The 576716-nt window shown below is 37.1% G+C and overlaps 20 protein-coding genes and 4 long non-coding RNA genes across 38 annotated transcripts; 9 read left to right on the plus strand and 15 right to left on the minus strand.

Moving 5' to 3' along the window:
- Positions 1-22220: 22220 nt before the first annotated feature.
- Positions 22221-26111, minus strand: exo5 (exonuclease 5). Its single transcript, XM_048160432.1, has 6 exons — positions 25750-26111; positions 25482-25569; positions 25100-25353; positions 24892-24996; positions 24631-24803; positions 22221-22908 (listed from the first exon to the last, which is right to left on the minus strand). Exons 1-6 carry the CDS (start codon positions 25844-25846, stop codon positions 22438-22440), a joined length of 1188 nt encoding a protein of 395 aa, XP_048016389.1. The 5' UTR covers positions 25847-26111; the 3' UTR covers positions 22221-22437.
- A 1711-nt stretch (positions 26112-27822) lies between these two features.
- LOC125248514 lies at positions 27823-28600 on the plus strand. Its single transcript, XR_007180319.1, has 2 exons — positions 27823-28014; positions 28173-28600. It is a non-coding gene; the product is annotated as an uncharacterized LOC125248514 (long non-coding RNA).
- Positions 28601-29118: 518 nt separating this feature from the next.
- Positions 29119-31691, minus strand: rflnb (refilin B). Its single transcript, XM_048160433.1, has 3 exons — positions 31046-31691; positions 30700-30779; positions 29119-30584 (listed from the first exon to the last, which is right to left on the minus strand). The coding sequence occupies exons 1-3, from the start codon at positions 31232-31234 to the stop codon at positions 30269-30271; spliced, it is 585 nt and encodes a 194-aa protein (XP_048016390.1). The 5' UTR covers positions 31235-31691; the 3' UTR covers positions 29119-30268.
- Positions 31692-32826: 1135 nt separating this feature from the next.
- vps53 (VPS53 subunit of GARP complex) lies at positions 32827-60160 on the minus strand. Of its 2 annotated transcripts, none has more exons than XM_048160430.1 (22): positions 59991-60160; positions 59016-59096; positions 58603-58652; positions 58443-58509; positions 53366-53452; positions 51573-51688; positions 51362-51481; positions 47295-47373; positions 47044-47187; positions 46812-46954; positions 45358-45499; positions 45121-45216; positions 44278-44372; positions 43223-43465; positions 42688-42832; positions 42508-42590; positions 42316-42394; positions 41612-41760; positions 40011-40080; positions 39785-39922; positions 35736-35840; positions 32827-34309 (listed from the first exon to the last, which is right to left on the minus strand). In XM_048160430.1, the coding sequence occupies exons 1-22, from the start codon at positions 60075-60077 to the stop codon at positions 34136-34138; spliced, it is 2493 nt and encodes an 830-aa protein (XP_048016387.1). In that variant the 5' UTR covers positions 60078-60160; the 3' UTR covers positions 32827-34135. The 2 variants fall into 2 exon arrangements, with proteins under 2 accessions (XP_048016387.1, XP_048016386.1); XM_048160429.1 differs by having other exon boundaries at positions 45121-45219; positions 59991-60159.
- A 5021-nt stretch (positions 60161-65181) lies between these two features.
- Positions 65182-70693, plus strand: slc35f2l (info solute carrier family 35 member F2, like). The gene is made up of 9 exons (XM_048159988.1): positions 65182-65203; positions 65485-65581; positions 65882-66057; positions 66183-66310; positions 68876-69035; positions 69126-69282; positions 69376-69428; positions 69515-69669; positions 70180-70693. Exons 1-9 carry the CDS (start codon positions 65182-65184, stop codon positions 70438-70440), a joined length of 1209 nt encoding a protein of 402 aa, XP_048015945.1. The 3' UTR covers positions 70441-70693.
- A 5910-nt stretch (positions 70694-76603) lies between these two features.
- On the minus strand, positions 76604-99706 carry mnta (MAX network transcriptional repressor a). Its single transcript, XM_048160431.1, has 6 exons — positions 99172-99706; positions 93232-93778; positions 93041-93082; positions 91995-92106; positions 80951-81143; positions 76604-79810 (listed from the first exon to the last, which is right to left on the minus strand). The coding sequence occupies exons 1-6, from the start codon at positions 99242-99244 to the stop codon at positions 79050-79052; spliced, it is 1728 nt and encodes a 575-aa protein (XP_048016388.1). The 5' UTR covers positions 99245-99706; the 3' UTR covers positions 76604-79049.
- Positions 99707-103484: 3778 nt separating this feature from the next.
- Positions 103485-152457, minus strand: mettl16 (methyltransferase 16, N6-methyladenosin). 2 transcript variants are annotated; one of them, XM_048160859.1, is made up of 10 exons: positions 152317-152457; positions 151673-151814; positions 125446-125633; positions 124207-124347; positions 124003-124115; positions 123734-123876; positions 118574-118643; positions 115791-115880; positions 109482-109655; positions 103485-104167 (listed from the first exon to the last, which is right to left on the minus strand). In XM_048160859.1, the coding sequence occupies exons 2-10, from the start codon at positions 151798-151800 to the stop codon at positions 103673-103675; spliced, it is 1542 nt and encodes a 513-aa protein (XP_048016816.1). In that variant the 5' UTR covers positions 151801-151814; positions 152317-152457; the 3' UTR covers positions 103485-103672. The 2 variants fall into 2 exon arrangements, with proteins under 2 accessions (XP_048016816.1, XP_048016815.1); XM_048160858.1 differs by having other exon boundaries at positions 152293-152451.
- Positions 118593-125479, plus strand: LOC125248752. The gene is made up of 3 exons (XR_007180362.1): positions 118593-118765; positions 119206-119285; positions 124880-125479. It is a non-coding gene; the product is annotated as an uncharacterized LOC125248752 (long non-coding RNA).
- Positions 152458-153142: 685 nt separating the features above from the next.
- pafah1b1a (platelet-activating factor acetylhydrolase 1b, regulatory subunit 1a) lies at positions 153143-189771 on the minus strand. 2 transcript variants are annotated; one of them, XM_048160487.1, is made up of 11 exons: positions 189598-189771; positions 182105-182345; positions 168488-168572; positions 166799-166873; positions 166383-166589; positions 163103-163271; positions 161236-161338; positions 160651-160879; positions 157774-157875; positions 157510-157666; positions 153143-155954 (listed from the first exon to the last, which is right to left on the minus strand). In XM_048160487.1, exons 2-11 carry the CDS (start codon positions 182134-182136, stop codon positions 155881-155883), a joined length of 1233 nt encoding a protein of 410 aa, XP_048016444.1. In that variant the 5' UTR covers positions 182137-182345; positions 189598-189771; the 3' UTR covers positions 153143-155880. The 2 variants fall into 2 exon arrangements, with proteins under 2 accessions (XP_048016444.1, XP_048016445.1); XM_048160488.1 differs by lacking the exon at positions 189598-189771 and adding an exon at positions 189407-189501.
- Positions 189772-190184: 413 nt separating this feature from the next.
- Positions 190185-222980, minus strand: cluha (clustered mitochondria (cluA/CLU1) homolog a). Of its 3 annotated transcripts, none has more exons than XM_048160484.1 (26): positions 222628-222980; positions 214785-214978; positions 214531-214702; positions 214305-214448; positions 214088-214215; positions 213839-213993; positions 211869-211994; positions 209506-209653; positions 209338-209430; positions 208557-209251; positions 207388-207743; positions 204895-204996; positions 204710-204810; positions 204147-204299; positions 203823-203885; positions 203056-203300; positions 200920-201004; positions 200678-200831; positions 200460-200599; positions 198736-198816; positions 198172-198297; positions 197874-197995; positions 196221-196314; positions 195615-195749; positions 195439-195512; positions 190185-193372 (listed from the first exon to the last, which is right to left on the minus strand). In XM_048160484.1, exons 1-26 carry the CDS (start codon positions 222758-222760, stop codon positions 193246-193248), a joined length of 4146 nt encoding a protein of 1381 aa, XP_048016441.1. In that variant the 5' UTR covers positions 222761-222980; the 3' UTR covers positions 190185-193245. The 3 variants fall into 3 exon arrangements, with proteins under 3 accessions (XP_048016441.1, XP_048016440.1, XP_048016443.1); XM_048160483.1 differs by having other exon boundaries at positions 207301-207743; XM_048160486.1 differs by lacking the exon at positions 222628-222980 and adding an exon at positions 221362-221486 and having other exon boundaries at positions 207301-207743.
- Positions 222981-226369: 3389 nt separating this feature from the next.
- ccdc92ba (coiled-coil domain containing 92Ba) lies at positions 226370-247530 on the minus strand. 2 transcript variants are annotated; one of them, XM_048160107.1, is made up of 6 exons: positions 247497-247530; positions 247203-247302; positions 244518-244628; positions 241443-241575; positions 240198-240245; positions 226370-229982 (listed from the first exon to the last, which is right to left on the minus strand). In XM_048160107.1, exons 3-6 carry the CDS (start codon positions 244527-244529, stop codon positions 229282-229284), a joined length of 894 nt encoding a protein of 297 aa, XP_048016064.1. In that variant the 5' UTR covers positions 244530-244628; positions 247203-247302; positions 247497-247530; the 3' UTR covers positions 226370-229281. The 2 variants fall into 2 exon arrangements, with proteins under 2 accessions (XP_048016064.1, XP_048016065.1); XM_048160108.1 differs by lacking the exons at positions 241443-241575; positions 244518-244628; positions 247203-247302; positions 247497-247530 and adding an exon at positions 240930-241394.
- tlcd2 (TLC domain containing 2) lies at positions 247505-272309 on the minus strand. The gene is given in 5 exon segments (XM_048160109.1): positions 247505-250268; positions 269069-269151; positions 271330-271412; positions 271718-271871; positions 271874-272309. Coding segments are annotated over 5 exon segments (732 nt in total). The 5' UTR covers positions 271896-272309; the 3' UTR covers positions 247505-249878.
- Positions 272310-275047: 2738 nt separating this feature from the next.
- On the plus strand, positions 275048-285169 carry aifm4 (apoptosis inducing factor mitochondria associated 4). 2 transcript variants are annotated; one of them, XM_048161763.1, is made up of 20 exons: positions 275048-275205; positions 275483-275588; positions 275660-275741; positions 278026-278135; positions 278375-278484; positions 279591-279635; positions 279722-279797; positions 280114-280226; positions 280364-280450; positions 280532-280623; positions 280750-280880; positions 281486-281601; positions 281686-281757; positions 281849-281912; positions 282004-282080; positions 282809-282926; positions 284184-284282; positions 284382-284457; positions 284557-284661; positions 284811-285169. In XM_048161763.1, the coding sequence occupies exons 3-20, from the start codon at positions 275674-275676 to the stop codon at positions 284842-284844; spliced, it is 1593 nt and encodes a 530-aa protein (XP_048017720.1). In that variant the 5' UTR covers positions 275048-275205; positions 275483-275588; positions 275660-275673; the 3' UTR covers positions 284845-285169. The 2 variants fall into 2 exon arrangements, with proteins under 2 accessions (XP_048017720.1, XP_048017721.1); XM_048161764.1 differs by having other exon boundaries at positions 275483-275539.
- A 520-nt stretch (positions 285170-285689) lies between these two features.
- Positions 285690-309306, plus strand: pak4 (p21 protein (Cdc42/Rac)-activated kinase 4). 2 transcript variants are annotated; one of them, XM_048160904.1, is made up of 11 exons: positions 288052-288385; positions 288756-288824; positions 298973-299194; positions 299440-299654; positions 299750-300182; positions 300494-300943; positions 301090-301223; positions 304196-304322; positions 305667-305792; positions 305880-306014; positions 306138-309306. In XM_048160904.1, exons 3-11 carry the CDS (start codon positions 298994-298996, stop codon positions 306291-306293), a joined length of 1977 nt encoding a protein of 658 aa, XP_048016861.1. In that variant the 5' UTR covers positions 288052-288385; positions 288756-288824; positions 298973-298993; the 3' UTR covers positions 306294-309306. The 2 variants fall into 2 exon arrangements, with proteins under 2 accessions (XP_048016860.1, XP_048016861.1); XM_048160903.1 differs by lacking the exons at positions 288052-288385; positions 288756-288824 and adding an exon at positions 285690-286337.
- A 621-nt stretch (positions 309307-309927) lies between these two features.
- Positions 309928-316318, plus strand: zgc:152863 (uncharacterized protein LOC562658 homolog). Of its 2 annotated transcripts, none has more exons than XM_048160907.1 (5): positions 309928-310125; positions 311759-311868; positions 312604-312801; positions 313404-313545; positions 315192-316318. In XM_048160907.1, the coding sequence occupies exons 2-5, from the start codon at positions 311775-311777 to the stop codon at positions 315517-315519; spliced, it is 762 nt and encodes a 253-aa protein (XP_048016864.1). In that variant the 5' UTR covers positions 309928-310125; positions 311759-311774; the 3' UTR covers positions 315520-316318. The 2 variants fall into 2 exon arrangements, with proteins under 2 accessions (XP_048016864.1, XP_048016863.1); XM_048160906.1 differs by having other exon boundaries at positions 309929-310125; positions 311762-311868.
- Positions 316319-317968: 1650 nt separating this feature from the next.
- On the minus strand, positions 317969-333418 carry hif1al (hypoxia inducible factor 1 subunit alpha, like). Its single transcript, XM_048160905.1, has 15 exons — positions 333263-333418; positions 327428-327618; positions 326353-326504; positions 325544-325628; positions 325353-325465; positions 323748-323935; positions 322763-322869; positions 322370-322517; positions 321011-321261; positions 320751-320887; positions 320576-320671; positions 320350-320480; positions 319675-319786; positions 319436-319553; positions 317969-319347 (listed from the first exon to the last, which is right to left on the minus strand). Exons 1-15 carry the CDS (start codon positions 333283-333285, stop codon positions 319268-319270), a joined length of 1932 nt encoding a protein of 643 aa, XP_048016862.1. The 5' UTR covers positions 333286-333418; the 3' UTR covers positions 317969-319267.
- Positions 333419-335764: 2346 nt separating this feature from the next.
- npat (nuclear protein, ataxia-telangiectasia locus) lies at positions 335765-347734 on the plus strand. The gene is given in 18 exon segments (XM_048160857.1): positions 335765-335980; positions 336277-336395; positions 336519-336579; positions 336668-336746; positions 337707-337747; positions 338359-338571; positions 338653-338728; positions 338847-338970; positions 339058-339149; positions 339243-339324; positions 340143-340239; positions 340350-340460; positions 340709-342043; positions 342190-342299; positions 342390-342477; positions 343179-343693; positions 343696-344460; positions 347113-347734. Coding segments are annotated over 18 exon segments (4026 nt in total). The 5' UTR covers positions 335765-335943; the 3' UTR covers positions 347194-347734.
- Positions 347735-348648: 914 nt separating this feature from the next.
- LOC125248841 (matrix metalloproteinase-20-like) lies at positions 348649-365125 on the minus strand. Of its 3 annotated transcripts, XR_007180396.1 has the most exons (12): positions 361159-365125; positions 360813-360970; positions 360160-360398; positions 359917-360065; positions 359048-359173; positions 358782-358940; positions 358474-358645; positions 356485-356618; positions 356242-356398; positions 356056-356159; positions 355064-355973; positions 352576-352709 (listed from the first exon to the last, which is right to left on the minus strand). XR_007180396.1 is itself a non-coding variant. In XM_048160970.1 (10 exons), exons 1-10 carry the CDS (start codon positions 355184-355186, stop codon positions 349544-349546), a joined length of 1419 nt encoding a protein of 472 aa, XP_048016927.1. In that variant the 5' UTR covers positions 355187-355857; the 3' UTR covers positions 348649-349543. The 3 variants fall into 3 exon arrangements, 1 of the variants encoding a protein (XP_048016927.1); XM_048160970.1 differs by lacking the exons at positions 356056-356159; positions 356242-356398; positions 356485-356618; ... (5 more) ...; positions 360813-360970; positions 361159-365125 and adding exons at positions 348649-349644; positions 349725-349828; positions 349945-350101; ... (3 more) ...; positions 351845-351976; positions 352056-352204 and having other exon boundaries at positions 352474-352709; positions 355064-355857; XR_007180397.1 differs by lacking the exons at positions 360813-360970; positions 361159-365125 and having other exon boundaries at positions 359917-360078; positions 360160-360352.
- Positions 365117-372180, minus strand: tp53i13 (tumor protein p53 inducible protein 13). 2 transcript variants are annotated; one of them, XM_048160971.1, is made up of 9 exons: positions 371447-372180; positions 371212-371283; positions 371086-371121; positions 370846-370904; positions 368708-368786; positions 368493-368621; positions 366552-366758; positions 365778-366453; positions 365117-365698 (listed from the first exon to the last, which is right to left on the minus strand). In XM_048160971.1, exons 1-9 carry the CDS (start codon positions 371537-371539, stop codon positions 365586-365588), a joined length of 1464 nt encoding a protein of 487 aa, XP_048016928.1. In that variant the 5' UTR covers positions 371540-372180; the 3' UTR covers positions 365117-365585. The 2 variants fall into 2 exon arrangements, with proteins under 2 accessions (XP_048016928.1, XP_048016929.1); XM_048160972.1 differs by having other exon boundaries at positions 371212-371267; positions 371447-371587.
- A 4438-nt stretch (positions 372181-376618) lies between these two features.
- On the minus strand, positions 376619-405985 carry taok1a (TAO kinase 1a). The gene is made up of 20 exons (XM_048159746.1): positions 405561-405985; positions 390149-390393; positions 389986-390057; positions 389636-389737; positions 389468-389513; positions 387687-387783; positions 387334-387447; positions 386996-387087; positions 386826-386919; positions 386656-386737; positions 385670-385837; positions 385266-385481; positions 383533-383664; positions 383159-383395; positions 382887-383015; positions 382598-382801; positions 382236-382475; positions 381020-381232; positions 380748-380930; positions 376619-379012 (listed from the first exon to the last, which is right to left on the minus strand). Exons 2-20 carry the CDS (start codon positions 390278-390280, stop codon positions 378494-378496), a joined length of 3072 nt encoding a protein of 1023 aa, XP_048015703.1. The 5' UTR covers positions 390281-390393; positions 405561-405985; the 3' UTR covers positions 376619-378493.
- Positions 405986-410735: 4750 nt separating this feature from the next.
- tsr1 (TSR1 ribosome maturation factor) lies at positions 410736-422942 on the plus strand. The gene is made up of 15 exons (XM_048161255.1): positions 410736-410918; positions 411440-411543; positions 411632-411860; positions 413021-413155; positions 413265-413713; positions 415659-415809; positions 416621-416790; positions 418085-418305; positions 420159-420318; positions 420428-420538; positions 420697-420829; positions 421033-421149; positions 421245-421385; positions 421508-421582; positions 422669-422942. The coding sequence occupies exons 1-15, from the start codon at positions 410801-410803 to the stop codon at positions 422845-422847; spliced, it is 2493 nt and encodes an 830-aa protein (XP_048017212.1). The 5' UTR covers positions 410736-410800; the 3' UTR covers positions 422848-422942.
- A 16728-nt stretch (positions 422943-439670) lies between these two features.
- On the plus strand, positions 439671-451641 carry hic1 (hypermethylated in cancer 1). Of its 2 annotated transcripts, none has more exons than XM_048160337.1 (2): positions 439671-439912; positions 447105-451641. In XM_048160337.1, the coding sequence occupies exon 2, from the start codon at positions 447122-447124 to the stop codon at positions 449333-449335; it is 2214 nt and encodes a 737-aa protein (XP_048016294.1). In that variant the 5' UTR covers positions 439671-439912; positions 447105-447121; the 3' UTR covers positions 449336-451641. The 2 variants fall into 2 exon arrangements, with proteins under 2 accessions (XP_048016294.1, XP_048016293.1); XM_048160336.1 differs by lacking the exon at positions 439671-439912 and adding an exon at positions 440956-441823.
- A 24341-nt stretch (positions 451642-475982) lies between these two features.
- Positions 475983-502076, minus strand: LOC125249665. 2 transcript variants are annotated; one of them, XR_007180601.1, is made up of 3 exons: positions 501883-502076; positions 492022-492224; positions 475983-477294 (listed from the first exon to the last, which is right to left on the minus strand). It is a non-coding gene; the product is annotated as an uncharacterized LOC125249665 (long non-coding RNA). The 2 variants fall into 2 exon arrangements; XR_007180600.1 differs by having other exon boundaries at positions 475984-477294; positions 501895-502076.
- A 40947-nt stretch (positions 502077-543023) lies between these two features.
- On the minus strand, positions 543024-544668 carry LOC125248156. The gene is made up of 3 exons (XR_007180259.1): positions 544617-544668; positions 544304-544387; positions 543024-543513 (listed from the first exon to the last, which is right to left on the minus strand). It is a non-coding gene; the product is annotated as an uncharacterized LOC125248156 (long non-coding RNA).
- Positions 544669-576716: the final 32048 nt, after the last annotated feature.

Here is a 576716-nt window from a genome sequence, read left to right on the forward strand (position 1 = left end):
ATTTTATTTTAGACAATCTAGAAAATAAAGATGTCGAAATGAATGAAGAAATGAAAAAAATAAATGAATAAAAATAAAAAAGTAAAAATAAAAAATAGAAATAATAACATTATTAAAAAGTAAAATAATAATAAATAAAAGATATATATATAGATAAATTATTTAATTCAATTCAATTCAATTCAGTTTTATTTATAAAGCACATTTAAAATCAGCCTGAGCTGGCCAAAGTGCTGTACATAAAGATTAAACGAAAAGGAGAAGAACATAAATATAAAAAAAATAAATAAAAAAAAGCTAAGTAATAAATATCACAGGTGGTGCAAACTTTATATATATAAATATAATTATAAATATATATATATATATATATATATATATATATATATATATATATATATAATTATATATATATACACACATACACACATATACTCAGGGCTTGACATTAACACCCGCCAAATGTGGGTGGATATCGGCAGTGGCGTGTACTGGCCACTTTGGTGGGTTGAATTTGATATACATTTTTCAATTGTAGTCTTTTAAAAAGGCATCTGAAATAATAAACTAAGTGAAATGTATTGTTGTCAAAAATATCGATGTTTTTGATACATATACGCTTATTGCGCAATCCCACATAATTTTACTCAAAGTGCGCAAGCAAAAAGCCGCTCCTCAGTACTAAACCGAGTTGTTTTTCGCTGTTTATTGCGCTTAATCAGTCAAATACACACAAAATAATGTCAAAAAGCCAGTTTTGGCGATTCACGGAAACACAGTCAGTTATGTTTTAAGTGAATGTAAACAGCTGAGAAAGAAAACGCATGTGTAACAGTATCGTTAGTCTTAAAGTGCGTTAAGCCCCGGGTATACTTCAGCCGTCCGCGTTCGTGCACCATCCGTGGTCCCGGAGGGCTTGTGGCCAGCCGCACACCCCATCCGCGCGCAGCCCAAATTTTGAGACGGTGCGCGTGCAACAGCGCATGCGCAAGCAGGAAAGAAGAGTCCACTAGGTGGCAATACGCACAGTACTGAGCACAATGTGCAGTTGTCGAAGAAGCATGTGTAAAGAACAATTCAAAAATAAGACGAATAAACTCAAAAGCATGCCTTCTCCATCGTTTTTGATTCCTGTTCTCTTGGCGTATCTTCTGAACTATGTTGCAATGGTGGCTGCACTATTTTTCTTCTCCGATCCTGCCTAGCGAATGTCCGGTTGTCTGGAAATAGTATAGAAAAAATTGCACTGCACATGTGTCGAACTCTGTCATCCGCACGCATCCTTGGTTTAGTATACTTTAAAAGACGCGCGGACGTGACTGCGCGCGTGACGCGTCCAGGCGTGGAAAGTGAAGTATACCCGGGGCTTTAGTCTTAAAGTAACAGCAGCCTAATATACCTGCTGCCAAATTTTAATATTATATTAATAATATTGCTGATTGGCTAGTAACTGTGGAAAACCACTAGCTACAGTGGCTGGTGAGCATACAGTAATGTATATATACACCTTTCTCCCTCTTAATCACTGTGGTAACTCAAACCTATGACACTAGTATACAGTACATGCACATGCCATAAATTATTTAAGTGTCTGAGCACCATCATTATAGTAAACAATGAGTTATCTCCATTCCTCCACTCATATCACACGGCTGGCATGTTTATACATGTTATGAAGAGCTGAAGAAGCTCATAAATTAGAAGAAGAGATAGGATATACATCTGTCGTCTTCATCTGGTTGTTCATACTCTGAACCCTTCTGATCATAGACACTGTGACGTCAACCATCAGACGCACACGGCTGCTTTAGAGGAATGTAAATAAACATCTCCAGATGATAAGCTGAAACATCCATTCTGACCCACTGCTCTGTAGGCCTTGTACTAACTGAAGGTTGCAGAAATGTTTAGAATGCAGCAGTGCTGCCAGCTCTCATCAAACTGTCTGTAAAGGTCTTGTTATGGCAGAGCTGTAGAGCAGGGACAGGCCCTCTTTATTGCGGTGGGTTTGCAGACACGTTGCAGTGTTAACTGGCTTTGGGTGAAGGTAAATTTCAAAGCATCTCACTGTGGCGTGTGAGGTATTTAAACACTTGACCACATCCTCCTTTGTGCTCTTCCTCATACACTTCCTGTTTTAAAGGACCAGACAGGTGCACTATAAAGTTTCTAAGGGTCTGCTCTTCTGCAATCTCACTGGGTGGTTACGATGTAAAGAATGTGAACTTGTTAAAAGTAAAGTTGCAGCGTGTTTGTTTTTACAGTATTTGATTACTCATTAATGGAGTTTCATAATCCTACTTGCAGATACATGTCAAAGTAGTTATTTTGGCAGGCCTCAGTTTCATTCACTCCTCCAAATGCATGGAAATTCTGACTTGTGATAGACGTGCACAGAATCTAATGACCATGAGCTTCTGTACATGTCGCCTGAGCAGCAATAAACAGACATCAAAGAAATGCAGGAAATACTTGAAATGGGAGATTAAATGGAGATTCGTGTATTTTCTTGTGTAAATAGCATGAGGTTTACAGGTACTAAATAAGTTCCTATTGAAGGTGACATGCTATAGTATGGATCTTACCGCAACTGTCTTTCCTCTAGCAATGCTAGCTGAGGTACTGCAGACAGCTGTTTTGTAAAGGTACTGTGGTTCAGATCTCCATGGCGACCAAAGACATTGAGCATCAGCAAAAAACAGAGCGGATGTTTTCAGATGCTGGCATTTATGGGGGATTTAAACATTCACAAAATGTCAGCAGTCAAGGAGACCGATTGCAGACCATAAAGTGAGTTATTAGCAGTGTCGGTCGAAGTACTTAAATACTGTACTTGAGTTAAAGTACTGATATTTTTACTTCAGTGTTGAATTTGAAAAGAGTACTTAAGTAAAATTACAGAAGTACTTACATTGAGTGTACTTAAGTATGAAAAGTCAAAGTACTTATGTACTAGGAGCCACTTGTGTTTTGTTTTGTTTTGTTTTGTTTTGTTTTGTTTTGTTTTGTTTTGTTTTGTTTTGTTTCATTTCGTTCTGTTAGTTCATTTGTGTTTTAGTTTGGTGTTGGTCTGTTCCTGTTTTCCTGTGTTCCCTGTCATTGTTGGTTGACTTAGTTTCCTAGTTTCACCTGCATTTTATTTAGCTCCCTTTGTTTATTCTGTGTGCATAAGTTGTGTTATAAGTAAGGGGTTGTTTACACAACACCGTTTTCAACTAAAATGGAAAACTTTTTATGCGTTTTGGCCATTCATTTACACGACAACAGCGTTTTGGGGGCCTGAAAATGGGTTTCAAAGTACAAGTTTTTGAAAACGATACCGTTATCATTGTTGATTGATTTATCTTATGTTACTGTACTTATTCACGTCAAGATAATTCAAATTAGAATATTGTATTAGTAATATACACTCTAAAAACTAACTATAAAAAAACCCCAAAACAAATATACACAGTAAAATACAGTTTTCCAATTAAACAGAAATATACCGTAAAAACAATGCATTCTGTGTAATATTATTTTTCATTTAAAAAAAAGGGGCCTATAGGCTACTTTCTCAAAAATGACAAATATTACCCAGAATACATTGTTTTTACAGTATATTACTACTGTATATTAAAACGCATTCTGTATATTATAATGCATTTTTGGTAATATTATTTGCCATTTTTTTGCCAAGTAGCCTATAGGACTCTTTTCTTAAAATGACAAATATTACCCAGAATGCATTGTTTTATGGTATATTACTGTTTCAATTGAAACCGGTATTTTACTGTGTAAATTTTGTACAGTTATCTTTTATATGTAAGATTAAATCATATACCTAAATTAAAATACTCAGATTAAAATAGTCAAAATACTTTGTTAGTGTCCACCATTGGTGATTAAAAGTGCTATTTCTTAGCACTGTCATACATCAAAATAATAGTTTTTGGGGGGAATGTGTGAAAATGTGTTATGACAATATAGCAGCATTCAAGCCTCATGACACACTCTTTCTGGTTCTCTCTCTCTCTTTCTGAGTCTCTGTTTATGAAGAGAAGATTAATACACACCAGAGTGATGAATTCGTCTGATGAGCCATGGAGCAGCAAGCCACAGATCAGGTCTCATTAGAGCTGCTCCCCTCCAGAGACCCAACACCCCTCACTGGGAAATGACTTCAACCCCATGGCTGTAGCTGCTTATAGGTTAGAGAAGAAAAAGATGAGAAAGAGATCGATGGATCAAACCTAACAGTCATCCATCACAAAACCTAGTTTGTTTCTGTTACTATGGTTTATATTTCAAAAATGTGGCTGTACTTCCTGTCAGTGGTCTTTGTGTGCTGTGAATGTACACTGAATGAATAGGCTGAAAAGGTTACTGTTTGTTCTATGATTCTGGTCAAGAGAACCAAAAGATACAAAAGGAGGGACAGAGACACAAAAAACACATGTAACTGGAAGTGAGAGACAAAAGGTTGCCTCTATTAATATGCAATGAAAACAAAAACTTTTTAATTAGAACTCTCAAATATAAAGGCAAAAAGTGCACTTTGTATACACAGAACCACAGCATGATCTAAAGAATCTTTAAACTGACAATTTGTCAACAGTTACTCAACCTAGACAACTCTCTGCCAAATCACTGGACCTGGTGTCATCCTGAAGTAAACGTTCCAGCAAACTATCCATTCCCTGCAGTGATGTAGTGGATTGCATTTCACCAAAGCACAACCCTGAAATGTTGCTCTGATGGTTGTTTGTCTCACTTGTAGCACATGAGCAACCCAAAACCCACTGTGCAACCAAAAGCAAACTTCCATTCTATCTCTTTGATCCTCCTTTGAAAGTCTTTTTGTGAACACATTGTGGGTTTGTTCAGATCAACCCCAGACTCTTTCATAAAAGAAGAAAAGATGAAAACAAAGTATAATGAGAGCCAGTTAAATCTGATCTAATACAAGAAAATTTAAACTCACTGATCACTGTTTCTCTTTTCACTGCCTCAGAGTGTGTTTTGGAAACTTTTGTAGGGGTACAGTAAAAAGTCTCACAAATTCTGTTGTGTCAAGAGATCTATTTCTCTGTGTGGAAACTGGAACAAATCAGTCTGCACTTCAACATCAGCTATAAAATGTGTGCAGACTGATAAAGGGGGCTGAAATGAGCTGTGACTGATTGTGTGTGTGTGTCTGTGCGATCAACTCCATAACCTCAAATACATACTGCCGTCTAGCTGGCTTGTGGAAACTCTCCTCTTTAAACAAGGCTTCACTCTTTTTTTAGAGTGGTGTTGGGTACATTAGGTCTATAGTGGAAGGTCAAATTGGAACCCACGTAGAAGGCGTTCCTGTGGAGTTCCTGTGACCTTGCGCAACGTTCCCTAAAAGTTCTCTAAAGGTGACGAAAATTCCAAACCTTTACAGAACATTAGGGACATAAAACGTCCTCTTTGGTAATTAAAAAGTGCTGCAGTTCAAGGTTCCTTATATGACTTTAGGGGGAAATTCCATTTTGTTTTTTGTTTTTTGATATTTGGGACAGTAACAGAACGTTCCCACACGGTCTTCTGTTGGTCATTTAATGTTTCCAATATGAGTTAAGGGGGACGTTCTATTTTGGTTATTTTATGGTCGCACGAGAAAGTTACAAAGAGTTACAAAGACCTGAAGGTCCACCAAATAACGTCCTCCAACTCTTAAAAGAACTACACATTGTGAACGTCTCCGAACGTTCTGAGAACATTACTTGGCCCAGCGAACGACTGATCCTGGAATGTGCCTATAGATAGGTGAAACGCCCCCCTTCGCAGAAGAAATCAATGCCTACTTCATCATTGTAACTTTAGCCCCGCCCACTGGTGTGTTAGTGAGATGAGGAGGAGAGAAGAGAGATACAGGACTAAAATAACATTACCTTTCAAAGGATCCTAATGCTAGGAATGTAGTTATGGTTGAGTTTTATTTATTTGTGAATTCTTTGGTAAATCAATCGCATTTCATCGCAGGCTTTGCAAACAGACTTTTACGATATGGACTCGACAGTAATGCAACAACATGTAAGTACCTGTGTTAATTCTAATGCCTGATCTGATATGTAATGATTCAGGTACAGTCAGATGTTCTTTGTCTATGTGTCAAGAAATCAAATCAGTGACTAAACAGTCAATTTCACGTTGTTTCTCTTAGTAGGATGAAAAAAATCTGTTATTTAAACAGTAATTAAAATAATATTTATAAAGCGATCAAAGAACGCTCCGTTTACAATCGCTAGAGCTGTCAATCAAACAGCGAGAGTTTATCAGTGACTGAGTTCAGGACTCGCGCCAAAACTCCCATTTTATTCAACGAATGTCTTAGTTACATGGAGTTCGCACTGTTAGTTGTGATAAAAGCATTAGTTATTGTACAGAAATTGAGTTGCAATGACGAGATCGCTGCTTCCATGTGCTAAACGACATGTCTGATCGGCTACCATGTTCATGCAACCTTTCATGCCACAGTCTGAATATAATGCCAGAGATTTAAGTGTAATGTTATAAAAAACACTTTTCACAATTAGTTAACCTTGAGAGCCAAAATAGTAAAAACGTGCTAAAAGTTTTCGAGACAGTAATACTTAGATATTTCATATTGCAAAGATGTTAGCTAATCACAGCAGTGGGTGTTTACATTGAAGTCTCACAGCAAACATGCCCCTTAAAACAGAGCTTTCAAATAAGAGGGCTAAAATAAGGGTAGGAAAAATTATGACAATTTTTGATGTAAAAAGCATACTGACATTATAAGTGCACCCCAGGAAACATTATAAAACAATAAACCAATGCAGTTCATGACCCCTTTAAAGGAATATTTCGCTCAATATTTCATTTATTTCTTCTTTGAAACATGCAGAATTTAATAATTTAACTTTTTTTTAAATAAAAAACATTCATTTTGACCCACATGGCCCATGCACTATATTCCAAGTCTTAATTAATATGACATTTTTGCAAAATAGGCTGAAATTAAAGTCTTCTCCTTCACTGTAGTTCTCAAGTCAAATATGGTGTCAATGGTGCAGGTCAAGTCAAGTCACCTTTATTTATATAGCGCTTTTTTACAATGCAGATTGTGTCAAAGCAGCTTTACAGTGATAACTGTAATAATTTTTGGCTGCACAGCAGCTCTTAAAGAAAATGGTGTCATTGTCCAGCTTAAGTAAATTCATTATTGATCCATTCCGTTGTAAGGATCAATAGTTATTAATTTAGTTAATTTATCTATATATCAGCAATGGAGTAAACAGTGATGTCATCATCCAGCTCAGTTCAGTTCGCATACAATGGTTTCAATGCAGGCAGATCAAAACATTGTCGAATATCAAATGTCAAGTGTCCCACACGTGCAGGTGCATGTGTTTAATCACAAGACACATACTAATCAATAGTGTTTGCAGTCACTGGTGTTGGTGTGTCATTTTTGTAGTCCATACAACTGTTGTAGTCTATTCAGAAGATTTTCAGTGAATTTAATCTTTAAATTTAGGTCTGTTTCTCACACAAAGCTATCATATATGACTTCAAAAGACTTGTGCATATAGACCACTTTTATGTTACCTTTTTGGAGCTTGGCATTATTAATAACTATGCATTTATGGTTCTATGGAAAGGAGAAGCTTGGGCAGTCGTTTGTTACAGTTTGCAAATGCATATTATGCAGGATCAAAAACCTCGATGTGAGCTGAATTGTATAATCATGTCCTTTTGGGTCAGCCATTGGGAGCAAAAAAAAAGAAAAGAAAGAAAGCAAGAAAAAAAAAAAGAAAGCATAAAAGCTTTGGCTTAAAGGGATGAATCAGTATCCCGTGCTGCAGTCAGGGTGACAGAATGAATAACACATTCACTCCCCATTCTTTTCACAACACAATGAGCGAGATCAAATCACAACCACAAACAACAGAAAAAAACTGCATTAGTTTATCTCACTAATCTGAACGTGCCAGTGAACATGTCAGCTGTCTGCTCTCCAACTGAGTGCTTTTCCTCAATGATTTCTTGGTGCAGTCATGCATTCACGTTTATGTCCACAGCACACTCTCAACTCAAAGCCTCCTGGCTCAGTGACGCACAAATGAATGGAATGAAAAACATACCATGGTGATTTTGAACTGACGTAGAGCCACATTTTCCTCCCACATAATTTCTTCTTCAATTAATTTATACTATGCTGTCATGAAGTGATTAGTTTGTTTTCGAAATATTTTCTGTGGGATTTGACTTTTGTGCTTTTCGTGCTGTATGACTTTCCCGTGTAACTGAGACAGTCTGATCTGGGATATCTGTCCCTAAAGAGTCACATGCTGCCCTATCTGGTGACAAGCCAAGAGAAACACAGTCCCACAGGACACACGGTAAGGCTTTCCCTTGCTGTTATACCCCAGTAACACTCACACACGAGGCAAACATGATGTGACAAGTGAATGTTGTTTTACCGCACAGGCATTTTTTTCACTTCATTTTTAATATTATTTTAAGTATAAACAATTGAAAAAATACACTTATATTCAACATACAATAAACAAAACAAATTTTAATATCTTATGCAGTAGTGGCAGAGATTTTTCATTGATTGCTTGACATTCTTATTCAAACAATTCATTCAAAGTACTGATTCATTCAGGAACAGAATAAGGCTTTAAAAGTGAATCATTTAATCATTGACTCTGGTCTTTTAAAAACACTGATTCATTCAGGAGAAAATAAATCGCTTTCTGTGTAATTTTTGTTGGTGGAGCAAAAATAATCTAACTGGCAACATTGTGTCTAAGACGAGATATTGCTTACACAACTGTTCAAAAGTTTGGGCTCAGTAAGATTTTTTTTTTTTTTAAATAAAATAATACTTTTATTCAGCAAAGATGCATTAAATTGATCAAAAGTGACAGTAAAGACTTATACATAGTTACAAAATATTTATTTTTGCAAATAAATACTGTTCTTTTGAGCTTTCTACTCAACAAAGACGGCGGCAAAAAAATAATCATGGTTTAAAATAATTAATAATTCAACTGTGATATTAATAAGAAGAAGAGTTTCTTGAGAACCATACTACCATATAAGAATGATTTCTGAAGGCTGCTGAAAATTCAGCTTTACCATCACAGAAATAAATTAAATTTATTTCTGTATATATATATATATATATATATATATATATATATATATATATATATATATAGCATAAGCATAAGAGACTTCTTTAAAAAAAATCCTACCAACTCCAAAATTTTTAATGGAATAATGTATGTTACAGTTATTAATAATTTCAACATAGGTTATTCAAACACACAATGAAGCATGTCAACCCTTACTCTAAAAAAATCAAAAGCTTTTCTACCTCAATTTATCATTCTGCTTTCCCAAAGTTCAGGATTTTCCCAGTGTTTTAAGAAGGAAACTACTGAACTCGTGCTAAAGGGCATAGGGCCTTCTAGAAAACGAATCTCTACATCCATCTCCCTGGCCTTTTACACAGAGATATCAACATCACTTGATTCTCTCCCCTCATCTGACAGTGAGGAGGACCTCTAAAAATATCCCCCATGAACACGTCCCCTGTGTACACGCCACTTTTTAACACCACTGCCTAAGTGTAGTAGGTCGTTCTTAAGATTATCAGTACAGTACACCGTGTACTCTCACTGTACAAATAGCACTCTCACTGTAACTCTAACCTCCCTGACACAATTCCCTTTGTCCGTGTAATCTGCTCATCTATCTGAGACTGAGATGTTAAGTCTCTCCCTTTCAAAAAAAAAAAAAAAGCCTCTCCCTTTCATTTTGTATGGCTTTTACACATAAACCCAGAAATCCTTCTGGTAAGTGATGTTATAGGAAACTTTGCATGGCGCACTCTAAATTTAAAATAGGATTTGTGTATGACATCATAGGTGTTAAAGAACTCTCACCAGGCGACTAATATCTTCTCCCACCGTCCCTCCAATCAGCACTCAGATACTAACAGGTGAATTGCGTTAGGGCTCATTAGTACAGAACACCATCTGCTTTTCTAGCTTCCTGTATATTCCTGTTCTGGGAATAAATAGCAAGCTCTAAACCCCCCACTGCTTGGACAGAGTGATGGACAAATGCAGAGTCGAACACAGAAAAATGCTACTTTACATGTGATATGAAAAACAAGCCTGCTGATGTTTTTTAGTTTTAATCATACCTGAAAAGAACATCATTATGTGTAATTAGTGTTACAGGACCCTTCTGCTAGACAGATGATAACTCGATAGCTTGTTTTGTTCCACTCAGTGGGGCACTATGTGGCAAGAGGACAGTACATTCGATCATGGAAGTAATTGCATGAGCGCTGCTGGCAGTAACTCATGCTGTCATAATGGAAAGGAAGCGGCACCTAATGCACTATAAAACCACGTATAGAACCATGTTTTGAAGACATTTCCCAAAATCTCTGCTGAGGTCTTCATGTTGACATGCAGATGGCACGAAAGTTGAATGAACAACAAGGCACAGATACACCAAATGACATGAAAATGCTTTTGTTCAAGGCATTTCATTGAAATAATTACTTTTCTGAGGAACGCTGTCTTCTAAAGCACTAATACTGTCTCACTGTGAAAAAATAGCCATCTATGTTGTTTGAAAGGCCTGTGTTTTTTCATTTCTTCACTGTAAAACAACTGTGAAATTCACAGTAAAAAAATGCAGCTGTGGTTGCAAGAACTTTACTGGGGAAAAAATTAGGCAGCGGCTATTTGCACTAAGTGATGCTAAGCAATAGATACTATTTACACTAAGTGAAAATAGCATATTTTCTTAGCATTAGATGCTATTTACACTAAGTGACAAGTGACTTAGTGATTTGATATTTACACTAGGTAAAAATAGAGATTCTATTTACACCATGTAAAAGTAGGCTATTAATTCTTTGCAATAAGAGTAAATATTAATTAGATGTTATCTATAATTTATATTGGATGATACTATTTGCATCTCAGTATTTTTGTACATTAACAGGATGCAATAATATCATAGAGTATAAATGATTATATTTACTAAAATTATTAAATGGATGCTGCCTTATTGGGAGAATAAAAACCCTCCCTACTCCTTCCCCTAACCCTACCCAATAAACACTTTTAAAATTATTAAACACTCATTCGCAATTTTATGGAAGAGAATTAGGGCCGAGCAATAATAAAAAAAATAAAAACCATCTCGAGATTACAGTTGTTAAATTTCAAGAAAAAAGTCGAGATAAAATGTTGAGAATAAACTCGTTAAATTATGAGAAAAAAGTCGTTAAATTTCGAGAAAAATGTTGAGATAAAATGTTGAGAATAAAGTCATTAAATTACGAGAAAAAAGTCGTTAGATTATGAGAACAAATTCGTTAAATTTCGAGAAAAAATTCGAGATGAAATGTTGAGAAAAAAGTCATTAAATTACGAGAAAAAAGTCGTTAGATTATGAGAACAAATTCGTTAAATTATGAGAAAAAAAGTCGTTAAATTTCGAGAAAAAATTCGATATAAAATGTTGAGAATAAACTCATTAAATTATGAGAAAAAAGTTGTTAAATTACGAGAAAAAAGTCGTTAGATTATTAGAACAAATTCGTTAAATTATGAGAAAAAAAGTCGTTAAATTTCAAGAAAAAAGTCGAGATAAAATGTTGAGAATAAACTCGTTAAATTATGAGAAAAAAGTCGTTAAATTTCGAGAAAAATGTCGAGATAAAATGTTGAGAATAAAGTCATTAAATTACGAGAAAAAAGTCGTTAGATTATGAGAACAAATTCGTTAAATTATGAGAAAAAAAGTCGTTAAATTTCGAGAAAAAATTCGAGATAAAATGTTGAGAATAAACTCATTAAATTATGAGGAAAAAAGTTGTTAAATTACGAGAAAAAAGTCGTTAGATTATGAGAACAAATTCGTTAAATTATGAGAAAAAAAGTTGTTAAATTATGAGAACAAATTCGTTATGAGAAAAAAAGTTGTTAAATTATGAGAACAAATTCGTTAAATTACGAATTTGTTCTCATAATTTAACGACTTTTTTCTCGTAATTTAACAATTTTTTTCTCATAATTTAATGAGTTTATTCTCAACATTTTATCTCGACCTTTTTCTCGAAATTTAACAAGTTTTTTTCTCGAAATTTAACAACTTTAATCTCAAGATGGTTTTATTTTTTTTATTATTGCTTGGCCCTAATCCTCTTCCATACAATTTATTTCCACTTTTAGAACATTATTTGAATTTTTATTGAAAATAAATGCGAGATCGGCAAAACGCAGATTCGAACCCGCTTCGATCGTGTTAAAAACCAGGTCTGCGTGCCTTACTCACTACTGCTGCACCACTGAAGATGTTGAATCCTGCACCTCTTTTTTAAAACTTGACTGGCCCAACCAAACTTTGGTGGCTGAAGTTAGTATAAACAGACACTCTAAAAAAGGCATAGCTTTGTGTGAGGAAAAAAAAAAATCAGAAAAAAAAAAAACAAAGTTGTTACTGACTAAATTCTTCCCCTCATGCTCACATTCAAATTTCATTCATGCAGTGTGAATATATGCATATTCAAATTCGCCATGTTTGCAGTTACGGTTATAAGATGCTTGAGAAACATATGGCTATATATGACTTGGAATATAGCATGCAAGTCATTCAGGTTATTATTAAAGTGTTTTTTGTGATTAAGGAGCTTTACTGAAGAATGAAACCTATGAATTTGGAATAAACAGAATTTTAATTTTCATCTTAACCATCCCTTTAAGTGCTTCAGCAAAGCAACAGCTCAGTCAAAATGAATAAATCCTGTGAGGACACATCTTTAATTTGCACTATTTGTTCATCTACATTAATTTCATCTGCTTTTTCTACATGATTTGCTAAATTTATTCTCTGCTTGAATCGTCAAATGTCCTCTTGCCTGGCCAAAGTGTGCAGACTTACTATATGAGCATGCTAAAAATAGCAAATGAATTCATATCTTCTCATCTTGCATGAATAAGCAAAATGTGTGTGTTGTGTGTGAGTGTGTTCGACCTAAGGGCAAATTGCCCTTGCCACTGTACTGAAAAAAGTCACCGTTCTAAAATATAAAACTGCAATAATAAGAAACATAATGTACTTTTTAGATGAGTGTGGCTGCCATTTCATGCCCTGTCTTGATTTGGTTTTTGGGGTCTACTAGAGTAGGTTTTCATGCTTGAATATTCAAAAAACACATTATTCATCACATATGTTACATTTTAATGCACCTCTCTAACCAGTCTATCAGTAACGCTCTGTTTAGTTCCTGTCTCTATGAAGCCCCTCCTTCCAAAAAGTGCAATGTGCTCTGATTGGTCACCTGGACCATTGTGTTGTGATTGGTCAACTGCTTTGAGCATGTTTTGGAAATGTCACACCCTTTACCATAACTGAGTTTCAACACACTTATCGCAACTCAACCAGGCCTCGCCCCTTTTCTGTGTATGCATTGGATGGGAATTATTTAAATGAGGAATATTGTGACATGTATGTTCCCAGAAGAAAACTCAAGACTACAATCGAGGCGTTTCAGGGAGTTCAGAAACAGTTCTTACTGATTTACAGAACAACTCTCTTAAGTGTGGACTTTGTGCTTTGCAGACCTTTTTCATGTTCAAACAGCAACGTTACACAGTAAAGAAAGTTGAATATGTAAAAAAGCACAATATTCCAGTCCTGTCCTGACCCTTCTAGCATTTTATTCCCTCAGAAATGTAAGTTATCAAATTGACTTGTGACCTACATAATGAGCTGTGTTTCTTTCTGTGCCGTGTGACAGAGATAAAGTCCTGTTACAGGGCTTTCTGTGCAGCACGGTCCCTGTCAACTGCCATTTCATTAACCCAGCACGTTTCCGAACAGCTCAATTAATCTCTCATGTACACAAGCTTGCATCCACACGCACACAAGAGCACTTGTGCCACTAATATGCGAACACTCACTCTCACTTCCCCTGCTGAAACACACACACACAACTGCACTCCCATTGTCTTACACACAGCCTCCTCTTATCTCAGCCCCTGGATCCTGTGTACTTTAATAAGTCCATTTGTTTCACTCTGAGTTATTTGTGTCTTCACTAAAGGATACTTCAGTGTCTTACCTGGAGGCCACTGACTTGCGCGGTTCTCTCTAGCTCCCTCACACAGCACAAAATGAAAAATGATACTCCGCTCTGCTTTTTTACTTTCCAGGACAAGAGGACAATTACTCTAATAGGACAAAATGTGCACGCAATCAGATCTGCAGTGTTAACAGGGTTTGCATGAAGGCACTAATGCACTAATGGGCCTTGTGTTCTGCCAAAAATGTAAAAGACTGAATTAAGATGTCCTTTACAGCAAAACAAAGGGCCCAGTATCAAATGACCTGAATGCATTCAAAACCACTAGAGCCCTCTGTGCATGAGCAGAAATGGGTGAAAAAGTTTTTCTTGTGTTTATTGAGTTATTTTGGCATGTAAAAAAAAGTTTCCATTTGGTCACAGTTTAAATTTTTTTTCAATTCATTGCTTTAGATAGCAAAATATAATATGCTAGACTTTTTTTCTTAAAATATAACACTTTTTTAGGATACTGTTGAAGTTAGCCTACTTTTAGTGAAGTTCACGACGTAATTTCGGGAGGAGTGAACACATCTAATCTTTCAATTAGTGAAATTCAAACATAATTTCAAGAGGAGTGAACTTTAATCTTTCAGAGCATATAAGCAGCTACTCACCCTGCTCTGGCATCAGTTGTTTCAATATCCCTCCACCTCCCCAACTCCACCACATAATTTAGGCATCTCATTTATCATACTCCTCTTCCAGGCACTAGTAGTCCCTGGGGGGTGTATCCAAGCTTGAGTTTAAGCTGCTTCCTCGAGCCCCTCCACAGCGGACAGCAAGCCAAATACGCTTAAAGGGTTAGTTCACCCAAAAATGAAAATTCTGTCATTTATTACTCACCCTCATGTCGTTCCACACCCGTAAGACCTTTGTTAATCTTCAGAATGCAAATTATGATATTTTTGTTGAAATCTGATGGCTCAGTGTGACCTCCATAGCCAGCAATGACATTCCTCTCTCAAGATCCATTAATGTACTAAAACATATTTAAATCTGTTCATGTGAGTACAGTGGTTCAATATTAATATTATAAAGCGACGAGAATATTTTTGGTGCGCCAAAAAAACAAAATAACGACTTATTTAGTGATGGCCGATTTCAAAACACTGCTTCAGGAAGCTTCAGAGCACAAATGAATCAGTGTGTCGAATCAGCTGTTCGGAGCGCCAAAGTCACGTGATTTCAGCAATTTGGTGGTTTGACGTGCAATCCGAATCATGATTCAACATGCTGATTCATAATGCTCCAAAGCTTCCTGAAGCAGTGTTTTGAAATCGGCCATCACTATAGAAGTCGTTATTTTTGTTTCTTTGGCAAAAATATTCTTGTCGCTTTATAATATTAATATTGAACCACTGTACTCACATGAACTGATTTAAATAAGTTTTTAGTACCTTTATGGATCTTGAGAGAGGAAATGTCATTGCTGGCTTTGGAGGCCTCACTGAGCCATCGGATTTCAACAAAAATATCTTAATTTGCATTCTGAAGATTAACAAAGGTCTTAAGGGTGTGGAACGGCATGAGGGTGAGTAATAAATGACATTATTTTCATTTTTGGGTGAACTAACCCTTTAACCTTATTAGCTTAAAGATTTTATGAGGAAACAAACTCGTGAAACAAGTAGTATCAGTTTATCATATTAGCCCCCCGGTTTCACAGACAAGGGTTAAGCTAGTCCTAGACTAAAATGCATGTTTGAGCTGTTTTAGCTGAAAGCACCTTGTACTGACATATCTTAAAATATGTCAGTGCCATTGTTTTGTCTCAAGATGCACACCAGTGATATTTTTTTTCTAGTGAGCGTTTATAAAAGATACTTAAATGCCCTAATTGAACTAAGGCCTAATCGTGGCTTAGGCTAAACCCTGTCTGTGAAACCGGGCCTAGGACTTTTAACACTGCATTTAACCCCGGGTTATCGTCGTTTTTAACCAATTTTAATTATTTCTTTATTTTTTTTAATTTAGAAGCGCCGCTTTTTACTTGGAGTTATGAAACCCGGCTGTCACGGAAACACTGCTCATTGTATATAAACAATAAATTCAGCGTTTGAGAGGAAAAAATTTCAAATTCTGACAGAAAACGCGACAATTTGAGTGAAGAAGAGACCGTTTCATTCTTACCTTTATAGTCGGAAATGTCCGTTCAGGATAAACTCTATAGTACAGTCCTCAATACAAGTCGCGTGCTGCGTTTATCCAATCAATGACACTGACACCAAAAATATGCAAATAAGAACGTTAACCCAGGGTTTAGGAATGTACAATGTGAAACGTCAGTTTAAGAATGAATACCCAGGATTAATTGTTAACCCCAGGTAAATTATAAGCAATGTGAACCGTGAAGCAAGATAACCCAGGATTCCGTTTCCCAAGGGTTTAGAATGACCCAGGGTTAACTATTTCAACTGTGAAAAGCCCTAAAGTGTCCTTATTTAAATGTTGAGCAGTAGACTGAAAATAATTTGGTGTAAGATTTACATTGAAACAATTCTCAGAAATTGCTACATTTCACAAATAATTACAAAGAAACGGCAAGAATTAGGCTAATTGGAATTTTGAAGTAGAAGGACTGTAATAATATTTTCTCCATTTGTTTTATTTACAACTTAATTCTAAAAATGATTTTAAAAAATGTATATCTGTTGTTTCATCATTTAAAACCAGATGACGTTTCCAAGACTGTTTGGAAACAGTCTTGTATTTTCAGTGCAAGAACTGCATGAAATAACACTAGTTTTCTCACAACCCTCTTCTCCCTTCCTCCATCTCCCTCAGTATTAGTCCAAACACAGACTCATATTTCATTATATTATCAAAATGATGACGTCAGTGTTATTAGGCCTTGCGCTCTCTGAGTTTCTGAGATCACATGCAGCAGATTCCAGTCTAACCACAGTGCAGTACTGATCCCTGGGATTAAAGAGTCAGAACTGGAGACAGAGGTGTTTTGCAGTTGACTAATGATGACAGTGAGATTGGGGTTGTGGACAGCTGCTGGTTGGGTCCAAAGACTTCCTCATGTTTTGCTTTAGCTGAGTAGAGAGGCCTGTGGGTTTCAGTTTCTCCAGACCGGGATCATTTGACCGTGTGGGGATCACCACACTGGGCAGGGTGGAGCTGAATTCTGGCTCAGTTACATTATTGCGGCAGCAGACCGCTGTCACTCTGTAACGAGATCTGCGTCACAGGCTTACACTTTTAATGGATTTACTGCATAGTTTTCAGTCTATGCATCATGCAATATTTCTTTGCAATAATATATTTTTTTTAATTTTCCAGTTCCTTCTAAAGAAATGTATCACAATTACACAAGTAAACATCATTAAGCATTTGTCTAGGTGAATAAGTTCATAACAAATCTGGGTCATACTTTACATATTGCATTGTTTATATGATAATTAATAAAGCAACAAAGCAAACGAACACCTTTTGAGGTGCAAGTTAAAGGAGGAAATTAAATATAACTGCACACACTCTTAAGCATATTTTATTATTACCAATGTTTTGGCAAAACAAGTAGCCTTTGTCAACTTTTGTCAACAGCTTTGCCATCACAGGAATGGCAATACATTTTAAAATTAAAATAGAAAACAATTATTTTTAATTGTAAAAATTCTTTCACAATATTACACATTTTACTACCTTTTTGATGAAATATATGCAGCCTTGGTGAGCATAATAGACTTCTTTCATAAACATTAAAAAAAAATCTTACCGGCCCCATTATATTAGACGATATATTAACTACAGTATGTGAAAGGTAAGATTCCCCCTGTGTAATAAACTAGAAGAATTATTTGCCTACAGGAAACCAATGTAATGACATTCATCAACGCAAGATATCACAATGCAAAATGAATGACTCCAAAGTCCTGATAAATTTATATCTACATTAGTTCCCCTGCACTGAACACCCACATGAATATCAATTCAATCACCCCATATGTTTGAACTTGGTTTTACACATCATTTAACCCTTTTCTAACATGATAGGTAAAGGAAGAATGGAGCCTTTTAACTTCTTTTTGTCTGTGCCTTAATGCAATCACCATTCAGAGACCCTTTTGTTGGGCGTCCTATTGATCAGGGAAGGCAGGAATTGAGTTTGGTGCAAATCAGTGAGCAAGACAAACAGAGCATGAACCGATGGGCCACATTAGTGTAGGATGGCTCCTCTGTCTGCCAGGTGACAGAGTTTACAAAGACTGAAGTGAAGTGCTGAAGCACTTTACTAGAGACTGAGTGAATGGGAGTGCTTTTAACAGCCTTGAATGAGGGGTCATTAGCGCCTGAGTGACTTCATCAGAGCAGACGGTACTGCAGGTTCCTATAAGGAAGATGGCATGCTTTAGTGCAGACATGAGCAAACACAGCAAAGGGTATGGCTCTTTTAGCCTGTCGACTAGCAGATTAGAGCAGACCTCAACCGACACAATCTAATAATGGCTGCTCTCAGCCTCACGGGTGTTCGATGGATGCGCATGGGAAAAGCGGGGTAAAATCATTACCGGTATCAAATTAGAGCACAGACTCTTCTCTATTAAAGAGATAGTTCACCCAAAAATGAAAATTTTGTCATCATCTACTATGGAAGTCAATGGCTACCATCAACTGTCAGGTGACTAACATTTAAAATGACAACATCTATTCAAAATATCTTCTTTTGTGCTCGACAGAAGAAACTTGGAACAACTTGAAGGTGAGTAAACGATAACAAAATTTTCATTTTGGGGTGAACTATCCCTTTAAAGATTTGCAGTCAGTTATGTGCCAATCATCAATCATCAATGTCAATTCATTATCTAGACCAGAGGCAATTAAAACAACTTATAATACATGGCTACACACCTTGTGCATTGAATATAAAGACTGACTAAAGTGTTTATGTGTTGGTTTGTGATTTAGGTTCACATGGAAAGCACCCTGAGGGAGTGTATGGCCTCTTTAAAATGCCAGATGTGTCATTTCTAGTCTGACAGTGTCATATTGATAACAAGGACGTGCTCCAAGGCCTGCACTCGATGACAAAATATGAAGAACAGCAGTGCTGAGGTCAGTGCCAGTGCAGATGAAATTTCAGGCCCAAATAAACAAGCCTCTCTGTATCAACCCTAGTGTATCACTATGAGATCTGCTAATCAAAATATGGGATTTCCAGTCTTTGGCACACCGCATCACTGATTTAACATTAGCAATAACTGTCAAATACAGACTGATGATGTCATAGTTATCATATTGCTTATCATATTATCATCTTACAGAAATGGCTCAGTAAATATAAATGGTAAAACTGCACCATCTAATGGCACATATTCTATCATAAAACAGAAATATTATAAGATGTTTTGATAGTGATAAACATAATAAAACCATAAAATTATGTCATGATTTTTTTAGTTAGGGATTAACATTATTGTTTAGCTATTAATAATTTCTTAATACATAATGATGTACATCTTTGTTTAAAAAGAGAAGTAAAAGAGGATAAACAAAAGCGACATGAACATGCACATATATATCCCATATGGGATTCTATTTTATTATTATCATCATCATGTGTTATAAAAAGTAATAGAAATGTGTTTTTATTTTAGAAGTTCTGTATATATGTAATTTGTTCACTTTAAATGCATTATATATTTACACCGATCAGGCATAACATTATGACCACTGACAGGTGTGACAGTGAATAACACTGATTATCTCTTCATCACAGCACCTGTTAGTGGGTGGGATATATTAGGCAGCAAGTGAACATTTTGTCCTCAAAGTTGATGTGTTAGAAGCAGGAAAAATGGTCAAGTGTAAGGATTTGAGCGAGTTTGACAAGGGCCAAATTGTGACGGCTAGACGACTGGGTCAGAGCATCTCCAAAACTGCAGCTCTTATGGGGTCTGCAGTGGTCAGTATCTATCAAAAGTGGTCCAAAGAAGGAACAGTGGTGAACCGGCGACAGGGTCATGGGCGGCCAAGGCTCATTGATGCACGTGAGGAGCGAAGGCTGTCGTTCCAAACCCGTAAGACCTTTTGATAAAAATCCGATGGCTTAGTAAGGCCTGCATCGTCAGCATTAACACTCCTTATTTCAATACCCAGTAAGCTACTAAAAACATGTTTAAAACAGTTCATGTGACTACAGTGGTTCAACCTTAATATTATAAAGTGACTAAAATACTTTTTGTGCACCAAAAATAACAAAATAGTGGCTTTATTTCACAATATCTAGCGATGGGCGTTTTCAAAACACTGCTTCATGAAGCTTCGAAGCTTTACGAATCATTTGTTTCGAATCAGTGGTTCAGAGTGCCAAAATTCCATGATTTCAGTAAACGAGGCTTCGTTACATCATAAGTGTTTTGAAACTTCAATAGTTCATGCGACTCTGGCAGTTTGATACACGCTCCGAACCACTGATTAAAAAAAAATGATTCGTAAAGCTTCGAAGCTTCATGAAGCAGTGTTTTGAAATCGCCCATCTCTAGATATTCTGAAATAAAGCCACTATTTTGTTATTTTTGGTGCACAAAAAGTATTTTAGTCGCTTTATAATATTAAGGTTGAACCACTGTAGTCACATGAACTGTTTTAAAGGTCCCGTTCTTCGTGATCCCATGTTTCAAACTTTAGTTAGTGTGTAATGTTGTTGTTAGAGTATAAATAAAATCTGTAAAATTTTAAAGCTCAATGTTCAATGCCAAGCGAGATATTTTATTTAACAGAAGTCGCCTACATCGAACGGCCAGTTTGGACTACATCCCTCTACTTCCTTCTTTAATGACGTCACTAAAACAGTTTTTTGACTAACCTCCGCCCACAGGAATACACAAGAGTTGCATTTGTAGAGTGTGTTTGTCGCCATGTCGTCGAAACGCTGTTATTTTCATCCCGCAGTCCAATCACCGGGTCTGATTCTGGCTCAAATTGATAGGGTAAAATTAAAGACATGTTTACAATAACACTGAGCGCGTGCATCTCCACGTTATGGTAAGAGGCGTGACCTTTCCGGGCAAGGTTCGCTAAGCTGCTGTCGAATCACAACACAGGAACCGCTGGCACAATCAGAACTCGTTACGTATTTCTGAAGGAGGGACTTCATAGAACAAGGAAGTCATCAGCCCGTTTTTATGACAGTGGAAACAGCGGTATACAGATAAGTAAATTATGTGAAAAATACTGTGTTTTTTTACACGCGAAACATGAACACATGTTATATTGCACACTATAAACACAATCAAAGCTTAAAAAAACCACGAAAAACGGGACCTTTAAAAATGTTTTTAGTAGCTTTCTGGGCATCCAAAAGTGTAAATTATCTTGTTGTCAATGGAGGCCTCACTGAGACATCAGATTTTAACAAAAATCTCTCAATTTGTGTTCCGAAGATGAACGAAGGTCTAACGGGTGTAGAACGACATGAGGGTGAGTAATTAATGGCATAATTTTCATTTTTGGGTGAACTAACCCTTTAATGCTGTTTCTGATAGAAAGGTGTCAGAATACACAGTGCATCGTAGTTTGTTGCGTATGGGTTGCATAGCCGCAGACCAGTCATTCTGACCCCTGTTCACCGCCAAAAGTGCCAACAGTGGGCACCTCTTTCAGCAGGATAATGTGCCCTGCTACAAAGCAAAAATGGTTCAGGAATGGTTTAAGGAACACAACAATGAGTTTGAGGTGTTAATTTAGTCTCCAAATTTCCCAGATCTCAATCCAATCGAGCATCTGTGGGATGTGCTGAACAAACAAGTCCAATCCATGGAGGCTCCACTTCGCAACTTACAGGACGTAAAGGATCTGTTGCTAACATCTTGGTGCCAGATACCACAGCACACCTTCAGGGGTCTAGTGGAGTCCATGCCTCAATGGGTCAGGGCTGTTTTGACCAACACATAATTAGGAAGGGGGTCATAATGTTATGCTTGAACAGTCTATACAGGGTCCCTCGACAGAAGGCATTGTTCATTGAAAAGCACATATCCGTTCCACTAGCTAAGTGGGCTAAAAATTCTTAATGTACACAAAGTAAGAAAGCTTTTATCTTGCTTCCAATAAAGCCATTCTAATCAAAAAATTGCATTATAAATTAAATCATGTTTTATGAATTCACAACGCATCACTCACAGTCATTATAGAGTTGCACAATAACATTCACATCACATCAACATTATTTAAAACTGAAAGACTTCAATAGAAAATATTAGACAATAATAAGAGTATAAAACTTAAAAGCTAAAAATATGACAAAAGTAATCAACAGTCACCACATACAAATGTTTGTATAAACTAAATCATGAGCAAGAGCTAGCATGAGCTGCTTGTTGGTCAGATACTTGTGATCTATTCTTTCTCCAATCACAAGTCTGTTCATACAGGCATGATCTACATTTCCAGGCCTCCTCTATGTCCACCCCTTTGGGTTCCCTCTGGCCTGTCCAGTAGGCCAGATAACTCTGAAGCTCTGCTCGTAGTTGGGCTTCATCGAAAGGAGCGACTCTGTTCCCAATGGGTCCACTAGAGCCTTGGTGATAGTATTCAAGCTGAAGCATGTCAACGCATGGAAGATCAGAACATGACACAGTTATTAGTAGGGCATCAAGCAGTTCCTCAAAGGTAGTCACCTGAACCCCAATGCTTTTAGCATGGGCCTGGACTCTTGCTCCAAGTACTTGAGATGAACGCAGTTTAAGGTGACTTAAAACATGGTCTTTCTTCACTTCCCCTCTCACCAGTCCATCAAATAGTAATTTATACAGGCCCACCTAAATAACAGAAGGACAGTTTAAAAAACAGATATAAAGATCCAATATATACGGTCAATGGTGATTAGAGTGTGCATATTAAAGAAAAGGAAAAGGGAAGAAAAATCTGTTCTTAGAAATGTGCTTTTTGTATTCAGGTTCGATTCATATGATTTAATATGGAAAAAAAACTTTTTATGCCATTTCCCATTTTCATGGTAAAAAATTTTGAAACTGAAATAAATACATTTAAGCTCAAGTACTAAAATTACTAATACTAAAACTGAAATAAAAATAAATTAAAGCTGAACAGAAATATATATATATATATATATATATATATATATATATATATAATAAAAAAATATATATATATATATAAATAAAAAAAAAAAATCACATAACCAAAATAATTAAACTTAAAACTAAAATTAAATGAAAACTGACAATATAAAAATAAAAGCTAATTGAAAATAATAAGAAATACTCTAATAGTATATAAATAATACTAAAATAAAAGAGTTTCGTTCTACTAAGAATCAATAATATAATATTACACCAAACTACTTAAAGCTTCAGTCTGTAACTTTTTTTGGTTAAAAATTATCCAAAATCAATTTTTGAGCAAGTACATAACCAGCCAGTGTTCAAAAACTATCTCATTATCTTGTCTTGATTCACAACAGTAAGCTTGTAATAATGTTTTATAATAAGAGCGACATGGTGGATTTCGCGGGAAATTTGAGCATGCAGCAGTTTGTCTGTGCGTCATTACGTCACGTCTGTAAACAGAAAGAAGGAGTCCAGGCTAGTCGGTTTTATCATGTGAGGATGCTGCTGGTAGCTGATCATTTATAGCCTTTTCTTACAGCAGCTGAAATAATTAAACTTATTTTGATGGCGGACTATAATCCAGAAAGATCCAAATGACAATCATCAGTGACAACTGGAGATTCACCTGTAGTCAAAAAGCAAAAGACTTTGGACTGTTGAGTGGCTACAGAAATTGAAATCTACAGGTAATGCTAATATACACATAGTCATAGTAATGCTGATGTTGTTAACATTAACAATTTGAGAACAAAGTATAACAGTAATAATAATTTGCATGATTTGGCTTAGATTTAATCATCATTGGCAGCACGATTTATTGTAGCCTAATGCTTTTCCCCTCAGTTGGTCAGAACAAAAGTGGCAGAAATGTTACTTACTTGTTCAGATGATATTTTCCAGTGAAAATTCTTATATTGGTCATACTTTCAAGACGTAGAATCTGTGATTCTGAAGTTCAGTATCCACACCGGTGCGGTGACTGACAGCAAACATTAGATTCGTCCGCGCTGACGAGCTGTGCCGACGCACAACGCACGTACAGATAACTGTTTCGCATATAATTGCAACTGCAGGACTGCAGCTTTAAGGTTTTTATCTCTAGAATTTCATTCTTTCATGAGTATTATTTTTAAATTATTATTATTATTATATAAGGACAGTTGTATAACCCTGACATTTTTTACTTTATGCCACCCAAAATAAATATAATTAATTTAAAACAAAAATTTATATATATATTCTTTTTTTTTTTTTGTAAATAGATTATTAGATAGGACAAAAATGAGCATCACATCATTGACCCACATTATATGGCCAAATGTATGTGGAAACACAATGAGGTCCAGCTGTTCACAAAAGCTGTGTCATTGAGGACAAAGGCCATATCTGCAATAAATAACTACAACTCACCTGAAAGCAGTTGACTTTGTCTTGTGCAGAACTAGGCATGGAGTTGTATTTGCGTGTCTTGAGCTCATTTACGACCAGCTCCCCCTTCTGGTTATACATCAGCTCGTCAATGACCCCCATGACAAAAACACCTTCCTGCACACCAAACACAGGGAACTCTCGCACACGTTCTCCTGAAATAAGATGTTTGAAAATTAAATTTATATACCTCATCTAAGTACCAAAACAACATCAAAAACTATTTCTACAGTGTCAACACACCTGCTTCTAACAGTGGAATCATGTGTAACATGTTGAGAAGTTTGATGGCTTCTGCATCCTCTCTAGTCCGAATATCTATAGGAACAGTGTCCTGTATCTCCAGTTCTGGAGATGAAAGGCATGGATTGAATTACTGAATATGCATGATACATTATGTCACACTATACACAAAGTATTGAAAGCCAGTGTGGTTTATTATTAGCATCACCTCTTGATAAATGTATTTCTTTTCCTCTTTGCACCTCAGTGCGTTGCAGGTCTTTTCTTTTGAGATGTGGCTTCAAAAGACTGTAAACAGTCTTCATCTCACACCAAGACTGGTCACACAGGAGGGTCACACTCAGATGCCGCTTGAAGAAGCGTTGCATTGGGCTGAAGCGGTTTTCATGGAGGCTCTTTCTCTTTAAACCCCTTGCATAATCAGTTTTTACTGTTTCCTGCCCCAAAGCCTCTTCATTATGGCTGAACAGTAGAGCATTGTGTTATGTGACAACAGCAAAGAAACAACAAAATGTTGCAGTGTAGTAGAACGACGTGGGTTGTATGTCTGCACACAATGTCTAGAAACATTTTTTCTCTAAATGACTCACTTGTACACTGATAAAGTGGACACACTGGGGCTGTCAAAGTCCACTGAGTGTTCACCGTCAGTTTCACTACTAAGAGGACGCTGGGGATCTCAAAACACATAGAAAAAAATAATGTTTACATGTATAAAACCTAAAAACGATATACAAGTTGTATTTAATTTTTCTTTTTAGTGGAAAGAAAAAGATAGATAATACAAACAAATGAAAGGAAAGAAAAAACGCATGGCTACAATAACATACAACTGACCAAAATTACACAATATTTTACCTATGTCTTGTTGCTCGCAAGGGATGTTGAGAAATTCTGAGTCGCTAATGTCATCCCAGTCATCATCGAGCAGTTGTTGTGATCCAGAAGCATCCATCTGAAAACGAAACTCAAGCAACTCTCAGCTCATTCTAATCTTTACACCAATCTGCAACCGCTATAAAATAAACACGCCATTAGTTTGTATATCTGTTACGGTTTTTGTTTACATTATATTGCGTTGTAAGTTACATAGGACATGCTAGGACGTAAGCCAAGTTAAAACCCCGCCCCCTCAACATCTATAAATGCATTCGATTGGCTACTAGTGATATGTTACACTATGACACTACGCCTTCATTTCTCATGAAGCTCAGTGCGCGTATTGTTTTGTTTTCAGAGAAACACGTGATCAATGAAAAACGAAGGCTTTACTTCTACATTCCTATTGGCTACTGATCCATGTCCCACCCTTTGCTAGAAATGTGTCCGATTGGATCATTCAGTGCCAAATGCTTCTTCTAATAAAAACAACGTTTGAGTGGATAAGCAAAGAACATATTTTAAATTACACATTAGCAGATTTTAAATGAAAAATAAACTATATGCATTTACACTTTCACTTAGAAATATGGGATGGTTGCCATGGAGAATTGTTTAGTATATTGAACGTAAACAATGAGCCACGGAAAGTAATGGCCTTTTTGACATCCCGTAGTCAGTTTTAGCAAAGTCCTTTAAAGGAACACTCCACTTTTTTTGAAAATAGGCTCATTTTCCAACTCCCCTAGAGTTAAACAGTTGAGTTTTACCGTTTTCGAATCCATTCAGCTGATCTCCGGGTCTGGCGGTACCACTTTTAGCATAGCTTAGCATAGTTCATTGAATCTGATTAGACCGTTAGCATCTCGCTCAAAAAAAATGATCAAAGAGTTTCGATATTTTTCCTATTTAAAACTTGACTCTTCTGTAGTTACATCGTGTACTAAGACTGACGGAAAATGAAAAGTTGTGATTTTCTAGGCCGATATGGCTAGGAACTATACTCTCATTCCAGCGTAATAATCAAGGAAATTTGCTGCCGTACCATGGGTACCTCGGGGATGACGTGTTTTTGTAGGCAAAACCCGGAAGCGAGTTAGCATTTAAGGACTTCCGGTTCCATCGCCCTAAAGTCTATGGGTTTTTTGAATGGGTTTTTGCTAAATCTCCTGAAATAAGGTCTGTGGTTAAGCCTAAATATTTTCACGTTTTGATCTATGACATAAAACACAACAGTTATAACCCGCTTGTGATTTTTTTTAAACCTTTATTGTGTCTTAAAAATGGCGGTTGCTAACTAATTGCTAAAAGGGACTGCTTTGGCAGGAACTTTAGATATTATCATGACAAACAGGACATTTGGACAGAATTTCTCATGAAAACATGGATAAGTATTCATACACAGCGCAGATCATATTCAGCAAGCATGTTTTTAAATAAAGTTGTTTTTTAAATAAATTTTAAGGAAGCTTGGTGGTGGCGACGTTGATCTGGGACCATGGTGTTCTGTAGTCCGTTTATAGCCTACTGTTAGCTTTTTATATCTGACGACTTAGGCTTCAAAATGTATAAATGTTGTGTTAACTTGTAAAGAATATCTTGATAGACAAAACGTGTAAGTGTCATAACCCTTTGTTAAACACAGAGCTCATTTTTTGCGATTTTCCAAAAGTCTAAGTCATTTCACTCGGCGGCCATCTTTGAAACGCCTCTCGGGTATTCAAGTGCAGCACCTATCTCTTTGAATGGGGAAACATCAACTTCTCCATAGCTGTTTGCCAAGCTTTCGATTAAATATCATAGTTGAAATCACCAATGAAATCTGACAATAACTGTCTCATACATTTTGTTTCTCAACAATGCGCGTCTCTCGTGCCTCATTTCGGAAGCAGCGTCTGACTGTTTCTATAGAAACCGGAGCTTCTAACGGCCGCTGCAGTGACGCGATGACTTTACCAATCGGCGATTGGCTCTTATGTAGAAGGCGGGACTTATTCCGCCATATTGCGCGTTTCACTTTCTCCCATTCAAAACAATACGAGTGACGTGTCTTGTTATTCTATAGTCTTTGTTTTTAGTTGTTCATAGTACTTAAATAATAATAAAAATGCAAACTGACACTCCAATGAGTACGACCAAAGTTATACATATATATTTATATAAAAAATGATCAAGAAACGTAACCGTGGATCATTTTCTATTACATGTCAGGTCAGACCATCTCACTACATTCTAATGATACAGGTGGGTGGGAAAGATGCTGTTTGTTATAACCACTAGTTTTAGCATCTTTACACTGATTTAACATCTAAATCACAGGTCACTTGATATTGTAAGAGTTAAAAACTATAATAAAATATACATTTATTCGAAAATAACACTGGACATTGTTACCTTCACAGGCATAACGAGGATTTAACCCTTAAGACGCTTCAATGGAAAACAGCTCTAGATAAACCACCTACAGACCAGAGCCAAAAGTCTAAAGCAAATCCTGAGACCATGAGAAAGCTGAAGAACACGCCTGTAGGTCATACATGCTCCCAGAAGACCAGAAAAATGGCCAAAAGAGGGAGTAGACAACACAAAACATTGTCTGTATCCGCAGCCAGATCCAACCAATCTAAAACGATGCCACCAAAGACATCCATGAACCAGCCCCAGGAGAGTCTGAGATGGGTGGGAGTGCTGGCCAACCCTGTAGAGGAACAAGAGAGGATTGAGATTTATAAAGCCAACCGAAGGAAGCGCTATTTGGCCTCTCAAGAGCTTGGCCTACATTGACAGCCAGTAAAGTATTAAAGTTCTTGTATTATTTAAACTTCAAAAAGTAATACATGTTTTATATATACATTTTGAAATGACTGCCTTCATATAGTTTCAGAGTACTTTTACTCACCCAAGTTGTTCCAAGCCTGTATGAATTTATTTCTTCTGCTGAACACAAAATATGATATTTTGAAGAATAAGGGTAACCAAACAGTTAATTGACTTCCATAGTATGAAACAAAATACCATGGAAGTTATGAGGCCCATCAACTGTTTGGTTACAGATGTTCTTCAAAATATATTTTGTGTTCAGCAGAAGAAATAAATTCACAGGTTTGGAACAACTTGAGGGTGAATAAATGAATTTTCATTTTTTGGCTGAACTATCCCTTTAACATCTGACCTCTAATACGTACTCTCACCTCTAGGGGGCTCTGGAGAACAACAAATGAAAATCACTAGTTGCACTTAATGCACTACTAACTTTGTATTTAAAGGTCTTGTTTTCTGGCATGATGCAAAAATGCAAACATTAAGGAAAATGCACATTATATTGCATTACAATTAAAAACCAACATGTCACTTTAAAAAATGGATTTATTTCATTGTAACAGTTAATATCCATCTCAACAAACATTAATAGAATCAGAGTTTTACACAGCACAACTACAGATTTCAAAACCAACACATTTGTGTCACTCACTGCATCAATGACCGTGCACAGAATAAAAGAGAATTAAAACAAGAACAAGAAATAAATAGAGAATAAAATCATTTTAAATTGAAGTGCTGTTATTTACATTATAATTTATTTCAAACACTAGTCTTCAGATACCTCAGTCTGCAGTATCAAGCACGATTGAGTTCATTTCTAATGTGACCCCACTTCTAATTTTCCTTCACGATTAACAATACAAAGAACACCTTACTAAAACCAAGCCAAGCTGTGGAAGTTAGCCAGCCTTTACATAAAGAAAAATATGGATAACGACATAAGTGTGGCTACAGTAGTTAAAATATGCAGGTTAGTTTAGTTTCTGATCGATTTAATGTTTCAGCCCAGATATACCAGATATCACCCTTGTGCAAAGACACCCTAAAATACCCTGTTTTTTTATTTCAGAAAACCCTTTAGGCCCCAATATATGAATTTCCCCTTCTAGATATCGGTAAAGTGTGAAACACGTGAAATATATGGTATGGCAGCTCCAACTTTGCAACCCAACCCTAAAATACCCTATTTTGTTATTCTAATACACAGTTAATGGTGGAGAAAAATCAGTTTGCACTCTAGTACATCCCATATTTCTCAATGGCCAACTATGTGTCCCTAGCGGAACATCAAATCTAACCTTTCAAACCAGCGAAGGTCCAAGATCAGAGCAGGATATCTGAAACTATCTCACTATTAAATAAATCAACCACATTTCTACATACAGTTAAACCCACTGTTGTACACTTCCACTGAGCACTGATGGAGACAACCATCCAAAGCTCCATATGCTGCTTCTAACCAAACCTTAAAAACAACGCAACACAGTTGCTTACTCTCCTCCAGCCTTAAACTCACTAAAACTGCATGTCTGTCTCGGGAACCCCTTTCCAACTGGCAACAATTTCAGTCCGAGTTTCCTTTTTTTTTGCCTCTCTTGGGACTCAATGAATGCAGGCGGTGGTTTATAATTGATACACATGGGCGTAATGTCAGGCACAGATGCCCCTGTGTCTTTCAAAGACCAGCCTTGCAATCAGAAGCCTGCAGCTCTACAGCAGAGAAGAAGCGCTTGGTCAACTTGTGCCCGTCATAATTGAGCTGGGTGGTGTAGAAGGTCCGGGTGTGTTTGGGGTACACTATGGTGGTGCTCTGGTAGCGCTGCACACGCTGGCGGGGCTGGAACTCCAGCTGGGTCTTGTAATGTCTCCAGGTGCTTTGAGGCAGGGCCAACACCGTCTGGCTGCACATCTCCAGACCCAAACCCTTGGGCTGCAGGGTCACGTCCTGGATGAAGTGCCGATCTGAATCATAACGCACCGATGATGTGTATCTGTAAAAACACATGTAACAAGTTAGTACTACAGATGAATTACACCTGCCCAGAACAAATGGCCCAAATCCCAAATCATGTGATGGGGTTACAGTAAAGAAAGAAAGAAAATCACCTTATTTCTTTTAGTGGGAGAGGATCAAGTTCAATTCCTTCACCATAGGACAATGCATGCAATTGGCGATTATTAGGAACCTATAATAATAAATCATTTTTTTCATTATTACTTTGAGCAAAGTAAATATATGCATACCTTCATTAAAAAAAAAAAAAAAATAACTTTAGTAAATATAATTTTATATATAATTATACAAATATTTATATAAAAACCACACACATAAAATCATGTTTGTTAATTGAAATGAAGCTGAAATAAGATATACATTTGTATAGATGAAAAACTTCACTATATATACTTTTTGTGCCATTAAAGGTCATGTCTTAGCATGAAGGAATCATACCACAGCTGTCCCTCTGCTCTCGTCTTCTGTAATTGGGGTTCCAGCCCCGGTACCCTGCAGTAACCAGACGCTCGGGCTCGGACTCGGAGGCAGACCGGAGTCCGGACTGTCCAGCGGCCGGTCAGCTTTGAAATTCATATCCAGCGGATCGTCTTCAGACACATTCCGCAAGTTCAGTCTTCCCACCATCGCTTTTAAAAGTTGCTCAACACTTGCGGGCAAGTTCCACAAGCTCTCCTAACAATGCAATTAAATCGAATTATGTGCAAAATTGTCCTTCTCGGTTGATCTTGCAGGCAACCCCGGTTTAAAAGAGATCCGAGCGGTTCGTATAAAGTAAACCAGCTGTGCGATGCCGTGAACGATCGTCGATAATCCGTTTCGTGGCTCTGGCTCACCGCTCCCGTTTCCTCCGAGACTTTGAAACGCAGATCTGAAGAAGCTGCAAATGTGTTTGTTGTCGCCAAGTTCAAATGGCTTTATAAAAACTTAGAGCAAAATGGAAACTTTCTCTCACTTCGCTCTTGAGCGTATTCAGTCTGGGGGTCATCGCCGGGGAAGGTAACGCAAGTTTACCCACTTGTCAGCCTGCCTGCATTCAAAATTGTCCACACTCAAAGACGTTCATTGTTTTACAAGCGCCTGCAAGAGGGGAGACGCCTTTAAAACTGCCTCCTACTGCTGATTGGAGTGCCAATTAGAGAGAGTCAGGAGGCCCTCCCTTTAAACAGATGCCAACTTCACATCAAGCTTAGAAACAAGTCAAGTTTAAAATCAGACAAATCAGTAAAGAAAAAACAGGCTATCTATCTATCTTACATACATAAAATGACAAAGACATTTATCGGTTCATCTATCATCCGTCCATCTGTCTGTCTAGCATATTATAGTTTTGGGCATGCCCAAAATGGCTAAACACTAAGCCTTTAATTGTCTTGACCACAAATAATTGGTCAGGAAATTAGTAACATTTACGCAAATGCACTACTTAAAAAGCCATTGCTGTCTCAGAAAAACAAAGTCTTTGGCACAATATGGGAAGTTGCGTGTGGAGTGATGAATCCTGATGAAACACAAGTTGCATGGTGATGCTCCAGAGCGGTTTCTTCGAAAATCTGCTGAGAAATATAGTAATAAATTCATCTCCACCACAGTGAAGCATGGAGGAAGAGCTGTCATTGTGTGGCGAGCCTTTTTAGCTGTTGGTATTGGTGAACTACTTCACTGTGAAAAGTCATTTAATGCTTTTGAGTCCAGGAGAATATTGCGGAATGGCTTGCTTCCCACAAATGAAAAGTTATCTAAAGAGGAATTATCTGATGTTATTTTTTAACAAGACAATGTTCCTGCTCAAATTGCAAAGACAACCAAGGAGTGGCTTGAGAACAAGTCCATCAGGCTCATGTTTTGGCCTGGTCAGAGTCCAGATTTGAACCCTTTAGTGAATATTTGGTCTCACATTAAACTCAAACTAACTAGGAGACATTTTTCAACAACTCATGAACAGTTTGAAGCCATAAACATTGAGTGGAACAACGCTGACTCTTCTTCAAGTTGGGGAAGGCCATTCTGTGCCAAGTTACTCTATGTACAGTACTTGTGCAATTTTTGCTAATTTCCTGACCAGTGATTTGTGATTAAATTGGTTAAGACCATTAAAAGACTTTTTTTTTTTTTGCCCAGGAGTGTCCATCCATCCATCATAAATACAGAAAATAACTATTGGTTCATTCATGTATTTGTTCATCCATCCATCATACATAAAACGACAAAGTCGACAGTTTTGTTAAAGCCAATACAATCAACAGATTTTTATTGACAAGAATTTATATTTGCAGTTGACATTAAAAAGATGTTGTCATATTCACAGAAGGCAGGAATGTTTTCATTAGAAGCAATCAACAGTATGAATCATAGCACAGATCATTGCAAATTATATTGCAATAAACTCCTACATCACAATAGCCCATCCTACACATAAATCATACATTCATTGCACACATTTTAGCTTTGATATGCACTGCTGCTGAGGTCTTTTAACAAGTACAAAGCCATACGCAGAGAAGAAACAATTATGAAAGAGAGGGTCATGATGAAATAATGATCAAAAATACAGTAAACTGATTCCGGAGCTCATATAATCATTTATTAAAAGGACTATAAAATAAGTTATGTCAAACAATGGACAAAAACAAATACTTTCTTAACAAAAGTGAACAGCAGATGACGTAAAGTAAAAGAATGTATCCTCAGTGTGTGCGTACTAATATTTCTGCATTCCAATAATCTCCCATGAAGTACAGTTATTGTTTGCAGAGAAAATATATCTAGCATGGGAAAACACAAGTGGTAAATATTTCTTCCTTACAGCTCCTGCAGGGTTAAAACATCTACAATGTGAATGTTTCTTTCTGTTCACCCCAACCTGGGAAAGTATTTTAAAAGCCAAAACAACTGGTTTGTCATTTCAGCGGAGACAGGAAATCCCAAGCTCCTCTGTTGTGGAGTACCCGAGACCTGAAATCTCACTCCTCTTCTCCACAAGCACCTTTACCCAGAGCAACAGCCAAGTTCCAAACAGCCGTTTACTCTTATAGTGAGGGGACAATTATAAAAACGTTGGCTTTAAATCATTTTGATGTTGGAAATCCCAGGGCAGAAGACTTTGTGCCAGAATAGCAGCAGGTTTCTTTTTTGGGCCACACTGCCCTCTGTTTTGCTTTAAGTACAAGCATATTTCAGAGAAATGTGCAAAGTAAATGACACTGTGGGTATTAGTGTTGTAAAGTGGAGCAAAAAAAGCGGGGGGAAAATGGCAAAATGACTCATTCATGCCAGTAATGTGTTGAGGTTCAGGAAAGGACTTGAATCATAAGGCTTATAGTAATGCAAGTCATGAAAGCCTCAAAGTTAAACCGTGATCTGTAACAAACATAAATACATACAAAAGACATAGCAGTACTATTTACACCCCATTTTAAGCATGATAAAACTCGAGCGGACACATGTTGTCAGGCCGTGCCGAATATCAATGGTGTGCAGAGAGAGTGCTCGCATTAGTATACTGATGGGAATAAAGTTCCTGCTAATTTACTGAATTCTCTTTTTAATGAGCTTTTCCAGTTTGCGGATACGGGAAGATTCTTGTTCAGGGGTGGGGGCACTGAAGGACAATGATGGGCCACCGTCTGGTCCTGATGGTGGAGTAGGCAACCTCTGTCTGAAAAGCTCCAGCATGGTGCTCTGCTCACTCCGTTTCAGACCCTATAGATAATATAGATTAGTAATAATAAATACATTTCAAAAATCTGTTCCAAGAACTTTTCAATAATTTGTGATAACTAGATACTAGATTTCTATTTTTTTATTTTGACTTATTTTCTAAAGAATCAACTAGATTTGGCTGAGAAATTAATTTAAAGTCATTATTGTGTTAAATGAGAAAAGCATCAAAAAGACATTACAAAAATAGCTATAGAAATAAATATTTTATTTAATTCAACACAGAATTACGCAAACTTTTAGGCTACAACAGCCATGTTTTTTTTTTCAGAAGCCACATCTGAATTATATATATTTACAGACTGTTTATTGCAGCTCATGTGGCATGAATGCATTTATGCTGCAATTGCAATTGCATAAACAATGCCATGAAATTAAAGGGATAGTTCACCCAAAAATGAAAATTATCTGCTTACCCCCAGGGCATCCAAAATGTAGGTGTCTTTGTTTCTTCAGTAGAACACAAATGATGATTTTTAACTGCAACCGCTGCCGTCTGTCAGTGGTATAATGCAAGTCAGCGGGAACTTGGACTATAAGAGTAAATAAAACACGACAGACAAATCCAAATGAAACCCTGCGGCTCGTGACGACACATTGATGTCCTAAGACACGAAACGATAGGTTTGTGCGAGAAACCGAACAGTATTTATATCATTTTTTACCTCTAAAACACCACTATGTCCAACTGTGTTCATCACTCGACTCGTGAGGTCTGATCGCGCTCTGACAACGGCAGACATCACTGCCGCTGTCAGAGCGCGATCAGACCAAACAAATCGAGTGATGAATGCCGTTGGACATAGTGGTGTTTTAGAGGTAAAAAATGATATAAATACTGTTCGGTTTCTCGCACAAACCTATCGTTTCGTGTCTTAGGACATCAATGTGTCGTCACGAGCCGCAGGGTTTCATTTGGACTTGTCTGTCGTGTTTTATTTACTCTTATAGTCCAAGTTCCCGCTGACTTGCATTATACCACTGACAGACGGCAGCGGTTGCAGTTAAAAATCATCATTTGTGTTCTACTGAAGAAACAAAGACACCTACATCTTGGATGCGCTGGGGGTAAGCAGATAAACATCAAATTTTCAATTTTGGGTGAACTATTCCTTTAATGGGTTTTAAATGTGTATTTCACATTTGCACTTGTTACTCCTATGATATTGCTTAACTATATCATATGATATAAATATGAGAAAAACTCGAATTATATATCTAGAATTTTAGGGGCATTCTAACTGAATTCTATAGGCTCCATCACATAGTGAGTTTTTGCCCTGCTTCATGTTTGTCACCAATCAATGGTATGAAATGTAAGATTTTTATGTGGGACTCCTGTTCTACTAGTGGTCAGATCTTATGAAATATGAGGAAGACTTCCCTGAAGCAAATAAAACCGACTCACCTTCATATCTAGTATCTTCTGGAAAGTCTCAGGGTTGCTGTCAGCAAGGAGCTTGATGTAGTTGTCCACAAAGACCACGGACGGCTCATGAGGGGCCATGACCACCTGAGAGGGGAAGAGAAACAAGGAAGAGCTAATCTACAACTGGGTTCTCTGAACACGTGAAACCCACTCTAGGAGCGGGAGACAACATAATATAGTGATAAAGCGCTAAACAAAGACAAAAACTTGAAGTGTCTATTTAAGGCTCACTTTTAACAGCATAATTACTCTATCCTTGAATGAAGCTGAATTAGCCTCACCGGTAATTTTTTGTGGGGTATAATGAGAGAGTCTCAATTGAGCAGTAAAAATAGGTTAAATGGGGTACAGGCCTGCATTGTGAATCTATTTCTTTTCCCTCCAAGAGTGGGAGAAAAAAAAAATGTTTAAATGGATATCTTGTGACTATTTAGTTTGTAGCAGGGCAGAAAAACACATGGCTGACAGATAGAACTGGGATACTTAATCAGTATCCTGTGCAACGTTTCCCTTTATAGAATACCCATTATTCTTTTTACTTTTTACTCTCAGTACCTGAAGGGATACACCAGGATAAGGGTCAGAACAAAGCGGGACATGGAACACTTCAGATCATCTTGAATTCTAAACGTTCCTTCCTTACCACAGAGTGATTTACTTAGCGACCATCCTGGAGACAGGCCAAGGAAAAGCCTCGAGAAGGCTTGTTGTAGTTACCTCGTAAATGAGAAAAAAAAAAAAAAAAAAGAATAGAGAGAGCGCGAAAGAAAACGCGAGGAGGGGGATAAAGTCTGCCTTTCCGTTCATTTCCAAAAAGAGCCACAATGGGGGGGGGGGTTAAGGGGTGAGACAGGCAAGAAAAAAACGAAAAAAGAAAAAAAAAAAAACGAGAAGACTGTGGAAAACAGCCACGTCTCACAGGCAGCAGCAGCATGCTTGGCTTGTGATACCTCCTTCAGCTTCACATCTCTCTGAGGTTTGGGCCCTTGGATGGGCAGGAATTTGTTCCCAGCCAAGGAAAGAAAGAAAAAGTGAAGACATCTTTAACAGATTACTCTCCACGTTTACACTGTAATGAGCGTCATGTGGACAGCCAAGCCGCCACCAGCAACGAAGGTCCTATTTCACCCATAAACCGCTTAACCGGTGTCACACTTCACTGATGTAATTCATCAACGATTAAGAAAGAACAATGACAAAGCGAGACTGAGGTGGCCAATGATTGTGCTATTGTTTCACCAAGCACAATGCAAAAAATACCCACCACTGATTCGCCTGGGCAAATGGCAGGAGAGCCCTTGATGTTAAGGAGCATACTCAAGTATGAATGACTCTTCCAAGAACCGCAGAGCAAAATGCTGATGAAGATGGAAGTAATTACCTGAGAGGCACCTGGGGCCCAACTAAGCCAATCATTAAACGCCAACCAGACTTTAAGGACCCACAGTATGCAAGACAAGATCAAGGCCAGGTTTCTTACACAGACCTTCAAATGTCAATGAATGAAGGGCACTCACTGGTCATGTGTTCGTCAATATTTATCCAGTGTATTGTCTATAGCCGCTTTTCCACCGAAATTACGGGAACAATTTGTCCCAGGAACTTTTTTCCAATAGTGGTCTAAAGTACCATAAGATTAGACAAATTAGTCTGGTGACGTAGAACTGCGAGCGACTGCTCCTCCCAGTCCAGGAGGGGGCGGTAATATAGAACAATGATATCATACAAAGCAAAGAACAATAACCATTTTTGGAAATAAAATGCAGCGTAGAGTCAACCAATCAAAATGCTGCGGCAGCGTGAACTCAACCAATCAGCATGTTCAGCGCCCAAGTCCCACCCCCGAAAGTTCCTGAACTTTGAAAAAGTACTACCTCACAAGCAGGAACTTCTGAGGCAAAATTATCATCCCGAAACTTCATTTAGACCCTGGTCCCTGTGGTCGAAACATACAGAGTACCACCCCAAAGTCCCTATTTCCTGGGGAAAGTTCCTGTGGTGGAAACACGACTTAATCTGGATGCTGATGTTGTGGTAAGATCAATCAAGGCTTATTTAGAGAAACTCAGCTGTTGCAGGGATAGTTCATCCAAAATTACTCACTATTGTAATTTCAAACCCACAAGACTTTCATTAATGTTTGAAACACAATTGATTGTATTTTTAATGAAATCTGACAGATTTGGGTTCCTCCATTGAAAGTTACTTCCAATAAAAATGTCATGATTCAAAAATAAAATAAATAAATAAATCAAGTGGTCTATTCCAAGTCTTCTGAAGAGATTTAACTTAGGCTTTTATTCAAATATAAATATTGATCAATGCACATACATAGAACTCATCAAATATGATGAACAGAAGCTCAAACATACTTGCATGACACACAAGAATCAATGTGGTTTGTTCTCGCGTTTCACTCAAGCATGATTAAGCTTCCGTGACAACCAATGAAGTTTGTTCTTGTGGGTCAAGCAAGTATGGGTGAGCCTCTTTTATTTTATTGAAAATATCTTCATTTGTGTTTTGAAAATGAAGATGAACAAAAGTCTTATGGGTTTGGAATAACATAAGAGTGAATAAATGATGACAATTTTCATTTTTGGGTGAACTATAAGCTTATATATTGGGTGAATGTTTTTCCTCTTTTGTAAAAGCTCTTTGCATGATCTTGCACAATTAGAGCTGAACCCAGTATGAACATTAGGTGGATTAAGGCTGAATTCCAGGCAGTTAAAAGACCAGGAGCAGGAAAGCCCCGGAGAGCCTAATAAAAGCCTGTGGAGCATGTGTGAGGCTGAAGATAAGGGTCAGGCAAAAGGTGGTGGGTCTGGAGAACAGGGCAAGGAAGATTCACTGAGGAACACGCCATCCTTTCCTCCTGTTGTATTTCATAGTACAACACAGAGCTTATACGCCCAACCAGAACATCAGTTTATACATAATATAACATGAAAACATGATTTTCCTTGCACTTCTTAGTTTATGTTGACAACCTAATGTTCGCACCTAAACCCTCTCGGACCATTTATAAAAACTAAGGTGCATGAAGGGTCAGAAGTCACCATGCCTCCCAACCTTTAGAAATGACTAAATTCGTCCACCACTTTTTGGGACATAATCACTAGATATTTAAGAGATTTAAGGTCTGTTCACACCAAGACAAATGTTCAGTGTGAAAATTTGTTCCAATAAAACAATTAATTTGAATGAATGGCTGTTAATACACTTGTTCATCTGTCAATGCAACAGATTTTTGCAGCGGGGTGTTTTGATATCTTTTCCATTGCATTGCGAAAAAAAAAACTGGCCAGCCAATAGGATTTGTGCTTTTGGTCATGTGCCCTGAGATGCTGATGTTACATAAAACTACGACTTGGTGGCGCTCACGAACAGAATATTTTGCTAATCGTTAGTGAATAGCAAAAGAAAAACTGTCAGATACCTACCTACTGTCAGAGTGAAATTTTTATGTAGCCCATTTTTTATACATTGGTCCATTGGTTATACAAATAAATCGCATCCAGAAATCAGAAATTTTCACGCTGAACATTTTGGTGTGAACAGGCCTTTAGTTGTAGATTTTATGCAGCTGGAATGTGGCTGTCATTAAAGCAAAATGGGGACAACCAATGAGTTCATTCTGATCACGTCAAATTCATTTTCAAATCAACAGTGTAACATAATTTGTAAAAGGGGAAAAAAGTTTGAATCCCACTGTATGTTACAAGTCTATATGTAAGTAGAGATCAATGAGTGAGGAATATTAAACTCTGAACTGCTAAGGCTGCAGGCAGGAAAGCCAAGGCATGTGAGCGCTTCCTGTCTCTCAGAGAGAGCTCATTAAATCAGAAGTGCACAGCTTAGTAAATAACTCCAACCGAGCGCCGCACCACACAGAGATTTATGAGCAGCTGATCATTAAAGACTTTCCTGTATTGAGCTTTTCACCAGGGAGGCCCATTTAAAAAAGAATCGGGTGAAAGCTAAGTGAAATGTTTAAGGGTCGTGAATGCACATAAGGTTCCCACCTTGAGGATCATCTCCGCTCGAGTCATTCCTTTAACCACTATTTTGGTGTAGCTGGCCGGGGCTTTACGGACCACCTGAGAGCCAATGGAAGGAAGGTCTAGAAGAATAGTTTTGAGGGAGTGTGTGTCCAGGAGTAGCTATTCAGGAGGGGAAAAAAAGAACATGTGTTTGAACTTAGTCAGGTCCATGAAAGCCAAACATCCCAGTGTCTGAATCTCCACCTACTTGCTCTGCTCCAACCATGCTGATTGGCTTACACCTGAACAGGTGGTTGATGAACTTTGGAATGAAGGAGCTGAAACGTATGGATAAAAAGTAAAACAGTTAGCAGAGGTTTAGCAAACCCTGTGTTATGAAAGAGCCTTTGTTGAACTGATTAGTGAGCAGTGATGGGAATAACGGCATTAAATAAATAAACGGCATTACTAACGGCGTTACTTTTTTCAGTAATGAGTAATCAAATAAATTACTGTTTCCCCTGTTAAAACGCCATTACCGTTACGGACAATAAAACACGGCGTTACTATAATTGAGCTCGCTGAAGCGGTTTTCATCAGAGTAGGCTCTCTCTCAGCCATAGGACCAGCAAAGTTTTTTCTCTGGTGTGTGTGTTGGGGTGGGACACATAGGCTAACTGATGATGATTGGTATGTGACTACACATATAATTTTAAACTGAAAATAATGTACGATGCTCTGCGTGTGTGTCTGTGTCAGCACATGTGAACGGAGCGTGAGCTCAAACCATACCCTTTGTGACATGCTGGATCGAAAATATGTGAAATAAGTTTTTTTCTAATCAACTAGTAGTTGTTCATTTAAGCCATTAGTTGACTAATCACATTTATATTAATTTAATTTCTTAAATACTGGAGAGAATAAACCATAATAATGAGTGTTTATGTAATATATACTCAAACACACGCGTAAACTTGCTATAAAGAACAGGCAAAAATAATTTGCACAATTAATTCGGATTACATAATCAGAGAGCAGCCTATTTCTTTTCATTTTGAATTATTTCATTTAAAAGTAGACATTTCAAGCTTTCTATAGATCTATTTCTCATGTCTGTGAAGCAAGCAGCCTATACGCTGATTTTCGGTTCATTTAGCCTATAAGATGCGCTTCAGTTCACGTGCAAGTGATTGCGCCGGCGCCTCCATGTCATGATTATACCGTCTGCTACATTTGCTTCTTATTTATTAAATCCAGGCAACTGGTTGATGAAACATTGATTAAAATTAAGATACAATTGTTACAAAACGAAATTCACTTTAAAGAAAGGCTTTCTACAAAACAAAACTTTATGAACTTTATGGTCAAAATCATGTCTGACCCACTCCATGTCTCCCGATATATTGATCATCTTATGATGTATTCTATCTTACTCATGCGGTTCACTTTTCATAATCAAATAGATGAATTTAAAAAAAATTTTTTACATAACATTTTTTAACATATTTAACATATTTTAACATAAATATGAAACTACATTTTCTTTAATGGCTACCAACACGTATAGTACAGTAGAGAGAAAATTCATGTCATGAGCAAGAGCGGATCATGAGTCACGAGTCGGATCAAGCATAATTTATTTTTAGACTTATATTTAATATTGGGGGCATCCAAGTTATTTGACATATTTGAAAAAAAAAAAAAAAAAAAGTAACGCAATAGTTATTTTCCCTGGTAATAAGTTACTATTATAATGATGTAACTCAGTTACTAACTCAGTTACTATTTGTGAGAAATAACTAGTAACTATAACATTACTTTTTTAAAGTAATGTGCCCAACACTGTTAGTGAGTGGCTGAGGTACTGACTTGGTGAACTTAATGCAGAACTGGGTGAAGTATTTCCGGGTGGAGGCCAGATTGTCTCTAATGATGGGCACATTCTGTTTGATGTGCATGATTACAGAGGTCACATACGGGCTTTGGTCTCCCACATGTTCCACACTCTGCCACGGCATCTGTACAAACACAGACAAAATCAACTTCAAGGCTAGTATAAATATCCTAAAGACACTCTCAAACAATGTTGTTACTGTTAACTTAAACTTGATGGAAATAAAGCTGAAATAAAATAAAATAAATATTAGATGAGAAACCTAAAAAAAAAAGAAAGAAAAAAAAAAAAAGAAATAATTTAAGTTGAAGTACTAAAATTACTGAAATTAATTAAGTAAAGTTGAGTAGAAATATATATATATATATATAAAAAACAGATAGAAAGGACAAAAGCACAAACAAAAATTATAAACTATTTTGTCTAAATTTCAACCAGTAATTTCTGCATCACATTATACATTATAATGTAAAATATGAAAAATGGATAATTTTGAGATTTGATAAAGATTCATTCAGCGGTGTTAATAAATGAAAGATTCATTTTAAATGAGCGTTAGATAACATTCAAGGTAAAAACAGGGGAAATTAGCGTCACAATTAAATACCCAATACTGCCTGGTTCGATAAATGGAAATAAAAAAAGAAAAAATAAATAATATATAATATATGTACATTACCTTGCTCATAGCTGTAAGGGCTGGATCACATGCAGCGTCCAGGTCCTGAACCAAGAGCTGGATACTGTTTGAAATAACGCTGCCAAACACAGAGAATAATGGGAACGTTACTTGACAACTAGTAATTTATTTCCTTGGGCAAATATGTTTTTACTTAGTGTTGCAGGTCAAGTCAATGTGACTGGTATTTACGTGCTAAAGGTGTCCATCTCCCCACTTAAGTTTATTCTCTCCATTAGGGACTTGTCCACCTTTTCCTTAAGCTTCTCCTCCAGCTGTGGACATGATATAGGATATTTGCATAGTTAAAAAAAAAGAAAAGAAAAAACATCCATTTATGATATGTTGTTTGATGCATGTGTGTTGGGTCACCTGCTGTGTGGTAGCCAGGCAGTATTCAGCAGTGCTTAGGATGCTGCAAATGAGACACAGCTCTTCCATTGTGAACTTGGCCACTTCTCCCTCTTTCTCCTTCAGTAGACTGCTGATGGTCAGACCACCACTATTGGTGCTGGTCCTGCATGCAAACCAGCACAAACATGGTTACCAAAGAACCCTAACTTAACCCTCCGGCCCTCCCCGCTGAAAGAAACACAAGAAAGACTGCATGGAAACCACAAGACAGCTTCTCCAAAACAAAGATCCCTTTTGAAACTCCCAAAGACAATACGGGGTAAACCACACAAGGCGACGGGTGGGGATTTTTCTTCTTTTGAAGAGCGGCATCGAGAAACCCTACAAATGCGACCACACAGAGACGACCACTCGCTCTCCTCTCAAGCATCACCACAGCATTAACACCCCAAATAAAAGCCCCAGCAACTGGGAGGATCAAAATTCTACCATAACAAGGGAGAAAGACAAAAAAAAAAAGTAATGTGAGGAAAAGTCAGGTGGCTCAACTCACTTTGGAAGGTTTCCAGAGAGGATCTTCCAGGCATACTCGCGCAGATATTTCTGGAAGATGGTGGACAGAGCAATCATGGGTTCTCCGGTGCTCAGTTGCGAGCATTGCACCATACACTTCTTGTAGTATACGAAGAGATCTGCACAGCTGGGGAGCACAGCGCCTCCCTCATCTGTACCTGATTTAGGGGGACCCTGTGCCCGGAAATCAGCAACAAACCGGTCGATCAGCTCTCCAAGATTTCTAAGACAGAAAACAAAGACATAAATTGCAGAAGACGAAGACAAAATCTGCAGACATTATTCAAAGATGTGCAGAAATCTGTGGGATGGATTTAAACATTGCAAAATTAGAACTCTAAATCCGCAATGGGTGAAGTTTTTGAATGTTTTCAATACTGCTTAGTTTCAATATCAATACAAAGCAAATAAAACTAAATATTTTCAAGGTGAACTTTTTTGGGGGGTTGGGGGTGACCAATCAGATGTTTGTTGGAAAAAGTACCAAATATTAAAAAATAAAAAAAAACTTGCTTTGAACAGCAATGTATTGTAAGGTCAGTAAATAGGCCATCTCTCTCAGTACTGAGTAATCGGATAGATGCTGACCCCAAGAGAAGAATGTGGACACTCTCATGCCAGACAGGTCAGTGTGAACTGGTATAATGCAAGCCATTGTTAACAGAAAGGTCATTCTGCTTTAGGCAGTGCCAGCAGAGTGTTACATGGGCCAGAAAAGGGCTTGTACAAGAAGCCCTTTTCTTGGGAGCCCTGTGGGCGAGAGAGAGGGTAAGTGGGAAAAACAGAGGTAAAGACTGAAAACAGACTACTAAAGAAACAAAATCAGCTGCAGTTTTCAGGTTGTCTGCAGCATCTGTGGTTACCAGCTAATGGGGACTATTTTTGCCTCGTGTTGAGGCGGAGAGAGTCACACAAGAGAACTACTGAAAAGGGGTGTACAAGAAAGAAACGATTACAAACCAAATGAATGGGCTACTTCCTTTTGACTTGTCTGAAATGATTGTGCACAACAATGTTCCAGCACATTTCACTCACTTATCCTGCGACTCGATGTAAACGTAGAGATGAGGCTCGAAGCACTTGGACACAATGCCGTGGAAGGGGTTGTCTGGAGCCTTGGGCTTCTTTGGCTGTGAACAGCAAAACATTACTTGATCAGAAATGTCTTAAGAGATTCCTTTACATGTGCCAGTGTTAATTTATTATCAATGATATAGTATTATAGTTTTTGTTAATATCTTGATTTAGATTTTATTTTTGTATTTTCTGTTTTCACTTTAATCTAAAGATAGTTTTAGTCATTTTCCCCCCCTTTTTTATTAGTTTTATTTATTTAAATATATTTATATTAGTTTTTAATTTGTATTTAAATTTTTTATTTTAGTTCTACAATAACCCTGGCTTGTGCTACAGTGTGACTGGAAGGTGGAAGGAAACTGTTGCAAAAACGCCACAGTGATAACGGTGAACTAACGAGGAACCCAAATCATCAGAAATGTTCTTACAACACCTAAAACTGAGAACATCATTGCCAATTTGAAGATAAAAGGAAATAACTGTGCAATAAATATAGGCTCTGAGCCAAAGTCAAGCTGTTATATTAAAGTTTGATAAATACAGAGCAAATAAAGACTTCTAAACACACAGCGCCTTGAATGTTTTCATAACGAGTCAATTACAGAAAATATGTGCCTGATCCAGGATAGAGTTCAGATGTAAGTCAAATCAAACTACATTAGAAAGAAATGTAAATTGCATGTTGGAATGGTACCAAATGTGGTATCAATTTCTATCAGAAGATGGGTGGAGTCTGGATAATATGGTGCAAATGGGGTCATTGCTGCATGATGGAGAGCAAATAAAGATAAGCAGCCTCACTCTATCCAAATCTTCATCCTTTTCTGATATGTTGTCCTCTCCTGACTCGTCTTCCAGAAAGGGGTTTGTTGGTTCTAGAGGCGTCTCAGTTTTTTTCTGCTGAGAGAGCAAAGGAGAAAAAACATCACACAACAGCAAGATTACCAGCATGTTCATGTCTCAGTAAAACTTTTTTTTTTTTGCTCGCCCACAAACAGGCATGGTCCAAAACAAAGTGCAAGCGTGGGATGGCCTCACCCCGGGCCCGTCGTTCAAAGTGCAGCCTGAGAAGCGCTTAGCCAGCAGTCCCTCGAAATTGGTGGTCCTCTGAATAGCGAAGAGCAAAAGCTTGACCTCGATCTCCCTGGCACGGGTTCGCATCAGCTTGGCTAGCTCGGTTCTGATGAGCAAATGAAACACAGACATAGACACAGGGTTGTGAGCAAAACCTAACATGCCAAAAAGGACTAAGGCTTCAGGTCAGTGCTTTTATAGGCCAGCTTGTGCAGATGCCTGGTTTGGCTGTTAAAAGAAACCACAGTGGATCAGTGTTGTATTCAGTAGAAAGGATCCAGTTGCAGTCAGCTTGAAAAAGAACCTTTCTGAGACCCTACATATGGAGAAAATGGTGGTGTGGTGTATCCATTCTTACATAAAGTTTTGTCAAAAAAAAGAGAAATATATTAGATCAGATTTCAGTGGACCTCAAACGTTCTTTCCAGGCATTGAGGGTTTTGGAATGACTCTCTTGAGAGGAATTTGACTTTAGACAGCACACATACGCACACATAGCCTACTTTAGACTTTGTCAGTACCACTACTGAAATCCCAGACATGTATTTCCTCTCCATCTAATCATTCATGTCATTCTGTGCACAATTATGTCTTTTGCTAATTCATGCCATAGTTGTGTGCTGTCTAATGTCTAGTCTTCTAAGCGAACCACTAAATGCACATGTAATTCCCCAGGTATATTTTCTCTATGGGGTAATGGAGATAATGAGGATTTATGCTGTGCTGATATCATGTCGGAATTACCTTAATTACAATTCTACTCAGACTCTTCAGACTAAAAATTATTAGTTTCTATGGCAACACTCATTATGACGAAAGGTATCCATGTCTGGCTTTGTTACTGAAGACAGCAAAATACATAATCACTATAAATGCGTACTGCCCCCAAACTTTTGAATGGTTGTGTAACTATCTTCTATACAGATGTTTTGGATATCTTTAGTAGTTTGAGAAACTAAAGCTTTCATAGAATTTTTACTTATAATTAGACACTCAACTACAGTTATTCTTCCATCCAAGTTATGAATTTATCTTGCGTGAAAAATAAAGCAGCGTTTTCATCCCATGAGAGCGAAAGGCAGAAAACTTCACTTCTGAGAGCGAAAATCTCACTTCTGGAACTAGAAATGGTAAATTTCTGCATATGCACATGACTTTTTTGATGTGCATTTAGGATTTTTTTTCAGTAAAAGTGTTTCCATCGTAGTTTATGTGAATGTCTTGGCGAAAAATAAAATCATCCACCTCAAGTGAGTAAAACGTTTTTAATGGTATTATGGAAATTTAATTTAAATCCAACATTCTACATCCCAATATCTCCATAAAAACGTGGATGGAAGTTTGACATGACATGAATGAACTTATGAAGAACCAACATTATGTGAATGCAGAGTTAGTGTGAGGTGTTCAGTTGGTACCTGGTGATATGACAGAACTCTACAGCGATGCGCTCGGTCATGCACCACTCCTCAGGGAACATTCGTCCATACTTCTCTTCATAGTCCACGAGCTGACGCTTGATCCATGCATAGCGCCGGTCTATTTTGTCAAGCCACGCCACCTGTAATCAGGACAAACAGCAGAACGAACCATAATAGAGATGGTATAGCACAATTTCAGCATGTACAGCATGCACAAGGACACACTCACATCCTGGTTCTCTTGGAAGAGAACTAAGTATTCTGACAGGTGCTGCCTGATGAACTTTTTAATGATCTCCTGCTTAATCCGAGGATCTAGGACATTGGCCACCAGGCAGGCATCTCTGAGAACAATGCTAGGACCTCCAGATTTCTGTAAATAACAAACTAAATGTTTTTATATGTCAGAGGAATATAGCTATGCATTACTACTAAGAGTTGATTATTTGTAATCTTTTCATCAGAACGCTATATCTGTACCTTTGAACCCTGAGCAGGAAAGGTCTCCTCGAAGTCAGCCAGTATCTGTGTACCAAGCTCACTCTGTGCGGCTTTAACTCTGAGGGGCAAAACAAATGGGTTAGTGTTTACAAGACACCTGGAAGTCTCAGGGTTCCCTGGTGTCTAGTGAGATTATCAAAGCAATAAAGTTAAGACACCAAATGTTAGAATCTAGTCTCATCAAATTTTTACCACTGAACACACTAATTAATTAAAAATTAGCAAATTACATGAAAACAATGGAATTTAAAGGGGATATGACATGGAGTTTTTTTTATTTGTTCCTTGAAGTACACTTACATAATGCACAAACAAATATATAAACAAAAAAACTATTATTTTCAACCTTCATTCTGATCCTCTGTTTGAAATAATCAATTTTTAAGGGGCAGCTCTTTTAACAGTAAAGGGCCAATGTTATGATTTGCTAATGTCGTCATGCATGGGAAACAGTATCAACACCCACTAGTTATTGCGCACGAGTAAGTGTTTTGAAAACATTATCCATACAAAACCGTAATTTACAGACAAAGCATTATGAAATCACATACTTGCGGTTTGTGATGCAGCTGCTGTCAGATCCAATAAAGTTGGCTGCTTCATCTTTCAACAAATGTTTCTTTGCGAACTCTCCATTACGCTGTCCCTCGTTTACAAAACAAAATGCTCCAAACATACATATTTATTTTTATTTGATTCTGTTTAAACTGGACGCGTTAAAGCGGACACTCTTTCACTCTTCCATTTGTCATGTGGTCGACAGACTCAAGCGCGTGGAGTGTGTCAGAAACTGAACGTGCATCTGTATACATCTGTTTAGAAAGCATCAGTGATTATAATGGGTTCTATCTGGGTTCTAGGTAGGACATCCTATATTTGCATTCGAACCGAATGCAGTGATTGGACGAACACAGTTTGGTCCTGAGACTTCCACAGAAGATATGTAAATATTTTTTTTTTAGATTTAGGCCACCTTTATTATTGATCAGTATTTATTATAAAAAGGGGTTTCTGAAAAACATTGCCTACCCTACCTTTAAATAAAATCTTTGTTTATAATGTGGAGGATGTTTTAAGCTAAGAAACTTGCAGTTCCAGTAGTACAAAGACCTCATATGTCAAAAGGCAAATCCAGGCAAATTTGATTTCATGTCATGACCCTTTTAAGTATGTTTTTTCTAAGTAAACAATCATTAAAAACAAAATTGAGAAATGAAAATTAAGAGTAATGTGTGGAATAAATTAAGAGCAGCTGTCTCCCTTTGTTGTAAATATATTTTGATAAATATTAAATCACAAAGGCACGTCTACTACATTTACACTGTAAAGCCTAATGCACAGATCCCCTATTTTCAGAAAAAAAAAAAAAAAAAAAAAAATTAGTTGTGCCTGTTTACATTCACAAACCCACTGTTTACCTGTTTACCAAGACAGGCATTTTAACCAAGAAGTTCATTTGACCTTGTGTAGCTGCATCGCTACAAAGCTTTCCCTTACACAAATTCTACCAATACTGTAGGCCTACATCATTACATTTTTTTAATTGAATTTTGTAACCCTTGACATCCCTAGTCATTGTGCTATTCATATGTGCTAATCTCTATTGTGAATAGCTAGTACCTAAATCCCTCCCTAAATAATGGCATCACTTAGAACTACTGGCAATGGGAAAACAAATGAAACCGAGACAAAAATATCAGCTACTTGTATGAAAACAGTTACAGATGTAAATTTAAATTCTATTAACCAATAAGGCCAAACTGTACTTTGGACCAAAAATCTCAGAGACAGTGTAACGTAAGCCTAATTACATCAAAAGGGTCTGGATGAACCACAATTTGATGATTCGAAGATGCTCTTTTCATTTCTGGATCAGTTGCTGGCACAAGCAGACTCTGCACAAGTGTCTTCCAAAATAAACAACAAGATACTCAGAGGGAGAGAGGGAAAGAGAGAGAGAGGGAAAGAGAGAGAGAGTGAAAGAGAGAGATGGAGACACATGCACTTGCCAGTCAGACAGTCTACAACGTGGCACATGGCTGCCAATTTGCTCTCTCACCAGCTCCATTAAGACCTCCACACTGTCTGAACCACAGCACATCCCTCAGCTGCCGCCCCTGATCTCTGAAACATCCCTGCCACACCTTCCAGCCAGACATCTCCATTTAGGGACAGTCGGACTCAGAATGAAAGCATCTCAGTTTCTCCATATTTGGCTTGAACTAATATTAAGCATCGCAAATATCCAATTAGACATCACAAGAATTTTCTCAAGACTTTTCTGTCCTCATAATATGTGTTAAAGGTGCCCAAGAATGCTTTTTCACAAGATGTAATATAAGTCTAAGGTGTCTCCTGAATGTGTCTGTGAAGTTTAAGCTCAAAATACCCCATAGATTTTTTAAATAAATTTTTTTAACTGCCTATTTTGGGGCATCATTAACTATACACTGATTTTTTCAGTCGCCGCCCCTTTAAATCGTGTGCCCCCTGCCTCACGAGCTCTCGACTATATTACAGCGCATTTACAAAGTTCACACAGCTAATATAACCCTCAAATGGCCTCGTCATGCATGCTGTATGCATGCTTCGAATTATGTGAGTAAAGTATTTATTTTGATGTTTATATTTGATTCTCTATGAGTTTGAGGCTATGCTCTGTGGCTAAAGCTAACATTACACACTGTTGGAGAGATTTATAAAGAATGAAGTTGTGTTTATGAATTATACAGACTGCAAGTGTTTAAAAATGAAAATAGCGACGGCTCTCTTGTCTCCGTGAATACAGTAATAAACGATGGTAACTTTAACCTCATTTAACAGTACATTAGCAACATGCTAACGAAACATTTAGAAAGACAGTTTACAAATATCACTAAAAATATCATGTTATCATGGATCATGTCAGTTATTATTGCTCCATCTGCCATTTTTCGCTGTTGTTCTTGCTTGCTTACCTTGTCTGTGCACAGATCCAGACGTTAATACTGCCTTTCCTTGTCTAATGCTTGAACATGGGCTGGCATATATGCAAATATTGGGGCGTACACCCCGACTGTTACGTAAGATATGTTGAGATTCGCCTGTTCTTCTGAGGTCTTTTAAACAAATTAGATTTATATAAGAAGGAGGAAACAATGGGGTTTGAAACTCAATGTATGTCTTTTCCATGTACTGAACTCTTGTTATTCAACTATGCCAAGACAAATTCAATTTTTCATTCGAGGGCACCTTTAAGCTTGTGTAGTTCAAAACAACATCACTAAAATCAGCCAATCTGATCACCAAAGGGGGGCTAATATTATTTACACTGTAAATTCTTAGGCACAATCCCCACCCTCATCAAATATAATCTCTTTCTACACCACAAAAGAAACGGACGAGAAAAAAATGAGTCATGCAGCGGTCAGAAAGCGCTGATGTACTTTGGCACACTTAAATGCTGTTTTAACAAAACACTGGATTCGCTTGATGTACAAATGCACTCTCAACCAAACAAACTCTCGCCATCACTCAAGGACGGCATTTAACATATGAGGTCCACGTGAAAGGTCTCAGGATCCGAATGGCACTGAAAAGGAACCGCGGATACATGCTTTTCCAAAGAAACATTCAGAACCCGGAACAATCAGGGGAATCGATTTCAACATCAAACACACCCTTCCTTGCCATCTGCTTATGAAACAACAGCTTCATCAGAGCATCCAACATAAACAAGCAATGGGAAGCGCAGAATCATAGAGACCGGAGCCCTGTTTCTTTCCTAACAAAAGGCCCAGTCTCCGAGCCAGCAGGGGACGTGGACTGCACCACCCATACCAGAGAAATCTCTTCCACTGGGAAAGGCCTGAAACAAAGAGCTGCTTTCCGCTTGGGGAAAAGGCCAGAGTGAGGGGGGGAAAAAAGTAAATAATGAGACACTGTGAGTGAAGCAGATTTCCTTCCTGTGCTGCATCTTCAGTAAACATAAACAGGATCTTCAGACTCTCAGCCCCATGATTTAGTCAAATAAACAGTGCGAGTGAGTCTTGTGCTTGTGTCCTTACCTTTCTGAGAGCTGGCGTATCTGGGGGATGCCCATGTACTTCTGGAAGTGCTCAAGTACGTTGACTACACCCTGAAGGAGATTGGCCACCTCCCCATACTGCCTCTTTCGAGTCATAGCTCTGCAAAGGTACGATGAGACAAGCTTTTAGCACACTACTATGACTGGCCAAACATACCGATCTTGGGAAAATGTATATTGAATAAACATACTCAAGAGAGTCCACACCACCAGCCAGCATGTGCAGGTGATTGAGGGTCGTTATAGAAGTCGTCAGGTGACGCTTTGCATGGTCCAACTGCTTGATGTCCCATGTGATTTCTTTCACCTGAAGCAAGTTTTTTTTTTTTTTTTTAGATACATTAGGCATGCACTGATATTTCAATTCTGGCAGATAAAGATTATGTTATACTGTATTTATAATATTTTAATTGTATTTATTATATTACATTCAGGGCTTGACAATAAGGACTGCCTGATCGCCCTTGGGCCAGTTGATGGAACTGTCACTTGCCCGATCAGGCCACTGCTGCATCTTCACGGAAGTTGATAATTTGCACATTTATAAGCCTTGCCATTTAAATATTTAAGAACACGTAAACACCAAAGTACCCGCGTCTTTCAATTTGGTACAACGCTGCATCTCACAGCGAGCGAATACTTTTGAGCATGCACGGATATATTCATAAAAATTATGTCAAATTGCCTGTCTTGTCAAGTATCATAACATAGTCGGTTATGTCTTAAGTGAACATAAACGTGAGATAAGATGGCATGTGTAATAGTATTTTGGATTCGTGACAGCAGCCTAATATTCCAGTGATATTTTACATTTGATTACTAATCTAGTTTAGACCTACATGAAAAACCTGAAAAGAACTGTGCATTTCATTTGTATATATGTAATTTGTTCTTATTTTATTACGGACTGTCTGTAACAATATTTAAAAATGTATACGAGTTAAGCTAGTAGTTTTTGGATTCATAACCTTATTTATTATGCTTACATGGATCAAAAACAACTAAAACAATAACTAGGCCTATTTTATTTTATTTTATTTTATTCTATGACGCTGATTTGGTGCTCAAAAAACATTTATCATCATCATCACATGATGAATAGAAAGGTCAAAAGAACAGAGTTTATTTGAAACAGAAATATTTTTTAACATTATAAAATATTTTTACTCTCAGTTTTGATCAATTTAACACATCCTTGCTTAAAAACATTTATTAATTTTTTTTTTAAATTAAATTAAAAAAAAAAAAAAAAAATCATACTGACCTCAAACTTTTGAGTGGTATTATATCATTATATTACACTATATTATAAATTTACCAAAAATTGTATTGCTAATATTACAATTTTTTATACAACTTTGTCAAAACTGATTAAATAAATATTAATCACAAAAAACTAAAAATCAATAATTTTAAATGTTTCAGGTGAATTTAGGCATCACAGCAATATAATGTACAGTGTGAAAACAGATATTCATTTTGAGATTTGCTGATGATTATATTTAAAAGTGTTATTACATAATTAGTGTTGAGTGTGTGAGCATTAAATTATGGCAAAGGTAATGCAATTGCAAAAATAGACAAAGTGAACATGCACAATTCAATTACTATTGATTCAATACTAATGACTACTTATTCAATACTAAAAACATTGGCTAATAACCTATACGGTACCAATATTTCATGCATCCTTCTTTATATTGCTTTAACATATCGAGGACACGGGGACTGAGCTTTTCTATTGTTCTCCTGCCTTCCTCCCCTTGCCCTTCCTCTGTTCTACACTGCATGACATTCACAGATGGCCAGTGCATTACCCTGGGCTCAAAAAGAGATGTGGACAAAACCACAGGATGTCACAGTTTCTTGTGCCTCGGTTACCCAGCCTTTTGGGGTGGGTGGGTGGTGAATGGCTATTTACTCTGGGTTGACTTTCAGGCCTTAAATGACTAGGTTCCTGTCTAGAGGGCTTATTTTTACTCACCATTTGCTCCGATTTCTCCGCTTTGTCTTTGATGTCTTTGATTTTGCCAAAGAGTTGCTGGATGGCTTTCTGGGCCTCCTCCAACGCCTGGAAGAGGAGACAAAAGATCTAAGATGACCCAAACAGCACCGCGGTAGCATTTTCTTACAGCTCGCTGTCAGTTCGATGTTTTCTGTGAAACAGCAACCCGAAGTTCACTGGCTTGAGTTCAGTTTGTGTTGGGCTGGTTTCATCGCTTTCAAACTAGGCGATTTGAAAAACAGACACTCAATCTAAATCTTACCACCACATCAAAAGCAATTAATAATGAACTCATATTTAATGTGAAAATACAGGCTGAATGACATTTTAATGAACTTGCTTCCTGCCTGCCCTTCTGACCCTCCAGCCACTATATTATTTTTAGCGGGAAGATTTCTGTGCTTCAACAGGGTGGGGAACAAACCACACGGCCTGATGAAACCAGTTTTAACTTGACATTCTTGAAGGCGAAGACTGCAGCAGCTGCAGTTTTGGCCCTTCCACACGTTGCCCCACCTGATGCCACCACATCACAAGGCTCCCGGCTTGGCCCTAAAAGGGATCGGACCTTCCTGGCCACTTGAATGCGGAGTCACGGCAAGTGGCGCACTTCCCACTGCAGCCACACTGGCAGTGTTTGGATTCTGACAATGCATAATTACTACTTCCTTTGAGAGCAGCTGCAGCACTGGATGAGTGGGAATACTGGCTGCTGCCAATGTACTTAGAGAGACGTGCCTGGGCTGAGAGCGGAGAGAGTTTGGCCGTCTCTTTTGCCTTGCTTCTTCACAGGCAAATGGAATGCTAACAGCCGGCACCAGCTGCCCCCTGGAATTTACCACTTTTACAAGCCTCCTCAAAAACACAGAGATGCTTTGAGCCACACTGTGTTAACAGCAATGCATCCTCCTTTCTAAGAAAGAATTCTTCAAATTGCAGTATTGCGAGTTCATGCCAAGACTTTTTACGGCTCTGAACAAAAAGCACAACTAGAGGCCAGGTGTTAACTGGGATGCATCTAGTTTAAAGGGGCCACATAGCAGTGGTGCATGAGAAGAAGCCATCCAGAGTCGATTTACTGAGGTTAGAAAGATGGACTGCTTGCTGTCTCTGTATCTCCTTCTCATACTGCTGATCAGAAGAAAGAGAAAAAGAGAGGTTTATTTGGATCTGGCAGGAAGGAGAGCAGCTGCTACGCATGTGGACTCTATTTGCAGTTTCAGGATGTCCCCCCCCCCACCCAGATGGTTTAGGCAGGCCACAGACTATAGGACGACATGGATGCTGGGATGCCTGCTACATTTCCCTGTAGTGTTGTGACTCGACTAAAGAATATGTAGAAGCACTGAGAAGGAAAATGTTGATCATTAAGACAGCTTAACAGCTGCTGACAGGCAGGAATGAAACAGTGTGGTTATTTCCTCTGTGATTATGTCGTCAATCATATACAGCATTCCACACATGCACTAATGATGATTATCCTACTGATTATCCTGCATGTAATTATTTTCTAAAAGGCTGAACGCATTATGAATTAAACTGCCTGGTTGTCCCCTTTTATGGCTGTATCATTATATTAGGGCTACAATTTTCTTTGTTCTGCAGGATATTAAGCATGTTGGGTGGCAATAAAATGGCTATTTCGAATGACTATGGTCATTTTAATATCTTTTTCTTGCCTTGGTGGACTATGTGGACGATGCACATTTTTGTTTTGCAGATTTGCCCTCAAATTTCACCCATCAAACTATGATTCACATTTGTTAGTGAGTAACTTTCATATAAACATTTGGAGATATAGAAAAAAAAATTTATGTTATGAGGAATTGCTTAAATATTGCCTAAAAGCAACATTATGCAACAGTGGAATGGGTTTACACTACAGTTCAAAAGTCTGGGGTCAGTAAGATTTTTTTTAATTTATACTTTTATTTAGCAAGGTGCATTAATCGGTAAATGTCTTACTGTCACTTGATCATTTCTACTAAATAAATATACATACATACATATATATATATTATATATATATATACATATATATATATAATTTATTAAAGAATCTTGAAAAAAATGCATCTCTGTTTCCACAAAAATATGAAGCAGAGCAAATGTTTTCAGCATTGATAAATGTTTCTTGAGCACCAAATCAGCATATCATAATGATTTCTGAAGGATCATGTGACACTGAAGACTGGAGAAATGATGCTTTGCCATCACAGGAATAAATGACATTTTAAATTATATTAAAACAGAAAACTACTTTAAATTTAAATTGTAATTAAAAAAATACTATATTTGCAATCAAACACTGCAGCCTTTGTGAACCTAAGAGACATTTTTATTATTAATTTCTAACATTTTTTTGTCAAAAAATCTTACCAAACCCCAACTATTGAACGGTTGTATAGCTCTCCTGTTACAGTTATCATGCTCCTTATTTATATTATTTTGGATTATCCATTTTCATTGTCTTATTGTAATAGAGTTTTTAACAAAAGTAAAAATGTATTTAAGTGTCAGTAAAAATCTGATTATATTAGACAATCATATAAAAGTCCATGTGTCCTGTATTCCATGTATTCAATTCTGTAAAGCTATTTAGCAGAATTAAATTGTTGACATGACAGTATTATGACGTCAGGAAAATGTATAGTGGCTCAATTTCAACAAATACTTAAACTAATAAATGTTCTTTGGGTAATTTCAACATACTTAAATACCCTACATGAAAAGAAAGCAAAAAAGGGTTAAAACCTAGGCATTAATTCGATAAAACCTGTCAACAATGCCCCAGATGACTAAAACAACTCCAAAGGGACAGACAGGGATCGGTCTCTAACGACTGATAGAAAACCACACATGCAGCAAACTTTCCATCCTGTGTTTAGATTAAATATTTATACTACATTCTTGGGGAGGCTCCTTCTTGGCATTCCTAATAAGCAGCTCCAGATGCCAAAAACTACATGAGACATCCTGATCCCAACTGGCTCCCTGACAGCTATAAACCTCTCATCTGAATGCTCCATCTGGGAACAACAACATGGCAAACTTTTTATATGGAACTTTCTGCAGCACTGAGGAAAATAATGTATATTAGCACAAACCCTGCGTGAGACAAAGGAGAAGGCAAAGTGAGGGACTCCTAAAATAATTCACACCAAATGCTTTGGCCCACTCTTGACTTTCCTTTATGAATGATATCACAAATCTAACAAGTTTCCCCACATTGTCAACTGCTTTTCCATTTCAGAAAATATTTCCGAATAGGTTGTTGTCAGTTAACAATAGTCTAGAATAGTACTTTCCTCACTCCGTTGTTCTGATAACAAAACAAAAAAAATTGAAAAAGTTATTATAGTTCACTAAAACAATAAAAAAAAAAAAGTCATTTATTTCAGCTAATTCCCAAGAAAACATTTCACATTTTCATTTAGTTTGACTTGATGTACTTAAATTACTAAAACTGAAATAAAATTAATAAAAAAATATATGTTCATATTTAAAAAATAAAATAAATGACAAAAACACACACACAAAAAAAATAAATACTAAAAAGAAATGAAAAATTATATAAAAATGAAAGCTACTTCAGAATAGTAACAAAAACCATAAACAGGATCTCAATTATACTAAAACAACACTGACAGGCAGACGATAACAAAACCAGAGAGTAGTCTGGGTCTTTAAACAGGGTGAACCATCCGTGACTGCCTCAAATACTATTTATTAAGCCCTCAGCTTCATCCAAACTTCAAAGAGCCCTGACTCAGTCACAAATAAGTTGCCCAATGCTCAATTCTAACTTTAGCATTTTCTGTACCACAGGGGAGAACGTGAAAATACTCAGTTAAGACAAACACATCCGTCCACCTCCTCCACACAGCTAGAAATGTCATCAAGCAGACCCCTGGGATCCTGTTCCAGACACGGATGTCTCCATCTCGCTGATAAATACTGCACAGACTAAACAGAAAAAAGCTTCGGTGGGTCTTTCCAGTCCTCTCCCTCTGTCTCCACCATCACTCCCAGCCTCGAGCTGGGATGTGTAATCCACACTTCCCCGCCGTTCCATCTGCTGAAAGGATTTTTCCTCTGCCATGTGGAAACAACTCAGAAGGTTACGGGCCGTGAGACTCGTGGCCCCGCATTCAGACACAACCGTTTTCCAAAAGCAGTGCATGCTGGGTAATTCAGGCCCAGCTGACCCCACTCACAGGTCTCATCTCTGCTGCCCTTCTACACCCCAATCGCATTTCACCTCAGCCTGCTGTTCTGATTAAGAACGGATCTGTGTTGAATCAACATTTTCAGCCTGGTCCAAGAAATAGTAGGACACTAAACCACAATGTGGAATGGAATTGCTGCTGAGAACAGGGAAATTCAGGGTAAAGTTTGCCTGCCTTTCCTGGAAGACACAGCATCTGGGACTCTGAAGAGCCTCAGTCACTTGCAGAGATGTGAGATGGAAGAGATGCAAAAGACAGGTTTATCTCAGAATAACATACAAAAACCTGCTTTAACCACTACAATGATTTGATTAGAGTACAAAAACACTTATATAGTTCACCCAAACATCAAGACTCTACTTTCTCATTCTCATGTTGTTCTAAACCTCTAAGACTTTCTTCTGTGGAATACACAGATATTTTTTAAAAATGTTAAAAATGCCTTTTTATCCACACAATGAAAGTCAATGGGGTCCAATGTTGTTTTTTGGCACCACTGACCTTCATTTTGTGGACAAAAACAGTTGAAACATTCTTCAAAATATTTGTGTTCAACAGAAGAATGTAAAAAAAAAAATTACTCTTACAGCCTGGAACACCATGTGGCATAATGTTGATGAACCCAGATCATTGCTTTAATGCTATTTATCTGCCATTTATCTCCTATATCCTTAAAACTCAGAAAATTATGGAGGAATGAAGGGGAGAAAGCTTTGTATTTACTATTTTCATTGTAAATTATTCAAGGTTATAACCACTCGTTTAGTTCACAAACTTTACAACAGAACATTGATCTGACATTATGCATGTGGAACCAAAACACTCACCTGTCTGCCATCTTGCCCCACATTAGTCTGTCCCCTCACCACTGTCCTGATGTTGTCATCCAACCGTCTGATTAAAAGAATTACATACAATATTAATTTAATACGATTCAATAACCTCCATATATAAATGCAGACCAGGGTCTAAATATTGAAAACCCACCTGATTTTAAGCCGTATGTTATTCACCACTTCGTCTATGTTCGCCAATGACTACAAAATGATTTGGAAAAGAAAACAAAATAAGTACACAAACATTTCATTTATCTTTTAATAATCAACATCTTATTAGTCACTTCTTCAAGTTCAGAGAGAGTAGCGCTCTCTAGTGGCCAAGAATATGAACATTCAATAGGCTGCAGTGTAAAAAAAAAAAAAAAACAACATATATATTAGTAGTATTATTGGTCACTGGCCTCAATATGGGTAACCTTAACAGAAATACAGGCATTAAATTTGATTCATTAATTACCTGTATTATCAATGCCAATAGTGTATAATGCTCAGAACTACAGCTTACAGCTTCAGAATGAAGGTACATTAATCATGTTGACCATTATTCTAATTCAGACTCACCTGCTCTGTTGGAAACAAGGTATTAATGTATTCAACAGCATTGAAGTCAGCTCGATCCAAAGGGTCTTGGCTGGGGAAAACCTAAAAATTGAACAGATAACATATGAGTCCCACAAGGTTGCTAAAGATGTTCTGTGATTCTGAAGTGAACAACAAGCTTTTCTACACTGCAGTCTGTTCATTCCTCTCCAATGATGCTTCTTTAGTCCAGGTCTTTTTGGTAAACGTTACTCAGTCAGGACCTTTTTTGCCCACTGCCATCAGACAGACCTGTTAATTAACTAATGCATTTTTTAGTACTTCTAATGTTTTAGGATGAATCTGTGGATCAATGGAGTCAATTTATCTATATAAATATATTTACGGCAAAATGTCCAACTCTTTTACTTGACTGAAGAATAATGGAATAAAATAATGTAAAAGAGATTAAAAACCTTTGAAATAGACAACAAAAACATATAACTATGTTAGTTTTTATTGTCTATTTTCAAAGGTTTTCAATCTTTCCAGATTATCAGCAAGCCCATGGACCATCAGTATAAACATTTTCTCAGCAGCATTTTATAATATGTTTCAGAACATAGACTGACACTACTACTAGTACAATTTACGATCCCTGAGAGATCATTAAAATATAATTAGATAGAAACTGCAGTACAATTTAAGTTATTTATTTAACGGACTCCCTTGGATATGTCAGTCTCTTTTTTCCTGTCTTGACACCTGCCATCAAATAGCAAGCTAGCAATGACACATTTGCATTTGCTGGTCCGTCGTTTTAAAAATAAATTCGGGTTTGACAATTCGGGTTTATCCACGTAAACAAAAAGTAAAATGGTAAATAAAACAAACATGACCAAAACGGTGAGCTTTAATGGAGATGTATCAAACTGGCTAACATTATTAGCATCTCATGAGAAGATGCACTCTCTGACACAACAATAAAAACAGACTCAGCCCCATTTAATCTGTTACCTGCTCAATGGCCAGCTGCACTTCTGGAGTAAGGTGTAAAATCGCCTCCAAATCTTCCACAAACTCTAATTCTTCATCCTCCATCATTGTGGACAGTAAACAGACGTTTTATTTCCTGTGCTGACGTGATGCTTCTTTACCGTTGTCTATGTTCAAGGGAAATATGGTTCATTAGCGCCATCTTTCGTGCTGGAGACTCAACACGAGTCGTGTATTTTCCATTTTTATCATGTCTATAGTTATTGACTATTTTCATAGTATTGGTTTATAGCAAATAAACCGAAACACATGTAATGTTGCAGTCTTACTTGTTATCATGCCTGACATAGGTCTCATTGTCCTATTATTACTCTACTTCATTTTAATTGTCTTTATTTTCAGTTTTATTAATGCTCAACAGATGTCCCAACACTCTCAGAAAAAAAGTACATAATTGTACCTTTAGGGGTACAATGGTACAAATTTGTACCTTAAGAGACCAGTTTTGTACCTTTGGTGACAATTTTGTACCTTTATTTAACAGTACAAAAATTGACACTTCAAAAAGGGTACAAAATTGGCTTTGACAGCGTACAATCGTTGACTATAATGAGATGTATATATTTTACACACACACATGCTGAATTAAAATCAGAATTTATTAAATCCTTTTCATTTTCACATTTTACAACATTTCATTTTAAACACATTTTTAAACATTCCACATGAGTCCATCTTGCCGGGTGTTCAAAATTAACACTGAAGCAGTGTAAAAGTTAATTAGATAATTGATTGATGATTGAGTGATGATTGACAATTAGTGGTGACACCTGATGTAAATAAGCAGAATCATTGAAGGAACGAGAGAAAAAAGGTGTTAATTAATGTTTTATGGAATGTTTCATTTCAAGCCACCATGAAAGAGGTCAGCGTTTGCTTTAGTTGGGCTCTTGATTCTTTACCTTTTATTATTAATTGTTCTCTGGCTGCTCCATCTTTGTGTTTGTAAAGCACATTTGTAATGGTCAGAGAAAATGTACTCCTGTCACAATGTAATTTGCTGATGATATAATTGTCATGTGATGGCCTGATGTCCTTTAGAATCTAAATCTCTGACCGTGTGCTTGATGTGTAGCTTTAGTATTAATGATTGTAGTCCTGTGATTTTTACAGCTTGAGATCCAACATAATTTTTAAGAATAATACATTACGCACTGAAGCTTCCGTGTTTAAACACACAGAGACATCAAGAATCAGCATATGATTCTCAAGAACGGTGACGATAAATAAATACAAAATACTGACAAACAACTCTGAACATCACAAAACAAGCTACTGTCACAACAAAACAACAGAAAAATAAAAGCAAACATCAACAATCTACGAAAATTACAGGACAATTCAGCTGCATAATTTATTCATGCAGCAATGCATGATGGGAGCCATGGATGAGTTTTGATTGGTGGTCCCATCATGCACTGCAACATGAAGCACTTTGTTTGATTGTCACCATTGTTGAGGGTCATATGCTGATTCTTGATGTCTGTGTGTGTTTCATAAAAAATCTTCAGATTATAAAAGCTCTGCTGGATCTCAAGTGGTATCAGGGATTTACTATAAAGAAATAATATAACATCTATATCACCAGTTAATACTGGATGTCACCAATGAATCTGGCTATTTCACAATGAGAAAACACAACCATTATGACTGCGCTTCACAAAGCATTGTAAACCTTAATTGATCAACTTTAGCTCAGAGCATGTTTGGGAAACACAGCTCAAATTATAGTTTCTCTGGCCATAACAAATGTGCTCTACAAACACAAAGTTGGAACAGCCAGAGATAAACTAATGTGAATAAATAGAGTCAAGAGCCCATCTAAAGGAAATGCTTTTCACCATCATGGTGACCACAAACTAAACTTTCATTAAAACATTAACATCTAAACATTTGTTAATTCTCAATAAGAACTTTTGTTGATGTATGACAGAAATCAAATCAAACTGGTTAATAATAAGTGTAATAATGTTTAATGGCTGGAAGTCAGTTGTAGTTGTTGTGTCTCTCTCTTTTTCTCTTGTTGTTTCTTCAGCGAGTCTGCGTTTTAAAATCAGGTGTCTCCACTAATTGTCAATCACCACTCAATCATCAATCAATTATCTAATTAACTTTAACACTGCTTCAGTGTTAATTTTTAACACCCGGCAAGATGGACTCATATGGAATGTTTAAAAATGTGTTTGAAATGTTGTAAAATGTGAAAATGAAAAGGATTTAATAAACTCTGATTTTAATTCAGCGTGTGTGTGTGTAAAATATATATATATATATATATATCTCATTATAGTCAACGATTGTACGCTGTCAAAGTCAATTTTGTACCAAAGCATTATCATATTATGTTTTTTTGTTTGTTTTCAGTTCTATTTGACTCCCTTTATAAAGTGGGAGAGAAACTGGGAGAAGGAACCTGTGGTACTGCGTTTAAGGGGACTCGCAAATCTGATGGCAAGAAGGTAGAACCACTCATGCAGTTTTTAACTATCCTTTTATCTGCACTGTAAAAAAACAAAAACAAAAAAGAGAGAGAGAGGAAGTTTCTTTAACTTTTTGAGTTATCTTTTTACATTGACAGTTAAGTTGTATTTACTTAGAATTTTAAGTACTTTCAGCATGACAAATTTAGTTATTCGAACTTATAAAGTTTAGTTGGAATAACTTTACGAAAGTAAAGTGAACTTTTTTAAGATTTCAATGCCATGTTCATATTCATTTAACTTGATTTGACTTAGTTAAACCAAAAAAAAACCAAATTATTTCAATTGTTCTTATGTCAGTTGTAAATAATTCTTTTATTACAAATGTTTCAGCCATGTTTCGGTTAAGAACTTTTTCATTCAAATTCATTTCTATTCCAAATAATAGTTGATCTGATGTCAGCCTGAAACATCAACTGTAAACAATTAAATCTCTCAAGATCTCAGCAGAGGATGAGTAAACAACTAAAAAAAAACAGATTTATCAGCTTCACTTATTTATTTATTTTTATTTTTTGGAAAACACTGTTTAAAACATGCTTGTGTTAAAAAAGCCATCAGATGCTTACTACTTATTAATGATATATAAAGTGGTTTGCTTCATTGATCTTATCTGAAACCTCATCACTGATAGGGTTTAGTGTTATTTTTTTTTTTAAAAACATGCTGGACAGTAAGTTTTGAACTACGGCATTATTCAGACTCACACTTACACCAAGAATCAGTGTATGAATGGTGACAATCAACAAAAAGCTTCATGTTGCAGTCCATTCAGGGTGCACCAATCAAAACTCAGCAATGGCTCCCAGTATGCATTGTGGCATGAATTTTAGTAGTTATTTTGCCACCATTGTTGAGGTTTGTATGATGAGCGTTGAGTGTGTCTAAGTGTGTCTAAATGCTTAATTTGAAATTATTATATAAAAGATGATTTGGATATTACTTGCTAGAAGTTCTCAGAACATTCCCTGGTGTTAAGGGTGTTGCCTAATAACATTCCCAGAATGTGCAGAGATGGTCATGATGTGGAGTTCTTTTAAGGTTTGGGCGATGTTATTTGGTGGACCTTCAGGGAACATTCAAGACGTTCTCTGAACGTTTAGGGAACCATATTTTATTTGGGAATGTTCTCAGAACATCCCTGCTGCCCTTATCAGAAAATTTAATTGAAAATTAGAGCTAAATTGACAAACAAAAGTGGCTGTTCAAACAAAAACTAATTTTTCTTAAATGTCTTACAAAAAAAGCTCTTTACAGGTATTTCCCAAATTATTATTATGAAACATTTTTTTTGTGCAAATCTATTGCAGTAAATCATTAGCTGACAACAGCACATGCATGAGCTAATGTAACTACTGTATCACTGCATCAGCAACAGCACAGTTACTGCAGCCTTTAAATAAAGCAACATGCAGCAGAACATCAGTGTTTCTGGATCATCACTGACTGAAGCACAGGCTCTACTCTCCAGCACAATGGTGACCTCACAAAACTCAGATAACAGAAACAGAACATTAAACACAGATCTCTCTAGATCTCAGCATCTTCACTTATTACAAACCACTTTGACTTTGTTTATTTCATACAAATCTTCTTAATGATGTGTTGATGTTTTATCAAAATTGATAAATGTCACCGTTACAGAGGTAAGCGCTTGCTTTAGTTGGGCTCCTGACCCTTGACATTTAGACTTTATTTTTATCTGAATTTGTTGTAATTGTGTGTTTTTAAAGCACACTTGCTACAAAAAAAATGTTTGCAAAACCTCAAAAACTCAGGTAAAATTAAATGTATAGTAGGTAGCCCACTTTTGTTTCCCATGCTCTGTTTGGCTGTATTTTTATACAGCTTTTTCTGTTTTCTTAAATGACATGCGAATTTATGTGAAATCACAAAAAAAATCTGTAATTAATACAATAACAAAACAGTCGGATGATAAAACGGTCAAATAACTTGGCAGTGAAGTAAAATCTCCTTATTTAAATAAGCTGAAAAAAAGCTGTCACATGACCAGCAGCAGAACATTAAATGCTAACAGATCTGTCTAGATCTCAGCATCTTTACTTATTACAATCCAGTTTGACTATTTATTTCATACAAAACTTTTAGATGTTTTATTTGAAAATTGTACATTTTGAAGTCACCGTTATGTAGGTGAGCGTTTGCTTTAGTTGGGATCTTGACCCTTGTCTATTTGTTTTTAATGTTTCTCTGGCTACTGTAATTGTGTGTTTCTGAAGCTCATATCTTATAGCAAAACTTGCAAGAGATATTTAGATTAGATCAAGTTGTTTATTAATTGATGGTTCAATCTTCATTCAGTGGTTAGAATCAAAGAGATTTACATTATTCAGAGTATGATTGAGAAAATATTTGAGTGGCAGATGCCCTTGCCAGTCATTGACCATTTCTTTTCTAATGATTATTAGCTGTTATTTTCATTAATGGATTCATTGTTGTAGATTAATAGTGCGGGCCCAGTGAGGGATGCCCGTACAGGGCCAGCGTTAAGGGCCTGTGTGGGCCCAGGGCTTCCTGGGGGCTAAGTGAAGGCTGCCCATGCAGGGCCAGTACTAAGGGGCCAATGTTTTGCCATTGAGCAAATTCTCAGGGGCCCTGCGCTGGGGGCCCATAAAGGGCCAGTGCAGGCTTGTTTGCAGGGCAGACAGTTGATGGCACCCATTGATATCCAAAGTAGGAAAAAAAAATTAATGGCTAACGTCAACGACAGCTATTAAATCTCTGCAGGTCACATGTCCTTCTCACTCCAGGCAATTACCCTCATTGGCGTCTCAGGAAGATAATGAGAGTCTAAAAAGGTTAACTGTTTGTAATCTGAACTATTGTCCGCTAATTCCTCCCAGCACCTAAGCTTAAAGTTCAACATCAGCCCACAGTGATCCCTACAGCTGTGTACTTTGTTTCCTAAACTGTAAATGATTGATCATATTATTCACTGAGATTCTGTCTCAAAGCTCCACAGAGGAGACACAAGATGCCTCGGGAGCAGCTGGACACTCTCTGCTATAAAATAAGAGAGGGACTGCCTAAATGGAGGGATATTTTCACATGGTGAGTGGATGCAAGCTTACATGCAGAGGTGTAAGAACTGTAAGTCTGAGGCTAATTGAAAATCTTTTTTTTTCTTTCCCTTTTTGGATAATTCTCATGTCATGCTGTATAACATCATCAGGTTTCAGTGTTATTTTAGTATCATTTATACACTATTATATTATTTATTAATATTTTGAATGAGTATATGTATGTGACCACTATAATGGCAGATGTTTTAGAGGATTGATTAATAGTGCATGAATGACCGGTCTCAAAACCTTCATCAAATGGTGTTATTCAAGCAAATGTTCATTGCAGGCAACTGTTCAAAACTCTGCTGATGGGTCAAGGGCTCTCAGTACTGATCTGTGGGACTGCTGTAACATCTCAGTATCTGGCATCCATTTATTACCTTGACACACCCATGCTGCAAAGCTTTATTAATTACACCCTCCTTGGCATTACTTACACCATGGTACTGATCTTCAGAAGAGGTATTTGATCACGAATCCATCAGTAATTATTTTAGTTGTTGAGTTTCATTCAGTCAACGATTTATATATTTTTTTGAATACCTACTACTGCATATAATATTCAAGATGCCTTTCTTTTAATATAGGTGATGGCAATATTTTGCAGATATTAAAGAAAAAATGGTGGAAGTATCTATTGTTGGGTCTGGCAGATGTGGAGGCGAATTACGCAGTGGTGAAAGCGTACCAGTACACCACATTAACTAGCATACAGGTGACAGATTTTTCAAAATGTGATGATATACAGTGTGTTTACATTAACTACCATTCAAAAGTTTGGGGTCGGTCAAGATTTTTACAATTTTTTTAAAAGAAGTCTCTTATTGCATTCATTCATTTGGTCAAAAATACAGTAAAAACAGTAATGTTGTAATGTGAAATATTATTATTTTATTAATATTATTTTGGAAAAATAATAATAATAGTTTTTATCAATTTTATGCATCTTTGCTTAACAAAGTATTTTTTTTTCTCAATAAAAACACTTTTAAATACACTAAAAAATGCTGAACAAACCCAGTAATTGGTTTGTTTTGACCCAGCGGATGGGTTAAAAGTTTGACCCAACCTGCTGGGTAGTTTTATTTAACTCATCTATTGTTTAAAAATGACTAAATTGTTCACTTAAAATGAACCCAAAATAGGTTGGAAATGAACATGTATTAATATTTAATAAATAATAATTAAATAAACATTCATTCAATTGCTTATTAATAAATGTTCATCTTTTGATTATTACTGCTGCTTCTAGTAATTATGTCTGATTTTTAATTTCCAACCTATTTTGAGTTCATTTTAAACCAGCCATATAGTATTTTTTTAAACAATAGTTGAGTTAAATAAAACTGCCCAGCAGCCCAGCCAGCACAGATATGTGGGGCATATATGGGTGTCACATGGGCTGTCTAACTGGGGCCCAGCCGGTTTTATCCACAGTTTCCATGGAGGCCCCACATGGGTTAGCCCAGATGAAATGAACACTGCTCAGTGTGCACACTACAGGCTGTTAAATGTAACACAGAAACGTGCTGGAGTTAATGAGATAATAAGGTGATAGTGAGCAGACTCAGTGAAGGACAGAGGAACAACAAGAACTACAACTTCAGCCATATCTATAGCTTTAGATGAAATCAACTGAAGATAAAAGACATTAAATCTCTCAAGATCTGATTAAACAACTCAACAAACAGCATTACCAGCTTCACTTATTACTAACCAGATTGACTTTATTTCTGACATATATATACAGAAGTTGTTATTGAGAATTACCAGAGGTTTAGATGTTGATGATTTGTTGAAAATAAGTTTGGTTTGATGTCACCATGATCGAGATCAGTGCTTACTTCAGTTAGGCAGTTTGACTTGACTATTTTAGTGTTAGTGTTTCTCTGGCTGTTTGTTATGCCAAGAAAAAAAGAAGACAATGTAGTCAGCTGTTAGATGAGAATGTAAACATAACTTAGTGCCTTAATTCACTGATCTAATGATCAGTCTCTTCTAGAAATACAACAATAAAACTGTTTTAATCGGAAAATTTGAAAATCACATTGTTCACTAAACACTTCAAACCTCCTGCAAGATTTACTTACACACAGACATCAAGAATCAGCGTATGAATCTCAACAATGGTGACATGCTTCATGCCGCAGTGCATTCTGGGAGCCATGGATGAGTTTTGTATAAGGCACCCAGAATGCATTGCAGCACAAAGCATGTCACCATTGTTGAGATTCATACGCTGATTCTTGATGTCTCTGTGTGTGAATAAGGCTTTCAGGTGTTTTAAAGTGTTTAGTGTATGTTGTGTTTTTCAGAGTAATTATTTTGATCTGATTTATTCAACTATTTTGTTATTCTAGAAAAGGTCCAGCACAAAGTTAATAACATTTTTTTTTTTTTTCATATAAAGCTTAGTCATTAGATCAGTGAATAAAGCTGCTATGTGATGACAATTATACTCTTATCAAACAGCTAAACACATTGTCTCTTGCCACAATAAACAGCTAGAGCAGCCAGAGAAAAACCAACACTAAAAGTCAAGTCAAACTGCCTAACTAAAGTAAGCACTGACCTCAATCATGGTGACATCAAATCAAATTTATTTTCAACAAATCATCAACATCTAAACCTCTGGTAATTCTCAATAACAACTTCTGTAGATATATGTCAGAAATAAATTAAATCTGGTTAGTAATAAGTGAAGCTGGTAATGCTGTTTGTGGAGTTGTTTAATCAGATCTTGAGAGATTTAATGTCTTTTATCTTCAGTTGATTTCATCGAAGGCTGTGGCTGAATTTGTAGTTCTTGTTGTTCCTCTGTCCTTCACTGAGTCTGCTCATTATCACCTTATTATCTCATTAACTCCAGTATGTTTCTGTGTTACATTTAACAGCCTGAAGTGTGCACACTGAGCAGTGTTCATTTCATCTGGGCTAACCCATGTGGGGCCTCCATGGAAACTGTGGACAAAACCGGCTGGGCCCCAGTTAGACAGCCCAGGTGACACCCATCTGGGCCCCACATATCTGTGCTGGCTGGGAGGTTGGTCAAACATTTAACCCAATCACTGAGTCAAAACAACACAAACGCTGGGTTTGTCCATATTTAACCCAACCTGGGTTGTTTTTAACCCAGTAGTTTTTAGTGTAGGTTCTGAATTTACAGAATTCTGAATTCCAAGATGTGTCACTTGTAACACATCAACAAAAGCAGAATCTGATTAAAATTCCTAAAAGCAAGTTGTTGTTTGACTAACTGACCTTACTGACTGCATTTCAGCTGCTGGACTGCTTTATTATCCCGGTTTTGATGATATTGTCCTGGTTCTTCTTGAAGACTCGCTATAGGATCATTCACTATGTAGCTGTGTGTATATGTCTGGCTGGGGTGGGAGCCATGGTGGGAGCAGACATCCTCGCCGGCCAGGAACAGGGATCTAGTGAGGAGCAAGCTGCTTCTCCAGAATATAATTTAGCATAAATTCTAACATAAATGAAACCGTGCCCATTATTTATTCCTGTGTCAACAGCCAGTGACATTCTCCTTGGTGATGGTCTGGTTCTAGTCAGTGCCACTCTGTATGCCATCTCTAATGTGTGCCAGGAATACACGGTAAAGAATCTGAGCAGGGTGGAATTTCTGGGAATGATCGGCCTCTTCGGATCAATCATCAGTGCAATACAACTGTAAGATGTCTTGACGAACTGCAAGAAAACAATAGACCGGTTGCTAAATGTCAGCGCTACATCATCTGCACTGTTGTATTTTGTCACTTGCAGAGGGGTTCTCGAGCACAACGAAGTGTCAAAAATTCAGTGGACATGGGAAATTGGTAAAGTACTGCAATGTGAAATGAAAAATCTTTCAATTTATGTCAAAGACCTCATCTGAGGTTTGATTTTTGGGTTCTCTCCTCAGCTCTTCTCTTGGCTGGATATGCGCTCTGTATGTATGGCTTCTATAGCTTCATGCCTGTGGTGATAAAGATGAGCAGCGCCACAGCGGTTAATCTTTCCTTACTCACTGGAGACCTCTTCAGCCTGTTTTGTGGGCTCTTTTTGTTCCAATACACTGTGAGTAAATCACTTCATTTATTTACACACACAGTCCTGAGAGGATTGGCTTGTGGATTTGTTTTTAATGACCCTACAAGTTTGATTAAACCATCAAAGTATGAGAATAATATTGTATATATATTTTTTTAAAATATTTTCAGTATGACGGAAGAACAAAACACTAAACTTGGATAAGGTATCAAAATTATTTGACAAAGGAAATAGGAGGTCTTATTTTGCTGATAGTCTCTTTAATCCTAACAGCATAAGTGGCAGAAGTATCTGGATGTGTCCTTGTATTCTTATCTCAAACATTCCAGGTCATTGTGACCTGGAGCTTTATATGTCTTTAATGAGTGAAGGTTTTGTAAGTGCCCTACGTCCTCTGCTTATCCTTTGACCTTCCTCATAAAAAAAGATCTTAGTAATTCAGAGTACTTTTTTCACAGTCCATCAATGTTGAATAAAAATAAGTAGATTTTATGACTGACGTTTCAGTCCATTCTTACCTTATCTGCTCTTCCTCAGTTCTCAGGACTGTATATCGTGTCACTGGTGGTGATCCTCATTGGATTCATAATGTTTAACACTGTCCCTACACTGACCCGAGCTCTTGACCCAGCGTCTGACGAGGAAGGTTGCGACAATCATGCTGCGGACTTTGATAACAACTGCATTGAAGGCTGTGTGGATGAGATGAGCTGTGCACAAGTAGAGCAAGATCAAATCAAAAACCAGATGAATGAAAGACAGTCAGCATGTGTTGTCATAAACAGTGTTAAGATGTAGTTTTGATAATTCCATGGTAAAAACACACTAGAACTTTTTACAGTTGTTTGTCATTATATTTTAATAGTAGTTAATGATGATAGATCAAATGTGACAATGAATAAACTGTAATTGTTGTGAAGAATATGACGTGAATGTTCTTATCTCATGACATTTTGTTTGTTTAAACAGATATATTATCTCATTGTTGTTCCATGTGGATTGGTTGTTGATATTTATTGTACAGAAAAGCACTTTGTGAAATGTAAACCTTAATAAAAAAATAAAAAAAACATTGTCGGCCAGTTTATTAAGTGGATGGGTTTATGTTAATTACTAAAATGAAGTGAAATCTTACAGCTTAGATGTGAGAATATAAAACAGACATTTCTATTGCTGCAGTGATACTGAATATAATGGTATCCAGGGGGAGGATGCTGGGGGAGGATGGCATCCCCCCTGTTGAAAAAAAAAATGACAAAAAGCATCCCCTCTGTAAAGCCACCATTCCCTTTTAGATTAACAGTGTTAGGTATATTTTATAAATCTTATCATGTAAACACATTTTTTAAATTCTCTGTATGATAATTAACAAACTATAAAAAACAACGATTGACCAATCAGAACTCAGTATTGTAACGCACTGCGCACAGTCACGCCAGAGCTCTGATTCAAGTAAGCTTTTGTCATTTTTGGCACTTGTCAAAAGGAGAAGAATGGTTCAAGTGCATCTTTTGGCGTTCTTCAAAATGAAAAAAACTGAAGGTATGATATTACCAGAGGTGGGAAGTCCAGGGGTCAGCGAGTAAAAGTCCTGTCATATTTTTATTCCACCCACTGAAGCATTAATGAGATAAATAAGTGTTTAATTGAGTGATGATTGACCATTATTGAAGACACCTGATGATAACAAGCAAAATCACTATTTTTAAGTTACCATCATCGAGGTCAGGGTTTGTTTTAGTTGAGCTCTTGACCCTTGACTTTTAATATTAGACTTAATTTGGCCAGTTTTAACTGCATTAAAACCAACCTGACAAACAAAGTTAAAAGATGATCAGGTGGTGTTGGTTACGTTCTCACATAATCATTATTTGATCTGAATTACTGAAGCCCAATCTTATAGAGTTGTGACGTTCGCGAACGAACCGATTCTTTTGAACGGCTCATAAACATGAACGATGGGAGCCGAGTCGCGGCTGGAGGGGAGCCGTTCTTTCTGTCGTTCTTTTTTCCTATGCGTGTTTTACACAGATGCACACAAATAAGCTCCTCCGCGAGACAGAACAGTTATAGGGGGAGGGGCGCACCCAGCGCAGGCCAACCCTTTATAGCGTGATGATATTAGTTATTAGTTGTGCACGCATCCTTCACGTGAGTACTCCAGTGGAAAAAAATTATTTATTCTAATTTTATCTACTTTAAATATTTTTTGTTTTCTATCAAAATGTTCTTGTGTGATAACAATGTTCTTGTGTGGAAGTATTTGTAGTAAAAGCTGTTTTGCACAGAAATTCATTGCAGCCGGCTTTGTTTTTGATGTTTATTTGTGAGTAGGTATTGTATGAATAACATAAGTCAACGTAGCTTTACACACACACACACTTTGTACTAAAGGTAAATCCAAAATAGTGATGTCACTGTCTAAGCAGAGGGATTTGTGCAACCCTATGGAATATAGTCCACACATGACAAATAATCAATAAGGTAATAATCAATATTTCAGAATAATTCAAACTCAGATATTGGTGTGTGATATCCGAGTTTTAATTATTTGACTACAAATCTCACCTCATCATTCCTCCCAGTGATTATTTCCAGGATAAACTGAGATGCCCCCAAGCTGGCTTCTTAAAACTGACTAAATATTTAAAAAGAGCCAAAAGAGCCGTTCTTTTGAACGGCTCTTTGAAAGGAACGGATCGCGAAGATCCGGATCCCCTCAAAGAGCCATAAATCCCATCACTACAATCTTAGTTAAATTTACATTATTGATTACAGCAGCACTGTGATTCTACAGCAGAAGATCAACTTTATCAATACAAAAATACATATATTTTTAAAAGTTCTGATTTAAAAAAGAAAACTTTCATTTAAACACACAGACATCAAGAATCAGTCTGTGAATCTCAACAGTGGTGAGAATAATAAAGCATGTTGCAATGCATTCTGGGTGCCACCAATCAAAATTCATCGATGCCTCCCATCATGCATTGCTGCATGAATAAATTATGAGCTGAATTGTTTTAGTAATTTTCTTTATTCTCACTATTTAAATTTTGCTGTTTTTCTGTGACTTTTTAGTAGCTTGTTTTCTAATGTTCAGAGTTGATCTGTTTATCAGAATATGTTGCTTGTCACCGTTGTTGAGATTCATACGCTGATTCTTGATGTCTGTGTGTGCCTAAAATAATTTTTTTGTGATAAGGACATCTTTCAAAAAAAATGTTGTATTGATAAAGTTGATCTTCTGCTGTAGAATCACAGTGCTGCTGTAATCAATAATGTAAATCTAACTAAGATTGGGCTAAATGAGTTCAGTGATTCAGATCAAATAATGATTATATGAACACATAACCAACACCACCTGATTATCTCTTTTCTTTGCTTGTCAGGTTGGTTTTAATGCAGCTAAACTGCCCAATCAATATCTAATATTCAAAAGTCAAGAGCTCAGCTAAAACAAACCCTGACCTCGATGATGGTAACTTAAAAATAGTGATTTTCTCCTTTGGTGATTCTGCTTGTTATCATCAGGTGTCTTCAATAATGGTCAATCATCACTCAATTAAACACTTATTTATCTCATTAATGCTTCAGTGGGTGGAATAAAAATATGGCAGGACTTTTACTCTCTGACCCCTGGACTTCCCACCTCTGCCCATGTGGTGCCTACATGGAAACCGTGGACAAAAATGTCTGGGCCCCAGTTAGGCAGCCCAGGTGACACCCATCTGGGCCCCACCATGCTGTGTTGGCTGGGAAGCAGGACTCGAACCCGAGTCGCTGACATGGAAGGCGGACCCACATACAAGAACACCAAAGACCACAGTTTCTAGCAAAAGTTTACCTGCACAGTTCTCACTAGCTGGTCTCAGGGTGAAGTCCACCAACTTAAATTGTCGGACAAAACTTCACATTGAGCATTATTTATTTCTCAGTTTGCCTGCAAATCCAACTCCCAGCAAAGGGTGAATTGTTGATAGCACTTCCACATGTTGGAAAAAAGTTTTTTTTTAATACTGAAAGGGTGGATTCTGGAAACCACACCCACTTCAGTATATATCTTTTAAGTTATTAATCAACATTTATCTTTCTGTTAAATTATTTGAATGACTTCTTCAACGTATGTTAAAGCATTTATTTTCCTTTTCAAACACTAGAAAATAATTTTGGATATTGTCTGTACTTCTCACTGAGAGAAAAGAACATGTTATCAGTATGTTTTGGGAAAGTTTCCTGCTCAGAGCAGAGCTCAGATCAACCTCAACCTTGAAGAAGCTGTGAATCATGTGTTTAGATTTCATCTAAAGCTGTGGCTGAAGTCGTAGTTCTTGTTGTTCCTCTGTCCTTCGGTGATTCTGCTCGTTATCACCTAATTATCTCATTAACACCAGCATGTTTCTGTGTTACATTTAACAGCCTGTAGTGTGCACACTGAGCAGTGTTCATTTCATCTGGGCCAGAGGTGGGAAGTCCAGGGGTCAGAGAGTAAAAGTCCTGTCATATTTTTATTCCACCCACTGAAGCATTAATGAGATAAATAAGTGTTTAATTGAGTGATGATTGACCATTATTGAAGACACCTTATGACAACAAGCAGAATCACCAAAGGAGAAAATCACTATTTTTAAGTTACCATCATCGAGGTCAGGGTTTGTTTTAGCTGAGCTCTTGACCCTTGACTTTTAACATTAGATTTCATTTGGGCAGTTTTAACTGCATTAAAACCAACCTGACAAGCAAAGTTAAAAGATGATCAGGTGGTGTTGGTATGTTTTCACATAATCACTATTTGACTCATTTAGAGCCCAATCTTAGTTAAATTTACATTATTGATTACAGCAGCACTGTGATTCTACAGCAGAAGATCAACTTTATCAATACAAAAATATATATTTTTTTAAAAGTTCTGATTAAAAAAAAAACTTTCATCTAAACACACAGACATCAAGAATCAGTCTGTGAATTTCAACAGTGGTGAGAATAATAAAGCATGTTGCAATGACCAAATGACATTCCAAAATGAGTTTGGAACCAAATGAGTTCCAAATGACACTAGTGTCATTTGGAACTCATTTATAGAGAAATAATGATTAAACACTTCAGTGCCCTCCAAAGGCACCATTTTAGGTCATTTCTGTCATTTATTATTCACCCTCATGTCGTTCTACACCCGTTAGACCTTCGTTCATCTTTGGAACACAAACTAAAATATTTTTGATAAAATCCAATGGCTCAGTGAGGCCTCTATTGACAGCAAGATAATTAACATGTTCAAATTCCCAGAAAGCAACTAAAGACATATTTAAAACAGTTCATATGACTACAGTGGTTCAACCTTAATGTTATGAAGAGACGAGAATACTTTTTGTGTGCAAAAAAACCCCAAAATAATGACTTAATTCAACAATATCTACTGATGGGTGATTTCAAAACACTGCTTCATGAAGCTTCGCAGCTTTACAAATCTTTTGTTTCGAATCAGTGGTTCGGAGAACGTATCAAACTGCCAAAGTCACACGAACCAGTGAAATTTCAAAACACTTACGACGTAACAAAGCCTCGTTTACTCAAATCATGTGACTTTGGCAGTTTGATCCATTTCATCAGTTTTGGCCGAAGATGAACGAAGGTCTTACGGGTGTGGAATGACACGAGGGTGAGTAATTCATGACAGAAATTACATTTTTAGATGAACTAACGCTTTAATTTAAAAAGTATGTATTTGTTAGCTGCTGGGCTTCTTTAACTATCCATATTCTTGTGATTTACCCTGGACTACTATCCACATGGTTTGGTTGAGATGGGCAGGATTAATCTTCACCCTAATATGGACCTGCCAAGGTTTTGAATGCATGAATCAACTCTCCTTTTTCAAGTGCATTGCATCACATGTTGACTGATTCAGACAGATAGGATTTTGTGAACCTTTTATTCATCTTGATTTCAGCCAAACTTTCTCTGTTGGATAAACAGGGGGTGAAAATCTTAATGAATTATGTGGTTTTGCTTTGTCATCTCATGGCATTTAGCCTTTGCCAGAACGCATTCTATTCCCAGATGCTAACGCTAATCATCTTGCTCACCACAAAACTCTTCTGTTTGTTTTCCCTTCCATTTTTTTTTTACATGTGTAAATGGAGTATTTTTTAGATAAAAAGTTAATAGTATTTATCAAAACTATTTCATGTATGGTACGCAAAAACCATTTGGAAGACCATTTCCAAAAAATAAAAAGGTAATTCTGAGATAAAGTTGTAAGTCACACATATTTGGGAGATATAAAATTACACTTACCTTTTTATTTTTTCTACTCTGAGCCACACCATATTAGAGGGCTATTTTAATTGTTTTATTGCACATACAACTCAACAGTCTGATTAGTACTGACGAACGTGAACGGAACAAAATTTAAAGGGATAGTTCACCCCAAAATGAAACTCTCATTATTTACTCACCCTCGCACCACTCCAAACTTGTATGACTTTCTTTCTTCTATATGAGATGTTAGCAGAATGTCAGAGTTGCTCCCCTCCATACAAGTGGATGGTGATACAAGCTAATAGTTTAACATTTTCTTTTACATGTAAACAATATGGTTTTCCTCAAACAGCTGTAGTTAGTTAAAAGGAGGTTTACAAATTATTGTACAAATTTAAAGGGATAGCTCACACAAAAATGAAAATTTTGTCATTTACTCACTGTCATGTCGTTACAAACCTGGTATGACTTTCTTTCATCTGTGGAACATAAAAGTTATCTTGAGAAATGTTTCAAAGTTGGAAGTCAAAGGGCTCCAGAGTTGTTTTGGCTTTTAATGTACTTCAAAATATCTTCTTATATTTTCCACTGAAGAAAGAACATTGTGCAGGTTTGGAAATAAACGATTTTCATTTTTGGGTAAACTATCCCTTTAAGTTCACTATTTGACTGTCAAATTATTTTGTGTCCACAAAACCAGTAAATGCATCAAGATTTATTTATTTTTATTTAACATTTGTTCCTTTGTTTATTTTTGCTTCTCATATAACATAATGGACAGTTACTGTAGGTCTATGCGCAGCCCCAAATTTACAGGCTATATACAACTTAAACTTTCTCCATAGGGAAAACACACTATATATATGCGCATATATAATATCAGTGTGGAAGGAGGTCTGAAAAGTTGCCCCAACATATACATAACTGTACATGGTCCCAGAAATTTATAAGAACATATTTTAAAAAAGTTACCACTGAAACAGGACTCATCCATCTATGCGAAAAACAGCCACATCAATTCATCTAAGAATGTGTACAGAGTGTAAATACACACAACTGACAACCAAAATAAAAAAAGTTCAGTGTGTTTTCTCTCACACGCTTACAGAAGCAAAACAAATGCAGGGACTCTTGCGCAACATAATGCTAGTGTGATTTGTAAACCTGGTTTGCTCTTATTGGGACAACTGACAGGGATCACAGTGTTAGTTTTAAATCAAATCTCTGTGTAGGGGTCAGTGCGGCTCAATACAGACATCTTCCCGTCCACGCGTCCTTCACCATCTCTCAGACTCTTACAACTGTCCTGAAGCCTAAAAATGTTCATTTGAGGAACACGAGGTGACATCCATCCACCTTCCAATTGCACGGGAACATTATTAGTCACAAAAACACACACATAAATCCTCTGTGAGATGCATTTGTTACACACACACATCTGCATTGTGCATGAAGGCATGTAATTTTAACACTCATGACATCTGCTACATGCAAAAATAATCTTGTACTGACTGCACATATAATGGACATTTATCACCAGTGGCAAGATGAAGGCATTGAATGTGTTGGAATACATTCGGAAGCTGATGGCTATCTAGTATGATACCCCTCAGCACAAACTGAATTCATACACCATTGAGCTGGATATAAGCTGGTGGCTTTGTTGGTGAATAACTTAGAGTGCAGTTGCAACATAAGGACAATAGGGGGCGTCTGTGCAGCATTGAACAGGACTCCAGATTGACAATGTTAAAGGCACTGCTGTCAGATTCCCAATGATTCACGTGACAGTCATCGAACAAGAGTGTCTATGCCAGCTAGAGCACTACAGATACATCATGTAAACTCCGTAAAAAGATATTTTCTTCTAGAAACATCTCACATACGCTCCAGATGTCAAAATCTAGAAGTCAACTACATGATACTGTACACTGCAAAACATTTTCTTACAAAGACATTTTCTTGTACAAACATCGAGATACTTTACTTGAGAAGCAACGCGACTTGTTTTCTGAAAAATGTATCAAAATTAAATGAGTTTAGGCTTAAAACAAGAAGAAGAAAAAAAAAGATTTTTCTTACCCCATTGACATTTCTTCTTGTTTTAAGCATAAACTCACTTCATTTTGATAGTTTTCAAAAAAACAAGACTTATTATCTTAAGTAATTTTTCTTCTCAAGTAAATGTATCTTGATTTAAGAATTTATAGATAATTTATAGATAGGAAAACAAGACAAAAATACAAAGTAAGAAAATCATGTTTTGCAGTGCAATGATGCTACATCATGCATCAACTATAGTGGTAAAATATGACACCAAACTGACCAGGTAAGTTGATTTTAAAATGACAGTACACCAAAAAAAATGACAATTCTGTCATTTCTTAGTTACCTCCATGCTGTTCCAAACTTGTATGACTTTCTTTATTCTGCAGAATACAAAAAGAAAATATTTCGAAAAACGTCTAGGTGTTTTTTTTAGAAAGTCAGCTGGGTTGAATAATGTTTTGGACCACACTGACTTCCATTGTATGTACAAAACAGTTCTTCATGTGTGTGTTTTGAAGAAAAGAAAGAAAGCCATACAGGTTGGAACAACATGAGGGTGAATAAATGGTCTTATATCTCTGTAGGGACTGCAAGAACTGGTTTGGGAATTACGTCAGACACAACACAGTACATTAAACCTGGTCTAATGGGAGCTGAGAAGAGTATTCACATGAGGTGTGCTGTTAGTTGAGGAGTTAGTATGAGGTATTATGGGGGAGTCCTTTTAAATAAGTCATTTAAACCAGTAGTCACACATAATAGGCTGGCTGAGAGTCAGTTTAGGCTGGGATCGGACCACAGTTTCATCATAATATACTCCACTAGAGCCTAAAACACACTGAGCAGCACACAAGTACTCTAGACTTTGCCTTTGCCCACACATAAAGATAGAACATCTCTTTTTGTCTTTTATTATATATCATTATATAGTATTAGACATTCAATAAATTTCTTTGTGTCACTTTTTGAGTCTTTATATATTTTCTTTTCATTTGGAATGTACTGAGTCCTGTAGTTTTATAGTTCGTTTTGATGCAGTGCCGCAGTCTCAAACGGGGCGGATGTGGTGTAAGTCTAGGGGTCCGACTGTCAGCGCTTCAGGCCAGCTTTAGCGTGCTGACTGGGAAGGAGGGCATGGTCACCATGGTGACCGGGTTGAGGACGGTCTGGCCCACCAGCTGAGGGTGATGGGTAACCACTTGAGCACCCACAGCCGTCTGCTTGGTAACCATGGCGGATTGTGCGGCAGACGCTGAAGTGCCGTTCATCTGGCCGTGAGAGAGCGTGTGCCCGATGTGGCTCATAACCGCCGGCTGCGTGACCGTGACGGGCTGAGGGTAAATTGCAGGAAGGTGGGCGACAGTGATATGGCTAATGGATTGAGGTCCGGGAGCCAGCTGCACGGAGCTCGAGGAGGAAGGGGCGATGTGGGCCACGTGCTTGGAGGAGCTTGGCTGGATGACGTGGTTGATGGTCTGGATGACAGAGGCGTGCGACGCCGATCCCGCGTGAGCAATGACGGAAGGTTGCAGGCTGGCCGTGGTCACTATATGGGTCTGGGCCGGAGGTAGGGTTTGTGGGGCCGGAGCGAATGATGGGCCATTTGGAGCCTGTGCTGGCGTTGAGGACAAAGCGGGAGCTGTGATCGGGGCAGCTGCAGCGACGGGGGATAGTTGAGCTGAGGGAATCGGGGACAAAGTTTTAGACTGTTTGTGTGGGATGGAGATGTGCTGTGGTATGAGGGGCAACGCAGAATGGGTCTTCTTTAACTCTGGCAGAAGCGCAGCAGGCACTTTGAGTAAGGCGTTGGCAGATAAGCTCTCGTCTTCAATATCTTCATCGATGTTATCTTCGCCTTCTGTAGAGACAACAAAATAAAAAGGGTCACAAACATTTCAAATAACGAGTTATGTAATCAGATTACATTGCTGGTTACTTGAAAAACGTAACACATTACTTTTGTATTTATAACAACATTTCTGAGTTACTTTTTTCAAATAATGGTGCTTTTCCATTGCATGGGATGGCATGGTATGGAACGGTACGGTACGGCTCGCTTAAATAGTACAACCTGCTGAACTGCAGTGGAAAAGCGAGACGAGCCGTACCGACCCGAGCCGAGACATTCCATGCAGTGGAAAAGCGCCATAAGTAACGCAAGTTACTTTGTTTTCCCATGTATTTGACTGACAGCTCTCCTGTCCCCATGTTGAGAGAAATTGTAAGAGCAGAGGCGTTGTGTGAACATGATTTTTATTGTAGTTCTAGACTAAATGTGAACTTGCATTTATCATCTCTCTTGCACAAAAACAGTGAAATGCAATCTCAGAATATTACGCAAACCTGCAATAATTAAATGTTAAATTAAATAAATACACATCATGTATTTAATCTCATTTTATTAACCAACGTCTTTGCTGCTGACCTTCGATGATCCAAATCAACCATACTAATAAGCAAAAGTTACTTTAGATAAATCATCAAATTTGTGTTTCTTTTTTTATTGCTGAAGGGTTTGTTTGAGCTGTGCCCTATACTGTACAGGAGTGAATTTACATTCCCTTAAGCCTGAGGCTTATTCATTTCACTTTTGGTGTGAAAGAGCCTTTACATTTGACAAAAATTGAACTTTGTTTTTTAAAACCAAAAAAAAAAAAAAAAACCTGAACAAGGTTAGGTTACTTTTTTAGGAAAGCAACACAGTATTGTAACGCAGTACTTTATAAAACTTTCCCCAACACTGCTTTTGAATGGTAGCATATGCATTCGAAAATGTACAGACTCTCTCTTCTGGACTGAAAAACACTGACTATTTTTTGTTTTTATTTTGAAAGGGGGAGGAGTCCTTGTGCCACCCAAACTTTAATTTAAAAAATACAACATGACTGGACAAAAATGCATTTCTCAGGCAATTTTATGAAGATTTTTTAAGTTCTGTTGGCAGGCATCCTGTCAAATACCACAGAAACTTGCAGACAAAGCCTTTTGCAAGACTAACCTGAGGCAGTGGAGGTAGAGGCCTGGTCATCATCTGGTTGCACAGTCTGTCGAAGAATGCGGTCGATCTCAATCACATCCATTTGCTGGCTCAGCTCGTTCTTCAGCTCAGCCAGTCTCTGCTGCAAGGCAATCTTCTCCCGTGCCAAACGTTCCATCTCATGCTCGTAGTCTTTCTCTTTTCTCTTCAGAGTCTACAAGGGTAAATGGAGAAATAAGCAAGTGAGCATTTATCCCATGCATTAAGAGCCGGCAGGGTGCACTTAAAATCTATAGTCCTCTAAAGGCACAGCTGCAAGAATTAAATGTCACCTTGCTGTACAACAAAAAGCATGTCAATAGAATACAAAACAAGACTAGCAATCCAATGCACTTAAGAGTTGGTGGCTATTTCCTAACCCCCCCTCTATTATTAAAGAAGTCCAGCTAAAGCAAAAGTAAAACATCACACAGAAAAACAAGGAACCAGTAAGAGACGTGAACAGCAGGATGAGTACGAACTTAAAATAGAGAAAGGCAGGTTACGTCTTATGTAAACGATGCTAACTAGTCAATAAAAGTAACTTCAAATGCTGAATAATACAATCATACTTCTAGTAAAGGCTGATGAAATTATTGTAATTTCTTATAAAGGAAGCAACTGGGAATTTCTTAGACTTGTAGATAAAACAGATGTCACATGCTTCTCTGTAAGTGTGCCAGTAATCATCTATAGGCGTTGACTTAAGTTCCTGCTCCTTCCTGGATGTTTCGGTCCAGCTCACCCCTCCCCCACAGTCTGTTTTTGCTTTCATCAGAGCCCTGCCACGGCTCTCTCGTACTCACTCAAACACGTGGATTACCCAAAGCATGACAGCACCTCCCACTTCTGGGAAGGCATTCACTTGGTGTGCACGAGTGCACACGCTGAGTAACATCAGGGGGAGGAGCTCATGACGCAGGAGCTCGGCCAATCACAAGTGGACATCTGGGTAGTGCGAGCGTGCCAAACAAGAGTACATTTCTACCTACTCACATAAACACATAGATACCGATTCAGCTTCACAAACACGAGGTAAACTGTAGATCGGAGAAACACGAAGCTCCAAACACACAGAGATAGAGTGGGAGGGCAGGGACAGAGGGCGAGACACTGCACACAATGGGCAGGGCCTAAGCGACCCAGTTTCCCTGCACTGTCAGCTGACGCATGAGAAACAAACAGGCAATGAGGACACGGCAGTAGCTAAGGCCCTTAAGAGGATGGATAGAGAGAGATTAAGGGGTCTGTGCACAAACTCCACTAAACTAAAAATCACGCTGCTTAAGGTGCTCATCTGATCGGGGAACAGAATGAAATGTGAAGTTAAAACATAATAATATATTTTATATTGTTTTAAAAAAAAATATTTTTACTAGACATATGATTTCAATATATTTACAAAATATTGAACAATATTTAAATATATTTTATATGTAATAATAATAATCTGATAGGGAACAGAATAAAATGTGAAGTTAAAACATTATTAATAATAATATATTTTTAAAAAATATTTTAAAATGAATTGTGTTGTCAATACATTTACAAAATATTTTAAATGTTTTCCCAATATATAAATATATTTTATATATAATAATAATAATAATAATAATAATAAAATTCAGCAATATGTCTGATGAGTGAACAGAATGGACTTTAAAATGTTGTGTATTTTTTTTATTTTAAAAGTAGAGTGTCAATACTATATTCACAAAACTTTACAATATATAAATATATTTTAAATAATAATAATAATAACATTCACATGCTCAGCTTTATGTCTGAAGGATGAACAAAATGGACTTTTGGAAAATATTATGTATTTTTTATTAAAAAAAGATGTAGTGTCAATATATTCACAAAATATATATGTACAATGTTTTTTTTTAATTTATATGTTAAATAATAAATAATAATAACAGTCATTCCCAATATAATAATATATTAAAAAATATGTTATATATTATATTTTTAAATATTTTATTACACAACACAACACAATATTATTATTATTATTATTATTCTTTTATTGAAAAACCTGAACTCTGAAAGCTGGGGTTTATAATGAATCTCTATATTTATGTTTATAATGAATGATGCAAATGAATCACTGAATCAATTAACTGAAAGAGACAGCTTGAATTGATTAATAGAGACGAATTTAACTTACCACCTCTTTAAAAAAAAGAGATGCTATTAAAATATATTTGCACGTTACTGATCGTTAAATGATTAGTAATGTGTTAAATGATCATGAAGTTTGTCTAATGACATGCTCTTTAGGAAACGCAAAGAGAGCACATTCAAATTACTGTGATATGTGCCAAAAAATCGTTGTATATAAAGTATAATACACTTAATGAAACCCACTAATGACACACTAACCCTCAAACAATGAGGAATGACAATGGCCGAGGACACACATATCACACAGCTCATCCTTTCCCAACACCACGTGCGCTGGACAAGCATGGCCCTGCAAAAACAACAACAGCGTGGAAACTAGATCCAGGCCAGACATTTGATATGGGTACAATTATGCGTAGATCGCACGACAGAAGATAAAGAAGGCCTTCCAGCTCGACTAGGGGTCGATAAGGTCTGTTCTTGTGCATGCTGGTGAATAATGACAGGTCACTGGGCCAATCGATACATGCCACTTCCTTTCCAAAGCTCAGTGCGCCCTTTTGCCTCTCAGAGGTGTCAGTGTCTTTGTCTCAGTAAAATAAATGGAGTACTCCACCGTTGTCAAGGCAACAGCTGAAAACCGTCACAGTTGCCGTGGTAACAGGTATGGTGAGCGGGCAGCAGAGTGTGACAGCATGAGCATGTGCTGTCTGTACTGGGCAGAGGTATAAAAAGCCTGTTTGATTGAGCACTTCTCATTGGCTCCATATATAGGTCTAGTGTGCAGGACAGAAGCTTAACGTAACAACACTAACAGAAGGAATCAGAGCAGCAGAACTTAAAATAGTAGGAAAATCTTCACTTAGCCCTGCTTTAAAAACATTACTGACCCATACTATCTCAGCAACTGTTGCCGTCTGGCATTTTCTCAGACAAGCTTTTGCTCTTTTTTTAATATACACTATCGTTTAATGTTTATGAAAGAAGTCTCTTATGCTAAACAAGGCCAAAATTTGATCAAATTATGAAATATCATTATAATTTAAAATAACTGTTCTATTTTAAATATATATTTTTTAACATGTATTCCTGTGTTAGCAAAGCTGAATTTTCAGCATCATTACTCCAGTCTTCAGTGTCACATGATCCTTCAGAAATCATTCTAATATGCTGATTTGCTGCTCAGGAAACATTTATTATTATCATCAATGTTGAAAACAGCTGTACTTCTCATTTTTATGGAAGCTGTGATACATTTTAGTAAGGATTATTTGATGAATAGGAAGTATTTATTTGAAATAGACTTTTTTAACATTATAAATGTCCTTACTGTCACTTTTGATCAATTTATTGCATCCTTGCTGAATAAAAGTATTAATTTCTTGAACACCTTACTGACCCCAAACTTTTGAACAGTAGTGTAAATCAATAGAGGATCTGTGCATTCAGATAGTTTAAAGTTGAATTTTAAGGAAAATTATGGGAAAACACTGTTGCCAGGTCACTTATAACAGGGACACAAGGTATTCATACAGGATTACTGGTTGCGTCCGAAATCACGTACTGTTTCGTAGGAACTACATTTGAATTTAAATTTACTTCACGACCATTGAAAAAGTACATTCTATACAGTACGAATGCATGTAGTGTGAATGAATTCGGACATACTACATCCGCTATGTTGTTACTGTCACATGACCAACTAGCGTCAGTTACATCCCTTCGACTCCATTCACAAATCCTCTCCCGTGGCCTCATGGGATAGGAAAGAGTCCATCGTATGTGCACTTCAGAATCTCACCGGAAGTAGTAAGTCATCCGGGTACTTTTCGCCAACTGTTTTTCGAAAACTATGAATTCGAACATACTACTCTGTTCGCATACTGTTCTTCGCGTACTATATAGTAGAGTATTATTCGATTTCGGACGCAGTCTTTTCCCCAAATCACTTTGCTGCATAATCTTACAATGTCTTCAAAGAAAAACGGCAGATAAAAATGCTTATGAAACACTTCTCATTACACCAAGTTCACGGCTAACTACATGGGTAAAGCTAATAGCACTTTTATGGCCAGGTTAGCTCAACCGGACTACATTTCTACCAGAACACAAATCTAATACTGAATCTCATTGCAAGCATTTCATAACATTAGAGCTGTCTCTGGTCTTTTTTTTACAATTGTGCCCATTCCTTGCTGGCTGTCTCCAGCAGGCCCTCATGGACCCCACCTCGCACCGCTGATGAGGCATGCTGACAGCTCTGTGGTCTGCGTACTGCATCAGGCACAGCTCCAGCTCACAGCTGTGCATGCCTGCCTCTATTAGTCACACACACACACACACACACACAGAGGCTGGCCTGCTCTACAAACACCCAAACCCACTGAACTCCTGATCCGCGAACTGGGGCCCCATTCCCTTCCTCCTACTCCAGCCCAGGACAGCTAAACATCTCCTGACTGAATATGAGTGAGATTTTATCATCTCCTACATGGAAATAACAACATCTGGATGGTGTTTGAGGTGGAGATGAAGGTGAATCACTGTCGTATTTATATTCTGCAGGACATGGAGGTAAAATCAGGTCAGACTAGTGGTTGGCCGATATATTGGCATTCTTTAATTTTCTGCATTGGCCGATAAAGGGGGAAGTGGACTTTAATTTTGACTGTGCTGAGAACGCCATGCATCACAAGCTGCTATTGTGAACTTGCAACTCCACTTCAACAACAGAACAAACATCTACACCGGTTGTAACCGTTGTCGCATTATGGCCCTGTTTCCACCTGGCATTAAAATGTGTTTTGGTCGACTGGATCACAAGTAGATGAGGGAGACACATACTGAGGGAGACACATCTCTTTTGTCCACTTGAGGGTCTATGGGCGGGTAAATGTATGGGCTTTTCAGACTTTTTAAAAGGTTTAAAGGGGAGTGTGACCAAAAAAAATTTGAGAACTTTTAAGATTTATTTTAGGCTTTATCGGCCACCCTGCTATCTAAGATATCAGCATCAGGCATCAGGCATAAAAAAAAAAAAAAAAAAAAGTCAGTATTGTTCCACCACGATCAGAGACAAAACAAGATGTTTTCAACATCTGTCAGAACAGCAGCTCTCAAACTAAGGGTTGAGGAACGAGTTGACTGCGGCTCTTATTAGCTTTAGTAGTTGGTTTCAACTACAAGCCGAGCACATGACCTCCCCCTCCCTCCTCGGCTAATGTGTGCATTTGTGTCGTCACGTTTATTTATATACAAGTGTACATGCATACGATGGATTTGTGTGAGGTAAAAATTAACCTGATGTTGTCACATGCAGTGTTAGATGGGGGAGGGGGGTGTCCTGCGTTTGCAGACTCCGTTCTGCAGAACAAAAGAAGGGAGAGAAAGAGAGCATATGAGCCACGTTGCAGCTCTTCCTCATAAACAAGCCTGCAGTGAAAGATACCCTGTGACTCCAGTCTGAGGCATTTGGTAACTCGGCCTGTTCAAGAACAGCTGTAAATCTCACTGGGTCTCTGGTTTGACGTGGTGCTGAAAAAGAGGAAGTCTTGTACTGCAGCGTGTATTTGTGTGGAGACAGAAAAAGCTCAACCGGCGTCAACAACAATATTTGCCAATCTTTAAATTTATGCAGAATATAATTAGGTCGGAAATCGGAATAAGCATTTTATAACTCCAACAGAGGCAGTTAGAGCAGCTTTGTCATATCGCTAATAACTCCTTTTGTGTTTCACAAGGGAAAAATCCTAATAGTTTTGAGCGACATGAGGGTGAATAGATGACAGAATTTTTTCCATTTAAAGCAAATTATCTGCAGATGGTGCTGACATTTACCAAAAAATACTTGTTGACTCAGTTACATTGAAATTGCAGTAGTTTGTTCAAGACAAATGGGTCTTTTAGCATGCGTAGTAGGAATCATGTGATCCTGCCCACAAGGACAAGCAACTAGTTTCTGCAAAACATGATATAGATGACCAATTGACCCGCACTGGCATGACTCTACTGCTGACACACACTGCTACACAAAGACAGGAAATGAATCAGGTGGATTTCACAGGATTCCTTCTGGTTTTGCACATCCTGATGATATGATCCTTCTGATCGTGAGACATCAGGGTTGACGGCAACATAAAAATCCTGTGCATGTGACCTTGTAGATTTCACAATCCACCACAAACCATCCAAAAACAAAATCTCAGTACTATTATTTGGTTTAAACAATACATCAGTCACACTGAAACACAATGCACTGCTTCGCAAAACAGGTCCTGCAAGGTTCCTTAAATAAAAGGCAGCAAATAATGCGGGGGTGTCAGGGATGTGGCTAAACTAAGACGGAGCGCTACGAGTGTGCCGTGCTGCGGCAGGAACAGCAGCTGGAGGGGGGCTGTCAAGGGGGGGTGACGTCACACTGCTCTGTCTAGCCATGTGCTCGCTACTCATGTGGCCGCGGCAGGGAACATGATGAACGAGAGACTGGGGGAAGGAGAAAAAAGACACAGAAGGAGGGAGAAATGGAGGAGGAGCTCTGAGCTTAAATGACATGGAGAGAACGGCAGGGAAACTCCTGAGACTTATCAGGACTGTAGGATAACATTTAAAGCAACAGTCACCATAATCTGCTCACTGTCTGGACTATGCTACTATTATAGGACATAAAATGAGACTAGTATAGCATTAAAAATGAATATAAATCTGCAGAGTGCACATTTGTGCATTGCAAAACAACAATATGAAGAATGAGTCAAAACCACAAGGACTGCTGTGACTAGTTCCTAAAGATTTTCCACGACGAGCAAATTTCTCTGAATATTCAGAGAAATGAAACAAACTTTTTTCAAGCTTTTTTTCACCCCAGTATGTTACAGTGTTTTAGTATTATTTAATATTTGCTTATTTACTTAAAAGTATTTAACCATTTATAGTATAGCTTTTATTTTAATATTTTGTTTTCATGCAAATTTTAGTAATTTTTGTAGCTTTTATTAGTTTTTAATATTTCTATATAGCTTTAAAGTAATTTTTATTTAAGTTTTAGTAAATTTAGTAGTAAATTATTTAAGTTCGTTCGTTAGGCGATATTCCTAATTTTCATTTAAAGGATTAGTTCACTTTAAAATGAAAATGAACCTAAGCTTTACTCACCCTCGAACCATCATAGGTGTATGTGACTTTCTTCTTTCTGATGAACACAATCTGAGTTATATAAATAATTATCCTGACGCATTCAAGCTTTATAATGGCAGTAAATGGGACCAACGAGTTTGAAGCTCAAGAAAGTGCATCCATCCATCCAACATAAACATACCCCACACGGCTCCGGGGGGTTAATACAGGCCTTCTGAAGTGAAGCGATGCTTTTGTGTAAGAAATGAAGTAAAATATCTAGCTTCCGCCAGACGCCTTCAGTATTCAACCTACAAAAAAAGTGCATCTGACATTGCGTCAATTGTGCTTTTTTCGTAAGTTGAATATGGAAGGTGTAGGACGTAGCGTAAGTGTTGTGAACCGCGAGAGGCATTACACTTTCTTCCTGAGTTGAATATGGAAAGCGGTCTAGCGGAATGTATTTTTAACATTAACTAGCATCACAAAATACTTCTAAAGCATTTAATAAACTTAGTTCTTTTCAACATTTACTAATACATTACTAAAATCTAAAGTTGTATCTGTTAATATTATTTAAAGCTGCAGTCCGTAACTTTTTTGATAAAAAATGATCCAAAATCAATTTTTGAGCAAGTACATAACCAGCCAGTGTTCAAAACTATCTCATTATCTTAGCTCGATTCACAATGGTAAGCTTGTAATAATGTTTTATAATAAGAGCGACATGGTGGATTTCCGCGGGAAATTCGAGCATGCAGCATTTTCGTCTTTGCGTCATTACGTCACGTCTGTAAACAGAAAGAAGGAGTCCAGGCTAGTCGGCTTTATCATGTGAGGATGCTTGTTGTACCGGTTCATTTATAGCCTTCTCACAGCAGCTGAAATAACTAAACGTATAATTTTGATGGCGGATTGTAATCCAGAAAGGTTCAAATGACAGCATGATTTATCGTAGGTCTAATGCTTTTTTCCTCTGTTGGTCAAAACAAAGGCGGCAGAAATGTTACTTGTTCAGATGATATTTTCCAGTGAAAATTCTTATATTGGTCATACTTTCAAGACGTAGAATATGTGATTCTGAAATACAGCATCCACACCGGTGCGGTGACTGACAGCAAGCATTAGATTCATCCGCTGAGGAGTCGTGCCGATGCACAACGCACGTAATGATAACTATTCCGCATATGACTGCAATCGCAGGTTTCAAACAGAGATGGCGACAAAGAGATGAATGAAAAATTCCGGACTGCAGCTTTAAAGGATCTGAGATAACATGAACTAACAATTAACAGTTGTATTTTTATTAACAACAATTAAGAAATACTGTAACAATCGTATTGCTCATTGTTAGTTAATGCATAGTCTAAGTAAGCAATAGGTACGAGAGGCTGTGCTGTATCGTGAATAAGTCACGGCTGAAGGGCGTAGTTAGGCACGATGTGAAGCGGAGTGCCTGCAACCCCTTCAGCCGTGACTTATTCACGATACAGCACTAGCCTCGAGTATCTTATTGCTTTTATAAAATGGTTACCACACAATACAATTATTAAAGCCAGAAATATGTATCAATGCAACTTTCATGAAGTAAACTTTTTCTAAAAGCCTTCCTTCCACCAGAAAAAAATAGTCGCTGACCGTGAACAGCAACAGAAGTTACATTTTCATGCCATTAGATGGCGGCAAAGAGTGTCTTTATGAGTGTGTCAGTCATTGTTTTGAACACAGAACAATACGCAACTGAAAAATGCTTTGACTAGCGCTGTCAGTCACGGGAAAACCCCTTAACTGTTAAAAGGACAGGATAATACATCAGACATTTAAACAGATTTATTATTATGAACATAGGACTGACCTGAAGGAAAATGCTAAATCTGAATGCAGGTAATAAACTCAATCATCACACAATCTCTTTTTCACAATACTCTGCTACATAATACAGTAAGCTTCAATGAACAATATCAATTGAGAACACAGAATCGTTGGGTGAAGCGGTCATAGCCGTGTTTTATCATGAATAAAACACAGCTATTGACCAATCAGAATCAAGGACAGGAACTAACCGTTTTATAAAGTTAACTAATGGGACCTTATTGTAAAGTCAACACTGGTATCAACACTGGTATGTTACCGTCTGGCAGAAACACATAAGCATTGTCGCAATTTATCCTGTGATAAATAAATCAATCTATTACTTCACTTTGGATGTCAAAAAACAGATTTGGCTCATTGTCACAGGAATATGTGAATCAGGTCCCATGAAGAAAAATAAAATGAAGAGTAATCTCATCAAGCAATCCTCTTATCCAGTTCCAAGAGAAGCTGATTGGTCACTGAGGGGAGAGTGGGAGGGGCCACGGACCGGAGCGCATGCAGAGGCAGAAGCGTGTAGGTGAGGCACGCGTGCCTGCCTCTGCCCATGGCCCGTGGCTGGCCTGGACACACACTGTGCCACCGCCAACAGAAACCATCACAAAACACACGTACACACAAACACAACACTAATCATTAAGAGAGAAGCCCCGTGACCTGCACGCACACGCTAATCTTTTAGCAGGAACACAGAACAAAACAGAAAGAGAGACGGAGAGATAATGGCTGGGAAACAGCTCAAATCACTGACTGACTAGCTAAAAAATACACAACTTCTCACAAACCTGTTGTCCAGGAAAAACATTCGAAGACAGTAATTATTCAGAGTCAACAATAATAATACATCCAGAGTGACTAACTAAACAAAATGTTGCGTTGCTGTTTTTGTCACACTCCTGAAAGGTCCTCTCAAATATAAAGTTGGGAATTCTAGTTGAATTTAAGTTAATTGGTTTGTTCGGACAGTAAATGGATTGTGAATCTAAACAAACTGGTTCAAAAGCTTATAATGTAGTTAACTATTTTATAAGTAACGTATAGTGTAGCTAAGTACTTCTTTATCCAGTAGATTATAAAGCTACATTTTCATACTAGATCTCAAGATTAATTGCATTTAATCAAAAATATGATTTTCCAAATACAACAGAGTCACATTTTCAAAAAAAACGTTCAACCTCCCAGCATACTGATCAAATCCTAGCAAATGGCAGGTTGTTTTCAACAGGCCATGTGCTTTAAATAAATACACCTTAAGCCTGGTTGAGCAACCGGCAGCAGAAAGCGGGAAAAGCGATAATGGGTCGGTCTGTCAAATCTACCAATGTCTAGAAGCAAGCGGCTTAAGGGAGGGAGGGGGTGGGTGATGGCGTCGGGGATCCAGTGACACGAGTTCTGTTTCCACACTGCCCTAGTTTCCTGCACGTCTTGTGGCTCGGCTAAATCAAATCCTTTGATTTGATTGGATTTGTTCTTCTTCTAAAGGGTCTGCCTGTAGGCGCACGCATGTGTGAATGAGGCGCTGGTTTAATCAGATAGAGCAAAGCTTATGATCTCGGTTTACATGAACCAAATGAAGCGATGGCTAAGGAAAGGTGCTCTGCTCACGCTGCAGGAGAGCAGCAATCCATTTTCAAACAAACTCAATTAGTGATCTGTAATCTCTTGTGCTTAAGATCATCCAAACAAGCCCTTGAAATAACTCATGTTCAGCTTATTAATATTCAGACAAAACCACTGCAAATATCAAACTTAAGACTGCCTCATCGTGTGGCATTCCCTCCTGCTTCTGTATTGTTAACGTGTAAATATACACCTCAAGTCAAGGTCAGATGACATGGGAAGAGATGTAGACATACAGCAGACAGTGAGCATCTAAACCAAGATCTATCACCGCAGACAGTGTTGAGCTTACCTGAATGTATCTCAAAGCACTTCTCAGAACGCTCAGATTGGAGGTCTTCTTTTCATCAACATTAGGGATGTTCTTCTTCAGAGTCTCAAAACACTCCTTTAAATGTGCACGTCTGAGAAAAAGGAAATCATTTTTAATTAGAGAGAAGTTAGAAACGACAAGGGTTTTTCTGGTGTCAGCATTCACTTATTTTATAAAAATGTGTATATTATAAAACACTTATTACAGGTAATAATTACTCAGGTATTACATATAACGTTTTAATTATAACAATATAAAAAGCCAATAGCAAAATCTGTTTATGATAAGTTTGTATATCGAACGATGGCGATAGTTTGAAACTCATTCAAAGGTTGGGGTCAGTAAGTTGTTGTTTTTTTAAACATTTAAAACATTTAAAAGAGCATTACATATAAATACTGTTCTTTTGAACTTTCTATTGATTAAATAAATAAGAACAAAATCAGCACCAAATCGGCATATTAGAATGATTTCTGAAGGATCATGTGACACTGAAGACTGGAGTAATGATACTGAAAATTCAGCTTTGCATCACATGAATAAATGACATTTTAAAATATATTCAAATAAAAAACAGTTTTAATTTCACAATATTATTGTTTTTCCTGTATTTTTGATGAAATAAATGCAGCCTGGGTGAGCAGAAGAGACTTCTGAAAAAAAAAATCTTACCCTCCCCAAACTTTTGAATGGTAGTGTACACCTTCCATCACCTTCTATGTAGAAAAGCATTAGGTAAACGGCATTTAAAGGGATAGTTTACCCAAAAATAAAAATTTTACTCACCCTAGTTGTTCCAAACCTGTGTGAATTTCTTTCTTATGCTGAACACAAAAGAATATATTTTGAAGAATGTCGGTAACCAAACAGTTGATGGGGCTTATTGACTTCCATAGTATTTTTTCCCAATGTTTTTTCCAGGTTTGGAACAACTTAAGGGTGAGTAAATGATGACAGAATTTTCATTTTTGGGTGAACTATCCCTTTAATAGTGGTAATCCAACAGCAAACAAAGATGACCTTACCTATTTTTTTCAAGCTTATTGTGCACTTCTCTCGTTCCTGCCCTGTAAACACATCATAGAGTCTTTAATAGTTAGCTCCCAAACATAACACAAACTCACAGCCATAAAAGCAGCTATAAAAGTTTTCTTGTGATTCAGTCTTAAACATTGGTTAACATGGTCATAAATGACAGCTTCACGCCCTGACTCACCCTCCAGGTCTTTTCTTGCCGTCCAAATTACGGTGGTCATCAGGCGGGCTGGGTTGGGCTGAAGGAGGTCCAGGCTGGGGGAGAAGTGCATGCTGGGAGGCCGCGATGATGGAGCCCGGGAAGGTTTGGAGCTGCTGGGCCAGTTTGGTGCTATTGGACTGAGACAGTGATGTAGTTTCTGCCTTCACCTGAGACGAGATGAGGGGGCGCTGGTGGAGCGCCTGCTGGTTTGGCAGCGAGTGGGCGTCTTTTCTGGGTGGCGTGAGGCGGGGTGCTGCCGACGGGCTGAGAGCTGTGGTTGGGGGTGGAGGGAGGGCGGGAGGAGTGGAGGATACCACAGGGATAGGGATGACCGTGATGGGCATCGTGGGGGGAGGGGGAGGGGGTAGAGGCTGGGCCGGGGCAGGTATGTGGCAATGCTCAGGTCTGGACTCTTCCACCCAGGTCACATGGTTCATTCGAATGGGCTGAGTATAAGAGTTGACTTCTGCTCTCCGCTTCTCCGCCTCCTGTTCACGGCGCCTCCTTTCCTGAAGCTCATTCTCTTCTGTTGAAAGAAATATAGGAAAAATATCATGAATTATGCAAATTCAATTACACATAATAAAAAATGTATAAAGAATGTACCAATATTCAAATTTTGGCTGATACTTATAAACCGATTATTTTCATGCTATGGCAGATAACCAATGAATGGCCTATTTAAAATAATATATTATGTTGTTTAATTAAATTAAAAACCAAACACTAAAAAAATAATTAATTAATATTCACAGTACGAGAAATGGATATTAAATTTGAGATTTGTTAAAGATTACATTTAACTGTTATGAAATTAAGTGAGCGTTAGATGACGGCAGTGGTAATTTAAATTAACTCCATTCAAAATGAATTAATTTTCAGTGTTATTTTAGTATTATTTATATATTACATTATATTTACTAATATTTTAAATTAGCTTTTTATACTTATAATTTTCATTTTAATTTTTAAATTAAATTTTAATAATTTAATTTAGTTATGTAGATTGTCATTTTTATTAATTTTTGTTTTTTTTTAATATTTATATTTAATTTATTTTTATATCAATTTTAGTCATTTTAATACTTCACCACAAACTAGTATTTCAGTTAGTTGCCAAGGCAACATTTCTAATTTTTTCTTACGTTATTTAAGTTTTTAATCTAATATTTACATTTTATTTGATTTCAGCCCTATTTAAATTAACGGAAATGATTTCTAAAATTTTTAATTAACGATAACACTGCCCAATAGCAATAAATTAAAAAGACAATTAGCCAATAACCAATACATGATGGTCAATTATTTTTCTAAAATTAAATAAACGCTTATTTTATTTAGCGTTTACTCAAAAATCATTACAAATCTGTAAACAGCCAATATATCAGTCAATAAACATTCAGGTAACATTTATAACAAACATAAACGATAAAAAATAATCAAAATGGACGTCCTCTGTGTCTGCAGTCTCTCTCAGTATGATCCAGTAAACAGTGTTCAAGGAAATGTAAGAGACTGAACTATATGTTGAACACTGCAGGTAACCTTTGACCTCACACATATGATGTGATGACATCTCATCTAAACTAGGCCATATAATGGAGACAAGGCAGCCACAAATCAATATAGGTCAATAAAGCAGCCTGAGATTATATCTGTCTCAGAGTGAATTCCTTTAAAGGAGCTTTTGTGTGCGTACAGACAAATAAGTGTTACTGGTTAACAATAGAGGATAGAGAATACACTGTTAGAGCACACTGTGTACAGGCTTCAGGCTAAAGTTTCTCTGGCCTAAATGGAAACACGATGCTTGCCCCCCTCCTACCACACTCCTTCTTCAGCAGTGCGACTCCAAAACACCACAGGACGGCCTTCTGAAACTTGCCAAACCTTCAGCATCAATTATACATGCCGTTGCACCCTGCTTGACACCGTTTAAGAAAAGCAGACACAAACAATTTTTCACTCAGAGAGGAGAACTAGAACTACAGCATGTGATGCACTAAAGGACTTCTGCTGCTGTTCAATAGTAAAGCAATTAGAGAAGTTACGTCAATTTTAGATGAAAAGATTGCTCCCAGACTGAACTCAGGCTGAAAAACTTTTTTACCCCCAGCTGAATGTTTATCCCTGTTTAACGTGCAAACCCAGGTAACTAAAAAGTAACCCATTCGTAGTAGGTTGATTTTCAAGTATGTACATACACACACACACACACACACACACACACACACACACACACACACACACACACGCGCGCCATAAGATTTTAAGGTTTGTCAAAGACATCACTTATGGTCACCAAGTCTACATTAAGATAAATTTGTTGGAAAATACCTTTAAAAAATATTATTACAAACAGTTTACTATTTTAATATATTTCAAAATATATTTTATTCCTGTGATGGCAAAGCCGAATTTTCAGCAGCCATTACTCCGCATTAACACTGAACTCACCTGATAAATGTATAGGCTTTGCTCAGCTAAAGTGCATTTAGATATTAGCTCACTGTTGTAGCGTTGAAGAAGAATTATCAGCAGTTTTATGGTTAATCCATGTCAAGTCATTCCAAAAGCTGTCTATGCCAGGGGCGTTTCCTCCGAGGAGGCAAGGGAGGCATTGCCTCCTCAAAAAATTGGATGAGAAAATAATCCATATTACAAAAAATGAAAATATTACAAAATGTGACATTAAAAAGTCTATAAATCACTTGTTTCTAATGTAACACTGTCCAACTGCGACACAGTGGGACTAAAGTTACAGCGGGAGTCCGCGTCTCTCTTGCCTCCCCTGAGCCCATTGAGTTTTAACAGACCCCCTAAAGCATGCGGTGGGTTTTGTGGGGGGGTGACTGAGAATGAATGGAGGAAAGTGGAGCTATGATTGGTTATGGTTGGATATGATTGGTTTGTGCGGTAAATCCCGCCTCTTGTTGTGATCCTGCCTCTTGTTTTGTGTCAACAAATTGATGGCGGTAATGGGAAGACTAATTAAAAGTTTTGAAGTAATATCACTTTAATATCAGATGTAGGGCTGGGCGATATATCGCATGCGATTGTCACGCGCATTTCGTCAGTAAAGCCGGTTCCCTGATTACCGCGAAATCGCCATCACCTGCTTTCAAATGGAGCGCCATTTAATAGACAGAGCCGTAGTTCACTGACAAGCTACGCAATATCGCGTTCATTATCGAAGGCGATTCATCTGCGATAACGAACGCGATATTGCGTAGCTTGTCAGTGACCTACGGTTCTGTGTATTAAATGCCGCTCCAGGTGATGGCGATTTCGTGATAATAAGGGAACCGGCTTTACTGACGAAATGCGCGTGACAATCGCATGCGATATATCGCCCAGCCCTAATTAGATGGATATCAGTTCACAAATAAAATATATTGTTTAAATTATTATTTTGGAATAAATTTAAAAATGCTTAAAAACAGATTTATGCTTGGCTTTAATAAATAGATTATATACATTAATAACATTATGTAAAAAAAGAAAAAAAAAGAAAAGAAAAAAAAAAGAACTGTATTTGTTTTTTTGATGTAATGTATATTTAACCAGAAAAATGTGACAACATTAAGTGTCACTGGGACATGAATTTACATTTGATTTATAAAAAACAAAACACAAAATAAAACAGGAAACAAAACTGCTTACTATCAGCAAATTAATGCCAACGTAAAAAACACATAAAAAATGTAGAATTGCACAATCGAATGCTACTTGTTTTAATAAACCTCTTAACGCTCAGGGTAGTAAAGAGGTCACAGGCATATGAGGTGCCCTAGATAAAATGAAAAAGACACAGGTGTGTGTGCAGCTGGAACGTCATGAATCTCATTAGGGTGAAAAGCCGGACAGCATCAAATCATGTGCACTCAGAAGATAATGAGACTTTTAAGACAGACATTCTTATCGAGTGTGTCAGCGAAGGGGGTGGTGAAAGCGCTCCAACCTAATCTCAGCCAATCACAGCACAGCAATCCACCCCCAACCAGTCACAACTATGCTATTTGAACAGCACAAGCTTCCTCCTGCTGAAAAGAGGTGTGTGGGGGGGGGGGGGGATGTCTAGTTCCTATGGAACCAAACAACCAGTTACCAGAATACACAAGGGAGGAAGCAAATACACATGAAAGGCAAGTCTTTCAGGTCAACATGAATGAAACGTGACTGTTAATACGCTCCCTTTCCTGACAATGGGACTGTTAACAGCTGATTAATGAGACATTATTAACCCTGAATGCAGAATGAATTTTTATGTTTCACTTTTCATTGAATACTTCTAATTTTATCAGACAAGGAAGAGAATCCCTCAGGTCTTTCTTTACATAATTCCCTTGGACAAAAACACCTGACTGTCCAAAGTATTTTGGTATACTAATACACCTACAGAGGGCAAAGGGTAACTACACAGGAAATAACTGTCCACCGGTGTACAACGCAATTTACAGCCCAGATTAACAAACTGCTGTCTGAATGCTTTTACAGAGTCACATGCTGAGTAGAATTACAGTCAGCTATGGTGAAATATACAGAAGTGAAACTGATCGAAGGGATTTCTACTACAAGCTTAGACTGGAGTAAAATACATGTAGCGTGTGTTAGTAAAACAAAAGAACATTTCAATCCTGTAGACTATGCCTATGAGAGGTTATTTGGGGCAGACATATCAAATGAGAAATAGAAAATCAGCTGAAAATCAATTAAGCGATGAGTTATAATTTGGATAAGTGTCTACTTCATGCAGCATGAAAAATAGTGTTATTTTTAAATACAATAATGCACAGAACCACCTCCTGACTGGGAGTGGCCAATATCGCTATTATCTTCGTAATAACATACTAAATAAATGTTTTTCATTTTTAAAAATCAAACTAAACATTATTATAAATCATTATTTTTAATATTATCAACTACTGTATTTTTATTTATACATTTTTTTTAAATAATTTTGATATTGATAAATATCTTGAGTTCTCAATTCATTGTGTGACCTCAAAGTCAAGGAAATTCTTCATGAGAATGTCATTCTTTCAGTGCTAAGAGCAAAACGATGATCCAAAACTGCAGAAGTGCGTTATATAACTGCAGTACATTTTGGAAAAGCAAGCAGGGGCGTTACTGTCCTACTTTCCCCTCTGGTTGTAACCCCCCTCCCTACACAGAGTAGCGCCTGGCGCGCACATGGAGGAAAGTGGGAGGGCCCTGTCCACGCGGTTTTCACAAAAAGGGCGTGGCTATGGCAAACATGTCACCCGGGCGCTTAAGGGGCGTTGCTATGGCTGACACGTCACCGAGGCGCTTCGGAAAGCGCCAGTGGATTCATGCAGCGCGGGACAGAAAACAATAGTGAGATAAATAAACCATACACTACGGCGCTGCAGAACACCCTACAAAAATTAAATAACACATTATATGCATTCCTTCCTACAGAAATGATGCAGACGAGAGCTGCGTAATGTGATACTTGGGTCATTATGTAAAGCGCAACTGGCTCTCGCGCACGTACTTGTAAGCCACCGCCCTTAAAAACAAGCAGGTATGTTTTCCTACATCGACACTGCAATAAAGTGTTCACGCACTAACTACCCCAACAGTCAAAGCAGATAAACACACATTCTCTGCATTATACTGTCACTATGCGGAAAAACATCAGTTTGCTACACTAGAAAGTACGCTTAAGGATGCTATACTAGTTTTGTAGTCTTGTTATTATCGGATTATTCTGAGAAAATCTTTCATGTTGTCACGCACTACACCGAATCCTGTAATCACACAGCCTTGTGACAGACATCACATGCAACAATGTTTCATATCAACCTGCTACTCCATTAGAGAACAACACTGATTCATTAAAGTGACCCTCTGCCTGTTATAGAGCATTGCGTCCCCATATTTTTCCTTTCTTACCACGTGCTTTCTGTTGTTGCAGGGCTTGCAATTCCAAAAACTTCGCCGCCTCTAAAAGCGTCTCGATACTCATCTCTGTTTCGTGTTATGGTCCGGAAAACGATTGGAGAAATTAATTAAAATGCTAACTAGCTAGATTCAAATGCGTCTGCTCGGGATCCAATCTTGTCGTCTATAAAAAAAAATAATAAAATAAAAGGAAAGACGTGACTGGATCCCCCTTGAAGTCACTCTTCCACGCACGTAGAGGAGTCACAACAAGATGGCGGGTGATTCAGTCAACACATCGGGCCATTGTACAGACAGTTTGGCTCCGCCTCCTGCTTCAGTGACTCCGCCCCGCGCACGCTGGTATTTCAAAACACGGAGATGGCAGTTCTTAATCCTAATCGCATGTTTTCGTCGAATTACGATATAAAAAGCGAAATGAAATATTGTCGGTAATACGTATACTACCCCGGTTCTTGTCTATTGGTAAAAAGGCCGACACAGAACGCTTAAAATGGAAATGTCAAATCCAGGTTTTACGCAATACACCTACACATACCACGGCTCAGCTTGATTAATAAAACATGAGATTAGAGCAGCCAATAGGAAAGCAGACACACAAGGCATGGTATCTGCTCACATGGGTGTCATTCTACGCACGCCAAAATAAAAAACGAAAATGCAACCTGCAGACAGACCCATGGTGCTGAGATTAGGCACTATTCAAATAGACAGCGAGTATCGATAAACAGTCCGCAGTAACATGATTTGCTTGTTTAAAACACTTTCTGTGACAAAGAAACAGTTCTGAACATAATATAAGGACCCTTGGGGTCCTCAAAATGTAGGACACACATATTTAACAGCATGCACACACTGTTTACAGCAACTTTATATATTAATATAGTTAAAAACTAAATGTTTTTGGCCTCCCACACTACTTGACATTAGATAAATTTCATTTTCTGTGACCAGAGATATGCATCTTTTCTACAATAAAACATTTCACCACATTAACATTTACGACATTATACCCTCATTTTGAGGAATAAACACCACTTCATGCTGCTGTCCACTGGAGATCCTATCAAAGTACCACAGAATCTTTTTCCTTGCTGCCATGATACATGCACTGACTGAATAAAGGGCAAGTCATGTGACTGTATCCATGGTAACCGGTGAGGCAGTGTACTGCAGGACAGTGGGGAGTCTTGAAGAGAAGGAGAGAGGACAGAACATTATGAATGCTGCAATGCACTGACCAAATATCACAAAAAGGGGAAAGGGTCTATAAATACACTCTATTATTGACAACTCCAACAAGTTACAGCTCCTCGCCACTGAATCTGAATTCTCTCTCATACTTTCACTGCAATTTCCCACATTACTTTTTAAATAGCTATTGCATTTGTAGTCAAACCAATTCATTCAAAAGGAGAAACATTACAAAAACAGTGGAAATCATTTTGTTTATATCTTTCTGAAAAACAGCCTTCCACTTGAGATCCGAAATCCTCTGCTTAGCACGTCAAGTCATTCTTCATTTCCTTTTAATCACTTGAAAAGGTTAAAACAAAGGGTATGCAAACATACTCATAAACCAGCTCCAACTTTATACTTTCATATGACTCTCACATGCATGGCAAACTGTGAACAAATTCCTTAACTTAAGAAGCTGCCCCTGGAGCAATTAGAGTAGAGCTTGTTTATCCTAGGAAACCTTCACGTGACTCTCCGTGCACGTTATCTGCTCGTGGTCCTGTTGCTGACTGCTGCTGCTTCCTGTTATGAAGCGCTGCTCCTTTTGGGACATTTGTACTGACTCAAACTTCCTGTGATACAACCAAAAAGGCATTCCAGGGAGCAGAAATGCTGAGGAGCAACACAACCTATTATTGGATTATTTGGCTTTCCAAATGTTTTTATTTGGTCAAAGGAATCAGTGGGGGGCAATCTTTGTCCTGCATTTGTGGGTAAACTGAGTTTGGGTTAGTCAAACACAGGTTCAAAAGTTACTATTAATTAATAAAAAATGAATTAATAAATGTATTTAAAATAATTATTAAATTATATATATATAAAAAATGACAAAGCATCCAAGAAAGTCAAAACATTTTATTTTTTAATCATATTTTAGTATTTTATATTTGATTTAAATGATTAAACTTCAGAGGAATGCTAAATGTTTAAAGGATAATTTTTGTTCAGTAGAAAATTATGCAAAATAATAAAATAAAAAAAAAATAAAAAAATTGTAGATACATTCACATTTCTTTAAAGTAAGCATGAAATGAAAACTCGCTCTGTTTTATTTAATGCATATTATAGATCACAGTGTGAACAATACGGAAGAGGATTAGGGCCAAGCAATAATAAAAAATAAAACCATCTTGAGATTAAAGTTGTTAAATTTTGAGAAAAAACTCGTTAAATTTCGAGAAAAAAGTCGAGATAAAATGTTGAGAATAAACTCATTAAATTACGAGAAAAAAGTCGAGATAAAATGTTGAGAAAAAATCTTTAAATTTCGAGAAAAAAGTCGAGATAAAATGTTGAGAATAAACTCATTAAATTACGAGAAAAAAGTCGAGATAAAATGTTGAGAAAAAAATCTTTAAATTTCGAGAAAAAAGTCGAGATAAAATGTTGAGAATAAACTCGTTAAATTTCAAGAAAAAAGTCGAGATAAAATGTTGAGAATAAAGTCGTTAAATTACGAGAAAAAAGTCGTTAAATTATAAGAACAAATTCGTAATTTAATGACTTTATTCTCAATATTTTATCTCGACTTTTTTCTCGAAATTTAAAGATTTTTTCTCGTAATTTAACAAGTTTATTCTCAACATTTTATCTCGACTTTTTTCTCAAAATTTAACGAGTTTATTCTCAACATTTTATCTCGACTTTTTTCTCGTAATTTAATGACTTTATTCTCAACATTTATCTCGACTTTTTTCTCAAAATTTAACGAGTTTATTCTCAACATTTTATCTCGACTTTTTTCTCGTAATTTAATGAGTTTATTCTCAACATTTTATCTCGACTTTTTTCTCAAAATTTAACGAGTTTATTCTCAACATTTTATCTCGACTTTTTTCTCAAAATTTAACGAGTTTATTCTCAACATTTTATCTCGACTTTTTTCTCAAAATTTAAAGATTTTTTCTCGTGATTTAACGAGTTTATTCTCAACATTTTATCTCGACTTTTTTTCTCGTAATTTAATGAGTTTATTCTCAACATTTATCTCGACTTTTTTCTCAAAATTTAACGAGTTTATTCTCAACATTTTATCTAGACTTTTTTCTCGAAATTTAACGAGTTTTTTCTCGTAATTTAACGAGTTTATTCTCAACATTTTATCTCGACTTTTTTCTCGAAATTTAACGAGTTTTTTCTCGTAATTTAACAAGTTTATTCTCAACATTTTATCTCGACTTTTTTCTCGAAATTTAACGAGTTTTTTCTCGTAATTTAACAAGTTTATTCTCAACATTTTATCTCGACTTTTTTCTCGAAATTTAACGAGTTTTTTCTCGTAATTTAACAAGTTTATTCTCAACATTTTATCTCAACTTTTTTCTCGAAATTTAACAACTTTAATCTCGAGATGGATTAATGTTTTTATTATTGCTTGGCCCTAATCCTCTTCCGTAGAACAATTCATCAGTGAATACGTTTTATTTTTTAATTAATTTTTGTTTTACTTTTAAATGTTTCATCAAAATGTCATAACTTAATCTTCCGTTAAAAACAACAGACTTAAGACATCTTAAAGTTCAATCAACAACTGATAGGTAGAACCAAGTCCCTGCCCTACTTTTTTTTTTTTCAATAACACTTGGATGTTCTATCATAATATGAAAGAAAAAAATCTGTTGCTACTTTAAAAAAAATTGTGACAATATTATTATACGTTACAATATGTAATTGCCAAGCATTACAAGGACTGAATTTCTTACTTCTGCTGAACACAAAAGAAGATATTTTGAAGAATGTGGTTAACTAAACAGTTGTGGACCCCATTGACTTCCATAGTTTTTTTTTTTCTTTTTTCTCCATACTATGGAAGTCAATGGGGTCCACAACTGTTTAGTTAACCACATTCTTCAAAATATCTTCTTGTGTTCAGCAGAAGAAAGAAATTCATACAGTGTTGGAACAACTTGAGGGAGAATAAATGACAGAATTTTAATTTTTGCCTGAACTATCCATTTAAGATCTGCAATAAGTGATTTGGACTGGCAATTTTCCCTGAATTCGTGAATAAAATAAATGACTGAGTGCACCTTAAACCAAAGTCACAAAGACACTGACAACAAAAATATTTAAAATATTTTTATTACAAACGTGATAAAATTTAGTTCAAACAACGTTGATCAGTGGCTAATAAAACATCTGATAGTGGAGTTTTGTTTCATTTAGAGTCCATTTGGTTTGGAGTTTAGTTTCATTTACTGCTGTGAATCTGTGTCAGAAAAGGGAAGGAAACGTTAACAAAGCCCATGTAGTGTTAGGTGGGTTTGGCTACCTGTCGGAAGAGAGAGTTCTTCAAACAAGTGCAGAGCTGGTTCATCAGATCTTTATTTTGCCCTTCCACCCAATGCATCTCCACCACCACATCATTCTCTTCTTCCTTCACGTTCACCAGGCACTTGAAGAGAAAGTGCTGTACCGTCTCTGGGTTTTGAGGACCGCTAACATCCGCTTCTTTTGGTTCGGTGGGGGATTCCATTGGGACGTCAGCACCTTTCTTTGGGTTGTGCTGCTCGTCTGTCTCCTTCCCGTTGCTGCCCTCTGCTGTGGTTTCCTCTGGTGCTGGAGTGTCTGTGTCAGGGACAGATGGAGCAGAGGTATCCATGGCGGAGGCCGGTTGTGCTCTAGGGAGCTCGCGCAGATGTCGTCCCTGTTCTCGTCTCTTCTGCCGTGCGTGAATCCAGGTGTTCTCCACTGCTGTCAGGAAGAGGCTAAGCTCCGCCTCTCCACAAGGAACCCGCTTGTGAAGTATCTGAAGATGGGAAGTTCAGTGTTAAACAATTGTGTCAACCACTGTCCATATAGAATGGAAGCTTGTTTCCGCCACTAAATAAAAAAATAAAAAAGGTAATTGTGACTTTCCATCTCACAATTGTGACTTTTTTTCCTCGTAATTGCGAGATTTAAACTAATGTCCAGTTGTGAGGGGAAAAAAGACTGTTTTTTTCTCAGAGTTGTAAATTTATATTTCGTAATTCTGATTTCATAACATGCAATTGTGAGTTATAAAGTCAGAATTGTGAGATATAAACTCGTAATTCGGAGAAAAAAAAACAAGTAACAAATAACAAGCAATTACAAGTTTATAACTCACAATTCTGATTTTATATCTCGCAATTCTGAATTTATATCTCGCAGTTCTGACTATATAACTCGTAGGGGTGTGACGAGACAGGTATTTCACGAGACGAGACTCGAGATTGAGTTCACGAGACGAGACAAGATGGCGAAATACATGACTAGAAAAAATATTCTGCAGGTGTATTTGAAATGTTTAACTAATCATCTTGTAATGAATGTAATTTCAGTTCTACTTTCTGAGTATGAAAATATGCAGTAAAAGACAACAATACTCAACTACTGTAAAAGGTTTTGCCACTAACTCAACTGACTTGCTTCTCTTCTGTATGATTTCAGTCTCTTCAGATCTTACTGTACATGATTTATGAGCTTCTACAACTTTTGACCTCCTAACTGAACTCCTTTCCACAAACTGATCATAGAAATAAAAACAGTATAAATAAAAATGGTAACACTTTACAATAAGGTCTCATTTTTTAACATGAATTAACCAACATCAACTAACAATGAGCAATATATTTGCTACAGTATTTATTCATCTTTGTTTATGTTAGTTAATAAAAATAGTCATTCATTGTTAGTTCATGATAGTTCACAGTGCATTAACTAATGTTAACAAATGAAACCTTATTGTTTGTGCTTAATAAGATTAAGAGAAAACTGTTATTCATTTTGGTAACACTTTAAGTGCAACCATGATCGCACTCTCTCAATATTCAAAGTGCAAATAAGACCACATTTTTCTTTGATACAGAGCTAAGAGATGGTTACAACTACACTGCCCAGCCTAAAATAGCTTTCATATTGAGAGATATTTGCATTCATCAGGAAGCCGCTTTCAAATGCGGGGTATTGAAATTGCGTTTGAATGCGCCCTCGCGTTTACTTTCACTTTCGCGATCGTGTGTACAGTGGCATGAAAAAGTATGTGAACCCCTTGCAGAATCTGTGAAAATGAGAATTATTTTAATAAAATGAGAGGGATAATAAAAAATGCATGTTATTTTTTATTTAGTACTGTCCTGAGTAAGATATTTTACATAAAAGAAGTTTGCATTTAGTACACAAGACAAAACATTAGCTGAATTTATTAAAATAACCCCATTCATAAGTATGTGAACCATTGATTCTCAATACTGTGTGTGGTTACCTGATGATCCACGACTGTTTTTTTGTTTTGTGATGGTTGTTCATGAGTCTCTTGTTTGTCCTGAGCAGTTAAACTGAGCTCTGTTCTTCAGAAAAATCCTCCAGCTCCTGCAGATTCATCAGTTTTCAAGCATTTTTGCATATTTGAACCTTTTCCAGCAGTGGCTGAATGATTTTGAGATCTGTGTTTTCATACTGAGGACAACTGAGGGACTCAAACACAACTATTAAAAAAAGGTTCAAAGATTCACTGATGCTCCAGAAGGAAACACGATGCATTAAGAGTCGGGGTGTGAAAACTTTTGAACAGGATGAAGATGTCACAATTTTTCTTATTTTGTTTAAATATAATTGTTTTTCATTTAGTACTGCCCTTCGGAACCAACAGAAGATACTTGCATGTTTCCTGGCAGAAAAATTAAGTACAATTTACCTTGATATTTGAATTCAAAAGTTTTCACCCCTCGGCTCTTAATGCATCGTGTTTCCTTCTGGAGCATGAGTGAATGTTTGAACCTTTTTTAATAGTTGAGTTTGAGTCCCTCAATTGTCTTCAGTGTGAAAAGATGAATCTCAAAATCCTACAGCCACTGCTGGAAAGGGTTCAAATATGCAAAAATGCTTGAAAACTGATGAATCTGCAGGAGCTGGAGGATTTTTCTGAAGAACAGAGCTCAGTTTAACTGCTCAGGACAAACAAGAGACTCATAAACAACCATCACAAAACAAAAAAACAGTCGTGGATCATCAGGTAACCACACACAGTATTGAGAATCAATGGTTCACATACTTATGAATGGGGATATTTTAATAAATTCAGCTATTGTTTTGTCTTGTGAACTAAATGCAAACATATTTTATATAAAATATCTTACTCAGGACAGTACTAAACAAAAAATAACATCCATTTTTTATTATCCCTCTTATTTTATTAAAAGAATTCTCATTTTCACAGATTCTGTAAGTGGTTCACATACTTTTTCATGCCACTGTACTCTGTATATGGAGCGGCGCCGACCGTTATCTAACTGAATTAAATGTTTTTTATTTAAATACAAAGCAAAACGACAGTGGAGGCGTAATGTAAACGTAGCGGTGACATGATATTCTTTCCTAATCATCCTAACACTCTGTCATGGCAACATCACGAGACTACGGCTGCGTTCGAAAACTGGAAAATGCTGCCTTCTGAGGACACATTTCAAGGTAGTAAGGCATCAAGGCACGTCCGAATCCAATGTTAGCTTCACTTCCTGTCTCATGAGATACCTTCCTCAGATCGATTTTTGAAGGAAGCATGGATGTATCCTTAGCTGCCTTTGATATCCCACAATCCTGTGCTTTCCATTCTGTGACAGTTGAGCTAGAAAAATAAAGATGGCGTCCGAAAGTTGCGTTTGCTGCTCAGTTTGTGTATAAATGCACGATTTTGACCAACATATTTCAATTTTGATATCATTTCTATCGAGAAATTACTACTGTAATAATTAAATATTTGTTTAGTTCTCACCAAAGCTCGCGCTATATTGCTGTAGATCATTAAACTGTTACACTGCCTCAGAAGTCTGTCCGAAATCAGTTTCGTGAGGTACCTTCATGCACAAATGCTGCCGTACAAGTCATTCTCTTATAAGATAGCGAGGCAGTGAGGCAGCAAGACAGTTACCTAGGTTTTCGGACGCAGTCTACTTTTCGCCTCGACAAGAAATCTCATCACATTAGAGATCTCATCACACCCCTAATAACTCACAATTCTGACTTTATAACTCGCAATTCTGACTTTACAACTCGCAATTCTGACTTTATATCTCGCAATTCTGACTTTATATCACGCAATTCTGACTTTATAACTTGCAATTCTGACTTTATATCATGCAATTCTGACTTTATAATTCACAATTCTGACTTTATAACTCACAATTCTGACTTTTTAACTCGCAATTCTGACTTTATAACTCGCAATTCTGACTTTACAACTCGCAATTCTGACTTTATAACTCGCAATTCTGACTTTATATCACGCAATTCTGACTTTATAACTCGCAATTCTGACTTTATAACTCGGAATTCTGACTTTATATCACGCAATTCTGACTTTATAACTCGCAATTCTGACTTTATAATTCGCAATTCTGACTTTATAACTCACAATTCTGACTTTTTAACTCGCAATTCTGACTTTACAACTCGCAATTCTGACTTTATAACTCGCAATTCTGACTTTATATCACGCAATTCTGACTTTATAACTCGCAATTCTGACTTTATAACTCGGAATTCTGACTTTATATCACGCAATTCTGACTTTATAACTCGCAATTCTGACTTTACAACTCGCAATTCTGACTTTACAACTCGCAATTCTGACTTTACAACTCGCAATTCTGACTTTATAACTCGCAATTCTGACTTTATATCACGCAATTCTGACTTTATATCACGCAATTCTGACTTTATAACTCGCAATTCTGACTTTATAACTCGCAATTCTGACTTTATAACTCGCAATTCTGACTTTACAACTCGCAATTCTGACTTTACAACTCGCAATTCTGACTTTACAACTCGCAATTCTGACTTTATAACTCGCAATTCTGACTTTACAACTCGCAATTCTGACTTTATAACTCGCAATTCTGACTTTACAACTCGCAATTCTGACTTTACAACTCGCAATTCTGACTTTACAACTCGCAATTCTGACTTTACAACTCGCAATTCTGACTTTACAACTCGCAATTCTGACTTTACAACTCGCAATTCTGACTTTATAACTCGCAATTCTGACTTTATAACTCGCAATTCTGACTTTACAACTCGCAATTCTGACTTTACAACTCGCAATTCTGACTTTATAACTCGCAATTCTGATTTTATATCACGCAATTCTGACTTTATAACTCGCAATTCTGACTTTATAACTCGCAATTCTGACTTTACAACTCGCAATTCTGACTTTATAACTCGCAATTCTGATTTTATATCCAAAATTCTGACTTTATAACTCGCAATTCTGACTTTATATCTCGCAATTCTGACTTTATATCACGCAATTCTGACTTTATAACTTGCAATTCTGACTTTATATCATGCAATTCTGACTTTATAATTCACAATTCTGACTTTATAACTCACAATTCTGACTTTTTAACTCGCAATTCTGACTTTATAACTCACAATTCTGATTTTATATCACGCAATTCTGACTTTATAACTCGCAATTCTGACTTTATAACTCGGAATTCTGACTTTATAACTCGGAATTCTGACTTTATATCACGCAATTCTGACTTTACAACTCGGAATTCTGACTTTACATCTCGCAATTCTAACTTTATAACTCGCAATTCTGACTTTATAACTCGCAATTCTGACTTTATATCACGCAATTCTGACTTTATAACTCGGAATTCTGACTTTACATCTCGCAATTCTGACTTTATAACTCGCAATTCTGAGTTTACATCTCAATTCTGAGAAAACAAATTGTGAAATATAAACTCATAATTGCAGGAAAAAAGTCAGAATTTTGAGAAGTCGCAATTACCTTTTTTGTTTTTTATTTCATGGCGGAAACAAGCTTCCATAATATGGTAAACCTACAGTGAGTCAGTTTGGGAAAAAAGTGTCTGCTAAATAACTCACAAAGTAATAATGATAATAATAATAACAACATTAATAATTATTATTTTTTGTTAATTTAATAATAATTATTTTAAATTAGTTATTTAATATTAATAATAATATTACCATCCTTACCATTTATCCCTGATAAAATAAATGGAAACACACCAATGTTTGAAATTAAATCCATTTTCCATTCTCTTTTTATTTACCTTGAGGTCTGTGAGGATCTTCTCCAGCCAGGCAGTCACACTCTCTGTGGGGCTGATGTCAGTGCAGCCGATGCTGGGTGCCTGCGCCTGTAGCTCCGCCACAGTGGGCTTCAGTACAGTGAAGGTGAGGGGCTTACGGGCCTTCTCCAGCTTACGCTTCTTACAGGGGGGTGACTGAGAGAGAGATTTAGAAAGAAAATGAGATTTTGTTAGATAACCTAAGAGTAAGACCTCATGTAAGAGGTCTGCAGCCAGCAGCATTCAACACACACACATACAAAAGATGCAAGAATAGCTGGTTGCCAATAGAGGGCAGCAAAACACAAAGTTCACCTTGGCCTCGAGTTCAATGAATAATGCTGTAGCTATCTGGAGTCCTTGTGGCACTCATGTTTGTCTGCTGCTGTCAGATGAATAGCACACAGTTTCACAAGAACCAAGAACACTGGGTAACGACAAACCCATCAACCCCACAATGACAACAAATCAACCCATCTGATTAACAAACCACACTTGTTTGATTTTTATATCAGTGTTATTGCTAATTAAAATTAAAACTATTAAAAAACATTTCTATTAATTGAAATAAATCTGAAATAAAATATGAATATTAGATGAAAAACAAATGACAAAAAAAAAAAAAAAAAAAAAAATCACACCTTGGCAACTAAATGAAATAGTTTAATTTAAAGTATTACAATGACTAAAGTTAGAACAAATAAAAATAAATAACTTTAAAACTTATAATTTTAAAAATGACAAAAAGTACCTAAAAATGACTAAAAACAAGCCAAAATTAAAAATAAAGCTAAATCTAATTCAAAATATTAATAAATAATATAACACTGTATATAAATAATACTAAAATAACACTATTTTAAATAAGCTTGAGACAGACTAGTATAAAACATTAATGTATTTGTAATTAAAGAAAAAAAAAGGACGAAACTGATGATTTCTCTGTAAAAAAAAACAACCAAATTGCACCCTTACATTGTCTTTTATTGTTATATTTTAACGCTGAAGCACTAATTCTAGTCTATTTTATGGTATGTTTTTACAATTCTCTGTGTATGTGTATTATTGCTTAAAGGTGCCCTCGAATGAAAAATTGAATTTATCTTGGCATAGTCAAATAACAAGAGTTCAGTACATGGAAATGACATACAGTGAGTCTCAAACTCCATCGTTTCCTCGTTCTTTTATAAATCTCATCTGTTTAAAAGACCTCCGAAGAACAGGCGAATCTCAACATAACACCGACTGTTACGCAACAGTCGTGGTGTACGCCCCCAATATTTGCATATGCCAGCCCATGTTCCCAACATTATGAAAGGCATTACACAAGGGCAGCCAGTTAACATCTGGATCTGTGCACAGTTGAATCATCAGACTAGGTAAGCAAGCAAGAACAATAGCGAAAAATGTCAGATGGAGCAATAATAACTGACATGATCCATGATATCATGATATTTTTAGTGATATTTGTAAATTGTCTTTCTAAATGTTTCGTTAGCATGTTGCTAATGTACTGTTAAATGTGGTTAAAGTTACCATCGGTTATTACTGTATTCACGGAGACAAGAGAGCCATCATTATTTTCATTTTTAAACACTTGCAGTCTGTATAATGCATAAACACAACTTCATTCTTTATAAATCTCTCCAACAGTGTAGCATTAGCCGTTAGCCACGGAGCACAGCCTCAAATTCATTCAGAATCAAATGTAAACAATATAACAGTATACAATACTCACATAATCCGACGCATGCATACCGCATGCATGACGAACACTTTGTAAAGATCCATTTGAGGGTTATATTAGCTGTGTAAACTTTGTTTATGCACTGTTAAAGGCAAGCGCGAGCTCCGTGGGCGTGGAGCAGGAGAATTAAAGGGCCAGTAGCCCTGAATCGGCTCATTTATAATGATGCCCCAGAATAGGCAGTTAAAAAAATTAATTATAAAATATCTATGGGGTATTTTGAGCTGAAACTTCACAGACACATTCAGGGGACACCTTAGACTTATATTACATCTTTTTTTAAAAAGTTCTAGGGCACCTTTAATAATTTTTTGTCTTTATACTTATTGTATTTTTCTGTGTTTTTAGCTATTGTAAAGCACATTGGACAATGTAGATTGTATTTAATTGTGCTATATAAATAAATTGCCATTGCCAAACTGGGCTTCTACATTAAATGTAGTTAGGCTGCAGTCTCCATATATATTTCTGATTCATATGCCCTTGTAATATGAGTGTTACCTGATGTGTGTTTTTGTTTTCGCATATTATGCAAAGGAATATATGAATGAATGCAGTAAATAAGTGTCAACAACAAAGCTACCCATGGATTCATTTTGGCATTATAAGTGCTGCCCTAGAAAAGAGACATTTGTGTCTGAACAGCTCAGTGCAGTATTAGTTATCTTGTGCTTAAAGTAATTTATGATGTATAGTAACCACTGAATCATGCTGTACTGAGACACTACATGCACAGCGCAATAAACGTGGCGACAGTCATATTTGACTTTTCAAGCTTTCATCACAGCTGATTTACAAGCAGAGGAAACAGAAGCATTGCTCCAGTCACATGTCTCTTTCCTCCTCGAATAGAGCATCTGTTGTTAGAGCAGATAAACGGACAACATGACTCATCACAAGCCAATGGACCGACCCCCTCACTGCCGACTAACACACCACACCCATCATCCACTACTGCAGTCATCCATGAGTGTTAACAACTCACCAGACAAACACCTTTCATATTTAATCTTCCTGTGGTCGTCTTTTTTTAGATAAGAGCCATTGTGTTGTGGTCTTTGTAACCGTCAATCCTAATACAAGACAAATCACACAGGCAATCTGGCATCCATCACAGCATCTTACTCCACTTAACACCCCATTGCTTCTGTCCTGTCTGGATAAACAATACGTTTAGTACACACTAGACCATACATCTTAACTATCTTCCTCATATACCATAACTACATTAAGCAGATTTGATTTAGGCACAGTCAGCTAGTTATAGTGTCTGAATAACTCCCTGTGCTGAAGTTGCTGGTTCTGCCGTTTGTCAAATTTGTCATGTCTCAACAGACAACGGTTAAATGATGGTTTCCAAAAGGGTCATTGTCAGGGGGACACAACCAGGAAGGATGTTCCTTGGGGTCCCCCGAACCCTTGTTTGAAAACACATTTTAAGGTAGAAAATGTGCAAAATGTATTTAAGACATACTGTCATCATTTACTCACCCTTTCGTTGGAACACAAATTAAGACATTTTAAATGAAATCTGAGAGATTTCTGTCCCTCCATAGACAGCTACGCAATTACCACTTTGATGCTTTAAAAAGTTCATAAAGAGATTGTAAAACGAATCCATATGAACTGAGCGGTTTAGTCCAAATTTTCTGAAGAGACACGATCACTTTATATGATGAACAGATTTAATTTAGAGAAAATTTCCGGAAACTTTCCACGGGAACTTAACCTGGGGAATTTTGGAAATATTCCAATTTGGAAACTTAACAGGAATTTATGGGAATTTACGGGAATTTATGGGAATTAATTGGAAATTTTGGGAAATTTATACAGATTTATAATATTTATATAAAATGTATCATATAAAAACAAATATAAACATTTTGTTTGGTCATAACATGAAATAACAGTTATTTATTTTTCATATTTAATTAATTTTAATTTAGTAAATATGTAAATATATTTTTATTGCAGCAATTGTTATGTGTTATTTATTTCAGTGTCACATGATCCTTCAGAAATCAGTCTAATTTTGCTGATTTGAAACTTATTTGTTATTAATCATTGTTGGAAACAGTTGTGTTGGCATGTTAGAATGATATCTGAAGGATCATGTGACACTGAAGGATGGAGAAATGATGCTGAAAATTCAGCTTTGATCACAGAAATAAATTATATTTTTATGTATATCAATTATTATAACATTATTTTAAATTGTAGTTATGTTTCACAATATTACATTTTTTTCTGTATTTTTGATCAAATGTGCATGTCATGGACTGGGGGAAGCACAGTGCATGCAGGGGGTGTGGCCTCAATAGCCCTGCAGTTACTTAGTGCCGTGTGAGGAATGTGAATGGTAAAAAATTAAACTAAAATTGCATTAAATATGGTTGTTTTAACCAAAATTATGTTGCAAGATGTTTTTTTCAACTACATTTAAGTACCCTGTTATATTCCCTGTTTATTCCCATTAATTCCCATATATTCCCGTTAATTCCCATTTATTCCCGTTAATTCCCATGGAAAGTTTCCAGCTTTGAAAATTCCCGGAATTTTGCAACCCTAAAAATTAACCAACGCACACATCCGTTGTGGTAAGCAGCAGCTCAAGCATGTTCTCCTGAAGTGTGATAACCAACGAGGTTCATTCTCGTGTCAACGTTTGTTAACAAAAGTGAAGCTTTAAGGTCTTCCAGCAGTGTTCTTCCAAAATAAAAGCTATTAAGCTATTAAAAGTTAATTATTATTAAATTTTTGCTTCTCATTTTACAGTACAGTAGTATTATTGCAGCAGTAATATTTCGCTATTGATTTGTTTAATTTTTAGACTTTAAATAATTCAAATACAAATATTTTGAATAATAATTATTATTATTACTCTCTATTTTACAGTTATTGCAGTAGTAATAGTTTTATTTTTTCAATAAATGTAATATAATCTACATTCTCTAAATAATTCATATTATTGTATATTACGATATGTATAGTCATATTGAATGGAGGGAAAAAACAGGTTCACATGCCTGATTTTAAAAGATTTAACATTAAGGCGGTTCCCCTTTCAGTCCAGCATCCTTCTCCAACACAAGAGGGCGCCATTTTCTGACTTTAAGTTGTCAAACTCGGCTAAGCATGACAAAATCATCCCACAGACAAAGTAAAACCTATTTAAACAAAGCATACCTAAATTCACAAGAAGTAATTCTGTAAGGACTATATACTGCGAAAAATTAAATATGATCAGACTACCTGCATCTTCAGTGTTTTGCCTCAGATGCACTGAGCAGGATGTTTTATAGATTGTCAAAAAGTGCAATCTCTACCCATTTGTGATCAGCACATAATGGATGGAAACAGATGAACACACACATCGATCCACACGCTCCCTCTTAATTAATTTCTATCAGTCTTAATCAGAGCGATGCACTGCTTTTATCCCCTCTTCACCGTGAATTATAACCCCCTCCATTCTGTCCATTATTTATCCAGCGACACATTTGCTCTAAGTAGGTTGAGTAGATCCCGCATTAAATAGCTTCCGCTCTCAACACCGAGCCTCTTGATGTGTCTGAAGGGGCCTCTCTCGTAAATGTACAAAAAAAAAAATCACGAGCCTTGGGATTTTCACTGCGGTGAGACGAATAAAAGGTCATTATTCAATTATTGAACACAAGCAGATGAGTGCCGCAATGATCAGCGGTTATCCACGGATGCTGACAACTGGGCTCATTCTGCCCCGCTTTACACTTCCCCCAGTACTGCCTCCCGCCTGCCGACCTTTGACCCCTCAGCCTTCACCCCCACTGTAAATCCACTGCTTCGACAGCCTCATATCCCAGGCACGATTTCAGCACCGCAGGGTCCTTTTCAAACCCTACCTTTTTTGTCTGAGTCTTCACTGTACCCCCTACCTCTCATGCAATACATTTCACTGTCAAAGAGATTGATCTAGCTTCTGTGCTCGCTGCTAATGGGGCTCAGCTGGCTTCAGAGAGGAAGAATGGACACAGGAAGCAAAAAACAACACGAATGGGAGAGGGATAAAGCACAGAAGGATGCGGGTGCCATCCAGTTCTAGACATGTCCGTACAGCCCTAGAAATCTGCTGTATGAGGGCAGAGCGGCTCGCAGACAGATATGTAGGCCAATCTTTCTGCTCAAGTGCTTGTGAGGAAAAGGGCATCTGGGACTTGGGGAATTCTCTTGAAAGACTATAACAAATCATCCCACCGCCCCCTTCTCCATCCCCTCAACCCTTTTTTCCCTTTTATAGCTCTTTTTCCCCTCTGAAGTGCGTGACTATATAGCACCGTCACCCTGTCTGGGCAACTGTTGCTAAGAAGGAGGTGCGCCGTGCCTTAGGAAGCAGGTCAAGTGTATCTGATGGAATGGGCTAAAGATGCATTATTAAAGAGTGCCGAGCACAGTGAATATTCAGCAGGTGTTGCTTTCCCACACACAAAAATCAAACAGTCTAGGGTGCATGGGTTATGTGAGGACTAGCTGAATCTCAACTAGTGCAGGAAGTGCGGAAAGCTTACAGGCACAGGTACGTCATCATAGAAACTCCAAGCCAGGGCCCAGCGCATGGTCCGACCTTGACAGAACTCCGTGTGTGTTACTTTGGAAACCTGTGAAAGAACAAAAGATGATGATCTCATCAATGATGATTCAAACACAAAACAGGCAATGAATCTTACAAAAACTGTCTGTATGGGTTGTCCAAGAAATAAAACATTAGGAAAAAAAGGTAATCTCTTGCCACGAGTTACAACCCATGTAAACATCTTTGTATTCTTTCATGCTAGAGTTGCAACCCCTTCAGCCGTGACTTATTCATGATACAGCACTAGCCTCAAGTACCTTACTGCTTTTATAAAATGGTTACCACACAATACAATTATTAAAGCCAAAAATATGTATCAAAGCAACTTTCATGAAGTAAACTTTCACTAAAAGCCTTCCTTCCGCCGGAAAAAATAGTCCCTGATAGTGAACAGCAACAGAAGTTACATAATTACGCCATTAGATGGCAGCAAAGACTGTCTTTATGAGTGTGTCAGTCAGTAGTGAAGACTTTTACGTTGAAAAGTCTGAAATGTTGTGAACACGGAACAAGACGCAACTGACAAATGCTTTGACTAGCGCTGTCAGTCACGGGAAAACCCCTTAACTGTTAAAAGGACAGGATAATACGTCAGACATTTAAACAGATTTTTTATTATGAACATAGGACTGACCTGAAGGAAAATGCTAAATCTGAATGCAGGTAATAAACTCGCTCACTCAATCTCTTTCTCACAATACTCTGCTACATAATACTGTAAGCTTCAATGAACAATACAAATTGAGAACAAACAGTTTACATTGCTAAGAGTGGTTGAACAGAACCGTTGGGTGAAGCGGTCATAGCCGTGTTTTATTGTGAATAAAACACAGCTATTGACCAATCAGAATCAAGGACAGGAACTAACCGTTTTATAATTAAAGTTTTAAAATTTAATTTTTTAAGCAAATTTAAAAATGAAAATCAATTTTTATGCAGTATATTATAATTTTGTGATGCCTATATTTACTGATGGCAATTAAAATGATTGATTTTGCTTGTTATTTTTAATTTACACATAATAGTATAGTATTGTAATATTGGCCTTTTATGTAATTTTCATTTAGTCCATTCAGTCCATCCCTAAATCATTCATTATATTATATTATATTATATTATATATATATATATATATATATATATATATATATATATATATATATATGCATTGCAGTAATTGGCCATTTTGGCCATTTAATATAATTTACCATAATTGGCCATTTTGGCCATTATATTGCATTGCCGTTATGAGTAATGCAGTATTTGTTTTTACATTACAGTAGGTTGCAGATGTTTGGAGGAAGGGGATTAAATATGCTTGATTGTCACAATGCAAAAAAAAAAAGAAAAAAAGAAGAAGAAAAAAAAGATAATACTGATGAGAAAATGACTTGGGGAAAGACTATATGAAAGCATGTATGTGCAGAGTCTATGACCACCACCAGACCCTCCCAGTAGGCTTCAACACAACATTATAGACACAGACCTGTCATTCACACAGTGGGGAGTGTGTTTTAACAGATATGTGGGTGTTAGGGGTGAACTATCGGGTGAAATCAAGTCGAACCGCTCTTCAGTAAAAAACACCATCCGAGTCTGACCTTTGCAGGCAGAGGGCATTTAAACAACAGATAATAGCAGAGAAAAAGGAGAGGGGAAAGTGAGAGGGTGAACGAGAATGAGAGAAAGAACCTCATTAGCATATTAATTACAGCCACAGTGGCGAGAGGAGGAAGCGGCCCCGTCTGCTGGACGTTGGCCAGGAGCACAATGACTCTAATGAGGGGTGACAGGACTCTGACACCTTAGAGATGAATCAAACGACACATCAGGCCTGAGTCGAGCAGACTGACTGACACCAGACTAATAACCTGTGAGCAGGACGAAAGCCTTTCATTCACAGATATCACAGCGTTCTGACTGTACAGACACAGGCGGAGGTAATGGAGAGGGGCTGGAGGGGTGAGGCGAGAGCTAATGATGCCTAATGAACTAATGAAATCTACTCCATTAGCGCTCCCTGTCGTGGTACGTTTATATGCCACGCTAGTGAAACTCATTAAGATCAATTAACCTGAAGTCTTGGGGAAACGCCCACTCATTTATCTATAAAGGTCCTACAGGAATATTAAAATAAAATTGGGATGCACAATATATTAGTATAATAGGAGTTATCAGCCGATATGACAGATTGTTTTAATTTATCAGTATCTGTCTATTTTGAATGTTTGTGTAGGCGCATTTCCCATATTTTTACATTTAGATTTACATTTGCCATCATCTACCGCTCACTTAAAGATAATCAATAATTTATATATATGAATATAATTTATTAATACATTGAAATGTTTTTACATTAACATTTTTTAGCAAATATAAAAATATAATAAAACATATAAAAATATCACTGTATATACACCAATGTTACATTTACTAGTGGTATATAAAATTATTGATTTTTTTTTTTTTTTTTTACACAAAATAGTAGAATTTTAATATTGGCCATTTATCAGTTATCAGACATAACAATCAAATCATAAATAATATACTTGGTAGCATTTATGATTCTTCATTAATTTATGCAAAACAGTATAGAACTTCATATATTTGCCATTTATCGGTTATCAGATATTAAATTTTAAAATCAGTCCATTCCTAAATATATATTTGTATTGCATTGCAGTAATTAGAGCACAAAGTGGTCTAAGAAAAACTCACCCCTTGTTTCCGCAGCTCATCTTTCAAAGGTGCAAGGCTACACTTCTTTCCCAGCATGCAACTGTACCACCTGAAAACAGAAAAAAAGGGGTTGTGAAACCACCAGCCTGGACACCTGATCCATGGGAGCACATCAAATAAACCACAGGAATCAGAGCCATGGGTTGAATATGGGCTCACTCTGTGGGAACGGTCAGTTGGGCTACTCTTTATATTTTTAAGATATGAGGCTCAATGTTTAATTAAAAACCCCACTTTGACAGGGAGCTTTGATGTTGCACATGAGACAAAAATCAATGCATATCCTTCATTATAAAAAAAGATGAGGCTTCATCAGACAGTGCCCACAGAGAGTAGGAGGATAACACGGCCTATGCATAATTGATTGGTACTCAACCCTTAATTTTCTAATTCTTTTAGTTTCCTAAATTGACAGAAACTTGCTTTTAATCACTGAAGAATATCTTAAAGGTCAACATGAAGCATTCACCCATTTTATGTCTGTAATATGACACTGAGTTTAACAGGATATTTAATGAATAAGTGTAGGGCAAGGAACGGATTGGACTGTAGAAAGGGGGTGTTATATGTCAGAATATAGCCAGACGTAAACACAAATTTGTTCATTATAGATGACAGACGGCACCATTGAGTATGCATGAGCAGAACGTGGTGGCTGAAGGTCAAGTTCACTTTCAAGAGCATCTTGATGGTAACATTTCTTCTTCAAATTCATCATTATTTGCTAGTAGTACCATAACTTTTTTTTTTTACAATATCATTAACCTGCATTATATTACTGCTTTTTAGAAAGATTTTAACTATTTTAAAGACAAATATTACTATTTTGCTATTTATGGCTTCATTACCTATAATAGTAGCCAACAATAATGTCTAAATTGCTATTTAAACATCAAATTAAATATTAATTTGATTTAATACATTTTGTGAATACACCGATCAGGCATAACATTATGACCACCTTCCTAATATTGTGTTAGTCCCCCTTTTGCTGCCAAAACAGTCCTGACCCGTCGAGGTAGATCTCATGAAGGTGTGCTGTGGTATCTGATACCAAGATGTTAGCAGCAGATCCTTTAAGTCCTGTAAGTTGTGAGGTGGGGCTTCCATGAATCAGACATGTTTGTTCAGCACATCCCACAGATGCTCGATTGGATTGAGATCTGGGGAATTTGGACTCGTTGTGTTCCTCAAACCATTCCTGAACCATTTTTGCTTTGTGGCAGCGCTGAAAGAGGCCACAGCCACCAGGGAATACCGTTTCCATGAAAGGGTGTACATGATCTGCAACAATGCTTAGGTAGGTGGTACGTGTCAAAGTAACATCCACATGGATGGCAGGACCCAAGGTTTCCCAGCAGAACATCACCCAAAGCATCACACTGCCTCCACCAGATTGCCTTCTTCCTATAGTGCATCCTGGTGCTATGTGTTCCCCAGGTAAGCGACGCACACGCACCCGGCCATCCACGTGAGGTAAAAGAAGGACAAAGAAGAAACATGATTCATCAAACCAGGCCACCTTCTTCCATTGCTCCGTGGTCCAGTTCTGATGCTCATGTGCCCACTGTTGGCGCTTTCGGCGGTGGACAGCGGTCAGCATGGGCACCCTGACTGGTCTGCAGCTATGCAGCCCCATACGCAACAAACTGTGATGCACTGTGTATTCTGACACCTTTCTATCAGAACCAGCATTAACTTCTTGAGCAATTTGAGTTACAGAAGCTTGTCTGTTGGACCGGACCAACACGGGCCAACCTTCACTCCTCACATGCATCAATGAGCCTTGGCCACCCATGACCCTGTCGCCGGTTCACCACTGTTCCTTCCTTGGACCACTTTTGATAGATACTGACCACTGCAGACCGGAAACACCTCACAAGAGCTGCAGTTTTTTGAAAAAAAAAAAAAAAAAAGTACACAGGGTCAATTCTGACTCCAAGCTGACTTTAACAACTAACAGACAGTCGTGTAAAGACTCTCTGCTGTAGACTGACTTTTGTTGGGCGGCGGTTTTATCAAGGGGCAATCTACCATAAGAATGAAGGAGTATAGATGAACACACATATGGAGCCTTAGGGGCCTGACAATCATTTCATTTTGTGTTATGAAATATTAAAGAGCCCTAATATCCACACGTTCTCCAAACTGGAGTGGAGGGAGGCTGTGTGGCACCCCGGCACATGGCACGCTCTGCTAATAATGGGGTACTCCAGCATCTATCAGGGCTTGAAAAGAGGGTGTTTATGCATTCTCTTTACTTATCAGGCCCTGAGGAGGAAGTAGTAACAATTACAATTTCAATAGCACAGATTGTTTGGCATGAGGAAAAATCAGAGTTGTATTTAGGATGTAAGCGAGACAGGAGGGGCTGGAGGAAGACTGGCAGTAATTACAGATCTGAGGGGCTGGAGAGGAAGAAGCATCTCAGAGGGCCAATCAGAATGCCTGGCTGGCTCTACGGGCACCTGCTGACGCACACACACACACCGCATTTACGACAGTCTGCCTGCATAGTCTGAACCCATGAGAGAAGGAGCTGGTAACAGCGAGATGGAATAGCGCCCAGCTTCCCCTGCGGTCACTAATCAATTCTCATTGCAAGCAGAAGACACATAAAACACTCAAAGGTTTAAAACTACATGCAGACAGTGAACGTTAAAAGATACCATTCAACTTTTCTATGCACACACACAGCCACGTTCCTCTTGGGGTTCAGCTCATGACATGGTTAATAAGGCCTAATGCTGGTTGCTCTGCCACCCCTCCCCGCCCGCCTCACTCCAGTGCTCCACTGACAGTCCTGGCACAGGGGGGCTCGTCGTCTGCCCCACTCACACACACAGCTGCTCCCTTCGGGTGGCCCGGATACCGCCTCGGGTAATTATTTACTTTCCCTGTCAATTAATTACGCAAACTCTGTATGACAGATCCATCCCAGGATCCATCTGCCCAGCCCCTTTCATCAGCGTGGCCTCTTCCCCTCTTTGGCTCTCCCAGTATAAAACACCTTCTCTGCAGACCTGGACACACGTGGCTGTTTATTCCCTTCTCATTACACTCCTCACAGCCCCTCATGTGTTGACATTGGTGCCAGACTGATATATCAGTTGCTATTTGGCCATTTTGGATGATTAACAGAAATAACAGAGTTTCATAGTGCACATTTACGGTTTTAAAAATGTCAGAACGAATGAATTTTAAGTGAATATTGTGTAAAATAAATAAATATTTTCAATTTTAAACAGCATTTTGCTAATTACATTAATACATAATTATATACAGTATATATTTAGGTCAAAACAGGGGTGAGCGATATGACCAAAATCATATTATTTTATCTTTGTTATTAAAAATGAGAACAAAGATGCAAATAACAAATAATTGGGCAAATATAATATAAGATACAAATGAAATAAACAGTGCATTAATATTTTCAGCAACAGTAGGTGTATTTACTGTAACAGTAGCATTCACGCAAAAATTGAATAAATGTAAAAATAAAACACTACATAGACTTCACTGGATGAATTCAATACACATTGATTCCTAAAGCTACTAAAGTTATTCATTGAAGAGCAGTAAATGATTTTCTCTTTGTATTTTGTTGTTTGATTAATATTAATGACACAGATGGCAACAGGTTTATTAGGCTGCTGTCACTTTCAGACCTCATGCACGGATCCAATATGCTGAAACGTGCGTCATAATATACTAACACGAACCATTTTCATTCATTTAAAGGTGCCCTAGATTCAAAAATTGAATTTACCTCCGCATAGTTAAATAACAAGAGTTCAGTACATGGAAATGACATACAGTGAGTCTCAAACTCCATTGTTTCTTCCTTCTTATATAAATCTCATTTATTTAAAAGACCTTCGAAGAACAGGCGAATCTCAACATAACACCGACTGTTACGTAATAGTCGGGGTGTACGCCCCCAATATTTGCATATGCCAGCCCATGTTCCCAACATTATGAAAGGCATTAGACAAGGGCAGGCATTACCGTCTGGATCTGTGCAGAGCTGAATCAACAGACTAGGTAAGCAAGCAAGAACAATAGCAAAAAATGGCAGATGGAGCAATAATAACTGACATGATCCATGATAACATGATATTTTTAGTGATATTTGTAAACTGTCTTTCTAAATGTTTTGTTAGCATTTTGCTAATGTACTGTTAAATGTGGTTAAAGTTACCATCGTTTCTTACTGTATTCACGGAGACAAGAGAGCCGTCGCTATTTTCATTTTTAAACACTTGCAGTCTGTATAATTCATAAACACAACTTCATTCTTTATAAATCTCTCCAACAGTGTAGCATTAGCCGTTAGCCACGGAGCACAGCCTCAAACTCATTCAGAATCAATGTAAACATCAAAATAAACACTGTACTTACGCGATTAGACATGCTGCATGACGAACACTTTGTAAAGATCCATTTTGAGGGTTATATTAGCTGTTTGAACTTTTTTTATGTTGTTTAAGGCAAGCGCGAGCTCTTGGGGCATGGAGCACCAGATTTAAAGGGTCACACACCCTGAATCGGCTCATTTATAATGATGCCCCAAAATAGGCAGTTAAAAAAATGAATTAAAAAAAATCTATGGGGTATTTTGAGCTGAAACTTCACAGACACATTCAGGGGACACCATAGACTTATATTACATCTTTTTTAAAAAAGTTCTAGGGCACCTTTAAGATATAAATGACTGTTTACATAAACTGTCAAATACACACAAGGTTTAAGTTCAACAAGATGCAAAAGAGAACTTAGTTCAGTTCTCACATGCTGTTTGACAGGCTTTTCGTGTGTGTGCTTCAGGTGTACGCATGTGAACAGCGCGTGAATAAAGTTTAACGGGCAAGGCTTTAAAACACGTGCAACCCCACCAATGCATTGCTATCAAAGGCTGATAGTGGAGACATTTTTCCCCCAGTTTCACAGACAAGGCTTAAGCAAGTCCTAGACTAAAATGCATGTTTGTGCTGTTTTAACAGAAAGCAACTTTCACTGACATACCATGGTTTTGTCTCGTGAAAGCAGTTTTAAATAGACTATACTTAAATTAAATTGTGTTTGTCCTTATTGTAATTGTGTGTGTGTGTTTGTTTGTTTGTGTGCGTGTGTGACCTAAGCCTCTTCTTCAGCTGCAGACTGTCATGGATGATCCTTTTCACAAACTCCAGCTCTCCACCCTCTGCCATGATCTCAGTGACACCCCCTGTGTTGATGGAGCTGGGCGGAGGTCTGCGGGAGTTTCTCGAATTCACCCCCTAACAGAGGAAACAGAAAAGAGGGGAAGAAATGGAAGAACAAACGGATAACAGCTATTGTCATATGCACAAAGGGAAGGGGAGAGGGGGAGGCAGTGTCTGTTCAAACACTGGAGCTGAATGTACCTTTGCTTCTAACTGGTTGGCAAAAAAAGGAGGATTGCACATGCAGAAATCATAGACAATGGACTCTTCCTTTAGCGCATCCATCAGCAGAGTCTTCTGCGGCACTTTTACCACTGCAACACACACATTTATGTGGTTCAGTGGGTTAAATTACATATAAAACAGTCAAGCTCTCTCTCTACATCACATACAAACCACACCTACCTTTAATGAGCTCTGCCAGGTGGTTTTGCTCAACGTTCTTCTTCGCATAATTAAAGCAGATGTCATCCACTTCTGTGGCGAGGAAGAACCAGCCATTCATTGTGGCTCCCAGCAGGGGGTAAATACAGGAAGCACCAGTACCTGCACACAGCCAAACCCATCATATCACAAGCTTAAATACAAATGAAATACGATCTGCCTGAGTCTTTACGTAAACATATTCTTCATGTAGTGACAACACATCAGATCAACAGTGCGATTCAAAGAATTGTGAATGTTTTATGATGTTATTTTATCAATTTCAGATATTTTGTATCTAAACTGAGCACAGAATGAATGAGTCATGTGCAACAAGATATTAGTTAACTAAATTTATCCTTATCTATAGAAATTAGAAATGTGTAAATAAAATTCAATTAAAAAAAAAGCATTCTCAAGTAAGTATTAGTATAATAATTTGAAGTGCAAGCGACTGCCTGACAGAGTGACGTATGAATATAATGCAGTTAGACTGAGGCAGGGCAGCTATGGCTATCCATTATCCAGTCAGCAGGCCTTAAATGGACTGAAATTTAACAGAACTGAACAAAGATGATACCCATAAGGTCTGAATAAAAGAGATTTAGAGTTATTCATCATGTGTGTGACACTAACACCGCTAATCTCATCCCAGAGCTGGCAAAGGTCTTCCATCTGCAATCTAACCCAATCAGCGGAGCCACAACTATATCACTGACACAATCTGACACAACGGCCAAAGACGTCCATTTGAATGTGTATGGATGAAACACCAATGCTTTCATCAAAAGAGATGAAATAAAGACAACTTTTCAGAGACTTTTCAATATATAGCTGACAACAGTAAACTAAAAGACAGCATGCTGATCAAAGCTCTGCTGCAAAAAATATCCAAACCAAAAACCGAGTGTTTGTGTGTATATATAAAATATAAATAAGAATATAACTATGATTATATATATATATAATAAATATATATATCGTTTTGTATTATTATATTATATTATTACTCTCGACAGTTGTGTCCCATCTATGCTGAAAACATGGAATATTTTAATCCAGAGGATCTGGTGGTTATGCGACTGCCAGCACCGTCTTACTCTCCACCAGCCTGTGTGTGTGTATAAACCAACAAGCAGCCCTGCCAAAACCCTGTACCACCAGCCTGAGGGACCGCAAAGAGTTTAACAGGATAACACCAGTGAGTCTGAGCTGGCATACCGATGTCGATGCCCCTCCGTGGGTTCCCCTGTCCCCCAATCAGGTCCTCCACCCAGTGAATGTAGTTAAGGCGGAGCGGCACAGTGGGGATGAGCCGTTCCAGAGGGATCTCGATGGTTAGGCCAAAATCCTCTTTTAGCAGGGTGCATGTGAGAGCTCGAACAGCCTCCGGGTCCTTAAAGTTGAGCCTGTGGGGGGGATGAGGTTTAGTGGGGGGTAATAGACAGAAAATTACAGGGAGGGGTCAGCTAATTGCCAATCTTAAAAACACACCACATAGCCTCTTCTCAATTCATTAGTGGTCATCATAAAAACACCCATGCAGAGAAACACAATGAAGCACCAGCTGCTGTTGGTTTGCAAAAATGTATTAATTCTTTCCCCGCTATTTATGGAATTTTTCGACAATCCACTGTTATAATGGGGCGCTATTAAACTTTCTCTGAAAGAGTACAGAACCTCCAGATCCAAAAACATTGCTTACGCACATTTAAGATAACGCGATCATCAAACATTCAACAGCATATAAATAAAAAGTGCCTAATGTTACTGAATGAAATGTCGTCCCAGGAAGATGTATAGGACTGCGCAAGCTTTGCTGGTGTTGATGGTCTACCTGGTCTATGTTTTGATTATCATTCTGAATCCGATCCGGTGTTGTGCCTAATTTCGACTCCCTGCCAAATTATTACCCCCCTCGTCGAAGCTGTTACCTGATTGCCTGATCCTAACCCCACTCCCACAGCTAATCCTAAACCAATAATAATCTGGTGGGGGTTAGAATTTGGCACAACACTGGATGTAGTCTTTGACAAAAACAAGATTTTCCTCAGCTTTTTGTTCAAAATGTTGCTTTTTTAAATAAACGTTGCTTACAAAAAAAAAACCCACCCACATTCAAGTGTTGATTAAAAAAAGAATGCATGAAGCTAGAATATTTTTTTGTCATTTCTTTTGATATATTGTATGTTCAGATATTAATACAAAAAAATATTCTGGAGGCCATGAAATTTAAATGAAAATCATCATAAATGCTGGTAGACCATTTTTTTAAATGTAAGAAATGCCTTCATAACATCTTAGGAAAAAAGCAAAAAAGGAATATAATTAAAAATAATTATATATAGCAAAAAAGGAATATAATTAAAAATAATTATATATTATCTAATTTGATGATGCAGTACAGAAGAGAATTAGGGCCAAGTAATAATAAAAAAATAAAACCATCTTGAGATTAAAGTTGTTAAATTTCGAGAAAAAAGTCGAGATAAAATGTTGAGAATAAAGTCATTAAATTACGAGAAAAAAGTCGTTAAATTACGAGAAAAATGTTAAATTTCGAGAAAAAAGTCGCGATAAAATGTTGAGAATAAAGTCATTAAATTATGAGAATAAAGTCATTAAATTATGAGAATAAAGTCATTAAATTACGAGAAAAAAGTCATTAAATTACGAGAACAAATTCGTTAAATTATGAGAAAAATGTTAAATTTCGAGAAAAAAGTCGCGATAAAATGTTGAGAATAAACTCATTAAATTATGAGAATAAAGTAATTAAATTACGAGAAAAAAGTCATTAAATTATGAGAACAAATTTGTAATTTAACTAATTTGTTCTCGTAATTTAACTTTTTTCCTCATAATTTAATGACTTTATTCTCAACATTTTATCTCGACTTTTTTCTCGAAATGTAATGACATTTTTCTCATAATTTAACGAATTTGTTCTCGTAATTTAACGACTTTTTTCTTGTAATTTAACGAGTTTATTCTCAACATTTTATCTCGACTTTTTTCTCGAAATTTAACGAGTTTTTTCTCAACATTTTATTTCGACTTTTTTCTCGAAATTTAACAACTTTAATCTTGAGATGGTTTTATTTTTTTATTATTGCTTGGCCCTAATCCTCTTCTGTAACGCAGAGCTCAGAAATATGAATAAAAATGTTCCATCAATGTGATTTTTCAAATTATATATAAGCTTTTTTTCCCTCAAAATCTGTAATTTACTGTCGCTGTTTGAATGTAATAAAACACCCACAGATGTAGCGGGAAACATCTGGGTCATGTTTGCATTTTCTTCTGTCACTGGCCATAATTACGTCATAATTATATCATAACCTCTTGAAATCTGGATTAGACAATAAAATAATGTCATACATGTGAAAATCAGCGGAGTACTGAACAAATAGTTTGTTCATAACCTGGCTCAGAGGAAGATAGGAATCATGGCTTTATGACAGCTCTTCACCTTATAAATGGTTGTCGAAAGCAAAAATGTTATGAAATGCACATCATATTTTGTGAGAATGTGCTAGAGCAAAAGACACTATTTTTGTAATAAGCACCCCAACATTAGGAAAAAACAAGTATTGGATTTCATTCAGCAAATATGATGTAATCATAACAAAGAATAGTCCTTTTCTCTCAAAACCCTTAATGTACATCTTAAAGCATTCAGTGGCAGTAATGTCATGTTTCTGCAATTATAAAAGCATGGAGGGTGAGACAGGTGTAATTAGGGTGCTTTCATACATTCACACCTCTATAGATGTAATTAAACGCTCCATGCGGCAGTCCATGTCTGGCACCTCTGAAGGGAAGCAAGATGTGCGTGTGAGCCGCACAGCTATGATGCTGTGGAACAGAGCCACGGTGTGTGAAATGCTATTTTGCAGAGCCTTTAAAAACACCTGCACCCCACCCTAAGCATTAGAGCTCTCATCTCAAAAGAGCTTTGCGACATTAAGACATTTAAGTAAAGGCTGTACTGGGTTTACTGGGATGTGCAAGCATTACTAAATTAGAAAGAAGGTGCTTCATCCCAAAACAGCCTGATGATTGTGATATTACATTTGACATAAATATGTTCAAGATAGAAAATGTGTCAATGTGCAAAAAAAAAAAACAAAAGAAAAAAAAACTGCTTTTTGAATAGCTTTTTGGCTACTCAATGGGATGAAAGTTTTTTTTGTTTGTTTGAAAACATAAAAACACATTCTGTCTGTGATATGACAATCCGGTTTAAAGCTTATAATACTGTACATTTAATTTAATTTTATATTTTTCAAAACTTGCTAAATTATTTTATTAAATTATTTTAAAAGAAGTCTCTTATTCTCACCAAGGCTGCATTAATTTGCATAGAGAAGGCTCTGAGATGGGGTATTATTCATTCTGATTATGCGAAAGAATTATGTAGTTATTATGAGGGTCCTGCATGTATGCACTAGCAATTTTAAATTCATCTCCAAAATTCAGCATAACCTCTGCTTGCATTCATGTAGAGACAGCTTCAAACTAGTTCCCTAGGTTTGCCTGTGGTGTACTGCTCTAGATAGTACAATCGGTCTTGGCTGCTTTGTTTTCTCCTCATGAATGGCCTATATTCCAGAGGATCACCACTGAATACTGGAATCTCCCTTGTAGGAAGTGAGGCTTGTTTCTGCTGGGTCACAAATAGATCAGCCAGATCATTTTGTCTTTGCAGAATAGGACAGAGATCAATATGTTAGTATTTCTAGCATACTGTGCTGGTTATCTATCCTCTGCTGGCCAGTCCATGTCGTTGTGTAGTTGCTGTTAGATTAAAAGTAAATTTTGAAGCATTTTGAATTCCATGGACAACCCTTTACTACAAAGGGTTGTCCATGGAATTCAAAATGCTTCAAAATTCAAATTCAAAAGGCGTTTTAGAAATTTGTTCTGTGAATCAATGAGTAAAGATGATTTTTCTTCCAAACCTTTTTCCAGGTATTCGTTCATAGCATCTCCTATTTTGGGAGATGTGTGGGAGTTGTGCAGTGAACTTGCTTCAGAGGCAAGTAGATGTATTTAAAATGGGTAGTGCATACATGGAGATGTCTCTGTGATGGGGTAATATTCATTATAATGATAAGAAAGCATTAGCTATACAGTTATGTAATCTATCTCACAAGGAGCACAAGATCTGGCTAATAAGGCATGGATAATTCAACCTAAAAAATAATTGTCTCTAGACTTCCTTACAAGCTAAGGGAAAAATGGAGATCTACAGCCTGTTAAATTCTGGAACATACTCAAAAAAGGCCAGATTTTATTGACTTGGTAGTTTGCATGTTCCATCTATGTTGGTTTTGTGTTGGGTAAAGCAAAAGTGGCCCCCATGAAGGTGAATTATGACTTGAATTTGCAGCCGCAGTTCTTGCAGCAAAAGTCGACAGGATGTTGAAAGAGGAGCTGGAGCTAACGCTGGATGATTCACTATTCTCGACAGACAACACATCAGTCCTCAAACACATCTTTAGCAACACCAGCAGATACCAGTTTTACATGGCTAACAGATTTGACTATCAGAGATCCATCACCGAATTTCCAGTGCCGTTATGTGAGTTCTGCAAACAATCCCGCTGATGATGCCTCCTGAGGTAAGAGGACTGGCTTATTAGCAATGATGGAAGATAGCTGAGAGGGCCAGAATATTTGAAAAGTTTTGTTAGTGACTAGCCTGAACTCCCTCAAGAATCACTTCACATCTCAGACAGTGACCCAAAGATCAGTCACTCCAGTCACACAGCTCATAGAATATTTCTCATCTTGGGAAAAATGGCAAAGAGCAGCTGTTTAATGATTGCTGTAGTGCAAAAAGATGCTTTTGTACTTGAGTCAAAGACGGAAAGAAGCAGAAGCAATCTTTTCACGACATCCCAAAGCACAAGAGTTGATCAAGGACCACATGACTAAAATCAAATCTTAAATGGATGTTCTAACACTCTCTGTAGAAGACCTTACACTTGTTGAGCAATCATGTATGTCATGTTCAACAGCTGTACTTTCAAGATGAAATAAACTCTAAATATGGGCCATGCTATGAAAACCAGTAGCAGAATATACAAACTAGGTCCGATCCTAAACAATGGCATCTTGAGAGTTGAAGGTAGGTTGAATAGGATGGCAATGCCAGAAGAGTTCAAGCAACTAGCCATTTTTCCCAATGATAATCATTTATGTAGACTATTAATGGATCACATTTACAAAATGTTAAGCCAATCGCTTGCTAAGCTCCATAAGAGATGCTGGATCACCAGAGGTAATGCTCCTGCAAGAAAAATCACCAGAAATTGCCTGTTCTGTAGGCATTGGCATGGATCTGCAATGGAGTAAAAGATGGCCGACCTACCCCTGAGCCGTATCACACCTGACTTATCACCTTTAATGTTGAATTCGATTACTTTGCTCCCAATGAGGTAAAGAGGGGCAGAACTCTTGTCAAAAGATATGGGGTGATATTCACCTGCTTCAACACTAGGGCTGTCCATCTTAAAAAGGGCTATTCTTTGAATATAGATTCTTGTATTTGTGCCCTCAGGAGATTTATCTGTAGAGGTCAAGTTAAAGAGATCATTTCTGATAATGGTCAGGAGAGAGTGAGAATTGAGAGAGGCACTTGCTGAGATCAACAAAGACAGAATACACTGCTGAGAAAGAATGTAAAGTGGACATTTAATCCTCCCTTAGGCTCTCATCATGGAGGTGTATGGGAACGAATCATTTGAATCCTTAAAAAGATTCTATATTCTGTCTTGAGACAGCAGACCCTAGATGAGGAGGTCCTACAGACTGCTCTTTGTGAAGTAATGGCCGTACTCAATGATCGCCCAATTACCACAGTCTCTGAGGATTCTAAGGATCCACAAGCCTTAACCTCCAATCACCTACTTCAGATTAAAGGAATTCCTGTACAGCCTCCCGGTCTCTTTCAGAAGGATGACATACCTCCAACTAATGCAAAAGAGGCAGAAGTGGAACAAAATCAGATAAAATCTTAAGGCTGGTGATATTGTGCTCATCACTGAAGATGCTTCACTTTGGAATTCTTGGCTTTTAGGGACGTGTAGTGGAAACATTCCCATACAACAGAGCATTTGTGCGTCAGGTTGAAGTGAGGACAAAGGACAGCATCCTAGAGAGGTCTATTAGCAAATTATGCTCCTTAAAGTACATGACATGAGAGTGGACTGTAAAGAAACCCACATATTTTTGGACCTTTTTTGTTTTGTTTTTTTGTTGTTCTTGTGAATTATGGCTCCTTTTAAATGAACTATTAGAATTGTCACACAGTGGACAATTAGCGTCCAGGTTTTTGGAGCCATTCCAGATTTGGGACTAATACTTTCAAATGTGACCAATTTAAGTTTGAGAACTGTGTGTAATATTTGTATCTAGGGCTGGGCGATATATCGCATGCAATTGTCACGCGCATTTCGCCAGTAAAGCCGGTTCCCTGATTACCGCTAAATCGCCATCACCTGCTTTCAAATGGAGCGGCATTTAATAGACAGAGCCGTAGTTCACTGACAAGCTACGCAATATCGCGTTCATTATCGAAGGCGATTCATCTGCGATAATGAACGCGATATTGCGTAGCTTGTCAGTGAACTACGGCTCAAAAAATTAGCATATCATGAAAAGGTTCTCTAAACGAGCTATTAACCTAATCATTTGAATCAACTAATTAACTCTAAACACCTGCAAAAGATTCCTGAGGCTTTTAAAAACTCCCAGCCTGGTTCATTACTCAAAACCGCAATCATGGGTAAGACTGCCGATCTGACTGCTGTCCAGAAGGCCATCATTGACACCCTCAAGCGAGAGGGTAAGACACAGAAAGAAATTTCTGAACGAATAGGCTGTTCCCAGAGTGCTGTATCAAGGCACCTCAGTGGGAAGTCTGTGGGAAGGAAAAAGTGTGGCAAAAAACGCTGCACAACGAGAAGAGGTGACCGGACCCTGAGGAAGATTGTGGAGAAGGACCGATTCCAGACCTTGGGGGACCTGCAGAAGCAGTGGACTGAGTCTGGAGTAGAAACATCCAGAGCCACCGTGCACAGGCGTGTGCAGGAAATGGGCTACAGGTGCCGCATTCCCCAGGTCAAGCCACTTTTGAACCAGAAACAGCGGCAGAAGCGCCTGACCTGGGCTACAGAGAAGCAGCACTGGACTGTTGCTCAGTTTTGCATGTCATTCGGAAATCAAGGTGCCAGAGTCTGGAGGAAGACTGGGGAGAAGGAAATGCCAAAATGCCTGAAGTCCAGTGTCAAGTACCCACAGTCAGTGATGGTCTGGGGTGCCATGTCAGCTGCTGGTGTTGGTCCACTGTGTTTTATCAAGGGCAGGGTCAATGCAGCTAGCTATTAGGAGATTTTGGAGCACTTCATGCTTCCATCTGCTGAAAAGCTTTATGGAGATGAAGATTTCGTTTTTCAGCACGACCTGGCACCTGCTCACAGTGCCAAAACCACTGGTAAATGGTTTACTGACCATGGTATTACTGTGCTCAATTGGCCTGCCAACTCTCCTGACCTGAACCCCATAGAGAATCTGTGGGATATTGTGAAGAGAAAGTTGAGAGACGCAAGACCCAACACTCTGGATGAGCTTAAGGCCGCTATCGAAGCATCCTGGGCCTCCATAACACCTCAGCAGTGCCACAGGCTGATTGCCTCCATGCCACGCCGCATTGAAGCAGTCATTTCTGCAAAAGGATTCCCGACCAAGTCTTGAGTGCATAACTGAACATAATTATTTGAAGGTTGACTTTTTTTGTATTAAAAACACTTTTCTTTTATTGGTCGGATGAAATATGCTAATTTTTTGAGATTTGAGAATTTTGGGTTTTCATGAGCTGTATGCCAAAATCATCAGTATTAAAACAATAAAAGACCTGAAATATTTCAGTTGGTGTGCAATGAATCTAAAATATATGAACGTTTAATTTTTATCATTACATTATGGAAAATAATGAACTTTTATCACAATATGCTAATTTTTTGAGAAGGACCTGTAGATGTAAGGGGTGAATACAATTTTCAGACCGTGTTGGGTAGAAGAAAGGATATGGCTCAGCTGTGTCTTTCCTTTGTTATTTTTGTTCAATTGATTTTTGTTCAATGATTCTTTTTGAACAAATAAAATATAAAGTAGTCTACTCTATGGAGTCACATGTCTATTTATATAGTTTGGACAGTGCCTCACTAAAGATGTGCCAACAACAGTACTATTGTGAAATATTACTGCAATTCAAAATAACTGTTTGCTTTTGTAATACATTTTAAAATGCCTGTTATGACAAAGCTGAAATTTCAGCAGGACAGTTTTCAGTGTCACATGAAGATTCAGAAATCATTCTAATATGCTGAATTGGTGCTTAAGAAACATTTCTTATTATTATCAGTTGAAAACAGTTGTGCTGCTTAATATTTTTTGCAAAACGTTTTTTTCAGGAATCTTTGGTTAATAGATACTATAATAAATAAAAAAATGTAATCAAGTAAATTAAAACAAAGATAATAAATGGAAATAAAACAGAAGCATTTTAAGTAGTGGTCTTTGACTAGACTTTGTGGTCCACTGTACATATTGGCTTTATCAGTACTGGTCATAAACTTCGCCATATACTTCTTTGGATGTCGGCATCAGCCATCAAAGAACATCAGTGGACCACAGCCTTTAACATTGCAAACATTGTGCTGAAATCATTTAGTCCAACACAACTGAGAGCACAGCACAAGAGAGGAAACATATGTCATGTGAAAAATCCAATACACTTCTATCTTTATAATTTATTAACACATTAGCCCTAATTAATCCGGTTTTTCAATGCAGCCTATTAATCTTGAAAATGTGACCTTGGGAATTAAATATGAATATGGATGTCGTAGAAGGTTTCCATGGTTACCACTTAACAGGATTGTCTACAATAATAAAGCCTTCATGAAGCACAAATGTCGACAGTAAATAAAATGAAAACTCTGTAAAGAATCAGGTGTGGACTTTACAAAGGGTGCCAAATATGACATAATGGAGACCCTGCAGCTCATCTGGTCCTCACAGAGTGTGTAAACGATCCGGTGTAACTGTGGCTGACCTTGCATCCGTCAGGTCATAATCAGTGTGCAGAGGATGAGGCAGCGAGAGCCGTTAACCTGCCCTCTATTTTTAGCCTCCATGTGAATCGCTCAGCTCACAGGATGAACACCAAGTGCCGCAGCCCAGCCGTCTCCACAGTAACCGCTATAGCGCATGTGAGAGGCTCACCCGCCCCGCAGAGGAGTGTGTGTTAGTAGAGCACGAGCGCTGTGGATGTGTGTTAGTGTGTGAGTGGACAATGATACTGACGTGGGTTGGGTGTGTATATGGGCAGATCGACTACAGGATAAGAAACTCAGAAACTGAAACCCTCTGACTCAAGGACACGGACTGGAATAAACGATGAAAAACATACTGCAAGCTGCAATATGATTTAGCAGGTAAATTCAAAAAGAGATGTCTCTGAATATCATAAAAAAACAGCAAATATCGCAGTCACGCTCATATCAGAAGAGGTACAAACATTTTACTACTATGTTGGGTTGCTATTTGATGTGCAAATGAGTCCTGAAGCAAAACCACTGTTCTAACCAATCATACTAACCCAACAGCACAGCATGGGTCTACCAATCAGCACCATCATCAGCATCACAAGGTCACCTCTACAGCTCTGTTTAGCCAAGGTTCAATCCCCCAAACTCAAATGCTTCCAAACCCGACCATTAGCAAACAAAACATGGATGCTGAACACACTCCACAGCTTTTTGTTGCATTCTGTAGGAACAAAGAATATAGCAGTGCTGTTTTAATAAGATAATGGAGAGCCGAGTGGTCTTATGAGGATTGACGTTCCACCAACTGTCAGGTTTTCTTTGGTTTTGTCAGCATGTCAAATCTCCAGTCGACCAGGATCTCACTTTAACTTAACACTGCAGTAAACACAAGCATGGAGAATATCCTTGGGACGTTCACCTCTGAGATTTGAGATTACAAGAGTATGGTTTCTGAAATTCTGAAAGTAGAAACTAAAGGCGAACTGCAGTAAAATCATTTAAAATAAATTCTTTATTATCCATTATTTACTCATACCCTCATGTCGATCCAAACCTCTATGACTCTCTTTCTTCTGTGGAAAATAAAAGATCATTTGAAGAATGTCCAAGCTGCTCTTTTTCTTACAAATTAAAGTGAATGGTGGCCAGGGGCAGTCAAACTCCAAAAAGGGCATAAAAGTCCATAAGAGCATCATAAAAGTGGTCCATGCAACTTATGAATTGTATTCAAAATGTTCTGAAGCCATACGATAGTTCTGTGCAATGAACAGAATGAAATAAGTCATTATTCACTTAAAATCTTAAAAGGTGCCGTAGAACATCTTTTTAAAAGATGTAATGTAAGTCTAAGGTGTCCCCTGAATGTGTCTGTGAAGTTTCAGCTCAAAATACCCCATAGATTTTTTTAAATTAATTTTTTAACTGCCTATTTTGGGGCATCATTAACTATGAGCCGATTTAGACTGCGGCCCCTTTAAATGCTCACGCTCCCCGCCCATGGAGCTCGTGCTTGCCTTAAACAGCATAAACAAAGTTCACACAGCTAATATAACCCTCAAAATGGATCTTTACAAAGTGTTCGTCATGCAACATGTCTAATCGCGTAAGTATGGTATTTATTTGGATGTTTACATTCGATTCTGAATGAGTTTGATAGTGCCCCGTGGCTATAGCTAACATTACACACTGTTGGAGAGATTTATAAAGAATGAAGTTGTGTTTATGAATTATACAGACTGCAAGTGTTTAAAAAATGAAAATAACGACAGTCTTGTCTCCGTGAATACAGTAAGAAACGATGGTAATTTTAACCACATTTAACAGTACATTAGCAACATGCTAACGAAACATTTAGAAAGACAGTTTACAAACATCACTAAAAATATCATGATATCATGGATCATGTCAGTTATTATTGCTCCATCTGCCATTTTTCGCTGTTGTCCTTGCTTGCTTACCCAGTCTGATGATTCAGCTGTGCACATCCAGATGTTAATACTGGCTGCCCTTGTCTAATGCTTGAACATGGGCTGGCATATGCAAATATTGGGGTCATACATATTAATGAGCCCAACTGTTACGTAACAGTCGGTGTTATGTTGAGATTTGCCCGTTTTCTGGAGGTCTTTTAAACAAATGAGATTTATATAAGAAGGAGGAAACAATGGTGTTTGAGACTCACTGTATGTCATTTCCATGTACTGAACTCTTGAAATTCAATTTTTAATTCTAGGGCACCTTTAATTAACAATCATGGTCACCATTAACTTTCACTGTATAGAAAAGAGCAGTTTGGACATTCTGCTAAATTTCTCCTTTTGCGTTCCACAGAAGAAGGATATACTGGTTTGTAACAGTGAGAGTGAGTAAATGATGACAGAATAAAACATTTTGGCTGCTCTATTCCTAAAACAAGCTGATGGCTAATGCTGTCAAGTGTCAGAAACTGACACCCCAACAAGGGGAGTGTGAGTTTAAATTTAGGATTAGCCCTGTAGCAGGCAGCAGAAAGGATGAGTGATGCGAGACGCCCCCCTCCACGTCCCCGCATCTCATTTGTAAGCGAGCTGAGGCTGAACCCCGCAATTACGCCCAACATTTCAGCAGAGGGCCCTCACCAAGAACAGCCCTCCGCTGCATCAATAATGCAACTCACTGTCTGCCAGGCTGCAGAGATTAATGCTACCTTTACTGCAGCTAGAAATGATCATAAAAAAGATTATGTACAGTCTTCTTTTCACTGCAGAGTTAAATTAAAGAGATAGTTTGCCCCAACACTAAAATGTTTTACGTACCCTTGTGCAGTTTTAAAACTCTTTTCTTTTTTTGTTGAACACACACAAAACAATTTTTCTTAGAATCCCCACATAAAATACCATGAATGCATAGTGGTCCATACAATATGTGCACTATTTTGCTATTAATCAATTACTTAATCTCTGCTGCAGGTACCAAACCAAATATCAGACAGGAAGAACATCAATAACAGCAAACGTCAAATGACGTTTTGAAGATCAGTACTGGAGGTGAGGATTACCAGTGAATTTGGTCTATTCACTCACTTTATAATATATTAAAATAGAAAATTTTTCAATACCGAAAAATAATTGTATTGTTAAACTGTATTTTTGATCAAATAAATGCAGCCTTGGTGAGCAAACTTCTTCCAAAAACATCTTACCAACCCTAAACGTTTGAACAGTACAGGTTTGGAACAGCATGAGAGTTAGTAAAGAACATACATTTTTGGGTTACATATTCTCTTTCAATATCACACTGTAGTCTTAATTATTAATGCTCCCTAGTTCCTTCCAGGTTGTCCACGAGCCACTGAAGGACGTCGCCTCTCTGGTTCATGCCTTCTAATCCAATCTCTCTCTGGATGACATCTGCGCCCCAAATCTTTCCTCTCCTTTCATATCTTTCTCCTCCAGTGGCAGGCTGCAGCAGAAGAAAAATGATGGGGAGAGGATTCCTTGTCGTACCCATATCCCTCTCAGTGAGTGTCTCTTTCCAGATTAACCCTATCCTCCAAACTGTGGCATAAGAGACTTAGGAAAGAAATGGAAGGAAGCTTATCTAACCAACGTGGCAATGTCTGGAGTCTGAAACGACGAAAAGGAGAAGCTAATGATAACTCGTATATATAAAAGACTTAAATATTTCGGCAAAAACCACGTCTTAAGACTAAGTTGCAGGGCTAACTTGTGAAGGTTCGGTTAAATACCAGATCAGTTGGATTTTAAGCAAATCTCTAAGGATACCACAGGAAAAAAAGAGAGAGACGGGCTATGAACACACTATGATGCTAATACACTACTATGACTATTCCTGAAATACTGTGCACATTATGCAAATTTTTTTTATGACTTTCATTGAATTCAGCCAAAAAGTGCAGAGAAAAAAAACCCCAGGCTGCATAAAATACTGTATCACAAAATGAAATGCGTTTGACTTGACCTTCTACCTCCAATGTGTTGAATCAGCCAGAGATAATAACTCATGCCTCATTATTTAATCAGACTGCCAAACATTATATTTGTACACAAAATTTCTTCCAAAAAAAAATAAAATAAAATAACAATATCTGGATGCCACATACTGAATTAAAGATGCACTATTATGCAATTAAATAACTATGACTAATTTTTATTAAAATTAAATTAAAATTAGACAGATTGTTGATAATGTGTTACTATAATGACTGATAACTGATAAATAGCTGATATTAAAATTATATACACCTTTAGTTGTTTGGGCCAGATTTACTAACAGCTTGCGCCAGCGCAAACCCTCTTTTGGTGATAAAACTACTACCATTGGGATTTACTAAAGACACGCAGTGCAAAATTAGCGCTGAAAAGGTGTGTACTAATTTGTTTTTGAGATCGACTTTATTGCATATGCATTTGTAGGAGTTTCCCTTTCAGACGCAAAATTTATGGGAGGAGAGTATTTAAAGGTGATAAAGAGGATCTTTTCGTTGACTGAGAAACCAAAGACTGTTACTGAGTTTTTGAAATGAGCGCATGCGAACAACCCCCCCTCCTTTCGAGGGAATGCCTCCCAAAACTCGTGCACGAGTATTGGAACACGAGTGTTTACCACCGGCATTCGCTGTGTCGTGTTAGTGGATTCATTATGTCGGACTCACCGCAGGTAACTCATAATCTGCAGTTGTTACTCCTGTCTCCTGACAAAAACATTGCATGCGGCGCCTGTAGAGTGTGGAAAGTTACTGGATCGCGCAGCCACGCTCGTCTCTCACAAGGAACGTCATGGCAGTGATTGACAAGCCAGAGGGCCAATCGTTTACGCGATGATCGCGTAAAAGATTGGCTGATGTTTTTAAGGCCCTACATCGTGCACAGATGATGTATATTAATATTTTTCCTTTCAGTGCGCCTAATAAATAGTCTTTTATCAGTTAGTAAAGACAGTTTCAAGTAATATTGCAAAAATGTATAAAACAAAACATCCTCTTTAGCACCTTTAAATGAATCAAGCAACGCGATTTACTAATGTTTGTGCAAGTCAATTTACTGGTATTTGCGCCATTATTTAACGCCCAAAAAAACCCCATGTCTTAACCCATTTTGTGACATGGCTGCAGCTGTTGCTGCTAGGAGGAGACGTTATCTGTATATTTCATGTAACAAGTTGCGCCTGTGTTGACCTGCACCTGATGGGCATCAGCTCTGCTTATTTGCGACCCAACGCTAATTTGCACTGCTCTTGGTAGATTGTGTTGGTCATTATGTAAATGATTTGACTGCGACTGTAAAACTCGCCACTCCCATCAACACATTTGTGGAATTGCGCTCTCATGCTAATTCGCCCCGTTTAGTAAATCTTGCCCTTTAAATGCTTAAAGGTGCTAAAGAGGATGTTTTGTTTTATACATTTTTGCAATATTATTTGAAACTGTCTTTACTAACTGATAAAAGACTATTTATTAGGTGCACTGAAAGGAATAATATAAATATATATCATCTGTGCACGAGGTAGGGCCTTAAAAACATCAGCCAATCGTTTACGCGATCATCGCTTAAACTATTGGCCCTCTGGATTGTCAATCACTGCCGTGACGTTCCTTGTGCGAGACATGCATGGCTGCGCGCTCCAGTAACTTTCCACACTCTACAGGCGCTGCATGCAATGTTTTTGTCAGAAGACAGGAGTAACAACTGCAGATTATGAGTTACCTGCGGTGAGTCCGACATAATGAATCCACTAACACGACACAGCGAATGCCGGTGGTAAACACTCGTGTTCCAATACTCGTGCATGAGTTTTGGGAGGCGTTCCCTCGAAATGAGCTGTGAAGGAGGGGGGTTGTTCTTACGCATGCGCTCATTTCAAAAACTCACTAACAGTCTTTGGTTTCTCAGTCGACGAAAAGATCCTCTTTAGCACCTTTAAATGCTAAAAGTTAACATTAGTATGTACAGTAAAATGGATAATAATTTTGTGGTCTGATAAAGATTACATTTACAGTAACAGTGTTTTTTTTTTCATTATCAGTCTAAATGTTGGCAAAGGTAATCTAAATGTAAAAATTAGGGAAATAAGCATGCACATTTAAATATCCTTTTTTTTTTTTAAATATATCTGACGACACTGACTGAATTAAAGATGCAAAGTGATGCAATTAAACAGGCCATGCTAAAAAAAAAATTAACTGTACCATTTTTCAAATTAGTTCGCAATATACAATGTCTACTGTAGTGTTCATTAAGCTAGTGAGCTTTCAGAGCATAATCAGAGAGAAATAGTGAAAGAGAAAAAGAGGGTGATATGTGTGTGTGTAAGAGAGATGAGGAGCATGTGGTCCAGGACAGTGGTTGATGGTAACTGTGCTGTAACGTACACCTGCTGCAGATGGCAGGAGGATTTACAGTTTTATATAAAAAAAAAACATGCAAATGTGTGTCAAACTAACACCTGCTGCAGAATTCATTTACATTTAAACAATGTTGTTTCCTCCTGTTGATACTGAGACTGTCAGACCACACATGCATAACACATGAGCTGTAAACAACTCCAGACATCTGACCAAAGTACAGTGTAGATGAAACACTCCAAATGCTTCCTAAAAGACAGAATTCCAGAATTCCTGAATGTAACAATTCTTTAGCAATCAATGCCAAGAGACATATAAAAATGTGGATGTAAAACAGTACATTTCTTATTTATATATATATTTATATATTATTACTTAATTACTATTCTTTTATGTAACTGAACAAAGCCCCTTTCTCGGTTGAGACCAGTGTGGTCATTTCAAATGTCCTTATTATAGTTATAACTGACCCAGATCTGTGTTAACTAATCCACCTGGATAAATGTGGCCAATGTTGGCTTGATCAAAGCGATCAATCATGCATAAGTCATGAGGAACAAATGAGGACTTTGAGCTGATCAGGTGTTTATGCATCACTTTACATGAACAGACACCATCGGTCCAGAAAACACCACTAATTAGCTGAATCTACAGCGGCACTGCGAAAACAATATTTAATTGGAGTTGTGAGCTTCAGAATTGAATTTGTTAAATAAAAAAAAAACATGCATTGCAAAACAATGCAAAGACAACACGACACGTCTTTCTATAGCGCAAGCTGCACACATAAACACACAGCACAAAATCAAGGCCTATTCACATAAAGATGATTCTTATGAACCGGTTATCCATATGGATCATTCAGAAAAACCCACAAACTCAGTTTGAATTACTCTAAAGAATCCATCACTAATTGAACTCACTAAAATCAATCAGAACTTAATTCACATCTCACTCAAGTATTTACTTTTAGTAACTCAAAATGAAGTATTTCGTGCACTTAAGGTCCATAAAACATCAATATTAGAAATGCATATATGGGTCATTGACGAATAAGGTTTTTAAAAGTGTAAAAAAACATAATGGAGATATAATTAATTTTGAAGTTTTACTAAGTGTTAACAATGAGATTATGTGGTTTTTATAATCAATTAACACTGCTTTTGTCATTTTTTTACAAGATGGACAAAATGTGTCACGAAAAAAGTCATTCGGTTTAACCAAAATTTTGGTTTTACCGAATGACAATATTTGTTAAACAATGCTAACAGGCTGATATCTAGCTACCTAACAAAAGGACAATCAAACATTTTATATTTAGTACAAGTTTTTAAAATATTACAACATTTTCCAGGTTTTATAGCGGTTGTACCGAATGATCTGATGTTTCGGGACATGCGTATGAGCAAGTGAAAACATTAATTTTTCAAATAGTTAAGAGAGAGTTAGTTACTTTGCTTCATGACCATGTGGTCCTTTGCAGGTGTCTGAATGATGTCACATCATACTGACCTCATGACTTGATCCAAAATGGTCCCTTTATATTGGTTACTCCGAATGACATCAATGAAATTCATTTTTCTGGACATTTTTTCTCTTAACAAAGTCATTATATGACTTCTACATATAATTTCAATACCAGTTTGCAATATGTTGATATATGATGTTATAAAATCATGCCAGAATAATATTATATTACATATTACAAGATAATTTAATCACAAATGAAATGGCTGTATTGGCCTTTGGACGGTTAAACCGAATGACCTTTTGAAACTTCAAAATCTTTAAAATACTGTTATATGTAGCAAAATATAATTAAAACCTTTTGCATTCAATAAAAGAGATGTAGTTGTACTACCTTTGTTTTTTGAGTTATTATTAAGGCCTTTGGCCAAAAAAAAAAAAGACCTGTCATGTAATTGACCTATATATAAAATAAATAATTAGTAAAAAAAAACAATAAAAAAGATCTCATAATGGTAATGGTACATTGTGCATCCCTAATCAAAATAATTAATTTCACAACATATATTTGAAAAAATAAAGAGGTATTTGTCTGCTCTATATGTGCACTAGCAAAAGGACAAAAGACTAGAAGAAGAAGAAAAGGTAACAGAGGAGGGAGTTTGTGGTGGACAGGCTGGACAACCCTGCTAATTAGACCACAGAGGCGAATAGCTCCAGGGGCATTGTTAGAATTTTCAAAACCATCATTAGGAATCAAAGGGTGAAGAAACACGGGGCTCTTTTCAAGCCACATCTTCAAAAACAGCCTCTACGGCCAGACCTGACAGAGCACCTGAGAGAAAAGACAGAAGAAAGATGGACACACTAATGCTATCAGCTGAGCCTCTCCAGGTGCACAGACGTCAATACAGTCTGGGGCTGTGAGCACAGGTCTTTACAGACTGGCTTTCTTTTGTTCCTCTGCTTTCTCTGAAGCACAGATCTCTCTCGCCCTCTCTGTGTCACACTATAATGACTTCTCCTGCTGAGGAAATGTGACGTGACTAGACAGGATCAGCGCTGTGGGTGAGGAAAGACAGGCCGGCTCTCTTTATGATATTATTATAGTCAACAATACACAATACACAAGTAAAATATCATAGGAGAGTCACATACCTCATTTAAACCCATAAATCCTGACTGACATATATATGACTGATTTATAATCGTTTCAAATTTCTTAATATAAATTATATTTTAGTTTATTGCAGCATTGCTGTGCATGTTACATATTTTAAAAGAAATATGTTCATTTAAACATTAAATATGTTTTTTAATTAAATTGTGTGATATCATACACCGCCATTTAAATGTTTGGGTGGTGAGTAAGATATAGCAAGTTTTACCAAGGATGCATTAAATTGATCCAAAATGACAGTAAAGACATTTGTAATGTCACAAAATGTTTGCTTGCTATTCAAAGAATCCTGGAAAAAATTATAACAGTTTCCAGAAAAATAATTAATCAGCACAACTGTTTTCAACATTAATAATAGGGGTGTGAGATTAAAATGCTGTGAAAAGCTGTCTCGTGATATTGCCAAGACAGAGTGTGAGGGTGAAATTAGGATAGAATATGCCACCACTATTTTACATTATGCCTACACTGTTGTTTTGCTTTTTAGAGAAATAAAACCCATTTATTCAGTTGGATAATGGTCGCTTCAATTCCATCCAGCTCATCCAACATGAGATGCAGAGTCGTAGGTAGTGCAGCAAAAATCAGAGTTCACTGATCACGTGTCGAGAGTAAGTGACGAGATGACTGACAAGACCGTGGCGGAGGATTCGTTGCACAGAACAGAGCCTAAGCGTCTGACAAATGTCTTATCTTTTAGAATGCGTGCTCAGCACGGCCTCCCTATTCAGAGTATGTGCGATCACAAAATCGAAAGCGAAAGTAAGACGCGAGCGTGCATTCAAACTTTCAATACTCTGCATTTTGAAAGCGACTCCCTGACATGTTGTCACATAGTCACATTGACCATTTTAACGAGATGTCTTTACTACTTCTCTGGACCTTGGTAATTTGGTTTCTTTCTATGGGAGATAAAAAAAAACCTCTTGGATGTAGGGCTGGGCGATATATCGCATGCGATTGTCACGCGCATTTCGTCAGTAAAGCCGGTTCCCTGATTGCCGCTAAATCGCCATCATCTGTTTTCAAATGGAGCGGCATTTAATAGACAGAGCCGTAGATCACTGACAAGCTACGCAATATCGCGTTCATTATCGAAGGCGATTCATCTGCGATAAAGAACGCAATATTGCGTAGCTTATCAGTGATCTACGGCTCTGTCTATTAAATGCCGCTCCATTTAAAAGCAGGTGATGGCGATTTAGCGGTAATCAGGGAACCGGCTTTACTGACGAAATGCGCGTGACAATTGCATGCGATATATCGCCCAGCCCTACTTGGATGTCATCAAAAATATATTAATTTGCGTTCCGAAGATGAACAAAGGTCTCGTGGGTTTGGAATGACATGAGGGTGAGTACTTAAAGGGTTAGTTCACCCAAAAATGAAAATTCTGTCATTTATTACTCACCCTCATGCCGTTCCACACCGTAAGACCTTCGTTAATCTTCGGAACACAAATTAAGATATTTTTGTTGAAATCTGATGGCTCCGTGAGGCCTTCATAGCCAGCAATGACACTTCCTCTCTCAAGATCCATAAAGGTACTAAAAACATATTTAAATCCGTTCATGTGAGTACAGTGGTTCAATATTAATATTATAAAGCGACGAGAATATTTTTGGAGCACCAAAAAAAACAACAAAATAACGACTTGTAGTGAAGCAGTGTTTTGAAATCAGCCATCACTAAATAAGTCGTTATTTAGTTTTTTTTGGCGCACCAAAAATATTCTCGTCACTTTATAATATTAATATTGAACCACTGTACTCACATGAACCGAATTAAATATGTTTTTAGCACCTTTATGGATCTTGAAAGAGGAAATGTCATTGCTCCTTATGGAGGCCTTACGGAGCCACCGGATTTCAACTAAAATATCTTAATTTGTGTTCCGAAGATTAGCGAAGGTTTTATGGGTGTAGAACGGCATGAGGGTAAGTAATAAATGACAGAATTTTCATTTTTGGGTGAACTAACCCTTTAAAGAGAGGGTTTTTACCATGCAAATGGTCAAAAACCTAATTCAAAGCACACTGTTAGCATTCTTGGACAACTAGCCAATCATTGTTACCCATTAGTAGAAAATATTAAAATAAAAATCTTTTTTTGTGTGTGTCATTTGATGACATTAATATATATATCAGTTTAATATAAGCTACCTTGATCTCTAGATACCAACACTGGTCATTAAAACCCCTACTGGTCAACCACTATTCAAATTTCAATGTTCTTTCTCAGATCGATGATGCTCAAAAGTCAATGATCAAAGACATAAAGACATTTTCACATCTCTGTGACCCAATTACAAGCTCCATACCCTCCAAATCTCAAACACTTGAGGCGTTCTTCCGCACCACGATGCTTTTGTACCCATTTCCACCTGCCACTCTACAGCTCTGTAGTGCACATCTGCAGTGCTTTCCCACAGATACGGACAGGAAACAGCCCAGTGTCGAAAGGCAGCATCCAAGATTCCTGCTTCCTCTCATACATGCATAATCAAGGCGGTCTTTCTTTCAGCTGCCAAAATGGGTCCAAAACAATAGCTAAAATAACGATGGAGGCTAAGCCAGTAAAAACTTTAGTGTGTGTGATAAAAATCCTCAAGCTTGGCTAAGACTATGGAGACGTTCCAGAGACCTGGGCCGGGGCAGAAAGGAAGAACACCCAAGGGATTTAAGATACTGCCTTCTGGCACCTCAAGCGCTAAACTCCCAGAGGCTGAGATCTTCACTCCAATCAAGACTTCACTGAACCAAACATCGCTTGTTTCTTTAAGGCTGAAACCCTGTAGGCACAGCGGCCGATTTGCATGCACTACCTCTAAAGCCTTTGGGACGTTTCGCTCAGTAGAGAGAGAAGCACACACCTCTTGGCAAGGTCAACAGTAACGGTGCACAACCAAGTGGGAATGACTGGAAATATGGAGACTTGGCAAAAAATGCAAGATGTTCAGCCTCAGACATGACTTTAGGGCGTTTGCTCAAGATGATTCCCATTAGACCAAAAACTAATCTTGCAAGTGAGGCTAAAAAAATAAAAGAAGATGGAGAGGGGGAAAAAAACTCAGGCAATTTTCCCAGAGAAGAGTGCTGCTTGTCAAGTTCATTTTCTGACAACAGCACGAGCTCCACCCCTCCCCTGGAGCCCTGGATGAGATGCTGTGTATCGACAGTCACAGCAGGAAGCTCATCCAATCATAGCAGCCGCTTCAATGGGACAGGCCTAAAGTACTGCGCCAATGTGATTATTGATTCACAAATAACTCATCTCCTTTTACAGAGCCAAACCAGAAGTCTGCTGACTGACTCCTCTGAGACTACATGCATCCTAGCGGACATCAACATACCAGTTTGTGGGTATTAAATGTGATCTCTAATTTATTTTAATGAATTTACTAGGAATAGAGTGCCTGTTGTCTTGAAATAAAGTGAATTCTGCTATGCAGGTTTAAAGTCATCGCAAAAATTTTGTATAATTATATACTGTAGACACCCACAAATGTATTGCTGTTCAAACGTTTGGAGTCAGTAAAAAAAATTTTTTTTACTTTTATTTATAAAGGATGCATTAAATTGAACAAAAGTGACAGTAGAGACATTTATAATGTTCTAAAAAATACTATTTTTAAAATTTCTGAAAAAATGTATCACAGTTTCCACAAAAATATTAAGCAACTGTTTTCAAAATTGATAACAATAAGAAATGTTTCTTGAGCAGCAAATCAGCATATGAGAATGATTTCTGAAGGATCATGTGACACTGAAGACTGGAGTAATGATGCTGAAAATTCAGCTTTACATCACAGGAATAAATTACATTTTAAGATATATATATTAGATATTTTAAATTGTAATATTTCAAAAAGATTAAAATCCGACTGACCCCAAATTTTTGAATGATAGTGTATAGTAGTGTTTGTATTATATAGTCTCTTAATACATAAAATTAAGAGACCACTGCAAATTAGCAGTTTCCCTGGATTTACTATTTATATGCATGTGTTTGAGTAAAATAAATGTTTTTGTTTTATTCTTTAAAGGTGCCATAGAATTGAAATTTGAATTTACCTTGGCATAGTTAAATAACAAGAGTTCAGTACATGAAAATGACATACAGTGAGTCTCAAACTCCATTGTTTCCTCCTCCTTATATAAATCTCATTTGTTGAAAAGACCTTCGAAGAACAGGCGAATCTCAACATAACACCGACTGTTACGTAACAGTCAGGATCATTAATATGTACGTCCCCAATATTTGCATATGCCAGCCCATGTTCAAGGCATTACACAAGGGCAGCCAGTATTAACGTCTGGATGTGCACAGCTGAATCATCAGACTAGGTAAGCAAGCAATAACAAAAGCGAAAAATGGCAGATGGAGCGATAATAACTGACATGATCCATGATATCATGATATTTGTAAATTGTCTTTCTAAATGTTTCGTTAGCATGTTGCTAATGTACTGTTAAATGTAGGGCTGGGCGATATGGCAAAAAAATTAAATCTCGATTTTTCAGAACGACTGACCGATTCACGATTTCGATTTTTTTTTTTTTCGGTTTAACTAGTCACATTAAAAACTAGATTTAAAAACACCTTAACTACAATATGATTTAAGTAACATTCTCTTTATTAACAATCTGGTTAAAAAAAGTTCAGTTCCATGTGCCAAGTACATTTCTATAATATACTTAAATTGCTCCTATTTTCGTGCACTAATTTTGTATTTAATATACTAAAAATTCATCTTTAGTACTTTTTAAGAACTTCTAAGTGTACTCAACTGTGCTATTTTGAGACACCATGAAATATGAACTAAAATATACTAATAATATACTATCTCTGTATTTAAAAAATATATTTAGATACCACTTGTAGTACACTATGAGTTCAAATGTACTATAAGTGCTATCTAAATACATTTTTTAAATACAGAGATAGTACATTATTAGTATATTTTAGTTCATATTTCATGGTGTCTCAAAATAGCACAGTTGAGTACACTTAGATGTTCTTAAGAAGTACTAAAGATGAATTTTTAGTATATTAAATACAAAATTAGTGCACGAAAATAGAGCACTTTAATTATATTATAGAAATGTACTTTTCTTTAACCTGGGACATGAAGTGATTAAAATGGTGTAGGCCTAAATGTAAAACAATTTGTTAAATATCTTTGCAGAAATATGCCTGAAATATGAAGATAAATGTTGTACAAACTTATCTTAAACACATCCTACTCAGAAATAATATAAGAAAATGCTAGTAAATATTTCTTAGCCAAAAATAGCAATAAATAACACCAGTAATAGGCTATTATTAACAGCAAATGCTTTGTAAAAACAGAAAACAACAGCAGCTTTCAACCTGTCATCATCATGCAAACACGAAATATCAAACAGGTTTACAGGTTTTTGCATACCATTGCGCTATTTGTCCTATTGTCTTTATGTTTGGCGGACATGTTTAGGTGTTGCACTTTTGTCTCGCATCTTTTGCAGCGTCTCACCCATGAAACGGCATTGGAAAAACACGGCGGTCAAGTTAAAAACAAAAAAAAGCTCAACTTGTGTTTAATAACTTTGCCTTTTTTTCCCCTCATTCCACTGCCTGCGTCTCATTTTTATAACGCAATAACGGATTTCTGAATGAACAACCGCTTACGAACAGTGATGTTTTCTACGTTCAGAGCGTCACATGAGAGCGCCGGTGCCATCCTGAGGTCGGATCATTTTCTTCTCCTAATACGGTTATCATTGCTGTATTGTCAACATGTCTAATTGAACGCTTGCTAACATTTTTATTCAAAATCGCGATTTCTCGATTCCAAAAATAATACATTCGAGGCAGAACAAAAATTTGAATGAATCGAAAAAAAAAAAAAAAACGGAAAAACTGCCCAGCCCTAGTTAAATGTGGCTAAAGTTACCATCGTTTATTAATGTATTCATGCAGATCAGAGTCATGTCGTTATTTTCATTATTAAACACTTGCAGTCTGTATAATTCATAAACACAACTTCATTCTTTATAAATCTCTCCAACAGTGTGTAATGTCAGCTTTAGCATGGAGCACCATCAAACTCATTCAGAATCAAATGTAAACATCCAAATAAATACTATACTTACACGATCTGATAGGCTGCATGACGAACACTTTGTAAAGATCCGTTTTGAGGGTCATATTAGCTGTGTGAACTTTGTTTATGCGATGTATTATAGAGTCGCGAGCTTGGGGCGGGGAGCGCGAGCGCGAGCATTTAAAGGGGACATGCACTGAATTGCCGCATTTTTAATTATGCCCCAAAATAGGCAGTTAAAAAAGTGAATAAAAAAAATCTATGGGTATTTTGAGCTGAAACTTCACAGACACATTCAGGGGACACCTTAGACTTACATTACATCTTGTGAAAAAGCATTCTATGGCACCTTTAAATTACTGACTACGTTTCTTCCAAATTTAGATAATTTATTTGCAGTAAATGACAGCAGGTGTGTATATAAAAAGAAAAAGATGCAATGTTTCAGACCTCAAATAATGCAAGTTTTTAAACAACACATTACTAATGTTTTAACTTCAGAAGAGTTCTGAAATTAATATTTGGTGGAATAATCCTGATTTCCAATCACAGCTTTCATGTGTCATACCAGTTTTCACATTGGTGTTGGGTTGACTTTATGCCATTCCTGATGCAAAAATTCAAACAGCGCAGCTTTGTTCGATGCTTGTGATCTTCCATCTTCCTCTTGATACATTCCAGAGGTTTTCAGTGGGTTTAGGTCTGGAGATTGGGCTGGCCATGACACGGTCTTGATCTGGTGGTCCTCCATCCACTCACTGATTGACCTGGCTGTGTGGCATGGAGAACTGTCCTGTTGGAAAAACCAGTCCTTCGAGTTGGGAAGTCAGAACAGAAGGAAGCAATTTTTAACCTTGTACGTGGCTTGAGTCAAACGTCCTTCACAAAAATGGATCTGCCATCTCTGAAGAACCACCAGATCATCACCCATTTTCCACCTAATTTCACAGGTGTTGGGCAACAGGAACTCATCAGAGAAGATCAGAATCTGGCAGATCCGTCTTTGTAAAGGACACAAGGCTCAAGCCACGTAAGGTTTTCCTAGAAGAAAACTGGCTTCCTTCTGCTCTGACAATGTTCTCCAACTCGTAGGATTGTTTTTTTTCCTTAAGACGATTCTCCATGCCACACAGTCAGGCCAGTCAATGATGGAGAACCACCAGATCAACCCCCTGTCAGGTCCAGCCCAATCTCCAGACCTGAACCCCACTGAAAACCTCTGGAATGTGATCAAAAGGAAGATGGAAGATCACAAGCATCAAACAAAGCCGCGGTGTTAGAATTTTTGGTCCAAGTGTGGCATAAAGTCACCCAACACATGACACGTGAAAGCTGTGATTGGAATTTGGGGTTATTCCACCAAATATTTATTTCTGAACTAAGTTAAAGGTGCTCTAAGCGATGTCACACATTTTTAGGCCCAAACATTTTTGTCACATACAGCAAACATCTCCTCGCTATCCGCTAGCTGCCTGTCCCCTGAACACACTGTAAAAAAACGCGGTCTCTGTAGTCGCCACAAGCTCAAAAAACGGCTATAAAAACAAACTGGTGCAGCCTGGACCACGAAACATAATAAACATGCTCCAGCCAATAACCGACAAGAATGATTTTAAATGCGCGTTCATGACTGTTTCAGGAAGCACGGAGGGGAGGGGGAGCAGGAGGAGGAGGGAGGGTCTAGCTAGCCTCTGTTTTGTTTGACAACACTTCGAACATCAACAAAAAGTTACTCGACCCAGGATCACTTAGAGCACCTTTAAAACCTCAGGATTTTGTTGTTTAAAAATGAATATAAACTTGTTCTATTTGTATTATTCAGGGTCTGAAAACATGGCATCTTTTTGTTATTTACACCAGTTGTCATTTTCTGCAAATAAATGCTCTAAATGACAATATTTTTATTTGAATGAACTAAATGAATTGTGAAATGTCCTGACACGAATACTTACATTACTAAATTACCATCATTTGTAGCGGATAGTCAACCCAAAAAAAATAAAACAAATATATATATATATATATATATATATATATATATATATATATATGTATTTATATATATATATATATATATATTTGTTTTTTTTTTTTTTTTTCAACAAGATTTCATGATCCTCCACCGGCTTGTAATTTGAAACGGATCATTCTCTCACAATACTAGAACAGAACAACACATTTATGTCTTGCGTCATAATTCCTCTAGCAAATCACAAGACACTTTAAAAATACAAAAACACAACATTACTTACGTCACTCTGCCGGTCAGTGTGGTCTGCACGTGCTTCTGGAATTCAGGATATTTAGAGGCCAGATAGACAAAGTCTGGAGGTTTATCCTTATACCGGTTTCGAGGATGCATAGACTTATTCAGGGCCATTTTTTTCTGCAACACTGCAAAGACAGATGGCGTGTCAACACAAACAGCAATCAAAAACAGTCATTAGTCTTGGCAGAGTCATAAGTCACACAGAGATTCACTTTCATTGTATGGGAAAAAAAGATGCAAGTCAATGGTGGCTGATGTCACCTCCTCCTTGTTAAACACAAGAAATTCATTTCATACACATTTTTTTAAATAACATGAGGGTGAGTAAATTACAGTTTGGGTGAACTATTGCTTTAAATCTTGTTTTCATGTGCATGATTTAAAGTGCGACACATATGTGCTGTTCTTGCAGACCGTGTCTATTTATAGAGGAATGATATTACTGGTGTCAGTGTGCAATGTAATAAATGATCACAAATCACAAACGTGCCCAGAGGTAATTCTCTTGATTTATGCTAAGAGAATAGCCAAACAGCTAATAGATTCACCAGACAAGACACTGCAAACATGCAACTCTAACGAATAGCACAGGAAACACTCTACCGTGTAAATATATCGGATGAATACCGATGAGTGGAAAACTTCAGTAGTTTCTCAGTGTTCAGCACACTCGGCTGTCATTGGCAAATCACGTTGTCCCAACGTTCAAGTGTTTCTTCCCGGGTTCCGCTTCAGTCACAAATCTGCGTCGGCGCACACATTCGGCGTCATGGGATCAGTTTATTTTTCATAATGTAAAATGTAATATTTGCCAGGTCATTTACTATTATAACTTTATATATATATATAAATATGTATATATTATGTATATATATATATATATATATATATATATATATATATATATAATGTGTTATCATGAATGTTATTATTTTCTTCTTTTTCCCTGGCTGTTTTATTATTTTGTGCCGGTTCTGGACCGTTTATAAACAACATTCTCAAAAATACTAATTGTACTATAGTAAGGTATATAAACCTTTATATTCTTAATACAAAAATTGCTAATGTCAGCCTAAAGTTCACTGTTGTTTACACAAATGGGTATAGTATTTGCAATTAATAAAAAAAAAATTAAAAATCTACTTTTTAAAATTACATTGATAATTTATTTTTATTCTGTTTTTCTTTACATTTCGCTTATCATTTTTAATATTTATAACTATATTTGTATTTTATATTGTTAATTCTCAAAGTTTTAATTATTTTTTCTGATCTTTTTGTTTTCTTGGAAAATTAAACCATGTAAATGTTAGAATATGTTCTGTAACTTCTAAAACAAATGTTGAAGTTGAATATGCTGAAAATGTAATGAACTGTAACTGTAACCATTGTAAACTGAGTGTCACATCCTTGTTTGACTCCTCATACAGCATCACTACCAACAGACACAACATTCATATTTTTCTTCTTTAATTATGTTGCAAACAATAACATCCAGATATATTGTTAACAATTGGCTGTGTGAACAGTGATACCATAAAAAGCAAAGAGTCCCATTTAAGCTGTGAAGTCTGAAGCCTCCAATCTATTCACAAAGTAATATCTGATGATAGACCTGTGGCTGGAGGATGGACCTACAGACAGGACCTTCACGAGTCTGTCTGTACATGAACCCATCCAGCATGTGCAGCAGTGGGATTGCTTGGGACCTGCGAATGGCAAACTTTCTCTCCGGACACATACAAACAGGACCATCGTTGTCAAACCCAGAAAGACCTTTTAAAGAGACATGTCCAATCTTAAGGTCTTAAGGAGAGCCAATCATAAGGGAGTAGCACTTCTCTTTGGGATAAACTCTGGACAATGTTAATACATGTTTAAATTACAAATGATTAGTTTCAGCAATATTTTTGTCCAAAATTATCCACTTTTTTTGGTTTGGGTTTACAGCCCCGTTGCATATGAATCTCTTTTCTGTGCTGCGTAACACAGTGAAGTGACTGAAGAACCAATGTCAATCGTCTCCACCAGCATCTAAATTACTACAGGAGGCATCATCGGTGTTTGCTTGCGATGGGCACTTCTCCCTCGGGTTGCTCAGTCTGCCACAATCCCATAGCGAAATCAAGTCGTCATCTTCCTTCATACAAGCACACACAGATCGGCCTCTACAACCACATACTGAGCGGCCCACTGTTAGCACGCCAGCCGACCTATCTGGTAGGGTGTCTAGCTTCATGAACCAATCATGGCACAATATAAATATATTAGACGTCACTTTGACCATTTGAGGATGGTCGGACATCAAACGTGGCCAATGGTTCCCCACCAGACAGCTCAATCCTCAGTACGGTTACATGCAGCAGTGCTACGTGGACAGGTACAGATCTCAGACTAGTCACTATCAGATTTTCAGCAGCAGCAGCAGGTACATCCAGTACACACACACACAACAGGAAATCGCTTGATAATAGCATGGTTAAGCAGTGAATTCTTTATTATATAATTGCATTGGAATGAAAAGGCTAATTAAAATGCATTTTGAAGCCTTGTGTAAACCTTCAATCCGATGGGACCGAAAATTTGACAATAGCAGGGATGTGCAAGTTAATTGAATATCTTTTGTCTTCGCACAAAGTCAAAAGGCATATATTTTCCTTAAAAGATATGGAATGGTTTATCTCCATGTTTGGGACTTTATCAAATCATTTCCCATTGTGTATTTATTTGTACATTTATTAACAGATAAAGCAGAGAATGTGCCACTCGTCGCACTAAAGTAATGGCTTGAGCACCTGTGGTTATTTTTAGGGATATTCAGCTATGGTCCACAGTATGAAGATCCCTTTACAATAGGAGTCACCATCAGGACTCTCCACAGAGAGAACAGGCAGATCATCAGTTTGCAGCGCCACAACTTGTTATAAGATTGAGCTTTCCACAGTATCGAGTAGTTTTTTTTTGTTGTTTTTTTACATTTCATCGTAAGCCATCGTTTCGTTTTATTCATTTATTTTCACCATGGAAATCTTTGCACCCATTCTTTTAAGACAGATTTTTGCACATCCCCTGATGAGAGGAAACTTTGAGCTCTTGTCATGCTTTGCACCCTATGTCCAAACTGAGGATTATGATTTCTCAAGTCTCAGCGCAACTGCCATAGGGGGCAATGAGATCATTAAACAACAAAGGAAGAATCAGGACGTCTTCATCTGAATGCAGTTGTAACAAACGTTGAGGGCCAAATCAAGTGCTTCGTAGAGGCAACGTTTAAGTTTGAAGTGCTCCTGAGTGACAGACAAATCATAGAGGTCAAAATCAAAATCTTTACTAAAGCTATCTCTGATTTGGGGCAAAAAGAAAAACTTTTGCTGCCCACTATGCAGCATGGCTTTTTGGATAAAGGAGTTTTGTACAAATTCACTCCTATTCTCTCTTACAGTGTAAAGTCATGTCTCTGGGATTGTACTTCTCAGTAGGACGTGTCATGACAAGTGTACAAAGATTTATTCCCAAACGTTTCCAGACAAAAACACATGAAACGTTCTTAGATGCAACCATTAAATGTTATCTAAATCCACAAGAAGAGAATGGTAAGTACACTCCAGAAGTGATGCAACAAAGCTACAGAATAACTCCGATAACAAGCCCCATAGACGATCAGATCAACTCTCCTCCTCAGCATTTTAGATTCGTTCTGTAGCTTTTGCCCCTTGAAAGGTCTCCAAGCTAGGCACAAACAGACTAAGACAGTGGACGAAAACAAAACTAAATTAAAAAAAAAAGAAAAAAAAAAAAAGACAAAAATAAATCAGACACTGTCATTAAATTATCAGTTTAGTGCCCTACATTAAACCCAGTCAGCTTCTGCCTTCGGTAGGTCAGGCTGAGTGAAAGATCAGCCTGTGTTAAACCTATGGTACTTCTAGACAACATTATGTAAATTTACAGTATACAGTTTTGGATTCACCATGCAAGAATACTTTTTTTTTTTTTTTTTCTCATTTAATAGCTCGATCTACATCCAGAATAATTTACATAAAAGGACACGCTATTGAACCGGAGTTTGGTGGGTGATAACCGTGGTGTTCGAGTGCATCCAGAAGAGCAGGAGGAAGCTGAGGGGGAAGTGGAATGGGTCCGGGGGTGGAGGGGAGCATGGAGGTGTTGTGAAGGGTCCTGCGGCTATGATCAGCGACACTCCCAAACTTTAACTGTTTGATCTACACTCCCAGTGACGACGTACGGAGCCGACTTGTGGAAATCTGTGGAGAGATCAGACACTGTACTTTAGGAACATACAGACTTAACAATTATATGAAGATCACTGGTCAGCCGACAGAGAATTTTTTTTCATGGCCAACGCAGATACCTTAGAGATCACACTATTTCATTTTAAAGATAGTAATTAACACATAATGCAATGAAATTTATATTTACATGACATAATATTCACTAAATTAGAAATAAATAATTGGACTAGAAATCAATATGAAAAAAAAAATAAAACTTTAGGCAGGCTGCAAATGCACAATTCAACTGGATTAGACAAAGTTTGCAAGATTCATGGAATTAAAGTATTTGCTAAATGTTGACAGTATATGAGAAAGCATCATAGCATTTGCCTTTGTATTACTAATAATAGAAAGGCAAACACTATAGGGTCATTCTGTGTCAAATCAAATCAGTTTTAAAATCATTTGTTCTTCACATATTCCTCTTTAAAAGAAAAAATGATCAGCTGTATGTAAAGTGACCCACATTTGGTTTTTGACCACTAGAAATATGTACAATTTACCAATTTAAACATGGAGCCGCATTAAGATCTCCTTATCTCTGGGATTGAACCATCGAGGGCCTTTAAAATATTAACAAAATCAAAAATTTGAGCTGGGAACCTCTGGTTGAATTGACACAGAGTGACCCTATAATACTTCTTCATACATCATTCACGTTCCTTATTTAGCAGTTAAGTCTAATAATTTATTAAACAGGACTGTTAAAAAGACTAAAACTAATGAAGATGGAGAATAGCAGATCCTGTGCATCTGCAATCAGAAAAAGTCCCACTTACGACATTTGTCGGCCAAACAAAATGTATCGGCCAATGATTAAAACTGCCAAAGACGTGTAATGTGACAATTTTTTTCCTCAAACTGTGATCAGTCCAACATGGCGGCATTAGTTCAGCCAATGGAATGAGTTTAGGGTGGGGCTATCTGATCATTTGACAAATGGAAGAGGAGGAGAGAATCTTGTTTGAAAACAACCTGTCCTGTATTTTACCAATACCATTTGGTGATGCTCATGGCACTTTAAAACGTACATAAAACACTTCAAATAGCAGGATTCACAAGCTCAAACAGTGTCAAGAGACCTGAAGCCTCAAACAGACATTCTATTCACACAAAAACCATTGTTTCAAATCAATAGCCTAGAAGACGAATGCTGTGTACTGAAGTGCTTTTAAAAGGAAGTTTAAAGCTTCACAGGAGCCTACAGGGGAGCTGGCTGAATAACATCAAGTATCTCTAGAGAGCTTCAGTGCCTTGATCCACTGAAAAGATCTGGACGCAAGCAGTTAAAAGACTGGAGGGTTCAGCGTCCTCTCTGAATATGCTGCCAACGGCTGACAGGACTACCTTTTGTAGAGTTACAAACTCCATCTAACCTGAGAAATCACTCTTTGGGGAAGTAAGGATGCTCTGTACACTTCTAAAAGGCATCTATACCTTTCCTTGGTCATCAAAACAACTGATAAGCATTTCAAACAACATCAGAAACCAGTGAGAGAAGATTAGTGTATATACGGCCACTTACCCAGAGAGGTAACAAAATGTTCATGGGCACTCAAGGTCTTCATGCAGCGCTTATTTTTGTAGTCCCAGATCCTCAAAGTCTTGTCATCAGCACAGCTCACAATAAACTTTCCTCCAGGGTGCACAAGAATCCCACGGACCCAGTTATCATGGCCAACCTGAAGAAGACGCCAAACAAAAAGATTCAGATTTAAAAAGAATAAAGCTTCTCAAAAAGTTACATTCTGCACTGCAGACTCACACTAATTTTACTAGACCGACTCACCAGTGTCATAAGGCACATGCCAATGCTCACATCCCACATCTTGATCGTCTTGTCTCTGGAACCAGACAACAGGAAAGGACCAGGTTTCCCGCTCTTCTTGGTCTGTCAAAACAAAACAGCAAAAAGAGCATTTGAACCAATGCTGGGGAGGTTTAGTACAAATTCATGTGTTCTGAAGAGGAATTATAGCCTTACGGGTCTGGAATGATATGAGGGTGAGTAATTTATATTTTTAATAGCTCGAATTTATATTTTTGGGTGAACTTTTAAGGCTCCGATATACTTCGAGAAAAACTGAAGAACGAACTGTTATGGCAAGTCATTTCAAACACAATCAGGCCAAAACAAAGTTCGTTTTGGGAGTTCATAACAGCTTGCCAAAGCAAGCTTTCCAGAAAACACTGTCAAACTACCATTGGTCCTTGTCGATTATGTAATATGTAGGCATGCGCTGAAGCTCTGCCTTCTTAAAATTGGAAACCTTCTCTGGTTTATTTTCTCTGTTGAGTCCATTGAGGTCAGACGTCTATGAGTGAAAACAAACACTGGAGAGCTGCTTTATAGTAGAAACTGAAGTGTAATTCTAATTGAAAGCAATACTGACACTGTTTTTCACGTTTAATACTGTAAAGCTGTTGGGTTTAAAGCATTCTATTGTATAAAATGCTATATAAATAAACATGACGACTTTACTTGACTGGAATGTCGAATTGCAGAGCTCATGCACACTTCCACATCGCTATTACCAGATGCGGTCTTAACTGCTGTAATTTTTGTGTTTATTTTGTTATTGTGAAGAAAGAGAGCAGCACATATTTACATATTCATCTAAACGTTGCTCTCAGCAGTATATCGGGGACTTTACACAACTGTGTTCCCAAACAGCAGGCATCCGCCTCCGAAAGCAAGATTACATGACTGCGCTAAATTAAATGTATAAGAAAGAAGACCCACAGTGACTTCTACTACTGCAGCCACTTCCATTTTTCTTGGTGATATTTGATGGCAGTTTATCAGGAAGTTACGATTTTCCTCTCTTCCAACTCAATGGATGGAAATTTGTGAAAAATTATCGCATAAAACATTTGCAAATAAAGCACCAAGTTAAATTCAAACTTTGGATGGAAACAGCTACTGATGTATAACATCTCACAGAGAGCGTGTGTGTAGAGATGAATATTTATGGTTAAAGGCCAACTCTGCTCGAGGGGGAGTGTGAAAATTGCTCTTGCTGAGAGGCTGGCATGCTCAGACCGTGTGTTCAGGCACATTTATACCTTTACACAAAGCTGCTGTAATGACATACAAGGCTTTGTAATTGACATCTGTGACAGAGTTACTGATGTCAAGAGAGTGTTAATTCCACCTGAACAGGTTCAACAAGACAAAATAATGTTACTCTTTCAATATTGAGGAGAAAGTTCTTTACACAATAGTAATTACTGTGAGGGTTTTAAGGCTGTATTCCACATGCTGTGAGGGCTAATTTTTCATCAGATAAAGATTAAATTGGACACGGTTGATCATAAGACTGGCAAAAAATCCAAATGGTACGTTCTTCACCTCAGGCCATCAAGTGTTAATCCCACCCATGTCATTTCATGGTCTATTTCAAATCATTGTACATGACAAATTTAGATCGTCAGTTGAAAATCAAAAGGACTATCAAAATGTATTTACAGAGCACAGCAAAGAAGAGACCAATATGAAAATGAAAAAATGATGGATTATTTACAAAAACAAAGAACCATTTATTCAAACCAATTTTTTAAAATAAAAGGTTAAAAGTGGAAAAAATTTCCCGTTGACCTGTAATTACACCTGAGAGCTGGTTTCTTGTAGAATCTGAAGTAGACTTTTGTAAAATTATTTTTACCTGGTATTTTACTGTACCCCATGTTGTGCATATTACATGTTACAATTACTAGTTACCCGTGGTGGATGAAGTACACAAATCACAAGTACACAAAAAAAATGCAAAGAACAAACCTAAATATGATTTTCATTTACAATAATCAATACTAAAGTCCGGCATTAACATACTATCACATAAGCAAAACTTTGCAGGCAAAAAAGGTCCATTGTCTATTGTCAATAGTGTAGCGATTTATGAACCTCACACAAAAGTCACTTTTAAAATAAAAAGCTTTATGTTTGTCAACATGGCAAAATCTTTTGCCCTCACGCAAAACTCCCATTTGCATTTCCAAGCAAAATTAATATATTGTTTCGCTTGGAAATGCAATTTTCTTTTATTGTTGGCTCATTTTGAGTCAGACACAATGACTCGCTCTTAACTGGACCATTGGATCAGATGTTGACTTAAAAACTTGAACTGTTTCAACGGGTTCATTGAAAGAATCAGCTCATTCATGAATCAAACATTGCTTTCTAGTTGACAAATTCACTGAGTTTGAAATAACAAGGCACAATATATTTTTTATATAATGTAGGAGTAAAATGTATGCTAGTACACTTTGGAAATGTGAAGTAAATGTTTACCAAAATAAAAATACTCTGATAAAGTACAGATAATTGACGAAATGTACTCAAGTACAGAAACAAAGTAAAAAAAAAACTTTACTGTCCATCACTAATTACTATAGCAAAAACAATCCAAGAAGAGGTTCAAAAAAATTACGGACATTCAAGCAATTACCTGTTACCTATAATTATAATTATCATGCATATTAAATGATAGTCTTTAACTTTATTGATAATACTTGCCATTATAAATACTAAAGCATTACTTTGAAATCTTTTAACCAAAGTAGTTTCAGAAAGCATCTAAAATTATTGAACATACTAAATGGTACCAATATTTGCCATCACAACTGCTAGAGTATTTCCCCCCTAATTTTCAGTTAGTGCTCTCACCTCTGAGCCAGTTGCCTCTAGGATGGTGGGATGAGCGCTTTCAGGGGCCCAAGAAATGCACTCCACCACGTGCTCATGCTCACGCAGCTCTGCCTTGCATTCTTTTGTGGCCACCACCCAAACGCGCACAGTTTGGTCATTAGAACTACTGGCGATCAGGGTCCCATCCTGGTTGGGCCGCACCATGCGCACCCACTCTCTGTGGCCAGTGAATGTCTTCACACAGTACCTGTTGAGTATTTCAAACAAACACAGATTTAACCACATTTATTATTGTCAAGAACATTTCAGGTATTAACTAATATCTGCATGCTTGTCACATCTGTTTGCAAGTCACATCTGACCATTACAACATGAAAAACTGCTTAGAAAGCAAAATGTTGCTTTGTTACTTGTACAACATTTGCACAGGTGCTTTTCAGCTGAAGAAACTCAATACAGTAACTGAAAGGACTGTTCTGTTGGAGCAAGCTATGGTTAGGCACCTTTGTTTTAGCAGCCCAGGACTTTTAACCAATATGCAGATTAAGAAATCTCAAAATAAAAAGGATGAAACCTACATACAACATTTGCTAAATGACTTACCCAGTAGCCACCTCCCACATTTTAATGGTTTTATCCCTTGAGGCAGAAACTATGTGATCTCCATTGGGCATAATAGCTACAGATGAAACATTATGGTCATGCCCTGAAAAAAAATAAAAAAGTCAGTAAAGAGTTAAGTATCTTATCTTCCAAACTGTCCTGAAATTGTCATCCAATGAAGAACCAGCAGTGTCTGAGATGGATGCATTGAATTAAATTCTCGAATCAGTGCATAATATACAAATTTCTACAATACAAATCAAACAGTCATGCACATTAATGTCTGACAATGTGCAGTTAAGGTTTAAAACACATTGAACAATTTAATGGAGAATAAGCTGCTAATTTGCCTTGGGCTGCTTTGTTCTCAGTGTGCAGGGAAAGAGATGAGCTAATTACACAGGACGCCATTTTTAAGCTCCTGAATAGATGATGAAACTAAGTAGCCTAGAAAAAGCAGTCTTAAATATGGAGGGGGGGACACACCATAAAATGTTATCTCGTCTCAAAGAGGATAATTAAACTGCTGTCCAAATCTCCTAATCTTCCGCTAAAGCAGCCGACCCACGAAGCGAGTCGGGGAGAGAAAGAGAGCGAGAGCGCGAGCGCGAGCAGAAGGGGGACTTGCAAACAGAAGGTAGGGGGGTTCCTTTGCCACCTCTTCAAAGATAGACTGCGCTAGAACAGTCTACCCTAGTCTCAGGGCATCATGCCAGCTTTAGTGATGGGTGTAAATTACAAGCCTTTGGATTTGTGCATATTACAAGCTGTCACACACGTTATTTGGATTATAACCACTCAGGATTTACACAATTTTGATATGGATTACAAATGACTTGAGGGGAAACTCTGAGAACACTTGATTAGTTTTCATCGTGAAACATTAAAAGATGTTTTTTGACATGTTAAACATTTATGTATTATGCATGACAAATGATAGGGCACATCCACACCATCCATCCTCACTGGTAACCAACCAGATGACCTATTCTTGAATCATCACTGCAAACGTGCATTTATTATGTGTATTTGGCTTGTATTGTGAGCTTCTAAAACAGTATAAATATTTGTGCATTTTTAGCATGAAACTGTAAATTGCTGTGTGCATTAGCGAGGTTTTGAAAAATAATGAAATATATGAAATATAAGTGGCTGTATTGCAGACAGTTGCGTGCCCATCCCCGCTTCCCTTCGCAGCTTTTCACACCGACTGTTTTTGCGCTTTTCCAAACCTGTGGTGAAATATGACCCAAGATAAAATGGGGGGTTTCATGACACTTTAAGTGTTAACTATCCATCTAACACTTGGAAAGATATGTTGACATAATAAACACCCGTAAGATAAAATGTAAATTCACTTGTGGTGTGATCTCCCATATGAAAAGCCTGAAGACCTCCATTTCAAAATAAGCTATTAAAATTTATCAAGCAATTAGGATTTTAAACAAGGGCACAGCCTAAGGAATGGCTTTCTTAGGACAGGATCTCTCACTTTCGTGGAGTGGGGGAAAAAAAATTAATGTCAAAATGTTCTAAGAACAAATCTTAAGCTTAAATCTATTACATGCAAATATTTTTATAGGATTAAAATAAATAAATAAAAAAAAATAAAAATAAAAATAATTATTATTATTATTATTAATAATATAAAATAACCCAACATAAACCTTCATAAACAGCACAGTAATATTTGTGTTAAAGGCTGGCTTCTAATACAGGAAGAATCTCTCTTATGGATGCGTTGGCAAGCTGGCACATTAATGAGCTGCGTTCAACACCTGCCTCCTGACACTCTATTCCCCCCTGAGACACCTCACTACTCCTAACAGTTCCCAGAACCAATGACAACATATGACACCATCCTCACCGTGCATGGTCCTGATACACTCAAAGCCCTGGAAGTCCCAGAGCTTAATGGTCATGTCTGCTGAACAGGAGGCTAGCAGCTTTCCAGAATGGTCAAAGGAAATGTCCTGCACCGAGTCTGTGTGGCCCTTGAGGGTCCGCTCAAAGTCACCCGTTTCATAATCCCATACCTGGATCAGATACAAAACACATGTTTTAGCCCAAGATGAGCATCTTTTCAATAATAAAAAAAGCCATTAACTCGTTTGGCAGCTTGTAATGATAAGGTAATAAATTAAAAGGCAGGTTTGGGCTTGTAGCAGCTATTATGTATTCAGTGAAACATCTGTAATGCAGCCAGCTTTTAAACCCCATCAAACACGCCAGAATGCCCTCTGGATCTAATCTATGGTGTAAACGTTTCCTCGTTCAGTCTTTATCAGCCTGTCAGAATTTCATCCCACAGTAACCTTACAATATCTACTGCACTCCAAGCAAAATTATGGCAGAATATTTTGACATCAAGTTTACCCTAAAATTCGGTTTTCATCATTTTCTTTATCATTAAAGCATTTTTGTGAAGTGAGGCAAATGTTTTCTGCTTGTTCGCCTGGATGCAGCAGTATGATAAACAGCCTCAGGGCTTAATGTGAAGATCAGGTTTCAGCAGTTTCTAGGCGGCAGCCAGACACACAGGGATAAGCTCTGTCTGCTACATAGGGGGCCGGTGACAGAAGCCCCTCCACCTGCTTATCTGTCTCCTGCTTCCAAAGGGGGAGACTGAACTCAACCAGTCGTGTTCTGATAGAAAACATGCACAAGAAAAGCCTGATGTGGCACACCTGGGTCAGTCAAGCACGTAAGCTTTAACCATGTAGCTGAGACTGCAATACTATTATAGAGTGTATACTATAGCAAGGACTTATATCTGCCTTCATTTGGTCTGTCTGTATGTCCATGATCATCAAAAAACACCTTTATAACAAAACAAAAAAAATAGGGCTGGGAGTTTAATCCATTAACTAGATTAATTACGGAAAAAAAAATAAAAGCGTTAAATTTAACACATTTAACACACTTGCCCCCCCCCAGACCAACATAGGTCATCTGACATTTCATACAGTTGACTGATGATGAATATAATGCAGGGGAACATCTCTGCATGATATAGCCTATAGAATGCAGTTAGAATGTCCATAAAGATATGAAAGGCGATAGATTTTAACCCTTTGAAGCGTACGACAACACCGGTAATATCAGAACGTTCACTGCTAAATTCAAACGTGCTTTCGCGCTTTGGCTGCAGTGGTTTTGCACTTTGGCTGCAATTTATGTTTCTGCCGGTTGGTGCCCACAGCCAAACTGTCCATAACCGAACGTGCACACGTAATAATTGAGCCAGAGTAGAGGCACGAGGACACTACTGAGAGTGCGTGAGTGTTGTGGAGAGATTCGTGCTGCACATTGCATTGATGCGCTCTCACGTTAATGTATTACATTGATGCACACTCGACGTGCGTCATTAAAAAAATGCTATAGTATTTGCTTTAAGTAAACTATAAAAATGAAAAGAACGTCGGTTCTGAAAGCTGCACTTGTTTTTTATTGGTTAAAATGAATGGAGAACATCCAGCCATGTTATGGCTGACAACCGATAAATGGCCAATACTGAAATTATATACTACTTTGCCTAAATATAATTAGAGATAAAACACTTAAAGCAATTTAGAATTTAAGCATCACATAGCATAGTTTTAAAAATTAAAAGATTTACTAAAGATTACATTTAACAGAATTATAAAATTATGTTTTTAAAGATCAACTTGAGTATTAGATGTTATTGAGCATGTTAGATATCAGCAAAGGTAATCTAAATGTAAAAACAAAGGTAATCAGCATGCACAATTAAATTTTTGATATTCAATAAATACATTTTAGCTGATAACAGATATAGTCCCGATATATTGTGCATCCCTAAAAACCAGTTCATTTTTTATTTGAAAAACAGAGGCTGAACCAAGACTAAATAACTAGGCTTCAAAAGAAAGGGAACAGAAAAATAAAAGAGCATGCTGAAATTACCCATGCAGTGCTGCATGAACAGAGTGCTTTTTTTTTTTTTTTAGAATAGAGTGTTGACGTTTCAGATAAATTGTGGAGATGAAAGAAAAGACTGCATGTTTGAGCGCATGTCATATGTTCATGCGCATGTATAAAATATCACAGTCTGAAAAAAGAAAAAAAATGAGAAAAAAACAAAACATACTTGTGCTTGTAACTGAACTGCAAACCTGAATTGCAAACACTGACTGATTCAGTCTTGTCAAGAGCCAAAAAGGAAAGCTGTCAAACTGCTGATCAACATGAAAGTAAAAACTGAAGTAAAAAAAGACCTGCCACAGTCGCCTTACCACATATTACACTTAGCACAGGTGAGAAAAAAAAGCATCTGGCTATGCAGCTTCAGGCTCCCTGATAATTAGCAATGAATATGTGGATGGAGAGAATGGGAAAGAATATATTTGGACTAGCTCTAGCTACCTGGTTGAGGGCTGCCCATGTTAAGGAGGACTGGGGATTTTAGAGAAGGGTTTAATAGCACCAAGTACAAAACTAGGGCACAGGAGGAGGGGGCACAGACTCAGGTTGGTGGCCATAGCTGCCAGCACTAAGGCAGAAGATGAATCACTCAAAAAGCAAGAGTCCAGGAAAAAAAAGAAAAGAGAGAGAGAAACCCTTTGTGGGACTAATTCCAAAAATAAAACAGAACATGTAGAAGGGGGTGCCTTTCATATATTATATCTCTGAATTTTTGGCTGATCTAAAGTGTGAAAACCTTCCCTCTTGGCAAAAAAAAAAAAAAAAAACACCTTAATAAGTGGCTATAAATAGGTTTAGACTTAGGTTGTCTGTAGAGTTGCTGGGCTCTATTTTGAATAGAAGGCAGGCAGAAACAGGGCTTATTACCACGGGAATGTCACAATGCTTGTGCAGACTTGTGTATATTGTGTGTCTCAAGAGCCCCTGTATGACCAAGTCAAGAAAAAAAAAAAAAAAAAAAAAAAAAAAAAAGGAGGACAGTGGCTGCCTGCTGTCAAATTTACAGCTCATTCAAGGCAAGATGCTGCAATTATGTCAGTCAGCGAAGCAGGTGAGACTAAATTTGATGGGCCATTTTCACACTGTATATCAAGATTTGATCATACCAATGTAACAAATGCAAGGTCAGTTTTAGGGGTATGAGATGTACACCATGCACACAGTGTGCTTGATAACGCCACCGAAGATACAGAAGAACTCACCTTTATTGTCGCGTCCTCTGAGGCAGAGACTATGACGCTGAAAACAGGATGAAAAATGACTCTGGTGACAGGACTCCTGTGGCCGCTCAGGGCGTATCTCTCAGGGGGACGGGGGATCCATTCTTTGGGGTCTCGCTTCTGTCCAACTGGCCCACCTAAAGTAATCTCCTCTTTTGCCTCATTCAGTTTTGATTCTAATTCCATCACCTAGCAGAAGGCACAATGTGTAAAACTCATCATTACACACATCAAATTAAATGAATGGTGACACTTTGGATTACAGTTGCTGTAGCTGAAACACAGCGTTTCCGTTTCTAAACCCAAACTTCTGCCATTTTAGAGCATGAATAGTCAATGAGTCAAGGCTGCCTCCATGATTCCTAATAGGATTTGCATTAAATATGAAATGCACAAACCTTTTTCTGTAATCTGATGACTGATGTCCATTTCTTTTCCAAAAGACCTGCATACTTCTTATCCAATTCCTCATTCTGGAGACAAAAGATTACAGAAACTTTACACAACACACTGCATTAAAGAAATACAAGAATTTCATACGGCCTTAAGCAAAAAGGGAAGCATACACCTATCACCCCAGTGGCAACTGTAAAGTCCCTCTAAATCCCTTCACATGGGTTAATCTCTGGCAGACAAAGAGAGCTTACCAAGATTACATTTATACAAACACTGCACTGTGAAAAATTAACTTTAGGGTGCCTGGCACTAACTAGACCTTTCTATAAGTCACATTTAGTTTTCAATTTGAGACATAAATGAATCTCATTAGCATTCTCCAATCAACAAACCAGCACGAATAACTACAGTAGTAACAATGTCTTTAGGGATGGGAGGTATAACTTAGGTTTCATATGTATAAATAATAATAATAAATTATTCTCCTCTTAATCATACAGAACAGGAATATCAGAGGCTGGAACAGCCAACGCTTGCCATGATGGTTGGTTTTACTGCTGTGTATCATAATCTTCATTCACAATTCCACTTTATTCAGGGCTAATTCTTATTCAGTCTAATTCTGAAGTATGAAAATCCAACAAGAGTAATTATGTGTAAACCCTAACATTAGACATTCTTATGGTTGTGTTTTTAAACACGCAAGCCGGAGAGCAATATGAAGGTTCTGCTTGCTGAAAGAAGTGTACACACGGTTTTGCTTCACAAGACTGGTCTCTAACCATCAAAAATGCAAAAGCATAAGACAGCTCCCAGATCTATGGATGATGAAAAAAAAAAAGGATGTGGCAGACAAAGAGAAAGAGAGGCTTTTTTGGAGTAATATATCAGAGGTGTCCAGCAGAACAGGTGCCGTTACTGTGATGAGTGAAGTGGAGTGAGAGGGGTCGTGTCATGTGTCTCTGAGGGAGAGGGGCATTTAAAGCCTCTGCAAAGGTCTGATCCACCATCTGCCTGGACCCTCTGCCACGTGCGGCGGCCAATGTACCAGCCCCATCAGCCATGCCAGCCTCTAATCACTCCCATCTGACAGTCCATCAGCTCCCTCCAGCCCTCAGAGAGCCACTCTTCATCTACAGTTATGCCTAAAGTCACAAAGCCCTGCCACCTCTCAGAATATCTTAACAGCTGGAAGGATCGATAATGAGATCTCTTCTGCTAAATGAAGCCATGTTAATAGCATTCTGGTTAATTAAAGGGAGCTTTTAGCACCATAGACCACCTCTCGGTCAACAAATCTGATCAATAATTCATCCTCTTTCTTCCCTGTACAAAGAAAATAAACAGTTTATCTTCTGTCCAACCAAGCGTGTTTTCAAACAAGAGCTCTCGCATTTCCAGACGGCATATTACGCAGAACCGTTTTCTGCTGAATTTCAGTAATTCTCTTGGTCTATCCTGTGATAATGGAGAGACTGTCCCCTTTATCAGTGTGAACCATCGCTTAGACAACAGGGAGCATTGGGTTTTACATCTGCCACACATCATAATTATCTCTGCACTGCCTTAATTCAGCACGTGCGCTGTCAGTCACAACCTCATACAGAGGCACCAATTAAAAGGGGAATACTTCAAATTAAGAAATATTGGTTTGACTGGGGGTTTAGATAGAGGGGGGTTCCCACACTCACCATGTCTAATTCTGCCTCCTTTTTGAAAACTGAATATGCCTCTTCATATCCATTGGAACGAAGGTAATCAGCTATCGCTCGGTTTCTGAAAAACAAAGAAAAGCCTAATTAGTTCTCTTGATAACCAGGCTTATGATTGTGGATTAAGAAAAGAGCTGCGGTAAGAGCTTTTGACACAACTGAAAGAACTTGTGAGTCTGAGCACATATTCAGACAGTGGTACATTGGAATTTCGTTATGAGAGACAAAACAACTGCTCATGGAAAACTCTGTATGCTTTCATGGTGAATCAGGTTTGATAAAGAGGGTGCAGGGAAAAAACACTGATATGCAAATTGCTCAGTAAATTTCAGTACTGACCCAAAGATGTGCCCTTAAAAATACATTTATGAAGGCAGTATATCTGATTACAAGTCATCCAAAACAGAAACATCAAAACCTGAAAAGAGCATTAGTGTACAACTATTTTAGATTTATCCAGTTGCAAAGGGTAAGCTATTGCAATATTACCGATAACAATAAAAACACACGTACATATATACACATTATAAATACACACAGGTTTGCTGCAGTAGTTGGTGTTAAGCTGCGTTAATAGTCGCTCTTCATTTGCGTGAGTCTCAAACTCCATTGTTTCCTCCTTCTTATATAAATCTCATTTGTTTAAAAGACCTCCGAAGAACAGGCGAATCTCAACATAACACCGACTGTTACGTAACAGTCGGGGTGTACGCCCCAATATTTGCATATGCCAGCCCATGTTCCCAACATTATGAAAGGCATTAGACAAGGGCAGCCAGTAACATCTGGATCTGCACAGGTGAATCATCAGACTAGGTAAGCAAGCAAGAACAATAGCGAAAAATGGCAGATAATAATAGCAATAATAACTGACATGATCCATGATATCATGATATTTTTAGTGATATTTGTAAATGTTTCGTTAGCATGTTGCTAATGTACTGTTAAATGTGGTTAAAGTTACCATCGTTTCTTACTGTATTCACGGAGACAAGAGCCGTCGCTATTTTCATTATTAAACACTTACAGTCTGTGTAATGCATAAACACAACTTCATTCTTTATAAATCTCTCCAACAGTGTAGCATTAGCCGTTAGCCACGCAGCATAGCCTCAAATTCATTCAGAATCAAATGTAAACAATATAACAGTATACAATACTCACATAATCCGACGCATGCATGATGAACACTGTAAAGATCCATTTGAGGGTTATATTAGCTGTGTGAACTTTGTTTATGCACTGTTCAAGGCAAGCGTGAGCTCCGTGGGCGTGGAGCATGAGAATTAAAGGGCCAGTAGCCCTGAATCGGCTCATTTATAATGATGCCCCAAAATAGGCAGTTAAAAAAATGAATTAAAAAAAAAAAAATCTATGGGGTATTTTGAGCTGAAACTTCACAGACACATTCAGGGGACACCTTAGACTTATATTACATCTTTTTAAAAAAAAGTTCTAGGGCACCTTTAAACATTTCTCAACTTTGTCGCGACACTGGACATGCCTACATCCTGTCACCAACAGTCACTGTCGCTTGTGGAAATCGCCAGCTCTATTGAAATGTGTAGGTGTTGCTTTGTCGCTGATAGTTTGAGCGCAGCTTTACTCAGCCTTTACCGATTACATTACTTGCCCACTGTAAATTCACATTTCTTGCCCACAATAAAAACCATTTAGTTCAGTCGGACAACAAACAACAATTATAAACTGAGTTATACACTTCTGCTCCACTCCATACAGCACAAGCTGCAGAGTCGCAACAGTGCAGCAGGAGTCGGATTCCACTGATGAGAGTAAGGAGAGATGACTGAAGAGACGATGGCGGAGGATTTGGTGCAACAGATCCTGAGCGTCACTAGCCAAGTTTTCATCCAGCTTTTGTTAGACAATATGCATAAAAAATAAAAAATAAAAAAAGTTTTCGAAATTTGCTTTCTACAGGCTGTTCCCATTCAATTGGCCTTTTACAAATAAAATGGTGTGCGTAATGACGTCATCCCTAAAAACTGTTTTGTTGTATCCCTAAAAAAATATGCACTTGAGCCGTTTCCATATGTAATTTCGCGTATATCGCAAAATATATATTTCACATCTTAAAATGAGACAGTATAAATTCGCTAGTTTATGGCTTAATTTTTTTTTTTTTTTTTTTTACAAATAATAATTGAATTATGAAATACGAGAAGACGACGGTGAAGTGGAGCAGCTTGTCTAATAGGACTGCATGTAACTAAATGCCTTTACGGGAAACAAAAATGTTAGGGTCCACAAAAAAAAAAAATCTGTAGTGAAATTCTGTCTTTGCATATAGCAACAATCTTTAATGAAAGCTACCCTTGAACATGCAAGCCAGTTGCAATGTGACATGGCTCTGCATTCACAGCTTTTACAAACGCTTTTTACTTTAATAGGGAAAGAATATGTCAGTTCTTAGAAGGAAGCCTCCACCTCTGTTTTCAACACATTCTGAGCTGCTGAGGAGTCAGCAAGACTGTGGTGAGCGGAAGATATTCATTGATGGTGGTGATAGTGAAGACAAAGAAGGCTGTCAGAGACGCCACTCTGCTGTCCAAACTCTTCCTGGCATTGTGATGGCAGAAGGATCCACAGCCCAATATGGAAATGCTGTTTCAGCGAGACAGCCACATTGTGCACATATATTCTTAAATCAAGATCAAAATCAAGACAGACAAAAAGAATTATAATATCTAAAGACCAGACAACAAAGAGTCTAACAGCACACACAGACAGAGGAAAAACTCTGGGTGTGGCATGGTTGGAGATAAATGATATGATTATATATACACAGTGTGTAACCTATTTGGTGAACTGGCCACTTCACTAAGGGGCAGACAATAAAGTGACAGAGCACTAGCACCATATCTACTGCGGTCTGTGACAGTTAGGGTGCTCTGATTAAAGTCAAGGTTGGAAAGAGGTTATCTCATGTGACAGACGGCAGGAATGAACTACACACTGCTTAATGCTGAAGGGGACATATGTGTGTGTGACTCTACTCTGCTTTGAGTGGGACATGCTCAACAGATACCTTTCCTAGAGACACAGCTCACCAACAATGCTTCTTTGTGAGTCAAACAGAGCAGTTTAGCAAAACAAAACAGTAATGATTATGGCCATGTACATTCTGGAACGTTTTTGGAGTGACAACTACAGTTAAATGCAGGAGTGAAAGCCCTGAATACTGTGAATCATTCTGTGTAGAGTGTATGCAGCAGTCAATTACAATTTTGAAAAACATGTTGCCATCATACAGCTGTATACAAAAAAACATGAACGACAGCAGTTCAAAATAAATTCAATAATAACCAATAATGAAAACATCATTTCCAGGGCTCCAGACAAAAAAAACTTATTAAGGAGCCATTGGCTCCTATAGGGGGAAAAAACAGGCGCCAATTTTTTTTTTTTTTTTTTTTTTAAGAGCCAAACAACAAGGAACGTAATTCTTTTTTAAATCACTTACTTTTATTCATTCTGTTGTGTTTATATATCTCCCCTCCTCCAAAGTTGCCCTGACACACCAAACCGACGCTAAACAGCTGACGGCCAAGTAGCACGTCAGTTCTGCGCCTGCGTGAGATGAAATGCCTTTCTGAACCAGCAGGCGGCAATAGCTGAACAGCCAATCAGAATGATCAGATGGCCTGAAGGACCGACGAGCTCCGACGCCGATTCAATATTTCAAATCGGCCGAAAAAAGCCAACGAGGACCAACTTCAGCCAACGGTGCGGAACACACTGAGAAAACGTAGTCGGCCGACGAAGAAAAACTGCCCGACGGCCGACCATCGGCTTGGTGTGTTCCTGCCTTTAGGCATTTTTATGCAGATTTTTAAAATGTGTGTTTTTTTGTTTTTTTGTTTTTTTTACATGAGAGTCCGAGCTTTCACATTTATGCATATTGCTCCATAGTTGCACTTGGAACTGTGGAGCGATATGCATAAATATATGCACACTTTTATACAATTATCACACTTTGTCTGGTTGACATGGACAAAGCTTGCTTTCTTAGTGAAGTCTTTGAAAGTTTAGCGTGACTGTTAAACAGTTGCTGTTACAACAAACATTTTTTCCAAAAACTCTTATGAACTCATAACATTTACAGACAAGAATATAACTAAGAATATAACAGTTAATGCAAGTTATGTGCTGGAGAAAAACAATACTAAAAATCATTGAACAGCAAGTGCAATCTGTCAAAACACATTAAGCAGCCCACGTGAAACTCTGCTTATGAGCTTCTTTGACGCATTTAATAAATGCTTGAATAAAGAAGAGCTACAAAGACAAGTATTCTACTGCGAAGTCAAGTGACAACCATATTTAACTGTAGTGTGTATGTGACCAAAGTGACTTCACAGAAATCACAGTCAAGTGTTTTAAATCTATGTTCAGGTTATCATTAAGATGGCCACAAGATGACATTTCAGTGTTTCATCATGGATGATGTGGTGACAGAAAAGTACTGAAGATCAGTGCTGGCGTAAGTAAACAAGTAAGCACAGTGTCTCTTAACAATAACAAATTACTGTAAATTAGTTCCCATTATGAGGTAAAGTCAAGTGCCATGACTTTTAGACCCTTGGGTGCATGCTAGTCCTCACTCACCTGACCAACCACTTTTGAACACGTCATTCAAATTCCCAGATCCCAATTAAACCCAGCCACAAGAGCTATGTTTTACGATACTGCTAACTGCACAGTTGAAACCCAATAAAAAGAAGAAACAGTACTGAAAATTGCAAAAGGAAAGAAGACACTGAACAAACGAGTGCTCATGGCTTTGGGCTGGTTTCCATGGAAACCGAGGAGCAGGCAGAGAAGCAAAGTGGCGATGAACCCAAGTGGGCAGGGATGCTGAAGACAAGGAACAGAAGACACTCTTAATTAAGGCTGGCCACACACTTGAAGATTTTAAGCCCAATTTGCACCCCTAAACGATGAGGGCAGGGGGGTGCAGCGCGTGGTCTAGCAGTCCGGTCGAATCATCTAGTGTGTGTGTTCAGAGTAGGGGTTGCACGACTACTGATTTCTGCTAGTCGAATTCTTATCAAAACAATACTCGAGTTACTCAACTACTAGTCGTTCCTGCTACTCTAAATGAAAAGACATGAAATAGTTCTTATCAATAAATGTTTATTAATTCATAGCCTAATGCAACAATTACATAAGTATACTCAAAACATTATAATTATGATGTTACATATTTTGATTTTCATGTAACAGAGTAAATCCGAATAAATAGCTGCACGCAACATTTTAATCCTAACATTCGCGTCGTATATGCAAACTATATGTGCATGGCTGCATGCACACAGTAATTTAATAATAACTTTAATATTTACCAAGTTTAAATAACAAGAACGAATAGAATCTTACTTCAACTGGCTAGAAAGTTTATAGACTAACACAAGTCATCGCCGCTATCATTCTCTCCCCACACACAGTCTTTGGTCGAGCTCATAGATCGCTGGTTTGCATTTAGAAATACAAGCGCATCAAGAGATCAGTAGTGAGAGAGACATTCTCGCTTTTCATTTCAGACGCAATGTCCGCTTTTAGAGAGTCACATTTGCTTACAGAATTTATCAATGCTCGTTTGCTTCGTGGTGTGCGTCTCACTAACATTTGCCTTTGTTGTTGGATGTTTCAATCGTAGGTAGTTGTGCTTAGCTGCCGTGCTGCTGTTGTATTTTAAAGTAGTCTTAGTCTAAGAGTTGGCAAATTACGATATTGTCATCCTTGATGAAATACTTCCACATCTGATGCGTGTTGTCTGTTGGTGACGTCCGCATTTTGAATTTATTTATGGTTAATGCACGCTCGAGTAGTCGATTGTTTCCGATAGTGCCGACTAGTGGTTGAAGTAGTCGACCTATTGACTACTCGACTAGTCTATGCAAGCCCTAGTTCAGAGGATTATAATGCTAAAAATCATTTGAAACTGTCATGTCTGTGGTCTCCCACTGTTTTAAAATCGGTAAAGATTTGAAAATCGCCTAGTGTGTCCCAGGTCTAAGAGAGGGTTTTCATTAAACTAACTAAAGTCTTAAAACCTGCAGAGCTGCCTTTCTAGACAGCATTTTTGGCGACATGGGCACATTTAGCACAATCAGCATCTAGGATTATATGCTGGACATGTGAAAATTTGTGTGACAAAAAAAATAAAATGGCCTGGTAATGTATTTTGTTTAATAAAAATGGATGTTAAGTCATTGATCTGAGAAAATGAGTCTTTATAATATCTGACAGTGGCCAGGTTGTGGAAGACGCAGACAGAATCGCAGAGTCCAGCCATAAAAATGGAATTTACTGTATAATGCATAACGCTCGTGGTGTTCTCAGCATCTGCAATTTTACAATGCGAGGACACTCTACATGAACCACAACATCTCCAGAACTGCTCTGAAATTTGACTTCACCAGAATTTTTTCCCCCATTTCATTTGATAAATATATCAATAGATACAGACAGAGACTCAGAGGTCATCACTACAATCCACCAAAATAATTTATCTTGAAGAAATGATAAAAATGTATTACTATGGTACAGTAGAATGTACTTGTACTCAAATAAATAATAATAATAGCTTATTAAAACATTTAAGGATTATCATGCAATCACACAATTTTTAGTTTATGCTTTAATTTCTAACTGTAAATCTCTGTTGTGCAAAAAATGAAAAAAAATTGATTACTCTTTTTGATTACATTTTAAAGGCTAAATAAAATTATTAAAGCATTATTCATTCATTAGATTAATGCCCAAAGTATATTTCGTTTTTTGTGTGTACCGTCAAATGAGAAGTCTTTCAAAGTATACTCCATTTGAAAATGTGTGCAAACACAGGCTGATGACAAACGCCCACTAGAACATTTCATCTTTGTCCAGTGTCTGTGCTATTTTTCTCCAGAAGTTATGACTAATAAAAATGTCCTTGTATTCTTTTAAACTAAAGTTGCGGCTATCTCATAACCCCGTCACACAAGTGCTTGTTGTTCAATCTCTTTAGTTTCATCAAATCTAATTCAATTTTTATAATAAATTTAATAGTTTTATTAATTTGATTGATAAGACATCATTTTTGATTATTAAAATTCAATTAAACCATTAAAAAAAAAAAAAAAAAAAAAAAAAAAAAGATACAATCCAGAATTTTTTTGGGAAATTTGGGAAAAATAAAACAAATTTCACACTATATATATATATATATATATATATAATAGCTAGTTTACTGATGTATTTGATCTGTAATAATTGTATGTTTCTGGACCACATGACCAAATCTGAAGCTCAAGAGCAAGTCCTCATCAAAGGTCAAATTATAAATCTCAGGCAGGGCGGTGGCAGTATGTGTGTGCAATGTGTAAAGTGAGCAAGGAGGAGATGAGCTGCAGGAGAAGAGATGAGCAGCATTACCTCATTCTTTTTGGAGGAGAGTCATCTCCCTCTAACATCATTTCCGCTAAGTGCTTGCTTCCGGATCCACATCACCACTGCCAGCAAGACAGCATCCCGTACCCCTCCCACATCGACTCCATAAACCCAGTGCATCTCTCCTCAGTAAACAAACAGTCTTATCAGGCTCAGATGAGCCCCTGTGGGTATATCTTGTCTGACTGCCTCTGGTGTGTGGATTTGCTTTGCTTAATATCCATCTGCCATCGTGTATCAGAACATGGCATCACAGGACTACAGAATGAGTCCCTTTGCAGGCTTTGAAAGTTGGTAACCTTTGTACAAACAGAAAAAGGAGTCTGATCTCCCCTGCAGCTAGCCTGTACATGAAACAACATGACCGACAGAAAATGGCTTTCATCAAAGCCATCACTCTCTCTTTGTGTCTCTATCCAGGGATTCTACAGGAGAGCTGATTATTCCATGACAAAAGGCTCAAAAACAGAGGTTGCTACAAGTCTGCTGAGTAAGCGCACACAGTGTGTTCTTGAAGCATCCAAGTGGACTGTACACTGGTTTCCAGTAAGGACCAGCTATACAAACCTTATCACTCAATGTCGGACCATAACAAATGAGCTCTCAAAACTGATGACTCAAACTAGAAAACCCAGAGAAATAATGTAGGAACCACAGCATATCTAACATTCTGACCTTATCAGCTCTCAAAAAGCCTCATTAATTTCATCCACACTACATGCAAGTGAATAGGTCAAACAATGCCTGTAATATGAACAGGGATCTTAAATCAAAAAGAGAGCATATAACAAAACAATAATATAAAAACACATGAGGCAGATATTGCTGCATTGGCATTATGGTTACACTATATTGCTCACAATTAGTTCTTTTTAAAAAAAAAAAATTAAAAGAAAGTGACTAATTATATAAATATGATGTAATATGATTTAGTAGTTTGAGATCAATTCCCTGCAGAACTGCCACAGACCCCTGAAATAGACTTGTATCAACCATATCTAGGCACAAACAAAATATTATAGACACAAAAACCTGATAAAAATTGTGATAATTAATAAAATAGACCCTAGCAACCACCAAGCAATGCCTTAGCTATAAACTAAAACACCCGAGTCAATGCATAGCAACATGCTAAAACACTCAGAACACCTTGAAGACCTGTTTATTTTGAAAATCATTCAATGCTGAAAACTGAAACCCTATACCCAGAAAATGACACTACAGAGGAGAAAGCCAATCAAATAAATTAATGAAACATAAAGACAATCTTATTTTAGTGATATGATGAATGTAGGTTAATTGCAAACATTCCATGTTCTGGCAGTTCAGAGACGGCAGACCTTGAGCTAGTGTGTGTAAAGGGCACATGCATTTGGATGTGCGTGTGTGTGCACAGCATGGGAGTGTTGAGCCAGCTGTCTCACATACACACGCACAGTCGCTTTGACAGAAGCGTTAATGAGATTTGGGCCGGCTCGCAGAGGCCACACCCCTTAAGACGACTAGAAGAGCGGGGTCTTAGCACTAATGCTGTGTTTTTGTTTACAGTCATTTGAATAAGTCCTGAGCCATGGCACAATCTCATGAATGCACACACACACACACACACACACACACACACACACACACACACACACACACACACACACACACACACACACACACCAAGCAGGCAGCAGCAGAGGGATTTCCACACTCTATCGAGAGGAAGCATTAGATTACGCATTCACCTTCCCTCGCCGGTATGAAAGAGCAGCGGTTGGCATAGTAATCTCTGACTGCATGTGGCACTAATGCATGTATTATGCGTGTAAAGCTTTGCTCAGCTCCTCCTCAGGAATCTCTTAATCATAAACAACTACACAACCACAAAATTAATTCAAACAGTACCTACCTGAACCTTTTTTTAACATATCAATTTTTTGGCATTTCAATTACCCTATTTCAGTCCTCCACAATAACATAATAAATCTCAATATGAAGTCTAGACTGACTCTAAGGATGCTGAGGTAGCATCTAAGTCGGTGGGTGAAGCCTATAAGAGCAGCAGAAGGGCCATCACCTCCTCCGTGTGCCAGTCTGCAGATTAAATCCATACTGGTGATGGGATTCCTGCTGATTGGCTGGCGGCAGCTCCATCAGAGCTCGCCAGGGGCTGGCAAAAAATGAGGTGGTCTCCAGAGCCCAGGCCTGCACACACCTGCCACACCTACAGCACAACACAACCCTAAACCTATGGCGGTCACAATGAAATTAATTCAACCACACACACACACACAATTTATATAAATAATTCTTTTCGAACAGTATTTGTAAAAGTATTCAATTTCAATCACTTTGTTTGAATCCGTGCTAACCTGAATATATTATATAAATAAATGAACAACAACAAAAATAATTAAATTTATTGAAATACTACAAAAAGGTAAAAAAAAAAAAAAGCAAAAAAAAAAACCTTATAGTATTGTTTTAATATATTAATTTCCAATGTAGAGAAATGCTGTCATCTTCTCCTTTGGAGATGGTAACCTGTAATGGCCAAAAATGTTTGGAATTATGTGAATGTAAAAAAGTGAACAGAGAATGTAATACATTCAGAATGCATGATATGTAAACTACGTCATGGCAAAAGGACTTCAGGTCCAATCTGAGATGGGCAGAGCAATAATAAAAATAAGCAAATAAGCATTTTTTGTTTCATTCAAAATTAGGGTGATAGAATTCAGTTCTAAGGTGATTTTAAAGTTGCTGTCTGGGCTAAGAAAGAGCATTATTTAGACTAGATCAGTTATGTGTAGATAATGCATTTCTCAATTAACTTGCAAATGTGTTTAATTAGAATAAAATCCCAAAGCCAAAGGAGGAAAGATCAAATAACAAGATACAAGCAACAACCAAATACAGACAGCCTGGAGCAAGCTGAGAGCACATTTTATCTCAACCGCAGAGTCAACAGCAATATTTAGCTCCTATAGGAAGACCTGACCTATGAGCCCACACTGAGAGAGTTAAACTCTCGCTCCAGGAGAGCAATGACTCCTGAGACACTGTTAACATGAGAACAGCAATCCTTCCATCATAAATACCCACTTCTCCCTTATACCAACACTGTGTCTACAGAGCAGTGTGCCTTGTGCTTATTTTTAAAACAAACCCTCACAGGCTTCAATCTGCCAAGCGTTCAATGCACAAACACAATGTGCTCTTGTATGAGTGACTCCATTATGATTTTGTAACTATATATAGCCATTTTAAGATGTTGTGCAACCATATGACCAAGATAAACATCACCAGGAATCCTGACACAGTTTTCTTGATGCTTTTTAATTCTTAATTTTCAAATAAACAAGCAAATCTATCTAAAATTAATATAATAATACATCAATTTTGCAAGAAAAAAAAGAGAACAAATCTTACAATGGACAAACTCTATTTTTTAAATAGTTTAAGTATCATTTCTGTATGGCCAGCAACTGTGCTCTATGCATTGAGAATTGAAAAACACAGATTCTATTCATGTGTTCTGTATGAAATCAGCCAAAGAAAACAGTTGAGGCAGGCGGTCAGCTTGTCACTGCCTCCATTTCCCCTCTGCTTTTGTCTAATGAATCCAGCAGTAATGCATCAAGATGCCCCCTGGTATTCTATCAGTATTCACAAACACTGTCCAGCATTTGCTGCCAGTCTAAATCCACTGCTCACATTTATGCTAAAGAATCTATGCAGGGTGGGAAGTTAACATCCTTTCTGCAGTTTTGTCATTTTTCTTTTAATCCCAACATTAAATACACACACACACACACACACAAAAATGGAGCATTTATCAAGTTGCTTTAAAGCAATCTATTGTATAAAGTGCTATATAAAATAAATGTGGCATGACTTGACTGGAGTGCCGAATTGCAGAGCTGGTGCAAATTAGAGCTGCAACTAGCGATAATTTTTTCTGTCGACTAATCTAACGATTATTTTTTCGATTAGTCGACTAATCTAACTATTATTTTTATTAATTTTTTTTTTATTAATTTAGTGTTCTTTTTTTGATTAGCTAATGAATCCTTTGGATAACTTTACAAAAAATTATAAGTTCAACTTCTAATATAATATTTCAACTTTTTTTTTTTTTTTTTTTCAACTGACTGACTTCTCATGTAATTTATGAGCTTCTACAACTTTTGACCTCCTAACTGAACTCCTTTCCAAAAACTGATCATAGAAATAAAAACAGTATAAATAAAAATGGTAACACTTTACAATAAGGTCTCATTTATTAACATTAATGTATTAACCAGCATCAACTAACAATGAGCAATATATTTGCTACAGTATTTATTAATCTTTGTTTATGTTAGTTAATAAAAAATAATCATTCATTGTTAGTTCATGACAGTTCACAGTGCATTAACTAATGTTAACAAATGAAACCTTAGTTTGTGTTTAATAAGATTAAGAGAAAACTGTTATTCATTTTTATGGTAACACTTTACAGTAAGTGCAACCATCGCACTCTCTCAATATTCAAAGTGCAAATAAGACCAATTTTTTCTTAGATACAGAGCTAAGAGATGGTTACAACTACACTGCCCTGCCCAAGATAGCTTTCATATTGATTGATATCTGTATTCATCAGAAATCTCGTTTGAATGCGCCCATGCATTTACTTTCACTTTCACGATCACGCGTAACTCTGTAAATATGGAGCGGCGGCGACCATTATCCAACTGAATTAAATGTTTTTTATTTAAATACAAAGCAAAACGACAGTGGATGCGTAATGTAAACGTAGCGGTGGCATATTCTTTCCTAATCATCCTAACACTCTGTCATGGCAATATCACGAGACTACTTTTCACCTCGACGAGAAATCTCGTCACATTTTAATCTCGCGTCACACCCCTAGTGCTCGTGCATCGCAGTTGTGCTGCCGCGGTATGCCATCTCGGTTTTGCAAAGGGAACAAAGGACCATTTTATTTGGCCTCTGTTTAAAGTATTCCCATACTTTTGATAATTGTGGTCTAGGTTTTTGTGATAGAATAGAACTTTCTCCATTCCCAGGAGCAGAAGCCGGCATTGCGCGAGATGAATGTAAACAATGTGACGCGTCGACGCATTTCACGCACGTCGACGTATTTTCGTAGTTGACGTAATCGATGACGTCGACACGTCGTTGCAGCACTAGTGCAAACATATCCACATCTATAATCAGATGCTTTCTTGACTGCTGTTTTCTCACCACTGTTATTTTTGTCATCGAAAGGAAAGAGAGCAGCACATATTTACAAATTCATTTAAACGCCGCTCTCAGCAGTGCATGCTGCATCAGGATGTTCACTAACAGTACATCACTGCAAACATACTTCAAACTTCTTTTTCCCTCTAAGCAAAGAATAAAAATGAACTTTGCAGTGAGTTTATCAGGACCTTAACCGTAAATAACCCTCTAAATCAACAGCCAAACAGAGAGAGAAACTGTATTTCTCACGTTTTTGTCAGGATAACAAATGATAAGCTCCTGCAATCAATATCTTCATTAGGTTGTTCATTGAAAGACAGGCTACAGCCTCTACTATGGAGGAGGGGTAAACAGCTTTACATATTCAACTTATTTTAATCTCTCCCTCATTACCTCATACTGATGATTAAAACCTCTTATCTGTCCAACTCATGCATGTTCGAAGGTTAATTACACTGTGTGCGGGACCTCAGGACAGATTTTTCCTCATACAACTGCAAGACAACTCAATAACCAGACCAAATTACAGTCCTTTTTCAGTGACTAGATTAAAACAGCACGTGGCGTCAATGTATCTAAAACATTTCTTACATTGGTTACAAGCTCTCTTGAACCTATTACAATGACGTCTATCCTGATGGGACACAAAAGGGTTGTTTATGTCCAGACTTTCTCTAGACCTCCTGCAGACGACATCTCATTGATTCCTCATGACAGTGAACCAGTGATCTTTTAAACTGTCAAACTCCCTGATAAATCCATACTGTCCTTCACTGCGGTCAAATTTGAATGAGGTATGAGCACTCAAAGATCATGATGTCTATCTCACATTGATAAATATATTTTCTATGGTGTGCTATCACAGTGCTATCTTTGAGAAAGAGATCAGGGTGTTTGTGAACTTACAGTTCGTCACGTTGCCTCTGTGACAGCACCATGGTGGCGGCGGGGACGGGGCGGGGATGGGGGTCAGGTGTAGAGTGTGCAGCAACTGCTGTCTCCTTGGCAGGAGATCAGAGATAGGACACCGGGTCCGGCTCGCAGGGCGGTCAGCAGCTCACCCCAAACACTTCTCCTTAAAGACAGTCTCCAGGAACACCACGCATTGACAGCCTGCAGGCATCTACCAACCAGACAGTCCTTGCATCTGTGGAGTAAAAAAAAAAAAAAAAAAGACATATTCGTCATTCACAATAACAGACCTGCTGGTCAAAATAGAAATGCAAATAAGCGCAGTCCAGATGTGTAGTGGTCATACAGGCTTAAGGCAATAGTGGAAATACACTTCTGACCTTGTTCCTCTGACAGTAGCTTTGGGGGCTAACACACATTTCATCAGGTGTTCCATCTGCTCTATTTCCCCCAGCACACATCTCATTCTAGCCTGCATTCAGTCTACCCTATCGGCTGCCATGAGGAGCGTTCTGTTATGGACTCCTGCTGCCCCTGTCGGGAGCTCTGAACACGTGTAAAAGGGACCGCTGACCCAGATTTTAACATCAACCTACTTCTGCACTCAAGTGAGATACTCAGTTTGACAGCAATAAGGCGGCTTCTGAATTTTATTTTTATATTTAGTTATAAATATACTATTTTATTCTGTTTTTCTCCGTTCACAGAAGCGCTGCAGGTGTGTGATATGATGATGTGTGAATCCTCATGCTCTGTTGATTATGCTGCTATTTGCACATGTAAATTAAACCCCTGGAAAACAATTTTTGGTATTTTTAATGGGTTACAGACTTATTAATTCTAATTGAATTGAATTGAATTCTAATTTAACATTGTCAGTCGGCCTGGGGGGGGGGGGGGCAGCCCAAGACACTATGGGACAAACAAAATCTGATGTGTGTCAAAATTCTGCATCTGTATTAGACCTTCCAGTGTACAGTCTAATGTTATTCAAACAACACCTTATGTAATGTAAACAAACAACCACTTGCTGCTCCTAAATTATTGCTGTTCTTTATTACTGACCATTTCCTTGATTAATACTTATTATTAAAATACTTTAAAGGCCCTGTTTACACTAGTGCATTTTCGTTTTAAAATGCATAACTTTTGCTACGGTTATGCCTGTCATTTACACTACTCCGGCATTTTCGACCCACGAAAACGGAGACTTTCGAAAACGCTGCAGACCCCATATTAGGTTTGAAACGCCGGGGTTGCATTTCAGTATAAACGGATCAAAACATAGACTTTTGAAAACGATGGCATGGCTGCCCACCTTTGCTCTTTGTTGTCATTTTTAGCAGCCATTGTGCAGGTAAAGTCTGCATTTTTTAATACTGCAGCTACCTACATGCACAAGAGGCAACTGTTTACACTTGTACACGCATGCCCAGTGTGCATGAACAGTCATGTGACATGCATTTTTGGTTGATGATGAGGATCATCAGATGAGGATCGTTTTCATTTTAAAATGCTGTTTTAAAAAGAAAACGCACTAGTGTAAACCGGGCCTAAAGCTACATACCATTGTTTTAATTAAATTTGTCAACATTTAGCTTAATATTTAATTTTAAATATATAAAGGCATGTATTTAAAGGATAAAAAGTGCTATTTAATGCATTGCTTTTACTTGTGCACAAATTTGAAATATCACATAAAACATTTGTGAATAAAGCACTTTCATCCAGTGAGTTGAAGAGAACAAAATCATCACTTCCTGATAAACTGACTAAATATCTCTAAGAAAAATGGAAGATGCTGCAGTAGAAGTACTGTACATAATAATTTCCATATATAATAAATTACTTGCCCCTCAGAGCACGCAGACAAACTGCAATAAATGCTGTCATGTTATATTGCATTCAGATGCCTGGAGTTTGTGAACACAATCGTGTAAGGCGCTTCTGAGAGGGAATTATATCGAACCACTTTAACTAAAGACTTTGCTCAGGCATTACAGAATGACCAAAACAGCATTTCATATGATTTCAGATCGGTTCACTGGTTAGTCTAGTTATGCCATCCTATCGCAAAGTCACGTCTTTTTTGAAGCTCATCAAGGAATTTATTCGGTAAAAGTTTATGTGCATGTTTTCGTATAGCATACATTTTATCATCCAACTCATTTGAGCGCATAAATTTATGCGCATTTTTAGAATCTATGCGCACCTTGGCGTTTCCATACAGCATTTTTTTTAATGCAATATCCCAAAATGCGCATAAAAATAGGTGGATGGGAACATAGCTATTGGCACTGGTACAAATTGCTAAAGTTTTTGAATTGTGACAATCCTAATGTGTAGATTTATGATACAGAACTACTCTACTCTGTTCAAGAATTCAAATTGTGGAATTGAGAATATCATCCACACTGTTAAATGTCGCTGTAGATTTAGCAGCACATTACTGTAAAAACCTACAGTACAATACTGCATTTTTATATTACAGTACAATACTGTATTATTAATTACAGCAGAAGCAAACTAAAAGTAGAAAATGCAGTAATCAAAAATACAGTACAGTACTGTTTTGTAGAATTACAGTACTGTTCTTGTGTACTGTAAATTGAATTACAGTACAATGGACCCTTCGCTAAGCTCCGCCCTCCTTAGTTACTGTTGCTACGCCTGTCAAGCTTTCGCGTCTGGCAAGTCATTTACAGTATGTATGCACCGGTGTCAGACATTTTCAAGGAGATAATTAGTCATTTTTGGCGAACAGGTGAAATATCTGAAAGAGCAAGACAAAAGGGACTGCAGTATGCATTCGAGGGATATATCCACAACTTAATATGCAACCGATTAGAAAATAATTCGATCAAAATTGAAGCTAAAGCTCCCAGCGCGAGCAGCAGCCGCCTCATACGCTGTCCATTCAAATGGGAAACACACAATTTATTGAGGAAAAGCTTTGTTCATCCACAGCAGGTTAAGTGAAATTTGTGAAAATAACCTAATAATTATAAATCAAACACCTTATCCATAACTCTTGTGGAATAAACAAGACGTTAGCCTGACCACCTTGCAATGATAACATTCTCCCGCGTATGTTTTTAGCACGCCAGGCTAACATAACTCCGTCTTGACATTAATCATTTTATTTCACGTTCAAATATATGCATTATGAACAAGATTAACACAATCCATAAGCACAACGCTTCGGCATGTTCCCTCGCTCGAAAGCTTGACAGACCTCCCGCGCCTAGTAACGGTTGCTAAACCACGATTGGCCTGTGGCGGTTTTTGGGCGTGGCTTAGCGAAGGGTCAATTACTGTAAATCAAAATACAGTAACTTGCTGGCAACCGTGCTGCCAGTACTGTACTATAAAAATACAAGAAAATCGTTAACAGTGCAGCAAACATACTGCCAAACTATTAAATAGCTAATCCAGCCATTAGAGTCAGTTCTCTCTCCAAAACACAAGTGAAACACTACAACCCTCTTAGAGACCTGGATCTTGCTATAGGGGGTCTATGATGCTACTCGTGATGAACAAGAAGGCAGCACAATGAATTCTTCACCCGAGCCCTAAACACTCAAAGACATTCCACACATTTACTCACACACAAATCCGACAGGTTCAGCGTCAGAGTCAAAGAGAGCCTGAGTTGAGACCAAAAAACAACAGCTGCTGAGTGAGTTAATGTGCTTTCAAACTAAATATTATTAACAAGAATAAGAGAACAGTCTTTATCAGTAATTGACCTGCTGGGCCAAACATTTATCTGTAAATTGCCAGAACCTAAGCACCACTTGAACTATGAACACTTCGAGAGGCTCTGATATACCTGACAGGCCTGTCATTACAATGGATCAGATAATCACTGAAAAATACAGAGAAGCAGAAATCAAATCACCATGTCATGACAGTGTTACATGTGATGCACAGCAGACTTTTTTTTCTCTTAACAGCAAGGGCAGTGGGACACAATGCCAGGAATGTGAATGATATGCAAAGAGCAAGAAGAGCTCTTTATCTTCCATCTTACCCTTCTTTTCTTTTGACTGTTATATTAAAATAGGACCTGTAAAGTCATAGCAGCTTTTTCAGCCTTTGCCATGCAAAACATTAACAGCAGCTGAGGGAATCTAATTCAAGCAGACCCAATTTACTAGTGGCACTACATTTATTGCTTCAAGTACAATTTCATATGAGAAAGTGCTTTGGGACTTCTGCAATACTAACTGTAATCTTTGAAAATTAGATTAGGGTCAGAGAAGCAGGTTCAGGCCACAAATAAGCAGTATAAGCAGCTATAAGCTTATAAATTCTCAAACGCACAGGCCTTAGTCATGCTTCGTACCAAACCGAGCCGTAACATATAATCCTGGCCATTTTAGCATGTAGACTGAATCAAAAACAGGGACTCAAGATGCTATTGATCCATCCAACTGACCACCATCTTAAAATCTACATTTCACACATCAAACAGCAGAGCTTTTAGTTGCCATGGTGAACGCATTACTGATCCCCACTGGCACCAAAACGCATTATGGCCTCTTCTTTGCAGACGCACATCCAGTGAGCGCACCAAACCCACAGTAACAGTACTTCATGCCACGCCACCTCCATCCCAGTCATTACAAACTGCCTGTTGGGACTCCACAAACACACAATTATCCTGCATTATTTCAGCCAAGGGCTTGGAGGGGTCTCTAGTAGCAACCGTCTGTGTGCAGCCGAACCACACAACTGAGGCAAAACAGTCCAGTAGTGATTATCCGTTACTGCTATAAAAAGACCAATGCTGAGCACAAGAGCATGTTATTAAGACAAAGAATGAAACAAAGAAATCTAGCATCTGCTGTATTCTGGTCTTCACTGTTTGTTTATTAGCATAAAGATAATGAAAGATATTCAACAAGGACCTAGGCTAGACTAATATAACACAAATGTTGCATGATAAAGGTGTAAGCTGTTCCCATCATTTCCTGTGCATCTCAAACCCAAAAACAGTCCTGCAAGTCTGTCGTTTCAATAGATTCTTTATCTTAAGGCAGATGGCAAAAGGAAACATCCCTCTTTCTGGAATTGTGCAAGCTGGTAAAGACAGCCGGCCAATAAAACTTGGACTAGATCACTTCTCACATTCCCTTGATGGAATTGCCAGGATCACAGTACATTTCCACTAAGGGAACGTTGGGTAGCAGCACATCTGAATGGCAGAGTTCAAAAGATGACCAGACGTGAGCTGAATACTAACTTCAGATCATAATGAAGCAGTACAGTATTAAAACATTGTTATTTTTAAAGAAATTAATACTTTTTGTTCAGCAAGAATGCTTTCAATAAATCAGAAATGACATTTATAATGTCATAAAAGATTTGTATTTGAAATACATGCTGTTATTTTGAACTTTCATTTCATCAGAGAATCATAAAAAACATTAATAAGAAATGTTTCTTGAGCACCAAATCAGCATGATTACTGAAAGATCATGTGACACTGAAGACTGGAGTAATGGCTGGCTGCTGAAAATTCAGCTTTGTCATCACAGGAAGAAATTACATTTTAAAATATATTCAAATAGCCTATAAAACTGTTCTTTCAAATTGTAATAATATAGAGGCGATAAAACTGATTATTGCAAAAATCATAACCATGATTATTTTGGTCAATACTGTAACCACAATTATGAAACATTTAGGAGTGAGCAATATGACCAAATATGAGTCATTTTATAATTACCCGTACTTGCATATGAGTAATTTTTCCCGATAGTGATTTTTATTGGGTATATTTTGCTGGAAATAAGATAGATAACAGTGAAATTTCAAGATTCGTGATACCAATTTCAGTACCACTGCAGAAAAACTAATACTAGGGCTAAAGTAAGTTAAAAAAAATAAATAAAAATAAATAAATAAAACAGTATACAGTAAAAGCAAAGAAGAAAATTACAAATAGAAAAAAAATAGAAATAACTAAGTTTTTCATGCAAGTCTATCTAACAGTATAGTATTTAATTAATAGCCTAATAATAGAGAAATTGAGTAATTTACTTATTTTTTAAAACTAGTCTTTAGCACTATATGACTGAAATACTTGATGCTTATTAAAGTTACTAAAGCTTTAATAGCTAAATTGAAACTAAAAATCTATTAAATCGCACAGTGATTAATATTACGGTTTTTAATGTATTTTTGATCAAATAAATGCAGTCTTGCTTTTTTTTTTTTAATCTTATCACCACCATTAAAAAGTCTTACAAACCCCAAACTTTTCAACAGTATTGATTATATTATGCTGTTCAGTGAACTTAATCCAAGCTATAACATGCAACCATCCATGACACCTGTCAAACAACTAGAGGGAGTGTACAGCAAACTTGGCAGAATAGCTTAAACCATAACGATTAGAGTACATCCAAAGTACACAAGGTACGACATTTATTCAAAGCATTCACACCTTGATAAGCAACATGCATACACCTGCCTCTTCAGCATGTCTGCATCTGCATGCAAGATATTGTTAGTTATGCAGTAAGCAGTCGTTAGAGCATTTATTGCTGCCTAAAGCGTTGGACTGGAAAGATGGCCAAATAAACTGCAGGAGTGATCATCACATCACAACATTAGAGATCATCACAGTGTCCCAGCGAACAGAGCAGTAACGGGTCTGCATGCAAAGAATCAGCTGACCTACATTTGAGACCAGCTCGGCACCGGTACCGGTCCGACTGGACCAAACCTTTAGCTCGGCCCTAATGACGGAATGTTTTATATGCAAACGAGCTTACTTACTGTCAAACACCTCGGTTATGTTTCATAACCTTTAAGTAAACGAACACATATGTTGTCTAGGTAAAGCATCTTATTATGTTTTAAGACAACTAAGGTGTTTGACCATTTGAAGCTCGTCTGAATACTAAACATGTCAGTTATTGATCATATATAACCCCAAATATGCTGTCTAGGTAGGAAGTTCACAAGGTTTTGAAACACAGCCCTCATCAGCCTTATTCTCAACCGGTATGCAAAAAACGACAATATGGATGATGTAACTATTATGTATTTACCCACACTGAACTGGACACGGCAAGGTCAACCTTGAAGTAAACATTTATAGATGATAAAATAGAGATTTGTGTTGACACGGGCGTTAGCTAGCAACAGTTGGCTAACATGACATTGATGAAACGACGTGTTGATTCGCCGACAACATACACCTCTAACGAGCCGTTAAAACTACAGACCTGAGCGGGCAATTTCTTGTATTTATAGCAGTAAATACAGTCACACAATACACACCACTGGAGCTGTCGATATATACACGACTAATGAAGAAAAAAACAGAAGCTGAAGTATTTCTCCAACGGCCGCGTCCGCCATTTTGAGACACCGAGAAAAGGAGGCGCAAAAATTACAGCCACAACAGCTCTTCTACCGGCGATTTTTATCTAACACAACCGCAAAGAGAGACACAAATAAGCTGTTCTTACCCTACAGAGTTATCGCAGAATGTTATTCCTCAGAAGACGGTGGTAAGGGACGAAATAAGTGTTATTTTCGTGTTGAAAAGGGGGGCTGAAGTCTCGGGGTCTGCCTCCTTGCAGCGCCGCATTCGCCTCTACACGGGCACGGGAGCGCGCATGGGCTGACTTCAGCAGGAGGAGGCGCGCACGCCCTTCAATCTCACACCCTCCTTTCAAATACTGTGGGCGTTACTTGAATAAATATTCAGCTCATCGCCTTGTATTGCAGATAACTACAAAAATGGACCGTGAAAATGATTTCTTACATGACCTACATCAGTGACTTTAATCTGGGTACAATCAGAATGCCTGACCTGTTTGTGAGAGTCACCTGTGTCATGCTCATGTCAGGTGCACAAACCAGTTCACATTATTATGATTTAGGCTTTGAATGTAGCTTCCCAGCCACCTTTATATTTATGTCTATTAGGTTGTTACAACCTAGGCTACATAAAGTTTATATATAAATACAAACTCAGAATGTAGACAATATTGAAAACAAAGATTAAATGTTTTATGTTTAGACACAATATTTCAATGAATATAATCACATGTTGTTTTCTAGTTTCTTTATTCATTTTAATACAAAAGGATACTCAGACCAAAAATAATTAGATTTAGAAGAACTGACATTAATGTACCACTCATTAAAGAAACCAAAACAGACACACAAAGGGAATGACAAACATTTCAGGCCGAAAACAGAGAAATCAAAACAACAAAAAAGAAAGAAAAGAAATCCATAGATATCCTTGGTTAAAAAATACAAGGTGATCTGTTTGTTAGACACCAGATGACATTGAGACTGAGCACTATATATTGCTCTAAATCAATATCCTCAGATTTTTTTTTAAATATATATATATATATTGTTGACGTTCTAGTTTATAGTGGGTTTATGCTGATTATTTTAGAGCAAATGTATCAAAATGTTCTGTAGACTGAGGGTGGCATGTGTCTTAATAGCAATATTCCTTCAAATTACCGGTGTACAGCAAATCATTTGCTAACATAAGAGATTTTATTAATATCAGATTTCTTCCAACAATTAAAAATGCAAAAATGAACTTGTTTTCTTTGTTCTATATGCAGGCTGTCACACAGAAACATTTTGTGATTAAAATGTAATTTGAAGAATATTATACCTAGAAAGACATTCAAGACGCTTCAGATTAAAGACTAATTCAAAAAGGAAAATGAATGAAAATACCTGCTATTTTATTTTTGGATTTTTGTTGTCAATAAAACCAAAACCTTTCTAAAAATACTAAACATCTAAATTACATTAAATTGGTTTGTCATGCAAGCGGTTACTGAAACCTTGAACTGACATGTTGCTTTGCTACATAACATGAAAACATCACAGATTTGGTGAACATTATTATGAAAATGACTTTGCGGTTAAATTCAAAACAGGTTTAATCCATTGCTTTGTTCATTATGAGATGTGCAACTATGGAAGCTTGAAGATATTCAATTGAGATCATATTTAACATTGTTGTTTACTGGTTATTTTTATAAACCACGGCCCAGGAAAAACCTGAGGTTAAGTACCCGGCTCAAGGACACACTAAAGACAGGATTTTCTCATTAACCCTTCAGTTCAAAGGTCACACTTATATCGACACTGAACTTGTGATGCATCTGTTACCAACTCAGAGCTTTAAGCTACCACCACGTCACCAGCAAATTGGTTATGTTCCTAATAATTTACTGTTGCTAATAAATATTGAACTCCACTTTCAATTCCAGCACTTGTTTTGTTTCAAATGTAGTTCATATATTATAATGTAACACAATTGAGTTTGTCCATTATCAAGTGTTAATATATTGACTACAGCACACCCATGTGGCAACTAAGGGTACTGAAGTAGACATTCAATGACTTCTATCCAACATCCAAGCTTTTGGATTACAAAAATCACCAACCAACTGATGGCCAAGAAATGATGAAATGACAATGAAAAAATACAGTTGCCCGACCTTTTGACTTAAATAAGCTTAAATAGGCACAAATCTCACACACAATTAGATATTCTTGCTCGTAAATATGATTTACCAGTAAAATCGTTTTTTTTGTCCGCACCAATTTTCATAGACAAAACATTTTTTAAACAATTTTACTTTTTGTTTTATAGGGAAATACAACCAGGCTAGCAGTTTTCTTGCATCCATGTGCATAAACCAAGGTGCACTTAGTTCCAGCATATTGCTTCATACACAGCAACAAATTTGCAGGACACACACAAAGCATGTATACAAGCAAACACATCATCGTTGATCTTTTTTTTTTGTTTCTTTTTTTTTTTGGTATATTACATCAAAGCAGCTCATCTTAATCCTCTTTTGGCGGTCCAATATGAAAACCACACAAAAAAATTCAGCACTGGAAAGTGCAATATATACTGCTAGGGAGGAACACGAGTCTCTCAAGTTCCTGAACGGCGTGCTATATTATTCTATACTGATCTTAGCTCAAAAACCACAGTATTAGTAGCACATTTTCACCATCTTCATCACCAACAGGTTGCACGAGTCCATCCGTTATTAATGATGTATGTATAAAAATATCATCACAATATCGTTCTGTTGCAGCAGCTTTGGAGGAATCCTCTGAATCTGTTCCTGCACTAGCATGGACAACCATAAAGAGACATACATACATAAACACGCACACATACACACGTTTAAAGTGAAAAAGAGTTTCAACACAACAGTCTGGACATTTCAAATCATTATTTCAATCAAAATGAATCAAGTATCTGTCTAACCCCCATGACAAAGCTTTATACAGCTTCCCAATGTATTTCTATAAAACATACATGGCTTAAATTAACGTTTACATGAAAGATCTAATGGCTTCTCATGTACTTTTACAAAAAGATTCCTTGCTTTACAGATGCTACCGATCTAAAATGATTGGTTGAGAACACGCATCTGTAGTTTCTCCAAGTTGCATCAGTCCGATTTTGTCTAAAGGCAGCAGCCACGGCGAGGGCAGAAATAACGTATGGGACATAATACTACCATTCGGTCCTGAGACTAGACCTTTAAAGTTTACATTCTTAAGCCCATGACTCTCATTTGTCTATCTCTGTTGAATTGTACGGTGAACGTCTCTCATCTGGTGCGCAGTGTAGAAATCACCTGAGTTTTCAGATGGGGAGGTGTGTTTTTAGGATCTCTCTACACTCGTGGGTTGGTTTGGGACGGATTGTGGTTTATCCTGGGCTCAGATGAGAAGGTAAGAGATGGGGATGATGGATGGATGAATAAGGCTCTGGTATAAAATGTCATGGTCATCCTTGGTCACCTCCAGCCTCATCTCTGCAAACTCATAGAGGAAGAACCACATTCTCTCCTGCCTCCTTCTCTGGTAGACCTCGAAGGGTCATGTTGAATTGCACGTGGAAAACATCTGCTTTCATTCTCTTAACAGCTACAAACTACACTTTGTACACTTTATTTGTTGCCTGTTCATGGTCCTCCCTTCCCCATTATGCTCAAATTGAATTGGTTAGATTAGACAGCTCAGTTCTCAGGCCCACAGGTTCAAACAGATGGCTGCTGCATCGTGTCCTTCTCATATGGAGAGGGGCTGTACGGTTGGGTTTGTTAATCATCCACTGGCAGCTTGTCATCCAGCTCTAACTGACTACCCTGCGGTTCCTCAATTTTCCCAGAATCCTGCATCAGCTGCCGTCTCTGCACTTCGGCCTTTAGATTTTCCAGGTCCTTTTGGCTGTGAAGAAATCAATGGCTTGAATTAAGTGCCAAGTATAAGTGTAAGTATGATTTTTATATATATAGTGTAATGAAGTGAAATTATATATATTATATTATATTATATTATATAATGTGTTATATTACATCATATAACATAATATAACAGTATAATATAATAAAACATAACATACAGTTGTGCTAAAAATTATTCATACCCTTGGTAAATATGACCAAAGAAGGCTGTGAAAATAAATCTGCATCGTTAATCATTTTGATCTTTTATTTTAAAAATCTACAAAAATCCAACCTTTCATTGGAGAATTATAATTTTAAATGGGGGGAAAATCTTATTATGAGAGAAATGTTTTTCTCTAATACACATTGCTCACAATTAATCATACTCTTTTATTCAATACTTTTTGTAACCTCCTTTTTCCAAGATAACAGCTCTGAGTCTTCACCTATAATGCCTGATGAGTTTGGAGAACTCCTGACAAGAGATCAGAGATCATTCCTCCATACAGAATCTCTCCAGATCCTTCAGATTCCCAGCTCCATGTTGGTGCTTCTTCTCTTCAGTTCACTCCACTCATTTTCTTTAGGGTTCAGGTCAGGGGACTGGGACAGCCATGGCAGAAGCTTCATTTTGTGCTCAGTGACCCATTTTTGTGTTGATTTTGATATTTGTTTTGGATCATTGTCCTGTTGGAAGATCCAACCACAGCCCATTAAATGACTTCTAACAGGGACAGTCAGGTTTTGATTTTTTAATCTGTTGGTATTTGATAGAATCCATTATTCCATGTATCTGAACAAGATGTCCAGGATCTCCAGCAGAAAAATAAGCTCACAATATTAAAGATACAGCAGTATATTTCATTGTACACATGGGGTACTTTTTACCCCTGTGTGCACCAAACCAATCTTGAGTGTTTGCTGCCAAAAAGCTTCTGCCATGGCTGTCCCAGTCCCTGACCTGAACCCTAAAGAATATGAGTGGAGTGAACTGAAGAGAAGAAGCACCAACATGGAGCTGGGAATCTGAAGGATCTGGAGAGATTCTGTATGGAGGAATGATCTCTGATCTCTTGTCAGGAGTTCTCCAAACTCATCAGGCATTATAGGTGAAGACTCAGAGCTGTTATCTTGGAAAAAGGAGGTTACAAAAAGTATTGAATAAAAGAGTATGATTAATTGTGAGCAATGTGTATTAGAGAAAAACATTTCTCTCATAATAAGATTTTCCCCCCATTTAAAATTATAATTCTCCAATGAAAGGTTGGATTTTTGTAGATTTTTAAAATAAAAGATCAAAATGATTAACGATGCAGATTTATTTTCACAGCCTTCTTTGTTCATATTTACCAAAGGTATGAATAATTTTGAGCACAACTGTATAATTTCACTTCATTACACTTCATTATAATATACATACACTATATATAATATAATATAATATAATATAATATAATATAATATAATATAATATAATATAATATAATATAATATAATATAATGAATGTAGCTTATACCTCATTATAAGCATATATAAAAGGAAGTATTAGCTACATATATTAGTAATAAATCAGGCATGTATTTGTATATAAACAGTTTGTAAAAGGCAGGGTAAGCTATAGCAGATCCATTGTGTTATGAGTATGATGATACTAGTTGTTTAAAATGGAAAAGAAAAATCATCTAAAGTTTTTGTAAAATTATTATATGCCATTTCATTCCAGGTAAAAAGGGCTACAATTAAATAATATGATATGACAAAATATTTTAAAGACTATGGCCTGGTTTCACAGACAGGGTTTAGCCTAAGCCAGGATTAGGCCTTAGTTCAATTAGGGCATTTAAGTAGCTTTTATAAACGTACACTAGAAAAAAACATTACTGGTGTGCATCTTGAGACAAAACAATGGCACTGACATATTTTAAGATCTGTCAGTACAAGTTACATTCGGTTACAACAGCTCAAACATGCATTTTAGTCTAGGACTAGCTTAAGCCCTGTCTGTGAAAGCGGGGGTATGACTTTAAAACAATGACTAAAACAAAATAGTGTAAACCTTCACTCACCTGAGGGGAATAAAGATGATGCCATTGATGATATTAAGCTGTTCCAGAACACTGGCCATGTTTGGTGCCGTAAACTACAGAGAGAAAAAATAATAAACCATCAACAAAGATCCTGGAAAGATCATGTAACAAAATTTTCAACCACTGAGGCCCGGGATGGCTGAGGTGTGACTGACTTTGAGAGGCATTATGCTAGCGTTTGATCCGTTCTTGTAGATCTCGTTCATGGTTCTCTGTAGAGCCACAGCCTGCTGCGTGAGGTACTTCAGGTATTCCGAGCTCTCCTTCGTCTTCTCATGAGCTTCACCAACCTTAAACACAAGCGTATTGTTGTGTCATTAACATTTATTATGATATTATCAGTGTACTACAACTTCATTATTAAAATCAGCCTTTTATTTGTATATAAACATTAATTGTTTTTAATTGCAAAGGTTTGTATGAACCACTGTAAGATTAAAAGTGAGGTCATATTTACCATCATTTGTAAATTTGCACAAGCAAAATCAATAGGAATCTAAGACATCAGGAATTTCACATGAGGACAAAACATTTCCCCACATAGATTTCACAACAGCTTCAAGTTGGTCACATGAATTTGGTGCATTATCCAATAGAAGGCTGCTGGATTTGATTGTGACTTCTGTGTGAGTGGTGCTTCATATATATCGCTACACTATAGATAATATGACTGCACCTTAAACGCATTATTAAAATTACATCAGGTCTGATCTACATGGGATAGTAGGTCTGATATAATGTACATATATGGTTGAATATACCTGGTTCTTGTATATGGTATAACCCTCCTTCTCATGCTGCAGTGCAGAGCGGAACTCAGCCTTGCTCTCGTAAACTCTGGCCACCAGGTGATGACTGCAGAAGAACAGAGTGGGTGAACATTACTAGACATTTTGACTACATATGACACCAGTGATTTGAACTAGGGCTGGGTTGACAATATCGATTAATCGACTTTAATTGATCCTGTTGATGAACCGATATCAGTTCTTAAATCTCAAGAACTGATCTGTTTTAACTTGAAAAAATAACTTTAGAGAGGAGCATTTTGGAGGGAAAAAAGCACTTTATTGCATATATTACATTCATTATATTTTACTTAAATTTTAAGTAACATCTCATTTATTGTATGTTTGAATAAATCTGCCATGAAAACAAGACTTTTTTTTATGTCGAATTGGAGTAGAAGCATAATTAAATCCTTAAAAATTCTCTTTAAAAACTGCCTTGTGCAATTTAAATGTTTGTATACAACTGTTTTTATTTGAGTGTTGATTATTAGTCCAAAAATTTGGAATCTGCTGTTAATTTTTTATATTATAGTAATGTACGGTACAGTCCAAAAGTTTGGAACCACTAAGATTTTTAATGTTTTTAAAAGAAGTTTCGTCTGCTCACCAAGGCTACATTTATTTAATTAAATTAAACAGTAATATTGTGAAATATTATTACAATTTAAAATAACTGTGTACTATTTAAATATATTTGACAAAGTAATTTATTCCTGTGATGCAAAGCTGAATTTTCAGCATTGTTACTCCAGTCTTCAGTGTCACATGATCCTTCAGAAATCATTCTAATATGCTGATCTGCTGCTCAATAAACATTTATGATTATTTTCAATGTTGAAAACAGTTGTGTACTTTTTTTTTTTTTTTCAGGATTCCTTGATGAATAGAAAGTTCAAAAGAACAGCATTTATCTGAAATACAAAGCTTCTGTAGCATTATACACTACCGTTCAAAAGTTTGGGGTCAGTAAGAATTTTTATTTTTATTTTTTTGAAAAGAAATTAAAGAAATGAATACTTTTATTCAGCAAGGATGCATTAAATCAATCAAAAGTGGCAGTAAAGACATTTATAATGTTACAAAAGATTAGATTTCAGATAAACACTGTTCTTTTGAACTTTCTATTCATCAAATAATCCTGAAAAAAAATATTGTACACAAATGAGCAGCAGATCAGCATATTAGAATGATTTCTGAAGGATCATGTGACACTGAAGACTGGAGTAATGATGCTGAAAATTCAGCTTTGCATCACAGGAATAAATTACTTTGTGAAATATATTCAAATAGAAAACAGTTATTTTAAATTGTAATAATATTTCACAATATTACTGTTTTTTACTGTATTTTTAATTAAATAAATGTAGCCTTGGTGAGCAGACGAAACTTCTTTTAAAAACATTAAAGGTTCCAAACTTTTGGACTGTACTGTACCAACTGACAGATTTTCATGTGTATTTTAAAGCTTCAGTTGTTTTCATTAGACATGTTCTGTGCCTGATATATAGCCAAACGAATCGATATTAAATCTAATCGAATCGCAGTCTAATCAATGACTTATTATTGAAATCTGTGTCAATACCCAGCTCTAATTTGAACTAGTGTGTAGTCAGACATATGTACCTGAGGGCTACTTTCAGGGACCGTGGCCCATGGTATTTTGAATTGATGGCCAGGGCGTTCTCCAGGAAACGCAGAGACAGGTCATACTCCATCACACCATGAAGCACCAGACCAATATTGCTCTAATTCAGAGACAAAGGATCACAGCGAGATGTTGGCATTGCTCCACGTGACGTAAGTGACCACATAAATTCAATTTCCTCTCGTTGACAAATCAGGGTTTACGTCATCAACACTGTGCGAATCAAAGGATGACCACAGGTTCAGCACTAAAGTAAAATAAATGTTTTAGGCTTACATCGAGCAAAGCCATTTCAGGATGGTCCTCCCCACACACCACGAGCATGAGGTAGCGAGCGCGGTACAGCAGCTTCAGGGCAGTGGACAGCTGACCATTGGCAAAGCAGTACAGAGCTAAGTGCATCTGTGGAGAACAAACATGAAACAATTTGAGATCACAGAGACTGGTTTGAGGTTCATTTATCATTTTCATTTGTAGTTTGTAGTAGAACATTTGTACATTTTCCGAAGAAAATCTGAGTGGTGTTTGCCAGTATTGGATCTGAATATCTGCTAGTACATTTCTAGGTGATTACCAAGCTGGTCCTTGGTGATTGCTAGAGTAATTAGAGTCTTTGTTAGTGCATTTCAGACAGTTGCCTAGATTCTTCAATATCTGTCTATGGGATTTTTTTTTTTTTACCAGTTTTATCGTCTGTTTATCTTATGTCTGATCCCTTAAAAAAGTAACAGCACATGATATGATTCAAGAAACAGGGGTTTGTTCAAAGTAAAAGCAACAGTACGAACCTTAGCAAGCACCACAAATAAAATATGTACAGAAAATAATGTAGATACTTACATATTCTTGAATAGTGTTTGGGTGTTCAATACCCAGCGCTCTCTCACTCATTAGGACAGCCTTCTGCTGATTGCTCAGAGCCTTGAAAAGAGGGGGGTGGGAGTCAGCATCATGAAATCCTAAAGAATTATCAATAGCTGATACGACTAGTCTTGACAAAACTAAATCACTCTTCTTCTTTTTTTTAAATTACATTTTTAAAATGATAGTTCCTATTTTCAAATAATAGTAAAATCATAAAATTAGTGATAAAAAAAGAAAAGAAAAAAGTATTTCACGTGTGCTGGGCACTTGCCGGCTAATCCATTTCAAAATAATAAATTAATTTTGAAAAATAATAGTTTTGTAAAGAAATTAATATGTAGACACCATTTTCATTAAACAGCAAAAAGTCAAGTTGTGACATATTACCATTTAAATGAACTTTTCCATTTTAAAATATTTTAAAATGTGTTTTTAATTTATATAAAAACATTTTATTCCTGTGATGTCTACGCTGAATTTTCAGCATAATTTCTCCAGTCTTCAGTGTCACATGATCCATCAGAAATCATTCTAATATGCTGATTTGGTGCTCAAGAAACATTAAAGGGATAGTTCACCCAAAAATGAAAATTTGATGTTTATCTGCTTACCCCCAGGGCATCCAAGATGTAGGTGACTTTTTTTCTTCAGTAGAACACAAATGATGATTTTTAACTGCAACCGCTGCCGTCTGTCAGTCAAATAATAGGAGTAAATGGGAACTTCTACTATAAGAGTAAATAAAACTTGCTTAGACAAATCCAAATTAAACCCTGCGGCTCGTGACGACACATTGATGTCCTAAGACACGAAACGATCGGTTTGTGCGAGAAACCGAGCAATATTTATATCATTTTTTACCTCTAATACACCACTATGTCCAACTGCGTTCAGCACTCACTTAGTGAGGTCTGATTGCGCTCTGACAACAGCAGTGATGTCTCGCGCATATACTTCAATCAGTGCTAGACATCACTTCCGCTGTCAGAGCGCGATCAGACCTCACTAAGCGAGTGCTGAACGCGGTTGGACATAGTGGTGTATTAGAGGTAAAAATTATATAAATACTGTTCGTTTTCTCGCACAAAACGATCGTTTCGTGTCTTAGGACATCAATGTGTTGTCATGAGCCGCAGGGTTTAATTTGGATTTGTCTAAGCAAGTTTTATTTACTCTTACAGTAGAAGTTCCCATTCACTCGCATTATTTGACTGACAGACGGCAGCGGTTGCAGTTAAAAATCATCATTTGTATTTTACTGAAGAAATAAAGTCACCTACATCTTGGATGCCCTGGGCTTAAGCAGATAAACATCAAATTTTCATTTTTGGGTGAACTATCCCTTTAATTACTTTTTTTATCTTGGTTGAAAATGGTTGTGCCGCTTCATATATTCGTGGAAACCGTGGTACCTTTTTTTCAGCATTCTTTGATCAATAGAAATAAAAATTTGAAAAAGAAATCTTTTGTAGCATAAATGTTTTTACTGTCACTTTTGATCAATGTAATGGATCAAAAATTGTAATTTCTTTCAATCTTACTAACCCCAAACTTTTGAATGGTAGTGTACATTCATCTACAAAATGAATCTCAAGCAATTAAGCATGAGTATAAAATCTAAAAGGTTTTTTTAAATCATTTGAAACAAATTCAGTCATTTGTATCCAAACATTAGAGTGGGAACTGTTTTTAGGATGTACCTCAGGGTGATCACCCATGATGTAGTTGAGTCGGGCCAGAAGGCGCAGACAGGCACAAATCTCCACATGCATAGCTCCATACACATTGTTGAAGAGGTTCAATGCCTCGTTGATGAGCTCACAGCCCTCCTTTAGGAAGCCTGCAAAATGAGGACATGTCAATTAACATTACAAAACCATTGTATGTGGAGGTTCATTGATGTTGTGTTTTAAGGTACCTTGCTGAACCTTGGCCTGCCCGCTTTGGAAGAAATGGAAGGCATCTGAGGCTTTAGGGTTGACGTGCTTCACGACAGGAAAGATATTCAGGATGTCCTCCTCGGTGAAGGCCGGCTTGTGGCGGCTGTCAAAGTTGTACTCCTTTATCAAGATCTGCAGGGGAAGCACAAAGGAAAGCCTTGTCGCTACAAGCCTGACGGAGCACTCCAGAGACACATAGCAAGATCGATAAATGCACTACCTGAATGCCAGTTTTGATTGATATCTCCCTCAGCAGTGTGATCTTCTGCAAGTTGTACTTCTCCACTGCTTGGTCCACACTTTCACTGTGAAACATAAAAGCACAAAATTAAGACAGTGACACACCAAACCAACGTCAAATTTCAACTGTGGGGTCTAAAAAGTTGCACATTAACACACTGTAAAGACTACCTCAACTACATTGGCTGTTGGCTGCTTGAGAAGAAATAACTATCTATATCAGCAGGTGTCAGTCTATATTCAGCCATCAAAAAGGGAAACCGAAACTAGGACTGCAAATATACAATGTGTAAACAAAACCTCGCTTGCATACCATTTTGAATACGAATCATGTTGATCACTTTCTTTATTCCAGACAGCCATGTCATGAAATATTTGCATACTGGAATGCTCAGGTAAGAGTGTACGTGAAATTAGAATGGCCTTCTGTCGGTATCACCTTTTTACTGCTCGTTTTCATCACTATCACTTTTCTTCTTGTGTACTGACTGGTTCATTAAAGACTCCATGCAATCAAAATTTACTTTTTTTGGCTTTTAGCATGAATATGTTAGCCTTAAGGTTATCTATAAGCTAGTGAGCTCTAAAACAATGACAAAATTCACATATAGAAGATATAAGCAGTCTCTCATTCCCTGACAATATGGACAATTTATCAAATTTTCTGTCCAATCAAATGTTCTCTAGAATCTGAAGCGTCCCACCCCTCCTACATTATAAATAGACGCTGAAGCTGAAATCGGTCACTTGTTCACACAATATCTATTTTCTAAATGGTGAATGGCACATAATGGTCTAAACAGGGGATAGGGAACAATTCAGTGTAAGAATGAAGGTTTTTCACGTTAGTGTCACACAAAATGTCACAGCGTGCATACAATCTGCTCTGGTCCAGAGACACGATACCACAGAGCGGATAATATGCGCAAGTCGGCTCATACCACAAAATATATCAGACCCATTTGAGTTCTACACAAAATGCTATATTTTAAAGCAATATGGAGGAGATTTGGAGGAGAAACAGTTAGACATACTCGGCATTATAAAAAGCACGAAGAGATAACACCAGTGCCATGCACCAACATTTTTCAAACTACACATTCTCAGCACTGATTATGTTCACTGTTTTGCTTTAGTAACAGTTTCATATTAAATCTAAAAGGGGAATCTATTAGACTGTGGCTGTCAAGCTGTCCAATGCGGCTTTGCCAAACTCAACGGCTCTAGTAAAACGCTATTGGCTATTTTAAAAATGGAAGGACCTGCTCAATATGTCCCTCCCGGTCTACCTGTTTCAGTGGAAATTACGTCAACACAATGAATAACACTGCATGTTTTAAGCCACTTCAGTGGGCCTTTAAGCTGAACAGACAATTAAGAGTTTTCTCTCTCACCAACGACTGCCGATTCAACATATTCAACATGCTCAATTGGCTAAAAAGCCACAGACAAAGTTCAGCTAGTGCCGACGATGCAGAACACACAGCAAAAACTAAGCTGACAGACAATCAACGATGGCCTGACATTGGTCGACGATCAACCTTTGGCTTGTTTTATCAGGGCCTTATATATATATATATATATAACCAATCAGGGCCTTATATATATATATATAACCAAAGACTATAGAATAACACAAGACGTGTCACTCGTATTATTATGAATGGAGAAGTGCAACGTGCAATATGGCGAAATAAGCCCCGCCTTCTAAATAAGAGCCAATCGCTGATTGGTAAAGTCATTGCGTCACTGCAGCGGCCGTTGGAAGCTCCGGTTTCTATAGAAACAGTCAGACGCGCTCCTCTGAAATGAGACACAAGAGACGCGCATTTAGGACTGCGCATGCGCATTAGCTTGATCCAACCTGAAAAATACAGTTTTTTGTCATGATTCGTTCGAGAGTTTACAAACAAAATTTATGAGACAGTTGTTGTCAGATTTCATTGGTGATTTCAAATATGAAATGTAATCGAAAGCATGGCAAACAGCTTTGGAGAATTTTGTTTCCACATTCAAAGAGATAGGAGCTGCACTTGAATGCCTGAGAGGCATTTCAAAGATGGCCACCGAGTGAAATGACTTGTCTTAAAGGGACTTTGATATAACTACATCTCACCATTGCAGATTATAGTGATAGTAGCTATGTGCCTCAGAGGTAATGTTCTTCCACAGCTCACTGGGCGTCAGGCTGGCCCAGGTCGTGTTGTCTCCTCCACCGGGGACACGGTTACGTCTCTTGCGGCTCTTTCTGCGGGACACCAGCTCATCCGCAGGAAGGTGAGCCACTGCATCTGGGAAAGAGCTCAAGAGGCAGTTCAGGAAGTGGCTCACCGCAGCGGATAAAGCAGAGAGCTCCACACCCTGCAAATCACAAACACACAAGAATTAACACAAAGGTAAATGCTATTAAATAATCAACAGTTACAAAAAAGTAAAGGCACAATGGTAAATTAATCTTGGCAATACCATAACTCTGAGTTCCATGTAAATACTATGGTAAATACATATGGTAATCATTTATTTCTATATATGTATGCAATTTGGTGTCATTAAAAAGAAAATAAATGTTGTATTCAGCAAGGATGCAATAAATTGATAAAAAGTGAGAGTATACACATTTATACATTTATCAGCATATTAGAATGATTTCTGAAGGATCATGTGACACTAAAGACTTTAGTAATAATGCTAAAAATTCAGCTTTGAAATAATAATAAAAAAGGAAAAAACTTAATGTTTCACAATATAATTCACTGTATTTTTAATCAAATAAATGCAGCCTTGATGAGCATAAGAGACTTCTTTCAAAAACATTCTGAAAAAAATTTCCGAGCCCAACATTTTGAATGGTATTCCTGTCAATGTACAATAGTAGTAACTTACCTGAAGATATGTTTTGAAGATATGCTTTGCACATCTGGTGATCAGCTCACTGATTCCTATTCTCTGCATGTACAAACAAATAAATTAAATCCATAGTATTTATTATATTATATTATATTATAATATATTAAATTATATTATATTATATGTACGTACAGAATACTTATTGAAGAAATGACCCAGTTATATAAAGGTAACTACATGGGTTAAGGTAAGGTTTACAGGTAGTTTCAGGGTTAGTATCTAGTTATTAACCAGTTATTGTAGTAACTATATGTGAAACAGGACTGTAAAATAAAGTGCTACCAATGACCCTTCACTTACATAGATGTGTTCAAGTTGTGCTTTTGCTGGCATGTTGTCCACAAACCCCAGCACTGTACCAAGATAACGCACATTAATGCCACGCTGATGAAGGGCTTCTGTCATTGTTGCTCCATCCATAGGCAAAGAGCTGTGATCTAAACAGTCTTTTACCTGCACAAAGGTAAAAAAAAAAAAACACATTAATTTAAGTCAGCAGCCAAATTAATATATTCTACAAGCACTTTCCAAAAGTATCTGTGCCTAAATGCTTTTATATACCATGTTTTAGATACCATGTACATTCAACTTTAATATTAATGTGTCAAGCATGTTGCTTGGAAACTAAACAGCATATGGATAGACTAGTGAATTATATCATTTGGGATGAATTGTTTATTCTAAATATTGTTTGAATATTTATTGAAAAGTGGGTTCTTTTACCATATTGCTGTAGATGCCATTTTGTATAATATCAATAAGCCACTTGAGTTATAATGATTTTACCACAGCCTTTCAAGGAGTTTTGATTCAAAGGTGTTTTTTTTTTTTTTGGAGAAGGCAGGTGCTGCTTAGTCACTCACAAAAGAAGGAATCTGGCAGGACACTAGGAAGGCTGCAGCATCTTTGAGAAGCTGCTTCTGTTTCTGAATGTCCTCAGCGCTGTCATCTGGGAAGCGTACTCCTGTAAGAGATGAATGAGGTCATGTGACCAACTTTGCCCATATTGTCAAAAGAGAAATCAAAATCCAATATATACACACTATACCTGGAGAGAAGATATCTGGATTGAAGCGAATGTCGAAAGAGCTGTTGCTGATGGAGCCCACAGCTTTACAGGCGTTGAGGACCACCTCTCGACTTTTAGGGTCTGGGAAAAGGCAAATATTTCACAAAATGTCAAGATGAATTCGCCATAAAAAAAACACTATAATAAATAATAATGTAAAAAGATCACAAACTTAGAGATAACCATGATAAGGTGTTTGGTTAAATCAAGGCTTTTCAAACTGGTGGTGCAAAAAAAAAAAAAAAAAAAAAAAAAAAAAAAAAAAAGTTTTATAAAATGTATATTAGATATGTCATCAAAAAAAAATTATCCAGATAATATAACAAATAATTTAAATATTTCTGAAACAAGAACTTCATTTTGTTGCCCTTACAATTTAAAGGGGTCATGAACTGCACTTTTTTAAATTATTTTATAATGCTTACCTAGGGTGCACTTATAATGTTAGTATGATTTTTACATCAAAAATTGTCATCATTTAGAAACAAAAGGCAATTTTCTACCCTGATTTTAGCTCTCTGATTTGAATGCTCTCCAGTGGTTTACTTTAATGTAAACGCCCACTGCTTTGATTGGCTAACATCTTTGCATATGAAATAAGTATTAACAGTTTCCTACGTTTCTACTATTACAGCTGTCAGGAATAAGTGTTGATTATAGCATTACATTTAGATCAACTCCCGTCGCATGAAAGGTTGCAGTGATGAGCACTGTAGCTGATGACCAACATGTTTGTTGAGCACATGAATGTAGTGGACAGGGCCAAAAATGAACGCACCAGTGGACAGGGCCAAAAATGAACGCACCAGTGGACAGGGCCAAAAATGTGAAGATGCAGAAGTAGGCATTGATTCTGCAGACATGGTCTTTTGTCACACTATTATGTGATAATGTGATAAAACTTTTAAACGAAATAGAGTCTGAACTTGGTTTCAATAACAAGGATGTTTTGAGTTCTGAAACTTTCAGGACATTTTTATAGTGCAAATGACCTCTTAGATGCCAAAAGATCAAGGAAAATTTGATTTCTCAATTCATGACCCCTTTAAATTGATCTCAGTATAAATGAAGCACAAATGGATTTTTATACATTATATGTATTTTATACATGAAAATTAACACAAATTTTTAAATATGAGTATTAAAGGGATAGTTCACCCAAAAATGAAAGTTTGATGTTTATCTGCTTACCCTCAGCGCATCCAAGATGTAGGTGACTTTGTTTCTTCAGTAGAACACAAATGATGATTTTTAACTCCAACCGTTGCGGTCTGTCAGTCGTATAATGCATGTCAATGGGAACACAATCTATAAGAGTCAAAAAAACATGCACAGACAAATCCAAATTAAACCCTGCGGCTCGTGACGACACATTGATGTCCTAAGACACGAAACGATCGGTTTCTCTAAAACACCATTATGTCCAACTGCCCTCCATGTCCGGTTGGTGAGGTCAGAAAACACGTTCTGATGACAGAACTGATGTCTCACGCTTTGCTTCAATGAGTGCGAGACATCACTTCCGTTGTCAGAATGTGTTCAGACCTCACTAACCGAATGTGCAGGGCAGTTGGACATAGTGGTGTTTTAGTGGTAAAAAATTATATAAATACTGTTTGGTTTCTCGCACAAACCGATAGTTTCATGTCTTAGGACATCAATGTGCCGTCACGAGCCGCAGGGTTTAATTTGGATTTGTCTGTGCATGTTTTTTTGACTCCTATAGATGGAGTTCCCATTGACATGCATTATAAGACTGACAGACCACAACGGTTGGAGTTAAAAATCATCATTTGTGTTCTAATGAAGAAACAAAGTCACCTACATCTTGGATGCCCTGAGGGTAAGCAGATAAACATCAAATTTTTATTTCTGGGTGAACTATCCCTTTAAAACAGGTATATAAAGTTTGAAAAACCCTGGTTTCAATTATTAGCATAATCAACGACAGGGTTATAACACCACCATCACCACAAGTTAATCCTACACACAATAAATTAATTTGGTTTTTAATGGAAAATCTCAGGTTTCTAAATCACCACAGAGAAAGATTAGAGGGGAGAGTGCTGTCAGGTGGAATATGTGGGAATAATAAACTGAAGTCTTAACACAGTGGAGCCAGATTACAAAGCCAATCGAGGAGATCTTTGTCTCCTTTAATATGAGCCTCAGAGAGAACATGAGCACACAGCAAGAGGAGAGATGCACTGAATAAACACAGATAGCAATTGAAAAAGACGGCAAGACATCTAATGAGTTGATGACAGAACTCAGATGGAGCTAAGATAAGCAAAAGCAAAAAAAAAAAACAGTATGTGTGCATGTCTCTGCCAGCTCTTGCTCTTGTTCCCTCTCATGCTCTTTTCGATCACTCACAGGACGTACCGATACCTGATCCATCTTCTGCTGCTAAGGACTCGGCCAGCTCTTTAGCTTGGGCAAGTCCAGGAATTATTTCATCAGCTTCCTTACCCTCCAAAAGACTATCACACCCTCCATTCTGCCTCTCTGGAGCTGAAGGCTCATGAGTACCGTTGGCGTTTGCCGTAGGAACTTGGGCTTTCAGATCAGCTGGGGCTTCCTGGTTCTCAGGAGCAGAGTTTTCGGACACAGTTGTTGCCTCTGAGTCATCAGGGGTCAGAGTGGATTCAGAGGAAGTTGGAGAGGATGGTGTGTCGTCAGGAACCTTTTCAGATGCTTCAAGAGCCTGCGGTTTGCTTTCAGACTCCACAACTGCAGTGTTTGTGTCTTGCAGGGCTGCAGTCTTGTCTTTGTTTGCTTTCTGCTGCATCAGCTGGAGAGCTGCCATCTTCATGAAGAGGAGATATCTGAGGCATAAGATGATGACATGTTTACACCTACTGAAAAACTAGCCTTCAGGATGTTCAAGAAATTAGCAATAAAGGAGAAGACTAAACACTTACATTATTAGTTCAATTCCACATTTTACAATTCCACATTTATTTTTGTAATAACTATTAATATTATTTTTATTAATAGTAACTATTACAAAAATCACTAAAACTAAAATGTGTAAAATTTACTTTAAATAAATATGTAATTATTTACTATTTACATATTTTTGTAAGAGTTGCTAAGAATAAAAAAAAAAAAATCAAATATTAACAAAATAATAAATATCATTATCTATAAAATATATGTAAAATATACATAAATATTTCTTTTAAATCTAATTATTATATGTAATTATTTATTACTATTTATTCGTAGTTACATAAGTTACTAATAATATTAATAACAATAATTAGGAGTAATAGTAGTAGTAACTAGTACAAAATGAAAAAGTAAAAGGTAAAGATTTTTTAAATAAAATTTTACCCATATATATATATATATTTTATTTAAGCTTACGATTCAGACGAGAACCTATTTGAGATTTGAGTGCTATACTGGAGCTAACAACCTAAAACGTTGGCTTACTTTATTCCTATTGCAAAGCTATCGTATGGCTTCAGATGACTTTGAATATATGGCTTCATTCTTAAGAGATAATTTTATGGTCCTTTTTGGAACCTAAAATCCACTGTTGGTACACAAATCATACTTTCATTAGACAACAAATGGGAGAGCAACTTTACTCAGATTTGAATGAGCATGTTGATCAAATAGCAGGAACACACCTGTGCTCTACAAAGGCCTCAATGAGCTCCTGGCGCAAGCAAGCCAGGCGATGGCGATGTTGTCGGGGGAAACCCAGCTTCTGGCTCTCGGGGGTGAGCTCTTCTCCCTCCACTGGCAGGAAGTTGAGGTCAGGAGGGAAGGTACGCAAAAGGTCCAGGATGTAATGGCGCCCATCATTGCCAATGATACCCTTACACTCCACAGAGGAGCAAAGCTCTACAGAGGCGTCTTTCTCGTTGAGCACTGCATGCCGCTGCACCTTCAGGGGGCGGCTGGTCTTCTCCAAAAGCTCCAGATACTTGGGATGGGACACTACGGTCTTGCCGAAGTCAATGGAGCCATAGATGACACTCTGTTCCTGCTCCCGCTCCAAGATGCCAGGAATGATGGACTGAGCAGTTACACGGTAACCTCTGTAGTCCACCACCACCGTGCCCAGGGTGTAGAGCCCCTCCACATCCACAGCACTGTATGCCCTCACCCCGTTCAAGTCATTGGTGGGGGCAGCATGGGCGGCAGCGTCCCCGCCCAGCTCCCTGTAGTGGTCGCGTACATCAAATCCCAAGCTGAAGAAAATGTTGTTCCAGATGAACATCTGCATACGCGTCTCTTCTCCAGGATTGATCGCCATGACGTTGCCATCAATCACCGCCATCGCACCACGCGTCGCCGCAGCAGCAAAGTCACTATGAACCTGAGGAACAGAAGTGCTTTTGTGAGCTGAATAATTTACATCAAATGAAACCGTACTTGTTCTAACCCTAGAGCTGGTATGTTCACCTTGAATATGGCTCGTTCTCTCAGCAGGCGCTCAGGGAGGTTCTTACGAGAAAGTTCTCTGGTTGTCTGGAGCTCCTCATTCCAGTCTCTAGTCTATCATAGAGCACAAGAAATGTTAATAGCGCTATTTAAAAAATCCACCCAAAATTAAAGCTTTTTAGGACATACTTGGCCAGGTATGTGCTCTTCATAACCCAGACGGGAGGTGTAGGCATCCTCAGCTCTCACACAGTCCATGGCATGGTCAATCTGTGGTGCAGTCCAGCTGTACACTTGGAAGGGAGTAGCTATTCTCTCAAATGGATGTCTTTGTACCCTATTATCAATAACATGACATAACATAATGAAGATGGGGGTAAAATGCCTTTAAAACTGACAAAAATAAACATTTAGACCAGATGTTCTCAACTAAGGGACCTCAGCAAACTTCCAAGGGGGCCACAGGATGACTTCAAATAATAAATTATTATTAATATAAAAAGAACCTCACTTAAATCTAAACTAAAATGCTAAAAACATTCAAATCAAGATGTAAACTGAAATCATATAATAACATATAAGAACATGCAGTTCTTGAAACTTATGGAATCACAAAATGAATCAAGATTAATTCATTTAAATATATCAGTACTCCCAGTTTATGTTAATAAACTTTTTTTGAAAACAAGTAGCTGTGTTATAATTACAGCAGATTTCCCTGAAGGGAGGGTTTCTGATTTTGTGACCACACATGACTTGTGATATCATAGTGTTACTGCATGTTGATAATGCACAAAAACGTAAGCTGGTGTCCCAGGTGTCCTCTGTCACACTCCTGACTCTGAGTAGGACATTAATACGAAGTGCAAATGTGGCCTAGCTGAGATAAAATGGTTCATAGTTATTTAAACAGCCTAGAGCCAGTTGCGTCAAGGAATTTCTTTATTAAGTGGAAGTGTTACGTCCAACGACTAGTAATATTTTGTTTCTGTTATTTATGCAAGGAGTGTTACTGAAATTTGTCACTCTCTCTCTTCTTTTCTTTGTTTGCTGAGATTAATAGGCACCACCTGTGTTAATTCGCCTACGTGAGCGCCGTCCACGCACTGACTGGCATGTGTCCTGAGGATTCCAAGATAAAGCTGCAGAGACAACGCTGAGGAATAAGAGAGACAACACGGCATTTGAGGTTGCTCCGCCCTCCAGTCCCAGTCGAGTTAGCGCTTGTTGCGCTCTTTGCTGTTGGGTTATAAATTTGTATGCATTTGAGTTGATAACATTTGTGAGAAGTAAAAAATTTGTGGGTAGGAGGGTGGAGGATACCTATATCTTTTTTTATAGATATTTATAAAATAGGGTGGAGGATACCTTTTGTCCTGTTTAATGGATAGTTAGGGATCACTCAAAAAAAAAAGAACTTTCACTGTTGTTATTTTCACTCAAATCATCCTTGTTCATATTATTTAAAAAACTCAAGTAACTACATAAACTTAATTTAACGGAGTTGTTTCTACTAAAAATGAGTATTGTCAGCTTTACTTGTGTTTGTTCAGTCAACTTAACATTGCTGAGTGAAACGCACAAATTAATGTTGAAATAACTAACTGGGCAGTGGATCCGTAGTTCCCAGCATGTTTTGCAAGGGACTGCATTAGGAGAGTATGAGCAGAGTAAATTTAGGGATTAAAGTGTTATTTTATGTGTTTTTTTTAGTAAAGGGAAAGATGTTGTTAGTTTATGTTAGTGTTTAATATTCAGTTATGTTGGACATTTAGAGGAGCTTCTGTAATGTTTTTGAATTTTGTGGTTACCATATGCAGAAGAGTGATGCCTGTTTAAGCTGTGAGCCTCATATATGCATGTTTATGATGGAATTCCTGCTCTCAATTCAATTGAGTTTGTTCAATGAGTTATTCTTTTAAATGCATTTTGTAGAGCAAATAGTTAATTAAATTAAGTCAATAAATGTGTACGTAATAAACACAACATTATTAAGTAAACTGCACATATAAATATTATGTAACAGCGACAAATTCAAATGATTTGTATTTATGCAAAGAAATTTTGTCAGCTTTACTTGAATTTCTTTTGTTCATACAACTAAATTGTTATTTGTACATATTACTCAATATAGTTGCGTGGAACCACTTGACACTTCTTTTTTAAGTAAATCCAACAATTCATTTTTTTGAGTGAGGGAAGTCGTTTTGTTTTCTTTCTTTTACAGATAGGGAAGTTATTGTTAATTCCCCTTTAGGTAGAGGTGTTTTTTTTTTTTTTTGTATGGGTCTTCCTCCCAAGGTAATGTTTTTGTTTGTATTTTTGGTTTATTCATAATGCTTTACTTGACATCCCTGCTTTCTTTTGAACCCCTGCCTAATATGAAAATAAAAGGCATTTTGAACATTTGTTTGTGACTCTAGGGGCTGGAGAGCTGAAGATCCTCAAAGTGCCTCCACGTTTTATTGTTCGTCGTTCCCCTTTTACCCCTAGACTGAGGGGGAAGATGTAACAGGTGGTCAACTAAAATGGTATTAATAATAGCGTATTACCTCTTCTTTTGCAGAGCAGTGAAGTTCTTCTTGAAGGCGGGGCTAATCTGGCTCAGCAGTTCCACTAGAGAGTGGCTGAGGAAGCTGGGATTTGCTGGCTTGGGGTTGAAGGTATAAGTAGTGGACCTGCAACAATCAACAATGATAGTAAGATTCTACACTGTTTTGTCTAAATAAATTAAAAATAAACACTAAAATCAATTGTTTTACATGTTTTACAAGTGAATTTAGGCATCACAACATTATACTTGTAAAAAAAATTGTTGAAATAATGCATACTGACGGCTTCAACAATATAATATAATATATATATATATATATATATATATATATATATATTTATTAGTCCACAAGACAAAAAAAATAGCTGAATTTATTAAAATGACCCCGTTCAAAAGTTTGGGAACCATTGGTTCTTAATACTGTTTGTGGTTACCTGGATGATCTACGACTGCTTTTTTTGTTTTGTGATGGTTGTTCATCAGTCATTAAGAGCCGGGGGGTGAAAACTTTTTTTGAATTTGAAGATCAAGGTAACATTGTACTTAATTTGTCTTCTGGCAAACATTTAAGTGTCTTATGTTGCTTCTGAAGGGCAGTACTAAATGAAAAAATATACTTTTTTTTTTAACAAAATAAGAAAAAAATTGAACATCTTTATCCCGTTTTCACCCCCCAGCTCTTAATGCATCGTGTTTCCTTCTGGAGCATCAGTGAATGTTTGAACCTTTTTTAATAGATATGTCTGAGCCCCTCAGTTGTCGCAAGTGTGAAAAGATGGATCTCAAAATCATACAGTCACTGCTGGAAAGGATTCAAATATGCAAAAGATGCAGGAAATCTGATGAATCTGGTGAACCCGGAGGATTTTTCTGAAGAACAGAGCTCAGTTTAACTGCTCAGAACAAACAAGAGACTCATGAACAACCATCACAAAACAAAAAAGCAGTTGTAGATCATCAGGTAACCACACACAGTATTAAGAACCAATGGTTCCCAAACTTTTGAACGGGGTCATTTTAATAAATTCAGCTATTTTTTTTGTCTTGTGGACTATATATAAACATATTTTTTGTAAAATATCTTACTCAGGACAGTACTAAATAAAAAATAATATGCATTTTGTATGATCTCTCTTATTTTGATAAAATTATTCACATTTTCACAGATTCTGCAAGGGGTTCCCAAACTTCCGCATGCCACTGTAACATTGATTAAAGCGATAGTTCACACAAAAATGAAAATTCTGTCATTTATTACCAACCTTCATGTCGTTCCCTACCCGACTTTCATTCATCTTCGGAACACAAATGAATATTGTGTCTTTTTGATGAAATCTAAGAGCTTTCTGTCCCTCCATAGACAGCTACATAACTACCGCTTTGAAGCTTCAAAAAGTACAAAAAAAAAAAAAAGATTATAAAACTAATCCATCTGAATTGAGTGGTTTAGTCTATTTTTTCTGAAGGGATACGATCAATTTATATGCTTAACAGTTTGAATTTAGGCTTTTATTCACATATAAACATTAATCAACTCACACGTCAGTTGTGGTAAATGGAAGCTCATTCTCATATGGATTAGTTTTACCATCTCTTTATGAACTTTTTGAAACGTCAAAGTGGTAGTTGTGAAGACTGTCAATGAATGGACCAAAATCTCTCAGATTTCATCAAAAAGATCTTCATTTGTGTTTTCCGAAGATGAATGAAATTCTCACAGGTGTAGAACAACATGAGGGTGAGTAATTATTGCCAGAATTTGGGTGAACTAACCCTTTAACAACCTTATATCTCAAAGTAGGCCCGTTTTCAAAGGTTTATTTAGAAGTTAGCTTTAAAAAAATTAAGAAAATTAATGGTATTTTTACTTCTGGGACCCAACTCTTGCACTCTACAACTGATCATGAAATGCCACGTTGACCAATCAGAATCAAGTATTCTAAAGAGCAGTACTATAAAGTCACTTACTGATTGAGGTAGAATCCGCGGGTGGAGGCAGTAATGCTGACGTGTCTGTCCTCAACAGTCACAATGTACAGATACATGAGGTCTCCGTGCATCTTCCTGTTGCCAGGCGGTGGGTTCCAGCCACTCATTGTCAAGACCTTCATGCACTGCATAGGCTACAGACAGAGGACAAAACAAAAGTAAACAAATCTCTAAACAAAAGCAAGACATCATGAAAAATTCATGGTAAAATCTGTAATCTGCCCTCACCTTCCAATCTTTGTTCTGTGGCTGAAGGGGAACCAAAGGACGCTCTTTGCTGCCTGGAAGGATGTGTTCAGGCGGTGTGCAATCGATCTGCTCAAGTTCACTGCCCTTCTTTTTGCGTCTCCCAGTATCTGCGGAGGTAAGAGCAACCAGGCCATTGAATACCAGCCATCAATCTCCTAGAAACCATTTAAGACCCCTCATACTTCTTGTCACACACCTCCAAGATCGCCATCCGTAAAGACACTGAGAAACGATAGGGAGTTGCAGTCCACTCCATTATAAGCATCTGATGGATCCAGACTCTTCAGCAGGTCTCTGATGTGACGTACGTGAATGCGAGCTTCACGCACAGTGTAGGGCTCTACAGGAAGGAAATGGATACATTAAAAGCTCAGTACCTTTAAACGAAACATATACTTAAGATAGAAGCTCTCGAATTGTACCTTCGACCACTTTAAGAAGGGAGCCTTCCTGCAGGCCCTCAATGGACTTGAGCTCAGCAAAGTTGTCGAGTACGTTGCCGTCGAGTTGCAAGGAGAAGCAGGTGCGGTGGCAGGTGTCCTCGCGGTCCATCAGAACTTGGTGGATCTCTTGCACCATCTCTTGTGGTGACACCTGAGTAGGAACCACAGATTTTGTTACAATATTTTGTTAAAAATGTCATGTTATAAGGAGTCAGTCCAAGAACAGGGCTCACCTGAAGGTCAAAGGGTTCAGTTCCTGGTGCTTGGATCTTCACAGTGAAGCCAGTGTCTTGAATTACGATCACTTCCTGTTCGTTAGCATCCTCTGCAGAGTCGGCATCGGCACTGCCATCCTGCTTAGAGTCGGCCTCCTCGGCCTGATCGTGACCAGCGTCCCCGTTCATCACTGCTGTGTCACCACGGTGCCCTGGGGGTAGAGAAATTTAAAATAGTTACAATAATTTAAAATTTAGTAAACTTTAGGTAAATGTAGGAAGTTGTGACATATATTATCTTGTGAGGTGGCGAAAGCTAATTACATCTTCAGACAGTGGGCAAAAATGAACACAGCCTAGCACAGCAAACAAAAGACTCTTATGAACCAGTTAATCAAAGATTCATAAACAGTCGATCAGTGAATCAATCTCAGCTATAAGAAAGTTCACAACTGACTACCTCACTAAACTGCAAGTCATTTTTCTGTTGTGTCCACTTCAAAATTTAGGTTTGCAGACTTACGTGAGCCTGTTTACTGAGTGGTTGTTCATATGACAATGAGTAAATAAAAGACACACATTTACAATGTTTAAAACAAACAAACAAAAAAACATTGAAAACAGCACAAATGTAATCAAGATCACTAGTTATAGCATAAAATAGGAACTACTTTACCACATACAACTAGAAAACACCATAGTTTATATAATATAATGCAATAATTATTATTTTATATGAAAATGTAACATAATACTATCAACTTAATATTATAATAATAATTTATATAAAACAAACTTTTAAAAAAAGAAGAAGAAGAAAAAAAGAGGGGATCTTAAATGTTTAATTTTAGGAGAACCTGAAGCCCTGATTAATTGCTCATTGATCATTCATATTCAATACAGTTTTGTCATTATTAACTAAAAGTAAATACTAAAAATGAAAATTAGAAATGTTGCCTCGGCAACTAACTGAAATAAGTCTAAGTACTAAGATTACTCAAACTGAAAAAAGAAGTTTCTGAATAACAAAATGACAAAAGCACGTAACAAAATGACTAAAACTTGAACTATCTTTAAAATGAAAAATGAAAATAAAAGCTAATTCAAAATATTAATACTATAATAGTATGGTAACACTTTGGTAAGGAGAACACATATTCACTATTAACTATGACTTTTGCCTCATACTTTTAATTTACTGCTTATTAATAGTTAGTAAGGTAGTTGTTGTAGCATTTAAAGGTGCCATCGAACGTTTTTTCACAAGATGTAATATAAGTCTAAGGTGTCCCTAAATGTGTCTGTGAAGTTTCAGCTCAAAATACCCCATAGATTTTTTTAAATTAATTTCTTTAACTGCCTATTTTGGGGCATCATTAAATATGAGCCGATTTATGCTGTGCGGCCCCTTTAAATCTCGTGCTCTCTCGTGCTTGCCTTAAACAGTGCATAAACAAAGTTTACACAGCTAATATAACCCTCAAATGGATCTTTACAAAGTGTTCGTCATGCATGCGGCATGCATGCGTCAGATTATGTGAGTATTGTATACTGTTATATTGCTTACATTTGGTTCTGAATGAATTTGAGGCTGTGCTCCGTGGCTAACGGCTAATGCTACACTGTTGGAGAGATTTATAAAGAATGAAGTTGTGTTTATGAATTATACAGACTGCAAGTGTTTAAAAATGAAAATAGCGACGGCTCTTGTCTCCGTGAATACAGTAAGAAACGATGGTAACTTTAACCACATTTAACAGTACATTAGCAACATGCTAACGAAACATTTAGAAAGACAGTTTACAAATATTACTAAAAATATCATGATATCATGGATCCCATCCCATCTGCCATTTTTCTCTATTGTTCTTGCTTGCTTACCTAGTCTGATGATTCAGCTGTGCAGCTCCAGACGTTCATGGCTGCCCTTGTCTAATGCCTTTCATAATGTTGGGAACATGGGCTGACATATGCAAATATTGGGGGCGTACATATTAATGATCCAGACTGTTACGTAACAGTCGGTGTTATGTTGAGATTCGCCTGTTCTTCGGAGGTCTTTTAAACAAATGAGATTTATATAAGGAGGAGGAAACAATGGAGTTTGAGACTCTCTGTATGTCATTTCCATGTACTGAACTCTTGTTATTTAACTATGCCAAGACAAATTCAATTTTTCATTCGAGGGCACCTTTAAGTTTAGGTATGGGGTAGGAATTAGGGATGTAGAATATGGTCAAGCAGAATAAGGCATTAATATTTGCTTAATAAGTACTAATAAACAGCCAATATGCAAGCTAATAAGCAACTGGTTAAAAGTGAGAATTGTTCCCCATACTAAAGTTACCAATAGTATATAAATAATAATAACAATAATAACACTGTTCCAATAATCATTTTATTAGTTTGTTGATCATCTTCATTAGTTGCAGCCCTCTACACCTTCTCAAAGGATGTTACTCGCAACACGAATCTCACTAATCACTTAGCTTGTCTTTTAACAGGTACTGCTTAGCCTGAAGGAGTTGCATAACGGCTAGTGGATTTTTACCAGTAGGTCAGCCAACTAGCACAGCGGTCATCTTCTGAGGGCCTGTGACACTTCACACACTGTACACAATACACCTCCCACAGCGCAATGCCGAGCTGCCACGGAGATCACCACGGAAACAGTTTAAGTCCTGGGTCTCAGGGGGCAATCATTCCCGGCACGCTCTGTGGCTGAATGAATGTAACAGAACCAGTGGTGCTGCAATATCACCTGACTCAATTGTCTGAGGAGGTCCATTCTACCTTACTGATTGATTCAGTCACACAGATCTGCTGAGGCTGCATGTTTTGTGATCCACTAAATTTAATAAGATGACAAAGATTTGAGATTCAGGCCCAGGCAGACATGTTTTGGAATGCCACAGCTGTCTTGGCTGTAACTCTCAGCTAAAATACACTGTTTGCTTTAGACAACTGCAACATGTCCTTGGCTCTCCTCAATGGTCACGGCTATGGCAACAAGCAGCTGGTCTCACACTACAGACACCGAGGACCACAGGGGAGGTGGATCAAACAGATTTCACAAAAGGAGCTTTGAAAACCCCAATACACATTTACAATCACTTCAAAGGACAATTTATGTATTATACAGTTGTGCCTAAGTGTAAATAGCATGTAATGAGTAATTTATTTTCACTGTCTAAAAGGAATGTGGAGTTAGTGACTAAAAGGAAGCACAAACAGCAGCCATCTTCAGTTCAAACTGAAACCAGCCATTTCTTCAGACCTAGCGGCACCATATGGGTATTTTATCTTGCTCTAGATTGAGTGTTTACACACACAGATCTCCCCCAATCCAATCCAAATTTAATCATGAGCATTAGAGTAGGTGGTTCTAAGTATAGGAGCTGCGAACACAAATTTTGAACCACCCTACTGCAGGAGAATCCTGTAAATGGTGTACTCAAAATATCTGATAAATGAGAACCAGAATGACCATTTAACTTGTATTCTTTTATTTTTATTTCATTTTTAGCAATAGTTATTTTAGAACATCAATTGAAACCAAACACAAATGAAATAAAATTAGTTTAATTTCTATTTTACTTTTTTTTCAGTATTTTATTTCAGTAACACTTTAGTTTTGGGTCCAATTCTCAAAATTAACTAGTTGCTTGTTAGCATGCATAATACTTGGCTGTTTATTACTACTTATTAAGCACATATTAATGACTTATTCTGCATGACCATATTCTACATCCCTCAATCCTACCCAATATCTGAACTTGACAACTACCTTACTAACTATTAATAAGCATTAATTAAGTGTTTGAGGCAAAAGTCATAGTTAATAGTTAGTTAATAGTGTGAATTGCACCCTAATCTAAAGTGTGACCTTTATTTCAAACTAAAATGTGTATGGTTTTCTGCAGGGAAAGCAGTGGTTCTCAACAGTTTTGACTCCAAGGCACCCCGCTGTCCAGAACAATATTCAAATGCCCTATGACTTTTCTAGTTGTTCATGATTTACTGGACTGGATTTTTAAAGCACTTAGCATTTTTTTAACAAAAAAATGTACTTTAATTTTTAAAAATACTCATGGAGCTTTACCATTTTATTAATTGAAATGATTTTAGAAATAACACTTTTAAAATTGGGTTAACTCAGATATCTAGGTTTTCAAAATCATGGTAACCTTGGTTATTTCAAAGAAATCACAAACACGCATACTTACATACATACTATATGTATATATATTATAGTGGTTTTAACTTATTTTAAAGCATGATTTTTTTCTCATTTTAAATCATCTTGAGTAGGGCTGTCAAACGATTAATCGCGATTAATCGCATACAAAATAAAAGTTTGAGTTTGCCTAATATATGTGAGTGTACTGTGTGTAATTATTATGTATATATAAATACAAACACATTCATGTATATATTTGAGAAATATTTACAAGTATATGTATTTATTTATATTTTTATATAATTTAATTAAAATAAAAATATTTAATTTAATAAAAATATTTTGTACATAAATAACATTTCTCATAAATATATACATTAATTTGTGTGTTTTCATATATACATAATAATTAACACAGTACACCCACATATATTATGCAAACTCAAACTTTTATTTTGTATACGATTAATTAGGGCTGCACGATTAATCGCATGCTATTCTCACGCGCATTTCGTCAGTAAAGCCGGTTCCCTGATTACCGCTAAATCGCCATCACCTGCTTTCAAATGAAGCGGCATTTAATAGACAGAGCCGTAGGTCACTGAAAAGCCACGCAATATCGCGTTCATATCGCAGATGAATCGCCTGCGATAATGAACGCGATATTGCGTGGCTTGTCCGTGAACTACGGCTCCGTCTATTAAAAGGCGCTCCGTTTAAAAACAGGTGATGGCGATTTAGCGGTAATCAGGGAACCGGCTTTACTGACGAAATGCGCGTGAGAATAGCATGCGATTAATCGTGCAGCCCTACGATTAATCGCGATTAATCGTTTGACAGCCCTATTCTTGAGTTCTCCTTGGAAGTTTCCTGAGGTCCCCTAGTGTTACCTAGGCTCCTGTTTGAAAAACCACTGCACTAAAATGATGACAGGCAATCCAGTGAATTGCATCACAACAATGGCTGGCTTTTAAATATATCAATGCGTGTATGAGGTTTGTGCCTCAGTATTGCACAACCCCAAACTCTATCCCCCTGTCCTTCAGTCCTCGCTCTCACTCAGCTGGGTGAAGTCCAGGTGTACGACACATTTAGTGAATTTGAAGGCTAAAGGATCAGATGAAAACAGTTTACATTAGGCTATACTGATATGATAATCTCTCTATGACACTAAAGTCAAACATGTTCTAAGACTTTCCTCCATCCTTTATCCTTTAAGCCCATTGCAATCTACATAGTGTGAGTTTAATACATTAACACATGCATCACATATAATAGCACTGCTGCAGAGGTTCGGTATAGAAATAAAACCCTGACGATTCATTTGCAGCCCTAAATCATTCAGAGTGGTCAGGAAAGAGATATTACACTCCTAACTAGCCAAACTTCTTGTTTTCCCAAATACTAAAGTGAAGGTCCCGCTGTGATAACAATAGCACTTTAACAACGAAGAAGCAAACTTACTAAACGGCAGCAGCACAAATTTGCAGTTAAACCTGCAGTCACACACAACAAGAGACACCTGCCAGACTTTATCACAACTGAGATCATGGTGGCCTAGGTGAGACGGAAGTGAGCCTATATAGATCCCCTGTGGAGTGACATGATGTGTTGGGACAACACCGCATGTTGTCGGAACATTTGGCACCGACAATGCAAAAGCTACAGGAAGTGATCCTTGTAAAGTTATGCAAAAGGAAGTAAGAAACACCATGATTTTTTTATTCTATAAGTGAAATTATCCAATAATAAAAGGGTTAAAGTTGTCATTCTTATATCCCAACATAGCCTCCCACTTGAGGACCCATTTTATGTCAAATAACAGCTTTCAATAGGCTAATTATATGAATTCAACTGAGAAGAACATCTTTAAAAAGTATTATCTATGTGCAAAACGTTTTTGAATGAAGAAAAAATTAATGCATATTCAATTAAGAAATGTGGAATGAGGCTGAACAAAACCTGCAGATTACAGTATAAACACAGACAACTGAATAACAAACAAAATACGGTCTAACCAGCTTACTAAATGGTTTTATTAAAATTTATTGCGTGTATAATCATAACGCAATAGCATACAAATCATGTCAATGCACAAACACATCTATTTTCCAGCCAGAAAATGCAAAGATCACATCAGTCACAAGCAGGCATCATCTCGAGCATCAAATCCAACACATTAAACATGTTGTCAGAATGCAATTCCACAGCTGTCAGGTGCCATAATGACAGTCAGTCTCTTCCAAGGTCTCCTTAAATGTGACAAGGACTGCAGCAGTTAGCTATCTCACAGTGTGCACAACAGCCGGCTATTTGCTCTAAATCGATCTAATGACAGTCTGTAGCTCGAAAATAAGTCGGAAATGACAGGATCACTCCTACGTGCTAGGCAAACTGCATAATCCCAACACTTACCAAACAGATCCCTCTATATTTAACTGGTAGCAATAACCTTCTATCGGCATACATGCACCATGACTTTCCATGTGTAGCTACTTCCTCGTCCGGGTCGAGGAGCGCAACACTTTCCTGAATGAAAACAGGAGGGGGGCCGATAAACAGACGCGCGTTTAAACAAGTTATACATTACTAACACGAGGTTTTGTTCATTAAATTTTCGAAACTCTTAGATATAATAGCTTATTTAGGCTATCAAAAGTGTTCAATACAGTGTCACCTAAAATTCAGACCGTAGTAAACCGCCGCTCTCCTCTCTGTCTCAATGGTTCCGTCCCACTGAAGGTGACCTTCAGTTTATTCGCGTTCATGCGCGCTGTTACAGAACATGTGCGTCAAGATCTCACACACAGCTAGCGAACAGGCTACTGACAACGCTTTACACTATTCATAATGAAAGTTAGCCTGTAAATAACGAGTAAAACGTCTAGCGTTCAAGTTTAAGAGCTTCACATGGTCTGTGAATAATTGACCCTAGTTTTGCACTTGCTGTTGACTTTGCTCGAGTTAGTTAGTTAGTGTCTAGTTGAAAGTTTGTTATTCTTTTGTCATTTACTCATTTTTATATTGCAATTATCAGCATAAACTGCTTTTTTTTTTTCAGACAAAATTTCAATGAACTACAAATACTACATGTGTGCATTCATGCAAAAATAATAATGCCTGAGTAAACAAGACACCTTTTGCTGAAGTTTACCATCCTACTAGCCTAAATTAGTCTGACATCCTTATAAAAATACCAAAAAAAGGTTTCCATGATCATGAATTAAACCTAATGCTCATCTTTAGACAGAAATTGTTCAGCATGTGCAATATTCAAACATTACTTTATCCAGTAATAACCAAATCAGCCCTGATCACTGAATATATGCACTGACATTTTATTTCAATTTTATATGAATTTAATATTGATAACTAAGCTGTGAATGAGTTTATCTACACCAAGCAGCATGATACGATCCAGATCAAGAGCAGTACTTAAATTACATTAAAATGAAAGGTGAGCACCCATTCAGAAACATAATGGTGTTTAATAGTGTAAAGCAGACACCCCTGCCCGTTTATGTCCTTTGATGATACCTACTTCCCTTTGACCTCTATCCAGTCAATCATACATCAGATCTCAAGACTGATTTACTCAAATGTGTTAAACTACATCAAGTAAAGTTCAGTAACAGCACAGGGATTTCTGCCTCAGTGTAAAGTGCTTTAAAGCTCACATACCGCAGGCACATGGATCCTTCAAGGCTGCCTTGCTGCTGGTGTCTTTGCTGTTTGTTGTCTCGCCTTCCCGGGCAAGATCAACGGGGTTGCAGTTCGGCACTGATGCTGGGATGTCATCCGTCTTGCTAACCATGATTCGTTTCCCAGAATATTAATTCGGTTTCAGAGTTAGCAACAGATGTCTGTTGCTGAGGGCTGCGATGTGGGTCTGTTGAATGGCCTTCCGTCAGACGGAATGGCTGCCTAGTTACATGCAAAGATATTACAAAAACAACTTAACTTGCGAAGGACAGTTCTCTGCCTGGCTGTCACACGTGGTTTCTCCTCCTCTTGACCTGCTTGCCTTTGTATTTGTCCCACCCACCAAACACACGGCTACGGCAACCCTATAGCTCCATTTAGAGAAGCGCATTTTACTGCCTCAGTTGGTGTAAAGAGTACCTGAAAACCATACTTGAGTAAAAGTACTGATACAATTCCAATATGACTTGAGTAAAATACGTCTTAAAGTAGGCCTATCTGATTTTAACCGTACTTAAGTATTTTACTCATGCTGAATGTAGGCTCAGAGATGCACTAGTCCTGAGAGACATGTCAGTGAAAATAAGAAACAATTGATTTGTAAGATGAGGAATCAAATTTATTTTCTAGAATCAAAATAAAACTGAACACCTCAATGTTGCAATAAATCAAGGTCGACACAACAACCTTTTAAACGTCTACAAACTTGAGCTCAAGTGCACAGAAAGGTCATAAGTAAACCAATATCCTTCAAAATGGTCTTGTCAATATAGCGGATAAATAAAACAATGTTAAAGGATTAGTTCACTTTCAAATTAAAATTTCCTGATCATTTATTCACCCCCATGTCATCCAAGATGTTCACGTCTTTCTTTCTTCAGTCGAAAAGAAATTAAGGTTTTTGATGAAAACATTCCAGGATTTTTTTCCATATAGTGGACTTCAATCTCAAACTTAAACCCCAAACGGTTAAAGGTCAAAACTACAGTTTCAGTGCAGCTTCAAAACGTTCTACATGACGATCTTCAGATGAGGAATAAGCGTCTTATCTAGAGAAACCATCACTCCAAAAAAAAAAAAAAAAAATTAAATTGCTCATCTTGAACTAGCTCTCTTCTTCTTCTTCTCTATTTGAATTCCAGCAGTGTAGACACTGCTAAGTGTATTACTGCCCTCCACAGGTCAAAGTTTGAACTAATTGTTATATACTTGCACTAGCATATTGAATATGACACTTAGCAGTGTCTACACTGCTGGAATTCAAATAGAGAAGAAGAACAGAGCTATTTATGGCTAAAACGTATAAAATTTAAAAAAAAATTTAGAAAATGAGCGATGGTTTCTCTAGATAAGACCCTTATTTCTCGTCTGGGATTGCTGAAAACTGTAATTTTAACCTTCAACCGTTTGGGCTCCATTGAAGTCCACTATTTGAAGAAAAATCCTGGAATGTTTTCTTTTCGACTGAAGAAAGAAAGACATGCACATCTTGGATGACATGACGGTGAGTAAATTATTAGGAAATTTTAATTTGAAAGTGAACTAATCCTTTAAGTAAAATTAAATAGTCAAAGTCTACTGTATGTGCTGTTTGAGCCTCATCACTAGCTGCAGTCATTTCCTCATCTAATAAATAAAACATCAGCAACTACCTGCTAATGCACTCACATTCATGTAAAGTATCCTTGTTGACAAGTTTTGGGGGAGTAAATTCAAAATGCACAAGATAAAGTACCTTCAATGCTTTCAGATGGCGTTATCGCTTCTTTATAGCAGATATAAACAGCTGCGGAAAAAGTTAGCTGCCATGAAAAATGTAATATGTAATTGCATTACTCATCACAAATGTAGTGGAGTAAAAAGTACATTTACTTGCTCAAAAATGTAGTCAAGTAGAGAGTAAAAGTTGCCAATATCTTTGATACTCAGTACAATTAGCCAAAAAGATACTTAAGTACAGTAACTAATTGCATTTACACAATACTTTACACCTCTGGTTCTTTACTTTGTTAATTTAACACAATTTACTAAAAATGTTATGTAACATAGATCTGAAATTCATGCCTGTCCAAATTCAGGAAAAAAAAATTAAAGTGTCAGCATAATACATCAAAAAAATAGTAATGGGAAGTCATGACTTACTTCCAAGATTCGGTTCTTTCGAGCTCTTCGTTTCAAAGATCTGATTAAAAAAACAGTAGGCCTACTAATATTACCTCATTTTTAAAACTCAATAGGGGGGGATTGGGGTAAGATGAGCCATTTTTTACTTATGTGGTCCACAAGATAAGGGAAAATGAGGCAGAAGTATAATGAAAGTATCTTAATTAATTTCAGGATGTTTCCTATCATTTTAAATGATAAGAATGCATCTATGACAAATGGTTCTAAAAATATGGCTTTTTATTATAAAAAAGTGTTCCTGTGGCTCAATTTACTCAATTTCCAAATTATTTTAATAATCAAATTTCCTTTTACAAATATGAATATTTCTAAACAGACTAAACAGAGAGTTTGTTGAGCAAAATTAAATTAAAACTAAATAAGAATGAATAAATGTCACTGAAACTAATAAACATTTTAGTCAAAAGGTCAAAAGGTTTTTCTGCAATGTCGACCATGTTAGGCCATTATGGTCTACAGGTGGAAAGATATGATTAAACATCCTCTGGTTCGTATCAGAGAAGAATTTGGTGTACTTGTACACTGTTCCTATCAAATAAACTCAAAAATAAAGATAAACTAAACCAGATGCGTAATATTACATTGAAATGACACCAGTTTATACTTCAGATTTAACTTAAATTCAGTGCCTTATGGTGGGGTAAGTTAAAATGCTGGCTCAGTTTACCCCACAGCATTTGGCTCACTTTGCCCCATAGCTGCCATTTTAGGAAAAGCTAGCTAGCTTACCAATTCAGGCAAATATTTAGCTAAATGACTTGCATGGTTTTATATGTTGCTAAATCACTAATATGCATCATAAATATTTTTAGATGTGGACAAATTTGCTTTGATGAAACAGCCATTACATCTGTTATGTTAAAATTTTACTTTGACAAGCCAAAAACAGTTTTAAAGTAAATAAGCGACTTTCACTCCTCCCATGTGCTTCTCCTTTTCACAGTCTGGCAGAAATGACGAGTGATTCTAAAATATATGGTCACATGACAATAAAATGGTACATTTGCCAAGATACAGGGGGTGGGTCAACTTACCCACTGGCTCATCTTACCCCACTCTCCACCTATGGATTAAAATATTTAGCGGTATACAAAAGTGAATTACTTTAGACTTGACATAGAGACCAAGTAATCTACTTTTCTTTTATTATATGCACTCAAATATATATATTATTGGTTAAATAAAAGTCTAATCTCTGCCAATCCTTATTAGAAACTACACTGTTTTTAGAATGTTGACAAAATGCAGAATTTCCTCAGTAATGTAGTGTTTATTCTTTGTAATTGTTATCTATAAAAGTGTATGGAGACAAACCATTATTTTTGTATGTGTGTGTAAAATTGTCATAACATTTCCTGCTATTTGGCTATAAAACTTGCTTTAAATGACTTAAGTATGGCTTTACATATCAGCATGATTAAGATAAGGGTTAAGGAAATTAACAACATCTGCAACAATACTGTTATTCTCTAAAGTCAATGATGTTGACATTTCTAACCATGATTAAGGTTGCAATTAACACAGTAATTTAATCATACAGAGTAAACAGTGGATTATTTATTGCGACACATTATTGTTGCACAATGTTGGATCATCCGAGATTTGAATTACTGTGTACATTTCATAACTTTCCAAATGTTTGTGAAACAGGACACCGAAGTCTGGAATTGGACAAACATACAAATACAGTGTTACATTGCTGCAATTTCCCGTGAAATTTGGTTCTAATCACTTATTCCCATGTCATATCACTGTCATTCTAAAACAGGACAAACGAAAAAACAGTCAAGACTGTTAAAGGGAAGACCAGGGGGTTATTCCACAGAGCCTAATAAAATCACCATAAAACCCTCGGTAAGCACAATGTTAACCGCATGGAAATGGGGACAACAAAATAACATCAGAAAAATCAGATATTGCATGTACTGTATCTGTATCTATGGATTATTGTTTCCAATTCAACACAATTTTCAAATATGTATGTTGTAAATATGATTATATAGAAGTCATCATGTGAGGCAGTATTGCTTCTCTTTTTAACATCACAATGGTATTATAAAGAACTAAGAAATCAATTAGACAATCATTTCATAATCATCGATATGTTTTCAAGATGAAACATTAAATGAAAAACAAAATGTATTAATTAACTAATTGTGATTATATCATGTCACACCGTCTAAATCAACCTAATGTCCTAAATCAATCCTATATCTCTGCACTGATACAATACAAAAACTGGTTATAGGCCTTTTAAATAGTCAGGCATGTCTGCGTCTACACTTACAAAATAAGGTTTCAGACCCTGAGTGAAGCAAATATCACTTTTGTTAGGGCTGTGTCAAAGTAGACACAATTTTAAGCTGAAAGGAAAACTTTTTATGCATTCAGTTACAATCCCTATTAGGACTGCTTTTCATATTTGGATTTTTAACAAACTTATATTCAATATTACAAGCATTCTGATCTAATAAAAGTAAAGAGAAATAACACATACAATTGTAAATATCTATAGAAAAGCTCAGTTTGCAAATAGGTGGTACTAAATCACCTTCACTTTCATGTTTCTGCAAAATTACGGTCGTCGTCGTGGACTGTGACACTATGGTATAACCTACTCATTAATTCACCCCAATTCAATCCATTTCCATGAACTTAGTAATACATCTAAGTGCAGGAGTTTAGTCTCAATTTGTACCACACCACTTCTCATCTTTTACAAGCTTTTGTGTGATACAAACATTTAATATGTTTGCAATATGTATCACATTGCTATTAATCATCATATCACCAAAGCTCGGTATATGCACATTTACCTGACCTCAAAGAATTATAAAACAGGATTGTGATTCTAATGAAACATATGCAAACATGTTATCTGCAACATCAGACTAAAATATTACAGCATAAGCAGCATAAAACTAATCAGTCCTTTGGGCATCACTGGATCATTTAATGATGGCAGAACAATGGCGCGTTGACCCTTGAGCCCGCTCTCTTCTAATCAACAAGCCCACACATAAACACGCTATACGCCAGATAAAGCACTTAAGCAAATGATTCAGGCTGTACAGCCTACAGATCTCATTCACACAGGATTTCTCTAACTGAACCAGTATATGTAGGGGAGAAAATCCCCATCGCATCAGGAGGGATGAGAGAGTGCACTTGTGGTGACACCAGACAACCTGATCATTCAGAAATATCTGAGATGAGATATTCCACAAGGGCACATAGATTAAAAAACCCAGTTGAACAATAACTCAGCAGCAGTAACAGGTTCACAAGGACACTGTCTTAGCCTGTTTCGCACATCATGCGTCTGCATCGAGTAAACAGCGGGGTTCTGCTTTCACACTGACAGTGTTTCAGTAGGGATGAAGGGATTTATGAGTTACAACATTGCATATTTCTTAATAACATTGAAATTGTGATTTCTATTGTGCAATTGAGAATTAGCCTATGAATTTAAATAAAGAGGGGACTGCATTTAAATAGTATTTACATGTATCCAAAGTGTAACAATATAAAATATTCGTGCTATAAACAGATTTATGCTGCATTTTAAACGTGTTTAGTGCTGTGCGACCCCCTTTACATCTGACATGAACAGGTGTTTCCTATCCGGATATTAAGTGGCATGCTTTTACACCTTCATTCAAATGAACTAAAAACATCGACGGATCAATCAAAATGCATTCGTTGCATTTCCTTTCTTGCGCCTAATGACGACGCTTAATGACAACGCATGTGCATTTACACTTTCATTAAATATATTTAGAATCCATCCCAGACCACCTCCAAATGGGTTTTCACAGTCAGTGATCACACAGGGTATAACAATATATGAAGTGTATAATGCTGCTTATGCTAGCCTACACGATTTCGCTGACTAAATCAGCTCAAATCAGTGCTCGTTCACGTGAGTGACGATGGCTATGCTTGAATTTTCAAATAAATACACGTTCATTGACGACATGAAATGAAAATGTATCTTTTTTTAGTTTGTAAATGCATGTTAGAGATCTTATTGTGACTGATTCATCAGCAATATAATGTGTGGGTGGCATAAATGTCAGTGTGAATGCTGTAACCTCTTAATATTGCCAGTGAAAAAAAAAACTACACGCTGCAGATACAGGATGCATGAAACAGTATTGAGGACCTCAGGGTCATTTTTGATTACAAAAATGCTTTACAGCAACATAAACATCAATTTTGGTTTAACAAGAGCGTAAGCAAGAATTTCTCCTCTGTCTATTCATCACTGCATGTGCAAACTGTAGAAAGAAAGAAAAAGAAGAAGAAAAAAGCTAGCCGTATTGCAAATATAAACATTTCTGTCATAATGCAAAAGTTCTCCCGAGGGGCTCAAGGTGCAATTCAGCAATTCAGGGGTAAATATCATAAAAACAAGTAGGTCGTTGAGGTGAACTGTAAAAGAAACGCTCATTCAGCGTTGTTCTCTGTAGTGGATGCCGTGGTCGCAGTGGCTTTAGCTACTGTCGTTGCCAGTCTGCTCACTGAAGCTCCCTGATCCAGCTCCTCTGACTCCTCCCCATCTGCCTCCTGCAGGGCGTGTCTATGTGGTGGGAGGGGCCGGGATCTGTGTCTGTAGGGATATAGGAAGAGGGCGGGGTCAGGCATGGCCATGGGCTCCTCTGGGCCCGTCACCCTCTCGCGCGGCACGCACTCCCTGGCGCGCTCCGTGCGGAGGTGCGAGGAGGGCCGGCTCGAGCTCCGCCGCTTGGGTTTAATCACAGTTGGGCTGCTGGCGCTGGCCTGAGGTGAAGGGTGGACGGGGGGCTTGTCCGTGCCGAGCTGGGCCGGCCTCCTTCGCTGCTGCTGCTGCTGCTGCTTCTGCTGCTGGAGTTTCTGCTTTGCTGAATGCAGCTGGAAGGACAGGTATGCAGCCACCTCTGTCTGCTTCTGCAGTTCGGTGTTGAGTGCAGTGGTCCTGTGGCTGCGGTGTTTTAATTCCTCCAGGAAACGGCGCTCTTTCTCCTTCAGACTGGCACGGAGAGCGCCCACCAGCACTGACTTCTGGCTCAGCTCCCATCTCAGATCACTCTGGACCTGCTGCTGCTCCTGCAGATGCTCCTCCACCTCCTGACAACGGGCTTCCAGCTGCTGTTCTTCCTCCTGCACATCTATAGAACAGAAATTTTATTGTAAAAACTCGATTCAGCCAACTGAGTCATTAAACCAGTAAACTAAGCACGGTGTGAATTATACTATGACTTTCTGGAAAATTAAGCAAAATTTCAAGAAAAACTAGTCAGCATCAACTGACAATTTTAAAGGGGTCATATAATGCTATAATACATTACAAGATGTAAAATAAGTCTCTGATGTCCCCAGAGTGTGTATGTGAAGTTTTAGCTGAAAATACCACACAGATAATTTTTTATAGCATGTTAAATTTGTCACTTTTTGAGGGTGAGCAAAAACGCTCAATTTCTGTGTGTGTCCCTTTAATGCAAATGAGCTGCTGCTCTCAAGAAGAGGGCGGAGTTTTAAGAGCTTGTGTTAGCAGGGGTGTCGATTACCTCACGCAGACTCACTTAAAGGTGCCCTCGAATGAAAAATTGAATTTATCTTGGCATTGTTAAATAACAAGAGTTCAGTACATGGAAATGACATACAGTGAGTCTCAAACTCCATTGTTTCCTCCTTTTTATATAAATCTCATTTGTTTAAAAGACCTCCGAAGAACAGGCGAATCTCAACATAACACCGACTGTTACGTAACAGTCTGGGTGTACGCCCCCAATATTTGCATATGCCAGCCCACGTTTCCAACATTATAAAAGGCATTAGACAAGGGCAGCCAGTATTAACGTCTGGATGTGCACAACCAAATCATCAGACTAGGTAAGCAAGCAAGAACAATAGCGAAAAATGGCAGATGGAGCAATAATAACTGACATGATCCATGATAACATGATATTTTTAGTGATATTTGTAAACTGTCTTTCTAAATGTTTCGTTAGCACGTTGCTAATGTACTGTTAAATGTGGTTAAAGTTACCATCGGTTATTACTGTATTCACGGAGACAAGAGAGCCGTCGCTATTTTCATTATTAAACACTTGCAGTCTGTATAATGCATAAACACAACTTCATTCTTTATAAATCTCTCCAACAGTGTAGCATTAGCCGTTAGCCACGGAGCACTATCAAACTCATTCAAAATCAGAAGTAAACAATATAACAGTATACAATACTCACATAATCCGCCGCATGCATGCCGCATGCATGACGAACACTTTGTAAAGATCCATTTTGAGGGTTATATTAGCTGTGTAAACTTTGTTAAGGCACTGTTCAAGGCAAGCGCGAGCTCTGTGGGCGGATAGCACGGGATTTAAAGGGGCCGCAGCATAAAATCGGCGCGTTTATAATGATGCCCCAAAATAGGCAGTTAAAAAAATTTATAAAAAAAAATCTATGGGGTATTTTGATCTGAAACTTCACAGACACATTCAGGGGACACCTTAGACTTATATTACATCTTTTAAAAACATAATCTAGGGCACCTTTAAAATGTTAGACACTGTTCAGCCTTTTATGTTCAAAACAGAGTCGGACAATGATGGAGAGACTCAAGAAGAAGTGACAACATGTAGAATGCAACAGGACGTTTCTGAATGGTTAGTTGATTCATTTATGTAGCTGATGATTTATCTAGCTATCTTAAAGTCATTGATTAGCATATTCTGTCATGATAATCTATAAATCGTTAGTGTGGGAACTGTTGAAAGATGCATACAGAGTCAGAGAATATATGCTGAATGAAGATTAAACAGGTATAGTTTAGTTTAACTATGGTTATAAATTGTCATGTTGTCATCTTGCTTTTATGACATGCTATTGCAGAGTTATGTACTGTATTGCGATAACATGGCCTCGGGAGCAGGATTTATGTAAATTTTAGGGTTAGTGATGTCACCAACCCAGGAAGAAGCTCATTGTAGTCCCTACCAGCCGTTTGTTGAAGTCCTTAAACAGAGAATTCTTTAAAAGAAAATATCTCCTTTGCTTTGAACTTTAAGCGTTGTAACTTTGCGCATGTTTTTTATGCTCTAACAGCAACATTACACACTAACTAAAGTTAGAAAAGTGAAATAATAATCAACCATCCCTTTAAAAAACATATAGGATAAAATAATAATTAAAAATATAGCTGCGAGCAGCAATTATCGGGGTTCAAGCGCTTTAAGGTCTTTAAGCACATGCATAAAAAGGTGTTTTATGTTTTATTTAGCAAGCATGTAACCACTTAGATCATAGATGTAATAGACCATTTACAGCCAATTTACCATAGGAAATTTATGGTTTATAAAGCTTTTTAACAGTTATTGAGGTTGAGCCAAAAACCTAGGACTAGTTCGCCAAAGTTGTTTTTATAAATAATCTCCAATATTTAACAAATGATTCGATGGACAGCGGCAGTTCTAGAGCCAAAGCTGCTCAGAATGAGGAGTTCTATCATGTGGTAGGAATGTCGTGGGCGTGTGCGAAAAATCGTGCGATACACTGTCCTTTACGCATGTAAAAAATTCAAAGGCACCCCCCGGTGGCCGATTTCTTTCTAATTTCTCACAGGCCTCTATGGCCGTGAGTCAAACAGGCCCAGCAAGTTTCGTTCGATCAGCCTGCGTTAACCTTATCTGATAGCTGCTCAAACTTAAAGGTGCCATCGAATTGAAAATTTAATTTACCTTGGCATAGTTGAATAACAAAAGTTCAGTACATGGAAATGACATACAGTGAGTCTCAAACTCCATTGTTTCCTCCTTCTTATATAAATCTCATTTGTTTAAAAGACCTCCGAAGAACAGGCGAATCTTAACATAACACAGACTGTTACATAACAGTCGGGATCATTAATATGTATGACCCCAATATTTGCATATGCCAGCTCATGTTCAAGCATTAGACAAGGGCAGGCAGTATTAACGTCTGGATCTGTGCACAGCTGAATCATCAGACTAGATAAGCAAGCAAGGACAACAGCGAAAAATGGCAGATGGAGCAATAATAACTGACATGATTCATGATATCATGATATTTTTAGTGATATTTGTAAATTGTCTTTCTAAATGTTTCATTAGCATGTTGCTAATGTACTGTTAAATGTGGTTAAAGTTACCATCGTTTCTTACTGTATTCACGGAGACAAGACTGTCGTTATTTTCATTTTTTAAACACTTGCAGTCTGTATAATTCATAAACACAACTTCATTCTTTATAAATCTCTCCAACAGTGTAGCATTAGCCGTTAGCCATGGAGCATAGCCTCAAATTCATTCAGAATCAAATGTAAACGTCCAAATAAATACTATACTTACGCGATTAGACATGCTGCATGACGAACACTTTGTAAAGATCCATTTTGAGGGTTATATTAGCTGTTTGAACTTTGTTTATGCAATGATAGAGTTGAGAGCTTGGGAGGGGGCGGAGAGCGTGAGCAATTAAAGCAATTCTACTTATGCCTCAAAATAGGTAGTTAAAAAAATTAATTAAAAAAAATCTATGGGGTATTTTGAGCTGCAACTTCACAGACACATTCAGGGGACACCTTAGACTTATATTACATCTTGTAAAAAAAACGTTCGATGGCACCTTTAAATGGCCGATGGCAGACATGTTTTTTGAGACACGTCAATGTCCTCATAGACAGTCATGGCACATCAGACAAAGACAATGCATGCTAAAGTCGATCAGAGAAATGTAAAGTAGTTATAGCTGTTTTCATGTTGTTGTTGTTTTATGTTAGAGCGCCACCAAGTGGCCAGTCGCTGCATCCTTTTTCAAGCGACCACAGATTGAGCTCTTACATAGGTGTGCTGAGTTTGGTGCAAATATCTCATTCCGTTCAAATGAATCGAAATTTCAACTTCTTTTTTTTTTTGATAATTATTGACAAATCAGACTCACTGGAGAATCTCACTGCACTTGTTTGGTTCTGATCGGGCCAAAAACCTAAGTCAGTCTTGAGCCAAGGATTCCAACACTAAGACACTTGAGCCTACGGCACAGTTCAGGAGTTATGAGCGATTTCGTACTTTTCACCGCTGTAGCGCCCCCATCAGGCCGATCTGGGTAAGCCTTGGTGACATAGGCATTGTGAGTACTACCAGCCCTCAATGTTTCAAGTAATATGACATAAATAATTAAAATGTTTGGTAAATGTACTTTTGAAAAATCCAACTTTTTGTTTGGTGGATTCAAGCCTTAAATAGGGAGATCAAAACCCCCTGTAATTCATACATCTTAGAGTTTCACATTTTACATGCAGCTAAAACATAAACCAGAGGAAGTGAGAAGACCCAGAAGCTAAACATCACATACATTTGCTGCTGCAAATGATCTCATCTATGATCCACCTTGTGATATGAAACATGCATGTCTAATATGAACAAGCCCCTGCGTTTAAAATCAGATTTTAGCCGTAAAAGTGAATTTGTAACTAATCTGAGATCTAAAAGGTAAGTGGATGTGGGTGAGGAAAGCAGACAAAGCACTCTTCTGTGCCCAAGGATTACAGACTCACTGAGTAAATCCAAACCAACTAATCTCAACTCTGGTCTGGCTACTGGCAGGGTGTGCCATCTGTTCAAGGTTATCAGACACATTAAATGTCTAGGACAAAAGCTCCCTGAGCTACCATGCCCACAAAGCATAGAGCAAATGTGAAGGAAATCGCTGGCACACAACAAAAATTACACCATTTAAAACTATTTTATAATAAAACTGTAAATTGAAAGAAATGACAAATTATAACTCTATATGTTCAAAACAAATTAAGGATAAAACATGTAATTTCCAGTCTTTCAATTGTCTTTACGCTCACAGTAATTTAATGCGTTTCAGATAAATTATAGGCTAAGCAGACTGAAAATGAATTATGTAATCAGTGTCAGATGTCCTTCAAGAGATCCACACAAACTTGATGACCTCGTGCTGAGTTCAACATCTGTCCCTAACTTTTGTCTCTCATGCTCTCCCTTATTTTACTGCAACTAGCACAGTTCTGTCTATCATTTTGTCCAGATTGTCCTGATTTCACAGCCAGCCTATCAGCCTCACCCCATGCGTCCAGACTGAGATGAGCTCATGGTGTGAATATAGAAAATGCTGTGTTATCTGATCCTTAAATCTGATCTCTCTACTGTTCCTCAATGGGTTCATTCTTTGCTGCTTCTGACCCTTTTAATAGAATATGTAATGAAACTGAGATGTCGACAACAATCAGTTGACAAAGGCATTAGTGCAGATAAGAAGAGATAGACATCAAAAAATGATGAGTATTGTTCATTTAATACTCACATTGTGCCAGCAATATGCTTGTAAATTAGGAAATCATTTTCACCATCAGTCAGTGTTTGGTTCCTTTGGGCCTTCTTTGAAGACTAAACTAACACATCCAAAATATGCTGATGTTTGATCTCAGATGAATAATTTTTCACAGCAAACATAGGCTTTGGGAGTCATGATGTAGCATCAGTTAACACATCCTCTTTTTATTTTTGACTCACTGCACAGTTACTTCAGCAGTTTATTTGCCTCATCCATAGGAAATATAATGAATAATTTTTTCACACTATACATTTTTTTCACTGTATATATCACTCCATTTGTCTGTGTTTGCATATTCCAGACAGATTGTCAGTCTGTGCATTTTAGCAGTAGCCCCTAACTGCAGAACACTCGAGATCCAGGGGGCGGAGTCGGGTAGGTTAAGGGATATGTAAAGTGGGAGGAGTTGGATCCAGAGCCAGGTGGTGGAGATGGGTAGGTTTAGATCCAGGGGGTGGAATCGGGTAGGTTTAGGGATACATAAAGTGGGAAGAGTTGGATCTAGATCCAACCTCACCCCCTGGATCTTGTGTTCTGCAGTGAGGACCATCTCGTCTTTATGAACAATTGAATCAATCACTCAACCAATTCGTTTAAAACACTGATTCATCTGCATTACTGATTCACACGTCATTACTACATATCCAGCTAACAGGGAACGTTCTCAGAACTTTAGGTAACGTTCTAGCAAGTTTCTCACAAAGTTATGAACAAACAATTTTCCAGTAGAATTAATCAAAGACTATAGAATAACACAAGACGCATCACTCGTATTATTAGGAATGGGAGAAAGTGAAACGCGCAATATGGCGGAATAAGTCCAGCCTTCTACATAAGAGCCAATCGCCGATTGGTAAAGTCATCGCGTCACTGCAGCGGCCATTAGAAGCTCCGGTTTCTATAGAAACAGTCAGACACGCACCTCCAAAATGAGACACAAGAGACGCGCATTTAGGACTGCGCATGCACATTAGGTTGATCCGGCCTGAAAAATACCGTTTTTTGTCATGATCCAAGCATTTAGAAACAAAATTTATGTGACAGTTGTTGTCAGATTTCATTGGTGATTTCAAATATGAAATTTAATCGAAAGCTTGGCAAACAGCTTTAGAGAATTTGATGTTTCCCCATTCAAAGAGAGGCGTTTCAAAGATGGCCGCTGAGTGAAATGACTTGTCTTAAAGGGACTTTGGCATTAATAGAAGGGTTGTTTAATGTTATCTGGTCTTTAATAATGTTCTCAAAACGTTAGCACAAAAACATTATTTATACATTGTCCACGGAGCGTTTTATCCCTGAAACAATTTATAGTAGTCAACATTTGAATTGGATCAAAAAGTTCATCAAAGTTGTCCTAAGACAAGAGCGGGTATTGCATTTTGGTTTTAGGACAACTTTAATGAAAGGTTTTGATCCACTTAAAATGTTGACTACTGTAGTTGGACGTTCATTAATTTTTTTTTTTTTTAAATGTCACTACTTATTTCAAAATGTTACAATATTCAAAAGTAACATTCCCATAATTTACAAATTGGAAAAAAAAAATGTTCCCTTAACGTTCGTATAACCAACAAAAAACATTTTTTAAACGTTTAATAAACTGGACATTTAAAAAGATCAGAGAATATTCTGAAATAATGTTTTCATAACTCAATGGGAACGTTAGCAAAACGTTCTTAGAACATATTTTTGCTCAGCGACTGAAAGGTGGATTCTACTTTCGCTTGGAATTATTTTCCTTGGCAGAGCTCAAATACATAAGGTAAATAGTAATATTATGTCTTAAATATACGCTACACAATATTAACTTCTTGTTTATTGAACTCTTTTATGAAAACAATATCACACTCACAATCTTGCTGCTGGAAACTTTGCAATTAGGCCATTTTACTAATAACAGCTTTGTTGGAGAAGAGAAGACATTACAATAATGGTATTTTCTCTTATCTTTATGTACATATTGCTGAATATAAGTATTCATTTCTTTTAAAAAACTGTTACTGACCCCAAACTTTTGAATGGTAGTGTGCGTTATGTTCATATTGTGGTATATGGATTAGATAACTGATTACATGTTTACTAATTAATTAGCAATTTGTACAAATACATTTTAAAACCTTTGATTATAATTTAGAAATCTCTTTTTTCTCTCCTATTCTCAGCTTTCTTGTGCTATTCCTCTCTGTCTCCTTGCCCGACTTTGTCTCAGCAAAAAAACATGCGGTAATTGGACACCCCCACTGGGACTGTGCAGCAAAAGCAGAGGAAAACGCAGGCAGGATCAATTTGTGGGTGGATGAGGCTGCGTCGGGCTGGAGGAGAGAGGGATGACCTGCAGTATGAAGAGGAGTCTTCTGCTAAACACTGAGTGGCCTCTTGATGTGAAATTGGCTCGAGTTTTAGATAAATTATTATTACAATCATAAGACACAGTCATTAAAAACACTACATGTGCCTTGTTGAGTCTAATTACTTCAGTTTAGCAAATTACCTGTAATCGTAACAAAAAAAGAACTGCTGAGTGCATCATTTTATTTGTTTTCAATCAATATGATGTTTTCATGCATGCTAAAGTCCTTCAAATGTGACTAGTCATAACAGATACCAAAATGTATATGCAGATAGATTATGTTGTATTAAAGGTGCCCTAGATTCAAAAATTGAATTTACCTTGGCATAGTTAAATAACAAGAGTTCAGTACATGGAAATGACATACAGTGAGTCTCAAACTCCATTGTTTCCTCCTTCTTATATAAATCTCATTTGTTTAAAAGACCTCCGAAGAACAGGCGAATCTCAACATAACACAGACTGTTACGTAACAGTCGGGGTGTACGCCCCCAATATTTGCATATGCCAGCCCATGTTCCCAACATTATGAAAGGGATTACACGTCTGGATGTGCACAGCTTAGGGATGGGCGATATTATCGTTTGCGATAAATACCGTTGAAAATTCTCCTCATGATAAAAATTTGTCTCCTCTCGATAATTACGATAAGTAGTTGTTGAGTAGTTTCGTGCGAAGATTCACTGTTCAGCACGAGTTAAAACAAGCACGACTAAAAAGTGAGGCTGAAAGTTTGTTGTTAAGCGAGGAGCTACCGCCACAATTTGGAACTGGTTTGGTTATATAAAATCAGATGGAGCAAACTATAATAATCACTATAAACAAATGTTCATAGTGAGCCGTATGTCATTCACGCCGTCACACCCGGGTGTTCATAGCCGCGATGAGGTAGACCTGAACATCTCACGCTGCTTTTGTTTAAACTAAACCCATTTAAACCTTGCCACTTTAAACATTCAACTGAAGACGCAAAAGAGAACTCGCGCGCATTGAGGAGATTTGTGTGTACTCATCCGAAGCGCGTACACGGAGAGCTGCGTCACAGCTATATTTTGTTAACTATCTGAAGACATAGTTGGGATTGTTACTTTTTGATACAATTAGGGCTTTACGGTCGCATAAACCGCGCCACCGCGGTGTGTGAAATATATATATATTTATATATATCAGAGTTCGCGTTAACGTTTTTTTTTTTTTTAGCAATGACGGAAAAAAATATGAAGGCCGTCCGTATTTTGAAGTTACTGAGGCTGATGTAGTATGTAGCTTGTAAATTAATTCCCACCCCTTCCAGTAGGTGGCGAGTGCGCTCCATTGGCACAAAGGCGAGTTCAGTCTCCAGAATAAAATGATTCACCACACAGCAAGCACTTTTAGGTATATTTTATAATAATAAAGTTGTGATACTTATACTTACATAAATCAGTTTCTAATCTAGTTCGTTTTGTTTTAAATGGTTCGTTTTGTTATTTTTCTTGCTGACTATCAAACGAATCTGAGGTACAAGTTAACATAACGTTAATGTTAAGTGAAAATGCTTGCAACACTGACGATTTCGGTAAGCTACTGTGTCTTTCAACATATTTTCATGTATTTCGTTCTGCAAAGAGGAAAGGATGAAGCTGTTCAAGATGAAAGCGAGATCAAAATGAAAAGCCTATCAAGATGAAAGCCTATCAACTTATCCTGCAAGTTCATGAATAAAAATGAAAATGTGTACGAAATCAGAAGCTATCAAATGTCTTATCATTATAATATAAAAATTAAAATGACGGGTAATAATTGATTATGATAGATTTTTTACTGTCCGTCAAATTGATATGTATATATTATCGTCATTGGTATCGTTATCGCAATAAATACCTGAAATTATCGCGATAATTTTTTTAGGCCATATCGCCCATCCCTAGCACAGCTGAATCAACAGACTAGGTAAGCAAGCAAGGACAATAGTGAAAAATGGCAGATGGAGAGATAATAATTGACATGATCCATGATATCATGATATTTTTAGTGATATTTGTAAATGTTTCGTTAGCATGTTGCTAATGTACTGTTAAATGTGGTTAAAGTTACCATCGTTTCTTACTGTATTCACGGAGACATGAGCATTTTCATTTTTAAACACTCGCAGTCTGTATAATGCATAATCACAACATTATTTATAAATCTCTCCAACAGTGTAGCATTAGCCGTTAGCCACGGAGCACTATCAAACTCATTCATAACCAAATGTAAACATCCAAATAAATACCATGCTTGCACGATTAGACATGCTGCATGACGAACACTTTGTAAAGATCCATTTTGAGGGTTATATTAGCTGTTTGAACTTTTTTTATGTTGTTTAAGGCAAGCACGAGCTCCGTGGGCGGGGAGCGTCAGCATTTAAAGGGCCACACACCCTGAATCGGCTCATTTATAATGATGCCCCAAAATAGGCAGTTAAAAAATTAATTTAAAAAAATCTATGGGGTATTTTGAGCTGAAACTTCACAGACACATTCAGGGGACACCTTAGACTTATATTACATCTTTTAAAAAAAAGTTCTAAGGCACCTTTAAATAGACCTACTGCTGTATTACATGAGCAACTCTGCTCACAAATAAATGAAACACCATTTTTTTGGAAGGCAAGAGAGCTCACCTGCTTCACTCCTGCCTGGGGGCTTCATGTTGAGTTCTTGTGTGAGTTCTGTAAGTAATACACAGATGCACTGTTAATTCTGAGCTATTTTCTTGATCCTTTATTTTGTTTAAACATTTAGAAATCAATACATTCAAGAATCATTATAAATCATGCCGTAAGTCTTGAATTAGTTTTGTTTTTGCATTTACACGATCCAATTCATTGTTGTTGGTTAAAATGTCTCGTCCTATATTTTACATTTCATTTGGCATGCATCAGATTATGGAAGTAAAAGCAATAAGAAGTCAAATAAAGCTTAATTTATTTCATTAAATAATTATATTCTCATGTACAAATACTGTTCAAAAGTTCAAAAGAAATTACCACTTTTATTCAACAAGGATACATAAAATTGATCAACAGTGACAGTAAAGACATAATATTACAAAAGATTTCTATTTCAAATAAATGCTGTTCTTTTGAACTTCCTATTAATCAAAGAATCCTGACAAAAATGTATTAAAATTTCAACACAAAAAAATATTAAGCAGCACTGCTGCAGTTTTCAACATTGTTTTCAATGTTGATAATAATAAGAAATATTTCAGCATATTAGAATGATTTCTGAAGTATCATGTGACACTAAAGACTGGAGTAATGGCTTCTAAACAATGTTCACTGCATTTTGACCAAATAAAAGCAGCCTTGGTGAGCATAAGAGACTTCTTTGAAAACACAAAAAAATCTTACCCCAAACCTTTTAATGGTAATCTATATATCAAAGGATTTCAGGAGAAAAACTGATTTCCTGTGGTCTTGAACTAGAATGACTGGTTAGAAGAGCAGAAGAGCAAAGAGATGAATATGCAATGTGCTGCTTTTTCTGCCCTCGCTGGCTCAGCACATTTACAGCAAAGTTCAGGTAGAAAGGCCATGCACTATATTACTGAGAGGGAAAACACGAAGCCCTGCACTGACAGGAAGCTATTGACCTGTGGTTCTCTCTGTGGAGCCTGTGCCATCAAAGAGAGCAACATAACCCTGCTCTCCTCTGCACAGGATCCAGGCATTTAGCATTCAGGGCATTGCCTATGCATGCCTGGCAACACAATTAGATTGTGTGCCAATATTATTTTTGGAACAACATCCAATTAGGAGTGATTTATGATAAATGAAATGTCACTCAATTCAATTATGCATGTTATTATTTGTGTACAACTTGCAGGTGACTGTACGGTCGGTGGGAATGGTCTTGACACACACCTGTACAGCGTTTCTGGAGGGACAGGATCTCCAGGTGTAGTCCATGCAGCAGAGACAGCTGCTCCTGTCTAAGGAAGACAATGCTCCTCTCCACACTCTCCACCTGCCGCTCCAGTGAGACCACCGGTGATCCCTTTACCGTAACAAAACACAGGAATATTTACAAGTATATAATGGCACGTTCCAGTCCTCTAATCTAAATTTCCAGCGTTCCAAGAGTACTGATATTTAGTATATTACAAAACTGGGACTTTTTACTGTTTAAATAAGAGCATCTGTCTTTTCTCTCACTCCATGATGCTCTCACCAGTGAGGAAAGAGAGTGGTGCAGGGATACAGGTATTTTTGTAGGCCAAAACCAGGAAACGAGTTCGCATTTTAGCACTTCTGGTTCCATTGTCCTGAAGAAGGTTTTTCGAAATGTGTTTTTGAATAAATGCTTGAAATAAGGTCTGTGGTGAAAACAAGCTCAAGATATTTTCACAATTTTATTCTATGACACAAAATACATACCCTCTTGTGATCTTTTTAAAGCTTTTATTTGTCTTGTAAAATGCAGTTGCTAACAAGTGGCAAATCGGGACTACACAGGATTGTCAGGGACATTAAAGGTGCAATGTGTACATTTTAAGAGGATCTATTGACAGAAATGCAATTTAACTATGTTTTCAGTGGTGTATAAAGCCCTTACATAATGAACCGTTATGTTTTTATTACCTTAGAATGAGCCATTTCTATCTACATACACCGCGGGTCCCTGTTTTGCGCTGGCATGTTTCTACAGTAGCCCTAAACGCACAAACTGCTCTACAGAGCGCGTTTGCTTGACTGGCTACTATTTCCTGTCTCAGACGACGACATCTTTGTGTTGGCCACCGTAGCTTCTCTATATTGCAATTCACAACCTTACCACTAGATGATGCTAAAATTTACACACTGCACCATTAAAAGTCATTAGCCTAACAGGTAAACTCAATTACTCACTAGTCCACTTTCATAGCCTTGTTGTGTTTATAATCGCGCTCTTGCCAACTATTATAACTCTAAAGCCCAAAGTATAGTTCACTTTTTACACATACGTGATGGTGAGTGTACAGTGTGCGTGACGAGAATTTCGTCATCAGAAGAGCGCATACCGTTCGTGCACCGCCAGATTTTTGTAACCGCGATTTTTGCAGTAATTAGTTTATCCACAAGGTGGCAACTGTGCCCTGGGGATGTCGATTCACAAGGTAGTCAGAGAAAACTGCATAAACAGAACAGACCGGAACACATGCAAGCTACAGTGACGAATCGATGGAGGCCTACATAGACGAGAGATTGCGTGAAGAGGTTAGAAAGTACCTTCATTTGTACAACTCTAGCATTAAAGAATACAAAGATGTTTACATGGGTTGTAACTAGTGGTGAGAGATTGCTCAAAACTGCGCATGCGTCGGGTACGAGTCAAATGAAGTAGACTTTCCAAGGCTGTGCATTCAACTGTGCGCATACACTAGCGTATTAGGGATGTGCAATGATTAATCGTTTGCAAAATAAAAGTCTGTGTTTACGTAATATATGTGTGTGTTCTGTTTATAATAGTTATGTATAAATACAGACACATACATGTATATATTTAAGAAAAATGTTAGATTTATATATAAAATATTTATATTTACATGTACTATAATATATATATATATATATATATATATGTATTTAAACATGCATATATTTCTTAAATTTATACATATATTTATGTATGTGTGTGTATTTATATATACATAATTATTATACACAGACCACACACATATATTACATAAACACAGACTTTTATTTTGCTAACAATTAATCGTGATTAATCGTTGCAATCCTTATAGCTTATGCATAAAAAAGGAAGTATACCCAGGGCTTAACTTTCAAGGAAAATGTTTTTAAACGAAGACTGAAAGAGCTGTCGGAAGTTTAGTGATGGTGGTTTTGAAGTCATGCGACCATGTTGTAGTTTGTTTATAGCCTATATTTAGCTTTTGACTTCTGCAAACTGTATTTATGCTTCAAAATTCATAAATGTCGTGTTCATTTGTGAAGATTATCATGATAAACAAAATGTATAAGAATCATAAGCTTTTGTTAGTCACAGACCTTACCTCTTGCAATAATCCAAAATCTTATTGGGTTTTTGCTTAAGGAACCAGGGTGATGCTAACTTTCCGAGCTGCCCTACAAAAATACATAATCCATGCACCACTCTATTGAAAAATTGGATTACAGAACATTTTGATATAATATTTTGTGTTGATATTCAGTCCAACATATTCAACCAAGAATATTGTGTCACATGCCCCGTAATAAGAGGTCTAGCATAGCCTACTCACTGGGCACCAAAAACAATTTGGTCCTGGGCCCCATGAATTTACATACACCAGGGTCAGAAATTAATGAAGATTTGGGGCAAAATGTTACACATCAAGTGTTAAAAAATGTTAATGCCACCAAAAGTTACGAAAATGCCCATGAAATTCAAAATGTGGTACAAAATTCTCTTGTTAATTCCTTTTTAATTCTTTAATTCTTAATTATTTTTGCAATATCTGATATTTATCCTATTTTTGTTATTTTACAGTATTTTACATCAAAGGTAATGGTTAGAAATTATGTCCTCAGAAATAAAAAAGGCAAAAACTGTTCCACCTGATCTGACCCTACTCATTGGTGTGACCTAATGTAGGTTGATTGATTCATAATATTTTTGACTTGAATAAAACCAGTTATTTTGTTGTTACCATGCACATTTTTTTAAAATAGAGCACATTTTAAGAGCACAGATAAGCACAAATTAACAAAATATGTTCACATCTTCGTGTGACACAATGTAAAATTAAACTTCTGAGCGTTATTATGCTAATAAACACCCAGCGAGGTTATTAGAAACATTTAATGTCGACTGCTCGCAGATACATTATGTAATACAACAACTACATCGCATTGTAAAACCCATTTAAATGTCAATAAGCAATATAATCACTCTTTCCCATATACATACAATAAAATCATTAGATAACAATGCGCATAATATTAAACAGCACCCACCGTATTTTCCATTAGCGCGGCTTGTATTACTATCCAACAGCTGAGGCGTTATAATGAAGAGAATGAACGTGCTCCTTCACTTCCACATCTCTGCCCTTCAACGAACCGACCCTTGAACATACAGGATGACGACATCTTTAAAGAAGATCAATGCACATCTCAAAGGGAGAAGGAAACACGGATCTGCCCCAGAACAACGGCAGAGCTTTCGCGAGAACGACGAAATTTCAATCCTTCATAATCTTAGCTAAAGTACAATTGCTTTATCCGACAATGTCACGATCGATTAAAGTGATCCCGACGTGCTCGTGTGTCCTGCGTCTACTGAACAGCATCATCATCATCATCATCATCGCGATGACAGACAGCAGGACAGCAGGAAGAGGCTCCTTCAGTACCAGGGCAATGATGCAACTGATTCAGGAAACATAACGATGCTCTGAGGAACTCTCCACTGCAGATCCGATCTCACGTGTGGCGTGCATCTACTGAATCGAATGGTTCTTTGCAGTAGCACATTAAGCTGGCACATTATGTATTGCAAATATCTAAACTAATGTCTAATTTCAGAGAAAAGTACAACTGAATTATACAACAGTTCGTTTCAGTCCTCGGCGTTTCAAGAGCACTAATACTTGATTAGCATAGCAGCTTGTATCACTCCCATTGCCTTTTTATTTTTTCAAAATAAAATCCATTTAATTTTTTTATTTAATGATGTTTTATTATTTGCACTGTTACAGAGTATTTTTGTTGTGAACACGGACTGGAGTTGTGCTACTATTCCCTACTACAGGTGATGTCTTATATTCCACTACATTAACAAGTAGTGAGCAAAACTGAGTGTACAAATTGATGTGCCTAGTCAAACTGACTAGGTGTCGAGTAAACATAGGCCTACACAATTTCATTAGACAATGATGACGAGACCCTATTAGTGCATTATGAAACCACTGGTCTCCACTGGTCCTGTTTACACTTGCGTTGGTAGATCGGATCACAAGTAGATGAGAGAGACACATACCCGTTTACACCTCCGTCTCTTTTGTCCACTTTAAACCAGTTATGTCCTGATTTCTTCGAGGGGAGGGTGTGGGGGGAGGGGAGTAATTTACATGAACACGCCCTGAGAAAACGGAAAAACACAGAGAGCTGCAGCTTTCGTTTCTGCACTGATAGCCGCGCAAGAAAACGACAAACGCGGTGAAAAATCAGGAATTGTGAGGGAAACATTGTACTTGTTATGTTTTTCGTCTTCAAACCAAACTTGGGTCTTCAGTGACAAAGTTTAAATCCCGTCTGGATAGCGCACTTCCCATAATGTTTACGTGTTAGGTCAGTACACCTTCAGCCACATGAGCATCTACACTACTAAAGGCCAGAACAAACCAAGCCGATGCCGACGAACTAGTGGCGACGAAAGCAGACTGCGGGGTTGGCTCACGTCGGCAGCGTCTGTGTCCAAAGTTGGCCTGACACACCAGCTGACGGCCAAGTAGCACGTCAGTTCTGCGCCTGCGTGAGATGAAATGCCTTTCCGAACCAGCAGGTGGCAGTAGCTGAACAGCCAATCAGAATGATCAGAATTTCATTCAATGATTCATTTCGAATCGGCCGAAAAAAAGCCGGCGAGGACCAACTTCAGCCGACGGTGCGGAACACACTGAGAAAACTTAGTCGGCCGACGAAGAAAAACTGCCCGACGGCCGACAGTAGTTCACCTTTCGGCATGTCTTCTATCTGTGTAACAGAGGCCAGCTAGTAAGAGCTGTGCAGATAAACCTCACTCCCCTGGCCTCAATAGGTGCACTAGCAACTGATGCTAGAGACTGCGGTCTTTAGCGTCTTTGTTGCCGCACCCTCCTCCCATGCCGGTGATAGCGGTTTGAGTCCAGCTCAGTAGGAGCTGACGGATTACATTGTTGCCGTGACCTGGATGGGAGTGAGGTTTAGGGGGTGAGTGTAACGGAGGCCAGCTAGTAAGAGCTGTGCAGATAAACCTCACTCCCCTTGTCTCAAGAGGTGCACTAGCAACTGACACTAGAGCAGGGCTGTCCTACATCGGTCCTGGAGAGCCACTGTCCTGCAGTGCTTAGTTCCAACTTGCCTCAACACATCTGCCTGGAAGTTTCTATGCCCAATAAGACCTTGATTAGCTGGTTCAGGTGTTTAATTGGGGTTGGAGCAAAACTTTGCAGGACAGTGGCCCTCCAGGAGCAGGACTGGACACCCCTGCACTGGAAGCTGCAGTCTTTAGCCTCCTTGTTAGTGCACCCACCACCCAAGCCAGAGACCCAGGTTCGATGCCAGCACAGAGCAGGGCGAGTTGGACCTGAGGGGTTACAGTGGTGCCGTGACCCGGATGGGAGTGAGGTTTAGGGGGTGAGTGTAACAGAGGCCAGCTAGTAAGAGCTGTGCAGATAAACCTCACTCCCCTTGTCTCATGAGGCACACAAGAGACTGCGGTCTTTATCGTTCTTGCTAGCGCGCCTGCCTCCCATGCCGGAGACGGCGGTTTAAGTTCCGGAGTAGCGGTTACATCTGCACGCCGATTACTTCGACCTGTCTCCTAAAATGTCTGACACACAAAATAGTACAGTGAGGAAGAATTCAGCTTTGTTTTCTATAATTTATTTCATTAATGAAAGAAGGTGGGAAACAAAAAAACAAAACTGGGGTGTTTACCCTTAGAGCGGGGAGGGTAAATTTCTGTCGCTCCACTCCATTCATGTACGATGTTTCAGACCTTCTTTTTAGTATGTGGGTTGCTTGGTAACCTGCAAGGCTTGACTATTTTACTTTTTTGGAAACTAGCATTATCAGAGACGAAATTTACGAATTGGCCACTAATTTTTGTCTGAAGCAACATTTCTGTGAGAAAAAAAAACTTAATTACAGGAAAATGATTTGGTTTAATGTAAATCATATAGGAGTATTAAATCCTATCTTATATACTATCCCCCCCCCCCAAAAAAAAACTTCAAATAAAGTGTTAATAGCATGTTTTATTTCACAATTAACAACATAATGGTCATATACAAATAATTTCATATTAATTACAAAAGAATTCATTCAAACAAAAATAAAATTATGCTATATATATATATATACACACACATTTTAGAAACAATTCAAAATTAAATTCATTAAGCTAACTCAGACAGCAAGGGTTAAAAAAAGAAAGAAAAGAAAAAAATCCTTTTGTTCTGCTTTCCTAGGATATGGGCATGAATATCTTTTTTTCCAGCTGGGATTTATTTTTTAAAAAACATTCTAAATTTTGGCTTTGGAAAACACTGCAACACAATGGTCAAAAAAAATCAGATCCACAACATAACAGTAGCTTATCTTTCACCAAACACAGTACAGAACTGCACCCTCAAGTGAAGGACAACCACACAGCTGAAATGATCTTAAAAAAAGTGAAGAAAAAAAAAAAATTACACTTAAATACACTGAGATACCAGTTACCTCACTAAGGGAGCACATATACAAGCACACAGTCTCAATATGAAGCTGCCAATAGTTAAAAAACTCAAAGATTTACTACTTCAGTGCAAACTTTTACATTTTCTATTTTTCACATGCTTTCAAATTCCTGCAATAGTTTCGACATGAGTAGCTTTTTAGTATCTCTCCTTCAATCAGTAAAATAAGGCAGGAGTATCTGAATGAAACATTGTTATGAATAAACTTTGGTACTTTAAAAAAAAAAAAGTTTTGTGGCACAAGTCGGTGATGCTACATGTGGTTATAGTGCGTAAACATTCCCACCAGACAGACAGGCCACTCTTGCCCAATCAAATTATATAATCAGACTTCAGTCTACAATCTCAATGGCACCGAGTATATGAAATAAGGCTAAACAAATAAATGCCTTTACTTTAGTACATTTGACCAGGACCGTTCTTTGTTCACCATCAACAAAATCACACCACCATTTTGCACTAGACAGTGTTCCACCATTCAATGTGTTTTCAGAAGAGAATTTTTTTTGCAGTTCGCACCCAACCACAATAATCAATGATATTAAGTACAAATAAATTACAAAATACAAAAACAAATTACAAAGCATTATTAAAAAAGGTTCTGCACATTTAAAGCAATATAAGTGCTGCTTTAACCATTCCTCTCTATAGATTAAGCATTAGCATAAGCTAACATGAGGTCTCTGTTGTGTGTATGTAGTGCCACCTACAGGCATGATTTGTGCAATGAGAGTCCTGTCAGATCTCAAACCTCACACATATTGCTGTGATTCACCAAGAATGAGCAGGAGTGTTTTTAATTCTGATAATGGTTGTGAGGACTCCAGCATGGAGATTTAGATCCTCCACTTAAAGGGTAAGATAATAATCGTGTACAGTGATCTTTATCCACAGGGTAAGTCTGAGGTCAAGTCGACCAAATTAACTCATACCCAACTTTGTGGAATACAGTACTGATCACTGAGCACTTCCTGTCCACGGTCACTTCATTTACTATTACTAGTCAGTACAGAGAATTTCAATAAAAATTCAGCTCTATGAAATTCCAAAAAATGTAAAGGGACAGTTCACCCAAAAATGAAATATCTGTCATCAAATCTATCATATGGCTTAAGAAGACTTTGAATATAGCACATTGGCTACTGTTACAGTACTTTTATGATTTTATTAACGATTTTGGATCTTGACAGCCACTGGTCACCATTCACTTTCATACAGAAAAAGAGCAGCGTGAACATTCAACTAAACATCTCTATTTGTGTTCCACAGAAGAAAGAGAATATTCATTTTTGGATGAATTGTCCCTATGTACAGAATTATGATGATACTGCTACAGTCTAATGAGGTAGCAGCTGTAGGTGTTAATGAGGCTAGAAAATACATCCTTAGTCTAATGTAGTTTTAATAAATAAACCAAACTTTTACGTTGGTTTTTTTTTACTATATTTTTATCCCCACTTGAGTAGTTCCTAATTGGGCAGAATATTTACTTATATTTAATAGTTAATGTATACATTGGGGTAGATCAGCATTTGATTAGATAATAGTAAGCAGATCCAGTTCCTTTGAACTTGAACATAATGTGTGTTTCATATACGCTCAAGTCATTGTCTAAACCATGCACGAGTATTTGAGCATACGGTTGCATGTGTAAATATGTCATCCGTTTCAAACATCTGTAAACCTGTGACAACAGCCATCATGGAAATATCTTAACACAGCTTGAGGTCTATATGAGATGGAGTCAAAACGACTAGAACTTTGTTGGAGTTGCGGGAATGAAGTCGGCAGGTTTAAAGGAAAGTTTTTTTCCCAAAAGTTTAGTGGTGATGAGAGTGGATTTGGTTCGAGCGGGAGAGCAGGAGTCTTCTTCCTACATTTCTTTCTCCTTCTCCTTGCTCACCTCCTTCTCACGGCTGGACTTCATGAAGTCACTTCTCATCAGGCGGCAAAACAGCACAATGTTCATGGCGGTCATGATGGCCAGACCCACGCTGCCGATGGTGTAGCTGGCCAGGGGGACGAGGTCACGATTCAGCACCAGCCAGCGTGTCATCCAGGCCAGAGTGTTGATGCGAAACACCACGTAGGTGCCCAGGTTTATCATGCTGTTGACACGGTAAAATGTACTTTTGGCCAGGTTGGCCATGCGGAGCACTTGCCTCAGGTGCAGAAAGATCGAATTGATCTCAACCAACAGTGCCACCACTGCAAAACCCACATACCGACAGGTCAGCACAGAGATCCCGAAACAGGTGATCACCTGCAGACAAAAGAGATTTTTTTATTAGGAATGCACTTAAATTTAGGCCAAGGAAATCCTTAAAGTCACCATGAAATCACAACAATCCAATCAATTCCTAATTGATAAAATCAAGTCGCGCCCTACATTTTTTCTTGTTTGAGAAGCCATTTCACTTGGATATTCATCGCAATAATGAAGAAAAGACTATCACAACGTCCGTTTCATGTTGACTTCAAGATGCATGTGCTATTTTCAGCTTTCAGCTAAAAGGCAAAACACTGAGAAAGTGTAAACAAAAACAGTTACTTTGACATTCAATAACAGAATCAAATGATCCAGGTCTAATTGGCTGTAATGATGGATGATACATTGACAGAAAAGATGTTGTGTTCGCCTGTGGGGACATTCAAATCAACGTCTCAAGCAAAACATGAAGGCCGAGAAGCTTTTTCTTTTGCATTACCTGATGCAAAAGAAAAAGCCTTTTATTCTTTGTTGTTTATTCTTAAGCACTATTTTGTAGGGTACAAATGTGCTAATATTAGCTTAAAGCCAGTTTGGACCAGATTTATTTTGAGATCATTGTTAGTATTCTGTTTTCTTATTGAACTGTTGTAAAAAAAAAGACTACATTTGCAATAATGCTGATAGGCTAGTAAACAAAGCCCACACTCCTATTAATTTCCGATTACTATACGGTCATTTAAAGATTACTCAGTTCAATTCAATTTGATGGAAAGTGAGAAAGAAATGGAAACCCCAGAGTGGAACTGGAGCAGCAGAGTCATTACAGAATGCATTTAGCATGGATTGAAATCCACTTCGCTCATATATTGTACTCTGCCTGCTACAGCGGTACCCCAGCCCATAAGGGCAAAGGGGCATTGGCTCGGGCCCCAAAGCCACCACCCTGAGCACGTCCCGGGTGTGTGTCAACCATTTATGAGAAATAAATTAGCTTGGTTCAAATTCCTAAAAATTTGGGTCGTGGCCCAATGACCATGGGAAAATGTGGGTCCCATGACCAAACCAGTTGAGAACCACTGACCTATACAGCTGTACAATATTTAAAAAAAAAAAAAAATACAAAATATAATATAATATAATTTCAAATAAGCATTTTTTTTTTTTTTTTTTTTTGCCCACTCTCCCAGAATTTTTTGTTTAATTTCTGTGGCTGCCCATGAATTTCAAGGTCAGCACATTTATTGCAAAACCATTATGCACCCAACTTATTACAATCATTACCTTCAGAAAGAATCTTTCATCATAATATTATTTTAAGCATTTTAAGGTTTTTGTTTGACTCGTTCATTCACCTAAAGAAAGTTTAAATAGGCCAGTTAAGCCATACACAGACTAATGTGCTTAATTTCAGAAGCAGCTCTTTCATCTTCTCAACACTAATCTGCTGTGAGGCGACAAGAAACAAATGAAAGTGTGTTCTGAATCATCTGATAACAGCAGGGAGAGGCTGAGCTGAGGACAAGAACACAAAGGCTCTGTTGATCAGTCCTAAATCCAACATGACAACAGCCAAAGTGTTCAATCACCATGAGTGACACAAACAAATCCTAGTGGTGATTTTTGTCAATATTACTACAAATAGAGTATCATTCCCCATTAAGTGTCTCTATAAGCATTTATATTCATTCTTAAATAAAGAATACCAAGTCTTGAACCAAACCAACCAGCTCTAAGAATAATCAGAGCAAAAAACCTTGATTTAAAGAACAGAAGTTGGTGAAATTTGTGACTGACTGTGTATGTGATATTGTTTTTAATTTGATGAAATAATGTAAATGATAAAAAAATGAAAATTACCCCAAACCTTACTCACCCTCAAGCCATCCTAGGTGTATACGACTTTCTGATGAACACAATCGGAGGAATATTAATAAATATCCTGAGGCATCCGAGCTTTATAATGGCAATGAGCGATATCAGGAAATATGAGCTGAAGAAAGTGTCTCCATCCACATCCATCATAAACATACTTGACACGGCTCCGGGGGGTTAATAAAGGCCGTCTGATGCGAAGCGATGCGTTAATGTCTTGCCAGACCACCTTCTGTATTCAACTTATGAAGAAAGTGTAAAACTCTTGCAGCTCAAAAAGCTTACACTAAAAGCTTAACTGACGCAACGCCAGTTTACACTTAAGTTTGTAAGTTGAATACAAAAGGTGGTCTAGCGGAAGCTGGATATTTTACTTCATAACTTGTTAAATATGGTTTTTTTTTTTTTTTTTTTTTTTTTTACACAAACGCATCGCTTCAGAAGGCCTTTATTAACCCCCCGGAGCTGTGTGGAGTACACGTTTATGATGGATAGATGTGGATGGAGACACTTTCTTCAGCTCACACTCGTTGGTATCGCTCACTGCCATTATAAAGCTTGGATACGTCAGGATATTTATTAATATAACTCTGTGTTCATCAGAAAGAATAAAGTCACATACACCTAGGATGGCTTGAGAGGGAGTAAAGCTTGGGGTAATTTTCATATGAAAGTGAACTAATCCTTTAAGTTGTAAATAAAAAAATATTGTTTTTATATAAATATAGATAAAGGATCAGAAAGTAAATTGTTTTGGAAAATTTGTTGTTGGATCAAGTTTTAAAAAATGTTTTAAATTTCCTTTTGGATAAAAAGGATTGAAAAGGACGTACTTTTTATGATCTTCCACTAGGTGGCAGTCTATACCTATCATTACAAAACATTAAGTGCATGGATTAATCTGAACTATTATGTGGTCAAAAGCTCCTACTTACACTTAATAATGCACAACTTATATTGAGCATTTAGATTTCAATCCATTGCAATTTATATAATTATATTGACGTTTATAAAACCTGTACAAATCTGCTATCATAACTGGTATGATGAGTCTTACGTAGAGCACAAAGCTGTGGTTACATGATGTCCAATACTAAGTTACATGACTGAGCCCTGTGATGTAACTCCTTTTGTAAGAGGTAATAAATTTCTTGGGATGAGCCTGTAATGCAACCCTGTTCACATGACACCCGCCTGGTCCTTGTGGTCAGGAATGTCACAGCAGTAAGGCTAGTGATGTTATTCACATTAACACTGCTGCTTTGACACATGCCTCTCTCAAAAGCTCATGGTGTTTGTTTGAAGCAGGCAAGTAATGTATAATGGCTTCTAATAGCTTGAAATCCAAATATAAACCTCTTTATAGCAATAATGTGTCACGTATGCTGCATTCATAAGGCTAAACATGACAAACGCTGACTGAATGACTAGCTATGTGGACTGTAAACACATCTGAGTTTGCTTTACAGTATCTAACAAAAGAGGTCTACAGTCAGACCACAGGTTACAGTAAACGGTGAGGGTTGAAAAATATGTTTGACATCCAAAAAACATCCAAAAATATTAGCAATCTGCTGGTTTAGCAAGACCACTAGCTCTGTAAATATGGTTTCTATCTGTAAATGCTTCTCTGACTGCAGTGAAGGGCGTGTTTTAACAAAGATGCATGATTACTGAATAAGATTTGTGTGACCTCAGTCTTATGACTGGGAGGATGTTGAACTTTTGGTTAACACTTTGTATTTTTCTTGGTGAGGTTAACCGGTTACATACGCTTACACAACGCTTGAGCTGTATAACACTCTGAACATCACAAAGCAAGCTGTTATCTTCAGGAGAATCTTTCTCTCCTAAAGGTGACATGAACATCAGTCCAGAATATGGAAGTAGTAAAGTACTTGTGGATGAGATGTGGATGAACATATTTCATATTATTAGTAATGAAAGTGAAGTGTGAAGTGTGAGACTTGCCTTCAACACAAAACGAGGTTAAGAGGTGTGTCGCAAGTCAAAGACTTCAAAAACAAACACTCACTATTGTACAATTTGTAATATTTGAATGGTGACAATAGTAAAGAGATAAAACACTATAGTGTCCTTCTCAGCCTTGAAAAAACAATCATTGACAGGAAAAGAGCAAAGTCTTTATGTCAGATACATCACATAACATGTTGCTTTATGTTAATAGCTGTGTATCTGTAACTCCTGCTAGAACATTGCAACAGCAAGGTCATGGGTTCAATTCTCAGGGAACACGCATATGCTGATTTAATGTATAGTTTTACTATGTATAGTATACTTTTATTCACAGAGGATGCATTAAATTAATAAGAAATGACAGTAAAAAAAATTATAATGTTACCCCCCAAAAAATATTATTTAAAATAAACGTTCTTTTGAACTTTCTAATCATCAATTGTAAAAAAAAAAAAAAAAAAAAAAAAAAAAAAAGTATGTATCATGGTTTCCAAAAAATAAGTGGCACAACTGTTTTAACACTGATAATAATAAATGTTTCTTGAGCAGCAAATCAGCATATTAGAGTGATTTCTAAAGGATCATGTGACACTCAAGACTGGAGTAATGATGCTGAAAATTCAGCTTTGCATCACAGAAATAAATTACATTTTAAAATATATTCAAATAAAAACAGTTCTTTTCAGTTGTAATAATATTTTACAGTATTACTATATTTTTGATCAAATAAATGCAGCCTTGGTGACCATAATTGCAGAGCCTCACATGACATGGCGACAAAAAAAATATATAACTAGTGGCCCAAATTAAGAATTCATTCTCTTGAGTTAAGAATTCATTCTCTCATTTTAGTAAATCGTGACATGAACTGTCCCATAAATGTAGTCTTATGCTCAAATGGCATTGAAAAAAAGCATATTTTTCAGGCTAGATGACCCAATGCGCATGTGTAGTCCTAAGCGAAACTCTCAGGTTTCTATGGGAACCAGAGCTTCAAACGGCAGCTGTAGCAACGTAATGACTTTATCAATCAGCGATTGGCTCTTTTACTTAGAAGGTGGGACGTATTCCGCCATATTGTGCATTACTTAGAAGGTGGGACGTATTCCGCCATATTTTAGAAGGTGGGAGATATTCCACCATATTGTGCGTTACTTAGAAGGTGGGACGTATTCCGCCATATTGTGCGTTACTTAGAAGGTGGGACATATTCCACCATATTGTGCATTACTTAGAAGGTGGGGCGTATTTCGCCATATTGTGCATTACTTAGAAGGTGGGACGTATTCCACCATATTGTGCGTTACTTAGAAGGTGGGACATATTCCGCCATATTGTGCGTTACTTAGAATGTGGGACATATTCCGCCATATTGTGCGTTACTTAGAAGGTGGGACATATTCCGCCATATTGTGCCTTACTTAGAAGGTGGGACATATTCCACCATATTGTGCGTTACTTAGAAGGTGGGACATATTCCACCATATTGTGCGTTACTTAGAAGGTGGGACATATTCCGACATATTGTGCGTTACTTAGAAGGTGGGAGATATTCCACCATATTGTGCGTTACTTAGAAGGTGGGAGATATTCCACCATATTGTGCGTTACTTAGAAGGTGGGACGTATTCCGCCATATTGTGCGTTACTTAGAAGGTGGGACGTATTCCGCCATATTGTGCGTTACTTAGAAGGTGGGACGTATTCCGCCATATTGTGCGTTACTTAGAAGGTGGGACGTATTCCGCCATATTGTGCGTTACTTAGAAGGTGGGACGTATTCCGCCATATTGTGCGTTACTTAGAAGGTGGGACATATTCCGCCATATTGTGCGTTACTTAGAAGGTGGGACATATTCCGCCATATTGTGCGTTACTTAGAAGGTGGGACATATTCCACCATATTGTGCGTTACTTAGAAGGTGGGACGTATTCCACCATATTGTGCGTTACTTAGAAGGTGGGACGTATTCCGCCATATTGTGCGTTACTTAGAAGGTGGGACGTATTCCGCCATATTGTGCGTTACTTAGAAGGTGGGACGTATTCCGCCATATTGTGCGTTACTTAGAAGGTGGGACGTATTCCGCCATATTGTGCGTTACTTAGAAGGTGGGACATATTCCGCCATATTGTGCGTTACTTAGAAGGTGGGACATATTCCGCCATATTGTGCGTTACTTAGAAGGTGGGACATATTCCGCCATATTGTGCGTTACTTAGAAGGTGGGACATATTCCGACATATTGTGCGTTACTTAGAAGATGGGAGATATTCCACCATATTGTGCGTTACTTAGAAGGTGGGACATATTCTGCCATATTGCGTGTTGCAGTTTCTCCCATTTATAACTAATAGGAGTGAACCATCATTCTATATCTATAGTCTTTGATAAGGCTTAAATGGCAATATGTAATATTGAGAACTACTGGTTGAAATAGGTACTGCAATCCAAATTCAAAATATTGTATAGTGTTGTTTCTCCCACCCCTCTTCTTCTCAGACACTCATGCTGCCAGACTGAGGAAAAATATACAAACATATTATGGTATTTTTGTGCTTTAGTACTGTGATGAGAAAAATAACGCACTGAAAAACTAACAAAACTAATAAACACTGAATTCTAAATTCAGACCCAGTTTAGTGTTGTTTAAAAAGTTGAGACAAGGTGAATACCTGGGACATTTCACACTAGCAGGGAAGTGGCTACTTTCAATCATTTTTATTTTAAAGAAACTTATGGACACTAGAGTATGATTTTCTTTTATAATAAAATTTCCTTTACAAATATGTATTGTGAAAAGTGCTATACAAATAAATATGAAAAAAGCACAATAATCTACTCCAACATAATGCTGTAGACACCAACAGACAATCAGAGTCAATCTGCATTAGCAAGATTATTCCCATAATCCATCTGCAATCATGCTGAAATAATCTTATTCATTCATACACACACACACACACACACACACACAGAGAGAGAGAGAGCGCCCTAAAGTTGCTAAGCCAAAGCATGGGAGCAATAAAAAAACAAAAACAAAAAAAACACATGCTAATCAGACCTGAATATTTTTGTTGTTTAAAACCAAAACAGTGACCTTATTTTTATTATTTTACAATTATGCATAAAAAGTATTAACACTGATGCAATAATAACATTAGATTAGCACATCCCGGTTAGCTTTCTCCCCTGCTGTTTCTTTGTCTGTAAAAATACAGTAAACCTACAGGTCTGTGTATGTTTTGGATTCATGAACCTCTCCCTCCGGGGTCAATTATCACTAGTACGGTCTCTAATTTCTCCATTACACAAAAAAACATGGCAGACACAAACAGTCCTCCTGGGTAACTCGATGGGGGGTGGTAGAAGTTCCAGTCTGAAACCAGTTAACCTGGTTACAGGTGAAACTCGTGTAGAATGCTTTGCCAGCAGACCCATTTGAGCAGCATGTGTGGAATACTGAAGCTCAGTGAGAAATAGAGCACAGATGCCAATGGCTTTAGGACCACATGAGGTGATGAGAGAAGAGTGGACAGGTGGACTAACAGCGAGAACACATGCTTAGTTGAAGATAAACACAAATGCACATAAATTAAGCATTTAAGGGATAGTATAAACTGTAAAAAAAAAAAATTGTAACAAATTTTTAATGTAATTTAATTAAAAAAAAAACGCTGTTTACTTCCAATTATTGAAAATACATTTTAATTTTTAGTGATGGGTGATTTCAAAACACTGCTTCATGAAGCTTTGAAGCTTTATGAATCTTGTTTCGAATCAGTGGTTCAGAGCGTGCATCAAACTGCCAAAATATCAAAAATATTTTAATTTGTGTTCCGAAGATGAACAAATGATTTTATGGGTGTGGAACGACATGAGGGTGAGTAATTAATGACAATTTTCATTTTTGGGTGAACTAACCCTTTAAGATAAATAATGAATAATATCCTACACTTCAATCTGTTCTTCATACAAAGCGATCAAACGAATGGTGAGTAAACAGCAGAATCTTTATTTTTGGGTGCTATTCCGTTAAGTATTTTTATATAAACAGATGCAGTTCTGTGGGTCTGTAAGGCACAACCTCCAGATTCCAAATCACAGTAAAAGAACAGACACGTTAAAAAAAAGCAGATCCTCCCATTTGAAGAGTGAGGAGGGGCCAGATGATGTGAGAGAATGTGAAACTGGGCTGGGAGATGAAGCTGAAGGTGGAGTGTGTATGTGGAAATACAACAGTATGAAATTAGTTGAGAAGCTGAAGTGTTGAGAAACTCAAAGGGTGTGGTAAAGTGTGAATGGGAAAAAGAAAAATGATACAAACATGTATGAATATGCCAGTTTGTGTTTATGAGTCACACGTTCCAGTGAATTAGGGGCGTCAATTGGGTATGGCGACTGCCATACCTTGGCTGCCTGGTCAACTCAAGTCAATGCAATTTATATAGTTTTATTCAGTGCATGCAGGATTAACAGAGTTAATCTATAATCCTCCTATTACTATGTGTAACATATAATTTGTATTGTTATATAAAACAGAAAAGTAAGTAAATTAAAGTGATCTGGTTGTTATATTCATGTCATGTAAGATCAACGGCGCTGCCAAGGTGTCTATTCCCAACGTAATTTTGAGGTGTTAAGTATTATAGCCAATCACAGGGAGTTCTGTTGAAGATAATGACCAATCATATGTGTTTAAGTTACCGGTTGTCCTAAGTAGCGGCGACGGCGACACACAACGATGCTATTTTAGTTTCTATTTTTTTGCAAAGTCGCGGCTGGAGCAACAACACAAAGTATGGCAATGATAATCTCAGGTAATGTTTATGTGTTTATTTAATGTTAAAAGTGTGTAACGTGACTTTTGAAAATCATTCAGTGCTCCCAGCTTTGTAAGTAACAATGGATAATTCACCTCAGATCTTGAAATTAAACAAATGGAAGCAAGAACGTTCAAAGTTTGTATTTTAGGACAAAGATTGTTTCAGTATCTCAGTGTGTATTTTTAACAATGTTTACATTTTGTAATATTTGTGAATTTGATTATGTAGTAATCCATTTCCTTGCGAAGATTAATCTCAAATGCCTCGAAAGCCCGTCCACACTGTGTTCTGATTGGCTGTGGTTTTTGATTGATTGACTTTTAGTTTTACAAATGAGGACAATATTTGTAGAATGAACAAAAAAGTTTTTGTTATCATATTAAAAATAACACTTAAATTGGATAATATTCAGACTTTTGAGCTTTGAAGTGCTGGAAAAAGTTGTTCACACTTTGTGTGAAGAAAGTGGGACTGTCACGTTGAGGGAGTAAGATTGGATGGCGTCATCAGGGTCTGCCATACCCTGGCTTTTGGTGAAATGATGCCACTGCAGTGAATCAATGATGATTTTTAAGTTTGGTGACATGAGGGTTCGAAGGGGCTGGGGAGAAGAGAGGGTTTCTGAAACATCTAAGACACGTATAGTGGTGAGAGATGAAAACACATGAAATCTGTGACTATCATTGTAAATGGTGGAGATGTTTACCCAATAATGCTCAGGACAAAGGCCACACCCTGGAATAAAACACGAATCACAAACCTCACCCTGACAAGAGGACAGGTTAAACATGATATGACCCAGAGGAAAGCAAGGCCAGGTCAGTAAAACCCCCATAAAACCCTGGTCAAAGAATGACAGTGATAAATGTACATAGACACACTATCAGTCAAAAGTTTTGGGTTTGGTACAAATGTTTAGTAATAAAATCTCTTCTGCTCACCAAGGCTGCATTTATTTTTTTAAAAATACGGTAAAATAAGTAATATTGTGAAATATTATTACAATGCAAAATAACTTTTCTATTTGAATATATTTTAGAATGTAATTTATTCCTGTGATGATAAAGCTGTATTTTCAGCATCATTACTCCAGTCTTCAGTGTCACATGATGTTTCAGAAATCAATTTACTGCTCAAGAAACATTTCTTATTGTTATCAATGTTGAAAACAGTTTTGCTGATTAATATTCTTTTTTTTTTTTTAAACATGATATATTTTTTTCAGGATTCTTTGATGAATAAAGTTCAAAAGAACAGCATCTTTTGTAGCATTATAAATGTCTTTACTGACACTTTTAATCAATTTAATGCATTCTTGCTAAATAAATTTATAAAAAAAAAAAATCTGAATGTTGAACCCTATACTTCTGAATTGTAGTTAATGCATCCTTTTACAACATGCCATTTTACATGTATTTGTTCACAACATTTTGGTTGTCAGATACAAAAAAATGCTGTAGGCCCTACATACCTAATATTTTCCATTTAGTTGGAGTATGTTTGTATACTAAACACAACAAAAACAGCACCATCATCTTTTGCCATCAGAATAGGGCTAAAAGTACTGATATGATAAATCTGATAAACTTAACACAAAAGATCAAGCTATATTTAAGCACAATAGCATTTCAACCCCTCCATTTTATGAACAAAATCAGCATTCATAATTTGGGAATCGTGCATTCACACATGCACAACACAGTTGCCGTGGCAACCAGACACTTACTATGGCGGTGCTCCAGATCCACTTAGAAGTACTCAGACTCAAGGCATTGAAACGCTCTGAATCAAACAGGACCATTTGTCTTCAGGCCTTATTCTCAGAACGGTACACGCTGAACCTGCCACTCCAACAATTGTGTTCCTCGGCTTGCAGCATTCCTGCGTTTTGCTATCGTCACTCAACTGAGTGTCAAATTCACCTACATTTTCAGCCTGACTTTAATCTATTGGAAAGACAAACATCGGAGAAAGCTACTTCATACTACAAGGAAATTCCATTTAAAAATAAACAAAACAGGAAGTTTTCAGAATATAAATGTCATCTATTTTTTTGGTTGCTAGGAAGACTGAGATGTTATTTACAAGCGGATTGTTTTGGCTCAGACAGCATGTTGTTCTGGAAGGTTTGCTGTAGTAAGTACAAACAGAGGTCACTCGTGATATGGGAAGGGTCTATATCAGAGAAAGACAGAGGTTTCTAGTTCTACAGGTTATAGAGGGAATACCAAGGACTTCTATAATGGTGCTGGAGCATGAGCATATGTGGACCAGATGTCTCTGCTTCTGTCTGGAAAATGCTGAATGCATGCTGGAAGAGGAGGAGGGATCCAGCCACAAATACTTTACACTCTGGAGCCAAAAGTGGTTCCCTCACTCATACACATTCTTTCAGTCTCATTCCTCCGCTGCCTCTTATTCTTTACATTTCCCTTCCAACAGACCAAACCCTGCTGTTAACCTTTGACCTACTCTCAATGTATACACTCTCTTATCATTTGCTCTACAACCAATAATGCAAGAACAACTGCATAAGCCAAACTGTGCAGTGGATATAGTCAGTGGGCAACTAGTATATATATACACACATATATATATATATATACACACAGTACAGTCCAAAAGTTTGGAACCACTAAGATTTTTAATGTTTTTAAAAGAAGTTTCGTTTGCTCACCAAGGCTACATTTATTTAATTAAAAATACAGTAAAAAAACAGTAATATTGTGAAATATTATTACAATTTAAAATAACTGTGTACTATTTAAATATATTTGACAAAGTAATTCATTCCTGTGATGCAAAGCTGAATTTTCAGCATCGTTACTCCAGTCTTCAGTGTCACATGATCCTTCAGAAATCATTCTAATATGCTGATCTTGCTGCTCAATAAACATTTATGATTATTTTCAATGTTGAAAACAGTTGTGTACTTTTTTTTTTTTTTCAGGATTCCTTGATGTATAGAAAGTTCAAAAGAACAGCATTTATCTGAAATACAAAGCTTCTGTAGCATTATACACTACCGTTCAAAAGTTTGGGGTCAGTAAGAATTTTTATTTTTATTTTTTTGAAAAGAAATTAAAGAAATGAATACTTTTATTCAGCAAGGATGCATTAAATCAATCAAAAGTGGCAGTAAAGACATTTACAATGTTACAAAAGATTAGATTTCAGATAAACACTGTTCTTTTGAACTTTCTATTCATCAAATAATCCTGAAAAAAAATATTGTACACAAATATTTTGTACAATTGTACACATTAAATGTTTCTTGAGCAGCAGATCAGCATATTAGAATGATTTCTGAAGGATCATGTGACACTGAAGACTGGAGTAATGATGCTGAAAATTCAGCTTTGCCATCACAGGAATAAATTACTTTGTGAAATATATTCAAATAGTACACAGTTATTTTAAATTGTAATAATATTTCACAATATTAATGTTTTTTACTATATTTTTAATTAAATAAATGTAGCCTTGGTGAGCAGACGAAACTTCTTTGGTTCCAAACTTTTGGACTGTACTGTATATGTATATGTATATATATATATATATATATATATATATATATATATATATATATATATATATATATATATATATATATATATATATATATATATATATATATATATATAATGATGATGGTTTACAGAGGACTCATATTAAATCAAAATACTGTTACATAGTGTTGGGTAAAGTTGCTTTAAAAAAAATGCTTTAAAATATTACTTTTTTTAAAAATTAACTAATTGTGTTACTTAGTTACTTTTTTAAAAAAGTAATGCACTATGTTACTTTTGCATTACTTTTTCTCATCTCGGCTGGACTTGGTTCAGTTGGTTGGTTGTTTTTAAATAACAAAAAACAAAAGTTCTATTTTTGGCAAATGTCAAGGCCCTTTCACGGCAAAATCAAAATGACGCAGGAGAAGAAACCCTTACGTCAGCAATAAAAAAAATAAAAAAAAAAAGAAAAACGTTATGTCATTTTTGCTTATTAGCATGGTTGAATCGGATCATCGAAAATCATCAGCATAGACAATAAAGTGAGATTAATTACATAATTATGTATTTTTTTTCTTATTATTGCAGGTTTTTTATTATTGCACTGTTTTTAATCATTTTGAGGAATACTGAATCTGTTTTGTGCAAGTGAGATGAGTAAATGCTCACATTTAGTCTAGATCTACAACAAGCATATCATGTTTACACTGTGCACACAATGCCTCTGATCCTCACTCACGATTTCTCAACATGGGCACAGGAGAGCTGTCAGTCAATACATGGGAACACAAAGTAACTTGCTTTACTTATTTGAAAAATACGTATTATTTTGTTGTAAATCTAATGCAGCTTCAAAGGGCTCTACACGATCCCAGCCGAAGAACAAACGTCTTATCTAGAGAAACAATCATTTTCAAAAAAAAAAAAAAAAAAAAAAAAATGTATATACATTTTTAACCACAAATGCTCTTCTTGCACTAGCTCTGCGATCCGCCATTACGTAATCACATTGGAATGGTCAAGTGTGATATAGGTGAATGTGCATATCCAATGTCTACAAAGCAAACGTGCAAAGACTAAGCCAAATGCCCTTTACAAAAAAGGTAAAACAACAGTGTCTGACAATTTTGAAGTTGGAGGAGAAAATTAGATGACTTTTTTTCGCCCTACCGCGGTACTTCCGCCTACGTCAAACGTGACCTTTCAACGCAATGCATGGCACATCGCAGAGCTAGTGCAAGACAAGCATTTGCGGTTAAAAAGTATAAACTTTTTTTTTTTCTTTTTTTTTTTAGAAAATGACCGATCGTTTCGCCAGACAAGACCTTATTCCTCGGCTGGGATCATGCAGAGCCCTTTGAAGCTGCAATTTGGACCTTCAACCAGTCAGTAACTGTTGAAGTCCACTATATGGAGAAAAATCCTGGAAAGTTTCCTCAAAAACCTTAAATTCTTTCCGACAGAAGAAAGAAAGACATGAAAATCTTGGATGACAAGGGGGTGAGTAAATTATCAGGAAATTTTAATTCTGAAGTTAACTAATTCTTTAATGAATCCCTGTATAATCAAGTTAGTTTCAGGTTCATTGTTTACCCAAGACACCTAAAATATAGCTAAAGTCTTAACATTTCAGACTTCAAAGATGTCTGTCTGAATGGTCATTGCTGTAGTGGTGGTAATTAGCTGCTAAAAAAAAAAAAAAAAAGAATAAAAAAATTTTTTTTTACCTGACTTTACCAAATCGACTGTTTGGTTGAACCATTCCTACTATGCAGTTCCATTACAACTGCATCACAGTCAGGTAAGCTACATAATTTTTTTTTGTTAATTTACACTGAAAACAAATTTTAATGTCAGGCATGTGTGGGCCCTTTTCTTACTACAGTTGACTTGTTTACCACTCATGGTACTGACAGCTTTTTCCAAAGTACAGCAGCTTGAACCAGTCAGGGAAAGCCGCAGGTTTAACACAGCAGAGCTGGATTATCAGGTTCTACAGAAAGTGCAGAGGGCTGTAATTGAGTTTCCTGGCATGACACTCGACTGCATCATTTAGCTATTGAGTAAAATCTGTCACTGAGCAAATACAATCACCTCAGGCTTCTGAGTAAAGGTGAACTAACAATCACCCTTGACTCCGCCAAACCGTCGGACTCCCCCCGCAGCGTTTTGTATTTTTCCACTGATTCTACCTCAGCATGAATGGTATGAATGAGAACTAATACAAACTGATCATCTCAGCCTCCTCTGAGACCTGCAGGCTTTAATTAGCAAACTCAATTGTGCTAAATGAATGGGGGATGAGAGACATTTGCTCTACAAAGAACCATTTCTGAGAAACTGATTTAAGGAGGTTTGTGGTGAGCCAAATGCCAAAAATGTTATTGGGTTAGTGTGATGCTTTTCACAGAACCACCTCTGGAAACTTTAGCATTTGCAAAAGTAACAGCCAAGCAGTAATACCCACAAACCAACCAAACCATTTTTAAATTTCACAAACCAAACAAACCATTTTTAACTTAAGTAACAGTTCTCTTTTTCCGTTTACTATACTGGTATATGACAACCACCGCAAACGGATGACTCCTTAAGCAATCAGTGTTTCCATACATGGACTTCCTCTTCACCTCAAATCAGGTTCATTCTTATGTACACTACCATTTAAAGGATTAGTCCACTTTTAAATAAACTTTTCCTGATAATTTACTCACCTCCATGTCATCCAAGATGTCCATGTCTTTCTTTCTTCAGTCGAAAAGAAATTAAAGTTTTTGATGAAAACATTCCAGGATTTTTTTTCCATATAATGGACTTCAATGGGCACCAAACAGTTGAAGGTCAAAATTAGTTTCACTGCAACTTCAAATTGTTCAGCACGATCCCAGATGAGAAATAAGGGTCTTATCTAGTGAAACCATCACTCATTTTCTGAAAAAAATTCAAAATTATATAAGTTTTAACCTTAAATGCTCATCTTGAACTAGCTCTCTTCTTCTCCTCTATTAGAATTCCAGCAGTGTAGACACTGCTAAGCGTAATACTGCCCTCCACAGGCCAAAGTTTGAACTAACTGTTATATACTATTGAACTAGCATATTGCATATAAAAATTAGTTCAAACTTTGGCCTGTGGAGGGCAGTAATACACTTAGCAGTGTCTACACTGCTTGAATTCTAATAGAGGAGAAGAAGAAGAGAGCTAGTTAAAACTTATATAATTTTCTTTTTTTTTTTTTTCTTTTTTTTTCAGAAAATGAGCGATGGTTTCACTAGATAAGACCCTTATTTCTCATCTGGGATCGTGTTGAACAATTTGAAGCTGCAGTGAAACTAATTTTGACCTTCAACTGTTAGGTGCCCATTGAAGTCCACTATATGGAAAAAAATCCTGGAATGTTTTCATCAAAAACTTTAATTTCTTTTCGACTGAAGAAAGAAAGACATGGACATCTTGGATGACATGGGGGTGAGTAAATTATCAGGAAAAGTTTATTTAAAAGTGGACTAATCCTTTAAGTTTGGGATAACTAAGTTTTTTTTCAAAGAAAAGAATACATTTATTCACTCAAAAGAATCCTGAAAAAATGCATCACAATTTACATTAATTCATTAAGCAGCACAACTGTTTTCAGCAATGATAAGAAATGTTTCATGAGCACCAAATCAGCAAATTAAAATTATTTCTGAAGGATCATGTGACACTGAAGACTGGAGTAACAATGCTGAAAATTCAGCTTTACCATCACAGGAATAAATTACATTTATTCCTGTGTTACTTTAAAAACAGTTACTTTAAAGCTGCAGTCCGCAATTTTTCCTCTTTGTCGCCATCTCTGTTTGAACCCTGCAATTGCAGTCATATGCGAAACAGTTACCTGCACGTGCGTTGTGCCTCGGCACAGCTCGTCAGCGCGGATGAATCTAATGTTTGCTGTCAATCACTATGACGATGTGGATACTGAACTTCAGAATCACAGATTCTACGTCTTGGAAGTATGACCAATATAAGAATTTTCACTGGAAAATATCATCTGAACAAGAAAGTAACATGTTTGCCACTTTCGTTCTGACCAACTGAGGAAAAAAGCATTAGGCTACAATAAATTGCACTGCCAATGATGATTAAATCTAACGATCGCTTAGCTCGGATCATGCCAAACTGTGCAAATTATTATTACTGTTATACTTTGTTCTCAAATCGTTAATGTTAACAACATCAGCATTACTATGACTATGTGTATATTAGCGTTAGCTGTAGATTTCAATTTCTGTATCCACTCCACAGTCCGAAGTCTTTTGCTTTTTGACTACAGGTGAATCTCCAGTTGTCACTGATGATTGTCATTTGGACCTTTCTGGATTACAATCCACCATCAAAATGAGAAGTTTCATTATTTCAGCTGCTGTGAGAAAAGACTTTAAATGATCCGCTACAAGCAGCATCCTCACGTGATAAAACCGACTAGCCTGGACTCCTTCCTTTCTGTTTACGGACGTGACGTAATGACGCACAGAGGAACTGCTGCATGCTCAAATTTCCCGCAGAAATCCACCAGGTCGCTCTTATTACAAAACATTATTACAAGCTTACCATTGTGAATTGAGACAAGATAATTAGATAGTTTTGAACACTGGCTGGTTATGTACTTGCTCAAAAATTGATTTTGGATCATTTTTAACCAAAAAAAGTTACGGACTGCAGCTTTAAGTAACAGGAGTAACAGATGCTCACACCTATCTTGATCACATGATCTAAAACTCCAATGATATTTGAATTCCAAACGGCTTTCCACACACTCCCCATTTGCCTTCGCCAACAATTCACCTGCAGACATTTTGATGAGCTGAAAAGAAGACAAACATAATGTTTTGGCGTGGCATGACAGATGTTCTGTCAAACCCGAACCAGCAACAAAAGAATGCCTTCTTGCTGCATTCCATTCAAACTAAGCACATCTAAAACAAAGCTTCTCTAATAATTACAGTTTGGCTCATGATGTAAACAGTGGGGAAGAATGGGATGGGGTGTAGATGAGAGGGTCTGACAGTTTCTCACACTGCCATTAAGAATCTGGCAGCACGTTCCCTCCAGCCACTTCACTGAATGAAATCTCAAGAAAAGAGGGAACAACAACAACAAAACCACAGAATGAAGCTGGCTACTTTACCAAGTGGTGACGCCATAGAACCCCAAATGAACCAAAGCTCAGAAAACCCCACTGAACTCAATGGAAGTGTTTGGACAGCGTCTTTCCTCGGCACATTGCAACAGAGCAGGACACGCTGGCTGTGATAATCAAAATGGTCTCGCTATTGATTTGTTTATCTATCTTAGCCATTTCAACAGTTGACCTTCAGCTGACCATCGCACCTCACCTTTTTCCAAAACGTATGTCTCAACACACACACGGCAATGACAAGGTGGTCAAACAGGTTGGACTATTTGAAAACACTAGAATCAGGTTGGTGTAGATTTTATTAGATGGGTGAGTAATACAGAAACCACTTTTGGAATGATGTTATTGTTTACCGACAAAATCCCCTTGACATCAAGGGCATATTCTTCGTACGTCGCTAACTCAGTTAGCTGGATTTGACTGATGGCGATTTGGCATGATCTTGGATTGTTCGGTTCTTCGACGCTCATCCTGGACTTGCTGTCATAGCAACAGGTCCGTAAGCTCAAACCTGCTCGGGAGCAGGCTTATTTCATGTAAACAGGATTAGATTGCATCTTTTTAAGCGGAGGTGATGCTTAAAGTCTGTCCCAGCCACTGCTACTTTCCCACAAGAGTACCCTAATGTAAACCAGGGACAATATGATTTAAAAATAAATTTGCAAATAATACTATAATGCCGTGTAGCGTCATTATTCGCTTGGCTGTTTCCTTATAAATGTCTAGAAATTCGTCAAGTTTTTAGTCAGGTGTCTTTTCTCATTCTATGATGTCATTACGTTGCCGTCTTGACTCCAGCCAATCGCTGCATTGCTGATCGTGGTTTCGTGTATCGATACATCTGCCCTTTTTATGGAACACGAGAACACGCAGTAATCTTAGACAACTTAATCCAGATATTTTAATCCAATCTGCAAATTCGTTTGAAAAACCAAATTAGCCAGAGTTCAGTTATCACGATTAGAAGATCTGGCATCTGTCAAATCATCTCAGATGTATTAAGCGAGGTACGAAGAATACGCCCCAAGTCAGTGGCTTTCTTTTAATTCTCATTAATTATTTATTTTTTCCATTATTTTATGACATTCTATTCATGAAAATTAAGCACATTTATCATCCAAATTCTCATAACTGTAATGCAAAAAATAATGAAATTTAATTTAAATTATGACATATTTAGAAATTAAGGTAGTACTTGTTGACCTTTAATTTAAGATGATTAAATTTTTAACCAATTTATTACAATAATCTGAATGTAATGAGAATCACTTTTGAATGGGATTTATTAAAAAAAAAAAAAAAAAAAAAAAAAAAATCAAGGATGACAAAGGTCTGGATGGAAGCATTACAAATGACAATTATGAGGAGAATATGTTTAACTGTCAAAAAAAAAAAAAATATCTTAATGGTCCTAAACATAAGCGTCATTGGCTTTCTCCAAAAATATATAATAATTTGTTTGTACCATTTTTTTTAAGTCTACTCACCACTACATGGTGGAAAAGGAGCTCCCATGAATGGCTGATCTTCTGATTGATAACCATATCAAAGAAATCATATATAAAGTACCCTGAAACACAAAAATGCATATTAACACTGTATTTCTCAAACAGAAAGGAAAGATCATTCAACAGGTTTTTCAACCAACAGATCCCATGACAAAAAAATGTGCTGGTTACCAAGATGTCAGTTCCAGAGGGCTATTTATATCCATCTCCCAATAAGAGGGTCTCCATGGAGACTGCATTTTAGAGCAGATCAACAACAAATGAAGCTCAATATAGGAGACTTCATTAATATAAATGTACTGATTAGCATTTTCAATATACACGCCTGTTTCCTGTTTCCATTTGTTTAGTTCACATTACACTAGTAGCAGTGTTCATTTTTTGAAAACAAGGTGGTGAATTAATTATGAATAATTAATTCATATTTTTAATAGAGAAAATGATAAAATCTATATTTAGGCATATAAGAAACATGCTTTCCTCAGACTTTTGAGCAATACCTTGAAAAGCCACAATTTTAAGGGGCTTTTTATGGGTACATACTATGCAGAGAAAACAGGACTGGGATACATTTTCCGTAATAAATGTAAACATAAAATCTTTTAAGTAAAGGCCCATTCATAAACAGTCATGTGACCTAGGGGGGGTAGCACTGGAGCCTGGGACGGATCATAAAGCCAGCCATTGATTCTGTAACTAAATCTGACATCTCTGCCAACTGTATGTGGGATTCCTAGAAGTATTCAAAATATCTCTGGTATTTGGCATCTTAAATGGGAGTTATCTACTTAATGGTTGAAATAAACATTCCAGTCAACTGTGCAGTGTTTAAAGGATTAGTTCACTCCAGAAATAAAATTTCCTGATAATTTACTCACCCCCATGTCATCCAAGATGTTCATGTCTTTCTCTCTTCTGTCGAAAGGAAATTACTGTTTTTGAGGAAAACATTCCAGGATTTTTCTCCATACAGTGGACTTCAATGGGGACCAACAGGTTAAAGGTCCAAATTGCAGCTTCAAAGGGCTTTAAACGATACCAGACGAGGAATAAGGGTCTTATCTAGTGAAACGATTGGTCATTTTCTAAAAAATAAAATAAAAATTACTTTTTAACCACAAATGCTCATCTTGCACTAGGTCTGCGACGCGTGTCCACGACTTTACGCATTATTTAGTCACGTTGGAAAGGTCACGAGTGACATTGGCGGAAAAGCCTTTGTCATTGTTTTACCTTTTTTTTGAAAAGGGCATTTGACTTAGTCTTTGCACGTTCACTTTGTAAACACTGGGACGGTACTTCTGCCTATGTCACGGATGACCTTTCCAACGTGATTATGTAATGCATGGCGCATCGCAGACCTAGTGAAAGATGAGCATTTGTTGTTAAAAAGTATCTACATTTTTTTGTTGTTGTTGCTGTTTGTTTTTTTTTTAGAAAATGACTGATCATTTCGCTAAATAAGACTCTTATTCCTCGGCTGGTATCATGTAGAGCCCTTTGAAGCTGCACTGAAACTGCAATTTGGACCTTCAACCCATTGGTCCCCATTGAAATCCACTATATGAAGAAAAATCCTGGAGTGTTTTCCTCAAAAAACTTAATTTCTTTTCAACTGAAGACAGAAAGACATGAACATCTTGGATGACATGGGGGTGAGTAAATTATCAGGAAATTTTCATTTTAATTCTGGAGTGAACTAATCCTTTAAGAGTGATGCAAAATAACACAATACACAAATAATAACTAATAATCCAAGGGGAACAGCAACATCCAGTGTTTTCCAGTAAGTTTCATGTCACATTAATCTCATTACTGCAATGCAATGCAAAAAAATGTCATTAATTAATTAGCAAAGAAAATTATATATTATTTAAATGATAAAATATTTATAAATCAATAGTATTATTTGTTGTACCTTTCATTTATGCTGGTTTAAATGAAAATATAGAATCAGAATCACTATTTAGCAATAATGGGAATTTGAAAAAAGAAAAACAGATTAATTAGGAGTCATTAGAATTTGGGGCGATGTGCTTATAGTTGTCAAAAAAAGACCCATATAGCAGTAAGGTCACCTGTCACCAAGTCTAACCCAGTTTCCTCCAATTACACTGGACACTGTTGCACATGACAGGTGCGTTTGTAACACATGGGCATAGGTGTAAGCATGCCCCCTCCGAAGAAACCAGATAAATAACATCTTATAACCCTTTTTAAAAATAATTCTTTATACTTACCGATGGATACCGATACCAGGGCGTGAGAGAAAACGGAGTGCGTTTCTATCAAATCCTCAGCCATCTGGGGATGCATGCAAAAACTACAAATACAGACGAATTATAATCAAGGCATGGCGTTTAAATGAAAGTGCACCAAATTTGTGAAAGATGTTGGGTAATAATGAACAACGTTCATATAATCAAGTGATATGAACCACATGTGTCAGCCTATCAAATGGCAAAGTGTCTGTTTAACCACATCCGTTAAACAAAGAGGTTTGCAGCCGAAAAGATCTTACTTTTGGATAAAATTCTCAAACATCTGATAAAGGCATCAAACAGATGGTGCATACGGGAGTATGGGTGTGTATTCCCCATGCACATGTGGGGGAATTCTGGCACTCACCATAGCACGGACCACACTCCAGTTATGAGGCTGTGTACGAAAGACGTGGAGATGTTTTTCCATTTCCAAGCGTTCCTCTGAGCTGTCTCGGGGATGGGAAGTTTGCCGATTCCACAGTTTACTAATTTGAAAAAGCCCACCGAGGATCCAATGGCAAAATCACTGAATTCAACTCCATATTTTAAGCGCGCGCTTCTGTCTTCTTGTCACTACCCGAGACTCTCGCGCGCGTCTAGACCTTTCCGAGATAAACCCGTTACGCTTTATCTGTTATTTCATCAAAAAGACATCCCGACTGTTTGTCTCTATTTCATTTTCACTTTCTGTAATCCAAACATATGCGACTATGTCGTTTCTTTTGGCAGAGCCCTCGTATAATTCAAATTTATCGATACTATCTTTGTTAATTTAAAAACAAAACAAAGCTTTTTGTCTTAGTGCTCAGTTTGTTCGGTCCGATGTAAAGCTAAGAAGACACTGATTTCTCAGTTGCGATTGAAGATGAAATAGTATCTAATGCATGCGTTACAAAATCCTGACGCTTGTGTAACTTTTTGCTTTTACAATTACCAAACAAGAGACTCCCCGCCCAATCATCGTGAGGCGCGGTTGAGCAAATAAGCGTCTCGGGCGTGTGTTTCTCTTACCTCTAATCCCGCCCCTTCGTGTCACAGTGGAATTATGGGAGATGTAGTATATGTAAGGCTTTCGTAACTTGCAATTTAAAGGGATAGTTCACCCAAAGATAATATTTTTGTCATCACTTAAAAAAAATAAGTCATTGGTTACCGTCAACTGTCTGGTTAGGCCACCAATATTCTTTAAATTATCTTCTTTTGTGTTCAGTAGAAGAAAGAAATTCATACAGGTTCAGAACAAATTGATGGTGAGTAAGTGATGACAAATTTTTAATTTTGGGGGTGAACTATCCCTTTAAAGGGTTAGTTCATCCAAAAATGAAAATAATGTCATCGATTACTCATCCTCATGTTGTTCCACACCCGTAAGACTTTCGTTCATCTTCGGAACACAAATTAAGATATTTTTGATAAAATCCGATGACTCTGTGAGGCCTCCATTGACAGCAATAACACTCCCTTTTTCAATATCTAGAAAGCTACTAAAGACATATTTAAAACAGTTCATGTGACTACAGTGGTTCAACTAAAGTGACGAGAATACTTTTTGTGTACCAAAAATAACAAAATAGCAACTTTATTTCACAACTATTTAGAGATGGGCGATTTCAAAATGATGCTTCATGAAGCTTCGAAGCTTTACGAATCATTTGTTTCAAATCAGTGGTTCAGAGCGCCAAAATCACGATTTCAGTAAACGAGGCCTTTGACGAGGCTTCGTTAAGTCATAAGGTGACTTTGGCAGTGTTTTGAAATCACCCATCACTAGATATTGTGGAATAAAGTCACAATTTTGTTTTTTTTGGCGCACAAAAAGTGTTCTCGTCGCTTTATAATATTAAAGTTGAACCACTGTAGTCACATGAACTGTTTTAAATATGTCTTTAGTAGCTTTCTGGGCATTGAAAAAGGGAGTGTTATTGCTGACAATACAGGCCTCACTGAGCCATTAATATGTGTCCCGAAGATGAACGAAGGTCTAACAGGTGTGGAACGACATGAGGGTGAGTAATGAATGACATAATTTTCATTTTTGGGTGAACTAACCCAAGGAAGAAAAGAAAGTGGTTGGAGTCTTCAGCTGACAGACACTCAGATTTGATCTTGCGCCACAAAGCTTCTCCAGCCTCATCATTATCTGTCTGAAAAATTTATTTTATTCAAAAAAATGTTTTCCCATGGCTTTTATTTGTTATAGCATATTTGGCCTATTTAAACTTTTGACGGTTAGGCTACATTAAAATTACGTGTATGCTATATATGCAGTTTTAATAATAATAATGATAATAATAGGTAAATTCATTTTATACCAATGGATTTTCATTGAAAAATTGTAGACCTATATATAGTTCTTCATCTAAATCCTTGCTGAAGGCCTATATTAAATGTTTAAAATGTCATTTCCACCAGAAAGTGATTTGAGATGTGGTGGGCATAGAATTTCATAATTCATCAATAGATGTCTGTCCACTGGACATACACTGTTGAACACAGTTAACAAACTGAAGGAAGTATAGAGTCAGAAAAGTGTGTTTCAATTAGTTTAATTTCTGAAAATCCACATGGCCAGAAGCACAGCAGGTGTTTTTCGTGGTCTAATTGGTGGCGTCGAGCGCCATCTTGTGGTTCTTTTTTATGTAAGCTGTGCTGTAGCTGTTTCACAACACTTGAGTGGTCATTACATGTGACTGAAACCATTAACAATTTAGATACAGAGTCAATGGACCAAAAGGAAAGTTAAAAAAAAGAGAGAGAATAAAGAAAATGCTGTCATTATTTACTCGCTCTACATACAATAACTTTCTTTCTTCTGTTGAACATACAGGAAGATATTTCGAGAAATGTCTGTTTTTTTCCACATAACGGAAGCCAATGGTTACCAAAACTGTTTGGTTATTAACATTCTTTAAAATATTTGTGTGTGTGTGTGTGTGTGTTTGTGTGTGTGTAATAAATGATGATAGAATCTTCATTTTTGGGTGAACTGTCCCTTTAAGAAGCAATCAGGCTTTTCTCTTAGGGAATATAGGACTACTGTATGAAAAACAAATTAGGCATCACTTAGTAGGCTATACTTTTTTCAGTACATATTCAATAATTCTGTAGATGAAACTGTTCAATGCAAACATTTTTTTTTTTTTAAATTGAACAATTAGTCATGTGCAAATAACACGGCAATATCAGTACATCTTTGCATTAGAATATACAGAACAGGTGCATGAAATAAATACAAATACAATTAAAAAAAATGAAATGAAATTTTCAATGCAAAAATTTAATGAGTCGTAGAGGAAAGACATTTAAAGAAATATGAGGATATAGTTAAAAAAAAAACATAAAAGTAAATAATAAAAACATTATATAAGACTAACATCAATTGAAAGAAGCCTTTTGTATTTCGAACAAAGTAAAAGATACATTTTACAATCCTTTACAGAATTTACCCATGCAATGTAACTATCAAAATTCATGGCCATTGACAGCAAGTAACCAAGCCCACATGAAGAAGCATTGGCTGCCAAATACTGTATTCACAATGCAATGTAACTTTATACAATGTAATGCCCCTACTAAATATATGGAACTTGAATTTGCTTTTCATAACAACACATAATGTCCAAAATGCACACCTGAAACAGAAAACAGAAGTTATTTAAGCCTATTACAGAAGCAGCTCATTAGCTTCTCACACACATTTTGATGTGACCGCCGCGTGCGCTGATTGGCCGACAGCCTCGCTCTGCTGTGTCACGATGAGGTGAGGTGGATTTAACTACTTTACTCTGAATGGACTACAGAGAAACCAGCAACAGGTAGCCGTTTGAGAACCGGAGAATTTCGACCAGACAGGTAAGAATTGAGGAAAATGATAAAGTACAGTGCGAGGACGAGAGCAGAGATGCTTAGCAACATGAGCCGATAGTACAAATATTGATCGTGTTGTCCTGCGTTACAATCCATCTCAGTTTAGGGTGTGTTGTTTCAGTATTCCACGAAGCCAGTGAGAGCTGGCAACGCGCTTTCCTTATAAAAAATGAATAACTTTTTTACTTATGCTTTTGTACACTCTCTTGTGTAATCTAGTTACCATCGCTACCTATCCCTAATAATGTATCTTGTGTTACAGATAATTAGTGAATACGGTTCACTTGCAAGTTCAAGTCTCTTCCTCCATCCTTTGAAGGTAAACTGCAGTGGAAGCTGATTGACCAGAAGTGCTTTGCTGTATAAAGGTAGTAGGACATACAGTATAGTGATGTTTGAAATGCACCGGTTGTTGCATTACTAGTTGTTATTTCTTCAGCTGAAAAACCAACAATGGAGACAAAGCAGTGTGAAGAGATCACGGAGATGGTGTGTTTAGAGTCAGATCTGCAGGATGGACAGTAAGAAGTGACTTTTAGATTACATTTGTATATAATTTGTAGACAATAAATAGGATATTGTAAGTGTTTGTTTAATTTTATTACTAATGTTATAGTGTATTTACTATCATATTTATTATAAATACATTGGCGATCAAAAGTTTGGAATATTTTTTTTTTTTTTTTTTTATGTTTTTGAAAGAAGTCTCTTATGCTCACCAAGGGAGCATCTATTTTTTTAAAATATAGTAATGCAGTAATATTGTGAAATTTTATTAAAATTTTAAATAAATGTTTTCTGTTTTAATATATTTTAAAATGTAATTTATTCCTGCTATGGCAAACCTGAATTATCAGCAGCCATTACTCCAGTCTTCATGATCCTTCAGAAATTCATGGCCACTAAAAATAGAAAACAGTTATAATAGTTAGGGATGCACGAAATATTAGCCACCATATCAGCATTGGCTGATATACACTATATTGCCAAAAGTATTGGGACACCCCTCCAAATTATTGAATTCAGGTGTTCCAATCACTTCCATGGCCACAGGTGTATAAAATCAAGCACCTAGGGTTGCAGACTGCTTCTACAAACATTTATGAAAGGTCGCTCTCAGGATCTCATTGAAGTCAAGTGTGGTACCGTGATAGGTTGACACCTGTGCAATAAGTCCATTCGTGAAATTTCCTCACTACTAAATATTCCACTGTCAACTGTTAGTGGTATCATAACAAAGTGGAAGCAATTGGGAACAACAGCAACTCAGCCACGAAGTGGTAGGCCACGTAAAATCACAGAGCGGGGTCAGTGCTTGCTGAGGTGCACAGTGCGCAGAAGTCGCCAACTTTCTGCAGAGTCAATAGCTACAGACCTCCAAACTTCATGTGGCCTTCAGATTAGCTCAAGAACAGTGTGTAGAGAGCTTCATGGAATGGGTTTCCATGGCCGAGCAGCTGCATCCAAACCTTTCATCACCAAGTGCAATGCAAAGCGTCAGATGCAGTGGTGTAAAGCACACCGCCACTGGATTCTAGAGCAGTGGAGACGTGTTCTCTGGAGTGACGAATCACACTTCTCTGTCTGGAAATCCGATGGACGAGTCTAGGTGTGGTGGTTGCCAGGAGAATGGTACTTGCCTGACTGCATTGTGTAAAGTGGGGATTATGGTGTGAGGTTGTTTTTCAGGGGTTGGGCTTGACCCTTTAGTTCCAGTGAAAGGAACTCTTAATGCTTCAGCATACCAAGACATTTTGGACAATTTCATGCTCCCAGCCTCATGGGAATGGTTTGGGTATGGCCCCTTCCTGTTCCAACATGACTGCGCACCAGTGGACAAAGCAAGGTCCATAAAAACATGGATGAGTGAGTTTGTGTGTTGGTGTGAAGGAACTTGACTGGCCTGCAGAGTCCTGACCTCAACCCGATAGAAGACCTTTGGGATGAATTAGAGCGGAGACTGCGAGCCAGGCCTTCTTGTCCAACATCAGTGCCTGACCTCACAAATGCGCTTCTAGAAGAATGGTCAAAAATTCCCATAAACACACTCCTAAACCTTGTGGAAAGCCTTCCCAGAAGAATTGAGGCTGTTTTAGCTGCAAAGGGTGGGCCAACTCCATATTAAACCCTACGGATTAAGAATGGGATGTCATTAAAGTTCATGTGCACGCAAAGGCAGGCGTCCCAAAACTTTTGGCAATATAGTTTATGTTCGTTTTTAATGTTATCGGCCAGATAAGAAAATTTGGCTGATATATTAAAGCCGATAAATAATGGATTATTTCCTTCAGCTCAGACACTTCAGATGCACACTGTCCACCATGCTGGTTTTGAATTGCTCGAAATATGATTGAAATCACTTCAAAAAGGAAAATACAGTTAAGTGCAACATGTGCAGCTCAAGTCTGTTATATAAGATACGTAAAATTATAATGAGAATTATAATGAGAACATTGTAATTGTGTGCTTAGGACATGGCTTTTAATGGTGAAACTTTTGTTTTTGTAATCAGGCTTTCAAAAATTATAAATTAAAAAAATTTATTTAGATTTATTGAAATAGCCAGTATATCAGTTATCGGCTTTCAAATATAAAGAATTATCGGTATCTGAAATTTTCAAATCGGTTCATCCCTAATAATAGTAGTTGTAATATAACATAATGTTAATGTTTTTACTGTATTTTTGATCGAATAATTTCAGCCCCCCAAAAATGAAAAAATCATAATTATTCCACATTTTTGACCACCAATAATTGCATTCATTCATTCATTCTGGCACCATGTCCCCCGTGTTCGTCCTACAGAATGAAGGAGGTTGAGGTGGACCAGCATAAAATCCTGTTGGTACGCAATAAGGGAGAATTTGCTGCTGTGGGTGGTCTGTGCACTCATTATGGCGCCCCACTTATCAAAGGTAGGGTTTGTTCTGATAATCACACAGGCTGACACAATCTGAGCAATAAATAACCCTGTCCTGTGTTTACTTAGCACTGTAAATACAATGAAAACAGGTTTTGCTTTGTTTTTTTATTCAGCATTCTATCCTTTACCTTTGTCATTCTTAACTCTGACCTATATCCGGTTACATTGCCTTTGTTTCTTTCAAGTCTACTGTGACATTGTGTTTCCAACAATCACAATTCATGCTTGTAGGTGCATTGGTTGGAGATCGAGTTCGGTGCCCATTTCATGGAGCATGTTTCAATACTAAAACTGGAGATATTGAAGAATTTCCTGGGCTGGATTCACTGCCAACGTTCAAAGTATGATTACATACTGCAGGATGACACTTAAAGGTGCCCTAGAATTAAAAATTGAATTTACCTTGGCATAGTTGAATAACAAGAGTTCAGTACATGGAAATGACATACAGTGAGTCTCAAACTCCATTGTTTCCTAATTCTTGTATAAATCTCATTTGTTTAAAAGACCTCAGAAGAACATGCGAATCTCAACATAACACCGACTGTTACGCAACAGTCGGGATCATTAATATGTATGACCCCAATATTTGCATATGCCAGCTCATGTTCAAGCCATTAGACAAGCCAGTATTAACGTCTGGATCTGTGCAGAGCTGAATCATCAGACTAGGTATGCAAGCAAAGGACAATAGTGAAAAATGGCAGATGGAGCAATAATAACTGACATGATCCATGATATCATGATATTTTTAGTGATATTTGTAAATTGTCTTTCTAAATGTTTCGTTAACATGTTGCTAATGTACTGTTAAATGTGGTTAAAGTTCCCATCGTTTCTTACTGTATTCACGGAGACAAGACTGTCGTTATTTTCATTTTTAAACACTTGTAGTCTGTATAATGCATAAACACAACTTCATTCTTTATAAATCTCTCCAACTGTGTGCAATGTTAGCTTTAGCCACGGAGCATAGCCTCAAACTCATTCAGAATCAAATGTAAACATCCAAATAAATACTATACTTACGCGATTAGACATGCTGCATGACGAACATTTTGTAAAGATCTTTTTTTGGGGGTTATATTAGCTGTGTGAACTTTGTTTATGCTGTTTAAGGCACTCAGGGGGTGGGGAGCAGGAGAATTTAAAGGTGCCGCAGCCTGAAACGGCGCATATTTAATGATGCCCCAAAATAGGCAGTTAAAAAATGAATTTAAAAAAATCTATGGGGTATTTTGAGCTGAAACTTCACAGACACATTAAGGGGACACCTTAGACTTATATTACATCTTTTAAAAAGACGTTCTATGGCACCTTTAAGAAATCAAGCATTTTTGTTACATCATATGCCTGTTACAAATTATGTCACATGCAGTTTCCCATACAGTATATTTTGAATTAAACCATTATCTATTTTTTACTTGTCCTGTCCTGTCCTGTTAAGGTCAAAGTTGAAGGTGGTAAAGTTTATGTCACCACTGATAAAAAGGTTAGTCATGTACATTACAATTTTCATCAAGATTAATTGTTTTTGAGGAGCATTTCTTGAAATGTTATGTATTTTGCACTTTTTAGAAACTGAATAAGCGTGTTAAGAAAATGTGCGGTAGAGTGCCTGGAGTCAGTCACACGGTTGTTCTGATTGGAGGAGGTGAGTAATACATACATCATCTAGACAAACCTTTATACATTTATAATGCTTATTTCACTTACTTGCTTATTTTATATTTCACCTCATCCACGCCCCCTAGAGGGTTTTGTGTCGTACTGCAGGGGGTCAGCCAAATAATGCAAATATGTTTAACAAAAAACAAAGCCAAAATTGAGAAGCTGAAGTTCAGCTAAATGTTTCATTGTCTCTCCATCAAATAAATATATTTAAATATATATATTTAAGTCTATCCACCATAGCCTTAAAAATCTGTCATCGTGGGAAATGCAACATTTGTGTGTTTGTGTTTTCACAGGTCCAGCTTCATTGCAATGTGCAGAAACCCTTCGTCAGAATGATTATGGAGGGAGAATTATAATGGTTACGAAAGATGAGCAGCTGCCTCTGGATAAGACCAAGCTTAGCAAGGTTGGAATGGACCATAGATGAAACAAAACCAGATTATATGATTTTATTGTCTCCCCATCGTCTTATTGAATTGATAAACCACAGTATTTTCTTGTTTACTGTTTATGAAGATGTTGTGTGTTCATGGTCTCTTGTAGGCAATGAATATTGAAATTGAAAAGGTGTTGCTACGACAGAGTGATTTCCTTCAACACCATGGAATTGAAGTGTGGACTAAAAAAGAGGTGGGTTTCATTTATATCTTTCATTTATTTTCACATGCATTGTATTTATTTGTGGACATTAACAATAATTGTCCCTCAAAGGTAAAGTCTGTTGACACAGAGGCTAAAACATTGACTTTCAAGGATGGCACTGTCCAACATTACGACCAGCTTTTGATTTCTACAGGTGGCAGGTTAGATCATAACTTGTGCTAAATATTAAATCAATGTCTCATAAAAAGACCATATATAATGATAGACATATGGATCTTTTATCTGAATGCAACATCTGATGGTGACTTATGTACTTCTGTCTTAAGAGCCAGACCTCTGCAGTGTCCTGGTGCTGAACTAGAAAACGTGAAATTGCTGCAGAGCTATAAGGATGCCACAGAAATTCATCACATGAGTGCAGGCAACAAGGCCGTCGTCGTTGGAACTTCATTCATAGGTATACAGAAATAAATTGGAAAGTAGTATTATTTCACAAACACTAGGGCTGTGTCCGAAAGCTTAGGCAGCTGACTTGTTGCCTCGTTGCCCAATCAGGCAGTGACTTTGCAGGCAGCGTTTGTGCATGAAGGTACCTCAGGAAACTTATTTCAGACCATCTTCTGAGGCTGTGTAGCGGTTTAATGATGAGAGAGAGCTTTGGTGATAACAAACCGAATATTTAATTACTACAATACTAACTTCCCACTGGAAATGATATCTAAAGTGGAAAAAATGTAAAAAAAAATGTACATTTACACACAAACTGACCACCATCTGCAAAATTTCAGATGCCATTTTTAATTTTTAGCTCAACTGTCATGCATTGCAACGCACAGGATAGTGGGATGTCAAAGGCAGCGAAGGATACATTTATGCTGCCTTCAGAAATTGATCAGAGGAAGGTATCTCACTAGACCAGATGTGACACAATCATTGGATTTGGACGTGTCTTGTTGCCTTCCTACCTCCGTATGCTGCCTGCAGAAGCAGCATTTTCCAGCTTTCGGACGCAGCCTAAGTTAATGGCAGTATTGCAAATTATGACTTTCAATTATCAATCAGGAATGGAGGTAGCAGCTTATCTGTCTGACAAGGCAGTCAGCGTCAGTGTTATCGGCAGCAGTAAGTTTCCTTTCCAGTCATCATTGGGTCCAGCTATCGGAAAAATGACAATGCAGGTCAGTGAACATTGTGGTATTTTCTTTCATTTTGGGTTTACTGTTATATGCCATCTATCTCAAGTAATTCATCTTCTGTGAAAGATGCTGGAGGAGAAAAACGTAAAGTTCTACACATGTAATGGTGTGGCTGAAATTCGGGGGGAAAATGGAAAGGTACTGTACGTGTAAGAGCATTACTAAACAATCATAGAGCTGATGTCAGTGCATCGTAATATAAATAAAATATCTTAACTTAATTGTTTAGGTCAAGGAAGTTGTTCTGAAAAATGGTGAAGTCCTTCCAGCTGATATTGTAATTGTGGGCATTGGTATGTACAAAAACAGTTTTGTCATAGCAGTTTTGCTGTTGTCACTGAAAGCTGTTTATTTCTAAAAGTTACATCTATATCCCTTTCAAAGGCGTCATTCCCAACTCTGATTTCCTTAAGAGAACATCAGTGGAAATTGATTCACGCAATGCTGTTGTTGTTGACAAGGTAACCGCCTTCATATCACATAGAGCGAACATTTTGGGTTAGTTCACCCAAAATATAAATTTCTGTCATTAATTACTCACCCTCATGTCGTTCAACACCCTTAAGACCTTTGCCAATCTACGGAACACAAATTAAGATATTTTTGATAAAATCTGAGAGTTTTTGTATCCTCCATAGAAAGCAATGAAATTACCACATTCAAGGTCCAGAAAAAGTAGTAAAGACATTGTAAAAATAGTCCACGTGACTACAGTGGTTCAACCTTAATGATATGACGCGACGAGAATACTTTTTGTGTGCAAAAACAAAACAAAATAACGACTTTATTCAACAAATTCGTCTCTACCCTGTCAGTCTCATACGCTGTTTATGTTGCAGAGCTTCTGTGTTCTACGTCAGAATGGCTCAGTATTGACCTGCTCCTGTGTCAGCATCACACACATATGTCATGCTGCTTGCATGTGCAGTGTCGACCAATACTGAGCCGGCATTCGGACATAAACATGAAACATGTCTTTACTACTTTTCTGATCCTTGAATTTCATTTCTTTCTATGGAGGATAAAAAAAACCTCTCGGATTTCATCAAAAATATCTTAATTTGTGTTCCAAAGATGAATGAAGGTCTTACGGGTGTTGAACGACAATTCATGACAGAAATTTAATTTTTGTGTGAACTAACCCTTTAATGAACAAATATAGCAGTATTTATGACATTGTGTTTTTCAGTTCATGAAAACCAACATTCCTGATGTCTTTGCTGCTGGAGATGTGGTGTCTTTTCCACTTCCTTTGCTCGGACATAAGAGAGTCAATATTGGACATTGGCAATTGGCGCAAGCTCACGGTACCACCTGATATAATAATAAGAGTTTGAATGTTCAAAAATACACTTAAAGGGTTAGTTCACCCAAAAATGAAAATAATGTCATTTATTACTTACCCTCATGCCGTTCCACACCCGTAAGACCTTCGTTAATTTTCGGAACGTAAATTAAGATATTTTTGTTGAAATCCGATGGCTCCGTGAGGCCTGCATAGGGAGCAATGACATTTCCTCTCTCAAGATCCATCAAGGTACTAAAAACATATTTAAATCAGTTCATGTGAGTACAGTGATTCAATATTAATATTATAAAGCGATGAGAATATTTTTTTGTGCACAAAAAAAACAAAATAACGACTTATATAGTGATGGCCGATTTCAAAACACTGCTTCAGGAAGCTTCGGAGCACAATGAATCAGTGTATCGAATCTGTTCGGAGCGCCAAAGTCACGTGATTTCAGCAGTTTGGCGGTTTGACATGCAATCCGAATCATGATTTGATACGCTGATTCATAATGCTCCAAAGCTTCATGAAGCAGTGTTTTGAAATCGGCCATCACTAAATAAGTCGTTATTTAGTTTTTTTGGTGCACCAAAAATATTCTTGTTGCTTTATAATATTAATATTGAACCACTGTACTCACATGAACAGATTTAAGTAAGTTTTTAGTACTTTTATGGATCTTGAGAGAGGAAATGTCATTGCTGGCTATGGAGACCTCACTGAGCCATCGGATTTCAACTAAAATATTTTCAACTAAAATATCAAATAAACATTTTTGGGTGAACTAACCCTTAAATCATTTAAAAGTTTGGGATCAGTACATTTTTTTAAAGAAATAATACAGCAAAGACATTTTGTTCTTTTTAACTTTCTATTCATCAAAGAATCCTGAAAAAATTATCATGGTTTCCACAGAAATATTAAGCAGCATAACTGTTTTCAAAATAATAGTAAGAAATGTTTCTTGAGCAGCAAATCAGCATATTAGAACGATTTCTGAAGGATCATGTGACACTGAAGACTGGAGTAATGATGCTGAAAATTCAGCTTTGCCACCACATAAATTGCATTTTAAAATATATTAAAATAGAAGTTATTTTAAAATCATAATAATATTTCACAATATTACTGTTTTTACTGTATTTTTGATCAACTAAATGCAGCTTTGGTGAGAGACTTCTTTCAAAAACATTAAAACATGTTACTCACCCCAAACCTTTGAAGGGTGGTGTTTGTGGTAATGTGTAAAACATGTGGTTGTGGTCTTCCACAGGAAGAATTGCTGGCTTAAGCATGCTGAATCAACAGGTTGCGATTAATACTGTGCCATATTTCTGGACCATGCTGTTGGGGAAAAGTATCCGATATACAGGTGACCATTCCAAGATAAATCTCCATTCTCTGAGCAAATATGATATTTTAATACATGAATAAAGTAATTTTATCTCTTCTTCTATTTATATTCTACTAGGCTATGGAGAAGGATACACTGACATTGTTTTTAAAGGAAGAACTGAAGAAAGAAAATTCTTGGCATTTTATATCAAGTAAGCTGATTTTTGAAGAAGCCTTAAAAGTCCATCAAATCTTTATATCTTAAAAACGAGGATCTCTCTTCATTCATCACTGTTTATATCATAATCCAGAGATGAAGAAGTTGTTGCAGCTGCCAGCTTGAACTTTGACCCTGCTGTCGCGAGGTTGGCAGAAATGTTATTGATGGGGAAGAGGATCACTAAGGCTCAGGCACAGTGAGTATCAATAAGTCAGAAACCCTCAACTCATTGCATCCATATGCCAGAGCAATGAATTGAAAAGCAATTAGTGAATTTATTTGTGTGCATTTCAAATGTGAAACCTGTTTAGAGGATATAATACAGGATTTGCTCTGCTTTCACAGATCTGATGACCTCAGCTGGTTGCAGCTCCCATGAAAGTGCTTTGGCAACACTTCCCTCCATGACTGTATTGATTACAGTTTGTCCATCTATCATTTTATTTGACTGTCTTGCCTATAGCTTATATTCAGTAACAATGTGTGTTTTGTCCTGTGTTTTGTCTTCTATATATATTTTTTTCCATATAAATGTTGTTTTTTTTCTTGGAAGGAAGAAACATTTCTGGTCCAGTTATTCTTAGAAACAGCTGAAGACCAGCTGCAGCACTTGGGTGTACTAAATAATGTCCGATAAGTATTTGTGTCAGTCGGACATTTTATGATACAATAAAATATATGACTTTTTCTTTACTTAAATATTACATACCCAAGTAAAGTTATCATGTCATTTTGATTAGAAATAACACATAAAAATATAAAATTTGTACATTATAAAAATCATGATGTCTATGGAAAATCCCTATAAAACATGGAAACCCAACATGTGTGTGTGCATAATGCACATTAAGCAAATTTTCAAAGCATAGATAATTTTCAAAGATAATTTGTGACCCTGGACGACAAAACCAGTCATAAGGGTCAATTTTTTGAAACTGAGATTTATACATCATCTGAAAACTGAATAAATAGATTTCCATTGATGTATGGTTTGTTAGGATAGGACAATATTTGGTCAAGATATTTGAAAATCTGGAAACTGAGGGTGCAAAAAAATCTAAAATATTGAGAAAATCGCCTTTAAAGCAATGCATATCCACTCACAAAAATACATTTTTGATACATTTTTGGTAGGAAATTTACAAAATATCTTCATGGAACATGATCTTTACTTAATATCCTAGTGGTTTTTGGCATAAAACAAAAATAGATCATTTTAACCCATACAATGTATTGTTTGCTATTGCTACAAATACACCCGTGCGACTTATGACTGGTTTTGTGGTCCAGGGTCACATTTGTTCTTCACTTTCAAAGAATGACATTGCAACATCAAAAAGGACAGATAATGGATATCTTCAGAAAAGCTGTGTAGATAACACCATAAGCATGAGGTGTCACAATTAGTGTTTCTATGTGGATTTAATACACTTGTGTACTAATATTGCTTGGAAAATAAGATAATAATCTTCATTTATCATATTTAATTATTGGATTACTCTTATTGTGCACTTTTTGACCGTAAATATTTTGATTTCTTGTTAATTTCATAATTATTACACTTACAATCAGAGCAGGCTTTTTTTATTAACAAAACAAAGTAATATAAATTACACATACATGAAAATGATCTACTGAAGTGTGACATGATTGCGGTCGCTGTGAGCGCGGCATGCTGGGGCCAGCGCGCAACGGTCAGTTCCCCGGATGAAGCTTCAGCGTGAATATGGCGCAGAGAGCACGAGCAGCGCGCTCGCGAGGGTTTCTGTGAGACTGATACGCGCACTTAGCCCGCTTAAGCTAACTTTACACTAAAGAAACTTCACCGACCATATGAAGTTTATTTTTCAGCGAACACTCTTCTCACTACAGGTAGGACTTTTTAAACGTGATCTGTGTTACAAACGCGAGTTGTTTGTGTGCCATCGCAGTTTGTTTTGTGTGTCAGCCTGTAGTTTCGGTGAGTTTTGTTCGTCGTGCTAATTTAGCTAATTCCTCACTGCTAGCAGTGTAGCTTGGTGTCAAAACATTCATTTAAGTCACAAAAGATACTAACTGGAAAGTAACTGTGTTTCTAATGCCACTGAAGCGTGTATCTGTGTTTATAGTTTTAGATTGAGAATGATTTACAGTAGTTTGCAAATATTGCCATCATTCCAGTCCTTCTTTTCACCCAAGACTCGGACCAAGAGATAGATTTGTGAGCTGCTCCTGAAATGCTATCTGGAAAGGAATGAATTATTCGTTATATCGGTGTCAGAAGGCGCCTATAACTACTTGAAAGTTTGACTGAAGTGTTACTGGTGGAGTTAATAGAGCAGCTAGTGACATAATACAGTAATTAAATAACACAAATGATTCAAATGAATTAGACTTGCTTGTTAATCCCTGAAATAGAGCGATTTTTTTCACGTGTCTGATTGGAAAGTGTGATGCTGACACTGTCCATACAGTAACTAAGCTATTTGTTTGTTTTTACATAAAATATCATATGATTACTGTCAAAGTGTACAGTACATTTATCACCCACCGTTTCTTCCGTATGTAAATTAAAGCAAATTGTGAATATCGAGTCATGTAATGTTTGGTATCGATGGTTTTGAGTGGGGAGTGTATGGCTGCACCTGTAGTATCGTTTCTGGGATGCTTTTCTCAAAAGCACCGTGGTGAGCCAAGTTGATTCTAGAGACCTTTGGTGGTAATGGTTCTGGTTGATTTAGTCTTATGTATCGCATCATGAGAGTAATTGTTTACATCGTTTAAAAGAGAACTTAATTTTCTAAGTGGTGTAAAGCAATTGTTAAATCATTCATCAACATATTCAGAGCAAGTCGGCTTGTTTGACCTTATTATTTTTTAATGTAACAGTTTAGACAAAATAAAACCTGATAATTTTGCGCTTGTTTTTTTTATTTTGTATCATGTCAGGCTTTTATAGACCATATAGTATGATATAGTCATAATATAAAGCTCTCACACCTAAATAAATAAATAATATTCAGAGGCCCAAACTGAGAAAAAACATGCAATTTGGTGCAGATGTTATTTATATCTCCGAAACGATGAATTCTGATAGCTTCCCTTGTAACATAATAGTTAATGAAGTCTTTATAACTGTACAGCAGACTGTGTATAAAATGCATATGAACCCATACTGAAGCTCTACATTTAAAATGTATGTCAAATAGAATGGAATGAATGTGTATATATATATATATATATATATATATATATATATATATATATATATATATATATATATATATATATATATATATATAACAAACTGTATGAGGTGAATCCAGTAATAAATCAAGGAATTGATTTATTGATTTATGCATGAACATGTTGTGTATACACGATGTCCTATTGGTCATTTAAGACTCGCTCATTCATAGTGAAGAGTCTTGAGAAACTGGTTTGTGACTTGAGTAAGAATTTCTTAAGTGTAAAACATATTTTAATAGAATGTCTATTTTTAAATGATATTAGACAATGTTTTTAATTCAGAAAATATATTAATGGACATTTTTAAAATCATCTCTCCTGGAAGAATTTTTATCACAAATTAAATTGAAAGATTCTTTGACATTTATCATTGCCAGGGGCGTAGCAACCGGGGGGGACGGGGGGGACACGTCCCCCGCACTTTTAGAAACTGGTGATTCTGACCCCTGCTATTTTTTTGGATCCAGCGTGAATATTTCCGGCACCGGCAGTGTTCTCTGATTTGTTACTTAGATTTGAGTGAACTAACATTCAGCCAATCACAGAGCGAATCATCTCTTGGGCGCGTCTGCTATGAGCTTCAAATCTCTTGTTGGTGTTGTGAGTTTTCGTTCGTTCATTCGCCGTCTGGGATAAAATGCACCCCAGAAAAAAAGCAAAGGACGATTACATCCTTTTTTCAAACACACACTGTAAGTATGTTACAGTATGTCGTGATGACACGAATCACGCGATAAAGTTTTCATGTTATGATTTAAACTACTGTAACGTCAAAAGACAACAGAACCTGTATGGACCTCGTCACGTCGCGCCGGATTCAGTGTGTTAAATGCTCTCCTACTTGTTGCTTTGTATAAAAGCGTCTGCTAAATGAGACGTAACAAATTATTGGTTTCTGCTGTCTTTTGTTGCCTACGTGCTGCTCGCGGAGTAGAATTATCCTTTCACAATAAATCAAATTTGTTTTGCACCGAATATCTTAAAATACTTTATCAAATTTAAAATATATATTTTTTTATACTTTATGTAAATATTCTACTTTATGTCCTAACTGGTCTGTAGGAAAGGCAGGCTGTGACGTCACTGACAGAGAGAGGGGACAGTTGCTCAACCTCTCCAGAATGTGTACAGGTGAGATTTGTATAAAAAAAAGCAGATTGACTATTTTAAGGCAGTGTTTTCTTAATTGGAACTGTTTGCCAATATTTTAAGGAATTACACATCAATTTAATTCCTTAAAACAAAAGATCAACCATCAATCACCTTTATTTATATAGTGCTTTTAATAATACAGATTGTGTCAAAGCACTGAACAGTATCAAATAGGAGAATAGAGTAATTTATAATGACAAGATTAAACACTGAATTTCCAGTTTAAGGCATTTTATTATTGAATGCAGAGAATATTTTAAATATCATAAAATATCTTTATCTAAATAAAGTATAGATGGTCTCTAGGGCTGTAACGATATGCGATATAAAACCGAAATCGCGATACGCAGGTCCACGAACCTGTATCGCGATGTGAGAAGGCAGAATCGCGACACACCCCTTCCAACTCCCAGAGTTATCCTGTCTCAATCAGCTCTCTAGTTCAGTAAGTGTTTCGCGCACACATTGAATCTTGCAAGCAGGTTTAAACGTTTCTCATGTCAGTCTCTTGCATGGTCGCGTGAGAAAAGTCGTGGCTTTCTTTCACCGCAGTGCCACAGCAACAGCTGTGCTCACAGAAAAGCAAAAGACGCTTGCGATGCTTTGCTTTAAGAAGTTCTGTGGGGCCGTTCACATATTGCGTCTTTTCCGCGTGCAAGTCCGTTATTATTTTCAAATGTAGCCGCGTGGCAGGCGTGCTCATAATGGGATCAACGCGGTCGCGACGCGCATGCAATTCTCAACTTCTCAGAATGCCGCAAGCGCACCGCAGGTCGTGTGACAAGAATCAACCGATCAGCTATGGCCTTTCCGTAACAAAACATCAAAAGCTCAGCCGAACAGCTGATCATAGCTGTACATGGTGGTTTTTATATCTTATCTCCATCAATATATCTCGTAGTAGAACTAATGCAAGGGCTAGAAATCATTTATCCTTTGCAGAAACATCCTGTTCCTCTTGGAGAGCTCAGTTCATGGTTGCATAGCAACGACCGACGCCACGGGAGCGCGAGCGCTTTGGGAAGAAGGAGAAGCGGTGCGGCCGCGCCTTCCACGCGTTTTTAGACGCGATATGTAAACGTCTAAGTTCATGTTAAATTTAACATTTTTTTTCAGTGACAGACAGCCCTATTCAACTGTTAATTTGAATACAGAAGGTTTTTATTAAATTTTTATATTTATTTATTTTATTGAAATGTGATCTTGTATGTACAACAAGGAAAATTATTGAAATTTGTTCATGTTTTTTTAATAAATCTTGTTTGAATTTCAGTTTCATTTTGTTCAAAATATCGTGATACGTATCGTATCGTGAACTCCGTATCGAGATACGTACCGTATCGTGACCTGAGCGTATCGTTACACCCTTAATGGTCTCACATTGGTCTCAAAGTCCTGCAGTATTTTTAAATTTTGAGGATGATTTCACAAAAATAGGTTCCTGTAAGCTATCACGGCATGTTCCCAAAATTGCCACTGGGGTGCTGTAAAATGCCAATTGGTATTCTATTTAGAATTTATTATTATGAACATCAGCTTTGTGTCACATCACCATACAGCTGTCCCCCCCACTTTTAAAATGGCTGCTACGCCCCTGATCATTGCTATTATTGTTATTGTTATTTATGTTTTTGTATACTGATTGCTTCTTAAGATTTTTTTATTATTATTGTAAGCAATGTATTTAAATGATATTGTAATGATTTTTTTTTTTTAATACTGTTAATATTGCCAGGAATATAGTCATCGCTGCTAATATGGCATTAAATCATGAATAAATATAAAATGCATATAAATAAGTTGTCATTCACTTTATATCTCCCAATAATACTTTATGTCCTAGTAAGAACATTTTTTAAATGCTTAGTTTTATGATCAAAGCTCTGTAGTTTTTATTGTGGGGGCAGAACATATAATGCATAACATATAATGCATTTCTCTTGAGCCATATCTAACAATATTTTTATGTTCACTGCATAAAAATCATTAAATATTTCACAATAAGTACCACGACCTGAAGGTAGACATTTTACCATTATAAAAGGATTTGACTTGCTAAAAAGTATTAACTTTCAATCACAGGGCAGAAGGCATGTAGTAGATTGTGTACAACAGGTTTTTCAGCAACGTTTTGATTGTGTTGATAATTTGGAGGCCTTAGAAATTCACATATCAAGTATGATAAAGTAGGCTTTATCGGGTAAATTGTGCTCTTCCCTGACTCATAGTTCAAACAGATATCACTTTTAGTTTTGTTTATCTGTGCTTTCATAATTATGTGTGCAGCATGAAATCTAATTGGAATGCTGCCTTTATCTTTGATGGTGAACTACTATAATGAGGGATAAATCACTCTCACATGTTACTCAATAGGTAATGGGGTTGTCATCCAGTATCTCTTGTACCTTTTTCTTACCTTCCTATGTTTTTGTTGGTTGCAGTTTCACTTTCTTTGCTCCTTTACTTGTTTCCAGCAGCTGTGAGTTTGTCCGGATATGTCTGCTTCGAGGAGGTGTGATGGGAGATTCAGTCAGGGGTGCAGTCTGTACCGGGCACTCCAAACATTCTTTAAATACTTCAGTGCCAGACAGGGTCACTCATAATGTGCAATCTCCCATGCTACTGCTTACTTTAGCCCAGCGTTTGACTTTGTCTTTCAAAAGCAGTGTTTAGTATTTCATGTTTATTATTTAATTTAGAAATGAATGAGCAAAAGTGTGGTGTTAAATGTTGTATTCTGCTTATTCGGTACAGCTTTAAACATTCAGTTTACTCATTGTGTTGCTTATCATTGACATTGACTTGATTTTCAAATGAATCTGATTTTATGATACTGACTCTTCTTCTGGCTCGAGAGGCAGTTTTTCAGTTTCTTGGTCTGCCCCATTGAAATTGCTATCTGGACATTACCTTGTCACAAGTGATTGAAGTTTTTTTTTTTTTTTTTTTTTTTTTTTCCCCCGACCAGTACAGATTTTTTCCAATAGGCATTATTGTTCTATTTCTGCTGCTTTGAGACAGTATTACAAAGGTGGTTTTTCAAAGAATATTTTTCTTTTTCTAGTAGTAACTATTCTGGTATTTGACTGAATTATCTCGAGAAAACACATATACATTACCATTCAAAAGATTCCTGTCTTCTGATTTCATGATAGAAGTCTCTTACACTCACCAAGGCTGCATTTATTTGATCAAAAATAGAGCAAAAACAGTAATATTGTGAAAAATTATTACAATTTAAAACAACTTTTTTATTTTGATTTAGAGGTTTGAATCTCCACGTGCCTTACCGCGTAAAAACTATTATATTCCACAGCTCGATTTTAAAATATAATGTATTCACGTCCATTTTAGTGGCCATTATTCCAGTCTTTAGTGTCACAGGACCCTTCAGAAATCATTCTAATATGCTGATTTGCTGCTCAAGAAAAAAAAATGTATTATCAATGTTGAAAACAGTTGTGCTGCTTAATATTTTTATGGAGACGGATTTTTTTTTTTTCTTTTTTTTTGGTCAGATTTCTTAAACAAAAAGTTGAAGAATCAAAAAGTTCAAACAAATAGCATTTTTGAAAAGGAATCTGTTATAACATTATAAAAGTCTTTTACTTTACCTTTTGATCAATTTAATTCTTCCTTGCTGAATAAAAGTATTAAAAAAAAAAAAAAAATGACTGACCTCAAACCTTTGAATGGTTATGTGTGTGTGTATGTATATATAAAATATATTATGCTATCACCAAAACCTTTTAATAACGTATCAGGTAGCAGCCAATAAAGCCGTATCAGTTCCCATCTCACTTTGGCCCTGTTTCCACCTGGTATTAAGATGCGCTTTGGTCGATCGGATCACAGGTGGACGAGGAAGACACATACCCGTTTAGGTATTTTAATCCGTCTCTTTTGTTCACTTTCAACCACTTCTGTCCTGATTTCTTCGAGAGGAGAGTTTAGGGCAGGTAAATGTAATGGTTTTTTCAGATCTTTTGATCTGTATGGACAAAATAAGTTTGTGCAATTTAAATATGAACACGCCCAGAGATAACAGAAAAACATTCAGAGAGCATTAGCTCTCGTTTCTGCTCTGACAGCTGCAAAACCGGCTGAATGCAGTGAGTGTGTGTTAGAAATCAGGAACGGTGGTGAGAGAACATTGTGCTTGGTATGTTTTTCATCTTCAGCCAACAAAGTTTAAATCCTGTCTGGCTAGCGTGCTTTCCATAATTTATGCATCAGTTCTGTAGGTCTTTTAGTGGCTGTTTGAACACATTCAGCAACATGGGCATCTACACTGTGAAAGCAATCCAGTCATATGCCTTTTCAACTACCTCTGGAAGTGGTCGAAAGTGGACAAGCTCAAAAAGTTTTAGACCCTGTTTACACCTGTATTTAGCGTCGTCCACTTGTGATCTGATCGATAGGCCTGTCACGGTAACTACTTTTTGTTGTGCGATATATTGCCCCAGAAATAATTGCAATATGCAATTTTAAGACCATTTTATACCACTGAATATATAATCATACATAACAGCATAATAATGCAAGTAGGCCTACACGCCTTCAAATGACAATGAACTTAACTCTTAAGAATATTTAGATACTGGAATTGAAGCGTCAAAAAATAATAATGTTGAATAAATAAACCTTTGCTAACAAAAACTGCAAAATAACAAGTAGAAAAAAAAGGCACTTATATGGAGATTTTCCATCAACAAGTTTTTCCCTGACCTTATTTTCTCAGTAAAGTAAGGGTGCACGCTTTTGTCAGATGTCCATATGAACAAAGACACAGATTTAGCAGTCGAATATGGCCTGTTGAGGTATCTATTTTTCTTTTCTGCCATGTTTTAGTGCCCCGTCATGCACGAGATGCTGCGAAAGACGTGAGTCCAACATTCAAACAAAGACGTTTCCATGGAAAAATGGCGCAGTGGAATGCAAAAACGCGTTCTCTATGAAAACGAACTAGACACTTGCGACTGCCACGTCCTGTGTGAAACTAGCTGTGAGCGTGCACCATTTTGCGCTGTCATGTTTATATTTGCACCAGTGGATTGCGGAAACTGATTGCATTTTCACTTATTCTTCCAAACTGTCTGTAGTTGTCAGGAAAACTCTATCGACTCGAATAGTGGATATTTCCGCCTGTCGATGTCAGCTCTGTATGAAGGAGCCAACACGATCACATGAGAATGCTTTCGCCTCGGAGAGCTGACGAGATGACAGAGGCAGCACGATCGGCAAAATGTCGGTGACATTTATTTTTGTGTAAACATAATGGGCAATATATCGCGTCACCAAAAACTGGCAAGGTCATGTCCATATATCGTGCGATAAGTCGATATATCAACTATCGCGACAGGCCTACTAATCGCCCAAAACGCATCTTTACACAATTTACACAATAAGGGCCTTTGTTTGAGCTTTTGGGTGTATGTAGAAAGCTTTGCTGTTGTTTTATATGACAGTGGATAAGAGAGTTCAGTTTTACACTGTAGGAAAGCAACAATATTTTCTAATGTTTTAAAGGTCCGTTCTTCGTGATCCCATGTTTCAAACTTTAGTTAGTGTGTAATGTTGTTGTTGTTGTTAGAGTATAAATAAAATCTGTAAAATTTTAAAGCTCAAAGTTCAATGCCAAGATATTTTATTTAACAGAAGTCGCCTACATCGAACGGCCAGTTTGGACTACATCCCTCTACTTCCTTCTTTAATGACGTCACTAAAACAGTTTTTTGACTAACCTCCGCCCACAGGAATACACAAGAGTTGCGTTTGTAGAGTGTGTTTGTCGCCATGTCGTTCGAAACGCTGTTATTTTCATCCCGCAGTCCAATCACCGGGTCTGATTCCGGCTCAAATTGATAGGGTAAAATTAAAGACATGTTTACAATAACACTGAGCGCGTGCATCTTCACGTTATGGTAAGAGGCGTGACTTTTCCGGGCACGGTGCGCTCAGAGCTGTCGAATCACAACACAGGAACCGCTGGCACAATCAGAACTCGTTACGTATTTCTGAAGGAGGGACTTCATAGAACAAGGAAGTCATCAGTCCATTTTTATGACAGTGGAAACAGCGGTATACAGATAAGTAAATTATGTGAAAAATACTGTGTTTTTTTACACACGAAACATGAACACATGTTATATTGCACACTATAAACACAATCAAAGCTTCAAAAAACCACGAAAAACGGGACCTTTAATATTATAGCATTTTCAACATGCTTAGTATTTCTTTTTGGATAGTATTCCATGGATAAAATGATCAAGGATACTCTGTAACCGAGTTGAATCTGTTGTTGTAGCCTGAGCCTCAATGTAAGTTGTTCAGTAGCGCATTACCTAATTACCCATCAGCTGCAAAGTGATGCCACTGTCCAACTTGCACGTGTGTTTCGGGAGTCACTGCACTGAACACTGTACTGTTGTCTTTGGTGAGATGATGTGTAATCTGTTCCATTAGAAAGCCCTCTATCAAGCTCTGACCTGCAGTCAAGTGCACATAAAGACTTTGTGTGTGTAGCACATGCAAAGCATTGTGGGACATTATCACATTGGAGTTAGGCTACTGCTTTTAGTGTTACACAATGACTAAATAACAAATAACAGTTGTTGGCTGACAAGAAAAGCGCTGTTGTTTTTTGTTGCATTATACATGCATTACCTGGAATATTCAAAAGGAGACTCTGTTTTGTTTCTGATGAATGGCCTGTGGATTTTTTTTTTTTTTAAAAGATCCATGTCTATTCAAAGTGACGACTGAGACCACTAGTTATGTGTGCAAAATTAAGTTTTTGTCTGGAAATTTTGGAAACGAAGTTTGTTTGGGGGGAAACTTTGTCTAAACCAAGCAACATTGCATTAGTTTTCTCTTCTTGTTTTAATCACAGCATTTTAGTGGACAGAAGCAGCAGGCTCTGTAAACACTGGGTTGGTCTGATAAGAAGACCTCTAATGACAGAGTTACTAGTTCCAAGGTCAAGCTGTATTTGCAGTGTTCTGTACTGGGCTTGTAAAAACAAACACTGCAGGCCTGTTTCTGCTAAGCTACACGTACAACTTTTGCAAAAATATCTGTTCCCCAACTCTTTAGGCTGTTTTTAGGGGTCAGTGTCTCTGCTTATTAAAAGCCAATCCGCAGAGACAGTCTGCCTGGCCAGGGCCCATCTCGACAGCGTTGACCACAGAGACGTCTTTCTCACTGTTCACCAGTGCATAATGGTATGTGGCTGGAATGCCAGACTCAACCAGGAAGTGTTTGACTGTTCGAGTTTAACTGCTTTACACTTTTTGATGTCAGACACAAAGGCTGATTGATTAGTTTTTTAGTGCTCTTTTGTAAACATTTCAAACCTTTTGTGGGCTGATGTCACTGATGGTCATAGAACAGGAAGTGTTTGTGGAAAAGTGATTCATTTGAACGCATTTGTATTTCTGTATGCGTGTGAAGCAGCTGTAGCTGTAGATCTCTGCTGGAGAACCTGCTCCTGCCACTCATGTTTGATCCTCACCTGTTCCAAATAAACATTCTCACAGGTGCAAGTTAACAGCCTCAGTTTTTCTGTGCTGCATGTAATAGTAAGCTGGGTTTAGCATTCACTTTCTTTTTCCTTAGAATATTGACACTGTATTGAGTGTTGTACATTACAAAGGTTTGCCAGCTCAGTTTTATGCAAATGTTTGTTTTTTTTTTCTTTCTTGACTCACATTTACTTTTGTAACATTATTGTTAAGTCATTTGCTTCATGATTTGTATACTGTTATTATCTCTAGTTAACATGCTACAAGGTTTAAATGGGAGAGATTTTTCAATATAAAAAAATGAATTAACTGCTTGTTCGTATGCTACTGTGTAAGATATTTAATACTTTTATTCAGCAAAGATTGATCAAAAGTGACAGTAAAGACATTTATAATGTTGCAAAAGATTTCTATTTCAAATAAATGCTGTTTGTTTTTTAACTTTCTATTCATCTAAGAATCCTTAAATTACATTTTCCACAAAAATAATCAGTAAAATATATATAAAAAAATTAAGCTTTGCCATCACAGGAATGAATTACATTTTGAAATATATTAAAATAGAAAATGTATTTTAAATTGTAATTTGCTATTTTTTTATCAGAATGGTGATAATAAGAGAATTCTGAATCTATTTCTCAACATAACAGTACGACGAATTATGCTGTGATGCCATCCATGCAACCACAAAGCTGACAATATGCATGTTTCATAGTAAGGTTATTATACTAATAAGTCTGTGGTTCACAGTATTCATTCAGTCATTCATTATTCAGACACCAGTGTCTGAATTTGCTCGCTCATTTTTGTTCCCTGTTTCCTATCAGCATTCACTATCAGGATCTAGCAAGTTCATCATTAGCCACGTTTACATGGACACTTTTTGTTTGTCATTCAATCACAATCATTAGTGTTTACATGAACACTAAATAAAGTGACCGGGTTGATGTGCATGTTTTATGTTACAAGCTTCAAATCGGATTTAATCTTTTGACATGCGCACACTGCAAAAATATACAGAGTTTGCCGCTGTTGTCACATGCTAACCATCTTCATTTTCTTTGTTTCAAAAAGCAGACTTAATATTTATCTATTTCGGGTCCTAATTAGGAGTAGGGTTGTCAAAATTACTGACTTTGTCACCAAGTTGTTAATGAAATTGTAAAAATGTGACGATACCAGTATTTTTCCCTAGCATTTTGAGCGCTGTTGAGCGGATTCTTAAATGCCACTGATTGGCCATTGTGTTCACACACTCAACAGATATGTCTGTGATTGGCTACAATGATTAAAGTTTCAAAAACATGTTTTTGAAAATGTTTTAAAGCAGGCATCTATCAGCAGATATACACCTTGTAGCGTTTCTGTGTAAATCACATTTTTACAATTTCATTTCCAAAGTTGGTAATTTTTAAGCATCATGGCATTGTGAATTAGAAAAGGATAATCCCACCCCTCTTGATTGAAATTTCAACCAGTTTGGGTGTTTTTTTTTTGTTTTTATTCTGATTGAGGTGTTTACATGGAGTATTTTCAGTCGGATTGGACTTTTAAACCGATTGTAATCTGAATACAATGCTCTATGTAAATGCACCTGTTGTGGCCTTAAAAGGCCCCTCAGTGCCAGCTTGCTCCAGGGTACATTTTGGCAACTGGTGCACAGTAAGTAACTATAGCATGAGTGACACATAGCTCTTTTAGCACAGTCCTTTGTGGAAGTAGTTGCTCATCAAAATGTCAAATGAGTTATGACTGCTCATCACTATGTTGTAAACTGATGTTTCCTCTGCAGTGCTTGTGCAGACTGTTTCCGGAAGCTATTTTGAATATTTTCCAGTTCTGCAACTTTTGAGTACTTCACTCGCTCTGAATGTTTTCATTGCCCTCAATGTTGGAAACCAGCACTTCATTAAACATTCACATGGATTCCAAGACTGCTGAAGGTGTGACCTCATGCCCCAGCTGACATCGTCCCAAAAGATCAGGTTACACTTCAAATGCTTCACACTTTTGAAAAATGCCTCTTGCTGCTGCAACGTCCCAGGAAGCAGCTGAGTGTTCCCAGGCTCAGCCTGTCAGGTGTGGGAGGGGGTTTCGGCCCAATCATATCAGAGTCCAGTATTTGGATTTTGGGAGTGTCTTTGATACCCATGGAGAGAATGGGCAGGGCAAATGCAGAGAAAAGGGAAAGCATGGAAAGCTGGACTGCTTTGTTTTGTACTGCATAAAGAGACTTTTGTTGAAATGCTCAGAAAAGGTGAAGTGAGAGCGCTGACATTTTAAATTGAACAGCTGACTGTGTGTCTCTCCCATGTTTTGTGAATGAACAGGGCAAAGTGTTAATTGCTAATAATAAAGCTTGGTTGTGAATTTGATAATTATCTTTGTCAGGGCTTATGAGGTGTGAAACCATCATGTTAATTCAATGCTATTATTATTACAAATGTTCACATCAATGAATAATGTCTTTATTCATTCTCTGATTCATTTCTCTGTTTAATTGCCAATTTCTTCCTGTGTACAGTACACTACTGCTTTTTTAAACAAATATACACTAAAATATTAACAAAAATAATTATTTTTGTCTTTCCCTGCTTCTAGGTCTGATGCTCTGCTGCAGCCATGTTCAGCAAGAAAAAAAAGCAACGTGTCCAGATCTCGGCACCCTCCAACTTTGAGCATCGTGTCCACACTGATTTTGATGAGCAGGAGCAGAAGTTTGTGGGGCTTCCGCGCCAATGGCAGAGCCTCATTGAAGACACGGCAAAGAGGCCCAAACCCTTCATCGACGCCACAGTCATCACTACTGTAGAGCCACGCAAGGTCAGAGAGAGGGAGTTTGCTTGTGTTTGTTGGTTTAGGTTTTGATTTAAGCTTTTCAGTTTTTGTGTTACAATTGTAAAAAAGTATCAAATATTTTGGGAAGTTGTTACTCTGGTTGAGTAAAGTCAGTAATTGTAGTCCAATGCAATAACATTGACTAGCATTTTTCAGGTGTCTATTTCTATTGTCCTTTTCCCTCGTATCTATTCACCATAAATAACTTATAACCTGTTTGTATTGCACAGGCGATCGTGCGGGGTCGTAAGATCGGTGACGATGGCTCTCTCACATGGCTCCTGGATGAGTTTGAGACCATGTCGGTGATCCGCTCAAACTCCTTGCGGAGAGGCAGCCCACCGCCACAGCCACGCAGAGACTCCGGATCATCAGGAGGGGGCCATGAGAATGGAGAACATCCCCAATACAGACATCCTGATCGCTATGGAGACAGCAAAGAGAGGTGCGCAAATGACATCTCTTACTCCAAATTCAATTTTCGGTTTCCAGTGACTACAATGATAATATTGACAGTGAGGCTGTTTTTTGTCTATGTAGGGAAAAACCGCGTCAGGAGCACCCAGGTGCTGACCCAAGACAGTCTCAGCGGCCAGCCCGTTCATCCAGAGAGGACAACCGACCTCACCAGCAGCCTCGCGGTCAGGAGCCCAGCAGACACAAAGAGCCCAACTGGTTAGGAGGCCCAGCCGCGCCGCCCCAGCACAGAGAACGAGACAGAGAGCCACGTGAATATCATGATCAGGTAGTAAGGAGAGAGGGGGCCAACGATAAGAGGCCCAAATCCAGCTACACTGGAAGGGACAGCAGCCCACAGTCACCCCGTGAGAAGAGACCACTGTCTGGGCCAAATATCCGCACCCCTAACCTGCCTGTTACAGAGGGAGTAATAAAGACCGCACAGCAGACTGGCCGACCTTTCAACACATACCCACGTGCCGAAAGTGACTCTGGAAGAAGCCCCAGCGGTCAGGTACATAGAAATCAAATTAAACATACTACTGTGTTTCTAGAATAAGTATGCTGCTTCTATTTTTATTTTTGAAACGATACTATTCACCCGGAGCGAATGAGACGAGTGAGTGAGAGGAGGCAGATGTGTGTCAAACTATCAATTTGCCGTCTGAGAAAAGATAGAGTGAGAACGTGCATCTGGTATTGGTGTATCAATGCTGTAGAAAAGGAGTACTGGAATCATTTCAGATATTTCAGTATCAAAAAATATTGATATCTTTGACAACACTAATGTATATATATTAATTCTCATTTATCCATGTTATGCAGGATTTAAAACCAGCAAAATCTCATGAGCCTTCCCACCACAACGGCCCCTCTACTGGGGCAGTCCGGGGTGGCAGCAGTAAAACTTCTTCTCAGGGGCCGCACAGAGCAGAGCCCCAGCATCATGCCTCACAACCAGCCTTAGGCCCAGAGCCTCCTCACAACCAGCAGATACCCCCAGCACCAAAACCAACAGCCCCGGCTGCACCGCCCCAGCAGACTCGCTCACCTCAGAGGGAGCCACAGCGGGTCTCCCACGAACAGTTCCGTGCTGCTCTACAGATGGTGGTCGACCCCGGGGACCCACGCACTTATCTAGACCACTACATCAAGATCGGGGAAGGTTCCACTGGCATTGTTTGTATCGCTACAGTGAAGACCACAGGCAAGCTGGTGGCTGTGAAGAAGATGGATCTACGAAAACAGCAGCGACGAGAATTGCTGTTTAACGAGGTGAGTGATTTTTCTTCAGTAAACGCTGTTTGTAGAGTGTACATGAAGACATTTTCAAAATTATTATTGCTAGTTGATTTTCCTCCTTTTCTTAGCCACTTAATTAGATTTTTAAATGGAAACTGTCTTTGTTTCCTGTTTCTAAGGTGGTGATCATGCGGGACTATCACCATGAGAACGTGGTGGAGATGTACAACAGTTACTTAGTGGGCGATGAACTCTGGGTTGTCATGGAGTTCCTTGAGGGTGGAGCTTTGACTGACATCGTCACACATACCAGGCAAGTATTCCTCAGAAGTCCAATCACTAATTGTTTTTCAGTTATGCACTTAACCACATGTACTTTCAGATTCTGTTTAAAATAATTGGTAACACTCTACAATAAGGTCTCATACATTAACATTAGTTAATATATTAACTAAGATGAACTAACAACGAGCAATACATTTGCTAGTGTTTATTAATCTTTGCTAATGTAAGTTAATAACAATACTGTCATTTATTGTTTGTTCTTGTTAGTTCACAGTGCATTAACCAACATTTGATTTTAATAATTAACATTAACTAAGATTAATAAATGCTACAGAAGTATTGTTCATTCTGTCCATTTTAACTAAAGTAGTTAAAGGTGGGGTAAGTTGTTTTTCAAAAATGCTGTTGGACATTGTTGATATTTGAAATCAACCCAAACAAACCCACCCCTCTCTTCATTGCTCTGCCTCCAGAACTCACCCTCCAATCCTAACCACCCTGCTCTGAGTCAGTCGAACCCCGATCGCTGCTGGCAGGCGAGGCGAGAGCACTAACAATGACGTTAAACACTGCATTCTCTAGCGGTCGTCAGTGCGCAGTGGTTTACCAGCACAACTCTCACTAGCTGGCCACTGTTACACACGCGAGTGGATGTCTGTTTATCACAGCTGCACAAAAATTACAGCACCGCAGCACCAGACAATCAATGACACTCGCGTGTGAAGCGGAATCAAAGCAACCTCCGCATCTGTTTTCAGGCCTTCCCGCTTAGCGCTCTCCAGCGCTGGAAAGCTTTTCTAATATTAACGTGGGTCCTAAAGCGCTTCCAGTGATATTCTTTTGAGCTCTTTTGTATTGTCTCATCAAATCTCTTTCTGCAAATTTTTTGTTTGTTGTGTTGTTGGCCCGACTAACTTCCAAACAGTGTTTTTGAATACTACTTACCCCACCTTTTAAAGGGTTACTTCAGGATTTAGCATTAAGCTTTGTATTAGTAGAATACCACTAGTATTTTCGAATTACCGTGCTTTCCCCCTTCATATCAGCCCAAGATGAGAGATTTATGCATTTTTATTCTGTAAAAAAGCCTCCGATGATGCAAAAATCGTCATTTTGCGTCATCTGATGCTTTTTTGGCCAGAGGCTTAAAACTACAGCCAGTAATAGCAGGTAGTTCCGCGTTTTTTCACCACGCCCATACATATGCGCGTTTGAGGTTACTCACGGACATAGATCAAAGATTTTATCAAAAGTGGGTGTCAGTTATATTTTTAAGCTTAACATATTTTGTTATAGTCTGCACTACATCAGTGGTTCATCTCGCAAATGTATCGGTCTCTGCAGTCATCTCAACCAATACAGCAACAGGCTTTTGTGGTAACGTTAGCATAAATAGATAAATAGACTAACTCAGTTTTACAGAACAGTGGCTTTACTTTGATAACAGTCAACTTATATGCAACTTATATGTAATTGTCTATCTAACGTTACTTTGCTAAGTTTGCAGTTTTACTGCTACCTACAACACTACATATAGGCTACTGTGTTATCAGTCTAGTATCAGCGAGTCTTACCTCTAGGCGAATATGCTTAGTACCAGATGCCCAGGCTGTTCGTCCTCTGGGAAAGTGAATATCGATGGTATCACAGTGTCCTTCAGAATGGTTCTCTTCATTGCAAGGATATTTGGTTCGTAGTCCTCGTGCTTGAAATGGAGACTACATATTCTGCGGTTTTTTAGGTTTTCTATAACGGTGTCATCTCCAAACTTCGGGTGTTTGATGGCCCGCAGCCACACTGTTTACATCGCTCCAAATCTTTAACTTAATCGGAAAATGATGGAAACTTACTTGTCCTTTCCTGGTTTTGGGTGTACATCCAGGTACAAAGCAATTTAGCACCATTTCGCTGTAAATGTATGAACTAACTCACGATTTATAGAATTAATATGTAACAAAGCAAGCCTAGTTGTTTGAATTTGTAACCGATAGGCGTGGTTTGGGCGTGGCCTCGCAAGGGCAGCAAAACAAGTGCATTCTGGGAGTTGTTGTCTTTCATCCACATTAGTCAAAAATACATTTTCTGCCTTTTCTCAGTCTAGAAAGCTCCAAATTCAAAAATAATTTCACATTTCTACTACATAAATGACCAATTTTAAATACACATTCATCTTTCCAGGGGTGAAGTACCCCTTTAAAGCTGCTGTCCGCGATTTTTGGCCCTCTAGCGGTTAATAAACAGAACTGCACGCGTCTTGCAGAGGAACATTCTAGCCGGAACTACTTTTCTCCGTGTATGTCTATGGCGAGTCACACAGTTACTGTGATACTCTGCGGCGAATCCTACCAGTCCAGTCTGAAATAGTCTGAATATAAACACTTATTACCATAAGTGTACCATAATGATTCAGGATAAGACAAAAACACGGTTTGGAAAATGGATTCATGTTGTAAATTTTTAACACAGTGTATAAATAATGTTAACTAATGAAACCTTATTGTGAAGTGGTACCAAATAATTCATGGTTCTATTAGTTTTTAATGTCTTTGCTTTTTTATTCTATTTTGCTGTATTTTCAGATTGTTTAAAATAATTGTTGTATTTTCAACTTTGCTTTTATTTATTTTTTTAATAAATTGCCTTATTTTATTGCATCATGTCTATTAAGCCACCAAAATGAAAATATGGAAAAGTAAGAGAAATACCACAAATATTTAGGAAATAAATCACTCTGTTGTCTTTGCGACAGAAAAACATTTAAATATATTATACATTTTTGAATAAAGCTATTATAATGCATTTCATATTTGATTACAAATTTTATATGCACAGTTTTAACCCATTCACCCATTACTGAGCAAAAGTGCAGTACCACTAGGTGGCAGGGTATCACAGCAGTCCAGTGTGGCATGCCATTCAGCCTGTATGTGATCATTTTATCGGCTTTAAAGATTTCATTCAATGTCTAACATTTCAGTTATGTTGTTTGACTGTTTTCAGGATGAATGAGGAGCAGATCGCCACTGTTTGTCTGTCAGTTCTGAAAGCGCTTTCGGTCCTTCACTCCCAGGGAGTCATTCACAGAGACATTAAGAGTGATTCTATTCTTCTCACCCATGATGGCAGGGTAAGTCCCTCACTGCTCTTCAATAAAAAAGTCTTCTTCAACTATGTCAGATGATAACCAGTTCTTTGGCCCTACTGTCTGCAGTAGGGTAGATGAGCTGAAGCCTTACGTGACATGTTTTGACTTGTGTTATGATATCAGAAAACTGCCCTACTTTCTGTCATTGTGGTGGTGTTTTCTGAGAACCTCAGTGTTGATGCTTAAACAGGTTTTTGACCGAGCTGTTCTTTTGTGTTCTAAGACCAGCATGTCTCTTCTTGTGATGAACAGATGATCTGAATGTGCCATTAAGTCAGGAGTGAACAAAATCAGAATTAAATTGTTGACCAAGTACAAACACCTCAAGAACATTACCATCATTTATTTATTTAAGAGACCTCAAACAGCTACATTTTTGTAGCTTCATGCTTGTCAATGCATTCACAGAATAATATTTCTGCAATTTCCGGCCATGATACCAAACCCAGATCTTCCTTTTGATGGTTCTGAAATAGTGGTTTGTTAAGCAGGGTCTATGTTTCATTGTGTCTGTGGTTAAAATAGGCGGAAGTTCTTAAAGCCACCCTCAGCTGTTTCTCGGCAGTGGCTGATTGTCTATGTATGTGTGTTTGACCTTACATGTTTCATTTCCTCTTGCATGTGTCTGACTCTGCTTCTCATGCAGTATACCAGAGGGCATAACTTCTAGCATAGTTAGTCAAGCAAGTATTGCAGAAGCTTTCACAGAAAATTTTAAAAGCTTCTTTAAAGATACATTAAGCAATTATTTGTGACGCAAACGGGGCTTTTTTCACTTTCACATGCTCATTTGAGGTGTAATATTTCATGTAACAGTGAATTTTTTAGAGCATATGATGGGAATTAAAATTAAGCCACCGATGGATGATTATTCACACATTTATAAATATGATATTATATGTATGCACTAAGAAAATGAAACATACTTTGGCACACAAATTATAGTAAAATGTAAATAAATAAGCTCTGACTCAATTCGATAGTGATCTGACCGATGGCTGCTTTCAAACTCTCGTATGCGTACTTGCGCTTGTGTACTAGCTCTGCAAGCAAATTGTGTAGTTTTTGTTGTAGTATCAATTGACGTGGAGAATCATACAATTTCATGTTATTGGTGGACGACTGACATGTGTTGATTACTGTTGCCATGACACCAACAAGTTTTGCTCAGACACTTAAAAAGAGGAATAAGCTGCAAATGCATAAAAATAATAATGCAGTCCCAACCCAATGAAGAAGCAAGCCAAAATAGAAACTTCTATTTATTTTGTCAAGTAATATAACTTCCTCTTTTTCTTTTGGTTTTATCCCTGTTCTCATTTGCAGGTGAAGCTGTCAGACTTTGGCTTTTGTGCCCAGGTCTCTAAAGAGGTGCAGCGCAGGAAGTCTCTTGTAGGAACGCCCTATTGGATGGCCCCTGAGCTCATCTCAAGACTCCCATATGGACCAGAGGCAAGTCCCAGTCCCCTTTACTTTTCATATTATGTTGCATTACTGCTGACAGCACCGCAGCTTATACAAACAAAACTGTTTCCACAGGTGGATATTTGGTCACTTGGCATTATGGTGATTGAAATGGTGGATGGAGAGCCGCCATACTTCAATGAGCCTCCTCTCAAGGCTATGAAGATGATCCGAGACAATTTGCCACCCAAGCTTAAAAACCTCCACAAGGTAGACCTGTAACCTCTTGCTTAACCATGAAGGAGAAAAACACATTAATGTTTAAACCAGTGTGAACTGACCCGATTAAGCGCGTCCGGCTCTTCCGCTTACAATGTTGTTCTGTATCTATAGGTCTCGCCGCTTCTCAAGGGATTCTTGGACAGGATGCTTGTGCGAGATCCTGCCCAGAGGGCCACAGCTCAAGAGTTGCTAAAGCATCCCTTCCTGAGTAAAGCAGGCCCTCCCTCTTGCATTGTTCCCCTCATGAGACAAAACCGCATGAGATGAGAAGAGAAATCGGGGCGGGATCTGTCAGGCCCTCTACTGAGCTCAAAGCAAAGACCCAGATGCACACTTTAAACATCTGAAATGATTGTACAGGTCAAGAATTTTTGGAGAAAAGGCCATTGATTCTATGAACCTTGAGAGGCCTTTTTGAAACAAACATTTTTACCACTGTTTTTATTACACTAATAGAATACACCACATTTGGTGACATGAAATAGACATGATTAGATCCTTCACAGTGTTCTGCTTGAAGAGGTTTTCCTCTCTGGCTAATTCAGAAACACCAGAACATGTGTTCTCAGTGGTTTTGTGCTTGACCTCTAAGACTGCTTTTGTGTGAACTGAGTTAAGGAGGTTTAGACAGTATGAAAATGAACCACTTGGAGATTCTAATCTGCCCTCAATGTAAAGCAACAATTTGATGGATTTGTTCCAAACCTCAAGCTTTTTTTTTCCTGCACTTCATCTTTTGCACCAGGACCACACTACTCATTAATCCATCTAAACAGGAAAACAACTACTGAAGAAAACCTTTTACTTTATATAAAAAAAAAAAAAAAAATAAAAAAAAAAAACTCTAGGCTCCTGTTACAACACTAAGCAATGGTAAACACTGGAGGTGTTTTGTTTCAGACCGTTTTTAATTTTGTTTTAATGAACGTAGAGAGCTATATCGGTTTTGTTTTCCTATTGTGTTTTGAGTGACAGTGTGATAGTTTAAAACACTGTTCTGAGATTGAGCTGCACTCCAATATGAAGCTTCCTCCTTTTCCGATTCATTCTTCCACTTTTTTAATATAATAAAGGGGAGGGGGGGAAGGGTTAGGTGTCAGGTTTTTTCCTCTTCCGAAACTTTCACCACTGCGCCGCGCCACATTAGCTGAGGAGATCAAGTTGTTTTTTCAATGTAGGGCAGTCTGCAGGAGAATGTCCTTTCATGTGCGCTTAAATCCTCCTGTTAAGTAGCTTAAATCTTTGAAGAATCGCGGCCTTGTTGGAGAGATGTTGGACTATACAGATGTATAGCTGAGGGTTATGTATGCTCTACTTTATGAGAGCTTGTTCAAAGGAAGTGGACCCTGTAGATCGCGCTTGATCCCACACACTAAATTCATTTACACTACTGCTCTTGGTTATAAGAGCACCATGACATGTTCAAGGATTTTAGAGAAGAGTAATGAAACAACCAAAGATGGTTTGAAATACTGGAGGTTTATAATACCAGTTAGTCCAAACATATTCCAAGCACACTACAACAACATTGCATTAAAGGGATAGTTCACCCAAAAATAAAAATTGTCATTTATTCACCTTTATGACCTGCAATTTTGTTTTGGAGCGTATCAACAAAAAAACAAACAAAAAATTTTTTTATGTTCCACAAATGAAAGTAAGTCATACAGGTTTGGAACGACATGACAGAATTTTCATTTTTTTGGGGGGTGAACTATCCCTTTAAGACTGTATCTTTTTTGCTTAGTCACAAAGATCCAGGACCAAAGTGGTTGAAACACTGACAAAAAAAAACCTGAAAGGCGTTTAAAAATGTATATTTGTTGTAGTGACTCGACATGAATACAAGCTGAATCACTAAAGAGAATCGAGTGAATGCACATTTGTGTGAAGATCAAGGTCACAGTTACATTTGGTAATTCACAAATTGTTTGAAGATAAATTATAGACATTAATCGTAGACTGAAGCGGTAGCTAATGTATATATTGAGTTTTTCTAAAAAATAAAAAAAAATCCTTTTCTTTTGCTGATGGCCTAAACTGTAACACAGCAACCATAACTCTAATTGTAGATGTGAAGGTATGAGAAAATTAATGACAGTTATTGACAGACATAATTAATATAAAAAACAATTAGAATTTTTTTTTTTTTTTTTTTCCCACCAGTAAAAGTTTTTAATGACATTTCTTTACACGCTGGGCTGTGTTACTTTTTCAGAAGGTGAAACAAAATGATGACAATCAGGCATTGGAGCAAAGTATGTACACTAGCATTTAAATGTAAATTCAGAGAGTAGGCTTTTGTTTATCTGTGAAATATTGCAGTGCACTGAAGCAACAGATGAGTTTAGCATTCCTACAAACAAAGAAAAAATGCCTTAATGCATTGAATATCTTTAATGCAGAACTGAAAATGAACACATTGCGTTTGGGCAGTGGACTCTCCACCATTGCTTTGTGACCAGCCACACATTCATTTGTGTTTATATATATTTTGATAAACCTGCAAAGTAAAAGATACCTCCTTTGACCACAAGCCTTATTTGATAGGATTGTGTGAATGGAAAATGCTGTACTATGAGCAAAAAGGCATAATGCTTGATTGTCTCAAAAGATTGATCCAGTGAACTTGTTGAATGGCTCCCAGAAATTACTTCTGTTTTCTGATGCATTCGCAGGGAGCATGATCTCTTGTGTGGTAAGGTAATTGCTTTTTTTTTTTTTTGTGTTACATTTCTGATTTTGTTCCTCAATTGGTGCTCGCAAACAGTACTGCAAATGCTCTATGGAAGGGTACATTGTATTATCACTTTGTCTCTATCTCAGATTGTCGCTGCATTAAAAACTAATGGATTGGCCATATTCTGCTGACGACTTATTTTAAGCCTAATAGGTTTCTAATTAATCTTGCACTGCTTTTTTGATTTTGATTTTTTTTTCAACATGTAGATAGTTTTTAAGAAACATTGTTTTGAAGGTGAAATAGAAGCATGAACTGTGTTCTCACTGGCATTCTTGATGTTGCCCCATACCTGACGGACTTACTTTGGACTAATGTGTTAGAATTATCTTCACCTTCATCCTTTTGGAACTGCTACTGACAGGCCTGCATTTTTGTGACATGTAAAATGGTTCATTCTGGTTCTGTTGTTTTCTCTTTATTGTCATTTTTGGTGGTCAACCAATGTCAGAGTTTCCTTTAAAACGTGAATTTTTACTGGTGGTAAAATGAACTTTAAACTGATTTTTTTTTCTTCCAAATACAGCTTTTAAACAACAACTATCGGCTCTTTCATTTCACTCAAATGTGGTAGTATGATTTTGCTGAGTGTTTGGTTTTTGATTTCACTCATGAGATGAACAGAACTGTCATTTTTCTGCAGGATATGTCATAATCATGTTGGGTCATTGAGCATACATATGTTTCTATGTGGTAATTATCTAGAAGATGGTGTTAACTGGGAAAATACTGTCAATGAACGTCATTATAACATTACTATGATAACATCATTTTTGTGTTTCAAGATTATATATGCTGATACGTCAGTGAGATGATGTCAAAACAATATGAATGTAATATCAAAAACGTTTGAACGCGCCCAGTAGGGCAGTCAGCTCACAAGCTTTTGAGATAATGTCCCAAAAAATGTTAGCTTTTTAGCGATTTATCAACACTTTTTTTATCACTTCTGTATTCTGACTTTAAGCTAAATGGGGAAGCGGGTGCTTTAGGTGTGGTCGTGAAAATATTTGTATAAATAATGCAACCACAATGCCTTTTTCTACGAATGGCTTTCGGTTTCCAGAATATGACGGCCAAAGTGGGCGGTCCATTCTCGTCGCTGTTGGGCGGGGCTGTCGGCGACCAATCAGAGCTCGAGCTGCGTATGATAACTCAGCTGTGCGGTGAGTCATCTGACAGCTGCTCGGGAATAGATGCACTTGTTGAATCAGGTCCTGAATTCAGCCGGGGGCCACAGGTTGTGCGTTAAGTCATCTGAAATCTCTGACGGACCCCTTGTAAATGAAAACACACTAAAGAACCGACTGGACTAGATCGATTTTATAACCTCACATCACCGCGAAGCTGCATTGCCAGGTGAGTTTCGTTTTGGGTCAGATTTGAACATACAAAATGATGCTACAATAGAGCTTTTGTGCACCTGTCGTCCTTTTCACAAACCCACAGTAAGCGTGTGAATGGTGCTATTGAATCACATATGGGTTTTGTACAGTGTTGTAGTGCACAGCAATGATGAACAGCACCAGCATTGTAGATTAATGGCTTGATTAGCAGAGCAGAAGAATCAAAGATCAGTTCTCTTTTATTGTGTGTGTCTGTGATGTTTCCCATCATTTCCCTAACTAGCTTTTTTTAATTGCCAGTTAACAGAAAAATGCATATTAATAACCTAATAGCAGAGCACTTTAACTCTTAAATTCTTTGCTATACACATCATTTTATTGTCACAACATCATAATGGTTTAGTGAAAATCATGTGTAGAGATGAACTGATATTTTATATAGGTTTGTGTTCTATAAGCAAAATTAGTTGTTATTATGGTTTTATTTCAGATTTAATTATATTAATACTAATAACATTCATGCTATTAATTTTCTGCACATCTAAATTAATTTCAATATAATTTTTTTTAGTTGCTTTGCATTTATTCCATTTATTGGTAGATCTGATACTAAAGATCTGATTAGTGGTTAAGCGGATTATTGGTCTGTTACTAGTGTGTACAGTAGAACATAATGCAAATACACAATATTTCCCCATGCATAGTATACATATTAATAACATGCATAATGCGCAGTATAACTTGTAATTGCAGTATGCAGCTCACATAATCCTTCTGCAAAATGCACTTACTGGTAAAGGATTCACATTTAAGTTCTACAGTTTAATAATGAATTTAGTAAAGGAGGTGGCAGCAAGCCGCCCACGTTGTGGTATGTTTTGTGCCAAGCTTATCTGTGAAAATGTCAAGCTGCCAAGGAGGGACAATCCCACATGTTGCACAGATGACTACACCATTGCAGAAATCAAAGCAAGCATTCTGTCTTTATGGTTCTTGACATGTTTGCATGCATCTTGCCCCAGTTTGTGGCAAAGCCACCAGTCATTTTTAGACCACTACTGAGTGACGCCCTGACATTTAGCCCCACCTTTGGCATGGGAAGTTGCACTCTGGGTCGTGCAGGTTGTGTTATTCTCGGGTCACATGCTGGGTGTGACGTGTACCAGCTGTTTCACGGCCAGCTGTAGATGCATCCCTCCTCCCATCTCTGTGCAACCTCACCAACATGTGGTTAATGGTTTAAAACACAATTGTTTAGTCACAACAATGAATGCACTTATAAGGATAGTTCACCAAAAAATGAACTCACCCTCAAGTTGTTCCGAACCTGTTTCTTTGTTCTGTTGAACAGGGGGGGGGGGGGGGGCGAGATCTGTTTGGTTACTGACATTGTTCCAGATATCTTCCTTTGTGTTCACCAGAAGAAATTCATACAGGTATGAAACTACTTGAGGGAGAGTAAATGATGACAGAATTTTCATTTTTGAGTGAACTGTCCCTTTAATGCATTTCCGAATGATGCTCAAATCGAACCTGTCAACGCAGTGAATGCAAGACTCAAACCCACGGATCTGTTCAGTAATAGAAACTGCTGATAAGTGAATGGCTGGAGGTTACTGAGTCTTTTTGTTTGTCTGTTGTGTCAGCAGGTCAGGTGTTTTGATGTCTGCACAGCGATTGTCTCTCTGGCCATGTCTGCGTACTGCCCTGAGCTGCGGGGTTCTCATGCTGGCTGCTCTGCCAGACTTAACCACAGGTTTGAAGATTTCCTTTCAGCATGCCACATCTTCCTCTTCCAGATAGCAGCCACTAACTTCCTGTGAAAGCCGCTTGTAAAGATAGGCAAATTATAATTTTAGCAATAATCGCTTATGAAACTTTGTATACATTTTTTATTCAAAAGTTTGGGGGGGCAGTAATATTTAATAGTTTAATTCAGCAAGGATGCATTTTAGTTGATCAAAATTGACAGTAAACTTGAAAATATGAAAATAACATTTTTTGATAATAAAAACATGTGAAAAATGCACCAAATCGGCATATTAGAATGATTTCTGAAGGATCATGTGACTTTTAAAACTGGAGTAATGATGCTGAAAATTCAGCTTTGCCATCACAGGAATAAGTGACATTTTTAAATATTTTAAAACAGAAGATTGTCAGGGTTGTACTGCTGTCCTGATCATAATGATAAAAAAGATTCAAAATTCTTGAAAAGAAAACATTTTATTAATTATTATATTTTAGCTATGAATATAAATATTATTAGTTTGGTATTGTTACTTATCAACATTTGAAAAATGTTCTCCACTAGAATCATGTTGTGCAACCAACATGCAGAAAAAAATCTAAAATGGCAAATTGTATCATAGATACATCAAATGGTGTAAATGTTTCATATAAAACCAACATGCATATAGGGACTACATGAAATGGCTGAAATTTATCTTAGTGTCTTATGTAGCTTTTTTTTTTTTATTATTATTTTAAGGCAAGAATTGCTCCCACCCAATCATCCCTGAGCATGGAGGTTTCCGCTGTGAACCCTCTCCCTGTCGTGGCTTTCCCCAAAAGAGCATCATTCGCTTCTTCTGCGAGCCCGGCTACACTCTTCCCAAACGCCACCATTGGTCAAAGTGTCAACATGGGGAATGGCATCCAAAAATGCCCACCTGTATACCCCGACTAGGTAAGAGAAAAAGAAAAAAATGGAGTTGCATTTGCTTGTGCCGGAATACCAGCCATTGCAGTCCAACCATTTACTGTCTTTGGAAGTAAGAGACTTATGCAAAAGACTGGATGCAGCGTGTGCTGACATATCAGACTCTTTCCTCTTGCATCAGTTATCCAATAGTTCTGCATTCTGAATGAAGCAAATGTGTTGAGGAAGGAATTACATAAGCACAACCATTAATAAATGACCTAAATAGGGACCTGGTAGGGAAGTAAAGTCCTATACCAAGCAGGGGAGAAACCATGATACTTCATTCACCGCACTCACTTCCTTGTCTGAGCCGAAACATATCACGAGAGGAAACCAACAGCTTGAGCAGGAAGTTAGCAAAGTCACCAAACTAACCAGTATTACTTTTTCTGTGATGCACGTAAAGCCTTCGGAAAATGTTTGCATCATAGAATCCGAATCAAAGGATGTAAACATGTCACTCAACCACTTATTCCAAAAAACATGCTTGGCATCCGGCCTTAAATTGCATGTCAGTACTTTTTCAGGCTATTTGACGGAAGTCTTTAAATGGTTTGTGTGTGTTTTTGATTTTTTTTTTTTTACAGATGGTCAAGCTGAACAACAAGAAAAAATAGTCAATTCTATCCCAAGCGTGGCTACGACTGCTATTGGAGTGTCCATCTTCCTTCTCACAACAACAGCCTGTTTGGTCATCAAATCCCGTCTACTCTCCTGCCGAACGCAACGGTATGCCATTTCACTAGCTAAAAAAAAAGGTTGCAAAAGCAATGAATTGCACACAACAGTTAAAATGTTTGGGGTCAGCAAGAATTTAAAAAAAATTACTATTCAGCAGGGATGCATTAAAATATGGAAGCTTGTTCCCACCACTAAATAAAAAAATAAAAAAGGTAATTGCGACTTATCTCAGACTTTTTTCTCAGAATTGCAAGTTACGCAATTGTGAATTACAAAGTAAGAATTGCATGTTATGAAGTCAGAATTGCGAGATATAGTCACAATTCTAACTTTTTTTTTCTCAGAATTGTGACTTTATATCTCGCAATTCTGACTTTATAGCTCACAATTCTAACTTTTTTTTTCTCAGAATTGTGACTTTATATCTCGCAATTCTGACTTTGCATCTCGCAATTCTGACTTTACAACTCGCAATTCTGACTTTATATCACATAATCCTGACTTTATAACTCACAATTCTGACTTTATAACTCGCAATTCTGACTTTACAACTTGCAATTCTGACTTTGCATCTCGCAATTCTGACTTTATAACTCGCAATTCTGACTTTATATCTCTCAATTCTGACTTTATATCACATAATCCTGACTTTATAACTCACAATTCTGACTTTATAACTTGCAATTCTGACTTTATAACTCGCAATTCTGACTTTATCTCTCTCAATTCTGACTTTATATCACATAATCCTGACTTTATAACTCACAATTCTGACTTTATAACTCGCAATTCTGACTTTATAACTCGCAATTCTGACTTTATATCACATAATCCTGACTTTATATCTCACAATTCTGACTTTATAACTCACAATTCTGACTTTATATCACATAATCCTGACTTTATAACTCGTAATTCTGACTTTATAACTCGCAATTCTGACTTTATATCACATAATCCTGACTTTATAACTCACAATTCTGACTATATATCTCGCAATTCTGACTTTATATCACATAATCCTGACTTTATATCTCGCAATTCTGACTTTGTCACATAATCCTGACTTTATAACTCACAATTCTGACTTTATATCACACAATTCTGACTTTACATCTCGCAATTCTGACTTTATAACTCGTAATTCTGACTTTACATCTCGCAATTCTGACTTTACAACTTGCAATTCTGACTTTTTTTCTCAGAATTGTGAGATATAAAGTCAGAATTGCAAGTTGTAAAGTCAGAATTGCGAGAAAGTCGCAATTACATTTATTTTTTATTTCATGGCGGAAACAAGCTTCCATATTAAAATGATCAAAAGTGACAGAAATCTTTTGTAACATTCTAAATTATAAAGGCTATTCTTTTTGACCTTTCTATTCATCACAGAATCTTTAAATGTGTCATGGTTTCCAAAAAAATATTAAGCAGCACAACTGTTTTCAACATTGATAATAATAATGTTTCTTGAGCATCAAATCATCATATTAGAATGATTTCTAAAGGATCATGTGACACTGAAGACTGGAGTAATGATGCTGGAAATTCAGCTTTGACATCACAGGAATAAATAACATTTTAAAATCTATCCAAATAGAAAACAAAATGGTAGTGTAACCACCAGCTTACTTCCATGTTGCAAAATAAGGTGGATATCAGCATCACATTAACTGTTGCGTCTTTCTCATCAGGCGTTCCTCAGACCAGTTGGACCTTGTGGTAGATGGTTTACCTGTATCTCTTCCCACATATGAGGAGGCAATCTACGGCAGTTGGGGCCAGCGACTCCCGCCGTTCCGTGGACCCACTCAGCTCCTACTGGCCCAGGACGCATCAGAACACAGTCCACTGACTTCGCTCATACGGTCCGATTTGAGTCGTGGCACAGACACAGCCAATCAGAGCACAGAGACTCCGCCGCCACCTTATGAAGAGGTCCAATCACGATCCAGAGACACTGGGAATGACAGTGACGAACGGGCTTTGCAAAGTGCACTTTCTGATGATAAAAACAACTAATTACTGGACTATAAATGAACTCACCTTTAGCCTTTTGATTGTTCATTCCTTGCACAGTCCTTGTGACTTTTCTTTCAAACTTTGATTGTGGATTCATCCTTTTGTGGCTTAAAACACCAGTAAAAAACTGGTGCAAATGTTTCGCAACGACCTTATTGGTCAGATATATTTGGTTTTCTTTGGTGACCTGCTGCAGTATTCATTTGTCAATGTTTTCACTGACCAAGCTGGAGATGTGGCTGTCGTCTCCCCTCCGTGAGGGGAAACAAGGTGTTCAAGGAGACTTTTATGATTGATGAATGACTTTTATTTAATAATGTAGGTATTGCAGCTATATCTGTGAGGATGAGATGCTGTGTAGTTAAATTTTAGGGGTGATGACTTAAGATTAGCACGGAAAGAATATGATTCCTTTGACTGATACCTGACCTTTAACCTCATTCTGTGTTTTTTCAGAGCATTTAGATTGCTTGAATGTCATAGCCAGACTGAGATTGTGCCTGTTGACTGATGAATTGTAGTATATATGATTTTATTCTGAATCCTTCCACCTGTATAGATCTATCTGTTGTTAAATATTGCGTTAATATATAGAACAGGGGAATTGACTTGAAGTATGCTTGCTGAATGGACATTGAATGTGTTTTTGTGTTTATATTTTTCATTTATCATTTTATGATATGTAACATTTACATCTTGTATATAGTTCTGCACAAATAGACTATGTAAAATTAATAATTATACATTTTTAAAACTTTATGAATGGAATGTTTGCTATTAAAAATGATTTTAAATCTTTCTTGGGTTTTTGAATGGTGTTTTAACACATATACTTTGAGGTTATCATAGGTTGATCCCATAAAACCAACATTTTCAGTGGTTTATGTGGTGTGGTTAATAACACTGCGGGGTTAACAGCTCTAATACAGTATTAAGCTTGTTAAAAGTTGTTATCAAGATCGTTTGTTCAGACAGATCAATGTTGGCTAAACCATGACACATAAGAAGATCACAAGGAACTTGTGTTATAGAAGCAGAAAAGGAAAGCAAGACACCTACACACTTACATTTGACCTATATAAAGCCTCTGAGATATGCTTGCTTTGGGCCTTTATTTATAGTCCGTAGATCGTGTAATGATAAACAGGTTTCTCGACTCTGCAAAGATAGGAAGTAGCTATTCAAATAAATTAAATATAGTAAAACAATCAACAAAACTTTCATTCGTTTCGTTCAATCTGGGGCAAACTGAGGTGAAACTTACCATTGCCCAGTTGTTTACAGAATATTCTTGCAAAAGAGGTCATGTTGCAAATTATTTATCGACATAAGTACACTCTCACCTTGTAGACTTGGCAGTAAGCCCTGTCTCCATCTTGAGGTCGAACGCAGTACTGCACACACGTGCTGGGAAAACACGGGTGTTTTGTGTTGTTTAATATTAAACACCGAGTGTTTTTGTGTTTAATATTAATCTCTTTTAGAGATAGTTGGAACATAGTGTCTGCTCGTTGCCACATAAGTAAAATAATACAACAATCTTTTATGCATTAAAGGTGCAATATGTAATGTTTTTGCAGTAAAATATCCAAAACCCACTAGGCCAGTGTTATATATTTTGTTCACTTGAGTACTTACAATATCCTAAATGTTTCCAACTACTTGTAAATCGTGAGAAAATTGCAATTTTAACCAAGGCTGCGGGTCCGGGACGTGTGAGGAGTCGCCTGTCAATTGCGTCATACCCGCGTTACCCTCGGTTTCCGGTTTTATTTTGTAGAAACCATGGAAACGCCAAAGACGTTTTAAAATATTACACGTTTTAATAGACAAGGGAACATCTGTTTCTTTAATATATTTATAGACAGAAAACTAATTGTTGTTATATAGCTCAACACGTTTAGTCTTTTTTCGATTTATCATGCTTTACCATGCCTCAGAGAAAAAACACTATTTTGTCAAGTAGCTAACATAGCATAATCAGATGCAGCTTTATTTTTAGTAACAGCAATACAGAATTTTCTCCATAATACAATACGTTTTAAAATTAATTGCAAACTGTAATTTTGACCTTCAACCGTCTGGAGGCCATTGAAGTCCACTATAAGGAGAATAATCCTGGAATGTTTTCTTTTCAGCTGAAGAAAGAAGGACATGGACATCTTGGATGACATGGGGGGTGAGTAAATTATCAGGAAAATTTTATTTGAAAGTGAACTAATCCTTTAACATGTAAGGAGACCCACGGTGCATGTAGATAGAAATGGCTCATTCTAAGGTAATAAAAACATAACGGTTCATTATGTAAGGTCTTTATACACCACTGAAAACATAGTTATGTATATTAATATTGCATTTCTGTCAATAGGTCCTCTTAAAATTTACACATTGCACCTTTAAATAATCAAGATGAATATTTTGGTGTCCGTTTACAATAGTACACAACATGTTTTGAAAGCATTTAAAAGGTTTTATTTCTTTATCAGATAATACAAGGTATTCATACATTGGAAATAAATGATGCAAAAATACACAAAGTAACATACACAAAAAGTTTAAGTTTTCAGAAGAACTGTTATCCATATGAGAAGGCATGTGTCTTATTGGACACCATTTGAATAAGGCCCCTTAAGTGGTGTCTGTCCTAGCTACAGAAATCAGGGGAATATAACTTCACAGCCAACTGAAAAAAGCACCACAACTAATCATGTATGCCACTATTTAACAAAAAGTATCTGCTGCATAAAAGAGGATCAACAAACAACAAGATCGCTTTGCTGTCAATGCTTTCAAGCAATTTACTAGTACATTTGTCGTTTTAGCATCTCATATTATGATTCAAAAAGACATCAGTCAATATGACAGCAGTATCAACACCATAGCCTTTTTTTTTTTTTTTAAACAGATCATTTGACATTGGAAGTGACACGAACAGAAAACATTAATATTTGTAGTTCAACACCAAAAGACACATAGTATAGATTCACTTACAAGTTGTAATTGCAAAAGTATATAAAATGCTTTATAAAAATCAGATGATCACTGATAGAGTATTTGTTGCGTTTGTCAGCTATGGCCTCAGTGAATAATCTAACTCAAAAGCATGATCACCTCGACTTAAAATCAGCCTAACCCATGATTCTAGCACTAAACAGAACCACTGTAAGAAATCACCCCGAGAAGCTTCTTTCAGAAAAACTTACAGTCAAATGAGGTTATGCTTGAAGTAATGGGATTTATAGGTTTAGATTAAGGCTACAAGTGGTAGAACAACATTTTAACACTATTTCTAACATATCCTGACCAGTTTAGCTTCGATTTCGACCCCCTTTTAGCCGCATTTGTGCTTTGGAAGAAACTGGACTGAACGTCAGGGGCAACTGGAGCACCATTATTTTTTAGAAATGCTGCTATCTACTGACGAATCTAAATTCAGAGTCTCTGCTGAGAATGGGCATGAGTTCATAACCAATGACTATATTATACTAATTCTATTAACTAAAGTCTATTTTAACTACTCTTCATTATAGTATTGGGGCAAAAAAATGTGTGTATCATAAAAAAAATTAAAAAAAACAAATGTAAAAAAATGTTTAGGCCAATTATCCTCCTGTGTTTTGTGCGTAAAACATCACTCTTTGAAATACATGTTAAGCTGATACATGTTGAGCGAAAAGAGGGTTATTCGTAACCCTCCGTGTTTAGCGGTCATTGTTTTTGCTGAGAACTCATCCACATTCTTTATTCTTCAAGTAAGGGACGACATGGTTTCAGCAACAGGTCGCATTAAGTCAGGTGGGCGTGATAGGAAGGTGTCCTTCATGAGAGCTGTTAACGAGAAAATAAAGCGAATGAGTTAGCTTTTACAAATTAACTTTATCTTCAACGGGACTTTTTAAAAAAAGTGGTCGCATACCTGCTGTATCACATAACGCCTGCGCTCCGCCCAGTAACGGGTCCCTGTCGGTCAAAAGCTGACATCGCTTTTGAGGTGGTGGTTCAAATTCTTCTGAAGCATCGTCGGACAAGCCATTCTGCCAGCAAAAACAAAACAAAAAAAAAAAATCACAATCTGAAACATTTTCTATACCAAGTGTTTTGTATGAATAAAGTTTAAAAGGTGAAGGCTCAAAAATAACATTTGTCCTTCCTTACCAGTAATGTGTGGCTGAGCAGAAGCTGTTCCTCTATGGAGCTGCTCATCTGTTTCCTCTCCCATTTGGCAGCCAAAACAGGAATGTCATCTTCCTCCTCATCTTCTAAACATCTATTTTGGAGAACGACATAGAACGGGACAATAAATATCCACTATTATACACTACTCTTCAAAAGTTTTGCTTTTTAAGAAATGAATACTTTTATGCAGAAAAGACGCATTAAATTGATCAAAAGTAACAGTAAATAATTTATAATGTTACAAAAGCTTTCTATTTATCAAAGAATCCTAGAAAAAAAAAGCATAAACATCTTAAATGTTTCTTGAGCAGCAAATCAGCATACTGGAATGATTTCTGAAGGATCATGTGACACTGAAGACTGGAGTAATAAATTACTTTCTAAAATGTATTTAAATAGAAAAAAGGTATTGCAAAGTGTAATAATATTTCACAATATTACTGTTTTTACTGTATTTTGATCAAATATACGCAACATTTGTGAGCATAAGAGGAAAAAAAAAAATTCAAAAACATAAAAAAAAAAAACATCAGACCATAGCTTCTGAACGATAGTGCATGTTATCATAATTGAAACATTCAGATTGCATCTTCAAGACGATTAAGTTATGTTGAAATCATCATCAACATCTGAAAGCTCCTTTATCATCCTTACCGTTTCCTTGAAGAGTTGGTTAACATTTCTGAAGATGCAGCCATTTCACTCTGGGGCAGGAAGGTCAACTGGAAGTCATCATCCATGGAGATATATGGAGCTAGCATGTCCAAATCAATCTCATCCATAGCCTGTCAGAGAATGAACGTATTAAACACCCATGACTTCTCTCTCAAATGTGTCTAAAACATCTCAGAAGGCATCTAAAAATCATTTTGAGAACTACCTCTGATTGTCCTTTCAGAGTTACACTCTCTTCAGGTTTGAGGGCGAAGAACTTCTCTACCCCTTCCATCTCCATGGGCAGCTCTTCAGCAGGGCTCTAAAACAGACCCTTAAATGTCAGATCAACCGTTTAAACCAACAAAGATACCCAGACAAACATAAAATCTCGTATTTACCGCAGCAGGTGGAGATTTGGTGGGTCTGTCGAATATTGGAGAAAGGAGCTGGCGGAGTTCAGGCGTACAGAGGTCCTGAGGGCATTCTGGGACACTGTTGGGACTAGACGGACGACAGAAGGACAACTCCACACCCTCTGTGAATAATACAAAGCAATATTAGGATCATATTAGATTTTCTAAGAATCTACAACCAAACTGATTTTAGAGGACCAAATCACAAACATTCCTGTTCTGTAGGAAAGCATGATTGCGAGCACCTGTTAGGGAAATGATAGCATCTCCAGAGTGAGGTGCCAGCTGCATTAACTCCTCTGGGTTCTCCTTCATCTGGAGGAAGAGCTTCGCAGTGCTGCTCTCATCCATGTCCGAGTCCTCTTCTTCTTCTTCTTCCTCCTCCTCCTCCTCCTCCTCCTCCACCTTCTCCAGCACACTCAGCTTTTCTGCTTTGGGTTTTGGTTTCTGACAGGTCTGTTCCAACGAGAACACAACATCTGCCTCTTCCACGCCACTGCCAGAAAGAGAGAAACAAGAATTACTCCTTCATTCACACCAGGGTTATTATCGTTAACTAAAACTATTCAAATATTTTTGTAGCTTGAAAAAAAAAAAAAAAAAATTAACTGAAATAAAATGAAATATAATAATAATTATAATATAACACTGTTAATTGTCACTTTATGTTTATTTATTGCCTTTTTACAGATCAATATAAATCAGGTATCATTCGAAAGCTTAAGCACTCAAAATTCATCTTGTGAAAACTTGTAAAAACTTGTTTAGACATATGGCTTTGCTTTTCTAGCAATTTTAGGGTAAAAATGGAAAAGTTTTAATTTTGCATTTTTCTTGCACAGACGACAGTGTTGTCAAAATGATCCCCATTCACACATCCGTGAAAACGATTGAAAACGCTGTATTATTATTGCCAGGCCAGTAGTTGGCGATGTCACTTTGTTAAAAAAAAAAAAAAAAAAAAACTATGCGCCTATAGACAGACCATGTAATGCGCATGACGACAATTTTTTTTTTTTTAACAAATTGGCATTTTTGTAGTTCACACGAAGACAATAATGGTATCGTTTTCAAAAACTTGCACTTTGAAACCCATTTTTAAAAGTTTGGCATTTTAGGGGCCTAAAAACGCATTGTTGTGTAAATGAACGGCCAAAACTCGTTAAAATATGCATATAAAATATATTTTTTGTATAAAATAAATGTTTAGCTCAGTACATTTGCTTTACAGTAAATTACAGTACAGTAAAGCAAGTGAAAGTAAATGCTTTCACTTGTCTTTCTTGAAATACAGACCTAAGGTTGGTTGCTTTTTAATGAACCATTTAAGTTCAGATCAATGCTCAAAAAGTGTGTTCACAGGTGAAACAGCATTTCTAATTATTTATTTTAAGTTGAAAAACTAACATTACAAAATTACTAAAACTAAAAATGGAATGAGAACAGAAATTATAATAATAACAACAACAAATAATTCAAAACATTAATAGTATATTAATGATATCAAAATAAAACTAACTCACACTGGCCAAACAATGATAGACCTTGATCTAGCAAAAAAAGGGGACAAAAAACAAATGTTACACAGAGTCAGACTGAGCTACCTGAGGATAAAGTTGAGGCAGACCACAGCCTCGGGTTGAGAAGTCCTGCTGTTGTAGAGGACAGTGGCTTGAGTCTCAGTCCAGATAAATCCTCCATTCTTAGCCAGGAAGCGGTAATGGCTGGTGCACACCTGGCCCTTGGAGAACACTACAAGTACAAAAGGAAAGAGATGAGGAGGAGTTTAGCAGTTTGGCATTGGTCATTTTTTCCTTCTATAAAAGAAAGCATCAAAACAAAACATTGCTGAAAATTCTGTGACAATATCCTCAATAACAAATTAAATTCACTGGTTGTGGTTATAGTTGAGACTGAATGTATTGTAAAAAAATAAAAAAAATAAAAAAAGACCAAGATATCAGAAAAGAATGAAGAAGAAAAAAAATTAAACTTACAGATGTGTAAACTCCTGGTCACATGATCAAAATCAAGGGCGTGATAAAACTCATAGGCAGACCGGCCAATCAGATCATCAGGTTGGTATCCAACAAGCTCAGTGACTCTGTGAACACAGAGAGCAGTCCATCAATAAGTCTCCAAACTTATATTAAAATACTTTTTTTTTTCCAAAAAACAATAAAACGAAAAACATCCATAGTATGAATAACTAATCAGTAATTACACATTTAAACTTCATGAACCATTTGACAGACGCAGTTCAGTAAATGAGTCAGACTTTGGTTCATAAAGTTTTCTTCTGACTGATTCAGTGAGTGTTTGTCACTCTGAATAGGCAACTTGTATGAGTCTTTTATGAGAGAAGAGTCATTTGTTTGTGAATCCAACTACACTGGTCTTGCATATATGTTTGTCTTTATGTTTGTTTTTGCATGAAGCTTGAGGGGACAATTCTTGCCATTATTTTGGATCTTTTTCATCTCATAACATTCAATTAAAACTGCAATTTCACATTCAGTGTTGTGGTGTGTGATCCCAACAGTGAGACTATAAATATACTGTGCTCTAAGTGCAAGCTGAGAGAAAAACACAGGAAACTCAAGTCACACACTTTCTGACACCATGAATGAAATCCGTCTTCAGCTGTCACACGTACACATTTCAAAAACAGACAGTGAGAATAAAACGTCTGCGGCTACAAGATAATTAGGTTTGCAGATAAACTGAGTAATGTGAGATTCACTCACTGTATGTGAGTAATATTAAACCGTGAGTAGGAAGATGAATTTGGAAACCTTACAGCGCTGTTTTAAAGAGATGAACTGAGCACACTCCTACACACAGAAACTCAGCTGACCCTCTGGAGTCATCAGACACTACGCTGCCATGAGCCATTTTAACTTTTACGACCTTTGAGTGCGTGTTGCATACATTCAAGAGGATATGCACAAGCATGCATTTCTGCATTTCTACACATCTTACCGTCCGTCGCATTGTGTGAAAGTCAGGTCCATGCTATGGCGTGTGAGGAAAGTGCTGCTGTCAAGTGGGAATTCAACGCTGGAGGGGTGAGGAATGGGCTCACACAGCAATGTCAGGAAGCTGCCAGCAGGGAGCGAGCTCTCGTCATCACCGCTGAATGTCTGCATGTGTCCTGTGCAATGAAGGACCTGTGAGAAGAAATTGAAAAATGCTATTTAAAAAGAACATATAAAATAACAAAATTATAAAGTTAGTCCAATCTGCACTTTGGACACTGCAGTTCAACAGTTTGGTGCTTTTTTTTTCCTCCTCAATTGAGCAAGGATGTATCAAATTAATCAAATGTGACAGTAAAGGCATTTAAAAAGTTAAAAAGACCTGGCATGAACATTCCTCCACACCAAAGATACGTTTACACAACAACGTGTATGTCCAAAATGCATAAAAGGTTTTATGCTGAAAACGGTGTCATGTAAACGGCCCCTAAAGTCTGTCATGCTGCCATTATCCTGTGAGGTTCAGAGGAGTTCATTCGAACAGGCTGGGATGGGTTGCACTGCACTTCCAGTCCCTCCTACGCTGATATTGGGTGTTGACATTTTACCAGAACACATAATAACAAATTCCTAACCATCTAAACAGCACAAGGGATAGGCGTGACTTGTGCCTTGGCTGAAGGACACAGTGTTCCTGCATTCATTTACAGGACGAGACCGTGTGCACTGCTTTTCAAGTCATCAAAGTTTGAGGGTCAGTTTTGAAAGAAATTAATGGTTTAATTCAGCAAGGATGCATTAAATTGTTCAAAAGGTGACAGTAAAGACATAATGTTACAAAAGATTTCTATTTCAAATAAATGCTGTTCTTAAAAAATGCTGTTCTTTTTGCGCACCAAATGAGAATATTAGAATGATTTCCGAAGGATCATGTGACACTGAAGACTGGAGTAATGATGCTGAAAATCCAGCTTTGCATCACAGGAATAAATTACATTTTAATACATATTCAATTATATTTTACAATATTACTTTTCAAATAAATGCAGCCTTGGTGAGCAGATGAGATTGCTTTAAAAAAAAAAAATATCTTACAGAAGTGTATATATTTTGAGTTCAGATAGTTTACAATTTCACACAGACTGTTTGTTCATTTCTCAACAAAATACACATGACAAAGATGAAGACACATATTGTGCAACATTGCGTGCGAAGCAAGTGGTCAAGCTGGACCAGTGCCTTCTGTCTTGGCATTAAATGTAGTTGGACCTCTGCCTTCTGCGTATTTGTGTCCTGTTTTATGCACTCATGGGACCTGACCCCATAGCTCAACAAAGAGCCAAGCTGATGTGAAGCAGTAATACTGATACAGTTCTGCATACCCTTCAGAGCAATCTACACCCGCTAAAAATGAGCTAACAGGTGCTGTGTGTGAAAATAGCAAAAGGAAGTCCAACACCAGTAATGATTAAACCATGTCATGCCATCACATTTTTAATAAAAACAAAACTGGTGAGCAGTGCATGTGGACACACGGTAGAGTTGCAATTTTGTGAGTTTGAATGTAGTTTGGGTCATTTACAGTCATTGAAAACATTAATTTATGTACCTTCCAGTTTGCAGACTTGATATTAACTGTTCTTCCTGTGTGGGTGAGTGTGCTCTTCATCCGAAGGAAAAAATTATGTTCTGCCAACTTCTCGGTCTTTTTCTTTGAAATACCTGAGGATGAAAAATTCTCCTGGTCAGTCTCAATTCAATTAACAGTAAATATCCTTTGGGCTAGAAATCTTTTATTACCTGGTCTTGTGGTGAGGATGTCTCGCAATTCTTCTTGGTCACAGGGATGAACAAACTCATACACACTCTGTCCAAGCAGCTCCAGCTGTAAAACAACACATCAAAATTTAAAATCTCCTCAAAACAATACCATAACACTAGAGACATGGTTTAAAAAAAAAAAGAATGAAAAGAGAAAACATTTACATTCATCCAAAATAATGTCATACATGTGACCAACTTTATTTTTTTTCATTTACTACATACTTAAAAATTTAGAATATGCATTTGACTGACTCCCAGATAAGAGTCACCTGAACATGTTTCAACTTAGATGAACTCTATAACTGTAAAAAAAGTGAATGTAGGTCATCTGTATGAGATTACATGTCCTTTCCAACAAGTCACCCACTATCATTCTTTAAATGCCTTCACATTAACATAAAATTATTTAGACAACTAAAAACACAAGCAAAAAATATATATAATTTCATTACATAATATCATATACATCTTTATTGTCGTATCTGTTAGATTTCAGTACTAATCAATCTCTTTTTTCATTGCATTACTTAATACATAAAAACACTAATTCCCTGCTGGCAGATTATAGCACAAAAACACACAAGACTGCATGTGCTCCCTCAGGAACGGATCTATTCTAAGGGGTCTTGTCACACACGTAACCTGAACATTGCCTCATACCACAAGGGAGGAATCCAAAGTGATACCATTCTTGAGCCACAGGTCACCATACTGCAGCCAACATGTCTAAAATGTTCCACATTGTGGAATTAACACCGTGGGGTTTTTATGCAGTATGCACTAACCTGTGTTATGCCAATGTATTTGCTGACACTCTCTGAGAGGAAAATCATGTCCCCTTCCTCGGTCATCACCAGAATAAAGCCAGCCAGTGCCTGCTGATAAAAGCCATCAGTGGGATTCTCCGTTTCCTCAGTCTTTGTTTTGGTTGGACCCACTGGATGTGACAAAAAAACAAATATTAGCACTAGAATATATTTGCCAAAGGAAAAGCATTTGGACATGTTCCTACATGAACTATATACACAAATGTTTTTTTCCCTAAAGAAATTAACACTTTTATTCTGCCAGGATGCATTAAATTGATCAACAGTGACAGTAAAGACATTTATAATGTTACAAAATATTTCTATTTCAAATAAATGCTGTTCTTTTAAAATAATCCTAAAAAAAACAACTGTTGATAATGTCTCTTGAGCACCAAATCATCATATTAGAACCATTTCTGAAGGATCATGTGACACTAAAGACTGGAGTAATGATGCTGAAAATTCAGCTTTGCCATCACAAGAAATAAAATACATTTTAAAATATATTCAAATATAAAAGTTATTTTAAATTGTAATAATATTTCACAATATTTCTGTTTTTTGATCAAATAAATGCATATATCCAAACACAGTACCAGTATTATTTATAATGCCCAAAAAAAAGGTTCAAAAAATTAAACACTGAAATTTATTACACTGAACTAGATTTATTATTTGATCAAGCTTGTCTTTATATTTTGAGTGTTTGGTTTCAAAATGCCTTAAGAATTTCAATGTTTTCATGCATCTGGCATCCATTAATTAACCTCAAACCAGGTTTATCCTTCTTGAACTTTAACCCAAATTCAACAAAATTCTATTTTTTCAGTTTGCCAACAGTCTTTGAACAACTTCTTTCTACCATCAACAACCCCCAGGCCCCAGCATGATTATATTTAGCTGCACTCATTACTGACATTTAACAGTTTTCCCCCCTGCTGTCCACAACCCTATTGAAACAGATCTGGGACTCATTTTTATGTTTTGATCAACCAACTGAGGACTACTGCAACACATCATACAATTCCTGCTTGATTTCAGCAGAACCCACCGGATTGGATCAAGCGGTTCATGCGCAGATAGCTGAGCGTCACCCTCATGATGGCAGCTTTGTCCAGGTGGGAGGTGATGCGTCGTGGAAGTGGTAGCGAGTGCGCCAGCTCGTAAAACACCTCAGTCTCCTGACTCCTCCTACAGCGTGCCGCGTCACGAGAACGCACCTTCCGCTGTTCCAAACTGGGCCTGAACAAGGAAAAACAAGAAAAAAAAACAAACTTAAATGACCAAATTAAGAATATCAAATCCTTGTAGAGAAGCCAAAATAACGTTTTTGTAATGACATATCTTAGTATAAAAGGTTTTTTTAAATTGTTGAAGATTTTTCTTTCCAGTTTTTCTTCATCCAAAAATTAGAACACCAAAAACACTACATTCTCTCCATATCTTACATCTTCATTCTCTATTCCTCAAAGTTTTCCAAGCTGTAATTGGTGTGTTCTAGCGCTCTGTATCCAGGTCTTGCCAAAAGAGAGTCCCAGATAAACTTTAAAATGAAGGGAAGGGAAAGCCCTCACTCTGTGCCTTTCACTCCAGTTCCCCTCCTCCACATGCCTCAAGTATGTAGAACTCCGGGTCGTTTATGACATTAAAGCGTGTCCCACAGCCCTCCCCCTGGCTTCCTATCCCTCCCAGCCCTCAGTCTGTGACCTCCTTTGTGCTCTGTAGAGAACAGAACTCTGCTGACCCCTGCCATTCCAAATTAATGGTTGCCAAACTCGCAACACAGGTTTTACGAACATAAAGAACATAGCACAACTATCTGAACTCACTGATTTGTTTTGTCAGGTTATTTGTGTAAAATGTTGTTATTTTTAATTTTTTTTCAGGATTCTTTGATGACTTTATCAATTTAATGCACCTTTGATGAATACGTTTTCTTTTTTTTCTCTTTTTCAAAACTGACCCCAAACAAACTTTGATAAAGACTTTTTATTTTCCTGTAGTCAAACATTTCCTTTAGATATAGAGTACTGGATTAGCCTTTCTGCTATCAGAACATAATTAGCAAGGAATTGATTTATTGCGTTATTGTATTTCATGGTGCAGTAAACAGGACAGAAACGCGCACAGCATGTCTGCCCAAGTTTCATTCGGCACGTAGTCTGTGGTCAGTCAAGTCAGGCTTAGTGTACTTTGGTAAAGAAAAACATTCCTCTCCCAAATCATACTCAAATGACATGTAATGTTCTAAAAAAAACATCAACACAGGAATAAGCCTGTATAAGGACTCACTCAGTCAGGAACTCAGGATAAACAAACAGTCATGTATCGCCATCCTGAATCAAAATGACTATTTGTAACCACATGACCAATATATAACATAAGGGCATAAACCATAAAGCTGCACAATTAATCACTGCAAAAAAAAAACCACACAGTATCATTATTTCTGTGTTATAATAATTCATATTATCACAGAAGTACTAGGATAAAAGTTTATGGTTCAGATATAAACACTGATGTCTACGGTAGTGATTACAATAGAGTAAATCACCTTTTGAAAGTAGCTTGATACAAATAAAGACTGTATAAAGGACATTGATCATTACATCAGTAGGTGGCGACAAGTGACTTTAAATGTGTTTGTCACTGAATCATTTATTCAAGAGATTGGTTCAAAAATGCAGATTCATCCAGTAATGAAACAAAAGAAATCTTTGTGAGTGAGTCATTGAATCATTCACTCAAACAATTAAAATCACACATATATATATATATATATATATATATATATATATATATATATATATATATATATATATATATATATATATATATATAGACTGTAGCAATTGACATTTTGTTAGAACCTCTAGTAAATTACATGCCATTTTGTTTAGTTGTTGTCTATTCAGAATCAATTGTGATCTCTATATTAAACAAAAAAAAATTGTGAATTCATCCAGAACCATGCAGCTCTACAACCATATTAAGACAGCGATCGAAGAACAGATTTGGTGATTTAGTAAGTCATTCATTAGTAGGTGTTATCATCTCACAGAAATATTACTCTTAACTTCAAACATAAAACATTAAAATGAAGTGTAAAGTCCTAAAGCATAATCAATGGAAACCTGCCAATGCATGCTAGCATGTGCTTTTATGCATCTACACAAATTAACAAGCTGTCAACATTTACAAGTCTTTATTTCACATATAAAACAACCAGCAAAAATTAGAACATGGTGTATAGGCTAACACTAAAAGTCAAATAAAACAATAAAACACCTTTTTGTTCTTTGAGTGATGAAAAAAAAAAGAATTACTATGATGATCTTTGTACAAAACATAAATCTTATCAAGATGGAACTCAGCAAGTTTTAGGACAGAACAAAAAGCTAAATCTGAGAAAAGCTGAAGCAAGACCCAGCATCCAATTTCAACCCCCAGGCGACCACATAAGATTACACAATAATCCGCTCTCAGCCGGTGGTCACTGTGGGAGAAACTCGTACAGAATGACCATTACAAACACCTTCCCCAACCCCTGCTAAAAATAACACACAGAAATAGCTCATCCATCACATTCATGACAACATTGGAAATTATTTGTTCTGTGGGACACAAAAACAAAAACAAAAAAACAGATTTTGGGCTTTGCATATTCTGGGAATGTATTAGTAGGATAAACTGGTTGTTCTGCACATTGCAATCCAATTAGTGAGTAATAAGATCAAGAGAGAATTATATTTCCTTAAAGGGATAGTTCACCCAAAAATAAATTCTTTTCTCAGCCTCAAGTTGTTCTAAATCGGTATAAATTGTTATTCTTCTGAACACAAAGGAAGATATTTGGAAGAATGTTTGTATCCAAGCAGATCTTTCAAACTTTGATAATTTAAAAGCAGTGCATGCAGTCTTGTTCCAAAGCTCTTGCAAATGAATGCAGGAACACTGTGTCCTTCAGCCACGTCACAACAGTCACGCCCATCCCTTGTGCCGTTTAGATGGTTAGGGATTTACACTGAGTGTTATTATGTGTTCTGGTAAAATGTCAACACCCAGTTTTAGCGTAGGAGGGACTGGAAGTGCAGTGCAACCCATCCCAGCCTGTTCAAATGAACTCCTCTAAACCTCACAGGACAATGGCAGCATGACAGATTTTAGTGGGGAGGAATGTTCATGTCAGATGTTATACTGATTGATATTAATCTGGCGGTACATCAGGATATGAAGCTGTATGACCTGTGATATTTACACTAGACAACATTCCCTATAACACAGGAGTGTCCAAAGTCCGGCTCGGAGATGAATTTCAAGAAGAAAAAAAAAAGTCACAACTGTGAGATGTAAACTCGCAATTGCAAGAAAAAAGTTAGAATTGTGAGATAAGAAATCGCAATTACCTTTTTTTTTAATGTTTTTTTTTTTTGGTGGCGAAAACCAGCTTCCATACGGACTCGTTCCAGCTGCTCTGCTGAGACGCATGCATTTCCCTGGACTGACTGAGCGAGCGAGAGAGAGTGTGCGAGAGGTTCAACGAAGTTCGTTTGCACGGTGATGGGCGGGGGAGACTATGGGAGCTATGACATGCAAGGCTGAACAATATCACTATCATGCATTCATATGAGAAAAGGTTTTGAGAGTTTGCCTTCTCATGTAGGTCATTTCAGGAACACAGTGTTCTCTTTGCAAAATTTGAGTGGTTATGCAGTACATTTGAAGCAGATTTACCTTACTGTAAAAACAAATCTAGATGAACATCTCTATGTACACTAACGTTCAAAAGATGAGGTCTGTAAGACCTTTTTAATGTTTTTGAAATAAGTCTCTCATGCTCACCAAGACTGCATTTATTTGATCAAAACATACAGTAAAACAGTAATACTGTGTAATATTATTACAATTTAAAATAACAGTTTTCTATTCAAATATAATGCACAATGTAATATTTCCTGTGATTTTACTCCAGTCTTCAGTGTCACATGATCCTTCAGAAATTATTCTAATATGCTGATTTGATGCTCAAGAAACATTTCTTATGATTATCAATGTTGAAAACAGTTGTACTGCTTAATATTTTTGTGGAAACCCTGATTTAAAAAAAAAAAAAAAAAAAAAAAAAAAAAGGATACTTTAATGAATAGGAACTTCAAAATAACAGAATTTATTTAAAATAAAAATCGCCATTACAACGCTCAACCTTGCCTTTAAAAGTAAAAAATTATTGCAAAGTAACAATATCAATGTTTCCATATGAGAAAAGGTCTTGAGAGTTTGTTTACTCATAGGTTGTTTCAGGAACACAGTGTTCTCTTTGCAAACTCTTGGTGGATATGCAATAAATTTGCAGCAGATTTACATTAACGTCAATCGTCAACCCTGTGGTTTAAGTCAGTTTGTCAGACTAGTGCTATGTTACTAACAAGTGCTATGTTATGTTTGTTTTCTATAGGATTGCTTCTTTGACTCTTTGGACTAGCTCCAGCTACTCTGCTGAGACACATGCAGTTCCCTGGCCTGACTGAGCGAGCGGTTCAGCAAAGTTTGTTTGCACGGTGATGGGAGGGGGAGACTAGGAGAGCTATGCCAAGAGTAAGGTTGAACACAGGCAGTATCAAAACAGCAGAGAACAAAATGTACTCAGGACTTTACTTCATTCTGAAAGTGTGTGCATCATTTCCTTCAGATATGTAGGTTGTTTACAGAAATACTTTTAGGAAGTCTTGCAGTGTGACGTGCAGTACTCTTTTTTAAAGAGCACTTCGATCATACTTTTATAAATATTGTGCATGTAGCTTCATGACCTACTTTATATTAAGTGTCTTTTTACTACTAACATTTAACTTGATACAATGTCTGAATGTAATTACATTGTAATAAACTTCTAAAAAACAATAACACTGTATAAAACAATAAATGTATTTTTGATGCAAGATTATAACACCTAAAATATGTTAAAAAAAATGTTTAGAGAATAAATAACAATGCTCTCATAATGAAAGATCAAAGTTATTTTTGCTAGTTATAATCAAATATATTAAGCTACAACAGCTTCTTTTGCATAAAAAAAGAGGAACAACAGAAGTTGTTTTGGCACAGACAAGCCTTCCATTTGAAGCCAATCTGATGAAAGGTGGATAAATATTTAATGGATTTTCAAGCATTATTTCACTATAGTGTGAATTCAAGCAATTTGGTCACTCTTTGAATGTCATATTAATGTCAAGAAGTGGCACAATTTACTTGAATTCACCCTTTATGTGTCCTTACGCCTTTAAAACTGCTCATTCAGCCTACTGAATGTATAAGTGTTGACCAGATTTCTTAATGAAACAACAACCATTATAAACAAACAGCTTCTGACATGGATTGTGCAAGATTGCAGTCCCCTAGAACAAAGGTGTAGCGCCATTACAGGACTTTATCACTCTGACTATGTAAAAGAAAAGCAGTTTATTGACCATGTGGTCCTGAAGACCACTCAGTCCTGTTTTTATTGTCTGAAGACATTACTGAAGCTCAGCTGGTACAAAACTATCACTTTAAGAGTTCAGAGCCTCTGGTTTATTATTCTAAATGGTATATTTACAATAAAACCGACAACCTATTGTCTTTACAAATGTATATAAAAAACAAACACTCCGGCCAAATAAAGCACAACCCCCCCTGAAAAGCTCATATCAATTTAGATATAAAGAAATGGCAACACGGTTCAATTTCTATGAACTAACACCAATACCAATAAACAACAATTATCGACTGCATGCGCATGAGGCCATACAAACATCCATCGACTGGAGGAAACCGTTTGCCCTTTTATCGCTTATTATTAAATCCACACGCCATACCTTCTCAAAACATTGTTAGAAGAAAAACACCTTACCTTTTAATCACTGAGTTCACCATCTCTCCAATGAAATCACTGCAAATCCGCGTTTTAAGTCCTGTATCTGCAATGCTTGAATGGGTTGCAGACGTCGTCTGCGGCTTGTTTATCTCTGTTCTGAAGAGGCTCGACTACTAGCTTTGAATAAGTGCTGGTGTCAAAATAAAAGTCATGAGCGACCATAACAAACAAAATCATCGTCGAATGGGTCTGATGTAAATCTTGGTAAAAGCAAGTAATATAGTGTGTTTTAAAACATTTTCACTGCAGATATATTTTTAAAAGCACATACAAACATACAAAAAATCTTTATTAATATCTATCTGTCTGTCTATCTATCTATCTATCTTACAGTTTATATACTACATATCTATAATATAGTATGTATAGAGGCGAAATGCAGAAACATATATATATATATATATATATATATATATACATACAGTACAGTCCAAAAGTTTGGAACCACTAAGATTTTTAATGTTTTTAAAAGAAGTTTCGTCTGCTCACCAAGGCTACATTTATTTAATTAAAAATACAGTAAAAAACAGTAATATTGTGAAATATTATTACAATTTAAAATAACTGTGTACTATTTAAATATATTTGACAAAGTAATTTATTCCTGTGATGCAAAGCTGAATTTTCAGCATCGTTACTGCAGTCTTCAGTGTCACATGATCCTTCAGAAATCATTCTAATATGCTGATCTGCTGCTCAAGAAACATTTATTGTGTACAGATGTACAAAATATTTGTGTACAATATTTTTTTTCAGGATTATTTGATGAATAGAAAGTTCAAAAGAACAGTGTTTATCTGAAATCTAATCTTTTGTAACATTATAAATGTCTTTACTGCCACTTTTGATTGATTTAATGCATCCTTGCTGAATAAAAGTATTCATTTCTTTAATTTCTTTTCAAAAAAATAAAAATAAAAATTCTTACTGACCCCAAACTTTTGAACGGTAGTGTATAATGCTACAGAAGCTTTGTATTTCAGATAAATGCTGTTCTTTTGAACTTTCTATTCATCAAGGAATCCTGAAAAAAAAGTACACAACTGTTTTCAACATTGAAAATAATCATAAATGTTTATTGAGCAGCAAATCAGCATATTAGAATGATTTCTGAAGGATCATGTGACACTGAAGACTGGAGTAATGATGCTGAAAATTCAGCTTTGCCATCACAGGAATAAATTACTTTGTCAAATATATTCAAATAGAAAACAGTTATTTTAAATTGTAATAATATTTCACAATATTACTGTTTTTACTGTATTTTTAATTAAATAAATGTAGCCTTGGTGAGCAGACGAAACTTCTTTTAAAAACATTAAAAATCTTAGTGGTTCCAAACTTTTGGACTGTACTGTACATTAAAAATAGCAATGTTTCCAAACTTTTGACTAGTATCCATATATATATATATATATATATATACTAGTCAAAAGTTTGGAAACATTGCTATTTTAATGTCTCTTATTTTAATTTTAATGTCTCTTATGTTCATTAAGGATGCATTTATTTCATAATAAATACAGAAAAAACAACAATATTGTGAAATATTATTACAATTTAAAATTATGGTTCTCTATTTTAATATACTTTAAAATATCATTTATTTCTGTGATGCAAAGCTGAATTTTCAGCATCATTACTCCAGTCTTCAGTGTCATAATGCTAATATGCTGATTTGATATTCAGTTATTATCAGTGTTGAAAACAGTTGTGTTGCTTAATATGTTTTTGGAACCTGTGATACTTTTTTCAGGATTCACTGATGAATAAAAGATTAAAAAGAACAGCATTTATTCAAAATATAAATCTTTTCGAACAATATAAATATTTACTATCACTTTTTATCAATTTAACACATCCTTGTTGAATAAAAGTATTAATTTCTTTCAAAAAAAAAAAAAAATGGTAGTGAATGCTAGTGTATATTGTTACGAAAGATTTCTACTTTAATAGAAATAGAATAAATGCTGATATATATTTTTTAACTTTTTATTCATCAAAGAATCCTGAAAAAGTATCACAGGTTAGAAAATAATATTAAGCAGCACAACTGTTTCCAACATTGATAATAAATAAGCATATTACAATGATTGCTGAAGGATCATGTGACACTGAAGACTGGAGTAATGATGCTGACAATTCAGCTTTGCATCACAGAAATAAATTATATTTTAAAGTATATTAAAATAGAAAACCATAATTTTAAATTGTAATAATATTTCACAATATAATTGTTTTTTCTGTATTTATTATGAAATAAATGCAGCCTTGATGAGCATAAGAGACATTAAAAATAGTAATGTTTAATGTAATATATATATATATATATATATATATATATATATATATATATATATATATATATATATATATATATGAACATATTTAATTATATTAGAAATATTAGAGAGTTCCGCTAAATGTCAGCTGAAAGAATTGAAAAACTACTTTTTCCTTTATCTCCTTTCGAATTTCACACAAACAATATCCGGGTCATAGGAGGCGAATTTCCGCGCCTTTTCGCTGTCGAGATGGATGAGAGAGCTAAACAACCTGCAGTATTTCAACTATATTATCACATTATGGACTAATTTAGACTTTAATACTGATACTTCAAATGCAGACTGTTTGTTGACATAAGGTAACATCGAAGTATGTTGCTCCCGTCTGACGTAGCCAGACTTGTGCTGGGTAAGTTCACTCTCTTGTTGTGTCCCTCTCTAGGAGAAGCTAGCGAGCTAATACCCTGTTTCTAATTACAGTGTATAACGTTATAATTATGTGTTTTGTCTCCAATACTGCGGTATAGCTGTAAATATGTAGACCATTATGAATTTGAGACACTTGTGTCACAACATTGTGCAGTTTGAGGGTCTGATGTGTCAGACTGCTGAGATGATCGAGAACCGTGATGGCTAATTTAGTCAACCATTCACAAATGAAGATGTTTAGCTGTAAAATTATTTGTCATTCTCTTTCAACTTTAGGCTACCTGCAGCAAGAAGGGCTCACTGCCACAAGTCGAGCTTTCATCTATGAAAGCCCAAACCTGAAGGAATATGCCGAGCACAGCTCAGAGGATGGGATCATCCCTGCCTGTGTGTTTGTATGTGTCAGGTTCATGATTAATAACAGGGGCCTAAAATAACTGCATTACTGGAGTGTGTTAAGAAGACCTATGTTTACTAGATGACTGTACATTTTGTTTTTGTTTATGACTCTCTTTCAGTCTCTTTTTGGAAAAAACCTGATCACGATTTTAAATGAATATGTTGCTGTTAAAGCAAAAGGTGAGTCCCCATGAAAGTAAATGAAACGTTTTGGGATGTACAGTGAATCTGTTTCCATTGTAACATGCTTATGTCATTTCTTCTGTAGAAACAAGTCAAGAAAATCAAATTCCAGCAGTGATGACATCATTATGGAAAAAGCTTGACTTCACGCTCAACCAAATCAAGTGAATGAATATTTGTTTATGCTGTTACATATTCCCCCGGTTTCACAGACAAGGCTTAAAGGGTTAGTTCACCCAAAAATGAAAATAATGTAATTTATTACTCGCCCTCATGCCATTCCACCTTTGTTCATCTTCGGAACACAAATTAACATATTTTTGTTGAAATCCGATGGCTCAGTGAGGCCTGCATAGCCAGCAATGACATTTCCTCTCTCAAGATCCATAAAGGTACTAAAAACATATTTAAATGGGTTCATGTGAGTACAGTGGTTCAATATTAATATTATAAAGCGACGAGAATATTTTTAAAAACAAAATAATGACTTATGTAGTCATCCGAATCATGATTCAACAAGCTGATTCATTATACTCCGAAGCTTCCTGAAGCAGTGTTTTGAAATCGGCCATCACTTTATAAGTCGTTATTTTGTTTTTTGGCATGCCAAAAATATTCTCGTTGCTTTATAATATTAATATTGAACCACTGTACTCACATGAACCAATTTAAATATGTTTTTAGTACCTTTATGGATCTTGAGAGAGGAAATGTCATTGCTGGCTATGGAGGCCTCACTGAGCCATCGGATTTCAACAAAAATATCTTAATTTGTGTTCCGAAGATGAACGAAGGTCTTATGGGTGTGGAATGACATGAGGGCGAGTAATAAATGACAGAATTTTCATTTTTGGGTGAACTAACCCTTTAAGGTAGTCCCAGACTAAAATGCATGTTTGAGCTGTTTTAACTGAAAGCAACTTGAATTGACATATCTTAAAATATGTCAGAGCCATTGTTTTGTCTCGGGATGGACACAAGTTTATAAAAGCTACTTAAATACCCTAATTGAAATAAGGCCTAATCCTGGTTTAGCCTAACCCCTGTCTGTGAAACCGGGCCTGGGTGTTTTCATTTTCTTAAGCACGGTTTAGAATATTAAAATCTTTCTGTGTTGTCCACAGGTCTCTGCAAAATTCTCCTGCCGTGCAACGGAATCAGCGATGTGAGTTTTGCTTTTTGTTTGAGAGAAATTGTATTCTTGATAACTTGGAGTTATTGAAATGAGCCAAATACATACAATGCATATATAGTACAAGTATAATGCATAGATATGGCATGAAGTTATTAAACACAGTTCAACACACAATATCAGAAGTTTTAAGATTTCAGAAGAATATCAGATGTCATTAAGATTATTTTAATGTTTTTAAAAGAAGTCTCCTATGTAAACATGATCAAAGATACAGTATAAACAGTAATATTGTGAAATATTTTAAATATACAGTTTAATGAAATTTATTTTTTAAGCATTTATTTGAATAATGTAATTACTGACACTTCATCATTTTAATGTATCCTTGCCGAATAAAAGTATTAATTTCTTAAAGAAGTCTTACAGAATACTTTAAAGGTAGTGTACATCAGCATTTTTGTAGTATCATTGATATTAAAGTACTACAGTTAAGGTTTCAGTAATTTTGTTGTTTCTGTTTTTTTTTAATCTGAATGATTTTACGTTATTTTTTGTTATTTTAGCACTTAAACTAAGCGAAAATGAGAAATGGTTTGAGCTAACAATAACCCTTGTGTACATTTTGTTTTTCTGTCATTAAGTGCGCACTCTGAATAGCATTCAAAACATGAGACGTCAACAGAGACCCTTGTTGGTATCACAATCTCCCATCTCTGGGCACTCCCCACTGACTCCAGCAGGCCAATGTGTCCTCGGCACTGTGTCCACCCCTCAAGGCTTGCTTGGACATTCCACCCCAGTGTCTTACACGTCCCAGCATGCCAGACCCTCCACTCTCTGCCTTAGTCAGCCAGGTGAGTCCTGAAAAACATGTTTAAATCACACTGAGATTTGTAAGTACCCTCTTTGCATTTTGCTATCTTACATTCTTATAGGGGAGTCACCGTTGCAGATACTGGTCCCTGATAATAGACTGAATCCAGGACCTTTGTCTCCGGCCCGCAGAAAATGGTAAGATGAATGTGATGACGACACCTGCAGTGTTACAGTTTAGCTCTTTCTACCTTTTTCAGATCAGCATGCAACAACAATAATTTCTTTTAAAATATAATTCTGTTTTCTGCTGCAGTGACTCTCCGAGGCGAAGAGGAGGTGGTCAGTTGGGTGCCAGCGGGACCAGCAGGGCCACGGTAGTGTCCAGTACTCTCATCATGGAAACTCAGAGTGAAGAGACTGTGACGGAGAACTTATCTGTAAGTCAGGCAGATTCAATGCTCTATTTTAAATGCATTTCTATTTACTTCTGCATAACTGAAGATCAGATTTTTCTTTTTTAACAGCAAATAGTTATAGAAAATGCCAGAGAAAAAATTCTCAATGATAGATCCTTACAAGAGAAACTTGCTGAAAACATCAACAAAATCTTGGCAAGGTAAGTACTAAATAACGAGCAAGAAACTAGTTAAAATAATAAAGGATAACTATGAGATCTTACTAAACACACGTTGTATTATCACTTTAACAGTGATAATAGTCCTCAGACATCAAAAGCTGCCTGCAGTACTATGGAACAAGAGCAGTCGATCGATGAAATCCTGGGCCTCCAGGTGTGTGAATGCACATCTTTTTTTATTTTTTTTATTTTTTATTAGGAGTGCAAAACTTATAACATAGGGTGAACACAAAACACAACAACAAAACACAAAAAACAACAATAAAACAGCAGTGATACTAACAGCAATGAAAAATAAGCAGAAATTACAAATAACAGTAGTAATAGTAGAAGTATTTAAATAGTAATAGTTTGTATGATAATAATGACAATATTTTGTGATGACGGCAACAGTAATATCAGTAATAATAATAACAGTAATAATAACAATAATGATACTAAAGATGGTGATAAGTTGTGTTGATGACAATAGTAATATCAATAATAATAGATAACATTGATAATAATGATAATAATAACAGTAGTGGTACTAATACTAAAGATGGTGATGATAATATGTGTTGACGGAGAAAGTTAAATCAGTAATAATAACAACATTTGTATCAATAATAATCAAAAGTAAAAATAATAGTAATAATAGTAATACTAAATACGATGATAATATTTTATATTGACAATACAATTGCAATAATATTAATAATAATATAGTAACATTAATAACAATAATAATAACAATAGTAATAAAAACAATAGCAATGCTAAAGATGGCGATGATGATAATATTTTGCGGTGACAGTGATATCAATAATAATTGCAATAATAATAATAATAACAACAAAAACAATAAAATGACAATAGTAATAATGAAATAATGACACATACCTATGAATGCACATCTTTTACCCGCTCATTTTGTTATTTGTGAGAATGTAATATCAATATATCAAGCCTTTACCTGCAAAATTGTTTTAGGGGGAAATTCATATGACAGATGATGCCATTCAAGACATACTGGCACAGACGGAGTCAGACCCGGCATTTCAGGCACTCTTTGACCTCTTTGACTATGGTAGGTTTGAGGGATTGATCAATTAATCAATCAATCAATCAACAAATTCTGTTATACCAGCCAAACTGATTTTTTTAGGTCTCACTGATAACCTTTCATCTCTTTTAAAGGGAAAAGTAAAACGGCTGAAGGCAGTGAACAGGCTGATGGGAGTTTCAGTACCAGTACTAGTGCTCAGGAGAGTGATGAGACCGGGCTCGTAGACAGTGCCTCTGAAAATGGTAAAATGGGTCAAAAGAACATTTTCTGCGGTTCTTTTGAAATAGAAAGTTCAAAAGAACCGCATTTATTTGAAATTTTGTAACATTATAAATGTTTTTACGGTCACTGTTGATCAATTTACTGCATCCTTGCTGAATGAAAGTTATTATTTCTTTAAAGAAAATCTTACTGACCCCAATATTTTTGAATCGTAGTGTAGAGAAAATATATAAACTGTTGAATTTATTGTTATTTTTTTTAATACAAGGTACTGGACAGGAGGATTCCACATCAGGAGGAGAAAGTAGTGCACAAAACATCCAGAATATGTCTGAGTCAAAAAGCAAAAAGAAATCGTCCAGCCTTCGTAATGTGTCAAAGTCTTCTTCCACGGCTCCGCAGCCACGTATTCCAACCAAACAAACTGCACAAGGATCCACAAACTCCAAGAGAGGTCTAGTCAGGGCTAGAGTTTTGTCCGGCAATAAACAATCCAGAGGTACCACTTCTCTAAGGTTGAACGATAAAGCGGATTCACGTCCACCTGACCAAACCGTATCAAGCTCCTCTTTTGCAGAGGAAGGAGTTGCCATGGAGATAGATGAACCAGAAAATGAAACCTCTGAGAGAGTAAATGTTCAGAATCAACAGCCAGTTCATCTGGAGAGCTCTCACACAACAGAAACACTCAATGATAATGCAAGCAGTCAAATTCTCGTATCAAATAAGACACCACAAACCACACCCACTACTGAAACGTCAGATAATACATCAGTCAACGATTCTGGGAGAGTAACAGGAATGACTATTGGACAGAATGTGGATATGGGAACCTCTTTATCCATTCAAAGTGACGCTGCGCCCTCACTTTACCAACCCCAATCTGACGTTGACGCATCCCCCAAAACAGCTTCTCTGCCCTCCACAAATAAAACGCCTTTAACTCCTTCCTGCACACAAACTCAGCCCAACACTGTCAGGAACGATCTCCCTACAGCAGGTTCTTCATCTTCTACCACTACGCCGATTACCTCCGTGTGCGTTTCTGATGCCCAGGCCAAGGATCCTGACCCCAGTAAGATTGTCTCTCTGAAAATCATCATCAGTGATGAGCAGGATGAGCTCCCTGCTGATGCAGCACTGAACCAGGCTGTTTCCAGCATCACCAGTGACCACATCCCCACCATCTTCCTGTCCTCCCCTGCCAAATCACCTGCCAAGACTTTGCCTGCAACCTCTACGGTCATAACACAAGAAGAAACGGCTCAGGCTGTGAGCTGCTTGCAGGGGGTGGAGGGCGTTGGATCATTTGGAACACCTACGAGGAGCGTGCAAAATAATGGACAGGCTGCACTGGCACGTCCCGCGTGTCAGGAAACCGGTTTCATTCAGCTGTTGCAAGCCAACCCCACCTTTGGGCCTTCAGGCGGATATTTTGTCGTGACTGATCCGGCTGCTGCAGAGCAGAGGTCAAATGTCATGCTGCTTTCAAGTAATGTGCCTCAAGGGACTCTGTCTTCAATGCAGCATGTGGTAGCGACGCCACCTCGCCAGAGGACTGTAGTGTCCGTGGGACCAAACGTCTCTCAGACCTATTCGCCTGGTGAGTGATGAGTTAGTTTGATTATATAAGACGCTTTATACCTTTATTTGGGTTGTATGTTTATGTCGAGGCACTCATTTGCAGACTTTATTTAGTCTTCCTCAGGATTAATGCTGCATCTTTGAAATTCCAACTGTATTTTTTAGGCTCCACAATCATTATATCCTCACCAGTTCCGCCCATGTTACAAAATGTAATGCTTCCAGTGTCTGTAATGGGGCAGAATACTGGAAAACTCACAGTTCTTCCCAATCAGGTTAGTAACTTTAACGCATACAAGCATTGTCAGTTTTCCAACAGAATAATAGTTTTATTTCTATTTATAATCACTACCTTTTTTATACAGATAACTTTGCCATGTTCAGCCACTGTAAGGCAACCTGCAAAAGTTATTTCTCAACCTAAAATGGCACCCAAGCAAAACACTGACATTGGTAAGACATTTTTCATTTACAAATATATTTTATTATGTGATTATATAAATCATATTTTTATTATATAAAATATTATGCTGCACAGCTGTTTTCAACATTGATAAATTCTAATTTACTTTTATATAATTAAATGTAAATAATGCAACATATGTTGTATTATATACATATATATAAATTAATTATATATAGAGTCAAACCAAAAATTATTCAGACACTAGATATAATTTTGGATATATTTTTACTAGTGGGTGCAGGACACTATAGTTCATTTATGTAAGTGAGGATAGCAAAATAAAGTAAACATATTATACCCAAAAATTCTTCATACAGTGGACTACCAGTAAAATTGATGATAAATTGAACCAAAAATTATTCAGACTCTTTGACCTGACCATGTTTGCTTAAGTGTTATCTGACATAATTAAGATTGGTTTGACTGTGTATATATATTAATTCATCTATAAAATATTTTTTTAAAGTATTATTTTTAACTTATTGCATTTCTTAATTTATTATAACTAGATTTCTATATTTTAGTAGTTTATTATTACTATTATTTTTATTTTTCTACCATGGTTTTACCATGATTTGAAATTTTTTATTTTTTTTTATCTAGAGGTTACAATTTGTGTAGTGCATTTTTGTGATTTATGCATCACTGTAACTTGGTGACATGACATGATATGATTACTGATTTTCAGGCAAAACTGGCACACCTGGGTCCGGACAAGTTTCAAAAGTGCTTCCCCAGACGTCTGAGCAACAAAAGAGTGTGAGTGGAACAAGTCCCAGCCATCGACGCATACTCTGCTTTGACGTCACACCCGAAAACTCGGCAGCTGGGCAGAATTCCTTACAGACAAGCACACTCACGTCCTCTGCTGTTACATCCTCCCCAACTCAGCAGATTCAGAAAGAAATCCCACCCACTGAACCGAAACAGCCTTTAGCTTCTGACAACTGTAAAAGAAGAATAGAAACGATTAGATTGCCAGAAGTGCATCCCAATGCAGGTATAAAGAACTCTGAAAAAATCACCATATTTCATCAACAAAAAGCCCCAAAAAGTAGATTAACTGAAAAGGGACTAAATCTAATCATTGTAAATAAGTCTTCCAATAAAGCTGCGACTGAGCTAGAGTCTCACATTAGATCAGAATCACCGAAAAAATCACAAGCATCACAGGAGGAGGATGGCGGAGTGGTTTCACAGACTTCAAAATCATCTGCTCCGGAACAAAGCAGAAACCAGTAGGCAACACAAAGGACAGCACACAGGAAGAGTCTTGTGAAAGTAAGCTTTTAAAACCAGCAGAGAGATCGTCAGAGAAAACGTCCTTACAGGACTCTCCAGGCATCACTGCAAATAAAGAAAATGAGCTAGAGAGCTGCCATCATCAGACATCTGCACGCCCCGCTGAGGAGCTTGTATCTTCTACAGCCAAATCGGCGATACCCGTTTCGAGCACTTCTAATAAAACTTTATGCAAGACGAGCCCCCTAACAAAACAAGCTGCTGAGATGCTGCAGGACATACAGGGCCAGGCTCCTGCGGCCACTCCACCGAAGAGGCAGGCAGCGAGAGGTCCAGATCTCCCTCTCCCAAGAACACCTGGACCAGGACGTGCACAGGAGGAGCAGGCGGATGGATTGAGAACTCCATCCCGGCAAAGACTAAGGAGGGAGGGTGAAAGCACGCCGAGGCATCTCCCCCCTCCCGCCACACCCGATATCCCCTCCTGTAGTCCCGCCAGTGAGGCGGGGAGTGAGAACAGCATCAACATGGCCGCCCACACTCTCATGATCCTGTCACGCGCCGCCAGGACAGGAGGTCCTCTGAAAGACAGCTTGCGTCAGGAGGAGGCCAGTGCTGGAAAATCTGCCATCCCTAAAGCAAAGAAACGGAAGCAACTTGAACCAAGCCCTCCTGCAAAGAAAGAGCTACAGCTTTCCAGCTCCTCAAGCAGTAAAAAGAAATCTAAGGTGAGTTGATATTGTATTGGCTGTTTGTGAAAAACCATCAACTTTGACCGTGTCTCAACCTTTACCTAGATAGGTTTTTTTTAATATCATAGCCATGCAGCAATAGTAGGGAAATTATGCTTAATTTATGCCAAATCTGAAGCAATGTCACATATCTTACACTTTAAGGCAATTTCAAAATATTATGTGAGAAACTAAGTTGGCTGCGTCCACTACCTTGGATGAAAATTTGTTACTATCGATTATAAATATAAGTATTTTTTATTATTATTATTATTATTATTATAATATACTTATATTAAAATATATAATAAACACATAATTATTACATAATATATTATTACAATATAAGTATTATAAGTGCTTTTATATTTATAAAAAAAATATTGTTAGGGAATGTTTGTTATATTTATTACAAATTAAATAAAATTCTACTAACTAAATTAGTTTTTTTTAAATGGATATTTAACCTGTTAGCCTTCACTTTTGAAAAAAAAATCCCAATATATGGCACACCCAAACTTAAACACATACAGTTCACGAATCCTAAGCATAAACAATACTTAGCACTAAAAGCATAAGTATTGTCTCATCTGAAAGCAGTCACCGTCTTGGTGGTTTATTGTAAAGTCAGAATTAATTATTGTCATAATGAAAAAAATATATAAATACCTTCAAAGTTTTGTAAAGTTATTAGAAATTTATTTTTATAAAATATATTTATGAAAATAAAATTGAAGTTGGCATTTTTTAATCTAGAAACGCACTGCCGCTAAAGCCACATGCCTGACCATGTTATATTTCTAAAACTGAATTTTATTAAATGTTTTTTAAGAACATGTTATGTGATTTTATTTTGAGAAGACTCTAAAATGCTAACTGATGTTATTGTCATCTTCTAAGCATCCATTCCATGTATTGTCATTCAGTTTCAGTCTTCCCTGCACACATTCACACCTCTCTGAATTATTTTCTTTTGTCTTCATTATAATTACTGCCGACTTTCTATTCAAATTCACTGTTTTAAACCCTCATTTCTTTGATCAAACTTCTCACTTCACCTTCTTTGAAACTGTATCAATTGCCCTTCTTGAAAAAAGAAACATTTCAGTGAGCTTTACTAAATTATTCATATCAAATTATTCATAAAAATAAAATTTTCTCAGCTAGGTAGCAGGTGCATTTTAGGGCTAGCTTGCATGTTAGCTTAGCACACCATCAATACATGACAATTTATGAGATTAAAACCATGTTATTGCTCCAAACTTACTTTTTAATGCAAGTCGAGTGTTTTAAATAACCTTCAGTGATCTGATGTGGCTTTGGATCAAAAAATTTGACAGAAAATATGTTCTATTATAGTGTTCTGCACAATGTATAGATGTATAATTTGTTGAGGTAATTACAATCATTTACATTATAACTTTGAACTAATATAAACAAAAAATGCCTCAGTGCACCATCATCCTCATGAACCTCTTAAGAGGTTAATATTTATTTTATATTTAAAACAATGATAAATTAATATATTTGATTTTGTTTTAATATTGAAAATTTCGGTTTTACCGAATGACACTTTTGGTTATACTGAATGACGATATTTTCAAACAATGCTAACAGGCTGATATCTAGCTAGCTATTTTATGTTTAGTACAAGTTTTTAAAATATTACAACATTTTCCTTGTTTTATAGCGGTTGTACCGAATGACCTGATGTTTCGGGACATGCGTATGAGCAAGTGAAAACATGGATTTTTCAGATAGTTAAGAGAGAGTTAGTTACTTTACTTCATGACCATGTGGTCCTTTGCTGGTGTCTGAATGATGTCACATCCTGTCACATGATATTGACCACATGACTTGATCCAAAATGGTCCCTTTATATTGGTTACTCCGAATGACATCAATGAAATTCATTTTTCTGGACATTTTTTCTCATAACAAAGTAATGACTTCTACACATAATTTTAATACCATTTTGCACTATGTTGATAGATGGTGTTTTAAAATTATGCCAGAATAAAAAATATATAGATTTATTACATTTTAAGATATTTAATCACAAATGAAATGGCTGTATTGGCCTTTGGACGGTTAAACCAAATGACCTTTTGACACTTCAAAATCTTTAAAATACCTTTATATGTAGCAAAATATAATTAAAACCTTTTGCATTCAATAAAAGAGATCTAGTTGTACTACCTAACATACTTTGGATTTCATATCTTTGTTTTTTATTATTATTAAGGCCTTTGGACAAAAAAATGACCTGTCACGTCATTGACCCATATGTATACATACACACACACATAAACAAAATCAAATCTATTTTGTATTTTTATTTATCATTGTTTTAAATATAAAATAAATATATCTTTTAAAGAATAATTTTAGTTAATGTTATTCATGTTGTGTGCGCAAGTGGCTGAAAGTAATTGCAAAAAGCGTCTCAGACCAGTTGTTTCATTTGTATACTTATAGCATTGAGTTAGTATGTATTCTGTGTAGACAACAATAGGCAGTAGACAGTGTGTCAGCTCACTGTAGCCCAGCCAATCGGAGAAGTCTGACTCATTTCTGTACCTCAGCATGCATCATCTGTTATGTTGACAATATTCGGCTGCTGAATTTGAATTCCTTTTTCTTTTTCAGAAACAGAAGAAGCTGCTGGACTCCTTTCCTGATGACTTGGATGTGGACAAATTCCTGTCATCCCTGCACTATGATGAGTAACGACGCCGAGGACAAGCCGTGCTGCTCGCTGGCATTTCAGGGACATAACAAGCCATGTGTGCTACTGAGAGCGATGAAACCGTGATTTATTCAACAGAGTTACCGATTCTAAATAGCTGCTCTCTGTTTTACATCCACAATGTGAGATATTGTACATATACACCATATTAGCCTAGTAATCATATACATACTTTAAAGATGTTCATATGCAGGCCCAGACTATTTCAGCTCTCTTCAAAACAAAAAAGGAAATAATTTAAAACTAAACTGTAATTATTGACTATGTATGTGAAAGAGTGTCTGTTCAGTTGTTTCATTGCAACAGCTGTTATTTTGTTCATTGCCTTTTTTTTTTTCTTAACTGGACCTTTTCCATCAGCTGTACCATGTGACTACATTTCTTTGAACATAATTTCCTCTGTACAGCCTCTAGGTGGTATTCTTCCTTTACAGTATTGAGAGGGAAGTTAAATGCTGTTTTCTGTTCTTTAGATGGTTTATTATTTTATGATGTATTTTAATAAATCACTATTTTATTCAATATCATGTCTATTATTGATGTATATCTATATCAATATATCCATCTATCTATATATATTATATGTATATAGTCAGACCAAAAATTCTTCATACAGTGGAGTAGACAACCAGTAAAATTGATAAACGATTGATAAATTTGATAAATTGATGTGGAAACAAAAATTATTCACACTTTGACCTGACCATGTTTTGCTTAAGTGTTATCTGACATAATTAAGATTTTCTGACAGTTTAACTCTGAGGGAGGTCTTACATTTTATTACCATTTTTTAAAACTATAGTTAATTAACTAATAATGAATGAAATGTTCAAGGTGTCTGAATACATTTTTTGACTGTGTGTGTGTGTGTATATATATATATATATATATGTATATGTGTGTGTGTGTGTGTGTATATATATATGTATGTATATGTATATATATATATATATATATATATATATATATATATACACACACACACACACAATAGAGTTTTATAACACTTGATATTATACAACTTAACATCCAATTTGATTTGAGGCACAATAGTTGATTATATATATACCATATATATATATATATATATATATATATATATATATATATATACCATAGAATATATATACCATTGATAATATATATATATAGAGAGAGAGATGTATATATATGTATATATATATATATATATATATATATATATATATATGTATATATATATATATATATATATATATATATATATATATATATATATATATATATATATATATATATATATTGATTTGAGGCACAATAGTTGAATATATATACCATTGATAATAAATGTTTCTTGAGCAGCAGAATCAGCATATTAGAATGATTTCTGAAGGATCATGTGACACTGAAGACTGGAGTAATGATGCTGAAAATTCAGCTTTGCATCACAGGAATAAATTACACTTTAAAATGTATTTAACTTATAAAACAAAAATGAAAAAAATTGTTATTTTATGTTGTAATTTCACAATATTACTATTTTCTAAAATACTATTGTATTTATGAGTACATCATTGGTGAGCATAAATGATTAAAATGTTACACAACATGTTTTGGTAAGCCAAAAGAATGCATATAAATGTAATATGTATTGTGGCTTGTAAGGTAAAATGCGGTCACTGAGAATGAAGTCAGAGCAAGCAAGATCCTGTTAGAGCTGCAGGCTGCAATAAATCATTTTCCCAGCTGTTTAACATTCTCTACGCTCATATATGGTCTGTGCCCATGTTATTTTGATAGCTAATCCAAACTATTTAGGTCAACAAGCCATATCAGTTTATATCAGAGACACCATGTCCTGGTGCTTTTAGTTCAGTTACTCCAGTCCTTTTTGCCTATTTTCTCATGACTTCCAGGCCAGAACTGTATAAACTTGATGTATTTTTTGAGTTGTCGAATGTAAAATTGAAATATAAATAAAAAATGAAATAGCATGCAACATAATACCATAGATACTGATGAACTAAAATTAAAATAAAAATGAATATTGCTTACATTCTCAGATAATGTTGTTCATTAAACTGCAGTTTGTCCAAAATTATTTTAAAAGCACTACGCATATATATGTGCATTTAATTTAAAACCAATATAGTCAGTCAGTGATTGTTTTCAAAGATATTGAATATATCTATAATTCGAGAAAATGTATTAATTCACTGACAATTGTGACCATATGAGATGAAATAACTCTTGATATTGTACAAGTAAACATTTGATGTGAGGCACAATAGTCAGTCAAACATTTCCTTCCTGTACTTGTGATCAGTTGTTTTCCTTCTCGTTTTTCAACTCTTAGCAGCCAAGCCAAGCATTAGTGTTCATAATGTGCAGCAAACGTCTTTTCTGATGGCTGAAGATAAATGACTTGGATCTGCAGAAGAGGTGAATACGGCCTGTTGAGAAAAACATGCATATAATTCCAAGGGAAAATATTTTACAGCCAAAACTGATACTGTATAAAACAGTCCATTACCACTGAGTTCAAAAGCTGCATCCACTTTCCCAACAATGCTAGGCCAATCCGTATGAATTTTCCTTGGAAATCCAGCATCCATCACACTTCTTTTCTCATCATAACTAGAAAAAAAAAATAGGGAGATATCTGATAAACCTGTTTTCTCATAATTGAATTGATCTGTTTTCTCCTTTTAAACAACATGATTATTAGATCATGGCATTTGAAAAAAATCTACCTGAAATAGTAATATCCTGTGAAAAAGTAGGTCTTTCCCCATTCACTGACATGAACAGCAGCATCTATTTGTTTTACTGCTTCTGGAAATCCAAACTCATAGATGGAGCCATAATTGCTCTTTGACTCCAGTTTCTGAACCACCCAGTATTTAGGACCTAATAAAATACAGTTCAAAAGATTGGAGTCAGTATGATTTTTTTATGATTTTGAAATAAGTCTTTTCTTTTTTAACATTACAAATGTATTTACTTTCACTTTTGACCAATTTAATGCATCCTTGGAGTATTCATTTCCTTAAAAAGCCTAGACTTGAGCCTAAAATTTTGAATGGTACATGGATGAATGCAATGATTGAATTGATCAACAACACAACTAAATTAAAATAACCATTTTAAAGATTTTAAAGATGTTTAAATGAATCAATTGTCAAAATAACATTCAATACATTGTAATTATCATATTCAGCAAAGCCTTCAATTTATGAAAATTCTTTCTTTCTTATATTCACAGCTGATTTGATATTTATTTTTACCTGTGAACACATAAAGCACTCGTTTTGAAGGAATGTCATAGGCTGCATCTACACGTGAGGTGATGCTTGGTAGAAAAACACTCTGAGGACCTTCTCTTAGTCTGTTCCAGTATGTCTTCCAGGTGGTTCTCATCCACATGTAACTACAGATATGTACAAGACCTTATACTTGTAATGGGCAACTCAAAAACATCATTTTTTTTCTGTATTTATCATTTAACATTTTAATTTGGCAGTAGAGGATGATTAAATGATTCACCTGTTTTTAAAGAAAATAATTTCTTTTCCAAGTATTGTCACTGCATCAAGAGAAAAGTTTGGATCACACTTATTGGGGATTTCAAGTGTCTTCTGTTGTTTTGTTTTCTTTCCTTTTAAAAAAAAAGGAAACAAATGACCATCATTTCATTCAGTATAACAACAAAAAATGTTTCTTTGGTAAAGTGACTCACCATACAGAGCCTGAATCCCCAGTGTGTCGTCTCTTGGCAGTGTGTACGTTGCAGCGTTGATGAACTTGTACTTTGGATACATAAGAGCGGTGGAGTCCCTTGAGTGAGACAGACCCAAAGAGTGACCGAGCTCGTGTGCTGCCACCGTGAACAGATTGTATCCTGGAGTGCCAACAACATCAACACAATTAATGATAATTAAGTGTTATTATTATTATTATTATTATTTCATTAAATAAAAATATCTTTATTTATTTATATATAACAACACATTACCTCTAATAATAATAATACTTTATAATTATTATAATTATTATTATTATTATTTAATTAAATAAAAATCTGTATTTTGTATTTATTAATAACAATGTATTAATAATACTAATACTAATACTAATAAAAATACTTATTTTTTATTAATATCATTATTAAATTAAATAAAAAGTAGCCTACATTTTATATTTATTTAAAAAATATTATTATTATTATTCATATTATTATTTACTTAGAAATCAGTCTGTATTTATTTATAAAAGCACATTATTATTATTAATAAGAATAATACTTTATTATTATTATCATTATTAGTATTTCCAATAAAAAAAAAATGTTTTTTGTTTATAACAATACATTAATAATAATAGTAATAATACTTCATCATTATTATTATTATTATTATTATGATTTACTTAAAATTCAGTCTGTATTTTTTATTTATTTATATCAATATTAATACAAATTTACAATTATTAATATTATTATTAATAATACCATTTATTATTATAATTAAATATGATTAATAATAATAACAATGATAATTATTATTATTATTATTATTATTTTAAAATTTGGACCATCATTCTGAAATCATGCCCCATCACCCATGGTGCTGCATCGCTATTGCAACTCTTTACCTGATCTGCTGTGTCCCGCTGTCCATGTTTCATCATCGTCGAAGTGAACATCTCCTCCAGTGCCCTCTCCAGGCTCAAAAGCGTGAGCTAGCACCCCTCCAGGCCCATCGAAAGGGAAGAAGTCTCCATGAGCTATTGATGAACGAAATTGCAGGTTTTCAGATGGGTTTTCAAAGTGTAAGAGTGAAGAAAATACATTAGATTAGCTTACCTTTGGAGACAAAAGAGAAGGTAATATCGGCCTTGCCATGGTTTACTTGGACAAACTTCAGAGGAGCAGCATCACTCCATATTTTTAGAGCCAAACGCAAGGAGTTCTCCACCTCTTCTCGACTGAGATCTGGGGTATATCTCGCAATCCTGCAGGATTCATATAAGCCACATTTTACAAAAGTCATGCTGTAACCTGAAAGACTTAATGGGAGGAATAGCAAACAAACAAAATCCTAAGGCTTTTCTTAGTCAATAACACTAGAACCTATTAAAAAACCAAGACAAACTTGATGTGTAATCCTTTTTTTTTTTTTTTTTTTTTTTTTTTTTTTTTTTTTTTTTTTGAAGAAATGCTCATAAATTTGGAAGATAACACTGTAAATCCATAAAACCAGTAAAAGGTAACTGTGCCAGACCTGTAAGTGATGGTCTTGCTCCTCCATTTGTTCCGTCCAGGATAAAAGCTGAAGTTCTCCACATCAGGTACTCCACATCTTGCCTCTTTCATCACATTCACAGTTTTCTGATCCAGAAGACCACTTTCCTTCAGGTCAAAGAAATGTTGCATTGCTCTGGTCTTCTCCTTCATGAGTTCTGCATGCCTCTTACTGCGACTGCGCATCTTCAGGTGATAGAACTGATGCAGATATATCTGTCAATCAGTACATCAGCTTTAGTCTACTTCAATGTAATTATTTTTTCAATATTTACAATACATTTCAAATTAAAATAAATAATTATTATTACTTTTATTAAAAAATAATCCCTTAAAACTCATATTTGATCACTAAAATGACATTTCCTGTGAAAAAAAATCTTTCCACCTCCACTCACACCAACTCAGACATCCACTCGGTCAACTTTACTGTAATAAACACTGAACATTGCTCTTTACAACGTCAGAAAACATAACGGTAATTAATAGGCCTATGATTAGTCTTTTGAGCCTCACTCAATCCCCCAGACCACCGTAATATAATTTTTAATGACAGAATTTTCATTTTTGGGTGAACTAACCCTTTAAAGCATATTAAAAGCATCACATAGACATATAAACAACAATTGGCCACGTACACACTGCAGCTAAATTCGGTTGTCAGTTCACCTTTTAGTGCTTAATCTCGTTCTGTACACACACAGTTCAGTAAAATACGAGAGTGACAACCGCATTCTACAACCGTATTAACTCCCGAAAAATACAGGTAGTGACAACTGCATTTACAGAAATTCAATGCAGTGTGTACGGAACCGAACTAATGACGTTTACGTGCACCGGTGTAACGTGTGTCTCTCTTTTATGCGCGGCAAATCTCAGGGAAAGCACAAGCCTATCCAAATGCTTTATGCTAAAAATCGCGATTCATGTCTGCTCACTTTAATAACTCCATAAACCCGTTTGCTTTATGAGACGAGCTTAAACAACAAGCCCAAAAAGCTTATAATCACTGAGTGACCATGGCAACACAGAATGAGTGCCGCGCGCTGTGTGAAACTGGCTATACAAGCATAAACAAAACACGACGCCTCCGTCGACTGTGTTAGTGTGTTTAGTTAAATTGCTGAAAATAACGAGTGTTTTGTCACTTTAATATTACTTTGGTCACGATAACGGATACCAAACAGGAGAGACGCTAGAACGTCGTTATGGTTTCCAAGCTGTCAATCATCGCATTTTCGAGAGTGAGTCGTGTTCCGTACACACATGTAACGATAATTTAGGGGATTCACTCCCGCATTTAAATGCGGTTGTCACTCCTAAAACTTACAGTGTGTACGTGGCCATTAAAAACTTGATTTTCACCACAGGGGGGACTTTAAAATAATGAAGTATTTATAATTAAATAATTAATAATTTTACTTTCCTTTTACTGTACAATTATTATTATTATTTAGTTATTATTATATATTATTAATTATTAGTATTTAATAAAAAATGTTAAATTAAAGGTGCTAAAGAGGTTCTTTTTGTCGACTGAGTTTTTGAAATGAGCGCATGGGTAAGAACAACCCCCCTCCTTCAAAGCTCATTCAGAGGGAACGTCTCCCAAAACTATTAAGCCGGGCACACATTTAACGACTAGCTAAAACATTCTGACTATGCTCAACATACAGCGATTGTTTCCTGCTCCTGAAGCAGATTTATATACTTTCACATGGAATTTGAACACCGACTGTAATCGCAGACTGAAAGCAACTGGCTCTGACTGGACGCGTTTGAACGCGATCAGTCATAAGTATCAATTTAGATTCATAATCGGCCTTACAATCATTAAGTGTGTGCGCGAACTAAGGCCATGGATTCATTATGTCGGACTCACCGCAGGTGACTCATAATCTGCAGTTGTTACTCCTGTCTCCTGACAAAAACATTGCATGCAGCGCCTGTGGAGTGTGGAAAGTTACTGGAGCGCGCAGCCGCGCGTCTCTCACATGGATCGTCACGGCAGTGATTGACAAGCCAGAGGGCCAATCGTTTACGCACTGATCGCGTAAACGATTGGCTGACGTTTTTAAGGCCCTACCTCGTGCACAGATGATGTATATTAATATTATTCCTTTCAGTGCACCTAATAAATAGTCTTTTATCAGTTAGTAAAGACAGTTTCAAGTAATATTGCAAAAATGTATAAAACAAAACATCCTCTTTAGCACCTTTAAATAATAAAATAATTATAACTAGTATTTATTTTTTATAATTTATAAATAATATAAAAAAATTATGAATGATTTTTAGTTTTCATTTACTGTAAAATACTACTACTACTAATAATAAAATCGTTATTATTACTGATATTATTAGGAAGTATTCACTGAAGGAATTTTTTATGACATGTTGCACCATCTACACCAAAAGAATCTTTGAAACGTTAATATGACTCAAACACTAATGCAATCTGTCTAATAAAAATCAAAGATGCTCAGTGAAGTGTAAAATATGTAAACAATAATAGTAAAAGAAGTAAAATATGTTGGATAGCCTAGAGAAACACAAAATGGCAGACAAACCTCAGCATGTTGGACGTCCTCTGGACTGGGGCTCTGAAGAGTCACGCGTGAGGTCCTTACAATGTCTGTATTCACCATCCAACACAGCAAGATCCAAGGCCACAACCAGCTCATTTTGACCATGGCACACTCATGTTCTCGTTTTTATGTCTGTGTCTTGTACAACTCAAGCATACCTTAAGATGGTAAGAGATCACGTGGGACCCGGGCCCTCAAACAAGAATTTACTGTCAGGTATTTAGTGGCTTTTGTCATCCACAAAATGAGGTCACGTCTAGCTTTTCATCAGAAGTCTTAGTTGGCTTTACGGGGGAGTGAAGAGGATTATGATTGTTTCATGATTTGTAGTAAATGATTTTATATTCTGTTCATTTTGTATATTCTTAAATGTTCATTTTGCATGAAAAGCAAGTACTTTTCTTTATTACAATCATAGAGACACGCTGATTAGTGCATATTCAGGCTAACTACTTTGGTTTACCTCAGTCATGCAAGTGCAGAGCTTAATGCAAACAAGTTATTTTCTTTAGAAGTAATGATAGACTCATAAATTTTATGATTGTCTTTTTGCCAGATGAAAATACATTTTAATCTACACCACTTTCTGACTTTTTTTGATACATTTGCATATTTAAAATGTTCCAAAGACATTAAACAGTAGATGCATTTATCACATGAAATACAATGCTATACAATTCAATACAACATTCAACCATCTTTACAGGTGTGTCATTTCTGAGCCACTTTATTGAATCGCCAAAATAATGATTGCAATTAGATTTAGGAACTATTAGTCTAATGAATGTCCATTAACATCCAAGCCAGGAAGTTGTTTTATCTGCTCCAATAATTTCCTTTAGTTTGACGTCATATTTGTACACATCTGAGCCAACAAAGAAATGAAGAGAACCTGAAACAAGTACAGTTATGGATAAAAGTTATGTGACAGAAAACACATGTTAGATAAATTATAGCTCTAATCTAATACCCACCATCTTTATAAGTTGCTGCACTTATGGGTCCATTTATTTCTGGGAAATCGTCAGAAATGTTACGTGGGCTTGAGTCATTCAAAGTCTTGTTGTGTTCATTATACCTATGAGAAAAAACATTTTCAATGCCTTTCATATAGTTAAAGCTGATATTAGTAATACATTGCTGTTGTATCTCTAGTTCACCTCCAGTACTGATGTCCGGTGAAGAATAGGGTGTGTACAGTTTTGTGAATGTGGACCGCAGCATCTATCTGCTGGACCCATGATGGGAACCCCAGACTACTGATGTTTTTCGGTCTGCCTTTTACTTGGGATCCTTTCACGGTCCAGAAAATCGTCCCTGTGTTGAAGGTAGCAAAGAGAATTTATGTTGTTTAATATCTTGAAGGCAATACAGAGATACACAATGCCAAAAAATGTCCGTACCATTGAACAGATACGCTGTTGACCGCTGAGGGACCCAATAAGCGGCGTTGATCTGACAATCGATTTTTGGCATGAAATTGCTGATGGGGCCTTCCTTTATATCATTTTGATTATTGTGCTTGATCCACAAGTACCTAAAATAGTACAAAGAGTTATATTTAATAACCCTAAATGATAAAAACTGTACATGTGATACAAGCAAGTATATATTCTGAAGAATTTAATCAAGAGCATGAAGACCTTTATATATTTTTAAATACATCATGCAATCCAGGAGATATTTGACACACTGTAATATTATGGCAGTATAGGTGTTTGTTTCCTTAAAGGTGCCCTAGATTATGTTTTTAAAAGATGTAATATAAGTCTAAGGTGTCCCCTGAATGTGTCTGTGAAGTTTCAGATCAAAATACCCCATAGATTTTTTTTATTAATTTTTTTAACTGCCTATTTTGGGGCATCATTATAAACGCGCCGATTTTATGCTGCGGCCCCTTTAAATCCCGTGCTCTCCGCCCACAGAGCTCGCGCTTGCCTTGAACAGTGCCTTAACAAAGTTTACACAGCTAATATAACCCTCAAAATGGATCTTTACAAAGTGTTCGTCATGCATGCGGCATGCATGCGTCGGATTATGTGAGTATTGTATACTGTTATATTGTTTACTTCTGATTTTGAATGAGTTTGATAGTGCTCCGTGGCTAACGGGTAATGCTACACTGTTGGAGAGATTTATAAAGAATGAAGTTGTGTTTATGAATTATACAGACTGCAAGTGTTTAAAAATAAAAATAGCGACGGCTCTCTTGTCTCCGTGAATACAGTAATAACCGATGGTAACTTTAACTACATTTAACAGTACATTAGAAACATGCTAACGAAACATTTAGAAAGACAGTTTACAAATATCACTAAAAATATCATGTTATCATGGATCATGTCAGACAGTTATTATTGCTCCATCTGCCATTTTTCGCTATTGTTCTTGCTTGCTTACCTAGTCTGATGATTTGGTTGTGCACATCCAGACGTTAATACTGGCTGCCCTTGTCTAATGCCTTTTATAATGTTGGAAACGTGGGCTGGCATATGCAAATATTGGGGGCGTGCACCCCGACTGTTACGTAACAGTCGGTGTTATGTTGAGATTCGCCTGTTCTTCGGGGGTCTTTTAAACAAATGAGATTTATATAAGAAGGAGGAAACAATGGAGTTTGAGACTCACTGTATGTCATTTCCATGTACTGAACTCTTGTTATTTAACTATGCCAAGATAAATTCAATTTTTCATTCGAGGGCACCTTTAAAAAAATGTAATTGTGAGCAGTTTAAAATAGAGTCACAACTGTGAGAAATAAAGCTGCAGTTGTGAGAAATAAAGTCATAATTGTGCTTTATAAAGTCATGGAGTCATCAATGGTAAGACATACTTGAAATTGTGAGAAATAGTCGCATTTATGAGAAATATAGTCACAATTATGAGATATAAAGACATTGCAAGATTGCAAGAAATAATGTCACAATTATGAAATAAAGTTACAGTTTTAAGAAACACTCACAATCGTAAGTCACTATTATGAGAAAAAGTAGTAGCAAAAAGTTGCAATTACAAGAAAAACGTACAACTGTGAGATATAAAGTTGTAATTATAATAAATAAAGTCGCAATTATGAGAAATAGTCGCCACTGTGAGAAATAAAGTCATAATTGTGAGATATAGTCTGAATTGTAAGGAATACTTGATGTACACAATAAGTCACAATTGTGAGAAAAAAAGTCACAACTGTGAGAAATAAAGATGCAATTACAAGGATATATATAAACTGAGATATAAAGTTGCAATTGTTAAAGATAAAGTTGCAATTATGAGAACAAAAGTCAAATGTGCAGAACATGAATTTAATTAGCCATACTTCAAAAGCTCATATTAATTCACTTTTTTCCCCAAATGGATTTTAAGTGTCAGCCAATGCTATGTGATTGACATACTTGTCCCTGAAGAAGAAAACAGCCTCTCCTACAGTAGTCACAGCATCAAAAGTCAGATCAGGATTACATGTGTCCTTGAATGACACAGGGAAATATGAACCACTGTACCAGGGGCTGCTGGGATAGCTCCAGCTAAATCTTGAAGATGGAAAGGGCCTTTTGTCCCTTGGCCCTGTTGGACAGAAAAAAACCAAACAAACCCACAGACATGTGATCTCTCATATAAATGTGGAAACAGAACAGTGCCTCTGTTCCCACAATATTATAATTTCACAGTCATAGACTTTGAAACATGATTTATGTTTTACCATAGAGTGTATTGATGTTCATGATATCTTCACCAGAGAGCAGACTCTGTGTTTTCTTATGTTTATATGTCGGATACATCACTGATTCTGGGTTTTGCGAGTGCTTCAAACCAAGTGCATGACCAAACTCATGTGCAGCTACTACATATAGGTTAAATCCTGAAGAAAAAAAAGAGAGAAAACAAGCTAACCATTTTCTTTTTAATGCCAAGGTTAGTCCTTTATTATTTGAGTATGTCTGTAAAATAAAATAAAATGTACATTACCTTTGAACCCAGCCGTCCATGCTTCAGCTTCATCAAAATGAACGTCCCCACCTATGCCATCCCCTGGGCCAAAAGCATGGGCCAGTGTGCCGTCTGGACCATCAAAGGGAAAGGAGTCGCCATGTTCTAGGTGTTCATTGCAGAATAAATGACATGGCAGATGAATAACATCATCTTCATAGGTAAATGTGCATGTAAGTGGATGCTAACGTACAGTGTTGAGGATAACGCATTACAAGTAACTTAAGTAATCAGATTACATTTTTCAAGTAACTACTAAAGTAACGTAATTAAAACATTGAGTATTTCTCAAAATGAATAAAAACAGTGAAATGCAATCTCAGAATTATTACACAAACCTGTAATGATTAAATAAATTAAATTACACAAATATACTTTATGTATTTAATCTCACTTTATTAACCAATGTCTTTGGTGCTGACCTTCAAAGATCTAATTCAACCATACTAACAAGCAAAAATTACTTTAGATTAGATTTAGAAATAGTAGTGTTAATCTTCCTTCTCCTGTATCCTATTCTTCTTTAATCCAGAACTGCAGCACAGCAGAAAGGTTTGTTTGAGCTGCGCCCTCTACTGTACAGGCGTAAATATGCATTTCCTTCAGCCTGTGGCTTATTCATTTCACTTTTGGTGTGAAAGGGCCTTAACATTTGCCAAAAACAGAACTTTTTTTGTTGTTATTAAAAAACAAACAAGCAATCCCAGCCCAGGTGAGAAAAAGTAATGCAAAAGTAACGTGACGCATTACTTTTCATACAAAGTAACTTAATAATGCAATTAGTCACTTTTTAGGGAGTAACACAATATTGTAATGCATTACTTTTAAAAGTAACATTGCTAATGTACCATTTCCAACAAACTCCACCATGATGTCTGCCTGGTGAGAATATGACCGCTGGAAAGTGAGAGGGCTGGCCTTCGCCCATGCATCCAGAGCCGACGCTATCAGAGTATCCACCGTATTCACTGGTAAGTCACTGGTATACCTCCCAACACTGTAAGATTGTACTGCTTACATTACCATACATGGTGGGCAATCAAAATGAAGAGCATTTTATGTAACGTATACAAGTTAAATGTGGTATTTACCCATAGGTGATGAGGTTTTTCTTCCACCTGTTTCCACGTCTGTGACTGTAATCCTCCACATCTGAGATGCCACATCGAGGAGTCCTCATGACAGCGAGGGTTTCTGGGTTCAGGGTTCCTGTCCTGTTCAGCCCAAAAAAGCTCTGCATATCCTTCAGTTTGGAAGAGAAAGAGGGACGACTCCTCCTTCTACGGCCTGTAGGATCCGCTTGGAAACTGTAGAAGTGCTGCAGGTATTTCTGCAAGAAAACGTACAGGAACCACCACAGTGAGTATCAACTAATGTCTTTTTCCACTCCCTTCCTGTGTTTAATCCACTTCATGGCTTCATTTTTGTATGCCTTTAGGTTCAAGGAAAAAACAGTTGCATTTGTATATTTTCATTGTTTTACATTATCAAATGTATGTTCTTTTACATGTTCAATTGCAAACATTCACATTAGACATGAACAAATAAACATGATAAATGTGAAGTTATTTGTATTTTAGCTCGTGTATGAATAGAATAAATGAAGAGAACACAATTCAGTTACTATTTAATAATTTGATAGTGAGAATGGAAGATGACCACCAATATAGTCACAAAATCTCTACTAGAATACACACACACACACTCATATTGTATATATATATAATGCAAATGAAGGACTTACTGTTGCCAGGGACAGGTCATTCTGAGCAGGTCTCGTTGGATGTACCGATCCATCATCTTCGAGTGGTAAAGGTGCTGGATGATACTGACCAAAAATGCCAAAGGCACAAACCAGACAGAGCAAAACCTGCATCTCCCTTCTTCAGACCACAGAAGCTCCTGAAAATGGCCAGTCAAAGGAGACATTGAAAGTCTTAGCTGATGGGAATGCTTTTTAACGTACTATTATGACTCAGACAGTGCCAAGACCAAGAAAACCTCAAGCTTAGGGAGTGGTTTGCTCTGGTCACAAGAAAAGAGGGATCCTGTGTAAGATGTGTCAAATTATATGCATCAAAGGCATTTACCTCAAAAAGTGGTAAAGCAATTCCTAGATTTCACATGAGTGGTATCCACCGTATTTCCTGCAGTATTTCATGGCCAATGAAATGTATCTTCCATTATCTGCTGTTTGTTGGAGAGAATAGAATTGAAAAACAAAAAACAAAAAAACATCTGGAATAAGCCCCCCTACCCCCCACCATAAATAGCTCAAATATCAACAATGTTTTGCACAATGGAGTGTTACTTGCAGTATATCTGGTGATCTGCACCACATGAATGCACAGTTATTTTCTTTCCTTGAGAACCTGGCAGAATACTACGCAAGTCTAGTTGTGTAAATATTTTTATTTAAACATTCTTGTTTTCTTTTCTTTTTCTTTTAAAAGCTGATACGACAGTTTATGTATAAATACTTTTTGATACAATCTTTACAATTTCAAAGACGAACGTTTTTCATTTGCTTTTAAAGAAAGTGAAACTTTGCTTTATTTTACTGTTCATTGCACCAATGTTCTTGAAATACATCATCACTGGAATTTGAATGCTTTCATAGTTTTGAGACCAATCAGAGAGTAGCTATTCATAGTAGTCCTGTCCTTTAAGGTATATAATTTATAGTTATAAATAAATTTCCATATGTAGAAAATGAATGGGATCCTGACTATTGCACTCTATCTACACCACTCATCCCTGAACCTGGTGACACTACTTTCATGTTTCTTGAATTTCACTGTGAATTCAATCACTCATTTCATAAAAACACAATAATATTATTAAATATTGTGTGTACATATACATATATATATATATATACAGTGGGTACGGAAAGTATTCAGACCCCCTTAAATTTTTCACTCTTTGTCATATTGCAGCAGCCTCCTATATTTATGATTAACAATTAATTAATTTGTTAGATACTAGTTGCCATCAGTTGTCTACTTATAAATGACTTGTTTGTTATTGAGTCAGTGTTGCTGATGCAAAGTAGGCCCTTTGTTACCAAACTCCATGTAACTAAATTAGGATACAATTACGAGTCATTTGCAAACTCTTAAAAATTAAACTGTTGGTTACTTTAAAACTAACCTTCATCTGGGAGATCACAGGGATATGTGAATATTTGATCTGTTAAAGCAACAATATGTAAATTTTCACCGCTAGAGGTCGCTTATTCAGTCGCTTATCCTTGGTTTTGTGGAATCATGGGATGTGTTGTCTTCACGTCTACAGCCGGTGGAAAAGAATCGGGACGGGACTCGGGCAGAAATCATGTTCATGGATAAGATTATTAAAGTTACTGTAGTATAAAGCAGAGCAGGGCCGAGTGATGTTGGAGCTGAACGAGACGGCTGGAGAGGTTGCTAATGAGAGACGAGCGCGACACATGTCTCGAGAGCAGCGGAACTTTTATTATGCCGCAGTCGCCGCTTCTGCTTTTTTGGTCAAGTGTATGTGGGGTTAAGCAGCACTGTTTATCATATTAGATACATTTGTGTGTTGAAAGTTGTCATAATGCTACTCTGTGTGTTTGTTGCTCTGCTATGAAACACCTTTTAAACGCTTCAGTAAGCTAGATCGATGTTAGTCATGGTAAAACATGATACTCATTTAAACAAAATTTAAACAAAAATGAAGAGATCAATCAAATAGGCCAGTTGATGGAAGGTTTGCGAAGAAATTTCATGCTCCCTTGTAAAAGTATTTTTTAGTATTTTAAAATACAAGAATACAATAGTTTATTTTGATACATGGTTGGCTGCTGTATTTTGTAGTTTATTTTGGTACACTTAAAATTAAGGTATTTGGTATTTTATTTTAAAATACATTTTGATGTATTTTTGCCCAACCCTGACTAATGCTTCCATAGTTTTGAGGCCTTTAGTTAATTTTCCTTTCAATTTCTATTTAATTTGTTTTAGGAGAATGAAGGGATATGTCTCAAGACATTTTTTTGGTGTTGGATTCCAGTAAAGCAGACGTTGCAAAAAACCCTCTATAAATGTTTTTTTTGTTGTTGTACAGTGCTAAAATGGGTAACCTGAATGAGTAGGAGGACAGTATTTAAAGAAACGTGTAATTTTAAGTTACAGTCCAAGAAATGCAAAAGAATGTTTGCAGCAGATGTAATTGCGGGCTCACAGACTTAAAATCCTAAAGTGGCTAATTGTAAAATTGTTTGTGGTGAGGAGAATAAATAAAATAAAATTCCTTGTACAACTGGGCTCGTTTTGTAGCATGTACAGTATGTAAGCGGACTCCAGACAACCCAGGGAATGTCTAAAAGGGTAGAAAACATTGTTCTTTCTCACGATCATCAAACATACAGGAAAAAAAGGAAAAAGGAAAACACATCCTGAAACATGCAACAGCATTTCCCTTCTTGGACACACTGAGCCTTACATGCCTGCCAAGAGCCCTGCCAGGGTGCCTTAAAGCAAGAAGGAAATAGCCAGTTTAATTTCAACAATCATCATGATTGAACGGACCTATTATCATTTAGTGACAGAAATACAATCTCTTTAGTTTAAGCAAACATACAGTATATATATATATATATATATATATATATATATATATATATATATATATATATATATATATATATATATATATATATATTTACACAATTAACAGCTCGCCTCATATGTCTCTGTGGCATCTTGTTTTCTGCAATGATTTCACAATACATAGCCGTGAGCCAGTAATCCACAGATTGCGTTGCATTGCACAACCACTCACCCTTGCAAAAGACGATTCTTGTTATCATATGGCTATAGGCAATCATATTTAATTCTTTTGAACAGTAAGAAATTGCATTGCTTTAGACTTTATAAGAACTGCTAGAAGATCTAATATACGAGGTGTGAAGAGGACATACGATAAGTATGTATGCTAAAAATGAGGAGTATTTTCAAATGAATGTGATGAATAACATTAAGGATATCTCTTTTACACAAGTCCAATATTAGCCAACACCATTTGTCATCATAGGGATAATGTTTTGGTAATGTTATTTTGGAGCTTGTTTTGATGTTTTTAATAGATCAGTCTCTTCTGCAATGTGACTGGATAAGCAAGATTTTGCAAGACTATATCCACATGATGACAAAGATTGAAATCATTGCAATCTGGAATCTGTAAACGGACAAAATTAATAATAAATGAATACCCTCAAAATAAACAAGGGCACCAAACCAGTACTAAACTATAATATTATATGTATATTATTAAAATATTATATTAAACAATGCTATAATGTTTTTTAAGGTTTGTGTAGGCAAGATATTCAGTGATAAATGACTTGGAAATGGTACATGCTCTTTCAGACTGACTCATTGTTATATTTATATGGTTGCATTAGAAAAGAAGCCTTTGAATACTAATGTATAAGTTATATCTCTACATTTAATTTTACACAAGACTTGGCAGAGGATTCAGAGAAACAATGTCTAAATTTATTGAAAAAGCAAATGATCTATGTGAAATCAACACCACAACAACCGAAGCAGCAAACTTTGTGAAACACAAAATTTAGGTAATTGCCAAAACTTTAGGCTACAACTGTTCTCCTTCATTAGTTTTCTATCTGACCCATACAATTAGTATGCTACACAAACCTGGATGAAAAAGCATCTGCTCAACTTTAGTGCAGCACAGTTACATCATTTAAACTATTCACAGAGTGCCAGTGAAACTGGAGAGGTCTCTACTGCCATCTCCTTGTGTCAAGTCATGTGACACATAAACCACAGGCATTCTCACCAACAGACGGGGCTATAGAGTAAGAAACGCATCATGTTTTCATCCAACTTATCACAAGAGGTGATAAGTTGGATGAAGTAATTTAATATACACAAGATTTGTGTATATTAAATTACACAAATATACTTTATGTATTTAATCTCACTTTATTAACCAGTGTCTTTGCTGCTGGGCCTTAACATTTGCCAAAAATAGAACTTTTTGTTGTTATTAAAAAAAAAAATCCCAACCCAGATGAGAAAAAAGTAATGCAAAAGTAATGGAATGCATTACTTTTAGTATTAGTTAATTTTTTAAGGCAATATTGCAATGCATTACTTTTAAAAGTAACTTTCCCCAACACTGCTCGGATGTACGATCTGTCTCTACATCCGTTTCCTCGCAATTTTAATTTACCAATATGTTATCAACAGTAACAGACAACACCATACTCAAGATATAAAATGTGTAAAAGGTATTTCTATACTAAATGGTATAATTTACTCAATGGTACCTTCATCACTTAATTGTGTCACTAAATGAAACACAAGAGAGAAATTGTCTTTCAGAAGTGTTGTCTTGAATGTGTAAAATGCCTCAAGTCAAAAAAGGTTCATATTTACTCTATGAGTGCCACATGATTGAACAGATATTCCAGCAGAGTCCAAATAAAGTGTGTAAGATTACTAGTGTTCACCAATTCTGTCATTTAGTCAGAGTTCTCCTCATTGCTGGAGTACAGCAATGCACATTCCTGTCTCCTGCTCTGGCTGCTTCTCCTCTTCCTCCGGCCAACCATCCTAAGCCTTCGGCGGATGATGTCTGGAACACAAATAACACCTCCGATGAGCCTACATCCATGGGAAAGTGACATAATAAATGGTTGAGGGTGTATACTCACCACCCACGTTCTCGTAGTCTTGCTGGTGGTCGTGCCAGTAGAGACTGGTGGAAGATCGACAGTGGCGATAGAGACGCGTATGGAGCACAGACAGGGTAAGAAGCACTAAGAGGAATCCCAGAGCACCTGCTGCCCACACGGCCTCATCGGTACGTGGGATGGGTATCCTCTCCCCCCTCAGCGGCCCTCCTAAATTAGGAGACATTGAGTCTGAGACTCCACACTGTCCAAGCTCCCCGCATTCAGATCCAGACCTCTGTGCCTTTGTGTCAGTTTTGACGCGATGCCTCTCACCTTCCACTATAGTTTTCTTATGTGTTTTTCTGTCTATTTGGTATTTATGTCTTTCTGTCACTTTCTTCTGTGGAAATAGCTTCTCTGCGTCAATTATCTTGTCTTTGTCTCCAGACTTCTCAGAGTCCTTTGCTGAACTGAGAGATTGTGTAACAGTTAGCATTGAGAAAGAGGCCATTTCCTTTGTATTATTTTGTGGTAGTGTGTCTGTACGATTCAGTTTTGCACTCTTTGTGCTGTTAAGTTCGTCTGGTTTGACGTCATATTTCGGTTCCACTTCCTCTGGTGATTGTTTGAGGACATTTCTGATTTTCCTGGTTCTCCTTCTGGTCCTCTGTACCTCAGTGAGACTGAGAGCCTCCATGCAGCAGCGTTTAAGAGACTAGCAATTAAATGAGTATAGAAGGTTAACATTAGCATTTCTATTTACATAAAACGACTGCATCATCATACAAATCGTGACTGATGCAATTTCTTCACCTTTAATCTCTCCACTTTGGACATCTCTTGACTGGTGTTCACTGGTTTGTGCACAGGTGCTGGTTTTGTCAAAAATAGATTGTACTTTGCCCTTTGGTTTGTACTAGCTTGACTAATATTGGAGGAAATGAAAAGCAACCAATCACAAACCCGTAGTGTGATGTGGGACATCTCTAGCGAGCGACCCCATGAGACCACAGCTAAAGGCTTTGAGAAAGATAACAGACATGAGATATTTGTCAGAAATGGTGCTTTATAAATGCATAAAAATAACGGGCAACATTTTATTGAGAGGTTTAATTTGTTACCACCAGTTAATGCATTAGGTATTGTGAACTAATAATAATGATCATTTTGACATGATGTTTGGAGTCAGTAAGATTTTTTTTATTCGACAAGGATGCATTAAATTGATCAAAAGTGACAGTAAAGATGTACATTTCTACAAAAAAATAAAAAAATAAAATAAATAATTGCTGTTCTTTTGAACTTTCTATTCATCAAAGATGTTTCCACAAAAATATTAAGCAGCAAATATTAAGCAGAACTGTTTATTAATATATTTATTTTTTATGTTTCTTGAGCACAAAATCAGCATATTAGAATGATTTCTGAAGGATCATGTGACCCTGAAGACTGGAGTAATGATGCTGAAAATTCAGCTTTTCCATCACAGGAATGAATTACATTTTAAAATATATTCAAATTGAAAATAGTTATTTTCAATTTTAATAATATTTCACAATATTACAGTTTTATTGTATTTTTGATAAAAGTAAATGCAGCCTTGGTGAGCATAAGAGACTTATAAACATTTAAAAAAAACTAACTTTTGAACATTAGTGAAAAGTGGTAATAACATTTAAAGTTGTATAAATTATTTAAAAAAAATAAATAAATAAATATATATATATATATATATATATATATATATATATATATATATATATATATATATATATAATGAATTCAAATGTATTAAAAAGGGTTAAAGGGTTAGTTCACCCAAAATGAAAATTCTGAAAAAAGAAAAATTACTCACCCTCATATCGTTTCAAACACGTAAGACTTTCATTCATCTTCCGAACACAAATTAAGATATTTAATGAAATCTGAGCGCTTTCTGTCCCTCCATAAACAGCTATGCAACTATCGAATTGACGCTTCAAAAAGTTCATAAAGAGGTCGTAAAACTAATCCATATGAATTGAGCGGTTTAGTCCAAATTTTCTGAAGAGACACGATCGCTTTATACGCTGAACAGATTTAATTTAGGCTTTTATTCACACATAAAACATTCATCAATGCACACATCAGTCTCTTGACATGCGAGAACCAATGAGGTTCATTCTCATGTGTTACGCAGCACATTTGAGCTTCCACAAGAACCAATGAGGTTTGTTCTTGTGCATCAAGCAGCTTCTGTTTATATTTGCTGATTAATGTTCATGTGAATAAAAGCCTAAATTAAATCTGTTCATCATATAAAGTGATTGTTTCTCTTCAGAAAATTTAGACTAAACCGCTCAATTCATATGGATTAGTTTTACGATCTTCATATGAACTTTTTGAAGCATCAAAGTGGTAATTGCATAGCTGTCAATTGAGGGGCAAAAATCTCTTAGATTTCATTAAAAATATATTTTTTGTGTTCCGAAGATGAACGAAAGTGATGATGACGACAAGAATTTTCATTTTTGGGTGAACTAACCCTTTAACAATGAACAATAATAGATTTATAATTTAACCTATATTAATAAAAGCTCACTATTAGTAAATGACACAATGCATTAATGCTAGTTAACTGAAATTTAATGTAAAATGTTACCAAATAATTCTGATACTAAATATAATCTATTCATTTGTTTGACGTCAGTCACAGACAAGCATCCAGTGCTCACACCTGTGCCACATGAGTTACTGTTGTGAATGGTGACTCACTCTGTGTTGGCTGAGCCACGGGTGAGGTGTGAGGATGTAACGAGGCAGACACGAGTGAGCCAACACCGCCAGACTCCTGTGAGCTTCCGCTGAGACACACGGGTGATACAGAAACACCAGCGCTCCATTCTGTCAGAAACAACATGTTCAGAGCTCATTTATAAAATTAGCTTCAGGTTTACATTTACAGTATGAATACTGTGACTGTGCATTACTTTGAGGTTGTTAAGCCAGCGCTGAGGGGGGCAGTAGAGGTACTCTCCACTCTCAGCTTCAACAGGCCTGTAAGGACCACTGAAAAAAAAAAAAAACTTATTAAAAAAAAAAAAAAAAAACAGAACAATTTAAACTGATAGTTAAAGGGTTAGTTCACCCAAAAATGAAAATAATATCATTTATTACTCACCCTCATGTCGTTCTACATCCGTAAGACCTTCGTTCATCTTCGGAACACAAATTAAGATATTTTTGATGAAATCCGATGGCTCAGTGAGGCCTGCATTCACAGCAATGACATGTGAGTTCATGTGTCAACAGTTCATGTGAGTTCAGTGGTTCTACCTTAATATTATAAAGCATCGAGAATACTTTTTGTGTGCCAAAAAAACAAAATAACGACTTTTCAACAATATAGTGATGGGCGATTTCAAAACATTGCTTCAGAGCTTTACGAATCGAATCAGTGATTCGGATCTCCTATCAAATGGCTAAACTGCTGAAATCACGTGACTTTGGCAGTCCGAGTCACTGATTCGATTCGTAAAGCCCCGAAGCAGTGTTTTGAAATTGGCCCATCACTAGATATTGTTGAAAAGTCGTTATTTTGTTTTTTTGGCACACAAAAATATTCTCGTTGCTTTATAATATTAAAGGTGCCCTAGAACTTTTTTTTAAAAGATGTAATATAAGTCTAAGGTGTCTCCTGAATGTGTCTGTGAAGTTTCAGCTCAAAATACCCCATAGATTTTTTTTTTATTCATTTTTTTAACTGCATATTTTGGGGCATAATTAGAAATGAGCTGATTCAGGGTGTGTGGCCCTTTAAATCTCATGCTCCACGCCCCAAGAGCTCGCGCTTGCCTTAAACAACATAAAAAAAAGTTCAAACAGCTAATATAACCCTCAAAATGGATCTTTACAAAGTGTTCGTCATGCAGCATGTCTAATCGCGTAAGTACAGTGTTTATTTTGATGTTTACATTGATTCTGAATGAGTTTGAGGCTATGCTCCGTGGCTAACGACTAATGCTACACTGTTGGAGAGATTTATAAAGAATGAAGTTGTGTTTATGAATTATACAGACTGCAAGTGTTTAAAAATGAAAATAGCGACGGCTCTTGTCTCCGTGAATACAGTAAGAAACGAAGGTTACTTTAACCACATTTAACAGTACATTAGCAACATGCTAACGAAACATTTAGAAAGACAATTTACAAATATCACTAAAAATATCATGTTATCATGAATCATGTCAGTTATTATTGCTCCATCTGCCATTTTTTGCTATTGTTCTTTCTTGCTTACCTAGTCTGTTGATTCAGCTCTGCACATCCAGACGTTAATACTGGCTGCCCTTGTGTAATGCCTCGATCATGGGCTGGCATATGCAAATATTGGGGGCGTACACCCCGACTGTTACGTAATAGTCTGTGTTATGTTGAGATTCGCCTGTTCTTCTGAGGTCTTTTAAACAAATTAGATTTATATAAGAAGGAGGAAACAATGGAGTTTGAGACTCACTGTATGTCTTTTCCATGTACTGAACTCTTGTTATTCAACTATGCCGAGGTAAATTCAATTTTTGAATCTAGGGCACCTTTAAGGTAGAACTACTGAACTCGCATGAACTGTTTTAAATATGTTTTTAGTACCTTTATGGATCCTGAGAGAGGAAATGTCATTGCTGTGAATGCAGGCCTCACTGAGCCATCGGATTTCATCAAAAACATCTTAATTTGTGTTCCGAAGATGAACGAAAGTCTTACGGGTGTAGAACATGAGGGTGAGTAATAAATGACATTATTTTCATTTTTGGGTGAACTAACCCTTTAACTACACCTTTGAATAAGGTTGTAAATTATTAATCTGAATAGGGTTTGGAATTCTAATCAATACATTCAGATCCGTTAATTGCTTACCATAGTGAATCAGGGTAAAAACACATTTTGGAAGAAGGGTTGATAATGTATTGACTCATTATTTAAATTTTGTTAGTATGAACAAAAAAAAAAGTTACACAGTGTACCTTTAAGAGGAATCGGAACTAGAACCGGATCAAATTCTTTACAACCCTTATATTAAAGTAAAAAGGGATAAGGAGTGACAGATAAGGGATCTGAGAGTGTGTCTTACTGGGTGGGTATACGGTCATTGTATGTAATGGGTGTGTCCATACAGATGGAATCAGCAGCCTGCACGGGACAAAAAGTCAAAGTTACAAGATACTTTTATTAAAAGGCCTACTTTTATTAGATACTTTTATCACATATGATGCATAAACAGCATTCTGCCATTTTAAATGTATAATACAGAGCTGAATTGGTCATTACAGTGAACAATGTTGTCAACATGACCCATTTGAGATTCATTTACCTTTATAATATGTTTTGTGTCAGTATCAGGGATATTCTGAAATATCAAAAAAGGAACATCTGTCAGTCATGTTTTTATAGTCACAGAGTAGTTTAGTTTTGTACTGCATAATACAACATATTTTACCGTCTGGGACTGTGGCCAGTGCTCTTGACACACAAGTTCTTCAGGTCCTGGTAGGTCTGTGAATAGATTTGTCTGAAATCATTGTAAAAAGATAGTAAGATATACCACATGCAATCTCTTAGTTACCACAGATTGTGCTAAAACGTAGTGTTTCAAAACTGGATGAATAATAAATATACAGGGAATTTTTTTTTTGCTTGTAGAGTGAATTGAGCAAAAGTCTAACAAAGTTTACCTTGCCAGTGTCGCAGTGTGTCAGTCTGGAGGGGCAACACCGTGTCACACAGAGACAAATGAATCCAGACAGGAGGATCAGCCGACGGCTCATGACTTCATCCGAGTCCAGTTAAATACATTCAATACGGTAAGGTTTACTGTATCTCTGCCACATAATTACAACACTCTGTAGGACTTTGTTAAAGCAGATGTCTGTGTTTAAAAGCGTCTGATGATCCATGCTGAGCTCGGGGATAAAATACACACGTTTTTTACTTAAAGAAACACGAAACCAACAAGCTATGGACTCGTTCGACTACTGAGAAAGCCATTGAGAGTCGTAATCAAGCAGACCAGAACCGCCAGAGATGTTTTGAATCCAAGTGTTTAGTCTTGGGCTTCTATATAAACAACATCTGAAGTTTCTCTTTTGACAAGTTAAAAGTTCAGTCAATACAGATCGGATTATTGGCGAGCTGTAAACACATCTACTACACCTTCCATGCACGTACACGTCTTCTGCTTATAATTGTCAGTACAGCCTGAGATCACGTAAACCTTATACACATAATAACATGAGAAGTGATCATAAGTCTTCAGGGATACACACATATTTTGACTACGGTGGCTCACATGGTTCAAAATTCGTTTTCGACCTTTCGGACTCCTCGACGTCATCTGCCAACTAGGAACTTGAAAGTCTATTATTTATCAGTAATGTTGCAAGAAATGTTGGAAGATATGCTTTTTATTAAAAATAATAATAATAATAGGAAAAAAAAAAAAAAAAAAGATAAAAAATTCTGAAATTCACACAAAGTGCGCACATGTAATTTAAGTGAAAGTATGTGAAAAAACTAAAATTGCTTTGCTTGGACAATAAAACCCAATGGAAACAGTAAGTTACAGTTCGATTCATCCATTAATTTCCTTATTGGTAGTTGCACTGGAAAAGTAAATTAAAGGGTTAGTTCACCCAAAAATGAAAATAATGTCATTTATTACTCACCCTCATGTCGTTCCACACCTGTAAGACCTTCTTTCAACTTCAGAACGCAAATTAAGTATATTGAAATCCGATGGCTCAGTGAGTCCTCCATAGCCAGCAATGACATTTCTTCTCTCAAGATCCATAAATGTACGTAAAACATATTTAAATCAGTTCATGTGAGTACAGTGGTTCAATATTAATATTATAAAGTGACAAGAATATTTTTGGTGCAACAAAAAAACAAAGTAACGACATATTTAGTGATGGCCAATTTCAAAACACTGCTTCAGGAAGTTTTGGGGCATAATGAATCAGCGTTTCGAATCATGATTCAGATCGCGTGTCAAACTGCTGAAATCACGTGACTTTGGCGCTCCGAACCGCTGATTCGACACACTGATTCATAACGCTCTGAAGCTTCATGAAGCAGTGTTTTGAAATCGGCCATCACTATATAAGTCGTTTTTTTTTTTTTTTTGGTGCACAAAAAATATTCTTGTCGCTTTATAATATTAATATTGAACCACTGTACTCACATGAACTGATTTAAATATGTTTTTAGTACCTTAATGGACCTTGAGAGAGGAAGTACCATTGCTGTCAATGCAGGCCTCACTGAGCCATTGGATTTCAACAAAAATATCTTAATTTGTATTCCGAAGATTAATGAAGGTCTTATGGGTGTGGAACAGCATGAGGGTGAGTAATAAATGACATTATTTTCATTTTTGGGTGAACTAACCCTTTTTGTTCTTTTAATACAGCAACTTTATCATGGGACTAGATCAGCTTCTTATTCAAAATAGGCCTCTATTTATAATACATTAATGTTTATACATATTAATACATTAATAATAGAGCCTTTAAACATTATAAGTACCAATATGGTACCAAATGCATGCAACTTGACATCAAACAGCTATATACTACAGCCATGTAAAAATGTTCCCATGAATCTAAGCATTTTTTTTCAGTTGTAAACTGTGTAAAATGTTTCAAGTTTTTTTAGACTCTTTAAACTTAATTAGTAAATTTTGTTCACTTTATCAGTGGGATTAAACTTGAAAAGCCAGCATACTGTTTTTGAGAACATTTCTACCTAAATAAAGGAGATGGGAAAAAATAATACACTGAAAAGATTATTTAGGTTAAGAAAAAAAATCCTCTTTTACCACATTAAATAATATTTTTGGGTGGCCAAGTATAAACACTTGTTGCCATATAATCTAATAACAAGACAAAAGTGAACTGACAGCAGAAATAATCAATATTGTAAAGAAAATTTCCATTTGAAATGAGATCACTGCCCCAGCTGAAACAAATAAAGCTTCGTTGCAACCATCCAACTGCTAGTAATCATAATTTCATGAATAAAAAGTCAGACATAATGTTGTACTAAATTTATTTTTATTACAGCGGATCCTCTGACCAGTGTTCCTCCATCAACACAACAGTAATTACAGAACAGAAAAAATAGTTCATTTATCCCTAGACTTTTGTTTTCTCTGATTCATGAATACTTTAATACAATTTCAAGCCATTTATTCTGTATTTTTAAACTTTTTGTATAATCTTTTTAGACATTCAATAACATGATACACAATCTATACATTTTGATACAGGTTACATATGAGTTATAGTGGTGATGCTGAGCCAGAGGACGATGGGTGCGTGCAGAAACGGCATACTAACATGCTACTTTTAAAAGGATTTCAGTATGCAGTACGTTAGTATGCCATTTCGACCACAGCAAATGAATACTGATGTTCTTTACAAGTAATGTAGCCCTTCCCCGTAGACCAGCCCCTCTCTATCGCTCCCTGTTTTCATTTCTTTGTAGTGTTGGCGATAGGAGTGTTCAGGTCCATCACAACTGAAATAACCATCACTCTTTCATAGCCTGAACAGGAGAATGCAGTAGTGACCGGGCTTCGCAGCTGTGGGATGGCACAGTGTTTGACCAGAGGTTTGAACCTCCATTATTTAGAAAATAAGTTTGCATTTCATTCTAGTATTTCTCATATATCAGTATTACTTACATATCCCCTAAATTAAGTCAGTAGGACAAGTTTAAAACTAGGATAGAATAAAAAATAAAATGTGTAATCTATATCGGTGGCAGGTATGACAAATAAAACCACAATTATAAGTAATGGCAACCAAATTCAAACAGCCCTCACCCAAAAGGTATGAAAAAACAAAACAAAACTGATCATTTGTGTCGGTTACAAAATATCAAAATGACCTATGTGAGGAATACAACTAGAAACATTTGCCTGTATCCTTTTAGAACTCTTTTCTGTGCCTTTCATAGCTCTTATGCTGCACCTTCTGACATTCGCGTGAATGGAGGGTTCAGAATAAAGGTGGCGAGAATACAGAGGACCTGAAACGTTCCTGTGATTTTTCAAATACTAATGGAAACACAAAGTGTGCAGAGGTGACATGTAAACACACACTACTCCCTGAAGTTCAACTCTGAGGCTCCTAGTACACGGGCCAATAACCCCTTTAAAAGCGCAAGGTACATAGTTTACAATTCTTAATATTTCTTCTCTTTTAAAACACAATCTTGATGGGGGGTGGGGGGGGACGTACATCGCCATCAATTTAGTTAATTTCTATGCATTTTAAATCAAATATACAATATGAACACTCTCCCTAGACTCTGGAGTTTGTTAGGTACACTTTATACTTGCTCTTTCACATTAGAGCCGGATCCATTTGGTAATAAGGGTTTAGGGGTCAGAAGTCACACATAATCTTTTGGGGACAGTGGGACATTAAGCAAAGGACACATCGTGCCGGGAGAGTTTTTTGTCTTCACAAATGATTGCACAATGGAAATAGAAGGGCGGGGAGGTAACATTGTACTCCATCAGAAGTGTTAAAATGTGAGTAAAAATTTCACAAGGATGAGTCAGTCATCGTGATTCCTGCAGTCAATGTGATGTAAAGCAAACCAACTAGACAAACTTGCTTGGGAGTTAGCTTGAAAAATTCCCCCCAGAAAGTGCATTCAAACGCTGGATCCAGGCGGAGCTTGGCGTGGAGTCATGGCATGTAAAGCAGAGGGCGAGAGTGAGGGCAGGCAGGGGCATCGACAGCACAGCTCATATCCTCACAATACTAGGCACTGACACCTGCGGTACGGCGGCACAGAGGACAGGGTGAAAGGGTTAAAAGATCCCTGCCTATTTGGGATGAAATTCTACTCACAGACCTGGCCATCTCAGTCACTTCTAACAGCCAACAACTGAGGGAGGACATGTAAATATTATTTTATTTATTTTTTTTTAGCTAGTAAATCTTTGGGGCAGCTATTGATTTATTAAAATACATGTACTTCGTACATCGACACTACCAGTCAAACATTTGTTTGGACACACCTGAATGAATGCAAGTGTTCATTTTTTTAATACTATTTAAAAAGAATCACAGGATGAAGTTGGCTGAGAAAATTTGGCTATTAACTTTCCTAAAGACCATGTAATTTGATAAGATATGATCTGTGAATCACTTTCAGTGAACTGATTATAAACTCACAATCGAGCGAGTCATCACAAAATAAAAACATCTCTGCATGGCATTTGTAAACAAACATAGGTAAAAGATAATTATTTATTAGTATTTATTGCTACACGGAATGCTATATGGATTTTTTTACTAAAACAGAACTTTAATACATAAAATATTCCGAATCTACTTGGCAACAGCTGTTTGCTTGAAATAATGCAACTCTCCTCTAATATACACTTCCATTCAATAATTTGAGGTCAGTAAGCTTTTTTTCCCCCAAAGAATTTAAGAGCAATAGGACACATTTAATTGATAAAAAGTCACAGTAAAGACATTTATAATGTTATATAAGACAAATAAATGCTGTACTTTTGAACTTCCTATTTATCAAAGAATCTTAAAAAAATGTATCATGGTTTTCACAAAAATATTAAGCAGCACAACCGTGTTCAACATTGAAAATAATAAATGTTTCTTAAGCACCAAAACAGCATATTAGAATGATTTCTGAATTCAGCTTTGCTATCAGAGGAATAAATTACATTTTAAAATATATTAAATTAGAAAACAGTTTCACAAAATGACTGCTTTCACTGTAATCGCAGCTTTGATGAGCATAAGAGACTTCATTCAAAAACATTAAAAAAAATCTGATCCCAAAATTTTGAACGGTAGTGTGTGTTGTGTATATATACTCAATATACCATTATTTAAAATATGAAAAAAATTTAATATATAAACAGTAGATCTGTCTAAATGTTTGACTGGTAGTGAATGAGTACTATTTATTGTGGAGGTCATGAGACCATCAAGAGTGTTTGCCTGCTCCTATTAAGCATCACATATCAAAGCCTGCTGTCACGACCTTCAGAGGAAAAAAAAAATGAAGCCATTCATTTCTACAGTTCATTACATTCCTAGAGTGCCATAAACACAACATAAACCTGTCGAAGGTCAGGATACATTCAAACAGGTTCTGCATTGATTTCCTTACTCATTTTCAAATCATGACAATACTAGTAAAACCGCCGAAGAATTCGTATCTACCACTTCCTTAAAATTACCACATAGATCTTTTGAAAAGAATAACAGATAACATACTGGACATCCGCCATCACACACTACAGTTTACACCTGCATTAATCATTTCCATAGCTGAAAACGCTTAAAAAAAAAAAAAAATTCCTCGAAACATGACACACTACATAAAGTGCTTCTGCTTGGCAGCTATTAAAAGGCACCCCAAAAGTTTATTAACATAAGTATTTAGCGTTACATTAAGCTCATCTTTAAGTGTACAACCAAATATATTCACACCAACACACAATAAGACTTCATAATCCAGAGCTTAAATGGACCAACACTGTCCCTTCATTACATTGGTGGAATATGTTTAGACTCTAAAATTTTGAGTGTTTTTTCAGCTACATGAGAACAATCATCTTGGCATGTCTCTGCTTAATATTTAAATCATTAACACATTCAAGGCACTGAACATATATCTGATATCTTTAAGCTGGCATTGCACACCTAAAACATTACATATGATGAATAATCAAGAAAGCACCACATCTAAATGTATCTAGACACCTGATCCAGATGAAAGCTGGCTGACCTAATAAAATGAAGGGTGTATCAAAGGCTGAGAACACTGAAGACAGGTTGTCTGGCCATAATTAGGTTTCTTAATGCAACTACAGACAAAAAATATGATGGAGATATGAACAGATTTGTGCTTGCTTGCGTGATTTAAAATCCTAAACTGCGAAAACACACTGCTTGGGCAACAAGGCCCCATTGACCTTTCCTGCTGACTAAACATGACAAAAAGGTTTGTAAGGTATTGTCAAAACGAATTTTTTATCCACATTATTTTCTGCAAAAATTCAGTACTCGTCCAACTTAAAAATCTAAGAATGAAAACACTCACTCAAATCAACAGCTCTCTTCCCAACACAGACATTACATATACTATGCACACTCAATCCATCTTGATTTCTTTCTTTAAAAAAAAAAAAAAAAAATCCCAAATAGTTTTTCCTAAGAGCATGACAGCAGGCTGAAAGCTTAGATTGTATTCTTACTTAATCATTTATAAGCAAATATTAAGAATTATGGCCAACATCTCCTTTCAACATCCTTTTGGTTTATGAATCCACACATTAAGTGGAGTAAAGCTAAATCAATAAACATCTATTTTTTATAGATATATCATTTTTTTATATATATATATATTTCTTTATAATATTAGCATGAAATGAATCTCATTAAGTGAGCTTTAAATCAGACTAGTGTTTTTGACTCTAGCTCTGCATGGCTGTCAAAAAAGCTTCATGCAAAGTTAGAATACCTTTTGACCTGAGTGATATTTACTATAGTTGACATGCACATCTGCATGTAGTAAAGTGAAATGAGAGAGAAAGAGAGGGAAGATAGGGAGGTGGGTAGAAGAGTGCAGTTAGCTCTGCTCTCTGTGCCAGTCTTTAGTGTGGGCCAGTGCGTTCCCCTACCCCGTGTGTGTTTGTGTGTACAGGGTTGGCACAAACGCACTGGCGTCTATGTAAAGGACAGGTGTGAACCGTTGGATATCTGAGATGTGATGCTGGTGCTCCTACTCATGCCCTGCTCAGTGCGCCCCGCTGAGGTGGTCCTCCTAAGCGCCTGGGGGCTGTTCCGCATCCCCACACTGCTTTTTGGCATGGCCCCTGGAGGGCCCGAGGAGGAGTGGCCCCACGGAGGAAGCCCACCTCCTGGGATGGCTTGGCCCCAGCCCTGCTGGGCCTGTGGTCCTCCCTGACTGGAGTGGTAGTGGTGGCCGGCCCCTGAACTAGTGCTGCTGCCCCACTGTGTCCCCTGAGAGCCATCTGAGTGATGCTGATGGGGGATCCAACTGGCTGGGGCCCCAGGGAAGCTGTGGCTGAGGCCCTCAGGAGAGATGTTAGCCAACACCATGTTGCTAAAGCCCAAGCGCATGCTCTCTGAGTCGAAAGCCTCAATCTCTCGGGCCTGGCGCTCCAGCAGGCTGCGGATACGCTCCGTGCGCTCGTTCTGCAAGGTAAACATCTCCTCTTCTATCTGTGAGACACAGCGGAGGGCAGACAGTCAAGTTTAATTATTGATATGGTTTTATATGAAGTTGAATGTACAGTAGCCACACTTAAACACTTAAGGGATGAATATGAATGACAATGCATAAATATCAAATCATTACTTTTAAATTATAAATGTACTGTTTAATATTTAATTAATTCTCCAAGTGCATTTTGGGAACACTGAAAATAAAATAAAATTGTAATTTTATTATAATTACATTGTTATGCTTTCATAACAATGTCTGTCTAAATAGATTAAATATGAAGCTGATTTTTTGATTGATTTTTTCAAGCTTCATATTTTGATTTTTTCATTTCTCCACTCCACAAGTGCTGCTGGTTTTGTGTTTGTGTTGTATTTTTGTCCACGCACCTTGTTGATTTTGTGAAGCTGCACCAGAATAGCCCCATAAAACTTACATACAGGTGCTGGTCATATAATTAGAATATCATCAAAAAGTTGTTTTATTTCACTAATTCCATTCAAAAAGTGAAACTTGTATATTATATTCATTCATTACACACAGACTGATATATTTCAAATGTTTATTTCTTTTAATTTTGATGATTATAACTGACAACTAAGAAAAATCCCAAATTCAGTATCTCAGAAAATTTGAATATTACTTAAGACCAATACAAAGAAAGGATTTTTAGAAATCTTCTAAAAACCATCATTGACTGTGGAAACTTTACACTGGACCTCAAGCAACGTGGATTGTGTGCCTCTCCTCTCTTCCTCCAGACTCTGGGACCCTGATTTCCAAAGGAAATGCAAAATTTACTTTCATCAGAGAACATAACTTTGGACCACTCAGCAGCAGTCCAGTCCTTTTTGTCTTTAGACGCTTCTGACGCTATCTGTTGTTCAAGAGTGGCTTGACACAAGGAATGCGACAGCTGAAACCCATGTCTTGCATACGTCTGTGCGTAGTGGTTCTTGAAGCACTGACTCCAGCTGCAGTCCACTCTTTGTGAATCTCCCCCACATTTTTGAATGGGTTTTGTTTCACAATCCTCTCCAGGGTGTGGTTATCCCTATTGCTTGTACACTTTTTTCTACCACATCTTTTCCTTCCCTCCGCCTCTCTATTAATGTGCTTGGACACAGAGCTCTGTGAACAGCCAGCCTCTTTCGCAAAGACCTTTTGTGTCTTGCCTCCATGTGCAAGGTGTCAATGGTCGTCTTTTGGACAACTGTCAAGTCAGCAGTCTTCCCCATGATTGTGTAGCCTACAGAACTAGACTGAGAGACCATTTAAAGGCCTTTGTAGGTGTTTTGAGTTAATTAGCTGATTAGAGTGTGGCACCAGGTGTCCTCAATATTGAACCTTTTCACAATATTCTAATTACTGTGATACTGAATTTGGGATTTTCCTTAGTTGTCAGTTATAATCATCAAATTTAAAAGAAAAAAACATTTGAAATATATCAGTCTGTGTGTAATGAATGTATATAATATACAAGTTTCACTTTTTGAATGGAATTAGTGAAATAAATCAAGTTTTTGATGATATTCTAATTATATGACCAGCACCTGTATATATTCTATATTATAGAATAAAGTAGCTACATGAACACAATATGACAATACTAAATTTGACATATTTTACAAGAGCATAAAGGAATTAAAACAAAGTTTTTTGATAAATAATTTAAAGTAATTTATACATATAAGAAAAAAAAAAACTGTGAAAATGGTTGTTTAAGTGCAAGACCTTGGTCTCCAGTAGGGCCCTCCTCAGAGACACTCTCTGCTCCAGCTCCTTCCTCTCTCGCTCCTGCTGAGCGTCCGTCTGCATCTTGATCTTACTCTGATACGCATTCAATAGCTCCAACTCTTGCTGCAGCTGCATTCGCAGCACCTGACACTCCGCCTCCTGCGCCTCATCCAGGCGCAACTGAGAGAGAGAGAGAGATCATTGGTGTTATTTGATCAGGCACTGATGGTTAAACAGTTTTTGTGTATTGTTTTCTGTCTTGTACTCACAGCCTGTGTGGAGAGCATGTTGTTTATGGTGTGGTCGTACTGCTCGGCGAGGATGGCTAGTTTCCTGGTTTGCTCCTCCTTCAGTCTCTTCAGCATGGTCTTGTGTTCGGGTTTTGGCGTGCTCTCCAGCAGATGGTTTCGCAAGGCTTTGTACTGCCGGGTCTGGATCTTACATGTATCCTGGAACTGTTTCTTGATCTGGAGCTCTTTGGACTGTCAGAGAAACAACACGTTGGCAGAAACATCAGTAAACTGAATTAGTTACAAAATAAATGAAGTAATTAGGGATGTGCAAAAGGTTTCTTCAGGGGCGTTCAAAAACAGCTGGATTGAATGCAGTGGTCCTCACTAATTAACTAGTTTGTTGTGGATAATTAGCTAATCAGTCATAAATACACAAATAGTTATAAAGAAATTCTAAAACTAGTTCCTAACACTAATTAACTAGTCAGTTGCTGGCCAACTAGCTAGCAAACTAGTCAAAAATACACAAAATAAATAGGGTGAAAAAATTCAAAAACTATTCGACCTCACTAATCAACTAGTTGATTGTTGGACAACTAGCTACTGGACTAAACATAAATACACAAAATAAATAAGGGGAAAAAAATTCTAAAACTAGTTGACCTCACTGACTAGTTGACCACTGTGACCCATCCATAGAAGCAATCAGCTGGGTCAAATTGTTCATGCACCAGAATACCAAAATAATCTTAATTTTAATTATTTAATCAGTTTGAATACCAGCCCAGTTCAACCACTATGCTACACACCCACCAAGCTTCTTTTCAAGGACTTTGCAACTTACAACCTTGACTGGTATGGAAGTAATTTAATGACAAATGTTTTTGAAATAAAAAAAGCTTTTTGAATTGCACTTATTGAAAAATATGCATTGCATTAACCATGCTTGTATTTTAATGCACTGTATTTTCAGGGCTTGTTTTTATGGGCTAAAATTCAACATTGTCATATATTTAAGCAATGAATATTTTCACTTCACTTCATTTCACACACATTTCACTTCCAAAATATTCAGTCTGTTTAAAAATTCCGTCTGTAATATTCAAAAGGCAATTTTCGGTCCATTTTATTTTGCTTTACAAATTCGCTTCCAAAAATTCAGTTGTTCAAATTCAACATAAAATTCTTTTTTATTTCAAAAACATTTGTCATTAATTTACTTCCATAGACTTTAAAACTAGAGTGATTTTACCTTGAGGCTTTTAGGCTGCTGTCGGACCTCCATGACGTGTTTGCGTCTGAGCTCCCTCTCCCTGCGCTTGTTGTACTCCAGTTGGTTGGTGAGCTCGGTTTGGTGCTGCAGGCGGATCTGCTCTGCACGCATCTTCTGGATAGTGCTCAGGTGCCTGAACTCCAGCTCCTGCATGGACTCATGGTGTCGGAGCAGCATGGCATGCTCCAGATCCTTCTGCGTCTGACGCTTGTTCAGCTCCTGAGAACAGACAAATGTCAGACAGATTAATGTCACTTATTTTAAAGCCAAAAACTGGAGACATAAGGAGTCCTAATTTGGATTTATGAGTTTATGTACATGCAAGCTCTCTGTCCGCTAACCTCTCTCATGAGATCTTGCTCCACGTTGTGACGTGCAATGAGAATGCGCCGTTTGAACCTGCGGCACTCAAGCTCCAGATACTGCCGCTGTTGGCGGAGTAGGTTGGCCTCCTCCTCTGCTTGGAAGTGCTGGAAGTTCTCCTTCTGCTTGGACAGCCACTCCTGCTTCTCCTTCTTTGGTGTGGACTGGTTCTCATTCAGCTCCTGCAATGAAAAATTGCAATAAATGGGAATGTGTAATGGAATATAATGAGGATGAGAGTGAGGCTGTCCAGAGTGGCTTCCTGACCTCTTTGAGCTGTTCCTTGCGTAGTTTGTACTCGCGTTTCTGAGACTCCAGAAAGCTGCTGAGCTCCTTCTTCTGCTGGCTCTGAATGTGCTGCAGAAATTTCTTTTCATCGTTGGTAAAAGTCTTGGCCTGGTAGGCAGAATAATGCATTATAAACAGATCATACATTCTGACTGTTCAATGTCTTTAACCTTTAACATGAATAATTTATGACGTTTCAACACATCTTCAGCTCTTTTATGATTTGGTTTTGTATGATAATGTTTCAGTACATCTTTCTCCATGGTGCCTTGGTGCTTCTTGATGAGTTTGTCCATCTCAGCAGCAAAGCTGTTCCTCTGATTCTCCAGTTCTTTGTCTAGCTTGAGTCTGTGCTCATCCATCTCGCCCTTCAGCTTGTTCTCGAGGGCCAGAAGGTGTTTCTGGTGCTGCCTGCGCATACGTTTGTAGCCAGACATCTGCTCGCGCACCTCAGAGTCCTGCTCGTGTTCTTGAATCTGACGCGTCACCTAGGACACACAATGACAGAAGAGAAAGCAGCTTTCATACCTCAAGTGTTGTAGAAACAGTGAACTATTAAACTTGGAGTGATCAGAGAGCAAACAGACTCCCTGACTCTGTTCTTGGGTGGTAATCTGGATCTCACCAGGGAGGCTGTGCGGATGGTGGCAAAGTGCTCTCGATTTCGGTACTGACGCCGTGGTGTCTGTGCTGGGGGAGACTGGGGCTCTGTGGGCTGTTTCTGAGCCTCAGTTTCTTCCGGGTAGCTTTCTTCCTCCTTCAGACACATTAAGCATATTATTACCATAAAAACAAATACAACAAAACAAAACAACAGAACAAATAGGGCTTGCATGATATGTTCAATGTGCTTTAGATTGGAAAGACAGTCAAACAGCAGTTGCAAAGATCTCACCTCTTAAATTTACAGTTTAGCGTCCTGCATTAATTTTTCAAACATTTTAGTACTCAACTTTGACTATGAAAACTTTTTTTAACCATTAGCAGCAGTTTTGACTTGTTGTTTTGACAATGTGTAGTCTCATGTAGCCAGTGACTAAACTGCAAAAGGTCTGGGCCACAATGCAGTTTATTCTGGCCAAAAAATGATGTAAATAATGATTTTCAAAAAATTGAAAAATACTGGCAAATGCATGTAGGCGATAAGAATTTCTGTCTAGGGCTGCACGATTAATCGAAATTAAACTGCATGCGATTTGGCAAAGGCTACAGTTTTTTATGCGCAGCTTGTCAGTGCAGCACGGCTCTGTGATCAGTAGTAAATGCTGCTCCATCTGAAAGCCAGAGGGCACTCTCGCACAGAAACTCCAAATATGCCCCACAGAAGCACGATAACACACGTCATTCCAGGAAATGCCTATGGGCATCATTCTATTGCTGTAGCTTAATAAACAGAAGTTTGAATTGCTTTGATTGATTAAACATGAATAACAAACACACGACTACGACAATATATGGTTTATTTGAGTTCTTCAAGCCTTCCCGGGTATTTTCATGATAATAAAGTATATTTATACTTCAATGCTAATCGACATAGCTTTTATCACTTTATAGCATGCTATGAAATAATTTGTTGCGTGCCTTATTCTGTGTAAGAAGCCACATCATCTCACAGAAGGATGTTATTTTTAGGGCTGTCAAACGATTAATCATGATTAATTGCATACAAAATAAAAGTTTGAGTTTGCCTAATATATGTGGATGTACTGTGTGTAATTATTATGTATATATAAATACAAACACATCCATGTATATATTTGAGAAATATTTACAAGTATATGTATTTATTTATATTTTTATATAATTTATATTATATATAAATACATTTTTTGTACATAAATAACATATTTCTCTTAAATATATACATTAATTTGTGTGTATTTATATATACATATTAATTACACACATTACTCACACATATATTATACAAACTCAAACTTTTATTTTGTATGCGATTAATCGCGATTAATCGTGATTAATCGTTTGACAGCCCTAGTTATTTTAAACACTCAGCTGACGTTATGAAGTGAGTTTGTAGTGAAAACGTTATTAAATGTTGTCTTTTGTTGGACAAGAGGTTCAAAAAATGCTTCTCATCTTTGAAAAGATGTTTGACAGACACGTGTTGTTTTTTTAAAATACACGCTATAAGAAACTCAAGCTCGCAGTGCTTTTAAGGTGGAGCAGCATTTACTACTGCTCACTGCTCACAAGCCAAATTGGTTTAAGCGTGATTTCATGTTAAATTGCGATTAATCGTGCAGCCCTATTTCTGTCCATCCAAAAGTAACAAGTACTGTTTTTTTTTTTTTTTTCTTCACATAAATGTGAATGTAAATACAATAGACATGCACAAACCGGTTTGACGTGAATCATGGAGCTGTTGGGTATGATGGTTTGGTCTTTCTCCATCAGGTCCACCTCGCTCTTGTTGTCATCGGTGGCATCTGTGGCGTCAGGCAGGCTGTTAACCGAGCTGCTCTGTGAACTTGCACTGATGGACATGCTAGGGATGGACTGATTACTGCCCACGCTGTTCACTGTGCCCGTGCGGCCAGCACTGTGCTCCACTTCCTACAACACATTAAATAAATAGAAATATCTATCAGTAAAAATATCCTGAATGTGTTGAGACAATGCATGTCTATAGACCAGGACATAAAATCCCCCCCCCCCCCCCCCTCTTCAGGAAGACTGTAAAACACATTTGGCAGAGCCCCAATGGTTAAAGGAGGTCAAAATATGCTATTACAATAACTGACCTCCTCGTCGTCTGGGACCTCTGCTGCAGGGCCATTGTGGGCCTCCTGGAAGAGGATCTTTTTCATCTTGCGGTACTGCAGGTTGTCCAGCTCTCTCACAGCATCTTTGGTGCGCTGGATCAGGTCAATAAGCACCGACTCCGGCCGCTCACGCTGGACAAATGCATGCTGCACACAACAAGAGGAGGTTATGATGATCAAGATAAGGATCAGATGCTTTAAAAATATTATCAGCTTCAACTGGACAAGTAGATTAACACATTAAACACAAATTCATATGTTGTAAATTCTCCTAAAAAAGCTGTTATAGATGTACATTATCATTCAAAGGTTTAGGGTCAGTAAGATTTTTTTTTATTTTTTTTTTTATAGAAATTAATAATTTTAATAATAACTGTTTTCAACATTGATAATAAAAAAATGTTTCTTGAGCACCATATTAGAATGTTTTCTGAAGGATCATGTGACACTGAAGACTGAAGTAATGGCTGCAGAAAATTCAGCTTTGCCATCACAGGAATAAATTACATTTGAAAATATATTCAAACAGAAAACCGTTATTTTACATTGTAATAATATTTCACATTATTGCTGTTTTTTCCTGTATTTTTGATAAAATAATTATAGCCTTGGTGAGCCTAGATTAAAAATATTTTTAAAGAAGGAACCATTTAATTTTCTCATTGATTCATTTAATATTTAATTTTTGTATTAATCTATTTTTTTTATATATATTAATCTGAACTACTAAGTCGACCAGGCCAGTAAATAAACTTTTTATTGTTAAGCTTTGCATTATGAACTTTCCCTTGTGTCACAGATGCGAAAAAAACGTCAGAAAGCCAGAGCCAGTGCAGTGAAGATAAAAAAGATCACATTAAAATAAATGAATTCTTACAGTGTCCCTGAGCATTACAGAAGTATCCTGAGGAAGAACTCAATGAACTTCATACTTCTGTTTGAACAGTGAACTTTCTTTAACTTACTTTCAGCAGTTCTTCAGAGTTGGGTCTGTCCTGGGGCAACTTCTGTAAGCAGGAGTCCACAAAGTTTCTGAAGTAGTCCGTCCTGGGAAAAGAAAGAGCAGGACATTTTTAAATATCACAGCATTTCTCTAGTGTTCATTAACCTTCCTCAACTCAAATCTAACACTCACCATTCACTGGACTGTAGGGATGGACTCTCATTCTGCGCGATATGGTATAAGGCACTCATTGCATTCATATTGAAGAGCGGAGGTTTCCTTTCAGCTAGAGCAGAAAAAGACTATTAGAAACTATGAGAAAAAAAAATTAAGTCTATATGAATCATATCATTTCATCTCACCTAATTCAATACAGGTTATTCCTAGAGACCAGATGTCAACCTTTCCATCATACTGACCCTCATCCATGGCCAGGATCACTTCTGGGGCCATCCTGAGATAGGGGAAAAAGCAAATATTAGAGAAAAACAGAAGATTTCCGTGTTATGTAATACAACCAGAAACTATTTATAATAATCTTTAGTAGTTGGCAGGCCAAGGCAAAACCAAACAACAACTTTTAAACAGAACTTTCAATGCTTAAAATCTAATTAACTCATCCAACATTTAGGCTCTCATTTAGTACGACCTGCAGACTTGCCTATGAAATTTATATCTGTTGAAAGTCTCACCAACTCACCAATAAGGAGTCCCTACAAATGAATTAGCAGGAGAAGCGATAGAAGCAGAACCGAAATCTGCCAGCTTCACCTGTCCCGGCTCTGTGAGCAGGATGTTCCCAGCCTTGATATCCCTGTCAAACAGCAGGGTTAAATTGGTGAACTTACAAAACTGAACCACACTGCCCTGCTTTATGTGGCACTAGCAATGTCAACATTCAAAAGATTGCGATACATTATGTTTATCATCACATTAAAATATTAGCAAGGCGTTAACCTGCAAATATTTCCCACTTTGAGAATATCAATCGATTTGAGATATATAGCCAGATTTGGTACTTAGAAACTCCTCTACACTAACATGGGAACTCACCTGTGAATCATGTTGTGGGAGTGGAGGTACGCCAACCCCTGCAAAGCACCGTGAGTAATCGCTGCTATCTCCATCTCTTGTAAAGGTTTTTTGTGTACTGTGAGTAAAAAAAAAAAATCTGGTTTATAGAGGTCTCTCTGGAGATAAGATGAAATACTTCCATAAATAAATGCTTCATTTTGCTTGTAACTGGTGGATGTACAGTATCTCACAGAAGTGAGTACACCCCTCACATTAACACTGAAGAAATGACACTTTGCTACAATGTAAAGTAGTGAGTGTACAGCTTGTATAACAGTGTAAATTTGCTGTCCCCTCAAAATAACTCAACACACAGCCATTAATGTCTAAACTGCTGACCACAAAAGTGAGTACACCCCTAAGTGAAAATGTCCAAATTGGGCCCAAAGTGTCAATATTTTGTGTAGCCACTATTATTTTCCAGCAATGCCTTAACCCTCTTGGGCATGGAGTTCACCAGAGCTTCACAGGTTGCCACTGGAGTCCTCTTCCACTCACAGAGCTGGTGGATGTAAGAGACCATGCGCTCCTCCACCTTCCATTTGAGGATGCGCCACAGATGCTCAATAGGGTTTAGGTCTGGAGACACGCTTGGTCAGTCCATCGCCTTTACCCTCAGCTTCTTTAGCAAGGCAGTGGTCGTCTTGGAGGTGTGTTTGGGGTCGTTATCATGTTGGAATACTGCCCTGCAGCCCAGTCTCCAAAGGGAGGAGATCATGCTCTGTTCCCTCAATGAACTGTAGCTCCCCAGTGCCGGCAGCACTTATGCAGCCCCAGACTATGACACTCCCACCACCATGCTTGACTGTAGGCAAGACACACTTGTCTTTGTACTCCTCACCTGGTTGCCGCCACACACGCTTGACACCATCTGAATCAAATAAGTTTACCTTGGTCTCATCAGACCACAGAACACAGTTCCAGTAATCCATGTCCTTAGTCTGCTTGTCTTCAGCAAACTGTTTGCGGGCTTTCTTTTGTGCATCATCTTCAGAAGAGGCTTCCTTCTGGGACGCCATGCAGACCAATTTGATGCAGTGTGCGGCGTATGGTCTGAGCACTGACAGGCTGACCCCCCCACCCACTCATACGTCTATTTCCTAAACACAACCTCTGGATATGACGCTGAGCTCATGCACTCAACTTCTTTGGTCGACCATGGCGAGTCCTGTTTTGAGTGGAACCTGTCCTGTTAAACCGCTGTATGGTCTTGGCCACCGTGCGGCAGCTCAGTTTCAGGGTCTTGGCAATCTTCTTATAGCCTACGTCATCTTTATATAGAGTAACTATTCTTTTTTTCAGATCCTCAGAGAGTTCTTTGCCATGAGGTGCCATGTTGAACTTCCAGTGACCAGTATGAGAGAGTGAGAGCGATAACACCAAATTTAATACACCTGCTCCCCATTCACACCTGAGACCTTGTAACACTAACGAGTCACATGACTCCGGGGAGAGACAATGGCTAATTGGGCCCAATTTGGACATTTTCACTTAGGGGTGTACTCACTTTTGTGACATTAATGGCTGTGTTAAGTTATTTTGAGGGGACAGCAAATTTACACTGTTATACAAGCTGTACACTCACTACTTTACATTGTAGCAAAGTGTCATTTCTTCAGTGTTGTCAAATGAAAAGATATAATAAAATATTTACAAAAATGTGAGGGGTGTACTCTCTTCTGTGAGATACTGTATATAGAGACAACATATCTTTGCAGCTATTCAGCACATTAATCAAGCATCAAAACATCCAAACTTACCCTCGAGGAGATCTGAGGCGGACCCCAGACAGTACTCCATAACAAGCTAGAGAGACAGAGACACATTTCAGCATGTTGTCCATGAACACAGAAAACAAATATTGTTACATCATATGCAGAACTGCCACATAAGGCTACGTGAGCTGCTAGCAGGGTCAGGTTTCTTACCCATGCTGTGTGCTCTCGCAGGTAGCATCCTTTATACTCTATGCTATTTGGATGCTTTATCCTCTGAAGGAATTTCACCTCCTTTATTATATCCTGCCATTTCTGGAAAAAAGATGAGAGTCGATTAGAAAGCTAAAAAAGTTTTGCCAATGGATCAATGCCTATGAAATGCATAATGTGATTAGACCTGCATATACAGTAGTTATGCAAGGAAAACTCCTTTCTGGGTGGCATGAGCAATCAAAATATTTTACCCTGGCTACATAGGCTACAGTCTGGAGGAAGACACAATCATGTGTAATATGTCTTAACTCAGAACTCAGTGATAAACATTTAGCATTTATTTTCACCTCATTGGACTGTTTTCCACTATATGACATTTTCTTGATGGCCACCACCTCTGAGGTCCGCACATCCCGTGCCTGTGAGAATAAATGAACAAATTCAATTCAGTAGAAGAATAATTATAACTTCAGAAATGCCATTTTTCTTGGGAGATTCAAAAGTACTCACAAAATATACAGCGCCGAAGCTGCCATGACCGATCTCCCTCAGGTCTGAGAAGAGTTTTTCGGGGTCTTCTTTAAAAAAGAGATCTGCGATCTCGGGGTCTTTCAGACTCCCTGCGCGAACAGCGTTGGGCATGCTGGGAGGGGGCGGGGCCTGGGCCGCAGCCGCCAGTCACTATCTGGGTCTGCGACACGACAGCCCCCACTGATGGCTCATCTGCAAGACAGTGGCCTCATACGGACCAAAACCTGACAGAGACAGAGAGAGAGACAATCATTAGCATTACATTGATAAAAACAGGGATTAAACATATGCAGTGGGATTTATATGAGAATATTAGAGAAAAAACAGACTTTTCTTCCTTTTCTTTTATCTGAATCCCAAATTTTAAATGGGAACTTTTGGACTGTATATGTACCGTATATAATGTCAACACTCCCATGCTAAGAGTTCTGTATTAACAGAAAGGGGGAATCATAAAAGTTCTGTTCATTAGGCAACTCTAAGAGAAACTATGTGCTCAAATTGCTGTTTGCAGCAAAATAACCCACTGATACACCGGGTTTGCGCATTACAGCAGATGTGGTCACTGAGCTTAACAGTGAGTTCCTCTTGTGAGCCTCAGAGAGAGAGGGAGAGGAAGTGTGCTGGAGACAACCAGAAGCTGCAGTCATAACACCAGTGGCCCTCCCATTCTTACAAACACATACTGTCTGTGGGGCCGTTTCCACGACACCGTTTTCAACTAAAAACTGAAAACTTTTTATGTGTTTAGCCGTTCACTTACACAACAACAGTGTTCTGGGGGCCTGAAAATACAAACTTTTGAAAACGGGTTTCAAGATGCACGTTTTTGAAAACAATACCGCTATCGTCTTGTGAAAACGGTGATGCCTTGTGAATGCACATTACATATGTTCAGTCTATAGGCGCATAGTTTTTCTCACCAACTACTAGCCTGGCATGAATAATACAGCGTTTTTAATTGTTTTTGCAGATCTGTGTGAACAGGGATCATTTTGACAACAGTGTTGTCTGTACGTGAAAAACGCAAAGGAAAAACTTTTCAGTTTTAGTACGTGGTTGTCATATACACCCAGAGAGTCAAACTCCAGAATGACTCCACAGCCCTCAGCTTCCTCATCCAGCCTTCTGCTCCATTTTAAACCATTCTGACCACAGAATACGTCAAGCCATCCCTTACACAGCAGACCAAGTCATTCATTTTCATTTTCAGTTCAAAATGTGTTTCAATGAACCGATTCAAATCTCTGATTCAACGGTTCGTTTATTTCACCACTCAAATCACCACTTCACAAGTCACTTTTATACATCATATTATAATTAATGTATAAAATAATACAAACTTTTTTATATATTTAATACTACCTTTTTTTGCTGGTTTCCACAAAAATATTAAGCAGCACAACTGTTTTCAACAATGATATAAAATGATTTCTGGATCAAAACCTCATATCCTCATGTTTTTATTGTATTTCTGACAAAATAATCACAGCCTTGGTGAACATAAGAGACTTCTTCCAAAACAAATTGCCATCAATTAAAAAATCTTACTGACCCCAAACTTTGGTACTGTATATAAAGTAGTTATTATATATTATTTATATATACACAGACACAAAGAAAGTTTTGGGTTTCACAAGAGAACAAACTTGATTACTATTTATTATAGGGTACCATATTTCACTTTGTATACAAGCATCAAGTAAATCACTTATTAGTTAAAAATTGTAATAAAAATGTCTGATAGAGATGATCATGATGTATGTAAAAGACAGAAATATCCAACTTCATCTGATGCAGGTGGAGTGGTTTATTGGCGAGAGGCTGTTGTTAATAAGCGGCGTGTCAGAGCAGTCAAGCACACTCCGGCCAAAACTCAGGAGAAGGATCTCTTCCAGCACCGGCTCCCATCTGAAGCCCAGCAACAACTAGCACATCAGTTTCCATGGCAACAGCATCTCTGAGCCAATGGCCAAGAAGCTGCAAACTACCCTCTCAGAACACCCTCTCGAACGATGTTTATATGCTTACGTGCATGACTGACTAACTGACAGAGCGATATAATGAGACATCATGACACCTGGTTCACAGCTGTACACGTCTGAACTGAATCATTCAAGATAGACGCACCTTATAATCATCCTGATGAGAATTACTTCAGCTCCGCTGCGTCACGATTACTAACATTAGTCACTATTCCAAATGCAAACCCTTGGAATTTGCATAAATATGTCATGAATAGCCAGACTTCTGGATAGAGTGAACAGCTAAAATCTACACATAAAAGGGAATATGTCACTATCATAAAACACAATTATTACATCAGTTGGTTTTGGACTAAAAGTGGCCGGCTCAAATGCATGGGATGCATGGCTTGGGATGCACAAAATGGACTTCACACACTAATTTGTCAGTACTTTAAGGGACAGTTCACCCAAAAATGCAAACTCTGTCATTATTTACTCACCCTCATTATGTTGTTCCAAACCTGAATGACTTTATTTCTTCTTTGGAACATAAAAGAAGATATTTGAAGAATGTTTAAACTATTTTTGTCCTTAAAAGTGAGTGGGGTCCAAAACAACATTAGCCGTTTCCATCCACCTATTTTTTATGCGCATTTTGGGATTTTAAAAAATGCTGGATGGAAACACAAAGATGCGCAATAAATTCTAAAATGCACATAAAACAACTTATGTGCTCAATTAAGGCGGATACATTTTTTTATCTGATAAGACGACAGAAGCATAAACTATGTGACTTTGTCTCAAAACTAAGTGAATGTGATTGGATAACAGACCAGTTTCATTGCACAGCATCTGAAATGTTGGTCTGATCATTCTGAAATGCCTGAGCCAAAGTCTGTCATCAGAATGATTTGGAATAATGACCTCCCAGAAGTATCTCACATGATTGCATTTCTAAACACCATGCATCCGAACGCAAGATAACATGACAGCGTTTATTGCATTTCATCTGTGCACTCTGAGACGCAAATCATTTATGATGTACTGTAGGAAAAAAGAGCCACAGTGGCTTCCCTCATTGCAGCAACTTCAATTTTTATTACAGATGTTTTGTGCCATTTCCCAGGAAGTGATGATTTTGTTCCCTTGAACATATGGGATGGAAATGCTGTATTACTCACAAATGTTTAAGCGATATTCAATTTTAAATTCACAAACATAGCTATTAAGACACAAAAAACACTGACATTTTAAAGGTGCCCTCGAATGAAAAATTGAAATTATCTTGGCATAGTTAAATAACAAGAGTTCAGTACATGGAAATGACATACAGTCTCAAACTCCATTGTTTCCTCCTTCTTATATAAATCTCATTTGTTTAAAAGACCTCCGAAGAACAGGCGAATCTCAACATAACACCGACTGTTACGTAGCAGTCGGGGTGTACGCCCCCAATATTTGCATATGCCAGCCCACGTTTCCAACATTATAAAAGGCATTAGACAAGGGCAGCCAGTATTAACGTCTGGATGTGCACAACCAAATCATCAGACTAGGTAAGCAAGCAAGAACAATAGCGAAAAATGGCAGATGGAGCAATAATAACTGACATGATCCATGATATCATGATATTTTTAGTGATATTTGTAAACTGTCTTTCTAAATGTTTCATTAGCATGTTGCTAATGTACTGTTAAATGTGGTTAAAGTTACCATCGGTTATTACTGTATTCACAGAGACAAGAGAGCCGTCGCTATTTTCATTTTTAAACACTTGCAGTCTGTATAATGCATAAACACAACTTCATTCTTTATAAATCTCTCCAACAGTGTAGCATAAACGTTACCCGTTAGCCACGGAGCACTATCAAACTCATTCAAAATCAGAAGTAAACAATATAACAGTATACAATACTCACATAATCCGACGCATACATGCCGCATGCATGACGAACACTTTGTAAAGATCCATTTTGAGGGTTATATTAGCTGTGTAAACTTTGTTAAGGCACTGTTTAAGGCAAGCGCGAGCTCTGTGGGCGGAGAGCACGGGATTTAAAGGGGCCGCAGCATAAAATCGGCGCGTTTATAATGATGCCCCAAAATAAATCTATGGGGTATTTTGAGCTGAAACTTCACAGACACATTCAGGGGACACCTTAGACTTAAAATATTATGTAAATATTGTAAATATTAGATGTAAATATTACATCTTTTAAAAACATAATCTAGGGCACCTTTAAAATACCTTCTTTTCTGTCTTCTTTTCAGTGTCAAGCATTTTGAATTATATATTACACGTTTATGTTTTGACAACACTTTGTATTAAAAGGATTTCAGTCCCTCCATAGACTGCTACGCAACACTCTGACACTTCAAAAAGTTCATAAAGAGATCGTAAAGTGGTTTAGTCCAAATTTTCTGAAGAGACACGATTGCTTTATATACTGAAGACATTGAATTTAGGCTTTTATTCACATATAAACATTGATCAGTGAACAAACCTCACTGGTTCTTGTGGAAGCTCAAACGCGCAGCGTTACATGAGAATGAACCTCATTGGTTCTCGCGCACATCAAGCAAACATGCTTGAGCTTCCGTTTACCACAACTGTTGTGTGCGTTGATGAATGTTTATATGTGAATAAAAGCCTAAATTAAATTTTTTCATCATATAAAGTAGGGGTGTGACGAGATCTCGTGACACGCGTAAAGTAGTCTCGTGATATTGCCATGACAGAGTGTTAGGATGATTAGGAAAGAATATGCCACCGCTACGTTTACATTACGCCTCCACTGTCGTTTTGCTTTGTATTTAAATAAAAAACATTTAATTCAGTTGGATAACGGTCGCCGCCGCTCCATATTTAAAGAGTACGCGCGATCGCTGAAAGTGAAAGTAAACGCGAGCGCATATTCAAACACAATTTCAATACCCCACATTTTGAAAGCGGCTCCCTGATGCATGCAAATATCTCTCAATATGAAAGCTATTTTAGGCTGGGCAGTGTAGTTGTAACCATCTCTTAGCTCTGTATCAAAGAAAAATTTGGTCTTATTTGCACTTTGAATATTGAGAGGGTCGATTATGGTTGCACTTGTTACTATAAGTGTTACTATAAAAACGAATAACAGTTTTCTCTTAATCTTATTAAGCACAAACAGTAAGGTTTCATTTGTTAACCTTAGTTAATGCAATGTGAACTATCATGAACTAACAATGAATGACTATTTTTATTAAAGCTGCAGTCCGCAACTTTTTTTGGTTAAAAATTATCCAAAATAAACTTTTGAACAAGTACATATCCAGCCAGTGTTCAAAACTATCTAATTATCTTGTCTCGATTCACAACTGTAAGCTTGTAATAATGTTTTATAATAAGAGCGACATGGCGGATTTCCGCGGGAAATTAAAGCATGCAGCAGTTCCTCTGTGCGTCATTACGTCACGTCCGTAAACAAAGGAAGGAGTCCCAGGCTAATCGGTTATCATCTGAGGAAGCTGCCGGTAGCGGCACATTTATAGCTTTTTCTCACAGCAGCTGAAATAATTAAACTTATCATTTTGATGGTGGATTGTAATCCAGAAAGATCCAAATGACAATCATCAGTGACAACTGGAGATTCACCCGTAGTCAAAAAGCAAAAGACTTGGACTGTGGAGTGGATACAGAAATTGAAATCTACAGGTAACGCTAATACACACTAAATACACAGTCACGCAATGCTGATGTTGTTAATATTAACAATTTAAGAACAAAGTATGACAGTAATAATAATTTGCACGGTTTGGCATGATCCGAGCTAAGTGATCGTTAGAATAAATCATCATTGGCAGCGTGATTTATTGTAGGCCTAATGCTTTTTTCAGAACAAAAGTGGCAGACATGTTACTTACTTGTTCAGATGATATTTTTCAGTGAAAATTCTTATATTGGTCATACTTTCAAGATGCAGAATCTGTGATTCTGAAGTACAGTATCCACACTGACTGACAGCAAACATTAGATTCATCCGCGCTGACGAGCTGTGCCGACGCACAACGCACGTACAGATAACTGTTCCGCATATGACTGCAATCGCATGTTTCAAACAGAGATGGCGACAAAGAGGAAAAACTGCGGACAGCAGCTTTAACTAACATAAACAAAGATGAATAAATACTGTAGCAAAGATATTGCTCTTTGTTAGTTGATGTTGGTTAATTAATGTTAAAAAATGAGACCTTATTGTAAAGTGTTACCATTTTTATTTATACTGTTTTTATTTCTATGATCAGTTTGTGGAAAAGAGTTCAGTTAGGAGGTCAAAAGTTGTAGAAGCTCATAAATCATGTACAGTAAGATCTGAAGAGACTGAAATCATACAGGAGAGAAGTCAGTCATTTGAGTTAGTGGCAAAACCTTTTACAGTACTTGAGTATTGTTGTTCTTTTACTGCATATGATAATTCATACTCAGAAAGTAGAACTGAAATTACATTCATTACAAGATGATTAGTTAAAACATTTCAAATACACCTGCAGAATATTTTTTCTAGTCATGTATTTTGCCATTGAGGATTTCTTAAAAATAGTGTGTAAAAATCTTGTCTCGTCTCGTGAACTCAATCTCGAGTCTCGTCTCGTCTCGTGAGATACCTTTCTCGTCACACCCCTAATATAAAAGTGATCGATTCTCTTCAGAAAATTTGGACTAAACCACTCAATTCATGTGAATTAGTTTTACGATCTCTTTATAAACTTTTTGAAGCGTCAATGTTAGGCTTGGGTATCGAGTATCGAGTATCGATTGGAACCGGGACTAGCTTTGCGATTTTCCCGGAATCGTTCAAAAGTTTAAATTTCGATTCCTAGTTTCGATTCCCAGTCCGCCGACTGGAAGAAGAAACCGCTTAACACCAACGAAGAAGCGTCCACCGAAAGTGTTGGCATAACCGAGCGAGTCGAACATGGATAGCGTGCGTCGGCGGTCCAAAGTGTGGCTTCAATTTTCTAAATAGAACGAAATCTCGGCAAAATGCAACATTTGCGGCAAGATTGTTTCGTGCATAGGAGGGTGCACGTCGAACATGATAAATAAATAAATCTCTTTGATGCGCTGCGCCGACCGTCCTCCGCTGCCTCTTCCTCTGGCTCCGACCCCCAGCCTAGCAATCCACGCGAGATCCGATTTTTTCGTATCCGATCTGAGCCACTTCCAAATGTGGTTTTAAATCCGATACATATCCGATCTCTGAACATGCGACCTACGTCTAAACACGCATATCCGATTCCTATTGTAATTCCAAGCCATCAAACGGCGAGGGCGGCACGTTTGCTCACTAAACTATAGCTTCAATGTTGTATTATGAAGCAGACGTGCATGTATGCACTTGCACTAAAAATTCGCAGCTCAATATTAATGTGGGAACTTTGTCTAACATGAAAGAAATTGCGCACACACATATATTCAGCAGCTTCGCACGCGCGCGCTCTCTCCCTTGCTCGCTCGAATTCATTCAAAAAACGGAATTCTAAAACTAATAAATGTAGATAAAATATAAAACACAAATTACCTTTATTTTCCGGTCTATATCCGTTCAGTCAGAATTCGCGCTGCAATACACCCATGACAGCTGTTAACTTATCCATTCTGACAGGCTAATCATGGCCACTCCATGAATTATATAAATAATTTTAATAGCACGGCCATTCAAAACCCGAGGATCTACTATGTGCATATCAGTGACGATCATTTTGGGGCAGGAAGTAGCCTAATGTAAACACAGATATCGATACCAGTCGCGTCTAAAGTGAGTGTAAACACACTGGCCAAAAAATCGGATATGGTCAAAAGATCGGATTTGTGCATCCGATTAAGACTTGCAGTGTAAATGCAGCCTATACTCATGTGTAAATGTGTTTTTAATATATTCATAATTTATAATATTTATATTCAAGTTCATAGATTTGATATTTATATTGTAGTTGAAAACAGCCCTGTGAGAAATTCATAGTAAAGTTCATAAAAAGTAAAAAGTTCATAGAATTAAAATTGATGAACAAGGTCAGACTATTTCCTTCAGAAAGACCGTTGGTTAGCTAGCTCATTTAAAATTTCCTAAACTTTTTTTGACCCTGCCTCTTAAAAGAATCGGAATCGAGAATCGTTAGGAACCGGAATCGAAACAAGGAATCGAAATCGGAATCGGAATCGTTCAAATTCAAACGATACCCAACCCTAGTCAATGTGGTAGTTGCGATGGCAGTCATTTTTGGGTGAACTTTCCCTTTAAGTAAAGTGTAATGATAATGTAAATAGCTGAAAAGGGCCTCCACATGGCATGAATGTAAATGTGATGGTCACTTTAGGGAAGTAATTATACCATTTATGATCACATGACCCAGGGTGGCACATCTTCAGGATTAATTTTGAAAACGTAACACGAGGATGAGTAAATGATGACAGAATTTAAATTTTTGGGCAGACCATCCCTTTAAGATAGTTAAATATTGATAACACCAAACATTGTTATAATTAATCTAAACCTTAACACTCTCATTAATGTTGTCATAATTATGCAAACAGCCTGCATTCCCACTGTGTGCTTTATTAGTAAACACCCTCAAACTATAGCCACATAGGAATGACCTCATTCTAAAATAGCGCTTTGTTTGTTGCTGGAACTTGTTGGGTTCTGGCCGCCGCTCCCCTCTCAGAGAGACGCTCAGATGATCAGCTACACAGACACAATGCTGAGAGCTCAGGGCTGATGTCTCAGTCACAAGACCGGCCCGAGTGCCGGCCTCCCACCACACCAGCTGCCTCACACTCTCTCTGCCCACACACACACAAATCAACCCACTCAAATCACACCACCCCATTCACCTTTACACACGCATGAGCACTACAGATGCAGAGCTGACAGATACACTAACTATATCTGAAAATTCTCACAGTTGGTGGGGCATATCATGCACTATTTAGGGTGTTAGGCATTTTGAAAGGCTGACTGAACTTGTATTTATATTTGTTTATGTATTTTGACATTTACATTTATGTATTTTATGTACTTACTCATAAGGCACTTGAGTAAAGTATAATAATGTAAACAGGCTGAAAATGCCCTCTACATAGCATAAAGATAAATGTGATCATGGTCACCTTAAGGAAGTAAACATACCATTTATGATCACATGATCCTGGATGGCACATCCTCAGGATTCTTTTTTTTTTTTTTAAATGACATCCTTTATTTGAGATGTTATCTTTTTGATTTAAAAAGATACACGATTTAACATCATCGATGTTAAAAACAGTTGTGCTGCTTAATATTTTTGTGGAAATGTTAATCAAACAACAAAATACAAAGAATAAATCAGAGACAGCATCGGGATTATTAGGCTGCTGTCACTTTAAGACCGAATGCACACGTCCAATATTCTGTTACACATGCATTTCCTTTCTCAACTGTTTACGTTCACTAAAGAGAAAACAGACTGTGTTTACGTGCATACTCGCCAAGACAGTAATTTTGTACATACATTTGTGTGTATTTGACCATTTAAGTGCAATTTGGTACTCGTGAGCCGTTTGTGAGGCGGCTTTATGCGTGCGTGCTTTGAGTGTGCATGAGCGAGAGTGGAGAGAGTGTGAGTGCTGAGTGGTTTAAACACTGGCAAGACTTAAAAAGAAATACAAATTATTAGGGCTGCCCCCAATAGTCGACTTACCGTTAGTCGACTTGAAGGAGCTTAGTCGACAAAACTTTTAGTCACGGGAGAAAAGAAAAAAAAAAAAAAAACTCCACAGGAAGTGGCAAAGTCACGCAGTCTGTGACGGACAGATCGTTAACAGCTGGTCTATGTGGTAATAACAGTACATCGGGCAGGACATCCAAATGCTTACCTGTCATTCATCAACCTCAAATATGGCTTATCACCTGAAACATGTAAGTAGTAACTTTACATGGCCGCTAGGGCTGACCGATATATCGCATGCGATTGTCACGCGCATTTCGTCAGTAAAGCCGGTTCCCTGATTACCGCTAAATCGCCATCACCTGCTTTCAAATGGAGCGGCATTTAATAGACAGAGCCGTAGTTCACTGACAAGCCACGCAATATCGCGTTCATTATCGAAGGCGATTCATCTGCGATATGAACGCGATATTGCGTGGCTTGTCAGTGAACTACGGCTCTGTCTATTAAATGCCGCTCCATTTGAAAGCAGGTGATGGCGATTTAGCGGTAATCAGGGAACCGGCTTTACTGACAAAATGCGCGTGAAAATCGCATGCGATATATCAGTCAGCCCTAATGGCCGCTCACTTTAACCTAGAAAAATGTGCGCTATTTAAGTGTTTGTGCGGAGTGTGAAAGCTGAATAGTAGCACGCTCACTGCATGACAGCTAACATGGAGATGCAGTGATCACTTGCACATGATGCAAAAATACTTTGTCATTTTTGGTCATACAGATAAGAGTTATACTTCTTTTGAATCTGTAAAGAGTCTACTTTTATTTGTGTGCATTCACAATAACATCAAAACGTTGTGCTTTTGTAAAATTTCATCAGCCGAAAATACAGAAAACACTAGTTTATCAATTAATTATTAAAATGTCAAAGTAATTTCCTTGCTGTTGATCCCCGATGCAATCATAATCATAGCTGTGGTAAACTTTAAGCGTGTGCTTGAATGCCGATTAGTCTCTTTATTATGATTTATACGGTTTATTAACAAATGTGTGATTAGTCGACTAATCACTTCAAATGAATGACTACTAGTTGACAAATTGAGAGATCGCTGATCCAATCATTAGAAGCGATTATCGGCCGATAGCAATCGGTAGCCGATCAATCGGAGCACCCCTAGAAATCTCTCTATAAAAGTCTGGTCCCACTTTATATTAAGTGGCCTTAACTACTATGTACTTACATCAAAAAATAAGTACAATGTACTTATTGGGTTCATATTGAATTGCAAAACATGTTTGCAGCTATTGAGGTGGGATACGGGTAAGGTTTAGAGAAAGCTTTGGTGGTATGGGTATGTTTAAGGGTAGGGGTAAGGTGTAAGGGATGGGTCAAAAGTGTAATTATAAATGTAATTACAGAAATTAATTACAGATGTAATTACATGCAGGTGTTTTTAAGATATAAGTACAATGTAAAAACATGTATGTACACAATAAGTGCATTGTATCAAATGATTAATTTAAATGTAAGTACATAGTAGTTAAGGCCACTTAATATAAAGTGGGTCCAAAAGTCTTTACTGTCACTTTTGATCAATTTAATGCATCCTTGCAGAATATATTTTTTTATTTTTTAAACTCTTACCGACCCCAAACTTTTGAATGGTACTGTATATATTCATATTTTTAACATGTAAAATGTTCTTTTAAATGAATGCTTGTTCATTGCATTTTATTCCAGCCTCCTTAAATGAACATTTAAATGACTGTATGCATGGAATTCAAGAAATCAGTGATGCAAAGCAATCATGCTAGCTGCCAGATGCTTAGCATGTGACACAGGCTGTAAGGGCAGGACTTTGAAAGACAGAACGAGATGACACCCCATCATGCCATTCAACAGACACACACAGAAGGAATGTGGCAGGACAGAATGTGGCAGGACGACACAACAGGAGGGCAGGAACTGCCTACATGATGTCGTTTTCTTTCACTCACTGTTTCTCTATTTCCTGTTCACTCAGCTCATGTGCTAATGGCACTTCAAATCTCCCATCAACCGTTTCAGTGCTAATCAGCTCTTTAAGTCAACATCAACATTCTTCACTCCTTCACTCATTTCCTTCAGACTTTATCTCATTTTCCAATGAACTGACAAGTTTAAACAAAACTCAAAGTCAATGCAAAGCCGTGCGACACAAATGGAGAAATGCTGAGTTGCTATTCAAGAATGTGTAAAAAGCTGAAAAACAGAACTGCAACTTGAGTCAGTTACCGCAAAGATGTGAAACACAAGGAAATAGCTCTATCTGTCCAAAAACCAAGCTTGTTCATGCATATAATATTATCAAAAATGCCCTTTCAGGGAATTTACACTATAGACATTACTGTTACTGGCTTACACCTATATATCCCTGTCCATAGACACCGTCTGGTTAGGACTAGCCTGAAAGAATTCGTTAGGATGTCAAACAGCTTACCCCTCTCCTTAATCAAGTATCACAACATCCTTTAAATTCAGATGAGGAGGAATGTCTAGGAAGCTCCTCTGTCCAAGCAGGGAGTTTCTCTCATTTGCCAGACAAACAGCAGCACAACTCTGACCCAGTCCTTCTCTACAGGCAGAGCTTTTAGAGATGCTGTCCCATGCTGGCAGAGCACCGCTGTGTATTTATAAACACTGAGTATGACCTTGCGAGTGATTAGGCCCTGCACGTCCTAGCTGCACCTGTGGAGATCATTTCATTTGGAAATAGTACCATGGGCATTATTTAGTACATCTTTCTAGTTGGGCTGTCAAAACGATTTATCGCGATTAATTGCATCCAAAATAAAAGTCTGTGTTTATATATGTGTGTGTGTGTGTATATATATATAAATACACACACATACAAGTATATATTTAAGATATATATATATACACACACACTACACATATATATTATGTAAACACAAACTTTTATTTTGGATGCTATTAATCGTGATTAATCGTTTGACAGCCCTACATTCTAACTGCTATAAGCATTTGCTCATTGAAAGCAATAAAACATTTAATTTTTTTAATCAATGTATAATTAGTCTCTTGTACAAAATCAATTAGCTATACTTTTCAATACATTTTAGAAATAGCCCTTGATGCTTCTTTAGGATATATTTGGCCTGTTTTTTTTTTTGTTTGTTTTTTTACAATGTTTTTATGATATACTTCCATAAATCAGGCCAAATAATAACAATGTTATACATGATGATAGTACAGTGTTCACTGCTGCAAATATTACTACTAATAATTTAATGTATATGGTATTTCATTATTAAAATAATAAAAAACAAATGAAATCCTTTGTGACAAATATAAAATATAAGTTAAATCATTTTTTGTGATGGTCCCAGTGAAAATATTGGCAATATAAGGCCTTCTGAAGTGAAGCGATGTGTTTGTGTAAAAATTTTTTTTTAAAAATCCATATTTAACAAGTTATGAAGTAAAATATCTAGCTTCCGCCAGACCGCCTTCCATATTCAACTTATGAAGAAATAAAGTGTAAAACTCCCGACTTGGGTAAAGTTGGTTTTATATTCGCACATTCGGACTTCTGATAAATTCAGACTTTCCAATAAATGTGCAATAAATTAATGTTTGCGAATTTTAAGCAGCGACATGATATTGACAACCAACGATTGTCAACTTACAACATTTTTCACAGTCGATCAAAATAGGCAAGTATTGTTTTAATGGCATATTTACTTGTGAATGTCCACTGAATGTCCAATGTAGTAGTGTGATTAACAAGGCTATTGAATACAGATGTCCGAATGTGCGAATATAAAACCAACTTTACCCAAGTAAACTCTCGCAGTTCACGCTACGTCCTACGTCTTCCCTATTCAACTTACGGAAAAAGCTTAACTGAGTTTACACTTTCTGCATAAGTTGAATACGGTCTGATATTTTACTTCATAACTTGTTAAATATGGATTTTTTTTTTTTTTTTACACAAAGGCTTTGCTTCAGAAAGCCCTTTTTAACCCCCCTGGAGCCGTGTGGAGTACACGTTTATGAAGGATGTGGATGGAGACACTTTCCTCAGCTCATACTCATTGGTCCCATTCACTGCCATTATAAAGCTCGGATGCGTCAGGATATTTAATAATAGATCTCAGGTTGTGTTCATCAGAAAGAAGAAAATCATATACACCTAAGATGGCTTGAGGGTGAGTAAAGCTTAGTGTAATTTTCATTTGAAAGTGTACTAATCCTTTAAGTAACTACAAGTACTTACTATAGGGTTAGGTTTGGTTTAAGGTTAGTTGCAAGTAATTATGCATAATTACTATAGTAACTACATGTAACATATGTAACAAGTACACTAAAAGTGTTACCCAATTTAATTATAAATTATTATGTTAGTTATAATAAATAATATACTTAATTTATAATTAATACATTTATTATACTACAATATGTACGCAAGTACAATTCTGAACTACTGGGCTAGCAATAATAACAACAACAGCAACAACGATAGCTATGCACCTCAATAATAATAATAATAATAATAATTAATTGCTCAGGAGGACAAAATTCAAATCTGGTCAGCGCAACACCAAAGATCTCACTGTGCAAGAACAGCTATACATTTAGGATATTTGAAACAATTACCATCCTGCAAGAGAGAAGGATGAATGGAAAGAATCAAAACTGATTTGAAACTTGTGTTAGTCACTTGATGACATCAATGATAATCAGAGGTCTGATATCAGATGGATGTGGGAGTGGAGACCCCGAGGGCTCAGTGTAACGGATGCTGTGCGGAGAGAGGACAGAGGCCCAGATTTAAGAGGCAGCAATGAGGTCAGAGAAAGACAATCACGTTAGAGAAAGCAGCTAGTGTCTCAACAACAGAGGCACTATTCAGCCACTCATTCTCATACCACCAGTTTGCATGTTTATGAGCAATGCAAAGCCATAAACAAATACAGCAGAGCTTCACTGCATTACAATCAGAGCTGCCATTTCCACTGTGGCAGGGCAAACCCAGCACACGAGCATCAATGTACAGGTAGCAGAAGCGATGATAATGCCTAAGAGCCATTTATGTATCATCAGATCTATAACAATAAAGGCAGCATCCTGTTGACAGAGAGCCATCATGGAAAATTTAAAATGTAAACAGTAGGTCCATCCATTACTATCATTCAGTCTACACATCTCAGCTGTACAAATACATCTAATTAAACGGCTGTTTACACAGATAAAGTCATCAGCTGCACGTTCACTGTACATAAACAGTAACTTATTTCAGGTCACAATAAATCAACAACACATTTTTATATATATATATATATATATATATATATATATATATATATATATATATATATATATATATACACACATGAAATATATAAACATAATGGACAGAACAGACGAGCTCAACTGGTGACATCCATATTACACACAGATCACACATCCCAGAGCTAAAATCCCAACATACACATGCATTTCTACATGCTGAATATGAAGATCTGTTAACAGCTGTAGAAGCCAAACTTCTACAGTCAAACCCATGACTTGGGTGGAAACTAATAAACTTAGATCAAAACAGTTGAGTTTTAATGTTAATTCACTGGAATCGGTTACAGTGAACCGATAAAGATTTAACTAACCCCTTTTGTTGTGTTGAAAAGCAGTACGTGTTTATTTTGACATGAACTTAAGTTAGCAGAAGAGCTAACAGCTCACTTACCCTCCCAACAGGCCAGGATGAGCAGCCAGCCCGAGAAAACTCCTCCGACCACAACAACAACAAACCCAGTGGGCAGAAACACGCCTACCGACCCCAAATCAGTCCCAAACAACTTATCGATCGCTGTCAAGCAGGAGCGTCAGCTGGAGAAATCGCTCCAGCCCGGTGCTGGTTAACGGTGGCCCAGCAGCTCTTCACTCTCCCGGGCTACTGCTGCTAAAGATGGCGTCCGAGACAGATCCACTCCCTGACGGCTTAAAAACAGAGATAAACACGGTCCTTTTATTGACCGACGACGAGACCACTTCTCAGATTCGGTCCGAGATGCTCCTGACTGTTGTTTTTTGAACCAGTGTGTTTGGGCTGTGGGGTGATGATCATGTTGTGATGGTGGCTGTGATTTTTCTCTCTCTGCCCTCCTCTAGTGATGTCCGATTCGCCAACGAATTATTCGTTTGAACTGAATCTTTTGAATGACTCTTCGAGCCGATTCGTAAGGCGCTTGGGAATCCTACAATGGTGCGAATTATTGTTCTCTAAGACGTTTAAAAAAGTAGGCTACAGTAGTATGCTTTTATAGCGTTTTCAAGCAACGTTTATAGTATCCATAGAGGTTTTTCCTACTTTGCGCTCGTGAACAGCAATCGCTTGTCTGTGGATGTAGTACGTCGCTCTATATTTTGGCTAGTTAAACAACACAAACAAAATTTAATGCATAAGAAAGCATTTTGATAAACAGTGGTATTACTATTTAAAACCGTGATTATGTCTAGAGTACTTGGAGTGCGACTTAAAGGATTCTATGAATCGGGTTTTTTGAACCGGTTCACGAAGCGAACCGATTCTCTAAAAGATTCGAACTAATACTGCCCTCATCCTTTCGTCTTGGTTCCTGAAACGCCAGTTCCGCCCTCCCAATGTGGGAAACTCCCACCGACCCCAAGAGACAGAGCATTAAAATAAAATAATAAACAGCTATACTCATAAATATGTCCTTTATCAATATTTAAAACTTTGTTTGCTGTGGCTGCCAAAATTGTTGAGGAATAAGCTCTGTTTATTACATTCTTATAGAGAAGTATTAAGATATCCCACCCTGATCCATTATGATGTTAATTGCAGCATGATGGCAGTTCTGGAGAGGTAAACAGATGAAATCAGAGGAAAATGTAATGAAACGTGATTCCTGTAAAATAAGCAGCTAAAGTGCAGCAATGCAATTTCAGCATTATGATTATATTTGTTGTAATTTGTTTGAGTAATAGGACATTTTTAAAAGGAAATCACATAAAGTTATCAGTTTAACATATGGGAGTATCTAGGACACGTTTTAGAGATTTAGAGATTATGATACTAGTGCGTGTATGATGATGTTGTCTTCTCAAAGAAATGTAAATGATTATGATGTTTTTTCTTGTGTGTCTGAAGTTTGAAAACCCACCAGCACTCACACAGATGGACATGAAGATAACTAGGACAAGCAGAGAACAAGTCATAAAAATCTAATGTAAAGGATTACAGCACGCCTCTGTTGTAATCCCAGCTATGATGACAATAAATTTCACCACAGTTTAAGCCTAAAAATTTACAGAGCTGTATGTTTTCTGATTGTTCAATATTGGTAATCAGCACTTTTATGGATCACTAAGAGGTTAAAGCTGATCCCTGGGCAAAATTATTAAAGTGATGTCAACAAGCCTGCAAGCAACCAATTGGTAAACAGAGCAGAGAACTAGCGCTCTGGGTTGGTTCTGCAGCAGCCACCTCTCTCAGCCAATGAGAGCGCAGGATGCTGTCACTGTATCCAGGCGAACAGAGGGTTTTGAGATGTATGGAGCCTGTTTTATGAATGGGATTTAAAGAGCCATGCTTCATCCTGTTGATGCCATTAGAGAGACACTGTGGTGTGTTATAATGACTGAACACAAAACAACAAAGAAATTCTCTAGGGACTAAATGACCCAGTTGACATCACACTTTAATATGGCTAAATACACTTTGTATGAACTCTTGGTGTTTATCAGATGTTTAGAGAAGATCTAAAATAGCTTTTTTTTGTGTGTGCTGGGAATGATTTATGATTTCCTCTGTATAATCTATTTTTAAAATGGACTATGACTATGAATGGAGGACACATTTGTTTTCTAATATAATAAAACTCACACGCATGAATCAGAAAACATGCTGAAATTAAATTGCTCAAGGAAATATAAGCTCTGACCTGCATAGATGATAATCAGAAATTAATATGTAAAATTCCTCTACATTTCATGAGAAAAATGAACCCATACTGTAAAACCCAGCTCACAGTCTTTATTTATTTATTTATTTATATTTACAGGGTTTTGTCCCTTTTTTGTTTATATAGGCCAATGGAACGAGATAAAAAGAAAAGGAAAAAAAGGATGGGATCAAGATGTGATGCTGGATTTGAACCAGCATGGTTTGAATATGGTATATTTAATTGTGTAAATAACTGTGTGCATTTATGTTTGTTTATTACAAAACAAAAAAGCTAGACATCCTGTTGAAAAGTATTTTTATAGCTCAGTTTTGATATAAAAAAATAAATAAAATTAAAGCATAAATTAAATTCAGTATGACAAATACTACCATGATACTAACAACTATGCTTTACAAATGTACTTAATATGTAAGGATTAGTTCACTTTCGAATAAATTTTCCTGATAATTTACTCAGCCCCATGTCATCCAATATGTTCATGTCTTTCTTTCTTCAGTCGAAAATAAATTAAGGTTTTTGATAAAAACATTCCAGGATTATTCTCCTTATACACTGCGTTCCAAATTATTATGCAATTGACATATCAGTAAGATTTCAGTACAATAAACATTCAGATTTTAGTTTTTCTAAGAAAATGTTTGTTTGTTTATTTATCCATGTCTTTTTAGATAACTGGTATCAATCTCAGACAAAATAATTTGCCAGATCTATGGAAACCCTACTTAGAGGTTGTTCCACATTATTAAGCAAGTCACAGTTCTCATGCAATATGGGGAGGAAGAAAGATCTTTCTGAAGATGAAAAGCATGAAATGGTGCAATGTTGTGCAAAAGGCATGAAAACAACTAATATTGTGTGAAACTGAATGGAGATTATCGAATTATCATAAGATTTGTGAGTGATTGTATTAAAAGGGCAGCTATGAAAAAAGCCAGTGTTGAGCAGCAAACAGGTATTTGAAGCTTCTGGTGTCTCTGGAGTCTCAAGAAGCTCTCCATGCAGGCTGGCAGTTGTGCGTAAAGATGCATTTTAGACACCACTAACCAAACCTAACAAAGAAAAACATTTACAGTGGGTGTAGAAATACATTTTCTAACAGTTTTATTGCTGTGGTGTTTTTTTTGCAGCATGGGATAGTGCATAGTGCATTGTACAATAGTGCATTGTACTATGCACTATCCTCCTTTTTATACCATAGCTGAAAATGGCCAGTTATGAACTCCAAATATCTTGCAAAATTCATTTTAATACCCTCCATCTCACTTCCCAGTATTCCAGGCCAAATCATCACCCACCAGCTCCTTGCTGACGTCGCAGTCTTGTTGGAACATGGTGGCCATTTACCAACCGTCCAGAAATCCATCCATTTAGACCATCCATTGTAGTACGGCATTAGTCAGTGAATAAAACTATTTAAAAATGAGTCTGAGTATGTATTTCTACACCCACTGTAAATGTTTCTCTTTGTGAGGTTTGGTTTGGAGTGGCTGAAATGCATCTTTACGCACAACTGCCAGCCTGCATGTAGAGGTTCTTGAGACTCCAGAGACACCAGAAGCTTCAAATACCTGTTTGCTGCTCAACACTGGCTTTTTTCATAGCTGCCCTTTTAATACAATTAAGTTTTTTGACAGGAACTTTCATTAATAAGCCTTTATCTGACCGAGTTCTGCTGTGCTCTAAATCACTCACAAATCTTATGATAATTCGATAATCTCCATTCAGTTTTCACACAATATTAGTTGTTTTCATGCCTTTTGCACAACATTGCACCATTTCATGCTTTTCACCTTCAGAAAGATCTTTCTTCCTCCCCATATTGCATGAGAACTGTGACTTGCTTAATAATGTGGAACAATCTCTAAGTAGGGTTTCCATAGATCTGGCAAATTATTTTGTCTGAGATTGATTCCAATTATCTAAAAAGACATGGATAAATAAACGAACAAACATTTTCTTAGAAAAACTAAAATCTGAATGTTTATTGTACAGAAATCTTACTGATTTGTCTCTTGCATAATAATTTGGAACGCAGTGTAGTGGACTTCAATGGGCACCAAATGGTTGAAGGTCAAAATTACAGTTTCAGTGCAGCTTCAAAGGGCTTTAAACGATACCAGACGAGGAATAAGGGTCTTATCTAATGAAACGATCGGTCATTTTCGGAAAAAATACGACTGTATATGCTTTATAAACACAAATGATCGCCTTGCACGTGCTTCCGCTTTCCGCATTCTTCAAAAAGCTTACGCTGTATGTCCTATGCCTTCCCTATTCTACTTACGGAACAAACGCGGCGCCAGTTCCGTTTTTTCCGTAAGTAGAATAGGGAAAGGCTAAGGACAGCGTAAGCTTTTTGAAGAATACGAAAATGTGGTTTTGGCGGAAGCACTTGGAAGGCAATCATTTGTTTATATAAAGCATATACATTTACATTTTTTTTTTTAAATGACCAATTGTTTTGCTAGATAAGACCCTTATTACTCATCTGGTATCGTTTAAAGCCCTTTGAAGCTGCACTGAAACTGTAATTTTGACCTTCAACCGTTTGGAGGCCATTGAAGTCCACTATAAAGGAGAATAATCCTGGAATGTTTTCATCAAAAACCTTAATTTCTTTTCAACTGAAGAAAGAAAGACATGAACATCTTGGATGACATGGGGGTGAGTAAATTATCAGGAAATTTTAATTCTGAAGTGAACTAATCCTTTAACAAACACAAAATTGATGTTTTTAACATTATCACATTGTCATAATCTTACTGGTCCTAAAAATCTTTTAAGATAAATTTTGGAAAAATGTCGACTGACCGTTTTCATGAGATTCACTATAAATTTTGCTGAGCCTGAGTCCTTGTATCCACGTTAGGATATTTCAGCTTAACAACAGTAGGTGTCACTCGGGCACTTCATCACTCAGTGGCGATTCTGCAGAAGGAAAGCCAGGCGCGTGGATATGACGTCAATAAAGTTTACATGTGCGGCATGACGGAAAATGGCTGCAGGAGATGAACAGCAGCAGGCTCACAGAGCTGGAGCTTATAAACAGAAAAACAAACAGCACAAGCATGGAAAACACCGAACTAAAGGCGAGATCGGGCGGGAGAACAAGGGTATGTCTGATGGGTTTATTCACAAATATATACGAGCGAACCGTCACGTGGGCAGTGCCTGTCTGACTGAACACGTGTTTAAAGATCCCAGCAGTACTCACTGAGAATGATTACTAGTGAAAAATGTATGTTTGTGTGTGTGAGAATATACATTTTTAGAGAATAGAGAGATAGTGTATACGTTTAACATGCTTTATACTTATACTTTAAACTTATACGTTTGATAACTTTGTCCAAGACAAATGTCCTTAAGGACAAATACAGTAATCTTGAATCTTGAACTTGCTACTCTTAGCTGGTTTAAGCTGGTCTCCCAGCCTGAACACATCAAAGCCCCTCTAAAACCAGCCTGAGAGACCAGCAATCCATCTTAGTCTGGTTCTCATTGATCCTGTTCTTACTTGTAAAGTGTTGATCAATTCTTTGTTATAATCATTATGCAGTGTATTTGTACATCAATACTGATTATATTGGAAACAAAACAGTAAACTTGACCCAGTAGATCTTGTCTATCAAATTAGGTAGAGTTGCTGTCATGGCTCTCACCAAAAAACAGAGAAGAGTGATAAGGAAAATGGACCGCAAAAACAAAGCCAACCAGCTGCGTCGCAACAAAAAAGACTTGGTAATGTGACGTTATTAGACTTCTGCTTGGTTTACAGATTGGCCAATTGATGAGTATCTAATCTCCTTTGGGTTGTTGTTGATGACAGGTGCTGACAGAGAAAAGGAAGCTGGGTAGCAGGGATGGACCCCCTCATCTGGTGGCAGTCATTGGCCTTCATGCAGGAGTGAATGCTGGAGCTGTCAGCAAGATATTGAGAGGTGAAGGAGTTGGTGGCGTGGTGCATGAGGATCAAGGAGTCGCTGGGGCTAAGGACAGTTTTGGTCTTGTTCTACCTCGCTTTAAACAGAGATTCACTTTCTACACGCCTGACACAGGTAACACTTTTAACAAAGGAACAAATGCTGGATTTCATTTCTAACTTCTGACACTACAGTGGTCACAAAGTATTTAGACTTCTTTTTAAATGTTTGAGGTTGGTAAGATTTTTTTAATGAAGTCTTTTATGCTCACCATTACCAAGGTTGCATTTACAGTAGTATTGTGAAATATTATTACGATTTAAAATATCAGTTTTCTATTTGAATGCATTTTAAAATATAATTTTATTCCTGTGATGACAGCTGAATTTTCAGCATCATTACTCCAGTCTTCAGTGTCACATGATCCTTCAGAAATCATTCTAATATGATGATTTGCTGCTCAAGAAACATTTCTAACATTATCAATGTTGAAAACAGTTGTGAAAACTGTGATTTTTTTTTTTTTTTTTTTTTTTTAAATTCTTTTATGCATATGAAAATTTATTTGAAACAGAAATATTTTGTAAAATTATTCATGCTTTTACCATAACATTTGATCAGTGCACCCATCCTAATTGAATAAAACATTAGTGTAGATTTAAGCCACGCTCACTAATGTTTGAATTTAATTGCTTTTGATAACAAAACATTGAACCAAGTGAAAAAAGTGTACTAATTTGATTTTAATTCGAAATTTAATATTTCATTCACTAACCTGTTTAAAATGGTTTACCTGAGAAGTGTGCTTGTGTTTATGGGATGCACAAAATAGAGATTATACAATATATTGGCACTAAAACATTTATCAACTGATATTGGAGATTTTTATTAATTTTACATTTAACTGTATCAGTCGATATTGGATACCTAATTGCGCATGCTAATATTTTCAGCAATGATAAATTAATAACTAAAAAATTGATAACACCGTTAAATGTAATATTTTAGCAAATTTCATAATAAATATATTGTAATGTTGTAAAATTAACTTGTAGCACTTAAAACATTTGTTTTTAATTTTTGTTTTAATTAATTTAGGCAAAGTAGTATAGATTTTCATTATAATTATTATTAAATTTCTTTTGGATAAACTTCACTGGTTTGATCATTTGTTATCAGAGGAAATTACTACTGCTATTTCAAGTGAGCTTTAAGAGTGCAACAATTTTTTTACAGCACTTTTTTGTGTTAAAGGGTTGTAAAATGGGCTGTAAAAATCTTTTGTCTCACTTCAGTTGATATGCATTCACTCCTGGATGTGGCGAAGATTGCAGACAGTTTGGTGTTTGTGTTGGAGTCGACCGAAGGTTGGGACAGCTATGGAGAGTACTGCCTGTCCTGCCTCTTTGCCCAGGGGTTGCCAAGTCATGGTGAGATATGATTGGAAACAATCAATTATACAGTTTACCAGTCATTCTGCACAAATATTTGATGCAAATGTAAAAACGTAACCAATTCTTCTTCCTCTTTGCCCCGCAGCACTGGTGTGTCAGGGAGTGGCCGATCTAGCGGTGAAGAAACGCGCGGACTCTCGGAGAGCGCTTTCTCGTTTGGTAGAGTCTCATTTCCCAGATGCGCGTCTCTTCCCTGTGGACAGTGAGCAGGATGCCACATTATTGCTGAGGCACCTGTCGGCACAGAAACAGAGGCGGCTGGGCTTCCGCTCTCGCCGCTCACACCTGCTGGCTCAGAGAGCCACATATATACCGAACACCAGCCAGAATGGGACAGGGGGCCCAGCCACAGGGTTAGGAACCCTCTGTGTGTCAGGATATGTTCGAGGCTGTCCTCTGCAAGTCAACAGGCTGGTGCATATCACAGGTCACGGAGACTTTCAGCTCAGCCAGATCGATGCTCCTGCAGACCCTCTACCCATAGTGACAGCAGCCCCTCGCCCAGCGAAGCCAGGACGAGACGTAGAGATGACGGTTAGGAGGCTACGTTACTGTTGACTTTTGAAGACTGCAATTTTTTTTGTAATAGAGAAATTATAGTGCAATTTGAGAATAGAGAAATTATAGTGCAACTTTTTTTGGTTAAAAATTATCCAAAATAAATTTTTTGAGCAAGTACATAACCAGACAGTGTTCAAAACTATCTCCTTACTTTAGTAATAATGTTTTGGTAATTTTTTGGGGGAAATTCGAGCATGCCTCTGTTTGCGTCATTACGCCACATCTGTTTACATAAACAACGAGTCCCAGCTAGTAGGCTATATCGCATGTGAGGATGCTGCAGGTGTCGGATCATTTATAGCCTTTTCTCACAGCAGCTGGAATAATTAAACTTATCATTTTGATCGCGGATTGTACGGTATGACAAATTAACGTTAGTGATTAGACTGTACAGAAATCGAAATCTACACCTATATATCTAAAACACACTAAATACACAGTCACGCAATGCTGATGTTGTTAACATTAACAATTTGAGAACAAAGTATAACAATAATAATAATTTGCATGGTTTGATATGAGCTAAGCGAGATTTAATCACCATTGGCAGCGTGATGTATTGTAATGCTTTTTTCTCAGTTGGTCACAACAAAAGTGGCAGATTTGTTACTTGTTCAGATGACATTTCGATGATGATTTTCCAATGAAAAATTTTATTTTGGTCATACTTCCAAGTACAGTATCAACCGGTATGGTGACTGACAGCCACACATTAGATTAATCCGTGCTGAGGAGCCGTAATTCCACAAATAACTGCAATTGCAGGTTTCGAACAGAGCTGGCGACAAAGAGGTGCAACTTACGCACTGCAGCTTTAATTAATTCATTCTTAATTCCAAGTTCAACACCATCTCCTTACTAGGTTCAACAAGCATTGAAAGCAGTTGTTCTCAACTTTTTTGACTCCAATGCCCCCTATTGTCCACAACAATATTAAAAGTCCCCTCCCCACTTAAGGCTTAATGAGGCCATAATATTAATCCTCTTAATTAATGGAAGAATAATGTTCCCCTGAAGGATTAATCAGTGTGGAAACACTTTACAATAAGTTCCCATTAGTTAATGTCAGTTAATGCATTAACTAACACTGAGCAATACATTTGTTACAGTATTTTGTCAATCTTTGTTAAAGGGATAGTTCACCCAAAAATTTAAATTCTGTGATCACTTACTCACCCTCAATTTGTTCCAAACCTTTTCTTCTTTCTTCTGTTGAACAAACAGTTGACGTTAGCCATTGGCTTCCATAGTTTTTTTTTTTTTTCCTTCTATGGAAGTTAGTTAATAAAAATACAAATGTTCATTGTTATTTCATCTGAGGTCCATTAAATATTAACAGATACCTTTAATTTCAATCATGTAGTAAATGTTACAAATTAACATTAGGTGAGATTAATAAATTCTTTAAAATTATTTTTCATTGTTAGTTCATGTTAACTAATGTAGTTAAATAATGTTAACAAATTATTAAGTTCTACCATTATTACTGATTTGAAGGATTAATGATCAGGAGTTTTAAAAAAAATGTTTTATTCACAATTTCTACCTGATGAAATATTTTAGAGCTTGGCATTAGTAGTGTATTCATAAGTATTAATTTACATGACTTGTCCAGGTCTAAAAATCACACTTTTAAAATGAATTAATTTAAACTTCAAAAAGTTTGCTGAGGCCCCCTTGTTGAGAACCACTGAAAACACAGTGAAAACTCGTTGGTCCAAATCCTGGTCCTAATAACTGCATTAAAACTCAGTTGTATTCTGATTGGCTATGATTATGTGCCAACATGTAGCATTTCCACTTTTGTTGTGGATGGACTTATTCATTGATGCTGGAGTGTTGTCACACCTGATTTACTTATTATTTGTAATGTTTATTTATTAAGATTGTAATATCTTTGTCTCTGTATGTCCTGTAGGATGGTGGTGACGGAGATAACAATGGGGATGTTCGAGTGTTGATGAAAGCAGACCCTGAGAAGAGAGAGAGCCTGCAGGCGGAGGCAGAGGTGGACCCCATGGATGGGGAGCAGACGTGGCCCACAGAAGCAGAGCTGGAGGAGGCAGAAGGTACCGTATAACCATGAGCCTTTGAGCCCTGTTCAAACCAGAGTAAATATCGTTAACTAAAACTATCAGAAACCTTTAAACAGTAGATGAAAAACTTTAAATGAAAATGAGAATAGTTGCCTGAAATAAGTTTAGTTTGAAGCACTAAAATTACTAACTGGAGATTAAAAAAAACACAAAAACAAAAATAAATGTAAAAACCTAAATATTGATGATATAAAAAACAAAACAAAAAAGTAAGCTGAAATTCAAAATGTTAGTAAAAACTATAATAGTATTAAAATAATACTTAAAATAACATTGCTTCATGTTAACAGTGACAAATCAATCCGGAAGTCTTTCATTTTTTTTGTGTCCAGTGACTATGCAATTGAGCAACAATGTAATGTGGCGACTGTCAATAGGAGTGAGTCACTGTAGTCAAATGTTGGCAAGACAGAGAACTTAAAGGGTTAGTTCACCCAAAAATGAAAATTTTGTCATTGATTACTCACCCTCATGCCGTTCCACACCAGTAAGACCTTTGTTAATCTTCGGAACACAAATTAAGATATTTTTGTTGAAATCTGATGGCTCAGTGAGGCCTGCATAGCCTCCAAAACCATAACTTTTCATCTTGTTCATGATGTAACGCATTATGCACTGCTGCAACTCGCATACAATTTCTTTAGTGTCAATACATCTAATTTATTATCAGAGTTTTAAAAGATATAGCCAGTTGTGCAGGAATGCCTACTAGTGACCTAAATGAGTCAGTGAGATTATCTTTATGGACAATATGGATGTTGATTTGATGTTTACTTTTGTTCAGAGGCCAGTAAGAACAGGCGAGTGATGAAGGTACCAAAGGGGACGTCTGACTATCAGGCCACATGGATCACTGATAATGCCGAAGAGGAGGATGATGCTGACAGCTGTGATGATGATGATGATGATGATGGGATGATGGAAGATGAAATGGATGATGACAATGAATCTCAGGTGATTTTTTTTATTTTTTATTATTATTATTTTGACACAAGCAGTCACAAGTTTTTGAAGCATTTCCTTTAGAGGAAAAACTAAACAATTACAGCCTCCTCTGCCATAACCAAATATCTACAAACAGGAAACTATTAAAGATGGTCCGCCAAAATAAATCAAACATGAACTGTAAACAAGCATGAACATAGAATGAGGCATGTTCATTTTTTGAAAACGCAGCACCCATTTTACCAGATTTGTAATGAGAATATAAATAAATCTGCAGATTTATTTGAAAAAAGCTTGAATGTCTCCCTGCAGCCATAATAAAAGTTCTGTTGTTTAATGTTTAAAAAAATAAAGAAATAAAAATTAATATTGTAATCTTATTGTTGTTCTGTGAATAAATAATATTGTTATTAATAAATACTCAGTTCATTTTACAGTACAGTAGTATTATTGCAATAGTAATATAATAATAAAATACAACTTTAATAATAAATAAATATTTTAATAATAATTACACCTCACACCCTAGGAAGCAAACAGGGTTTGTTTTTGTTTGTCTGTTGTCATGGCAACCTCCGAGGTGGCAGCAGAAGTCACCAATCAGGTGCGAACTTGCAAAAGAGCGTTAAACCCAAGCACATCTGACTGCCCGATAATGATTGAAGGTCTAAATAAAGTCAGAAGGATGAGATGGAGGGTGGGCACGGTGCGGGCGGAACAGTGCATACGTGACTGTGCACTGTGTGGTGGAGAGGCACTGTTTGTTTTCTCAATATCTGCTGCTTGGCCTTAGTGCCAGGCATCTCAACGCAACAATAGTGTTTGGAGAGGGAGTCCCGAGAGAAGCCTTCTGTCTTCCTGCTCTTTGGACAGAACTTCCTGTCGAGACTTGCGGAGGGGGCGGTCATTTATTTATACCAGCTGGGCTTGAAAGAACAAGGGGAAGCTTGACATGTATGGAAGCTCTGGTCCATTTATTTTCTTTAATCATAATTAGCATGTGTTTGATGTCTTGGGGCGCACCAAAGGAGACTTTTCAATGCAAGATGTTAACAATAGGGAAGTGGTACTACAGATGATTACGGAGATTATTTTTATTACTGCACCTGCAATTGTTCTACAGGTTGACCCCACAGGGGGGTTAATGCACCCCAGCGGTATGTCTTGTCTTTTTCCTATTTCAGCCACTATGCTGTCTGTTTAGTTTACTTCAAAGAAATAGACTGTTTTGTTTGGGTTTGCTAGACTCTATGTGGATGAATGTCTAGAGAAATGTTTTTACATGCTTTTCTTCCTCTCCAAGGATGCTGGATCTGAATGCGCATCCGAAGGAGATGATGACGACGGGGAAGAAGAAGAGGAGGAGATCAGTTCCACCGGACGCACCGGAGTCGATCAGAAGTATGACGAAGACATTGATGAGGCTGAGGAGGGAGAGGGGCTGAGGAGATACAGAGAGGCACGTGCCAATGAGATGTTCCCCGATGAAGTCGACACTCCCCTAGATGTACCAGCCAAGACACGGTACGACCCATGACAGTTCCAACAATGTATCTGTCCATGTTAGATTTTAAAGGCATAGTTTACCTAAAAAATTGAACTTTTTGTTTTATTTTACTTGCCATCATGTTGTTCCAACCCCTGTGTTTTTTGTTTTGTCAGTGGAACACAAAAGTAAATAAGCTCTTTTCCATGCAGTTCATGATTTCCATTAGGGATGAGTATGTATTAAAGGTGCCATCGAACATTTTTGTACAAGATGTAATATAAGTCTAAGGTGTCCCCTGAATGTGTCTGTGAAGTTTCAGCTCAAAATACCCCATAGATTTTTTTTTTATAAATTTTTTTAACTGCCTATTTTGGGGCATAATTAGAAATGCGCCGATTCAGGGTTGCGGCCCCTTTAAATGCTCACGCTCCCCGCCCACGGAGCTCACGCTTGCCTTTAACAGCATAAACAAAGTTCACACAGCTAATATAACCCTCAAAATGGATCTTTACAAAGTGTTCGCCATGCATACTGCATGCATGCGCCGGATTATGTGAGTATTGTATACTGTTATATTGTTTACATTTGAGTTTGAGGCTGTGCTCCGTGGCTAAAGCTAACATTACACACTGTTGGAGAGATTTATAAAGAATGAAGATGTGTTTATGCATTATACAGACTGCAAGTGTTTAATAATGAAAATAGCGACGGCTCTTGTCTCTGTGAATACAGTAAGAAACGATGGTAACTTTAACCACATTTAACAGTACATTAGCAACATGCTAACGAAACATTTAGAAAGACAATTTACAAATATCACTAAAAATATCATGATATCATGGATCATGTCAGTTATTGCTCCATCTGCCATTTTTCGCTGTTGTCCTTGCTTGATTACCTAGTCTGATGATTCAGCTGTGCACATCCAGACGTTCTGCCCTTGTCTAATGCCTCGATCATGGGCTGGCATATGCAAATATTGGGGGCGTACATATTAATGATCCCGACTGTTACGTAACAGTCGGTGTTATGTTGAGATTCGCCTGTTCTTCGGAGGTCTTATAAACAAATGAGATTTATATAAGAAGGAGGAAGCAATGGAGTTTGAGACTCACTGTATGTCATTTCCATGTACTGAACTCTTGTTATTCAACAATGCCAAGATAAATTCAATTTTTAAATCTAGGGCACCTTTAAAATTGGCTGTTACCGATAAATCGATAATTGTTTCCAAGGTATGGTAAGGTCAATATTAAAATTCAGTACTGTTTTGCTGAAGTAAATGAAAAATAAAGCACTAAACACAAAAATCAGTCATTTTAAATGCTACAAGTGATAATCTAATATAGGCTAATAACCGACATGATACTGATATATTGTGCACCCCTAGTTGACTGTGCTGTCAAACTCCAAATAGACAGAAAGCACTATAAAGGTCTATAAAGGTAAAAATATGGAGTCCGTAAGACTTTTTAAAAATATATTTTTGAAAGAAGTCTCTAATTAAAATTAATTTGATCAAAAATACAGTAAAAATGTAATATTGTGAAATATCATCACAAATTAAAATATTAATAATAATTTAAACTTTTTAAAAGTTTATTGCTGTGAAGCTGAATTTTCAGCATCATTATTCCAGTCTTCATTTCCCCATGATCCTTCAAAAATCATTCTAATATGCTGATTTGATGTTTGGTAATACATTTTTTTTCAGGAATATTTGTTGAATAAAAAGTTCAAAAGAACAGCATTTATTTATTCTCTTTACTGTCAATTTTGATCAATTTAATGCATCTTTGCTGGATAAAAGTATTAATTTCTTTAAAACAAATGCCAGACCTTTGAACAGTAATGTACACAAGGTTTCTACCCTGTTCTGCATGTTCAGGTTCCAGAGGTACAGAGGTCTGAAGAGTTTCCGTTCCTCCCCATGGGACCCCCTGGAGAACTTGCCTCCCAACTACTCACGCATCTACCAATTCCAGAACTTTGAGCGCATGCGTCGCCGAATATTAGCAGATGCTGCTAGCGAGGATGAAGGAGCGATGGTTTGTAAGGGGGGGAAAGGGGTGTTGGCTAGAGAGTTCTAGTTTTTTTCTAGGTTTTACTGTTTACTCAAGGAATTTGTTTGGAAATGTCCATCTTTTATTCCTGCAGGTAGGCTGGTATGTGACTCTTCATATTGCGGACGTTCCTCCCTCAGTAATGGAGAGCTTCCTGACCGGCAAACCATTAGTGCTGGTGTCCCTGCTACCACATGAACAGAAGGTACTTACAGCCTAGAAGATTCTCAGACATTTTAAGTGACTAACAAAGGGTAAAATTTTGTAGTGACGTTTGATTTTTGAAATACAGTTGTACTACTCAGTTTAAATGCTTCTGCACAAGTAATTATAGTCCTTATTGAAATGGTCGTCTCTTTGCAGATGTCAGTGATGCATATGTTGGTGCGGCAGCACCCGAGCAACACAGAACCCATCAAGTCTAAAGAAGAGCTTGTGTTTCAGTGTGGTTTCAGGCGCTTCAGAGCTTCAGCCATCTTCTCACAGCACACTTCTGGTAATAATAGCCTAAAGAGAGCATCATGTTTTTCAGAGGATTTCTTTTTTAGCAGGGCCTTTCAAAATGTTTTATGCCACAGACCCCTAAATATGATGTTCCCTTTGTGAGGAACCCCTTTCCCAACTGATAACATAAAAATACAGGGTTGAATCTCATTAAATGCCATTAATGATAGTAAATCTGTTTTTCTATATCCTCAGCTGATAAACACAAGTTGGAGCGATTCCTGCGTCCTGATGCTCCTACAGTGATGTCTGTCTATGCCCCCATTACCTTCCCCACAGCTGGTGTCCTGGTCTTCAAACAGAGAGACAATGGTGGGGAGAATCAGACACAACATTTGATTAAAAAAGAGAACGGCCTTCACCAGTACAGCATGTGGTTTAGCTTTTTTGTTTTACCTTTACCACAGGTATGCAGGACCTGGTGGCCACAGGTTGTCTTTTAAGCTGCGACCCTCGGCGTGTGGTGTTGAAGAGAATCGTGCTGAGTGGACACCCTTTCAAAATCAATCGGCGCTCTGCTGTGGTCCGTTACATGTTCTTCAACAGAGGTGAGAAGGAGGCGTTAAGTCATTTCCTCTGTTTATCTTCAGATGGGTGTGTGGTGTTAAATCAGTCATTCTATTGAGATCTAACATGCGAGTCCAACATTAAAGCATTTCTTTTTTTGCAGATGATATTCTGTGGTTTAAGCCAGTAGAACTACGTACAAAATGGGGACGAAGAGGACACATCAAGGAAGCTTTAGGTAAAGGAAAAAAAAACTACTAGCAGTTAAATTTACTAGCAGTTAGACTTTTCTCAAATTATTATTCAATTTTCAACCATTTAGATCACAGAACCTTTTTGCGTAATGACAATGATTATAATTGTACTATTATTATTAATTCTATGTTCTAAAAAAAAACTTTTATTAACAACAACAACAAAAAACTCTTAGAAGGGCTTCATTTATTCTCATTTATTAGGCCCCCACTAAATGTAGGTCCACCTCTGCACATAAAGACCCGACTTTGAATCCCAATTCTTGGTTCGTTTAGCATTATATTTCTTTTTACCTTTGAAGTAACTACAACCCATAGCTTCCCTATTAATAGAGAGATGCTACACAGGCAAGTAGGAACAATTCACACATGCAATCGCTATCTCATTAATACATTCAAATAAATGTAATATTATTTATTACTGTGCTAATTTATCTGTATCTGATTTCAAAAGAGCAGAAATCTGTAAGAAATGTTATGACCAATGGACAAAATAACTGATGAAAGGGAACTGTTATATCGGAGCAATAGCACTGTGGGTATGGAATTCCAAAGGTGCCATAATAATACATTTGTCGCAGCTGTACACAAGGCGACCAAAATTCAAGTCCCACTTCAAGCTTTGGGCTTTCTCAAGCCAACATCAAAGTCTGTTTACGAACTTTAGCTTCTAGTTGTTGTTGTTATTATTATTCTAATTGATTTTATCAGTAAAACAATTAAGCTTATAACAATAAAGATTATCACAATTAATAATAGTAGTAGTAATGTTTTATCATAAATTTTTTTAAATATTTGAAATATTAAACACTTACTTAAATGTAATTAAAACAATAATAATAATTATAATAATATTTGTTATTCATGTTTTATTGTTATAGTCTAATGTTTCTTTAGTTATTTTAATCAAATTCAGAAATAAAACTGATTTTGGATATTTATGAAAAAAGTAATCCATGTTGTTTGTAAATAATATTGGTAAGAAAGTGAAAAAAGTACATTCTTAAAAAATGGGCAATTTTGGGAAGTATTTAAAGTATTTTACAACAGTTTTATTTCTTCTTTTGCAGGCACTCACGGCCACATGAAGTGCGTATTTGACAGTCAGCTGCGCTCTCAGGACACAGTGCTGATGAATCTGTATAAAAGGGTGTATCCTCGCTGGACCTACGACCCTTATGTCTCCGCCCCTCTGCCTTGGGTCAAGAGAGAGGAGCCACCGGCATATTCTGACATTGACATGGACTAGAGGCAGGAGGTTTTGAACTGAAAGCAATGGAAGCATAACATGACACAGCTACTCAGATATTGAACTTTAATTGACAAATAAATGTCTATATACAATTTCTGTGCTTGTTTGAGTGTTCTTAAAGCATTTCCCATAAAGTTTCATTTTGATCAAGTCCCTCAGTGACCACTAGATGGCAAACACGTATTAAAGTGAAAATGGTTTCCTTCCACAGAGGACGAGTTTGACATTCTGGGACGTTTTTAACCAATGTCAGTACAAACATAATGGCATTCGTTATTTACAGCCTCAGGTTGACAAATTAACCCGTGAAATGATTTCTCAGACACAAAAATGTTTGTTAACCAGTAAACGCATCCTTAGCAGTGACAGAAGACTGAACTAAATTCTTGCCTAAACCCAAAGTGAGAGTGTCTTCTTGAGGAAGGCAGTGGCGAAAACCCGCATCTAAACTCTCATTGTAAATACTGTCATTGCAATCTTTTATTTCTCATAATTTAGCTCAAACCAAACCTCACGCTGGAATATATTATCTCCCTCAAGTATGTCCTCAACAACAACAGCAGCCCTTACTTTCCTCTGGCTGCCATCGTTCAGAATCGCTGGCAACGGCGAGGGATGATTATCGCTGGTGAGCGAATGCATAGCGACCATAATTTACACTGCAATGCTGCCATATGCAGATGACGGTGAGGTTCTATGGGCCTTCATGGCTCAGATGGAGCGTGTATGTGTGCCGTCTGCGCTGTTATTCTCTTTCATTCCTACAGACTCTTCCACCACTCCCTCTCCCTGGTGGTTCCCTGACCTGAAGCCCCCTTTTCACCACCATCTACACTCTCTCACACAGGGAGTGTGACCCTCTGTTGTTTTCTCGCCGGATCCCCAAATGTTTTACAGTTCTCTTTCTCTTTCACTCTCTCTCTCTCTCTCTACCCCCTCCCCTCACTCTTTTGCTCTTCTGAGAAACAATGATTTATGAATTGTAATATTTATCATAAAACAGTGCTCTCGCATGCTTGCAGCTACATGATTCATCCCCAGGTTCTGTTGGGACCACACCACAGACGCATGCCAATATGTCTGGGAAAAGAGAAGGTGAAGCTTTGGGCTCAGAAAACACAATGTGATCCAAGAAACGGGGTATCAAAAGTTCAATATGTACATTTTTATCCTGTGCTGTGAATTTGATTATGGTGGAAAAAGTCAAATAATGATAAAACAATCGCACTAGGGTAATACTTCTTTATTGCCTAGGGGTGCACTCGAAGCTCTGGACGGTTAAGTCGAGGCACTCCATTTATTTTCTCGTTCATTTTTTAAGCCATAGTGCACCGGGGGCATTGAGCGGGGATGTGTTAAACACATCTTGTTTAAAGCTGAATGGGGTGTGGTATGCCTGGCCAAATGTTCATGATTCTAGAGGAAATCTAATCCTCCCACGCTGAAGATTGTCCTTAAAAGAAATATTCCGGGTTCAATAAAAGTTAAGCTCAGTCGACAGCGTTTGTGGCGTAATGTTGATTACCAGAAAAATTCATTTTGACTAGCCTCTCGTTTTCTTGTTTAAAAAAAGCACAAATCTGAGTTACAGTGAGGCACTTGCATTGAAAGTCAATGGTAGCAATCTGTAAACGTTAAAACACTTTAAAATTTCAGTAGTATAGTCACAAAACATAATATGCATGATGACATGATTTTTAGTGTGAAAAATGGTCTTACTGAAATCACGTGACTCTGGCAGTTTGATACGCGCTCCGAACCACTGATTCGAAACAAAAGATTCGTAAAGCTTCGAAGCTTCATGAAGCAGTGTTTTGAAATGGCCCATCACTAGATATTGTTGAATAAAGTCGTTATTTTGTTGTTTTGGCGCACAAAAAGTATTCTCGTCTCTTCATAACTTTAAGGTTGAACCACTGAACTCATATGAACTGTTTTAAGTAGCTTTATGGGCATTTGAAAGAATTATCTTGATGTCAATGGAGGCCTCACTGAGCCATCGGATTTCATCAAAAAAATCAAAATTTGTGTTCTGAGGATGAATGAAGGTCTTACGGGTGTGGAATGACATGAGGGTGAGTAATTAATGACAGAATTTTCATTTTTGGGAGAACTAACCCTTTAAACACAGAAATGTTACTGTGATGCTTATAAATTTATAAAAGCACTTATTAATTCTTCTGTTAAATATTGAGCTGTAAAATTGTTCTAATTATTTTTAAGGTTGTTTTAGGGTTTTCGTTATATTATCATGCCAACGAAGTTGTTAAATTGTCAAAGTTGTAAACTTTAAACAGAAAAGGTTAGTGTGTTTTTTACGCTAAAATCATATGTTTTGTGGCTTTACTTTTTGAAACAGTGAGTATTTCAATGCTTATGAATTGGCCCAATTCACTTCCATTGCAGTGCCTATACTGTAACATTGATTTCTTTTTTTCCCCCAAAGAAAACAAGGGACATGTCAAAATAATTATTTGTGGTAATCAGCTTTATGCCACAAATAATGTGAACTGAGCTATTTGTATTGACCCCTGAATATTCCTCTAAAAACATGTGTGGAATGTGATTTTTCGAGTTTTTCCTCCACTTGAGCCCCACCGCGTACCAGAAACATCCGCTTGGGATTAACGTGGAAATGTTGAATTGTGTCTTGGCTGATCGAAAGCAAAATGTTTGTGACAGTGAGGGACAAACTACATGGAGGTATATTGGACAGCGCTCAGATGAGCATGTGATTGGTTTTGACCACAGTCAGAAGGAGTTAACGCTAGTGGCTTGGGGCCGCTTGGACCAGGAATGTCCTGTGGTTCCCAGTTCACTGCCACCACACACAGCTGGATCCCACTGAAGACATAATGGGTAAGAGATTTTTCCATTGGAAGAGGAAAGAGAATTAAAAAAAAAAAAGTAGAGAGAGAGATGGATTGCAGGGGAGGAAGAGATAAGAGGAGAACCACTGAGTGTTTAAATTGAATGTAAAACAGAGATTGTGCAGGAGTATAATTTAAGTGCTGCTCAGTTGGGAAAACAAGAATAAGCAAATATGTTTGAGAAGAGGAGGAGGAGGGGGATGGAGGGGTGTGAGAAGGAGATGGAGAGCTAGAGTGGCTGGCGTTTATGGATAGCAGATGTGGCGCTGTGGGATTTTGGCAGGGGCCAATGGTGCCTGAGTCCTGCACTGGCTGGGTGGCACCAGGGTGAGAGCGAGGTCAGCGCACCGCAGCACACAGCCCATAAAACACCGCAAGAGAGACACACACACAGAGGGCCGCAAGCATGGGACGGCAATATGGCACAGAGCATGCAATACTGGAGCAACAGCTCAAGAGAAAATATAAAGAAAAAAAAACCTATGAAATTATGATCTATCCACTCACATGTAAGGGTTTAAATCAATATCATATTTACATGTCATTTCTGTGTCACATGCCAAACAGTATTGAAAAAATAATAGTTGAATCCTAATACTATCTGCTGCACACAAAGAACATCTTTCTTGACCACTAAAGTATAGTACCTTCTATAAATATGCAGGTGTCTAGCATAAATACAATCTGTTGTTATGAAAGCATTTCCTTTGCTTGAGACAGCAATTTATAGATACTAACTTTAGTGCATGATTAGAAATGTTAGAAAAATATTTTCATTAATGTCTTTTAAATATCGCATTGTGATACCAAATCTAAAAAGTTCAATTTAAACATTTTTAAGTTAGCCTTTGTTAGCATGCTAACAGTTTAGCCTTGTCTAGCCTTTTAAAATGGCTTAGTAAAAACACACAAGTCAAACATAAAACTACTAAGCTTAGTTCTTTTGATTAGCTAGAACAAGATATCATGATAACACGCTATGTTTTCAATCGCTGAGGAAGGATCTTGCATAATACCGACATTTTCAAATATAGCGACTTTTTCCTGTGATGGCAAAGCTGATTTTTCAGCAGCCATTACTCCAGTCTGTCACATGATCCTTCAGGGATCATGCTAATATGCTGATTTGGTGCTCAAGAAACATTTATTGTGATCAAAGTTGTGAAAACAGTGCTGCTTAATATTTTTATGGAAACCCTGTTACATTGTGTCAGGATTCTTTGATGAATAAAAGGTTCAAAAGAACAGCATTTATTTGAAATGGGAATCTTTTGTAGCATTACAAATGTCTTTACTGTCACGAATGTAAGAAAAGCGCTACTGATACACTTCGTATTCTTCTGTTATTTCTTATTAGGCACCCTTTTCTTGCCACATCTACTTGTCTCAACCATAACCTCTCAAAATTCCTCAGTAAAATCAAACATCCTGTCATTTTCTGTACACTCGCTCTCCCTTTATCTCTTTCTGTCTTTCTCGCTGACTTGTTCCCCCTTCCCTCTCCCCTTACCCTGGTCCTGACTCCCTGGTTCCTGGGGCCTGGCCAAGGCGTGTGTCCCCGAAGGAGCCAGTGAGGAGATGGAGAGAGGGGGCAGAGCAGGGGCTGAGAGACAGGCTCCAAAACCACAGCTGCGGCAGCCCTGCCTCGCCTTCCTCTCTCCTGTCCTCTCTCTCTCACTTCACTTGAGTTTGCGAGGAGCTGGCCTGGCACACGCCCCAGCTCTGCCATTAATCAGAGGAGAGGGGTAGTGTGTGTGTTTGTGCTGATAGAGAACTGGCTGGAACGGGGGTGGTATGGAGACCAGGACCTCCCAACAAAGCAGTGGAGTTCACCCAGCGAGCGAACAGGGGAGGGAGTCTGACAGACAAAAAGCCTGGTGCGCAGATCGTGACTCTTCGGCGAGAGAGACGGAGATGAGATAGACGAGGAGAAGTTGGATGCGTTTAGGTGAGGCGTGCGGGAGTGCGAGGGAACAGGCTAGCGGAAATGGACCTGGGGTCCGCTGAGGAGGAAGAGAGGAGATCCAACATTCTGTCTATCAATGCATATAAACATGGAAAATCTCATGGTTCAATGCAAACAGCTGTAGAATGTGAACTTTTCTCTCATTAAGGCAACTCAGTGAAAAGAGTTGGCCACAGTGCATTACGCTCGTGGTTAATGCATATCCCAGATACCAGGCCTGAACCGCTGCCCAAGGTCTCGGTGCATTACTGTACCACACAAATCAAAGCTGCTATACGGAATGAAATTAAATACAGTTCTAGTCAAACGTTTGGACGCACCTGACTGGATTTATGTTCTTAATGAAACTTTTCATCGGAAGGCTTATGCTTATATTTTTGTAAATAAATGTAAATTATGCTTCTGTACGAATTTCTTTGCTTAACTAAAACTGGTATTTTTTTTTTTAATATAGTTGGAATGGATAGTGTGGGAAAAGCAGCCAACAAGTGCTCAGCATACATGGAAACTACTATATAAAATGCATCCCATTATGCACCTCATGAAGTTAGTGAAGAGAATGAACGGAATGTGCTGGGAGTCTGGGGAACACAAAAAAAATATAGAAAAATTTGATTTAAAAATGTATTATTGTGTAAAAATGTATTGATAAATTATATGTAAAGATCCATTTATACAATGAAAAATAAAAAAAATATATATAAATAAATAATACATAACACTTTTATCCTACACTAACACTATTTATCTTAATTCAATAATCTATTATTAGTATTATTTACAACTTTTTTCTAACAATAAAACAATTTATTATTATTATTACTATTATTAGTAGTAAGACTGACTGCAAATTCCATTCATTCTCTTAACTTAATTTCACGAGGTGCATGTTTCAAACAGTATTTTCCATGTACACTGAGCACTTGTTTGACAATATCCATTCTAAATCATATCTAAAAAAATAATAAATGCAATTTCAGTTTAGCAAAGAAATTCATGCTAAAGATAAATAGTGTTATAGTATTAGATAAAAATGTTAAAAATAATAAAAACTAGTTTAAATAATAAAAAAGTTGTAAATAATAATACTTATAATAGATTATTGATTTAAAATAAATAGTGTTAATGTTGGATAAAGGTGTTAAATAATATGTGTGTATGTTTTTTATTTTTCATTGTATAAATAGATCTTTATACTTAAAAATGTATAGCTGCCATTATATTTTAGGAAGGGTGGGTGCTTTGAAGAAGAGAGTTTTGATTTGTTTGTTTTGGTGACTTTACTATTATTCTAAGATGTGTAATAGCAGCTATAGTCACAATAAAGAATCTGCAGGTGTGTCCAAACTTTTGATTGGTAGTTTATGTTGAAACTACCTTGTACCCTATGGGTCTATCCAACAGGAAAAATGCTGGAGGCAGATTCACCCCAACTAAGAGTGCTGCATTAGAACGGATTTATATATAATGCCTTTTTGATTGGACATGATAGGTGCCCTAGTTGTTGTGCGAGACTGATTATACCTCAGAGTGCATTTTGCGCATATTAGATTGGACAATGTTAACATGTGACTGGTAAATGAGGGCAGACATTCTCTATTACAGCACGGGGACAGGTCCCTAAAGGAAAATGGTTCACACAAAGTCCACAAGCCCATTCTTCCCCTGATTATCCAGGTGGGAGTGAAATATAAAAAAAAAACCCAAAGCACTTCCAACCTGCTCCCCCACCCCCACTGGGCCTCCCTGCATGCCTGTCTGCTGACATCACTAGTCCGATCTCTCTCTTCTGCTCTATCCTTCCCTTTAGCTCGGCTTCCTGCCCCCATGATGTCACATGCCATATGGTTTTCAGCGAGAATCAAGCCGGAAAAGAGATTTAGTTGGAAGAGAGGAGAGAAAAGGAGGAGGTTCGGCGTAGGGTGTGCGTAGGCCACAGAAAACAAAAGGCCGCTCTTCCCCTGTGTGTGTGTGTGTGTGTGTGTGTGTCTGGAGTGGCTCTGAGGGGCTAATGAGGAGAGTTTAGAGAGCAGAGACCACTGAGCGGCCAGCCATGTGCTCCACAGATGGATAATTTGCTCAAACACCAAGACGACCAGTGACCACTGGTGCCAACATGTTGCTTGCAGCCCTCGGGCCAGGGTGGCACAGTGACCCTGGTGTCACTGACTCACAGACCACCGAGTCGGGTTCCACTGCATCCACACCAGATGCGAGCGACGTGATGCGACTCGACAAAAGCCAATAGAACCTATTATAATCACTGATGCTGTCTACACTTGATGCGACAAGTCCCTGACATTAAACTGTTCTATTTCTGATGTACTCCACACACTTGAACTGCTTCTGACACGAAAGACAAATGGACATACAGTTGTTGCTTTGATGCATCCAGTGTAGACATCCTTAAAGGTGCCCTAGAATTAAATATTGAATTTACCTTCGCATAGTTGAATAACAAGAGTTCAGTACATGGAAAAGACATACACTGAGTTTCAAACTCCATTGTTTCCTCCTTCTTATATAAATCTCATTTGTTTAAAAGACCTCCGAAGAACAGGCGAATCTCAACATAACACCGACTGTTACATAACAGTCTGGATCATTAATATGTACGCCCCCAATATTTGCATATGCCAGCCCATGATCAAGCCATTAGACAAGCCAGTATTAACGTCTGGATCTGTGCACAGCTGAATCATCAGACTAGGTAAGCAAGCAAGAACAACAGCGAAAAATGGCAGATGGAGCAAAAATAACTGACATGATCCATGATATCATGATATTTTTGGTGATATTTGTAAATTGTCTTTTTAAATGTTTCGTTAGCATGTTGCTAATGTACTGTTAAATGTGGTTAAAGTTACCATCGTTTATTACTGTATTCACGGAGACAAGAGCCGTCGCTATTTTCATTTTTAAACATGTGCAGTCTGTATAATGCATAAACACATCTTCATTCTTTATAAATCTCTCCAACAGTGTGTAATGTTAGCTTTAGCCACAGAGCACTATCAAACTCATTCAGAATCAAATGTAAACATCCAAATAAATACTATACTCACATGATCCGATGTATGCAAGCAGCATGCATGACGAACATCTTGTAAAGATCCATTTTGAGGGTTATATTAGCTGTGTAAACTGTGTTTATGCTGTTCAAGGCAAGCGCAAGCTCCGGGGGAGGGGGAGCACGAGAATTAAAGGGGCCGCAACCTATATATCGGTGCATAGTTAATGATGCCCCAAAATAGGTCGTTAAAAAAATGAATTAAAAAAAATCTATGGGGTATTTTGAGCTGAAACTTCACAGACACATTCAGGGGACACCTTAGACTTATATTACATCTTTTAAAAAGAAGTTCTAGGGCACCTTTAAAGGGATTGTTCACCCAAAAATGAAAATTACTCCATTATTTACTCACCCTCAAGCCATCCTAAGTGTATATGACTTTCTTCTTTCAGGCGAATACATTCAGAGTTATATTAAATAATATCCTGGCTCCTCCAAGCTTTATAATGGCAATGAGATTTTGAAACCCAAAAAAGTACATTCCATTCATCATAAAAGATATCCACACGGCTCCAGGGGGTCAATAAAGGCCTTCTGAAGTGAAGCGATGCGTTTGTGTAAGAAAAATATCCATATTTATAACTTTAAAAACTAAAATAACTAGCTTCCGACAGATGGCCATACGCATTGATTTACGGCAAAAGAGTGAACTCTGACCCGACGCATGACGTATTGACGAATGCGGAAGCGCTGAGGAGAGAGCAAACAAAACACTGTCACAAATTAGTCTGCCGGAAGCTAGTTATTTTAGCTTTTAAAGTTTTAAATATGGATATTTTTCTTACACAAATGCATCAATTTGCTTCAGAAGGCCTTTATTAACCCCCTGGAGCCGTGTAGATATCTTTTATAATGGATGTTGCACTTTGGGCTTCAAAATCTCATCCTCTATTTACTGCCATTATAAAGCTTGGAAGAGCCAGGACATTATCACCCCAGATGAATAGGGTAAAAATATTAACTAGTAGATATCACCATACTTCCACAGCTGATTGGTTACATTAAAAATTGCAAACATTTTTTGTATTACAAGTTTTCTAAAATGTTATGTTTAAATATGCAAACGAGGCATTATCTAGTTAAATATGCGTTAATTTGCATACATTTCTAGAATAAAAAATCTGAATTTTGGATGATGTCAGGTTCAAAATTCTCATTTAATTTTTTTGACATATTAAATTCAAAGGTTTTTACAGAGGGAATTTTCGATAGCTCTTTTTATCACTCCATAAATCAGAAAATACTATCAACAGCCAGAAAAAAATAAATTTTCACAATTTTTTTAGGAATAAAATATTGAATAAATTCAGGCAAATTACATATCAACAAATCCCTCAGTAAAAACCTTCAGAATATAGACAGGAATAAAACTGTAAAGTTTGGTTTATGAAAAAAATAAATTTTGAGAAAACGGCCTTTAAAGATATTTAGTGTAATTGAAATCTATAGACGCAAATAGATAAAATGCTATAAAATAGATACTTAAAAGTGTATTTTGGATGTTTTCTTTCCACCAGTCTGAAAAAACACTTTATGAAAAGCCAATTATCTCAAAATTGACAGGTGCCTGAAAAAACTGTGTTTTTGCCTGTAGTGTTCCCCCTTAATATAACTCTGATTGTATTCGTCTGAAAGAAGAAAGTCATATACACCTACCGCTTGAGGGAGAGTAAAGCTTGGGGTAATTTTCATTTCTGGGTGAACTATCACTTTAAAGGTGCCCTAGATTCAAAAATTGAATTTATATTGGCATAGTTAAATAACAAGAGTTCAGTACATGGAAAAGACATACAGTGAGTCTCAAACTCCATTGTTTCCTCCTTCTTATATAAATCTAATTTGTTTAAACGACCTCCGAAGAACAGGCGAATCTCAACATAACACCGACTGTTACGTAACAGTCGGGATCATTAATATGTACGGCCCCAATATTTGCATAATGCCAGCCCATGTTTAAGGGATTACACAAGCCAGTAACGTCTGGATCTGCACAGATGAAGCATCAGACTAGGTAAGCAAGCAAGAACAACAACAGCGAAAAATGGCAGATGGAGCAATAATAACTGACATAATCCATGATATCATGATATTTTTACTGATATTTGTAAATTGTCTTTCTAAATGTTTCGTTAGCACGTTGCTAATGTACTGTTAAATGTGGTTAAAGTTACCATCGTTTCTTACTGTATTCACGGAGACAAGAGCCGTCGCTATTTTCATTTTTTAACACTTGCAGTCTGTATAATGCATAAACAACTTCATTCTTTATAAATCTCTCCAACAGTGTAGCATTAGCCGTTAGCCACAGAGCATATAGCCTCAAATTCACTCAGAATAAAACATTAACATCCAAATAAATACTTTACTCACATAATTCGAAGCATGCATACAGCATGCATGACGAACATCTTGTAAAGATCCATTTGAGGGTTATATTAGCTGTGTGAACTTTGTAAATGCGCTGTAATATAGTCGAGAGCTCGTTTGGCAGGGAGCGTGAGCATTTAAAGGGGCGGCGTCGAGTGTAAATCAGTGCATAGTTAATGATGCCCCAAAATAGGCAGTTAAAAAAATTAATTTAAAAAAATCTATGGGGTATTTTGAGCTGAAACTTCACAGACACATTCAGGAGACACCTTAGATTTATATTACATCTTGTGAAAAAGCATTCTTGGGCACCTTTAAGGCTCATTTACACCAAGAACGATAAGTATAATATTAACTATATTAGCTTCCACATCAACACACTACAACATTCTGTTTATTATAAAGCATGCGCTGCAATTTTGTCATCTGCCGCCTTTAAAGTTGTCACTCAAACTGTGACTACAATAAAGATATAATTTGAAAAAATCATTCTAAATTTAAAACTATAGAGTCCACACCACAACTTTAAAGGGGACCTATTATGCAGAATTCACTTTTATAAGGTGTTTGAACACAGATGTGTGTACACAATGTGTGTAAACAACTAGCCTATAATGGCTCCTTTTAATAATCCCCATTAATCATAAACAGTCTCTCCAAACAAGCAGATTTTCCCCTACTCTTATGTAAGAATAGAGAGAAGCCCTGCCAGTGACCGGCTCTATTAGCTTAGCTCCTCCTCTAAATGAGCTGTACACAGTCCGCCATGTTTATCTCCTCACCAGAGCATTTAAAGGTGCTAAAGAGGATCTTTTCGTCGACTGAGAATCCAAAGACTGTTAGTGAGTTTTTGAAATGAGCGCATGCGTAAGAACAACCCCCCTCCTTCACAGCTCATTTCAAAGGAACGCCTCCCAAAACTCGTGCACGAGTATTTAAACACGAGTGTTTACCACCGGCATTCGCTGTGTCGTGTTAGTGGATTCATTATGTCGGACTCACCGCAGGTAACTCATAATCTGCAGTTGTTACTCCTGTCTCCTGACAAAAACATTGCATGCGGAGCCTGTAGAGTATGGAAAGTTACTGGAGCGCGCAGCCGCGCTCGTCTCTCACTAGGAACGTCATGGCAGTGATTGACAAGCCAGAGGGCCAATCGTTTACGTGATGATCGCGTAAACGATTGGCTGATGTTTTTAAGGCCCTACCTCATGCACAGATGATGTATATTAATATTATTACTTTCAGTGCACCTAATAAATAGTCTTTTATCAGTTAGTAAAGACAGTTTCAAGTAATATTGCAAAAATGTATAAAACAAAACATCCTCTTTAGCACCTTTAACAGCAGCATTCAAGTAAGAAATGTATTCTTATTAAGGCTACTAAAGTTATTGAATCAAGAGCAGTGAGTGATTTTCTGTTTTCCTTTTGTTGTTCGGTTTATATTAACAGCATATAGAGCAGTATAGCCAACTGTATATTAATATACACATGCGATTTCTTTCCCTGCTGTTTACGTTCACAGACAACTTTGTGTGTTTTTGACATAATTTAGTGTGTATTTGACAAAGTGCAATTAAAATGTGTAAGAGAAATCAGTTTAATACTCAAAGGACGTGCCGTCTGACAGCCAGCTTTCTGTGCGCGTGCTTCAGATGTGTGCGGTCAGAAAACCATATCAGAAATTTAAACTGTTTAAACGCATACAGATAATTAACTTTCATGATGACAAGGAACTGCAATGTCACATGAACGTGGCCAACCAAACAAACAGATGTTTTGTTAGTTTTTTTGCAGAGTATCTGAGGTGCTAGTTATACAGGCTCCGCCCTCTTCTGAAAAGCAGCAGCTTAAATTTGCATTTAAAGACACATGCATGAAAACGGTATGGGCATTTACTTACACATTTACTTTTACACTCAAAAATGGGCATTTAATACATGGTATAATAAATGACATGTGGGGTATTTTGAGCTGAAACTTCACAGACATATTCTGGGGACAACTGAGACGAATATTAGAATATTATTGTGAAAAGGGGCATAATAGGTCCCCTTTTACGATAACGTCACAGAGGTTGGAATCACTTTCAAAGCAATAAACAGCTTTTTTTCCAGCTGATGAACGATAAAACATTGACGGCCAATCAGAATCCATCGTACTTTAACGAGATTGAGCATTTAAAGCGGCAGGTAACAGAACTGCAGTGCACGATTGGAGTAAACAGAAAGCTATCGTGGACACTATATTGAACGTAAAAGTTATCTTTTTATAGTTATGGTTCTTAGTGTGAACAGGCCTTTACTCTCAAATGCTGTACAATAGTGTGCTGGAAAGTTAGAATGACATCTGGTAACAATAGACACGCTTGGCGAAGGTATTTTGAGGAAGTCGCACCATCGGCCCTCACAGGCTCTAAAAAGAGCGGTTGTTTTGCGCAAGTGGTGCGCATGCCTTTTCCTCCAACGCAAGCTTTTGAATCACAACATGCCCAGTTCAAACCCACACTTATATCATCTTAATCAATCACGACAGCTTCTCATTTAGCTTTCATCTCCAGAAACGCTGCCAGCGGAGGACGCATCCGCGTGTCGGCCAGGGCGCGCACAAAAGGCAGAGGATGCAAATGACCTGTCTTTGTGTGCCTATCTACTAAAGCTGTCTCGCAGCATCTCATTAGAGTGAATTAGGAGAGGGTGTGCGTAAATGTTGGGCCTACCGCTCAATTTCTGGTGAGATGTTGGTTCTCAGGGGTGTGTCTGGCATAAGGGCCCGGTGATCTTGCATGTGGTAAATTGAGTGGTTGTACCCACAAAGATAGAAACAGTGCTCATCATGCTGCCATAGAGAGAACACTCTGGTTGGGTGTCTGGCCAAGGGTGCAAGGCAACAAACAGCTCAACCGCTAAATAGCTGTTCCCATGGTGCATTATTCTGACTCAAGGATGCGTTATGGAGTGGGGCAATAGGGCCTCTGACGATCAGGGGTCTCAGACTGAGAGAGACCTAAAAATATGCCACAACAAATGTAATTTTTAGCATATTATTGCAACTTTGATATCATATATAATAGTGGTACATTGTGTTATGCAAATAAAGTAGGCTATTTTTTATTTTGCCATTACTAGAAAAGTTACTCCTACAAAATGATTTATTTATTAATTGGCTGTTTTTGGTTAACTATTCTGTATTGTTTATTTATTCTTTATGTATACAATTTTTTTATAATTCTATGTGATCAATTATTATTTACGTTTATTTATTAATTAGTTTATGTTTATATATTTATAATTATTATTTATTAGTTTATTGTTATTATTATTATGTATATGTTATTATTTATTTAATTTTTTAATTTGTTATTATTCTATATAATGAATTATTATTTTCTTTTATGTAATAATTCATTAATTTATATTTATAATTGTTATTTATTTTTATTTATTAATAAATTATTATAAATCTATATTATGGTTCATTATTTTCTATTTATTTATATTATTGTTTTTATTATGTATATGTTATTATTTGTTTAATGTTTCAATTGTTATAATTCTATATGATCAGTTATTATATACTTTTATGTATTAATTTGTTAGTTTATATTTATATATTTATCATTAATATTTATTTTTATTTATTAATAAATTATTATAAATCTATATTATGGTTCATTATTTTCTATTTATTTCTTTATATTATTGTTATTATTATGTATATGTTATTATTTATTTAATATTTCAATTGTTACAATTCTAAATGATCAATTATTATTTACTTTTATTTATTAATTAGCTAGCTTATATTTATATATTTATAATTCTTATTTTTATTTATTAATAAATTATTTTAAATCTATCTTATGGTTCATTCTTTTCTATTTATTTATTTATTTATTTATATTATTGTTATTATTTGTTTAATTTTTCAATTGTCATAATTCTAAATGATCAATTATTATTTACTTTTATGTAATAATTCATTCGTTTATATTTATATATTTATAATTCATATTTATTTTTATTTATTAAGACATTATTCTAAATTACATTATGGTTCATTATTTATTTATTTATTTATTATTGTTATTATTATGTATATGTTATTATTTATTTAATTTTTCAGTTGTTATAATTCTGTATTATGGTTTATAGTTTGTTTGTTTGTTTGATTGTTTTCTTTTTATTTATTTATTTATTTATTTAAGATAATTTTTTTCTTTGCTATTTATAACATCTACACTTGCAACAAAAGCGGGCTCTCCACTATGCTGGTGCATCCGGGCTTTGCTCTTGATTTAACTGTAGCCTTACGTTGGAAAACAACAATGTTATCGTAATTGAGTGGAATGCTATTAGTCATTCTCTATGCATACTTAAACTTGATGCCTCGGTCCCAAGTCAGGCATTCCTCAGATTATTCTCAACTTTGACAGAAAAGTGCAGTCTCACAGACCCACTTACAGACCAATATCACTCATGCACACGGCCAATAAAGTTTAACATGCAGCACATAAACATCCCACTTGTTAAAATAAAATTTGTTCAGCTCTCTTGCACTCTTTCCATCTCTTATACACACACATTCCTGTCACACATATTCTGACACACACACACGTGCACAAATACAAATAAACAATAGTAGGTGTGTTATTTAGGAGGTGACGGCTGATTGTTAAGTGTCAGTGGTTGTGCAAGTGTGCTCTGCGATCCAGTGGCAGGCCTGCTTAACGTTTTAGCACAGCTTTCATTCACTTAATCACTGTAAACGCCAGAGAGTATGAGGCATTCACCTGTTGTTGACTCATTAGGAATTCAGATCAGGTTCTTATAGATATTAAAGTGTGTCTTCATTAGCTAGCTGGCCGCAGGGAGGTAACTGCGATTGAACTGAGATAAAGTCTTGCATTTCACTTCCTGTCTGTCGATCAGAGAGATTGGCTATGGTGTGATGTGTTTCCAAATCCTTCACTTGAACATGTATCCAAATCAACAAAATTCAAGTTTTGCTTGCGTGCACATGCACTGGGCCTCATTCATGAAACACAAGCAGAATGAATTTGTGTATAAATTGTTCATAAAATCTTTCTTATGTGAACTAAATGTGACACTTTATGTAAGAATGGTTTAGTGAACGATTAGGAATTCGTTCGGCTCGTGTTGCATGAATGAGGCCCAATGTGTCCTCCAGAAAGTGAAAGAGCTGACTTTGGCGAATCTAATGAGCCAGTAAACAAACAATAAACATAACAGAGCCAAATGACTTTGGTGTCACATGAGTCAAGGTCAGTGAGTCACAAGGGTCAATTCAGCAATTATATTTAACAGCCAAGCTATTTCGAGCAACTAATTCCCATTGTTTCTCTCTCACATATGGGCAGTGAATTTTATACCACACCGTAACATTAAAAACGAACTGAAAAACATCCAGGTGCTGTTTGGACCCTGATCTGTCCTTTGTCTAGATCTGCCTATCTCTGTTTTTTGAGGTTATCATAAGTTCATCAAGAGAAACTGGAAGTGAAAGACAATACATTCACCTCAGTAAAGCCAGACTGCTATGACTTTGACTATTCTAATTAAAAAGCAGCATCTTGAACTGCAGTAATTTCAGGAGAGAGACCAGGAAACAGATGTCAGTCAGCTGTTAGAGTAATTCAAGGGCCCGAGGGGGCAGGTTTCGACATGAAAACGCTTCTGCCAGCTGAGTGCCCTGCGAAAAACCACTTTCATCTCAACACTCGACAACAAAAGAGACGCCGCAAACTGATAGCAAAAATAATGACAAAACATGACACCATGGGAATCTCTGTCTTAACAGTGTAGCTGTTATGTTTCTTACATAAAAATACTAATTACTTCTCAATGGCTGGTAAAACTGCTTGCAGCAAGATTACGCATGAATGACAAAATAAAATACTCCAATTAATAAAGTCAATCAATAAAGTCCCAAAAGAAAAAGAGTGCTTAAAAACACCTGGCAGCTATTTTCTATCACAACAGTATTTAATACAAATAAATAATAAAAGAAAGAAAGAAAGTTATTGAAAACACCACAAGAACAGCTTAATTTTTTTTACATGGTTACAATAATCAGTAACAAAAACAGAAACATTTATAAAAACAGAAAATTAAAGGAAATTATTCCTAAAAACCTGGATGGTGCATGTGCAAATTTAATACAACTTGTTATAATGACATTATTGTCTTTTTTTAGGATATAATTCTATTTGTATTATTGATTATTATTTTCCTGTTTCTCACTGTAAAGCTCAAACAGCGCAATATAAGTAAAGGTGACTTTAGAATTTCACAATAGTTCTGCTTCGTTCCATTTCCACATATTATTAATTATTTACATCCACGATTAATTACATCCATCTACCCAAAAAAATAATAAATTAGAATATGCTTGTGTTAGTTTAGAAATGTATGCCGCATTATTTCCATTTTATGATTAATGCATTCCGCAGTCTCGTGCGCTCTGCCGTCAGCTCTACACTGTGAGCCGTTAGGTGTCGCTGCGCGCGCAGCCTGCAGTGATTCTGGAGACGAACGCCAATCAGAGTCCATCCAGACTCTCAAGTGTCCGATCCATTCTAACACGAGGAGAGGGAGAGAGAACGGGAGAAGGGTAAAGGACAAGGGACAACACGGAAGAAGCTGGAAACACCGGGAAAAGTTTACGTTTTAAAGAGGATTTCAGACGACTGGGGATCTTTGGACAAGGGGAATCCCGTAAGGGGAAAGTCAAGATCGGCAAGAGCATCAGACATGAATCCGAGGTGAGTTTATGTTAATGCATGCATCGTGCGGGTTTACCTGCGGCGCGTTCAGGTGTGCTCAGTGAGCGCGTGCCAACATACTTACCTGATGGATTATGATAACTGGCGCTCGTGCGTGCAGGCGTGTCTGGACAGCAGGAGATCTAACTTATTGCGCTTTTTTAAATATGATTACTACTTAGTATGTATCTGAAAATAAACAAAACATCTTAATATGTTTTCATCCCAGAAATTTGACAACAAACATAACAAAATCCTACTTGTCAACTTAACACCAACCAGGAAAACTATTACATGTTTACAACATATTTAATCGATAGCGTTGGTACAGCTGTTAGAACAACACTCATCAATATACACAATAAAATAAAGTTTCTTTAATAGTTCTTAAGTTCAGTAAGGAAACCTCTCCTTATGAAGAAACGTTTTTAACTGTGTATGGTTTTTGTATGCGTTATATTATATTATAAAAGTTCTTGATGTCACATTATGGGTTCTTAAGGTCAGTGTATTGGTTTGGGCTCTTTAATGCACCATGTTTCCCATCAGTGAATAAAAAGGTTCCCATATGACATCTGATTGAAAATCCTTGGTAATTCAAAAACCTTTATTGTTAAGAGTGTGCAATAAACTGTGATCTGTCAATAGGCCATATTACACTGACTTTCAGACCTGCTAATAAAAATAACAATCTTACTCGAGCCTTCATTTTCAGAATAAAACAATTGCCTAAATAAATGAAGATGACCCATATCTATTATTGAAACTCACAGAATTTCCAGTGGTGTTTTCATCATATGACTACATTCATGTTGTCAGCGTGTTGGTGATGAAGTCTATGCATAATTTCTGCAGCTTTTCTCTCTAAATATAGAGATCAAAAAAATGTCTGCGTAAAAGTGTGTGAGTTTAGACTTATGAATTGTGTCAATAAAGATAGATACTGATGCTACAGATACACTAATAAATTAATAAATAATAAACAAATCTTATTGAAAATCTTAAAAAATTTTCAGCTACAGTGTCAATGGCATCTAACTGTTTGAAATTAGAGCATCCGTTTCCGTACAACAAAGTACTAAGGCACTCTGATATATAAGCTACATGGTATTTACATATACCTCAAGGTTCTTCCAAGAATACCACGGTAGAGCCATGATGGTACCATATTAAAAATCATAACTGTTGTGCAACTTAATAAAATTTAAATAAGAAATACATTTTTATGCAAAAGTTTGTGTGTAAACATTCACAGGTACAGACAGGGGTGTGCAGACTCACTATTATTTATTTTCCTTTATCACAAACTCTATACGGAAGTTATGGCCACCATTATCCGTATTTAAGTAGTTCACAGTCATAATAACAGCCACTCTATAACGTCAAACTATTTTGTGATATACGATAAAACGCCTGTCTCTTTAAGACGCAGCCTCGATGTGTTGAGAAGTTCAAGTTGGGGTCACTGTAAGTTCCTGCCCTCGATTTTACCTTTTAGTTTTATTGTAGACTGACATCACACGAGGCGCTAAAACACTCGCACAGCCCAGAAGCCCATTATCATCTCCAGTCGCGTTATTACATCCATGCTAAAATAGCCAAGGAAATTACAAAACATACAAAAAAAACGATGAAAACTGATGCAGGAGTACGCACGTATTTTTATAGGAGGAGTGAGTGAGAGAGAGAGAGATAGAGGGAGGAGGGACAGAGAGCAAGAGGGAGGGTGAGCAACACGAAATTCATTGCAATTAATAATAAAAAAGAGTTGGCAGTCGTGCTCGGAAAACTGGCATGGTTTTTGGGAGGCTGGCAGTTCAAAGTTGAAACGTCAGAAATGACTCCAAAAGACTGTTGAGATGATCATTAAGGGAGACTTAGATCGGATGGCAGAAGAGATCGGGCATCCAGGTAACGTTCAGTGCTCTTTTAACTATAACACTTTATTCATAGTTATACACAATATTAATCCGAGCAACTGTTTAATCTTATTCAAACTGTCGGTACTTTTGCAGATGTTAAGGTTTTAAAATTAAGACCCGATTGTTTGCCTTTCGGTTTTTTTATTGCACATAGCAGCCTATATTAACGCCTGATTATTTTCAACATGCAAATCCTTTTTTTTTTTTTTTTTGGAGAGATCAGAAGTTTTAAAATATGTATAAACGTTAAAGTTTTCATTTATTGCATTGAGAAAGCGACTTAGGTTCATAATGGCGTTATGAATCCAGAAGTGTTGTGAGTGATCGGTGATTGGCGGTGCGCTCATCACAAGTGACGGGACTCTCAGCTCATCCTTAATTGACAATTCATGGTGTTTCACATGCGAGTGATTTGACTTTAAAGAGAATGATTCGATTTTAAAAACAGCCACACTATGTCTTGCATGCAAATGCTGTCTGGACGTAAATTAACAATTTAAATTCAGCATGTTTTTTGTTGTTGTTGTTGTTTTGTTGTTTGTGTCAGGCTATTTTAGATTAGGCTAGATTCTCTGTTTAGACTGTAAACAACATTTCTGCATGTTTACCTGATTAGCTCTTAATCATTTGTTCAATGAAAACGGAGTGAGACATACAGTTTATGCTTAATACGGCAAACATAGATGTAAAGCTAAGCAGTAATTTAATGGCATAATATGTATATTTATAATTTTCTTTTTCACTTTAATTTACAATTAAAAGTGTAACATGCTCATAGATACACTACTGTGAGATTTTTTTATTTATTTTCAACAACACTCTATTCAAGAGATAGACTACAGTACATAAAACAGATATAGATTATGTGATATGTGGCTAGAATATTTCCATCTCATCTCTGACCATGGAGGCCACATATAGGGTATGGTGAGCAATCCTCACAGTATATTTATGAATGAATATCCAGAGCTGCGTGTGCTGATGGAGCGCGCGAGAGAATATGATCGGGATAAGACAAGCTGAGGAATATGTAACGCATGACATGCTCTTTTCCAAGCTCTTGCCTTCAAAATATATGCAAAATGGTCGATAAATCTCAGGTGTTTTGCCGTTTGACTTTAAACCACTTAAACAGGCACGATCCAAGACAAACGCTCGCTTCTTGGTGCCAAGAGGTTTTGCGCAGGTTTTACCTTCCATTCACAAAACGATCATGTTTTGGGAAACAGTAAAACTTGAAAAATAAGTTATGGCATAACTCTTTTAAATAACGTAAAACCGACATCAGTTAAGAACTAATTTAATACGGTTTTTTCTCGTTTTATTTTTTTTGCAACACGTGACGTGGGGAAAACTTTATTTAGGCCTATTTAAATTATTAATTCATACAAGTCATTTGACTGTATATGTTTTTTTTTTTCTGTTTTATGTGACATTCCCATGTGTTCCTCAAAAAACAAACAAAATTTAGGCCTATAGATAGGCTATTTCCCGTGTTTACAACTAGCCTACGCCACTTCAGCAATTTTAATGATATGCTTAATGACTGATTGACTGTTTGTTCCTTAAAGGTACATTAGACTCAGTCTATGGGATAAATCTCTAAGGGTGGACGCTTTTGCGGTAAAAAAAAAAAAAAAAAAAAAAGAGATGACAGACCGAGGGCGGAGAGAGAGAGAGAGAGAGAGGAAGTCTTAAGAACACGAGCAGACCCCTGCCTCGCCCCTAAACCAGCAAAATGACAACAGAGACAAAACACAGGGCTAATGAATACCAAAGCACCTAAAATATGACCCATGCACTGTCTTTAATCCAGTCCTGTATCATACCAAATATAGCAAACAGACCAAGTCGCATGCACTGCACACCCAAACAAGTGACATTTTATTGAGCATCGATAGCGCTTGAATTATTATTCAAATTAGTTTTCTATATGAACTGTATTTATTTATTTTTATTAGCCTATCTAATGTGTTCTAAAGATTAGATCATCACTTGAGGCGTTTTAAAAAAGAATTAATTAATGTAAATGATTCGATTCTCATACGAGACCAAATTCAAATTCTCCGATAAATGTGTTTTAAAAACGCATAATGTAAACCCGCAAGGTGACAAGCTTGAGAGGAAATAAAAAAGCACGATTTACGGCTTTCATCACTTCCCTTTTAATCTTAACACGTTCAACGTGTGACAGAATAAAGGATTTTTATTCAGTAGCTATGTTGTTGTCTGACTAATTATATTTTATTTAAACTTTCAAGTGAAAGCTTAACCTTCAGTCCTTTTCGTCCCGTTTCTTTCTTTATTGTTTAGGCTAAAGTTTTGTCATCTTGTGCTTAATAGTTATTGAAAGCATGCAGCAAATTTAGGACAGTAGCCTACGGCACGAATCGCGCTCATATCTGCTGCTTTCACACAGCTAATGGAAAGCCCATGAGCCAAAAATGGCTATTCACCTTAAAATACACCTGTCAGTGATGAGACGTGTCCGTGGGCAGCGGGGGAGGAGATGTGTTACTCAACCCTATGCTTTTATTAAGACAGACGCTGAAGATAAATGCAGACTGAGAGGAAATGTTGCGGGTAATGTTTGTTTGAGGTGCTTCATTGTTAAGGTAACTTTGTCTGCTACAGGCAACTGATATTATTTGTTTCTGTGCGTTCGTGAAAGTTTATCTTCTTTAGGCCTAATTACAAATTATGCAATTATAGAATCGTTTTAATAAAGCGCGTTTAGAAATTAAACGGGACACATGATATATTAATTAGTAAAATTGTATTAGGCTAACTCAAGTGTGTTCAGGCTGACATAAAGGAGGAAGGTACAGGTGCACTGCAGACCGAAAATAACCAGCTGCCGGCATTATTTCCACAAGACGGAAATGTTCAAAAATCACTTCAAACCATGACTTCTGATTTTAAGCGTCACATAAATGTTAAGAATTTTTTTTCCTAAACAGATGTGCATTTTTTTTTTACACGGAATAGTTTTGACAAAAAAATCTGCACGGATAATTGTTTTGTAAGTATATGTATACAGTATTTTTTTTTATTTTTTTTTTTATTGACGAACTTAAGTTCTGTCCATGTATGGTTTCTCTGTGTCTAGTTCTTCTAGTGGAGAAACCAGAATGACAAGCGCGTCTTCGTGCGCAGCCACTCTTTACTTTAAAGAGACAGAGATGCAGCTTTTATGTGCATCACATTTTACTTTTTTAATTTTGATTAGGAGGAATAGTGGAAACCAGAACCTTATGTAACCAGGGGACACATTATGGGGGGTTTGAGGGGGTATCAAGGGGGTCTGTCCCCCCCCCAACCCCCACTCACACACTACTTATAAAATGGTATCTTGTACCTTTTTTGCATTCAAGTATATGCCTACATTTCAACTGTTTAGCCTCACTGATCTATACAAATGATATAATTTAGACAGATTAGTGGTTGATGAAGGTACCATAGCAACAGCTTGAGCTCTTTCGCTTAAGATCAGTATCGGAAACTGCAAAAAACATTAGGCTACTAATTTCTTATATATAATTATAATTTCTTATATATATAAGGATACATTCCTATATATTCCTTATATATATATATATATATATATATATATATATATATATATATATATATATATATATATATATATATATATATATTACACATTAGTAGATTCCTGAATGTTGTTTCAATTATTTGCATTCAAGTATATGCCTACATTTCAACTGTTTAGCCTCACTGATCTATACAAATGATATAATTTAGACAGATTAGTGGTTGATGAAGGTACCATAGCAACAGTTTGAGCTCTTTCGCTTATCAGTATCGGAAACTGCAAAAAACAGTAGGCTACTAATTTCTTAATAATTCTTCTATATAATTAGAATTTCTTATATATAAAGATACATTCCTATATATTCCTTATATATATAATATATATATATATATATATATATATATATTAGTAGATTCCTGAATGTTGTTTCAATTGGTTGTTGGAGATGAATAACCAGAAAATTACTGACCGGGATTTCGTTAAAAAAAATCGAATCCCTGAAAGTCATTGAATAATTCACACATTGTGTATAACACTGATTTTCTGGCAACTGTTTTGTTAAGCATTATTCATGCTAGGAGTTGTGGTTGAATTTATAGGCTTGGCTTGCATTGCTGGATTTAAGGGCTAATTAAATGGAAGCTTATGACTACAAACTACAGTATTCATCTAAGAGGATTATTTTATACAATTAAATAAACAATGAGAGGAGGAACTGATGTTGTGATGACTGTATTTATTTAGCTTCTTGTTTCCCATCAGTGAAACCAGTCCCCGAGGGACCCCAACTATCCGTTTTATCTCATGTACAGACTATCCTTATGTAGCATGGTTTAAACAATGAATACACATTACAAATTTACCAGAAAATATTATGCTTGCATGTCAGGAATTGTTGCGTTCAGCTTAGAATTTAAACTTGCCAGTGTTCGTTGAATGTTTATGTAGTAACTTGTTGGAATCCTCTAACAAGTGATCTTTTGAAAATGGTTTGATTTGTAAGTCACACTTCTATACAGTATACTACAGCAGAGTGTCCTGTCATGAATTTGCTGCATTTTTTGTCCCCGCTGGTTTATGCCTGCTGTTCATCACACTTGCAAAACCTTCAGTCTGACTTTGTTTAAAACTCCACACACCACCTCTGGAATTCTTTATCAGGAAGACAGCAATATGAAAACATGTTTATACTGGCATTTTTCCTCTGTCTTTTTTCGTTCTTTTTTGTTAACTGCACTTCACTGTAAGTTTTAAACATGTGGGTTTGTATCTTGATAATGACAAAACCATTGCAGTCTCACTCGTTCAGCTATAGCTCACTTTTATGGAGTTCTTCTGATGCTTGTTATATTAAAGGAAAAGCTGAATTGTTTGCCCTCAATTCCCTACCTGAAAGTTTACAAAGATGAAGAAACATTTTCAAGCTCAAGAAAATGCACACAAGCTTAAGTGTTCTTTTTCATATCTTCAAGTGCTGCCAGTCAAGTTTTACAAGGCAGTCCAACACAAACAGATGTGTCAGTAATGTGTGTTATATTTCAAAAGACAGCTATTTAAAAAAAAAGAGAATAGGCATGGCCTCTTATACCACAGTACTCAAACAAGCACGCAAAATTCAGCAGCATTTGAATAAGCATCTAAATCTGGTAGTTTATATTTTTCTGCAACAAATTTCTGGCTTCTACTTAATTTTTGCATTTCTCTTCTGTTTCAGGTATTGGTCTGAAGTCGATGCTGGATGCCATGGAAGTCCCAAGTCATGCTAGGCACCTCCTCTTGCAACTGAACACACAACGAACCAAAGGCTTTTTATGTGATGTTATCATTGTGGTGCAGAATGCACTGTTCCGTGCTCACAAGAACATCCTGGCAGCCAGCAGCCTCTACCTTAAGTCTCTTGTTGTTCATGACAACCTCATTAATCTGGACCATGAGATGGTCAGTCCAGGTGTGTTTCGAGTCATTCTTGACTATATCTACACAGGACGCTTAAGTGAAGGTGACCCCACCTCACCAACTGAGCCAAATATAGGTGCAGTGCTGGCGGCTGCAAGTTACCTGCAACTGCTGGATCTGGTGACTCTATGTAAGAAGAAGCTGAAGAGGAATGGGAAGTACCATTTACGTCCTAACTCTGGGTTTTTACCTTACAAAATAGACCCCAGTGGTATGGAGAGAGGACGGATTCGAATACCTAACCCTGTCATCCACCCTTGCCACCCTGGAGGAGTAGTGAGCACCCCTCGATCTACATCATTAGAGGACCTGCCCCCCCTCTCACTGGCCCCCCATGCCGGAGAGATTTATGCACCAGCTCCCACCCAGGGTCCACCACCATACCCCCCAGGAAAGGCATCCCTGTCGCCACAGTCAGTCCTGCGCTTGCCCCCTGCTGACAGGAACTGCTCTGTCTATGGCCTTGACCTGTCTAAGAAAAGCCCAAGTTCCCAATCCCAGCATCCTTCTGGTCATCCCCACTTGATCTCCTCACTTCACCCAGAGGAGGAGCCTGAAGGGGAGCTAGACCAAAGCACCAGCCCCCTGCTCAGTCCTAATGATGGCTCCAGAAAAATGGAGACATCCCATCATGTGGGTTCTCTCACCCCACACCCCTTCCCCCTACCTAATCATCCACTCGCACCCCATCTTCCCCACCTGCACCGTCCTCAGGGCCAAGAACCTTACCCCTGCCCTCCCAGCCCAGAACCCATGGAGGACTCCAGAGAACAAGGCCGAGATGGGTCTAGCATCTATCGGTGGGTGAAGAATGAGCCTTCCAACCCAGAGGATGAAGATGAGGAGGACGAAGAGGATGACAGTGGAGGAATGGGTGAGCAGGATAAAGAGAGACACCACAAGCACATGAACCACCATAAGAACAGCGAGGAAAAGCTGAACATGAGCGAGCGGGGCTATGACAGAGGGACCTGTGATGATGGCGAGGATGAGAATGGGACCGGTAGCGAGGAGACGGGGAGCAGCGAGGGTCATCCGTCTCCCCCTGTTCCGGGTGGAAGATATCACATGCCGTACGAGCCAGAGAGTTTCGGAGATAACTTGTACGTGTGCATCCCTTGCGACAAAGGCTTCCCCAGCTCAGAGCAGCTCAATGCTCATGTGGAAACGCATAATGAGGAAGAGCTAAATAACGGGAGTGAGCTGGACAACAACAGCAACAACGGCAGCAAACCCACCAATTCCCATGGACCTACAAGCTTGAACAGCTCTAGTGGCCTCCACAGCCCTTTCCTAGACAACAAATCTGCGCAAAACCTCCATTCCATTGGACTTGGGGAGATCATACGACCATATCGCTGTTCTTCCTGTGACAAGTCTTATAAAGATCCCGCCACCCTGAGGCAACATGAGAAAACCCACTGGCTTACACGCCCATACCCTTGTAGCATCTGTGGCAAGAAGTTCACCCAACGTGGTACCATGACACGCCACATGCGCAGCCATTTGGGCCTAAAACCCTTCGCCTGTGACGCCTGCGGCATGCGCTTTACTCGGCAGTACCGTCTGACGGAGCACATGCGCATCCACTCCGGAGAGAAGCCCTACGAGTGCCAGGTGTGTGGGGGCAAGTTTGCACAGCAGCGGAACCTCATCAGTCACATGAAGATGCATAGCAGTGGAGCTGGTGGAGGACTGACTCCTGACGGCAAGCTGAAGATAGACTTCTCCGAGGGGATTTATCCCCTGAGCAAGTACACAGCTGAGCATTTGGGTCTGAAGCAGGAGAAAACCTCAGACCTTCTTGCAGCTTCTCAGCACCTGCTGGCTGACGCCAAGACCATGGAGAGCCTATACCCGCTGTCAAAGCTGGCTGTGGAACACCTCGGCCTCACCCACAAGATGGACGTCCTGAACGCGTCATTGCCGCCCACTTCCCAGCAGCTCTCGGCAGAGTCCCGCACCATTGACCGCTACTCTCCCAGCTAGAGGGGGGAACCACTAACTATATTTACTAAAGAGACATCACTGTATACCATTCACAGTATTCAACTCTCACCTCATCTTCATTTGAACCTGCACCTCAAAGAGTGGAGGCCGGAATGTGTTGGCCATAAAAATGCACAAAACTGTTTAATTCTGAACGTGCCTTTCTTTGCAGATTTTGCAGTATGTGCATTTTCTAAAATTACTTTTCTAAAAGGAGGAAACTGCTTTATTTATAATCTGTTTTGACCGTTGGACACTCAGACAATGCAGTATTTATATAAAAAAAAACTTCTTTTTTGTTCAATCACCGAGCCAAACAACCAATTGAAAACCAAAAAGTGTTTGTTTTTATTTATTTTTCTTTTAATTTTCTTTTTCTTTTTTTTTTTTTTTGTATGATGGAAAAGCCAAAGAGAAAATGTCAAATGTTACAGAAGAGAGTTGCAATCATACCCTAAACCTGTGTACTAAGTATTATTAGTGTATATAGAATGAAAAAGCACATATGAACAATATTCAGGGCTTCTGTCCAGAATGGAGAGAGAAATCTGGACGAAAGAAAAAGCCAAATCTTTGGGATTTTATAGTAATTGGAGGACTTTTTATAGACTATTTTTCGGAGTACTGGATCACCTGTATCTGATTTACCAGCTTTGTGAATGGCCCAGTTTTTTCCATACTAAAGGGAGCAACTAACTGAAGAGTGTGTTTGTTCCAGGACTTAGGTAAAGTGATCTAAGCTTTTCTCTGCATTGATGTAGTTATCCCCTTCAGCGTGGAATGAGAGAGTGCCATTTCATTTTTTGACCTTCAGGTGTATGATCTCGAGCTATATAGTGTCTTTGTTCCCTTTCTTTTCCTCCAACACCAAGTGCCTTTAGCTTATTGAAAAAGTAGCAAGTACTGCCCTGTGATCTCACAACTGGAATATCTTTGTGCATATTCCTATCATGATATAACAATCCTCGTCCACGTGTTTCGGTCCATCTGGTGCGACAGACTAAGCATGGGTGGTGCCTTTGAAAAGTCCATATGCTTCAGTTGCATTGCAGTCGACCCCTTTGAAAGATTCTCTGCATGACTAGATGTTTAACGGTCACAGCGAAGGCACTTTTGTGTATATAAACAGTGACATTTTATAAGTGATTGATTCAGCAACACCTTTAAGACCTTTCCTCATGTGAAATGTTTGAGAGGGCCTCCTCACCCCTATTACAGTGCAGTTAATTTCAGGCTAATGTGACGGCTTTAACCCCGCGGTGCCTCACGCACACACGTAGAGCCGTTAATGTGACAACCATCTGAACATGAGGAGCAGGGCTCTCTCTCTCTCTCTCTGATACTGTGAGCATAGATAGCAGCAGCTGGTCCACTCAGGGTAAGCCCTGTGAAATCTCAGATTTTCGAAGACTATCCGCACTTGTCTGTCCCACTAATGTTAGATTTTATGCCAGTTGACCAGGCCCTGTGATCTGAACATACTCCCTAATCCTCCAGCTACTGCACTAACATATCATAAGCTACACTTTCAAGCAACAAGAAACACAGTAGCCTGTTAGGGTTGCTTCCTTTATGTCTTACAATTCATCTGCTTTGCCTCTAAATAAATCGTTTTACAGTGTATGAAAGTGTTCTGATGAGATACGGCACCCGCTGTTTTTTATTCCAAAGACCATGCTGACATTTTTGTCTTTTCCTCTGCCAGACCTTAAGTGAAAAAATTTCTTTAACCACTAGTTACAATTACAACCTCAGTTGGTGAATGTGAAAACTTAAACCACGAATGCACTGTGAAAGAGCTAGTGAAAGCTTTAGAGCTTAGTGAATATTGAACATGTAATTTGGGACAAATTACCTGGGCTTTACTCTGTAGAATGTCAGCTATTCAAAGTGTTTCTTTTCTGTTTTCTTTTTCATATTTTGGTCAGACTGAACTCTCTTAATCAAAGCGAAATGACATTGGTGCTTACCTCAGGACTGAGCCTATCATGGGTGACACGCAATGCTTTAGCAATAGTTAAAACACAAACACATAATTGCTGTCTGTGTACATTAAAATTCAAGCACACGTTCTGAAGGGATCTTATTGTTTTTAAACATGTGGTTATTTCACAATGCTAAAAATGTGTCTTTTTTCCCCCCCCCTGAAATGATTATTTGATTTTTTTTTTTTTTTTTCCTGATTAGCCTATGCAACTGTCTACTATTTTTACATTACAGAAAATACTGTAGTTACACAATGAAATGGTAAATGACTTAATTACCATAAAAGGCAAATTTGTAAATTAAAAATGATTTCTTGATAAGAATTCTGTATGTTTCTCTGTACACTTGAAGGTACTTAGGGTTACACAGCACAGTTTGAAACTCACACATGCACTAAAAGAAATGCCAGACAGCAAGTCCGATTACTGTTAACGTTATGCTGTATAAGAAATGTTGTGTGTTTATCAATAATTCGCCGTAATGATAAACACTTGGCCGAGTTGGTAAGGAGGGAAGCATAGTTTCTGAAGTTGATTGACCAATTTGTTCTGGGCGGGCCTGCAGAAACTTTAGCTGACCTTTTTGCCGAGAGGCAGGATTAGACTCCCAGTGAGGTTTTGTATACATGTACTGTTAAACCACACGCATGAAACCAGCTTGTTTGGGGCGAGACAGATGCTGAAATTTCCCAACACTCTTAAGTGGACAGCCGAGATCCAGAAATTCCTCTCAACTTAATTTTGCAAAACACATGAAAACAGTCTGGGCACAGAGGTTTGTTTGTATCCAAACGAAACCCAGAGCGTAAACGGAATACAAATCTTCTGACTCGAGGCAAAGAACAATATTACAGCTATCATAACAGTTAAAACTTTGACCGCAGACATATTAATACTCGCTGAGGAGATGTGACAGTCCGTTTGAAGTGGATTTCGGTGGTGGGAAAATAAATCTCACACTCCCCTTCTCCACCATTCATTAGCTCGCTCTCATCGAAAATCTATCGCTCTCTCTTTCCTGCTCTCCTACAGACAAAACAAAAAAAACAAAAAAAAGGAGAAATTTTCCACTTCGTTTCCAAAAGCGTAGAGAAAAGAAAACAAAATATTAAGTGCCTCTGCATTCAGTACTGCGCTGACGGCTCTGGGAATATACTGTAGAGGTGTGTGAGTTCGTGGTTAGGGGGCAGGTGATTGTGTTTTTGTACATACGAAAAGTGCTTCTGTTAATGGAGCGCTTACAAAGGAGTAAAGTTGAGCTGGGGAAGTGAACTTTTGACTCTGTAGTAGCAGTGAGCAGGATGTTTGGTGTGGTTCTGCTCAAAAGCAGATAGGCAGATGATGATAGAGAGGGACAGAGAAAGCAAAGGAGGGTGAGAGAGAACAGAGCAGGTTTGGCGGGTGGACTGCAGCCATTGTCTATCTATGGAAAAGTAGACTGAAAACCTCCATCATTGATTTGCGCTCCTCAAAGATGTTTTTTAAGGGGGTTTGATACAAGTTAAAGCGAAAGTTCACCCAAAAAAAGAACGTTTTGTCATCACTTACTCACCCTCATGAGTTTTTTTCTTCTGCTGAACACAAAAGAAGATATTTTAAAGAATGTAACAGTTTATGGAAGCCATTGACCTCCATTGTAGGAAAAAAAAAAAAAATACTATGGAAGTCAATGGCTGCAGTCAACCGACATTCTTCAGAATATCTTCTTTTGTGTTCAGCAGAAGAAAGAAACTCATACAGGTTTGGAACAACCTGGGGATGAGTAAAGGATGATACTATTTACATTTTTGGGTAAACTATCACTTTAACCGAAATTTACAGCATTTGTTGCATAAGGGGCCGTTCACATAGAACGCGTCTTTGCGTCTAAAAACGCGAGACACAGCGCTCAGGAGTGGTTTTTAAAAAAGCGCAGCACAGAACGCGACGCGCATTTGAGACGTGATGCAATAACGACAATAACGGAAATAATAGAAATAGGCAAACTGCAGAATTTACAGATACAAGTTTTGACATGGAAAAAAAAGAAAATAAGATAATAATGAGCGCCTCCTCCGCCATGTTGCAATTATATAAAACAGTTGTCATGCCAACCCGCCTCCGAGTTCTTCTGATTGGTCCACTGTTTTGGAACTGACATTGATGTGCGGCGCTGCGTGTAAAAGTTTAAATTCTTTTAACTTGACACGGCGTCTTAAAAACGCGGCGCTCATGTGAGAGGCGCTGCAAGAGACGCGAGCGTAACGGTCATGCACGTCCGTCAAGCACGTGTTTACATAGAAAAACAATGGGAAAGTAGCGCATTGGAATAGAAAAACGCGTTCTGTGTGAACGGCCCCTAATAATGCTGCTTACTACAAAAATTTATTTAGACTTGTCCCTAAAAAAACAAAACAAAAATGTGGAATACAGTGAAGCACTTACAATGCAACTGAATGGGGATAATCTGTAAAAAATATGTGTGTTAACATTATTTTAACGTGAAAAGAAATTGCTTACTATCTTTGTCTGTATGAAGTTAGCCTATATCTAGTTTTAAATCTTTGTGGCCATGACAACACCACAAACCCTAAAATATGATCAGCTTTACAGCTCAAGTTTTAACAGAAGAATGTAAATGAAGTTTCACATCCTTTAGAAAGTTGCCCTATTTACTTTTACTGCAAGTGCCCCAACATTACCTTGATTTTTTTAATTGAATGGAGGCGTTTTTTTGGCATTTCTTGAGTCATTAACCCTCTGGACACCTTGCTTGTTCTCATCACGGGCCCTGCGAAGAGAAACAAAACTTGAGATATGGAGTAAAAAATGTGGAACAATATACTCCGAGTCTGACCATGGTTCATAAATGTGTCCAAAGGAAATATTCCTCTCCGTTTCAGGAAACCCCACTCAGTCAGAGCTGAAAACCAAAGCTGGCCATAAAGTATAGAAGGAACCAATATACTCTTAGAATGTTAGCAATATCTAAAGCTTTTATTAGTCAGAAACAGAAAAGTTTCTATTGTGGCTTCATCACAAGTAGTAGCCTATGATTAAAATCAGGAAGGACGTTGGTGGCAGTTTTGTGCATATCCTCTCAGAGAGATAATCTTGACAGGTTCAAAGCATTGAGATTCTTAGAAGTTCTTATCAATAAGCTAGTCTTTCTAGCTCCTTGCTTGCTAGCTTCCTTCACACAGCTGGCAGTACGTTTGGCAATTTTTATCTAGATTTAACATAAATTGTTGATCTTGACTTGTGTACAGCAGTCTGCAGTGAGTCATGTTAGATCATGTGGAAACTTCCGTGACTGTGGGATGTCTTGGTGTCAGTGGCATGGCCCACAATGCACCTGTCCATCTGTCTCATTGTCTCTCAAGGAAAGAAAACAGTTGAATAGGGAGTAAGGGGGCTTTGACACATTCATCTGTTTCACATCATCATTTTTGTGGCTTGATCATGACTTCGGTCACTCGTCTTCTCGTTTGTGCCGCTCCTTCTTCTTCCTCCCACTCAGTCTCCTCCCTTCATTCTCTGCACATGCTTTCCCCAAATCACCTCGAGCCGCTGTTCTCCCTCTCCTATAGCCTGACCCAAGATGCTCAGCTCTTGCCCACACCTCTGATGAAGAGGCGCCCAGCTGTTTTTCATGCTGAAGAAGACCGTTGTCTAAATGTTTATGCGAATAACTACTTTCTCTTCAAGCCCCGATCGAGTTCCCATGTGTTAATATCCTCCACTAGGCAACGTAAACTATGTAAACAGTATACGGGGGCTATTGTCTCTGACTAAATAACTATAAATATATCCCAAAGACGCAGATTAAAGAGGAACTTTGTGATTAAGGAAACTTTTTTCAACATTTAAAAAGGAAATGAACATACTAATACCGGACTTGCCAGTAAGGCCAATATGTTTAGGGTTGCACAATTTTGGCTTGGTCACACAGATGTTCTTGCCTCCCACTGAATCTGTGGAAATCTCAAAATGGCATGCTTTTAAAAAAAGAAAGGTTCTTCAGCTATATTAATAGTTCATTATAGAACCATATATCATATGGGTCAATGACGTGATGCTTTTATATATAGCCTATATATATATATATATATAATTTTATATGAACTTTTTTGTTAAATAAGTTATATATTTTATGTTTTAATTAAAATAACTATTTGTAAAGTTGCTTTCTTAAACCCATAGTGAAGCAAAATCTATTTTTAAATACATTTTTTAATTCTTAATATCCCTTCAGATGTGTACACACTAATGTATTCAAAGTTTAAGGAGAATTTTTGATTACTTTTTACTTGATAGATACACCATTATTTGTCATTGACCCATATACATAAAGAACCCATTTTGGCTAAAATGGTTCTTTATGTTGGTTCTTACAAGCATTTTTATAAGGCAAGAGTAACGTTCATTGCGTGTCGTTTTCTGTCGGTCCTTTGGGACTGATTTTTCAAAGCAAATCTGTCTTGTGCTCTTGACCTTGTAATGCGTCTCTAAACAGCAAGCAGAGAAACATTTTTGAGAGTGTCAAGTTACGTTTTAGTTGTTTTCTCAGAGTGGCACTGAGGCATAACAGTAACACCGGATAATATTTCTATGGCAAAGCTTATGCCATGACTATCAGGATACTTTCGCCAGGCCCTAAAATTATCACCTCATCTCAGTATGACAGGAACAGGCTGTCTTTGTGCTGGCAGCGAGGTACCGCAGCTACCAGTGTCTCCTTCTGCATGTTTAGATTGGAACACAGGCACAGCTGAAACTCTGGAAGCGGAGACCCGAATCAGTGAAAGTCCAGGCCACACAGTCCTGAGCTCTGTTTGTATTTATCATCCTCAAGTAGACATGCTTAAAAATTCTGTACAGCCTAACCAAACATGTAAACAACAGAAAGCGTCAGCAAAAGGACTGGCTGATAGGACCGTGCCGCTGTAATCATGCATGACCACACACACTTGCAGCTGGATGGCAGACAGCCCTGTCACTGCTCTCTGTTCCAGATTAGGTCAGATTTAATTAGGCTGCCCTGTTCCTTTTGGAGTGTCTCTTTGAGTTTAAAAAGCCATTACTAAAGCACAGCCAGTGTTACTGACGAGACAGAGCAAGTAAGAGACCATCCAGAACATCTCTAGGTTTACACACACATACGGAGGCTTGCATGTAGTGTGATGAGGACTAAAAGAGTGGGGTGAGGATGCGATAAAGGGCAGAAAACAGGGCTAGAACATTAACCAGACACCAACCAAAGACCTAAAACAATTGTAGGCATTTAGAAGTACAAAAACAGTGTGAACAGTGAAAAAGAGGAAAAGGCACAAACTCAAGTCAACCACCCAGCTCACTGTGAATGTTCCCATTACTCTCCAGCCAAGTAATACACCAGCATGTCTGTTTTGATATCACTGATCACCATTACTTCTTGTTCTGAACTTGTTTCAAATATAACACAATTTAATATGCCACTTTCAAGTGCTTTCTTGCAAGATTTACGTGACCAAAAAAAGGCAATAAAAATACATTTGAGCAGTATTTTTTTTTTTTTTTAATTGCGTTGTCGATAGTTTTCTTTTTTCCTTTTCTTTTTCAACAAAATGCTTTTTACTGAAATGAATGTATTTATTGCATGTCAAATGTTTTATAAGATTTTTGTATAAAATTCATTTGTGGGGTATTAAAATTGTGTTCTTTAGTTCCAAAATCGTAATGAATGACTTTGATTAGGCTTTTAATTGTTTTAAAAGCCATTGTGAAAATGTCATTTTTTCCTTTTATTATCTGAGTCAACTTGGCAATAAAATAACTTTCACTGAAAGTTCATAGATTGTTTTTTTTTCTATCTATCTATCTATCTATCTATCTATCTATCTATCTATCTATCTATCTATCTATCTATCTATCTATCTATCTGTCTGTCTGTCTGTCTGTCTTAGGGCTGCACGATGTATCGCACAATATGAAAAATAACATTGACCTTAAACACGATCATCGCTTAAACGCTATTCTTAGTGCGATAATGAAATCGCAAAGGCTGCGATTATTGTTTTATGCGCAGCTTGTCAATGAAGTATGGTTCCATCAAAAGCACTGCGAGTTTGAGTCGCTTATAATGTACATTTGAAAAAGCAACACGTCAAACATCTTTCCAGACATGAGAAGCATTTATTAACATCTTGTCCAACAAAAGACGACATTTAATAATAACATGTTTCTACTCCAAACTCACCTCATGATGACAGTTGAGCATCCTTCTGTGAGATTATTTGGCTTCTTATACAGAATAGGGCAGTTGTGTGTTTATTAGTCATGTCTAATCAATCAAAGCTTTTCAATCTTCTGTTTATTCAGCTACAGCGATAGCGTGATGCCCATAGGAATTTCCTGGAATGACGCATTATCTACTTCTGCGGCATATTTGGAGTTTCTGCGCAAGAGCGCCCTCTGGCTTTCAGAACGAGAAGCATTTACCACAGAACCGTACAGCTCTGACAAGCTGCGCATAAAATAATCGCAGCCTTTGCCAAATCGCGTGCGATTTAATCGCGATAAATCGTGCAGCATCTCAGGTTTCCTCTGAGGAGGGGCATTGCCTCAAAAAATTGGATGAGAAAATAATCCACAGTACAAAAATAAAACAATGCAAATATTACAAAATATGACAATAAAAAGGTATATAAATCACTTGTTTTTTTTAAAGTAACACTGTCCAACAGTGACACTAGCAGGTAAAGTTACAGTGGGAGTCCGTGTCTTTTTTGTCTCCCCTGAACCCATTGAGTTTTAACAGGGGGCTGCACCAGGATGGCTCTAGTTGCACACTTGTTATTGTGGTGCATTATGGGTTTGAATAAGTGCACTCAGTAACGTCCACCATGGTTTCGAACATGACTACAAATGTTCGAATTGTTCCCTATTTAAAGGTATAAGGGGCCAGCCTTAAGTAACGTTTATTTAACCAGGAAAATTTGACATTAACTGTTCCTGAGACACGAATTTACATTTGATTTATATAATTTTGCTTAATTTGCCTAAACATCACTGCACACCACTGATATAGATTGATATACTGTTTTATTTAATAATATATATTATTAACGAAACTACAGTTCTGTTCCTGTTCACTTGGGTCATCAGGCTGTGCTTGTATTGGCGGTGAACGAATTGAGCCGAGCGTGAAGGCGGGTCAGATACTCCCATCTGGACTTGAGTGCAGCTAACCAGCTGAGTTTAGTTCAGAAGACAGACAGGAGAAATTCTGAATGAATGTCATAACTTACAAAAGATCCACATTCTTCAAATCAATTACTCTGTCTGCTGGAGTTCATGCAGAAACCCTCCCAGAGCACATCTGAAAACACCTTGAAACCAACAACCTCTTAATCGCACAGACAAACACTTGATCAACTCTCGATTAACATTTCGACAGCGCTGGAGAAAATATTTCCTGGAAATATCAGCAACATAATCACATCCAGGACTCTGCCACGTGTGGCTTATTGAGATGCGGGGGGAAAAAAAATAACAGAGTCCAATTTTGAGATCTGTAATGAAGTCACAAAAAGTTTATAAAAACAAGTAGGGGCAGACAGGAGGAGAGGTTCCAGGAGTTTAAACGGAATAAATGGAACTCTTCAGAACTACGAACTGGGACTCCATCTGTTACAAGTCTGCAGCCAAGACCCTGAACTTTAAGGGCTTCGACGTGTTAAGGCAAATTACAATGAGCCCTGAGTTTTACTCTGTACACTGATGAATTCAGTCTGCATATTTACAAGACCTCGTCACCTTTGAAACAGGCTGATATCATTTATGGAACTGGCAAAATGTTGACGCTGCAATTTACATTAAACACAGATGCGTTTCTGATTTTAGACAGCATCTATCTTATTTATTTTAATATTTACATTTTCAAAAAAACATCACTTGTATGATTTATAAGCTGTTTTCTTCATGGGGACCAAAAAATGGCCCCACAAGGATTTCGGATAATGGATTAGAGGATCTTGCTGGGGATTACTTTCTGTTTCCCTTCATTCTTTACTGATTTTTAATAAGTAGTAAGTGAGAGCGTGTGGCGCTCATAAAATGCTGATAGTGCCACTCCGCAGATCCGAATGCCCAGGCTGGATTCTTTGGCATAACGCCCTTGCCTCCTGCCGCTGGGTGTCATCGCAGCTCAAATGCCAGAGGTCTGAAGTATCTGGTGTCGTGTAACGAGTGGTGCCCCATGCCCATGTCAGATAATGTCATAGGGCACAGAGTTTTGGCAACATCAACATACAAAGTCTGAACTTAGCAGTGCATCAACATCCTGTAAACAAACAGCATATTCACATGCCTGTAAAAAAAGAAAATCAGATGAGCTCTATATTAATAACGCATGTCAACAACAGTTTCATCCAAAGCTTTCTATTTTGGAAGAAAACAAACATCATACTTTCAGTATGTCTTTGTGTTCTCTTAGTCCATCGGAGGAAATGTCCAGGGATTTGTGTGGCGGATGAGGGTAAAGGGCATAGGGGCGTATTGTGTTGATGGAATCACATCTCACACAGCAAGAACCTGGGCTGAATAAACTCTGCCAACACAGCATGCTTCACAAAACAGCTGAAAGATGCTGGCAGACAGAGACAGGGTGTGTACGTCGCACTTTCCACAAACATGCTCCTTCAGAAAATGTTGACTGTGCAGCCTAAGGATCTCATACTAAATATTACTTGGTCTCTTACATTTGACATGATGTTATGATTTTATTTTATATGATATTTGCTTTTTTTTTTTTTTTGCAAACATTAAATAAAAACTGAGACTAAATAAAGGTCATCAATATAATACACTAAAATAAAAAACAGAAGGCAGTTTGGCAGAAAATGGTGGTTTATAGCTACTGATAACCTTATATTTGCCATAAAGAAAACATTTGTTTAATGATGATTTATTTTCAGGGTTGAGCTTGACAAATTAAGTCAATGCTATAATGAATAAAAGCTGAACTGAAAAATTGTCTTTTCATCATGTTTTATAAAGTCAGATGTGGGGGAAAAAACTAAAACTACCCAATCTGATCCTGTGTTGCCTGATTTTTTAAAGTAGACTTAAAGTGTTTCTTGTTCTGCATTAGGCCTATACATGTGTATGTATTCTAGCCTTACTTGCTCTGAATCAAAATGGAAAAAAGTGGAACAAGTGAAACATTAAAGGTTTAACCTCACTCTCACTGGTCCATCCAGCAAAATGCTAACACTTATACAACACACATAAATATACAAATGAAAAACAAGAAAGGCATCATTTTCAGCTTCAAAAATTCCCTCTCTGCACTTTGCCCAATCCTGCTTTTCTCACTGTGCTTTTCCTCCCCATGAGGTGGGAAATTCAGCTATCCATGTTTTCATAAAAAAAAAAAAAAAAAAAAGTCACACTCTCTGATTGTAATGTATTAGCAGCGCTTTCCACCGCAGACTTTCTCTTAGCCAAGCTTTTATGCATCAGTAGCCTATGCCATGATGAAGAAGACCGAGAAAGAGAATGAGAGGTAACAATAATAATAATAAAAAAAATAGAGTAACTGAAACGAGGGGAAGTGAGTGTGTTAATGAAAAGGTTGCAAAAATGTTTTTACTTTCAGAACCTGACTGTTGCACTCTTTAAAAGTAGGTAAAATCTAATAAAACTAACAAAATTAATGAAGAAATTGTATTTAATGTATTTCAGTTTAGGTGTATTGACTTTTATTTATTTGTAAATGTGTGCGTTTTTCATATTTCATTTGACCGCAATTTCATTTAACAGCAACACCGATTATTAAGCCATAGCCTACCTTTTTTCGCACACAATACGCTTTTGCAATTAAAAACGCAAGATGCAGGGAAGTGAAACAATGAAAACAACAACAACGCTATCTCACGACCAATTCGTACGTATTTTACGAGGTGGCTGACCTCACTCGTACAAATTCATACGATTTGTCTAAACTCCAATGACGGGTAGGGGCGGGGTTAGGGGTAAGTCATTCGTACGAATTTGGCAACTCGTAAAATACGTACGATTTAGCAAAAAACATACGAATTCGTACAAAAAAAAGGTGCTATAAAGCACTAAAAGTTTTTCTTGGCTCGTAATCGGAACCACTTTTGGTGCTATGTAGAACCATATCTTTAAAGGTGCTCTACAGCACCTTTGTCAAATGTTGCTATGTAGAACCCATAAGAGCTGTCATATCGCATTTTATTTCTTCAACAAAAATGGTGCTAAACAGCACCAACAGTGGTTCTTTGGCTCGTAAAGAACCTTTAAAGGGGCTTAACAGGTTCTTTGAACAGCAGTGGTGCTATATAGCACCTGAACCACCCCAGAAAAACCACTGAAGAACCATACAGGGGCTTAACAGGTTCTGTATACGATAGCGGTGCTATAATGCACCTCAGTCATCCCAAAGAACTGGTGAAGAACCGCTGAAGAACCACTGAAGCACCAAGATTTGGTGCTATACAGCACTTAAAGTGGTTCCCCTATGATTACGAGCCAAAGATCCACTTTTAGTACTATATATAACCATTTTTTTAGAGTGTATGAGTTAGGTGGTACGAATTAGCCACCTCGTAAAATATGTACGAATTGCCGTGACAAAGTCTAGAGACGATTTACTTCTATCTAGCACGTTTACGTATAAAACCTTATAAACTGACCTTATAAATTGAGAGACTCCATTGAATATTTTCAGGTATACATTGAATATAACAAAAAATTTCTAGATTGAATCAAGATATGTTTTTGTTGTTGCTATACGTTGACAAGAGCAGTGTTGGGCACGTTACTTAAAAAAAAAAAATTTAATTATAGTTACTAGTTAGCCTACTTCTCACAAATAGTAACAGAGTTAGTAACTGAGTTACATCATTAGAAAAGTAACTAATTACCAGGGAAAGTAACTATTGCGTTACTTTAAAAAAAAAAGTAAAATGTCAAATAACTTCAATACCCCCAATATTAAATATAAGTCTATAATTATTCTTGATCCGACTCGTGACTCATGATCCGCTCTTGCTTATGAAATTTACGCAAAAATACGTGTTGGTAGCCATTAAAGAAAATGTAGTTTCATATTTATGTTTAAATAGTCCTATGTTATGTTTTAAATTCATTTACTTGATTATGAAAACTGAACACCATGAGTAAAAGATGCGCAATATATCGGGAGGCATTGAGTGGGTCAGACATGATTTTGAACACTTCATTAAGTTTTGTTTTGTAGAAAGCATTTCTTTAAAGTGAATTTCGTTTTGTAAAAATTGTATCTTAATTTTAATCAATGTTTCATCAACCAATTGCTTGGATTTAATAAATAAGAAGCAAATATAGCAGACAATATTAATCATGGCAGGCGCGGGCGCGATCACTGGCGCGTGAACTGGAGCGCGACTTATAGGCTAAATGAACCGAAACTCAGCGGCTGCTTGTCTCACATAGGCTACATGATAAATATATCTATAGAAAGCTTGAAATATCTAAAAACGAAAAGAAATAGGCTACTCTGATTACGTAGCCTAATCTGAATTAAACGTGCAATTTCTCTCTAAGCGCGTCCATTATGCGGAGATGATGAGAGTCAGCAATGTCAACTTCATCTTCGCAGCCGACACTGGTTCAGAAAACATTACTTTATTAATAAACAATTAAAATGTCTCCTTGCTGTTTTGGTCACATTCATAATCATTAATTTTGCCAGTTCTTTGTGGCAAGCTTTATGCGTGCGCTAGCCTATATTATGGTCATTATTATGGTTTATTCTCTCCAGTATTTAAGAAATGAAATTAATATAAATGTGATTAGTCATCTAATGGCTTAAATGAATAACGTTTCTGAACCATAAAGAAACAGCTTACATTTGACTAAAAGGTTTTTGTCTTTATGCTCAACTAAAGTGAAATAATGAGCATATTTCCACTTTGAGAAACTCGTTTGCCTTGACTCGCCATGACTGCCGCACATACTTGAATAAACGGAAACACGCCCACAGTGCGTCTTCGTGTTTACAGTGGTTGGCATCCACCAATCCTACAATGCGTCGCTGCTGTAAACAGGTTAGGCTGTAGGCTACACTTGAGCCAAAATTAATTCATTTAAAAAAGTAACGGACAACGCACCATATGGTAATGGTAACGGAGTTAATTTATTAAAAAAGTTACAGTATTAGTTACTGTCAAAAGTAACTGCATTACTAGTAACGCGTTACTGCCCAACACTGGACAAGAGCGATGTAGAAGTATTTACTGCAAAGCTTTCACTAGCGACATACTTGAGAGAAAACGGATTTCACGTTAAGTGATCTAATTTAAGTGTTTTAAAGCTTGATGTTTTGCAGAACATCACAGTTATATATAATATGAGAATAGTAAGGCTTGTGGTTAGGAAGTACATGTAATTTAAGGAAAATATATTTATATATAAATATTTAAATATATTTATATATATTCCACACCTCGTAAGACCTTCGTTCATCTTCAGAACAAATTAAGATATTTTTTAAGAAATATATTAAGATATACTACAAAAATATTCTTGTCGCTTTATAATATTAATATTGAACCACTGTACTCACATGAACCGATTTAAATATGTTTTTAGTACCTTTATGAATCTTGAGAGAGGAAGTGTCCATTGCTCCCTATGGAGGCCTCACGGAGGTATTGGATTTCAACTAAAATATCTTAATTTGTGTTCCGAAGATGAACGAAGGTCTTACGGTGTGGAATGGCATGAGGGTGAGTAATAAATGACAGAATTTTAATTTTGAAAAATGACAAAGTCCTTAAGGAGGGCATTTCCCCCCACTCACCCTGAAATCTTGATATTGATATAAAACGTAATTAATTAAACAGACTACGCCTTAAAAAGTCTAGGATCTAAACAAGCATAACAGATTTGCAGCTGCACAGTAGGCTAAATACATGTGCCACTCACAGAAACATTTGTGCAATATGTTTTTTTATAAAAGTAAAGGGTGTGTATGTGTGTGAACTTGTGAGGGTGTAAACTTTCAGTGCCACTTCCTGTCTTATGATTGACACACATCTGTGGGTACCTACCCAAACAGAACCACCCATCCTGTGACATTACCAGAGGAGCTGTGTCAAAACAAGTGAGAGAGATTGCTGTTTTTGAATACTTTCACAAGCACTTATGAAAACACCTTCATGTTGATATGCAAACAAGCTTACCTGCATTTGTTTTTACACACAATCAAAGTTTTATAAAGAGACTGTATAAGAGAGAGGATAGTGAATAAGTAATGCTGTAGCACTGAGATGGTGAAAAAGGGAATTATGATGAAGTGCTTGAGGTCTAAACTGTAGATTGTACAAGTCCAGACTGTGGTGTACTGAGGGGCCTGAGGCCAGTAAACACAGGGGAGCCCCTGCCACACACACACACACACACACACACACACACACACACACACACACACACACACACACACACACACACACACACACACACCCCATTACAAGGCCAGATTCAGATCTCTTCATACTGTTCATGCCTGAAGGGGAGTGAGACTACCAATGTGCTATTGAACACAGTGCGTGAGCATGTTTCAGAATGTACGATCATTTACATCTTAACCACAAATAATATATAAGCAATATAAAGAATATATAAGTATACTGGGCTGAAGTAAACTTTTCTGTTAGATCAGGCGAATTTGGGCTCAGGGCTCACACAGTCAGTGATCTCTAAGCAGTATACAGTTACTGAGGGGATATCAGCTCCACTATCACTTTCACTGCCTGTATCTGTGCTGGAAGGGTGTTGGTATATCTATAAAGAAATGTGCGAAAGCTCTCAACTTGGGTGTTACATCTTTAGGCAACATAGTCACACACTTTTAACAAACATGCACATCCGTTCGCCACATTACAAGGGCACAGAATAAGGTAGAACGTGGACTTTTTTGAAATCATATGTGGGTTTTATGGGGCCTCTTTAAAAGAAGAAGAAAGTACGTTTTCAAGTTTCATGTCTGAGATAACCTTGATAAACTTTCAAATAAATTTTGGTACGATGTTGGATGATGTGCACATCTTCTTCTTTTTTTTTTTGTTTTGTTAAAAATGTACTTACTAACCCAACAAGTTAACTAGCAGGCAATTAACTTTGTATAAAAATGAACCGAAAGTGATTGTTTTTGACTAAAAAGTCTACACTGTAAAAAATCAAAAGTTGAGAAAACTTAAAAGTTTAAGGCAACCAGCTTCAGGAGATTTTTGAGTTTTCTCAACTTGTAAATTGAACTTGTCATACAAAAGGAAGTTGAGAAAACTCAAAAATCTCCTGAAGCTGGTTGCCTTAGATAACATTAATATTAATAATACAATAAGATAAAAAATAACAAGTAATTAATATATATATAAATTACTTATTTTATCTTATTGTGTTATTTATATTATCTTTTAACAGTCAGTAGATTATATATATATATATATATATATATATATATATATACACACAGTGGCATAAAAAAGTATGTGAACCCCTTGCAGAATCTGTGAAAATGAGAATTCTTTTAATAAAATAAGAGGGATAATAAAAAATGCATGTTATTTTTTGTTTAGTACTGTCCTGAGTAAGATATTTTACATAAAATATGTTTGCATTTAGTTCACAAGACAAAACATTAGCTGAATTTATTAAAATAACCCCATTCATAAGTATGTGAACCATTGATTCTCAATACTGTGTGTGGTTACCTGATGATCCACGACTGTTTTTATGTTTTGTGATGGTTGTTCATGAGTCTCTTGTTTGTCCTGAGCAGTTAAACTGAGCTCTGTTCTTCAGAAAAATCCTCCAGGTCCTGCAGATTCATCAGTTTTCAAGCATTTTTGCATATTTGAACCCTTTCCAGCAGTGGCTGTATGATTTTGAGATTCATCTTTTCACACTGAAGACAATTGAGGGACTCAAACTCAACTATTAAAAAAGGTTCAAACATTCACTGATGCTCCAGAAGGAAACAAGATGCATTAAGAGCCGAGGGGTGAAAACTTTTGAATTCAAATATCAAGGTAAATTGTACTTAATTTTTCTGCCGGGAAACATGCAAGTATCTTCTGTTGGTTCCAAAGGGCAGTACTAAATGAAAAACAATTATATTTAAACAAAATAAGAAAAATTGTGACATCTTCATCCTGTTCAAAAGTTTTCACACCCCGACTCTTAATGCATCGTGTTTCCTTCTGGAGCATCAGTGAAAGTTTGTACCTTTTTTAATCGTTGTGTTTGAGTCCCTCAGTTGTCTTAAGTGTGAAAACACAGATCTCAAAATCATTCAGCCACTGCTGGAAAGGGTTCAAATATGCAAAAATGCTTGAAAACTGATGAATCTGCAGGAGCTGGAGGATTTTTCTGAAGAACAGAGCTCAGTTTAACTGCTCAGGACAAACAAGAGACTCATGAACAACCATCACAAAACAAAAAAACAGTTGTGGATCATCAGGTAACCACACACAGTATTGAGAATCAATGGTTCACATACTTATGAATGGGGTTATTATATATATATATATATATATAAAAAAAGTTATTAGGAAAAAGTGCAACATTCCAACACTCATGAAGAAAAAATGGTAGCACTTTATTTTACAGTCCTGTTCCCCATGTAGATATCATGTACTTATTATAGTATTTGCAATAACTAGGTACTAACCCTGATCCTACCCCTAAACCTAACCTTAACCCACCTTATATTACCCAGTATTTTCTTAGGAAAGGACACAGTAAGTACGTAAGTGTACATACTGTAAAATAAAGTGCAACTGAAAAAATTATAAAAAAGTCTAATTAAAGAAGTTTAAATCTATGATAATTTATATTTTAAGCATCCTTGGGGATTGAAAAGTTGAAGAATCACACTTGTATGATCATACTGAACTCCATTTGTGAGACTGTGAGATTTATGTTATCGCACTAACATCTGACGAAGACGGGCGCGGTGCTAAAATCTCATGGAGGAGTGTAATGTTCGATAACAGCATATTTGTGTTGTAAATTTCTATTATATTAGTAATTCTGGGACAGGTTAACTTCAGGCCATCTGTATTCAGGATGATGTGGTGTATTGTCAGTACAACCATTGGTAAAATGATCAAATACTTCAAGAACATGTCTCTGTGAAGGAGGACAGGGAGTGGAGGAGAGATGGGGAGTGTGTGTGGTGGAAATGGAGATTAGCACTCCCATTAGTAATACTAACTGCCCTGTGTTTGGGTGAATGGTATAAACAGTCTGAGAGCAGATGACTAAGTTCCACTGTGGGTTCATTCTCAGCAGATAACAAAAAGGATGACTGAAGTAGTCTTTATTGTGGCACGTTTTTGTTGATAAGGACAGTAAAGAAAGGACAAGAAATTATATAGTGAGAAAGAAGGGGGAACGGAACGCAACTGAGGCCAAAATTGAACATGTGTTTTCTGCATGAGCACCATGGGTCATGGGTCTGGAATATGTGAATTAAACACTGTCTTATGAGTATTTTGTTGTTTTCATGAAATAATAACAACACATTTAACGCAAACCTAATGAAAATAGACAAAATATTATAAAATAAAATAATGTGTGCATTATATATATATATATATATATATATATATATATATATATATAAGCAGAGATAAAAGATGATACATGTAGAGCCATGCAACTTTATGATTGTACCAGTGGTGTTTTGTATCCTGTTTTGTATTTCCCCCCCAAAAAGTCCCTTGAATCATAATCTCATAGGTTATAAATCCCATACTTTGTACTTCAGCTATTGACTACCTTACCTGTATATGTTTATCTTTATTTATTGTTTAATTAAAATGACTTTTAAAATGAAATCTATCCTATCTGTTGAACCCAAAAAGAGACGCTGTAATCGCTTGCATTCTTCTGCCTTCCACGGGCTGTGTGAATGACTTTGCCAGCTATGGCTTGATCCTTTCTTTCCCTTTCATTCTCACAAATGTTCTCTCTCACTTCTCTGTTCCCAAGATCACATGTCCGTCTTTTGATCCGTGCAACTCAGGAAAAACAGCACAACAAAGTAATTCTAGATTCAGCGCTTCAGAAGCCTGTTAAAGATCTTGACTTAATGTCCCTTTCTCTCTCTCATTAAATCTGAGTGTATGGCTCATTGACATTAAGTGTCTATGTGTCAGAGTATGGCTGAGAGATGGATGGATGAGAGTATGAGGCAGAGATAAGAAGACAGAGGAAGGTGACAAGTAAAGTGAGATACGATTCTTCATTCAGTAAGGATAAGAAATGTGATTTGGAGTATGGAATGCTATTTACATGATTAAAATGTCTTTAAAATGGACATTGTAAAAACATGGTGAGGTTTAATGAATGAACTAAAGTGTTCCTGTTGCTCAAAGAAAAAGTGAAACATGGCACTTACAATGGTTAAGGTCATTTGATTCCCTGAGAAACAGGAACGGATAAACAGAAATTTGTTTATACACTCTAAAAAATGATGCCAATTTGGGTTGAAAATGGACCAACTGTTGATTGTGATTGTGTTGTTTTAACCCAGTGGTGTGGCATTTTGAAGCCCGAAAAAAATGCATCCATCATGAAAATAATCCATATGGCTCCAGGGGGTTATGGCCTTCTGAAATGAAGCGATGTGTTTTTGTAAGAAAAATGTCCACATTTACAACTTTACTTTCTTCAGAAGGCCTTTATTAACCACCTGGAGCTGTATAGATTATATTTTGATGGATGGATGGATGGATGCATTTATTTTTCAAAACAGGCCCCCCGTTCACTCCCATTATAAAGCTTGGAAGAGCCCAGATATTTTAAAATATATCTCTGATTGTGTTCATCTGAAACAAGAAAGTCATATACACCTAGGATGGCTTGAGGGCGAGTAAATTATGGGTTATTTTCGTCTGCTCACCAAGGCTGCATTTATTTAATTAAAAATACAGTAAATTCAGTAATATTGTGAAATATTATTACAATTTAAAATAACTGTTTTCTATTTGAAAATATTTGAAAATGTAATTTATTCTTGTGTTGGCAAAGCTGAATTTTCAGCATCATTACTCCAGTCTTCAGTGTCACATGATCCTTCAGAAATCATTATAATATGCTGATCTGCTGCTCAAGAAATATTTATTGTGTACAGATGTACAAAATATTTGTGTACAATATTTTTTTTCAGGATTCTTTGATGAATAGAAAGTTCAAAAGAACAGCATTTATTTGAAATATAATCTTTTGTTACATTTTAAATGTCTTTACTGTCACTTTTGATTGATTTAATGCATCCTTGCTGAAAAAAATATTAATTTCTTTAAATTCTTCTCAAAAAAATAAAAATAAAAATTCTTACTGACCCCAAACTTTTGAACGGTAGTGTATAATGCTACAGAAGCTTTGTATTTCAGATAAATGCTGTTCTTTTGAACTTTCTATTCATCAAGGAATCCTGAAAAAAAAAAGTACACAACTGTTTTCAACATTGATAATAATAATAAATGTTTCTTGAGCAGCAAATCATCATATTAAAATGATTTCTGAAGGATCATGTGACACTTAAGACTGGAGAAATGATGTTGAAAATTCAGCTTTTCCAACACAGAAATAAATTACATTTTATATTATATTCCAATAGAAAACAGTTATTTTAAATTGTAATAATATTTCACAATATTACTGTTTTTAATTAAATAAATGCAATCTTGGTGAGCAGAAAAAACTTCTTTTAAAAAATATTAAAAATCTTACCGATCCAAAACTTTTGAACGGTAGTGTAAATATATATATAGTAGTCAAAACATTCACATTATACATACTCCATTTTTTAAATATATTGAATATTAATATAAAGGCATATTCTGGGTAAATTAGTGGCCTGTTGTCAATTACTACAGAAAATAAAGTGACCCATCCCTCAGTAGGCCCCAGACTCTTTCGATGGAGTCTAATCTAGAATATTTCTTTAAGACGGTGAATCGCTCTTGTTAGTTGAAATGTGAAATACCTAACCAGTGTTTAGGGAAGAGACAGTACATTAGAGTGTGCCCTATTACATCTTCATGTGTCTGTGTCCGTGTGTTGTGTATGTGCACACTCATCTCTCGCCTCTCTGCCCCAGATTACTGGCAACAGCCCCAATGTCTGTGCTAAAAGTCACGTCGCGAAGAGAGAGAGATGTGGAGAGAAAGAGGGGGAGGTTGAAAGAGGGGGCGTGAGAGGGCACGGGGTGCAAGACACAGGAAGTGGAGAAAGATGAAGAGACCAGAGACAATGAGATGTACAAGGGTGCTGAGGCAGAGGAAAGGAGAGAAGGAAATGCAAGCAGAGAAGAGAGAGAAGAACAGAGGAGAGAGGGAGAGGAGGAACGTGGGAAGAGCAGGAGGGTCCAGGGCGTGTGTATGTGTGTGCGTCTGGCACTCACAGGCGGAGAGATAGCTTGGGTCAGGCTGGCCGGACGTGTGTGTTTGTGTTTGGCTGAAGAGGGATGTGAAACCAAGAAAGCCCTTACTGGCTAAGCTGAGAGTTGGAACGCAGCCATCGGTGAAATGGACATGAATGCACAAATTATAACAGTCAAGAACATCTCCCTCAGAAGCAAACAGATGCGGCGTAAAGTATCAGAGCGACCGGCTAACATCTTAGTGTGGGGTACAAACACAACGCTGGAATGATAACAGCTGACTGTTTTCGAGCGAGATGCAGGAAAGTCAAAACGCTCAAGGTTACAGCAGAATCCCAAAACAGGATGGGCCCTGCTTAAGTTTAGCCCGCTATCTAGGGGGCTCTTGAGCAGCGATGCCCTCTGTTTGGCACCAGGAAGTAAACAGACGTCTGTCCTGAAAAATACTGAGGGGGCTTGATATGAGCGACTCATCCATGATCTATTTATAAAAATCAAGCTTATGTGTAATATTTATTATACATATATACATTTTTAATAAAAAATATCAAAAATGTACTTCTATATATATAGAGCTGGGTAGATTACTTATGAATTGTAATCAGTTACTGATTACAAATTACATGACAAAATTTGTAATCAGTAATATAATCTCTTATTTTTGGTAACGTAATCTGACTACTTTTGGAATACATTTAGATTACTTTTGTACTAACCCTTATTTGATGTCACATAAATTGTAGGATAATCTTGTACTATTTTGACAGATACAAAGAAAAAATATAGTCCAAAAAATATATTCTATTCACCAACAAGAGCTTCAACAGATTCTTTTTGAAGTGCAATGTATGGACTGTTAATACTTCAAAATACTAACACTAATGTACCTGTTAGTGTTTGCTGATAGTAACACTGAATAAAACAAAATCACATATTATGATTTTAAAACAAATTTACTTAAAATTAAGTAAATTTAGAAAACAGCAACATTACAAAAAAAATATAATCTTGTTGCTGACAACATCTTGCTGCCATTGTGTAAATAATATGCAACCATGTAATCCATAAAAAAAGTAACTGAATCTGATTACGAGTATTTTAAAAAGTAGTTTACTCTAATTACAAGTACTTGATTTTTGGAATCTGATTACATAATCCAGATTACATGTAATCCATTACTACCCAGCTCTGATACACATACATATATATTCACTCACTGGCCACTTTATTAGGTATGCCCGTTCAACTGTGCTCGTTAACACAAATATCTAATCAGCCAATTGCATGGCAGTATCTCAATGCATTTAGGCATGTAGACATGGTCAAGACGATCCACAGAAGTTCAAATTGAACATCAGAATGAGGAAGAAAGGTGATTTAAGTGACTTTGAACGTCGCATTTCAGAAACTGTTGATCTACTGGGATTTTCAGGCACAACCATCTGTAGGGTTTACAGAAAATGATCCAGAAAAGATCCAGTGAGCAGCAGTTCTGTGGGCGAAAATGCCTTGTTGAGGTCAGATGAGAATGGCCAGACTGGTTCAAGCAGATAGAAAGGCAACAATAACTCAAATAACCACTTGTTACCACTGAGATCTGCAGAAGAGCATCTCTGAACGCACAACACATTGAACCTTGAAGCAGATGGGCTACAGCCACACAGGGTGCCACTCCTGTCAGTTAAGAACCGAAAACTGAGGCTACAGTTCACATGGGCTCACCAAAACTGGACAATAGAAGATGTTGCCTGATCTGACGAGTCTTGATTTCTGCTGCAACATTCAGATGGCAAGGTCAGACTTTGGTGTAAACAACATGAAAACATGGATCTATCCTTACTGTATTAGAGGTTCAGGCTAGTGGTGGTGGTTTAATGGTGTGGGGGATATTTTCTTGGCACACTTTTGGCCCCTTTCACCAATTAAACATTGTTTAAACACCACAGCCTACCTGAGTATTGTTGCTGACAATGTCCATCCCTTTATGACCACAGTGTACACATCTTCTGATGGCTACTTTCAGCAGGATAACATGCCATGTCACAAAGCTCAAATCATCTCAAACTGGTTTCTTGAACATGACAGTGAGTTCACTAAACTGAAATGGCCTCCACAGTCACCAGATCTCAGTCCAATAGAGCAACGCTGGAATGTGGTGGGAGATTCACATCATGGATGTGCAGCCGACAAATCTGCAGCAACTGTGTGATGCTATCATGTCAATATGGACCAAAATATCTGAGGAATATATCCAGCACCTTGGTGACTCTATGCCATGAAGAATTAAGGCAGTTCTGAAGGCAAAAGTGGGTCTGCAAAGTGTATCTAATAAAGTGGCCAGTGAGTTTACCTTTTAAGTGGTCAAAACATACTAAAAAAATATCACTTTTAGCAGGCTCCATATGAGTGATTCATCCATGACCTATTTATAAAAATCCATTAGGCTGAACAACGTAAACATGGTCTATTAAAGATCAGCATTTCCTGCAGGCTGTTGATGGCACATCACGACATCATTTGCTTTCCGAAAACGTCAACCTTTCCTTATGGACCCCGCTGACTGAGAATTCCTACTCTCTGAGAGTCACTTCCTGTCCCCGTATTCCAGTGTCCTCGTGGCCAGAGGAGCGCTGCAGTCCCCTTCCTTACTGCACTCTAGAGAGGCCATCGGTCGAGGAACAGGGAGAAGGGGCCATTATGGCAGGAGAGACAGCGGTGCTGCGTTACATGATGAAGGTGCTGCTCCACATTGTTTCCAGTCTGAAAGGCTGGACTGTCACACCCAGGGTGAGGAGGAGCACTATAAGAGACTAAATTTAGAAAGAAAATACCAAGCATTCTTATGAGGACTTGTGTTTGTTCCTGTGATTATGGATACATGAATGCTTTAATATGATATTGCATAATACACTACTTCTGAAAGTTTGGGGTCAGTAGGATTTAAAAAAAAAATACTTTTATTCAGCAAGAATGTGTTAAATTGATAAAAAAAGACAGCGAAGACATTTATAATGTTACAAAATACTTCTATTTCAAATAAATGCTGTGCTTTTGAACTTTCTATTTATCAAAGAATTCTGAAAATGTATCACAGTTTCTACAGAAATATTAAAGGCTTAGCTCAACCAAAATTTTTTAAAATGTCATAATTTACTCATACTTATGTTGTTTCAAACCCGTAAGACTTTCGTCCACCTTCAAAACACAAATGAAGAAATTTTAAATGAAATCTGAGCGATTTCTGTCCCTCCATTAACAGGCCATGCAACTACCACTTTGTCGCTTCAAAAAGTTCATAAAAAAAAAAAACTAATCCATGTTAATTTAGCTGTTTAGTTTAAATTTTCTGAAGGGAACAGATTGAATTTAGACATTTATTCACATAAAGTTTGACCAAAAATGTTCATTTTTGGGTGAACTAACCCTTTAAGCAGCACCACTGTTTTTAACATTGAATAATAAGAAATGTTTCTTGAGCAGCAAATCAGCATATGAGAATGATTTCTGAAGGATCATGTGACACTGAAGACTGGAGTAACGATGATGAAAATTCAGCTTTGAATTTTGCCATTACATTTTAAAATACAAAATAGAAAAGTTACTTTAAATTGTAATCAGGGTAATTATCATTACCTAAAACCCAAGCATTACTTAAAATAATATTTTATATATATATATATATATATATATATATATATATATATATACATATATATAATATAAAATTTTATTTCATCAAGTTGCCATGTTGTCTCATTTTCATTTAGTTTAAGTTGAAGCACTAAAATAGCTAATGCTTATAAATAAGAATGAATACTATATAGGCACATTTAAAATAATAATATTAAAAATGTCAAATATACAAAAAATGTAATTCAAATATTAACGAACTGTAAGAGTATATTAATGATATTAAATAATATTTCACAGTATTAATGCTCTATTGTATTTCTGCTTAAATAAATGCAGCTTTGCATAAGAGCATAAGAGACTTCTTTCAAAAACATTTTTAAAAAATCGTACCGATCCCAGAGTTTTGAACGATAGAAAAAAAAAAAAAGTCATACAGATTTGGAACAAACATGAGGGTGGGTACATGATGACAGAATTTCCATTTTTGGATGAACTATATTAACACAGCATATGTCAGAAACAAAACCTGGCATTTACTATACACTGCAAGTTCAGTTGGAAAGAGTTGGAGTTTCAGTTCCGGCAACAGTGAGAGTGCAACCAGGCTGGCAGTGCAAGGGTTAAGTCCCCCAGCACTGGGCCAGAATGTCTTGGCCGTTTCCTGTGGGCAGCCCAACCCTGACCTGCTGGCCCAGGCCCGGCTGCACTCACACGTAGACAGTTGACCCATGCATCCTGTCAGACAGTGACACCCCCGCGACTCCTCACAAACTTACATAAAAACACACGCATTAAGTGTCTCCATGAGTTTCCCTGATATAGATAGCTCCCTGCATGGGATAACATGGGACTCATCCGATCCGAGGCTAGGGGCATTGTTACACTAATAGAATCAACCATCCGCGCACACACCAGGTCAACAAGTGGTTTACCTCTCCTTGGCTACATACGAACGTCTATGCCTCTCAATTTGGGTCTGGACAGGCAGAGTGGGCGCACTTGCTCCTGTACATCCATGGCCATCTGTGTGCGAGCCCAAGCGGAAGGTGTCAGGAAGCGAGGCCAGAGTCCAGAGGCCAGAACAATGAAGGTGCACCATTCTATTTTACTGCACAGGACTGACTGTTACCATTTTCCTCTCGAAAGAATGTACATGTGTGTCTATGTGTGTGTGCCGGTCTGGTTTGTCCATCAAGCCCGTGCCGCTGTCTCCCTGCGTTTCCCGGCGGCACGGTGTGCATCGTACGTGTCGAAGATTGCATCTCGCATGTTGCGTGTGGCGGGACCTGTCGCATTTCCGGCCTTAGCTTGTACTCTGATGTCATGCTCTGTGGGGGGTTTGGGCAGAATGCCGTGGGGGTCGGACACTAGATGTAATGCAATCAAGCTCATTACAGCAGGATTAGACTGTGAGAGGGGGTGCATTTGAAGAACTCTTCCTTTCACCCTCATAAAATAGGTTTAGAGTACTACAGAAGGTTCACGTATAGTGGAGCTAGTTTTCTTCCATCTTTCTATCTATCTGTCTGTCTGTGTCTGTCCTCCATCCGTCCGTCCAACCGTCCATCCATTTCTGTCTGTCTGTCTGTCCTCCTGTCCTGTGAGTTATACTTTTAACATTAAAAAAAAAAAAAAAAAAAAAAAAAAAAAAAAATTCAGTTCTGAATGGTGCACAACCCTAATGTGAACGCGCTTACTGTATCTCTTCCCAGTTTTACATTTCTGTGCATTAGGCCTTCAATGCATCAAGTGCAGGGCAGCATGTTTAAGTCTCTAAATCCACTGGCGCGTTTACTGACTTCACATATTAACACTCCTGTTAAAGCAGCAAGGGGTAGCCTTTGGCTAACAAGCATAACAGAGGGGATACCCTCATCTGATGTGCCAAATTTTGGCTTTTAGACAACTAAAACATGACTTAATATAGTGCCACCAAACTATGGCTGATCAAATCGTAAACTTTTTCTGCAAGAACAGAGGCTACTTCCAAGTCTTCCTAAAAAAGGCATAAACATTTCACAAACACCTCTTTTACCAAAGCATTTGGACTGTACTTGTTGGTTCACTCTTTTTTTTTTTTTTTGCTAATAAAACCCTCCACTTTTCACGTCTGCGACCCATATGAGTCGTTCGTTTAAGAGTTTACTGTAGCAGGCTGCTCCCTTTGATGAATCAGTCCAGATAATATGTTGCAATTACCAGGCCAGGACCAACCTGTGTGAATAAAACATGTCAAGTGTAAATCTAGCTCCGTGTTCTAGATGACACCCGGCCCTGGAGTCGCCCCGTGTGTAATTAGAACCAAATGCTGGTGTGCGCGAGTGGATGCATGAGTGTGTGCACTCACCCTCTCTTCTCCATCTCTAATCAGAGAGCCCCTCCAGGATGGAGTGAGAGCTCAGGGGTTGTTCATAAATCAGGACCGGCCTGGAAGGACCTGCACAGGCAAGCAGGAACAACTGTATGGATACAACTATGCCAAGTCTGCATTCTCTGGGATAGGACATGTTCCAGTCCACTGAGATCATGAGATCAGACTTGATTGCATTGGCTATTCGGAGAAAGCACAATTTGGTGTCATGGATCCTCTTATTTGGAACTGTCCAGAAATGAATTGGAAGCCAATGACACCTTTCTATTCCTTGTCCACCTTTCGCTTAAAGACCCTGGGAATTCAGACATCCCCATTGACATCTTTCCATCTTACTCTCTCTCAAAGTCTTGATTCTCTTTTTTACTCCATTCTCTCTGGAGCCCCTTTCTGTTTCAGGCCCTCCATCCCCTGTTGGACCTTGCCTCTCCTTCTCTCCCACATCTGGACAGGCAGCTGGGGCTGGCCGGGTTTCAGCGCTGGGGGTGGGGGTGGCCGCTTGGAGCAGGAGGGTGGGGGAAAGCTATCCATTGCAAAGCCCAGGGCACTGTAAAAAAAGGGGATAGCTTACAAAAAAATAAAGGATTTCACACATACACACATGCAGTGTACAGCCAAAAGTGTGAGAAGTTTAAAAAAAAAGTTAAACCAAATCTCTTATGTCTCTCTCAGTCTATCTATCAAAGTGTCTCCCCACACACTATTAAAGTGCATTAAAGAGGGCAGAAAGGAAGTAAGGGAAGGAGAAAAAAAGAGCGAGTGAGACAGTGAGAAACAAGCATAGCTGGAAAAGATTTGGTGAGGGCAATGATGATTATAATGTCATAGAAATTTTCATCTTTGTCCAGTGTCTAATCTGTCTATCTATCTATCTGACTGTCTGTCTATAACCTATAAACCCATCTAGTAAAAAAAAATTTGGATTTCTTTGAATTTCAATTGATTTAAATGCCTAGTTCTGTCATGAAACTCTAGATGGCACAGGCTCATGGGTCCTTAACACAAGCTGGTGATTTTAACAGCGTTAACTACTTGGCACAAGCTGAGTGGTTCATGTCACTTCTGCAGCCAATGAGCTTGCTTGCTCACACATTTAAATGGCTGGTTTCCATTCACAATAGCAGTTTGCAGCACGCTTTCAAAGTTCGTCTAAAACCCTCCACCTTCCCCAGCTCCACCTGTATAGATCTGCTATGGGTTATTGATAAATGCTTTTTGTGCAGCGGCAGCATGGCTACATACTCACAGCAGCGTATCGGTGTATGCATTGGCAGTAGCAAGTTCCTTTACTTGCTCTGCAGCAGCAGCAATTCAGCAGCAGCAGCATAGCAGATCTATTCCGCCAAGACCAAATACATTAACAATGTCATATCCATTACCACCATGCTAAAAATATCCAGAAAGTTGTCATGATAGAAATTATTTTAAATCTAGTTCTTCAAAATAAAATGTAAATTGTGTGTTTAATTATATATATTTTATGTACATAGCTTATTACTATTAGTTAACATGTATTTAGTTTTCTTATTCTCAGTTTTTAGAGCAAGGCATATAGTTACCTGAAATGCAACTTATTGGTATGAATATAAATATATACATAAAAAAATAAACAAAAATTCAGATTTGACATTGCACTTTGGCATGATGTTTGCTACCTCAAATCAAATTCAGGAATTCAATTAGAATTTAAAAGGCATTCTCATTGAGTTCTGACTGGTGCACAAGCCTAATTTCCACATCTTAAATGCATCAATTTACCCCAAGCGCTTCTTTAAAGCTCAGCGGAGGAAGAAACAGACCGACAGCGTGGGGAAGAAAAATACGAACGTTGAGTAGGTTGGAGTAACATACTTCACAGTCTCACGGTCATTGTTTTACATCCTAAGAGGTATGCTTTATCACCCTTCCGTCTATATGTGTGCTGCATTAATGATGCATGCCCTCTTCTTTACTTTGGAGCTGTTATTTTGATATAGATGGTTGCCTTGACGTCACAGTTATAAGCGAGTCCAAGTCATTGTGTGGGAAAGTGCAGGATGTGTGCACTGGCTATAAGTTGCACCTCCCTGTTGTGCCAGGATGACGGTAAAGAGGTCTTTTGTTTCAATTAGCACTCTGTGGTCCACTTTCTCCATTCTGACGAAAGGTCATGACCTCTGCTTGAGTTCACACAGGGACAAGCCGATCAGACCTCGTCTTGGCCAGCAGACTTGGAGCGGGTGGGGAGCCTGCGTGAATATGGAAAAGATTTCTCTCTCAATTTTGCATTTTCCAACTCATTTTGTGGAATACATAGATAGCTAGAGAGCCCAGAACAGCGCACATGAATCCAGCATGGTGAGTTCACCGCACTGGGGAGGGAGACTGTAGAACGGGCCCAGGAAGTCAGACAGGGAAGTGAGCCAGTCAGAGTAAATGGTGTGTGAGAGTATGGCTTGGAAAGTTTGGAATGGCATACTAGATTATTACTGACTGAATAGTGTGCAGTATACACTGTATACTGCATACTATTCTTCAAAAAAAGTAGTAAGTGAGTGGCAGCATTAAGCCTAAAGTATATTTTGGCTTTTACGCGTATGCTAGGCTATGCATACATCACCCAACTGTGCTGTACAAACTCTGGGTATGTGTTTGACTGTATGTAGCTATACGCTAAGATTTTGTGTCAAAACTGAAGTATACTTTGGGCTTTACTGCTGAAAATGCTTTTAAAGGTGCCCTAGAATGTGTCTGTGAAGTTTCAGCTCAAAACACCCCATTGGTTTTTTTAAATTAATTTTTTAACTGCCTATTTTGGGGCATCATTAAATATGCGCTTATTCAGGCTGCGGCCCCTTTAAATCCTCGAACTCCCTGCCTCCGAGCTCTCGACTATAATACAGTGCATAAACAAAGTTCACACAGCTAATATAACCCTCAAATGGATCTTTACAAAATGTTCGTCATGCATGCGGTATGTATGCGTCGGATTATGTGAGTATAGTATTTATTTGGATGTTTACATTTGATTCTGAATGAGTTTGAGGCTATGCTGCATGGCTAAAGCTAACATTACACACTGTTGGAGAGATTTATAAAGAATGAAGTTGTGTTTATGCATTATACAGACTGCAAGTGTTTAAAAATGAAAATAGCGACGGCTCTTGTCTCCGTGAATATAGTAATAAACGACGGTAACTTTAACCACATTTAACAGTACATTAGCAACATGCTAACGAAACATTTAGAAAGACAATTTACAAATATCACCAAAAATATCATGATATCATGGATCATGTCAATTATTATTGCTCCATCTGCCTTTTTTCGCTATTGTCCTTGCTTGCTTACCTAGTCTGATGATTCAGCTGTGCACATCCAGACGTTAATACTGGCTGCCCTCGTCTAATGCCTTGAACATGGGCTGGCATATGCAAATATTGGGGTCATACATATTAATGATTGGTGTTATGTTGAGATTCGCCTGTTCTTCGGAGGTCTTTTAAACAAATGAGATTTAAATAAGAAGGAGGAAACAATGGAGTTTGAGACTCACTGTATGTCATTTCCATGTACTGAACTCTTGTTATTCAACTGTGCCAAGGTAAATTCAATTTTAAATTCTATGGCACCTTTAAATTACTTTTCTAGCAGGTTAATTTACTCACCCAAATGCATCCTAAGATTAATCAAACAGTCTACGTTCACATGGTCAGTTTTTGGGATTGACAACTGTATTTTCTTACAGGTGTGAGCCTCAAAATGTCCCGTTTGCACAACACAGTAGCGTCGCGAATACTCTCTATGAACGTGCAATATGAGCCAAGCCCGTATTCCCTTATAATAGCGTCAGTGACTAAAGTAATATCACAGATGGCGACGTCCATACAACTAAAAAGACTTTTACTTTTGACACGACAAGAGTCCAAACGAGCCACGAGTTCATTCGTCAGATCTTCATTAAAGGGTTAGTTCACCCAAAAATGAAAATAATGTAATTTATTACTCACCCTCATATTGTTCTACACCCGTAAGACCTTCGTTCATCTTTGGAACACAAACTAAGATATTTTGGCGCAGTGAGGCCTCTATTGAGCCCAAAGCCATTAAACTCTCAAGGTCCATAAAGGTACTAAAAACATATTTGAAACAGTTCATGTGAGTTCAGTGGTATCTTATATATAATAGTGACAAGAATACTTTTTGTGTGCCAAAAAAACTAAATAATGACTTTTCAACAATATCTATATGGGCCGATTTCAAAACACTGCTTCATGAAGCTTCTGAGCTTTTTTCGAATTAGTGATTCGGGTCTCCTATCAAACGGCTAAACTGCTGAAATCACGTGACTTTTCACTGATTCGATTCATAAAGCTCTGAAGCAGTGCTTTGAAATCGGCTCATTTAGATATTGTTGAAAAGTCATAATTTTGTTTTTTTGGTGCACAAAAAGTATTCTTGTCGCTTTATAATATTAAGATAGAACCACTGAACTCACATGAACTGTTCTAAATGTGTTTTTAGTACCTTTATGGACCTTGAGAGTTTGAATGGCTTTGCTCTCAATAGAGGCCTCACGGAGCCATCAGATTTAATCAAAAATATCTTAATTTGTGTTCCAAAGATGAACGAAGGTCTTACGGGTGTGGAACGACATGAGGGTGAGTAATAAATGACATTATTTTCATTTTTGGGTGAACTAACCCTTTAACTGTCAGAGCATTTGATTCACGCGTTGAACACAAAACTGACGGGGGCAGCTCCGGTGGAGAACAGTGACTGTCCAGTCCGGTTCCATTCACACAGTGCGGGTTTTCTGGGAATGCGGTTATGAGTCCTGAAAATTTTTGGATACGAAAGACTAAAATGAATGAATATGACATAACAAAATATTGACCAAATTTAAAGGATATATTTCATCGAAAGACAAAAACTTTGACAAAAACTGTAAACTGTTAGTATGCTAAATTGCACTGCACGTGAGGAGTATGTCATTGCCATCTTTAAATGGTTATTTTGCCATTTTAAAGGAAATTTTGTTTAAAAATGTTTTAGCATTTAGTAATTTGATCAAATAATATAAAAAGAGACTAAAAATCTATTTTAATACATGTAATTATTTCCATTTTATGCACAATGCACTGTGTGATATATTGTTCTGTTTAATGTGCACTGTTTTTACACTGCAAATTTTGGCAATTCACTGCAAACAGATTTTCTGCATACTTTGCTCAGTATACACTACATACTGCATTAATAGTAAGACTACTATGCTAACATGTTATTCTGAACATAGCATATGTTTCTGTGTAACCCGGGGAGAGCGAGAGTGGGTGTGTGCGTGTTTGTGTATAAAGGAGAGGCATAGAGTGTGCTGTTCGCAGGGCTTGGGAAGGTGAACCCAGGCTTCTTTCGGTACAGGAAGCCCTTGATTAGTGCTAACGAGAATTGCAGGCCGTATTAATGCAACCACACACCTCTCCTTACCTCCTGCCATCTGCAGCACCACCACTCTCTGCCAGACACCATAAGCCCACGCAACAGTCACACAGTGCTCACACACATACACACTTCATATGCATAATGCACATTCCCGTCCAAAACAACACACTCTCAGGTATAACATAGACACGTGGGTGCACACAATCCATATCTTTCAGAACAAAAGATTTAGGGTCAAACCCACAAAACCCCTTGCATTATGGGCCATGTGTGATGTCGACCCCATAGATGAGGTGCCTAACACCATTTGCATTGAGAATAGCCGGATGGGGATCAAAGTATGTGAGAAGATGGTGCAATGGAAAAGATGTAGATGGAGAAAAGGTCTGTGACACACACGTTATTAACTATTCCTGCAGATGGTAGAGAGGGGTGTTCTCACACACTGAGACATGGATACCCTCACATATTCTCCTCACTCTCCCACCCACACATCAACATGTGTTTCACATTCAGACAGGCCATGTGGAAATCTCCAGCCACCACTCTCTCTCTCTCACACACACACCTACACACATGTATGTTAATAAAGGATGGTGTGTCAGCTCAGATGAGATGTTTTTAAACTGGATGACCGCTGCTCAGCCTCACACAACTGTACGGGCACAGATTGTAATTGAGTCATTGACAAATAAGGTTTTTAAAAGTGTAAAAAAAAAACATAATGGACATATAATTCATTTTGAAGTTTTATTAAGTGTTAATAATGAGATTATGTGGTTTTTATAATCAATTACCACTACTTTTGTCATTTTTTACAAAATGGACAAAATTTGTCACCAAAAAAGTCATTCGGTTTAACCAAAATTTCAGTTTTACCGAATGACACTTTTGGTTATACCGAATGACGATGACAAATGCTAACAGGCTGATATCTAGCTAGCTATTTTATATTTAGTGTAAGTTTTTAAAATATTACAACATTTTCCATGTTTTATAGCGGTTGTACTGAATGACCTGATGTTTCAGGATATGTGTATGAGCAAGTGAAAACATGAATTTTTCAAATAGTTAAGAGAGAGTTAGTTACTTTGCTTCATGACCATGTGGTCCTTTGCAGGTGTCTGAATGATGTCACATCCTGTCACATGATACTGACCACATGACTTGATCCAAAATGATCACTTTATATTGCACTGTAAAAAAAATCCCAGTAAAATTTACGGTAAAAAAACGGCAGCTGTGGTTGCCAGAACTTTACCGTAAAAAATACAGTAGCGACATAAAAAAAAATCTGTTACAATTACGGTAAAATAACATATTTCATTAAATGATATAATGTTAATTACCAACCTAATGAAGGATTAATATCTGTTTTGTATCTTTATAATACACTGACAGTCACCAAACACAGTGGTGATAAGAGTCACATGATGAATCAAAGTTCATCACAAGCTGATTTTCCACAAGCTAAGAAGGACAACACTAACATATAGAAGGTGCACACAGTGTCATTCACACACACACTAAACACCATCATGGTAACATGCATGAAATTTTAAAAATGCAATAAACATTAATTTAACAACATTAGATGTAACATAAAACCTTAATGTACATAACTGATTAGAAAAAAATTAGAAAACCTAAGAAGAAACAGTTATTTCAACAAAAAATATATCAAATGTGAAGTGTCACGCAGGGAATTGTGGGAATGTCAAATTACGGTTTTTCACTGTAATTTTTTACAATGAATTGTTATTTTTCACTTCCAAAAACTGTGAATTTAACGGTATTTTACCGTAAAATTACTTTAAATGTACCATTAGATCTATTACAGTTATTCACCGTATATAGTACGGTAAACCAATATAGTAAACCAATTGACAGTTTTTCACCGCAGCATTTTTACAGTCTTTTACTGTTAAAAATCACAGTCATTTTTTACAGTGTGGTTACTCCGAATGAATTAAATTCATTTTTCTGGACATTCTTTCTCATAACAAAGCAACGACTTCTACACATAATTTTAATACCATTTTGCACTATGTTGATAGATGGTGTTATAAAATTATGCCAGAATAAAAAATATATACATTTATTACATTTTAAGATATTTTAATCACAAATGAAATGACTGTATTGGCCTTTGGACAGTTAAACCGAATGACCTTTTGACACTTCAAAGTCTTTAAAATACCTTTATATGTAGCAAAATATAATTAAAACCTTTTGGATTCAATAAAAGAGATCTAGTTGTACTACCTTACTTACTTTGGATGTCATATCTTTGTTTTTTATTATTATTAAGGCCTTTGGACAAAAAAAAAAGACCCGTTATGTCATTGACCCAATTATTGTAATGACAGAAACATAGTAGTGCATAAAACTAACAAGCAGTCTAAATCTGAAGAGACTAATCAGGTGAGACTGAAGTGAGTCAGTGTAATTTTACACGCTGCATTTAACTGGTTTATCCGTTTCTTGTCACTCATACCTTATCATTTCAGTTTATGGCCTTTTTGCCATTTTAATAGAAAGTACAGCAAAGATTGGACTAGATTGCACTAATATTTCTATTATTTAATTTAATGAAGTAAAATAATTTCATAATAAAATTATTTATTGATCTATAATGATCTAATGATCTACAATAATATGTAAAGGACTAACAATTAGGAATGCACTGATTTTAAAATTATGGTCGATACCATAAGCTGATAATTATTTTTATGTTATGGCCAATAACTGATAAATTACCAAAATAAAAATTTGTCTAAATCAAAGAAAAATCAAACACAAAAAAGTAATACATTCTACAAGTGAGTTATAATGTACAGCATGAAAATTAATATTTATTTTGAGATTTATTGAAGATTACATTTACCAGTACAACTAAATTAGTGTTTTTAAAGATAAACATTATGAATGTTAGATGAATATCTAATATTGGCCAATACCTTTAATTAAAACAATGAAATATACTCTACTATTGGTTTAAAACTGATATAGTACAGATATATTGTGCATCCCTGAAATATTTATTTGCATTATTTTAATCACTGGATGAGACTCTAGTCTAAACTGATAAGAGTTTGTAAGGTCAATATGAAATAAAAACTGACCAAATTTACTTTGTTCCTGGTCTAAATGCACATAAGTTAGTTAGTTTTTATTAAAATGTTAGTTTTTAAAAACATACTCTTTCTCTGTCTCTTTTCGACTGACAAGCCCTCTTATTGAGACCACTTTTCACGATCCAAGTCAATTCCGACTAATAAAATCAAGTCTGACCGTACATTTTCGTCATTGCATATCTTGTTTCACCCAGATATATGACATAACATAAGTGAAAGGGTTGTGAAATCTGTTTCATGTTGACTTTAGGGCCTCACGGTGGAACTGACTTTGTAACCGATGTAGCTATTTGGTTCTTGTCGTGCTGTCTAACATCAACAAACATCTTAGTCCAAAAATCTTCAGTTCAGCATCAGCTGACAAACTCACCACATCTTGAACAGCTCTGGCATACATTTCTCTATCACTGACAGACTGGACGTGCAAATGTGCTAATGTTATGGGAAATAGAGAGTGCAAACGTGTGTATTCATATCTGTGCCTATGTGTGGTCAGTGCAAACATGTGTCTGATTTAGAATGAGGTCACATGTCTGAGTAAATAAGCGGCTGTTTTCCTATGCGTGCTGTACATAATGCATGACAGGCAGTGTGAAGGCCATCGAGTGTGTGTGTGGGCAGTGTGGGTGGACGATGGGCAGACAGCAGTGTGTGTGAGCCCCTGAGGGGGGCAGACTGAAAGAATGAGCTGTGAGTAATCTGACAGGAGATGAGATGAGGAAACACATGGCATGGAGAGCATTATATCTCTAATTACATAAGAAAAGAAAAAAACAGAGTGAGTGGAGAGTGAGAGACAATAATAGAGGGGGTCTCACTCTGGTTTATCCAGATGGAAAGCTATGAGACCCAGACAGTGTTCTGATGTCACCCCCTGTTTTCCTGGCCTGCCCAATAACTCCTGCACTTCCTGTCCCCAGTGCAGTGATGTCACAGGACAGCTGGGGATATCACGTCCCCTCTTTCTCTCTCTCTCTCCCTCTCTCTCTCACAGCGTTTCTTCCATTCTTCAATCAGTTCAATTCCTCTGAGACCAGAGACTGTTACAGAAGCACGTACCACAAATACACACACACACACACACACACACACACACCCACACACAGCTTCATTCAAAATTTAATTGACAATGCCAAGTTGATTGGATTACAATTCCTGAATTGAGTAGTACAGCAGAAAACAGGATGCACAATTGTAATTTGAACTTGAATTTATGGATGTAGAAATAATTAAAGGAATGAAATGCCAAATAAGTTCCTTCTAAAAATCATTAGATAAACATTAATTAATAATAACATTTGTAATTATATATATATATATATATATATATATATATATATATATATATATATATATATATATATATATATATATATGGGGTATTTCCAGAAACATAACATGACATTGATTAATGAAATTGCACTGAATTGAAATTAAAAAGAATATAATGGAATAGAAATATAAACATTTACATATGTTAATTAAATACTATGTTATAAATTAATTAAATGAAATGAAATATTAAAACTAAAATTCATTTTATGGACCATAAAACAAGAGAGTTGATTTCCCAGAGTGCTTTAATTTACATTCAAAACAGAGCCAAGCACCATGATTTAGATGATGAAAACAGAACACCTAAGAAGTGATCTGTTCTGACACATTGTTGGACATATGAAAATTCCCTGTTGTGCGACTGTTATTTTTTTTAAAATGTAATCAATAAATTCCTTTTCTTGTGCTTCCAATTTAAATTTCAAGTCAATTGAATTTAAATCCAATCCGTGATTTGAAAGGAGGGCAATTGGGTTTCCATGTTTTATGTGGACTTTCCATAGACATCATGATTTTTATACTGCACAAACTGTATATTCTATCCCCTAACCCTAAACTTACCCCTAAACCTACCTATCAGAATAATCTGAATATTATGATGTCATCAATGAGGGTATTTCTCTGATGTTCGGTCAATGGCAGCCTGACCAAACATCTGTGGTTGGCTTGAAGACACAATAGCTGCAGTGTTTGTCCTTACTGTACATACTGTCTCGGTCACACATTATGAGGCTCATTTTAATGGCTTTCAAATGCTCCCTCAGTTCTAGCATAGAGCATGACACGAGAGCTTGAGTCTGTCTCTATCTGAGTTTGATCAGAAGTGGCATGTTTGCTTTGCTCATTAGAGCTGAGCGACAGTGAACTCCTCACCGCTGGGACTGAGACAAGACTAGTGGAGTAATGAGATGAAAAAGAGACTGAAATTAGAAGGAGACTGGCACTGAGACAATGATGAGTTTTGGACTGAGATAGAGATTGGGCTGGCACTGAGACAAAAATGAGGCAGATTCAACTGGCACAGTACATAATTGTATATTTCTCTTCCTGACTTTGACTAAAATGTATTGAAGCTTGTTTCCGCCATGAAATATAAAATACATTTTTTTTTTCCTCGCAATTCTTACTTTCAGAATTGCGAGACATAAACTCACAATTGCGAGTTATAATGTCAGAATTCCGTAATATAAAGTCAGAATCGCGAGTTATAAAGACAGAACTGCGTAATATAAACACAATTACATGATATAAATTTAGGATTGTGAGTTATAGTCAGAATTGCGAGATTTACACACAATTGCGAGTTATGTCAGAATTTTGTGATATAAAGTCAGAATTGTGAGCAATAAAGTCAGAATTATGTGATATAAAGTTAGAATTGCGAGTTATAAAGTCAGAATTGTGAGATATAAACACAATTGCGATAAAAAAAGTATATTTATAAAAGTATAAAAGTATATTTATCAATAAGTAAATTATAAAAGTATATTTATATCATATCTCTGTATCTCACAATTCTGACTTTATAACTCACAATTACATGTTATAAAGTCAGAATTGTGAGAAATAAACATTTCTGAGAAAAAAGTCAGAATTGCGAGTTTATATCTCACAATTCTGACTTTATAAGATGCAATTGCGAGTTTATTTCTTGCAATTCTGAGAAAAATTGAATTGCGAGTTATAAAGTCAGAATTGCATGATAAAAACGTTCAGTTGCAAGAAAAAAGTCAGAATAGCGACTTTATATCTTGCAATTCTGACTTTATAACTTGCAATTGCGAGTTTAAATCGCAATTCTGAGAAAAAAGGTCAGAATTGTGAGAAACAATTCTGAGAAAAAAAAGTAAGAATTGCGAGTTTATATCTCACAATTCTGACTTCATAAGATGCAATTGCGAGTTTATTTCTTGCAATTCTGAGAAAAATTGAATTGCGAGTTATAAAGTCAGAATTGCATGATAAAAACGTTCAGTTGCAAGAAAAAAGTCAGAATAGCGACTTTATATCTTGCAATTCTGACTTTATAACTTGCAATTGCGAGTTTAAATCGCAATTCTGAGAAAAAAAGGTCAGAATTGTGAGAAACAATTCTGAGAAAAAAAAGTAAGAATTGCGAGTTTATATCTCACAATTCTGACTTCATAAGATGCAATTGCGAATTTATTTCTTGCAATTCTGAGAAAAATTGAATTGCGAGTTATAAAGTCAGAATTGCATGATAAAAACGTTCAATTGCAAGAAAAAAGTCAGAATAGCGACTTTATATCTTGTAATTCTGACTTTATAACTTGCAATTGCGAGTTTAAATCACAATTCTGAGAAAAAAAGGTCAGAATTGTGAGAAATAAACAATTCTGAGAAAAAAAGTAAGAATTGCGAGTTTATATCTCACAATTCTGTCTTTATAAGATGCAATTGCGAGTTTATTTCTTGCAATTCTGAGAAAAATTGAATTGCGAGTTATAAAGTCAGAATTGCATGATAAAAACGTTCAATTGCAAGAAAAAAGTCAGAATAGCGACTTTATATCTTGCAATTCTGACTTTATAACTTGCAATTGCGAGTTTAAATCACAATTCTGAGAAAAAAGGTCAGAATTGTGAGAAACAATTCTGAGAAAAAAAAGTAAGAATTGCGAGTTTATATCTCACAATTCTGACTTCATAAGATGCAATTGCGAGTTTATTTCTTGCAATTCTGAGAAAAATTTAATTGCGAGTTATAAAGTCAGAATTGCATGATAAAACGTTCAATTGCAAGAAAAAAGTCAGAATAGCGACTTTATATCTTGCAATTCTGACTTTATAACTTGCAATTGCGAGTTTAAATCACAATTCTGAGAAAAAAAGGTCAGAATTGTGAGAAATAAACAATTCTGAGAAAAAAAGTCAGAATTGCGAGTTTATATCTCACAATTCTGTCTTTATAAGATGCAATTGCGAGTTTATTTCTTGCAATTCTGAGAAAAATTGAATTGCGAGTTATAAAGTCAGAATTGCATGATAAAAACGTTCAATTGCAAGAAAAAAGTCAGAATAGCGACTTTATATCTTGTAATTCTGACTTTATAACTTGCAATTGCGAGTTTAAATCGCAATTCTGAGAAAAAAAGGTCAGAATTGTGAGAAATAAACAATTCGGAGAAAAAAAAAGTCAGAATTGCGAGTTTATATCTCACAATTCTGACTTTATAAGATGCAATTGCGAGTTTATTTCTTGCAATTCTGAGAAAAATTGAATTGCGAGTTATAAAGTCAGAATTGCATGATAAAAACGTTCAATTGCAAGAAAAAAGTCAGAATAGCGACTTTATATCGTGCAATTCTGACTTTATAACTTGCAATTCTGAGAAAAAAAGGTCAGAATTGTGAGATGAAAATTCTTTTTTAATTTTTTTATTTAGTGGCAGAAACAAGCTTCCATAAAAATGAGACCAACACTGAGACTGAAAGGAGACTAGCACCGAGACAAAGATGAGACTGGCACTGAGACCGAAATGAAAGTAGCACTTTGTCAGACATGAGACTTTTACTGAAGCAAAAATGAGACAGATGAAACTGGCATCAAGTAGTGAAAGTGGCACTAAGACAGAGATGGAACTGAGAAAGAGATGAAACTGGGCCTGAGACGGTGATGAGATTGACACTAAGACAGGAGTTGAGAGAGAGAACGAACACCCTCCTGTATTTACCTCACTGTCACAGTCAAGTACTTCTCCAAATTTCATCACCGTACTTAATGACTTGCCAACTTGTTTATTTATAAACAAATTACTCTCATAAACCTGCAACCAGAGAGAGTGCAAACCATCGACCACACTCCTGTTCCTGTCCCGCCTTCCTCACCTCATAATTGTTCAGCAGACTGTGACAAAATAACTAGGAGAGACTCATTAGAAACAGCTGTCCCCTGATCTGATGTTAAACTCCGATATGATTTCCAGCTCCTCGCTCAACTCTCACACTCCCACAACCCCATTCATTCACCATCATCTCTTAGCCACACATAATTCACTCCAAAAACCATTCATTCTCCTGCTGAAAGAATGAGAGAGGTGGGAGGAGAGAGAGTGCTGAAGAGAAAAGGGGTGTGTTTGTGTGTATGCGTGTGTATTCAAAAGGGAATGAAGGAAAGAAAGTGCAAAGGAGAAGGGTATGGGGTCTGTGCCCCCCACCTACACACACTGTACGTGCAGGGCAGGGCAGCAGGACACCCCTCGTGGAAAATGAATACCCTGATCTCTGTCTCCTGGCTCTTCCCCTGCCCTGAACCCACCCTGTCCCCTGCTGGCCACTGTCCTTACCCAAACACATGCTCAGCGACACTTTCTCACACGCTGTACAAACACATGCTGATGCGGGATTGGGTTTCATTAACCACTCCACATCAACACATCACACACACATACAAAACATACAGACTTCTATTGTTTTAATAAAGCTCAATTAAAATAAAAATGAAACACATACAATTATTAATTATTAATAAAGCATATAAAATGATTAATCTTAAATAATAACAGTTAATCCTAAATTAAATTTCCCTATACCCTCAAAATATTTTTGAATATTTTTGAATATATATATATATATATATATATATATATATATATAAAAAATACAGGTCAAATGTTTGAGGTCAGTAAGAAATTAATACTTTTATTCACCAAACATGCATTAAATTGATCAAAAGTGACAGTAAAGACATTTATAATGTTAAAAAAGTTTTTTATTTCAAATAAATGCTTTTCTTTTGAACTTTATATTGCTAAAAGATAATACTGAAAAAATGTATCAGTTTTCAGTTTTTAACATTGATAATAGTAAGAAATGTTTCTTGGGCACCAAATCTGCATATTAGAACCATTTTTGAAGGATCATGTGACACTGATCTAGATTAATTTAAAACATTTTACCATATTTGCTTTCTTAATATGCAATCCTGGCGTTATTGTCAATTTATCAGTACACACTACTCAAAAAATAAAATCAAAATCAAAATCCAGTACCTTGCAACTTTTCATCACCTAACCAAATTCCTCTTGCATAAAATAGATTCCAATTTTTAATTGTTTTTCTAGTTGAATACCCTGTTTCACCTAGAAATATGTCAGAAACTAAACCGATTGCGAATGGCAATTTATGTTGATGACTCACAGCGGCTTATTCTAATATAAATGTGTATTTCTCTTCCTGACTTCGGTCTATAAAATTCTCTTTCTCCATCTCTTTAAGAGCGGATGTCAACCAGATTTTACAGGTGTAGCGGTGGTTGTGAAATAGCAAACGGGTATCGGAAATAAATAAAACAATAAAAAGTACAATAAATAAAATATGACAAGACAAATATTTGTCTCTCTATTTTTCTTTCTCCTCTACCTGATTGTCTGCTTGTTTTCCCTTGCGACTCCCTGCTTCCGTTCCCAGGCTGAGAGGTGGGACTGTGGCCACAGAGCGCATACTTTCCAGTCCTGAAGGCCAGCAGCGGCTCCTCCTGTCCACACAGGCCTTCAAGAAAGCTTGAGCTGATCTCAGCTCAGCTCATCAGCCACCTGCAGCAGGCACAGCAAAGCTGGAGACATCTACACACACAAACACATGCTTACTTAGGTATTTAAATAAGGACAAAATATAGACATCTATAGTTTTTATATAAAGCAAATTATTCGAATCCAAACCCTTTCCATCAAATATATATATTTTTTAGATTTTAAATATATGTGATATATAAATATGATCGATTTTTTTCCTTGTTTCTGGGATCAAATTTCTGCCCAAATAATAGCTATGTTCTGGAGCACAAATTGTCTACCTTTGTAACATGCTTGATTAATGCATTTAGTGCTGCTTAGTCAAACCTTGCCCTCTGTATAAACCCTGTAAACAACCTGAGAGCCTTAGCCCTCCAGAAACCATATTAATGAGACAGGAGAAGCCAGAGATGACTAAGTTTGTGTGTTTGCGCGGCCTCTGGCCTTCTATTACACGGCTCTGCCAGCTTCCCCATATTCTGCCAGTGGATTACCACACTGATCATCACCACGGGTGAAACTAAACAATGGCTGGCTGACCGTTGTGTTTATGTGATGTAAATGTAACAGTAAGCCACTCTGATCTCATTATGTTACCCAGCATCCTAATCATCTGCAAAGAGTCAGACCCGTGTGCCACTCCACTAAAGCTTTAAAGCAGCTGTGCGGGTCAGGGGTAACAGAGAGAGATGTGTTATCAGCTGCTAGGAGTCCTGCTGCCCTGTCCTGGTATCGACTGTGGTTATATATTCCATCAGAGCAGCGCTTTGAAATAAACACACAAGGAAACCAGTGCAGTCTGGAGAACAAAGACTCTATTTACAGCTGAGATCTTTGCTGAACCAGTGAGGATGAGCAGGTGTCTTATGTAATGCTTGCATTCATAAAAGATATAGATGTTCATGCTGTATTCAGTCTAATTTTTAGTTAGGAGTTGTTTTGCTTGTGTTTTTGTCTAAATTGATTGTAAAAATAGATGCGACTGGGGCTGAAATAGAGATGAGTCTGAGATACATATGGGAATGAGAAAGAAATGAGACCAAGAGTTGAGACTGGCATTGAGATGGACACAAATGAGACTATAGGACTATGACAAAGATGGGACTGAGATAGCGATTAGACCAAGGCTATTATTATGGTAAAATTTGAAATCAATTTTCATTAACTGAAATAAAAATGATATAAAATAAACAAAATAAAATACATGAAAAACTCATTTCACTTAAGCAAATTTTTTAGATATATGGTATATTATAAAACTTTTACAACCCACCTGCATTAAAACTTGGCATTCATTTCATTATTATTTCATTCTAAATATATTTTATACATTTTAATAAATTATTATTTATATTTTACATTAATTTGTAAATTAACAAAAATTGTTAATTTTGGCATCCCTAAAATAAAAGATAAATAACCTGAAATTAGAAAACTCAAAAAAAAAAAACTAAACTAAAACTAACAATAATACAGTGTAAAAAAATAAATTGAAAACAAATCAAACAAAAAAAATAAGATAAAATAAAAAATGGCCACAAATTCATTTTAGTTTTTAATATATAGTATAGGCCTATTATAAAACTTTTACAAAACACCAGCATAAAAATGCCATAGCATAAGCATAAAATAATATTTAATGCTATTAAAGGGAATGTCTAATGCTATTTCATGCATTCTGACTTATTTACACTGTTAAAGAGTTGGATTCTCTTGCTAAACATGGCCAAAGTTTCAAAAAACGAGTTGTTCTGTTCCAAATACACTCCTTCAGGAGTCATTTAATGACTTTATTCTCAACATTTTATCTATTTTTTTTTTCTCGAAATTTAAGGAGTTTTTTCTCATAATTTAACGAGTTTATTCTCAACATTTTATCTCAACTTTTTTCTCGAAATGTAACGAGTTTTTTCTCAATTTAACGAGTTTATTCTCAATTTAACGAGTTTATTCTCAACATTTTATCTCAACTTTTTTCTTGAAATTTAACGAGTTTTTTCTCGTAATTTAACGAGTTTATTCTCAACATTTTATCTCAACTTTTTTCTCGAAATTTAACGAGTTTTTTCTCAATTTAATGAGTTTATTCTCAACATTTTATCTCAACTTTTTTCTCAAAATTTAACGAATTTTTTCTCATAATTTAACGAGTTTATTCTGAACATTTTATCTCGAATTTTTTCTTGAAATTTAACAAGTTTTTTCCTCATAATTTAACGAGTTTATTCTCAACATTTTATCTCAACTTTTTTCTCGAAATTTAACAAGTTTTTTCTCAATTTAACGAGTTTATTCTCAATTTAACGAGTTTATTCTCAACATTTTATCTCAACTTTTTTCTTGAAATTTAATGAGTTTTTTCTCATAATTTAACGAGTTTATTCTCAACATTTTATCTCAACTTTGTTCTTGAAATTTAACAAGTTTTTTCCTCATAATTTAACGAGTTTATTCTCAACATTTTATCTCAACTTTTTTCTCGAAATTTAACAAGTTTTTTCCTCATAATTTAACGAGTTTATTCTCAACATTTTATCTCAACTTTTTTCTCGAAATTTAACAAGTTTTTTTCTCATAATTTAACGAGTTTATTCTCAACATTTTATCTCAACTTTTTTCTCGAAATTTAACAAGTTTTTTCTCAATTTAACGAGTTTATTCTCAATTTAACGAGTTTATTCTCAACATTTTATCTCAACTTTTTTCTTGAAATTTAATGAGTTTTTTCTCATAATTTAACGAGTTTATTCTCAACATTTTATCTCAACTTTGTTCTTGAAATTTAACAAGTTTTTTCCTCATAATTTAACGAGTTTATTCTCAACATTTTATCTCAACTTTTTTCTTGAAATGTAACGTTTTTTCTCGTAATTTAATGAGTTTATTCTCAACATTTTATCTCAACTTTTTTCTCGAAATTTAACGAGTTTTTTCTCAATTTAACGAGTTTATTCTCAACATTTTATCTCAACTTTTTTCTCGAAATTTAACGAATTTTTCCTCATAATTTAACGAGTTTATTCTCAACATTTTATATCAACTTTTTTCTCAAAATTTAACGAGTTTTTTCTCAATTTAATGAGTTTATTCTCAACATTTTATCTCAACTTTTTTCTCGAAATTTAACGAGTTTTTTCTCAATTTAACGAGTTTATTCTCAACATTTTATCTCAACTTTTTTCTCGAAATTTAACGAATTTTTTCTCATAATTTAACGAGTTTATTCTCAACATTTTTTCTCAACTTTTTTCTTGAAATTTAACAAGTTTTTTCCTCATAATTTAACGAGTTTATTCTCAACATTTTATCTCAACTTTTTTCTCGAAATTTAACGAAGTTTTTTCTCAATTTAACGAGTTTATTCTCAACATTTTATCTCAACTTTTTCTCGAAATTTAACGAATTTTTCCTCATAATTTAACGAGTTTATTCTCAACATTTTATATCAACTTTTTTCTCAAAATTTAACGAGTTTTTTCTCAATTTAACGAGTTTATTCTCAATTTAACGAGTTTATTCTCAACATTTTATCTCAACTTTTTTCTTGAAATTTAACGAGTTTTTTCTCGTAATTTAACGAGTTTATTCTCAACATTTTATCTCAACTTTTTTCTTGAAATTTAACGAGTTTTTTCTCAATTTAACGAGTTTATTCTCAATTTAACGAGTTTATTCTCAACATTTTATCTCAACTTTTTTCTTGAAATTTAATGAGTTTTTTCTCGTAATTTAACGAGTTTATTCTCAACATTTTATCTCAACTTTTTTCTCGAAATTTAACGAGTTTTTTCTCAATTTAACGAGTTTATTCTCAACATTTTATCTCAACTTTTTTCTCGAAATTTAACAAATTTTTTCTCATAATTTAACGAGTTTATTCTCAACATTTTATCTCGAATTTTTTCTTGAAATTTAACAAGTTTTTTCCTCATAATTTAACGAGTTTATTCTCAACATTTTATCTCAACTTTTTTCTCGAAATTTAACAAGTTTTTTCTCAATTTAACGAGTTTATTCTCAACATTTTATCTCAACTTTTTTCTCGAAATTTAACGAATTTTTCCTCATAATTTAACGAGTTTATTCTCAACATTTTATATCAACTTTTTTCTCAAAATTTAAAGAGTTTTTTCTCAATTTAATGAGTTTATTCTCAACATTTTATCTCAACTTTTTTCTCGAAATTTAACGAATTTTTTCTCATAATTTAACGAGTTTATTCTCAACATTTTTCTCAACTTTTTTCTTGAAATTTAACAAGTTTTTTCCTCATAATTTAACGAGTTTATTCCCAACATTTTATCTCAACTTTTTTCTCAAAATTTAACGAGTTTTTTCTCAATTTAATGAGTTTATACTCAACATTTTATCTCAACTTTTTTCTCGAAATTTAACAAGTTTTTTCTCAATTTAACGAGTTTATTCTCAACATTTTATCTCAACTTTTTTCTCGAAATTTAACAAGTTTTTTCTCAATTTAACGAGTTTATTCTCAACATTTTATCTCAACTTTTTTCTTGAAATTTAACGAGTTTTTTCTCAATTTAACGAGTTTATTCTCAACATTTTATCTCAACTTTTTTCTTGAAATTTAACGAGTTTTTTCTCATAATTTAACGAGTTTATTCTCAACATTTTATTTTGACTTTTTTCTCGAAATTTAACAACTTTAATCTCGAGATGGTTTTATTTTTTTATTATTGCTTGGCCCTAATCCTCTTCCGTACTTATCAGAATGTGTTACAAAGGATGTTTATTGTATGTTGTTAGAGAATAAAATGTTTTAAAATAGTTTAAAATTTCGTAAAAGGCACTGCCAAACAAGAATTCAGTTTTCAATGAATTTATACTCCCAAAGTGGCAAGATATCCTGGGGGATACAAACATTAAAATCAAAATTAAAAGTCATATTTTGAAAAAAAAAAAAAAAAAAAAAAAAAAAAAAATCAAGTTGTATTATTTGTGTCCTAATAAGATGGAAAATAGCGTTCCAAAAAAAAAAAAAAAAAAAAAAAAAAAAAAAAACTCTAAATAAGTACTAAATAAGTTACTTAAGTTAATAAGTTAAGTTAATAAGTTAAGGTACTAAATAAGTTGTCAATAACTTGTCCCCCTCAATGTCTATGGTATGGTGTAAAGACCTTAAACATCTTCAGCTCATCTCAGTGTACCTCCACAGGCATGCAGTTTTGAACAGGCATCAGTGGTTCTATCAAAAGCAGGCCTGATAAGAAGGTGTGAGTCAGTGTTCTTCTGCTGGTGGTTCATGGGCTAATGGATGCATTTGGAGCTTGACTCATGGAGGTCAGAGGAAGATGTCAGGTTCTTATTGAATTACGCTCGGAGCGCAGGCAGGGAGAGCATGGGGCCGTCAGACAGGACAGAGAGCTCTCTGTGCCATGCTCTCCAGACAGGAAACTGCCAGTCTCTTTCAGATTAAGCCTGCTTCCTCTCTCCGCTCTCACCTCTCCACGACCCGCAGACCTTGTGACCTTTACTCTGAAGAAGAATGGCACGGGTCCAGCGGGCACAAAAACACACTGACACAAACACACTAAAAACAGTTACATTCTTCCCTTTCGATACCTAAATCTGATTCAAAAACAGTATGGGCACTGCTCTGGAATGCATCGCTAAAGCATTCAACAGACAGAGAGAGAGAGAGCGAGAGAGCGAGAGAGAGAGAGAGAGAGAGAGAGAGAGAGATCGTGAATTAAAATGTCAATACTCCATCCATATACAGAAAACTCCCTAGATCCCTGCTCACTCTTTCCCTCCCAAACAAATAGTGGCAGTAATTTTTCCCTCTCACTGAGTTTTACGAGCAGTAATGTGAAGCACCTGTAACCACACTGAAGCCAGACCAGTACTGCAGGAGGCTGTCTGTGACCTGAACCCCACATAAACATGCACATACGTACACAAACACAAAGAGAAACAACAACAAACACGGATATACATACGCTGTAGGCCATACAGTAGTAAAAAACAAAGTGGTATAATAACTCTATGTCAGCAGGCCGACACATCTAGAGAAAGAGTATAGTCATATGTGAGCAGTATGACTTGAGTTTGTCCCTTCATCACTAAATTTAAGCTCAATTTGACAATTTTCATCTTTTTTGGACTTATTCTTCATCTTTAGTTTATCTTTCTTAAAGGATTAGTCCACTTTTAAATACACTTTACCTGATAAATTTACTCACCCCCATGTCATCCAAGATGTTCATGTCTTTCTTTCGTCAGTCGAAAAGAAATGAAGGTTTTTGAGGAAAACAATACAGGATTATTATCCTTACAGTGGATTTCAATGGCTACCAACAGGTTGAAGGTCAAAATTACAGTTTCAGTGCAGCTTCAAGGGCTTTAAACGATACCAGACGAGTAATAAGGGTCTTATCTAGTGAATCGATCGGTCATTTTCGGAAAAAATACAACCGTTTATGCTTTATAAACAAAATATTGCCTTTCAGCTTCCGCATTCTTCATAACGCTTACGCTGAATGTCCTACGCCTTCCCTATTCAAGTTACGGAAAAAAACGAAACTGGCACCGCGTTCGTTCCGTAAGTAGAATAGGGAAGGCGTAGAACATTCAGCGTAAGCGTTATGAAGAATGCGGAAGCGGAAAGTACGTTCAAGGCGATATTTTGTTTATAAAGCATAAACGGTTGTATTTTTTCGAAAATGACCGATCGATTCGCTAGATAAGACCCTTATTACTCATCTGGTATCGTTTAAAGCCCTTGAAGCTGCACTAAAACTGTAATTTTGACCTTCAACTGTTTGGAGGCCATTGAAATCCACTGTAAGGAGAAAAATCCTGGAATGTTTTCCTCAAAAACCTTCATTTCTTTTCGACTGACGAAAGAAAGACATGAACATCTTGGATGACATGGGGGTGAGTAAATTTATCAGGAAAAGTGTATTTAAAAGTGGACTAATCCTTTAATTACTAGTTCAATTAACATTAGCTCTATTAATTAATTCTTTTTTTGTTTAAATTTGCTATAAACTTATTTAACTTTATTATTATTAAAATCAATAAAATAAATATCTGTACATTAACATTTGCATATTTATAAATAATAATAATAATAATAATAATAAATCATAATCATAATAATTTTAATTGACTTGTTAATATTACCTAATTATTTGCATTATTTTTTTCTTTCTTATTTTAAGTTTTTGTCATGGCAATAAATGTAAAATGTAATTGAAAGAGACAGTTTTTTAACGGTCTTATTCAATTAAATAATTAAGTTAAAATAATAATAATAATAATAATAATAAATAAATAAAATAATGTATTGTTATTTCAATATTTTAAAAATAATTTTTAATTTTTAATTTTAATTTTTGGGTGAACTAACCCTTTAATGTAATTTATTTATTTTTTTGTAAAAAAATTTCTTTTTATGTAAGCTTGGCTTGTTAGGCCTTCTTTTGCAAAAGCGCTATTTCACTGGAATTTCAGATGACTATTTCACTGGAAAACACATGGTAAGCAGAATTTTTCATTAGCAAATCGGGTGATAAAACATTGCATCTTGGGCAAAAAAATGTCACTATCAGTGAGTGCAGTTCATTCTTAGTGAATTCCCCCCAGAGTGAGTAAAAGCAGAATAATAAATAATGTATTGTTATTTCAATATTTTAAAAATATGTTTTGCTTTATTTTGTTAGGGTTATTATGGTTTTATTGTTTTTTTTTTTTGTTTTTTTTTTTTATTTTGAGGTTGGTACATTATGTAAAATTGAAATAAAAATATAAATTTAAATAATTTAAAATAAAATAAAATAAATTGAAATAAAAACATAAATATATTTTTTTGTAAATTTAAATTTAAATAAAATATAAGAAATTATATATATATATATATATATATATATATATATATATATATATATATATATATATATATATTTTTTTGCATTACTGATATTTCAATCTATAGTTATTGTTCATTAAAATTAATTTTAAATCTACTCATTTAAATTAATGTAATTGTGTAAATTAAAGGGTCAGTTCACCCAAAAATGAAAATTCTGTCATTAATTACTCACCCTCATGTCGGTGCATGCTTTTATTACGTCACGTCTCGATTATTGTAACTCATTATACTCCATTTCTAAAGCTCAAATTGCCTGTCTTCAACTGGTCCAAAATGCTGCTTCTAGATTTCTTCTAAAAAAGAAAAAAAGGGATCACGCCACTCTGCTTTTAAAGGCCCTTCATTGGTTGCCTGTTCAATTTAGAATACATTTTAAAATCATACAGTTTGTTTTTAAATCATTACACAATCAAGCACCCAGCTACCTATCTGAATTGCTGCATCAGTACATCCCCTCGAGAAGCCTAAGATCTGGTGACCAGAACCTTCATTTAATCCCTCACTCCAGACTTAAGCGTAGAGGTGACCGTGCCTTCTCTGTAACTGGTCCTCGCCTCTGGAATGACTTGCCAGTGGCCCCTAGTCTGACCATTTTTAAGTCTCTTCTAAAAACCCAACTGTTTTCATTGGCCTATTAGGTTTTATATTCCTGCCTATTATATTTCCTATTTGTGTTTTATTTCTTTTTTCTGGTTCTTTGTTATAGCATGTTTTATGTGATCTTACTACTCTTATGATGCTGTTTCTCTTGTTAAGCACTTTGGTCAGTCTTGTGGCTGTTTTAAATGTGCTATATAAATAAAGTAAACTTGAAACTTGAAACTTGAAACTCGTTCCACACCCGTAAGACTTTTGTTAATCTTCGGAACACAAATTAAGATATTTTTGATAAAATCCGATGTGAGGCCTCTATTGACAGAAAGATAATTAACACTTTCAAATGCCCAGAAAGCTAGTAAAGACGTATTTAAAACAGTTCATGTGACTACAGTGGTTCAACCTTAATGTTATGAAGTGACGAGAATACTTTTTGTGGATCAAAAAAAACCAAAATAACGGCTTTATTCAACAATATCTAGTGATGGGTGATTTCAAAACACTGCTTCATGAAGCTTCGAAGCTTTACGAATCTTTAGTTTCGAATCAGTGGTTCGGAGCGTGTATCAAACTGCCAAAGTCACGCCCCCCCCCCCCCCCCAGTGGTGAACCATTGAAATTTCGAAACACTTATGACGTAACGAAGCCTCGTTTACTGAAATCACGTGACTTTGGCAGTTTGATACGCGCACCGAACCACTGATTTGAAACAAAAGATTCCTAAAGCTTTGAAGGCATTGGAAAGTGTGTTTGTGACATTATCAGATTTCGGGCATCTGAAAGTGTTAATTATCTTGCTGTCAATGCAGGCCTCACCGAGCCATTGGATTTAATCAAAAATATCTTAATTTGTGTTCCCAAGATGAATAAAAGTCTTACGGGTGTGGGACAACATGAGGGTGAGTAATAAATGACAGAATTTTAATTTTTGGGTGAACAAACCCTTTAATGTAATTTATTTATTTTTTGTAAAAAAAATCTTTTTATGTAAACTTGGCTTGTTAGGCCTTCTTTTGCAAAACTGCTATTTCACTGGAATTTCACTGGAAAACACATGGTAAGCAGAATTTTTCATTAGCAAATCGGGTGATAAAACAGTGCATCTTGGGCAAACAAATGTCACTATCAGTGGGTGCAGTTCATTCTTAGTGAATTCCCCCCAGAGTGAGTAAAAGCAGAATAATAAACAGCTGGTGTGTGGGGACATGACCTAACCTCATGACTTACTAGTGACAGCACTGGGAGTGCCGTGCTGCCGGTCACAAGGGAGTTGAACTGAGAGGAGCGCCGAGAAGAAACACCGCCACAGTCATCACCCTTCACAGCCTCCACCACAGAAGAAACAGGCCCTCCTCAGAACCTCCTATCACCTTCATCTGTTATTAGACAGAGAAAATGCACTTCAGCAAATGTCCAATAAGATAACTGCGGAGAATCAGGAAGTTATGGCCGATAACCATCTCCATATGAGTCCAGCATTTCTGTGCAGGCTCGTGTGCACATATGCAATGTTACCTGTGATAACCTGTGTTTGATTTCAAGCTGAATTTATGAGATCCTGCAACGAAACCAGCTGAGCCGGTGTAATGCCAAAAACACAGACATAATAATTATTTACAGAGCCGTGTTTGGCGTAATTGTTTTAGTCAGGGCTATTTCTCTCCGTAAATCTGTTGGCCAATGTGTTATTTCCTGTGCATTTTTGGACTTTGTTACAACAGGAAACAGCAATCGAAATATTTCACAACCCTGCTTTAATGCACATGCAGATGAGTAAATAAAAGCATGTGAAATATCACAGCCCTTGTTTGACGAATCATATATCACCCGTGTTAAATGGAGGGTTGGTTTACTTTCATCTCGCAGTGTGGGTGGACCACTGTCCTATATTAAGACCACATGTAATGCCCAGCACTCTGCCTACAATAAAAACATTGGTTTATTAGGCACAGTGAGAGCTCTTTTAGATTAGGTTTCAGGGTCATGAGCCTTCCATTAGCCACAGGGTTAACTGGGTGTTAGGTTAGTACCAACACGTCAGCTTAACCCCACCCCATTCTCTGTAAGAGAATATGAAACACACAGTCAGACAGTTTTTAGTAGGAACTTTACTTTGATTTCAACTGACTTTATCGATTGATTTCATATTGAGCTAATGATATTTATTTCCATTAGCAAAATTCAAACATAACCCTCACAAAAAAAGTTATTACGCCATTTTGTATTTTTTTAAAGGATTAGTTCACTTTAAAATGAAAATTACCCCAAGATTTACTCACCCTCAAGCTATCATAGGTGTATATGACTTTCTTCTTTCTGATGAACACAATTGGAGTTATATTAATAAATATCCTGATGCATCCAAGCTTTATAGCAGCAAATTCTGGCAATGAATGGGGGCAATGAGTTTGAAGCTCAATAAAGTGCATCCATCCACCATAAACATACTCCACACGGCTCTGGGGGTTACTAAAGGCCTTCAGAAGCGAAGCGATGCATTCGTGTAAGAAAGATATCCACATTTAACAAGTTATAAAGTAAAACATCTAGCTTCCACCAGACCACCTTCCGTATGCAACTTGAATATGGAAGGCGGTCTGGTGGAAGCTAGATGTTTTACTTCATAACTTGTTAAATATGGATATCTTTCTTGTATTGTAAGTAGAATAGGAAAGGCGTAGGAAGGTGTCTGGCAGATGCTAGATATTTTACTTTATAACTTGTTTAATAAGGATATTTTTTCACACAAAACGCATTGCTTCACTTCAGAAGGCCTTTATTAACCCCCTGGAGCCGCGTGGAGTACGTTTATAATAGATGGATGCACTTTCTTGAGCTTCAAACTCGTTGCCCCCGTTCACTGCCTTTATAAAGCTTGGACACATCAGGATATTTATTAATATAACTCCGATTGTGTTCATCAGAAAGAAGAAAATCAAATACACCTAGGATGGCTTGGGGGTGAGTAAATATTGGAGTAATTTTCATTTTAAAGTGAACTAATTCTTTTTTATAAGTCGTTTTTTATGTTGACTAAAACGGCTGAGATGAGATTTATTTAATAGTTTAATAGTACTACATTTGGCAGAATATTATTAATCTCTACTAAACCAGAACTTAAAATTCTTAAAAACCATTCTGGGGCATTGCTTGGCGGTGCCAAAGAACCACCTAAAGTTACCTATACTTATAACTAGATCTGTGTGGCTTCTTTTATGGGACTTGTTTTCCATCTGGCAGGAAAAATAGAGCATCCGATCAAAATTAAATAGCACACCTCTCTTCAACAAGCTGCACAATTTGAGTTATCATCAAAGTCCTTTAGAACAAGTTACTTCACTCAACGACCATAATTTCTAACCCCTGGGCAGCTACTTCCAGTCAAGTACACAGCTATGTCTACTTGAATGGGGAAAGACATGAAATTTCAAATGAATATTTACATGCTGAAGCCCCTAACTTGGCAATGAGCAATACTAATACTTAAGCATGCCTCAACAACATTTTCTCAAACACCACATAGCAATTTTTATTAACATGTTAGATTGCATTTGGAACTACTTACAGCTACTAACAACAAAAACCTACACTTTGCATTGAAAATGAGGCACTATCATTTTTTTACATATTTAACAAAAATGATGAGCCGTCAACACTATCATGTGCAATCAAGTCTTCATTTTTTATTTATGAAATATACAATTTCTCAGAGACTTATCATATGATGACCCCAACCCATTTCATGCAAAGCTCTTTCTCACAACTAATCTAATGATCTTCCAAGTAATTGCCGTTAATTACCCAAACGACTTGTGAGTGCACAGACTCCCATTTTGCTCGCTTAATTAAAGCATGCCTGTAGATTGACTTGCCATCTCAGCGAACACATAATCATCATAAAAAGCCACTGACCACAGTTATGCTGCTATATTATAACCCAAAACAGACAGCGACAATTAAAGCATAGTATGACAGTAATGGAGCGTGATGGGACAAATACTGTCAGAGAAGCTACTCACTACCAGAACACAGAAGTGTGGGAACCGCAAGATCCGTTGAGGCAGAAATGAAAATGACAGTACGAGAGGGGAGGGGCACAAATGAAAAGAGCGTTTTTCACACATTCACGCATGGTGGAAAGCTAGAGTAATAACTAAAAAGGGGTCACAAAGTCACACGAGGAGGTGGAGTTTTAATATAGCAACCAGTTAACCCACATTTCCTCTGATCGGTTGATTCTGAGTCATCTGCCTCTCACCTGAAGGAAATCTTTCGTTTGTGTGTCCCACCTGAGCCAGGCCCTGGGGTTAGTGAGTGGATATGGCAGTGTCTCTCTCTCCAGGACTCATAAAACTCCTGTCTGATCCATCTCCAGAGAGGAACAAGTTTAGTCAGCCGAGCAAATGCTTGGGGCAGCAGACTTCCTTTGAAATACAAATGAGTAAGTATATTCAAGGTACATTTGCAGAAGCACAAGCATTTATTCACTGGGTGGAAAGCGAGCAGAAGAAATCGACAGAGTAAAAGGAAAACAAATTAGTCATATTAGTGGAAATGCTAATAAATGGAGTCAGTAATTACTATAACATGCTTTGCTCTTATAAAATTTCAAATGGATCCCAGGCCTCCTGTAAAGTGTTTAATATTCGCCGTGAAGCCAGCGATCGGTGTGGGAGGCACACAAATGCAAATGTGTAGCTGATAAGCTCTGAAAGTGATACCTGCACACACCTGTTTGCTGTTCAAAAACACTTAAATCACTTTAAATGGATCTTGATGCTGCTTTGAGGTGAACTGATATGATCTAAATGGGGGGAAAAAGCCAAAGGCTGCAGGGTGTGGGGATGTCCCCACTTTACCCCTCTCTCTGTTCATAAAGCCAGAGTCGTTTAATCAGAGTAGCTGACAGTAATGTATGCCCACCCATGTAGCTGCACACACACACACACACATGCACTACCAGCCTGGCTGAGGATCACAGTTAGCTGTGGTCTGATTTATTAGGACCTCCTCTGGATTTACGGTGATTCTCCTTTATGACTAAACGGTGGGCGGGGATTGTGGAGCCAGGGGAAAAAGAGTGACAGCTCACCCACGGCAAATGACATACTCGCTGCCAACAGGCACAACTCATCTTCTCGCTGAGCTCTCTGTTCAGCTCTCTAACATACACACAGATAAATATCTGTGACTGGCACAATTTGCAGTTACAGCATTCCAAAAAAGCCACACTTAAAAAGGCATTAATGTCATTGCTTTATATTACAAAACATCAAATTAACAGTTTTAAATTTTAGTGTTAAAATATCTTTCCAGTGTTTAAATTTGATCAGTTCCTGCTTTTGATCAGTTCCTGCCTTGGCATTGCTAACACAATGCTTTACCATTTGGGCTACAGAAATGCCCAGGTCTTTACTTTTTTGGTAAAGTAAAGTGATGTCAATTACATGTCAATTAACTCTTATTAGAGTATTAGTTGAGTAATGGCAGACTATTAGGGGTATGCCCCTCTAGAAATTTTACGTTCCCAGAACATTCTCGTTCTGAACAAAACGTTCCCACTGGTGTTAAGGACGTTGTCTAGTAACGTTCCCAGTACGTTCAAAGACGGTCACGATGTGGACTTCTTTCAAGGTTTGGGGGATGTTATTTGGTGGACCTTCAGGGAACTTTCAAGACGTTCTCTGAATGTTTAGGGAACCATACTTTATTTGGAAATGTTCTCAGAACGTTCCTGCTGCCCTTGTCAATAATTGAATTGAAAATTAGAGCTAAATTGACTAATGAAAGTTGCTGTTCAAACAAAAACTAATTTTTCTTAAATGTCTTACAAAAAAAAAAACTGCTTTAAATAAAGCAACATGCAGCAGAACATCAGTGTTTCTGGATCATCACTGACTGAAGCACAGGCTCTACTCTCCAGCACAATGGTGACCTCACAAAACTCAGATAACAGAAACAGAACATTAAACACAGATCTCTCTAGATCTCAGTATCTTCAATTATTACAAACCACTCTGACTTTGTTTGTTTCATACAAAACTTCTTAATGAGGTGTTGATGTTTTATCAAAATTTATAAATGTCACCGTTACAGAGGAAAGCGCTTGCTTTAGTTGGGCTCCTGACCCTTGACGTATTGACTTTATCACACAGACATCACGATTCTCCGTATGATCCTCAACAATGGTGACAAAATTTTCAGATAAACAGATCAACTCTGAGCATCACAAAACAAGCTACTAAAGTCACAAAAAAGGTTTTTGTTTAGTGTCACCATTGTTGAGGATCATACGCTGATTCATGATGTCTGTGTGAGTCTAAAAGACACCGCTCAAAACTCTGTCTGTATAATAAATTTTAAAAAAAGCTCATAAAAAAAAACATTAATTGATGCAAATGTTGACATTCCAATTTGGTTAATTTTATGGTCACATAAGAACGTTACAATGAGGATATTTGGGACATTAACAGAACGTTCCCACACGCTCCTCCGTTGGTCATTTAATAACGCTCCCGATATGAGTTTAGGGCAGGGGTCTCAAACTCAAATTGACAGGGGGCCGTTTCTGTGATTGACACCTCATAGGAGGGCCATATTAACATTCAAGCGCAAGAAAGCGCAACATTTCAGAAAATTTACTTTCCCTTGCATTATTTCTCATTTACATCAAATTTGCCTACTAAAATATCTTTATACCTATACTATAAATATTTTATTTACCATACTAAATGTAAACAGCAGTGTCTCTCTCATTGTTACAGAGTGTAATATAATTATATAATACTATCACTAATATAATACTACTAATATACTATTAATTGCAATAGTCTGGTGCAACTTCTCACATCCAGCAAGGTGCATGGAATAAAAAAAAAAAATAGTAATTTAGGAACAAAACCATCAACACTTGTGGCGTGGAGGGGTCAAAAATGAACAATTTCTCTCTCTCTCTCTCTCTCTCTCTCTCTCTCTCTCTATATATATATATATATATATAAAAACTTTATTTTGACAAAAAATACAATTCTCTCATTGTTACATACATTATTAGTTTTTAATATTTAGTGGAAGTATTTTCCCTTACTTTATGTTAGCTTAAATAACATTAAAATTTTGCACTGACCAACACTGTAGGCTACTGAACAAATACAATCCCTGAATACATTTGTACACTCTTCTGTTCCTTGACAGACACCTGACAGCGCATTTGTCCAAGATGCCGTTTGAGCATTGGTAACGTTTAATGGCTGCATCAGACGCGTTTCGGTAGTTTAAATCGACGCTCGTGATTTAAAGTCGAGTGCTTTTACTGTAATTTAGGCAAGCGCGCTCATAATAGAAGCGACGCGGTTGAGAGCGCGGCTCATGGTTGCATAGCAACGACAGACGCCACTGGAGCGAAAGCGCATTGGAAAGAAGGAGAATGCAGCGCGGCCGCTTATGTGACGCGATATGTGAATGCCCCCATAGAACGGCGACTTTTTCATTGCATATCAGACAGATAGCAACTCGATAATAATAATAATTTAGCGGGCTGGATTATGTTTTATTTTTGAGATCAGTTGCGGGCCGGGTAGAGGGGGAGGGTGGGCCGTAAATGGCCCGCGGGCCGGCAGTTTGAGACCACTGGTTTAGGGGGACATTCTATTTTGGTTATTTTATGGTCACTCGAGAACGTTACAAAGAGGATTTGGGAAGTTAACAGAACGTCCTATAGTAATAGTCCCATAAACATTCCCAGAACGTCCTGAATGTTCCCGCCTTTGGCTTGCTTAGTTGGGGACACTTGACATTTGATATTCAACACTGCTTTGATCTGCCTGCATTGACATTATTCTTTAAGAGCTGCTGTGCAGCCAAAATAATGTACCAATTATCAATGTAAAGCTGCTTTGACACAATCTACATTGTAAATAGCTCTATATAATTAAAGGTAACTTGACTTGACTTCCCTGAAGGTCCACCAAATAACATCCCCCAAACCTTAACAGAACTCCACATCGTGACCATCCCTGAACGTTCCAGGAATGTTACTAGACAACGCCTTTAATACCAGTGGACGTTCTGAGAATGTTCTGGGAACATAAAATTTCTAGTGGGGAAACCTGTCACCTAGTACCGTTCAGAGACGGTCACGATGTGGAATTCTTTTAAGGTTTGGGGAATGTTACTTGGTGGACCTTCAGGGAACATTCAGGATGTTTAGGGGACTATTACTATAGGACGTTCTGTTAACTTCCCAAATGTCCTCTTTGTAACGTTCTTGCATGACCATAAAATAACCAAAATAGAACGTCCCCCTAAACTCATATCGGGAACGTTATTAAATGACCAACGGAGGACCGTGTGGGAACGTTCTGTTAATGTCCCAAATGTCCTCTTTGTAACATTCTTTTTTGACCATAAAATAGCCAAAATGGAACGTCCCCCTAAAGTCATTTAAGGAACCTTAAACTGCAGCACTTTCATTACCAAAAGAGGACGTTTTAGGAACGTCCCGAATGTTCTATAAAGGTTTGGAATTTTCATCACCTTTTGAGAACTTTTAGGGAATGTTGCGCAAGGTCCTGAGAACGTTGCCTTCTACGTGGGTGGTAAGTATTCTATAGAATAAGTAGCTGACATGTATTTGCAAAGTTACTTATTGTCAGTAGAATGTAGGTTGGGGGAGCATCAAAATAATGTGCTAGCAGATATTAAGCAGACAGTCTACTAATACTCTACAAATACATATTACTAATAATCTTACAGAATGTAAAAAGGTGACCAACAAAATAAAATTTTACCTAAATGTATCTTGACCTACTATTTCCGACGAGATTCTGAAATGCACATCCTACTATCCTACTATGAAGTGACAATGTAGTTGGTAACATGACAATGACAACATGACAAATGTAGAATGTCCGGATTACATCCAACACACATTCATACTATACAGAACATAAGTTTTAATGGTCACTAAGTAAGTACGAGAACCATTTATTGAGAAAATGTTGCCAGGTTGGTTGTTAAGGCATTGCTATGCAGTTGTTAAAGTGTTCTGAGCTGTTTTTAGTGTGTTGCTATGCGGTTTCCAAAACATTCTTAATGGTTTTTAGAGTGTTGCTAAGAAGTTTCTTAGGCTTGTTTTAAAGCGCATAACCTTCGCTAGAGTTACGCCTGGAGTCCACACTACTCCGGAGTTTTAGGCCTTTGAAAACGGAGACTTTTGGAAATGCTGCAGAGCCCATTTTAGTTTGAAAACTCTAGGGTTGTGTTTCAGTGTAAACAGATCAAAATGGAGACCTTTGAAAACGAAGGCGTGGCTGCCCACATTCGCTCCCTGATTGGGCCTTCTGGATCATTGCATATCCTTACCTGATTCATCAAGCAATGGTCATCATATGACCATTATGCTACCGGAAGATGACAATAACAGACCAGCCTCTGCGACTGTGGAAGACCTAATCAGGGAGCGAATGTGGGCAGCCAAGCCTTCGTTTTCACAAGTCTCTGTTTTGGTCCATCTACACTGAAATGCAACCCTGATGTTTTCAAACTAAAATGGGGTCTGCAGTGTTTCTTCATTTTCAAGGGTCGAAAACTCTGGACTAATGTGGATACCAGGCATAACCATAGCAAAATTTACGCGATTTAAAACGAAAACGTACTAGTGTAAACAGGGCCTTACAGTCAAAAGAGCAAACTCTCAAGTCTCTAAGATATTCAGGTGCTTACATATGACTTTAAAGGAAAGGTTTGGGATTTTTTTCCCCACCTTTTAGTCATCCATCAAACAGAAATCGTAAATCTGATCACACTATTAAACAGTAAGAAGTACGTACTCATTCAAAAGAAGTACCTACTCAGAGAATATGCGATTCTGAAAGCAGCTATATCTTCTGATTGGCTGTTATTTTGCCACATTACGTAACATTTTCACTTTCATTGTAAATTGACAAATGACTTCCAGATGCTAGCTTGCTGTGCTTCACCTGGTTGTGGTGTAAGTGTGGTAAATTTAAGTACAGTATGTTAGAACTGTGGTGCAGTAGTTAGCACAGGTCATCCAGGTCTGAGTCTTGCTACAACATGTCCTAACCCACTCCTCTTTCCATTTCCTGCCTCTCTCCAGTGTATCTATCCAGAAAGTCTACAAAACAGAAAAAGAAGGTAATTATGTTCAAAACACGAATGGATCTTATGTCCGAAACGATGTACTATGTAAATGTGCTGAGGGCTGAAAAGGACCAGAGCAGAGTGATACCAGAGAGCCCTGTTCGCTGGGGACGGATGGAAAGAGATCCGCCAGCCACTTTATGACTTTTTCTTATGCCCCTTCAGTGGAGAGAGAAAAAAAGGTCTCTCCCTCTTCTCTCTTTCACCCTTTTTCAGATTCACATAAAGTCTGAGATATTTGATGATTTATGGGGAGAGGAAGAGAGGAAAAGAAAGAAATGGAGAAAAGGAGGGGGCGCGGTGGCAAGGGGGTTCAAACATGATGCAAACCATTTGGAGGAGCGAGAGGAGGCTGCCAGCACAGCCTGCTCTGTTTAAACTGGGGAGGAAGTGACCGTATATACAGCATGCCAGCAACCTCGCTCTCCCCTCGAACGCGCGCACACACACTATCAGTGCTGAGGTCAGTCGCTGGCCATTGGCTGAGGAGTGTGTTTGTTATTGTTATATTGTGTTTCTTTACATCACCGCTGAGGCCACCGCCGCTGTTATTATCATTGCTCTTATTATTACAATCTATGAGGCTTGGGGGCAAACATGAGGGCAAGGATAAAGGAGCACAAGGAGATCAGGGAGACAACGAAGAAGAAGACGGGACAGAAAACTTCAAGACAGAGCACAAGGGAGGATGAGAGGTCAGCGTTTTCCCTCAACATCCGTCCATGACTTAATCTTATAGAGCTCTGAGACGGAGACCTTCCCAGGGACACGACCGTGCTATGACAGGGGAGGATGAGAGAGAGGAAGAAAAAGGATGTGCAGATTACGGTCTTGTGAGGCCCCGGGCTACCAGCCTCTTTGGAGGTCCCCTTTTGTCACAGTGAGATGTAATGAGAAATGATATGGAAAATATGAGAAATAAAGTGCCATTTGCAAGAATGAATACAACATGAAAAATATACAATGTACCATGACTAGAATACAACTTCAAGACTGGTAAAAGGTGTTCAGAAAGCATGATTAGTTCTGAGAAAAATTGACGTCAATTTGATATTTTTTTCCGACATCAATTGGACATCAGTGTGTGGACGTCAAATTGATGTAAAACATTTACGTCAATTTGATGTTTTTTTTTTTTTAACATCAATTAGACGTCAGTGTGTAGATGTCAAATTGATGTCAAAAAATTGACGTCAATTTGATGTTTTTTTTTCGCCATCAATTGGACGACAGTGTGTGGACATCAAATTGACGTTAAAAAATTGACAGTCAATTCGAAGTTTTTTTCCGACATCAATTGGACATCAGTGTGTGGATGTCAAATTGATGTAAAAAATTTACGGTCAATTTGATGGTTTTTTTTAACATCAATTGGACGTCAGTGTGTGGACGTCAAATTGATGTCAAAAAATTGACGTCAATTTGATGTTTTTTTTTAACATCAGTGTGTGGACGTCAAATTGACGTAAAAAAAATTTACGTCAATTTGATGTTTTTTTTTTCGACATCAATTGGACGACAGTGTGTGGACGTCAAATTGATGTAAAAAATTTACGTCAATTTGATGTTTTTTTTTCTACATCAATTGGACATCAGTGTGTGGATGTCAAATTGACGGTCAATTTGATTTTTATTTTCGACATCAATTGGACATACAGTGCCCTCCACAATTATTGGCACCCTTAGTAATTATGAGCAAAAGCAGCTGTGAACAAAATGCATTGTTTATCCTTTTGATCTTTCATTCAAAAAATTCACAAAATTCTAACCTTTCATTTAAGGAAAATAATTGAAAGAGGGTGGAAACTTACATTATGAAATAAATGTTTTTCTCCAAAACACGTTGGCTACAATTATTGGCACCCTTTTATTCAAAACTTTTTGCAACCTCCTTTTGCCAAGATAACAGCTCTGAGTCTTCACCTATAATGCCTGATGGAGAACACCTGACAAGAGATCAGAGACCATTCCTTCATGCAGAATCTCTCCAGATCCTTCAGATTCCAGCTCCATGCTGGTGCTTCTTCTCTTCAGTTCACTCCACTCATTTTCTTTAGGGTTCAGGTCAGAGGCCATGGCAGAAGCTTCATTTTGTGCTTAGTGACCCATTTTTGTGTTGGTTTTGATGTTTGTTTTGGATCATTGTCCTGATGGAAGATCCAACCACGGCCCATTATTGGATTTCTAGCAGAAGCGGTCAGGTTTTGATTTTTTATCTGTTGGTATTTGATAGAATCCATGATACCATGTATCTGAACAAGATGTCCAGGACCTCCAGCAGAAAAAACAGGACCACAACATTAAAAATCCAGCAGTATATTTAACCGTGGGCGTGGGGTACTTTTTATCCATGTGTGCACCAAATCCATCTGGTGGGTTTGCTGCCAAAAAGCTCTTTTGTTAGTTTCATCCGACCATAGAATCCGGTCCTGTTTGAAGTTCCAGTCTTGTCTGACAACTGAATATTCTCCTATGGCATAGGAGCAAATTGCTCCTCAAAACTAGCCCAAAACTAGCCCAATCGAATTTCAGGGGGGTCCCGTGGTAAAAATTGCATTCCAGGGACTATCTTGTTATTTTGGGTCGATTCAACTCGCCGACATGAAAAACAACCCACGGCAACAGTGTAAAAGTAAAACTGCGGACTTGACGGCAACAGGAAAACTGCGGACTTGCCACTGTGTGGCATTGTTGAAAAAATGAATTTTCCCTAGCGTCTGCGCGCACAATAAGTGGGCGGGCAATATGCTAATGTTTCATTGTGACGTCACAACGAAACGGCTGGGATTCGTTTTACAAACGACTCGTTCAATTGACTCTGAGTCGACTCTTACATTTGAGAGACAATAACTTTATATATGGTGCACTTTCAGATTTAAAACTTTGAAGGATGTTTTCATTAACTCTACAGCGCAACATTGATGCACCGAAAAACAATCAAATTAATTTACAGAATTTAATTAGAACAGAATATACCGTTCTAATAAATAAAAATAATAATAATAAAAAAAATTAAATGGTCATAATCTTAAAATTCATAAATCAAAAGTTACAAGTGCAAAATGCCTTGGGAAAAGTGCAAAAGTGCAGGGGAGCTTAAACATAACTAAACATTCACAGCATCCAAAAATCAAATTAGAATCGGCTGAAATGTTTTGAAATCACTTTTACCCTACCTGATCGAAAAAAAAAAATCCAGTCTTTCAAGTGATCTTCCTGTGTCTGTTTGAGTCTTTTCAAATAGTGCGCTATAGTCAACTTGTTAACGTTGGCCGGCAGAATCGTGCTGCAGTGTTTGTTGTTGTTGAGTGGTAGGACATGAGCTGTTGGCACAACTTGCATCTTACTTTTTTTGGATCTTTTACCATTTCAAAGTGCATCCAATTCTACACTCAGACATTGTTAAAGATTTAATCCTTGCTGCCAAGATGCTCCTCTGTCGGTCAGGATCATGGAAAAGTGAAACTTAACTCTGTCACAGGGGTGGTTGGATTTATTCATGCACATTAAAAATATTTATTAGAAGATTCTTTCTTTTCACATTTTTTATAGCATTATCATAATAGGCTGTATATTAACTTATTGGGAGAAAACCGGTAGGTCTATGTAAAATCAGATATTGAGCACCCCCATATCTCGTCTCATAACACCTCTATATATATATATATATATATATATATCAACGACATGAAGGGTTTTTTGTCCAAAGGCTGTAATAATAAAAAACAAAGATATGACATCCAAAGCATGTTAGGTAGTACAATTAGATCTCTGTTATTGAATCCAAAAGGTTTACAATACAGCCATTTCATTTAAAATATATAAAAATGTAATAAATGTATATTTTTTTTATTCTGGCATGATTTTATAACATCATATATCAACATAGTGCAAAATGGTATTAAAATTATGTGTAGAACTCGTTGCTTTGTTATGAGAAAAAATGTCCGGAAAAATGAATTTCATTGATGTCATTCCGAGTTTTCACTTCATGTTTTCACTTGCTCATATGTATATCCTGAAACATCAGGCCATTCGGTACAACCGCTATAAAACATGGAAAATGTTGTAATATTTTAAAAACTTGTACTAAATGTAAAATGTTTGATTGTCCTTTTGCTATCAGCCTGTTAGCATTGTTTAACAAATATTGTCATTTGGTCTAACCAAAAGTGTCATTCAGTAAAACCAAAATTTTGGTTTAACCGAATGACTTTTTTGGTGACAAATTTTGTCCATATTGTAAAAAATGACAAAAGCAGTGTTAATTGATTATAAAAAAAACACATAATTACCACTTACTAAACTTTAAAATTAATTATATATCCATTGTTTTTTTTTTACACTTTTAAAAACCTTACATTATATTATATATACACACACACACACACACACACACACACACACACAGTCAAACCAAAATTTATTCAACACCTTGAACATAAAAAATGGTAATAAAATATGACAAGATCTCAGAGTTAAACTGTGTCAGAAAAAAAAAAAAAATCTTAATTATGTCAGATAACACTTAAGCAAAACATGGTCAGGTCGAAGTTTCTGAATAATTTTTGGTTCCAATTTTTTATCAATTTTACTGGTAGTCCACTGTATGAAGAATTTTTGGGTATAATATCAAATCAATCAATCAACATTTATTTATACAGCCCTTTACAACACTCAAGGTGAACCAAAGTGTTTTCCAATAAAAACAAAACAATGTAAACAAAAATTAAAAACCAACAACAAGAAAATAAATAAAATACACAAAAATGCCACAACAACTGCTAGATATTAAAAGCCAGTCTAAATAAATAAGTTTTGAGCTCAGCTTTAAAAAGGCCCAGGTCAGTGATAGTGCGCATATCAGCAGGAAGCTTATTCCAGAGTCTGGGCCCAGCAACAGAAAAAGCCCGGTCACACCAGTGTGTTTGTACCGTGACCTTGGGACTTCCAGAAAAAGTTGATTTGTTGACCTAAGGCCCCGTCCACACGGAGACGCGTTTCAGTGAAACCGCACAAATTTTTTATCGGATAGGCGTTTCGTCCACACGGATCCGGCGTTTTCGAAAGGTGAAACCGGTATTTTTTGAAACCGGGTCCCAGAGTGGAAAAATTTGAAAACGCCGGCTTGGCGTTGTCGTGTGGACGGGGCAATCCGTAGATTTTCTGAAACGATGATGTCATCACCCCACGTGTCGACCCCTAGTCAGACGCGCTAACACCACAAAACAGCACCAACAACAGCAACAGCAGACTCTACATGCTTGCGTTCATGCTGCAGAAGCTACTGAACCAAAATAACGTGTTATTTCAAAGCTTTGCTTAAGTTTGTATTCCGCGCGCAAGGTTTATGCGCATGCTCCAAGTCTTATTCGCTGCTTTAAGTGCATTTCTGCGGCAGAATTACAGCGCCACATAATGGTCTGGCATGTATACTACATCGTTTTGAGTCGTTTCAGTGGTTTCGTGTGGACGCAGATATTTTTTGAAACGAGGAAAAAAAAAATATCGGTTTAGGGTAAGCTCCGGCTTCGTGTGGAGTGGACGTAGCCTAAGAGCCCTGGTTGGCTGATGCAGAGACAGCATCTCAATTATATAAGGTGGGGCAAGGCCGTTGAGAGCTTTAAAAACTAAAGTATGTCACAGTTTACTTTATTTTGCTATCCTCACTTATATAAATCAACTATATTGTCCTGCACCCACTTGTAAAAATATATCAAAAATGTCTGAATAATTTTTGGTTTGACTATATATTTTATATATATTATATTATATTATATTATATTATATTATATTATATTATATTATATTATATTATATAAGCAGTAAGTGAACATGCACCAACATATTGAGCCATAGTATGATGCCAGAACCATAGAGATGCATGTTCAAATCGGACCTGGCCATGAATCCTCATCCCTTTCCCTCACTCTCTCCCCCAATTTCCTGTTCTTTCTCAGTAAAAAGTGGCAAAAAGCCCAGAAAGACATAGATTACTCTCATTATACTGTATATTCACACATATCTCAATACAGCAGAATAACAAACTAAACAATTTTTTGACGTAAATGTCGCTAGATTGGTTGTCAGGGATTTGCTATATGTGGTTGCTAAGGTGTTACAAGTGGTTTGAGTGTGTTGCTATGTGGTTGCCAAGGCATTCTTAGTGGTTTTTAATGCATTGCTAAGCAGTTACTTACAGTCAAAAGAGCAAACCCCACTGACCAAAAACATTTTCTTGAAGTATCTCTTGTGATTATAAGTTAAATTTGAAATAATTGAATCAACATATTTGCATATTCACAGTTCTCTGATGTTGGTTAATGGTCATATGACATGCAGGCAAACAAAATAGTACATTTTTTTAACAGAATTAAACCATAAAAATAAAAACTCTGTCATTAAATAAATAGCACACCTCTCCTTAACAAGCTGAATGATTTGACATATTATTCATGTTTGGTGCAGGATGAGTTATGCATCAAAGTTTAATACTTAGAGTTCAAATCCGAATGAGCCTTAGCAAGCACTACTAATTATACTGGAGCATTTCAAAAATCAGCTGAATAATCTGTTGGCACTTTTGAGATGACTGTATGAAGAGTGTTAATGGTAGTAGGTGTCGCAGCACATCAGCAGGTGAACCAGCCCTCGAGCTCCTGCTGTGGATATCAGCCGAATTAATCGGCATCACTTTTCCCGGAAACAGGATGAGATGGGTAAAAATCTACTTGTGATAAATGTCTCAGGACGCTGATAGCAGGCTCTGGCAGTGGGTCTTGTATAATGTGGTGAGACCGGAGTTGGTATGCCTCTCCCATCATACCCCTGGGCGCCCACTCCTTAGCAGAGTCAGCTGGTTTCACTCCACAGCTGGTGGGAACAGGGAGGGTGTGCAAGTGAAGACACACAGGGCACTTTTCTGGGAGAAAGAGCCTGGCAGAAAAGCACGTAAAGCACCGGAAAAACAGCTCAAGAATGTTTTATGAAATGCAGAGAGTCCCAACAGGCTGGCTGGATGTTGGGCAGGGCCAGATTACAGAGAGGACGTGTGATTGATGGACTGCTCTCCTAGCGAGCTGGCATTCGAGAGAGGGTTAGCCAACCGCTTGCACTGCCACATGTACAGAGACTCACTGCCAGATGCACACACAATCCCAGGTCATATCTCACCACCCACACACACTCTTACCCTCCTGCCTCCCAGGTTTTTGGCAAAGGGAGTCACACATACACACTGGAAGGGATGCAGAGGCTCATATGATTTCACAAGAGCAGCAAACGGAGGAGGTCAGGGTGGCACTGGGGATCCGTCATTTGTTTGAGAATCTAGCTGGACTTGTTGCACTGTACATTTTTAATTCACTAAAAAAGAACCAGCTTATAAGTGTCATTTGTTTGTGACTTGAGCTACACTGATTGCAGTGTATGTTTTTGATTAAATAAAAATAACCAGCTCATAAGAGTCATTTGTTTGTGAATCAAGCTATACTGGTCGCACTATTTTATGTTTTTTGATTCACTAAAACTTTTGTGTTTGTGAATCAAGCTACACTGGTCACGCTATTTTTGATTCACTAAAAATATCCACGTCATTTGTTCGTGAATTGAGCTACACTGATCGCAAGTTTCTGATTCACACTCATTTGAATCATTTGTTTGTGAATCAAGCTTACACTGGTCGCTCTGTATGTTTTTTGATTCACTAAAAATAACTGGCACATAAGAGTCATTGTTCGTGAATCACGCTACTCACTCACTCAACTACTCGCACTGTAGTGATCGGAGGAGGCCAGGGTGGCACTGGGGATCAGTAACTACACAGAAGGATCCATCTGATCCTGTTTAGCCATGCTAACACGCACACATGCATCCGAAGTACTCGTATTTCCAATTTGGAAGTGAGCATTTGGCATGTACGTACAAAACGTACACATTTACAAATATGAACATCCATGCACCTATGTGTGTGCGACAGAGCGGAGCGTCAACAGACATCTGTACGAGAGCATCTGTTCGAGTACGCGTGCATCGCCGCCTGCATGTGCGTGTGTGAAAACGGCTGTGCACGATGGATCCCGCGCATGCACGTGTGTGTGTTTGTGTGTGGCTGGGCTTCAAGATTGTGTCGAGGGCGTGTGTAATAAATGTGCCCGAGCGCGAGGGCCCGAAAGATATATCACAGGCGGAGGGAGAGCAGAGAAAGTGCAGCGGGGAGGGAAGGGGGGCAGAGAGAAGGATAGATTGGTGAGGAAAAAAAAGTGGGGGGAGGGGGGACTGGTTTCTCCTGGGTCCTGCTATGTTTCCCATTATGTAAGCCATGGTCACCGGCAGCATGCCAGCAGGCAAAATAAAAGAGTCTCTCTGGCTTGGCACGGCTCGTATTTTCCTATCCTCGGCGCGGGGTCAGAGAGGGGTCAGGCAGCTGGATGGGGCGCTGGGGGGATTGTGGGGTCTGGGCTGGCCTCCAAAACCCAAAAGGCCCAGGGTTCAAGTACCAGCTGAAAGCAATCAGGGGGAAATCTGGGAGTGCCACAGCTGCTCCGCGCGGTGCTGCTCTGTGGCTCAACTCTCTCTCTCTCTCTCTTCTTCCCTCCTTCCTTTTCTCTCTCTATCAGTCTTGATTGTTTTTCCCCTTGTCTTGCTCTCCCTCAGCCGACACAAAAGGCAAAAACAGCATACTTTTAACATGAAGCTAGCCGTGTGCATATATGCTAGAATTTGTGTTTGTGTATATGTGTGTGTGCGAGGTCAGGAGGAAGACAAAATGGAAAAGGAAAATAGCACTACAATCTGCCTAAACCACAGTGAATGGTACACTGTGTATGTCTGACCACCTATTATGTTTGAGGGGTCTGTGTGCTTGCTGTCAGACACGGTAATAGCGTTAATGTCTTCTTATGGCTTTCTGGTGAACAGCAGAAAACATCCACTACTATGAATTTAATTATAAATGTGTGTGTCTGGTTGCTTGTAATGACCAAACCTCACTACACTGAAATCATTACAGATTTCTCAATCTGGTACGATTCCAAATCATAAGCTCTTAATGTAAATTCTCATTCATTCTGGTATGTTTCTGTTATAAGACTAACATCAGACATATTCATCCTTTTCAGTGTTGGGGGTAACGCATTACAAGTAACTTGAGTTATGTAATCAGATTACTTTTTTCAAGTAACTGGTAAAGTAAAGCATTACTTTTTCAATTAACAACAAAAGATACTTTTTTTTAAATAAGTAACTCAAGTTACTTTTTCACATTTATTGATTGACAGCTCTCCTGTCCCCATGTTGAGAGAAATAAAGTGCAGAAGTGTTGTGATCGCTGTGTGAACATGATGGTTATTGTAGTTCTAGACTATGTGAACACTTTTTACTCATCTCACTTGCACAAAAACATTCAGTGTTACTCAAAATGAATAAAAACAGAGAAATGCAATCTCAGAATTTTACACAATCCTGTAATAATTAATTATATTAAATTACACAAATATACTTTATGTATTTAATATCACTTTATTAACCAATGTCTTTGCTGCTGACCTTCAATGATCCAATTTAACCATACTAATATGCAAAAATTACTTTAGATTAGATTTAGAAATAATAGTGTTGAACTTCCTTCTCCTGTATCCTATTCTTCTTTAATCCAGAATGGCAGCACAGCTGAAAGATTTGTTTGAGCTGCGCCCTCTACTGTTCAAGTGTAAATATGCATTTCCTTCAGCCTTAAAAAAAACAAACAAGCAAGCCCAGGCCAGGTGAGAAAAAGTTAAATTTAACACATTACTTTTCATAAAAAGTAACTAATGCAATTAGTTACTTTTTTAGAGAGTAAAGCAATATTGTAATGCATTACTTTTAAAAGTAACGGTAACACTTTACTTGAAGGGGTGTGCATAAGACTGACATGACACCTTCATAATCTTGACATGACACGTGTCATGAATATGAAGGAGGTTTTATGAATGTTTATGACAACTGTCATTAAGTGTCATTCGCTCAATTATGTCATTTTTAATGCAAAGATGACATTGTTTGAGATGTCTTTGTTACGACAACTTGACATAAACCAATACATCATAACCTGTCAGTGTCTTTGTCATGACAACTTGAAATTAGCAAAACATCATAACCTGTCATAAACATGACATAGCAGATTAATTATCAAACTTAAAAAAAAAATAATTAGCTTTATGGGTTAACATTACATGACTTTATTTTGGTAACATTTCAGTATAGGGAACACATATATAAACGATTAACTATGACTTTTCCCTCAATAAACTCTTAATTTACTGCTTATTATAGTTAATTGTTAAGTTTAGGTATTGGGTAGGATTAAGAATGTAGAATAAGGTCATGCAGAATAAGGCATTAATATGTGCTTTATAAGTACTAATAAACAGCCAATATTTTAGCCATATGAATGCTAATAGTAATAAGCAACTAGTTAAAAGACCCTAAAATAAAGTGTTACCATTATTTTATAACAGTGTCATCTTTTTTACGAAATTTGAAATTGTCTATTATCTGACCTTCTGTTGGTGGAAACTTAAAAAAACAAAAAACAAAAACAAAAAAAAACATGAAATGAAAAATAGTCATGACGCTGTTATACAATTATTTGTCAGAGTATTGTCACTTAATGACATTTTAATGACAAGTTCAATTTGTATCACTGTACTTGAGCTCAAGATACATATTCATGACACTATTATAATGGCCTCATGACAGCCAATGTCAAAACCAACCACATGACAGTTTAATGTAATGTTAACCCATAAAGCTAAATAATGTCAAATTGTCATGACAAAGACACTGACAGGTTATGATGTATTGGTTTATGTCAAGTTGTCATAACTCAGACATCTCAAACAATGTCATCTTTGCATTAAAAATGACATAACTGAGCGAATGACACTTAATGACAGTTATCATAAACATTCATAACACCTCCTTCATATTCATGACATGTGTCATGTCATGATTATGAAGGTGTCATGTCAGTCTTATGCACACCCCTTCAAGTAAAGTGTTACCAAAGTAACTTTCCCCAACACTGATCCTTTCGAACTATTTATTTAAAGGTCCCGTTTTTCGTGGTTTTTTGAAGCTTTGATTGTGTTTATAGTGTGCAATATAACATGTGTTCATGTTTCGAGTGTAAAAAAACACAGTATTTTTCACATAATTTACTTATCTGTATACCGCTGTTTCCACTGTCATAAAAACGGGCTGATGACTTCCTTGTTCTATGAAGTCCCTCCTTCAGAAATACGTAACAAGTTCTGATTGTGTCAGCGGTTCCTGTGTTGTGATTCGACAGCTCTGAGCGCACCGTGCCCGGAAAGGTCACGCCTCTTACTATTACGTGGAGATGCGCTCAGTGTTATTGTAAACATGTCTTTAAATTTTACCCTATCAATTTGAGCCGGAATCAGACCCGGTGATTGGACTGCGGGATGAAAATAACAGCGTTTCGACGACATGGCGACAAACAAACGCAACTCTTGTGTATTCCTGTGGGCGGAGGTTAGTCAAAAAACTGTTTTAGTGACGTCATTAAAGAAGGAAGTAGAGGGATGTAGTCCAAACTGGCCGTTCGATGTAGGCGACTTCTGTTAAATAAAATATCTTGCTTGGCATTGAACTTTGAGCTTTAAAATTTTACATATTTTATTTATACTCTAACAACAACATTACACACTAACTAAAGTTTGAAACATGGGATCACGAAGAACGGGACCTTTAAGAGAACCAACCCAAAAGGTGTCATTTGATTCATGAATTAGGCTACACTGGTTATGCACAAGATTTTTTCCCCTAAAACAGTTCAGTGCGAACCCCACCACTCAGCCGATTCTAAAGATCTCATTAGTCATGTCAATCATATGATTGCCTACCGTAATGCTGATACAAATACTAACCCCTAACCTGTCACAATCAGGTGAATTGAATTTGAGATATACTGATGATGCTATATTTTTTTCATCACCCAGGTGCTTCCATAATGTACTTGAAGTGCATTAATGCATTAATTTTGTACTTGATATACTAAATATTCTTCTTTAGTACTTCTAAATTTAAAAGTGTACTCAACTGTGCTATTTTGAGACACCATAAACTAAAATGTGCTTTTAACATACTATTTCTGTATTAAAAAAATTACTTGGTTACCACTTGTAGTACACTTGAACCCATCTTTCATACACTTTCTTTTCATACACAGGTTCAAGTGTACTACAAGTGGTAACTAAATACATTTTTTAAATACAGAGATAGTATATTAAAAGCATATTTTAGTTCATATTCATGGTGTCTCAAAATAGCACAGTTTCTTAAGATTATCTTAAGATAATCATTCATAAATCGTGTTTTGTACATTTTTGATTCATTAAAAAAGAACCATTGTCATTTGTGAATCAAGCTACACTGGTCATGTAGTACGTTTTTGATTCACTAAAAAGAACAGCTAGAGTCATTTACTCATGAATCGCAGTGAACGTCATTTGGTCGTTTTTGCATGCAGGCAGTGAGGACAGAAAAACAAATCTTGCCATTAATGTCTGATCACATTCCATAAACTCTCCAAACTCACAGTCACAACTAGGAAAAAATAGATTCAGGGGGAGCACTGCAGGAGTATTATATTTTTTTGTTTCATCTCTCACTTGCAGTACTGATGTGGTATAAAGGAGCACCTTGATGAAAAATCCAGCATGATTTCCACGTTGGTCCAGTCTGGTTTATGCTGGTTAGAACTGGTATAGTTAGCTGGTAGTCATGCTGTTCTCAAGCAAAACTGAGCTGGTGTAGCTGGTCCACCAGCACTCCCGCTTCCCATGCTGGGAACCAGCAAACCGCATCCCATGCCGGTCCCTAGCATGCAAAACATACCGTATGCTGGTCTTTTCAGCAGGGCATTCACACTGACAGCTATTGGCAAGTAATTAATTTTTAAGAAAGCTACTAACCTGCTAACAACCAACACTACAGTGATTTGACAACCTACAGCAATACAATCCCTGTCAGTGAGAATGCACTTTTAGGAGCCCTCCACTTAGCCTGACTAAGCATTTACCCAGACGTGACCTCTCTGCTGGCCAACTGGGGTCAATTACACATGCACCTTCTCACAAACACCTCTCACTCATCATTAACTCACACTCTCAGCACTAAGGGTTGACAGTGACCGATGTGTAAACCTCAGGGTTGCCATGACCTCTAAAAGAGCGCAGCACGTTAACCCCACTGTAGGACAGAAGAGCTGTGACCTGACACGGAAAGTGACCACATCAGCCCCGAGTGGAGTGAAAGCGAGTGGGCCATGACAGAAAGCACATGTAATGAATCCCTAAGCGTACCCACGTAGTAATTTAGCGGAGACAGACGCAAGGTCGAGCAAGCAGCCAGGCAGACGGCATCTCTCCACATACATAACGAGAGAAAGTAACCACTGTTATCAAGAATTATGAACAATAATCAGTACTAATAATACAGTTTGGTGGAATAAAAATAACTCACAATTGTGCACTTTTCAGTCTGACAGGACTGTACGCATACAATAGTGTGCATTGGAATACAATCAGCACCACTGCATACACAAACTAAACTACACTATACCTGTGAGAAAAAATATATATATGACTTTCTTCTTTCAGATGAACAAAATCGGAGGTATATTAATAAATCTTCTGATGCGTCCAAGCTTTATAATGGCATTGAACGGGACCAAAGATTGAAGCTCAAGAAAGTGCATCCATCCATCCATCATACTCTCCACAGCTCCAGTGGGTTAATAAAGGCCTTCTGATGCAAAGTGTTTGTGTAATAAAAATATCAATATTTAAGGAGTTATAAAGTAAAATATCTAGCTTCTGCCAGACCGCCTTCCGTATTCAATTTACGAAAAAAACGTTTCAACTTTCAACTTTGTAGCGCAAGCGTTTTGAACTGCGAGAGTTTTACACTTTTTTTGTAAGTTGAATACGGAAGGCGGTCTGGCGGAAGCTAGATATTTTACTGTATAACTTGTTAAATATGGATTTTTTTTTTTTTTTTTTTTTTTTTACACAAATGCATCACTTCACTTCAGAAGGTCTTTATTAACCCCCAGAAAGAAGAAAGTCATATACAGGATGGCTTGAGGGTGAGTAAGGCTTGGGGTAATTTTCATTTTAAAGTGAACTAATCCTTTAATCATGAAACATTTTGATCAAATAGATCAAAACTCCAATAGAAAAGTAAAAGAAAAAAAAGTGAAAGAAAATTATTTTTTTCTACATCAACTAGTCAGTGGGTTGCCTGAATTACTAGTTAAATATTCAGTGTAAGTTAGCCTGTATAATTAGAATGGTTTCGGGTTAACTGATCAGATCTGTTTCTTATAGGGTGTTTATATAAGATGCATTCTTGCTTTCAAAAACAGCTGGATGGAGTGCAATGGAATAATACAGAATGCAGAGGTTCTGACATGTGTTTTTAAAAGCCGAACTGTTTTTAATTTCATACGCTGTTTAAAAAACGCGAGATGCAATGCAATAGCCAATGCTGTTGCAACAGCTAAAGAACACGACACTAATTCAAGCAATTAAAAGAATAAATAAAATATATCAATAAATATATACATTTTATTTATAATACATAAATATTGCATTAAATTACTCAAAAGTGACAGTAAACCTATATATTGTTATTGTTTTAAAATATATTTTAAATATTTCAAATAAATTCTGTTCTTTATAATTTCTTTCATTCAGAGTCATAAAGACATTTTAAGCAGCAGCTGTTTTCAACATTGATAATAATAAGAAATGTTTCTTGAGCACCAAATCAGCATATTAGAATGATTTCTGATGAATCATGTGACACTGAAGACTGAAATAATGGCTGCTGACAATTCAGCTTAGACATCACAGGAATCAAAATATATTCATATATAAAACAGTTATTTTGAATTATAATGATATTCCACAACATTACTGAATAATCTCTCTCATAAGAACGAGGGGAGGGGAAGGCGCGTGTGAGAAGAAGATGGGAACGAGACAGTGAAAGAGAGGGGATGCTAGTTATCAAGGGGATGAGAGAGTGGGGTAGAAAAAACAAAGGAAGTCATATAGACAGAGCCAGAGAGAAGCAGACACAAAGGGCTGAGGTGACACACACACACACACACACACACGTCTGTATTCCCAGTATATATCTGCATGTGTGTGCGAATGTGTCAGGCTGGCAACAATGCAGGCCAGGCTGAAGCAGGAAGTGTGTTGGGGATAAGGCAGCCATGTGGCAGGATGTTATGGACTTCTAATTAGAGCAATTCATCTGTCAGCGATGCTAAGCTTTCACTACAGCTTTCACTGGCTGCCCTAGCAGACCCTCGACACTCCTGCACTGACCACACGCTCCACAGCTGCTGTTACACCTATCACAGCCTGTGACTAATACACTCAATCAGTGTGCAAATTACACACAATGCCTTTCAGGGGGGTCGACTTTTGCAGTAATTTTGGAGTGCAATCTGTTGAGGTTCATCTCGTGTAACTAAGAGTTGTCTTTGGCGCTTTTAGCACAAATGTCAACTATCGGTAGTTTTTTGAAGAAAATTCTAAGGGGTGAATTAGCTAAACAGCTTTGCCACTTTTCATGTAAAAAGTGTCTTTTTTGTTTACCTGTTTAAACAAGTGTTAATTGGGCTTAAATTAAATATATGACTATTAATTTTTTACCATGAGGTGAAAATACAAACTCTGACTAACTTGTAATGAAACTTTAGTGGTTACTGAAGTCTTTTAACTTATGGACATTAGCGTTAAAATGTTTGGGTCAGAAAGAGTTTTTTAAAAAAAAATTTAAGAAATGAATACTTTTACTCAGAAAGGATGCATTAAAATGTTCAAAAGTGACAGTAAAAACATTTATAATGTTACAAAAGGTTTCAAATAAGTGACTTTTGAAGTCTTTTAATCAAAGAATCCAAAAAAAAAAATGCATATTTCCATCAAAATATTAACAGTTTTCAACATTTATAATAATAAGAAATGTTTCTTGAGCACCAAATTAGCATAGTAAAAATGATTTCTGAAGGATCATGTGACACTGAAGACTGAAGTAATGGGTTATTTTGAATTGTAACGATATTTCACGATATTACTGTTTTTACTGTATTTTTGTTCAAATAATGCAGTCTTGTTGAGAATAAGAGGCTTCTTTCAAACACCATAAAAAAATCTTACCAAACCCAAACTTTTGAATGGTAGAGTATAAAAAAAGTTGTATTTTAACACCACTCTTTTGGGAGGGTTCAAGTCTTAGAGGGACGAGACCCCCAAAACCCCTCAATAATTCCTTGCCTACACTGTGATCATTACATATGCACACATATGCACATAAAACAGTGTGTCTTTGTGCAAAGCTTTGTTTTTCTCATGTTCCAGCACACTTAGCTTGAGTTAAACAGGCTCTGACAGGTATTGTTCCTCACACACACATTGTATTCACATTCATCCAGTGCTTGAATGGCATTTTAATCAAACGGCATGTTGTTGGAACTAAAAGCAGTGAATGTGTTTGCTGTAATCATTCACTTATCGATCAATGTCATGTACTGATTTCATTACGACTTTCTCTCTCTCTCTCTCTCTCTCTCTCTCTCTGGAGTTGACCAAGGAGCTTCCATTACTAAACACTCTCTTTTCCCTCCAAACTGCATGCCAAGCCATGCATTACACACAGGATACTGCATCATTCTCATCGATAAAAGCAGACGATCATATCAAACACATAAACAGCTGTGATCTCGGATTTGTGTGATTGTGTACAAAGATGTATGCTGGCATGTGCATATGGGGGTTTACATAGCCAAACTTGCAAAAAAAAAAAAAAAAAAAGATATAGAAAAAAATCTAAGCTAAACTTGCAGTTTCTGAAGTAAATGTATCTTTTTCTTAAGGACATTTAGATCAACATACAGATGCAAAGTTTTGTATGAGAACAAAAATTCCCCCAAAATGTAGCTAAATCTGACAAAAACTCAGGGAACTTCCTCAAAGGAAGAAAATGATTCATATAATATGCATATAAATATGCAAATGCCAAAGGAGAAGGGTTAAGGTTTGGTTTAATCTGTAGTTTTAAACAAACAAACGAATAAATAAATATTTTACAGAATAACACAAAGGCAAAAACGCAAAAGCTACACCAATACTGCAACTAGAAAAGATTTACTCATTAAATGTGATTGATTTAAAATCATTTTCACACTCTTTTCCTCTGAATCTGAGTGTGGCTGACCTAAAATTGTCTGTTACAGAACTAAGAGGGCCAATTTTCTTTATAATTACTGCATCTTGCTTTTGTAGGACAGTATGCTATGTCCCCATTTCGATAACAAGCTAAACGTGTGCGTATGTGCAACAAGATTCTACTAAAGTCAGAGTTTGGAGAATCTCAGGAACCCTCCATTCAGAAACAGAGGGATGCAACATTTAATGCAAAAAAAAAAAAAAAAAAAGAGCGGAATGTCTGCATGTGAGAAACTCTCCCTCTTTTTCCATCTATTTCTTCTCAGTCATCTTCTCCGAAGCATTCCAGCCTAAAGTGGAGCACGGCGCGAGGAGAAGGAGAGAAGGAGGCCGTGCGAGGCCGGGAACACAGAGCAGCGGCCGGAGGGATGTTTAGATAGGTGCAAGCTGCCACTAGGAAGTCCGGGCTCCAATATAAACATGCAGCCACACAGCCCAGCGCTCACGACTGTGGGAGAAACTTGCCCCCAGCCGCCTGAAAGAGAGAGAGATAGAGGGAGGATGGGTACACGGTCACTTTCAAATCTTTGCGGAGTATATACACAGCTGACTGCAGCCGCTCTGTAGCAATTTCCTCCCTTTCTCGCTCTCTCTCTCTCTCTCCCCAGGCTGGGCTCTAGAGGCCAAAAGTAATAAGCGTATCTAGATGTGATCTCACTAACAAACAAACACACTTATGCACACACACTCTCACTCGCTCCCACACGCACACCCACCCACACGGGTCACAGTTCATTTCTTCAAACTTGTCATTTTGATGAGAGATAGGAAGTGGAAAGGGGCAGTAATTCCAGTGAATTTACACAATCACTATACAAGTACATAAGCTGGGCAGCAACACACCATGACGCTTTAAAAGAGAAAATAACTGCCCGATATACAGATGGGAATTTATTTTTAAAAATCAGTCATATTTGGAAGAGAAATGCTTAAAGGATTAGTTCACTTTCAAATGAAATTTTCCTGATAATTTTCTCACCCCCCATGTCATCCAAGACGTCCATGTCCTTCTTTCTTCAGTCGCCTACGCCTTCCCTATTCTACTTACGGAACAAATGGAACTGGCGCTGCGTTCGTTTCGTAAGTTGAATAGGGAAGGCGTAGGACATACACTGTAAGCTTTTTGAAGAATACAAAAGTGCGGTTTTGGCGGAAGCACTTGGAAGGCGATCATTTGTGTTTATAAAGCATATCGTCGCTGCCCGATGAAACTCACGTATGTCCAAAACGGTTACTTTTCAGGAAGTGAAAAAAACACCGTATTTCAAAAGCAGTTGAATGTAGCGTTGTCATACTTGGTATGGCATCTTTACATGTAACCATATTCTTGCCAGTGTAATGATATAATCCACATTTGACCAAAATTGAGTTTAAATGGACATACGTGCATATTTTACAGTAACAGTGGTCGATACGCGTTCTTCCGATCATTAATTAGAATGGCCAAGTCGCGTTTCATATTGACAGATGAATACGCTCAGTTTATTAAATAGCCTACGTCTTAGTTTTATTAAATACGCTTAGTTTATTTAATATTGTGGCGACCAGGGCGGGCGAGAGCCGTGAGGGAACGGCGCGAGGCCGGTGACGCAAGTGATAACGAGCATCACCTGGGAAGCGCACCGGCCTTGAGTCTCTCACGGAGGAGCTCCGGGAGCATAAAAGGAGGAGCGACGACCGTGGAGGACGAGAGAGGACCAGGCCTGGACTTTACGTTATGTTTTATTATGTTTGTGTGGCCTGCAGACGTCCGCGAGGGTCTGCCGGCATTACTTTCGTTTTGTTCTTTGTTTATTTTGAATTAAAGTTTTGTTGAACGTTCGCCAGTTCCCGCCTCCTTCTTCCCACATCTATGAACTGTGTTACATATATTAATTATAAATTTATTAAATGTCTCTTGCAAACTATGAAGGGACAATGAGTCAATACACTGACATGGTAATGCTAGACAGATGCTTTGTTTGCACAGTCCTACCGTAATTTTGTCACTCCTAGACGTACGTCAGGGGGGAAACGTTTACCTCGATAAAGGAAAGTCATTGTCTCACCAGGCTATGTTTATTTGGCAATGTAACCTCACAGTGTTATTCGGTTATCCAGTGCTGAGCTTCGATGAAACTTCACGAGACCGGCGAGATGCTTCCACAGGGCGGGAGATACGCGGCGTGATTGACAGCTTTGACACCAAATGGATATACGTGAAAATCAGATGACATGATTTCACAACTTTTCATTGGCCATTTAGATATGCGAAGCATACAGTATACGGAAATGAACCTGGACATTCAATCCGTCAAAAAATCTCAAAATCGGCAAAATGGACATACGTGGTTTTCATCGGACAGCGACGATATACAGTTGTATTTTTTTTCGAAAATGCCGTCTGTTATAGTTTAAAGCCCTTTGAAGCTGCACTGAAACTGTAATTTTGACCTTCAACTGTTTGGTGCCCATTGAAGTCCACTATAAGGAGAATAATCCTGGAATGTTTTCATCAAAAACCATAATTTCTTTTCAGCAGAAGAAAGAAAGACATAAACATCTTGGATGACATGGGGGTGAGTAAATTTTCAGGAAAATTTTATTTGAAAGTGAACTAATCCTTTAAACCAGCAAGAACTGCCATGATGGTCCGGACCAGAGGCCTGGTGGGAAAAAAAGGACATTTAGACAAACTGATGAAGACAATTATTAATATTTTGTTTTTTGATTTTTTCAAAACATCCCTTTTTAATAAATACTATATAAATACTGTACAAAGGCACTATAACTTCTAAAGCTTTTCTGATTAAACTTGACTGATACGAAATAATTTCCTACGCTTGTTTCCTTTGAATCTGAGTGTATAACTGACTCAAACCGGCCTGTCACAGGAGACCCGATTTCATTCAATTTTGAAATATGTGTTTTTATGTCATCTCATGCATCTAATACACAGCAGTGACCCCAAAAAGTATTTGGACACTTAATCCACACTTAAAATGTAGGAATGTCACTACATTAAATAAATATCAAACCAAGCTACATTTATCTTAAGAAAGACAGCACAGGTGCACTTTTCAAGAAAAACATTTCACAAAAAGGCTTTAAGGATAGGCTTTAAAGGATAAAACAAAAGATTTACTGTTCAAATGAAGTGTTTGCATACAGTACTTTCTGGTTGTCAAACTTAGCGGAACATTTCCATAGTTAATGTCTCTGCTAGAACACCTGCGTGAACCTGAGAGCCTATAGTTGGTTAAGTAATAGCAAAAATGGCATAATTTATTTATATGCCATTTGGTTTGACACTAATTTAATTCACGACATTCATACATTTTAAGTGTGGCTTAAAAGGAAAGTTCACCCAAAAATTTAAATTGCATTTTACTCACCCAGGGCGAAAAGAAAGTTTTTTTTTCATATATGAAAGTCAATGGGGTCCAAAACAACAACAAACCCACTGACTTTTTAATGTAAAGATAAAAAACAAACTGAGAAATTGTTCAGAATATCTTCTTTTGTGTTCCGCAGAAAAAAGAAAGTCATACAGGTTTGAAATGAGATGAGAAATGATCATTTTTGGGTGAACTATTACTTTAAGTGTCCAAATATGTTGTGGGACCACTATATGGTGGCAACCATATTTTCTAGGTCTAGGAACCAAAGAAGCATATGTTTATAAAGGTACAGTATGGCTGGTTATCGTGCAGTTATCTCATTGAGTGTAATGACATGATACTGAATATGTAGTCTCCGACCGTGACAGGTTCTGTAAAGGAGGCCTGCAGAGACTCAGACCATTTGTCTCTTAGACAAGTGTGTGCAGACACCTCTAATTCGGGTAAAGATGGAAAAAGACCAGTCTATGCATGTTTAGTCTGTCCGGTGGTGATAAGTCCCATGAGCGGCAAGTGTGTGAAGAGCGAGACTGTCACCGCGCATTTCTTTTCAGAGAGGATCCATTACATACTGTAACACTCAGAGAGAGACAGAGAGATTTTTTTAGCACTGTCCTGCAAGTCATTTTAGTGAAAAGCAGTATTAGGAATATAAACATTGGTGTTGTGGTACAATGGGGCTCACTCCCCCCTTTACTTTTCTACACAGCTTCCTGTTGGTTTCTATTTATATAAAAAATATGGGTAACACTTTACAATAAGGTCTCATTTGTTAACATTAGTTAATGTATTAACTAACAATGAACTAACAATGAGCAATACATTTGTTACAGTATTTATTAATCTTTGTTAACGTTTGTTAATAAAAATCTAGCTGTTCATTGTTTGTTCATGTTAGTTCACAGTGCATTAACTAATGTTAATAAATACAACATTTGATTTTAATAATGTATTAGCAAATGCTGAAATTAACATTAATAACAATTAATAAATGCTGTAGAAGTATTGTTAATTCTTAGTTCATGTTAACTAAAGTAGATAACTGTTAACAAATAAAACCTTATTGTAAAGTGTTGCCAAAATATGAATGAAATATTTAAAAAGAATTACATTCAAAAATGTTTATAAAAATATTCACATAATTTCTATTCTATTCTATTCTATTCAATTCTATTTTATTCCCTTATCCCATGTGACAAGGTCTATTTGCCTAAAAAATAGGGAGAGAAAAAAGTTTATAAAACATAAAAAAATACATATATTTATTTAATTTTATTTCCATAAAAAAAAAAAAAAAAAAAAAATATATATATATATATATATATATATATATATATATATATATATATATATATATATATATAAAAATAAAATACATTTTATATTTTTTTAAGAAATATTTTATTCCTTTCCTAATCTCTTTATCTAATGTGACAAGGTTGACTTGGCTTTAAAAAAATAGGAAATGTGCATTTTGGTAGGTTAAAAATTCTTTTCGTTTTTTGATGCAATCTTATAAAAATTCGATTTAAAAAATTCGAAGGCAGAAAGGATTTAAAATGTGAGACACAGAGCTACACAAATGTGTAAACAAAGTAATGGAATGGGCCTTATTACTTAGCAAAGAAAAAAGCAAGTGTTTGACCAGAACAGTTGCCATATTCATTCCCTGGTGTTCGGGCTTCCCTCACCCTGAGGCTGTGGAGGCCCGAGGCCCTAAGCAACTGGCCATGTCCATAATGCAGCCCTGGTTCTGACACATAAAGGAATTAAAAGACCAAAAATAAAATAACAAAGAATACAAACGAGAGTGAGAAGGACACTGGCATTCCTGCTTCCCAACACACAACACAATGCAGTTCAGCCTAGATTGACACACTGGCCATATGGAGAAGGAATGGACCCACCCAAGCACATGGACACACAAACAGGCCTTGACACACAACTCTCTGCCAGTAAACACACGCACATCCAGCTCTTCCTGGAACAGCACCACAATACAGCTGCGAGGCCCATGAGCAGCATCAACACCAACAGTGACACACGCTCTGTGATAAACAAAAGATTGCATTATTACTGTATTATCAATTCACATGAAGTGTGAGGATGATGCAAAAGCAAATGCCCCATACACTCACAAAATATTCATTATAAGGATAGTTCACCCAAAAATTAAAACCATCATTTATCTTCCTTTGTGTACAGCAGAACAAAGAAATTCATACAGGTTTGGAATAACTTGTGGGGGAGTAAATAATGACACAATTTTCATTTTTGGGTGAACTATCCCTTTATTGTTACTCTCATATACACACTTGTGCACAAAATGTCAATGTCAAAATGGGGACACAGGCTGAGAGCTGAGAGTCAGCACATCTACAAAGCCTCTGCTATATGGTGTGGAGATCGCTTTTACATATTTCCACTTAAAAACTCGCCATCGAGTTCCTAGACACACCAACAGGTTCTTCCTCTGACACACTTTCTACGCTTTAGTTTTGCAAAAATGCTATGTGGTTTCATGGTATGTGACTGTGGGAGCAGATCAGTTCCCGAGCTCAAGCACCGATCAGCTGATTGCCTTATCAGCACAAAGACAGTCACACCTTTAAAAAAAATTAACATTTCACATACATTTAAGATGTGGTTTTGGGGGACTGTCAGCCATTGCTGACACATGTGCTGATTAATAATGTCGCACAAAAAACAGGCCGCTTCCAGGAACATTTTTTGGAGGTTCCAAATCAAGGTTAGAGATTGTACTCAATAAGAATGGGCTTTGCAGATGTGACGGCTGGAATGCTTAACTGCAGCCACATTCTTTGCCCTATCTCTTTTTCTATCCCATCAATTTGCTATCTCCCATTTTTATCTCTATAAATCACAATGACTATGTTCACAACAGCTATGAAAGTGAAAAGACTATGAACTGCGAAATAATTGCAAGAAATGTCTTTCTATTGAGTTGTCTCTGGCTGCACATTCAAAAAAAAAAAAAAAAAGTACAGTACAACGTGACCAGTGTAGTCTGATTCATGACTCTTATGAACTGGTTGATTTTTTAGTGATTCAGATACATAAAGCGTGACCACTGTAGCCAAATTACCGAAACAAGGGGAAATTAAGAGTTGGTTCTCTTAATGAATAGTTCAAAAAGCTGCGTTACTGGTTTAAATCAGTCTGAAACACTGTCCTGTTTTATTTACAGCAATAACAGCATTTCTTACATGTAAGCAAAATAGGCATTGACTGAAATATACCAAAATGAATTACAATCCAACTGAATCGACTTTTAGATTGTACTCAGTTTATTTAAACAATTTATTTTGATTCAACACCATTGTATCAGGTTTCTGGTTTAAATGTGATTGATTCATGTTAAATTGACTTGAAACGATTACTCTTTGACTTAACTTGATGTTTTCATATTGGAATAACATGTTTAAATCAAGTAAACCCAACCAGGACTCAAACAGGATTTTCACTTCCCATCATGCTTTGCAAAGGGGCTGAACTAGGAGTGTAAATGTTGAAATAAAGTGTTATTTTAAGCAGTTTTTAGGAAGATGAGAAAATGGAAAGACTTTTTAATGTTTACTGTTCTATTATGTTGGTATTTGAAAGTTTCTGTTAATTAATAGTTTTAGGGTTACCATTGTGGTGAATTGTTGCACATGTGCTTGGGTTGAGGACCTGCTAACAAACTTTCAAATTACTTTAATAAGAAAGTAATCACTGTGGTAGTGCTCTGGGTTGCATTTCACATATAGATTTCTAACACAGAACATCACAAAAGTTATATAAATCACAAAATTAAACAAGAAGAATTCATTGTAAAAATCAATGTATATGAAAACAATTTATTTATTTATTTATTTATTGCTTTTTATTTATTTTCCAAAACATTGCAAATTAGTTGGGCTGACACTATTAAATTAAGCTGTGCCCAACCATAGTAAAAAAGTTGAATCAACCTTAATAAATTAAGTTGACCCAACGTAAGTACATTAAATTGGAATAACAGAATTGCATAATGCTGAAATAAAGCAACTTAATCATGTGGAAATCCTTTCCATGATTTTTTTATGTTCGTTCAAAGAGTTTTTTTTTTGAGTGTAATCGATTGGGAAAATCAGTTGTTTTATTTTTACCTGAGTACAAAGGCCCTTCCCCACGCACGGGACGCAGCAGTCGGGCGGCCCAATTTGTCAATATACAGGCGCCGAAGATAAAAAAATATTTTATCTTTTTGTGAGCGTCAGCGGCAGCCATGTCAGCTTTAACCAATCAAAGGGGATCATTTTAAACTTCTTGTACCATAGTCCCCCTGCTCTTCCCGGTTAAGGAGTGTTTTATGTACCCATTTTGTTCTTTTTTTCTTCTGTTGTACATTAGCACATAAATAAGAAGATTTTGCATTTCCTGCAAAGCCCCATGCCTGGGATGCATCTATTTCCCTCAAATTATATGAACGAAAAAAATATTATTGATAAATAATTAATAATTGAATAACAGATGACAAACTGACACCAACACAAACATTTCCGTTAAGTTTTTTTTTTTTTTTTTTTTTTTTTTGATGATTGTAACTATGGCAACATCCGCCCTGAGACTGCGATGTGAGCACCGCCTCAACTGTACAAAACGCTTCCATTTCGAGAGAAAGCGGCAGCCGTCAGCATTTGGGTCATGTACCGACCACAAAACTGATGCTCATATCTCCATCGCTTTGAGTTACTGGAAGCCCACATGAGAAAATCACAACACACAAGATATGCACATGAGTAGTATCTCACACTGTACAGTGTGAAAGATTCACACAGCACACGTATACTGAAAATGTTCAGTTTGAGTCCTGAAAATTTAAAAGACTTGGTTATAAAATATGAGGGTAAGTCTTGTTAATAACCAAACTATGAAAACATAACCTTATTTTTGATAGCTGTTCTTTTGTGTGAACATATTTGCTCTAGCCTACTTATAGATGAAACAAACAACAAAACTGGATCAACATATGTGTTGACTTGGAACAATGTTAATATCAACCAACCAAATTTTAAGCCTTGCAACAAGGTAAGAATGCATGATATATCGGTATCATATTGTTATTTCCCCTATTTTTACATTTATATCGCCTTTGCCGTCATCAAACACTCACTTAAAGGTTAAAAACACTAAACTTTAAAAACACAATAATTTAATAACCCTGTTAAAAGTAATCTTAAGCAAATCTTAAAATGAATATCAATTTGTCATAATGTTGTGATGTCTTAGTCTGGGTAAACCCAGCCTGATCTGCCGGCGATTTGATTTCGCTCGGCAACTCAGTCTGAAAACCTGTGCATTCATTTCTGCTGCGCTGTTACACTTTTGCGGGAACCAATCACAGACTGGCTTATCCACCTTGCTCGCTATTGGCGGGTATAACACGATGGCGATAGAGAAGCGACGGCAAGCAGCTTTCAAATTCTATCTGATCTACCCATCTCTCGCACGACCGTCAATCCAAAATAACAATGCACAATCACAGTGACGCCGATTGTGTTAAGCATTTACCTTATCTGAGAGAAATGTAGAAGAGCGTTGATCCGACAGTCTCTTCATAGGAAGATTACAAACAGCGATTAATGACACACAACGATTCTCTGCTGTTATTTTGGTGGTTTGCTTCACGATGTGAGTACAGGACTCTTTTACTTCAATGCCCCTTGATGGTAGACAATATTTTTATTATTTGCTCTATATGTTTCGTCTCCCTGCTTCTTGAATCTCGTGCCGCCTGAGCTGACTGGAATTCTTTTTGGTTGTCATGACAATGACGTAGTTTAGGACGGCTATATTCCGCGTTCATTTACACTGAACCAGAACATCAGAGTCGCCTTTTAAACTCTCGACGATGCTGAATGACTTCTTTAGTTAGCAAACAAATTGCTCGAGTGGGTGTAAATACCGATCACTTTCATGTTTTTTTTGCACAACCTGCAAAAATCGCTCGATGCCATTGCTGCTTCTGCAAACCGCGGATCAATGCTACAAACCAATACAAACTAACCCTGTGTCTCAATCAGCTCCCTAGTTCCCTAGGTCGTGAATCAGTATATCATGCAAGTGAATGTGGTTGATTCCCTGATCAGTGCCCTGACTATTGAACTAGGGAGCTGATTGACACACGGTAAACCTGTCTGGAGTTTTCGCATCGCTCTGCAAAGTACGTCACCCGGATCGTTGATCTGATTGGTTGAAGGACTATCCAATTGCGTGACTAATGCTCGTTGATCACGCCTCTTGTGCAGTAGGAAATACATAGCAAACTCCCCAAACCAATGTTCAATTTTAAATTGAGCTTGGTCTGGTGATAGCCAGACTAGTGATGTCTAGAATTATATTTAAATGACAGGAATGATGTTCCAGGACAAACAATTGAAGTTTACATTCAACAAAAGAACATATGCTACATTGCAAAATCATCTATCTGCTCAGTCAGTTGTATTTTATATGCTGCGTCTTGATGAGTTTAACCAACAAGCACAACAAGTCTTCACCAGAATGAACATGCTAGTTGACCAGCTTTCACCAGCTACATTTTGATGGTGAACCTCTTATCTTGGATACGATGGTCCACCAGCTAGACCAGCATAAACCAGCCTTGACTGGCATGTCTATCGTCTTTATAGCCATTAGGCTTTAGTGAAGTCGAGTTGCTCCATTGCTGATGTTGTGAGGCATCCGTCTGTATGGATCACCCTCACTGGAGTCTGTGGACAAAGACCCAGAATCCTCCTGCACTGTATCACTGTCGCTGTCAGAAGACAAGTGTAGTCCATGTACACACACGTCTGCCACATCATACAACAAATGAACAACTAGTCAAGAACACTTAACGTTTAAAAAATATGTGTATTCACGTAACACTTACAGACATGCATACACACTAAATGCTTTCACACAAAAGTCACTCCCATAAAAACACACCTTGCATAAATCCATGTAAATGCAATAAATGTGTTCCCCTGCACTATAAACACATCGCTTGGCCTGGAGGAGCTTCAGACGTTGCAGTCGCGTAGTGACATATGAGCGTGTCCTGCGACACACAGAGAATCCATCGTCCATCAACACACTAACGTGCTGCCTACGCACACTTCTGCACTGAGTACGCCATGCTGAAACTAGCCAGGTCCTGCAGGTTTACAATCCTTCAAACTCCACAGACTGGTCATGGGTTTCATGATCTACTATTACGCAGCACAGACACGCACACACAGAGAGACAAGCTTTAGGTGTGTGAAGGTGAAGAGCTGAGGCCTCTCTCATTAACAACAATCTGGAGGAAGTTTTCTGTCCTGTGTGTTGATGTATTTCCCATTAGAAGTTTGTCGAAGGGATTGTGCCATGATGCTACTTATTAGTCATTTTTCAGGCAGTTTTATAGGGATATACTTGTTTCAGAGATCATTTGAATGTAGGGTTGGTGTTGAATATTGTTGGTTCTATTAACAGTTCTCAGACATCAACATTCTGCCATGGATGTGAACAGAACAGTGCAGTAAATAACAGTACTACTACTGAAGAAGCATACAGCACAACCAGTGTAGTCTGATTCCTTAACAAATGACTTATGAGTCAGTTCTTTTTAGTGAATCAAAAACATAGTGTAACCAATGCAATGTGATTCCTTAACAACTCTTCTGAGTCTTCAGTGTTCAGTAGTATTATTATTTTTTTAAATTTACACTTTTAAATGTTTAAATATTAAATATTATTTGTTCTGTTTTACTGAAAATGCATTATTTCTAATTTTTTCTTCTTAAAAAGGTACTAAAATATTCATTAGTAGTATGATTGAATGGGATAGTTCAGCCAAAAATAAAAATTCTGTCATCATTTAGGGTGCTTTCTATTGTAGCTTGTTTCCGCCACAGAATAAAAAAAAATATATATATAATTGCGACTTTTCATCTCGCAATTCTGATTTTTTTTTCTCAGAATTGCATGATATAAACTCGCAATTGCATGTTATAAAGTCAGAACGGCAAGAAATAACATCAGAATTGCGAGATATAAACTTTACATCTTTACATAAAGTAAAGATAAACTACAAACTTGTATAAAGTACAAACTTTACATAAAGTTTACATCTTGCAATTTTGAGAAAAAAAGTCAGAATTGGGAGAAAAAAAAAGTCAGAATTGCGAGTTTATATCTCGCAATTGTGAGTTTATAACGTGCAATTGTTAGTTTATCACTCACAATTCTGACTTTATTTCTCAAAATTGCAATTGCAATTCTGAGAAAACAAGTCAGAATTGGGAGATGTAAACTTGCAATTGTGAGAAAAAAAGTTGCAATTACCCTTTTTTTTTTTTTATTTAGTGATGGTAACAAGATTCCATAGCTTTCACACTAGCGCTTTTGGTGTGCACCCGGGTTGATTTGTTTGGCTGATGTGAACATTTGAACTCGGTTGCACATCCACAAACCGAACCTGAGTCCCATTAAAAAGTGTGGTCTGGGGTACGGTTCACTGCTGATATGAATGCAATCGTACTAAATCACGGAAGCTTTGGAAACAAAACCAATGGTTCAAAAACAAAAATATAAAAGTGAGGTGAGCAACGCTATGCATTTTGCTGTCTACTTCTGCGCCATCGTTACCAAGCAACGGGGTAACAGCTGCTGCTTTGGATGCAAACACACCGTGGTTCGGACCCAAATAATATAGTCAGGGGCAGGGGAAGAGGGAAGCAACTGAACTCTGGTTTGGACCATGCAATCCAACCAAGTGTGAAAGCACCCTTACTCAATCTCATGTTATTCCATGAGGATGAGTAAATGATGAAAGAATGTTCATTTATGGTGAATTCCTGTATCCATTTAACTGGAATCATTACATTTTTTATAGGCCTGATTCCCATATTTGACTATTCAAAAGGAAGTGTAGGAGTACACTAGCAAACAAAAGGCCTCAAACTTACACACACGTAGACTAAATGCCACCTTGCCTATTGGAGATGTTCTGCAGTCTGAGATTTACTGTGGCACCTCACTTTGTCCTGAACTTCATGTTGTTCACAGTCCTAAATCAACAAGAATACATAATAGAGAAATGCAGTCATGTGGAGATTTTAAACACAGTGGCATCTTGAGAGCAAGTACACAATAAAGCTAGACAGGGTGAGGAGGAGGTAGAGTGGGACAGAAAGAAGGGAGTGGAAGTGCAGAAGAATGAGGAGGCTCTTCAAGAGATATTCGGGATGGAAAATCCCTTTCTTTTCTCTGACTTAGGCTGAGGAGTGCCGTGGGACTTTCTGTCCTGCTGGAAGGGTGAGAGACAGAGAAAGAGGCTGCAGCCACGTCTGAAACTCACACCCTCTCTGCGGACGTATCATTACGAGTGTTTGGGCAGCCTGAGAGCGTGTGTGTCCACGCATGTGGAGCTCAGCTAGCGTCTGAAAGCCATTGCTTGCTGCGAAGAAGTGCAGAAGGGGGGGGTGGCGGTGGGCTGCAGGTGGCTTATTCCTGAGTGCTGCCAAGAAAACAGAATACCCCGGGGTGGGAGAAAATAATGAGAGAGGGAGGACGGGATGGAGGTTGATTTAGGCAGTGTTGTTTTTTTCTTAGTATTGATTTGGAAGGGGCTCTGGGTTACATTGCAGCACGCTTTGCCTTCTACTTGAACCGGGGTGTGACTCGTAGTGAAGCCCAAATGACTTAATTCATTCTTCTAATCCTCCACACGATGCACTTTCAGACCTCAGAGGCACAGGGCTGTGCCCATTCCCCAAGCTAGAGAAGAGCTGGGGCCAAGATCCATCGTTTTTAATAACAACACATGCCCTTTCTCTCGATCGCACAAACATGTTCCCAAGTTCACTCTCCCACCTTAGACCACAGTCTGTGAGCTGTTCAAAGAAGAATGCTCACTAACACAATCAGCACCGAGAGAGCGTGGGGCCGCATTTGTCAAACCCTGACATGTCCAAACGGTGCTATTTGCATTCATGTGAGTCTGCCGATAAGCAAAAGAGCGAAAATATTTGTAAATATTTCCCCCGGCGGATTTCGAACAGACAAATGAAAGATAACCCAAGGAAATGTGAATCACATATACAGATACGTGGAGATAGGTCTGAGCCGTTAAAGCCCGAAAATCACATACAGTCCAGCAAATGGACAGTTTCATTAGCGCTCCGAATCTCACGCAGTGCGGCTGTGGCTAATAGCCGAGGTCTTTTGGAAGACCCTGTCCAATTACCGTTCAGAAGACCTCAGCTCAGCAAGGAGGCCGTCAGCCTACACCTGAACTCAAATGACACGTGAAGATGCACAGGGAGACTTTAAACTTGGCCCTGTGTAGTAGGAAGGAATCTAGAGAAGCACAAAGAGGAGGAGGAGCACAGGAGGGGAGGGGTGGGGTAATTTTTCCTATGGGTGCTGTGCTATCCAGCCTGTATGACAGCTGAAAATGTGGAACACATTACGGAAGTGACAGAGTCGGGACATAGATACAAACAAACACATAAATCCCCATAGACTGACACACAGACGCTCCGCCAGACAAACAGGCACCTTTGTGCCCTAACTCCAATCTTTCTCTCTCTCTTCGCTCCATGTATTTAATGCAGCTCTGTTCCAAAACCAAGAAAGATGCCTACACAGGCAGAATTTTAAGGCGTTGTAGATGTGTAGTGGATGTCTCAAAAGCGATGCTACTTAATTGTACTAGCCCATTTTGGTCAAATTCTAATGTAGCGTCGCAAGTTCCGCAGCTTTGCAGAGGCAAAGGCAATCCAATAATATATTTATTTAATATATTAAATTAACGAACTATATTAAATTAACTAGCTCTGCGATGCGCCATGCATTACGTAATCACGTTGGAAAGGTCATGCGTCGTGACGTAGGTGGAAGTACCGAGAAAGTGTTTACAAAGCAATCATGTAAAAACTAAGTCAAATGGCCTTTAAAAAAAAGGTAAAACAATAACGTCTAACGATTTTTAAGTTGGAGGAGAAAATGCGAGTTTTCCGCCCTACCACGGTACTTTCAACTATGTCACGCATGACCTTTCAAACGTGATTACGTAATGCGTGGTGCATCACAGAGCTAGTGCAAGATGAGCATTTGTGGTTAAAAAGTATATAAATGTTTATATTTTTTTTTAGAAAATGACCAATCGTTTCGCTAGATAACACCCTTATTCCTCGGCTGAAATTGTGTAGAGCCCTTTGAAGCGGCATTTAAATTGCAATTTGGACCTTCAACCCATTGCTAACTGTTGAAGACCACTTCAAAATCCTGGAATGTTTGCCTTAAAAACCTTTATTTCTTTTTTTCCTGAAGAAAGAAAGACAGAAATCTTGGATGACATACGGGTAAATAATAAGTAAATTTTAATTCTGAAGTGAACTAATCCTTTAATAACTTTTTACTCGTACCCAAAATTCATTGGGTAAGAGGTTCTGCAATGTTCAAAATAAGGTACTTATAAGCATCCCTTTCAGTTAGCAGCTCACTTCTTGCATCTCTTCCTAACACTCTCTTCTTTACTCATTGATCCATATCTTTCCCAGTTCCTTTAATGACCATGGCTGGCTTTATCAGTCTGTGAGATCTTCTCTCTGTTGTTCTCTCTTCTCTCTGTTGAGAGATCTTTCGATCTCTCTCACCCTCTTGGAGGGGGCCTCTTGGCCTTGCTCTTGGTCAGGGGCCCGAAGAGACACAGAGAAAGTATTTGCCCCATCACCAGTCCCCTGCCCCTCTCCTCCCCTCGCTGTGCCTTGGCCGTGCTATAAAGGTTAGCGAGGGCTTGGTGTGGGTGTTGTGTCTTATGGTGAATTATGGGTACTGTAGCCAGGGGACCCCAGAAAGAGCGAGATGGGTGTGCAGCTGGAATCAGGATGAAAGGGAAGGAGAGAGTGTGGGGAAGAGAGAGAGAGGGCAATTCGAAGGTTCATAATGCCAAGTGCTGATGTGTTTGTTTTCCATCACTGGTGTTCCGGGCAATAAGGAGGGAAAAAAATTGACATGAAAAACAAATAACGGATGTGATTTATGACATACTTTATGTTCATGTGCAAAAGAAGGGCAATAACTTCATGATGAAAATGGGTGAATTATCACCTAACAACCCACTGGGAGAATTTCTATTATGATACGGCACTTTTTATCACTCACATTTGTTTTTGATTGTAAAAACATAATGACTAGAGGGTCATTAGTGGGAGGAGGCGAGTATATGGGTGAGAATGCAAGATAGATCGATAGATAGATATAATAACATTTTACACTGAATTGTTAAAGTGGTTATCTACGAGGAATAATGTATAATATATTTAATATGTTATATATATATATATATATATATATATATATATATATATATATATATATATAATAAAAATATATAAATATTATAAATGATCAAAAAAGGATTAGGTCAGAATAAAATCAGCCAAAACACCGACAAATTAAAGTCCATGGTAGCAGACAGATTTTATGTGGTCAGGATCAGACTTGTGAGGAACAACTGTTAAAAAGTTTTATAATTTAAAAAAAAAAAAACTTTTATTAATATACATATTTAGTAATGGGTAGTAACTGATTACATGCAGTCTGGATTACATAATCAGATTCCAAAAATGAAGTACTTGTAATTAGATTACATTTTAAAATACTCATAATGACTTTTTATCGACTACTACTTTATATCTTTTAAATGTTCCTTTCTAAAAAAAAAAGAAAAAAAGAAAAAAAAGAAAACGAAAAAAAAAGGCCTACTGTTTTTATAGGTTCAGAAGGTCATCCAAGTTTGTGGAACTGCACACACAGACTAGCCACTAGTCATGAGCTGATCACTGAAAACTGAGAACCACACAGCATTTGATCAGTAGATTTACAGAAATCATTTCACTTTTAAGAAGTGTTTTCTCAACACTTCTTAAAAGTGAAATTTCTCAACACTGCAAATTTCTCAACACTGCAACATTACATTAAACACATTAATTATTAATTGAATTATCACTAACTGCATGTATTATTGTCATTGGAAGGGTTTTGTCTTTCAAACACATTAAAATGTACAAATTCACACCTTTTCATATTTACATGCAACGCAGGGAATCCCCATTTTTTTGTCAGCTGAACCTCTCTGAAAAACAAATAAAATATTTTTAGTTAGTTTCATTAAGTGTTACATTTTATGATTTAATTAATAGTTAATTAATAATTAATTAATAATTTCATTAAACTCATAAACCTACTGCAGTTCTGTCACAAACCCCAGTCCGGGAAACCCTGACATAATGTAATATTTAATGTACTTCAAGTTGTTGATAAAGAATGTAATGTAGTTTTATTTCTCTTTGTATTTTTATATATAAAATAAATAAAAAATAAAATGTGTGTCTTTACACTGTATTTTCAATAGCTGCTCTTTGAAAATGTAAAATGTCTTTATAAAGGTAAAAATACTAGTCCTCTGTGCATAAGCATCACATGGTATGATTCACTGTCACGGTCCTACATTAATGTGTTATCATGTTCATTGCAGTGAGACGCAGCAGAGAGTCAGGCACTTTCGCTGTGTCAGTCTGAGAAAGCAACAGAGTGCTATTGGGAGAGACAGAGAGGGAAAGAGGAGAGAAGAGATGACAGAAGAGAGGGGAAGAGAAGTGGGATATGGACAGGGCCTCATCCAGACACATACAAACTCACCCTAGGCCTGACCTACTGCTCATCTTATGAATGGAAAGAAATTGTTTCCTAAAAAAGAAGCTTTTTGAAAGCATGAGTAACTCCAATAATACAATCACTCCGCCTTTCAGACCTACTACAAGAGGAAGGGACAAGGTAACAAATGAAAGAAAGGGGACAAGAGAAAGAAAAGAGAGAGAACAAGAGAGGTTTATTTTATTAGCCCTTAATAAATATCTGACAGATTTCCTCAGGAAATATTGCAGATCACATGTAAAATAGTTTAAGACTGATGTCAACTGCAGCAACATATGAAATCTATTACTGCGAAGCCGCAGCAGGCACAGAGTGAGAGAGAAAGAGCTGTGCTGAAAGTCATGGCAAAAAAAAAAAAAAAATCTCATGGCCTTTCCAAATTCTTCGAGAGGTAAAAAAGTCAGCCAAGACACAAAATCAGAGAAAAAAAAAAAAAAAAAAAAAAAAAAATGAGAAGAGGAAAAAAGAACAGAAATCCACACACACACACACACACACACACACACGCACACACACACACACACACACACACACACACACACACACACACACACACACACACAAATGCTGAGCTCCACATCCTGTTGGGGTTGAGGCCAATGCTGTGGAGAGTGCCCAGACTCTGCTGCCAGCTCCAGGGAAGGATGGAAGATGGAGAGCCGACTGGGACTGGAGGAGCGGGGGGTTAAAGTGCCCGGAGAACAATACCAGCTGCAGGGAGGCAGGGGGAGGAAGTGAACCCTCCTCCTCATCCTGAAGAACCAGAAACTTGACAAAGCAATCATCCTCCTTATAGCCAGCTCATCCTGCTGGCATTCTCCTCACATCTCGGCCAGAGGGCAGAATGGCGGACTATTTATCTAACAGGCTCTAATGAATTTCCATGCTGGTTCAGGCTGGTCTAGCTCATGGACCAAAAAATGTTGGTCTACCAGCATTATATCTTTTGTTTAAACTGGTTGACCATGTCCTGCTGGTTAAAGAAGAGTGTTAGGGACCACTCATCTTACCAGCCTGCTACATATGTTGGTTAGACTAGTCTTAGCCTAAGATGTCATGTCCACTTTTGATATAAAATGTAAAAAAAATTATATATAATTTTACACACACACTTATTCTTAATTTATCTACATAAAATAAATCAATATAATAACATCCTAGATGTATGAACAGAATGACCTGTGATTGCTTGACATCAGTCAGATGGCTATTTCTGTCTCTGGTCCTGTTTCCACCTGGCATTAAGATGCTTTTCAGTCAACGGATCACAAGTAGACAAGGGAGACACATTCCTGTTTACAAATGGTATTTTAACCCACCTCTTTTGTCCACTTTCAATCACTTCTGTGCTGATTTCTTCGAGGGGAGGGTCTATGGGCAGTAAATGTACGGGGTTTTTTTTGGATCCTTTGATCTAATGGACAAAATAAGCTTGAGCAATTTACATATGAATTTACATACGGAGAGCATCAGCCTTCATTTCTACTCTGACAGCCGCAAGACTAGCCGAACGCGGTGAGTGCGTGTTAGAAATCAGGAATGGTTAGAGAACATTGTGCTTGGTATGTTTTTAGTCTTCAAAACAAACTTGGGTCTTCCGCCGAAAAAGTTTAAATCCCGTCCGGTTAGCGTTCTTCTTAATGTTTACACATTAAGTCAGTAGGCGGAGAGAAGGCGTTTTTAGTGGCTGTTCGAACACATTCGACCACATGAGCATTTACACTACAAAAGCAATCCGGTCGAATGTGTTTTCAACTACCTCTGGAAGTGGTCGAAAGTGGACAAGCTCAAAACATTTTACACCCCGTTTACACCTGTATTTAGTCTTGTCCACTTGTGATCCGATCGACCAAAACGCATCTTAACACAAGGTGTAAACAGGGCCTTAGTGGGCATTTCTTGACTAGAACAATTCGCATTTTATGACCAGAACTTTTGCGGTCTAGTTAAAGGCCTGGTTATGTTCGATTATATGAAAAGAGGCTTGAATTTATTACACATTTCCTATTCATCACAATCACCATCACAAAATCCAATAGGCTACAGTAATCCAAACGTTCTAGATTTAATCTGGTTAATGAACAGCACAGCTCTCGACTGCAGCAAATGTTCAGGCAGTGGTCAAAAGGACAAAGTAAGTTAACCCACACTGACGCACGCACACAAAGTCTTAGTTCCTTGTTTTGCATGGCAAGAGCAACTAACTCTGCCCTACTGGTGCCAGTATGTCTCAATGTGGCAGCTAAAAAGTCTACAGCCATCTTTACACTCTCTCTCTGCTCAGAGCAAAACCACAGGCCAGTACCCACAAACTAACCAGCCATGGACTAATAACCATTGAAAAACACACACACACTCACACATACACACACACACACTCAACATCGAACAACCACACATACCAAAGAGGGAGGTAGTGCTATGGAAAATGAGAAGTAGTGAGGTTTCTGCTTTTTCTGCAGTATTTCCTTCTTTTTATCATCACCTCATAAGAGGGCATGCAGAGTTCAGCTGGGGCACTGTAGGGTAGTAGGCAGGGAACTACAGATATGAGCCAGCCACACACACCACAGTAAGAGGTGATGATTTCACTAAATGAGTGTCAGCAGGTCTGCTTTGCAACCGATAAACCTCTGATGGTTGCGCATACCAAGTATCGGTTTGTATGTGTGTGTGTGTGTGTGTGTGTCATGATCAACGGTGATAAGGTACAGCGTGTGTGAGATCTTTTTAACTGCACTACAGACGGGTGTAAAGCATGTTGTGGGTCCCGATTAAAAGGGGACTGACCTAGCACAAGAAACTGACAGGGAGAATGGTGCCAGAGCCCAAACAGGCCCTTATATGGAGTCCTTGGGTTGTTTTCTCTCCTCCTTCAATCCCTTGTGCTAGTAAGCATTGCATGTTTTGAGGAGAAAAGATGATCCTTCCAAGACATCCTATTTACAGGATTATTTGCTGGCAAGCTTGTGGTCAGTATAGCCACTAGACAGGGTCATATGCATTACTTCATTCAGGTCTACCAATTTGCTTCATCTTCAAATCCTACCCTCAGTGGAAAAACAACAATAGATAAGAAAAGGATTCAGATCCCTTTGAATGTCAAAACAATTAGGGATGTGCAAAACTACATTTCCAAAAAAGGTGCATATTAGTACATTTTAGTAGTAGTAGTACATACCCTTAAGGTAATACAATGAACCTTTTAGTAGTAAATAAGGTACAAATATGTCCCTTTAATGGTACTACCCCATTGTCAAGTGGTTGTACCCCTAAAAGGCACCATTTTTGCACAATTTTTCTAAGAGTGTAGATGGAGCACAATGGGATGGAACAGAATGCAGTGGTCTAAGGAAGAATTTTAAGAGTTGGAAGTCATCTAGGTCAAAGATGTCAGTCTTAATGTGTATGGATGTAGGTAATACAGGGCTCCTACAGGAGGAGAATTTAAGCATGCAACTTTTCGAGAGAGTTTTAACTTGCAGACAGTCTAAAACTGTCTAGGACAGGGGTGTCCATTTCTGCTCCTGTAGAGCCACAATCCTAGAGATTTTAGCTCTAATCCTCATTTAACAGACCTGAACCAGCAAATCAAGGTCTTCGGGATTACTAGAAACTTGGTGTGGAGCAAGTTGGAGCCAAACTCTGCAGGACATTGGCTCTCCAGGATCAGGATGGGACACCCCTTGTCTAAAAAAAACAAAACAAAACTACCAAAAAAAAAAAAAAAATCTAGATAATCTAGATAAACAACAGCAAAAAAACCCCTCACTAATCAACTGGTGATTGTTGGATGACTAGTCACTTATCGTGAGGCAACCCCACACAAGACTGTCGATCATCTCCATTTTCCAAACAAGCCCAAACACAATAAACCATCATGTGGATTTTGTGGGTTGCACTGTGAGTGTTTAAGGAATGATCTCTTCCTGACTTTAACTGAATTGCACAGTATGGAAAAGAGTTCTTCCACACCCCATTTATCTCTGGGCAAGGGCCTAAGGTAGAGCCCTGAGGAACCCCGGCGAGCCCTGCAGCCCAGCCTCCCTTCATCCCCTCAAGTTCCATGAGCACAGCGCCATGTTGCTTTTGGCAGAACTCTGCAGGCTGTCCCTGCGTGCCTGAAAACCAGCACTCCCCCCACAGTCCCCTCGGCCAAGGCGCACATTTCTCACATTTTCTTGTGCTCTCAGCGAACAGCACACTGGGAGTGTGCTAGCCGGCTTCGGACTGACAAACCGGGGGTTGGGACGGATGTGTCCGGTTCCACTCGTATCCTTTCCCTCTGTGGCAGTTTACAAGCCTTTTGCCCTGACAGACAAGCGGCCGCAGCCAACAGGTGTACCTCTCGATGTCTCAATCAGGGAGTGATCAGAAAGCTGGAGCAGATGGAGAGGAAATAGTAAAGTTGTCTCAAAGCCAACCTGCTGCTCACGGTCTGGTAAGGATACTAAAGATACAAGTTTACACAAAATCATACTGACGCACAACAGTAACATTCTTCTAACAGCAATATAAGTCACCATGTCAAAGTTTATGTGAAGTAAAAAAAAAAAAAAAAGAAGAAGAAAAAAGTATGTTTGTATTGTGTCTGTTTGTGTGTTCATTAAACGGGACTCAGGGCGACCAGAAATCAGACCCCCGTTTGTTTCCAACAAAAGAGGATGGACGTTTAACCCTTATCCCACACACCGGGATCTTTGGCAGGAGAAGAAGATTTATATTTATTATTTAATCTCTTTTTTCCTCCTAAACCCTAATTTAAACTTCAGTCCCTCAGTGAGTTTTGGGTTTGGGCATTTATACATAAATGAAGCTTCTCCGAGGAAAAAAAAAAAAGGATGAGGAGAGAGAGAGAAAATGAGGAGAGGGAAAAAAACAGAGAAAAAGCACGGTTTGTCTCCTGGGTGCCCTTCTTGCCATCCCATTTCCTATGCATCTGGTCTGTGTTTGTGCGCAAGAGAAGAGGGGGGAAAGAGGGAGGTAGGGCCGTCTGGGGCCGATTAATAACCAGTGATTTATAGGAACTTTTATAGAATAATACAATAAAAATGTGTGTGTACGTGGTGTGTGTGTATGTGAGTTCAACTGTGCATGTGCGAGCGTGTGTCTGTGTGTGTGCGCGTGAGAGGCAAGAGGCAGCAAGCACACAATGGTTTTCTAATTCTGGGGAATCAAAAACAAATTATCAGGGAAAAAAACAGACCCAGCTCTGGGTAAATTGGGCACAGATGGACAAAGGGAGGCAGGAAATCAAGAGAGGGAGAGAGAACACAAGATTGAGGGAGAGAAAGAGAAAGAAGTGTATAAGAGGAGGACAGTAGAGTACCACAGAGCAGGGCTGTGATGGAGAGGATAAAGAGGAGGTGGGAGAGGATAAGGAGGAGGTGAGAGAGAGGACAAGGGCACAGTGGGGAGAAGAGGAAGAAGAGAGAGGGATTGTGGGAGGAGAGGAATCAGGGTTCCCATGCCCTGTGAAGAGGAAATGGGCTTCGGAGGGGCCAGACTGCATGTGTGAATGAAGGAGGGTGTAAGGGTGACTTGACAGTACAACTTAAAAAAAAATATAGTAGAGCTGTGAAGGAAATTACTGTGTCTGATACTGCATACTGTCAGAGTATTTATGGCATTTGATGAACAACGTCTCAACCATTATTAAAGTATGTTATAAGCATGCATGTGTGAAGATTGATACAGGATATACTATACCTGCCATGTTGACATTGATGTGACCACAGTGAGTGGTTTCCAGGATTCGGTTGCAAAAGTGTTTTGAAGTGTTTTAGAGGTTAAGGATGCTAAGGTGTTCTGGGTGGTTGCAAGGGTAATGCTATGTGACTGTTAGGGTATTCTGGGTAGTAATAGGGTATTGCTATGCGGCTGGTGTTCTACGTCTTCAAGGAGTTTTTAAGCATTAAAAAACACTGGGTGGTTGCTAATGCGACGCTATGGGGTTGATAAGGTCTTTGAAGTGTTTTTTTTCAATGCTGTGATGCAGTTACTTTGGACTCTAGTCGCTATGGAGCTGCTATGCAGTTGCTATGATTTTCTACAACTTCAAAGTATTTTTCAGCATGTTCTGGGTAGTTGCAGGGGGCTTACAAGTTAGGGTCATTGACGAATAAGGTTTTTAAAAGTGTAAAAAAACCCTAATGGAGATTCATTTTTATTAAGTATTAACAACGAGATTATGTGGTTTTTATAATTGATTAACACTGCTTTTGTCATTTTCTTTTTTTTACCAAAATTTTGGTTTTACCGAATGACATTTTTGGTTATACCGAATAACGATATTTTCAAACAATGCTAACAGGCTGATATCTAGCTACCTAGCAAAAGGACAACCAATAATTTTATATTTAGTACAAGTTTTTAAAATATTACAACATTTTCCATGTTTTATAGCGGTTGTACCGAGTGACCTGATGTTTCGGGACATGCGTATGAGCAAGTGAAAACATGAATTTTTCAAATAGTTAAAAGAGAGTTACTTTGTTTCATGACCATGTGGTCCTTTGCAGGTGTCTGAATGATGTCACATCCTGTCACATGATATTGACCGCATGACTTGATCCAAAATGGTCCCTTTATATTGATTACTCTGAATGACATCAATGAAATTAATTTTTCCGGACATTCTTTCTCATAACAAAGCAACGACTTCTACACATAATTTTAATATAATATTGCACTATGTTAATATATGATGTTATAAAATCATGCCATTCGGTTAAACCAAATGACCTTTTGACACTTCAAAACCTTTAAAATACCTTTATATGTAGCAAAATATAATTAAAACCTTTTGGATTCAATAAAAGAGATCAAGTTGTACTACAGGGTACCTTACATACTTTGGATGTCATATCTTTATTATCATTATTAAGGCCTTTGGACGAAAAAATGACCCGTTAGTTGCTTACTGACCCAAGCAAAAAAGTGTCACTAATATTCTGGTCCTTACGCTTCGTTTTGTGTTCCATCAGACAAAAATCGTAATTATGACTGGCTAGAAAACAATAGCACACTTCAAGTCACACATTTAAAAAAATGTGGGATAAATTACACACAGAAGTTCAAAACTTATGGTTAGGGATTGTGAAATGTTCAGTAACAGGAACCTATACAATATCAAATGACTTTTACATTCATTTGATTACACTTATTAATGTGGCATGATTTGATCACTTGTCACTCTCTCATGTGTGCTTCTAAGTCCATCTCTCATTACATATGACACTCAAAGTCTGTTAGAACCTGTTAAACATGAGCGGTGCTCATGAGGGGTGGGTTTGGTTAAGGGAAAACACTGACAACCAATTAGAGAGGCTGAGTTATGAGAGGTTTTGGGCTCTGGATTCTGGGAAAGGAGAGGCAGGTACAGCTGCAACATGAGAGGAAGTGCTGCTTGTGTCCTGTCAGGCAAGAGGTTAACTCCAGTCCAGAGGAGCCCACAGAGTGCCTGTGATAAGCAAATAGCAATATGAATGACTTCCTGTGATGAGGGCCTGGACTGTGGCATCTGTCAGAGAGGATCTGCCGCCTTTGTACACGGAGCACAGACCAACACAGCCCCCTCGGCACACATTCACACGCACACTCACGGCCCTACCCCGAAACTTCCTGGTGACACTGATCTGAATAACATGCATTAGATCTCACAGAGCTGGCCCCTGGGCACTGCCACCCACATAAACAGTCCTGCTGTCTCCCAGCATGCTTCACTCCCACAGTCAGGAGGAGAGGAGGGGGGCGTTGATATTGGCAGCAGCTCTGTAATGGCCCCACACTGGAAACTTCATCAGTGAATCATGCTCAGCTCCACTGTGCACAAAGAGAAAGGATAGCAATGAACTTCCTCCCTATCTCTCTTTCACACACACTCACAATCTTGTGTCCTTTGCATCAAAGTTCGCACTAAGAAGAAGAAAGAAAAAAGAAAAGAAAAAAAAAACGGAAAAAAAAATCTTACGGGGAAAAAAGTTCTGCCACAACAAAAAAAATACCCCTGCTTACTCACTCTAGTACTCTCAAGTTCTCTCTTTCTCACACTCTGATATTCTCAACTTCTCAACTGTTAGAAGAGGCCCAGTGAAAGTTGAATGCTGACACAATGAAAACGATCACGTCTGAAGATGGGAACCAATACAGCGTGTATGAACGGAAAATAAAAAACACTTCTAAATGTCACTTGCTGATATGAATGTTAAAGGGATAGGTCATCCAAAATGTTGTCATTCTGTCAACTTTCGATGTAATGAAAGTGAATGGAGATCACTCCATTCAATGGAGATTACTCCATTAACTTTTTTTTTTACTGAAAACCTTGACGGATATTTCGGATATTCTGATATTTCCAAAGATCAGTTTATGCAGTTCACAAAACCTGAATGATTCATTTATGAACCTGACTAACCTGGCTCTTGAGTTCACCTCACTGACATAAGGATCCAGTCACATTGGTTAACGGTTCACTGGAATAATTAATGCGAATAATGACTTAAAATGACTTAAGTCTGTTCATCACACATGGCTTCAAAAGACTTGGTATGCAGCGCTTAAAGTTGCGACAAAATGGAAGTAATGGAAGATTTTTTCTTTCGTATTGTGATATACATCTGAGTGTAACGGATTATCGGAATGGGAAAAAAATGAAGAGTGGGAGAAATGAAAGCAGATGAATGTAAGCAGACTAAATGATTGAAGCTTTGGTTTTGACATTTTGATTAAAAATTACATTTTAAAAAAAGTAAATAAACATGCATAGATGAATTGTTCATTGTAAGATAAATAACATGCATTCAAAAAATATATATTGACCAAGTCAAATGGATCAATTATATGATGCTTTTTGAAGATTAAAACTCCAGTCCTTATTGTAATTGCATATGAAAAAAATGACTGGAACAAACTATTGTTTTTCTTTCTGTTCCTCAGACAGTTTAAAAAGAAATGAGTAAACAAAGAGATAATTAAAAATTTTAATTCCTCTAAGACAATCAGCATTAACAAAAAAATATGACCTCAACAGAGGTAATATTTCAGCTAAGAGCCTGGAGATAAAAGTCAAACCATGCCCAAATGTTGCACAGGGCACAAAAGCGCTAACACGCTTCCTGCCACGCTATAAATACAAATGTGAGCTGAGAATGCAATTTTCTCACGGTTGTATTCTGAGCTGAGTGTTTACAGTACAAGCTAGGCTGCAAAAGTGTGAGTGGCTGGAGACAGGTAGCTGGGTGCTGTGCGGTACGTGTTTAAAGACGGGCGTGTACGTGCCGACCTGCCCGTGTTGAAGTGTGTGAGCCTGATGATGCGGTTGGCCCGATACATATGTGACCGCAGTACATCATACGACTCAGAGAGAGAGAGAGAGAGAGAGAGAAAAGAAACGAAAACGAGCGAAAACAGCATCACAGGATCTGGCGTGTGGCGCACAATTCAGCGTGGGTACAACAGGCAGCCCAGAAACCCACACAGGTTTCACTTCTGCCTGCTGTGGCAGCAACTCAACACTCCACACACCGGGTGAAAAGTTCACGCGGAGGTCATGGCACAGCACGGACGACTAGAAAGTGTCACACTCAGAAAGAAACCTTATTTGACACATAACAAATTCAAGAAATGCACATTGACGCATTAATTTCACACCAGGGAATTGAAGTTTTGGCATTGAACTAGACTGGCTGCAACCAAACTGAATTGTGGGCCTGCTGAGTCAAAGGGAAAAGGGACTTCCAGTGTAAATGAGTGGGAACAGAAGTCATCAGTTAAAACAGAACGATAAGACATGGCATTTTCTGTATTTAATGTGTATGCGTAGGATTTCAAGAGCATTTTAGAAAGAAAAAAACAAAAACAACCACTTTGGTGGGCCACAGACGAAAAGGTTCATATCAAGAATCTACCATTTAAATGTTATTGCTGTGTGTGTCGGAGCGGCACTCAGAGCGAGAGCAGCAGAAGGCAGCTGGGTTTGAGGGTGAGGGGGGTTGAGTCTTTCTCATGGCCTCTCGGCCCGCGCTGGCCTTTAATTCAGTCGTGCTATTGGTCGGAGGAGCTTGGTGACACAGTCACCACCACACACCCGAGACAGCAGCCACACAGGCGTTCAGGCACACTGGAGGGGAGAGAGAGAGAGAGAGAGAGAGAGTGCAAGATGTTGAGTGTCAGTGCATGGTGTTAAATGAAAGTGTCAGAAACTCATGCACCAGTGACTTAGCCAACCAGCAGAGCGCTGAAGCATGGAGGTCCGCGGTGAAGACAGACACAGCAGCAGGCTGTTCTGCTAAAGGAAGAGTCTGCCCTCTGCTGGTGGAGCCCAAACCTGCAGCACTAATACAAGGCCATGTATTACAAAAAAAAAGGCCTGTAAGCTTAAATTTTAAAGGTTGTGGTTCTGCCAGGCCAATTAATCACCTGATATTTGGCCATTCTGAAAATATTGCATTGGTTGATAACGTTGCCAGCTTGACCTGTTAACAAAAGTGCCAGCTTCAAAATCTACCATCTACTATCCTCAAAGGATAGTAATCATTTTCTGTTTTACAAAAAAGTAAAATGACTATTCATAATAAACACAGATATTCCAACTGGGTCCTCACACCATCCGTGCTTGGGTCCTAATTTTAGATATAAATTCATACAATTTTGTGTACATTTAATTTAATATCACTCTAAGCACACCTATGCTATATTAATTGCACATGGAGTTATTAGGACAATTTTATAATGTACAGGCATGCTCTTATTTTTATGATGCTTTTTATGAAATTTTTATTCCTGATTTTTTTGGCTTCATTTACAGGACAGTATAGAGTAAACAGGAACGTATGTGTAACTATCCTCATAGGATAGTAAGCATTTTCTGCTTTCAAAAAATAGCATAATTCACTTAAGTAATTCCATTAATTTAAATATACTATTCATTAAGGGTGTAACAGTACACAAACATGACGGTTCAGTACGTATCTCAGGATTGAAGTCACTGTTCGGTACAGCACGGGGGAGAAATCTAAACATAAAATTACTTCTTCTTTTTTTTATTGAACAGTGGTTTATTGAACAAAATGTGTCTCTCTCTCTTTAAATAAATTCAATTATAATTAATTTTTTTCTTAAGGATAAAAAAAAATCTATCTCAGCTAATGATGTAAACTGTATACAGGGAGCCATTTCTTGAACAATATTATAATACTAAAGGTTACAGATAACTAATAAATAATAACTAATAGTCCAAAATAATAAATTCAGTTTCTATTTATTTTTAGATATAATATTCAATACTCAGATTAAAAAAAACTAAATTGCACATAAGGCAGGTTTTGCATTAACTTCTAAATCTAATTGTAAAATTATTTTCCAATTATTTTTCTACTCCAATTCGTTTTTTAAATATAATCATTTACGCAGTTACTGTCATAACTTGCTTTCGTGACAAATTTATTTAAACTTATTTTAAATACTTAAGACATTACTAACAGATAAAGAAAATATAATGAATATATAAGCTAATATAATGCATTTATTTTGTGAAATGCTCCCCTCTAGAGTTAATTTCTCTAGTGAACTAACATGCTGTGGACACTAAATGACTTTCCTGAGGTAAATGTAATGCTACACAAGATATCTTTCTCAAGCTGTTTTATTGATCTCTTTCTGAGGTTGAAACACTGGAGATTACACATAAACATATCTATGCATAGATTGCCTGTTCTTCTTCTGCGCTTTTTCCTGTTGTGGCAGTTAGTAAACAGCATTGCATCACCGCACACGCCTCCTTCTGGATTGGAGTGTGGATCACCTGTGACTGACTGTATTCATTAAACTGTGACGTCCGTACCATGATGCCCCGACTACTCATAATTTCATATATAAATTCAGAAAATTGTGTACATTTAATTTGCTATTACTAATTATTGTGCTGTACAATTAACAAGTTATTTGGTCAATATCACAAAATTAACCCCACAAGGTATCGTATCACCCTAACCGAGTTTATTTTGTGTGAATGACCATCTGACTGTACATTATCCCACCAAATAAAGCAATAAATGGACTTGAATTATTATTGATTTGAGTTTTCTTGTACTGGTAAGAACCAAAACCAATAAACAAAATAAATGGTCAATACAATATACAAAATATTTGACCAAAGAATGGCACGTTTGATCAATCAGAATGCATGTATAGTAAATATTTCAGCATTATATTAGCCATTGGCCATCCTACTCTCTAGTCAATCATACTGACATAAATCCTTTGCAAAAAACTGTATCGACTGACTACTAATTTTTAAATGTAATTAAAACAATACCATAGCAAGTATCTGTTGAAATCAGTCAGCAAACATTATAAACCAAAAAAAACCTTTTGTCCATTCCAAAACAACAACAACAACAACAACAACAACAACAAACAACAACAACAAACAACAACAAGACCAACAATTACAAATATAATAGTAGCAAAAGGTGAAAAAAAAAAAAAAAAAAAAAAAAAAAAAAAAGAGTTAGGCCCAGTTAATTTCTCAATACTATTCTCCCTCTCTCACAACTATAAGCTACTGTCCTGTAAATAAAGCCAAAACAAATGCATAAAAATGTCAAGCGTCATAAAAATAAGAGTATGGTACATTATTAAATCGCCCTAATAACTGAAATGAAGCATAAATATGCTTCTCGGTAGTATATTCTTGAGTCTGATGAAAGGAAGCAGAGTCTCTGGGTGCTGTTTGAGCTCTGTTTAACGATCGGACCACCCTCACGGTCCTCATCAGTGTCAGGCTTACTTTATATAATCCAGGGAGAAGAAGTGGGCACTGAACCCTTGCCAAAACCAGTGAAGCTTTACAAGACAGTAGTCAGGTACCCTGGCGATCCAGAAATGACTAATAGCAGCCACAGCGAATGTGGTCCTCACATATAAATACAGGTTTTTAATGGCTGTGACCCAGAACAGATGATTACAGTGCGGTAAGTGCTCTGGCTGGGTACAGTAGCACCTACTCATCAGCCATAAATCACCTCAAGTACTAACAAAGAGATAAGAGTGTTTCTCCATATTATACACACATAAGTGGGCTGTATACATAAGCCCTTTGTTAATAATGAGCTCCAGGTTGTTTATCAAACGAATCACCTGATAATTCCTGTAATGGGATTCCTGCAGCCCAACAAAACTATATGCAGGCCTATCTTAAAATATATGTTGTCAAATGAACAACTAGCAGTAAAAATAATGACGCAAGTCTCATAAACTAAAGTTATACAGTACATCACAGCAGTAACGATATCCAGTTCATTTTGAATCAGACATAATTGAAAATGACTCCTGGTTCAGTGAGGGAGTAGGTAGAGCTGATTCAAATGGCGAACTTGACCAAATTCAAAAAGGTGTCCTAAATTCTTTTTACTGACTTGTAAAAAGAACCAATTCAATTCATAGGAGTCATCTCTAACTAGATTTCTTTTAATGGTCGCATTCTGAGAAGCGTCTGTTAACTAAATACAAGTAATTTTATTTTTTGCATAAAATAACCCCATTACAGCGGTCAGAAAAGGACAGCCGCTACAAGATATACCGGTTCTGTGTCAATGGTCTGAATGAAGCACATACGGATGCAAGCACGTCATCCCACAGCCCTTTCTAAGAAAATTCACTCAACATAGCGGAGGACACCACACACCTCAAAAAGCATACCGGCTTTGTTCTACCAGAACTGTTCCCACACGGGGGCTGCGTGTGTGCGTGTGCTCGTGTGTGCGCATGTTGCAAGCGCTGACGAGCAGCGGTAACCACGGCAACAGAGTGATGATAACTCCCTGCCCACCCATCTCTCTTGCTTTCACCTCCAGCAGTTGGAGTGAGTCATGATGATGCATTCACTGTTTCCTGTGCAGAAACTCTCTGTGACCTCGGTTCAGACTTTCTTTTCCTGTGTCTGTTAAATATGGTATCATATTTTTGTCTTTTTGAGCACTGGGTAAAAAAATATATGTAGATTTTCCACAAAATTGATCTAGATATCAATTCTTAAAAATCCCAAGATCGATCTTTTACTCTATGCTTATTTTCTGTGGCTGACTGACAATGTATTTGCCTATTCAGAAATTCCTGTCCTATATCATTTCATTCTAATGAACTACAAAGTTTGGTCCATGTTGTTATTTTTTTAAATTTATCTTTCCATAATGTAGGCTGTCAAATTAGTAGGTGTTTCTGCACAGAATCTACAGGCATTCATGGAGTTGAGAATGTAACATCTCAGTCTGTATTGAATGTGATGCAATAAAAAACCGTGTGCCACAAAATGGCGGCAAACGTCTTTCTACTGAGTTGTCCTTGTGGGCTACATGCAAACAAAGTCACTTTAAGGCAAGTCATTTCACTTGGCGGCCATCTTTGAAACACCTCTAGCAGCTACTTCAGTCATGCAAGTACTCTCTGAATAGGGAAACATCAAATTCTCCAAAGATGTTCACCAAGCTTACGAATAAATTTCATATTTGAAATCACCAATGAAATATGACAACAACTGTCTCATAAGTTGTTTCTAAATGCCAAAATCATGACAAAAAGCAGCATTTTCTAGACTAAATCAGCCAATGTGCATGTGTAGTCTTAAGGCTGGAATACACTACATGACTTTTAAAATCTGAATGGATTTTTTTAACAGCAGGCATCACACACTTGCCGACTTTGTAAATGGCTACAGAGAAAAGCTGGGCATCATACACTACACGACTGAGGATCACACACTACCAGACTTTAAAAATCGAACACACGAACAGAAACATCTGCCAAGTTGCCAGGAGACACATGACAGGCGAAACAAAAGTAGAAGATGAGATGACCCGCAGTAGTGGAAGAGACGAGCCAAGTGAGTTTGGAGATGGACATGGGTGGGTAGACACAGTCAGTATGGACTCAACAGATTACAACAGGAGTTAGAGTTAAATGGTGTAGTGTATTGTAATGGTAAAGTGTAAACGTCGAGCCCTGGATAATGATAAATAAGCTGAATCCGGATTTACCGCAGAATGTGGTTTGCTAACTCTCTCAAGAAAAAGCTAAGAGTACAGTACTTACTGAAGCAATTTTTCCTTCATGGTGGAGCTCTAAGTATTCTCAAAGTCTCTTTAAGACAAGTAATTTCACTCGGCGGCCATCTTTGAAACGCCTCTCGAGCATCCTGGGCATCATGCAATCTCTTTGAATGGGGAAACATCAAATTCTCCAAAACTGTTCGCCAACCTTACGATTAAATTTAATATTTGAAATCACCAATGAAATCTAACAACAACCGGCTCATAAATTTAGTTTCTAAACGCTCGAATCATGACAAAAAAACTGTATTTTTTAGGCTGGATCAAGCTAATGCGCATGCGCAGACCTAAATGCGCGTCTCTTCGGAGGCGAGCATCTGACTCTGATTCTGATTCTATAGAAACCGGTGATTCTAACGGCCGCTGAAGTGACGCGATGACTTTACCAGTCGGCGATTGGCTCTTATTTAGAAGGCGGGACTTATTCCGCCATATTGCGCGTTACACTTTCTCCCATTCAAAACAATACGAGTGACACGTCTTGTGTTATTCTATAGTCTTTGGTATTCTTCCGTGATTTTTCTGTATTTATGAGAATTTCCGTATTTTTCAACCTGGGACCGACGTGAGCTGTATAAACTTGAATGTGTGATGAAACTGCTGTAAACAATTACTAAACAAATGGCAGATTCTGCATTTTCTCATACATTTATTTATTTCATGCATGTCGTGGAGCTCGCAGCTCCATTTAGCGCCTGTAAGGCGTATATTATAGCGTCTCAACATGTTTCTCTCGTCAAGTGCCAAGCTTGTGATCCGTGAGCTGGACGATGGTAAGTTTTTCCTTTTTACCCGATCTTGTACACCATCTTTCTATATAAAAAAGTCTTTGATGTGAAAAACATACAGCATGATCAGTATAGTCCAATTCACAAATAAATGACTTCATGAGCTGTTCTTTTTAGTGAATCCGAAACATACAGCTGGTTCTTTTAATGAACAGTTCAAAAAAACAAGTTACCGATTTGATCATGGTGACAAACAGAGGTCTGACATTGTACATGAAAGTAATCCACATGATTTTGTGAAAGTCATTTTTTTCTGGATGAAAAATCTACAGGTATGTATTGCTGAATACTGGGTTTGAGGGGTGAGAACATCTCTATTTGTGCTGGTGTGTGTATTTTCAGGTCCTTATTCTATGGGTAGAAAATAACATCGGGGAGGCCCCAGCAGACAGTAAAAGGAAGACAAAGACATGGTCAGACAAACAAAGTCACACTGGAGGGGGTGTGAGACAGGGCTAGAATTTATTATTTAGATTAATTATTAGGGTTGGGTATCGAGAACCGGTTCCATTTTAGAACCAGTTCCAAATTTCCATGAACATTAGATTCGATAAGACATGCACATTTTGATTCCATTTATCAATTCCTGTGTGCATATTTTAATGTGATTTTAAATAATTTAAGCGCAAGAAGAGGCAAAAGAATGAAGGATCCAGGACTCGTCCACCTAACAGGGCTCTGCAATCTCTCTCCAAACCCTTCTGAGAGATGAGGCGGAGACCTGTGATACATATTGTATAAAACTAAGCACTGCATTCTAAGCCTGTTCTAATGTAGAGCAACCTGCAATATGGCCATATTAATGTATTCAACGGCCATTAAAATAATCATTATTGATGTACAGTCATATACTTTACGTTTTTATTTTAAAAACAGTGTATTTTAGGTTAATTCATTATTATTGTCTAAAAAACACATTCCCACTTACATTTTCATGGGGAAATGTAAAAATTTACTTAATCTTCTATTCTAGTACATTCAAAGCATCGATTCCATCTCATTATAATAAGCTGTTACATTAATAATGGAAATTTGGCAATTTATATAACTGATCAACATCAAGAAAGACCACTGGATATACGCTAATGGATATTCAAACCCATGTACTGCTGGAATATTGTATAAAATAAAAAAATATAAAAATTCTTAAGAGATGACACTTTGGAAAAACTCAACCACTTGGAGACTCTACTGCTGGCTGCCTATATGATACTCTTGTGACCCTCGAAGTCAGGGTTAAGTAAACATGGGTTATCGCATCCCAAGATATGATCACACACTCTGATTTAGGCAAAACAACCAGCCACACTTCTCAGTTGCTCCAAATAAAGGGACAGATAGCAGACCATGACGTGGTGACTGAGATACCGGTTAATCTCGCTAATAATACACTGCACCAGATCTTTGCAGAACTCTGCCGTCTTTTAGAGGATACAGACTTCACACATAAATGAAGCATTAGACAGAAGCAGCAATGAGCAAGCGCAACTGCCCATTGAACCACTCACATCATGAACTTCAGAACATCAGATCAAACTATTTAACAATTGGTTCAAAGTTTTGTAAGAATTCGTACAATCTTAGTCGTACATTTTTGTACAATTTACTTACGCCCTACTGTCGATTAGGTTTAGGGGTGGACCTTCATGCTTACGTTTTTCCCCTATAAATCATGTTTCCGTATGAATGAATTTCAAATGCATACAAAACCACCCCTTCAAAAAATAGTTGCGTTTCTCATGAGACGCATTCATAAAAGAGGAACTGATATTTATAAACATTATGAAGAATATTTCTCTATACTTGCATTAAGAGTGTCTATGATCCTGCTATGTTGTTCTGCTCTGAGAGTCAGTCAAGGTGCCAGTGTCATCAGTAATATAAATAACATCAGTAATATAAATAATTCAATTATAATTATTAAGTCTGGATTCAGTATTAAAACATTAAAAAATAAAACATGGCCACATAAAGCCAGAAATATTTCCTATACTGTTCAAAACGACAAACTGTCAGTTGCAATGAGACACAAATCTGTCTGTACATTAAAAATCTAATTTAAAGACCAATTAATTGCTTAAATTATATTTAGTATTATAGATATACTATAACAGAATGTATGTTATATAATGTGAAAATGCATTTTCAGAATTTACCATTTTAAAGGGGTCATGAACTGCGTTGTTTTATTGTTTTATAATGTTTCCTGGGGTGCACTTATAATGTTAGTATGCTTTTTACATCCAAAATTGTCATAATTTATAAATAAAAGGCATTTTTCCTACACTAATTTTAGCCCTTTTATTTGAACGGTCTGTTTTAAGGGGCGTGTCTGCTGTGAGACTTCAGTGTAAACGCTCACTGCTGTGATTGGCTGACATCTTTGCATATGAAATAGCCAAGTATTACTCTCTCTTTTAGCGCATTTTTACTATTACTGCTCTCAAGGTTAACTAATCGTGAAAAGTGTTACATTACATTTAGATCTATGGCATTATATTTAGATCGTGGCATGAAAGGTTGCAGAGATGAACACTGTCGCCGATCACAGACATGTTGTTGAGCGTATAAAAGCAGTGATCTCGTCATTGCAACTCAATTTCTGCACACTAACAAATGCTTTCATCTTCACTAACAGTGCAAACGTGATATAACTAAGAGATTCGTTGAATAAAATGGGAGTTTTGCGCATGTCAGTCACGATAAACTTGCGCTGTTTGATTGATAGCTTCAGCGCGCGCTGCTCCAACGACTGCAAAGGGAGCTTTCTTTGATCGCATTCTTTATATAATTTAATCAGCGTTAAATAATTTCATCTTACTAAGGGAAACAACGCAAGTTGACGTTTAGTCACGGGTTTGATTTTCTGACACACAGACAAATAACATCTGACTGTACATGAATCATTAATATCAGATCAGGCGTTAGAATTAACACTGTTGCTTACATGTTGTTGCATTACTGTTGAGTCCAGGCACTGCACAATATTTTGTAATTCTCAACGGCATGTTTATTGCTTGGTAGCTCAATCCGTTAGCACCAAATAGGGCTATATTACTTAAGCTACCTATTCTACTGCATGTCATGAATCTGTGGGCGGGGCTAAACAGGCAGTCATGAAGTAGGCGTTGATCTTCTTCTGCAGAGGCGGTGCTTGCTGCCCTTTGACGTCATAGATCCCCACTTTGTATCCATTGTCAATTGTCAATTAAAGCTTTTATTGGTCTAACAAGGAAATTTTCAGCTCAAAAACTTACAGGATATTCTTATAGTATGATGACCTCTAATATGTCAAAAGCTCAAGGAAAATTTGATTTCCCAGTTCATCACCCCTTTAAATTAAACATCTTTCATCAGGACCAAGTGTTTTATTTAAAGGGATAGTTCACCCAAAAATGAAAATTTGATGTTTATCTGCTTACCCCCAGGGCATCCAAGATGTAGGTGACTTTGTTTCTTCAGTAGAACACAAATGATGATTTTTAACTCCAACCGTTGCCGTCTGACAGTCTTATAATGTGAGTGAATGGTAACACAATTTAAGAGTCAAAAAATATACATAGACAAATCCAAATTAAACCCTGCGGCTCGTGACGGCACATTAATGTCGTAAAACTAAGTCCAACTGCGTTCAGCACTCGCTTAGTGATGTCTGATCGCGCTCTGACAACGGCAGTGATGTCTCGCGCATATACTTTAATGAGTGCTAGACATCACTGCCATTGTCAGAGTGCGATCAGACCTCACTAAGCGAGTGCTGAACGCAGTTGGACATAGTGGTGTATTAGAGGTGAAAAATGATATAAATAATGTTCGGTTTCTTGCACAAACCGATCGTTTCGTGTCTTAAGACATCAGTGTGCCGTTACGAGCCGCAGGGTTTAATTTGGATTTGTCTAAGCATATTTTTTGACTCTTATAAATTGTGTTGCCATTCACTCGCATTATAAGACTGTCAGACAGCAACGGTTGGAGTTAAAAATCATCATTGTGTTTTACTGAAGAAATAAAGTCACCTACATCTTGGATGCCCTGGGGGTAAGCAGATAAACATCAAATTTTCATTTTTGGGTGAACTATCCCTTTAAACTCAGACTAGATTAAATCATAATTGTACATTTCAGCTGCTCTTCGTGTTTTTTTTATTTTTTGTATTTAAGACATAGATTAAGTAAATTTCCTCTAGTGGACATTATGAAATATGCTGCAAGTCACAAGGAATATAAATACAAATAATATAAATAATTTTGACTGACTCAAACCGTTAATAATATCTGTTGAGTAATTTATTTTCCTGTGAACATTTTCTAAAAGTCTATGTGGTTGAAAAAAAGCTGATTTAATCATTTGATATGCAATGAAAATCATATTTTAGAAAACTTTTTAAAACTCTATGGCCTGCTATTTTATTTCTTGTAAACTGCAACCATATCTCTTCAACCAAGTCATAATTTTAATTACTCAGATGTGAAAACAAAGAAGCAGCGAGAGTTAATTATATACGAATGACACTTGTTTTCTTGAAAGATATGATTAGCTCCATGCCTGCTCCAAAACGTTCCTCTCCAGAGCAGAGATAGGACACATGAAAAGAGTGGCACTGCCTCTTTTAGATCATATCATTTGGCTCTATGCATTCATATATTTTCTTAAAGAGTGCCGTGACATTTACTGCAGGAAGGAGGCCTTCCAATGGTTTGAGGGCATGGCAGAGAGTGAGAGTGGGAATTGGTACGCCACCCTGGAACCATGCGAGCTTTTTTCGCTTTCACAAGACACAAAGGGTTACACAGAGACAAACATTCTGCTAGAAGACTAAGGCTAAGTTATTAATACATTAATCATCCTTTCAAAGCAAAGCAATCATTCATCTTTATTACATGTGATGACTAAGAAAATGGAGTATGGTTTCATAGGTAATGTGTCATTAAAAGGGTCATCTTTGCATTTCTTAAAATGATAAAACAGACAGCATTCATGTTTATAAAATATCTTTAGTACTACATGGCTAATTCAGGTGATCACAACAGAGCGATCTAAAGAAACTGTTTGTTGTTGTGGGTATAGTGACTGTTAAAACTCTGATCTTGACAAATGCCTTCCTCTGCCTAGCTGAAAGGACAAGGATATTTCAACATACAATACAACAAACCGCAGATCTCACACAAGCTTCTACATCCCCTAAACCAGAAGTTTTAGTTCAATGTGGTGAGAAGAACTAGAGACAAATAGGAACAATCCACAGGGTATATGTCTGAAATAAGGTGATACGTGCATAAATTCCCTGAATATTTTTAGCCCAGTGCACTTTGCATGAGAAATAGCTTTTGTAACCAAAATCAGGTTAATTCTGTCCAGCAGCAACTGGTATGCGGAAGCAGGAGGAGCAGAGAGAGTTAGTGAAATCTGTGTGGCCTTTTTGTAATTACGTTCTCTGCTCACCAGTTTCATCAGCTGGCAGCTGAAAGCATTTTCAGTTCTCAGTTCAATTATTTAGGCCAACTGGCATTTAAATACACTCAAAAAAGAAGGGTATGGTGGGTTTGCTGTGCACATGCTTCAAAAATCACCCCAAGTGCCATACTTTGTTCATAAAGGTGTTATGGTTTCTCAAACAACATATGTGCAAATATGAGTCAAAATCTGCTAAGGAGTAATAATGGAACAACAGTTTTAAAAAGCGATTTTTCGTTATTATTTACAACACAATCTGTGTTTTCATGGGGTTTAAATAAAAGATTATTTTTGTTATAAGAGACAATTAAAACAACTGTGCGCATCAAAATCATCCCTTTCCTGGTAAACAATTGAACTTGATTTTCAAGTCAACGAATTTGAAACAGCTGAATCACAAGCCAATTTCAGTCTTCGACTAACTTAATTTATTTAAGCCACAAAATAAACTTAATTCCATAAGTACAATGAACTATGCAAAAAGCATTTTGAACGTCTCTAGCACATTTCATCATTACCCAAAAATCAAACATATTTATCACGCACATTATCACATCCATCAAAAAGTGTTGGTTGCAATATTAGAACTAAAAACATCGACATACACTCATTGGCTTTAATCATTTCACTGAAAAGTTGCAGGATAAGAAATTCATTTTCAAAGTTTTCAAATCCACATCATGTCTGTCAAAAAATAACATCCACAATACAAGGTAGCATTTACGAGAAGCAGAGGTCCAACGAGTACACTCATTTCCTGGACAACCCACACTACACAGCAAAAACTGCAGTGTTAAATTAACTCTCCTGGGAGTACATGTGAGACCATACTCAAGAGTGTTAAAGTGTCAATATAAGAGTGTTAAATGAACACTGAAGCGGTGTTAAAGTTAATGAGTTAATTAAGTGATTAACAGTGATGATTGACCATTATCGAAGATACCTGATGTTAACAAGCAGAATCACCAAAGGAGAAAATCACAATTTTTAAGACACCATCGTGGAGATGAGGGTTTGCTTTAGTTGAGCTCTTGACCTTTGACTTTTTAAAATAAAATTTTGTTTGGGCTCTTTTAACTGAGTTATAACATCCAGACAAACAAATGGAAAGAATAATCAGGTGGTGTTGGTTATGTTTTCACATAATCATTATTTGATCTGAATCACTAAACTCATTTAGAGCCCAATCTCTGAGTTAGATTTACATTATTGATTACAGCAGCACTGTGATTCTACAGCAGAAGATCAGCTTTATAAATATAATCCGAAGGATTTCTCAAAAGTTGTTCTGATTTAAAAAAAGTTCTTTTAGGCACACACAGACATCAAGAATCAGCCTGTGAATCTCAACAGTGGTGAGAATAATAAAGCATGTTGCAGTGCATTCTGGGAGCCAGCGATCAAAATTCATCCATGGCTCCCATCATGCATTGCTGCATGAATAAATTATGAGCTGAATTGTCTTAGTAATTTCCCTTATTCTCATATTTTATTTTGTTCTGTTTATGTGACTTTTTAGTAGCTTGTCTTCTAATGTTTAGAGTTGATCTGTTGATCAGAATATGTTGCTTGTCACCGTTGTTGAGATTCACAGGCTGATTCTTGATGTCTGTGTGTGCCTAGGAGAAAGTTTTTTTTTTTTTTTGTGCTCAGAACAGCTTTTGTGAAATCCTTCAGATAATATTGCGAAAGCTGATCTTCTGCTGTAGAATCACAGTGCTGCTGTAATCAATAATGTAAATCTAACTCAGAGATTGGGCTCTAAATGAGTTTAGTGATTCAGATCAAATAATGATTATGTGAAAACATAACCAACACCACCTGATTATTCTTTCCATTTGTTTGTCTGGATGTTATAACTCAGTTAAAAGAGCCCAAACAAAATTTTATTTTAAAAAGTCAAAGGTCAAGAGCTCAACTAAAGCAAACCCTCATCTCCACGATGGTGTCTTAAAAATTGTGATTTTCTCCTTTGGTGATTCTGCTTGTTAACATCAGGTATCTTCGATAATGGTCAATCATCACTGTTAATCACTTAATTAACTCATTAACTTTAACACCGCTTCAGTGTTCATTTAACACTCTTATATTGACACTTTAACACTCTTGAGTATGGTCTCACATGTACTCCCAGGAGAGTTAATTTAACACTGCAGTTTTTGCTGTGTACCGGATGTTTTGACTATGTTATCCCTTTCTGAGAAGAGAGAGAAAATGGCGGCCTGAGCAGCTTCAACATGCTGTCTGTCCGAGACGATAACATACGTAATGCATAATGCACGTATAAATTTATAAATTTGTATAAATTTATATTCAGTATAAATTTGTTCTTCACTCGCTGAAATTGAATCGGAATGATCAGGGAACTCAGTGAAATTCTTCACACTGCATGCTAAAAAAAAATAAACGCCAATCCGATTGAAAAACTTTGCAGGGTTAGCGAACGTCATTTAACATGTTGGTTTTGACGGTAATATTTGCACACAAACTACGCATTCTGATTGTGACGTTCCTGATTTGAATATTTTCAACAATTTTCTATACTTGACTGATCATTTTCATAATTTTGGCAGTAGATGAGCTGTTAAATTAGGGATCTTGAGATGAATCCTTGTAGTCGTCCAATCTGACTCAATATATATTATAAACATGACAGGTGATTTTTTTTAAAAATGTAGTTTGATCATCTTCTCAGTTGTTTAAAAGATTAAAGCAATTATCAAAGTTTGATAAAATGTTTAATTTACCAATAAAAGATTACACATTTTTACATGATTTGTGACATTTAATAACCCCTTAGCAGATTTTGACTCATATATCTATATATTATATTACAAATACAGCAACCACAAAAAATTGTCAAAATTGGAAATTTATGAATCTCTTTTTACTAGATAACATAATAAGAAAACAAGTAGCTTTTGTTATAAAGAAATACAGCACAAACACAAGTTTGTTAGATCTGAACAGGGCTCCAGCCTACAACTAAAATGGCTGCAAATGTGACAAAAATATGCAATATAAATTAAAATATTTAAAAACTGTCCGTAATGCAGTTTTGTGTTTCCGCGTACTGTAACAATAAACACAGCACAAACAAATTACTCTTATGAGCCAGTTCTTTTACATTTATCAGCCAAACAGATTCACAGAACAGCCTGAACACATTGAATTTGACTAATCTTTCAGAGCAGTCATTTTTCAGTAATATTAGAATTAAAATCAGAATATTTACTGTTGTTTAAATAAAGATACATATTCATACACACATTTATATACAAGCAGTATAATAACTTTTTTTGTCATAATTTTCTATTTATATCTAATGATATTCAGAGATGAATGTGTTTCAAATACGTTTTGGAGTCACTATATGTGTGTTTACGGTCTGTTTAAAGGACATTTCACAATCAGAAAATGAATGATCACATCAGCTGAGAAAGGTCGAGGGGTTAAGTGAAGGCACAGAGTCTAAACATGCCGTGGATGAACTGAAACTTTAAGGCGATCAAACCACAGAAGGAAGCTGCAATAGGTCACGACCTCTGGGTCAGCTGAGCTGCACTGTGTGTATGACTGAAAAATGTATCAGAAACCCCCACCCTATACAATGTGCTTGTGTGGCTTCCCTCTTACTCTTGGTTCCTTGTCTACAGGGGAAGCGTGAAAGTGCCAGGGTGCAATGTTTTACGAGCTGGTCTCGACCGAACTCACCACATTCCCACCGTCCTTCAGCTGAGGGACGTGACTCTAGCCATGCCGAAGCTGCAGCCAAACCACAGCTCACTTTAGGTCACACACAAAAACTCGCATACTTTTTTTTTTTTTCACTCTGTACACTTATCTGGTATTTTGACCAACATGAGTTGCGAGTCTACTTTCATAATCAGCTCTATGATGGTTAACAATGATTCAACAAACCGAGAGAATAGCTTAGTTTAACAAACAATACAGTAACAATTAACATGCAGATGGAACCACTTCTGCAACAATTGGCCAAGTTGTGTGAAATAAATCTCACACAATAATGTCACTACATTTAACTTTGTCGGGTGGTGGTGCCAATCTGGCAAATGTGATTTGGTTTATTGCCAAACAACACACATATATCCTAAATTCTTCTAATGGGGAAAAACAACATTAAAATAAACTAGACTTTGTTACCCAGGCCTTGTGTGTACTTAGCTCATTTCCTTTTTAAAAACATGACATTCCAAGCACATTATGCCCAAATAACCATCAACAAGCTATATTCTATTAATGGCTCCAAGTCACACTATTGTCCTCAACAATATTCATTTTGTTCATTATTTACTGGATAAGGATTATGGATAAGCATATAAATAATTAGAAAAAAAGTGTAAAAAAAAAAAGTATAGAAATCACACTTTAAAAATGAGACTTCCTCATGTCCTATTAAAAAATGTTGAGGGGGTAAATTAATTTAAGAAATAGCTTGATTTTTACTTGTTTTAGCAATAACTTAACAATTAACACTTATTTTCAGGCTTGTTTAATCTTATTCTATTATAAGTCATGAGGCTCCCATTAAAGGGTCATGAAACCCCTCTGTTTTAGCCTGGTCGTTCACACCTCTGAGCTGCAAAAAGTCTGTAAAAATGGGCGTGTAAAGCTCTGGAAAAGTGGGAGTGTAGAGGTGGGGAAGAGGGGAGAGAACAAACAATGAAGCACAGACATAGAACACACTCATTATACAGAATAATGAATATTAATATATGAGCATGGAGAAAATGACAACAAACTCCCAAGGACAAGGGAGAAATGCGAAAGAATATTTAATAGGGCTAATAATATGCTACTTTGATTACATTTACGAGCACTGCAGTCTCAAAATCAGTCTTTTGTCTATTAGAATAATCGTGTCGTCACGTTCAGATAGGCTACACCACTGTATCAGTGTCCAGTTTGCACATATAATTCATTAGAAGAAGACTTGATGAAATATGTGTGCATAACTAATAATGCTGGTTAATGTTTGGTGCAGGAAAATGTGTGAAATAAAAACTTTAAACACGGATACTTTATTCTGTATGAGCAATGTGCCACGTGGCTAGTGTTATTAAACTCATCGCGGAGCTCCGCGCCGAAACCGATCATATGCGTGCTCCGCGTGTATATCATAACAGCCGTATTTTTCATGTGTTCGTATTCAAACTCCAGCTCTGACCGCATCGCGAGCAAAATACAAACACATGTACTACTGTGCTGAAGGAAACATATAGGCTACGGCTCGCGTGTTTGAATGCAGCCAGAGGAAGCAGAGGTGAATGAGCCGCACTTTTGTGACATTTTTGAATTCTCCGCTGTAATGCGATCTCATGCGAACATATTTTCCATTTGTGCTGGTAGATTACAGCAAAACAATCCACATGCACACAAACCTCTGCTCTGGTCGCGTCGCAGGAAAACACGTTGTGTTGTAGCACTGAGGAAACGAGCACCAACGATATGTCTCTGAATGACAAGAGTCTGAGGCGAGAGAAGTGATACTTCCTCATGCATAATACCGCAATCATAATCTTATGCATACTACAGCGCAGTGATTGGATTAAATGAGCTTTATGTCATGAATATATGTCGAGAATCGCTCGAAACGGTCTACATCAGCATGTTCGACCATGGGCTGAAAGTACACGATGACGTCATATTTTGTGACGTTGCTCCGACTCAGCTTTTCAAACCGGAAGACAGAAATCGCTCTGAAAAATGCAAAAATAATGTTATGAATAACATTGATGAGTACCTTTAGTGTTTTCAATGACGTGCAGCCTATACATATCTGTTTATATCTCAAAAAAAGTGTTTTGGGGTTTCATGACCCTTTAAAGGTTTGCTGAGGCGCCCTAGTGGGCCCCGGCCTCCTAGTTGAGAACCACTGTTTAAAGGAATAGTTTAACCAAATAATAATATAATAATAATAATTTAGACATTACTACATCTCATACTCTACCATCTCTGAGTATCCACATCTGTAAATCTGTCCAAAGATTTCAAAGAAACACCATAAAGCACCATAAAATATCATAAAGGTAGTCCATAAGACTTGTGAGCTATATTCCAAGTCTTCTAAAGTCATGTAATACCTTTGTGTGAGTGAAAAAAATAAATAAATTCAATTTAAGATGCTATTCACATTTAAAGAAAACTTGCAATCTGGTGCACTAGTCATTTGAAATACTTAAATTAGGCTTTTGGTGGTCCCTTTTTGTAAGTTGATACTCCAAAAAAGACCAAAAAATCTATCTTTGTTCGGAAAGGAGCAGCGTGTAAAGATTCTCCTTATGTGTTAAGTAACAGCATATGGTTTTAGAACAACATGAGCGTGTGTAAATGATGACAGAACTTTCATTTTGGGTGAACAAACCCTTTAAATCGAGCAGCATTCTCTCAGGGGTCTATCAGAAGGTGGGCATCTGCTGAATCATAAACAGTCAAGCATGAATGCTGACCCCTGCTGCATCATTAATGTACCCCCACAGTATGACTCAGATGATGCTGTTAATAAGCTGTTGGGTCTCAACAGCCAAGACTGCTCACTTCTTTCATAGGACCAATCCCACGCTTGGATCTCTCACCTTATTACGCCTGCAGAACTGCAACCCAGTGGGTCAAACTCAACGAAACCAACCTGAGCCTGCTCAAATCTCAGAAGTGCCAACGTCAGTCCAGCTACTCCAGCCAGATGAAAATGACAATAATGTTGGAAAAATATGACCCTCAAAAAGTTGGAATCACATTAGTTCAACTAAGGCCAAGCTACGATTTTCTCGGCCAAACTACGATTTTCTCAGCCAACTCCAGACTCCAGATTTATGAGAGTGGACATGAGGAATGTTTGCGGCTATGCATGCATGATTTACACACAATTAGTGGTGACTAATATAAGCTTGCAAATTATTATACATGTAGATCAAAATTCAGCTTTGCTGAAACCATTATCTGGATTTGATCAGTATGAGATTGGCCATGCTCCAATGATATGCTGGCATATGCTCCCAGAGTTTTACCAATGAGCTCTTTGAGGTGACTGTCAGCCAATGGCAGTTTATATCACATTATATTATTATAATATCTTTGGCATGTAATTCCTATTCCAATTAATATTCCCGCTGTACTACTCTACGTGATTTACAGGGTCTCTAAGGGCAGACATGTTCATTTTCATCAAATTTACTAAGAAACATATCCCACTTGCCTCTGTGACAGCCAAGTGCAGAGTAAGCACTCTTCAAGTCCACAGGTGTCAATGATGATGATAAGTTTAGAAAGCTGTGTTGAGATGCTGATGTTGTAGGACACTGGGCCCTGACTGAAGTAAAACTCCACTGTCGCAGTAACTTTGAGCACTAAGGAACAAAAATAACAGAGAAATGAATGTCTCAGAATGTCTCAAAAAGGACTTCCTTTTCCTTTTCGCGCGCTTACACCGCCATCTTGTGGCGCGCAGAATGTCATTACTAGTGTAGAACTTTCACCAAGACCTGTTACACGACAAAACAAAAACATAATTTAACTAAAAGACTTTGTTATGGCTAGTTTAGTCACTATTATTAAATACTACTCGACCGCTAAAAAGTTGTTCCTGCTTAGTTATAGCCTAATGTATTTTTATTTATTTTTTGTTAAAACGCAACAGGCCTGTGCAAATAGACTATAGGATACACGTGCACACCATTATTAACTGCCTAATCGTCTTTCATTAGACGACTGACTTTGGGCACACTGCAGTAAAAATAAATATAAATGACTTTAGTAGGCTATAAAAAAATACACGGATGGAAAGAAAAGAACATCAGGATAAAACGCTTTGAACGCCACATTTTAGCAACTAATGCTCAGAAATATTCCGTCATGATGTCACGTTTTGTTATACAACATAAATTACTCACACTCATATGCTACTTCAAATATGTATTTTGAAGCCTCTCTCTCTGTGTGAGTGTGGTCCTATACGTTGTTGAGACAAAACATTTTGTTGGTCCCCATGAGGAAAACAGCTTAAATCATGTTGTTTTTTGAAAATGTAAAAATGCAGAAAGTTTTCTGTTAATGGTAGGCTTGGAGTTTGCATGCAATATACAGTTTGTACAGTATAAAAATCATTATGTCTATGGAAAGTCCCCATAAAACATGTAAACCCATGTTTATGTGTGTGTGTGAGAGAGAGAGCCAACCTTTAGGGACAAATTTGTAGGTAAAATATTAGGTTAGGTTATATTCTTTATAAAGAAAAACAATAGAAGTCTATGGAATGTCTTTTTTTTAATGTTTATAAAGTTGCTAATAAAAATAGACTAGGTCTTCAAGTCAAATTTGTCAAGCATATAAAAACACTTTAGCAATTTGGTAACAACTTACATTTTACACAAAAACAGTGGCTTCAAAATTCATATTTGAGAGACTGTGTAATTTATGTTATAGAACAAAATTTCTTCAAATAATTTGGACCAAAGGCCTTATTTTACTCAATTTTTTACTTAAAATATACACAAATTGAATACCGCCATTATAGGAAATAGGAAATTCACAGAGGAACCCAAAAATACCAATTGTCTTCTATGTTTTAGGACTACAAAGGTTTATTCTTGTAAAGTTTTGACACAGGTCAGCAATTATCCAATTTTAGTGAAACAAAATAAATCAGTTATTTCAGGGATTGCAGGGTAGCTTATAGTAAATAGTCATATTTATATCTGATTGTGGTATCTCGGTAAATCTTACCTGCATCCGGGTCTTCATATCACTGTCCTTGGTTTTTCCTCTGGATTTCTTGATAATCATGGTCAGCGAGAGACTGTGAGCACTTAATTGTCAGCGTAACACAGCATGGACAATTCATTGCAGAGGCCTGTGATTTTTTTTTTTTTCCTGAAATTTCTTGCAACACCAAAACAAGAGTCTACTAATGCCCCCAGTGTCCCACACTGCCATTTTATAGCCGTCCTCGATTTTAACTTTAGAAAAAATTAAAAAAAAAATAAAAAAAAATCACTGATTCTTTACTGATTTACTTTTGCCATAGTGATGAGGTTTTATGAGAATGCAAAAAACAACATATTACTCCGTAATGTTGATCAAATATCAATTGTTCCTATTCTCACCTGTCAGAACATACACATTTCACCTTATTTCATCAACACAACAGCACGCCACAAAAAGAGAGATAATTTTACAAACAAATATGCAATAGAAAGAATAAATAATCTCAGTCTTTCTCCATCTTTGCTCAGGTTAGACATGATAACACAACGATGTGTAGTGTGTGTATGTGTGATAGAGGAAGGAAAGGGGATGAGTCACTCCTGTGAGTCATTAGTTCTGTGGGGACAGCAGCAGCACAATCAGTGTGTGTGTTTTAGATGGGGAGAGAGAAATTTAAGATGCAGGGATGCACAGCTCATCAGGGACCTAAATAGATTTCCTAATTTTAGACAGCAAAAAGGGTTTGTGACAAACAGTAAGAGATTTCCATATGTCATATGGTATAGAAACAAGCAATTAGCAAATCAGGATGGTTTAATTAAAACTTCAATTTTAAATCAGGATGAGCAATTCTGACCCACACAAAATAACCAACAGTGTGGCAACAGAATGAATTCTGTAGAAACTTGAAAGATGTAAAGCTCTCATCCATAATTCAGTGTCAAGACTGTATGAATTAGATATGAAATCGAGTGAAGACACAGGTTTAGAGGAATATTAAACATTTGTGGAGTGACAAAAATTCAACAAGTGGATGGAAGACAAAGACCCTAACACACCAACCTGTGTGGTGGGTGTTTTTTCATGCTATGGCCACGGGCTTCTTATTTGGAGGATTGATATGCCATATAATGGCAGAAGCAGAATCAAACAGGCACTGGTATATCTTCCCTGCCTACGTAAGAAAACGTTTGTTCCAGTACATTCATGACTCACAAACCTGCTGCTGCATTCAGAGACCTCAGCATACGTAAACCCACAACGCACCAGCATTTCTAGCCAATAGTGTTAGAGAAATATCGTACAATTAAGCAACGCACAACTTCAAACTACTTAGAAATCACTATCTATCTGACAGAAATCTATCTATCTATCCTGAAGAATCTCTAA

This window comes from Megalobrama amblycephala, linkage group LG16 (genome assembly GCF_018812025.1).
Source record: "Megalobrama amblycephala isolate DHTTF-2021 linkage group LG16, ASM1881202v1, whole genome shotgun sequence".
Lineage (NCBI taxonomy): Eukaryota > Metazoa > Chordata > Actinopteri > Cypriniformes > Xenocyprididae > Megalobrama > Megalobrama amblycephala.

Coding starts and splice junctions, on each gene's coding strand:
- exo5 (XM_048160432.1), bottom strand. CDS start 25,846: ATGGATGCTTCTGGATCACAACAACTGCTCGATGATGACTGGGATGAC. Junction 25,354..25,481: donor TCCACTTTATCAGTGTACAA/GTGAGTCATTTA, acceptor TCTACTGTTCAG/CCATAATGAAGAGGCTTTGG. Junction 22,909..24,630: donor ACAAAGTCAACTGCTTTCAG/GTGAGTTGTAGT, acceptor TCTGTTATTTAG/GTGGGCCTGTATAAATTACT.
- rflnb (XM_048160433.1), bottom strand. CDS start 31,234: ATGGTGGGAAGACTGAACTTGCGGAATGTGTCTGAAGACGATCCGCTG. Junction 30,780..31,045: donor AGAGCAGAGGGACAGCTGTG/GTATGATTCCTT, acceptor TTATTATTATAG/GTTCCTAATAATCGCCAATT. Junction 30,585..30,699: donor CTCCCACTAAAAGAAATAAG/GTGATTTTCTTT, acceptor GTGTTTTTACAG/ATACACATCATCGGTGCGTT.
- vps53 (XM_048160429.1), bottom strand. CDS start 60,077: ATGATGGAGGATGAAGAATTAGAGTTTGTGGAAGATTTGGAGGCGATT. Junction 59,097..59,990: donor TGCAGCTGGCCATTGAGCAG/GTAACAGATTAA, acceptor TTCAATTTTTAG/GTTTTCCCCAGCCAAGACCC. Junction 45,220..45,357: donor CTTTGAACGACGGGCCCGGG/GTGAGGCCATCC, acceptor TTGCTCTCTCAG/CAGAAAAAAACTGAGACGCC.
- slc35f2l (XM_048159988.1), top strand. CDS start 65,182: ATGGCACCCATTGATATCCAAA. Junction 65,204..65,484: donor GGCACCCATTGATATCCAAA/GTAGGAAAAAAA, acceptor TCTGTCTCAAAG/CTCCACAGAGGAGACACAAG. Junction 65,582..65,881: donor TGGAGGGATATTTTCACATG/GTGAGTGGATGC, acceptor TGTTCATTGCAG/GCAACTGTTCAAAACTCTGC.
- mnta (XM_048160431.1), bottom strand. CDS start 99,244: ATGAGTATCGAGACGCTTTTAGAGGCGGCGAAGTTTTTGGAATTGCAA. Junction 93,083..93,231: donor GGCAAGAAAAGACCTGGAGG/GTGAGTCAGGGC, acceptor ATGTGTTTACAG/GGCAGGAACGAGAGAAGTGC. Junction 81,144..91,994: donor GTGCTTTGAGATACATTCAG/GTAAGCTCAACA, acceptor TTACCCTTGTAG/ACTCTGAAGAGAAAAGAGAA.
- mettl16 (XM_048160859.1), bottom strand. CDS start 151,800: ATGGCCCTGAATAAGTCTATGCATCCTCGAAACCGGTATAAGGATAAA. Junction 125,634..151,672: donor ACACTGACCGGCAGAGTGAC/GTAAGTAATGTT, acceptor TCCCCCCCACAG/GCTCAACTTTAAGGACCCGG. Junction 115,881..118,573: donor ATGAGCTGCGGAAACAAGGG/GTGAGTTTTTCT, acceptor GTTCTTTCACAG/GTTTCCAAAGTAACACACAC.
- pafah1b1a (XM_048160487.1), bottom strand. CDS start 182,136: ATGGTGCTGTCACAGAGGCAACGTGACGAACT. Junction 166,874..168,487: donor AGGAGGCAGAATTAGACATG/GTGAGTGTGGGA, acceptor TTTTGTCTCCAG/AATGAGGAATTGGATAAGAA. Junction 155,955..157,509: donor ACATTTTGTTACCTCTCTGG/GTAAGTGGCCGT, acceptor ATCTCTCCACAG/ATTTCCACAAGTCGGCTCCG.
- cluha (XM_048160483.1), bottom strand. CDS start 222,760: ATGGTTAGCAAGACGGATGACATCCCAGCATCAGTGCCGAACTGCAAC. Junction 213,994..214,087: donor CACAGAACAAAGATTGGAAG/GTGAGGGCAGAT, acceptor CTCTGTCTGTAG/CCTATGCAGTGCATGAAGGT. Junction 193,373..195,438: donor ATCATCTTTATTCCCCTCAG/GTGAGTGAAGGT, acceptor ATTTCTTCACAG/CCAAAAGGACCTGGAAAATC.
- ccdc92ba (XM_048160107.1), bottom strand. Junction 240,246..241,442: donor CCTCCAGAAACGCTGTACAG/GTGTGTGTCAAG, acceptor TATTACTTACAG/AACTCACACAAGAACTCAAC. Junction 229,983..240,197: donor CCCAGGCAGGAGTGAAGCAG/GTGAGCTCTCTT, acceptor TCTGTTCTATAG/ATGTGCAGGAGGAAGAACAG.
- aifm4 (XM_048161763.1), top strand. CDS start 275,674: ATGGAGACAAAGCAGTGTGAAGAGATCACGGAGATGGTGTGTTTAGAG. Junction 275,742..278,025: donor TCAGATCTGCAGGATGGACA/GTAAGAAGTGAC, acceptor TTCGTCCTACAG/AATGAAGGAGGTTGAGGTGG. Junction 279,636..279,721: donor ATGTCACCACTGATAAAAAG/GTTAGTCATGTA, acceptor TGCACTTTTTAG/AAACTGAATAAGCGTGTTAA.
- pak4 (XM_048160903.1), top strand. CDS start 298,994: ATGTTCAGCAAGAAAAAAAAGCAACGTGTCCAGATCTCGGCACCCTCC. Junction 301,224..304,195: donor GACATCGTCACACATACCAG/GCAAGTATTCCT, acceptor GACTGTTTTCAG/GATGAATGAGGAGCAGATCG. Junction 304,323..305,666: donor TTCTCACCCATGATGGCAGG/GTAAGTCCCTCA, acceptor TCTCATTTGCAG/GTGAAGCTGTCAGACTTTGG.
- zgc:152863 (XM_048160907.1), top strand. CDS start 311,775: ATGTCTGCACAGCGATTGTCTCTCTGGCCATGTCTGCGTACTGCCCTG. Junction 312,802..313,403: donor CACCTGTATACCCCGACTAG/GTAAGAGAAAAA, acceptor TTTTTTTTACAG/ATGGTCAAGCTGAACAACAA. Junction 313,546..315,191: donor CTCTCCTGCCGAACGCAACG/GTATGCCATTTC, acceptor CTTTCTCATCAG/GCGTTCCTCAGACCAGTTGG.
- hif1al (XM_048160905.1), bottom strand. CDS start 333,285: ATGGTGAACTCAGTGATTAAAAG. Junction 325,629..326,352: donor AATACATTGGCATAACACAG/GTTAGTGCATAC, acceptor GTTGTTTTACAG/CTGGAGCTGCTTGGACAGAG. Junction 320,672..320,750: donor CCAAATCTCCACCTGCTGCG/GTAAATACGAGA, acceptor GGTCTGTTTTAG/AGCCCTGCTGAAGAGCTGCC.
- LOC125248841 (XM_048160970.1), bottom strand. CDS start 355,186: ATGGTCAAAATGAGCTGGTTGTGGCCTTGGATCTTGCTGTGTTGGATG. Junction 350,102..350,478: donor AGTGCTTTATGTGTTCACAG/GTAAAAATAAAT, acceptor GTATTTTATTAG/GTCCTAAATACTGGGTGGTT. Junction 349,829..349,944: donor ACAGGATATTACTATTTCAG/GTAGATTTTTTT, acceptor TTTTTTTTCTAG/TTATGATGAGAAAAGAAGTG.
- tp53i13 (XM_048160971.1), bottom strand. CDS start 371,539: ATGAGCCGTCGGCTGATCCTCCTGTCTGGATTCATTTGTCTCTGTGTG. Junction 371,122..371,211: donor ACTGGCCACAGTCCCAGACG/GTAAAATATGTT, acceptor TTGATATTTCAG/AATATCCCTGATACTGACAC. Junction 368,622..368,707: donor GCTGGCTTAACAACCTCAAA/GTAATGCACAGT, acceptor TGTTTCTGACAG/AATGGAGCGCTGGTGTTTCT.
- taok1a (XM_048159746.1), bottom strand. CDS start 390,280: ATGCCCAACGCTGTTCGCGCAGGGAGTCTGAAAGACCCCGAGATCGCA. Junction 387,448..387,686: donor TCCCACAACATGATTCACAG/GTGAGTTCCCAT, acceptor GCTGTTTGACAG/GGATATCAAGGCTGGGAACA. Junction 383,665..385,265: donor CCATGATTCACGTCAAACCG/GTTTGTGCATGT, acceptor ATGTGTCTGAAG/GAGGAAGAAAGCTACCCGGA.
- tsr1 (XM_048161255.1), top strand. CDS start 410,801: ATGGCTGCAGGAGATGAACAGCAGCAGGCTCACAGAGCTGGAGCTTAT. Junction 413,714..415,658: donor GACGAGACGTAGAGATGACG/GTTAGGAGGCTA, acceptor TATGTCCTGTAG/GATGGTGGTGACGGAGATAA. Junction 418,306..420,158: donor GATGTACCAGCCAAGACACG/GTACGACCCATG, acceptor CTGCATGTTCAG/GTTCCAGAGGTACAGAGGTC.
- hic1 (XM_048160336.1), top strand. CDS start 441,772: ATGATCATTAAGGGAGACTTAGATCGGATGGCAGAAGAGATCGGGCAT. Junction 441,824..447,104: donor AGAAGAGATCGGGCATCCAG/GTAACGTTCAGT, acceptor CTTCTGTTTCAG/GTATTGGTCTGAAGTCGATG.